The following is a 491,881-nucleotide window of genomic DNA, read 5'->3' on the forward strand; positions in this document are numbered from 1 at the left end:
CCTCATTTCGATGGCAGTTAGTCATCTAGTGATGAGGACATCACGCCTGATGTTAGCGATGACGAGTACTTGCCCCCAATGTCCGTACGGGAGCCACAGGAGGAAAGTGAACTGGAATTTAGTGGTTTCAGTGCATATGAGGGAGAGTCTGAGGAGGAGGAGGAGGCCCCGATTGTGGCTGGTGGGGACGAGACAGAAAGTGATGGTGAAAGTGAGGGAGATGGGCCAGTGGGGAGGGTGGGAGTGCAAAGTCATGCACGGGCCCGTAGAAGGTCACAACGTCACGGCAGCTTGGGTGAAGGCCGTTCATCCGAAAGTGATGAGGGGTGGTTGGAGGACCCCACCCCACCTAACATGCACCCATTCACAGCAGCACCTGGACTGACCGTCCCTGTGCCTCTCACTGCACTGGGGTTCATTCAGCTCTTCCTGACGCGGGAATTGCTGGAATACCTCATTGCAGAGACGGCGGATTATGCTCGGTACTGCCATGAGGAACTGCAGACGACATTACCGTATTGCTGGCGGGGCTGCAACCTCACGGACATGGCACATTTTTTGGGGCTCCACATTTTTTTTGGAATGATGCCTGCTGCCAACGTCGGGCAATATTGGAGGCGGAATTTTTTTTTAAGGACGCCCAAGTGTGCCTGGCATTATGTCCCGTGATAGTTTCCTGGCATTGGACAGGTATTTCAACGCCTTCAACCAAAGGGCCATACCCTGGAATAACCCCGACCACCTCATTTTAGTCCGCCCAGTGTTGGACTACATTCGTGAATGGTGCCAGTTTCTCGTGGTTCCTTCCAAGAACCTTTCTTTGGATGAGGGGATGATGCCATACAAAGGGCGTCTAAGTATAAAAGTGTACAACCACAAGAAGCCAAAGAAATATGGTGTGAAGTTATTTTTTATTACGGAATCCAACACTGGATACGTTGTGGACTTCTCGGTGTATTCTGGGGTCTTCTCCATGCTGCATGACACTATCTTCGGTCTTGTGGATCGTTTCTGTAACCAGGGATACCACCTGTTTATGGATAATTATTATAACTCGGTATCCCTGGCCCAGGAACTGTATGAAGCAGGTGTGCACGTCAGTGGTACCCTTCGGTTGGTGCGTGGGGCCCCGAATGTCCTCAAGAGGTTCGCTAGCCAGCCGCAACATCTGGCAAGAGGCGAGACAGAGTTGCGGCGGAAGGGAGATGTCTTTGTCATCTGTTGGAAGGAGGTCCGACTCATGCCCATGATTACGACGAGTCATGAGCCCATCCAAGAAGAGATCATTCAGCGGAAGAAGACACGTCGGCAGGGCCGAGTTACGTATGAGGAGTGTCGTGTCCAACGGCCTACTGTCATTGGGCACTACAACAGGCACATGGGAGGAGTTGATCTCTTTGATCAACTCATCCAGTATTATCCCTTTGCCAGGGGAACCAGGAGTTGGACACAGAAGCTCCTCAAATACCTCCTTCAGTTGGCCCTCCAGAATGCCTACATCCTCTACTGTGGGTACAATTCGGACGCCCCGAGGTTGTCCCACATCCAGTTTCTCGAGGTGGCTGGGAATGCCCTCATAAACTTTAATCCAGAGGAGTGGCCTTCCAACACCGCCCCCCTGCCCCGAGCTCCAGATCTGCCCCGAGAGGATAGGGCAGATGTCGCTAGGAGGGCCAACCTCGGTCTTCCTGCTCCTGCCGACGCCGCCCCTGCTGCTGCCGCCCTTGATGATGCCACCCCTGCTGCCGCCGCCCTTGATGATGCCACTGCCCCTGCTGCCACCCTCCCTCACATTCCAATGTCCCGTTGGGTAGTGGATCCTGTGTGTCAGCTGCAGGCAGGGGATCACACACTGGAGCTCCTAGAAGGGCGTAAGCAGAAACGGTGCCGGGTGTGCCATATGAATGGCAGAAGAAGAGACACCCAGTACGTCTGTCGCACCTGCAAGGTAGGACTTTGAAGGTTCGGGGAGTGTGACCCTAAGTACCACACTGCAGTCATATATTGGAGTGCGCCTACCCAAGGGACACCGGAGGGCGCAGCGGACTGCCGAAGGGCGGCCAATCCGCAGTAAGGGCGCGCGTCTCCCTCCTCCACCTGTGCCTCGTCATGTCGAGAGGAAAAAAATGTAAGACTCTTCAATGGAGGAGGGAGAAAACAAGAACAGAACGAAGAGTCAGGATTACGAGTGAGTATTCTGCATTGATTTTATATTTAGTTGTATATTTATTACAAGTTTTTATATATCTGTATTTATTGGTGTTTTGTATATTATTTCGTTTTATGCAAAAAAAACTTTTTCACCTGCATTCCTTTTAGTTATGTATTCGTACCAAAGTAAAAAAATATAATATATATATGTGCATGTATGAATGTGTGTATATATATATATATATATATATATATATATATATATATATATATATATATATATATATATATATATATATATATATATATATATATATATATATATATATATATATATATATTTGGTCTTTTTGGTAAGCAAAAAATCTAAAATTCTAGTGATATTCAATCATTTACCTTCATTTTTCAACAAACGGGAAGTCTCTATCACAATATTTCGATTTATGGTGAATTTTTGAAAAAAAAACTTTTTCCTTCCCTCCGCGCGCGGGAACTCCGCTGAAAATCCTAGCATTTCTTGAGTCACCTTGTCGTAATTTTCGCGCCGTTTTATATTAGGCGTTACATAAAGTTTTATACATCAAAATGTGCGCAATTTCATTTAGAATACAACAAAAAACAAATCATGGTTGTAGCTTTTATCAGTTTTGAAATATTTTCATATAAATCACGATAAGTGACAAAATTTGAACCTTCCGTCAACTTTGACTCGACCGAAATGGTAAAAAAACGCAAATGTAAGCCAAACCCCTTACATTTTAGTAACATTCAATCATTTAACTTCATTTTGCAACCAACTGGAAGTCGCTAGCACAATATTTCGATTTATGGTGAATTTTTGAAAAAAAAAACATTTTCCATCCCTCCGCGAGCGGTAACTCCGATGAAAATCCTAGCATTTCTTGAGTCACCTTGCAATTTTTGCGCCGTTTTATATAAGGCGTTACATAAAGTGTTATACATCAAAATGTGCGCAATTCCATTTATAATACAACAAAAAATAACTCATGGTTGTAGCTTTTATCGGTTTTGAAATATTTTCATATAAATCACGATAAGTGACAAAATTTGAACCTTCCGTCAACTTTGACTCGACCGAAATTGTCGAAAAACGCAATTGAAAGGCAAAAATCTTACTTTATAGTAACATTCAATCATTTAAATTCATTTTGCAATAAACTAGAAGTCTCTAGCACAATATTTCGATTTATGGTGAATTTTTTAATAAAACTTTTTCCTTCACTCCGCGCGCGGTAACTCCGCTGAAAACCCTAGCATTTCTTGAGTCACCTTGTCGTAATTTTCGCGCCGTTTTATATTAGTCGTTACATAAAGTATTATACATCAAAATGTGCGCAATTCCATTTAGAATACAACAAAAAATAACTCATGGTTGTAGCTTTTATCAGTTTTGAAACATAATCATATAAATCACGATAAGTGACAAAATATGAACCTTCGGTCAACTTTGACTCGACCGAAATGGTCGAAAAACGCAATTGTAAGGCAAAACTATTACATTCTAGTAACATTCAATAATTTATCTTAATTTTTCAACAAACGGGAAGTCTCTAGCACAATATTTCGATTTATGGTGAATTTTTTAATAAAACTTTTTCCTTCCCTCCGCGCGCGGTAACTCCGCTGAAAACCCTAGCATTTCTTGAGTCACCTTGTCGTAATTTTCGCGCCGTTTTATATTAAGTGTTACATAAAGTGTTACATCAAAATGTGCGAAATTTCATGTAGAATACAACAAAAAATAACTCATGGTTGTAGCTTTTATCAGTTTTGAAATATATTCATACAAATCACGATAAGTGACAAAATTTGAACCTTCTGTGAATTTGACTCGACCGAAATGGTCGAAAAACGCAATTGTAAGGCAAAAATCTTACATTCTAGTAACATTCAATAATTTATCTTCATTTTGCAACAAACGGGAAGTCTCTAGCACAATATTTCGATTTATGGTGAATTTTTGAAAAAACTTTTTCCTTCCCTCCGCGCGCGGTAACTCTGCTGAAAACCCTAGCATTTCTTGAGTCACCTTGTCGTAATTTTCGCGCCGTTTTATATTAGGCGTTACATAAAGTGTTATAGATCAAAATGTGCGCGATTTCATTTAGAATACAACAAAAAATAACTCATGGTTGTAGCTTTTATTGGTTTTTAAATATTTTCATATAAATCACGATAAGTGACAAAATTTGAACCTTCGGTCAACTTTGACTCGACCGAAATGGTCGAAAAACGCAATTTTAAGGCAAAAATCTTACATTCTAGTAACATTCAATCATTTACCTTCATTTTACAACAAACGGGAAGTCTCTAGCACAATATTTCGATTTATGGGGAATTTTTGAAAAAAAAAACTTTTTCCTTCCCTCCGTTTGCGGGAATTCCGCTGAAAATCTCAGCATTTCTTGAGTCACCTTGTCGTAATTTTTGCGCCGTTTTATATTAGGCGTTACATCAAAAGTGTTATAGAATACTTCAAAAAATAAAATGGTTGTAGCAATTTCATAAAAATACAACAAAAAAAATAACTCATGGTTGTAGCAATTTTATCAGTTTTGAAATAATTTTCTTAATTTTTCAACAAACGGAATAAATCACGATAAATAAAAGCGGTAACTCCGCTGAAAAAATTTCTTGAACTTGTCGGTCAACGTTTTTTAACTCGACATCAAAAATGGAAATTTCGATGGTTGTAGCTTTTAAGTTTTGAAATATAGCTAAAATCACGATTACAAAATTTGAACCTTCAGAATTTGACTCGACCGAAAGTCTAACTTCATTTCAATAATTTATCTTCATTTTGCAACAAATTGGAAGTCTCTAGCACAATATTTCGATTTATGGTGAAACTTTTCCTTTTGAAAAAACTTTTTTACGTCCGCGCGTTAGGCGTTACCGTTTTATAAATAAAGTGTTATAGATCAAAAATTCATTTGAATACAACATCATTTTGCTTTATTGATATTTTCTCTGTGTTGACTCGACCGAAATGGTCGAAAAACGCTTTGATTGTTTTACAATTTTTATATAATTTTGAAAAAAACAAAATCATCGCAATTTAGTGTACAACTTCAAAACAACGAAAAAAATAACTCATGGTTTAGCTTTATCAGTTTTTAATTTTCATATAAATCACGATAAATAGTTTTGGTCAACAACGCGATTTGTATACAATTATATATGAATTTTTTTTGCAAATTGGAAGTCTGTCACAATATTCCAATGAATTTTTATATATGATAATGATTTTTTTAATTTCTGATGGTTGCAATTTATACAATACAACGAAAAAAATAAAACTTCAGCCAATACAAAAAAATGAGCCAAAATGATTTTTTTAAATTCATACTAAACTTCAGCCAATGAAAAAATGCCAAAAAAACTAATGCATGTTGTGATTTTTTGAAAAAGACTTTTCCGCTTCGGCGCTCACTCCCGAATGCCGCCGGCATACGGCAGACACTTTTGTAAATAGAGGCTCGGCATTTAAGGGTTAATTATTTACCTGTCTCCAATTTGTATATCATGTATTCTTCTTTCGCAGGCATCAGATTGTATTCAACCCCATTTCTGTCCATTTGTATGATTCAAAGTGTATTTGTTCACTGTATTTATTGTTACTTATTATCGACCTCAGGTCACCCTTGTTCTCATTGTGTTCCGCGGCTTGATGTCAGTCTGCCGCTATATAAACCGCCTGGGTCACCAATAAATCGGCAGTAAATTTTTCCTGCTCATTTCTTTTGCACCTCTTATAAGCTCAGCCTAACTGAAAACCTTACACAATTTTTGATGAGCACTAGCTTACACATGGTTACAGTAGGGTAAGCTATATAATGTGACAATTTTTATATGAAAAGTACCGGATTTCGTCAATTATTAATAGTTGAAGAAAAAATTCAGGCCTCCATTCGTGTTTTATTACCTCTGTCTTTCTTTATCTCTCTTTATATTAGTCTCCTCGTATCTCATAAAAACATGGCTTTTTTTTCTCTCTCTCCTCTCCTAAGTCGTCCTAGCAGCATTTTTCTCTCGTCCTCCTGTCTGCGAGTGAGTGCATCCCATAATGTCGCCATGGCCGACTGTCAATCGATGTGTTGTGTAATATCTATAGGCCTACATCATTTTGTATTTGCACTTACATGGTTAAAATATCTTGTTCATATAGCTCGCAGTATTTCAGTGCTTTGATTTTAATTGTAATATGGATTACACTATTACCTTATTTGGGAAACGTGTACAGAACATGTAAAAGGCAGGTATATATATTGGCGGACAGGCGTACAATGATGCATACAATGAGATATATAAAGAATCTGAAATATCAACAAGTAACATATATGATGTGATTAATGTACATATGAAGAGAGAAACACAAGAAAGGAGAGGCGATTTGATGCCCTTACAAATACTATCCCCCCCAAGACAATAATTAGAGGAGCAATTATTGGATGAAAATAACATTAACCACGCAGACGCTGAGCCAGTCGGAGTGGGCCCCTGTTCCTGGAGAACTGCGGGCGTGGGGTGGAACCGACATCTGGGGTTGGCTCAATGTGTTTCCTGGGCTGCCCCAGACCCTGCTTTGGTGGGGGAGTGGCTGTGTCTGCAGGGAGGTACTGAGGGGGAACTCTGGGGCGCCTGCCTTCTTCCTTGCGTACTTCGCTGTCCAACAGGAAAGCCGGCTTCAAAGTATCAATGGTGATCCAGTCTTCCTGCCCGTGGGTGTCAAGGAGGTATGCCTTGGCAGCCCGCCTGATGACTCGGTGGGGCCCCCTGTAGGGCCTGGTTAAGGGTGGCCGATGGGTGTCCACCCTGACAAAGACATAGGCACAGGACTGTAAGGCGGGTGGGCTGTAAGTGGTGATTCTGTCGGTGAAGGTCTTATGGCAGGGCACGAACTTCTGTGCGAGTTCCCTCAACCTCGGGAGGTGGGTGTCGGCGCTGTCGGCCGACAGTGGGAAGAATTCTCTGGGAACAGGCAGTGTTTCCCCATAGACTTTCTCAGTAGGGGAGGTGTCGCCATTTGCCTTCAGTGCAGTGCGGGCACCCAGCAGGACCCAGGGCAGCTGTTCCTTCCACCTCTCGTCAGTGCAACGTGCCATGAGAGCTGCCTTAAGAGAGCGGTGCGCCCTCTCGACCATGCCGTTCGCTGTGGGCTTGTAGGTCGTTGTGCTGTGTAGGGTTGTACCCATCGGGTGTGCCAAGGAGACCCAGGGCTCTGACAGGAAGGTTGAACCCCTGTCTGTAGTGATGCTGTCTGGCACTCCGAAACGGCTGATCCAACTGGATTTACTTTAGAGGCCAAGGGCGCACTCCTGATGGGGAAATCTTGTGGCCGAGGAAGTCTACTTTTTCTTTCCCGAAAATGCACTTGTCGAACCTGACGACTAGTCTGCTGTTCTGCAGACGTTTCAGGATGGCGTGGACGTGGTGAAGGTGTTCCTCTGGGGACCCGGAGAAGATGAGAATGTCGTCGACATAGCAGATGCAGAAAGGCAGAGCCCCCAAAGATGGTGTCCATCAGGCGCTGGAGTGTAGCACCTCCATTCCTGAGACCGAAAGTGGAATAGGAAAATGTGTAGCTCCCAAAGGGGCATGATGATGGTGGTCTTTGGGATGTTGTTGGGATGCACAGGAACTTGGAAGTATGACTTCAGCAGGTCCATCTTGGAGAAAAACTTCGCTCCGTGAAGGGCACCCGTCAGGTCTTGCATGTTAGGGAGGGGGTAGTGGTCTGGTGTTGTTAGTAAATTCAAACGCCGATAGTCCCTGCAGGGCCTCCATGAACCAATGGATTTCCTTACCATGTGGAGGGGAGAAGCCCACAGGATTGATGCTTTTTTACAGGCGCCCATCTGTTCCATCTCTGCAAAGGCCCATTTGGCATCTTGTAACTTCTGGGGGGACAGTCGTCGGAACTTGGCGTGGGTTGGTGGGCCTGTCTTGGTGATGTGATGGAAGATACCTTACTTTGCTGAAGCCCCTGGTGGCTGGTGTAGCTCTGGTTTGAATACATCCGGGAACTCCTGTAGGAGGGACATGTAGCCGTTAAGGGTTGTGGAGCAGATGGTGGGCATTCCAGGTCCGGTGGAGAGCTGACGGGAATGGCAGGTTCTTGTGTCAAGGAGGAGTTGTCTTGCAACGTCGACTAGAAGTCCATGGTGTCCTAGGAAATCTGCATGCAGCAGGGGGAACTTTACATCCGCGATGACGAAAGGCCAATGGTATCTGCATCCCAGAATTGAGATAGTCCGGGTCATCGTGCCATACGTGTGGATGGGAGTTCCGTTTGCCGCTATGAGGGCTGGTATTGAGTCAGGTATTTTTTCTAAACCTTCCCTGGGTGGCGGGAAGACTGACTGCATTGGCCCTGTATCTACCAGCAGCTGCCATCCGGCAATTTCATCCCTGATGAAGAAACCTGCTGGTTGGGGGAGTTGGATTTTGCGGCCACAGCTGTTACTTGTGGCCACTTTTGTCATTTTTTTGTGAAGGAACAGGGAGACCTGCAGTTTCTGGCATTGGTTCCAAACTTCTGTGGAAGAAGCACCACACCGGTTTGACCATGTCGTGTTCCCTGAGTGGTGTCTTCTTTCTGTAATCGGTGTTGATGTCTCTGTCGTCGTCGTCGTTCTCCTCCGTCAGACTGCAGGCTCCCAGGTCGGCAGCTGCGAGGGTGGCGGCGTGTTTCGAGGCCTTGGTGGCCTCATGTAGTTTCTGGGCGGCATCGACTAGGGCGTCCATGTCGAGGGTGTCTGCATCCTTTATCTGACGCCTAACTTCCTGCAGGAGGCGCCGAAGGAAGATCGCTTTTGTTAAATTTACCGTCCTTCTCCTCCCGTTTTCGTTGCGGCCTGGCAGTGTTACCAACCCCCATAGTTCGTCCCAATCTTCCCTGGATGACGCTTCTCTGAGGGGCTGGGATAATAGGTTGAGTGCGTGCTGCGCTCTCTTGGTTACGGGCATGGAGTAAGATTGCATCAGTTTATCTTTCAAGGCCACATATGTGACCTTGTCCAGTTGCATGTCAAGACAGGGGGAGATTCTGTTGAACACCTCTTCTGGGAGCACTGTCATGGTGAGGTCAGATTTGATAGCATCGTCTGAGATGCGCACCACATGAAAGTGCATGTCTGCGCACAGGAGCCATGATGCTGTGTTCTGCCACAAAAATGGGGGAAGTTTGACTGAATTTGACTTTGTCGGTGAGAGAGGTGTACAGACGATGCTCACGGGTTTGCACTGAGGTTCAGCTTCCGACATCTTTACTACTCATGTACCAAAACGCGGGAAATGCGCCGTATTGAGTCTGTTAATGGTGCTTATTGTTCGAGAGGTCGAACAAAGTGCCAAAACATGCCCATTTTTGGGTACGCCGTATTTGGTCTGTTAATGGCACAGTTTCTGCCAGGGAGGGAGCTATCAGAAGCCTAAACTTTGTGCTGTAGTTAGTCCGCTAAAGACTCTCTGATTGTAGGCTGCGGCCGTATTTAATCTGTTAATGGTTGGGCCAAAACCATGCTACTTGTCCCTTTCCAGGGTCACCAGTGTGAGGTTCAAGAAACGTCAGAAGTGAAAGACTGATCCTTTATTATTCTCGACAGGTATTTATAATACAGAAAGTGGATGGAAAGGTAGTGGGCGAGCTGAGGTCCCCCAGCTGCATCCATACGAAGATTTGTTAACAGGCATAAAAAGACATATATAATGCATTACAGAACATGTAAAAGGCAGGTGTATATATCGGTGGACAGGTCATACAATGATGCATACCATGAGATACATAAAGAATCTTAAATATTGCAAGTAACATATATGATGTGATTAATATACGTATGAAGAGAGAAAACAAAGAAAGGAGAGGCGATTTGACACCCTTACAACAGATGTCTTTCCTGGATCTTCAGCTGACTGCCTGTACTGCTCTATCCTCCGTGATTGATCTGTGGACAGGATTTTCAAGATTTGCTTAAGTATATTTTTGGATTAGAATACCTGTGGTAAACCACACCATAATTAGGCTATAATTATCAACATTTCTTTGTAGACTGGATTTCTGAGTGACAGTTGTGTGTAAGGGCATCAAATCGCGCCTCTCTTTCCCTGTGGTTCTCCTTTCAGATGTACATTATGTATTTTATCTGTCTTTATTTCAGGTTCTTTGTGTACCTCATCTTGTGCATCATTGTACGGCCTTTCTGCTTATATGTATATCTACCTTTTATATGTCATGTAACAAATCTTGTATGTATTTTTATGCTTGCTAAAATGCACAAATCCTGTATGGATGCCGCAGGGGGTCTCGGGTCGCCTGCCACCCTTCCGTCCGCTTTTCGTCTTATAAACACCTGTCAAGAATAATAAAGAATCAGTCTTTCACCTCTGACTTTTCCTTGAAGCCTCACACTGGTGAACCCGGGTCAGGGACAGGTAACACGGTTTTGGCCCAGCCATTTAGGGACTAACTACAGCTGCACCCTACCATCAGAGAGCCTTTAGCGGACTAACTACAGCGCAAAGTTTAGGCCTCTGATAGCACCCTGCCCGACGTAAACCGTGCCATTAATGGACCAAATACAACATACCCAAAAGGGCACGTTTTGGCACTTCGTTCGGCCTCTCGAACAAATCAGCACCATTAATGGACTCAATACGGCGCATTTTCCCGCATTTTGGTGCGTGAGCAGTCAAGATGTCAGAGGCAGAACCTCAATGCGAACCCGTGAGCATCGTCTTTACGCCGCTTTCACCAACAAAGCCAGACACAGTCAAACTTCCCCCGTTCTCGTGCCAAAACACAGCATCATGGTTCCGGTGCATATTTTCGCATGGCGCACATCTCAGATGATGCTACAAAATCAGACATAGTCATGACGGTGCTCCCAGAAGAAGTATTCAATAGAATCTCCCCCTGGCTAGATGCGCAACCAGACAAAGTCTCATACACAGACTTAAAAAACAAACTGATGAATTCCTACTCCATGCCCGTGTCCGAGAGAGCACAGTGCGCATTCGACCTGTTATCCCAGCCCCTTGGAGATGCATCACCCAGGGAAGCCTGGGACCAGCTGTGGGTGTTAACAACACTCCCAAGTCGTGATGAGAACGGGAGGAAGAAAACAATAGACCTGACAAAAGCTATCTTCCTTCAGCGCCTCCCGCAGGAAGTTTAGTGCCAGATAAGGGATGCAGAGAACCGGGACATGGATGCCTTAGTCGATGACGCCCAGAAAACGACAGAGACATCAACACCGTGCATAAGAAGAGACCGCCATTTAGAGAGCACAGGACATGGCCAAACCCAGCGTGGTGTTTCTACCATAGGAAGTTTGGGACCAAAGCCAGAACCTGCAGGCCTCCGTGTTCTTTCACAAAAAACGACAAAGGCAGCCACAAATAACAGCTGTGGTTGCGAAACCCAACTCCCACCACCCAGCAGGGTTTTTCATCACAGACAAGATCTTCAAACGCTGCCTGCTGGTTGATACGGGGGCAATGCAGTCGGTTTTCCCGACATCCAGGGAAGGTTTAGAAAAAATACCTGACTCACTGCCCTCCCTCATAGCAGCAAACGGAACTCCCATCCGCACTTATGTCACAGCGACCCAGGCTATCTCAATCTTGAGGCGCAGATACCACTGGCCTTTCGTCACAGCGGATGTTAAGTTCCCTCTGCTGGGTGCGGATTTCCTAGGACACCACGGACTCCTAGCTGACATTGCCAGACTGCGCCTCCTTGACACAGGGACGTGCCATTCCCATCAGCTCTCCACCGTACCTGGGATGCCCTCCATATGCTCCGCAGCCCCCAGCAGCTACACATCCCTCCTACAGGAATTCCCAGATGTGTTCAAACCAGAACTGCACCAGTCACCTGGGGCTTCGGCAAAGCACGGCATCTTCCACCACATCACCGTGATGGGCCCACCAACCCATGCCAAGTTCTGATGTCCGTCCCCCCAGAAGTTACAAGATGCCAAACAGCCTTCGCAGAAATGGAACACATGGGCGTTTGTAAAAAGGCATCAAGCCCGTGGGTGTCCCCTCTCCACATGGTAAAGAAATCCAATGGTTCATGGAGGCCCTGCAAGGACTATCTGCGCCTGAATTTGATAACAACACTAGATCACTACCCCCTCCCTAACATGCAAGACCTGACGGGTGCCCTCCATGGAGCCAAAATTTTCTCCAAGATGGGTTTACTGAAGTCATACTTCCAGGTCCCTGTGCATCCCGACGACATCCCAAAAACTGCCATCACCACACCCTTCAGAAGCTACACATTTTCCTATTCCACCTTCGGTCTCAGGAATGCAGGTGCCACCTTCCAGCACCTGATGGATACCAACTTGGGAGATCTTCCCTTCTGCATCTGCTATGTCGACATCCTCATTTTTTCCAGGTCCCCAGAGGAACACCTTCGCCACATCCACGCCATCATGAAACGCCTGCAGGACAGCGGATTAGTTGTTGGGTTCAACAAATACATCTTCGGGAAAGAGAAAGTAGACTCAATGAACGACAAAATTTCCCCAGTAGGAGTGCACCCCACCACCTCTAAAGTAAAAGCTATTATAGAAAATTTCCTGGAACCCCAAACCACCAAGGCCCTTCAGGAGTTCCTTGGGATGATAAATTACTACCAGCGCTTCATCCCAGACATCGCCCACATCATGTACCCCCTGACGTCAATCCTGAAGGGGAAACTGAAAACACTAACGTGGGAAGCTGCGCAGCAGCAGGCATTCATCCAGACAAAAATGGCCCTCTCCAGTGCCACCACCTTAACTCACCACAACCCTGCCGCTGCACTCAGGTTGACAACGGACGCCAGCAACATCGCCTGTGGTGCAGTACCAGAGCAACCGGTGAATGGCACCACCCAACCCTTAGCCTTCAGCTGTAAGTTTTTGCCAGCCGAGACCCGCTACAGTGCCTTTGACAGAGAACTGCTGGCTATCTACTAGGCTGTGAGGCACTTCAAGTACCTGCTGGAGGGAACCGAATTCATAATCCTAACAGACCACAAACCCTTGGTGCACACATTTGCAAAACAGGGGGATGCCTGGTCTGCAAGGCAACAGCGGCACCTAACTGCCATCTCCGAGTTCGGTTGCACCATCAACTACGTCCCTGGCAAGAAAAACCCAGTGGCTGACGCTCTGTCAAGAATAGAGATCAATACCCTTCACCTCAGCATCAACTATGAAGACCTTGCGAGGGAACAAGCAGCGGATCCAGAGACGGCGGGCTACAGGACAGCAGTGACGGCCTTCAAGTGAGAAGACGTGCCCTTAGCAAACTCGGACACAACTCTCCTCTGCAACACCAGCACAGGCCGCCCACGGCCCCTGGTGCCCACATCGAGGAGGATACAAGTGTTCGACATCATCCATGGCCTCTCCCATCCATCGGGGCACACAACGACATGCCTCATGGCTGACAAGTTCGTCTGGCACGGCATCAACAAGGATGTCCGCCAATGGGCAAGGAGCTGCATCCCATGCCAGATGAGCAAAACATCCCGGCACACTGAATCCGGGATCGGCGATTTTCCTCAGCCTCATCAGCGGTTCGGCCACGTCCTCATCGACGTCGTCGGGCCCCTTCCACAGTCGGGGAGAGCCAGATACCTCCTGACAATCATAGACTGCTCCACCCTGCTGGCCAGAAGCAACCCCCATAGACGAGGCATCAACGACATCATGTGCAGAGGCCCTCCTCTCCTGTTGGATAAGCCGCTTTGGGGTGCCAGACAGCATCACCATGGACAGGAGACCTGCCTTCCTGTCAGAACTTTGGGTCTCCTTGGCACGCCTGATGGGTACAACTTTACACAGCTCAATGGCATACAACCCTGCAGCAAACAGCATGGTCGAGAGGGCGGACCACTCTCTTAAAGCAGCTCTCATGGCATGCTGCACTGACGAGAAGTGGAAGGAACAGCTGCTCTGGGTCCTGCTGGGTCTCCGCACCACACCGAGAGCAAATGGCGATGCTTTCCTGGCTGAGAAAGTCTATGGGGAAACATTGGCCATACCTGGAGAGTTCTTCCCGCCGTTGGCTGACGGTGCCGACACCCACCTCCCGAGGTTGAGGGAAACATAAAGTTTCGCGCCCTGCCACAAGACCTTCACCGACAGAACTGTCACCCACAGCCCACCTGCCTTACACTCCTGCGCCTACGTCTTTGTCAAAGTGGACGCTTGCCACCCACCCTTAACCAGGCCCTACAGGGGGCCCCACCAGGTCATCAGGCGGGCCAGCAAAGCATTCCTCCTCGACATCCACGGGCGGGAGGACTGGATCACAATCGACAGACTGAAACCCTCATTCCTGTTAGACAGCAAAGTTTGCGAAGAAGTAGGCAGACGCTCCAGAGTTCCCCTGCAGTACCTGCCTGAAGGCGCACCTGCTTCCCCACCAAAGCGGGGCCCGGGACGTCCCAGAAAACACATCCAACTGTCCCCAGGTGTCAGCTCCACCCCGCACCCAAAGTTCTCCAGAAGCAGTGGCCCTCTCTGGCTGCCTCAGCGCCTCCATGATTAAGGTGCTTCATCCAATAATTGCTCCTCTAATTATTGTTTTTGGGTAGGGAGGATCTGTAAGGGCGTCAAATCACGCCTCTCTTTCCTTGTGTTTCTCCTTTCAGATGTACATTAATCACTCATGTATTTTACCTGTCTTTATTTCAGATTCTTTGTGTACCTCATCTTATGCATCATTGTACGGCCTTTCTGCCGATGCGTGTATCCACCTTTTATATATGTAACAAATGCTGTACGTATTTTTATGCTTGCTAAAAAAAACAGATCCTGTATGGACGCCGCAGGGGGTCTCGGCACGCCCGCTACCTTTCTGTCCGCTTTTTGTCTTGTAAACACCTGTCGAGAATAATATAGACCCGGACAAGGAACATGGCTTTAGATCGTCATGAGCTAGCATACTAGCTACCTGTGCCTACTACTCAAATTCTTCTTTTTCCCCATCTGTTGGCCTCTCCCACTAGCCAACACTGACTGCTATCATACTTTTGTCCTCATCTGATGGGTACCTTAGGGTTCAAAGAGGTTGCAACCTTGCCTGTTAAATCTTTTCACTTCAAAATCACCCTCACCCAAATCACTTTCATGCATCATAATAAAGTGTTCATCTAACCTACCCATCTCACAGACTCATCAACATAGAGTTACGGGCTACTCTAGGAGCAAGAGCCCGTGCTGGCACAATGCCAGCTAAATCTGAAACAACAACAACATAATATAGAATCAGTTTTCACCTCTGACTTTTCCTTGAAGCCTCACATGTGAAATATTTATCCATTAAACACTGGATTTGCATGGAAATATGAACAGTTATATAATCAGACATTACCACTGTTAACTTGTCAGATTTTAGAAATATCATGTTTAAATTCTACAACTTGACTGTGTTATACAAATTGCAATTCTGTTTCTCTGTATTTCTATTGTAGGTTTTCATCCATTGTGCCAGAGTAAATAAAGAGGTATCAGTCCCAGACAAGCTACTGGTCTTTGTTTTGTCCCTGGTCGTGGGTTTAAACTAGCTTGACAGGTCAGTTTAATGGATGTTAATTTTTCGGTGACGGATTAGTTGAAATAGGTTTTTTTTCTTTGGTGGCAGACCTGTTCGTCCGCCTGCTGTCTGTCATCCCTTAAGGGGATCGGCCGCCTAAAAAAAACCAATAATCTTTAAAAAATTCGATTTGCTGAAAAAAATTCTATGGCTTCGTATAGGGTTCAAGAATGTGTCCACGAAATATGATGCTAAAATTTGCCGTATTTCTCTAGTTATGGCCTAAAATGTAACAATAACTATATACCCATAAAACACCAGTAGCGCAAATGATTTAGTCTGGTATAGTTTTTGCGATATATATAACGAAAACTTCCTTTGAAATGAAATGTATAATGTCAATAATATCCTACTCGGCACCTTTTTAGTTATTCCTAGCCATGACAACGCACACGTCATACCATGACGCCGACTGTGGCCGAGAGTCGCCTATAAACTTCCAAGCTAGAAGGATACGTTTTTCATGCTCGCTAGCCTTGACTGAACTCTGTATTTTCTGCGGTGTTTTTGTTTTTTCACCGTGCCTAAAAGGTCCAAGAGTTCACTTCATGCTTCTAGAATGCGGAAAAGCCAAGTGGAAAAGTCCAGGCGAGAAGTAGAAGAAAGAGTTCAAGAAATTAGTGCCATAGAGGGGAATGGAGAGAGAGAGAGCTGTCGCCCATCAAACGGCGCAGGCAGCGATCTCTGCTGACCAGAGACCAACCACATCTGTAAGGTGTCAAAGAAACGAGCAGGTAAAAGTTACTGCTACTTTATTACAGATCCAGGCAGCTTATATTGCGGCCGACTGACGCCGGGCCGCGAGAGACAATGGAATTGACTGTGACCTGAGGTCGAAACAATAAACAATAATATGCAGTGAACGAGTACAAATTACAATACAAAACATACAGAGCTACAATATGGATACAGTCTTGATGCCTGTGAATGAAGAAACATGTGATACACAATGTGTGACATTCGTATAAATACCATAAAGTAAAAATGATTAAAATGCGTGACCTGGCACGTTTTAGGCGTGACTAATTGAGCTTGAAGAAAATGGGAAGTCACCAAAGAAAACAAGCTCAGCGGAGACTTAATTAATGGCGCCGCCGAAACACTATCCTGGCGCCGATGTGGTGACTTTACAAATACCCCCAAGACGAGGGACGGCGCCTGACTAATCCCTGTATCTGCTGGGACGCTGAAGGGTGCTGCGGCTCCTTGAAGATAACGGAGGGGCCTCCCGCCTGTGAGGCTGCTGGTTGGGCGGTCCCTTCCTGGGGCGGCTTGGCGCCTGCGGGGTGAGGGCGTGCTGGAGTGCGTTTGGGCGGAAGGGGTGCTGCGTCGCTGCCGGGACTCTCCGACAGGAAGGCGGGCTTTAGCCGGTTCATGGAAACCCAGTCGTTCTTGCCTGGGAGTGCCAGCTGAACGCCTTGCTGTTCCGCTCCAGCACGCGGAAGGGTCCCCTGTAGGGCTTAGTTAGTGGTGGACGGACGGCGTCGACTCTGACGAAGACGTGGGTGGCGGATGACAGCTGTGGCGGCATGAAGGTGGTTGCTTTGTCGATGTATGAGCGCCTGCAAGGGGCGAACTTGCCGGCCACGCCGCGGAGCCTCTGCAGTGATGGGGAGTGGCGTTCATCCGTCACGAGCTCTCCCGGCACCACGAGGGGTTCCCCATAGGTTTGTTCAGCTGCGGATGGGGTGCCGTCGGCTCTGGGGGCGGTCCTCAACCCGAGGAGGACCCACGGCAGCTGATGTTTCCAGTCCTCGGCGGTGCAGCGGGCCATGAGGGATGACTTTAGGGACCTGTGGAATCGTTCGACCAGGCCGTTGGCCGCTGGGTTGTACGCTGTGGTGGTGTGGTGCGTGGTTCCCAGCAGTTGAGCCAGGGCAGACCACAACTCGGAGAGGAAAGCGGCCCCTGTCGGTTGTGATGTGGTCCGGGACGCCGAAGCGGCTAACCCAACTGGAAAGCAGGGCCTCAGCGCACGCGCTGGCGGTGGCTTCTTGCATGGGTGTGGCTTCGGGCCACCTCGTCGAACGGTCTACCACCGTCAGGAGGTATCTGATCCGCCTGATGGGGAAGGGGCCCGACGACGTCGATGTGGATGTGGCCGGCGGCGCCCTGGCTGCGGAACTCGCCTACCCCGACTGCGTGTGACGACCCACTTTACTGGTCTGGCACTGCAGGCACTGTTTTGCCCAGGCTGTGGCGTCCTTTGCACCCGTGCCAGACGAACTTTTTGAAAGCAGTTTGGCGTGGTCCTGCCGGAGGGGTGTGAGAGGCCGTGAATTATGTCGAATACTTGGCGGCGGCGTGAGGCTGGAACCAAAGGGCGGGGCTGGCCTGTGCTGATGTCACAGAGCAGGCTGGGGCCTCCAGGGGCGAGGGTCACGTCCCGCCACTTGAGGGATGTGATGGCGGTGCGGTATGCTGGGGTTTCTGGGTCAGCGGCCTGTTCTCTGGCAAGGTCCTGGTAATCTACACCAAGCTGCACTGCGTTCAACTCGACTCTGGAGAGGGCGTCTGCTACGGATTTTTCTTGCCGGGAGGTACCTGACGGAACAGGTAAATTCGGCTATGGCTGAGAGGTGGCGCTGCTGTCTGGAAGACCATGCGCCCCCTGCTTCGTGAAGGCGTGAACCAGTGGCTGGTGGTCTGTGAAGATTGTGAAGGGCGTCCCCTCCAGGAGGAACTTGAAGTGCCGAACTGCGTGGTACATCGCGCAGAGTTCCCTGTCGAAGGTGCTGTAGCGGGTCTCTGCGGGACTGAACTTCTTGCTGAAGAAGGCGATGGGCTGGGGGGCGCCGTTGATGATTTGCTCCAGAACAGCACCGCAGGCGACGTTACTGGCGTCTGTCGTCAGCTGGAGGGGAGCCTTGGGATCCTGGTGTGCCAAGGCGGTTGCCTTGGTGAGGGCGGCCTTCGTCAGGAAAAGGCCTGCTGCTGGCTGGGTCCCCAAGACAGGGACTTGGTTGACCTTTTAGGACTTCCGTCAGGGGGGGCCGTGGTGTGTGCGATCCCGGGATGAACCGCCTGTAGAAGTTTACCATCCCAAGGAACTCCTGGACGGCCTTGATGGAGGTGGGTGTCGGGAACTTGGCTACGGCTGCCACTTTCGATGTAAGAGGGCGGACGCCTGTCGGAGACACCTCGTGACCCAGGAATTCTGCTTTCTGGACGCCGAAGGTACACTTGTCGAAACGGACGACGAGGCCGTTCTCTTGGAGGCGCTGGAGGACTGCTTTGATGTGTCTCTGGTGTTCGCTGTGAGACCTGGAAAATATGAGAATGTCGCCGAATTAGCAGACGAGAATTTTAGGTCCCCAGGATGCTGTCCATGAGCCGCTGGAAGGTGGCCCGGCGTTCCTCAGCCCGAAGGTGGAGAAGGCGAACACATAGGACCCGGGAAGGGCGTGATGATGGCTGTCTTTGGTATGTCCTCTGGCGCAACAGGTACCTGGAAATAAGATTTAAGAAGGTCCAATTTAGTGAATATTTTGGCCCCGTGAAAGGAGGCCGTGAGGTCTTGCATGTTGGGTAGAGGGTAGTGGTCGGGCTCTGTTGCAATGTTGAGCCGCCTGTAGTCACCGCAGGGTCTCCAGGAGCCGTCCGGTTTCTGCACCATGTGGAGGGGGGAGGCCCATGGACTGGAGGCTTTCCTGCAGATGCCCATCTGTTCCATCTCCGCGAATGCTTTTTTCGCCTCCTGAAGGCGCTGAGGGGGAAGCCTGCGGAACTTCGCATGTGTCGGCGGCCCATTAGTCACTATATGGTGGTATATGCCGTGCTTGGCTGGGGCCCCGGGACTTGGCGGCTCGGGCTTAAATACCTCAGGGAACTCCGACAGTAGGTGTGCATACTGGTGGGGGGCGACGGGCGCTGATGGTGGGTCTGGGTCCCGCCGTTAACGGAGAGACCGCAGGAGTCGGTATCGAGGAGGCGCTGCGCCCCACGCCGACTAGCAGGCCGGTGCGCCAGAAAATCGGCCCCAGGAGTGGGGTTCCTACGCCCGCGACGATGAAGTCCCAGGAGTAACTCTGGCCAAGGATGGAGATCGACAGGAGCCTGGTGCCGTAGGAGAGGATGGGGGTTCCGTTGGCGGCCGTCAGGAAAGCGGCCGGGTCTGGTGTCTGGTTGCGGTCCTCTCTGGATGCTGGGAAGACCGATTTAAAGGCTCCTGTGTCGACCAGCATCATCCTGCCGGAGACGGTGTCGCGGACGTAAAAACCTACTGTTTTTGAGGCCCTGGGTTCTTCGGCTGCCATGGCGGCCTGTCCTGCTGGCCGCCGCCACCCCCGTTTTTTGAACGGGTGAACGAGCAGGGCGGCAGGCAGTTTCGGGCGCCCTTTCCAACCACTTGTGTAGCGACAGAAGCCCGGGACCTCCATCTGCTGTGGTTCGGTGGACGTCTGTTGGCGATGGCGTTGACGGGCTGCTCTCCACGCCCTCTTCAGGCTGGACGGAGCTGACCGGCTGTGTGGCCGGTTTTAGCCGCTGTGAAGCCTTGACGGAGTCTGTGAGGTGTTGCGCCGTCTCTATGAGGTCCTCGACAGGCATGGTGTAGGGGTGAGCGATCTGGTTGCGTGACCTCCGGGAGGAGTTGGCGAAGGTAGATTTCCGTGTGAAGCTTATCTCCTGCCGCTTCTTTGTGCCACCCAAGTCTGGTAGTGACAGGAGATCTACGACCATGCCCCAAGCGTCTCTTGAATTGAGGTCGTGGCGTGGATTTATGGCAAGGTCGATAGCACGGGCGGCCCGCCGGCGATGGGCAGGGAGCAAGCTTCGAGGAGGAACTTTTTTGTGGTGCTGTATGTGAGGGTGTGTTTCGGTACTCGCGAGATGAGTTTTCTGTACACGTCCTCCGGAAGGGCGTTGAGCACTGTGTCGGCCTGTAGGATTTCGTCCGTGAGGTCCGCGATTCTGGAAGTGGCTCTCCACCCTGCGCAGCCACATCGATGGGTTCTGCATAAACGGGCGCAGCTTTACGGTGAGGGCGCCCGCGATTGTGTTGCCCGCCGCCGTGTGTTCGGGCGCTGGTGTGGAGTTGCGGAGGGCCTCGGCGCGGGGCGGGCGCGGCTGTGATGGGAGGTAGGTAAACCTCCGAGTCCGCTGGGTCCGTATTTAACTGCATGAAGGAGGGGATATCCGCGTCCATGCTCGCTCCTTTGACCCTTACTGGAGTGGGGTACTCTTCGCCAGTACGCACTTGCACCGGTGGTTCCGCTTAGTGACGCTGGTGGGGTACGCCGACGAGAGTCAGCACGCTCAAACGCTGGTTACAGCGCGTGTTTAGGCCGCTAAGAGCGTTTTGGAGAAATCCTGGAGCCAAGACTGAGTCGCCGTGTGAGTCCGCTAATGGCTCCGGATACTCCGGGGTCACCACTGTAAGGTGTCAAAGAAACGAGCAGGTAAAAGTTACTGCTACTTTATTACAGATCCAGGCAGCTTATATTGCGGCCGACTGACGCCGGGCCGCGAGAGACAATGGAATTGACTGTGACCTGAGGTCGAAACAATAAACAATAATATGCAGTGAACGAGTACAAATTACAATACAAAACATACAGAGCTACAATATGGATACAGTCTTGATGCCTGTGAATGAAGAAACATGTGATACACAATGTGTGACATCCGTATAAATACCATAAAGTAAAAATGATTAAAATGCGTGACCTGGCACGTTTTAGGCGTGACTAATTGAGCTTGAAGAAAATGGGAAGTCACCAAAGAAAACAAGCTCAGCGGAGACTTAATTAATGGCGCCGCCGAAACACTATCCTGGCGCCGATGTGGTGACTTTACACATCCACCCCTAAACGCCTTTTTATTTGTTCGTCACTACCAAAGGGCAAAGATATTTTAGAAAAAGAAAGCAGTAGCTCGGAGGCTGATATTATAGACGATCCTGAAAATAAAATGATCATAATAAGTGAAGCAAGACTTGATGAATTACTTGAATCACAAACCCTAATTGTGAATGTAAAGTAATTCCCAGGATCCATTTGGCAAGGGATGGATTCTGAGACACTAATAAAAAGTGTAGGCAACTATGATACCCTAGAGTAATACCTTGCAGCAAGATCAGACAGGGGACCAGGAACCTAAAATTTATAAGAATGTGTCTTAGGCACATAAATAATCAATTAATATTCTTATTTATAATCATTTTGCATTTATTAATACCCAAAAATAAAAATTAAAACCATAGAATTAATTGTAACACAGTCTTTGAAGTCCCTTTTACTTTTTTTATGTAACTAAAACTTTGAAGGCCCGTTTCTCAAAACATAAGTTTTTCGCCTTTAAAATGCATCTCCTACCTTAGTATTGGACCAGTCTAAATTAAATTTTAAATATAACATGGAGAAACATGGTAGATTAAAACAAAGCCTGGGATTTTTAATATTTTGAGTTTCTGATTTTTGGCAATTTTTTTCTGTAATTTTTCTGGGAAAATTTCATAAAAAAATTCATATCTCGAAAAATAATTGAAAAATCAAAATCCCTGGATTTGTATCGAAGGTCCATATGTGTTTTATACGTGGTTCAAATCTCATCCCTTAAAACCAAAAAGCAAAGGAGGAGATGCATTTTGAAAATGGCCATTTTTGGTCGAAAAATGCTCTGGCGTCACAAAACCTAAGGTCACTGAACAAAAATTTTTTCCCCAGAAGTTCCACACAATATCCTTTAACAAACCCCCTATATATCAACAACCTGTCGTTAAAAAAGTCGGAAACCGGCCGATCCCCTTAATACCTTCTCGTCTGCCAAGGATAGTTTTTAAAGAGCTATCATCTTAACATTCTATGAACACAAACTTAAGATACCAAACTCCACATAACACATACGAGTGACAGTAGGCCAATTCAGACTTGAAGCATTCACCTATGTTCATTTTGTCACTAATAATAAAAGCTTCTCCGCAATTAGCGCCAGGAGATGTCAGGGCGGCGCGCCGTTGCAAAGGCAAAGCCTCAACAGAACCGAATTCGTTGAAGCGTCGTCGTCGAGCGTCGAGCGCTTCTTCCCAGTTCCCAGTTCGGACACCCTAGTTCAGTTTAGTCCCTATCGAGTGGCAACTTTAGATTTCAGTCTTGTCATCAGCCACACTCAAGACAGAAGCCCGTCAGCCATGGCTGAGGTACCGACGACAAGTGAAACAATTGAAGAAGATGCGACAGAGCTTCAGTTCCCTAAAGGTAGGCGAATATCACGCGGACGAGTCCTAGGCTAAGCTCAGTATCTTACTCCAAAGCGAGTCGGTAAAATTGTTATAAGTTGCCAATATAAAATGATACCACGTAACCTAGGTGTGTTTTACTGGTTACAATTTTGCCACATTAGCAATAGAGGGGGGTGGGGGACAGGTATTGTCTTACCTTATAAGTCGTACTTTGATGAGGGGGTCTTTTCAAAAATGTAGGTTACAATTTCATATGGCGTATCGTCAACGTGTAAACTAATACGAGCGAGAGCGAGCGAGTGTAGGAGAGCCAAGCTTGGTGGCGGAGGCCTCGGCTCGGTTTCGATGAGAAGCTGTTTCAGCTGTGTCAGCCAGGCTCTGCACACTACCCACCGGACACTACGAGTTTCCGGTAGAATGTACAGTAAGGGTCGCAAATTAATTGGGGGAAAGGGGAGGGGGGTTGGAAACCCCCGTCCAAGTTAGGACGCTGTGGCCGAGGTTAAGTTTGGTAAAAGTAAGGCTATTTCTAAATATTAACTCTGCACGCCCTTTGACCTTGGCCATTGATATTTCCTGTGCTTTTAGTGCTGCTGATGAAGGAGAAGAAGTGGGGTCATTTTTCGGAAGACTCGGCCAGCCATTTTTGCATGAAAAACCATTTTGGGTTTTTCATGCAAAAGTGGCTAGGAAATGATAGGGCACTAAAAGAACCTAGGAGGTATTTCTAAGTATTATTAGCTCTGCGCTGGTTTTTACCTTTGAAACTGGTTTTTCTACACTTTTAGGGCTGCTGATAATGGAGGTGAATTTGTTTATTGTAGGCTAACTGTTATTTGCCCCTTAACTCTACCCAACAGTAAAGGGGGACTGTAGGAATTCGGGGTTGTTCCAACACGATATATAAACCGTCGGTCCTTTACATTAGGAATTACTTTCAGGCGTAGATTGGAAATGGTCGTTAAACTCTTGAGCAAGGTGGTTAGGCAGTAAGTACCGCCAGGTAGGCGGGGATACCCGCCTGCCCGGATGTAAACATCTCAGTTTGGTTTCGGCCTTCATGCGTTGCTGACATGTCTTCGTTCTCTCTGCCTGACTGTCGTTAAGCTCTTATTATCCTGGTGGGATCTTTCTGTATTTTTATTTATATATACGTGTGTTTGATATTTATCAATACGAACCCACGATTTGTAATAACCTTGCATAGGCCGTCGTTCCCTGGGCTGTGTCTTGGGTTTGACGGCCAAGGACGTTATTGGAGAAGCGCAACTGAGTGATAATGCTTCTCTTCCAGCAGCTCTTTACGTAAATACTGAAGGCGCCCCTGTACATTCAGCGATATAGTTTGGGACATAATATCTTCACCCCCCTACATTCATCAGGACGTAAGAGTTCGTTCCCTTCTTGGGCTTCCACCCTCTATGTATAAGGGGCATCACTAATTTCTTCCTACTTAGCCTATGCTGAGTGTTGCTCGCTGCCTGCACTTGGAGAACTGGGGGCCGGGTGTGAGGTTGCGGCCGTTGTCAATAAGCTCCGCTTCCACGGCGCCCTTGGTGGCCTCCCCTCCGTCCTTTTTTCTCTTCCCGTAGGTTCTTCCTTCTCCCCTTTAGTAGATCTCTCTCCTTCGCCCTCTTCGCTCGCTCGTCGGGCGAAGACCAGGGGCAGGGAGCAATCGGGTGACCTCGTCTAGAGTACCTCCTCCCGCTGCGTAGGGCAATTCCCCTTGTAGCGAGAGGAGTCTCCCTCTACTAATCATCTTTGCTTTTCTTTCACGTTGACAGTGAGCATCGCAGACACAGCAGTAGTTGACTGGATATATCAAAGGATATCTCGCATGAAGCAGTCCCAACATTCAGGCTGCTCTTCCTGGTCTCCTGCCGCAGCCACCCTGATCGTTCCTGTCGCTGCTGGTGACTTTTATGTTACATTTCTGTCCATTGCAGTAGCTCCTGCCTTCCAAACCACAAACATAGCTCCTGCATCGGCTGTCCTGATCATGCCCACTACTTCTCCTAGTGGTCGTGCCTGGGACCGCTTCTGTTGTGTTCCTGCCAGCTGCCCTGGAGGTTACGATGTCTGCCATCCTGTAGAAGATTTCGGCGTGAAGGGGAAGGAAGTCGCCTTGTGGAAGTGACGTTCCTGGCCGTTGCAATAGCTCCTGCCTTCCGAACCACTAACGTAGCTCCTGCATCGGCTGTCCTGATCGTGCCCACTACTTCTCCTAGTGGTCATGCCCGGGGCCGCTTCTGTTGTGTTTCTGCCAGCTGCCCCAGGGATTACGATGTCCGCCATCCTGTAGAAGATGTCAGCATGAAGATGAAGGAAGCCGCCCTGTTGAAGTGATGCTCCTGCCTTCCGAACCGCTGCCGTAGCTCCTGCATGGGCTGTCCTGACTATGCCTGCTGCTTCTCCTGGTGGTGGTGTTCTTGGCCGCGTCCGTTGTATTCCTGCCGGACTGCCCTGGAGGTTACGATGTTTTGTGTCCACCATCCTGTAGAAGATGTTGGAGTGGAGGTGAAGGAAGGAAGGCTGCTTCTTCCCCTTGATGCCCTTGAACGTGTAGGGACTGCCTCCTTCTGAGGAGGCAGTGGGTCTGTCGTTGGCTCTTCCCGACCTTTGGGTTAGGAAACCGATTCGCATAGCCCTGGGTTTTGTGTTTCGGAAGCCGCGGGCGCACAGACCTCAGTTTGTGATCCCGTTCCCAGTCCTAGAGGTTCCGTCTCTAAGACAGGGGCTGCTTCGGGTGCTCGTTCACAAGCTGCTCCCAGTGCTCGAGATTCTATGGAATATCGAGTATCCCGATCTGGTCTGGAGAGATTTTCCTTGGCCCAGTTCGGGAGCAGTGCAAGAGAAAGGGCCGAGGCACCCAGGTGTCTCGGCTCCTCTTCCTGCCAGCACCGCAAGTGCTCCCCGAGTGCTTGCCAGTGCTTGGTCGGGTTCCCAGCCTAGTGTCTTGATCCTGTCAGTTCGAACATCAGAAGAAGCAGGGAAGAGATTCCCTTCTGGAGTCCTGCGGGACTTCTAAGGGACGGACTCTCTTCCGGGAGACAAGTTTCTCTCGTTGGCTCTTCCCGCCAACCGACTCACATTCTCCTGTGGGATCTTGCATTTCGGGGCTCAAAAGAGCGCAGCCTCAGGCCACGCCCTCGTTGCCAGTCTTGGAAGTCTGCATCTAAGACTGGTCCTGTGCTAGGCCCTTTTGATCTATTAGGAAACAAAGCAGCCGCTCCCGATTTTTGGAAGTCTTGTGGGTAGCTCGAATTCTATGAATCACGAGCGCTCTCCTGACGGGAGGCACAGGACGAGAGAAAGTGCTGAGGCACCCAGTTGTCTGGTTGCCGGGACACCCAGGTGTCTGGGTGCCGAGACGCCCGGGTGTCTGGGTGCCGAGACGCCAGGTGTCTTGATACTGCCTGCCAGCTGCTTCGGTTGCTCGGCCGGGCTTCATTCTTTTGTCTTGAACTTTAGGGCGAGCATGCAAGATAGCAGACACAGAATTCCCCTTTGAACCTTCTTCTCGAGGGGCCTCGGCCTCAAAGGAGTTTAGAGTTCGGGAAACTAGCAATTGTTCACAGCAGACGAGTCCGGCCTGCCCAGTTACAATTGTGTTCGCGCAATCGGCTCGGCTCATCCCCCGGTCGTGCTTACGAGACTGGCTCGGCTTGGCTCGCCGCTTCCCGCCTGCCTCCCAGTCTGCTGCATACCAACCAGCTGGATCGCATTCGCGTGATTGGCTTGGCCCTACTCGGTTTTTTCCAATTCGGGTTCTCGGCTATGTTCGAGTGAACTTTTTGCTCTTCCCAGGAAAGCGCTTTGCCACGGCACAAGCGCTCTTCTTCCTCCGTGTGACAGTAATCTCCTTTGGTTGATTATCGCTCACGGTCCGCCTCTCCTGCTTATCTTCTGGCAGGACAGGTAGGGATACTCTTTCTCCTCTTGGTTGTTCCGAGGGGCGCGAGACGGACAGAGAGAGCTCCGACGAAATTTTCTTCGGGGTTCGGCTGCCTGGCGTGCTTTGGGTATCGGTCCCCCCCGATTCTCTCATATTATAACCAGGTAACTGAGGAGGGTTTCATGGGATCTGTCAAGGTCTCCCTCCAAGGGGAGAGTTACAGGAGTTTCACACATCGGAAACAGCGAGGGTCTTCCTCTTCAAGTTGCGATCGCCCCCTTGTTTTTGGAGAACTTTGCGCCGACGAATCAGTGCAAGGATCCCCAGGACAGGACCGTGGCTCCCCCAATGAATAACCTTCATCACTCGCAACCCTTGCAGTTCCCGAGGGGCCGAGAGTGTCAGGGACTGCCGCGGTCCTGGCTTCCGAGAGCGTTCTCGACCTGATGAATTCTTTTCTTCGCAGGAGTTAATTCAGGTCGAGACACAAGCTTCCACCCCTGCCTCGACAGAATATGAATTCTTCTTGCCTCGAAGGGCCTTGCCGACTGCAATTTTTTGGGCAGTTCTGGTGCTAAGAAGAAGGACTTTGTCCCAATTCGGATCTCTGGTTTCGTAAGTCCCGAGTTGGCTCGACCCTTAGGAACGAACCTTTTCTTGGTTCTGCCTTTCTCTTTCAGAGATTTGCCAGATACCCCGGTAATCAAGGTTTGCACCAGGGCACTGACTTGTCCTTTGGACAATGGCCAAGAACTTTGGGTCTTAGTCATCTCAACTCGACCTTGAGTTCAAGCCAGCCCCCTCAACTCCTTAGCTAAGAAGTCCTAGGCTTCAGAAGAAGATTGCAACTGCTGATGCCTGGACGAAATGATACTTATCGAGTCTCTGGAACTGGCAGCGACATTGCCGAGACCTGGGAATGGATTCCTTCAGGAGAAGTATCTATTTCCCTTAGGTCTCGGCAATTCTTTCCATCGAACTTCCATCCCGCCACCTCTCCCGTGCTCCCGATTCGGGAAATGCCAGCCCGGCTAGAGCTAATTGCCTCGGTACCCTGTCATCTTGCAGAAGCTTCCCCATGGTGGAGAATGGAAGTCTGCTTCCTTTCCTCTGTTCTTTCCTCTTCGATGTGTGAGGGAAGAGTTAAGCTAATGCTTGATTGAAGGAACCTTCGAATATGCTTGCATATTCCCCTCACATCTTGTGGCTACTTACGGATTCACAGTTTGAGGAATAGGCGCACGCTGGTAAGACCTTGTCTTGAATTTGTGTGACCGAGACGATTAGTACCTTCTCATCACCGTCCTGGGCTCAGGGCAGCCTTTTGGCCGTCCAAGAATTCAGGATGGGTTTTGCGGCACTCACTGGTTTCGTTGAACAACAAAACCACAGTAGTGGCATTTGTCGACAAACAAGAGGCAATCGTTTTTTCCTCCTGTTTCATCTCGACATTTGCAGGTACTCAAGTGTTGTTCTGTTGCACACTCGACAGCTCAATTAACCAGATGCATTCCTGGTGGGGATGTATTGGTAGGCAAGCCTGGCCTCGGGTTTGAGTGATCGGGACGGAACATGCTGCTCACTCTTTCTTCACAAAGATTCGTGCAGAGACTGCTCGACTGAGAAATCCCTACCGTCCTTCTGTTGCCTCCATGCACACAAGTCAGTAGTTTTTTTTCTTGCTCCTTCATACCAGACCAGGGGCCGCTGTCTTTTTGGTGAAAACTCGATATCGACGTTTTTTTCCTCTGTATTTGTCCGTTTCGCTAGGGGTTCACAAACATTGCGCACCCCGAGTTACAGATAAATACTTGAAGACTTACCCTTTATCCGACCTGATTGCCGAGGCATCGAGAAGAATTCCGCTTGACCCAACCTCCTGTAGCAGCTACACAAGAAGCGGATATTGAGGCAGTACATCCCTGTGTGTTCAGGACTGGGAGACTTTCCAGCTTTCCTTACAAGCACAGGCTTTCTCGCCGAGCGGCAACGGATATAGCTGGATATCCCATGAAGTCCTCTGCAACACTGTCCCAGGAACTGGATCCGTCTTCATTGGTGGTGTCGTTGTTGGAACTTCTTCTCGGGTCAGAGTTGCTTGTCAAGTCTTGAGTTCCTTGTCTTCTCCGCCGAGGGTTGCTTCTCTCCCTTTCATTTGTGAAGAACATAGGCCCTTGCGACCTAGTCTTCTATCTGAAGTAGCCTTCGTCTTCTCAGTCGAGAGTTAGCTACGGACGAGAAGCTTCTTCAGTCGTGCTCTCCCAGGGAACTGTTTCCTGGGTGGCATGCGACTCTCGTTTAGGGTTCCTGTCCGTGCTCTGCACACACCCTACGAGAGTCGTCGGATAGAGGTATGCCCTCTTAGGACCATCTGTCATCTTACCCTGGCCTTGGCGTAGAAGATGGAAAAACAGGGATGGGGATTATACCTCGACTCCTTCTCGGATGTCGTAGGTGGACTCCAAATCCATTGGCATCAACTGTCGGGTTCGAGTCCTTCTTGTTCCCCTACTCCTTGGACTTTGTGTCGATGATCCAGATCATTCATTACTTTGTCCCATTGGGAGCTGTGGTACTTTCCAAAGGCTCGACATTCCTAACCTGGATGTTGTCAACGTTTTCGCTAGTACTGTCTCTCCCAAGGAAGAAGTGTCTAAGGACATATCTTCCTCCTGACGTCGTGAAGCGATCAAAGGAGGTACTTGGCAGCTGACGACGACGATACCGGTACCTTTCACTCGAGAGCTCACGAAGTCGATGGCTTGGTCCATCCCTGGCATTCCGGAAGTTTCTGTCGGTCTGGAACAGCAAGACGTGGTCTCTTAGACCACACTCTCGTCTTCTTCCTTCGGACTTGCCCACAGGCCCTTGGAACCCTTTTTCCTTGGCTCTGTGGTGGCTGCTCAACAAGTTGTGTTGTCTTACCCGGTTCCTTCAAGAGGACGAGTAGCATCTCGCCTAAGGTGTTGGTTCTGCCAGTGAGAAAGATTCCGAGAGTGACTGGCCTCTCTTCCTCCTCCTTCCCCGTCCTCCAACTTCTCCTTAGGGATGAGAATAGGACTCAAACCAATAGCTGCTGGAACTGGCACTAATGCAGTAAGACTATACATCGAGCACCCGTTCTATTTTTCTTATAGAATCATAGAAGCAATTCCGCTCCTTCCTCTAGCAAGGGGAGGAAGGAGAGACTGGCAATAAGGGAACCCTATCTCGGCTTTTCCTTACTGCCTCCGACTCTAGATCCTCCCAGCCTATTTCGTAAGAGTTACATTTCCTCACTCATGCGAAAAGGTCCAGTATCTGACATTTGATCTTGCAGTTCCTACACTCCGATCAATATGTCAGAGGCATGGTACTCCTCCTCGCTCTTTCGACCAGGAGGAGTAACCCAGGTGTGTAGAACTCCAGTCAGTTCAGGAGACTCACTCAGATTCCTCCCTCCAACCAGTGAGTCTTCCTAATGTAAAGGACCGAGGGTTTGTATATTGTGTCGGAACAAATAATTTTTAAAGTAAATTGTATTTTTCCTAACTATACAAACCCGAGGTCCTTTACACTTTATGCCCACCTCTTGCCACCCCTCAATCTGAACCTGGACCGAAAGGCAAACTGGAATGTTTACATCCTGGCAGGCGGGTATCCCCGCCTACCTGGAGGTAGTTACTGCCTAACCACCTTGCTCAACAGTTTAATGGCCGTTTCCAGCCCACGCCTGAAAGTAATTCCTAATGTAAAGGACCTCAGGTTTGTATAGTTAGGAAAAATACAATTTACTTTAAAAATTGTTATTTTTTATAATAAAGTTTTATATAAGTAAGTTACCAAGTAATTACATAGCTATTGGTTCCCTAACCTACAACAGCTTAAAAGTTCAAAATTCGCACGGTGGCACTACTATCGTTAGTGTGTAGGTGACAAGGTCCCGCCTGCCGTCCGGGACTCGAGGAAACAACCCAGTGGAGAGCTCAATTTGTTTTCTGCTGGCTTCCGGTCAACATCAGAAGTTTTCACGTAGCTGCTTCTTTCGCTTTTCACCTTTTTCTTTACGACTTTGATGAAGTATTCAGAATTTGTTGCTTTGTGGCTTGCTATCATTGTTGAATTTTGTTGAGTTAACTTTAGGCATTAATTTAGTTAACGATGTCAGATTCAGTTCATCTAGTATTAGCTTTTTTGTTCTGGGGTTGTAGAACTAGGCTAACTAAGCTTTCATACAATTCTCATACAAAATGGGCTAAATGTAGGGGCAAGAATGTAAGGATAATAGTAGTGTCAGGATTGGGAGGATAAGAAATGGAAAACCTTGAAATCTCATCTATAGAAATTAGAAAGAGATAAGAAGAGGAAAGCAGCCATTAGGGCTGAAAATAGGGCCAATGCAAATTCCAGTCCTATGGATAATGTAGGGGATGCTAGAACTACCACTCCTCCAATCCCTCCTTCTTCTATCCTAAGTCCTCCTACTTTACCATCTACTCCTGTTCCAGATTTCCATGACTCTGCTCTTAGTGCCATTGCCAGCCTCAAATCAAGGTTCGATCAGAAATTTAGTGTATTATCTAGTACTGTTATGGAAATGGGGTCAGCTATTAAATCTCTAATAAAAAAAAATGTAAGTATTGACAGTGCAGTGAGAAGTGAGAGTGCTGTGAATATTGATGAGGCGGCTGTCCGTCCCACCAGTGCTCTTAGACGAAGGTTACTGTCCCGTTCCCCCATACCAGGGAGAAGACATACCGGAGGTCCAAAGGAGGGTGGCGGGGTTTGTCCACAGGCAGTTGCCCCCTCTGTCAAGCCTGTTATGCGCTCCCAGGCTTTGACTAAACGCCACTGGAAAGGCATTCCTGTGCATCAACTTTCTTCAGATTCAGAATCTTCCAGTCTGCACAAGCAGCTCCCATGTCGCTACTCTATTTCTTCATGCCCGCTCAAGAGACATGCAGGTCTTGGCGACACGTCTCCCCTGGCTGTCAAGAGGTATGGGGAGACTAGCCCACAACCTTCCTGCAGTTTTCAAGTCCACCCTGATTCTCCTGCTCATCATTGTCACTTGTTCAGAGACAGTCCTGAGCGCTATAAGCGCCCGACTTCTTCCGAACACCAAGCACCCACCTACTTGCGGCAGACTTCCGCTGATGAGCGCCCGGCACCCACCGTCTCGCGCCAGAATACCGCCGATGAGCCCCCGGTGCCCTCTGTCTCGCTCCAGACTTCCGTTCTAGAGCACCCAGCGCCAACTCCCAAGCTTCGGATGCCAACAGCTGAACTCCCAGCTTCTGCTTCTGGAGGCCATGCACCTTCTGTAATTCTGTCTTCCTAATCGGTTCAGGAAGATTCTTTAACCCCACTCAAGCGCCAGTTGACCGAGTTTATGGGTTTTTTGAAGAAATCCTCTTCTGCTCCAGAGTCCAAGGATAGATCATTGTCTCCTATCTCTTCAGAGGAGGAAGACATTGTTCAGGATATGGTTCCCTCTTCTGCTTACTCGTCTTATCTGCGTTTCCTCCTGGGTAATTTCTCTGATTTCTTCATGCCTGCTTCACCTACTTCTCCAGCTTCTACTACCTTCCTCATGACAAAGCATTCGTCAGAAGGTACCAGGTTACCCAAGCTAGTTCTTTCCTCCTCGAAGAAGGCTCTCATAGAAGTTCATGTCTGGCTGGCCGCTAAGAGAGAAGAGGGTAAAGCGACATTTATTTTTCTGCCCATCAAATTGTTGAAGATGAGGTACTCTTACTATATCACCGGGGAAGCTCCTTCCTCAGGAGTTTCTGCCTCCTCCCAAGGGGACTTCTGTCTGATTGATTCAACTCGTAGAACAACCTTTTCATCGGCCAAGATAATGTTTTCCTCAGCTGAACTGGATCACCTTATCAAGAGTATTTTTCAGGTGTTTGAGATATTTAGTTTCCTCGATTGGGCCATATCCTGAACAATCTCTTCCTCCTCTGAAGAGATAGGAGAATGATCTATCCTTGGACTCTGGAGTAGAAGAGGATTTCTTCAAAAAACCCATAAACTCGGTCAACTAGCGCTTGAGTGGGGTTAAAGAATCTTCCTGAACCGATTAGGAAGACAGAATAACAGAAGAAGGTGCATGGCCTCCAGAAGCAGAAGCTGGGAGTTCAGCTGTTGGCGTCGGAAGCTTGGGAGTTGGCGCTGGGCGCTCTAGAGCGGAAGTCTGGAGCGAGACAGAGGGCACGGGGGCTCATCGGCGGTATTCTGGCGCGAGACGGTGGGTGCCGGGCGCTCATCAGCGGAAGTCTGCCACAAGTAGGTGGGTGCTTGGTGTTCGGAAGAAGTCGGGCGCTTATAGCGCCAGGACTGTCTCTGAACAAGTGACAATGATGAGCAGGAGAATCAGGGTGGACTTGAAAACTGCAGGAAGGTTGTGGGCTAGTCTCCCATACCTCTTGACAGCCAGGGAGACGTGTCACCAAGACCTGCATGTCTCTTGAGCGGGCGTGAAGAAATAGAGTAGCGACATGGGAGCTGCTTGTGCAGACTGGAAGATTCTGAATCTGAAGAAAGTTGATGCACAGGAACGCCTTTCCAGTGGCGTTTAGTCAAAGCCTGGGAGCGCATAACAGGCTTGACAGAGGGGGCAACTGCCTGTGGACAAACCCCGCCACCCTCCTTTGGACCTCCGGTATGTCTTCTCCCTGGTACGGGAGAACGGGACAGTAACCTTCGTCTAAGAGCACTGGTGGGACGGACAGCCGCCTCATCAATATTCACAGCACTCTCACTTCTCACTGCACTGTCAATACTTACATTTTTTTTTATTAGAGATTTAATAGCTGACCCCATTTCCATAACAGTACTAGATAATACACTAAATTTCTGATCGAACCTTGATTTGAGGCTGGCAATGGCACTAAGAGCAGAGTCATGGAAATCTGGAACAGGAGTAGATGGTAAAGTAGGAGGACTTAGGATAGAAGAAGGAGGGATTGGAGGAGTGGTAGTTCTAGCATCCCCTACATTATCCATAGGACTGGAATTTGCATTGGCCCTATTTTCAGCCCTAATGGCTGCTTTCCTCTTCTTATCTCTTTCTAATTTCTATAGATGAGATTTCAAGGTTTTCCATTTCTTATCCTCCCAATCCTTACTACATTCTTGCCCCCTACATTTAGCCCATTTTGTATGAGAATTGTATGAAAGCTTAGTTAGCCTAGTTCTACAACCCCCAGAACAAAAGCGAATACTAGATGAACTGGAATCTGACATCGTTAACTAAATTAATGCCTAAAGTTAACTTGAACAAAATTCAACAATGATAGCAAGCCACAAAGCAACAAATTCTGAATACTTCATCAAAGTCGTGTAAAGAAAAAGGTGAAAAGCGAAGAAGCAGCTACGTGAAAACTTCTGATGTTGACCAGAAGCCAGCAGAAAACAAATTGAGCTCTCCACTGGGTTGTTTCCTCGAGTCCCGGACGGCAGGCGGGACCTTGTCACCTACACACTAACGATAGTAGTGCCACCGCGCGAATTTTGAACTTTTAAGCTGTTGTAGGTTAGGGAACCAATAGCTATGTAATTACTTGGTAACTTACTTATATAAAACTTTATTATAAAAAATAACAATTTTTAAAGTAAATTGTATTTTTCCTAACTATACAAACCTGAGGTCCTTTACATTAGGAATTACTTTCAGGCGTGGGCTGGAAACGGCCGTTAAACTCTTGAGCAAGGTAGTTAGGCAGTAACTACCTCCAGGTAGGCGGGGATACCTGCCTGCCCGGATGTAAACATTCCAGTTTGCCTTTCGGTCCAGGTTCAGATTGAGGGGGCACATCGTCAGGGAGTTGTCGGCCATTCATTTAGGCCTGAAGCACTTTGTAGAATTAGTAACAGGCAGGACCATGGTGGTTTATTCGGACAACACCACGGCTCTCTCATACATCAGGAAACAGGGCGGGACCCACTTGTTCTCCCTGTGAGAGGCAGCGAAAGAGCTTCTCCTTTGGGTGGACCAGAATTGGGTCAGGATCACTACAAGATTCATCCAAAGGAGAATGAATGTCCCGGCAGATGAACTAAGTCAATGGGCGACAAGTCCTATCAACAGAATGGACGCTGAATTTGACAATCTGCGACAGCCTCTGGAAGTTGTGGGGCAGACCGACAGTAGATCTATTTGCCACATCGAGGAATTACCATCTTCCTGTATATTGCTCGCCAGTTCCGGACCCACAGGCATGGGCGACGGATGCCATGCTAGTAAACTGGGCGAACTGGAACCTTTACGCCTTTCCTCCCATTCAGCATGGTGAGAGCAGTTCTTAACAAGTTCCAGTCTCATGACAATGTGTCTATGACACTGATAGCTCCCTTCTGACCGCTGAAGGAATGGTTCCCAGACCTTCTAAAGCTACTTGTGGACTTTCCAAGGTTTCTGCTCAAAGTCCACATCTTCTCAAACAGCCCCACCTCTGGAAATTTCACCAAGACCTATTTGCTCTAAGTCTGACAGGATTCAGACTATCCAGGGACTTGTCAGAGCAAAGGGGTTTTCAAAGCAAGTTGCGGAAGTTATTACCAGATGTAGATGGCAGTCTACCAGCAGAGTCTACCAGGCCAAGTGGGCCATGTTCTGCAAGTGGTGCAGAGACAGTGATGTCTCGTCTGCAAAGACCACCGTAGCTCAAATAGCATACTTCTTTTCTCAAGGAACACTAAGAGGCTCTCTTCATCGACTATTAGAGGCTACAGATTGATGTTGGGGTCACTTTTAAAACACAGGGGAATAGACTTAGGTTCTAATCAAGACCTTGGTGATCTAATTAGGTCTTTTGGGACTACTAAGCAGCCACGAGATGTATCTGTTTCATGGAATTTCGACGTGGTACTGAAATGGTTAACAAGCCCTGCTCATGAGCCTCTCTGTTCATGCCTCTTAAGAATTTAACAAAGAAGATGCTTTTGTTAGTAGCCTTGGCTGCAGCTAAATAAGTGTGTGAGCTGCAGGCAACTGACAAATGCGTTGGTTTTTCCTAAAGAGATGCTGTCTGCTCCTTTTTACTTGGCTTCCTAGCTAAGAACGAGTCTCTCTAATCCCTGGCCATGCTTGTTCTCCATTAAAAACCTTATGGATATTCTACGACCAGAAGAGGAGGAAAGATTCCTGTGTCCAGTAAGGGCTTTGAGGTATTATCTAGACAGAACAAAAAAGATCAGAGGCCCTGGCAGGTGTTCCGTGAGAAACCCGTCTAAGCCCATGTCAGAGAATGCATTGTCATTCTTTCCTAGAAGCCTTATTTTAGAGGCACACTCTCAAATACAAGAGGATGCTCTGCCTTCTATTAAGGTGAGGGCACACGAGGTTAGGGCTGTTGCCATGTCTTATGCCTTTAGACATACTATGTCACTCTCGGCTATCCTCCAGTCCACATACTGGAAATGCAACTCCATTTTTGCCTCACACTATCTAAAAGAAATAGAGACGACATTTAAGAATTGCAGTAACTCGGGTCCATCATTGGTGGCTGGCACGGTATTGGGGTAAGAAGCATAAGAAGCACCCTGTATCCGTAACTTCTTCACCTTGAATTTTGGGTGTAGAGTTCTTATGGGAAGGGTGTGGTAGTGGTATAATAGTTTTTTAATTTTTATGGTGGTTGGTGTAGGTAACATTTTTTTACTTGGCCCTTTTTAATTTGATACTGTGCCCAGGGCAAGGGCAGATTTTCTCTTTGTTGCTTTTGGGTGTTCGGAAGACTCCTTCACTCAAAAGCTCCCTCTGTAAAGTAAGGACTTATCTCAGCTTTTCTGCTATGTCACTATAGGTCAGGATGAGCACCAACCAAAAAGGCAGTAATCTCCGGCTGTAGTTCTCTTACTAGGTAAGGATACAACAAGCATTTTACCAATGGTAACAGATTTTATGTTTCAGACTCATCTTCATATCTGACTGTTTTTGCAACAGAATAGGTCCATTTATCCCATCCTTTATTAATGTGGGATTCAGGTTTGTAATTACTTGGTAAGTTACATATATGAAAATGGTATTTTCAAAATGAAATTAAGTATTGCAATACACCCCCTGAACACCTGAATTAGCCCTGGTTACCCACCACCCCGAACTATCCCCGTAACTTTTTATCCAATAATTTGGTAATTAATTGTCAGCGTTACCAACGCTTACAGGAAATCTTGTCAAGATGAGTTCCCTGAAGTACCGTTGGCAACACTGCTGCAAGTTCCAGCTGCGCGAGGCCGGGTTCCCCAATTGCTTTTTGTTCGCCTTGCTGCATGGATGTTTCCTGCTTCAGGCGAATTTTCGGTTATTAGCCCGACCCCAATATACTGACCTTTTGATTTTGGATTACGACTTGGACCGGAATTTTCACCCTTTCTCCTGGATTGATTGGTTGCTTGGCTTTGGATTTTCTCTCCTGTCTGACTCTGGCTCGTTTTTGGATTCGCGATGGGTAAATTAGATAAGAAGACGACTTCCTTGGATAGCACAACGGCTACAACTTCGGCAACCGACACCGCAACGGCTGGAGATGCTGCAACTCACCGATCGTGCACATCTTGCAAACGGAGGATGAGTACCCTCAAACACGACAGATATTCAGTTTGTATAACTTGTAGGAAGGTACAATGTAGCTTAACACTGAGATGTGACGAATGCAAATCATGGTCAAAGGAGCAGATGGAAGTTTATGTTAAGCATAGAAAGTCCTTAGCGTCTAAGAGCAAACATAGGGAACCAGCTGCAGATACTCAGAACTTAGATAAGGAGGCTATAGAGACGTAGTTATTTAGGAAACTAGAAGATAAATTATCAGCTAGTATGACAAATTTATTTGCTAGCTTTATGACTAAATTATCAGTATTTAAAGAACAGAATATAGACAATAGGGAAACAGAAACTAACCATTCTTTTTCAGCTCCCCTGCCTGTTCCAGAATCAGCCCTAACGGGTGCCGGGGGTCATGGAGAACCACAAACCTCAAAGGTAGTATCTGCCAGCCACCCCCCCCCACCTCGGAGCAGGCAGTGTTAGTAGCAGATTCCCCCTTTCTTCAGATAACGTAAGTCCAGAGGTGAATCTAGATTTAGGTTTGACACAGACAGATAGGGATAGTGAGGTAGCAAAAAGTGTAGGGGAGAAGTTGAAGTTGCAGCCTTTTTCGGGATCAGGTGTAACTAAGGCTCCGGAATCTCTTTTAGATCCAACAACGGTCCTGTTTCCGGCTGCAGTCTCTTTGCAACAAAATGTTGCTAAATTGGTTGAGGAAGATGCAGATGCAGTCGTAAGTCTTCCAGGTTCGGGAAGGTCGGAGGATTTCCCTTCCTCTTCTAGAGTTCCTTTTCCTTCGGGGGACAGATTCTCCTTGGCTGGCGATGATACATTTGATAGGACATTAAATTTAGCAGAATATAATGCTAATTTACTTGGGCTGTCTAAAGGGTATAGGTTATTGGTAAGACAGTGTTTCAATTTAGGTTTTTCTGATATCCACGACCATGTAATAAAGAATTTCCCAGAATTCACGAATGATGTATTGCAGGACTATCAGGGAGGATAGGAATCTGTATATTTTCTTTCTCTAAAATCTATGGCCTCCTCTGTAACCCCAGTTTTCTCCCTAGCCTCTAAGGCTTCCAAACCACCTTCCACTACTCTTTCTCAGCCTTCGTTTTCTAGCCACCTTTCGGGGAACTTTCCGGGTGCTTCAGTAGCTCATCCGGCATCTCTGCCTCTAGTGGGTTTGTCTTTCGTACCATCTATGGCGAATCCTGTACCATCGCAGGCTTCTAACATTGTTTCTGCGGCAGCTGGCGGTGCGCTTGCCACAGCCCTTAATCCTGCGGTTCCGATAGTTTCCGCTATTCCTCCGGTACCTAACATGTCTAGTATTTCGTCTTCTTTTTCCTTCGGGTTCGGTACCTTGTAATCTTCCCTTCGAAAACCTTTTGAGTTTGGAACCAATGGTTACATTCTCTACTTGCCCAACATCGTCGACAGGAGCTCCGGTAGTAACTCCGAGTGTGGTTTCTTCTTCCTTTCTTCCTCCTTTGGTTCCCCCCTTTTCAAATTTTCCGACAGTTTCGTCTGTCCTTCCGGCTAAGGTGGGCCTTGTAGGTTCGGGTTTGATTTTGGGTAATCAGGTTCCTTTTCCCTCGTCTTCTCTAAGTACAGGACCTTCTGTTCCAGACCCCCAGTCTCATGCGACCCTACTACATCTGGGTTTGCATGGTGCGGGTGTTGCGGTCTCTCCGCTCTCAGGAGTGGGCGTTGTCCGTCCAGGTGTGACTGACCCAGGTGTTCTGTCATCATCTTTAGCGGGTGCGGGTTTTGCGCAACCTATTTCGACAAATCCCAGGGACTTTCGGAACGATTCGTTGGGTGTCCGTATTGCGCACCCAGGGGTGTTCGGTTCCGGATCATCAGATACTACGTTTGTTAGGGGTCAGCCTGCCTCATTTCCGGTTTCGGCTCAGTCAGACTATTTCAACAAAGACTGTTCCTGCTAAGAAGAGGATCAGGTACCGGAGGCTAGTCTTCCTTCGGCCAGTGAGTCCGAATTTAGAAGGATGTTGGACTTTATTCAATCGCTGTATCCGCAGTCTAAGGCTCAGGAGGAGCCGATACAGCAAAACCAAGCAATGTTCGAGTCGCTTTATGCAACTAAACTGATGGTAACACAACCACCAAAGAATCTGGTCTGGTTTGGCAGGGTCAAGCAGGCTTTGAGAGAGGCTGACAATAGGTTAGCAGTAGTAGTAGGATTGGGCAAGCAGGATTCAGCTTTGCTTCCTATTCGGAAGGGCTTCTATCGGGTTGCGGGTAACCCGTCTGCAGGTGTTAGGGGGCTGCTAAACGAATCGGTAGAGGCACTCCTATCTCAGGTTCCATCATCGAACCGTCTCGTATCTATCTCGGCCAGGAAAGCCAGTATATTAGAAGACACCTTCTGCAATCATTCGGAGGCGCTTTCACATACTATGTGGATGTTATCCGGTCTGATGGGATTCCTCAAACAGGACGGTTATTCTCCATCTGACCCAACACTCTTCGACAACCTCATCACGTCAGTGTCCATGGGACTTGCACACCAGGCTAACGTCTCCGCAGGATGCACTACCTTTTTAGGGAAGAAGAGGAGGGACTTCTACCTCAATCATCTGCCACCTCATTTTCCAGACATCCACAAGAGGGCACTGCTGAGGGCTCCGTTGGCGCTCAGCAGCGGTCTGTTCAGAGAGGAAGATGTGTCGGCTATGATCAACCTCGTTTTGTCTACATCGGCTATGGAATCACAACAGGCAATGATCAGGGTTGCAGCTCAGACTGCTAGTTCTCCAAGGGGAGGCTAGAATGTCCTCTCCTTCAAAGCGCTCTTGCTCTAAGTCGCCGGGAGGTTCTCCTAAAAGAGTATGATTTGTTGCCAAACCTTCTAGTTCGGGCCAGGATCTGAAACCTTCCAGTCGCAAGAAGGTTTTTCGGAGATAGGAGACATTCCCTTCGCTTGCACCAGTAGGAGGTTGCTGGGACATCTGGCAGGATTGGGGCGTGGAGAGTTGGGTAGTGGAGGTCTTGAGGAGGGGTTACAGAGTCCCTTTTCACTCTCGTCCCCCGCTATCCAACACACCAGTACATCTTCCCAGTTACTCCCCTTCTTCCATCAGGGGGATTAGCTTTGGCGGCAGAGATTCAAGCCCTTTTAGAGAAGGGAGCCTTAGAGCCCACTCCTCCTTCTCCAGGGCTCTACAGCCGGATCTTCGTGGCCCCCAAAGCAGGAGGATCTTGGAGACCGATCATAGACCTCTCAGGTCTCAACAAGTTTGTAACCTCAACGAAGTTTCATATGGAAACTTCCCAGTCGGTGCTGTGGTCGGTTTGGAGGGAAGACTGGATGATTTCAGTGGACTTCAAGGACGCTTATCTCGAGATTCCAATTCATCAGGAATCTCGGAAGTTCCTTCGTTTCTCGGGTCCAACTGGAACATTCCAGTTCAAAGTCCTCTGCTTCAGTCTGACCACAGCACCTCAGGTATTCACGAGGGTGATGTCTCCTGTCTCGGACATCATGCATCGTCGGGGCTTCCGAATGAGAAGATACCTCGACGACTGGTTGATTCAAGCTTCGTCGAAAGACGAGGCTCTGCAGGGGAGGGATTTTCTATTGAACTTATGCCAGGAGTTAGGCATAAGAATCAATTTAGACAAGAGTTCTCTTTTTCCAACTCAAGTAAAGATGTACCTGGGAAATGACGATTAAGACACGCCATTTGAGGGCTTTCCCGACAGAGGAGCGAATTCTAGCAATTTTAAACCAACTGGAAACTTTTATGTCAAGCAAAGTGCAACCTATGAGCTTATGGAAAAGCCTGCTGGGCCGGATGGCCTCCCTATCCCTTCTTGTTCCAGGGTCTCGTCTCCGGATGCGTTCTCTGCAGAGGTGTCTCAGGAATCACTGGGACTTTCGGGAAGAAAACACGCTAATAGTCTGGGACGATTCTTGCCTGAAGGATCTTTGGTGGTGGTCAGAAGAACATCATTTGACCACCGGTGTAAGGTTAGACTCCCCCCTTCCAGACGTACATCTGTACACAGATGCCTCGGATCAGGGTTGGGGTGCAACCCTGGAGGAATCTCAGGCCCAGGTCCTTTGGAGGAATCTGGATCAGGAGGAGTCCATAAATTACTGAGAATTAACCCTTTAACGCCGAAGCCCTATTTACAAAAACGTCTCCCTTATGCCGGCCACCTCGTGAGTTAGCGCAAGCGAAAAAAAGTTTTTTCAAAAATCACAGCACGCTTTAGTTTTTAAGATTAAGAGTTCATTTTTGGCTCATTTTTTTGTCATTGCCTGAAGTTTAGTATGCAACCATCAGAAATGAAAAAATATCATTATCATTTATAAATATTGGAATATATGACAAAAAAAAAACTCGTATATAATTGTATACAAATCGCAGTAAGCAAAAACGGTTAAAGCTAATGACTTAATTTTTTTAGTTGTATTGTACACTAAATTGCAATGATTTTGGTATAAAACAAATTTTAAAACGATCAAAGCAACACAGAGAAAATATTATCACAAAATGATGCATGAACCACAAAGAACACGCTAATGGATTTAAAATTTTTTTTTTTTTTTTTTCAAAAATTCACCATAAATCGAAATATTGTGCTAGAGACCTCCCGTTTGTTGAAAAATGAAGCTAATTGATTGAATATTACTAGACTGTAAGTGTTTTAGCTACAATTACAGTTTTTCACCATTTCGGTCGAAAGTTAAAGTTGACCGAAAGTCGAATTTTTTCTATTTATCGTGATTTATATGAAAATATTTCAAAACTGATAAAAGCTACAACCATGAGTTATTTTTTGTTGTATTGTAAATGAAATTGCGCACATTTTCATATATAAAACTTTATGTAACGACTAATATAAAATGGTGCAAATATTACTTACAACGACGAAAGAATTTCTGAGATGTTCGCTGAGTTACAGCACAGCAGACGTAAGGAAAATGTTTTTTTCAAAAATTCACGATAAATCGAAATATTGTGCAAGAGACTTCCAATTTATTGCAAAATGAAGGTAAATGATTGAATATTACTAGAATGTAAGAGTTTTAGCTTACAATTGCATTTTTTTACCATTTCGGTCGCCAGTTAAAGTTGACTGAAGGTTGAAATTTTGGCAGTTATCGTGATTTATGTGAAAATATTTCAAAACTGATAAAAGCTACAACCATGAGCTAATTTCTGTTGTATTCTACATGAAATTGCGCACATTTTCATATATAAAAGTTTATGTAACGACTAATGTAAACGATGCAAACATTACGACAACATGACGAAAGAATTTCTGAGATGTTCGCCGAGTTATCACACAAAGACGTAAGGAAAAAATTTGTTTTTTCAGAAATTCACCATAAATTGAAATATTGTGCTAGAGACTTCCAGTTTGTTGCAAAATGAAGGTACATGATTGAATATTACTAGAATGTAAGAGTTTTAGCTTATAATTGCGTTTTTGACCATTTCGGTCGACAAAGTTAAAGTTGACCAAGGTTGAAATTTTGGCAGTTATCGTGATTTATATGAAAATATTTCAAAACTGATAAAAGCTACAACCATGAGTTATTTTCTGTTGTATTCTACATGAAATTGCGCATATTTCCATATATAAAACTTTATGTAACGACTAATATAAAATAGTGCAAACATTACGACAACGTGATTTAAAGAATTTCTGGCGCCGGATCTTTTGGAAAAAGTTTTTTCAAAAATTCACCATAAATTGAAATATTGTGCTAGAGACTTCCAATTGGTTGCAAAATGAAGGTAAATGATTGAATATTACTAGAATGTAAGAGTTTTAGCTTACAATTGCGTTTTTTGACCATTTCTTCGGTTTCGAGTCAAAGTTGACCAAGGTTGAAATTTTGGCAGTTATCGTGATTTATATGAAAATATTTCAAAACTGATAAAAGCTACAATCATGGGTTGTATGTTGTTGTATTTTACATGAAATTGCGCACATTTTCATATATAAAACTTTATGTAACGGCTAATATAGAACAGTGCAAAAATTACGACAAAATGACGAAAGAATTTCTGAAATTTTCGCCAAGTTACAATGCTGGCGTAAGAAAAGTTTTTTTTCAAAAATTCACCATAAATCGAAATATTGTGCTAGAGACTTCCAATTTGTTGCAAAATGAAGGTACATGATTGAATATTACTAGAATGTAAGCGACTTTAGCTTAGAAATTGCGATTTTTTTGAACCATTTGGTCGAAGTCAAAGTTGACCAAAGGTGTAAATTTTTTGTAGTCAACGCTTGCTACGCCCACTCGGCATTCAACAGACAATTTTAGTCAACGTTTGCTACGTCCAACAGGCGTTTAAGGGTTAAGAGCAGTCGAAGAGGCGCTGAATCACTTTGCAGAACAAGTAAACAACAAGACCGTAGCGTTGTTCTGCGACAACGTTACAGCAGTATCTTATCTCAAAAAGAAGGGGGGAACGAGATCACGGGTGCTGAACGATGTAGCACAGAGAGTTCTCCGTTGGTGCGAAGAACACACAGTTTCGCTCATTCCCCAGTTCGTGTCGGGAAAGCTCAACGTCTTGGTGGACGCTCTGAGTCGATCTCAGGAAATTCTCGGAGGAGAATGGACATTAGTGCAGGACGAGGTGCAACTGCTGCTCAAGAAATGGCCAGCGACGGTAGATCTTTTCGCCACCAGGATGAACCATCACCTTCCAGTTTACTTCTCCCCGGTAGCCAACCCCATTTCTTGCGGGACAGACGCAATGTTGCACTCATGGGACAATTTACAGGTCTATGCTTTTCCTCCCTTCGGGATGATACAGGAAGTGTTAGCAAACCTCAGAATCTGCAAAAACACTCAGATGACATTGATCTGCCCATTATGGCCCCAGAGACCTTGGTTTCCAAACCTCCTGGACCTGTTAACAGAAGTTCCGGTATTCCTCCCATAGAGGAGAGATTTACTCAAACAGCCGCACTTCCACCGGAACCTCCGCGTGCTGAAGCTAGCTGCGTGGAGACTATCCAGCGAGCGGCCCGTCATGCGGGACTCTCTAAAGCAGTGGCTAAACAACTGTCTCTCTGCCTAAGGAATTCAACCAGGAAGTTATACCAGGCCAAGTGGGCAATGTATCACGTATGGTGCCGGAAACAAGGACATTCTATTTCGCGCCCAACGGTTGCAAAAGTAGCAGACTTCTTGCTATTTTTAAGAATAGACAAGAAACTTTCCTTCTCAACAATTGCTGGGTACAGGTCAATGCTAAGCAGTGCGTTCCGTTTTCATCTTCCGGAACTTTCATCCAGTAAGATTCTCCATGACCTGTTGAAGTCTTTTAAAATAGAGCGCCCAACTCTTCCGCTTCGGGCCCCCTCGTGGGATTTAGCGGTTGTATTGAATGTCCTAAAGTCGGCAGCCTTCGAACCTTTAGAGTCTTTGCCCCTAAGGCAATTAACTAAGAAAGTCCTCTTTCTAATTGCGTTGGCTACGGCCAAGAGGGTCGGAGAGATTCAGGCGATATCCAGGACAGTCTCCATCTCGGGAAACGATATTTTTCTTTCATATTTACCAGAGTTCGTGGCAAAGTCTAAATCGGAAATGAATCCGTTACCTAGAGCATTCAAAGTCACATCCTTAGAAGACTGTAGGTTGCGACGCTGCTGAAATGTTGTTATGCCCAGTGAGGGCTTTAAAAGCCTACCTGTCTCGGACCGAGAAACTTTTGCCTCGCCCGAGAACGTTATTCGTCTCTCCTAAATGCCCTTCACGTTCGATCTCTAAGAACGCAATCAGTTTCTTTCTGCGGGAAGTTATTTAACAAGCGTCAGAGGACTCTTCTTCTTCTTTGGAACCTTCAACTTCGTCTGCCCATCCGAAGGCACATAGCATTAGAGGAATGGCGACATCGTCGGCCTTCCTTAAGAATTATTCGGTGTCGACAATCCTAGAAGCGGCCACTTGGGAATCAGTGTCGGTCTTTACAACCTTTTACCTCAGAGACATCCAATTTTCGTCGGGGAAGGGTTACTCGCTCGGTCCGTTTGTGGCAGCCAACACGATATTGTAGGTAGGATAAGATCGGGGTGGAGGGAAGTTAGGTTAGGTTTCAAGATAGGCTAGGAATCGGGAATTCTGAATTGATCAGGAGCTATAGGTAAACATTAGGTAGGTTATTAGCACAGTGTAAATAGACTGAGCCAGATTGATAGGATTTTCTTCAACCTCCCCCCCTCTTCTGTACAGGTGTCGGCTGCATCATACTGCGAAGACTGAAGAGACTGCACATTCAGCTTTTCCTCCATACATGCGAGGCTACAATAGCCACATGGGAGGTTTGTCGTACCCCTCCATACATGAGAGTGCTTTGATTAGCCACATGGGAGGTTCATCATCCCCTCCATACATGAGAGTGCTTTGATTAGCCACACAGGAGGTCGTTGTTCTCTGCTACGCATGAGAGGCTTTGATTAGCCACATGGTAGATTAGTTTTGCCACTCTCTATCCATGAGGAGGTTTGAATACCATCAGAGGTAGCTCGACTCAGACAGTACCGAGACTCGGGACTGACGCCGAGGGTACTCTCTCTCTCTCTCCAGGCATTCTCTCCTGCCAAGTGGATAACCAGGTGAGAATACTTGCATATAGGCAAAGTAGGTGAATAATGAGTTCCTGCTGTCCCGTTTGGCAGGTCGGGCTGAAATTAGATTGATCCCACCTCCATGAAATTTTGTTAATTGGGCTAATTCAGGTGTTCAGGGGGTGTATTGCAATATGAAGTTTTCATAATAATAAAACTAATATTGTCATACCTACCTGAACACCTGAATGATTCCCCTCCTCCTCCTCCCCACTTCAATTTGATTAGTGATAAGCAATTGGGGAACCCGGCCTCGCGTGTTTGTGACTTGCAGCAGTGTTGCCAACGGTACTTGACAAGATTTCCTGTAAGCGTTGGTAACGCTGACAGTAAATTACCCAATCATTGGGTAAAAAGTTATGGGGATAGTTCAGGCTGGTGGGTAACCGGGGCTAATTCAGGTGTTCAGGTAGGTATTACAATATTAGTTTTATTATGAAAACTTCATTTCATATTTACTTACCAAGTAATTACAGATCAGAGCCCTCCCTCCTCCCCTCTGATGGACAATTAAGCACAAGAGAAGTGATTTTCTCTCCTGTTAGAGGGCGGGGTTGTTACCTACACTTAAAATAAATGAATTGCTGCCCCGAATTTCAAATTTTTAACTGCCGATCGAGTAGAAAGTATAACTATGTAATTACTTGGTAAGTATATATGAAACTTAATTTTATTATGAAAACACCATTTTAACAATTGAGTTGGGAGCATAGATAGAGCTACACCAGGGATTTCATGGTTCTCTGATGTTTTTCTTTACTTTAATATCCTTCAGCAGTCAGGGTAATCTAGCTGGGTGCTGTACTGCTCTGGTCAACCTTTTCATTAGACCAGTAGGAGGTTATAGGAATTACAACACCCCCTGATTGCGAGCACAACTGGGAGCATAACATTTTGGGATGATGTTCTACTCCCGTCAGATCATGGGGATGACCTCCCCCCTAATGAGTAAGTCCTATATAAAAGACAGTGGTTTGTATTTCCATAGTAACTGCCCCTACTCTGTCCCTGTGGCTGAAGGAATAGTGGCTAGTGTGGGTTGTTGAGTAATGTGTATTCCCCTGCTCACCCCCCTTGACTAGTTAGTAACTACCGTTTTACTAAGTTCAGTGACCGATTCCAGCTGGCATTGAAGGATACTCCAGTATAAAAGTCTGGTTTGTATACATAGGAAAAATACAAGTTACTTTTAACATTTATTGTGCAAAATTAAACAAATTTGTTAAAAAACAAGTTTCCCATAAAATGATTCAGCCTCAGTTTGAGAGTCCCGGGGTACTTTTATTGTGAGTTTTACTGGATCAGCACCGCTATGGAATAAAATATTTTTTGAGAAAAGTCAGTTATTTGGTGCTAACATATAATTTGGTAAAGGAAATTTTATGTATTACTGTACTTACTGCAGTTGATAAGATTTTTTTCAGGCAGCAGTAGTACAAAATAATTTTTGAAATTTGTTCATTCTTAGGTAATGAAATGTGTTTAAAGAGTTCCCATTACCATATTGCAGGTATGGATGCCTTTTCTAATGCAAGAGTCGAGATTGGCAGTTTGCTGGATGATGATCAGATAATATGTGGTCATTGTAAATCTCTTACAAAGGAACCATATATTCAGTGTGCACAATGCCAAGATTTGAAAGAGATGCCAACCATTATTTGTGTTCCATGTTTTGCTAAAGGAGTTGAGTTTAGTTCACATAAAAATAACCATAAGTACATAATCATTAAAAATGACTTCAGCGTTTTCAGTTCAGGTTGGCAAGCTAAAGAGGAACTTAGGTTAATTAATTCTGTAATTGAATGTGGTTTTGGAAATTGGGTAGATATTAGTAACAGGATGCAAAGAAAATCGCCAGAAGAGTGTCGTGAGCATTATTTGAAGTTCTATGTAGAAGATCCCCATCCGGAGTTCCCACTTTTAGAAGAGCAGAATGAGAACATTGTGTATCCACAACCAATAACTTACAAGGGAGGTAGTGATGATCCACCAAGACCAATACCAGGGACAGCATTTTTTCGTGATATGGCAGGATATAATGCTGCAAGGAGTGATTTTGAGGTTGAATTTGACCATAATGCAGAATTGGAGATTCAAGATTTAGACTTGAAGCTCTTCGAAGATGATGCAAAACCTTCGCTGGGGATAGAATTGCAAATGTGTTTGTTAGATAAGTATCGTAGAAAACTTGGTGAAAGATTTCAAAGGAAGAAACTCATTAGAGATCATGGCCTCATTGCAATGAGCAAGTCAACTTATCATTTGAATCGGTACAAGCCTTATTTGAAAGCAGCTTTTGCAGATTCTCTTCCAAGATTTTACAATCTTTTAGACTTCATGGAAATGGACCTGTTGCTAGAAGGCTTAAAGTGTGAGATGGAATTGAAAAGGCATATTGTTGAACTCTTGGAGTATAGATTTAATGGTATTAAAAAACAAAATGGTATCATGACATACGAAACCTTGAAGAAAAGAAGGGAAGTTAATATGAAAGAACGTCGGAATCTTGTCATTGCCCACAGTGTTGGTGATAAAACTGTTTGGGATGTCGTATCCCATAAAAATGTCACTTCATTTGGATTGACTATTCCAAGTTCATCCAGGAGAGTTAGTGTTCCCCTTAATATTATAGGCATGCCTGGTTATGACAGTCTTAGTGATAGAGAAAAAGAAATTGCCTCAGAAACACGTCTTTTACCTGAGGATTTCATACGATTTAAAGGCATATTTATTGATGAATGTAGACGAAATAATGGATTACGCTTGGCACAGGCACGAACTCTCCTCAAAATAGATGTTAATAAAATCAGGAAAATATATGATCACCTTATGTCTTTTGGATTTATTCATGCTCCTAAACGGAAATAGTCTTGTTTTGCATACATTTTAGTGCATAGCTATTATGTTAGTTTTATGTTAATTAACTTTAGATATGTTAAATAATTGTGGCCTTTTTCCTGTGTTAGAAATGTGTAATTTGATTATATGTTACATTTTTTCATCCTACACTAGGAAATGCATAATACAGCTCAGTGCTTACAGGCACTATGTAGATCAAAGATTAACTTTGTCAACAAATGTATATTTTGTTGTTCTGTATGTAGAAATCAAGTGACTTATATGGTAGGGATCACAGAACATACTCTTATAGGTAATTTGTGTGTTATTAGGTGACAGAGATGGAGTGTTATGTTTATCTTCCATAAAGAACTCAGGCTGAAGAATACTCCTACACGAAAGGGATGATTTATATTTCTGTATGAACAAAAAACCTTTAAAAATAGAGTTTTTTTGCTCATACGGAAATATAAATCATCCCCTTTGTGTAGGGGTATTCTTCAGCCTGAGCTCTTTATTGGTTGTTGAAACTTAGTAATAAGGTAATTAATTGGTGGTTAAGGAGGTAAGTGGGTGAATAGCCTTGGGTGAATATCCTTACTCAGATGCCATTCCCAGTAGCTTTCTTTTTTAGTATTGACATTCTGACTATACTAGGTGAGTTGAAACAACCCTTTACTTTGGTTTATGTCTGCTGATGGTTGTAAGTTTTTTAAAAATAAATATGAAAAAAAACAAGCCTAAGGCATTGTGAGGGAAAGAATGGATGTGTGGACACGTCATGTCTCCTCTGATTTTTGATGTCCCACACAGATTCTATGCTTCATGAAGAAGTAGGATTTGCAGCCCTATTTCCTCCAACAGGATGTTTTTAGAGTGGCCATCCTTACAGTGAGAAAGGTTTGATAGGAAGATGAAAAAGGATGAGAAGCATTCGCTGACTTCCTCATGGTCAAATAATCCCCTGATGACATGATCAAATCCATCTAGTTCTTTCTCCTTGCCCCTCCTGTAAGTCTCCGTGCTCCTTCTACATTACTACCACCTGCACACTGACTTATTCATAATGTGTTCCAGGTATGTTACCTTTGATTGCATCCCTTGGGGAAATGTGGCCTTCCCTTAACATTCTAGGAAGTTTGTCCTTCACCACTTTTTCCAACCACTTAGCTTCAGCCAAGACTGAAGAGGCTCCTGCATCCGCTAATGAGTCTGATCCTCCTGAGGCACTTGGACCTCTTATTGGAATTGTCATGACATCTACAATGACAACTATAGCAACACACCTGCCTTGACCATTCGTGCATTAAAGGTGAGCAAGAAGTGAGCCAGGGACAAGGGGAAGAAGTGCAAGCTCTGTCCTTCTACCGTCTCTTCCTCATTGGTAAACTATTTTTTTGTCCTCCTCCTTGTCTTCTTCATCGTTCTCCTGTAGGAGAAAAAAGCTTAAGCTGACTTGACTTCTCATAAGAAGTCCTGTAGAACTAGAGGTGAGTGCCCTTCCCAAGCTCTGGGAATTGACAGGTGGTAAACCATCCACTACAGATGCAACTGACACAGGTCTTATGAAGCACGCTTTGTACCGTGGGTTGTTCTGTCTTGGGACAAGAGAACTGCTCCTCTATCTTCCATGTATGTTTCACAGAGAATGTTTGCATGCAAAAGATCTCCACTTTATGATGCTTATGGGTACTGGGATTATCTGTTTGCCTGCAGTCATGCTGCTCCTTGGCCTATCTGTGGTTCACCACTTGCCCTAGGGTTGCATTCACATGATAGCGCATGTGCCTAAACCCATGCCCTTTAATACAGTACTCTGTTGCAACTCATCTGTCACTGTAAAATTAAGTTTTATTTAAGCAACTTACCCAGTAATTACATTGCTGTAGTTTTAACTCAACGGCAGCTTGAATTTTCGAAATTCGCAGCAATACTCTACTTCTTCCGTCCAAGTTGGTGACTAGGCCCCTCCCACTCTCTGGGAAGGAGAGGAACAACTCTCGAAAAGCGCATCAATTTGTTTATGCGGTCCTAGAGTTCACACAGTTGTAGAAATGCAGCTTGGTTTTTGGAATTCCTCCTGTTAGCTCCCCGTTTCGGTGAACTATTCTGAATTGATTGCCTTCGGCGCTAATTTTTTGTTGTTTAACTGCTGATTTTGACTTGTGTCTGATTTTGATTATTGTTTAAGAATTCTTCGTGACTTGTGTTGAATAGCTTTTTCTCTTAGCGAGATTTGCCGATTGGTTATTTAATAGCTTGGTAGTTCGTTACGAGAATCAATGTTAGGCTGTTTTTCCTTAGTGTTCTCATGGAAGATTTTCTCGGTTTTTTTGTAACCTTTGTAACTTATTGTCTAGTTTTTGATTATGTCAGACTCTAGCTCATCCAGTTTTCGGTATTGCAGCCTTTACCAGGTTGACGCTCATACCATTTGTTCTTGCAAAAGTCAGGTCAGTTCAATTATGTGTAACAAGTGTGTAGGTTGGGATGAGAAGGTGTGGAAGAGCTTAACTTCTCATCTTTTTAAGCTAGAAAGAGAGAAAAAGAGGAAAGCGGCCGCTAGAGCTGATAGTAAAGGTTTAGGTAATAGCTCAATTCCCAAACCAGTGAGTATTGATGTACCCATTGTTACCTCTCCTGTTTCTAATGTGTCTTTTGCACCAAGCCCTCCCGCTCCTCCCTCACCTGGCTCCCTTGCTCCCGGACTGGGTTGCTTTGCCAGTCTAGAGAGCAAGTTTGACCAAAAGTTTGGTCTAATGGTAAGTACAGTGACACAACTGGGTGAATCAGTGCATTTCTTGATAAATAAATTCAGTGATAAAAGTGCCAGTGAAGCGATTGTGGAGGTGGCCACCTGTCCCGACGACTCTCCTAGGCAAAGGTCACTGCCAGACCCCTAAACCTGGGAGGAGGTATACTGGAGTCCCAAGGGAGGTTGGTGGGATCTGTACACGGATAGTCACCCCCTCGGTCGGGCCTGTTGTGTCCCAGGCTGTGACAGAAGGCTGTTGGAGAGACGTCTCAGATGTCCACCATCTCTCCTTGAGCCCAGGAACACCCAGCCCAGATTCAAGGCACCAGTGGTGTTTCTTGAAGAAGTCTCTCCCCTTAAAGAGGCATTCTTCTGGTTTGGAGCAATCCCCCATCCCCTGCAAAAGGCCTAAAGAGCCTCTCCAGAGCCCCCAAGCATCTTGCAGCTTCTGGGATAGCCCCAAGCGGCTACCTTCAGCTCAACTGTCTCCTGACCGCCAGTATCTGGTGCCCAGGCGCCCTTCATTGTTGTCGAAGCGTCCAATGATGCCCTAGCGCCCAAGCATCGTTTGGCTCCCAAACTTCTGTTATCCCATGAGAGCCCATCAGCTGGGCGCCGAGTTCCAGCTGTCCACTCCAACTCCGGCTATGTGCTTGACGCCAATTCTCTCTCATCAAGTTTCTTCAGTTGCAGATGAGGAGTTAGATCCTTCTCTAGAACCAGTCCAGCGCCAGCTGAATAGTATTTTAGATCTTTTGAAGAAACCTCTTCCATCGAAGACTCCCTTGGACCCTTTGGCTCTGCAGTTGTCATCGGAAGAATAGGAGTCATACAGGATTCATCTCTGTCAGTATGTGTTGCCCTCCTGAAGTTTTTTCTTGTGGCATTTTTAGACTACTTCTCGCATGCAGCTCCTCAGTCAACCTTTTTGATGAATAACCCATCTGAATGCTCCTGATTCCCAAAGATGGTTCTATCTTTGTCGGCTAGGAAGCCTCTGGAAGATGTGGATCTTTGGCTTTTGGAGAAGAGGATCCTCTTTCTGCATTCCCCCTTCGCTGTCTAAGAGGTGCTATCACTCCTTGGGAGTGGCTGCTTCCTCCCAGGGGGACTTCTCTGCACTGATAGATTCCGCACACAATTCTGCATTTGATGCAGCTAAAGTGATTTTTCCAGGAGGGGAATTGATAACTTGTTGAAGAATCTCTTTAAGACTTTGAAAGTGCTAAGTTTCCTTGACTGGTCAGTTGGAGCTTTAGCAAAAAAGATACAGGACTTTTCCCCACTCTGAAGATTGTTCTTCGGACTGGCTCACTGTTTTCTACTGCATAGACAGCTATTAGAGATGCTTCCGAGGAATTGGCCTCCATTTTTGCCATGGGAATTTAAAGAAAAGAGAGCTCTGGTGTTCATTCACCTCCAAGAGTTTTACTGACTCTCAGAGGTCAGCTCTCCTTTTCTCCCCCACCCCTTAATCGCCATCACTTTTCTCACAAGCATTGGTGAATGAAATTACTCTTGAACTCCAGAAGAAATCAACCCAGGACAATTTGGCCCAATCCACTAGACGCCCTAGGGATTGGTCCACTTCTTCATTCAAATCGACTTCACCTCTTCAGAGGCAGCCCTTTCGAGGAGGAAGACAGGGATCTCAGTCTAGACCTCAGACTAGTGTCCGTTTCTCCTCCCAAGCCATTAAGAAATCTTCAAAGCCTGCATCAGGCTCCAACTGTTTTGGGAAAGTTGGAGCACCAAAGGGGTGGAACCATGGATTGTAGAAGTACTGAAGGAAGGGTACTCAATTCCTTTCAAAAAGAGGCCTCCCCTAGTCAGCACGCTGATGACATTGACTGCTCACTCTGCAGGATCAGAGCAGTTTTTAGCCGTCAGAGGAGGTCTCATCGCTTCTCAAGGGAGAGGCAGTAGAAGTAGTAGTAGAGGACATCACGTCGATGGGGTTCTACAATCGGCTGTTTGAGGTCCCCAAATCAATTAGAGGATGGAGACTGGTTCTCAGTGCTAACTCCCTGAATGTTTCATCGAGAAAAGATTCAAGATGGAAACAGATCAGTCCGTTCTTGCGTCCATCCGTCAGGGGGATTGGATGATCTCCCTAAATATGCAAGACGCTTATTTTCACACCGCGATTCATCCAGCTTCAAGAAAGTTTTTGAGGTTTGTGTACCAAAACAAAGTATTGCAATTGAAAGCATTGTGCTTCTGCCTGTCGACAGCCCCACAGGTCTTCACAAGTTCTTGCCCCCCTGGCAAAGTGGCTGCACTTGATAGGTATCAATATCCTTTTGTGGTTTTCAGATTTTCTAGCCCTTCTGGGGGACTATCCGAGACTCCTTCCCACCACAGTCATACCCTGAACTTACGCAAGGTTAGGTTCCAGAACCCCTCGGGCAGGGTTAATTTTCATGTAAGTTTGGCACGGTCTCTAAAAATGCTAATAAATGCTTATTTCTAAAGTTTAAACACTAAATATGACCCTAATCATGCTCCCAAATTATTAAGTTAACTTTTAAATGAAATTAAAGACCGAATTTCATTTAAAAGTTAGTTTGATACGTTACCTTAAAAAAAGAAATAAATGGTTGACATAAAAATAGAGTTGGAAAAGAATTTCTCTCTCTCTCCCCTTCCAACCGATCTATTTTTAGAAGTCTTCCCAACCTCTTTTTAATAACTTCTTTATTCTACTTCTCTTTCTCTTTGTTCTGCAATGCTTTTTCATGAACAAACAAGTGTTTTTTATTTTGACTAATACAACTCTTAGTTATTATGTCTCAATGTTTTAGAACATATTTGCCACACTAGCACATTTACTTTTCATAGACAGTACAGGTAAAATTAGATCAATTTAAACTATCTGCTGTACAGGTAAAGACGTACAGAGAAATAATAAGTTGTAAAAATGTGTGAGTGCTGACTAGAGAGAGAGAGAGAGAGAGAGAGAGAGAGAGAGAGAGAGGTTGCCCTTACTTAAAGAGTGAAATTATTTGTCAATTATTACGGAGACAGAGAATAACACGAGAGAGAGAGAGAGAGAGAGAGAGAGAGATGTCGTTATTGAAATATCAAGATAAATTATTTATGAATTATCATGGAGATAGAGAGAATAACAAGAGAGAGAGAGAAGTTTTCTTACGTTAGATATCAAAAGGTGGAAATTCAGTATTAAACTAACTTTTAAATGAAATTAAAGTTACTGTAATTTCATTTAAAAGTTAGCTTAATACATTACCTTAAAAAAAGAAATAAATGATTAATGTAAGAATATAGGAGTGTGTGAAGATTAGTATCATATTTCTCGCTACCCCCATTCCACCGATCTATTTTTAGAAGTCTTCTCAACCTCGTTTTTAGAAACTTCTTTATTCTCTCTCTTCCTCTTTGTTCTGAAATGTTCTATGTCTTTTGTTTTAGAACGGCGCATTTACCATTTGTAAACAGTACAGGTAAAATTAGATCAATTTAAAATTATCTACTGTACAGTTAAAGACATACAGAGAAACAGTAATACATAGGTTGGGTAACTATGAACAAGAGAGAGAGAGAGAGAGAGAGAGAGATAACAGTTGTCCTTACTTAAGAAAGTGAAATTTCTTATGAATTATTACAGACAGAAGAAGAGAGAGAGAGAGGATTACAAGAAACATTTGACCACTGATCAGCAACACTCCCCCTTCTTGTCATGTTAAATGACATGTCTGACAGCTTTTGCCTTCGAGCTTCTTACAAAAGATGAGGGGAAGAATTTGTTTGTTTAAAATAATATGAATTTTGTAATTATAGTTATAATATTATTATTATTATTATTTAATCTTATTAATATTTGAAAATTAGTACTTACTATTAGGTAAAACATTTATTTATCGTACAAAACAAATAAACATACCTGTAACCATGTACCATAAAAATTCTCTCATCTCAGTAAAAGAGAGAGAGAGAGAGAGAGAAATTATTACTTTTAATATTGAATGTTATTTAATTTACACATAAAAGCTTGAAAACTTATAAATTACATAAAAAATTAAACATAACACTTTTGCTGGGTTTCTCAGTGTTCGCAAATGTTCACAAGTCTGTGAAAAACTTGTGTATGACCATTAGTTAGGTTCCAATGAAAAATTCGTGTGCCTGTGAAATCGCGCAGCTTGAATCACGCAAGTTAGGGGTATTACTGTATTCCAGAGCTGCTCAGACAGCTTCATTTCAGGTTGCATCAAAACGTATCTACTCTGGCCCCGACAGGGATTTGACTGTCATCAAACTCTTTCGATCAAAATGATTTTCCAAGGCTTGTGGCACAAGCTATTTCCAGTAGCAGACAACAGTCCCTAATAAAGTCTATCAAGCAAAGTGGTCCATCTTTAGACTTTGGTGCAGAAGACATAACATCTCGTCTTCTAAGACGTCTTTGACACAGCTGGCAGACCTCCTCATGTATTTAAGGTCCTCCAGAGGCCTCTCTTTCTCTAACATTAGAGGTTATAGATCTATGCTTACCTCATTATTTTGTCACAGAGGCCTGGACCTTACCTCAAACCAAGACATCTCGAACCTCATTAAATCCTTTGACTCACCCAGACCTAAAACAGAACCAACAGTTTCTTGCAGTCTTAACGTAGTCTTAAATTGATCTCAGGACCTTGTTTTGAACCCCTTCGCTCAACCTCCCTCAGGGTCTTAACCAGGAAGACGCTGTTTCTTATGGCACTAGCAACAGCTAAGACGGTTAGCAAACTCCACTCCTTGGACAAAAGGGTGAGTTTCTCCCAGGATGACGCAGTTTGCCATCTAACTTTGGGTTTTCTTGCCAAAAACGAAATACCCTCAAAACCCTGGCCCCACTACTTTACAGTAAAGAACTTGATGGAGATTTTAGGCTCAGAGGAAGAGAAAGGAGCTCTTTGTCCTGTGAGAGCTCTCAGATATTATCTTCACAGGACTGAGGAGATCAGAGGCCAGGCAAGCAATTTATGGTGTTCAGTAAAGAATCCTTCCAGACCTCTCTCTAAGAACACTATCTCATTCTTTGTAATGGATGTAATCCTGGAAGCTCATTCACAAATTGGAGAGGATTCTCTGCCCTCCCTTGAGGTGAAAGCAGTGGCCATCTCATTAGTCTTCAAGCATAACTTGTCCTTGTCTTCCAGTCTCCAAACAACCTACTAGAGATGGTCAGTTTTTGCAATGCACTATCTCCTGGACACTGAAATCACCTACGACATCTGCAGCACCTTAGGGCCCTTGTCCGTAGCAGGCATGGCAATGAGGGAGGAAGCTTACAGAGCAACTCTTCCGACCGAGTGTGCAATCTCCTTAAAAATCTTAGCACTACCAAGATATCTGAAAAATCTGAGGACTCTTATGTGGGGAAAAAAAAATTGAAAATAAAATGTACAGGTTGAAAAAGATAATTCTACTCAGTACTCTTTATTCAGTATTTAGCCATATCCCCCTTATGCTTTTATTCAATATTTAGACATACCTCCCTTATGCCTTAAAACATAATCAGTTCTTCTCTTCATTGAACTAGACAGTTCCGTAAAATAATTATCATCCAGCTCTTACACCACACATTTTCTACGGCAGCAATCAGTTTTGGGACAGAGGACGTATCCATAGAGCATAGCTTCCCCTTCATAAAGCTCCAAACATTTTCTATTGGATTAAGGTCAGGGGAATTCCTTGGCCAACCCAGAAGCTCAATTCCATTACCTTCAGATAACTTTTTTGCCTTCTTTCCCCTGTGGCACGGTGCCCCATTTTGCATAAAAAACATGTATGTGCTGATTTTCCTTAAAGGGCAACAAGTGGTTTTTCAATGCATCTACCTACCAATCTCCATTCATTGTTGTACTTTTTGGTAAAAATTACAACCCCTCACTCCCTCCCTTTCCACTAAAACTCCCCCACACCATGATGCAGGTGGCAAGCTTCTCAGTCTTGACCGTATACAGTACTGTACTTAGAGTCAAATTGACTCGACCCTCTAGGACTCCTGAACTTCTTCCTGGTGCCCCTGGTTATGTAGAAAAATGATTCATCGCTGAATACCACAGTAGACCAGTCTTCCTAAGTCCAACCTTTGTACTTCTTGCAAAAATTCAGCGTCTTCTTCATTGCCTCGGTTAGCAAAGGCTTCTTAGCGGTGGTATGACGGGAGAGCGAGATCCTCCCTAAGGCAATGTTGTATGGTGTGTTCTGACACCTCTCTCAATACTTCAGGGTTCCATTGCTTCAATTCGTTGCTGGTAATACTTGGATATACTATTACAGTATGCTTTAACAAGCTATTGGTCTTCTTGAATGTTTTCCTCGGACGTCCAGACCCCTTCTTCCTTTGTGCACTACCACCTCGAGTTCCCTCCCCTCAGCTCTGTTACACCATATGGAGACCGTATTTTTAGAGACTCCTAACTCCTTTGCTATGGCCGTCATTGACTTGCCTTCTTTATACATAGTCACAATTTGTGTCCTCTTAACAATGGAAAGTGATTTCCCCGGCATACGAGCTGGTAGAGCACGCGGGAGTGCTCCATGTGCAGGTGCAAAATTACAGTAATCAGGTGCCTGACTGAGGGTCAGCACAACTCCCCCCCTCTTCTGGTTCACGGGTACCTGAGTGGATTTCAGTAGGCGGAAAGACTCTGCTGCCTCAAGCTGCATTGCCTGACATATGATATGTTTTACCCATTTGGATGAGCGGGAAACATGAGTATTCTCAGGACCACTATTCAGTTCCAAAAGCGTCCTAAGATTTTTTGAGGCAACTGTATCTTTGTCTGGAAGATATGGTATACCCAGGTTACCTACCTTTTTTTTTTTTTTTTTTTTTTTTTTTTTTTTTTTTTCTGCTGGTGTAAGGTGACTAGGCATTATGGTTGGATTATTTGGTTCCTGGTGCTACGCCCTTGGTTAGGGAAGGTTTTTGAGCTTTGTAGGACATTGGAAGTTTGTCTTTATTGCACAGCTCTAATGAACACTTTCGCAGCCAGCGGAATACTCCTTCGCTGGAAAGTTTCCATGTCAGTAGAGGTGTCCCAAGGTTATACCCCCACACCACTACAGGTTGAGATGAGCTTCAACCAGAGGCGGTACCTTCCTACAGTAGCTCTCTCTCCAGGTAAGGAACAATAAGCATTTATCGATGCTAACTATATATATATATCCCTAAGAAATTTAATATTTTGGGTATAATATGTCCATGAATCCCCACCATCCATCAATGTGAGATTCAGCGATGTAATTACTTGGTAAGTTACTTAAATAAAAATGACATTTTTATAATAAAGTTTTATCTTTACTTACCCAGTACAGTAATTACGAGTAGAGCCCACCCTCCTCCCCTCACATGGACATTTTAGCAGAAACAAATGGAAGCACTTTTCAAGGGTTGTTACTCCTTCCCAGAAAGTGGGTGGGGCCTAGTCACAGACTTGGACAGAAGGAGTAGAGTATTGCCGCGAATTTTGACAATTCAAGCTGCTGTCGAGTTAGAAAGTACAGCGATGTAATTACTGGATAAGTATAAATAAAATTTTATTTTATAAAAAAGTCATATTCATTGACAGGTGGTCATGGTAACTGAGATTTACTCTCCCACAGACAGAGGGTGAAAGAAAAATGCTGGAGGAAGGATATTAGAGAGAATAAGTAAATGCTTTTTTTTGAAAGAGATGAGAGAATGAGAGAGAGAAACAAACGAATGGAGAGAGAGAAATAATGTTGCTACTCTCATTGTCTTAAAGCTTCGTAGTGTACAACTGGACAAAGGTTTTTAAAATTTGGCCTGGTAATAAAGTGGTTTTCTCCCTCTCCTTATAGGAGGAAGCCACCTCCCTAAACTGGTTTTCTCACCGCACTATGGCTCCTAGTTGTTTTTTTTTATAAAATGTACATGAGTAGCCTATGCACACACTCATTTGTATGCATCGTGAACTTTTTGGAGTTTTATTTTCGTATTATTATGTTTGTGATACAGTAATTCATATTTCATTAAAGGATATGTACATTACTGAGAGAGAGAGAGAGAGATGAACTGAGGTGTGTTTACTGTTTTCTGATTTTGAGGGATTTTACTTTAACATAAAGTATGTTAGTTTACCTTTGTATTCCCATTTTACTTATATGTACAAAATTAAAAATAATAAATCCATTGACACGTCGTTTCTTTTAGCAGCTAAAAAATTATTTTCCTAATTTTCAGTAGTAGGCTCAATCAGTTGATTCTGAAAATATAAACATTACAAATGTTGGGAGATAATTTTTTTATACACATTACATTACAATGATTTAAGATCAATACAGTATAATAATACAGTATAAATGTATTCTATAAGTGAAATAACATTTTATTGATGTTTAGCTGTGTTTACATTAATATTAATATTTGAAAATTAGTAAAGCATTGTAAAGTACGTATGCACGCACTCATTCGTATGTGTCATGAATTTGGAGTTTTAGTTTCATATTTTTATGTTTATGATACAATAATTCATGTTTTATTAAAGGATATGTACAATACTGGGAAAGAGAGGGTAAGCTGTGGTATGCTTACATTGGTAAAACAAATCAGGAAACAGCTGTTTTGTGATTTTGTTGGATTTTACTTTAATATAAAGTATGTTAGTTTACCTTGGTATACCCGTTTCACATAGGTATTTGGCTGTGTTTACACCAATATTAATATTTGAAGATTAGTAAGTAATTTTTTTATGATAAGAAAATGTATTTAGTCTCGATAATAACTTGAAAATACTGTAATTAGTGAATATTGCTCTATGAAAAAATCTGCGAATTAGTGAATTTTCTGTGATTTATTTGGATTTATGTTCCATAGAAAATTCTGCAATTAACTAAAACCATGAATGCTAAACTGCGATATAGCAGGGGTCCACTGTATATACTGTATGTATAAATTTTTATAGAGATGGTTTGTTTTCGTGTTTTTATGTTTATGATACAGTAATTTTACATAAGTAACTTACCAAGTACAGTAAAACCCCATATTCTTGTTCTCACAATTCGCAGATTTCTCTGTGGAACGTATATACATATTATTCATGGAAAATTCTCTCATTCGCAGTATTTTTTCACTATGTACTCTTTGTGATAAAACTATTAAAATACTTGGGTATGATCATTTTCAGAGGTTTTTTTTGTTTGAACTATCAAAATAGGCAGTTATAAGTGTTTTTAGAGGGGTTTTAAGTATTCATGGATTTTAGCTACTGTATTGGTGTCGGGGTGTGGTATGCATCCCTCGCGAATACAGGGGGTTTACTGTAATTACTTAGCTATAGATATCACTAGTGCCGCAAACTCTAAATTCAAAATATCATGTCAGCACTCTCATTGCATTGTAGGTGACAAGCCCCGTCCACCACATGGGTTGGTTGGTAATGACACTTGTCAGAGGTGTCATTATGATTTTGCCGCGTGGGCAAATAATATAGTTAAGGACCTGTTGTATATTACAGAATATCCTGTCTAATTCAAGTTCTTCTACCTTCGCTGTTGTACCGAAGAATGTTAGGTTAGACTAACTAAATTTTGTGGTGCTACACATACAAGTGTAGTACAGTAATTGTAGGGAATAGGTATATTACAAAGGGATACTTGTGGTGAGTGGTAGACCTTAGTAACATTGAAAGAAATAGAAGAGGAAGGTGGCCGTTAGAGCCGAGAGAAGATTCGGTCAGACTAGATTCTTCCCCTATCCTAAGTCAAATCTTAGTGTTATTATTCTTTCTATTTCCGATCACAACCTTTCTCCTGTTCCCTGCCTTCTGTCATCCAGATACTCCAGTGCTTAGCTCCCATGCTTCTAACCCCGATACCATTGCCAATCTTATTTCCAGGTTCGATAACAAATTGAACCTCGTAGTAAGTTTAAAGTGCTTTGTATGAATTGTCAAGTGAAGTGCTAGTAGAGGAGGTGGTTTCCCATGCTGCTGGTTCTCCTAGATGAAGGTCCCTGTTCTGCTTCCCTAAACCTGGGAGAAACATACCAGAGGTCCAAGGGAGGCTGTGGGGTTTGCCCACGGGTTGCTACCCCCTCAGTTGAGCCTGCTGCAAAATCCCAGGTTTCAAAAGATGGTTTTTAGAAAGTGGCCAAGAGAAGTGTAAGTGAAGGAGGTGGCTTCTCGCCCTCCGGTTCTCTTAGACGAAGATCCCTTTCCTGCTTCCCAGTACTGGGGAGAAGACATACCGGAGGTCCAAGGGAGGTTGGTGGGGGTGTGTCCATGGGTTGCTGCCTTCCCAGTCAAACCCATTGCAAAATCCCAGGTTTCGGCTGACTGCCTACTGTAAATCCTAGGTGTCGACAGACAAAGGTTAGAAAGACACATTGTGAATGTGTGTCCTGTGTCTTCAACTCGGACTCAGATTCTGATAGCATCCAACGCCAGGAGTGTGTCATAGGCGCTCCCTCAATTCATCCAGACAGTCGAAGAGACAGGTGGGTGACTCTGGTCAGTCGTCCTCACTTCCTGTTAAGTAGATTTAGGTAGCCCACAGCCTTCCCACAGATTTGCAGTGGATCCCTCAGTCCTTGCATTGGTACCTCTTTCTTCTAATCATTGGGATTCTCGGGCTTGTTCTCTCCAGATTGTCCGGGTATACAAAGCCCTCTTTTGGATGCCAAGCACCTGAAGCATGCGTCATGAGTGCCCAGCACCTGCTTCCAAGTGCCCGGATCCACCTTCAGTGCTCCTTGCACCAGTTTCTGAGCACCAGCGCCCTTTTTTTTAGGATGCTGGGTTCCCACAGTATTTGTCACGAGCACACCCCACCCGCTCCCGGGATCCCGGATCCAGCTCCCACTCCCGGGATCCCGAATCTAGCACCAGTGCTCTCGTCACCAGTTTCCAAGCACCTGGTGCCATGGGTCCCAAGTCTGGAGCCAACTCTTCGTCACCCGTCTTCCGCTTTCGAGCACGAAGCACCCCTAACAGGGGTGACAACCCCAAGCCCTCTTGGCGTCCATCACACTACAGCTTTCTGAGATTATAGAATTAATTAGAAAAACTCCACCTCTAACCCTTCCCAGGGTGCATCCCTGTCTCCAATATTGACGAGAATGAAGAGGAGATTAATCAAGATTCTGCTCCTTTAGTGTGGGAAGCTCTTCCTTGCTCCTATTGGCAAACTTTCCATCCTTGTTTTTCACTACAGTTGCCGGGTAGGACTCCTTTCGCTTCCTCCCTCTCCTCTGCTTAGGAGGGACTACAGGATACCTCTCATTTGTCACTGGGGAGGTTCCCTCATGGGGGGTAGCGGGTAGGAGCTCTGGCAAAGAACATAGAAGATTTCAGGTTTTTAGGACTGCACTTTCAGGCGTTTGGTTCAGCGTGCTTTAATGCACAGACAAAGGCATCAGAGATGGCTCTTTAGAACTCACGAATCTTTTCTCTTTCAAAGTTTTGAAAAGAAAGAACTTAGTGCTCCATTACCATCGGAGGAGTTACGTAGTCTTAGAAGTCGGCGTTGTGAATTTGCCCATGAACTTACTTCACCCCCCCCCCCAGCACTTAACGTTTGTGGAAGAGATCGTTTTGAACTTTTACAAGAATCCACACAATACCTCGTGGCTCGGACTACCAAGCGCCCAAAGAGTTCTTTGTCATCGCTGTTTGGATCTAAATGGTCTCTCCTCTGCAACAGTACTCTTTTCTTGGAAGCAAGCTGTAGTTGCAATCTACATGTGAGATAAGAGTCTTTTGTTCCCCGGTTGTAGCCAGACCTCCCTTTGTGGGAGAAATGGGATAGCAGGGGGCAGACTAGAGGATTCTCAAATTCTAAAGAGGGGCTACTACACCCACCACATGGAGAACCCTCCTTTAGTCACCTCTCCCATCGGTTTGACAAACTTCTCAGAAGGGTCAGAAAAGCTTCGCCCTTTATTTTGGAAGAAGTATCCTCTCTCCTGAAGAGAGCCACAAAAGGAATCGAAGACATCATTCACTGGAAGGGCATCAACATCAGTCTTACCTGGGCAAACAGCTTCTTCAATCCCCTTTGAAGGAGATACGTAAAATGACTTATAGTCGTGTTAGGCCCGCCAAGGTATGAGCCTACTACATTAGTCTTTTTTTCACCCACCAAGATCTTTGTTTGGTTGGGCTGATGGCATATGAGAGTGTTACAATGTAAGTTATGGAGTGTTAAGGTCATTCACCAATCCTTTGGGGCTTCTTGAATATGAATGGCAACAACAAGTGGTAGTGCATGCAGACAGCACCACAGAATTGTGATATATCTGTAACAAGGGAGAGCACTTGTTCCTGCTTCCCCTGACAAGCAGGTGGGTCACACCAAAATTGATTTTACATTATTTGTCCGAGTTATTCAAAGGAAAATTAAAACGATGGGGGTGGGGGCAACAGACGTCAGACTCCAAGACTGTTAGAGTTTGTATCTGTATGCCTTCCTGCCCTTCAATAGGGTGAGGGAAATTCTAAATAAGTTCTTGCCGTACCCCAACACCTTGATGACCCTCGTAGCTCCGTTAGGCCAATAAAGGAGGGGTTCCCAGTTCTTTCTGTGACGGCTACCAGTTAACTACTTTGTTTTCGTTGATGGTGCCTAAGACATGATGCCTCATGCTCCGAGACATTTTTAACTTAAATACTGTTGAGGACCTCTAGAAGTCTCTCCGCTTCCTCCATTAAAGGATACCAAGTGAAGTTTATCTCAGTTTTTAAGCACAGAAGTAGGTACCTGTGACCAAACCAGGATCTTTATGAGCTCATCAAACCATTTGACACTTCAAAACAAAGAAGTCCGATATGGTTTCATAGAATTTAGATGTCATGATAAATGGATCTGTTATTATTACCTCCAGATCCTCACTTGGAAGACATTCTTCCTCATAGCTTACACGTCTGCCAAACTAGTTAGCAACTGCAAGTTACTGGCAAAAGCGTAGACCTCTCACAAAAGGTCGCAGTCGGATCTTTCACTTTGGGTCTTTCCTAGCCAAGAACGAGGATCCACCCAAGACCTGGCCCCCCTCCTTCCATTTTTAAAAGTTTAATGGAATCCAGGGCCTGGAGGATGAGCAAAGGGCTCTTTGCCCAGTCAGAGACTTGAGATATTTTCTACAAGGTACTGTGAAATTCAGAGGACTTAACTACCTTGGGTGTTCTGTCAAGAATACTTCTCGCACTTTTCTGAAGAATTTCCTGACATATCACTCTTCTTAGGAGACCTGTTCTCCAATGTGTATTCTCAGATCCAGAGACATTCTTTGCCTGTAGTTCAAAGTGAAAGTGCATGAAGTCTGAGCAGTCAATGAAGTTGAAACAGTGTTTCAAAATTGCAGTACCCTAGGGCATGGTATTGGGAAACGAAGCATAGGAGAGATTCTTTCTCTCTTTTATTTCTTCACCCTGACGTAGGGTGTCGAATCTTGGGGAGCCTTGGGGTACATGGTACTTGGAGTGCCCACCAGTCTTATGGATGGGTAGTGGTTTTGCAATCAGTGTAGGTGACAAGTGTTTTCTGGTGGTTAGAATTATTGGTACTGCACCTAGGCATATCCTCCGCTGCAAGACTTCCACTGATGTAGAGGCAACCCTTGGCTCAACCGCCACGCCACTACAGGTTATGATGAGCACCAACCAGAGGCAGTATTCAACTGCAGAAACTCTCTGACGAAGTTTGGTAATGACCAGCATTGTTCTCAATGCTGGCCGTCCTTTCTATTTCGAAGTTGTTATAACGCTTAATGTTTTGGAATAGAATATGTCCATTCATCCCACCTCCCTTTTCAATGTGGGATTCAGCTATGTAGTTGCTTGTAAGCTACTTTTATAAAAATAAGATTTTTATAATAAAATCAAGTTTTATATATACTTGCCAAGTAATTACTGAATCGGAGCCTCCCACCCTCCCCTCTTTTAGACATATCAGCAAATCATAATGACACCTCCAACAAGTGCCTTTACCAACCAACCTGTGTGGTGGAACGGGGCTTGTCACCTACAGTGCAATGACAACCCTAACGCAATATTTTGAATTTAGGGTTTGCCGCACTATTGAAATCTATAGCTAAGTAATTACTTGGTAAGTATATATATAAAACTTTATTTTATTATTAAAATGTCATTTCACATTTTATTAAAGGTTGTTACACATACTGAGATACAGTAGAGAGACAGAGAGAGAGAAAAGCAATAACCAAGGTATGTTTGCATCAAAGTACAGTAACACATACTCTCACTTTTTTATTTGTGTTTTAAGCTACAGTGTTTACGCTTATTTCTGGGCTCGACCTGTGTCACCCAGTGAAATGGTTCCAATAGCACATATTTCTAGGTATAAATATTGCTAAATATACCAGAGAAAAAACCTATCCACAATGCCAGGGTTACTACCCCTGGATCGATCACCACAAAGGTGTCGGTATGCACTAAGGGGTGAGTGGTAGCCACTATCACAGATGCTTCGCCCAACAGATTTCTCCATTCTCAAAGCCCCAAAATGGGTGTGCCGATCTACCCCTTACCTTCCGCTCGCTGCCACCTACCACTCGCGCCCGCCATCTTCATTCCAAAATCTAGCACAAACACGAGAACACCGTGTCTCTTTTTCTGTGTGATTTTCATCCTATTCTGCTTTAATCATGTCATCCCATGAAGATTTCACACCATCTAAGTTGAGTACTTTTTCTGGTTGGTTTGTTAAACGTGAGAGGCACAGTATTTATGATCTGTACGTAAAATATGTTTACCAGGTGCACAGCCGAACGTCGGCCATGCTTGCCTCTGTTGCGTTTTCGACCTTCAGTCTCCGCATTATCGTTAGCAGAACGAAATTCTGCTAGATACTTTCATTTACTCCATTTCGGTTTTGGAGCATATTTTGGAGAATTTACCGTGTCGCTGGTTTAGAGGCAATGGAACTTTTGTTTCAGGGCTTTGTACATTGCCTAAACAGATGAGCTAGGCTCAATTTTTCTGATCATAGATTTTGAGTCTTTTTATTAGTTTCCTTTCCTCCACCAGCGGGTTGGTGCCTTCTCGATTCTAGCTAATGTGTATAAGGATGGATGTCAGGTCCATTCCTGGATTAGTTTATGCATGTGATTCGGCATCAGAGGTAGGCCATCTTGGTACCTAATATGCCTACGCCTTCTCTGCCACCGAATCATTTATGTTTATGTATATATTTAATCTTTAGGCTAACCCACATCATGGGTGGTTAACTTTATATATTATTTGCTCTATACCAACCTTTATATATTATTTGCTCTATAACAAGGTTGGTTTTTAATTCTATCAGTTTGGTAGTTACTAGCCTGGCCTACCTGACCAGGCGCGATGCTCTGTGTTTTGGAGGGTTAGGCTAGGCATGACTTGCGCTCTTACACGATGCTCAGGCTTCCTAGCTCACCTGACCAGGCCGTTTTACGGTTTTGGAGGGTGAAGTTAGGCTAGTGAGAGAGTTCCTCATTCACACTTAGCCCACCTGCCCAGGCCGTTAGGTTTTGGAGGGTGAGGTTAGGCTAGTGAGAGAGTTCCTCGTTCACTCTTAGCCCACCTGGCCAGGCCGTTAGGTTTTGGAAGGTGAGGTTAGAATAGTGAGGGGGCTCCTCAATTCATACCTTGCCACCTGACCAGACCGATTCGGTTTTGGAGGGTGAGGCTAGATTAATACGAAGGTTCTTCTCTCCCCACACCTGTAGCGCCCATCCTAGCCTTCCTGACCAGACCAAAAAAGTTTTGGTTTTGGAGGGTAGGCTAGGAACAGAAGGTTATGCTCCGGGCCCTTTTTTCGTGTATTTAGCCTAGTCCTTCTTTACCTGAACGTTTAGAATCTGGCGTTGTTGCCTGGGCGGCATCCTCATAAGTGAAAACCGATCGCTTGCGTTCGGCACCTCTGTATAGGAGGTTGTACTCTGCTTCTCGGAGGGTGCATCCACCTGACCGGTTGCCGTTCCGCCGGGTTTCTGCCACTCACCTACCTTTCCCGTGAAAGCAAATAAGAGTTACGATATGATAGACTTAGTGTTTATATGTACTTAGTGTTTACCGCCTGCTTGAGGCGGCGGAATCTCCGCCAGACTGGTCGGATCTCTCGTTGTTATTGTCCATTTAACCACTCCGGTGGGTATGGTTTCTGGCATGTTTTACAGTTTCCATTATTTGGTTACTGCCCTGGGCATTTTGAGAGATGGGCTATATGCGAATACTCTCTTTCGCTCATTACGCCGATTCCATTTTGTGTGACACAATGAGTTTTCTGCGACAAGTCACGGCGGAGTAACATAGAGTGCTTGCTTGTAACTTAAATATTAGTTAACCATTCCGTAGCATAAATCTATTTTAAATAGACTTTTGCTGCCAGATTCAATTCCGGTGGGTCTTGCCTTGATGATACTCAGGTACCATCATCCATAATCTTGTAAGTTAGACTTTGCCGCCGGACATAGTTCCGGCGGGTCTTGCCCTGATGATACTCATGTACCGTCTTTCCACTTACAGATGGTACGTTGTCAGGAGCAAGGGTGCACGGCTGTCCTCCAGCAACCCTGCGGACACGAGATGTGCCGCTCGCACTCCAGCTGCGCGGTGCATGTTGGAGACCTGGTCGTCTGGCACCCTGACGGCTGTGAGATATGTTACGCTCTTTGCGAGCTGGTGACAGATGAGTCGGTAAGTGACAAGAGACTACTAACCTTTAGTCCCTTTTAATGACTCATATGGATATATGCGATATAATTGGAAGTTCCGGCCGCTAAAGAATATTTTTAGCAAGTCCTATCTTCTCTTTCAGGCTAACCAAGCAATCCGGGCCTCTTCGCTGTCGACCCTGAAGATCTGGGTCGGCGGATTTGGGAGAAATGTTGCGTCTGGCCACCCCTACATACTGTTGGAGGAGATTTGCAATCTCCTCTATCCGAACGCTCGGATCTCCGCCGCAGTACCGAAGGAAGTGGCTGCCCCACTCATCGCGAGGATCAGGGAGGAGACGCAGCCCCCAGAAGAAGATAATCTGTGTGAAGAAGTGACGGAAGAGGTAGTGGCCATCAACATCCACCTCGAGCCGATGAGCGTAGATGACCATCAGGTAGAAGGTAGGGCGGTAGGTGAGGCAGGGGGAAGTAGCGAAATTAGATCTCTTTTAGCTAGTTCTCCATCTTCGTCCTCTTCCTTCCAAGGTTTTTCCAAACCAGCTATCCTTGGGGACAGATCTCGGTCTGCTATCCCCAAGGTGAAATCTTTGAAGAAGAAAGACTTACCCAAGTCTTCTAGACCTCAAATGTCTAATCCACCAGCTCCCTCTAGGTCGTCACTGGCTCCCAAACCAGTGACGTCCTCAAGTAAGGCTACTCCCCCGTCTAAGGGGTCGAGAACCAGAGTGTTGAAGGCTAAGCCCCCACAGCCTAACTTCGACTCTGAGGCTTTCGTGGACCTCCTGATGCAGAGGATCGACTCTAAGGTTGAAGCTCGGCTACAAGATCTCTCGTCTCAGCTTGTTACAAGCTTAGAGACCTTCGGACAGTCAGTGGTGTCAATGACACAGAGGTTGCAGGCCCAGGAAAGCTTGCTCTCTGGATTCATCCAATCCGGAGCAGTACAGCAGTCGCATGTTGTCCCGGATGCTTCCAGACTCTCCCCTTTGATAAGGGGAACCCGTGGCGGCTGGCCCTGCATGCCCCCCTGCACGAGGGCACTCTGACCATAGAGGGATTGGGCACTCGTCGTCTGGAAGAACTAGAGTTCTTTCCGGCAGACCTAGTGCCTTCCTATCCAGGCTTTGCCAGGTTAACTGAGGAAGCCTGGATTAGATCCGATAAAGTCCCGAAAGAAACGGTCATCTTTCCTAGGGACCAAGCTCAATCCACCCTGATGCGTGCTCTCACTGACTGGGAGTGCGAGAACACCAAACTTACTCCCTTTAAAGGAAGTTTCACGATGTTCTCAGTAGGGGACTCTATCCCGACCCCCTGCACTACTAAGATTGCAGAGCTGACCCTTCAGGCTGGGATAGAGGGCAAACCCATACCTCAACTCCGGGAGACAGATCCTACTTCTCTTCTCTTCCCCGGAGATTCGGAATGTTGGGTGGGAGCTCTGGCAACGTTCACGGTGGGGAAACTCGATCCCGAGTGTGCCTCCACCCTGTTCAGTGAGCAACTTCCCAGGATTCCGGATGCTCTGCTGAAGACGGAGTTTGAGACTAGGTGCAGGCTGAGTCGCTCCCTTCATTCCATCACCATCTCAGAGGTGACTGCATTAACCTATACAGACGAACCTCTGTTTCAGGTCCTCACAAAGTCATTATTGGCATCCTTCCAATCGGACCTTTATGACTTTGTGGTCGCGAGGCAGAACTGCCAAAAGCACATCTTTGCCGACGCCACCATCAGGCATGAGCCCAATAGACTCATGAAGAGCTCTATCTGGGGACCTAACCTCTTCCCAGAGGATGAGGTCAATAATGTCCTGGCAGAGGCAACCAGAGCGAACCAGAGTCTTCGCTCTCGCTGGGGTCTTCCTTTCAAAAGGAAGTTCTCTGAGACCTCCGGACCTCAACCTAAGGAAAGGAAGAGGTTCAGGAGATTCCAGAGCAATCGGAAGCCTCAGGCTCAGACTGTGCTTCAGGCGGTACTGGTCTCACAGATCGGCCAGCCTTCCACACCTAAGGCACAGCCTCAACCGCAGTACGTCCTGATGCAGCCGGCTCAGCAAGCTTCGGCTCCGCCAGCCTTCGTGACGTCCCCAGCTTTCAACGCCTCGTTTGAAAACCAGGGGGCGTTTCGAGGATACAATAGACATGCGAGGGGTAGTAGAGCCAGAGCCGCCTACAGAGGTAGAGCAGCGTCCAGATCTCTCTTGCGTGGAAGAGGAACCCGAGGAGGCAGAGGGAGTAAGTCCTCTTCCAATCAATGAGCCTCCTCAGGTAGGCGGGAGATTGTATCTCTTCCGGGACCGTTGGACCTTCAGTCCATGGGCCCACAGCATAATTTCGAAAGGTCTGGGATGGAGCTGGAGCAGAGGGCCTCCTCCGCCAGTCAGATTCCATCAACCTCCATCCAAAGAATTACTGGACGATGCAAAGGACCTTCTGCAAAAGAAGGCAATAAAGAAAGTCAGGCACTTGAAATTTCAAGGTCGTCTGTTCACTGTCCCAAAGAAAGACTCAGACAAGCAAAGAGTAATTCTAGACTTGTCTCGTCTCAACTTATACATTCAATGCGACAAGTTTCGCATGCTTACAATCTTACAGGTACGGACCCTATTTCCCCGTGGGGCCGTCACCACCTCTATAGATCTTTCAGACGCATAATATCACGTCCCGATTGCGAGAAATTTCTCTCCTTACCTAGGGTTCAGACTAGGAAAACAAGCATACTCGTTCAGAGTCATGCCATTCGGGCTCAACATAGTGCCCAGAATATTTACCAAACTGGCGGAGACAGTAGTCCAAGAGCTACGGGCTCGAGGGATTATGCTGGCCGCATACCTGGACGATTGGATAATATGGGCATCCAACGCCAAGGAATGTCGAAAAGCAACAATAACAGTAATCAACTTCCTGGAATACTTGGGATTCCAAGTAAACAGGAAGAAATCCCGTCTAGTCCCGGCTGCTCAGTTTCAGTGGTTGGGAATCCAATGGGACCTAAACACACACAGACTGTCACTTCCGCCAGCCAAAAGGAGGGAAATAGCCAAAGCTACCAGGCAGTTCGTCAAGAACAAAATAGCCTCTCGTCGTACCCAGGAAAGAGTTCTAGGCTCTCTTCAGTTCGCTTCAGTAACAGATTTGTTACTGAAAGCCAAACTAAAGGATATAAACAGGGTATGGCGGAAACGAGCCAACAGCAGAAACAGAGACAAGGTGTCTCTAATTCCGCCGGTATTGAGGAAAAGGCTTCGACCATGGTCGACAGTCAAGAGTTTGGCAAGGTCAGTGCCTCTTCAATTTCCCCCTCCATCGCTAGTGATCCTACGGATGCTTCCTAAGCGGATGGGGAGGATACTCCCAACACAAGAAAGTTCAAGGAACATGGTCGACAGTATTCCGCCAGTTCCATATCAACATTCTAGAGGCAATGGCAGTTTTTCTAACATTAAAGAAACTACGTCCAGCCAGACAGATTCACATCAGACTGGTGCTGGACAGTGCAGTAATTGTACATTGCCTAAACAGAGGGGGCTCCAAGTCGAGCCATATCAATCAAGTAATGATAGCAATTTTCTCTCTGGCAAGGAAACATCTTTGGCACCTGTCAGCTACCCACCTGGCAGGTGTTCGAAATGTCATTGCAGATTCTCTATCCAGGACAACTCCGCTGGAGTCGGAATGGTCCTTGGACAAGACATCGTTCGAGTGGATTTGTCTTCAGGTACCGGGTCTCCAGATAGACCTGTTTGCCACAGAGAGCAACCACAAGCTTCCGTGTTACGTTGCTCCCAATCTAGACCCTCTAGCTCATTCCATAGATGCGATGTCACTCGACTAGAACAGATGAAAAAGGATCTATCTGTTTCCACCAATAAACCTACTGTTGAAAGTTTTACACAAACTCAGATCATTCAAAGGTCAAGTAGCTCTTGTGGCACCCAACTGGCCGAAGAGCAATTGGTTTCCTCTTCTACTGGAATTGAAGCTCCGGCACAAACAGATTCCCAATCCAAGATTGACGCAAGTAGTGCAAACTCGGACTGTGTCGGCTTCCTCAAGAATTCTGAGTGTCCTAGCTTTATGGACTTCATGAAGTTTGCAGCTCAGAAAGATGCTAACGTTGACCCTCTTAATATACTGTTCATAGAATCAGATAAGAGGGAATCTATACTTAGACAATATGACTCAGCAGTTAAAAAGTTAGCATTATTTCTAAGGGAATCTAAGGCTCAGATAATGACCACGAATCTAGCAATCTCTTTCTTCAGATCATTATTTGAGAAAGGACTGGCCACCAGTACTATTACTACAACAAAATCTGCTTTAAGGAAAATATTTTTACATGGCTTTAATATTAACCTTACAGACTCATATTTTTCGTCAATTCCTAAAGCATGTGCTCGCCTTAGGCCAGCAACCCGTCCACACACAGTTTCCTGGTTCTTAAATGACGTACTTAAATTGGCATCAGACACTGATAACGAATTATGTACATACCCGAGTCTGTTAAGGAAGACGTTATTTTTAGTAAGCCTAGCCTCAGGAGCTAGAATTTCTGAACTATCGGCTCTCTCTAGAGAACCGAATCATGTTGATTTCCTACCGTCAGGAGAAATTCTGTTGTCTCCGGATCCCAAATTTTTAGCAAAGAATGAGGATCCACAAAATAGATGGTCTCCTTGGAAGATTATTCCCCTTCCACTGGATCTATCTTTATGTCCAGTTGACACTTTAAAAGCTTATTTAAATAGAACTTCTAATGGAACTTCAGGCCCTCTTTTTGTTAGGGAATGTGGGGGTACCATTTCCTTAAAGGCCATCAGGCAACAAATTCTTTATTTTATTAAACAGGCTAACCCGGATTCGGTACCTCGGGTACATGATATTCGGGCGGTAGCCACCTCAACTAATTATTTCCACAATATGAATTTTGATGACCTTAAAAAGTATACGGGCTGGAAATCACCAACAGTATTTAAACGCCACTATCTTCAGTCCTTAGAGGCTCTTAAATATTCCACCGTAGCTGCAGGAAGTATTGTTCCTCCTGGCCCAGCTAAAGACTAGTATATAACTTGTTTATCCTTGTTGTAATGTAATTCTTGTCTTAACTACCTAAGGGTATTTTCTCTCGCCTACCTGCCTCGCTTGCTTACCCTGCTTCTAGCCTTTTAGGTCAGGTCTGCTTCACAGCCTGACTCCTGCCTGTAACATTGAGATCCTGTTTTTAAATCATAATCTGTTTAGCTTTAAGTATCTTGGTGTTGTTTAATTGGTATTTTTAGGCTATGTGCCTTATAGTTTTTTAATTATATTTTCAACTCTATAATTTGGGGTTATTAAAACTCAGTATTGTTCTCTTAGTTTTATGTAGTTCCATTAAGGTAATCCTTTAGATGGTACCACCAAGCTATTGTATGGCTGATTCTCTGTTACTATTTCACTGGGTGACACAGGTCGAGCCCAGAAAAGGGATTTTGACAATGGAAAAATCTATTTCTGGGGGAAGACCTGTGTCACCCAGTGACCCATCCCTATACTTCCTTTCCCACCCGGATAGCATACCAAGCTTGGTGGGTGCTAATTTTGGGATGAAGATGGCGGGCGCGAGTGGTAGGTGGCAGCAAGCGGAAGGTAAGGGGTAGATCGGCACACCCATTTTGGGGCTTTGAGAATGGAGAAATCTGTTGGGCAAAGCATCTGTGATAATGGCTACCACTCACCCCTTAGTGCATACCAACACCTTTGTGGTGATCGATCCAGGGGTAGTAACCCTGGCATTGTGGATAGGTTTTTTCTCTGGTATATTTAGCAGTATTTTTACCTAGAAATGTGTGCTATTGGAACCATTTCACTGGGTGACACAGGTCTTCCCCCAGAAATAGATTTTTCCGTTGTCAAAATCCCTTATTTTTGCTGTATTTTCTCATTTATTTTTTCAAACCAAAATATACGCAGAGAGAGAGAGAGAGAGAGAGAGAGAGAGAGAGCAGGTATGTTTACATCAAAGTCTAAGCATGTTTTATGCTACTATATTCTCGTTTCTATTTTTACTCTATTTTCTAATTTTTATTCTTTCTAACCAAAAGATAAATGTGTTGGGTACATGTGTATGCACACACTCATTCTGTGCCGTTGAACTTGGTACAGCCTGTTTGGCTTTGCCTTGCCTACATATGAAATAATCATTTTAAATATTTTTACGGTGATTAGATATGAAATATCAGCAGTAATAAAATATTCTCTTGTGTACTGTTATATGTTAATCATACTTAGACATACTTAGAATCAACTAAACTTGTGATAAAAACAGTACAGGAAATCAAGCAAGAGAGAGAGAGAGAGAGAGAGAGAGAGAACTGAGATATGTTTACGCTGGTAAACAAAAGAATTAGGAAACAGCTGTTTTGTGATTTTGAGGGATTTTACTGTAATATAAGATATGTTAGTTTACCTTTGTATACCCGTTTTACATTTATGTACAAAATCAAGAAATAATAATTCCATTAATACATTCGTTTCTTTAGCAACTAAAAAATTATTTCCTTAATTTTTTTCGATAGTCGGGTCAATCTGCTGATTTTGAGAACATAAACATTACAAGTGGCAGGACGATCAGTTTGTTTATATAGACAGTATTATGATGTGTATGAATATAATAATACAGTAAAATGGATTATGTAAATAAAATAACAGTTTCATAACCATTACAATACATTAAAATGGATTATGTAAATTAACAGTTTCATTACTGTTACCTTTACCTTAAATACACCTGTAATAGCGTATTTGAATTTTGTAAATGGATACTATGAGTGAAAGACCTGGGCTAGCTTAGTTCTGTAGTTCACACAAAGCCTACACATTTTTTATCTCATGTATGGTAATACAATATAATAACAACTGATAAGGAAATTGCTGTATAAAAATACATTAATGGTCACAAAACCCTGGTAGGTTTCGGTAAAGACAGGTAGGCTATATGCGTACTAAACTGTGTCATTTACTTGGGAGAGAGAAAATAGGGGTTGCATTGTTTTTTCAGAAAGCATTTATACAGTATATTTTGTTACAAATATGGGGGGAAAAAGGCAGAAAATTGATTTTGCATAAAGTTTTTAATTTCAAGTGTGATGGTTATTGTTTGTAAGCATACTGAGTGTGTACAGCTCTCTTAGCTCTTCGAGAGTTTCAGAATAAGATGATGTGGCACTTTGTGGTGCTTATGAGTGTCAGTACCCTCATCACCACATTAGTAGCATATGTCAACAAACATAGGGGGAACTGGTTTCCCTTCAACTCTACAAGGCAGTGAACCAGAACATAATGGCAGACAAGCTCAGTCGCCGGGGTCAGGTGATAGGGACTTGGCTCCTACATCCAGACTTGATGGAAGATTTTCCAAATGGCCCCTACATCCAGACATTATGGAAGATTTTCCAAATGGACCCTACACCTAGACATTATGGAAGATTTTCCAAATGTCCCCTACACCCAGACATTATGGAAGATTTTCCAAATGGACCCTACACCCAGACATTATGGAAGTTTTTCCAAATGTCCCCTACACCCAGACTTGATGGAAGATTTTCCAAATGGCCCCTACACCCAGACATTATGGAAGATTTTCCAAATGGCCCCTACACCCAGACATTATGGAAGATTTTCCAAATGTCCCCTACACCCAGACATAATAGAAGATTTTCCAAATGGCACCTACACTCAGACATTATGGAAGATTTTCCAAATGGATCCTACACCCAGACATTATGGAAGATTTTCCAAATGTCCCCTACACCCAGACGTTATGGAAGATTTTCCAAATGTCCCCTACACCCAGACATTATGGAAGATTTTCCAAATGGCCCCTACACCCAGACATTATGGAAGATTTTCCAAATGTCCCCTACACCCAGACTTGATGGAAGATTTTCCAAATGTCCCCTAAACCCAGACATAATGGAAGATTTTCCAATTGCCCCTATACCCAGACATTATGGAAAATTTTCCAAATGTCCCCTAAACCAAGACATTATGGAAGATTTTCCAATTGCCCTTACACCCAGACATTATGGAAGATTTTCCAAATGTCCCCTACACCCAGACATTATGGAAGATTATCCAAATGTCCCCTTCACCCAGACATTGTGGAAGATTTTCCAAATGTCCCCTATACCCAGACATTATGGAAGATTTTCCAAATGTCCCCTACACCCAGACATTATAGAAGATTTTCCAAATGGCCCCTACACCCAGACTTGATGGAAGATTTCCAAATGTCCACTGCACCCAGACATTATGGAAGATTTTCCAAATGCCCTACACCCAGACATTATGGAAAATTTTCCAAATGGCCCCTACACCCAGATATTATGGGAGATATTCCAAGTGGCCCCTGCACTCAGACTTGATGGAAGATTTTCCAAATGTCCCCTACACCCAGACATTATGGAAGATTTTCCAAATGGCCCCTAAACCCAGACTTGATGGAAGATTTTCCAAGTGTCCCTTACACCCAGACATTATGGAAGATTTTCCAGATGGCCCCTACACCCAGACATTATAGAAGATTTTCCAAATGGCCCCTACACCCAGACTTGATGGAAGATTTTCCAAATGTCCCCTACACCCAGACATTATGGAAGATTTTCCAAATGGCCCCTACACCCAGACATTATGGAAGATTTTCCAAATGGCCCCTACACCCAGACATTATGGAAGATTTTCCAAATGGCCCCTACACCCAGACATTATAGAAGTTTTTCTAGTACAGGTATTATCCTACATACAGTGGGGTTTGGTTCCAAAAAACCCATCGTTTGTTGGAAAAAACATATCTCGAATATAGCTTAGCCTGCACTAGGGTATTCAGTACCATCTATACATATACGGTAGCCTAGCCTACATTATAAAGTACATATACTCTTATACGTATACAGAGTAATAATTATTAATATCAGCTAATTCTGGAGGTTCGTGTAGATTGACTTATGATAATTCAGTACAAAGGGAAATTGAATAACAAACAAGAATTAGCTTAGCCTACACTATGGTATATCATATACATTTACAGTAGCCTAGCCAACATTATACATTCTATATTCACATATCAATTTGTATTATACAAACATCAACATAACGAATATGAATATGCATCTTTTCCATGGATCTTTTAAAAAGTTATGCTGTACTTCATTGTATCCAATACTGTAATATCGTGTGTATTCTCATATTGCTTTTGTTATAAAATATGATCATAGCGATTAATGTTTCTGTTTGGAAATCGATTATGCGTTAAGTTTATTTCACCGTATTTAACTCGGTTCAGAGCGTTCTTCTTGCTTTTCATTAGTGCAAGTGAATTTCTAGATACATCATATGGGACAAGGTTATTTTTCGTTATGCGAAGTGTTTTTAGGTCGAAATATAACTTAAATTCATCTTGTTGTGGAAAGGGATTTTGACAAAGGAAAAATCTATTTCTGAGGGAGGACCTGTGTCACCCGGTGAAATGTCCCGTGAGCACACATTTCTAGGTATAAATATTGCTAAATATACCAGAGAAAGAAAGCCAACGGGAATGCTGAGGTTACTACCCTCAGAGCGATCACCTATTATGTAACAGGTGTCGGTATAGAGTAGGGTTAGTGAATTTGTCCACTACCACAGGACCTAACTCTGTAGAATGTCCCAATGTCATAACCCCCGGTACGAGAAGAGCCGTTCCGGCGGCAACTCACCCGGCCTGTACCTGATGACCTGAGCGCCACCTACCCTCATTCCAGGTTAGCACCCACATAACTAGCTTGGTATGCCTACTAGGGGGGGAAATTGAATAACCTGGTAGGGTCACCGGGTGACACAGGTCCTCCCTCAGAAATAGATTTTTCCTTTGTCAAAATCCCTTTTCTGAGCTTCGGACCTGTGTCAGCCGGTGAAATTGTATCAGAGAATCATACCAAGCAAGGTGAAAGATTATAAGTGACAAATAAAAGGTAGAGATAAATAAAGGCACCATTACTTAAGCCTAATTTAATTATCTCAGCAGTAGAGAAATATAAGTTAAACATTAAACTTAAGACTAAGAAACTTTGTGGACAAAACAAGGTTCTGAACAGATAGTATCAAAACTTAAGGTAACCATAAAACATAGACAATTAACAGTACTCAAACTTAAGACTGACACAAAGAAAATTTACAAATGTACTTAAACCTAACACCGCAAAACAGGTACAATTATATATACATAAACTAGGGCCAGGATGTGAAGCATGCGTGGCCAGGAGAAGATGGCAGGGAAAGCAAATGAGGCAGGCAGGCGGGAGGGGAATGGGGAAAGACTAACTAGGAGGGAGGGATAATACTCCTGCAGCCACTGTAGGGAACTTCAGAGCTTCCAGTGATTTAAGATAGTGGCGCTTAAACACTGATGGAGATTTCCAACCCGTATACTTTTTTAGGTCATCAAAATTCATATTGTAGAAATAGTTTGTGGAGGTTGCCACTGCCCAGATATCATGTACCTTCGGTACTGAATCTGGGTTAGTTTGTTTAATGAAATATAAAATCTGTTGTCTGATAGCTTTTAGGGAAAGTGTCCCACCTTTTTCCCTGATAAAAAGAGGACCAGACAAACCCTGAGAAGTTCTCCTTAAGTAAGCCCTCAGTGTAGTGGCTGGGCACAAGGATGGATCCTGTGGAAGAGGAACAACCTTCCAAGGCGACCACCTATCCTGAGGGTCGTCATTCTTTGCTAGGAAACTTTGGTCTGGGGAAAGAAGAACTTCTCCTGACGGGAGGAAATCTACATGATTAACACCTCTAGAGAGAGCGGACAGTTCCGATATCCTAGCACCTGAAGCTAAGCTAATTAGGAACAACGTCTTCCTTAACAGACTCAAATATGAACAGTTATCATTATCAATTTCTGATGCTAGTTTCAAAACATCGTTAAGAAACCAAGAAACCGTGTGAGGACGGGTTGCTGGTCTCAGACGAGCACATGCCTTTGGGATTGATGAAAAGTATTAGTCTGTTAGGTCAATTTTGAAGCCATGCAAAAACACTTTCTTCAAGGCTGACTTAGCTGTGGTAACTGTAGCTGCCGCTAGACCTTTTTCAAACAATGACCTAAAGAAAGAGATTGCCAAATTCGCGGTCATAACCTGAGCTTCAGAATGTTTAAGGAAAGATGCCAGTTTTTTAACTGCTGAATCGTACTGCCTGAGAGTAGATTCTCTTTTATCTGATTCCAAGAACAGAGTGTTAACTGGGTCTATATCCGCCCCTCTCTGAGCGGCGAATTTCATAAAGTCCACAAAGCCGGGGCATTCAGAATTCTTGAGGAAGCTGACACAGTCCGCGTTTGTACTACTTGTGTCAGTTTGGGTCTGGGTAACAGATGACACTTGAATTTCAGCTCCAGCAGAAGAGGGTACCAACTGCTCTTCGGCCAATTGGGAGCTACCAGAGCCACCTGCCCCTTGAAAGACGTGAGTTTGTGCAGCACTTTCAGCAGCAGGTTTACCGGAGGGAACAGGTAAATCCTCTGCCACTTGTTCCAGTCTAATGTCATTGCATCTGTGGCATGAGCTTGAGGGTCCAGGTTGGGGGCCACATAACAAGGAAGTTTGTGGTTGTTCTCCGTGGCAAACAAGTCTACCTGGAGACCTGGAACCTGAAGGCAAATCCAATCGAACGAGGCTCTGTCCAGAGACCACTCCGACTCCAGCGGAGTTGACCTGGACAGAGAGTCCGCAATGACATTCCGGACCCCTGCAAGATGAGTGGCTGATAGGTGCCACTTGTGCTTTTCCGCCAGAGAGAAGATGGCTATCAACACTTGATTGATACGACTCGACTTGGAGCCTCCCCTGTTTATACAGTGTACCACCACTGCACTGTCCAAAACCAGCCTGATATGGATCTGTTTGGAAGGGCGAAGCCTTTTCAGAGTCAGAAACACTGCCATTGCTTCCAGGATGTTGATATGGAACTGGCGGAACATTGTGGACCATGTTCCTTGTACTTTTTTGTCTTGAGAATATCCTCCCCAGCCGCTTAATGAAGCGTCTGTGTGAATTACTAGTGATGGAGGAGGAAATTGAAGGGGCACCGATTTTGACAAACCCTTGACTGTTGACCACGGCTGAAGTCTTTTTCTCAAAACTGGAGGGACCAGAGACACCTTGTCCCTGAGTTTGATATTGGCTCGTCTCCGCCACACTCTGTTTATGTCTGTCAGTTTTGCCTTCAGCAGCAGATCTGTGACAGATGCGAACTGAAGAGAACCCAGGATCCTCTCCTGAGTCCTGCGAGAAGCTTTCCTGCACTTGAGGAACTGCCTGGTAGCCTTGGCTATCTCTCTCCTTTTGGCTGGCGGAAGAGACAGTCTGTGTGAGTCTAGGTCCCACTGGATACCTAGCCACTGAAACCGAGCCTCTGGAGTTAGACGGGATTTCTCCCTGTTTATCTGAAAGCCTAGGGACTCCAGAAACTCGATCACTATGGCTGTAGCTCTCCGGCATTCCCCCAACGGTGGATGCCCAGATTATCCAGTCGTCTAGGTATGCGGCTAGCATGATCCCCCGGGACCGTAACTGCTGTACTACTGTCTCTGCCAGCTTGGTGAATATTCGGGGCACTATGTTGAGCCCAAATGGCATGACTCTGAATGCATAAGCTTGCCTTCCCAGCCTGAATCCTAGGTAAGGAGAGAAGTTTCTCGCAATCGGGACATGATAGTATGCGTCTGAAAGATCTATAGACGTGGTGACGGCTCCACGAGGAAGTAGAGTCCGTACCTGAGAGATTGTAAGCATGCGAAATTTGTCGCATTGTATGTAAAGGTTGAGACGAGACAGATCCAAGATTACTCTTTGTTGAGCGGAGCCTTTTTTGGGGATGCTGAACAGTCTGCCTTGGAATTTCAGGTGCCTCACTTTCTTTATGGCCCGTTTTTGGAGTAGTTCCTTGCGAAGTCCCGGCAGGACTTGTGAAGGGGTTGATGGAACCTGACCCGAGGTGGTGGGTCCTTGACCCAACTCCATCCCAGTCCCTTGGAGACTATACTGTGGGCCCACAGGCTGAAGGTCCACTGATTCCGAAACAGGTAAAGCCTCCCGCCTACCTGAATCTTCTCATTGGGAGGGGAAGGTTTACTTCCTCTGCCCGGCCGCCTCTTCCCGGGAGAGGGACCATAAAAGCAGCCTTGCCTCTGAAGGCAGCCCTTGCTCTGCTTCCCCTTGCATTTTTATTGAAGCCACGAAAGGAACCATGGCTTTCATAGGATGGGTTGTACACGGAGACGTCACAAGGTGGGGGAGGCAAGGGAATGCTGTGCCGGCTGCACCAGCACAAACTGTTGGGGTTGGGCCTTTGAGGTGGAAGGCTGACCGACCCGGTGAGACTGGTACAGCCTGAACTACGGTTGGGGTTTGTGGCCTCCTAAACTTCTTATACCTTTTCCCCGACCTGCCATGGGAACCGGAGGACTCTGAGATTTTACGTTTGGCGGGAATACCCCACGGGAGCGGAGGCTCTGGTTGGCCTGGTTGCTTCCGCCAGGACATTGTTCACCTTGTCCTCGGGAATAAATTAGCCCCCCAAATCGAGCTTTTCATCAGTTTATTAGGCTCGTGCCTAATAGTGGCGTCCGCAAAAATATGTTTGCGACAGTTCGTCCTTGCCACTGTAAAGTCAAACAGGTCTGCTTGGAATCCTGCCAGCAGAGATTTAGTTAAGACCTGGAAAAAGGGTTCATCTGAATACAGCACAGCTGTCGCCTCTGCCATGCACAAGGAGTTCATTGCACGGCTCAGCCGACACCTAGCGTCGAACTCCGGCTTCAGGAGGGCCTCCGGAATTTTGGGAAGCTGCTCACTGAAGAGAGTGGACACACAGTCTGGGTCCAGCTTGCCCGCCGTAAAGGTGGACGGAACTTCGTTCCAGAATTCGGAGTCACCGGGGAGGACCAAAAAGGTGGGATTGGTCTCCCGGAGCTGCGGCATTGACTTACCCTCCATGCATGCCTGAACAGTTGCCTGAGCCACTTTCGACATGCAAGGAGTTGCGATCTTATCCCCCAAAGAAAACATCGTAAAATTTCCTTTGAAGGGGGTCAACTTTGTGTTTTCTGCTTCCCACACTCCGCAGGTGCGAAGCAGAGCCAATTGAGCCTGATCCCTAGGAAAGATGACTGTCTCCTTAGGGACCTTATCTGTTCTCACCCAAGCTTCCTCTGTCAATCTAGCGAAGCCTGGGTAGGGGAAGCAGACCTGGAGGAAAGAACTCCAACTCCTGAAGTCTGCGCGTCCCTAGGCCCTCAATGGTTAATGTATCCTCATGCTGGGGGCATGAAGAGCCAAGCGCCAAGGGTTCCCCTTATCGAAAGGAGGAAGGCTGGAGGCGTCCGGAATGGTGAAGGACGGAGCTGACCTACCGGAGCTCACGAGCCCAGAGATCTTGGTCTCCTGGCTCTGCAGCTTTTCCAATACTGTCTTCCACCTCTCGTCCATCTGCTTGTTGATCGTATCAAGCAGCATGCTTTGCCAATTCTTGGAAATTGGAAGCAGGTTGGCGAGGGGGCTGGCTTTGGCTGCCCTTGCTCTCGACCCCTTTACAGAGGGAGTGTCACTAGCAATGGAAGCCACGCCGGGCTAGAAGCCCGTGACTTCCCCCGTGGAAAGGGAGTTGCCTTGCGGGAGGAAGAGGACTTATATCCCTTACCTTTCAGTGACTTTTTACCTTGGGGATGGTCGATGTCGACCTATCCCCAAGGTAGGAGGACTTCTGGAAACCCTGAAAGAAGATACAGAGGATGAAGGGGAATTAAAAGGAGTCCGCTCCCCTGCCTCACTTACCTCCCTACCTACCTCCTGGTCCGGTTCCACATTCATGGGCTCCAGGTCCAAGTTAATGGCCGCCACTTCTGCTGACACTTCCGCTGCTATGACATCCTGGGATGGCTGCGTCGCTTCCCGGATATGTTCGATCAAAGGGGCTGCCACTTCTGCTGGGACAGCCGCAGTGAACCGGGCGCCGGGGAAGAGGAGGTTACAGATGTGCCTCCGACAGAACATATGGCCTCCCCGACGGGACGTTCCTCCCAAAGCCAGCCACCCAACTCCTAAGGGTGGCCAAGGAAGCGTTGCAAGAAGCTTGATTGGCCTGAAAATAACAAGGACTAAGTAATTGCACACCAAGGACTTAAAATATATACAAGGGATATAACAAAAAGCTTATAAACTATCAAATAAGTCAAGGAACCAGGTAAACTAAAGGCCGTAACTTTAGGCTTACCGACTCATCCTGGAACTGCTCAAACAGAGCGTAGCACACTTCACATCCATCCGGGTGCCAAACGATCAAGTCTCCCACCCTGACTGCGCAGCCGGAGTGGGAGCGGCAAACAACATGGCCGCAGGGCTGGTGCAGCACTGCGGTGCACCCGGACTCCTGGCAGCGTACCATCTGTATGGATAAACTGTATATGAGTATGCTTAACTGAAGGCACACCGGAGTAAATCCGGCGGAGATAGGGGCCTTGTGCTCGAGCAGATAACAGGTCATGCAATTAGCAGATTAGTCCTACCGGAGCAGTCCGGTGAAGCAAAACAAATATATTATTCATGGCAAATAAGTTAAGGAACGCCGGAGTTAAACCGACGGAAACAATATATACCTTAACCTAAAATCATGCAACATGACAGAGTAAGTTAAATAACGCCGGATATAATCCGACGTGAATGATATATATACCTTAACCTAAAGTCATGCACACTTAGAATTAAATATAAATTGCCATAGGTGCCGGAGACCGGCAGAAAATTCGCTGGTTAAATACATGGAATAGCAGTTTTTTAATGCTGGACATGTCATTCCAGTACTGAAACTCCGGAAACCCAGCTACCCCCGCCACTGGTTACTATGTAGGGGCGGAGTGGTTCACTTTTAGAGCAGTTCTCGTATGTCCATAGGAGAACAAAGTGAGTAAAAACCAACCTACTAAAACCAAAGACCACCGGAGTGGAAAAGGCTAGCGTAACGGGGTACCACGGAGCCAGCTAGGGTTGTGTAGGCCCTGAAAGTGTCCGGAGTTTCACCGAACCAATAAGGAAGCGAACAAAGCGAAACACCAGCGAGGTGTGTGACGTTAAAACGGATACCAGGAGGGTGGATAACCTTCGATTGGAGACCCGTCTAGGTCCCCCAGAGAGTGACGGCCCGAGAGACCGACGCTCCACACACGGGGAGGGATAACACATCACCTGCTATACAGGGGAAAGGTGGGGGAGTAACGACATGGCTGTGTCACGATACTAAGGTCGACTGAGTGGGGGAAACCACCAGACACTGACCTCAACCCCCTTACTGGGTGTTGAAATGTACCGAGCCAGACACTTGCCAGAAGTTACGAAAAGAGGTTAGGGTAAGCACATTGGATTACTGCAACCCAACTCCCATCTTTTCCCTAAAGACGAAGCTTATAAAGGGAAAAAAGGGAGAGAGTGGAGGAAGGGGAGGTAGGGGGGAACTGTGAAGGGGAGAGAATTTTTGTTCAGAAGGCCAACCGAAGACCGACATGTAGGGCACAGTGCTATGCATTGCGAATCACTTTTCTCCCTTCATTAGAGGGGGAGTAGGATTAACAGAGAATCCAAGCATACCCAAAACATACGGAACAGCGGATGGAACAACGAACGTGGTGCTCCCTTCACCGGCCCACACCTCCTTCCAAGACTCAAGCGACAAAGTCGGGAGAGAAGGAGCAGAGTCAATGAGCAAAGCTAACCTCGTAAGTAGCCTAACCCACCGATTAAGGAGAGGGTCAGGCTAGTACCACAAAACACAAAAATATACTGCTAAAAATTTAACCAACAACAATACATCAATACATAAACAAGTCAAAATTATAAAATAATAAACGCTTGTGCTAGGGTATGTTCTACCCAGCAAAGCGAACAGGAAGTGGGCAACCAAAATGGCGCTCCTGACGCCAAGCTAAGGTAATATTAATCCATAAATATCCATGTCATCCATTGTATCACAATTCAGAAAAACCGACTGTAAGACAGCACCAGCCTGGGGAACAAAATCTACTCGAGTGAAAGCCAAAAAATTCTTTATGAAGGGTTAAAAGCATAAAACCGTGGGAGGGCGCTCCCTAAAGAATTGATACTAACACCAGTATTAATACCAGCACACTGGCCCGCTCAGTGTAGATAAAATTCCCCAAAATGAACTTCCTGAAGGGGTAACGTCAATTGTAAGACAAAACATTAATGTAAATGACCCAGCGAAACCTCTACTGAACTGGTCTGTAGAGGCGTGCCGCTAGGTCATCATGGCGGCAAAGGCGAACGCATGAGGAACGCCTGTATTTAACCCAATAATTATTAAATTAAGGGCCAAATACAGCCTCGATACAACTAAAACCCCGCTAGGAGAGGAGTACTTAACTTAGTGGCGGTGATTTCAGTGACAGAAGACATGATTCCAAATTAACCGAGAAAAACACAGAGCACAAGCAAAAGCGTAATAACAGAAACGCGTGCTAAAAAGGAATGAGGGTAGGTGGCGCTCAGGTCGTCAGGTACAGGCCGGGTGAGTTGCCGCTGAAACGGCTCTTCTCGTACCGGGGGTTATGACATTGGGACATTCTACAGAGTTAGGTCCTGTGGTAGTGGACAAATTCACTCACCCTACTCTATACCGACACCCGTTACATAATAGGTGATCGCTCTGAGGGTAGTAACCTCAGCATTCCCGTTGGCTTTCTTTCTCTGGTATATTTAGCAATATTTATACCTAGAAATGTGTGCTCAAGGGACATTTCACCGGCTGACACAGGTCCGAAGCTCAGAAATTAATTTTGCTGTTTTTATCGTTAATAGATGACTGCCATTGGGGCATATTTGTTTTGTGTAAAATAATCAAGATTCCGTTCGCTATTTTCACTTGATTTCATCAAATACGAGCTTTATTTATTTATCTTTTATCAGCATGAAAACAGCAGTAATACGTGTTCTTTCATGCCCAGTAGTTTTGATTGAAATACTTTTCTCTCCAATTTTATTTACGGTCAAGTTTCATCCACGTTGCCGATGCACGATAATTTAAAGTTATTAGCAGCTTGAACATTGTTTTCTCAGCTTCAGCTACAAATTGCTGCTTAAATTTATCAGTACTGGTAGTCCTCGGTTACCAGCGGCCTCTGTTACTGGCAATCCAGTTTTATGGCGCTTGTCTAGTGACAATAATAACTGGATTTTCGGCACCAATCTCCAGTTGTCAGCGCCAATCCCCAGCTATCAGCGCTGATCCCCACTTATCGGTGCGCCGATAATCGGATATTAGCGCCACTAACCAGGGATCGGCACTGTTATCGCTGATTCTCGGTTAACGTGATTTTCGGTTATCGTCACGCTGTTGGGTACGGAACCCCCCACCGATAACCGGGGACTGCCTGTATAGTTCCTAGCCAATCTTTTCTCCATAGCAAATAAGGGTACAGTCATACCCCGAACTTACATGAGGTTAGGTTCCAGAACCCCTCGTGCAAGGCGAATTTTCACGTAAGTTTGGCAGGGTCTCTAAAAATGCTAATAAATGATTATTTCTAAAGTTTAAACACTGCATATGACCCTAATCATGCTCCCAAATTATTAAATTAATTTTTAAATGAAATTAAAGTTACTGTAATTTCATATAAAAGTTAGCTTAATACAGTACCCTTAAAAAAAGAAATAAATGGTTGAGATAAAAATATTGAGTTGGAAGAGAATTTCTCTCCCCTTCTGACCGATCTATTTTTAGAAGTTTTCTCAACCACTTTTTAATAACTTCTTTATTCTGCATCTCTTTCTCTTTCTGAAATGCTTTTTCATGAACAGTGTTTTTTATTTGGACTAATACAACTCTTAGTTATTATGTCTCTATGTTTTAGAACGTATTTGCCACACTAGTCCTAATTTTAGTTCAAAGTGAGCACTTTTACAGGTAAAATTAGATCAGTTTAAACTCTACTGTACAGGTAAAGATATACAGCGAAATCATTTGTAAAAATGTGTGGTCACTAACTACAAGAGAGAGAGAATAACACGAGAGTTGTCCTTACTTGAAATATCAATTGTTCCGACACAATATACAAACCCTCGGTCCTTTACATTAGGGATTACTTTCAGGCGTAGGCTGGAAACGGCTGTTGAACTTCAAACAAGGTGGTCAGGCAGTTGACTACTATCCGGGAGGCGGGGGTACCGCCTGCCTGGATGTAAACATTCCAATTTGCTTTGGCCGTCATATTATGGGGACGTTGTCTTCACGCTCTCTGCCTGACTGCTCTTTTTGTCACTTTTTGGTGGGAAATCTTTGTTTTTTCTTATTATTTTCATTATGGACAAGCCTTCTAAGCCTTCCTATCCCCAGCATGTGTGTCCCGGGGTAGGAGGGAAGAGATGTAATTCATTTAGGTCTAGCGTCGACGCAGACCCACACACTCTCTGCCCATCTTGCAGGGGGCGTGTTTGTTCGCGCGATGCTCCTTGTGGTGAGTGTTGCTCTTGGTCCCCCGAGCAATGAAGGATGCTTGAGGGGAGGAGACGTTACCATCGTAAGCCTACCATGGAGTCGTCTGAGGGTAATATGCCCCCAACGACTCCAGTGGTGGTGAATGTGTCGGGTTCGTTTCTCCCTCCCGGCGAGCTTCCCCTTCTTGCTCCCTCTCCTTCGGGTGAGGACTCCCCTCCCTTTCCTCATTCGTCTCATCCGTTGTGGAAGGGTGGGGGGGAGAGCTGGACCGGGACATCCTCTCGTGGGTCTCTTCCCGTTCTGGAGGGGAGTTTTTTCCTCCAGAGCGGGTAGAGGCTTCCCAAACTAACCCGACTTTCGCCTCAGGTCTCGGGCTGGATAGCCAGGCAACTGACTCGTCATCAACCTGGCTACACCTGGCCCTACCTGGCGTACCGCCACTGGAGGGACTGGCCTCACATCTTTCCAGCACTCCAGTGACTGCTCACTCTGCAACAACAGTCACCACAACATCGGTCACCATGTCAAGGTTCGCGCAGCTCCCGCTGTCGGTAGCCTCGCACCTGGATACCCAGGCATTGGCTACCTCTACCATGCATCATGCAGTACCGCTGCCCCCTGGGTTCCTGGCCCCGTTCACGCAACCGGGCCCCTCCTATATGGTGACATCAACCCTCCCTTATGTGACTGTCACTGCTCCCGTTGCTGACCCTGGCTCGACTTCAACTATGGTTCCTCGCTTCTCGATCCAGCCCGGCTCTTCGTCTGTTCCTCTCCCCATTCCTTCGACTCTGGCGCAGCCTGGCCTGGCTACCCATGCACCACCCGTGCCTGCATTCCCGGCCCCGCCCTCTTTCATTCCTGGCCGGCACGCAGTTGCTCCTGCCCAGGTAAGTGCTGGCCCGAGCACCACGGTCTCTACCCTGGATGTGCGTTCTGCTGCAGCCCCTCCTCCTGTTCCTGAGTCTTTGGCTGCGCCCGCTTGGTATGGGGATTTGACGGCGATTCTGAAGCAGATGGTGAAGAAGAAGAAGAAGAGGTCTAGAAAGGTGTTGTCATCTTCGTCTTCGTCTTCATCATCGTCATCGTCTTCGTCTGTTGCCTCTTCTTCTTCTCCTTCCAAGGCTTCGCGGCTGAAGAAGAAGAAGAAGAAGTCTGCCTCTCCCCCCCCAAGAAGTCTCACACCGAGACTTCTAAGGGTCTGCCGCCTTCCACAGGGAAGGCAGTGGGATCTCTCGTCGGCTCTTCCCGATCCTCGGATCAGGGAACCGCTGCCCTGGCCTCTGGGTCAGTCGCATCGGGAGCCAAGGGCGTGCAGACCAAGGTCCGCAACTCCCCCCCCCATTTCTAAGAAAATTCCTGCTTCTAAGGCCAGCGAGTCCGCGTCAGACACTCATACGCGAGTTGCTCAGAGTACCTGGGTCCCCAAGGAGACCCAGGTACCCCAGGCTGATACGGGAGAAACTTCTCGCCGTACAGACCAGGGCATGGGGCGAGAGAAAGAACCTGGGCATGCAGGTGCCCAGGCTCTTCCTGCTGGCACTCCTATAAGTGCCAAGTCAGGTTCCCAAGGGGCCGAATGCCAGGAGAGGCGGAGAAGAGGTCCCCTGCTCAGTCTTCCCGAGAGGCTATGGCCTCGAAGAAGACTTGGGTGCATCTAGAGGACAGCGCAAGCTCGTGCCAGGCAGACGCTCGCTTGACTCCTCCCAGTCCCTAGCCATGTCCGCGTGACCAGCCTGGCTCGGGGGAGGCGAGCGCACAGCTCGGCTCGCACGAGCCGCTCCACTCTCATCGGGAGACTGTTTCGCCTAGGCTAAAGCACTCTCCTCGACCCGGGCTGCCATCACCACTGCTGGTTGGTGACCCCTCCCAGCCCACTGCCTCTGTTGATGCTGCCAGCTAAGCCAGTGGGAGTGCCCGATCTTCCTCGCCTGTCCCCTCCATCCCTTCGGCTCCTTCCAGGGGGCGCGAGTCGGACGGGAAGCATTCTGGTGAGTTTTCTCCTCAGAGTTCTACCTTGTAGGTGTACGAACCTGGCTCAGTCCTTGACTCGACCAGGTCTTACGCCCGCGTGGTCCAAGAAGGATCACGGGTTCTGCTGAGGTTCTCCCTCCTGCAGGGAGAGTAGATCAGGAGGACCGCACTCTGGAGGGACTCGAGGGTCCTCTGCCCCAGGATGCAGACACCCCCCGAGATACAGAGGAATTTTGCAGAGGTTATTGCGCTGATTCGTCAGCACAATGACCTCGGGGAAGGGACCACGGCCTCTTCTGTGGATCGTCCGTCGCGCCTCGAATCCTTTTGGGGACCCAAGAAGGAACCCAAGGCTTCGATGGGGCTGCCGTGGTCCACGCTTGCCGAGGGGGTCCTCGACCAAGTGAACAGTCTTGTGTCTGGGCAAGACAGCTCACTTCATTTGGGCTGCTTGGATAAGCTTTTCCCCCCCTCCCCCTTCCTCGCCAGAAGCGCTTTTACACTCCAGCTGTAGGGACGTTACTGACTAAGCAGGTTGACCCGGACCTGACTCGTTTGGATCCGGGTCTGACGTTGCAGCAGCTTACTGCAGAGAATATCTCCCTCTCCCAGCAAGAAGCTGCAACCCTGGAAGCCACTGCCATGGTGGCCTTCCAAGCAGTCTCCTGGCTTGATCTGTGGTCCTTCACAGTATCAAAGGTAGCTGCTTCCTCGGGCGCCATCGCACCTGGGGAGGACTCTGCCTTTGGGAGACTGTGCCAGTCTGGGGGTAGGGCTATTTCCTACCTCGCCCACCAGACTGCAAACCTGTGGGCAAACCTGGTTCTGAAGCGGAGAGATGCCGTTCTCTCTCGCTTCTCCAGGTCTGTAGGTCCCGAGTCAGCTATCACCCTTAGGAATGGACCGATGCTGGGTTCCTCCTCTCTCTTCCCCAGAGAGTTGGTGGATGCTGCAGTAGACAAACGCCAATGACAGCGACCGGCTTGTCCACCAGGCAGTGGCCAAGACCTCCGGGGCTTCGCAGTCCACTGCGGCCAGGTCTTCGGGCCAGGCTGGCACTTCCTCGGCCCCTAAGAAGTCCCAGTCTTCGAAGGGGTCCCGAGGAAACACCCAGCCTTCTTCTTCCTCAAGAAGGGGGGCTCCTTCCCGCCCTTTTCAGCCCACTTTCCAAGTTGGTAAAGGGGGCAAAGGGAAGAAGAAGAAGGGGAAACACTAGGGGCGGCGTTCCCCCCCAACAGCTGCCGAAGGTGGGGGGTTGCCTGTCGAGCCATTGGGCAACATGGCAGTGACACGGAGCCGAGACCTGGATGGTGGATGTCCTTCGGGAGGGATATCTACTACCCTTCGAGTCTCGGCCTCCCCTCACCTACTCTCCAGTCCATCTCCAAACTTATGTACCAAGATCTTCGAAGGACACCGCACTACAGCAAGAAGTGCAAGCCATGCTGAGCAAGGGTGCTGTAGAAGTCGTGTCGGACCAGTCTCCAGGCTTTTACAGCTGTGTCTTTCTCGTGGAGAAAGCCTCAGGGGGATGGAGACCGGTCATAGACCTCTCTCCTGAACTGTTTCATTCGCCAGACTCGGTTCACGATGGAAACAGCGCAATCCGTGCTGGCCTCCATCAGGGAGAACGACTTCATGCTTACGGTGGACCTGAAGGATGCGTATTTCCAAATGCCCATTCATCCGTCCTCTTGCAAGTACCTCCGTTTTGTCCTCGGGGAGACGGTCTTCCAGTTCAGGGCACTTTGTTTCGGGCTCTCGACCGCTCCCCAGGTGTTCACGAGTCTTCTCCCTCGTGTCAGCATGGGCCCACTCGCACGGGTTACGTCTACTGAGGTATCTCGACGACTGGCTAGTCCTGGCGGGCTCTCGCTCGCAGTTGCTACAGGACAGGGATCGGCTCCTTGAGTTTTGCCAGGATCTAGGGATCGTGGTAAATCTCAAGAAGTCAGATCTCACCCCCAAGCAGAGGATAAAGTATCTGGGCATGCTGATAGACACGGTGGCAGCGAAAGTCTTTCCCTTGGACTCTCTTATCATTAAGTTCAGGCAGGCAGCACAACTGTTCCTGTCACGACAGGAGCAGCCAGCCTGGCAATGGCAAGTCGTCATCTGTCACCTGTTGTCTTTGGAGAAGCTAGTACCTCATGGGCGTCTTCACCTGCGGTCTCTTCAGTGGAGACTAAAGGAGTATTGGTCCCAGTCCCGAGACCCCCAGTCCTTCCTCATCCCTCTTTCCGAGGAGGTGAGGGAGGACCTTCGCTGGTGGTCAGACGACAGGAACCTCTTGATAGGAGTATCCCTGCATACTCCCCCTCTGGACATGCTTCTGTTCTCAGATGCATCAACCGAAGGATGGGGCGCACGCCTGGAGGAGTTGCTGACTTCGGGAGTGTGGCACCGAGACGACAAGCGCCTTCACATCAATATCCTGGAACTGAAGGCAGCCTTCCTGGCCCTCCAAGAGTTCCGGGATCGAGTGATGGGACACTCTGTGGTACTGATGAGCCACAATACCACGGTAGTGGCATTCGTCAACAAGCAGGGGGGCCTGGTGTCCCACCAGCTTCATCAGTTGACGATGCAGGTGCACGAGTGGGCCACGACTCACTCGGTAGAGCTGTCAGCCAGGTACATTCCAGGCAAGAGGAATGTCATGGCAGACAAGTTCAGCCGCCAGAACCAGGTGGTAGGGACTGAATGGTCCCTCCACCAGGAGATAGCGGAAAGGCTGTTCGACCTGTAGGGGCATCCAGCCATCGATCTGTTCGCCACCCGGCACAACAGAAAGCTCCAGGTCTTCTGTTCTGCCTTGCCGGACCCATGGGACAACCTCAACGTATACGCCTTTCCCCCATTCTGTCTGATTCGCCGAGTGATCAGCTGAGTGATGATCACCCCGAATCTCAGAATGATTCTGGTGGCACCCAAATGGCCCCAGGTCATTTGGTATCCAGACCTGCTAGCTCTCCTCTCCGAGGCGCCAAGAGAGATTTCCCCCCTGGCCCAACCTGCTGCGTCAACCTCACGTAGAGCGGTTCCACCTGGCAGTACATTCTGTGTCTTCACAGCTGGAGGTTATCCACCATCTCTTGCGAGCAAGAGGCTTTTCGCGTCGCGCAGCAACAGAGATGGCAGGATACCTCAGACGATCCTCCGCAGCGGTATACCAGGGAAAGTGGTCCGTCTTCTGTGGTTGGTGTCGTTGAAGGGGTATCTCTACGGTTGGAGCTACTGTTCAGCAGGTCGCGGACTTCCTCGTCTTCCTTCGTTGAGAGAAGCTTCTTTCTGTTTCAGCTGTGAAAGGCTACCGCGCCGTACTCGGCCTAGTCTTACGGCTGAAGGGGGTAGACATCTCCTTCTCTTTTGAGATATCTCTACTAATGAGAAGCTTCGAAAGGTCTTGCCCACCCAGGGATCTCAGGCCCCCTGTGTGGGATGTGACTCTCGTCCTAAGGAGCCTGACTCGTGCACCGTACGAGCCTTTACGAGAGTCATCAGACAAGGATCTGGCCCTCAAGACTGTCTTCCTGCTAGCCCTGACTTCGGTGAAGAGAGTTGACGAACTTCATGGACTTTCCTTTGATGTTAAACACTCGAGGGGATGGGGATCAGTTACGCTCGATTTCGTCCCGGATTTCGTAGCGAAGACTCAGAATCCTTCGCTCCCTGATGCACGGTTTGAGTCCTTCACGGCCCCCTCCCTAGAGGACTTTGTAGGTAATGAACCAGACGAGATGCTACTGTGTCCTGTTAGAGTGCTGCGGCGCTACCTGAAGAGGACTCGACACCTCCAGCCTGAGTGTCGACGACTCTTCGTTAGCACTGGCTCGACCAAGAAAGAAGTGTCCAAGAACACCATCTCTTTCTGGGTTCGTGAGACGATAAGGAGAACGTACTCTGCTGCAGGAGAATATGACACCGGTACGCTTCGTCCGAGAGCTCACAAGGTCCGCAGCATTGGTCCGTCCCTCACATTTTGGAATAATATGTCAGTGTCACAGGTGCTGAAGGTGGGGATGTGGTCCCAGCAGACTACTTTCACCTCCTTCTACCTCTGGGATGTTGCACACAAGTCCTTGGACACTTTTTCCTTGGGTCCTGTGGTGGCTGCTCAACAGGTTAACAAGTTGTGTAGCTTACCCGGCTCCTCTAACAGGACAGGTTGCATCTCGCCTAAGTTGTACGGTTGTGATTGGGGGAATGAATGTGAAGTGACTGGCCTCTCTTCTTTCTCCCCATCCTGACTCTCTTCCCACAGGCAGGGAGCGGACATACCGTTACAAGCTGGATCTGGCGGTCGATGCAGGTAAGCACCCAACGGGAGCTCCCGTTCTATTTTTCCGTTCAGGTTGATAGAAGCAACCCCACTCCTTCCTCTTGCAAGGGGGGGAAGGAGACCATGACTATAAGACAGACCCAATGCTTGTATTTGCCTTTATGTCATCCGACGTCAAGTTCTTCGTAGCCTACTTTGCATGAACTGACATTTCCTCTTTCATGCAAAGGGACCCAGAAGCCTGACAACTGATCCTGCGTTTCTTACAACCCGATCTTTTGTCAGAGGCAACTTTTTCCCTTCCTCGATCTCACGACCAGGAAAGGAAGACAAGGTGGTGAACTCCAGTCAGTTCATAGAGACTTAATCAGATTCCTCCCTCCAATCAGTAAGTCTCCTAATGTAAATGACCAAGGGTTTGTATATTGTGTCAGAACACATAACAATTTTTAAAGTAAATTGTATTTTTCCTAACTATACAAACCCAAGGTCCTTTACACTTTATGCCCACCTCATGCCACCCCTCAATCTGATACCTGGGCCGAAAGGCAAATTGGAATGTTTACATCCAGGCAGGCGGTACTCCCGCCTCCTGGATAGTAGTCAACTGCCTAACCACCTTGTTTGAAGTTCAACGGCCGTTTCCAGCCTACGCCTGTGAGTAATCCCTAATGTAAAGGACCTCGGGTTTGTATAGTTAGGAAAAATACAATTTACTTCAAAAATTGTTATGTTAAATTATTTATGAGTTATTACGGAGACAGAGAGAATAATGAGAGAGAGAGAGAGAGAGAGAAATTCTTGTTAGATATCAAAAGATGGAAATTCATGATTTATGAAGGAAAAGGGAAAAGAAAGAAGAGAGAGAGAGAGAGAGAGAGAGAGAGAGAGATACAGTACCAGAAATCCTTTACATGCTGTGGGCAATGATTGACATATTTGACAGCTTTGCCCTCACCCCTCTCTTCAAAGTATTGGTTAACAACGGACACAAAAACCGAGACATCCAAGATGCAGTAATGAAAGGTTTGGAGAATTGGTACCAGCAAGAACCCCGTCCGGCCCCCCCTGAAGATATTAAATTATTCTACAGAGGGAGGTTCCACAAACGGTATAAAGACGATGAAAAAGCCCTGAAAAACATAATCAAGGAGCACGTCACCCCCCACCGACCCAACGAAAAATGTGCAATTGATTATCTACTATGCCAGCAAGAAGACGAGCAGTCTTATTATGAAGAACAATCCCGTCCCTCGACAGGAACTGCTGAAGAAGACTAACGTGGTGTACCAGTACAAATGCCCTTTGCGAGGATGCCCTGCGACCTACATCGGAATGACCACCATGCGTCTTTCAAAACGAATTTCCTGTCGGGCCAAGAGGGGGCCATTTTCAACCATGCTAGAGATGCTCACAGCCTTCGTGTTCGGCGTAGTGATGTTATCAATTGCTTTGAAGTAATAGATCAAGCCCCTGACCACCGAAGACTACGGATACTAGAGGCACTGCATATAGGAGCAGAAAAACCTACCATCAACACTACCCAAGAAACCTATCTGCTTCCGACAGCGACACAACGCCCTGTCACAGAGCCCCCTGAAAACATAACTATCGGAACATCCCAGCAGGATGTTGAGAGCAGCAACAACGAACAAGACCCTCCTGACGAACCCCTTGACGGAGGACATGGCCTTAATGAAGCTATAAATGTACTCCTCCACAGGGCACGTCGTATTACAGTATTAGGTATATCATTAATTTATAATACAAAACAAATAAGCATACAGTCAGGGGCATCATTTCATTTTTCCTTGGTTGGGGGGGCAAAGGTTTATTTCAGGTCCCCCCTTCTCCTGAAAGGGGAGGGTGGTGAGCGAAGTGAGCCTAACCAGCTGGGGGGTCCAGAGGCCGCTGCAAGGCCCCTTGAGAAAATTTTTAGACATATCAACAAAATACGAGCAATTTGAAGCCACTTAAGGAAATTTTAAGAATTTTTATTCTTTAAAAAATTCTGTACCTACATCAAATTTTGAGATAATAGGTGAAGATGAAAAGGTAGTGGAAATTTCTAAACAAATCAAGTTATAAACCACAGTATTGGTCCTAGAATATCTGCAGTTTAACATGTTACATTATATATAGTTCACTACCTAACAAGGGTCATTCAGGAAAACAAGAAAAGTTGATGTGAACAGGAAGATCTTAAGCTTGGGGAAAATGTGTAGAGATAAAATGGTGCATAATTTTAACAAGGTTCTGCTAAGGAAATTTTAAAATAAACATTTGCTTCATGCATTTCAGATATTATCTACTGCATTAGTGGATACCACCTTGATCTCAATTTTGCAAAATTATTAACCAGTATGTCATAGTTAAAATTTTTAAGAAGCTCCTTTTCTGAGGCCATGAGAAGCAAGTCATTCAAGCGCTCATTTTTCATGGTAGTTCGTAGATACCTTTTAACTAAACTAAGCCCTGAAAACAGTCGTTCATTGCTGGCAGTAGTTACTGGAAGGGTGATGAGAATTTTAACAATTTTAGAATATCTGAGTAGGCACATTCTAATGGTTTAAGTTCATCATACAGTTCAAACAAATTCTTAGGCTTTTCATTCTTAGTTAGAAAGTGACTCTTTGCTACAGAAATTTGGGCATTTAGAAGGATTTCATCTATGTGTATACCCTTTTAAAACTCTACTATGGTAGACAGTTTCTTATCACTTAAAAAGTCGTTAGAATTACAGCCAAGTGCTTTCATCGCTGATATCAGTGGTGTATTATGAGTGAATCTATTATCCATCTCAGTGAGAAATCTATCTAATATGTCAAAATAGATTCTTTTGAACAATACAGTACCTCAGGAGCAAGACTTTTGTCAAACATATCAGAGAAACCTTCATCTGCTCTCAAGACCTGAAGTTCTTTAATAGTTGACTGTATGAGAGAGTAAGCGTCAGATAGAAATAATTCCCTTGCTTGTAGCTGGTCTGACAAGCTGTTGGTAACTTTCAAGACTTGTTTTGCAACATGAAGATTTACTACAAACTTGAAAGACAGCAACTGTTTATAGTTCACTTGCTTCAGCTGCAGCTTCTGAATCCGAGCTCTCTTCAACTTTGTGAAGCACTGCTAACAAACTTCCATAACGAAGCTTAACCTTTGCAACTGACCGATAATAGTAAGACCATCTTGTTATAGCAGGTCTTTGTAATGTCAAAACTTGCAGGTCTTCTGCTTTCTGTGCCTCTATGAAAAGTTGGTACCTTGTATTACTGTTAGTTATAAATGTGTACAGTGTGTTAATAACTGAAAAGAATGAAGAGAGACCACTGATATACTTTACACAGTCACCCAGTACTAAATTAAGCCTGTGGCCATGGCAATGTATGTACACTGCTTGGGGAATTTTATCTCGTAGTCGTGCCTGAACGCCACTAAGCATCCACTCGTGACACTTGCCCCATCATAGCACTGTGCCACACAGTTTGTCCAAATTAAACCAGATTGTTCTATCTCCTTATATATAAAATCAGCTAAATTGGCTGCATCAACCTTTTCCATATATGTACCAATGACATTCCTTCACAACTCCTTCACTAAAGTACCTAACAAGAATAGCCAACTGTTCTTTTTTTTGACAAGTCTTTTGTCTCATCAACCATAACAGAAAAAAATTGAGCTGATTGTGCTGCCGTGCATATTGTGTGTTTGATATGAGTTCCAATAACTGATATTAAGCCATTCTGATACTGAGGACTAGTGTAATGGCCATATAGTCTATCTAACTTTTTCTTTAGAGAAGGATTAGGTTCTGCAATGAGCTCCAAAGTTCCTATAAAATTTCCCGAATTTAATTCATTATCACCCTCCTTATGACCACGAAAAGACAATCCTTGCCTTCCCAGTAAAGCAGCAACTTTCAAAAGAAGTTTTAGATGTTCCCTGTTTTCCTCAATCTCCTGTTGCCTGACAGAAGATAAAGATGATGCTACAGATTGGGTGGAACTTGACTGAATACCTTTGAAATTAGACGAAGCTACCATACAGTTAACGTGTCTCTCGCTAGCCGGGTGTTGCTTAAGCAGAGTGCTAATATCGTTCCATTTCTTTGATTCAATATCAATAAATGGTCTCCTACCTAGTCCTTCACCTTTTCGAACAGAATTTCCAGCAAAATGCCTGCAAGGAAAGCAGTAACAAGCATCTTGCACAACTGAGTACTCAAACCAAGGAAAATTATCTAAATAGATGCTTCAAAATTTTCGGTTGTTTGGATTACTTGGGTAGTTTGGCAGCTTTGGTTGACTGGGTTAATCATATGGGGAAGCAGATATATCAGTAACTAGATTAGTGTGTGTGTGTGTGATCCTCCCTGTTTTTCAGTTGGCACAACAGTATGATCAAATACAACCTCTGGTTTATCAACAAGAATATTATATGAATCCTGAACAGGGGCTGAAGTAGTGGCTTTATCTGAATCCTGAACAGGGGCTGGAGTAGTGGCTTTATCTGAATCATGAAAAGGGCCTGGAATAGTGGCTTTACTGGAATCCTGAACAGGGCTGAAGTAATGGCTTTATCTGAATCCTGAACAGGGGCTGAAGTAGTGGCCTTATCTGAATCCTGACCAGGGGCTGAAGTAGTGGCTTTATCTGAAACCTGAACAGGGGCTGGGGTAGTCACTATATCTGAGTCCTGAACAGGGGCTGAAGTAGTGTCAAAGTTCATCTGTACTGTCAGAATGTCGGAATTGTCAGTTGCCTTTAGAGTTGAAGAACTTGAAGGACATAAAACAAGAGGAAAGAAAAATGTCAACAAAACGGCATATGAAAAATAATTCTTTGGATATGTCATAGGCCTAAATGCATATGTGCACAGAATTTCAGAAGGGCAGGGCTTCATTTGAATAAAAGGGCACTCCCTAGGCGTAGTATTTAATTTAAAATAATTATATTAATAAAATGTAACTGATGTAGATACTTGCCAAATGCCAATGAACCATAACCGTATAGCCTATAAATTGTCAATTGCTTTTAAAAGATACTTCGGTGTAGTACTAGTAAAGATTAAGGTATAACAATTTTGATAACCATCATTAGGGCCTATGTATGTTATACAGTGACTACTGACTTGTCACGTAGACCGAAGGTGCTCCATCCCCGGAGCCATGAAAGGCCATGGCCCATATTTGTCTGCATGGTGAGTGAACTCTGCCTAGTTTAGCTGACATACCTTTTAGTAACATTACACATGACATTCACAAACTGAAATCACTTTGGAAGCTGCTTTGAAGTGATGAAAATTATATTATTCATTATAATATTATCATCCACTGTTGACGAAATCTCTCCAACTTAAAAAACTACTGGTTTGGCATGTGTTGCGGTGTCATGGAGTCGTGCGTCAACAAAGTATGGCATTCGGTAGAGATTTAAATTTTCATAACGTGACGTGAAAAGTTTTATTCAATTATTAAATGAATAATAAAGTATAGAGTAAGCATGAAAATATTGACCACTATCAATCAAACATTGTGACTGACAGGTCATTAACCCTTAAACGCCTGTTTGACGTTTTAAACGTCGTCCAAAATTGTCTGTCGAATGCCGAGTGGACGTTGCAAACGTCGACTGAAAATACTTTTTAAATATTGCGGAAAAATAATTGTAGGCCTAGTTTGCGGAAGATTTCAAATCCCTGCGCCTCTGCGGATGCTGGGAGTTCACGGATCCAGCTGTTGTTTTGTTTCTGAGCGTCACCCAGACGCCGCATGCTTGAATTTCCCCATCTGCATCAGAGAGCATCAGAGCAGCACCTTGCGGGGCGATATTTTGAGCGCAGAGCGTGTTTTGTTGAACTTTTGCGAGTGTTAGCGTATTCGTGCTGCAACAGAACGTTTGCAGAGATGTCACAAAGGCGTCAGGACCGTGGAAAGGCGCATACTGCCTGTTGGAAGTGAGCGTGAGGCGAGTTTTAGACTGGGATGCTGGAGAAGGACCCAGCAACCAAAGTGAATTTTAACATTCGGTCAACTTTGACTCGACGAAATGATCGAAAAACGCATCCGTAAGCCATAATTATTACATTCGAGTAACAATCAATCATTTACCTTCATTTTGCAACAAACGGAAAGTCTCTAGCACAATATTTAGAATTTTGGTGAATTTTTGAAAAAAAAAAAAATTTTCCTCCGCTCCGCACGTGCGAACTCCGCTGAAAATCCTGTCATTTCTTGTGTCAGCTTGCCGTAATTTTTTCGCTTTTTCATATTATTCGTTACATAAAGTTTTATACATCAAAATCTGCGCAATTTCATGTAGAATACAACAAAAAATATATCATTCCTTTAGCTCTTCACAGTGTTTTAATATTTACATTGAAATCACGATAACTGACAAAATTTTAACATTCGGTCAACTTTGACTCGACCGAAAAGATCGAAAAACGCATCAGTAAGCCATAATTATTACATTCGAGTAACAATCAATCATTTACCTTCATTTTGCAACAAACGGAAAGTCTCTAGCACAATATTTAGAATTTTGGTGAATTTAAAAAAAAAAAATTTCCTCCGCTCCGCGCGCGCGAACTCCGCTGAAAATCCTGTCATTTCTTGCGTCAGCTTGCCGTAATTTTTTCGTCGTTTCATATTATTCGTTACATAAAGTGTAATACATCAAAATGTGTGCAATTTCATGTAGAATACAACAAAAAATATATCATTCCTTTAGCTCTTCACAGTTTTTTAATATTTACATCGAAATCACGATAACTGACAAAATTTTAACATTCGGTCAACTTGATTCGACCGAAATGATGGCGTAAAACGCAGCATCCGTAAGCCATAATTATTACATTCGAGTAACAATCAATCATTTACCTTCATTTTGCAACAAACGGAAAATCTAGCACGTTATTTAGATTTTTTGTGAATTTTTGAAAAAAAAAAATTTCCCTCACTCCGCGCGCGCGGACTCCGTTGAAAATCCTGTCATTTCTTGCATCAGCTTGCCATAATTTTTTCGCCATTTCATATTATTCGTTACTAAAAACGTTACATAAAAATAGCATCCATGGACATTTAACTAGGTTTATCCAAAAGTGCGATTCATCAGAAATTATGAATCGCACTTTTCAAGTGAGAATTGATGATGCATTGTCAAGTACATTTCCACTTGAAAATGGTGTTCCACAAGGAAGTATCCTCAGTGGCACACTGTTTACTTTAGCAATAAGTGATATCAGTAAAAATCTACCTATTGGAATTAAAAGTACTTTGTATATGGATGGTTTTACCATACATTATTCAGGATCTCGAGTAAACATGCAGAATGAATCATTAATAAAAGGATAATAAAAATAGATGACTGGACCTCATGTGCAGGCTTTAAATTTTCCATGGGTAAAACTCAAGCAATGAAGTTTTATAAGAATAAAAAGTGGAAAAGGGTGAAGAAATAGATTTAAAAAATCAGAAACCATAGTATACCAATTAGCCAGACAGCGAAATTTTTGGGGTTAGTATTTGATACTCACTTGAACTGGAAAGCCAACATAACATACATGAAATCAAAATGTAAAAGAGCATTAAATCTAATTAAAAAACTATCGAACACTACTTGGAGAGTTGATAGGCATATCCTTACTGTACTGTATAAAGCAACAGTGCTGTCTATCATTGATTGTGGAGGCAAAATATATGCCTCTGCATCAGTCACAATGCTGAAAACGTTAGACCCAGTTCATAATGAGGGCCTTAGAATTTCTTCAGAAGCCTTTAGATCATTACCAAAGTCATCTTTACAAGTTGAATGTGGTGAACTACCTCTCTCTCCATAGACAGCTAGTAACAATGGAGAGTGCTCTGAGAATTCAGACTAGTGATTCTCCAGCCAAAAAATGATTTGGATTAGAGCCAGGAGATTGTTTGAGTCACTGAATATAAATATACAATTACCTTTAATAGTAAAATTACCTCCTCCTTGGACAAGGAATAAAATGAGAATTTGTACAGACTTGAAATATTTATCAAAAAGTTATTCATATACCTCAGAACACCATAGACAATATACGGTAGAACATATAATCCGAAAAGGTCCACATTTCACAATATACACAGACGAATCTAAGTCACAATATTGAGTGGGATATGGTGCAGTATCCCAAAACAGAATGTATCAGTTCTCTCTACCAGATAATGCCTCAGTATTTACAGCCTAGTTATGTGCAATACTATCAGCCATACAAATAATTAAAGAAGACTCATTTAGTAATTTTGTGATATATAGCAACTCCAGAAGCGCCATAGAAGCCATTCAAAGTTACAATCCAAAAAATGATATTGTACAACAAATTAAGATTTCACTCCATAAGTTGTGTAATAATGGAAAAAATATTGTTGGTTCCCTGCCCATGTAGGGATTAAAGGAAATGAAGAGGCTGATAAAGCAGCTAGAGAAGCAGTCCACATGACAAGAGCAAATATAAACATCCCTATTAGAACTATATATAAAATAGATAAGAACAATCATCATTGTAAATAAATGGCAAAATATATGGAATACAAAACCCAAAAATAATAAACTGAAACATGATTCTGTTGGAAAATGGAGTACATCATATCAGGGAGACACACACACACAAGTAATTCTGACATCTTCTAATAGGCCATACTTGTTTGACACATGGACACTTAATGAACAGTCCACATGGCCCTCCTCCCGAATGCCCCGAGTGTAAAGTGATGATACCAGTCAAGCACATATTGTGTGAATACCCAAAATGTAACCTGTAGCGATTATTAAATTTTGGAAGTGCAGTGGGTCCCCGCTTAGTTGCGGATCAGCATTCGCGGGACCAGTCAGTCATAGCTTTTTCTTTGGACTGCTTCTTGGACTATATTGCAGATAATTGGCAACGTTGCGGACTTGGCTGTGTTGCGTATATTCAAATACATCATGGGAAATTCACTACTTGGATATTGAAACACTCTAGTATCACTGAAACACTTTTATAATATCATTTAAAACATTTGAATATGTATCATTGAAACACTTTACAACTTTTACTACTATGTACAGTAATACAGTATTTCAAAATTTAAGATTAAGATAAAAGTGTACAGTGTACAGTGAGATAAAGATGCTCTATTCCGAGAACTCTGCGCACGCGCAGGCTCTGCTCTGCATTTGTTGGCCTGGGGACAAACATTTTTCAAAAGACAAAAATACACTTTATAGTATGTATTGATTACTGTATTTTGCTGTGTTTACATTAATATTACAGTACAGTACTGTAGTCAGTATAGTAAATAATTTTTTATCATGAATGTATTAATTCATGAAAATACTAACAGAAAAATTACGTAGCAAGATCACTGTGGCGTAAGCAAACCTACCATTTCATTCGTGCATAAGTTAAGTATGTAACAATAGTTACACAATGTTCTACAAACTACCCACGTATTTTGGATATGCTCTAAACTCAACCTAAAACACTTTACTGTACTGTAATATAATTTCAAAATCATCTTACAAAACAAAAAATCAATCAAATGCAAAGCGGCACAGTACATGATGTGCAAAGCATACGACACTTATTTGACCTAACTTCACACAATTCTCTGCTAAGATTTAAAGTGTAGTGTTTGCGGCAAGTTGTAAATTGTGCATATGTACACTGTGAGGTTCAAGAAATGTCAGAAGTGGAAGACTGATTCTTTATTGTTCTCGACAGGTGTTTATAATGCGGAAAGGTAGTGGACGACCTGCGGTCCCCACTGCGTCCATACAGAATTTGTGCTTGTTAACAGGCATAAAAAGACATAAATAATGCGTTACAGAACATGTAAAGGCAGGTATATATATCAGTGGAAAGGCCGTACAACGATGCATACAATGAGATACATAAAGAATCTGAAATAATAACAAGTAACATATATGACGTGATTAATGTACATATGAGGAGCGAAACACAAGAATGGAGAGGCATTTGACACCCTTACAAATACTCCTCCCCCCCCCAAGACAATAATTAGAGGAGCAGTTATTGGATGAAACAACATTAATCATGCAATCGCTGCGGTAGCTGGAGTGGGCCCCTACCCTACTCCTGGAGAACTGTGGGCGTGGGGTGGAACCAACATCTGGGCTTGGTGTGTCCCCTGGGCTGCCCCAGACCCCACTTTGGTGGAGGGGCGGATGTGTCTGCGGGGAGGTACTGATGGGGAACTCTGGGGCGCCTGCCTGCTTCCTCGCGTGCATCACTGTCTAACAGGAATGCCAGCTTTAGTCTGTCGATGGTGACCCAGTCTTCACGCCCGTGGATGTCAAGGAGGCATACCTTGGCGTCCTGCCTGATGACTCGGTGGGGCCCCCCTGTAGGGCATGGTTAAGGGCGGTTGACGGGCGTCCACCCTGACGAAGACGTAGGCGCAGGAGTCTAAAGAGTGTGGGCTGTAGGTGGTGGTTCTATCGGTGAAGGTCTTATGGCAGGGTGCGAACTTCTATGTGAGTTCCCTCAACCTCGGGAGAGGGATGTTGGTGCCGTCTTCCCCTGGAATGGCCAGTGTCTCCCTGTAGACTTTCTCAGTAGGGGAGGCATTGCCATTTGCTTTCAGTGCAGTGCGGAGACCCAGGAGGACCCAGGGGAGCTGTGCCTTCTAGCTCTTGTCAGTGCAGCGTGCCATGAGAGCTACCTTAAGAGAGCGGTGTGCCCTCTCGACCATGCCGTTTCCTGCTGGGTTTTAGGCCGTTGTGCTGTGTAGTGTTGTACCTATCAGGCATGCCAAGGAGACCCAGATCTCTGACAGGAAGGCTGGACCCCTGTCTGTAGTGATGCTGTCTGGCACTCCAAAACAGCTGATCCAACTGGAGAGGAGGGCCTCTGCGCATGACGCTGTTGATGCCTCCTCCATGGGGGTTGCCTCAGGCCAGGGGGTGGAGCGGTCTGTGATTGTCAGGAGGTGTCTGGCTCCTCCCAACGGTGGAAGAGGCCAGACGATGTGGATGTGGCCGAAGCACTGACGAGGCTGTGGGAAGTCGCCAACTCCAGATTCAGTGTGCCGGGATGTTTTGCTCCCCTAGCCTGGGATGCAGCTCCTTGCCCACTGTCGGACATCCTTGTTGATGTTGAGCCAGACGAACTTGTCAGTCATGTGGCGTGCCATTGTGCGCCCTGATGGATAGAAGAGACCGTGGACTATGTTGAACTCCTGCTTCCTCCTCAAGGTGGGTACTAGGGGGCGGGGGCAGCCTGTGCTGGTGTCGCAGAGGAGAGTTGTGTTCGAGTTTCCTAAGGGCACGTCTACCCACTCAAGAGCTGTCACTGCCGTTCTGTAGGCTGCCATCTCTGGGTCTGCTGCTTGTTCTTTTACCAGGTCTTCATAGTTGATGCCGAGGTGAAGGGAATGGATTTCTACTCTCGACAGGGCATCGGCTACTGGATTCTTCCTGCCAGAGACATAGTTGATGGTGCACCCGAATTCGGAGATGGCTGTCAGGTGTTGCTGTTGCCTTGCAGACCACACATCTCCCAGCTTTGCAAATGCGTGCACCAAGGGTTTGTGATCTTTTACGATTGTGAATTCGGTCCCCTCCAGCAGGTACTTGAAGTGTGTCACAGCCTGGTAGATAGCCAGCAGCTCCCTGTCGAAGGCGCTGTAGCTGGTCTCTGCTGGTGAAAACTTGAGAGTTCACTAGTTGCTCGAGTACTGTGCCGCAGGCGATGTTGCTGGCGTCCATTGTCAGTCTGAGGGCGGCTGCGGGATTGTGGTGAGTCAAGGCATTGGCAAAGGCTGTCATTGTTTCTATGAATGCCTGCTACTGCGGAGCCTCCCAGGTTAGTGTTTTTGGCTTGCCCTTCAGGATTGATGTCAGGGGGTACATAGTGCGGGCGATGTCTGGGATGAAACATCGGTAGTAGTTTATCATCTCGAGAAACTCCTGAAGGGCCTTGATGGTTTGTGGTTTCGGGAAATTCTCTATAGCTTTTACTTTAGAGACCGTGGGGCCTACTCCTGCTGGGGAAATCTCCTGCCCGAGGAGGTCTACTTTTTCTGTCCTGAAAATGCATTTGTCGAACCTGACGACTAGTCTGCTCTCCTGCGGACATTTCAGGACAGCGCAGACTTTGCGAAGGTGTTCCTCTGGGGACCTGGAGAAGATGAGGATGTCGTCGACATAGCAGATGCATAAAGGCAGATCCCCCAAGATGGTGTCCATCAGGCGCTGGAATGTGGCACCTGCGTTCCTGAGACCGAAGGTGGAATAGGAAAATGTATAAGTCCCAAAGGGTGTGATGATGGTGGTCTTAGGGACGTCGTCAGGATGCACTGGTACTTGGAAGTATGACTTCAGGAGGTCCATCTTAGAGAAAATCTTTGCGCCATGGAGGGCTTCCGTCAGGTCTTGCATGTTTGGGAGGGGGTAGTGGTCTGGTGTTGTCAGTAAATTCAAGCACTGATAGTCCCCGCAGGGGTTCCATGAGCCATCGGTCTTTTTTGCCACGTGGAGGGGAGACCCCCACAGGCTTGATGCTTTTTTACAATGCCCATTCATTCCATCTCTGCGAAGGCCTGTTTGGCGTCTTGTAACTTTTGGGGGGACAGTCGTTGGAACTTGGCAAGGGTCAGTGGGCCCGTCGTGGTGATATGATGGAAGATGCCATGCTTTGCTGAAGCCCCTGGTGATTGGCGTAGCTCTAGTTTGAATACGTTCAGGAACTCCTGTAGGAGGGACGTGTAGCCGTTGGGGGCTGTGGAGCAGATGTCGGGCATTCCAGGTCTGGTGGAGAGGTGATGGGAGTGGCAGGTTCCTGTGTCGAGGAGGTGTTGTCTTCTGACCAACCAGAAGTCCATGGTTCCCTAGGAAGTCTGTGCCCAGCAGGGGGAACTTAACCGCTGCGATGACGAATGGCCAGTGGTATCTGTGGCCCAGGATTGAGATAGTCCGGGTCGTCATGCCATACGTGTGGATGGGAGTTCCGTTTGCTGCTATGAGGGCGGATGTTGAGTCAGGTATCTTTTCTAAATCTTCCTCGGATGGTGGGAAGACCGACTGCATTGCTCCCGTGTCTACCAGCAGGCGCCGCTTCGAAATTTCGTCCCTGATGAAGAAACCTGCTGGTTGGGGGGAGATGGATTTCGCGGCCACAGCTGTTACTTGTGGCCGCTTTTTGTTTTTTTTCTGTAAAGGAACAGGGAGGTCTGCAGTTCCTGGCGTTGGTGCCGAATTTTCTATGGAAGAAGCACCACGCCGGGTTTGACCGTGTCCTGTGTTCCCTGAATGGTGTCTTTTTCCTGTAAACGGCATTGATGTCTCCCTCACTGTCGTCGTTCTCCTTCATCAGCCTGCAGGCTCCCAGGGCGGTGGCATGTTTCAAGGCCTTGGTGGCCTCGTGTATTTTCTGGGCAACGTCGACTAAGGCATCCACGTCGAGGGCGTCTGCGTCTTTTATCTGGCCCCTAACTTCCTGCTGGAGGCGCCGAAGTAAGATCACTCTTGTTAAGTCTACCTTCCTCTCCTCCCGTTTTTGTCACGGCCTGGCACTGTTACGTAGTTCGTCCCAGGCTTCCCTGGATGATGCTTCTCCGAGGGGCTGGGATAATAGGTTGAGTGCGCGCTGTGCTCTCTCGGTCACGGGCATGGAGTAAGTTTGGATGAGTTTAACCTTCAAGGCCACATATGTGACCTTGTCCGGCTGCGCGTCGAACCAGGGGGAGATTCTGTTGAACACCTCTTCTTGTTGGTGAGAGGGGCGTACAGACAATGCTCGCGGGTTCACATTGAAGTTCATCTTCCGACATCTTTACTACTCACGCACCAAAACGTGGGAAAATGCGCCGTATTGAGTCCATTAATGGTGCTGATTGTTCAAGTGGTTGGACAAAGTGCCAAAACGTGCCCTTTTGGTTACGCTGTATAAAGTCCATTAATGACACAGTTTCCACCAGTGAAGGAGCTAAACTTTGACGCTGTAATTAGTCTGCTCTCTGATGGTAGGCTGCCACCATTTTTAGTCCGTGAATGGCTGGGCCAAAACTTCCATACCTGTCACTCCTGGGTCACCAGTGTGAGGTTTAAGAAATGTCAGAAGTGAAAGACTGATTCTTTATTGTTCTCAACAGGTGTTTATAATGCGTAAAGCAGACGGAAAGGTAGCAGACGACCTGCGGCCCCCCGCTACATCCATACAGAATTTGCATTTGTTAACAGGCATAAAAGACATATTGTATATAATGCATTACAGAACATTTTATATATATATATATATATATATATATATATATATATATATATATATATATATATATATACACATATATATGTATATATATATACACACACACATATATATATATATATATATATATATATATATATATATATATATATATATATATATATATATATATATATACATATATATATATATATATATATATATATATATATATATATATATATATATATATATATATATATATATATATATATATATATATATATATATATATATATATATATATATATATATATATATATATATATATATATATATATATATATATATATATATATATATATATATATATATATATATATATATATATATATATATATATATATATATATATATATATATATATATATATATATATATATTTATATATATATATATATATATATATATATATATATATATATATATATATATATATATATATATATATATATATATATATATATATATATATATATATATATATATATATATATATATATATATATATATATATATATATATATATATATATATATATATATATATATATATATATATATATATATATATATATATATATATATATATATATATATATATATATATATATATATATATATATATATATATATATATATATATATATATATATATATATACATATATACATATATACACATATATATATATATATATATATATATATATATATATATATATATATATATATATATATATATATATATATATTGGAAAAGCTGTACAATGATGCATACAATGAGATACATAAGAATCTTCTGAAATAATAAAAAGTAGTGACGCCCTTACAACACATGTAAGTTATCTTTTTGGATCGTACTACTGTAAAAAGCCTTCTAAACGTCCTGCTTCTTCTATGGCTTATGCGAAAGAGCCTGAATGTCAAAGGAAGGTTTTTAATGCAGTAACATAGTTTGTGTGAAGAAGCGAAAGAGGCACCCCCAGAGGAGTTGTAGTACGTATTGTAACTCTTCTGGTTTGCTGTGCAGTCATATCATTCATTCATTCATTGGACTGCACTGCTAGATCATCATCTTTGTCTTCAATCAATATAGATCATTGGTGTGCACCCATATGATTTACATAATCTTAATATTTCTCTCTCTCTCTCTCTCTCTCTCTCTCTCTCTCTCCATATGAATTACCAATGTTTCCCTTGCAAAATGGGACCCAATGAATAATAGTACGTAGCTGTAAGCCATAGTATGTACATAGTATATATATTTTAAGGCTAACCTTGTAAAGTGACATTGAAATGATATTAAATTTAGTTTAGGTTGATATTTTAAGATTTACTATATTTGGTGTTTTATAACTTTTAAAATAGGCAGTTATAAGCATTTTTATGGGGGTCTTTGTTGTTTTAAATATTAAAGCGGGCAGTTATAAGCATTTTTTGAGGGTAGCCAACTTAACACAGATATTTGCTTAACGTAGGTTGTTGTGGTCCCTATCCCCCACAATTACTGGGGACCCACTGTAGATCAATGAAGGAGATTTTGTCAGAATCTTCTATAATTTCAGTAATTCCAATTTTAATTTTCATGAGGAACTGTGATTTAATTAATAAAATATAAAAATAAGATTAATGATCTATATACACATCACGAAAAATGTTTTTACTGTGGAGGCAAAATAGCAGTCCCAGGGAAAGGCACTTTGCACTGCTAATGAGGCAGGCGAGAGTGCAGTTCAAACTTGCCCTTAAGCACTAAAGACCAAGTGAAAAGCAACTAAGAGCTGATGCAGTGTCTAGAAAATTAGAATCTGGCAATTACCCCCATCTTTGGAAAGATGTTCAATCCCTAAATCCCAAAACTAAAAAGCTATCACAGAGAGTAGGAGATGCCATCGGTGACGAGGCTATCGCAAGAATGTGGGGCGATCACTTCAGCACTATCCTGAATTGCATAGACGATCAAGACTCCCGAAGGGCTGTAGATAACCTCCTTACTGATAACATTGTTTCATTTTGCCGATTGTATAACACTAGATAACATCAGCAATGCCATAAACAACCTACCTAATAATATATCTATTCAATGCGTGCATAATTCACCAGTTTCTCCCAGACTCCCTACTCTTAGTTCACTTAATACCATTAATAAAAAACAAGCTGAAGGATGCAGCTGACCCTGGCAATTATCGCCTGATTGCAGTTGCTACAATTGCGTCAAAGATACTTGAGTCTGTTCTTCTAGTGAGACTTCTCCCCTTTCTACACACTACGGACAACCAGTTCGCCTTTAAAGCAAACCACTTAACCGACACCTGCATCTACATCCTGAAAGAATTGCTGAACTATTACATATCATCAGCCTCTACTGTTTTCCTATGTTTTGTAGATGTGAGAAAAGCATTTGGCAGAGTAAACTACCTGAAGCTGCACAAACGAGGCACACCTCTATATCTAATTGGCATTCTATGTTGTTGGTTCTCCACACAGCAATTCTGTGTCAAATGGGGTAACGTATTGTCGCACACCTTCGGCTCCCTAAACGGGCTCTGGCAAGGGGCATTCTCTCTCCATACCAGTTTAACATGTACACAGATGCCCTGAATGTCAAACTGGTCTCACTCCCAATCGGATGCACTATCAACGAAACAACAATAAACAACCTCTGTTATGCTGATGATGTGGTTGTGATTTCCCCATCAGTGCAAGGTCTCCTGCGACTCATCGACACCTGCCGCCAATATGCAGAGGAATTAGATATCCTGTACAACGAAACCAAGACCGAGTGTATGTCGCTGCTCCCAAGATCGCTTAAGCATATTGCAGAACTGCAAATTTTCCTTGGAAATCATCGTCTGGAATTTGTGCATGAATTTCCTTATGTGGGCCACCTTATCACGGACAACCTAAAAGATACAGCAGACATAGAACTGAGGAGTTGTAAACTGTGTGCAACTGGCAACATGATTGCAAGGAGGTTTGCCTTCAGTCACGAGACACGAAAACTGCTGCTCTTCCACTTGTACTGCTACAGTATATATGGGTGTTCCCTTTGACGAACTATACCCGAGAGACCATGAGACGTATCACTGTTGTTCACAGTGACATTCTGAGATTTCTCACAAAAACTCCTCGCTATCATTCCACCACGCAGATGCTTATAGAAAACCGCCTGAATAACTTAAAAATCATTGTGAGGCAAACAGTGTCCAGCCTGATCACTCTACTGAGAAACAGCAGCAATTTGCTCAAACAAAGCATCCTAAGCAGTGAGGCAAGAAGGAGATCTAAATTGTGGGAAAGATGGGATAATGAGGCATCTGTTCCTTAAATGACTTAATCTCTATTTTTGCAATTATGAAGTGTCATCTCCAGAATCTGTCATTATTATTATTATATTATTATTATTATTATTAGTATTGGTTCTATTGAATATTATAGCTGCTTCAGCTGCATTTATTTTGTAGAAGACTTTTTCTGTTTTCCTTATTGCGGACTTCTTTTCATTGGAGGTGCGTGCTAACAGCTCGCCTATATTTGTCATTTCATGGGGGGAAAGTTAAAAAACTGGATTCTGCCTCTTTATAAATTCTATACAGTTAGTTCTGTACAATTGTTGCCCATATGACGTTTTGACAGACTCTTCTGTCATTCTCCAGCGGGAGCTAGTAGAGGACTGGCAGATTGCATAGGTCCTTCTGAATTTATACATGGGCTTCATGTGGGGGTCATGGACAATAAAATTCTGATTGGTTGCAGTCGGCGAACTTGAAGCCAAATTTCTGCGGCAAAGCTCGATCCTGACAGATCTTGGCAACCTGGGAATATCACTTATTCCAGCGTTCCCATTGGCCTGCCGTTGCGTGATGTCATGCCGACAGACATCATCGATAGTTCGGCTGCTATTGGGCAAAATAAATGCAGCTGAAGCAGCAATAATATTCAATAGAACCTGTTTAAAAGAGGGTCTGCTGCCAAATTATATTATTATTATTATTATTATTATTATTATTATTATTATTATTATTATTATAATATTTCTACATTTGTTATTTTCTCTTATCTTATCTTTTTTATTACTACTCTACTGTAAATAATATCATTGTAGAGTTTTGCAATTTTCAGTTCCCGTACTTAATCTTCTGTACCTGACTTATGTAACCACCTAAGGTCCCTAGTTGGAAATTAATCGTCTGCATCTGTACTTTTAACTGTTATAATTTTTAATATTTTTTTTACTATTATTCTCCATATAATTACTGTCATTACCATTAGTATGAATTCTATTTTTTATTCTTCTTCAGCAACTGTGTGGGTACTGCCGATTATTATTTTTATCATGTTATCTTATGTATCTAGATTGTGTGTATTGTATTTGTATATTCCATGTACATGGCTCTGAGCTACAATAATATTATTATTATTATTGTAAATAGTGAAAATACAAAAACCCTTAGGACGTCTAATGAATTTTAAAACAACAAAATTTTAAAATGTTACTTAACTTATTTCAATATACCTTTTTAGTGAGTATATATGGAAACATGAGTATAATTGTATTTATTGTGTGAGTGTGTTCTAGTATGAGAGCATATGCCTTTATGCAGTTTTTAATTTCATTTTCACTTGTTCATCACCATACCAAATGACCTATTTGGTCCCAGTGCTAGGCCTCTGGCCTAGACCTGGCATTTCATTCAAATCCTGCAGGCCGGCCCTAAGAGAGCTGATAATTAGCTCAGTGGTCTGGTTAAACTATTTTAATAACAATAAGGCTAAGTTGTTCCAAGAACTGTTCTGCAGTTTTAGTAAACCTAGAGTATTGTTGTCAAAAGTTAAGCCCAGAAGAGTCAAAGTTAATCTTTCATCTTGTGGTTTCAGACACCTAGTACATCTTTGTCAAAGGTTAAACCAGGAGTAGGCAAAATTAACCTTTTATTTTCTGGATTTAGAAAATCTAGAATGTCTTTGTAAAAGGTTAAAGCTGGAAGAGGCAAAGTTAACCTCTCTTTTTTTTTTTTTTGTGGTTTTAGAAACCCAGAACATCTTTGTCAAAGAACAGGAGGTTTTTTGTGAAGTATTTGATTGGGCAAGTGTATGAGAACTAGCTCCATACCTTTTAATTTTATTGAAGGTAAACATTCATAATGTGAGAGCTTTTGCAGCTTCATTTAGTTTTATGACATTTGTTGCTTGAGGATTGGATTAATGAGCCGCAGTACAAGTGCAGTTTGGTTTTTTGTCGCTCACTACCTTAAGTATGGAGAATCATATCTGAAAACAGTAAAGCCCTTAGCCCACTACTAGTAGCGGTTAGTCTTTTCCTGAACTGAAGAAAGAGCAGTCTTTTAGGCTTTTGTTTTAAATCTCAGGTTTTGATATTTTAGGGAACATGAAGGCACATATTGGACTGGAGCGTATTTATTTTTAGTTGACTTTTGGGCCCAGGCACAGGAGTCCCCTCATGCCGCTTCTCTTTCATTCTGGCTGAATTGAAGCAATGTTCGTGGCAAGGCTGTTCAGGTGGCAGTGAAGATCCAGAAAGGATTCCACACGGGTGAGAATGTTTGGGGTGTCATGCAAGAAACCTTTAGCTCGATAGCCATGGACCCTGGTAGGGTCCCGTATGCACTAAGATGTACCCTAAATTTGACTTCAGGTCTTGTTTAAGGGTTGTTTGGACAAAAAAAAACTTGGTCACACGTTCCACAACTGGCCTGTTTTCTGCCATTTTGAAATCCAAGATGGCCACCTGACAAAAATGATAATAGTCAATAAATGACCAGAATGTACTGAATATGCATATTATTTCAAAGGTCTTGAATAGGAGAATACATAATAGGATGGTTTGACATGAATTTTTATCTGATAAGGGTAAAAATAAAAAAAAATAAAAATTAACAGAAATTTATTCATACATAATTGTTTATCTATGTCTCCCAACACTGTGCAGTAGTAAAATTAAGCAAATAAATCATACACTTGTGTAACGAACTATTTTCTGAGCTCGTCCCTATTAAGCACGAATTTCTAGGTATAGATATTGCTAAATATACCAGAGAAAAAAGCTATCAGGAATGCTGGGGTTACTACCCCAGATCAACATCTATTATGAAATTTTTCGGTATAGATAAGGGTGAGTGATTGTTGTCACTGCCACAGGACTGCACTTGCACTCTGTAGACATCCCAATGACAAAACCCCGGAATGTGAGGAGCCGATCTAACGCCCGCACTCACCTGCCCGCCAACCGACGACCCCAGCGCCATCTGTACTCATTCCATAGTAGCACGTTTTTCCTTCTAGAAGGTCTTTTTCTTGTGCTGGCTTTTTACCCAATTTTCCTCGAAGTTGACCATCTTCTTGTGGGGTTTTATTATCAGTGAGGCCTTTATTGGCCCGTAAGTTAATATTTACAGGGTCATATATCGGATGCTCCCTGGCGTTCGCCGCCTCCGCCATGATGACCTTGAGGTACACCCTTACAGCTTATTTCTGCAGGGGTTTCTCTCAGTCGTTTACAATTTTATTCATGTTTCGTAATTCCCCTTCAAGAAGTTCCTTTTGGAGGCGTTTATCTATGTCGGGCAGTTCCTGGTACCTTGATTAGCGTCATTCCTCACGGAGGCTTCCTCCCCTTATCTTGGTTCTTACAGTTAATTCATAGCTGATGCCAGGCTCTCGCGCGAGTAGATTCCCTCTCCAAGGTGGTGCTTTCTTTTGTCAGTTTCTCTGATTTGTAGTGTAATGGATGACATGGATAATTCGGATTTATTGTGGTCCGGGCTCGGCGTCAGGAGCAGCCAGTTGGCTGCCCACCTCCTGTTCGCCTCGCTCGGTTAGGCTATATGCTTAGCACAAGTTCTTATATTTTTGTATATTCGATCATATTACGTGTACTTATGTAGTTATTGGTTAACTTTAGCGGTACTTATCAGAAATTGGGGATCCTAGCCTAGCCCTCTCGCTCCAATCGGTGGGTTAGGCTATTCAGGTTAGGCTTTGGCATTGTCTTAGCTCCCATCTCTCCCGACTGTGTCGCATTGAGCGGGGAGGGAGGGGTAGGCTGGTCGAGGAGTTCCTGTTTGTTGTTCCATCCGCCTTACCGCTCGATTTTTTCGGGTTCGCTAGGGCATCTGAAGCCCCCATCCCCTCCTCCCTCTAATGAGGAGAGAAGGAAAAATAAACTTAGGGGATCTTCTTTATGCATTGCCCCCTTTTGTTGGTTGGACTGCGTTACATGGGAATTTCTCTCCCTTCCACCCCTCTTCCTCTCCTCTCTCTCCTCCCTTTTACTGTCTGGGCTGCGCCTTCAGAGGAGGGTGAGAGTTTCATTCGCTGTAGACTAGTGCTGTTGTCCTATCCTCCCCTAGTTGCTGTTTTTGGTGAGTGTCATGAGTCTTATGCGTGCAGGAAGTCGACACGTCTGTTTTGATGCCCCGTGGGAGTTTCAGTCAGTGTATGGGGGTGTCCCCCGTCCACTTGAACATAACTCTCGATTCCACCATTCTAAGTACTGCCTCCCTGACTTTGCCAGCTGTGTGTCATCTCCCCGTGTGTGGGACGTCGGTCTCTTCAATCGTCACCCCGTGGGGGACTAGTCCGGTTCCCAGTTGAGAGTCACCCACCCTCCTGGCCTCCGTTCTGGTGTCAACCGCTTGGCTAGTGTTTCGTTGGTTCGCTCTCCTCCGGGTCGGGCTGAACTTCGATCACCTTCAGGGTTCAAACATTTCCTCGCTGGTTCCGCTCCGCTGTCCCCGGTCCTCCCGTTGCCTTCTTACCTGTTACCACTCCGGTGGTTTTGGTTTTCAGTAGGTTGGCCTTAGTCACACCTAAATCTCTAGCTGTATAATAACTGGAGGTAATGATTTACCCCGCCCTCCCCGCTGTAACCAAGTGACGGAGGCACGGGATCGGAGCACTTTGACCAGCAGTGTACTGCTAACCTATGTTGTTAACCATGTACTTACTACCGGACTCCGGCAGTAATTATACTTTAAGTTGATTTTACAATTAAGAGTTTCATGATCCTAAGTTAAGGTCCTACTCCGTCGAACTATCTCTGGCGTTCCTTAATTTAAGGTGTGTCATGTTTTGCTCTGGTTTATCGCCCCGCCGGAATGCTCCGGCGGGTCCGGTATAAATTAATACTTGCTGCCGGACTCCGGCAGTAATTATACTTTAAGTTGATTTTACAATTAAGAGTTGCATGATCCTAGGTTGAGGTCCTGCTCCATCGAACTATCTCCGGCGTTCCTTAATTTAGTGTGTGTCATGTCTTGCTCTGATTTATTGTCCCACCGGAATGCTCCGGCGGGTCCGGTATAAATTAATTAGCATGCTCCATTACCTGCTATAGTTTAAGGCCCCTATCTCCGCCGGTTCTGCTCCGGCGCGCCTTAAATTAGTATGTTCATATACCTTCTCCCACTTACAGACAGTACGTTGTGAGGAGCCCGGGTGCACTGCTGTGCTGCACCAGCCCTATGGGCACGTTGTCTGCCGTTCCCATTCGGGCTGTGCAGTCCGGATCGACGATCTCATCGTGTGGCACCCGGACGGTTGTGAGGTTTGCTTCGCTCTTTACGAGCTTGTTTCAAGTACGTTATGTCCTTGATATATTGCTTATATATCTCTTCACTGAGCGCTCGGTTATTAAGTCCCTGCTCTCTTCCAGGCCGACCAAGCTTCCATTAGCGGCGACTTTGGGTTCCCTTCGAGCCTGGGTGGCTGGTTTTGGTAGGAATGTTCCGTCGGGAAAGCCATATGTTCTGGATGAGAACATCCGGAACCTGCTTTACCCTGGCGCCCAGATCTCAGCGGCTGTTCCATCTGCAGTCGCCGCTCCTCTCATCGAGCAGATCCGGGTAGAAACCCAGCCTCCCCAGGACGAAAACTTGTACGTGGCGGTGTCGGAGGAAGTGGTGGCCATAAACCTTGACCTGGAGCCGATGAACACCGAACAGGACCAGGAGGTAGGTAGGGAGGTAAGTGAGGCAGTGGGGGCGGGCTCCCTTTTTGATTCCCCTTCATCCACCGCTTCTTCTTTTCAGGGCTTTCAAAAATCTTCTTACTTGGAGGACAGGGCGCAATGCGCTGTCCCAAGTTGAAGAAGTCTTTGAAGCTTAAAGGGCTATAAGTCCGCAACCTCCCGTAAAGCAACCCCTTTCCCTCCGGTGAAGCCACGGGATACTAGTCCGGTGGCTTCCACAAACAAGGCCACTCCCTCTGCTAAGGGAGCGAGTTTGAGGGCAGCTAAGGCTAGCCCTCCTCGCCAACCTGCCTTTGACCCAGAGGAGTTTGCCGGTATGCTTCTGCAGAAGTTTACCTCGGAGGTGGATGCTAAGCTTAACAAGCTTTACGGAGAGGTTGCAGAGCCAGAGAGTATGCTCTCCGGGTTCATGCGCCCGGTGGGTCAGCGGTACATTACCCCATTCCGGATGCCTCCGCCTCCTCCATTTGACAAGGGAAATCCCTGGCGTTTGGCCCTTCATGCTCCCCGGCATGAAGATACCCTAATGATCGAGGGTCTAGGCACGCGCAGGCTTCAGGAGTTGGAATTCCTTCCTCCTGACCTGCTGCCCCCCTACCCAGGCTTCGCCAGGTTGACGGAGGAAGCTTGGTTAAGGACGGATAAGGTCCCGAAGGAGACAGTTATCTTCCCAAGGGACCAGGCGCAGTCTGCATTGCTGCGCACATTTAATGAGTGGCAGGCGGAGAACACGAAGTTGACCCCCTTCAAGGGCAACTTCACGATGTTCTCGTTGGGTGATAAAATCCCAACCCCTTGCATGACTAAGGTGGCTCTTGCGACCACCCAGGCATGCACGGAGGGTAAGCCGTCGCCTCAGCTCCGGGAGACTGATCCCACCTCTCTGATCTTCCCCGGAGACGACGATTTCTGGAAGGATGCCCCGGCCACTTTTACATCGGGTAAGCTCGACCCAGATTGCGCATCCACCTTATTCAGTGAGCAGCTTCCCAAACTGCCAGAAGCCCTCCTGAAAGCAGAGTTTGAGGCTAGGTGTCGGCTGAGCCGATCACTGAACTCCCTGTGCCTGGCGGAATCCACGGCAGTAATGTACTCCGAGGAGCCACTCTTCCAGGTCCTGACGAAGTCTCTGTTAGCAGGATTTCAGTCGGACCTGTTTGACTTCATGGTAGCGCGGATGAACTGCCGTAAATACATCTTCGCTGACACTACCATAAGACATGAGCCTAACAAGCTCATGAAAAGCTCCTTCTGGGGCGCTAGTATCTTCCCCGAAGGAGAGGTCAGCAATGTCCTGGCTGAGGCAACCAGGGCTAATCAAAGTCTGCGCTCCCGCTGGGGTATCCCTGCTTTCAAAAGGAAAGCCCCCGAGTCCGCTGGGCCCCAAAACAGGCCAGGTAAGAGATACAGGAGGCACAGAAGACAACACCAACAAACCGTTGTCCAAGCTGTACCTGTCTCGTCAGTTGGCCAGCCTTCTACCTTGAAGGCCCAGCCTCAACAGTTCGTGCTGGTGCATCCAGCTCAGCACTTCCTTGCCGCACCTACCTTCGTGACGTCTCCTGTATATAACCCCTCCTATGAGGGCCAGGGGTCGTTTCGAGGCCTTAACAGGAGCGCAAGGGGGAGTAGAGCAAGGGCCTCCTTCAGAGGCAAGGCTGCCTTGCGATCCCTCTCCCGGGGGAGAGGAGGCCGAGGTAGAGGAGGCAAGCCTTCACCTTCCCAGTGAGACCAATCAGGTGGGCGGCAGACTTCACCTGTTTAGGGACCAGTGGACCTTCAGTCCGTGGGCCCACAGTATACAGTAGTCTCCAAAGGTTTGGGGTGGAGTTGGATTGGGCCCTCCCCTCTGATCAGATTTCATCAACCGTCTTCCAAAGCTCTGGACTTTTAATGCGGAATTACTCCAAAAGAGGGCCATAAAGAGAGACACCTGAAATTTCAAGGCAGGCTGTTCAGTGTTCCCAAGAAACTCCAGTCAACAAAGGGTAATCTTGGATCTGTCGCGTCTCAATCTTTATATACAATGACGACAAATTTCGCATGCTTACAAAGGCAGGTGCGGACTCTACTTCCTCGTGGAGCCGTCACCACCTCTATAGATCTTTCAGACGCATATTATCACGTCCCGATTGCGCTGAACTTCTCTCCCTTCCTAGGTTTCAGACTGGGGAAACAAACCTACTCGTTCAGGGTCATGCCATTCGGGCTCAACATAGCACCCAGAATTTTCACGGCTGGCGGAAACGGTAGTGCAGCAGTTACGGTCCCGGGGATATCGCTGGCGCATACCTGGACAATTGGATAATTTGGGCATCCAACGCCGGGGAGTGCCGGAGAGCTACGGCCATGGTGATCGAGTTTCTGGAATCCCTAGGCTTTCAGATAAACAGGGTGAAGTCCTGCCTAACTCCGGAGGCTCGATTTCAGTGGCTGGGTATCCAGTGGGATCTGGTCTCGCACAAGCTGTCTATTCCGCCAGCCAAACGGAGAGAGATAGCCAAAGCCACCAGGCAATTCCTCAAAGGCAGGAAAGCCTCTCGCAGAACGCAAGAAAGAATCCTGGGTTCTCTTCAGTTCGCATCTGTAACAGGCCTGCTCCTAAAAGCAAAGCTGAAAGACATAAACAGAGTGTGGCGGAGACGAGCCAATGTCAAGCTCAGGGAAAAGGTGTCTTTAATTCCTCCGGTGCTGAGGAAAAGACTCCGGCCGTGGTCCACAGTCAAGGGTCTTTCGAAGTCAGTTCCCCTTCAATTCCCTTCCCCAGCTCTAATAATCCACACAGACGCTTCGTTAAGCGGCTGGGGAGGGTACTCACCAAAAGAAAAGGTACAGGGTACATGGTCCACACTGTTCCGTCAGTTCCACATAAACATTTTGGAGGCGATGGCAGTGTTTCTAACTGAAAAAACTTTGCCCCACCCACCAGATTCATATCAGACTGGTGCTGGACAGCGCAGTAGTGGTACATTGCATAAACAGAGGGGGTTCCAAATCGAGCCGGATAAACCAAGTGATGATAGCCATTTTCTCCCTGGCGGAGAAGCACGGCTGGCACCTGTCAGCTACCCATCTGGCAGGAGTCCGGAATGTCATTGCAGACTCCCTGACCAGGGCAACTCCGCTGGAGTCAGAATGGTCCCTGGACGAGGCTTCTTTCAGATGGATATGCCGTCAGGTTCCGGGCCTTCAGGTGGACTTGTTTGCCTCGGAGAGCAATCACAAACTCCCTTGTTATGTTGCTCCCAACCTGGATCCTCGAGCTCACGCTACGGATGCAATGTCAGTGGACTGGAACAAATGGCAGAAAATCTATCTGTTCCCGCCAATAAACCTGCTGATGAAGGTGTTGCACAAGCTCAGGTCATTCAAAGGTCAAGTGGCCCTGGTAGCTCCCAACTGGCCGAAGAGCAATTGGTTCCCTCTTCTTCTGGAGCTCAAACTACGGTGTTGTCAAATACCCAAGCCACAGCTGACTCAAATAGTGCAAACACGGACTGTGTCAGCTTCCTCAAGAATTCTGAATGCCCTGGCTTTATGGACTTTATGAAATTCGCCGCTCAGAGAGGTGCAGATATTGATCCCGTTAATACTCTGTTTCTGGAATCAGATAAAAGAGATTCTACCCTCAGACAGTACGATTCAGCAGTTAAAAAGTTAGCATCTTTTTTGAAGGAATCTGAAGCTCAAGTCATGACCACCAATTTGGCAATATCATTCTTTAGGTCACTGTTTGAGAAAGGTCTGGTTCCGGCCACCATTACCACAGCGAAATCAGCTTTGAAAAAGGTGTTTTTGCATGGCTTCAAGATTGATTTAACAGATTCATATTTTTCATCCATTCCCAGAGCATGTGCTCATTTGAGACCAGCGACCCGTCCACATACGGTTTCCTGGTTTCTTAACGATGTTCTAAAATTAGCCTCAGAAACTAATAACGATCAATGTTCTTATTTGAATCTGTTAAGGAAGACGTTGTTCCTAATTAGTCTAGCTTCAGGTGCCAGAATATCAGAACTGTCTGCTCTCTCTAGAGGTGCGAATCATGTGGATTTTCTCCCGTCAGGAGAAGTTCTGCTTTCCCCAGATCAAAGGTTCTTAGCAAAAAATGAAGACCCTCAGGATAGATGGTCCCCCTGGAAGGTTGTTCCTCTTCCACAAGACCTGTCTTTATGCCCAGTTGCTACCTTGAGGGCCTATTTACAGAGAACTTCTCAGTGTTTGTCTGGTCCTCTTTTTATCAGGGAAAAAGGAGGAACGCTTTCTTTAAAGGCTATCAGACAACAAATTCTATGCTTCATTAAGCAAGCTAACCCGGATTCAGTCCCTAAGGTTCATGATATCCGAGCAGTGGCTATCTCCACTAATTATTTTCATACTATGAATTTTGATGAGCTTAGGAAGTATACGGGCTGGAAATCTCCATCAGTGTTCAAACGCCACTATCTGAAATCACTGGAAGCTCTGAAGTTCCCTGCGGTGGCTGTAGGGAGCATTGTCCCTCCACCTTAAATTAACCTTTAATCCCTATCTTCCCCCCCCCCCCCCACCTGCCTCATTTACTTGCCCTGCCATTTTCTCCTGGACCAGACATGCTTCACAGCCTGGCTCCTCATATTATGATGTACAATCTTGCGGTGTTAGTTTTTAAGTTTGCAACATGTTATATTTACTGTGATTTAGTTTTAAGTCCGGAGGTACCTTTATAAATTTTCTGTCGTTTATTTAGTTTTAGTACCTTCCCACTATAATATTAATTATGTACATAGTTGTTTCTCATGTCCTTTACTGTGATATTAATTGTATCCCTAGTTATAACTCAGTTTATCTGTCTATACCTTTGGTATTTAATCATGTTTTGAGGGATAATTAAAACTATTTTCAGTAATAGTGTTTTTATACATGTTCACCTAACTGTTCGCTCCTTTTAGACTTTCACCAAAGCTTAGTATGATTCTCTGTCATGATTTCACTGGCTGACACAGGGACGTGCTCAGAAAAGGGATTTTGACAAAGGAAAAATCTATTTCTGAGGGAGGCCCTGTGTCACCCGGTGACCCTCCCAGGATCTAGGTTTCCCTCCCCGAGTAGGCATACCAAGCTTGTGGGGGGTGCTAGCCTGGAATGAGTACAGATGGCGCTGGGGTCGTCGGTTGGCGGGCAGGTGAGTGCGGGCGTTAGATCGGCTCCTCATGTGAAATTCGGATTTTAAATACAGAATTTTTACGGTGATTAGAGATGAAACATCAACAGTGATAAATATTCTCTTGTGTACTGTTATATGTGTGATAGTCATAGAGTCAACTACTAAACAAGTAATGAAGTACAGTTCAGCAAGAAAGAAAAAAAAATATAGCAACATGTATCTACAGTAGAAGCAGTTACAGATGTCGGGACAATGGATTTTTTATACATATATTACAATAATAATAGATCAATGTTATAGTTTATTCTGTAAGTGAAATAAAGTTTTATTGAAATTTTGCTGTTTTTATGTACATTGGTCAGCTGTTTTGTGATTTTGTGGGATTTTAATTTAGCATTTTATATATTTTTTGCTGTTTACATTAATATTAATATTTGAAAAATAGTAAATAAATTTTTATCATAAAACATGTATTTAGTCATGAAAATAAAAACTTTAGACTATAAAATGCTTATTTTACCATAAAAATAAAAATAATAAATACCACAAAATCCCGCGATTTAGTGAAAAATCCGCGATACAAATGAAGATATATTACAATAAAAAAAATCCGTGATGCAGTAAGACCACGCTGAATGAACCTCGATATGGCGAGGGACGGCTGTATACTGTGTGTGTGTGTGTGTGTGTGTGTGTGTGTGTATATATATATATATATATATATATATATATATATTTATATATGTTTTTTCAATATGGCACGCTGTATTTCATCGAAGGGTTGGTCTTCTAATTTCAGCAAGGAATTGGTTATGAACGATCTTGGTATCACTTGTTCATCCCGACATTCACGTAAAAACCGCAGGTGTTCCTTGTTGATATGAGCTTGAGTGAGGGCGTCGGCAAATTCTCTGACGGCATATTCCAAGATGGGGAAAAGAACACAGAAAGATCGAAAAAACATATCAACATCAAAACATTGGAAACCAAAAAGAATTTTGAAGATCTCACAAGAAAAAGACGACATTTTGAAGCCTCAATACCACCAGATTGGAGAGATTCCCTACGTGAATATTGTCATGTGAAGATGAGGAATCAAGTGTATCGGAAACTAAAAAGTAAACACGATAATAAAATGAAACTGTTGATTGAAAGAAGCCCTTGGACCAACAACGCCAATCATGAATGTGTCGTCAACTTATCAAACAAACAGCTGGATAGAAATGTAACTAGTGCCTTAGGCTACGGTTTAAACTTTGCTTTATCTCCTGGCGGAAGGAACAGTGTGGAAATAACTAAAGGACTGTGTAATTTGGAAAAATATAGTGATTTAACGAATGAAGAAGTGAACATGGTTAAGGGAGTGATTTATGGAAGTATGAAAAAATCAGACACCACAAACGTCCCCAAAAGATTTATGGTTGCTATTAATGAACTGAAAAAAGATAAAAATATACACATGACAAAAGCAGATAAATCAGGCGCCCTTGTAATTTAAAATAAAAGTGAATATATAGAAAAAATGCAAAATCTTTTAGGTGATGATAACACATATAAAGAATTAAATAAGAACCCGATAGACAATGTGAATAGTGGTTTCAATAAGAAAGTGAAAAACCTGTTAAAAGGTAACGAAAGCCTTATAAAGAAGTTGTGTGACCTCTCCATCGCTACCATACATGTATGGTACAATAAAAACTCACAAAGCAAACTTTCCTGCCAGGCCAATTATCAGTTCAGTTGGTTCCACATCATACAAGCTAGCGAAGTACTTAGTAGATATTCTCAACCCATTAGTAGGTACCATCTCAAATGCAAATATCAAGAATAATGTGGACCTGATAAATAAACTAAATAGTGTAGAGATTAATAGTGAATCCAGGCTTGTAAGTTTTGATGTTGTATCACTATTCACAAAGGTGCCAATAGATGATCTGATGGCGTTTTTATCTGAATTGTTAGAGAACACACAGCTGAATATCCCATTTTCTAAAAGTACTTTAATTGAACTGATTAAATTATGTGTAAAAGATTGTAAATTTGAATTTAATGGTAAATTTTACTCACAAAATTTTGTTATGGCAATGGGAAACCTCTATCCCCAGTGTTAAGTAAGTAACTTATATATGGAATTTTTTGAAAAGAAGATATTAAACAACATAATCCCACGTAATGTAACATGGTTTAGGTATGTTGACGACATAATTTGTGTATGGCCAGGGAACCAAGATGTAAAAAACTTTTTGCCAAGTTAAATCAATTAGTACCATCAATTAAATTCACGATGGAAATGGAAAATGATGGGTGCTTACCGTTTTGGATGTCCTCATACGAAGAAATAGTAGTGGGTTTAAATATAGTGTGTATAGAAAACCCACTAATATTTCTTCCTATGTGCATTTCTATTCTGGACAAAGCAATAAGGTTAAAAAGTCAGTGTTTTCATCTATGTTTTTAAGAGCATTACGGGTATGTAGCCCTGAATATATTGATGATGAAATAGATAAGATTAGGAATGCAGGCAAAAATTGAAATATCCTGATAGTGTATTAAACAGTGCATTTGAAGGCAAAAAGACTATGTATCAAAACCAGAAAGAACCTTACAACACAAAAAATTTGCTTGTTTTGCCTTATAATAATAATATGAAAGATATCCTCATCTTCTTAAGAATTTTGGTGTTAATGTCGCATTTAAGAACAATACAACAATGAAAATGTACTTATCAAGAACTCCCCAGACAATACTAAAGGGTGTGTATATAAAATTCGTGTAAGTCTTGTGACAACTTTTATATTGGCCAAACCGGGAAAGCACTGAAAAAAAGAATTGAACAACATAAGAAATGTGTGAGATATGCACAAGGGAACAGTGGTATATTTGTACATGTTAGTGAGAACAATCATGCTATCAACTGGGAAGGGGCAAAAAGGATTGTATATTCTAATAATGCACTGGAAAGGAACATCATTGAATCTAGCTTTATAAAAGAAAGTTACAACCATAATATGAATATCAGTCAAGGGATGTATAAACTTGATCCTTTAATATCAAAAGAAATTTGTAAATTGTTTAAACTTTAAGGTAGGCAGTAGAGATGTATGAAAATAGGATTATCATATTTGTAAACACAGTACGAGGGTAGTAATGTTAATGAGTTTCCAAACTCCGCCTCCATGACACCTGTCAGGTGTGGATCTGAGGTGGGGTATGGTCTGTTTATCAGCAATGTCCCCTGAGAGTCTATTGTGATTTTTAGCCAAATGAGTTTTAAAGGCCACTCCTACCTCGACACACGGCCTGAGTGGGGATATGGAGTCTCTGACGGTTGTGTATGTTCGTCAGTACTGTTCTTGTAGTATATATATTTGTGACTTCTCACACTCTGTATCAGTCCTTCGTCAATGGCTTGGAAATAAAGTCGAAACCGGTCAGGACCTACACCCGTTTCTTATTTTTCACCTGTGGTAATGTGTGATAAATGAATCACATTAAAAGTGATAATAATCATATATATATATATATATATATATATATATATATATATATATATATATAACAACAAACAACAATCACAAAGAGATTTAAAAAAAAACATATACAGAAAGCAAACAGCAGTCAGGCAGAGAAGAGCAGAAACGGCCGTTATAACTTGCTGCTGAAAGCTAATCTTATGTAAAGACCGAGAATTTGTATTTGTGTAGGAACAAACAGCTGTTTCCAGATCCATTTGTTTACATCATGCCCAATGTTGTTTACGTCAGTTCTTTGGCAGGAGGTTATTAATTATAAGAAATGGTTATGAATCGTTACAAAAACCATAAGTTTGGTACTCTTGTTTGAAAGCCTAGCCTAGTACAATCTACCAAAAATTAAATTCGTTCGGTTTGTAATACAGTAATACATTACAACACTGTGTTTACATCTCTAGTGCATATGGCATTTCTTGATGATGACTGTTCATAGCAAATTCATTTTAAGAACACTACTAAAAAGCAGTTGATCATTTTCTGTTTTACTGGAATTAATGGGTTTTCACTTCACCTCATAATATCACGAAAGCTTTCCTTGAATGCCTGTGTGTGTGTGTGTGTGTGTGTGTGTGTTTACATCTACATGTGGCATTTCATCAATGTTGACTTTACCGTCCCTACATACTAAGTGTGTTTGTGTGTGTTTCTAGCATGGCATCAGGTTTGCCATTTGTCTTTTTTGCTTTGCTTAATTTACTGTAGAGTAAAGACACCACCCTACTTACAAAGCTGCATGTTACAAACATTTGTAGATACAAACAGACAGGGTCACAATTTCAAATTTTGCTCTGTGTGCCTATTCTGCTAGTTAGAATTTTTGCAAAGAACAGAACTCAAGGAAGGGGAACCTGTTCTTTTAACTCCTTCCCTCATTATCCCGAGTATTCTTGTGATTAACAACCATGTATTCTTACAATCATGAGAATTCCCGTTCATATTTGTAAAATATTCCTACGTATTTCTATTTCCCCGATTTACCTCTGTTGTGATGATTCCCATTTTCTATATTTAGTATTTATTTTTGTCAATAGATGTCATGTGCACTGTTTACTTCATGAACTTCAAATGTCAGATGCTGCTTCTGTGAAATTCTCTCCAAGTTCATAACTTTCAAAGCATGGAAAAAATACTAAATTTTGAATATTGCCTGAATCTATTTTTATTTTTTCTTTTTACCTTTCTAGAATCCACAGTAATTCCTTATAATACTGCATGATTTACAAATGCAGTGAAATTAGTATAATCTATGATTCCTGAGTTAACTTGGAAATGTAAACATCAACAAAAATTATGCACTATATATTAAAAACCAACTTACACACAATTCAAGATAAGAATGGCTGTCTGAAATGTAACTTGTTCGTAAGTAGGGTGGTGACTGTATTTCAATACAAGTTCAGTTGACTAAGTATGACCATCACACATATAACCGTACACAAGAAAATATTTTATCACTTGATATTTCATCTCTTTCTCTCTCTCTCTCATATCCTACACACACGACTGCATTTATCTTTTGAGTTGTAAAAATAAAAAAAATTAGAAAATACTGTAAAAATATCAATGAGAACAGCAAAAAAACAATAAAAAAAAGTCGTAAGCATAACGACAAGAAACAAGACAAGCTCTAGCAAGTCAGACATCTACCTAGCCCTCTTCATCCATCCAACATTGCATCCCCATCCCCTCCCAACCAGGGAAACAGCTCCCTGGCTCCACCCACCTTCCAAAAGAACCCCTTCACCACCCCTCCTCTCCCATGGTGCCCAGCCATCTGACCTACCCCCCACCTTAGAAACTTCTCCCTCCCCCACACTTTCTCAGTCTGCAAGAGTGTAAGCAGTGTTGCCAACATTTTTCCGAGGCCACGCAGCATTGACAACCATCAGAGAGTAGTTTTTCAAATCTTTTGAAAATCACAACTTTTGAAAGTAAATTGTATTTTTCCTAACTATACAAACCTAAGGTCCTTTACCTTAGGAATTACTTTCAGGCGTAGGCTGGAAACGGCCGTTAAACTCTTGAGCAAGGTGGTTGGGCAGTAACTACTGCCAGGTAGGCGGGAATACCCGCCTGCCCGGATGTAAACATTCCAGTTTGCCTTTCGGTCCAGGTTCAGACTGAGGGGTGGCATGAGGTGGGCACAGAATGTAATGTAAAGGACCTTAGGTTTGTATAGTTAGGAAAAATACAATTTACTTTCAAAAATTGTGATTTGTTCCGACACGATATACAAACCGTCGGTCCTTTACATTAGGAAGACTCACTGGTTGGAGGGAGGAATCTGAGTGAGTCTCCTGAACTGACTGGAGTTCTGCACACCTGGGTTACTCCTCCTGGTTGAAAAAGCGAGGAGTGCCGTGCCTCTGACATATTGATCGGAGTGTAGGAACTGCAAGATCAAACGTCAGATACTGGACCCTTTCGCATGAGTAAGGAAACGTAACTCCTACGAAATAGGCAGGAAGAATCTAAAGTCGGAGGCAGTAAGGGAAAGCTGAGATAGGGCTCCCTTATTGACAGTCTCTCCTTCCTCCCCTTGCTAGAGGAAGGAGCAGAATTGCTTCTATGATTCTATAAGAAAAATAAAACGGGTGCTCGTTGTGTAGTCTTACCAAATCAGTGCCAGTTCCAGCAGCTATTGGTTCGAGTCCTATTCTCATCCCTAAGGAGGAGAAGTTGGAGGACAGGGAAGGAGGAGGAAGAGAGGTAAGTCACTCTCAGAATCCTTCTTCACCTTAGGCAAGATGCTACTCGTCCTCTTGAAGGAGCCAGGCAAGACAACACAACTTGCTGAGCTGCCACCACAGAGCCAAGGAAAAGGGGGTTCCAAGGGCCTGTGGGCAAGACCGACAGAAGAAGAAAAGAGTGTGGTCTAAGAGACCACGTCTTGCTTCCTGACCAACAGAAACTTCCAGAATGCGAGGGATGGACCACGCCATCGACTTTGTGTGAGCTCTCAGGTGGAAGGTACCGGTATCGTCGTTGTCAGCTGCCCAGTACCTCCTTTGATCGCTTCACGAAGTCAGGAGGAAGATGTGTCCTTAGACACTTCTTCCTTGGGAGAGACAGTACTAGCGAAAACGTTGACGACATCCAGGTTAGGGATGTCGAGCCTTTTGGAAAGTACCACAGCTCCCTAATAGGACAAAGTAACGAATGATCTGGATCATCGACACAAAGTCCAAGGAGGAGGGGAACAAGAAGGACTCGAACCTAACAGCAGATGCCAATGGATTCAGAGTTCACCTACGACATCCGAGAAGGAGTCGAGGTATGGTCCCCTTCCCTGTTCTTCCATCTTCTACGCCAAGGCCAGGGTAAGATGAGAGATGGTCCTAAGAGGGTATGTCTCTATCCAATGACTCTCGTCAGGCACGTGCAGAGCACGGACAGGAACCCTAAACGAGTCACATACCACCCAGAGAACAGTTCCCTGAGACAGCATGACTGAAGAAGCTTCTTGTCCGTAGCTAACTCTTGACTGAGGAGACAAAGGCTACTTCAGATAGAAGACTAGGTCGCAAGGGCCTACGTTCTTCACAAATGAAAGGGAGAGAAGCAACCCTCGGTGGAGAAGACGAAGACATCCAGATTTGACGAGCGACTCTGACACGAGAAGAAGTTCTGACAATGACACCACCAGAGAAGACGGATCCAGTCCCTGGGGCAATGTTGCAGAGGACTTCAAGGGATATCCAGCTATATCCATTGCCACTCGGCGAGAAAGCCTGTGCTTGCAAGGAAAGCTGGAAAGTCTCCCAGTCCTGAACACACAGGGATGTACTGCCTCAAGAACCGCTTCTTGTGTAGCTGCTACAGGAGGCTGGGTCAAGCGGAATTCTTCTCGATGCCTCGGCAATCAGTTCAGATGAAGGCTTAGTCTTCAAGTATTTGTCTGTAACTCGGGGTGAGCAATGTTTGTGAACCCCTAGCGAAACGGACAAATACGGAAGGAAAAAACGTCGATATCGAGTTTTCCCCGAAAAGACAGCATGCCTCACTGGAGTGGGCCCTGGTCTGGTATTAAGGAGCGAGAAAAAACTACCAACTTGTGTGCAGGGAGGCAACAGAAGGACGGTAGGGACTTCTCAGTCGAGCCGTCTCTGCATGAATCTTCATGAAGAAAAGAGTGAGCAACATGTTCCATCCCGATCACTCAAACCCGAGGCCAGGCTTGCCTACCAATACATCCCCACCAGGAATGCATTTGGTTAATTGAGCTGTCGAGTGTGCAATAGAACTACACTCGAGTACCTGCAAATGTCGAGATGAAACAGGAGGAAAAAACGATTGCCTCTTGTTTGTCGACAAATGCCACTACTGTGGTTTTGTTGTTCAACGAAACCAGTGAGTGCTGCAAAACCCATCCTGAATTCTCGGATGGCCAAAATGCTGCCCTGAGCCCAGGACAGTGATGAGAAGGTACTAATCGTCTCAGTCACACAACTGCAAGACATGGTCTTACCAGTGTGCGCCTATTCCTCAATCTGTGAATCCGTAAGCAGACAAAGATGTGAGGGGAATATGCAAGCATATTCAAAGGTTCCTTCAATCAACCATTAGCCTAACTCTTTCCTCATACATTGAAGAGGAAAGAAGGACGGAGGAATGGAAGCAGACTTCCATTCTCCACCGTGGGGAGTCTTCTGCAAGATGACAGGGTACCGAGCCAATCAGCTCTAGCCAGGCTGGCATTTCCCGAATCGGGAGCACGGGAGAGGAGGCGGGATGGAAGTTCGATGGAAAGAATTGCCGAGACCTAAGGGAAATAGATACTTCTCCTGAAGAAATCCATTCCCAGGTCTCGGCAATGTCACTAGTTCCAGAGACTCAATAACTATCATTTCATCCAGGCATCAGCAGTTGCAATCTTCTTCCGAAGTCTAGGACTTCTTAGCTAAGGAGTTGAGGGGGGCTGGCTTGAACTCAAGGTCGAGTTGAGATGACTAAGACCCAAAGTTCTTGGCCACTGTCCAATAGACAAGTCGGTGCCCTGGTATGAACCTTGATTACCGAGGTACCTGGCAAATCTCTGAAAGAGATGAGCGAGCGAAGAGGGCGAAGGAGAGAGATCTACTAAAGGGGAGAAGGAAGAACCTACGGGAAGAGAAAAAAGGAAGGAGGGGAGGCCACCAAGGGCGCCGTGGAAGCAGAACTTATCGACGACGCCCCGCAACCTCCCACCCGGCCCGCAGTTCTCCAAGCGCAAGCGGCGAGCAACACTCAGCATAAGTAGGACGGAATTAGTGATGCACCTTATACATGGAGGGCGGAAGCCCAAGAAGGGAACGAACTCTTACGTCCCAATCAATGTAGGGGAGTGAAGATATTAAGTCCCAAACTATATCTCCGAATGTACAGGGGCGCCTTCAGTATTTACGTAAAGGGCTGCTGAAGAGAAGCATTACCACTCAGTTACGCTACTCCAATTATGCCCTTGGCCGTCAAACCGAAGACACAGGCAGGGAACGACGGCTTACGCAAGTTATCACAAATCATGGGTTTGTATTAATAAATTTCAAACACACGTATATATAAATAAAAATACAGAAAGATCCCACCGGGATAATAAGAGCTTAACGACAGTTAGGCAGAGAGAACGAGAAAACACGTCAGCAATGCATGACGGCCGAAACTCGAAAGCAAACTTGAATGTTTACATCCGGGCAGGCGGGTATTCCCGCCTACCTGGCGGTAGTTACTGCCTAACCACCTTGCTCAAGAGTTTAACGGCTGTTTCCAGACTACGCCTGAAAGTAATTCCTAATGTAAAGGACCGACAGTTTGTATATCGTGTCGGAACAATTTATATATCATATATTCTGTTATATCTCCTCTTCTTATCAAAACTCTTCCATTGCTCAGAGACCAATTACAACACTCAGAACAGGGATTACCTATGCTACAATCGTTAGATCTGCACCTGCTACAAGTGGAATGGGGGTCTGTATCCAAGGTGGCCAAATAACAAGAACATGGGTTGTTACCAATCCCTCGCACATTTTCTCTAAGGACTGGATTGCTTAGATGATTTATGAGTTTGCATTTCTACATATGCAAAATACACACAATATAACACAAACAAAAAAAGAATGAAAAACCAAAGCGCTTGAAAGGCAGTAGCACTGTCTTGCTTTGAAGATGGTAAGAGAGAAAATGGTGCATCACAGACTCACAGTATTGGGGGTAAGCCAGCTCGGGCTGCTCCTGCCTCCTTCACCACCATGGCTGTCTCCTGTTGCCACCAAAATCCTAGTATTATTTTTAACCAGACTCCAGCAAGGCACTAGAGAAATTCCCCTACGTTAAGACCAAAGGTTTGTTCTGTATATGAACATTTATATATCATGTATATCTTTTGGGCCTTGATCCCTGGACTTATCACAATGGTCTGAAAATATGTCCCTGATACAAGTAAAATTATAATGATTTCGCATATTCTGCATTTTTGGGCAGTGCTGCACCATGTGTGCCTCAGTCTGTATGGCACCACAAGTACACAAATGCTCCTCAGATGGCTGCGACCCCTCCAACTCCACTGCCAGGGAGCGAGACGAAAGTCTGAAGTGGGTGAAATCCTCTCGTGTTCGGGGATACTGTGCTCAACCAAATAAATATCATGAACTGAGAAAACTGTGTTGATGTCACCTTTTCTAGCATAGATAAAGATTTATGCTGGTGCTTCTTACCTTTAGCATCACCTGATCTCATGGGTGACATATCAAATAGGTAAATATACAGCTAAATATATAAAAGAAATTATCAAACCCGTATCACCCACACACACTGCTGCTGTATCCTCTGATAGCAGCAGTGTGTATAGGTGATGTGGTCTTGATCATTTCTTTTATCTAGCTGTATATTTACCCATTTGATATGCCACCCATGAGATCAGATGATGCTAGAGGTAAGAATCGCAAGCTTAAATCTTTACCTATGCTAGAAAAGGTTTCCTACCCTACCCCTTTAGTTAGCGAATGTTTAGTAAACTTTTTTTGACGATGATGTTCAAATGCACTGAGTGACTGCCGAAATTCATTCTTTATTTTTGTCATCTCATTACCCTCTACAATAAAAATAAATGGCGAAGAAACTTATAGTGATAATCATGAAGATTTTAAATTTAGGAGATGAAAGTTAAGGATAATATTCTGCAATTCTGAGAAAAGTTGTAAACAATATGTGGCGCCGCCCTCGTGGCCGCTCAACGAACTAATGGCGGCTGATTCAAAATCCCGGACCACAGAATGCCAGTTTTAAGAGGTTTGGCAGTATAGTTTTATTATCGGCCTCAGATCGTCATTCAACCAAGACTCACACCCATACAGAATGGCCAACATTAACGCAGCATCAAAGACTCTCTTCTTGACAACAAATGGGATGTCATTATTCTTACTTAGAAATGAAACATATTTATTGACATATATCACCCTGAACTGGGCATGAGCCATAACCGAGAATGACATGGAACCATCAGCAGTAAAAATTTAACCCAAATATGTGCACTGAGTCCACAGCTCTACTACAAGATTATCCACCTCAATTGTTTCCAGATCCCAGCAGAACTTCCTGCTAATAACATGCGAAGACTGAGGGTCAAGCATGGCAGAGGCAGACACAGCCCACGCCCGGCTGCGTAGCATTATTTAACCTGATAAACAATATATGAATAAAAAACCAAAAGGAAATGGTACTCAACTTAGATGGTGGGAATTCTGGGTGGGAAGACATGCCGAAACAGTAAAAAACCCAAAAACACGACACCAAGAAAAAACAAGGTGTGATCTGAAAGCGTGCTAAATTGGAATGTTTATAAGTTGGCGGCCGGGGTGGTGGTTAGCTGGGTGCGGAGGATGAGGTTTAGAACGGCCCCTCACTTTTCGGGGTTTTGAGATCGGCGAGATCTATAGGACGGAGACCTGTGGTAGTGGCAACCACTCACCCCTTGTGTATAACGACACCATCTAATGGCGTTCGATCCAGGGGTCATAACCCTGGCATTATGGTTAGCTTTTCTCTGGTATACTTAGCAATATCTATACCTAGAAATCAGTGCTAATGGATTATTTCACTGGGTGACACAGGTCGAGCCCAGAAATACAATTTTCTTTAAAAAGCTTAATAAGGTCATTCATATACAAAATAAAAAGCAAGCAGGATATGGAGCTACCCTGACAAACTCCAAATGTAGTTGTCAGAATAGCTATTCCAATAATACTGTTTATTACCCTATAGTATATTGCAACAAGTGCCGCAAGATTCTCAAGTCGCGAATACGAAATATCATAATTTTGCCAAACTGACTACTGTTATACCTCTAAAATTTTTTGGTTCTTGCCTACTACCTTTCTTAAAAATTGTAAATATATTTTGGTAATGAACCACAAACTAGGATACAAGGCAGACATGACTACAGCATTGAACAATGCAGCAAGAGTGATCATCCAATGCACTGGGAGCACTTTCAGGACACCAGGAGAGACACTGTCGGGACCACAAGCTTTGTCTGGCTTAATACTGTATATTGGACTTCTGGATAAAACAAGGTCTGCACAATCAGGCACACACAAATTATCACATTATCCAACATTATCATACAGCAGCAGCCTATTGCACCGAGTGAGAGGGTAGGGCCAACTTTTCTCTACGTATCTTGGTGGAAATATTAACACTAAAAAGAGTCTAGCACAGTCATCATGTCTTGGAACAAAATGGGGGGACTGGTTCACGAGCACATTTAACAAAAAAAAAAGTGTCAACCCTACTAACGCAGATGTCCCACCTGCATATCAATGAATGCTGTTGCCAACAACCAAAGTAGGAAGGAACTTACTCAAAGTACAATGGATTTTCTTATGGGGGAGCTTCCATGACCTCCTCTTCCCACGGAAGGAAGATGAAGCAGATGAGGAAGAAGAGGAGAAAGAGGTCGACACAGTGGAGGGAGAGGAGGAGGAGTAAGTTTTATACTTGTGTTTCTTCACCTTACTATGTCCATTAAGTCTTAACCTCCTTGGCCACAGTAGTAGATATTGCAAGGCAAGAGAGAGCATCAGAGGAGTACAGTCATTGGTTGATACCACAGGAATATCTCCAAATGATGACTATAAGAGGCTCAACACCAGTAAGTTCCTTAGTGGATACAGTAGCAGGAATACCGGTGAAAGACAAGTCACTGAGAATACTGTGGGAGGGAAATGTTGGTTAAAACTCCAGTGAAGTCAACAAAAGGGCATTGGTAGGTATCATGAGTAGTGACCTATGTGTCTATGGAAGGATACTAATGAGAATGAAAATACAAATTTTCATTATACGATTTATTATTTGGATATTTACCTACTATTAAAGATAGCTTATATCTCCGTACCAATAGGTGAGGTGGTATTCAAACAAAAGACTGAATGGCTACCCAGATGACTGTCTAGTACAGGCAGTCTCCACTTACCGGCGGCATTGGTTAATGGTGCTTGTAGCAACGTTGTTAACCGGATTTTTGGCGCCAATCTACGGTTAATGGCGCTGATAAGTGGGGATTTCAGTGCCAATCTCCAGCTAACAGCGCTGTTAAGTGGGGATTTTGGCGCCGATCTCCAGTTAATGGTGCAGTTAAGTGGGGTTTTTGGTGCTATTATCACCAATTTTCAGTTAGCGGTGCTCAGCCAGGGATGGAACCCCCGCCGTTAACTGGGGACTGCCTACATCTGTTCTCCACCAGGTGTGTTTTGAATATTTTAGCTCTTGTCTGAATTCTCCTTGACAGCCCACTTTGTGTGGGGAGGCTGGGTGGTATCTACTTGAACGGTAGGTAAGTATCCAAATTATAGACTTCATTATGAAAATTTATATTATTTGGGATGAATCTTACCCATTGTTAAAAACAGCTGATTCCCACATTCAGAAGAGGATGGTAGGTAGTGCAGCTAGAAAAAATCCCCTCAGAAATTCGTAGCCATGGAGCCTGGTAGGGTCCCATATGCACTAAGATGTGCCCTAAATTTAACTTCAGATCTTGTTTAAGGGTTGTTTGGACATAAAAAAAAAAAAACTTGGTCACATGTTCCACAACTGGCCTGTTTTCTGCCATTTTGAAATCCAGGATGGCCACCTGACAAAAATCATAAAAGTCAATAAATGACCAGAATATGCTCAATATGCATATTATTTCAAAGGTCTTGAATAGGAGAATACATAATTGGATGTTTTGACATGAATTTTCATCAGATAAGGGTATAAATAAAAAAAAATTAAAATTAACAGAAATTTATTCATACATAATCAACCATGCCACTTACACAGAATTATTCAAGAGAGTCATAGTGGCTTCGCCAGATACAGATGCTTTAGTCTGTCTGCTGTACCACTTCAGTGAAACTTGGAAATTCAGTGGTCTAGAAGAGCTATGGGTCCTTTGTGGACAAGCCAACACCAAAAGGGCATTGCCAGTCCATGATTTAGTACTGACAATGTCAAGAATACTAGTTTCTATACTTACAGGTGTCCATGCACTTAGTGGTTGTGACACAACCAGCAAGGTTTCAACGAAACTTGCTGTTCAAGGCAGCAGAGCAAGGTGGAATAGAGTTAATCAAGGATTTTGGAAAAAATAAAGAACTTTCTCATGATATGGAAATCAAAGCAGAGCAGTTTCTTGCCTGAGCCATTGGTGGAGTCAACATAGATACATTCAATGAGCTGCGATATTTCCGGTACCACCATAAAAGCATTAAAAACAATTTTGAAAGACTTGTTCCAATTTCAAATAGCATGCAGCTTCATATTAAGCGAGGTTTTTTTGCAATGTTATCACTGGACAAATGCCACAAAAGCTAACATAGATATACTGAATCCACTAGATTATGGTTACATTTTGAAAGATGACTTCCTGGTACCACTTATTGTTTCTCAACCTAATCAAGCCCCCGATTTTCCATTTCCGTGCACCTGTAAAAAATGCTTAAGGTCAAATGTATGTCCTTGCCATGTAGCAGACATTCGTTGCTGTGAATTCTGTAAGTGCGATGTAAGTGGGCAGTGTAGCAATCCACATAATACTATAAGAAAGAGTCATAATGATTCCAAAGACAGTGAAGATGATTTAATGGTGGAATGTGAAATGAAGGTTTGAGTGTGATTTTTTCCAAACAATTAAGGGATTTTGACAAAGGAAAAATCTATTTCTGAGGGAGGCCCTGTGTCACCCGGTGAAATTCCTATTAAGCACGAATTTCTAGGTATAGATATTGCTATATATACCAGAGAAAAAAGCTATCAGGAATGCTGGGGTTACTACCCCCAGATCGAACATCTTATGAAACAGACGTCGGTATAGATAAGGGTGAGTGATTGTTGTCACTGCCACAGGACTGCACTCTGTAGACATCCCAATGACAAAACCCCGGAATAGTGCAGCAGATTGCTGTAAAAATCGTTCAGATAGTGAAACAAGCATGAAATTTGGCACAAACATTCCTAAGACTACGCTCTCTTAGAAAAGGGCGCTGGCCACCTGAAAATCCAAGATGGCGGCTATTTTTCAAAATGGCCGCCATCTATGTTGAGATTCACTGGTTTGGGAGCATCTATTGGATGGAATATGCCAGTTTTTTTTTTTTTTAACCTCGACTTTTAGGTTATAAAAATGTTCCATACCACACATTTTATTGAAAACCCTTACTAAATGAATTGTAACCAAGATGGCGTACAAAATGGTTGCCATAAAAGTTTTTTTTTCTATCCACAGCGCTAGCAGACATAGAGACCAACTGTTTTTATTTAATGGTATATTCATGTGATCAGACAGTTTAACTAATATGCTATTTTCAACTGAAATAGTAATGGTATGGTCACATACAACATTGTGTCTAAGACTGTAACCATAAAAAGAAAAGAAGAGAAATACGGACTAAACGCAACCAATCTATGTATAGGTCTCTCAACCTACACCTTTGAAAAAATTCGAGGATAAGAAGGTAGGCATAGCATGACACGTTGGATGCTCAAGCTAGATTATCTACTGAAGAGAGGGCAATATTTATCTAGACTTCACATTTGCAAGTGCACAGAGCTGTGCAGGGAAGACCCAGCTTGTAGCACTTGCACCTTTCCCGACAGCCTGCTTTGCATCCACATTTGGTAAGCTGTTGGCAACTCTTGGCTAAGGGCGAGTTGGTTGTCCAGAGGACTTGCCATGCTTCACCAGACTTTGCCATCCCCACTCAGCAGGGTTCTCTGGCTGTGGCTGACACTGGGTGGCCTGCCCCCACACACAACCAGCCTGGCACGCAGCACGCTTGGTGTGTTGGAGGAGAGCTCCCCTGGTTGGTGGAATGGCCTCATATGCCCCTTTGTTTTCTGGCAAACATATCAAGTCTAGCCTCATCCACAGTGCCAGCAGTGCTGGATCTTTCATACATAAGTATGACAAACCTCTCCAGGACCTTCAGGTCACTCTCTTCCACTCTGAGAGGGTAGTGACTCAGTTTGGAGAACACAGTGGAGGCCTCTGGAAAGATGTTCCATGTCTGCCAGGCGGTCTTCTTGCCCTTGCTCCGGAAGGCTGACACTGTATCACAGCCTGTGAACGCATGGAAGAAGAGCATGCCATTCACCTTCTCCTGGCCCAGAGAGTTGCACAGGTCATGCACAGCAATCCAGCGCAGGCTCTGGCCTTGGCCAAATGCCACCCATAGCTTCTCTAGCCCTAGATTGTGGAGAGTGGAGAAAGCACTGACTGCAACGACAAGAACATCTGTGTCATTTGCTTTAACCGTGATGGTCTTGGCTCCATGTTCTGTGGCATATTTGGCATGGAGAAAGATGCGGGTGTCAGCTTCCTCATGAGAGCACTTTTCCAGTCCCTGAAGACTAGCCTCATGAGTGCTGAGGACAGCAGACCCTTTCGTGGCAATGACAACATTTGTGGCAGACATCTGGGCAACTTTGTCTGCCAGGAACTGGAACAACTCTGTCTTGTTGGCATCGATCTTAGGAAATTGCGCCAGTTGGATGGAATTGTGTTCTTGTCTGTCACCTTGCGCCTTCCTCCTTGACCACGTTGGAGCCTGGTCTCAGCTTTGAGGCTGGATGTATTGTATACATCAAATACAAGATGTGATGATGTGTACTTGCTGCTATAGGATTGTATCACAGGCAAGAAGTCGCAAAGTGCATAGCCCTCAAAGGTCTTTCCTTTCTTTGGTGGCAAGGCATGGACCAAAGCTGATCCATCTACAATGAGGACATCAGTCTTTGGTTCTTTGTCTTCTAGTGTAACATGACTCTCCAGGACCGAGGTCAGCTGAGACTTCTGACATGTGTACAGCCTACCACCCTCACTAAGGGAAGCTGGGAATGTTTGATTCTCGTGCTGGAAGAATTCCTGCAGATCACATTCACGGCTCTGACAGGATATAAATAGCTTTGAGAAAAGCTGGCAATCCTCCTTCAGAAGTTTCTGCTTTGACTGTTCTACAGGAGCAGCTTCTTGCCTGAAGAAGTCAGTTCTGTTCTTCTTTATTGGCTCATAGAAGGAGACTGCATTGTTTGCCAAAGAGTCTGAAAACTTCTGAAATTTAGTGCGGCCTCTGTCAAGGTGTGTCTGTAGAAGTTCTGCTGAGCTGGGGTGGGCAATGTCTTTGTTGTCAATGGAATACAGATCCTGGCTCTCTTCCTGAAAAGGACTTCCCAAGTGTTGCAAAGCCAATGACAGCTTGCTGACTCTCTCCAAGAATGTCTTCTGCGCATGAGGTGTTTGTTCATGGTGTGTTGTCTGCTCATTAGACTCCTTACTTTGAACCTCTGTTTCGTATGCAGACACCAAGCGGATGATCTCTGGGCCAGCCACCATCCATCTTCTGAGTGCTGACGGATCTTCAGTCAGCCCAATGGCTCCGCCATCAGCCTTTATAAAGGCATTGGTCTGCTCATGAGCTTGGTCAAGAGCCATTGCTGAGAACTGGCGACTGGTCTTGTGCACAACAAAGTTGCCAGCCTTGAACTCCTTGTGCAACTCTGGGTGTGAACTCTCTAGGGTAAGCATGTCCCTGAGGTGAATAGGCAGCCAACGAGCATAGTTTGTATTATTGTTGGAAAAGAAGTAGGGTATCAGCTCATGCAATGCCTGGCAGTAGAGGACAAAATTGGCCTCACGGAAGGACCTGATCACTAGGAATATCACAAGTTCCATAGACAACACCATGTGCCAGAAGTGGAACTGTGGACTCTGCTGTCTTCGAAGGTCACACCACTCCTCAAACTCTAATGCCTGCTCATTGTTGTTTGCTTTCTCAGCACAGTAGTCAGTGTATGCTGTCCTCAGGAGTTTGTACAAACTAGAGGCTGTAACCTGGTGCATCTGCCGTGTCCTGGTTACACTTGCAGCTGACAGGAAGGATTCTGCAGTTCCAGATGAAGCAACTCCTGCCTCCACCAGAGCTCCTGTCCAACCACTGCCATGAAGAAGAGTACCAAGAGATGTCATTGCTGCCATCTCAATGTGCAGACCACCAAACATTACCAGATACTTGTCTTCGCCATACTGATCAGGCCACTGCCACTGCACCTGCTTTGCTACGGCATAGATTGGCTGATCAGCTGTGATTATGGGTATCTGGCCAGGGTTCAGAAAATCAGTGACGTCCTGCACTTTCTGCATCACGTGTTTGATCGTAGCAACAGAATGAGCCTGATCACGCAGGAGAGGAAGCAATGAAGTTATGGTTACTTCAAATTCTGGGCTTCTCTTCATTGAAGCGTGATGAGCTGACCACGTCAGATTCACTGCATCATCTATTTCCTGGGTGACTATGACCTTGTCTAGCCACTGATACTCCAGTGCAAGCTGTGGCCCCAAGATATCTGTGGGTGGCTTTGGTATTGCAGTGTTTGGTGGCACAGGGTTCTTTGTTTGAAAGGAAGCTGGTGAGATGTTTGTGAATGTGTCCGGCAATTCAGGCACCGACCTCACTTTCTCAGGTGCAAACTTTAGTTGCTGTCTTTCCTGTCCAGTGTTCTCCTTGGTGGGGTGCTGAAATATGGAGATGCTAGTTCCATGGAAGGAGGTAGTGGCAGTAGTTGCAGATGGGTTGTGGTCGATGTTGTCCATCACTGCAGTGGTGAACAACCCTTTTCGCAGTACTGGGGACAGACCACACCCTCCTCCACATATTTGCTAACTGTGGCATCTCCTAACTGTGCAGAGACCTCCAGTACTCTGTCATAAGAGATACTGAGGCCATACTGATGTAGCATTTCAACCAGGTTTCTCTTCCTGGTTTTGGCATAGACTGAGAGTCCCATGTAGACTGGGAATGGTGTTTCTCTGTCTTTGGAGTGTCTATGAGTTGTTGCTCCCTCTTTGTATCGGGAGTAGCAGTTGAACTGCATGAGCTGTGCAATGGCCTGGTCTGACTTTGATGCTCCAAATCGTAACTGTGACTTGATGTCAGCCCCATGCTCAACCATCCCTACAAACTGGAGCAGGAGAGGAGGCACAGAATTTCGTACACAAGCCTCAGAAAATGTGCCATCAAACCGTGACTGATGATCAAATATAGACTTTCTGAGAATATTTGCTGCTTTAGCAATGATAACTGCCTCTGAAAGATCAGATGATTGAGCAAGTGCTTTTCCCACATCCTTTTGAAATGCAAGTAATACATCTCTGCCAGATTTATGAGCCTCAAGTTCTGGAATTTCTGCCAGAAGTTTGTCTTTGAGTCTCGTGGAATTTACACTTGGTGACTCTACACCTAATTGTTCCAGACGTTGTTGGTAGAGGTGGCAAATATCTGCCAGCCGAAATGTGACTGGATCATCTGAACAAAGGTTGTTTTCAACAATGTATGTCATCAGTTCTGACAGAACTAGTGGATACACATCTGATTCTGACTCAGTGCTACCTTGGTCTTTCTCAAGGCTCCTCAGGTAGGACCTTTTCTGTTGTAGAGGGCACAAAGACAGGCATGGTGATACTTAAACTCCTGTGCAATGACATCCCCACCAGTCAACTTAGCAAGGAGCTTGCCATCACTAAGTATCTCTGCACATTCACGCAATTTCAAGTCAAGGCCCTTAGTACTAGCCTGTCTGAGATCAGATGCAGGTGCCACTTTCTCACAGAAAATGCAAACTTCATTGTCATGACTGGTTCGGCGCAGTTTTGCAACGACTAGTCTCAGTGTTGCTGGTCTGGTCATTGGATTGTCGCTTTCTTGCACGGTCCAGTTTAGTGTTGTTAAACAACAAGCGACAGTTCACATGGTATTTTGCTGCATTTTTCCTGAGAGTGGCCTCTATGCCATCACCTTCATCCAGCCTTGCTGGATCCATTATCAGTGGCATTTCATTAATTTCACTGAACATGGGAATGTTCCTTGCCAGCATTGTGTACCCATCATGGTCTAGGACATGATGACTTGGAGGTGATGTCAAGTGCTCACCTCTTTTGTCCTTCTGACAAAGACAACACAAACTCCAGTTTGTTTTTCTACTGCTCAATATTGGATTGGCATCACATTCTGCCATGATTTCACTTTTGATTAAGGCCGAGGGTTATCCTTTTACCACCTTAAACAAAGCACACATTCCTGTATGGGATTCAACTAGGTTCGGTCTCCCTACACCTAGCCCGATCATTCATCCAGTGCCATTTAAGTCCCGTGTGATCTGTACACCATCCGGGTAAGTACATGAACCATCATGTACAGCCCCCATACCCTTGGCTCGGCTCTCCCGCGCTGGCACATCCTGTCTATTCAGGTGCGGCTATCTAACACTAAACTAAGCTATACTACAACTACTAGTCTAAGACTACAGGATTAGTAAAGCTGGATTAGCTGGCACTGAACCCCATGCTGAGTTACACAGCAGTGATGTCACCAGTGTGCCTGGTTGTGTGCAGACATACACTCTTTTACATTTATTAATTTTCCTTCAAAATTGATGAGTTATTCGAAAAGAGATGGCCTCATTAGGATCTAAAACCACAGAAACCAAGATCCATGCTTAAAACGATAATTGTTGAACGGGCATTATTTCTCATTATAATTATTGTTTCTACCTTTCTTGGCAGCCATATAGCCCCCATATTTAAAGGTAAACTGTACTGGGAAGCTACAGAAACATAATATTCACAAGAAATAGTATGGAAGAGCTTTACCATATTGCTAGAAGCAAATACATGCCATTCTAGTGAAAAATTAGCCAAAATCTGTCGATACTGGCCGCCATCTTGGAATTTGGCCGCCATATTAAATTTTTTGCGTGGCAAGCGCCCTTTTCTGATAGAGGGAACTTTAAAGAGCACTTGTGCAAAATTTCATGCTTGTTTCACTATCTGAACGATTCTTATGAAATATGCAATTATCTGCTGCACTATTGTCAGGTCAAGACTTAGTCTCATCCCAAGCTACTGTGCTGAGACTTTGTTGTTTATACGTAGTAAACACCAGCTCTCTCTCTCTCTCTCTCTCTCTCTCTCTCTCTCTCTCTCTCTCTCTCTCTCTCTCTCTCTCTCTCTCTCTCTCTCTCTCTCTCTCTCTCTCTCTGGGACGATCGTTTTTTTATACATATTACGATGATAACAGATCAAAATAATTATACAGTATACTAAATGGATTCTGTAAATGAAATAACATATTAATGTGAGCACATCAATATTAATAGCCTATTTGAAATCTAGTAGATCATTGTAACATGTACATACACAAGAGAATTTTCATCACTGTTGATGCTCTGTTCTGTGAACTGTTAAGTGGGTTTAAGAGGATAGAAAGTGTTTAAGTGCATAGGAAGTGTTTATAATAGTGTGGGAAAGGTTAATACCAGTGTGGGAAAGGTTCATAACTGTGTGGGGAGGGTTTATAAACCTTGAAATATATACATATACAGTAAATAGCAAATAATAAAATAAATATAAGGTCACTACTTCGCGGATTTTCGCCTATCGCCTGGTGTTCTAGAACCTAACCCCTCAATAGGTGAGGGACGAATATTATATATATATATATATATATATATATATATATATATATATATATATATATATATATATATATATATATATATATATATATATATATATATATATATAGTGTATATATATATATATGTGTGTGTGTGTATGTATATCAACTTTATCACATACACCGTTGTTCTGTATATTAGTAGAATTACTAAAAGGACCTCATTCAAACTGGATGTGTCCAAGAAAGCTTGTAACTTTTTCTGAATAAATACTCCATTAGATACCATCCAGTTTGAATGAGGTTCTTTTAGTAATAATATATACACACACACACACACATACACATACACACACACGCACATACACACACACAAACTCCTCAATCATTTAGCACTTTTTGGAGAGGAAACCTCAGGGTTTAGGTGCTGTCCAGGGAAGGACAGGCCGTGTATTGGTTTCTGTTTGCTTTGAGGTTGATCCTCATTTATTATTGTGTCACACCAGGACATGAGTGTCAATTAACAACCTAACCCGACTACTTTTTCAGAAGTTGCAGAGACCAAGGGCCTTAGAGAGTTTTGTGCCTCTCTAGACCTCCCAGGAGAGTGAGTGTCTGGGAACATTTTTATCACTTGTGGACTATGAGGGGCCTGCCAGTATCTGTTCCAGCTGTGCCCAGGAGAACTTAACAGCCACGGTGTCTGCTAACTGCAGGACTGCTCCTACTTCCTTGGTAATCCCTCGTGCAGCATCGGGATTGTGTTCATGGGTGCTGCCATGTACATCGTGCATGGGTGATGTTCTCTACATGCTGTTGTTGAAGGCTGTGATCAGCAAAATCAAGAAGAGTAGAAGGAAATAGTCATCGTCGGTTTCACCTTCATCTTTGTCGTTGAGTGCTGTCGCCTCCTCCCATTCTTCTTCCAAAGCTGTCAGGTGTGTGGGGCCAGAACGAGCTGTGTTTTTGGCAGTGCAGGAGTTGCAAAACCGAGTGATGGAGCACTCCGTGGTGTTGATATGTGATAACCTACGGTAATGGCATACATCAATGAGTGGGGAAGTTAGTGTCCCTCCATCTGCACCAGTTGACAGTGCAGGTGCATGTATGATTGATGGCCGACACAGTAGAGCTGACTGCCTGTACAAACTGGTTTCTCAGAATGTAGTGGCAGACAAGCCCAGATGCCAGGCAGAGGTGATGGGGTCAGAGTGGTCCCTTCACACCAGTAAGGGTGAAAAGCTGTTTGAGGTGCAGGGGACTCCGAGTTTAGACCTCTTTGCCACTCTGCACAATGCAAAGCTGCTGGTTATCTGCTCGATAGTCCCTGACTCCTGGGCAGCAATGGAAGATGCATTCCAGCAACCATAGGACAACCTCGACGCATATGATTTTCAGCCAAAATGGTATCAGGACCGGCTCTGTTGTCCGAGGTTTCAAGAGAGATTCCTCCTGGGCACTGCCTATGCCAGCTGCACGTAGAGAGTATCACCAGGCCATGGAAGTGCTGGCACTTCATGCCTGGAGATTATCCATTGTCTCTTACAAGCAAGAGGTTTTTCTTGCCGAACAGCAAAGGAAATGTCTTGATATTTACATAAATCTGCAGCAGCTGTTTATTAGGGGAAATGGGCCATCTTTTGTGGTTGATGTCGTAAAAGGGGGTATCTCTCTAGTTAGAGGGACTCTTCAGCAGGTAGCAGACTTTTTTTGTCTTCCTTCAACGAGAGAAGCTTCTCTGTCTTGTCCATCAAGGGCTACAGTTCAGCCTTAGGCCAAGTCTCAAGACTAAAAGGAGTAGATTAGATTGCTCCTCCTTGTTTGAGATCTCAATGCTCCTGAGAAGCTTTTAACAGTCTTGCCCTCCCAAGGAACTCAGGCCATCTAAGTGCATTGTGACTTGTTTTGAGAAGCCTCACTCATCCCTGCAGGATCCTCTGAGAGATTCAGTGACAGGAATCTGATGTTAAAGACTGTATTCTTTCTTGCCTTGGCATCTGCGAAAATGGCAGGTGAACTTCATGACTGTGTGATGTTCAGCACTACTCCAGTTTGTCCCAGGTTTAACAGTGAAAACTCAGAACCTGTCAAGTCCGTTTTGATCCCCTCCCTAGAGGACTTTGTTAGTAGTGATCCTGATGATATTTTAGAGAGAGTTACCTTTCTTTTTCCCCAGTGATTGATGTCACAAACCCCTTTTTCTTCACATGCTAACAGGAAGTGAAATACATGGAAGTGGGAGTGGCCATTGCTAGTGGCTCTCATTTTTTGTTAGCTGCAATGAATGAGGTATTTTAAGAGTCTGTACTTGTTCTGACCTTCTAAGTTTGGGTGAAAAGGCTGATTGGAAAGAAGTGAATTATATCTGTGAAAAATAATTATCTTTAAAAGTTCCAATTTTTATAGTGCTTATATTTTCCTCATTGTGTCAAATAAAACTGCATGCATTGAATAAGTTATTAATATCAATTTCAGAATTTGAAAAGGCAGAAACGTTGCTGATATCTGAAGTTCACATGCTTCTGGAACACCGTAAGCAAACAAATGAAAGTGCAGAGGAAGAACAGGAACTTAATGAGGTAAAGTGGCTTGCAAAGTAGTTTTTGTAGGGAAGTACAGTTCTGTTCTAATTTATAAGGGCCATATATATGTTGTGGAATTTTTTATTTGATTCTTGACAACACACATACCATCCAATGTTCTTTTGAGTGTTTTATAAAAGTATTATAGTGTCCATTTACACAACTTGTAATTGTTTTAGCTGGTTTGTTACTTTTCAAGGATTACTAATTTTTTTAAACCATTTGTGCAAAATTTTGTTTGGATAATACAGTCACTGCCCTACTTACGAACATTCACAGATATGAACAGACAGGGTCACAAGTTCAGATTTTTCTTTGTGCTCCTATTCTGCTAGTAAGAATTTTTGCAAAGAACAGAGGAACACAAGGAAGAAGAAGAACCTGTTCCTTTAACTCCTTCCCTGATTATCCCAAGTATTCTTGTGATTACTGTGCATTCTTACAATCATGAGAATACTCGTTCCTACTCATAAAATATTCCTACATTTTTCTATCTTCCCGATTTAACTCGTTCTGTGATGAATTCCCATTTTCTATATTTCCTCTCCCTGTGGGAAACATTTAGTACTGTATGTATTTTTGTCAATAGATGAAGGTGTGCACTGTTTACTTTATGAACTTCCAGTGTCAGATGCTGCTCCTGCGAAATTCTCTCCAAGTTCATAACTTTCAAAGCACAGAAAAATTACTGTTTTTATATAAGTAACTTACCAAGTAATTACATAGCTATTAGTTTCATTTATTCACTGCAGCGTAAATTCAAATTTCGCGGTAGCAACACCGATGTTCTGTGTAGGTGACTAGTCCCGCCCCCTAACGAGAGAGTTAGGAACGACTTAGCAGATAATCCTCAGTCTGTTTCTGTGACATCTGGTATTAACATCAGATGTCGGCAGCAGCTTTTAATTTTTTGGCCACTTATTTAACCGAATTTCGGTGTTCAAGCCAAAAGTGAAGTAGTTTCAGCCAAAAGCCTTCAAGATGAGTTTTTTCCCTGTTTTGTTGTTAGTAAATGGTGTCTAGTATATCAGTTGTTCTATTTTACAGCAAAAATTGCAGTTAATTGTTTAACTTCTTTGCCAAGTGGTGTACTTTAACGTAAACATTGGTTCATTGTTGAACCGATATTCACATTCGCTACTGAACTGACTTTTTTGCTAATGAATACCTCGACAATAGTGAATTTACAATCTTTGTTTTAACTCACCTTTACAAGTAATGTAATAATGTAAAGTGTTGCTGAGTAACGTGATAAAGTAAGCTTTGCATTCGCTACCATCTTTATCAAGTAGCTTAATAAAACATAAACATTGTGTTCGCTGCATTACCGATATTTTCGGTAATGATTCTCTATATCTCCAAAAGTCTCAATTAACCCTTAAACGCCGACTGGACGTATTGTACGTCGACTAAAATTGTCTGTCGGGTGCCAAGTGGACGTACAGTACGTCGAATACAAAAAGTTTAAATATTTGCGGAAAAATAGTTATAGGCCTAGTTTGCAAAAGACTTTAAATCACGCTCCTTGAGGGATGCTGGGAGTTCACGGATCACGCTGTTGTTTTGTTTACAAGCATTACCCAGCTGCGCATGCGCGAATTTCTTTCTTCTCGCAGTACAAAGCATCAGCGACTCATCTCAGAAATTCTTTCGTCACTTTGTCGTAATTTTTGCACCATTTTATATTAGCCGTTACATAAAGTTTTATATATGAAAATGTGCGTAATTTCATGTAGAATACAACAAAAAACAACCCATGGTTGTAGCTTTTATCAGTTTTGAAATTTTTTCATATAAATCTAGATAAGTGCCAAAATCTCAACCTTCGGTCAATTTTGACTCGACTGAAATGGTCGAAAAACCCAATTGTAAGCTAAAACTCTTACATTTTAGTAATATTCAATCATTTACCTTCATTTTGCAACAAACGAGAAGTCTCTAGCACAATATTTCGGTTTATGGTGAATTTTTGAAAAAACTTTCCTCTTACGTCCGCGCTGTAACTCTGCCAAAAATCTCTGAAATTCTTTCGTCACTTTGTCGTAATTTTTGCACCGTTTCATATTAGCCGTTACATAAAGTTTTATATATGAGAATGTGCACAATTTCATTTAAAATACAACAAAAAACAACCCATGGTTGTAGCTTCTATCAGTTTTGAAATATTTTCATATAAATCACGATAAGGGCCAAAATTTCAACCTTTGGTCAAGTTTGACTCGACCGAAATGGTCGAAAAACGCAACTGTAAGCTAAAAACCTTACATTCTAGTAATATTCAATCATTTACCTTCATTTTGCAATCAATTGGAAGTCTCTAGCACAATATTTCGATTTATGGTGAATTTTTGAAAAAACTTTTTCTTTACGTCCGCGGTCGGTAACTCGGCCAAAAATCTCAGAAATTCTTTCGTCACTTTGTCGTAATGTTTGCACCGTTTTATATTAGCCATTACATAAAGTTTTATATATGAAAATGTGCGCAATTTCATATAGAATACAACTAAAAATAACTCAGGGTTGTAGCTTTTATCAGTTTTGAAATATTTTCATATAAATCATGATGTGCCAAAATTTCAACCTTCGGTCAACTTTGACTCGACCGAGATGATCGAAAAACGCAATTGTAAGCAAAAACTCTTACATTCTATAACATTCAATAATTTACCTTCATTTTGCAACAAACGAGAAGTCTCTAGCACAGTATTTCGATTTATGGTGAATTTTTGAAAAACTTTTCCTTACCTCCGCGTGCGGTAACTCAGCTGAAAATCTCAGAATTTCTTTAGTCACCTTGTCGTAATTTTCGCACCGTTTTCTATTAGGCGTTACATAAAGTGTTATACATGAAAATGTGCGCAATTTAATGTAGAATACAAAAAAAAATAACTCTTGGTTGTAGCTTTCATCAGTTTTGAAATATTTTCATATAAATCACGATAAATAGAAAAAATTTGACCTTCGGTCAACTTTAACTCGACTGAAATGGTCGAAAACTGCAATTGTAAGCTAAAACACTTACAGTCTAGTAATATTCAATCAATTACCTTCATTTTGCAACAAACGGGAAGTCTCTAGCACAGTATTTCGATTTATGGTGAATTTTTGAAAAAACCTTTTTTTTACGTCCGAGCGTTACGAATTCATGCATCATTTTGTGATAATATTTTTTCTGTGATGCTTTAATTGTTTTACAATTTGTTATATACCAAAATCATTGCAATTTAGTGTACAATACAACGAAAAAAAAAATAACTCATTAGCTTTAACTGTTTTGCTCACAGCGCGATTTGTATACAATTATATATGAAATTTTTTTTTCCCTCTGTCATATATTTCAATATTTATATATGATAATGATTTTTTTTCCTTTCTGATTTTTGCATACTAAACTTCAGGCAATGACAAAAAAAGGAGCCAAAAATGAACTCTTAATCTTAAAAACTAAGCGTGCTGTGATTTTTTGAAAAAAAAAATTTTTCTGCTTCGGCGCTAACTCCTGAACGCCGCCGGCATACGGCAGACACTTTTGTAAATAGAGGCTCGACGTTTAAGGGTTAATGTTTGTTAGGAGTTGAGATTTGTCTATATGATGGTACTCTGTCTAATTCAAAGAATTAATTAAACATCATCTTATCACACTTTCCTTTGCAGAGAACTGAAGAAGTGTAAGGGCAGAACGTAGTATGGAGAGAAATTGTGCTTTTTTTGTGATGTGCTGGGCTTTTGGAAGAATTGGTGTTCTTGACAGCCGAGGATTGACTTTGAACGCCCAGGAGCGCTCACAGTCTCCTGATTTCTTAGCTTACGAGCTACTAGCATGCTTGACGCGAGTTGCCTGGCGCCATCTGCACCTGGGAGCACCCAACACCTGGCACCAGCTCCTGATTGTCTGGTGCCTACCACCCTGCATCCAGTTTTTTCTCTCCTGCTACTAGCCCTCAAATTTTTCTTCTTCTTCTTCTTGCTCCCGTGCCTTGCTCCCTCACCATGCCATTGCCAGTCATGTGTCTAGGCCAACAGAAGTTAACCTTGTAATAGTGAAGTGTTGTGCAGTGGAGGTGGTGTCTACTCGTCCCCCTATGCTCCTAGACATAAAGTCCCTGTCAAACTCCCCTATACCTGGGAGGAGGCATACTGGAAGTCCAAGGGAGGTTTGGGGCTGTTACACATGGGTAGTCGCCCCTTCAGTCGAGCCTGTTGCTGGTCCCAGGTATCGACAGACAGCCAATGGAAAGGTGTTTTACTGGATGTGTAGTGGAGGATGTGGTTATCCGGCCCTATTGGATCTCCTAAATCCGGTCCCTGTCAGACTCCCCTAAACCTGGGAGGAGACATACTGTCGATCCATGGGAGTCCAAAGGGGTTTTTTGCCCACGGGTAGTTGCTCCCTCAGCCGAACCTGTCACTATTTCCCAGGTAACGGTAGATAACCCCTGGAAAGGTGTACAAGTGGACCCCTCACACCTTATCTTCCAGTGGATCAGACTGAGTGTAAAGGGTGCAGCTGCATTTCCAGGATTCTTCCAGGCCATTGACAAGACTCGCGATGGAGGATCAGGCTCTCTTGATCCCTCATAAGCGCCATAGGGATCAGGAGCTCTCTTGTAGTTTTTGGGACGACGCAGAACTCTCAGTGGATACCAAGCTCCTAAGCGCCCAATGACCTCTTAAACGCCTAGTGGATCCCAGACGTCCAAAGGGAGCAGATCGTCCCGTGGGATTAAAGCATTCAGAGGGATCTGATGGATCGAGGTGTCGGGATTTAATGGATCTTAAGTGTCCAGTGGAATCTGATGGATCCAAGTGTCCAATGGGATCCGATGTATCCAAGTGCCCAGTGGGATCCAAGGAATCCAAGTGTACAGTGGGATCCAAGGGATCCAAGTGTACAGTGGGATCCGAGGGATCCAAGCGTCCAGTGAGATTCAAGCGATCAGTGGGATCCAAGTGTCGAGCAGATCGGAGCACCCAGCGGATCCGAGCACCCAGTGGGATCTGATGGATCTAAGAGTCTAGTGAGATCTGAGGGATCCAAATATCCAGTGGGATCTGATGAATCCAAATGTCCAGTGGGACCTGATGAATCCAAATGTCCAGTGGGACCTGATGAATCCAAATGTCCAGTGGGACCTGATGAATCTAAATGTCCAGTGGGATCTGATGAATCCAGATGTACAGTGGGATCTGATGAATCCAAATGTCCAGTGGGATCTGATGGATCCAAATGTCCAGTGGATCTGATGGATCCAAATGTCCAGTGGGATCTGATGGATGCTGATGTCCCGTGGGATCTGATGGATCCCAGTGTCCAGTGGGATCTGATGAATCCAAATGTCCAGTGGGATCTGATGGATCCAAATGTCCAGTTGGATCTGATGGATGCAGATGTCCAGTGGGATCTGATGAATCCAAATGTCCAGTGGGATCTGATGGATCCAAGTGTCCTGTGGGATCTGATGGATCCAAGTGTCCTGTGGGATCTAATGGATCCAAGTGTCCCATGGGATCTGATGGATCCAAGTGTCCCGTGGGATCTGATGGATCCAAGTGTCCCGTGGGATCTGATGGATCCAAGTGTCCAGTGAGATCTGATGGATCCAAGTGTCCCGTGGGATCTGATGTTTCCAAATGTCCAGTGGGATCTGATGGATCCAAATGTCCAGTGGGATCTGATGGATCCAAGTGTCCAGTTGGATCTGATGGATCCAAGTATCCCGTGGGATCTGATGGATCCAAGTGTCCTGTGGGATCTGATGGATCCAAATGTCCAGTGGGATCTGATGGATAAAAGTGTCCATTGGGATCTGATGGATCCAAATGTCCAGTGGGATCTGATGGATCCAATGTCCAGTGGGATCTGATGGATCCAGATGTCCAGTGGGATCTGATGGATCCAGATGTCCAGTGGGATCTGATGGATCCAAGTGTCCAGTGGGATCTGATGGATCCAAGTGTCCAGTGGGATCTGATGGATCCAGATGTCCAGTGGGATCTGATGGACCAAGTGTCCAGTGGGATCTGATGAACCCAAATGTCCAGTGGGATCTGATGAATCCAAATGTCCAGTGGGACCTGATGAATCCAAATGTCCAGTGGGATCTGATGGATCCAAATGTCCAGTGGGATCTGATGGATCCAAATGTCCCATGGGATCTGATGGATCCAAATGTCCAGTGGGATCAGATGGATCCAAATGTCCAGTGGGATCTGATGAATCCAAATGTCCAGTGGGATCTGATGATCCAAATGCCCAGTGGGATCTGATGAATGCAAATGTCCAGTGGGATCTGATGAATGCAAATGTCCAGTGGATCTGATGAATCCAAATGTCCAGTGGGATCTGATGGATCCAAGTGTCCAGTGGGATCTGATGAATCCAAATGTCCCGTGGGATCTGATGAATCCAAATGTCCCGTGGGATCTGATGGATCCAAGTGTCCAGTGGGATCTGATGGATCCAAGTGTCCAGTGGGATCTTATGAATCCAAATGTCCAGTGGGATCTGATATATCCAAATGTCCAGTGGGATCTGATGGATCCAAGTGTCCTGTGGGATCTGATGGATCCAAGTGTCCCGTGGGATCTGATGGATCCAAGTGTCCTGTGGGATCTGATGGATCCAAGTGTCTGATGGGATCTGATGGATCCAAGTGTCCCGTGGGATCTGATGAATCCAAGTGTCCCGTGGGATCTGATGGATCCAAGTGTCCAGTGAGATCTGATGGATCCAAGTGTCCCGTGGGATCTGATGTTTCCAAATGTCCAGTGGGATCTGATGGATCCAAATGTCCAGTGGGATCTGATGGATCCAAGTGTCCAGTGGGATCTGATGGATCCAAGTATCCAGTGGGATCTGATGGATCCAAGTGTCCAGTGGGATCTGATGGATCCAAATGTCCAGTGGGATCTGATGGATCCAAATGTCCAGTGGGATCTGATGGATCCAAATGTCTAGTGGGATCTGATGGATGCAGATGTCCCATGGGATCTGATGGATCAGAGTGTCCAGTGGGATCTGATGAACCCAGATGTCCAGTGGGATCTGATGAATCCAAATGTCCAGTGGGACCTGATGAATCCAAATGTCCAGTGGGATCTGATGGATCCAGATGTCCAGTGGGATCTGATAGATCCAAATGTCCCGTGGCATCTGATGGATCCAAATGTCCAGTGGGATCTGATGGATCCAAATGTCCAGTGGGATCTGATGAATCCAAATGTCCATTGGGATCTGATGATCCAAATGCCCAGTGGGATCTGATGAATGCAAATGTCCAGTGGGATCTGATGAATGCAAATGTCCAGTGGATCTGATGAATCAAAATGTCCAGTGGATCTGATGGATCCAAATGTCCAGTGGGATCTGATGGATCCAAATGTCCAGTGGGATCTGATGGGTCCAAATGTCCAGTGGGATCTGATGGATCCAAATGTCCAGTGGGATCTGATGGATCCAAATGTCCCATGGGATCTGATGAATCCAAGTGTCCTGTGGGATCTGATGGATCCAAATGTCCCATGGGATCTGATGGATCCAAGTGTCCTGTGGGATCTGATGGATCCAAGTGCCCCGTGGGATCTGATGGATCCAAGTGTCCAGTGGGATCTGATGGATCCAAGTGTCCAGTGGGATCTGATGGATCCAATTGTACAGTGGGATCTGATGGATCCAAATGTCCAGTGGGATCTGATGGATCCAAGTGTCTGATGGGATCCGATGGATCTGAGCTCCCAGTAGGATCTGAGGGATCCCGGTGTACAGTGGTATCCGAGGGATTGAAGTGTATAGTGGGATCCAAGGAATCCGATGCCAACCTGCTGTGTCTGGCGCTAGTTCTTCTTTGGTTTGTCGCCTGAATTTTGAGGACATGCTTTTGTCCTGTCTTGTGCACCAGTTCTCATTGAACAGGGACCATGTCTACCTCTGGACAAGACTTCTGGGTCAGAATTGAGTTGCTGAAGGAAGCTCCCTCTTTTGGGCTATTTCTTAGTCATCCAAGCATCTGTCAAGGTTGGAAACTTGGCTTGTTGGAAGTCCTAATTTTCTGGACTGACATCAGGAGCACTGGCCAGGGTGCTCCTGTCAACATTCAGTGGCATCACTTGGATTTTCGAGTTTTTCTGTCTGCCAAGAATCTCTGCAAGTAGCGAGCCTACTCTAGCTCTGGCACCCACGAGTCGTCGTTGGCCAGACTGGAGAGACCTAATAGGGCTTTACAATGCGTCCCCCAATTTTCCTTCAGTTCCAAGGTTTTGGGTGAAAACTGAACACCATATGCCTCTTGGCTCTTCACCCTGCTGAAAATTTACATGTTGACAGTTGCTGTTCTTTATTTCCTGTCAATGGTAAAAGCTACCTTCTTCTCACGGTCTTCTTGCAGTTTCGTTCTTTGTTGAACGACCTTTCCTGTAAGGTGCCAATTCCTGTTTACCTGGACCCTTTCCCGAGCTCCTGGCGCCACTTCCTAGTGCTTGGTGCATTCATCCGAGTGCCTAGTGCCTGGTGCATTCATCTGAGCGCCTAGTGCCTGGTGCATTCATCTGAGCACCCAGCACCTGCTCTAGAGTGCTCGTCATTATATCTCTAGTGCTTAGTGACCATCTCCATTCACCTGGCATAAGTTCACAGGGCCCAGGTTCTTCCAATTATGGAACTTTTCAGAATTTTCTTTGTATACAGTTCTACACATCTTTATTCTGTACAAGGGTATTGTTGTGTCCATGCTAAGCGTTATTAAGTTCAGTTTTTGTCGAATCTGCATGGATTTCGACGTTTTCACTTGGCGGACATAAAGTCCGCAGAGTTGGCAGCTAGTTTGCGTGGTTGTCTGCGATTCTATTTGTCCTACTAGTTTGCTCTTTTGGCTGCGAGTCTACATGATCATCAATACGAGGCATACCCACAGCGGATAGAGGATGAACCAGATAGCCTGTTCCTTCAATCTTCATGGCTAATGAATGGATTTTGGAGATGCAGGAAGCACCCTTCGTTGTCCTTACTATATGTCGGCCTCCTGACAGCACAAGTTTCCTCTGGAGTGCTTGTTCCTCTTGCATTTAAATACTTATAGTTGTCCAAACTTAGTCTTTTGGAAAGGAAGTTCTGTCATTCATGAACCTAGTCCTGGATTTCTTTTCAATGCTTCAGTTACAGGTTGGGGAGCCTTCTTAGGGAACAGGGGGTTTTTTTCTGGGGCGTGGTCCCCAGAAAGACGGATCCTTCACTTCCTTCTCATAGAGCTGGAAGTTTTATAATATCCAAGGAGGTGAAGGAGACGTCAGTTCTTCAAGCAGGAGTTTTATTAACTAAAACATACACCGTAGTACCGTAACCGTGCTAGGCAGTTACCTGCCACTAGAGCAGTTCCAAAGCTCAAGTCTTAAGGCAGGAAGACGAGGGAACAAGCAATTAGGATTGTTATCTGTTATTCCCCCTGCCCTCCTTTTTTGTTTTACTTCGTTAAATAAACAGTGATCTATACAAGTTACTGAGTATAACAAGATAAAAAATATAGCAAATATAAAATTGTTATCAAACATATATGATACTATAAATAAAAACAGAGAAAAGCTAAATGCCAAGCTGGAGTTACTACCCCCAGTGCGAGCTCCATGAAATGGAGTCGTGTATGTGAAAGGGTGAGATTGTCACAATCACAGGTCTCCGCCCTGTAGACATTCCCAATGTCAAAAGTCCTACCGAGTGAGGTGCCGATACAACGCCCGCACCACTCGCGGACCGTCAACACACCAGCGCCACCTACATTCCATGTTAGCACCCACCACCTAGGAATGGTATTTTTTCAAGGGGGAAAAGGAAGAAGAGAGGTGGGTCACGGGTGACACAGGTCTCTCCCCAGAAATAGATTTTTCCTTTGTCAAAATCCTTTTTCTGGGTTTTCCGACCTGTGTCACCCGGTGAAATAATAACAGAGAAACAAAATACCATCCTGAAAAACTAAAGAAACTTGTAATGGAAAGAAATAAAACTATAATTCCACAAGAACTTTAATTGTCCAAGTAGCAAAATAGATATTCCAATACATAAACTATAGTAAGGTGGGGGAACTATGTCCCGCAAGACAAGAGAACAAAAAGACATAAAACGTACTTAAAAGTTACAAACAGGGGACAAATACAAAAATTGCAACATGGTCAGGAGACAGGCTGTGAAGTATGCCTGACGCGGAGGTGATGGAAAGGGAATAAGTGAGGCAGGTAGGAGGGAGGAAAGTGACCGAATATAAAGAAAAGGAGTTAAATAGAGGAAGGAACAATGCTTCCTGCCGCCACTGTGGTGAATTTTAGAGCTTCTAGGGATTTCAAATAGTGGCGTTTGAAAACCAGGGGAGACTTCCACCCTGTATATTTTGTAAGATCCTCAAAATTCATGTGATGGAAATAATTAGTGGAGGTGGCCACCGCTCTAATGTCATGAACCTCGGAACTGAGTCTGGGTTTGCTTGTTTAATAAAAATATAAGATCTGTTGTCTGATGGCCTTCATAGAAATAGTTCCTCCACCTTCCCTTATAAACAGAGGCCCCGAAGTTATTTGAGAGGTCCTGTCTAAATAAGCCTTTTTAAAGTAAAGACCGGGCACAAGGATAGGTCTTGTGGGAGGGGGACGACCTTCCAGGGAGACCATCTATCTCGAGGATCTTCATTCTTAGCTAGGAATTTAAGGTGAGGGGCTAGCAACACTTCACCTGATGGAAGGAAATCGATATGATTGGGCTCTCTAGACAGGGCAGACAGCTCGGAAATTCTAGCACCTGAAGCTAAACTAATTAAAAATAAGGTCTTCCTCAATAAACTTTGGAATGAACAAGATTGATTATCAGTTTCTGAGGCTAATTTAAGGACATCATTTAAGAACCAGGAAACCGTGTGTGGGCGGGTTACTGGTCTCAAACGAGCACAGGGTTTAGGGATTGAAGAAAAATAAGAGTCCATTAAGTTAATATTGAACCCGTGTAAAAATATCTTTTTCAAAGCTGATTTGGCTGTAGTAATGGTACTCGAGGCAAGACCTTTTTCAAATAAAGACCTAAAAAATGAAATTGCTAGGTTCGTGGTCATTATGGTTGCTTCAGATTCTTTTAGGAAGAGTGCTAATTTCTTAACTGCTGAGTCATACTGTCTGAGAGTGGATTCCCTTTTGTCTGATTCTAGGAACAAAGTGTTAATAGGGTCAATATTAGCACCTTTCTGAGCTGCAAACTTCATGAAATCCACAAAGCTAGGGCATTCTGAATTCTTGAGGAAGCTGACACAGTCTGAGTTTGTACTATTTGCGTCAGTTTTGGGTTGGGAATTTGTAAACACCGAAGCTTCAGCTCTAGAAGAAGCGGAAACCAGTTGCTCTTCGGCCAATTGGGAGCCACCAGAGCTACCTGGCCCTTGAATGTCCTGAGCTTGTGAAGGACTTTCAGTAACAGGTTTACTGGAGGAAACAGATAGATCCTTTTCCACTTGTTCCAATCTATTGACATTGCATCTGTGGAGTGTGCTAGAGGGTCCAGGTTGGGAGCCACATAACAGGGAAGTTTGTGGTTGCATTCTGTTGCAAAGAGATCTACTTTGAGACCCGGAACTTGACTGCAAATCCAATTGAATGAAGTTTTGTCCAAGGACCATTCCGACTCCAGCGGGTTGTCCTGGATAGGGAATCTGCAATGACATTCGGACTCCTGCAAGATGAGTAGCAGACAGATGCCACGGTGTTTGTTTGCTAAGGAAAATATTGCTATCATAACCTGGTTGATCCGGCTCGACTTGGAACCCCCTCTGTTTATACAATGTACCACCACTGCACTGTCCAAGACCAGTCTTATATGGATCAGACTGTTTGGACGTAGCTTCTTCAAGGTTAGAAAGACTGCCATAGCTTCCAGGACATTGATATGGAACTGGCGGAACACAGTAGACCAAGTCCCCTGAACTTTCTTGTGTTGAGAGTATCCTCCCCACCCGCTTAGAGAAGCGTCGATGTGAATCACTAGTGCCGGAGGGGGAAATTGAAGCGGTACTGAATTCAATAAGCTCTTGACTGTTGTCCAAGGCCGGAGTCTCTTTTTCAAAATTGGCGGAATTAGAGACACCTTGTCTCTGAACCTGACGTTGGCTCAGCTCCGCCATACCCTGTTTATATCCTTCAGTGTATGGCAGCTCCGCCATACCCTGTTTATATCCTTCAGTGTATGGCAGCTCCGCCATACCCTGTTTATATCCTTCAGTGTATGGCAGCTCCGCCATACCCTGTTTATATCCTTCAGTGTATGGCAGCTCCGCCATACCCTGTTTATATCCTTCAGTAGCCCTTTGTTGGCCGAGTTGGTTGAGCTTCAGACCGTCATTCGATGGGCCGGAGTTCGATTCCCGCCGCCGGCTGATGAAGAGTTAGAGGAATTTATTTCTGGTGATAGAAATTCATTTTCGCTATAATGTGGTTGATTCCACAATAAGCTGTAGGTCCCGTTGCTAAGTAACCAATTGGTTCTTAGCCAGTAAAAATAAGTCTAATCCTTCGGGCCAGCCCTAGGAGAGCTGTTAATCAGCTCAGTGGTCTGGTAAAACTAAGCTATACTTACTTATATCCTTCAGTTTGGATTTCAGTAGAAGATCCGTTACCGAAGCGAACTGAAGAGAACCTAAGACTCTTTCTTGGGTGCGGCGGGAAGCTTTCTTGTTTCTGAGAAACTGTTTGGTTGCCTTGGCTATTTCTCTCCGTTTGGCCAGCGGAAGAGATAGTTTGTGTGAACGTAGGTCCCACTGGATCCCTAACCATTGAAAGCAACTCTCCGGTACTAGGCGGGATTTCTCCCTGTTTATTTGAAAGCCTAGAGATTCCAGAAAGCCGATTACTATGGCTGTTGCTTTCCGGCATTCGTTGGCGTTGTATGCCCAAATGATCCAACCATCCAGGTATGCGGCCAGCATGATCCCTTGAGACCGGAGTTGCTGAACTACCGTATCTGCCAGTTTGGTGAAGATTCTGGGGCTATGTTGAGACCGAATGGCATGACTCTGAACGAGTATGCTTGATTTCCCAGTCTGAACCCCAGATAAGGAGAGAACCTTCTCGCAATCGGGACGTGATAGTAAGCGTCTGAAAGATCTATAGAGGTGGTTACGGCTCCACGGGGTAGTAGGGTCCGAACCTGCGAGATTGTAAGCATTCGAAACTTGTCGCATTGAATGTAAGAATTTAGACGGGACAAGTCTAGAATTACTCTCTGTTGACTGGAACCTTTCTTTGGAACACTGAACAGTCTGCCTTGGAATTTCAAGTGTCTCGCTTTCTTTATTGCCCTCTTTTGTAATAGATCTTTCACGAAGTCCTTCAGAGCCTTGGACGGTGATTGATGGAACCTGACTAGTGGGGGAGGACCTCTGCACCAACTCCACCCCAGTCCTTTGGAGACTATGCTCTGGGCCCAGGGACTGAAGTTCCACTGGTCCCGAAAATGGTACAGCCTCCCGCCTACCTGAGATATCTCTTTGGGCGGGAGATGGTCTGCCTCCTCTGGAGCCTCTGCCTCCCCTTCCTCGGGAGGAGGAGCGAGGTGCTTCCCTGCCTCTGTAGTATCCTCTGGCCCTAGTTCCCCTTGCATTCTGGATAGACCGAAATGCCCCCTGGCTTTCATATGAAGCATTGAAAGCCGGGGAAGATACATACGAGGGGGCAGCGAGAGACTGAGGAGCTGGTTGAACCAGCACATATTGAGGCTGAGGCTGAGTGTGTGAGGTTGAAGGCTGGCCGGGTGCGGGGACCTGGACAGCCTGCAAGACAGTCTGAGCAGGGAGCCATTTAAACTTTTTGAACTTCTTACCGGACTTAGGATGGGGTCCGGCGGGCTCCGTTTGCTTATGCTTGTAAGGCAGGCCCCAACGGGAGCGGAGACTCTGATTGGCCCTAGTTGTTTCAGCTAGGACCGCATCAACCTCTTCTTGAGGGAAGAGATTAGCTCCCCAGATGGAGCTCTTCATAAGCCTGTTAGGCTCATGACGGATGGAAGCTGCCGAAAAGATGTGCTTCCGGCAGTTCATCCGGGCCGTGATGAAGTCGTAAAGGTCCTGTTGAAAACTCGCCAAGAGAGATTTCGTCAGGACCTGAAACAAAGCGTCTTCGCTGTAGACCACTGACGTTGCCTCTGCCAAAGTCAGAGAGTTTAAGGACCTGCTAAGCCTGTCCTTAGTCTCAGCTTCAGCCTTCAGGAGCGAATCCGGGATCTTAGGGAGTTGCTCGCTGAACAAGTTAGAGGCGCAGTCAGGGTCGAGCCGAGTTACTGTGAAAGTGGCTGGGGCTCCCTCCCAAAACTCAGAATCTCCGGGGAAGACAAGAGAGGTGGGATCTGTCTCCCGGAGATGAGGAAGGGGTTTACCCTCCATGCACGCTTGGCTAGTGAGGGAAGCCACTTTTGAAGTGCAAGGGGTAGGGAGAATTTCTCCCAAAGAGAACATTGTAAAGGCACCCTTGGCCGGGGTGAGTTTGGTGTTCTCTGCTTGCCACTCCGTTAATGTTCGAAGCAGAGACGACTGAGCTTGGTCCCTCGGGAAGATGACCATCTCCTTTGGGACCTTGTCGGAACGGATCCACGCCTCCTCTGTAAGCCTGGCAAAACCGGGATAAGGAGGTTCCAGACCGGGAGGGAAGAATTCAAGTTCCTCCAGCCTGCGAGTGCCTAGGCCCTCAATTGTCAGGGTACCTTCATGCTGAGGAGCATAAAGGGTCAGTCGCCAAGGGTTCCCCTTATCGAAAGGAGGAAGGCTGGAGGTGTCCGGGACGGAGAAGGGTCTGGCGGCCGCTCCGCCGCTCATGAACCCCGAGATTAAGTTCCCTTGGGACTTAACCTGCTGCGACAGGGAAAGCATGGAAGCATTAGATGAAGAAAGCTGAGAGGAGAGTTGCGACAGCTTGTCATCAACACTCTTGTCGAACTTCTGCATAAGAAGCTTGGCAAATGTTTCTGCATCAAAGGAAGGAGGGGGTGGAACCTCCTTGCTTTGTTTTGTCCGTGAACCCTTACCAGAAGTAGAGGCCTTGCTTGTGGACGGCACAGGACTAGGAGCCCGTGACGCCTTCGAGGGAACCCCGGAGCGGACTTTCTGGGTTTTTAAGGTCTTTTTCTTGATAGATTTGACCTTAGGGACGGCAAGAGGATTTCACGAATCCCCTGAAAGAGGAAGCAGAAGAAGAAGGAGAACTAAAGAGATAGTCACCTGCCTCACTTACCCCCTTACCTGCTTGGAGATCCAGGTCCACATTCATGGGCTCCAAGTTCAAATTAAGGGCCGCAACGTCTTCGGTGACCTCTCCGCATGCGGCTGCGTCTTCCTGGGATGGTTGAGTCATCTCCCGGATCCCAGCAATCAAAGGGGCGGCTACCTCATCCGCAACTGACGCTGAGATCCAGGCGCCGGGGAAGAGAACGCTGCAGACGTCCTTGGAAAGAACATAGGGTTTCCCTGCCCCAACGTTCCTCCCGAAGCCGCTGACCCAGGACTTAAGGGTCAAAAGCGAAGAGTCACGAGAGCTGCGGTCAATCTGAAAGAAGGAGAATGTCGACTAACCAAATCTCCTAGAAGACTAATATCTCCCAATTATCCATAAGAGACAAAACTCAAAAGAAAGCATGAATCGGAAAAGGAAAATCTAACTTACCGATTCATCCAGAACCCGCTCATAGAGAGCGTAGCACAACTCAGCCATCAGGGTGCCAGACGACCAGGTCCCCCACGTGGACGGCGCACCCGGAGTGGGACCTGCCGACCTCGTGTCCACTCGCCTGCTGGAGGACTGCCGTGCACCCCTTCTCCTGACAACGAACCATCTGTAAATGGACGAGTACATGAGTATGCTGATAAGGCCACCGGAGTAGGATGCCGGAGCAGCGTCTTAGGATAATAGATTGACTGGGCATGTAAAAGGACCAGAAAGACCCCACCGGAACACGCCGGAATGATAAGAGGTCTACTAGACCATACATGGTCAATAAAATAATACAAAAAGGAACCGCCGGAGTTAATCCGGAGAAACAGGGAGGTCACGTTAAAAACATGCGTCAACAAAATTAAGAACAACAATACATATACAGTGAACGGTTAGCTTATGATTAAGCGGTAAAAAAGTTTCGCTTGTAGCCGGGAGTCACGTTACCTGATATAGTGACGGCGGAGGAGGTGTGGTGAGCACCGACCGACCATACACCATACCCACGGAGTGGTATAAGAAAAGAGAGCAACGAGAAAGCCCGACTACTAGCGGAAAATGCAAAATTAGACTAGTCAACGAAAGATAGATACTTGGGAAAGGGACAAGTTCTAAATGAATAGAACGGAGGATAACGTCAGTGACATGTGAAAATGAGACAGAAGACAGTCAGGTGGAAAACTCTAACTGGCTACATGCACAAAAATTTTTCCCCGCGAGGCGACGGTCTACGAGAACGACACCCTGGCTGGGGGAAAACAACACACTTGACGCTAGGGAAGGGAGGGGGACCAGTAGAGGCGGCCAGGGGGTGAGTGAGCACTCCCCAGACGTCATGAGTCCCACCCCTTCTCTCTCGAGAGAGGTCAAACATGTATGAACGACTAACCAAGAGAAGAGAGGATAGGGGACCCTCAAAGGACAAAGTGTGCAAGGAAAGGTAAAAAGGGATGGTGGCCAGGAGTGGGGAGGCACCCCCGGACACCACACAAGTTCTCGACAGGGTGCCGACCGGGTAAGGTCGGAAATCCTGTGTAGAGAGAACGGGGGAACCAATCAATGCGGAGGAAGGGGTGTAGGCTATTAACGTAAGGATCAGGGCAAAAGCTCTCAAACCTTGGTAAGTTAACAAAATATGTGAAAACGAACCAAGGGGAAAGGAGCAGGGAGGCAGGGGAAGGTGGTAGGAGAGGGGGATACACATGAAGCTGGAAACTGTCCCGAAGGTGCGGTCCGGACAAGGGTAGGCTACGTAAGAGACCCTCGCTATTCCAGCTTACTCTTACTAGGACTCAGTAGCCCAAATGGAAAAGCCGAAATAGGGAGAGGGAGGAAACGCAGGCCAAACACCTCCAACCGAACAACAACCAAAGAGAAGCGCCAACCATGAGGCCCTCCTACACACCTAACCTTCTCTTCCAAGGAAGGGAACAGATCGCTAATAGCCTAACCCTAGGCTAACCTAACACAGCCGCCCAGCGGTCAGGGAGGTAGCTCAGGAGGGAAACGGTATCTAACAGACTAGCCTAAATAGTTAACCTCACTAAGGTGTAAAAGAAATAAATCAAATAATAAAAGACACATGTAGAAGGGAGAACCAAACCCAACGCGATATGAGCGCGGAGGGAAAATGGCCGACCTTCACTAAAAATAAACAATGAACATAATCTGTAAATATCTAAAGCATCCGTGCACAAGGCATAAAATAAACCTAATAAGCATAACTGTACCATCTCAAATAATAAACCCACGAGCTGGAGGAGGTGAGGGTCCAAAATAAAACACATATAAAACTGGTTAAAGAGCTAATAGGCCCGAGGGGGAAACTCGTAGCCTAAGCGACAAGGACCCGCACATCCCCAGGGAAGGGTAACAGAATTAAATAATGAATAAAGCCACTATGAATATGCTGGATAAACATAAGGCACAAAAAACATAAATAAAAGGCAGGGGAGCGAAGCCCCGATAAAAACCCCCGTACCGAGACTGAAGGTCACATGAGGCCGGGAGGAAGGCTGTCGAGGCGGGCGTTATAAATCCCCCTAATTACAAAATTAGAGGGAAATAAGGAGCCTCAACCGCCTAAAATAAGATACAGAGATGGTACTCAACTTAGGAGATGAAGAATCTTGAGATGAAGCCATAATATCCAAAATAAGGCACAAAATAAGCGCACCAAGGAAAATTCCAACAAGAAGCGGTGCGTGCTAAAAATGGAATGTAGGTGGCGCTGGTGTGTTGACGGTCCGCGATTGGTGCGGGTGTTGTATCGGCACCTCACTCGGTAGGACTTTTGACATCGGGAATGTCTACAGGGCGGAGACCTGTGATTGTGACAATCTCACCCTTTCACATACATGACTCCATTTCATGGAGCTCGCACTGGGGGTAGTAACTCCAGCTTGGCATTTAGCTTTTCTCTGGTATATTTAGCAATGGATTTACCTAGAAATAAGTGCTGAATGGTTATTTCATCGGGTGACACAGGTCGGAAAACCCAGAAATAGTCTTAATAAAAGAACCATAATAGTCCACATCACATACAATATTCCATTGTATAAATATCTAAGAATTGTAAAAGAAATTACATATAGTACATTTAAAACCTGTTCCCCGTCTCTTTAATTTTAACATTTTCTAACCTGAAATCTTCGTTTTTAAAATGAACAAGATTGTCTTCATTCAAAGCCATTCTAAATTTTCCCCTAACTAAGACATCCGCCAGGTCATCGCTCTCTTTATTTTCCTTTGTTAATATGTCTGCTATCATTTCTTTAGTATGCAGCCAACTATACGATTCTACTTCTTTACAAATTAGTTTCTCCTTCAGGTCTGCTACTGCGTTTCTTAACAATTTTCTTTCCACCTGTTTTGATGAGGCTGTACTTCCCAGCGTTGGTCTGCTGTCCGTGAACAGTTTTACTGGGATGTTTACTCCTTTTTCTCCAAACATAAGTTGTTCAACACTTTGGGCTAAATACACACTGTCATCTACCAATTTAGTCAAGTTCCTCGTTTCGGCGTCTTTGGCTGAATGGCAGACTTGTTTGATGGTTTTTGTTTTCCAATATATAGGAGCTACTGTATCAGTTTTCTTGTTTCCCATTAAAATCAAATTACCTCCAATTGATTTTGTGTCACATTTGTAACTCGCATCGCCGAGGCCATAAATTTTCAGGTCTTCTTTCTTCCCTATTTTACCGAACTTTATTTTGCTCTCTCTTGATTTAATTTTCTTCACTATCTTGTTCACCCTCCTTAGATCACCAATCGTAGCATTTTTATTTTTCATAGACATATTCAATCCAACAATAGCCAAGTCGGGTCGGACATTTTCCGCCAACCACTGGATTTTTCCTGCATACTTCCTGAAGACTTTATATTCAGTTTTTGTTAGCGGTTCATTTCCAATTTTCCTTATTTCTTTGATTTCCTCAATAGATCGAGGATAATCCTCCATGCTTACTTCTATTCCTTCTCTTGTTTTAACTATATCAATACCTGTAAATCTGAATTCGGAGGACTCCACCTTAGAAATCGTGAAATTCTTCATTAAAAGATCCTTTATCATATCCACAAATTCTCTCTTCCCTGAAGTTGAAAAATCATCAACATGACATAAAATCATACCAAGTAATGATCTGCCATCATGGAGGTAGTAAAAAGCACTATCTCCATGCAGTGTTTTCATTCCTCTTGCTTTAAAAATCTTGTCCACTTTAAGCCAAAATTTCCTACCTGCATCTTCAAGCCCATAGATTGGCTTTTTCAATTTCCAAATGATTACTTCCTTTTTGACATCTTTGGGTGGTTCAACAAACACATCACGCTCCAGTTTTTCGGCCTGTAAGAAGGCTGCCGAAATGTCAACGCTCTCCAGTTCAAATCCTTCATTAGCTGATACTGCAGTGAAAGTCTTGAAAGACTCCCTCAGGGCGGTTGGGGAATCTGACTTTGGTTTCTCTGTTTCCTGGAATCCCCTAGCAACTAATCTTGCTTTTATTTTGGTCTTCTGCCCATCTTGCCTCTCTTTTTCAGTTATGACCCATCTTGATCCAATTTTCTCCTGTCCTGTATCTTTTACTTCTTCAAATGCTTCATAATACTGAAAATTTTCAAGTTCTTTTTCTTTAGCGTTTATAACTTCAGCCTCATGATGCCGACTCTTTGGGACTTCTACTACATAAGTGGTTATTTCCTCTACCAAGCACTCATCATTTGACATTTTCATCCAGTAAGTACCAATGTTATCTAGTTCGATATTTTCCTTTGTCTCTCTCACTTCACTTTCTTCTTTTTCATTAATCAGATATTTCCAGTCTTTTATTTCATTTTCGAAGTCAACTTCAACAGTTTTACCTCCCTCTTGTTTTATCAAGCACACAAATTTGCGTTTTGAGTTAGGTTTGTTCACTTCAATTACTTTTCCTTTGTGTTCCTCGCCATTCTTGAAGGTCATAATTATTCTTTTGCTTTTCTTCGGTCTTACTTCAGACGGGAGATGATCTTTCACGGTCATTTTGTCATAGTTCTCCTCTGCCAAATTATGTCCACCAACAACTGTCACTTCTCTCTTTTCTAAGTTAATTTCCTCCTTCTCGGACTGGTCAGGAAGTGCTGCTTCATCCTTCGATTCAATCTCATTTTCATTTTTCTCATTAGCTGAAGTCCTTAATGTTCCGTAAGGTTGTAAATGACAAGAAGCTACTTTTTTCATATCTCCATTTGCTAAGATCCATACACTTCTCCCTTCCATCTTTTCCACCGTGGTGGGACCAAACCATTGTTTTCCACCTTTGTGCTGGTAAAATACTTTCTCCCCAGGTGTATATAGGTAATCATTAAAAGACACATTTCTTGAGTTTAAGGCAATTTTCAGCTTCTCGCCATATTCTATTTCTCTATACTTCTTATTCACTTCTTTTTGATTTTCAATGTGTCTTCTGACTGCTTCTGACTCCGAGATTAAAGATTCGCTTGCAACATTTCCACTTGTGATACCAGGAACTACTACAGCTCTCCCAGTGAGTAACTGCAATGGGGCATATCCTTTCACTGTTATGTTAGTATTATGACACCAGGCCGCTTTTGAAACTGCTTCATCCAATGTAATTCCATTATTCTCTTCCATCACTTTCTTCACAGTTAGATCAGCGCTGTAATGATTTCGTTCGTTCACACCATTGCTCCAAGGGGAATATGTTGGGCCAAACCTGATAGTAATTCCCATTGCAGAAGCCAACTTTCCCTCTCCTTATTTTGAAATTCTGATCCGTTGTCTTCCCAGAATCCCTCAGTTGGATATCCGTATTTCTCGCACCAGTTCTGGGTGATGGCATGCAAAACAGTGACTGCTTCTTTGTTCTTTAGAACAACTCCACTTATTAATTTTGTGAAGGCATCTACCATCCACAGAATGTTATCCTCCTTCACTTGCTTTAGGTCAGCTGTGACCTTTTGATTAAATTCCGTCACTGTGGGAATGGCAACTTTTGGTATTCGTAATGATTTTTTATACTTTTGGCAGGGTATACATTCACTAACAACTTTCTTAATAATCTTTTTGGTTCGGTTGGTTACTACTCTTGCCAGTGCGAACAAATGGAGGAGTTGAGTTTCTCCCTTATGGCCAGATACCAGATGCACCCTTTTTACTCTTTTGTACTCTGATATCTCTTTATTGCTTTCCAGTTTTTTAATAAACATTACAATCTCTTCATCGCTACATTCTTTATTGGTTTCCAAGACAGCAGCAAGATGGTTACCTTTAGTGGTTATCAAATCTATTTCTAAGTTTGGAACCAAGCTTCTGATAACTAGTTTTTCCTTCCCTCTCTCATAATCCTGAGAGGCACTCCATTTCTGGAGTTGTTCTTTCGAGCACAAAAAAGGAATATTAGCTTCAACAGCATGAATTTGTACTCGTAGTCTACTGAACTCTGTTCCATTTTTCTTTCCTTTAATTATCAATGGAACTTCAAACACTTTGTGGCATTCATAAACTTTGCTTGGTCCAAATTTGAACTTTTTAGTTTCTATTCTTTTCACATTAACTTGCCCTTTTTCAAATTGATTTTTCTTCAGATATTCTTCTATCCATTTAATTCCTGCCACATTTTTGGGTGCACCATTGTCAATAATCATCTCGGTTTCATTTATTTCATCCGTAAAGTAAATTTCGGGCATTTCTACTTCTCTCTCATCTTCAACACTCACAAATCTAATATTACTTAATTTATTCAGACAGCATTCATTTCTGCACCTTTTCTCTCTCGATTCTGATCTCGGCCTCCTGCCGCCCTCCATCGGACGATTTTGCTGATTTCTTTCGAACTCTTCAGGATCTTCACTTCTCCTTTCCGGAGGTTTTCTTTGTTTGAAGGAGTCTCTTCTGTTTCGGTTTCTATCTCCTGATCGAGAGTTATATCTTCTACTCTGATATCTGCTTCTTGACTCTCTCATTCTTTGGCTTCTGTCACTTGAACGAGAGTATGGTCTCCTATTTCTTTCCATATCATTTGATCTAAATGTAGATCTTTGTCTATTTGTATAAAATACGTCCAATTCCTTTTCGGGTCTTTGGTTTTCTATCTTTAGTTCCTTGAACTCCTTTTTACATATTTCTATTGTTTCTTTATCTTCTACATTTTTTAGTAGTTTCATAATTGAAATTTTTTCTGTTGTTTCCAATTTAGACTTATCTAAAAACAAAACAGAAGTCCATAATTTCCACTGTGATCCAAAGTTTGCTCTATCCATTTTTACTAAAAGATTTTCAAATCTATTCAGATACTCTTCACCTGTTTCTTTATCTTTCTGTTCAAAATTTTGTATTTCAGAAACCAATTCAGACATTTTTTCCAAGATTGTTTTTTCATATTTATATTTTAGCAAGTTTATCACGTCTTCAATGATAGTCACACTGTTTGTGTGTACTTTTTCTATAACTTCTCTTGATACAAATTCTGATAGTCCTATTATCTCTTTGTTTGTCTTTAAACTATCCACCAATTCGAAAAACTTTTGAATTGGAGGAATGGTTGTCTGTGCATTCCAAAGTCTTAATTGGTGGCAATAACTTTCAAAATCCTGGCCATTCGTCCAGATTGGTGCTTTCCGATTTTTAACTAAATTAACATGGTTATTTCCACTTCCAAAATGGTTTACCTCAAAATTCTTCTCAATGATTTTCAATAACTTGTCTAGTCTTTCATCTAAATCACTCTTTTCATACATTATCCTGTTTGTTTCTTTACCAAAATCCCAATTTTTGTGAAAGTTTTTCTGATGCGAAATATTGGTCGCTCTGTTTTTAAATAGCTTATTGCACTGTCTACAAATTCTAGCCTCATACCTTTGGTCCAACTGATTTTTCGCTGCCTCAAAAAGTTCATTTGTTTCTAGCCACCGTTTTACCTGTTTCACTTCATCTAAATTCAACTCCCTATTTTCACACTTGCTCTCATCTCCATTTTCTTTATGTCCCAATACCGGGCCTTTACATTTATAACAAAATTTGAAAATAAAGTTTCCAGCATTGTCAATGGTTCCAAAGTTAGCCAATCGGGTCAACTGGTTCATAAGCTCACTTTCATCTTCAATGTATCCTGGTAAGGTTACTGCAGAGTATTGTGAACTTTCCATCTTTTCCAAAAATGTATATCAACAATGTCTGACTATAAATGCTTTTTGCTTTCTAGTAGGTAGTAACATCAGGGTTGAAGGTTTCTTCCAGAAGATCCCCAAACACTCTCAAACACTCCAAGCAACTGCAAATACTCGTAATTACCACTCTTCGGCTCACACAAGCCCTTTAGGCTCAGGTCATCCGCCTCACCACGTATCACAGTTCAGCATCATCATAATAAATTTGGTTTCTTTCTTCTGTCCACGATATCTGCACCCTGAGACACTCTGGTCGACAGAACCACTACGCCCTTTTCAGTTCGTAAGTCGAAACCGCTGGTTTTCCTCTCACATACGGCTTCACACTTATGCAACTTCCTCACACGTAGAACTTCCGAATACTCCCCATCCCCGATGTTCGGGAACTTTTAGCTGCTCATCATTTCCTTTTATCTTTCCAAGTAAAATTCAGATCTCCAACACGATTGCCGCAGTCCCTTAAACCACATTCTGCTACCATATAATATCCAAGGAGGTGAAGGAGACGTCAGTTCTTCAAGCAGGAGTTTTATTAACTAAAACATACACAGTAGTACTGTAACCGTGCTAGGCAGTTACCGGCCACTAGAGCAATTCCAAAGCTCGAGTCTTAAGACAGGAAGATGAGGGAACAAGCAATTAGGATTGTTATCCGTTAAGTTTCTCCACATAACTTCAATGCTTTTTTACTTTAGTGCACTGCTAGACTGTGGTAACCATCCAGACTAGACCACAGTTCTAATGTTTTATGTAAGCAAGGCTCTACTCCGCTTCTCCCCACCTCTATTGGAAGATCCCTGTTTCTGTGGACAGATCAATCAGGCCTTCTAGTCACTTGATCAGTTCGTAGAACTAAAGCCTTATCAGACATACTGAGAAGTCAGAAGGGGACTGTTGATTCCCCGGCTGCTGGAATCTGTGGAATCTATGGGACAGACCTGTCTTGGACCTCTTTGCCCCTTCAAGGAATCTTCGTTTTCCTCCTTTTGTAGTCCATACCATCCCTATAGCATGTGCAAGAGACCCCATGCTATAGACAGATCCGTCAAACCACCTCTCTTTGCGCCCTTCATCACAGTCAAGGAGGAGCGACACAATCTTCAGGCCAACTCTAAGTACATTGTTTGCTTAGCCCTAATCTGGCCTGTATCATGGTCCCTGAACCTGCTCGGTTGTGGGCGGATTCTACAGGATCCTTCCCTGCTTTGCCTTCTCGGACAACCTCGCTTCAAGAGATCTACCAGGGTAGTCAGATCTTTCTCCGACAGACTGCAGACTGTCCGGAGGATTATCAATGGAAGATATTATTTTAGATGTATTGCAGAGACCATTGCAAGATATGGAAGTCAGTCTTCTCTCGTTGTCTTCCAGACGTGGGGATTGACTTTCTGAAGCTAGTATCTCAGGCCCTACATCTCCTCTGTGAGACATCTCTGTTCCTTTTGCAATTACCCTGCTAAGGGGTATCGAACTATGCATAACTTACACGTAAGCATGGAGACCTAGTTTGTTGGCATCCCTATCTTAATGTCCTTTGAAGTTCCTGACACGCCCAAGCAAGGGAGAAGGAGACGGTTTGTTCGTTCCTCCTTGGATTTTAGTCAAGGACAGGGACCCATCCAAGACCTTGATCCATTTTCTTTCTCCCTTAGGAATTTTACTGACATCCGTGTCTTCCAGGAGCTCCAGACAACACCTGAGCTCATAGCTCATGTGGCGTCCTGCTCTCCTGGTGCCAACAATAGCCCAGCACCAGCTTTGGCTTTGACGTCAGCTTTTGCTCTGAGCGCCCAGTAACACTCACTAGCTCTGAGGAAGACTAAAGTTTTCTATCCAGTTTGAATGTTCAGGTTCGAAGGCCATCCAGAACTTACGGAGTAAAGGCAAGAACTACTTTCTTCCTCTGATTAGAACTCCTGGCAGCAACTGCAGCCTGGCACCAGCACATTCTCTGAGAGCCAGAAGTGTTCACTGGTTCTGAGGAGGAATAGAGAGCTCTCTGCCCAGCTGGATGGTGTGGTATTGTCTAAAAAACCAGAAGTCCCAGGCCATCCATAACCCAGGGAGTTAGGGCAAGAGCTCGTCACACTCTCTGATTAGAACATCTTGCCCTTTATCCTAATGGACTCTATCTTCTGAGACACGCTCAGATTTAGGAGAAGCATTTTGCTCCTAGTGAAAGCTAAAGATGTCAGAACAGCCACTACCTCATCAGCTTTCAAACACTATATATCCTTTACGTCCATTTGACAATCAGCCTGCTGGTAGTATGATCGTTCTTGTTTTCTCATAATTTTGTGGGAGTTTAAAATTTTGGCAGTACCTTGTGATTTTTAGTTAGTGGCATGGTATCACGGAAGGAAGCATAGGATTTTCTCGTACCGCCTCTTCACTTTGTAGTGAAGTGTCGAATTTTGGGGAGGTGGGGGGGGTTTACAATGTACCCAGAACACCCGGCACTCTTAGTGGATGGGTTGTGGTTTTACTTCAGTGTAGGTGACAAGATAATCTGGTTGTTTTTATTATGGTACTGCACCCAGGGCAAGGGCACCTTTAAAGTTTTGCTGGCCATCAGATAATTCCTTGACTGCAAAACTTCCACTGGTGCTTTGATAGCGATCAGAGTACTCCTCTGCTACAAAGCTCCCTCTTTGATAAAGGTGACCCTCAGCTTTACTGCCGAGCCACTACAGGTTAAGTTGAGCACCAACCAGAGGCAGTTTATACTGCAGGCTCTCATAACTAACAAGGAACGACAAACATTGTTTTCAATGCTAGCAACTTCTCTATTTCTAATTCATTACATGACTTAATGTTTTAGAGTAGAATATGTCCATGTATCCCATCTCCTGTCAATGTGGGATATATGTCCTCCCTCCTCCCCTCTGATGGACATGAGCATAAACAGACTGAGGATTATGTGCTAAGTTGTTCCTAACTCTCTCGTTAGAGGGCGAGACTAGTCACCTACACAGAACATCGGTGTCGCTACTGTGAAATTTGAATTTAAGCTTCTGCGAATAAATGAAACTAATAGCTATGTAATTACTTAGTAAGTATACATAAAACTGTATTTTATTATAAAAATGTCATATTTTGAATGTTGTATAAATCTGAATTTTATTTTCTTTTCACCTTTCTAGCATCCAAAGTAATTTTCTTTATAATATTGCATGATTTAAAAATACTGTGAAAATACAGTAAAAAATCCCTCAATTATCTGGATTGCCATTATCTGAAACTCGACATTATATGGCACACCTGGACCAGGGATCAAAGTCCCAAAGATATAATATACTGTATGTAAATTTTACAAAATTAAAAAAAAACTGCCCTCTGTAATAGCCTATTTGACTTTTGCAAATGGATACTCTTAGTGTAACATCTGGGTTAGCCTAGGTCTATAGTTCACATGCAGCCAACACATTTTTATCTTGTGTATGATAATACAATATGGTAACAACTGATAAGGAAATTGCTGTATAAAAATACATTAAAGGTCATAAAACCATGGTAAGCTGTGGGTAAACACAGTTAGGCTACCTGCCTACTGAACTGTCATTTACTACGGAGAGAAAAGGAGTTGTATTTTTTCAAAGTGTATCAGTGCAGTATATTTTGTTACAAATATGAAGAAAAAAATAGATAATTGCCTTTTGCATAAAGTTTTCAGTTTAAAATATGATGGTGATTGTTTATAAGCATACTTAGTGTTTACTGTAAATTTTGTCAGAATCTTTCACATTTTCAATCATTCCAATTTTGATGTTCTTGAAGAACTGTAATTTAATTAACAAAATGTAAAAATAAGTAAATAATAAAAGCATGAAAACCCTTTTAACATTTGAATTTTACAAAAAAGAGAAAATTTTTTAAAATTTTGTTTAATTTATATTCTGAATTTTAATATACCATTTTAGTATGTATGTAAGGAAGTCTGAGTAAATGTATTTATTGTATGAGAGGATGTGCCTATGTGCAGTTTTTAATTTAATTTTAATTCATTCATCTTTGTATCGGATGATCTATTGGGTCCTAGCGCTTGACTTCAGGCCTTGACATAGTATTTTAATCAGATCCTTCGGGCCAGCCCTATGAGAGCTGAAAGTCAGCTCAGTGGTCTGGTTAAACTACTTGAATAATAATAATAATAATAATAATACAGTGGTGTGGTATTGACAAGGTTAGGTGAGGAAGGGTACAGAATTGCCCTTGAACACCCCTAGATTTTCTACTCATCATTATTTAGATTTTACCTTTATCTGATGGACCCTGGGCTCTATTAATTCAGATAATTGAATGATTACTGTAGTATAATCTATGACTCCCAAATTAACTTGGAAATATAAACATTAACAAAAATTATGCACTACATATTAAAGACCAACTTACAAACAATTCAGTATACAAACGGCTTTCTGGAATGTAACTCATTCGTAAGTAAATTTAATATAAAAGAAAATATAAACAATTAAAGGTGAGTAACTTACAAGCAAGAAGTTTAGAATAGAATGCATAAATAAAAAAAAAATTATAAAAAGCAGAGATATTGTTGTATAAGGATTACATTAGGTATGTATAATATTTGGATGTATAGACAACAGTATAACTCAGAAGAATTAGAATAAAGCTCCCTAGCACTTAGAAGCCTGAGCATCAAGAACTGTCAAAAAAGATTGTTGCCCAGTTGTGCAGTGAAGGGAATTGCAATCTTTAGGACTAGGCAGTGTAATATCATAATACTCTTCCAGATTGTGGGTGCTGATTATGGGAATCAAGCACTAAAGGTACAGTAATATCCTTCAAAACTGATGGCTTAAAGATTCACTTTTAGAACAAATTAAATTTTCGTTCCATTGCAGAATCCTTGAATAGAGATCTGGCTCATATTCTTGAGTGGAATAGGTTTTGGGTTACGAATCTTAAACTCAAAGTAAGGTAGTTAGTCGATCCAGAGCATTTTTGATTTTGCATTGTGATTTACATTTAAATTGTATACTTTAGTTTAAAATGTCCAAAACTATGTTTCTCAAAAAATGAGTATCTTGTGGAAAGCTTTAAAATGTTTGGGGGTGAAGTTATTAAATCTAAGTGTTTTAACTTTTTATATAAGTAACTTACCAAGTATTTACACAGCTATAGTTACCTCTTGCATGGCAGCGTAAATTAAGAAATTCACGGGTAACGCTTCAAAGTTCAATGCAGACAGCTGGTCCTGCCCACTAACTGGAATACCAGGAACAGCTTAGCAGACAATCTCATTCTGTTTTCTGCCGCGCTAAAGTAGACAGCTATTGTCGATGGCAGTTTTGTTCTTAAATTTGATGGTTGGAAACCGGGTTTCGGTGAAGTATTATCGCTGATTTTGGGTAGCCTTTAGGCCTACAGCTTTCAGGATCAGTATTTTATCGGTTTGTTATTAAGATCTGATTCAAGTTTATCATATTTTGCTGCAGTAGTGATTTCACAATCAAATTGTTTAACTCCAGTAGTGTAGTTTACCGTGCTACCACCTTTACTGGTTAACGTAATAAACATTAACATTGCATTCGTTGCTGAACCAATATTCACGGTATTGAATTACTTATCTGCAAGTCTCAATTAGTATTTACAGGCAGTCCCTGGTTTACGACGGGGGTTCTGTTTTTACGCTGCGTCGTAAAGCGAAAAATCGTCGAAAATCGTCAAAAGTCCTAAGAAAACCTTACTTTTAATGCTTTGGGTTTATTGAAAACGATGTAAACTGCACTTTTATTGAGTTTTTCATAAAAAAAACTCCAAATTTTGATTATTCTGCCGTTTTGGAGCCATATTTCTTCTGTCGGATCAGCATACGACGCGTCGTAACCCCGGAACATGCGTTGTAAACCAGGAAATAATTTCTGATGAATATATTTAAAAAGCGTCGTAACCTCGGAACGTCGTAAGCCGGACCCGTCGTAAACCAGGGACTGCCTGTACAGTATTAGGATTTGGAACACTTCTATGTGATGATACTCTGTGTTCAACTCCTGTATTATCAGTAAAGGTTAACTGTCCTTTTCCGAATAACGTAATATTTTGTTCACGACCAGGCCAACTTTTTTGCTAGTGAATACATATATATTATCTAAAAGTCTCTATTATGGTTGGCCTGAGGTAGAGGGTTAAGAATACAGATGGCTAAACGTTGGCTTTAAATGGTTATAGTGATGTTAAATCTTGCTACAACCTGAAGGAGCTTCCCCAATCCCAAACCACAACAACCCACAATGCACCAGTCATTAGTTAGCGCCCAAGCACTATATAACATGCAAGGCTTAATACGTAACAGTCTCAATGTTTGATGTACAGCGTACTTCATAACATTTGTTTGTACAGCATACAGTACAATTAATTGAACATATTACAGTATTACACTTTCCTTTGCAGACTTATTTCAGTAGTTCATACTAACAGTGCCCAGTAGTGCTCACCAGCTCCCGAGCTACAAACTTGCCTGGCGCCAACTGCGCCAGTTCTGAGTTCCTGGCGTCAACTCTCTCCTACTGCTGGCCCTCCTGCCTTTTTTTTATCTACTTGCTCCCGCATCTAGCTTTCTCACTTCCTTCCCGTGCCATTGCCAGTCTTGTGTCTGGGTTAACAAACGTTAACCTTGTAATATTAGTGAAGTGTTGTGCAATGGAGGGGTTGGCTACTTGTCCCTCGATACTTCTAGACAAAGGTCACTGTCAGACTCCCATGCACTAGGGAGGAGGCATACTGGAAGGCCATGGTAGGTCGGGGGTTTACTCGTGGGTAGTCGAACCTGTTGCCGGTCCCAGGTATCAACAGACAGCCACTAGAAAGGCGTCTTACTGGATGTGTAGTGAAGGGGTAGCTATCTGGCCCCTCAGGTCTCCTAAACCCAGTCCCTGTCAGACTCCCATGCACCAAGGAGGAGGCATACTGAAGTCCATGGTAGTCCAGAGGGGTTTGCCCCTAGGTAGTTGCCCCTCAGTCGAGCTTGGTGTCCGCAGGTGTCAACAGACAGCCATTGGAAAGGCGTCCATAGAGATGTACTTTTGGAAGTTTTGCTAGCCTTCAGTTAACTCCTTCGTTGCAAAACTTCTGGTTATGCTTTGCTAGCCATCAGACTTCTCCTTCGCTGCAAAGCTGCCACTTAAGTAGCAGATGCTCCTGGCCACCTCTCTACAGGTTAAGTGGAGCCCCAACCAGAGGCATGTGGAACACCAGTATTGGCGCCAAGCGGAACATAAGCACCTGATAGCGAGTAATAGTGCCAGAGCGCTCAGTAGCACCTGAGCACCCTATAGTGCCAGAGCTCGTCTTCATATACAGTCATACCCCGAACTTATGTGAGGTTAGGTTCCAGAACCCCTTGCACTAGGTGAATTTTCGTGTAAGTTTGGCACGGTCTCTAAAAATGCTAATAAATGCTCATTTCTAAAGTTTAAAGGCTAAATATGATCCTAATCATGCTCCCAAATTATTAAGTTAACTTTTAAATGAAATTAAAGTTACTGTAATTTCATTTAAAAGTTAGCTTAATACATTATCCTTAAAAAAAGAAATAAATGGTTGACATAAAAATAGAGAGTTGGAAGAGAATTTCTGCCTCTCTCCCCTTCCGACCGATCTATTTTTATAAGTCTTCTCAACCTCTTTTTAATAACTTCTTTATTCTGTGTCTCTTTCTCTTTGTTCTGAAATGCTTTTTCATGAACAAACAGTGTTTTTTATTTTGACTAATACAACTCTTAGCCATCATGTCTGTATGTTTTAGAATGTATTTGCAATACTAGAGCATTTACACTTTGTAGATGGTACAGGTAAAATTAGACCAGTTTAAACTATCTACTGCGCAGGTAAAGATGTACAGAGAAATAATAAGTTGTAAAAATGTGTGAGCGCTGACTATGAATGAGAGAGAGAGAGAGAGAGAGAGAGAGATAAGGGTTGTCCTTACTTAAGAGAGTGAAATTATTCATCAATTATTACGGAGACAGAGAATCACACGAGAGAGAGAGAATGTTGTCCTTACTTGAAATATCAAGTTAAATCATTTATTAATTATTATAGAGATAGAGAATAACATGAGAGAGAGAGAGAGAGAGATTATTCTTACGTTAGGTATCAAAAGAGGGAAATTCAGTATTAAACTAACTTTTAAATGAAATTAATGTTACTGTAATTTCATTTAAAAGTTAGATTAATACATTACCTTAAAAAAAGAAATAAATGGTTAACGTAAGAATATAGGAGTGTGTGAAGATTAGTATACTATTTCTCTCTCCCCCCATTCCACTGATCTATTTTTAGAAGTCTTCTCAACCTCGTTTTTAGAAACTTCTTTATTCTGTCTCTTTCTCTTTGTTCTGAAATGCTCAATGTCTCTACGTTTTAGAATGGCACATTTACAGTTTGTAAATGGTACAGGTAAAATTAGATCAGTTTAAAATTATCCACTGTACAGTTAAAGACATACAGACAAACAGTAATACCAAGGTTGCACTAACTACGAGAGAGAGAGAGAGAGAGAGAGAGAGAGAGAGAGAGAGAGAGAGAGAGAGAGAGAGAGAGAGAGAGATAACAGTTGTCCTTACTTAAGAGAGTGAAATTTTTTATGAATTATTACAGACAGGGAGAGAGAGAATTACAAGAAACCTTTGACCACTAATCAGCAACACTACCCCTTCTTGTCATGTTAAAATGACATGTCCGACAGCTTTTTGCCTTCGAGCTACTAACAGAAGATGAAGAACAAATAAGGGATTTTGACAAAGGAAAAATCTATTTCTGGGGGAAGACCTGTGTCACCCAGTGAAATGATCCATTAGCACTCATTTCTAGGTATAAATATTGCTAAATATACCAGAGAAAAAGCTATCCATAATGCCAGGGTTACGACCCTGGATCGAACACCATTAGATGGTGTCGGTATGCACAAGGGGTGAGTGGTTGCCACTACCACAGATCTTCGCCCCACAGATTTCTCCATTCTCAAAACCCAAAAGGGAGGAGCCGTTCCAAAGCCTTACCCTCCGCACCTAGCCAACCACCACCACGGCCGCCATATTCATCCCAAGTTAGCACCTCCCAAGCTTGGTATGCCACTTGGGAGGGAAAAGGAAGTACAGGGATGGGTCACTGGGTGACACAGGTCTTCCCCAAGAAATAGATTTTCCTTTGTCAAAATCCCTTTTCTGGGCTCAACCTGTGTCACCCAGTGAAATAGTAACAGAGAATCAGCCATACAAAAGCTTGGTGGAGCCCTCTAAGAATTACCTTAATGGAGCTAAATAAAACTATGAGAAAATTACTGTGTTTTAATACCCAAAACATTCGTATTAAAAACATAATTAACATTATAAGGCACACAGTCTAAATCATAAAATAACCAACACCAAGACACTTAAAGCTAACAAAAAGATTTAAAACAGGATATCCATGAAACGGCCAGGAGTCAGGCTGTGAAGCAGGCCTGACCTAAAGGTTAGAAGGCAGGGCAGGTAAACGAGGCAGGTAGGCGAGAGAAATACCAACAATATGATAAACTAAGGTTACATAAACTAGTCTGGGGCTGGGGGAACAATACTTCCTGCAGCTACCGTGGAATATTTAAGAGCCTCTAGAGACTTCAGATAGTGGCGTTTGAACACTGTTGGTGATTTCCAGCCCGTATACTTTTAAGGTCATCAAAATTCATGTTATGAAAATAATTAGCTGAGGTGGCCACCGCCGAATATCATGTACCCAGGTACTGAATCCGGGTTTGCCTGTTTAATGAAATATAGTATTTGTTGCCTGATGGCCTTTAAGGAAATGGTTCCTCCATTTTCCCTAACAAAAAGAGGGCCTGAAATTCTATTAGAAGTTCTATTTAAATAAGCTTTTAAAGTGTTAACTGGACATAAAGACAGATCCTGTGGAAGGGGAATAATCTTCCAAGGAGACCATCTATTTTGTGGATCCTCATTCTTTGCTAGAAACTTGAGATCCGGAGACAACAGAACTTCTGACGGGAGGAAATCAACATGATTCGGTTCTCTAGAGAGAGCAGACAGTTCAGAAATTCTAGCCCCTGAGGCTAGACTTACTAGAAATAACGTTTTCCTTAACAGACTCGAGTATGTACATAATTCGTTATCAGTGTCTGATGCCAATTTAAGTATGTCATTTAAGAACCAGGAAACCGTGTGAGGACGGGTTGCTGGTCTAAGACGAGCGCATGCTTTAGGAATTGACGAAAAATATGAGTCTGTAAGGTTAATATTAAAGCCATGTAAAAATATTTTTCTTAAAGCAGATTTTGCTGTAGTAATAGTACTAGTGGCCAGTCCTTTCTCAAATAATGATCTGAAGAAAGAGATTGCTAGGTTCGTGGTCATTTCCTGAGCTTCAGATTCCCTCAGAAATAATGCTAACTTTTTAACTGCTGAGTCATATTGTCTGAGAGTAGATTCCCTCTTGTCTGATTCTATGAACAGTGTATTAATAGGATCAATGTTAGTGTCTTTCTGAGCTGCAAACTTCGTGAAGTCCATAAAGCTAGGGCATTCAGAATTCTTGAGGAAGCTGACACAGTCCGAGTTTGCACTACTTGTGTCAATCTTGGACTGGGGATCTGTTTGCGCCAGAGTTTCAACTCTAGAAGAAGAGGAAACCAATTGCTCTTCGGCCAGTTGGGTGCCACAAGTGCTACTTGACCTTGAATGATCTGAATTTGTGTAAAACTTTCATTAATAGGTTTATTGGTGGAAACAGATAGATCCTTTGCCACCTGTTCCAGTCGATTGACATCGCATCCGTGGAATGAGCTAGAGGGTCTAGATTGGGAGCAATGTAACACGGAAGCTTGTGGTTGCTCTCTGTGGCAAACAGGTGCACCTGGAGACCCGGTACCTGATGACAAATCCACTCGAATGATGCCTTGTCCAAGGACCATTCTGACTCCAGCGGAGTTGTCCTGGATAGTGAATTTGCAATGACATTTCGAACACCTGCCAGATGGGTAGCTGACAGGTGCCAAAGATGTTTCCTTGCCAGAGAGAAAATTGCAATCATTACCTGATTGATATGGCTCGACTTGGAGCCCCCTCTGTTTATGCAATGTACAACTACTGCACTGTCCAGTACCAGTCTGATGTGAATCTGTCTGGTTGGACGTAGTTTCTTTAGTGTTAGAAATACTGCCATTGCCTCTAGAATGTTGATACGGAACTGGCGGAATACAGTCGACCATGTTCCTTGAACTTTCTTGTGTTGGGAGTATCCTCCCCATCCGCTTAGGGAAGCATCCGTATGGATCATTAATGATGGAGGGGGAAATTGGAGGCACTGACCTTGACAAACTCTTGACTGTTGACCATGGTCGAAGCCTCTTCCTCAACACCGGCGGAATTAGAGACACCTTGTCTCTGTTTCTGCTGTTGGCTCGTCTCCGCCATACCCTGTTTATATCCTTCAGTTTGGCTTTTAGCAGCAAATCTGTCACTGACGCGAACTGAAGAGAACCCAGGACTCTTTCCTGGGTACGACGAGAGGCTCTTTTGTTTTTGAGGAACTGCCTGGTAGCTTTGGCTATTTCCCTCCTTTTGGCTGGTGGAAGTGACAGTTTGTGTGTGTTTAGGTCCCATTGGATTCCTAACCACTGAAACTGAGCCTCCGGAACTAGACGGGATTTCTTCCTGTTTATTTGGAATCCCAAGGATTCCAGGAAGCTGATCACTATGAATGTTGCTTTTCGACATTCCTTGGCGTTGGATGCCCAAATTATCCAATCGTCCAGGTATGCGGCTAGCATAATCCCTTGGGCCCGTAGCTGTTGGACTACTGTCTCTGCTAGTTTGGTAAAAATTCTGGGCGCTATGTTGAGCCCGAATGGCATGACTCTGAACGAGTATGCTTGTTTCCCTAGTCTGAACCCTAGGTAAGGAGAGAAGTTTCTGGCAATCGGGACGTGATAATATGCGTCTGAAAGATCTATAGAGGTGGTGACGGCCCCACAGGGAAGTAGGGTCTGTACCTGCGAGATCGTAAGCATGCGAAACTTGTCGCATTGTATGTAAAAGTTGAGACGAGACAAGTCTAGAATTACTCTTTGCTGGATTGAGTCTTTCTTTGGGACACTGAACAGACGGCCTTGAAATTTCAAGTGTCTCACTTTCTTTATTGCCTTCTTTTTGAAGAAGGTCTTTTACAAAGTCCAGTACAGGTCTTTGGTTAGGTTTGTTTGTTGAAAAATCATAACTGAATATGGCTAGCCTACACTAGGTAATCAGTACCATCTATACATATATGGTCCAGCTCCATCCCAGACCATATATGGTATAGTAATTATTATGTGCTAATTCTGCAGGCCCATGCAGGACTCAGTATAAAGAGAAATTGAATAACCAATGGTGCCCGGAAGAGACATTATAATTCTATTTTCACATAACACCGCCAGATTATACAAACATCTGATGGCATCTTTTCTCATGGATCTTTTAAAAGTTATGCTTTACTACACTGTATCCAATCGTAAATATTCTTATACTGCTTTTGCATTATAAATTCGATCAGGCGATCAAATGTTTTGGTTTCGAATCGATCACGCGGTCTTTATTTCGATGCATTTAACCGGTTCAGAGGGCATTTCTTGCTTCTAGTTCTTCCTTTATTTATAAGGAACATATGTATTTTTCATTATACGAAGTGTTTTTATGTCGAAATATAACTTAAATATGTTTCATTGTGAAGTTATTTTAGCCATTTTTTCGTTAGTAGATGACGTTGGCTGGCCGTTTGTTTTGTGTAAACAAAAAATCAAGATTCCGGCTCTGATTTCATCATCATACCACGCTTTTTTGTATGTATCTTTTATCGGCGTGAAAACAGCAGTAATATGTGTTCTTTCATGTCCAGTAGTTTTGATTAAAATACTTTCCAATTTTATTTGCGGTTGAGTTTCATCCATTTTGCCAATGTACGATAATTTATAGTCATTAGCAGCTTGAACATTCTTTTCTCAGCGTCAGCTACAACTTGCAGCTTAAATTTACTGCAGCAGTATATTTCCTTGCCGATCTTTTCTCCAAAGCGGATAAGGGTAGTGTAAAAACATATCTGTACTTAACGTCATTTTTAACATAACTACGATAATTGTTTAACCGGCGATGGGTTGAAATACAAGCAAAACAGTTGTTATCCGATTGGTTATTAGCAAAACAACAGAGTCTCATTCAGTTGTTTATGGCTGTACGCATTTTCACAAGAGTATAAGGTTACTAACAATGCTTTTATTATTCTCTTACTTTTTTAACTAGAAGATGGAATAAAGAGATGAGAAGTTGGTCTATTGAGTTGGTCTTTCTTGCTGCCTGATTCTACGGCAATTGTAGTGTACGCTGTTGCTCGAAATTTTTAAAAATATTTTCTAAATACTGTTGTACCGGTATTAATTGCTAACTCCATCGAACTGGGGCACTACCTGTATTTACAAAACGCACAAAAATTTCAAACGAAAAACTGACCTATTTTAACTTCCGACACAACGAGGGCAAGTGAGGTCAGCTCATTGAATTAATGTACCTATTCCAGCCTCTTGGGCCAACATATCGCATAGGTCCGACGCTGCCTGAATGTACGTTGTTGCCTCGCGCCAGTCCTTTGAAATTTAAAAAGTATTTTCAAAATACATCGATATTAATTGCTAATCCCATCGTAAAAAGCGAATTATTGTAAGAATTATCGTAAGAGCACTACCTGTAAGTCTTTGGATGGAGGTTGATGGAACCTGACTGGCAGAGGAGGCCCTCTGCTCCAGCTCCATCCCAGACATTTTGATGCTGTGGGCCCACGGACTGAAGGTCCAATGGTCCTGGGAAGAGATATAACCTCCCGCCTACCTGAGGAGACTCATTGATTGGAAGAGGACTTACTTCCTCTGCCTCCTCGGCCTCCTCTTCCACGGGAGAGATGAGTCCTACCTTGGGCGGCTCTGTCCTCTACTCCCTCGCATGCCTGTTGTAGCCTTGGCTTTCAAACGGCGTTGAAGGACGCTATGAAGGCTGGCGGAGCAGAGGCTTGCTGAGCCGGCTACATCAGTACGAAAAGGCTGAGCTTTGATGGGAAGGCTGTCCGATCTGAGAGACCGGTACAGCCTGAAGCACAGTTTGAGCCTGGGGTTTCCTGTATCTCCTGAACTTCTTCCATTCCCTGGGTTGAGGTCCGAGGTCTCGGCGGACTTCCTTTTAAAAGGAAGACCCCAGCGGAGCGAAGACACTGGTTTGCTCTGGTTGCCTCCGCCAGAACATTATTGACCTCATCCTCAGGGAAGATGTTAGGTCCCCAGACAGAACCTTCATGAGTCTATTGCTCATGCCTGATGGTGGCGTCTGGAAGATATGCTTCCGGCAGTTTTGTCTCGCCACCACAAAGTCATAAAGGTCCGATTGGAATGACGCTAATAAGGATTTCGTCTGGACCTGGAACAGAGGTTCGTCAGTGTAAGTCAAAGCTGTTACCTCTGCGATGGTGATGGAATGAAGGGAGTGACTCAACCTGCACTTAGCCTCATACTCCACCTTCAGAAGGGCCTCCGGAATCCTGGGTAGTTGCTCACTGAACAAGGTGGAGGCACACTCGGGGTCGACTTTACCCACTGTGAACGTAGCCGGAGCTCCCGACCAATATTCCGAATCCCCGGGGAAAAGAAGGGAGGTTGGGATCTGTCTCCCGGAGTTGAGGCAGCGCTTTGCCATCTATTCCCGCCTGAATGGTCAATTCTGCGATTTTAGTCGTGCAGGGGGTAGGGATGGAGTCACCTACCGAGAACATCGTAAAACTCCCTTTAAAGGGAGTAAGTTTCGTATTTTCGCACTCCCAGTCAGTGAGAGCGCACATCAGGGCGGATTGGGCTTGGTCCCTGGGAAAAATAACCGTTTCCTTCAGGACCTTATCGGATCTAATCCAGGCTTCCTCTGTTAGCCTGGCATAGCCTGGGTAGGGAGGCACCAGGTCGGCTGGAATGAACTCCAGTTCTTCCAGACGACGAGTGCCCAAACCCTCGATGGTCAGGGTGTCATTATGCAGGGGGTGCAGAGCCAGCCGCCACAGGTTCCCCTTATCAAAGGGGCCAGTCTGGAGGCATCCGAACAACATGGGACTGCTGTACTGCTCCGGATTGGATAAATCCGGAGAGCAAGCTTTCCTGGGCCTGCATCCTTTGTGCCAATGACAGCACTGACTGACCAGAGGTCTCCAAGCTTGAAACAAGCTGAGAAGAAAGGTCTTGTAGCCTAGCTTCAACCTTGGAGTCGATCCTCTGCATTAGAAGTTCGACAAAGGCCTCAGGGTCAAAGTTAGGCTGTGGGGGTTTAGCCTTAGACACTCTGGATCTCGACCCTTTGGACGGGGGAGTAGCCTTACTTGAGGACGCCACTGGTTTAAGAGCCAGTGACGACCTTGAGGGAGCTGGCGGATGAGACCTTTGAGGTCTAGAGGACTTTGGTAAGTCCTTCTTTTTTAAGGATTTCACCTTGGGGATAACAGACCGAGATCTGTCCCCAAGGATAGCTGGTTTAGGAAACCCCTGAAAGGAAGAAGAAGAAGAAGAAGGAGAACTGAAAAGGGGACTACCAAAACCCTCTCCCCCTGCCTCACTTACCACCTTACCTTCTACCTGATGGTCCAAATCTACACTCATCGGCTCGAGGTGGATGTTGATGGCCGTTACCTCTTCCGCCACCTCTCCGCACAGGTTGTCTTCGTGGGAGAGCTGCGTCTCTTGCCGGATCCTCTCGATGATTGGGGCGGCCAATTCCGCCGGCATTGCAGCGGAGATCCGGGCACTGGGGTAGAGGAGATTACAAATCTCCTCCGACAGGACATATGGTTTGCCAGACGCAACGTTCCTCCCATATCCGCCGACCCAGATCTTCAGGGTCGACAGCGAAGAGTCACGGATGATTTGGTCAGACTGTAAGAAAAGGTAGGACTTACTGAAAGTATTCTCCAATTTTCTCGTATATGTCTATATAAGCCATTAAAGTCAAAAAGAGACTAAAGGTTAGCGGTCTCTTAAAACTTACTGACTCATCCACCACTAACTCGTACAGAGCGTAGCAGATTTCACAGCCATCTGGGTGCCAAACGACCAGGTCCCCAACGTGGACCGAGCAGCTGGAGTGCGATCGGCACACCTCGTGTCCACAGGGTTGTTGGAGAACCGCCGTGCACCCTGGCTCCTGATAACGTACCATCTGTGAGTGGAATGGTGGTACATGAGTATCGTCAAGGCAAGGCCCGCCGGAATTAGGTCCGGCGGTAATAGGCTACCTTAACACAGATTTATGGGTGATGAAACATGCATGTCATCAGGCAAAACCAGCTGGAATTGAATCCGGTAGTAAAAGACTAATAAACATAGGTTATGCTACAGAATGGCTAACTATTATGTTAAAAATAAGTACTCTATGATACTCCGCCGTTATGGTACTCCGCCATGAATTTTACCACTGAAATCTCGTTATGTCACATATTATGGAAACGGCGTAATGTGGCGGAAAGGAGTGTTCGCATATGGCCCATCTCTCAATCGCCCAGGGCGGAAACCACATAGTGGAAACCGCCAATTAAACCGAAAACCATACCCACCGGAGTTGTAACATGGACGATAACAACGAAAGATCCGACTAACCTGGCGGAGACTTAACATAGCGTAACTCATGATTGCATCCCTGGGACAGTGTTCGACGCTCCAGCTATAACTATGGAAAGCGAGCAAATGAAACACCGCCCGATAAGGGAAAGGTAGGTGAGTGGCGGAAACCCGGCGAACGGCGACCAGTCGGGTGGGTAGCACCCTCTGGAAGCTGAATGTAACCTCCTCACGGGGGTGCCGAACGCAAGCGATCGGTTTCCCTCTGCTAGGAAGACGCCCAGGCCACGTCGCCAAAATTTAATCGATCAGGTAAAGAAGGACTAGGCTATATACACGAAATAACCTGCGCAGCCTCTCGATCCCAGCCTACCTTCCAAAACTAAAACTTTTTGGCTTGGTCAGGAAGGCCAGAATGAGCGCTACAGGTGAGGGGGGGGGGGGAGAAGAACCTCGCATAACCTAGCCACACCCTCCAAAACCGACAGCCTGGTCAGGTGGCAGACTATGAATTGAGGAGACCCTTCACTATTCTAACCTCAGCCTCCAAAACCTAACGGCCTGGCCAGGTGGGCTAAGGGTGAAGAGCAACTCTCTCACTAGCCTAACCTCACCTCCCAAAACCTAACGGCCTGGTCAGGTGGGCCAAGAGTGAACGAGGAACTCCCTTACAAATCTAACATCTCCCTCCAAAACCTCAAAACGGCCTGGTCAGGTGAGCTAGGTAGTCTGAGCATCGTGTAAAAGCGCCTATCCTGTCTAGCCTACTAGCCCTTCTTTGGCTGAGTCGGTTGAGCTTCAGACTGTCATTCGATGGGCCGGAGTTCAATTCCCGCGGCCGGCTGATGAAGAGTTAGAGGAATTTATTTCTGGTAATAGAAATTCATTTCTCGCTTTACTGTGGTTCGGATTCCACAATAAGCTGTAGGTCCCGTTGCTAAGTAACCAATTGGTTCTTAGCCACGTAAAATAAGTCTAATCCTTCGGGCCAGCCCTAGGAGAGCTGTTAATCAGCTCAGTGGTCTGGTAAAACTAAGGTATACATACGTACTGTCTAGCCACCCTCCAAAACCGAATTACGGCTCGGTCGAGTAGGCTAGGCTAGAATATACCTAATCGAATAAAACTATCTGTCGTCAAGAGCACTAACATAATAAAAGTTAACCATTCGATGTGAGATGTCTAAAAATTATATACTTATAAATACATAAATGACTCAGCGGCAGCGAGGGCCAAACAACATCCGTTATACGGGAGGCGGGGATACCCAAAATGGCCACCTCTGACGCCGAATCGCACACATAAACTAATCCAAGAATAGACATGTCATCCATCCTTGTACACATCAGCTATGATCATGATAATAATAATACCACCATCGAGAAGGCACCAATTCGCTGATGGAGGAAGAAAACCAGTGAAAAGGGAGGAAAACTATGATCAGAAAAAGGGAGGGGTGTACCTCCATCCCTAGCCTAGATCAGTCATGATACGGGCTCCCTTACCTCCTACCAGCGAAATGGTAAATTCTCCAAATAAGGCTCCAAACTGAAACGGAGTATGGATAAAAACTAGCAGAAATATTCTGCTAATAAAATGCGAAGACTGAGGGTCAAGCATTGCAGAGGCAGACACAGCCCACGCCTGGCAGAATCAGAACTATTTACCTTGGTAAACAATATACTTAACAGTCAAAATATAATGCCTCTGTAATAAAAAATCAAAAGGAAATGGTACTCAACTTAGATGGTGGAAATTCCTGGTGGGATGACATGATGCAAGTAGAAAAAACCGAATGACAACACCAAAGAAAAATACGGTGTATCCTGGAAGGCGTGCTAAATTGGAATGAATATGGCGGCCGTGGTGGTGGTTGGCTAGGTGCGGAGGGTAAGGCTTTGGAACGGCTCCTCCCTTTTCGGGGTTTTGAGAATGGAGAAATCTGTAGGACGAAGATCTGTGGTAGTGGCAACCACTCACCCCTTGTGCATACCGACACCATCTAATGGTGTTCGATCCAGGGGTCGTAACCCTGGCATTATGGATAGCTTTTTCTCTGGTATATTTAGCAATATTTATACCTAGAAATGAGTGCTAATGGATCATTTCACTGGGTGACACAGGTCGAGCCCAGAAATTTGTTTGTTTAAAATACGTATCACATACAAATTTTGTAATTACAGTTTTTTATTATTATTATTATTATTATTATTATTATTATTATTATTATTATTTAATTTTATTAATATTTGAAAATTAGTACTTATTATTAGGTAAAAAATTTATTTATCATACAAAACATATAAACATGTACATGTACCATGAAAATTCTCTTGTCTCAGTAAAGAGAGAGAGAGAGAGAGAGAGAGAGAGAGAGAGAGAGAGAGAGAGAAATTATTACTTTTATTATGTAATGTTCTTTAATTTACACATTAAAGCTTGAAAAGTTATAAATTACATAAAAAATTAAACATAAACACTTTTGCAGGGTTTGTCAGTATTTGCAAATGTTCACTTGTCTTTGAAAAACTTGTGTTTGATAATTAGTTAGGTTCCAATGAAAAGTTTGTGTGCCTGTGAATTTGCACAAGTTCGGGGTATTACTGTAGAGCTTCCTGCACCAGCTCTCATGTGTCTGGTGCCAGCCTACTAGTGACTGATGCCAGTCTTTTTAGTCTCTGATCATTGGGTGACCTCCTTCAGTATCAGACTCCCTCCTGTGAGTACCATACAACCACTCTCAGGTGGTTGTCTCTTTTCAGCGTGTTCTACCTTCGCCTAGAGTCCCAGACGGGCTGAATTGCTCCCTTTTGTGACATCAATTAGTGCCTCAAAGCACTGTCTTTTGCAGACAGGGACTTTTGTGTACAAATTTATGAGCTTGTTGAAGAAGGCTGTCACCTCTACAGGGAGTTGGGAGTCCGACTTTGGTTTTTTAAGGGAGCATAACAAGTTTTTTTTATCCTTCCCTCCCTCTGATGCTTAGGCAGAATAGTCTTCCTGGTTGAAGTTCTTGTCAAGATTTTGAAGTAAGGGTTTTTGTTGACTGACATCAGGAGCAGGGGCTAAAAAGATTGGAGACTCTCAAGTGTTGCCAAGGGACATCGCTTCACAGCTACTCTCAGACGGTATATATCCTTGGTTCGGTTTTCCCTTTGGCATTATGATATCTTCTCTCCTGACCATTCTTTTATGGAAACTTTTGGGCTCCAGGCAGGAGGAAGCGCCATGAACCCTCTCTCTAGCGGCGCCCTGATCATCTTCAGAGCTTCTGACTCCAGCTTTTATGGCGCCTGGCGCCAAATCCTGAGTGCCCAACACCTGTTCCAGAGAGCACAGCTCTTTCTAGCCATACTAGGCTTCCACCGCTGAATGCCTAGTTCCCTTTCACATTTTTTATTTTAATTTATTTATTTATTTTTCAGAGCGCTGTGTTGGACTGCAGCAGAAGTCGTCACTCCTGGTTATGTTCAAGACCATTGTTACCCAGGGCCAGACTTTTGTGTATCTTATGGACTTTCCAAATTCCTATAAGCATGTCAGATAGTTTTTAACCAAGTACAGTTCCGCATATGCTGTCAGTTTGTACAAGGTGTCATTGAGTTCATGCAAGGCATTATCGCGCTAAGAAGTCGATCCCACCCTGATGGCCGTGTGTCCGTGGCTGTCAAATATCAACAGGGTCGGCAACTAGCCCATTTGGTTGTCTGCGAGTCTGCAAGAGGTTCTACAAGTTTGTTCACTTGCAGAGACCAACCGAACAGCCCTGTTGTCCATTCTCCAGGGTATGTGGATGGGGTTCCTGGATATGTAGGCTACTTTATTTCATGTCCACAAACAAACTCCAAAAGATATCTCAGACCCGTCCTACAAGACAGGGTCTTCCAGTGCGAGATTTAAGGCTTCAACATCTATGGCATAAGACTTCTCGTGAGCCCTCGCTATGCTTACTTTTGTCTTTCTTTCTGACCATGAACTTCAGCCTCTCCCAGGCTGAAAGGGACAAAGAATCATGACCGAACTCTGCTGTTTTTTCCCAAAGACTTGGTTTTCATCGGACTTATGGTGGTATCTGTCCGGATTTAGACTTTTGGAAGAAGTCCCTCATCATGAGACTAGTCTTAGACTGCTTCTCACTCCTTGCTCTAGTATAGGGAGCCCGCTCGGGGAACCAGGAAATTTCTGGGACGTGTCCTTGGGGGAATGAACCTTCACATGTATGCCAGAGAGCTCAGAGCCATTCGCTTAAGACTTCAGTTCTTCTTGACTCTCGCTCACTCCTAGACTGCGGTATTCTTTTAGACACGATCACAGTCCTTACTTTTTTACATTAGCTCTTGCTACCAAGTGACGAAGGTTTTTCTGCGGATGATAAATCAAGTTTTTTCTAGTCCAACTGAAATTTCTGGCGGTTAAACTGAGCTGTCAGAAAATCACTCTTGCTCTTGAGTGGACCTTGAGTCCCCTGAACTTTCGGGTTATGTTCCTTTATGGGGCAAGCTGATCTGACTGTTTGCCACCTTAAAGGAGCCTTCTAGTCTGGGCAACAGACACCTTACTGGAAGATCATTCCAACCTAGACCTCTAAGCTTCTCCACCGTTCGACATGGTCAAGGGAGGGCTGAACTTTCTCAGGCTAGTCAGAACGTTATGATGTTCCTCGTAGCCCCGTTCTGAACCATAATTTATGGCTCCTGAATTGCTAAGGTTGATTGGTGGACTCTCCAAGAATCCTTCATTTCTTCTCAAACAACCTCACTTCAAGAGACACCAGATGGTAGTACGCTCTTACGCAGACAGGCTTTGGGCTGTCCAGGTGCTGTCAGGAAGCAGGTGCCTTTTTTCAGAGGTGCTACAAGAGACATTTGAAAGCTGCAGACATCATCATCTAGCTCAGTCTACCGATCTTTAGTGAATGATGTTCTGAATTGAGTGTCTCAGTGTTAAGGATCTTTATCCTCTGTTGTATGTTTTTAGTCTCTCACTTCTTACCTTGATTTCCTCTAAGTGTGTCCTTACTGCATCGCTACCGCAGTGATGTGCTATTTCTTCTGGATTAATTATTTTTAGTATTGATATCTCTCAGGAAGGCGTATGGAGACGAGATCGGTAATATCTTCACTTTAATTAGTATTTAGTATTATAAAGATCAGTACAAAATTAACAGGTAACAGTGGTATAAAATGAAATCACTCTGGAGTAATTAACTTGACTCAGTCTATATGGGGAACACGGAAGCGAAGGGAGACGTACTCTCCCTCAAAGGACACAGTCTTGATCTGTTCTCCCCTGGCGATCTCCACCCTGTTGAACCCCTGGAATGTTTGTTATCTGCGATCTCCACCTCCTTCTAGCCGTATTGGAAGGATTTATCAGCAAGGCCTCCCCTTCAAATAGTTGATTGGAAGGACTGTAGTGGGTGTGATTCAAATCTCTCCTTAGAGGACTTGATTGGAGGTGATCTTAGGAGGGTGTGTGAAAAGGGATTTTGACAAAGGAAAAATCTATTTGTTCATGAGACTTACCCGTCAGATATATATATAGCTGTATTCTCCGAAGTCCGACAGAATTTCAAAATTCGCGGCACACGCAGTGGCTGGGCAGGTGGTTAGTACCCATTCCCGCCGCTGGGAGGCGGGTATCAGGAACCATTCCCATTTTCTATTCAGATTTTCTCTGTCGCCGGACTGTCAACACCTGTTGTCAGTTCCTCCGCCATTTGGATTTCGAAATTTGTTGTCACTTAAGTATTTTGGTTGTTTTTTGGTATTCGACTGGATCTGTGACTTGGCATACGCTCTTTGTGGACCGTTTTTGATTTTGCTTTTGACTTTTCTTATAATTAAGATCTCTTACCTCTAGCTATTGAGTCTGTAGCTTGGGTGAATGTAAGGTGAGGCTATCGAAGATTTTGATAGTTCCTCACACTTTATGTATGATATGTAAGGGTGTTCAATGCTCTATGATAATCGGTAATGAATGTGTGGGATCGTCTGAGGGTGAGTGGAAGAAATATGTAGCCTATATGCTTAAATTGGAGCGTGATAGGCTGAGGAGATCTTCCTCCTAGAGTGCATCCTTAGATGGACAGTCAGGGTTTTCTCCTACTAGTAACCCTGTAGTAAATTTTAGTACTAACCCTGTAGTTTGTTGCTGCAGAAGGTTATTCCCTGGCTCTCGTGTTGGAGTCAATGCGTGCTCTTGAAACTAAAGTGATTGCATTTCAACGCATAGTGTTAGTGCTAGTGCCCCTAGTGTTGTGGAGGGGGCGTCAGATCGGCCCTATAATGCCTCTAGGCCTGGACCTCTGTCGAACTCCCAGGACCAGGGAGGGGGCATGTCGAAAGCCGCATGAGGGTTACGGGGCTTCCCACCGATCTGGCGTCCCTTCGGCAGGTCCTGATGACGCTACCCAGGCTGCCAGGGATCGTGCTCAGGCACGCATCCTGAAGGATTGCTTTCGTCCTCCGACACGCCCCTCCCGCCTTGGGGTTGGAGCTCGGTTGGACTCTCGCCCTCTTAAGAGAAGCTTAGAGGAGAGGACGCTTCACGCCCTCTTCCTCTAGACGTTTGTACTCTTCCCCGAAAGTTGCGTGGATATTCCTCTGCAGAAGAGAATAAAGTGTTTTTCGAATGATGACGCTACTCGACCCCTGTCGCGCTAAGGCAAGGGCTAGAGCTTCTTCCCTGTGGAAGGAAGTATATGTCTCTCGCCCCTTTCCTTTTCTCAGGTTCAGCCCTTCTCCCGAGAGAGTTGCTTCTCCAACACGTAAGATTTTGTTGGGTTTGCAACAACAGCTGGATGCTCTCATGAACCTTTCAAGATTCGAAACTGCCTGTTAAGAGGTACAGACTTTCACCTTCGTCTCCTGCTTCGTCTTCCTCGTCTGCTAGATGTTTTGGGGCTGCTCGTCTGTCGTCTAGAGAGAGTGTTTAGTGGCTTCCTATTCGTCTTCCCCGATTTGAGGTGTTGGACTTTTTTTCTTGACTCGCGCCAGGAGCGAGTGTCTTGCTTCTTCGCGGCGCTTCTCTCGCTTCACGCGCGCCTCACCTTGACGCCGGCGCGTGCCTCAGCCATGACGCCGCGCCACGCCACGCTGTGACTCTCTTCTAGTACTTGCCACGGAGCCTCTCGTGCGTCACTCCATGACGCTCCGCCGTCTTCGCCGCCGTATAGCTTCAAGTCTTGTGTGGACGCCGCTCCAGTTGTACATCATGTCGCACAACTAACCGCTTCAACATCTGATGTCCTTCTTAATTTAGCCAGTACTTGCTTCGGCAGTACATATACTAAAATTGGAACGATACAGAGAAGATTAGCATGGCCCCTGCGCGCAAGGATGACACGTTAATCGTGAAGCGTTCCACATTTTTTATGTTTACTATACGCACTCTAGTTGACGACTTCTTCGTTCGCGGGAGTTCCCGCCACGATCGATTTAATCGAACTATTTTCACCACTCACTCAAGACCCGCCAGCTGGGGAAGAACATCCGCTTTTCGTCACAGCCTTTGGATGAAGAGAAACATCTTTTGTCTTCTTCTTCCTCTGATTATCAGACTCTGGCTATTTTACTTAAGGATCTGTTTCCTGAGACTTTTCAACCTTTGGCTCCTCTCTCTCCACCTTCGCAGTTGTCTTTGTCTTAAGGGGAGCGTTTGACGAAAAAAATAAAAATTTTCTGGGATATTTTATATATGGCATCATACATATCCTGACTATCTTCTCAGAAAGTTTTATTAAAAAATTTGCCATAGTTAGGAGTTATAAACAAAAACAGTAACCCTATCTTAGACAAAATTACTTTTTTCGTATAATGTAATGATAATGTCAGTATATCGGTAGTAATTTCCTTTTAGCTATGAAATAATATATCTAATGCATTATATGGCAACCCTGTGGACCTAGTACGCATCAGCGAAAGCCAGGAATGCCGCAGGGCAGTCAGTGGCAGTCAGTCAGTAGCAGCTCAGAGCTTGACTAAGTAAGATGTCGCGCTGCCCAACCTGAGCCGTGTTTTGGCACTCGCTTCATTTAGCTTCATTTAGCGAAGTTATATTACTTTGCAAGTCTATTTTTTGGCTTTTCAATATGTCATAAAAACATCAAACTGTGTAACAACAAGCAAATAAATACACAGAGAAGCAAAAAATATCGTTTTTCTCAAAACTAAAGTTATCGACATTCAAACTGCATCTCCTTCATATCGAATGCACCGATCTCAATGATACAAAAAGTAAACGAAAGCTAATAATTGCCTACAAACAAAGGGGCTTCCATGGGAAGCAACACGAGACCCGCACCACGAGAGAGAGTTTTTTCCCGAAGGAATGTCACTTCCAAGAGAGGTAGCAAGTGACTCCTTTCATCTCCAGACTCCCTTAGCAACCAGGCTTCATTTTGCACAAGCCTGGAAAGAGTGAGGGGCAGACGTTTGGTCCCTCCTACTGTTAGAGAGAGGTTACTTGATTCCCTTCCTGTCTCCTCCTCCTTTGTTTTTGTTTCCCAATTGCCATCCTGTCAAACAGAAAATTTGTTTGACCTGCTCAACAGATGTTGAGCGGAGAGCAGTGGAACAGGTCTTGGACTCGCAGTTCCCCGGGATTTTACTAAAGATTGTTTCTAGTCCCAAAACTTTCAGTAGGCTGGAGACCCGTCTTGGACGTCAACAGGTCGAACAACTTGGTCGGAAGGAAAAGTTCAAGATGGAGACCTCGCAGTCAATACTAGAGCCCTTCATCCCGGGATTGGATGGTATCTTTGGATCTCCAAGATACTTATCTTCACGCCCCAATTCATCCACGTTCGATGAAGTATCTCAGGTTGTCTTGGGGACTAGACGTACCAGTTCAGGGCTCTCTGCTTTGGACTCTGCACAACGGCCATACCATGTTGAAAACACCGCTTCTCGTCCGATCAGCGAAGTTAAGCAACGTTGGGTCTGGTCAGTACTTGGATGGGTGACCGCCTGGGAAGACCAGATGCTGTTGGCGTCACATTTTGCTCCGGTGGGTGTTTACACTTCTCATGAAAAATGTTGCGATGCAGTTGCACCTGTCGCACGTCAGGAAATCACTCTACTTGGACGACTGGTTGATTCGAGCGTCGTTGAAGCGAAGGTATCTGGAGGACCTTCAGTTGACTCTGCAACTCGTGAAGTCCCTGGGACTTCTGGTCTGTGGAAAAGTCGCAGCTGTTCCCCTCACTGTCCATTGTGTCTGGGAATTCAGATGTATTCAGCGGCTTTTATAGCGTCTCCGTCGCAAGAACGGCAACTTGTATGTACGAAAAAGTCTCGGCCTTCTTGGAAAAGGAAACATGCTCGGTGAGGGAATGAATGAGTCTGCTGGGGACCATTTCCTCGCTGGAGAAGTTTGTTTCACTGGGGAGTCTGCATCTCAGGCCTCTTCAGTTCTTTCTGTTGGAGAACTGGCAAAGCAAGGAAGACTTGAAAGAGGAATTGAGAATTCTTCCTTATATGAAAGAGGATCTGTAGTGGTGGCTCGATCCAACGAAATTGCAGAAGGGATCTCCCTCAAGCTTCTGAACCCCGACCTAGTGTTGTTTTTCCGACGGGGTCGTCAACAGGTTGGGGGCAACACTAGAGGGGAGAGGAAGTGTTAGGAACCTGAGAGAGGAACAGGTGTCCTGGCACATCAACTTCAAAGATTTGGCGGCTATCTTTAGCTCTCCATTCTTCGAGGTCCAAGTTTGCAATCGTGTAGTTCTAGCAAACTCGGACAATACAACTTGTTCCCTGTTCAGCCTTGCAAGAGAGATTATTCTTTCAGCCTATGCTCGCAACATTTCGATTCTCACAAGTTTTGTTGCAGGGGTCGAAAATGTTCGAGCAGACCTGCTCTGTTGGCGCCATCAACTCCTGCCGAAGGAATGGACCCTTCATCAGGAGGTTTGCCAAGATTTTTGGAAATTTTGGGGTCGCCATCTTGTGGATCTTTTCATGACCTCAAGAACAGCGAGGCTCCCTCTGTAAAGCTCATCTGTACTCGACCCGGGGGCAGTTGCGATAGATGCTCTTCTCTGGGATTGGACGGGAATAGATGTTTACGCTTTTTCCCCCGTTCTAAATTCTGGGAGAAGTCATACGCAAGTTCGCGGCCTCACAAGGGACGAGGATGACTCATCCCCACGTTTTGGCCTTCGAACCACTGGTTCTCGGAGTTTCTCTTCTGGTTGGTAGACGTTCCGAGGGCCCTTCCTATGAGAGCAGACCTGCTCATACAAACCCACTTTGCGAGATATCTTCGAATCTCCCTGCTCTGAACCTGACTGCTTTCAGACTATCGAAACTTGGTCAGAGTGAAGGGGTTTTTCTGGCCAGGTGGCACGGGCCATCGCTAGAGCCAGAAGTTCTTCTTCTAAAGGATATATCTAGCGAAGTGAGCAACCTTCAAAGGTTGGTGTAAAAAGAAGGGCTTTTCCTCTTCCTCTATCACTGTGAGCCAGGTTGCGGATTTTCTCCTTTACTTAAGAGAAAAACTCGATATAGCAGTTCCGACTATCAAGTGTTATCGGAGCATGCTTTCGATTGTATTCAGACACAGAGGTTTAGATTTGTCTGACAATAAGGACCTCCACGATCTTACGAGCTCTTTCAAGACGTCCAAGGTTCCTCAGCTAATTCCTCCTGCTTGGAACTTGGACGTAGTGCTCAAGTTTTTGATGTTTAGTCCTTTTGAGCCTCTCCACTCTGCATCTCTTAAGGATGTTACTCGAAAAACGGCATTCCTCACGGCTCTGGCGACGGCGAAGAGAGTGAGCGAAGTTCAAGGCCGTCATGTGGGCTTCAAGGAACACAATGCTGTCTATTCTTTAAGCCCTAAGTTCTTGGCTAAGAATGATAGGTCTTCTAACCCTTGGCCTAGACACTTTGAAATTAAAGGTTTAGCAGACCTTATTGGACAGGAACCTGAGGGAGTTCTATGTCCAGTTAGAGCTCTCAAGTACTACCTTAAAAGAACACAGGACACTCGTGGTCCCTGGATATTTTATGGTGTTCTGTGAGGCAACCAGTTAAACCTATGTCGAAGAATGCACTGGCATTCTTCATTAGGGACGTCATTAAGGACGCACACTCTAGTTGTGACGACTCCAACTTCAAGTTGTTGAGAGTTAACGCTCACGAGGTGAGGGCAGTTGCTACCTCCATGGCGTTCAAGAAAAATAGGGTACTCAGTGACATTCTCAGTGCCACATTTTGGCGAAGTCAATTCGGTGTTTGCCTCACACTCTTGGCAAGATGTTTAGGTAGCATACGAAGATTGCTTTTCCCTGGGACCATACATTGCTGCTTCAGCAACCTTGGGGACAGGGGGTAACTCTGATCCTATCCCCTTTTTAATTGTGTTTTTATGGTTGTTGGGTCGACTACTGGAGGCAGTCTTCCCAATCCTTTGCAAACTAATGCTTTAGGTGTTGGTTAGGTGGTTAGTAATGCTCTTTTGTCCTCTTTGTATGGTCTATGATCTAGTCACATTGTGGTCACGCCCCCGTTGACAGATCATCTAGAAGTCGCCAGCTATATAGGTCACTACCTCGCTGGGGTCTCTAGTAAAGCAGAAGCAGACTAGAGTGACAGTAACCACTCAGTCAGCTACGCTATCAGATAAGGAACCAAAATAATTTTACCAATAATTGGTTTTTTCCCTAATTCTTGGCTGTCTCTACCCCCCTCCAAAGGTGGTATTCAGCTATATATATATCTGACGGGTAAGTCTCATGAACAAAATGATATTTTAATGATAAAATAAAGTTTGTTCATACTTACCTGGCAGATATATATATTCATATTGCCCTCCCTCCTCCCCTCAGGAGTCAGTGGCGTTAGAAAATCTGAATAGAAAATGGGAATGGTTCCTGATACCCGCCTCCCAGCGGCGGGGAATGGGTACTAACCACCTGCCCGGCCACTGCGCAGCCGCGAATTTTGAAATTCTGTCGGACTTCGGAGAATACAGCTATATATATATCTGCCAGGTAAGTATGAACAAACTTTATTTTATCATTAAAATATCATTTTCTGAGGGAGGACCTGTGTCACCCGGTGAAATGTCCCTTGAGCACACATTTCTAGGTATAAATATTGCTAAATATACCAGAGAAAGAAAGCCAATGGGAATGCTGAGGTTACTACCCTCAGAGCGATCACCTATTACGTAACAGGTGTCGGTATAGAGTAGGGTGAGTGAATATGTCCACTACCACAGGACCTAACTCTGTAGAATGTCCCGATGTCATAACCTTTTGATGAGAAGAGCCGTTCCAACGGGCAACTCACCCTGCCTGTACCTGACGACCTGAGCGCCACCTACCCTCATTCCAGGTTAGCACCCACACAACTAGCTTGGTATGCCTACTAGGGGGGGGAAATTGAATAACCTGGGAGGGTCACCGGGTGACACAGGTCCTCTCTCAGAAATAGATTTTTCCTTTGTCAAAATCCCTTTTCTGAGCTTCGGACCTGTGTCAGCCGGTGAAATAGTATCAGAGAATCATACCAAGCAAGGTGAAAGATTATAAGTGACAAATAAAAGGTAGAGATAAATAAAGGCACCATTACTTAAGCCTAATTTAATTATCTCAGCAGCAGAGAAATATAAGTTAAACATTAAACTTAAGACTAAGAATCTTTGTGGACAAAACAAGGTTCTGAACAGATAGTATCAAAACTTAAGGTAACCATAAAACATAGACAATTAACAGTACTTAAACTTAAGACTAACACAAAGAAAATTTACAAATGCACTTAAACCTAACACTGCAAAACAGGTACAATTATATATACATAAACTAGGGCCAGGATGTGAAGCATGCGTGGCCCAGGAGAAGATGGCAGGGAAAGCAAATGAGGCAGGCAGGCGGGAGGGGAATGGGGGAAAGACTACTTAGGAGGGAGGGATAATACTCCCTGCAGCCACTGTAGGGAACTTCAGAGCTTCCAGTGATTTAAGATAGTGGCGCTTAAACACTGATGGAGATTTCCAACCCGTATACTTTTTTAGGTCATCAAAATTCATGTTGTAGAAATAGTTTGTGGAGGTTGCCACTGCCCAGATATCATGTACCTTTGGTACTGAATCTGGGTTAGCTTGTTTAATAAAATATAAAATCTGTTGTCTGATAGCTTTTAAGGAAAGTGTCCCACCTTTTCCCTGATAAAAAGAGGACCAGACAAAACCTGAGAAGTTCTCCTTTAAGTAAGCCCTCAGTGTAGTGACTGGGCACAAGGATGGATCCTGTGGAAGAGGAACAACCTTCCAAGGAGACCACCTATCCTGAGGGTCTTCATTCTTTGCTAGGAAACTTTGGTCTGGGGAAAGAAGAACTTCTCCTGACGGAGGAAATCTACATGATTAACACCTCTAGATAGAGCGGACAGTTCCGATATCCTAGCACCTGAAGCTAAGCTAATTAGGAACAACGTCTTCCTTAACAGACTCAAATACGAACAGTTATCATTATCAGTTTCTGATGCTAGTTTCAAAACATCGTTAAGAAACTAAGAAACCGTGTGAGGACGGGTTGCTGGTCTCAGACGAGCACATGCCTTTGGGATTGATGAAAAGTATGAGTCTGTTAGGTCAATGTTGAAGCCATGCAAAAACACTTTCTTCAAGGCTGACTTAGCTGTGGTAATTGTAGCTGCAGCTAGACCTTTTTCAAACAATGACCTAAAGAAAGAGATTGCCAAATTTGCAGTCATAACCTGAGCTTCAGAATGTTTAAGGAAAGATGCCAGTTTTTTAACTGCTGAATCATACTGCCTGAGAGTAGATTCTCTTTTATCTGATTCCAAGAACAGAGTGTTAACTGGTTCTATATCCGCCCCTCTCTGAGCGGCGAATTTCATAAAGTCCACAAAGCCAGGGCATTCAGAATTCTTGAGGAAGCTGACACAGTCCGCGTTTGTACTACTTGTGTCAGTTTGGGTCTGGGTAACAGATGACACTTGAATTTCAGCTCCATCAGAAGAGGGTACCAGCTGCTCTTCGGCCAATTGGGAGCTACCAGAGCCACCTGCCCCTTGAAAGACCTGAGTTTGTGCAGCACTTTCAGCAGCAGGTTTACCGGAGGGAACAGGTAGATCCTCTGCCACTTGTTCCAGTCTAATGTCATTGCATCTGTGGCATGAGCTTGAGGGTCCAGGTTGGGGCCACATAACAAGGAAGTTTGTGGTTGTTCTCCGTGGCAAACAAGTCTATCTGGAGACCTGGAACCCAAGGCAAATCCAATCGAACGAGGCTCTGTCCAGAGACCACTCCGACTCCAGCGGAGTTGACCTGGACAGAGAGTCCGCAATGACATTCCGGACCCCTGCCAGGTGAGTGGCTGATAGGTGCCACTTGTGCTTTTCCGCCAGAGAGAAGATGGCTATCAACACTTGATTGATATGATTCGACTTGGAGCCTCCCCTGTTTATACAGTGTACCACCACTGCACTGTCCAAAACCAGCCTGATATGGATCTGTTTGGAAAGGCGAAGCCTTTTCAGAGTCAGAAACACTGCCATTGCTTCCAGGATGTTGATATGGAACTGGCGGAACATTGTGGACCATGTTCCTTGAACTTTTGTGTCTTGAGAATATCCTCCCCAGCCGCTTAATGAAGCGTCTGTCTGAATTACTAGTGATGGAGGAGGAAATTGAAGGGGCACCGATTTTGACAGACCCTTGACTGTTGACCACAGCCGGAGTCTTTTTCTCAAAACTGGAGGGACCAGAGACACCTTGTCCCTGAGTTTGATATTGGCTCGTCTCCGCCATACTCTGTTTATGTCTTTCAGTTTTGCCTTCAGCAGCAGATCTGTGACAGATGCGAACTGAAGAGAGCCCAGGATCCTCTCCTGAGTCCTGCGAGAAGCTTTCCTGCACTTGAGGAACTGCCTGGTAGCCTTGGCTATCTCTCTCCTTTTGGCTGGCGAAGAGACAGTCTGTGTGAGTCTAGGTCCCACTGGATACCTAGCCACTGAAACCGAGCCTCCGGAGTTAGACGGGGTTTCTCCCTGTTTATCTGAAAGCCTAGGGACTCCAGAAACTCGATCACTATGGCTGTAGCTCTCCGGCATTCCCCGACGGTGGATGCCCAGATTATCCAGTCATCTAGGTATGCAACTAGCATGATCCCCCGGGACCGTAACTGCTGTACTACTGTCTCTGCCAGCTTGGTGAATATTCGGGGCGCTATGTTGAGCCCGAATGGCATGACTATGAATGCATAAGCTTGCCTTCCTAGCCTGAATCCTAGGTAAGGAGAAGTTTTTCGCAATCGGGACGTGATAGTATGCGTCTGAAAGATCTATAGACGTGGTGACGGCTCCACGAGGAAGTAGAGTCCGTACCTGAGAGATTGTAAGCATGCGAAATTTGTCGACATTGTATGTAAAGGTTGAGACGAGACAGATCCAAGATTACTCTTTGTTGAGCGGAGCCTTTTTGGGGACGCTGAACAGTCTGCCTTGGAATTTCAGGTGCCTCACTTTCTTTATGGCCCGTTTTTGGAGTAGTTCCTTCGCGAAGTCCGGCAGGACTTGTGAAGGGGGTTGATGGAACCTGACCCGAGGAGGTGGGTCCTTGATCCAACTCCAACCCAGTCCCTTGGAGACTATACTGTGGGCCCACGGGCTGAAGGTCCACTGATTCCGAAACAGGTAAAGCCTCCCGCCTACCTGAATCTTCTCATTGGGAAGGGGAAGGTTTACTTCCTCTGCCCCGGCCACCTCTTCCCCGGGAGAGGGACCGCAATGCAGCCCTGCCTCTGAAGGCAGCCCTTGCTCGGCTTCCCCTTGCATTTTTATTGAAGCCACGAAAGGAACCATGGCTTTCATAGGATGGATTGTACGCCGCAGACGTCACAAAGGTGGGGGAGGCAAGGGAATGCTGTGCCGGCTGCACCAGCACAAACTGTTGGGGTTGGGCCTTTGAGGTGGAAGGCTGACCGACCGGTGAGACTGGTACATCCTGAACTACAGTTGGGGTTTGTGGCCTCCTAAACTTCTTATACCTTTTCCCCGACCTGCCATGGGAACCGGAGGACTCTGAGATTTTACGTTTGGCGGGAATACCCCACCGGGAGCGGAGGCTCTGGTTGGCCCTGGTTGCTTCCGCCAGCACATTGTTCACCTCGTCCTCGGGGAATAAATTAGCCCCCCCAAATCGAGCTTTTCAACAGTTTATTAGGCTCGTGCCTAATAGTGGCGTCCGCAAAAATATGTTTGCGACAGTTTGTTCTTGCCACTGCAAAGTCAAACAGGTCTGCTTGGAATCCCGCCAGCAGAGATTTAGTTAAGACCTGGAAAAAGGGTTCATCTGTATACAGCACAGATGTCGCCTCTGCCATACACAAGGAGTTCATTGTACGGCTCAGCCGACACCTAGCGTCGAACTCCGGCTTCAGGAGGGCCTCCAGAATTTTGGGAAGCTGCTCACTGAAGAGAGTGGACGCACACTCTGGGTCCAGCTTGCCTGCCGTAAAGGTGGACGGAACTTCGTTCCAGAATTCGGAGTCACCGGGGAGGACCAGAGAGGTGGGATCGGTCTCCCGGAGCTGCGGCATCGACTTACCCTCCATGCATGCCTGGACAGTTGCCTGAGCCACTTTCGACATGCAAGGAGTTGCTATTCTATCCCCCAAAGAAAACATCGTAAAGTTTCCTTTGAAGGGGGTCAGCAGTGTATTTTCAGCTTCCCACTCCGCAAGGGTGCGAAGCAGAGCCGATTGAGCCTGATCCCTAGGAAAGATGACTGTCTCCTTAGGGACCTTATCTGTTCTCACCCAAGCTTCCTCTGTCAATCTAGCGAAGCCTGGGTAGGGGGGACTCAGACCTGGAGGAAAGAACTCCAACTCCTGAAGGCTGCGGGTCCCTAGGCCCTCAATGGTTAAAGTATCCTCATGCTGGGGGGCATGAAGAGCCAAGCGCCAAGGGTTCCCCTTATCGAAAGGAGGAAGGACGGAGGTGTCCGGAATGGTGAAGGACGGAGCTGCCTTGCCGGAGCTCACGAGTCCGGAGATCTTGGTCTCCTGGCTCTGTAGCTTTTCCAATACCGTCTTCCACCTCTCGTCCATCTGCTTGTTGATCGTATCAAGCAGCATGCTTGCCAATTCTTGGAAATTGGAAGCAGGTTGACGAGAGGGGCTGGCTTTGGCTGCCCTTGCTCTCGACCCCTTTACAGAGGGAGTGTCACTAGCAACGGAAGCTGCCGGGTTAGAAGCCCGTGACTTCCCGGGGAAAGGGAGTTGCCTTTGGGAGGAAGAGGACTTATATCCCTTACCTTTCAGTGACTTTTTTACTTTGGGGATGGTCGATGTTGACCTATCTCCAAGGTAGGAGGACTTCTGGAAACCCTGAAAAGAAGATACAGAGGATGAAGGGGAATTAAAAATGTGATACGTTGGAGAGTAAACCTTCTTCATAATAATCCAAGACTTTATTGGTATAAGTCAAATATACAGTAGAGCCATGAATGTAAGCTAATGCTCCAAACTCCAAAGGAATACTGCCCTTTAGGTTTAACAGTAAGGTTTAACTTTATGTAAGATAATTATCATAACAGCTATTTACATAAATAAATAGTTAGGTAGTAAAGGATGCTAAACAATTATATCTTAAACTGCTTAACGAGCAACAACTCTTTACATCTCCCCTTCTTCCAAAAGAAGTTTGCATGTACAGTAAAATAGTTTAATAATCAATAAAATAAATATATATAAATACAAATGCTGAAAACAGTCATTAATATACTTAATATACAAATAAACTTTAATGTACATGTACTATCAATAATCATCTATGCCATAACGTTTAGGTTTACTCTTGAAGCGTGTTGAACGTCTATTTTGGATTTCAGGCTCGGATGTCTTAAGAACATTGTCCTCCAAATAGGCTTCTTTAACGACAAGTGGCTCACAGGCATCTTCGCTTCTCAGCTCAGGTTTACTCTTTTCTTTCTGTTGTGGACTGCAGCTCTGTATCAAACTCTGCTCTTGTAAGATCTGTACCAGATCATTATCGTTCAATTGCTCGTCAGTATCAACCTCATTGTTCTCCAAGTCATGCGAACATCTCTCTCCTGTAGCCAATAACTGCCGTCGATTTCTTCTATACTCTCTATTTCCCACCTTGACTTTGTAAGATCTAGGAGTGACTTCTCCCATGCAAAGCGCAGGAGTCCATATCTTACTACCTGGTAGTCTGAGGCGTACCACCTCTCCTGCGGGTATAGGCTTCAATGCACGTGTCCCTCTGTTATAGTAATGGGCCTGCTTGTCCTTTTTTTCCAAGATAACTAAAGAATCTTGCTGTGTAGGATATCTAGGCTTTAGTAATGATGACATGCAGGGCATGATAGTTTTACAACGTCTACCCATAAGTCTTTGGGCTGGGCTAGTCAACATGCCTTCTGTTGCCGTGTTATTCCAATTAAGTAAAGCCCAAAAACTCTGATTCTCCAGTCAGTTTACACTTTGTGAACATTTTCTTTACTATTTTCACGGCATTCTCAGCCTTTCCATTTGATTGTGCATACCTTGGACTAGAAGTAATGTGTTCAAAAGACCATGTCTTTGCAAAAGAACGGAATTCTGGTGTGATAAACTGTGGCCCATTATCTGCTACTAACTGGTCTGGTATTCCATGACGAGAAAATATAATTTGTAGTTCTCTAACGATGGCAGTAGATGTCGTATTATTTACTCTTGATACTTCAAGAAAACTGCTAAAATAATCAGCTACTATAAGGAGTATCCGATTATCAATATAACATAGATCAGCTCCTACTTTTGACCATGGACGAAGGGCAAACTCATGACTTTTCATCGGTTCTTTAGGAGGAAGGTCTCTAATTGACAAACAAGCATCACACTGTTGAACCAATGCTTTCAGATCCGAGGACATTCCTGGCCAGAACAGCGCGCTTCTCTCATCCTTCTTAGACAACCCTCCACTCCAATGTGTCCTTGATGTGCAATGTCCAACATCTGTTTCCTGAGACTCTTAGGAACAATTAAACGATTTCCTTTGATCACTAAACCATCTTCAGTATGCAGTTCATCTCTATAATTATAAAAAGCTCTAGCACACTCAGGAGCTTTATTTCTAGCATCTGGCCATCCTTCTCTGATCATTTTTGCAACTGCTTGAAGATTACTGTCACTTCCACTGTGAGCTTTTATCTCTTGCAATCTGTCATCTGTGATCATCAACGTATCTCCAATCAGTGTTGTAGCCTCATTTTTTACAGTTTCAAGGTAATTTACAAATACAGAATTTTCAGAGCAATTAGGCAAGAACGCACGGCTTAATGTGTCAGCAATGTACATGTGTTTTCCTTTGACATACTTAACCTCCAAAGCATAATACTGCAGATGTAGCAACATCCTCTGAAGCCTAGCTGGGGCTGCTGCTAACGGTTTCTTGAAAGTTAACTCCAGTGGTTGGTGGTCAGAATGCACCGTGACCTTGTCCCGTCCATATACATAATTGTGAAACCTTTCACATGCAAAAACAATAGCTAGACATTCCTTTTCAATTTGTGCATAATGCTGCTCTGCCTCTGATAAACTTCTGGATGCAAAAGCCATGGGCTGGCCGTTCTGCAAAAGGGCTGCTCCAACTCCATACTGGGATGCATCACACTGAATAGTAACCTCTGAAATTAAACTATAATAACGTAGAACAGGTGTTTTACTGGCTGCCTCTTTAACAGCTTTGAAAGCTTTTTCTTGAACATCCTGCCACACAAATTCAGAGTTCTCGTGCAGAAGATCCCTCAGAGGAGAGGTCAGTTCAGCTAATTTAGGCAGAAATTTAGCTAGGTATTGCACCATTCCAAGAAATCTTCGTACCCCTGCAACATCTTTAGGTGCTGGCATCTCCACTAAAGCTTTCACTTTCTCAGGTCCTGGTTTTAATCCTTTGTCTGTTGCTACATGACCCATAAATGAAACTTCAGTTTGTCTCAATTGGAGTTTATCAGTTCCCAGTACCACGTTTTCGCTCTTCACAGCGCCTGATAAAGGACTGAAGATTTCTATCATGATCATTTGTAGCCTCTATGACAGTAGCTCCTTTTCCATACACCAAAAAGTCGTCTGCAATTACCTCAATTCCCTCAAGTCCTCAATCAGCTGATGCATACAACGCTGGAAAACTTCCGGTGCCGAGCATATTCCAAATGGCATTCTCAGCCAGCGGTAACGTCCAAATGGAGTATTAAAAGTTGTTAAGTACCAGCTCTCCTCCTCCAAAGGCACATGCCAAAAACCGTGTTTCACATCCAAGACTGTGAACACACGAGCTCCTGCAAGACGAGAGGCAATGTCTTCCAGTGTTGGTAATTGATAGTGCTCACGAAGCACTGCCTTATTTAGATCCCTTGGATCAATGCAAATTCGTATTTCTTTATTTTTTTTAGGTACTATTAATGAGGAGACCCACTCCGTTGGTTGCTGTACCTTAGCAATTATTTTTCCACTTTCAAGCTTATCTAGTTCCTTTTGCAGGACGGAACGTACTGCCGCAGGTACCCTTCTAGGAGCATGCTGCACTGGGTTAACAGACTTATTAACTCTGATTTTATAACTGTAATCAAGCTTACCGGCAACACCTCTGAAAACTTGTGGATGCCGCTCAGTCAGAAGTTCCTTTGTAATAGCAGAAGAGCAGGCTGAATTGACGTGCAAGGCTTTGTCACATATAGGATTAATCTGGTCATTATCCTTTATTTCCAGAATATTAACCGCCACACATGCTTGATAACCCAAAATTGAATGAAACCGCTGACCCTGCAATAACTCACATTTCAAATTAATGGTACGAACTCCCCGCCAAACACGAATACACACACTGCCAAAGGAACGAATGCCTTTTTGCCCATAAACATACAATGTGGTTGAAGACGGCCCTACCTCCTTCAACTCTGAGTCACCAGTTGCAGCTTGGTACACATGGAGTGGCAGTACATTACAATCTGCTCCATGCAGTCTATCTGGAATCTTATGTAGCGCAGTGGACTAACTTCAAGTGTAACAGTTTGTTCCTTAGTCATCTTGATACTAGCTACCGTTTTCACTGTGAATATACATGACGAGTCCTTTTCTTCCAAATCAGCCTCCCTCATGCTATTAAGCGATTTAAAATTCGTTTGTTGCACCATTAATGCAGGACATATAAGCTTAAAGTGATTAAGTTTTTTTGCAATTTATGCACCACTTACCCCAAGCTGGACAAACTTCCTTTACTTTCTTGTGACTTTTACCACAGAACCTACAATCAGTAATCCAGTCCGTTTTTTCCAATTTGCGATGAACATCCGTCACTGGCTTCATTCTTCCAACTGGATCCTTCAGCTTTGTAGATACAGTAATAACCTTGCTTTCTAATACTCTGTTGATCTCCTCTTGCTGTGCTATAGATACCTCGCTAACTCGACAAATCTCTAAGGTTCTCTCCAAAGTTAGATTCCTTTCCCGAAGAAGGCGATCTCTGACCTTATCATCCGAAATGCCAAACATAATCCTGTCTCTTAATATTTCTTCTTGTGTTATATTCGCAAAATCACAACCCAACGCTATATGATGCAGATCCGTTACATACTGATCAAAAGATTCTCCATCCATCTGTGCCCGAATATTGAAACGGTAACGTTGAAATGCAGTGCTTTTGCTTGGGTGAAAATATTTTTCAAATGCTGCCAGCACTGCATTCTGATCTTTCTGATCTTCATCAGAAAGTTGAAATGTGCTGAAAACTTTATGAGCCTCAGGCCCAATAACTGTAAGTAACACACAAACTTGCACTTCGGGAGTCTTTTTACTTAACTCTGTTGCGACAGCATAGCACTTCCACCTTTCTCACCATTCCCTGCACCTTCCTGCTGCATTCCTATCATCCACATTGAAACTGGCGGGTGGTGGAAGACTGTGAAACGAAGACATCCTGGTATTTCTGCACGTATGGGTCCATTAAAATACCGCTGCCACCATGTGATACGTTGGAGAGTAAACCTTCTTCATAATAATCCAAGACTTTATTGGTATAAGTCAAATATACAGTAGAGCCATGAAAGTAAGCTAATGCTCCAAACTCCAAAGGAATACTGCCCTTTAGGTTTAACAGTAAGGTTTAACTTTATGTAAGATAATTATCATAACAGCTATTTACATAAATAAATAGTTAGGTAGTAAAGGATGCTAAACAATTATATCTTAAACTGCTTAACGAGCAACAACTCGTTACAAAAAAGGGAGTCCGCTCCCCCTGCCTCACTTACCTCCCTACCTACCTCCTGGTCCGGTTCCACATTCATGGGCTCCAGGTCCAAGTTAATGGCCGCCACTTCCGCTGTTGTGACATCCTGGGATGGCTTCGTCTCTTCCCGGATATGTTCAATCAAAGGGGCTGCCACTTCTGCTGGGACAGTCGCAGCGAACCGGGCGCGGGGAAGAGGAGGCTACAGATGGCCTCCGACAGAACATATGACTTCCCCGACGGGACTTTCCTCCCAAAGCCAGCCACCCAACTCCTAAGGGTGGCCAAGGAAGCATTGCGAGAAGCTTGATTGCCCTGAAAATAACAAGGACTAAGTAACTGCACACCAAGGACTTAAAATATATATAAGGGATGTAAGAAAAACCTTATAAACTATCAAATAAGTCAAGGAATCAGGTAAACTAAGGGCCGTAACTTTAGGCTTACCGACTCGTCCTGGAACTGTTCAAACAAGGCGTAGCACACTTCACATCCATCTGGGTGCCAAACGATCAAGTCTCCCACCCTGACTGCGCAGCCGGAGTGGGAGCGGCAGACAACATGGCCGCAGGGTTGGTGCAGCACTGCGGTGCACCCGGGCTCCTGGCAGCGTACCATCTTAACTGAAGGCACGCCGGAGTAAATCTGGCGGAGATAGGGGCCTTATGCTCGAGCAGATAACAGGTCATGCAATTAGCAACTTAGTCCTACCGGAGTATTCCGGTGAGGCAAACAAACAATATTCATGGCAAACAAGTTAAGGAAACCCGGAGTTAAACCGACGGAAATAATATCTACCTTAACCTAAAATCATGCAACATGACAGGGTAAGTTAAGTGACGCCGGATATAATCCGACGTGAATGATATATAAAACTTAACCTAAAGTCATGCACACTTAGAATTAAATATAATTGCCATAGATGCCGGAGACCGGCAGAAAATTCGCTGGTTAAATACATGGAATAGCAGTTTTTTAAATGCTGGACATGTCATTCCAGTACTGAGACCTCGGAAACCCCGCTACCCCCGCCACTGGTTACTATGTAGGGGCGGAGTGGTTCACTATTAGGGCAGTTCTCGTATGTCCATAGGAGAACGAAGTGAGTAAAGCCAACCTACTAAAACCAAAGACCACCGGAGTGGAAAAGGCTATCGGCAATGGGGCACCAACAGAGTCAGCTAGGGTTGTGTAAGCCCTGAAAGTGTCCGGAGTTCCGCAAACCAGTGAGGAAGCGAACAAACGAAACACTAGCGAGGTGTGTGAAGTTAAAACGGATACCAGGAGGGTGGATAACCCCTGATTGGAGACCCGTCTAGGTCCCCCCAGAGAGTGACGGCCCCAAGAGGACGACACTCCACACACGGGGAGGGATAACATATCACCTGCTATACAGGGGAAAGGTGGGGAAGTAACGACATGGCTGTGTCACAATACTAAGGTCGACTGAGTGGGGGAAACCACCAGACACTGGCCTCAACCCCCTTACTAGGTGTTGAGATGTACCGAGCCTCCCCCCAAAGGGGGAAGAAGACACTTGCCAGAAGTTACGAAAAGAGGTTAGGCTAAGCACATTGGATTACTGCATCCCAACTCCCATCTTTTCCCTGAAGACGAAGCCTAAAAGGGAAAAAGAGGGAGAGAGTGGAGGAAGGGAGGTAGGGGGGACTGTGAAGGGGAGAGAATTTTTGTTCAGAAGGCCAACCGAAGACCGACATGTAGGGCATAGGGCTATGCATTGCAAATCACTTTTCTCCCCTCATTAGAGGGGGAGAAGGATTAACAGAGAATCCAAGCATACCCAAAACATATGGAACAGTGGATGGAACAACGAACGTGGCGCTCCCTTCACCGGCCCACACCACCTTCCACGACGCAAGCGACAAAGTCGGTAGAGAAGGGAGCAGAGTCAATGAGCAAAGCTAACCTACGTAGCCTAACCCACCGATTAAGGCGAGAGGGTCAGGCTAGTACCACAAAACACCAAATATACTGCTAAATTTTAACCAACAACAATACATCAATACATAAACAAGTCAAAATTATAAAATAATAAACGCTTGTGCTAGGGGTATGTTCTACCCGAGCGAAGCGAACAGGAAGTGGGCAACCAAAATGGCCGCTCCTGACACCAAGCTAAGGTAATATTAATCCATAAATATCCATGTCATCCATTGTATCACAATTCAGAAAAACCGACTGTAAGACAGCACCAGCCTGGGGAACAAAATCTACTCTAGCGAAAGCCATACAATTCTTTATGAAGGGTTTAAAAGCATAAAACCGTGGAAGGGCGCTCCCTAAAGAATTGATACTAACACCAGTATTAATACCGGCACGCTGGCCCGCTCAATGTAGATAAAATTCCCCAAATTGAATTTCCTGAAGGGGTAACATCAATTGTAAGACAAAACATTAATGTAAATGACCCAGCGAAACCTCTACTGAACTGGTCTGTAGAGGCGTACCGCTAGGTCAACATGGCGGGGCCGGGCGAACGCAGAGGAACGCCCGGTATTTGACCCAATAATTATTAAATTAAGGGCCAAATACAGCCTTGATACAGCTAAAACCCCGCTAGGGGAGGAGTACTTAACTTAGTGGCGGTGATTTCAGTGACAGAAGACATGATATTCCAAATTAACCGTGAAAAATACAGAGCACAAGCAAGGAGTGTTACTAGAAACGCATGCTAAAAAGGAATGAGGGTAGGTGGCGCTCAGGTTGTCAGGTACAGGCAGGGTGAGTTGCCGTTGGAACGGCTCTTCTCGTACCGGGGGTTATGACATCGGGACATTCTACAGAGTTAGGTCCTGTGGTAGTGGACATATTCACTCACCCTACTCTATACCAACACCTGTTACGTAATAGGTGATCGCTCTGAGGGTAGTAACCTCAGCATTCCCGTTGGCTTTCTTTCTCTGGTATATTTTGTGGCGGTATTCACACCCACAAACAACACAACACGCAACACTCACCCTGATCTTCGGTTGCTGGAGATGGATAAGGTCCACGGTCGCCAATCACAGCACACACCCACTAAAAACAAAAAACTTAAACCGACCCTCCACCAACAACGAACCAACAAAAAAAAGAAGAGACACATGAACCATTAATGTGGTCCCAAAAAAACAGACGAACTCCCGTTCACTTTCAAGGTTGGACCTCAACTGCCCAAGACCTCCCCAAAAAACGAAAAACTCCCGACAGACCGACAGACAGAGAGACAGCCGTAAAACCAACTCCAACAACCGAACCACTCACAACGACAATTACACTCTCTCTCTCTCTCTCTCTCTCTCTCTCTCTCTCTCTCTCTCTCTCTCTCTCTCTCTCTCTCTCTCTCTCTCTCACACAAAACATTGGGAAATGCTAAATAAAAACAAATTTCTTCATCCCTCTATAATTTAGCAATATTTATACCTAGAAATGTGTGCTCAAGGGACATTTCATCGGCAGACACAGGTCCGAAGCTCAGAAAGACCCCTCCCTAGTATGTTTGATTGGAGGGTGTAGAAGTACATCACTTTGTCCAGCCCCCAATTTCCTGGAATTTCCATGAAAATGCCTCTTGTGAAGGCGTTATAGAACCAGCTGTTGTAAGCTTTGTGGCTGTGCTGACTCATGATTTGGTTAACTTAATCGCGAGGCCAGTACTTTCCACTTTTATGATCGTTTTTTATGGCTTTAACGCGATATACTGCTTTTGAGTTCATGCAAAATCCTGCCTCGATCAGCATATTTGAATCACAGTAATAACAACAGCTTTTAGGCATTATCATTGTGCTCCCTGCCTCTCTTTTTTATTCTTACGTCTCTCTCCTTCTCTCTCTTTCTTTTTCTCTTTTCTATATTTCTCTCTCTCTCTCTCTCTCTCTCTCTCTCTCTCTCTCTCTCTCTCTCTCTCTCTCTCTCTCTCTCTCTCTCTCTCTCTCTCTCTCTCTCTCTAATTTCCCCATATACTCTACATCAGACTATTAAGTTTCTTCTTAGACACTTATGACTCAATGTCGGCATTGCCTTTTTTTATCGGAGAGGATATAGAATCTCTAATGTTCCTCTTTTTAGGGGTATCGACTATGTCTGACTCATTAATGCAGTTTGCTCGTTTACCCTGGTTTTTTTTAACTGAGAACGAGGACGCTTTCATGACCTGGAACCAATCTCTCCCTCTTATTGGAGGAGAAGATGGTCTTGACAGCCAGAGACAGTGCTCCGGGCTCCCAAGAGCACCCTCCAGCCCGAGCCTTTGTTAGGGAAATTAGATAGAGAGAGAGAGAGAGAGAGAGAGAGAGAGGAGAGGGAGAGAGAGAGAGAAACATATATATATATAGAGAGAGACAGTAACATATAGAATAAAGGAGAGGCAGAGAACAATGATAACGCCTAGGTTGTTGTTGCTGAGAACTAAGAAGAGCTGACTGAAATAAAACTTCTTCCATGAACTCAAAACAGTGAGCAAGTATATTGCGTCCAGGGCCATAAAACCGATCATAAAATTTGGAAACTGTGGCCTCGCGATTAGCTTACTCAAGTCATGATGCAGCACCGCCAAAAAGCAAACGCCAGTCATCTCTATAACCCTGCCTTCAATAGGAGGCGTTTTCATGGAAATTCCAGGAAATTGAGGGCTGGACAAAGTGATGTACTTCAACACCCTCCAATCAAACATTCTAGGGAGGGGTCCTTCACACCCCTCCTAAGATCATTTCCAATCAAGTCCTCTAAGGAGAGTTTTGAACAATGCCCACCAAAGTCCTTCCCAATCAACTGTTTGAGGGGAGGCCTTGCAGATAAATCCTTCCAATAGGACAATGGAAGGAGGTGGCGATTGCAGATAACAAGAAATCCAGGGTTCGAGAGCCAGGAGAGTAACTGAGGAGAACAGATTCAAGTTAACATCCACCAGGGAGAGTTACGTCTCCCCTTGCTTTCGTGCTCCCCAAATAGACTGAGTCGAACTGTTTTATAAGAGTGATTTCGTTTGCATAACTGTAACTGTGTACTGAATTATAATTAACTTTAATCATTAAAGTAATGAAATTATAGATCTCATCTCTATTATGCCTTTCTGAGAGATATTAGTACATCGAGAATAAATTTCCTTCAACAATAACAGGTACGAGAAAGCAGAAAGGTGGAGTGTACACTTGGCGAAGTTTGCAGGTGAGATTAAACATACTTTCAGAGGGACGCATTACACCTTGACCTCGTCTGACTTCCAGGTTGCCTGGTGCCAGCTCTGTCCCAAGCTCCTAGAAGTGCCCTCCAGCTCCTGACTGATTAGTTACCTGGAGTGTAGCTCAGCTGGCGCCACCTACATCCTGGTGCCAGCTTCTGATTGTCTGGCACCAAATCGCCCCACATCCTTGGCTCTTGGGAAGAGTAGGAATTTTCAGATATTACCTGAGCAGGATTGGAAACACAGGGAGCCATTCATAACCTTATAGTGTTATTTTTTTCACCCTCCAAGAACGCATTGATATTCATGTATAGACTTGGTGTATGAGACCATTGGGCCTACTTTCAAGTGAAAGCTAAAGATGTCAGAATAACTTCTACCCCATTAGCCTTCATGTATATACGCCCTTTATGACCATCCTACAATTGACCTACTGGAAGTGTAATCGATTTTTGCTTCACCTTTTCAGAAATGTTTAAAGTGTTAAAATTTTTTAGCAGTACCTTGTGGTTATTAGTAACTGGCTTGGCATTGTGGAAGGAACCATAGGGTTTTCTCCTACTATCTCTTCACCTTGTAGTAAGGTGCTGAGTTTTGTGAGAGCCGGGGGTGTACAATGTACCTGGAGCACCCACCACTCTCAGTGGACAGGTCATAGTCTTTATTTCAGTGCAGGTGACAGTGTTATCTGGTTGTTTTATTGTGGTACTGTGCCCAGGGCAAGAGCACTTTTTGAAGTTTTGCTAGCCTTCGGTTAACTCCTTCGCTGCAAAACTTCCAATTATGCTTTGCTAGCCATCGGACTTCTCCTTCGCTGCAGAGCTGCCACTTAAGTACACTTAAGTAGCAGACGCTCCTGGCTATACCGCCACGTCACTACAGGTCAAGTTGAGCACCAACCAGAGGCAGTTTTCTGCTGCAGGCTCTCTTAACTAATAAGGAACAACAATCATTGTTTTCAGTGCTAGCAACTTTTTCTATTTCAAATTCATTACGTCTTAATGTTTTGTAGTAGAATATGTCCATGTATTCCACCTCCTGTTAATATGCGAATCAACTATGTAATTACTTGGTAAGTTACTTATATAAAAATGATATTTTTATAATAAAGTTTTATATATTCTTACCAAGTAATTACATGATTGGAGCCCTCCCGCCTCCCCGCTGATGGACATACAGGTATGTCATAAACAGAATGGGGTTGTCTGATAAGTCATTCCTGGTGCAGGCAGTACCTGGTTATCGGCGATCTGGTTTTTCAGCGCTTGTCTAGCGACGAAAATCAGCGTTTTTTGGTGCCGATATGTGCTGATAATCATGTACTGGTGCCAGTACATACCTAACAGAGGTGCCAATAACGGAAAACTGCGATTTTCTCCTCTGAAAATCGCCAATTTTCAGTTACCGGCAATTTTTGCTTATCGTCACCCTGTCGGAACGGAACTCCCACTGATAACCAGAGACTGTCTGTATTCCCGTTAGTGGGTGGGACCAGTCGTCTGCACTGAACTTTGAAGCGTTACCCTCGAATTTTTTAATGTAAGCTGCCGTGCAAGAGGACACTATAGCTATGTAATTACTTGGTAAATATATATAAAACTTTATTTTATCATAAAAATGTCATTTTTCTTTTTCCTTGTTTGGAGTACTGTTCTCCAGTGTGGTCTTCCAAAGCTGACTCTCATCTTAAACTTTTGGATAGAGTTATGTCATCAGTAGAGTTTATTTTGTCAAATCTCAGTGTTGACATATGGCATAAATGTAAATTGAGTTCATTATGTTTTATGCATAAAATATACTACTGTACAATGATTTATATCCTCTACACTCATCTTTACCTGACCTAGCTGTTTTTGCTGATAGCACTAGGTAGGCTGCTGCTGCAAACAGTGTTATTTTCTAGCATTAGATTTAATAGTACCCAGTTTGCTAGGAGTTTTATCTTGGCTACAACTTGAATGTGGAATAGTTTGTCTAGTGCAGTTGTGGAATCTTCTGACCTCAGTGAGGAGCAAATTCATTCCAGCTCTCTGCTGATGTCAATAGCACTGCACTGTAGTCTTTCATAAGCATCAGCCAACAACACTGCAGCTTTACAGGCTAGGCCTTTTCTTTCTCACATCTGTATTTACCTGACTGTAAACCTTAGTATAATCCATATCCAACATTCCATTGTATACATGCATGATTCATCTTACTTTGTAATTGGCTTTATCCCCATCCAGCTTGTAGTCAGCACAAATTCCATGTACAGTTGCCATCATATCTGAACACCAACTTCCCTTGTAACTTCCACATCTTCAGTAGCATATAGTTTATACCTCACTTATCATCTTCATTCTCACAACACAATCTCCATTTAAATATCATTTCACTCTAACATTTCTGTCTTTTCATTTTTATCATATCCCCCTTTGGTGCACCACTATCTTTTTCCTGTCAAAAACTTGTAACCTAACAATACATCATAATGTTCATTATCACTCTCTGTCACGTAGAGTTCACCTTTGTTTATGCTCACTCCACGTACTCTATATCACACACCTCCATACTTTTGCAACTACTGGTACCTGCATTTCTCCAATCCCTCTTCCATAACCTACCTGGCTGTAAGGTTCTTTTGCGCCATAAAACTTTTCATACATATTCTTATACATATATTCACTATTCAGAGCACATCCATTACCAATCAGAGCTTGCAATTCCACTCCCTGACATTTTATCCTAACCCTCAAACACTTGTGTACATTCATCACCAAACTTACACCCATAAATGCATAACCCTCTCTCACATTTATCACTTTCATACTCACAACCACTGACGGTTCACCCCAGTGAACCCTCTTCATTTTCCATTACCCTGATTCTGTGGACCATTCATTCCATTCACATTTAAATTCTGATTCAACTTTCTTTACATTTAAATTCTGATTCAACTTTCTATACACTCCATCAACATGGCCTATAATCCCACATGCCATACATAAAGTTTTTGGGATCTCACACATCCGGGCAAAATGTTCGGATCGTCCACAGTTCCCATAACCACCAACCATTCTCTGCGAATCACATGCTCTCACCATATTTCCCATGCCTCCACACTAAAAGCATTTCACAGACTTTACTTTCCTGTAGTCCTTAACCTGATTACTTTCCTGTAGTCCTTAACCTGATGTCCTAACTGATCACATGTGAAACAAGCCCCTGAAGCCTACTTTCACTTATTTCTCTATGTTCTGCCCATCCACATCTGTGATATCTTCTTTCCTGTACCTCTCTTCTCATACCACTGGCCACATTCATTTTACTATTCATATTATTCCTATCCTCACTTATATTTCGGCCATAGCTCACACTTCTGCTTTTGTCCTGCCTAATCCTACTACTGCTGCTTCTTATGCCTCTCAAATTCCTGTAATTTGTATTCATTCCATTCTCATTTAACGTTCTTGAAAGTCATTCATTATCTCCAATGAATGGCCTACCATTGCATCCTGGTATAACCCACACTCAGTCCTAAGAAGATGACAGCAGTATTCTGCATCCTGTATGTTCCATGTTTTCAAAGTTGAAAAAGCATCAGAAAATTTACTCAGCAATCGAAAAAGAAACTTTAGCATTAATCACAGCATTGAAAAAGTTTGAAGTGTATGTGAACCGACCTAGGAATGAAGAAATTTTAGTGTTGTCTGACCACAACCCTATCTCATTCATCAGTAAGATGAAAAATAACAATCAGAGACTGACCAGGTGGCCTTTATGCCTGCAACCGTGTAATGTAAAATGAAACACATTTCAGGAAAAGATAACGTCATAGCAGATTATTTATCCCATTGTGAATCGTTGGATTCAAACCCGGGGTAACTAATCTTCTGGGGGGAGGAATTTCATGGTGTTGCCTTGTAATATGTATATCATCACGTAGTATTGATATACAGTCATACCTCAAAATTACGTGAGGTTAGGTTCCGGAGCCCCTCGTGCAAGGTGAATTTTTGTGTTAAGTTTGGCATGGTCTTTAAAAATGCTAATAAATGTATATTTCCAGAGTGTAAGTACTAAATATGACCCTAATCATGCTCCCAAATTATTGAGCTAACTTTTTAAATGAACTAAAGTTAGTGTAATTTTATTTAAAATTTAGCTTACTACCCTTAAAAAAGGAATACAGTAAATGGTTGACATAAAAATTGAGTACTGCACAGTTTCATAATAGTGCATTTACAGTAGGTGCGTACGTATACTAATATTACCCCTAATTCATGGGATGCCATTTTCTTTGTCACTTAGAGTAAAAGCCGTTTTCTTTGCGTCGCTAGGCAAAACATCATGTGTCAGTCAACAAAAGTACAATTCCATAAAATATAGAAAACGTACATAATGTTCGTAGAAGGTAGTACAGTACAGGTAAAATTCAATCAGTGTAAAATTATATACTGTACAGGTAATGACGTACAGAGAAATAATAAGTTGTAAAAGTATGTTTGAGCGCTAACTACGAATGAGAGAGAGAGAGAGAGAGAGATACTGTAATAAAGTAACTGTACTGCTTTTGTATCATATTTATGCAAATATATAAATACAAATTTTCCATTCTGATTTTACACCTAAAAACACGAAAACTTAAAAATTAAACACACTTTCTACAGGGGTATCATCTTTGAAAAATGCAGTAACTAAGGGTATCACATCTTGTAAAAGTACACCAACTGAACGTGCTGTAATTACATGCACATACAGATTGCACCAGCACTTTTCTCCGAGGTAAACAGAGTAATTTTCAAAGAATGACACTTATACAACTCTTAGTTACATCTCTGATATTACATTAACGAATTCATTTTATCAAGTGAGCGCGACTGAACAACCTCATCTCAAGGTCATGTAAAGTCCTTGTGACAAAGACTTTGCAAATGGACATAATACTTGTATGATATTTATGTACAGAAATATAAATATAAATATAAATTTTCCGTATCGATTTTACAGTTAAAAGCATGAAAACTTATAAATGTACTTCAAACATTAAACGCATTTTCTGCAGGGGTATCATCTTTGAAAAGTGCAGTAACTTTGCAAATGGGTATCACATCTTGTAAAAGTACACTAAGTGAATGTGTTGAAATTACCTTTGCATCATATTTATGTATGTACAAAAATAAAAATAATACATTTTCGATACAGATTTTACACGTGAAAGCATGAAATGCATTTTTCATAGAGATTTTACACATGAAAGCATGAAATGCATTTTTCATAGAGATTTTGCACATTAAAACATGAAATGCATTTTTTATACAGATTTGACACATAAAAGCATGAAATGCATTTTTCATACAGATTTTACACATAAAAGAATGAAATGAATTTTTCATACAGATTTTACACATAAAAGTATGAAAACTTGTAAATTACTTCAAAAATTAAACACCCACTTCTGCAGGGTTTCTTGAGAATTTCGTGTCTGTTAAAAAATCGCGTATGCCCATTAGTTAGGTTCCAGTGAAAAGTTCGTGTGTGTGTGAATTCATGCAACTCGAATCGTGTAAGATTGAAGTATTACTGTATTTACTCTTCTATTTATCATGTGTTATGTGTAATAATAATAATTGTTGAGCTATCGTATGTAGTGTAATGTCAGATCTCAAAAGAGTTAGTGATTTAGATAAGTTAGCAGCATAATTTAGAATTAATAATATCTTTCCTGATAATAGCATAGCAGTGGGAGAGAGAGATTTGAGTTTTAGACCAGATGTGCCATCTGTCATCAGTTTAGATAAGAGAGAGCTTTGTTTTGGATTACACGATGACAGGTCGGGAATAACAGTCAAGTCATTTTAAGATTTCTGTAAAAGCTTTGTCCCGTATGAGAAGAAGACGAATGATTTCACGTTACATGTGTTTCATACGATTTTCTGGTAAAGACATGTACACTCGGCAAGGAAAGTGAAGATACAGTTTTTTTAAATCTTCGGACATACAGTATATTGCTCAATAATGCGACATCTGGCAACTTTAGAAAGGGGAGGAGCTTCTGTCTTAGTGTGTTGGTTTTTTGCTTGACCTCCTATAACTTTCAATCATATTCTACGATTCTGACATCATTGATACTTAAATGCAGTAGTAAGCTTTACAGTATTCGTTCAAGTTGTAATTTGCAGCGACAGTTCTGAGCAAAATAAACATTTTTCGACGTAACCTACCAATTAACCTTATACAAATGAATTTATGACACCACAATGAACGGAATGCTTGCATAATCTGAAACGCGATCTTCCATAGTGAAATCAAGAGTTAAATTTGAGCAATGTGGGGAACAACAAAGGAACGAATGCAATGTGCAAGAGAGAGAGAGAGAGAGAGAGAGAGAGAGAGAGAGAGAGAGAGAGAGAGAGAGAGAGAGAGAGAGAGAGAGAGAGAGAGAGTTGTTGCTGTTGTGTAAGCCTAGGCCTATATGTAGAGCTACTCATTTCATTATTTTTTTTTTTAAAGATTGAGCGATACTATATTTGTATAATATGTTTTAGCGATGAGAGAGAGAGAGGAGAGAGAGAGAGAGAGAGAGAGAGAGAGAGAGAGAGAGAGAGAGAGAGAGAGAGAGAGTTGCTGTTATGTAAGCCTAGGCCTATATGTAGAGCTACTCATTTCATTATTTTTTTTTTTAGAGATTGAGCGATACTATATTTGCATAGTATGTTTTAGCGATGGAGAGAGAGAGAGAGAGAAACTGGCAACGCAGAGAGAGAACGGGCAACGCCAAGAAACATCCAGTTACTTGTGTTTTCCCGCTGAAGTGCTCCACACATCATAGAGAACGCTCTTGCAGATTTAAATAGATTTGGTCAACTTATCGAAGCTGTCGCAACATTTACTGCCATTAATTCCAGCCGACTTTTAACACCGTGAAATACAAATATGAATGTGTGAAAATTAAAGAAATTATCACTACCTCGTATGATGATGCAATAATAAGCCTGTCCATAACGGAAAACGAGTAAATATTGCCGTTCTGATAAAGAGTACTACAACCGAGATATTCACACACTATCTTTTAGATCTCTATGAACGAAGTCATCTGAGAAATTCTGATTACTTCGGACATGCTTGGTGTTTTTAAGTATCTGAACGTTTTTGTTTTGCAGATTTAACATATATGATATAATTTGCATTGTATTTTCATATTCTAGAGTAAATTTACCGAGATTATGTGTTTTCTGTAAGAAAAAAATAAAAATTCGATGAACGAAATCTAAAGAAAACTGTATCTTCACTTTTCTTGCCGAGTGTACTTTTGAGAAATATGAACCAGTGTTGCACTGGAGCACATGGCAGTTGTGTCATGTTTAAGATTTCATATCTCAGATCATGTATTTTCCCGTTTGTGTTCAAAACGTTTTGCTGGAAGTGACGTCACCTTCCTTCTTCTAGAACCTTGTCTTGTATCTTGTTCCCAAAATGCCTTAATGACGTCATGCGATTCTTTCATTTCTACTGAAATCTGAAAATCTGTTCTTTCTGATTTTAGAGACCAGTCAGTTTGGTTCTCTCTCTCTCTCTCTCTCTCTCTCTCTCTCTCTCTCTCTCTCTCTCTCTCTCTCTCTCTCTCTCTCTCTCTCTCTCTCTTCAAAAGAGAGAAATTTTAACATAAAATATTTGTGGTCACTGGTGTTGGTCGTAGCTTTTGAGATCTGACTTTAGAAAAGTGATTTAGTAATGGCGCCCAAATAAAAAGTGTGTTTTGTGAATCTAAAGCAGCTGCAAGTGATTTTACAAAGGTTTTCACAAGCTTGTGTAAGGTAAAATGAAATTTACTTATTACTGTATTACCATTGTATAATAATGTATATTAGGGAAATTTTGCCGTAGTGAAATTATTATTGATAAATCTTTTGTGTATTTTTGTGTGTTCTTGTGTTTGCAATCTCTTGATTTTCCACATTTTTATATTTGTGATGTAACATTTATGTACTTAGCATTTTAAGTATTTCTTAATAATTTAACATTGCATACTTGATTTAATTTTCATTTATTAAGATTTTCTTTTCAAATTTAAATTCTTGATAGTTGAAATTTTGCTTGATTAAAGGATTTTGACAAAGGAAAAATCTATTTCTGGGGAGAGACCTGTGTCACCCGGTGAAATAACCTTTCAGCACTTATTTCTAGGTAAAGGTATTGCTAAATATACCAGAGAAAAGCTAAAAAGCTAAGCTGGAGTTACTACCCCCAGTGCGAGCTCCATGAAATGGAGTTGTGTATGAGAAAGGGTGAGATTGTCACAATCACAGGCCTCCGCCCTGTAAACATTCCCAATGTCAAAAGTCCCACCGAGTGAGGTGCCGTTACAAACCCCCACACCACTCGCGGACTGTAAACAAACCAGCGTCACCCACATTCCATGTTAGCACCCCCATCGTGGAATGGTATTTTATCAAGGGGGGGAAAAAAGGAATCAGGGGTGGGTCACCGGGTGACACAGGTCACTCCCCAGAAATAGATTTTTCCTTTGTCAAAATCCTTTTTCTGGGTTTTCCGACCTGTGTCAGCCAGTGAAATAATAACAGAGAAACCAAAATACCATCCTGAAACAATAAAGGAAACTTGTAGAGGAAAGAAATAAAACTATAAATCCACAAGAGTTTTAATTATCCCGGTAGCAAAATATTGGTATTTAGATATATAATAAAGATATTTAAACCTATTTGTAAGATTAAGGTGTACATAAACATAAAACTATCCATAAGACTAATGAGTACATAAACATGTAATATAGGTACTCAAATATATACTTAGGATTAAGTTGGGGGAACTATGTCCCATAAGACAAAAGAACACAAAAACGTATTTAAATTTAAACATAGCAGACAATACAAAACTATGACATGGTCAGGAGACAGGCTGTGAAGCATGCCTGACCTGGAGGTGATCGAAAGGGAATAAATGAGGCAGGTAGGAGGGAGGAGAGTGACTGAGTACGAGAAAAGAATTAAACAGAGGGAGGAACGATGTTCCCTGCCGCCACTGTGGTGAACTTCAGAGCTTCTAGGGATTTCAGATAGTGGCGTTTGAAAACTACGGGAGACTTCCACCCTATATATTTTGTAAGATCCTCGAAATTCATATAATGGAAATAGTTAGTGGAGGTGGCCACTGCCCTAATGTCATGTACTTTTGGAACTGAGTCTGGGTTTGCATGTTTAATAAAATACAAGATCTGTTGCCTGATGGCTTTCATAGAAATAGTTCCTCCCCCTTCCCTTACAAACAGAGGCCCCGAAGTTATCTGTGAGGTCCTGTCTAAATAGGCTTTTAAAGTAAAGACTGGGCATAAAGACAGGTCTTGTGGGAGGGGGACGACCTTCCAGGGAGACCACCTATCTCGAGGATCTTCATTCTTAGCTAGGAACTTAGGGTGAGGAGCTAGCAACACTTCACCTGATGGAAGGAAATCAATATGGTTGGGTTCTCTAGACAGGGCAGACAGCTCGGAAATTCCAGCACCTGAAGCTAAACTAATTAAAAATAAGGTCTTCCTCAATAAGTTAATGAAAGAACAATTTTGATTATCCGTTTCTGAAGCTAATTTAAGAACATCATTTAAGAACCAGGAAACCGTATGTGGGCGGGTTACTGGTCTTAAACGAGCACAGGCTTTAGGGATCGATTTAAAAATAAGAATCTGTTAAGTTAATCTTAAACCCGTGTAAAAATATCTTTTTCAAAGCTGATTTGGCTGTAGTAATAGTACTTGAGGCCAGACCTTTCTCAAATAATGACCTAAAAAATGAAATTGCTAAATTTGTGGTCATTACAGTTGCTTCAGATTCTTTTAAGAAGAGTGCTAATTTCTTTACTGCTGAATCATATTGTCTGAGAGTGGATTCCCTTTTGTCTGATTCTAGGAACAAAGTGTTAATAGGATCAATATTAGCATCTTTCTGAGCTGCAAACTTCATGAAATCCACAAAGCCAGGGCATTCTGAATTCTTGAGGAAGCTGACACAGTCTGAGTTTGTACTATTTGCGTCAGTATTGGGTTGGGAATTTGAAAGCACCGAAGCTTTAGCTCTAGAAGAAATGGAAACCAGTTGCTCTTCGGCCAGTTGGGAGCCACGAGGGCTATCTGACCTTTGAATATCCTGAGCTTGTGAAGGACTTTCAGTAACAGGTTTACTGGAGGAAACAGATAGATCCTTTTCCACTTGTTCCAATCTATTGACATTGCATCTGTGGAGTGAGCTAGAGGGTCCAGGTTGGGAGCAACATAACAAGGTAGTTTGTGGTTGCATTCTGTTGCAAAGAGATCTACTTCGAGACCCGGAACTTGATTGCAAATCCATCTGAATGATGTTTTGTCCAAGGACCATTCCGACTCCAGCGGAGTTGTCCTGGATAGGAATCTGCAATGACATTCGGACCCCTGCAAGATGGGTAGCAGACAGATGCCACCGGTGTTTGTTTGCTAGGGAGAATATTGCTATCATAACCTGGTTGATCCGACTCGATTTGGAACCTCCCCTGTTTATACAATGTACTACTACTGCGCTGTCTAGAACCAGTCTTATATGAATCAGATTGTTTGGATGCAGCTTCTTCAGGGTTAGAAAGACTGCCATAGCTTCCAGGACATTGATATGGAACTGGCAGAACATGGTGGACCAAGTCCCCTGTACCTTCTTGTGTTGAGAGTATCCTCCGCACCTGCTTAGGGAAGCGTCGGTGTGAATTACTAATGCCGGAGGAGGAAATTGAAGAGGTACTGACTTCGATAAGCTCTTGAAAGTCGTCCAAGGCCGGAGTCTCTTTTTCAGAATAGGCGGAATCAGAGACACCTTGTCCCTGAACCTGACATTGGCTCGGCTCCGCCATACCCTGTTTATATCTTTCAGTTTGGATTTCAGAAGTAGATCCGTCACTGAAGCAAACTGAAGAGAACCCAAGACTCTTTCTTGGGTACGACGGGAAGCTTTCTTGTTCTAGAGGAACTGTCTGGTTGCCTTGGCTATTTCTCTCCGTTTGGCCGGCGGAAGAGATATTTTGTGTGCACACAGGTCCCACTGGATCCCTAACCATTGAAAGCGACTCTCCGAACTAGGCGGGATTTCTCCTGTTTATTTGAAAGCCCAGAGATTCCAGAAAGCCGATTACTATGGCTGTTGCTCCGGCATTCGTTGGCGTTGGATGCCCAAACGATCCAATCGTCCAGGTATGCAGCTAGCATGATCCCCTGAGACCGGAGTTGCTGAACTACCATATCTGCCAGTTTGGTGAAGATTCTGGGGGCTATATTGAGACCGAATGGCATGACCCTGAACGAGTATGCTTGACTTCCCAGTCTGAACCCCAGATAAGGAGAGAACCTTCTCGCAATCGGGACGTGATAATAGGCGTCTGAAAGATCTGTAGAGGTGGTTACGGCTCCACGGGGTAGTAGGGTCCGAACCTGCGAGACTGTAAGCATTCGAAACTTGTCGCATTGAATGTAAGAATTTAGACGAGACAAGTCTAGAATTACTCTTTGCTGACTGGAACTGACTGGAACCTTTCTTTGGAACACTGAACAGTCTGCCTTGAAATTTCAGGTGCCTCGCTTTCTTTATTGCCTTCTTTAGTAATAGATCTTTCACAAAGTCCTTCAGACCCTTGGACGGTGATTGATGGAATCTGACTGGGGGGGGAGGACCTTTGCACCAACTCCACCCCAGTCCTTTGGAGACTATGCTCTGGGCCCAGGGACTGAAGCTCCACTGGTCCCGAAAATGATATAACCTCCCGCCTACCTGAGATATCTCACTGGGCGGGAGAGGGTCTGCCTCCTCTGGAGCCTCTGCCTCCCCTTCCTCTGGAGGAGGAGCGAGGTGTTCCCCTACCTCGAAAGTATCCTCTGGCTCTAGTTCCCCTTGCATTTTGTATTGAACAAAATGCGCCCTGGCTTTCATATGAAGCGTTGAAAGCCGGGGAAGAGACATATGAAGGGGCAGCGAGAGGTTGATGGGCTGGTTGGACCAGCACATACTGAGGTTGAGGTTGGGACTGGGAGGTTGAAGGATGACCAGGGGCGGGAACCTGGACAGCCTGCAAGACAGTCTGAGTAGGGAGCCGTTTGAATTTCTTAAACTTCTTCCCGGACTTGGGGTGGGTTCCGGCGGGCTCAGACTGTTTCCTCTTGAACGACAAGCCCCATCGGGAGCGGAGACTCTGATTGGCCCTAGTTGCCTCAGCTAGGACCGTATCAACCTCTTCCTGGGGGAAGAGATTAGCTCTGCAGATGGAACTTTTCATAAGCCTGTTAGGCTCATGACGGACGGTGGCTGCCGAAAAGATGTGTTTTCGGCAGTTCAACCGGGCCTTGATAAAGTCATACAGGTCCTGCTGAAAACACGCTAAGAGAGATTTCGTCAGCACCTGGAATAAAGCGTCTTCGCTATAGACCACTGACGTTGCTTCTGCTAAAGTTAGAGAGTTTAAGGACCTGCTAAGCCTGTCCTTAGTCTCAGCTTCAGCCTTCAGGAGCGACTCCGGGATCTTAGGCAGTTGTTCACTGAAGAGGTTAGAGGCGCAGTCAGGGTCCAGTCGTGTAACCGTGAAGGTGTCCGGGGCTCCTTCCCAAAACTGAGAATCTCCCCGGGGGAGACAAGAGAGATGGGATCTGTCTCCCGGAGATGAGGAAGGGGCTTACCCTCCATGCAAGCTTGGTTCGTGAGGGAAGCCACTTTGGAGGTGCAAGGGGTGGGAAGAACCTCTCCCAAAGAGAACATCATAAACGCACCCTTGGCCGGGTGAGTTTGGTGTTCTCCGCCTGCCACCCGACAGAGTCCGTAGTAGAGCCGACTGGGCCTGGTCCTCCGGAAGATGACAGTTTCCTTGGGGACCTTATCGGACCGAATCCATGCCTCCTCAGTGAGTCTGGCAAAATCTGGGTAAGGTGATTGCAGGTTAGGAGGGAAGAATTCTAGTTCCTCCAACCTACGGGTGCCTAGGCCCTCGATAGTAAGGGTACCCTCATGTTGGGGAGCATAAAGGGTCAGGCGCCAAGGGTTTCCCTTATCAAAGGGAGGAAGGCTGGAGGTGTCCGGAACGGAGAAAGATCTGTTGGCCGCTCCGCCACTCATGAACCCAGAGATTAAAGTCCCTTGGGACTTAACCTCCTGTGACAGGGAAAGCACGGAAGCATTCGAGGAAGATAGCTGACTCGAGAGTTGCGACAGCTTGTCGTCAACTCTTTTGTCGAACTTCTGCATGAGAAGCTCGGCAAATGCTTCTGCATCAAAGGAAGGAAGGGGGGGGGGACCTCTTTACTTTGCTTGGCTTGTGCTCCCTTCCCAGAAGTAGAGGCCTTGCTCGTAGACGGCACGGGGCTAGGGGCCCATGACGTCTTCGAGGGAACCCCGGAGCGGACTTTCTGGGACTTCAAGGTCTTTTTCTTAACTGATTTGACCTTAGGGACGGTAGACCTTGCACCGTCCATAAGACAAGAGGATTTCACGAATCCTCGGAAAGAAGAAGCAGAAGAAGAAGGAGAGCTAAACAGAAATTCACCTGCCTCACTTACCCCCTTACCTGCTTGAAGATCCAGGTCCACGTTCATGGGCTCTAGGTTCAAATTAAGAGCCGCAACATCCTCGGTGACCTCTCCGCATGCAGCGACGTCTTCTTGGAAGGGCTGAGTCATCTCCTGGATCCCAGCGATCAAAGGGGCGGCTACCTCGTCCGCAACTGAAGCTGAGATCCAGGCGCCGGGGAAGAGAACGCTGCAAATGTCCTTCGAAAGAACGTAGGGTTTCCCTGCCCCGACGTTCCTCCCGAAGCCGCTGACCCAGGTCCTGAGGGCCATGAGCGAAGAGTCCCGAGAGCTGCGGTCAATCTGGAAGAAGGAGAAAGTCAGGCGACCGAACCTCCTAAAAGGAGAATATCTTCCAATTATCCATAAGAGACAAAACTCAAGGAAAACATGAATCGGAAAGGAAAAAACTAACTTACCGACTCATCCAGAACCCGTAATTCATATTTCAGAGAGCGTAGCACACCTCACAGCCATCAGGGTGCCAGACGATCAGGTCCCCTACGTGGCCAGCACACCCGGAGTGGGACCTGCATACCTCATGTCCGCTGGCTTGTTGAAGCACTGCCGTGCACCCCTGCTCCTGACAACGCACCATCTGTAAGTTGACGGGTACATGAGTATGCTGATAAGGCCACCGGAGTAGGGTGCCGGAGCAGTGTCTTAGGATAATAGATAATTAGCCAGGTAGGTCCCGCCGGAGCGTACTGGGAGGTTAAGGGGCCTACTAGATCATGCAAGATCAACAACATAAAGGGACTGCCGGAGTTAATCCAGAGCAACAGGAAGGTCCCAAAAGGATATGTAAAAATTCAGAAAAATAATATATATATATATATATATATATATATATATATATATATATATATATATATATATATATATATATATATATATATATATATATATATATATATATATAAATATATGTACGCATGCTAGTGAAAGGTCAACTATAAGGAAGAGTGGGTATTTCCGCTTGGAGCCGGGGGAGTCCTGTACTCTAATACGGTGATGGCGGAGGAGGTGTGGTGAGCACCGACCGACCAAACACCGTACCCACCGGAGTGGTAAGCGACGAGAACGCCCGACTACCTAGCGGAGAAACACAAAGTTAGCTAGTCGGCGGAGGGTAGATACTAGGGAACCGTAGGTGTTCTAAATGAATAGAACGAAGGTAAATGTCAGTGGCGTGTGAATACGAAAGAAGACAGTCAGGTGGGAAACTAACTGGCTACATGTACACAATTCCCCAGATGACGGTCTGGGAGAACGACACTCGGGTTGGGGGAAAAACGACGCACTGACGCTATAGGAAGGGGGGAGTGGGACAGGCCAGGAGAGGGGGACCAGTAGCAGCGACCAGGGGGTGAGTAAGCACTCCCCTGGCGCCATGAGATCCACCTTTCTCCCTCTCGATCGGACGAATATGTACAAATGATAATGAGAGAGGAGAGAATGGGGAACCCTCAAAGGCCAAATGAGCAAAGAAGGTAAAAGGAATGGGGAACAGGAGTGTGGGAGCACCCCCGGTCCCCAATCAAGATCTCGACCGGGTGCTGACCGGGTAAGGTCAGAACCCAGTACCGAGAGTACAAACCAATCAATGCAGAGGAAGGGGATATAGGCTATAGCGTAAGGAACAGGGTAAAGCTCTCGAGCCTTGGTAAGTTAACATAGTATATGAAAGCGAACCAAGGGGGAAGAGAGCAAGGAGGAGGGGGAGGAGCAAGGAGGTAGGAGAGGGGTATATACATGAAGTTGGAGGTTAACCCGAAGGTGTGGATTGGACGAAGGTAGGCTACGCGAGATACCCTCGCTATTCCAGCTTAACCTTACTAGGACTCAATAGTCCAAACGGAAAGGCCGAAACAGGGAGAGGGAGAAGCGCAGGCCCAACACCTCTAACCATAACACCACACGAAGGGAAGCTCCAACCATGAGGCCCTCCTACACACCTAACCTTCCCTTCCGAGGAAGGGAACAGAACGCCATAGCCTAACGCCTAGGCTGGCTGAAGGAGGTAGCCCAGGGGGAGAAGGTATCTACCAGACTAGCCTAAAAGTTAACCTATCCTAGGCATAAATAAAATAATTCAATAATTCAAATAATCATAAAGACACAAGTAGAAGGGAGGACCAAACCCAACATGATAAGAGCGCGGAGGGAAAATGGCCGACCTTCAAGATTAAAAACAAAGGACATAATCCGTAAATATCAAAGACATCCGTGCGCTAGGCCTAAAATAAACCTAATAAGCATAACTGTACCAACTCAAATAATATACCCAAACGGTGGAGGAAGTGAGGGTCCAAAATACAACACATATAAGAATTGATAAAGAGCGGATAGGCCCGAGGGGAAAAACTCGTAGCCTAAACGACAAGGACCCGAACTTCCCCAGAGAAGGGTAACAAAACAATAAATAATAATGCGCAATTGAATATAGGATAAGCAAAAGGCACAAAACGTAAGAAAATGAAGGGGAACGAAGCCCCGACATAAAAATCCCGCACCGAGACTGAAGGTCACATGGGGCCGGGAGAAGGTGGACGAGGCGGGCGTTGTAAATCCCCCTAATTATTAAATTAGAGGGAAATAAGGAGCCTCAACCGCCTAAAATAAAATACAGAGATGGTACTCAACTTAGGTGAAGAAGAATCCTGTGAGGATGCCATAGTACAAGAAAAAATGGGCCACAAAAGAGCGCACACACAAAAGCTGAACAATAGCGACGCGTGCTAAAAATGGAATGTGGGTGATGCTGGTTTGTTTACAGTCCGCGAGTGGTGCGGGGGTTTGTAACGGCACCTCACTCGGTGGGACTTTTGACATTGGGAATGTTTACAGGGCGGAGGCCTGTGATTGTGACAATCTCACCCTTTCTCATACACGACTCCATTTCATGGAGCTCGCACTGGGGGTAGTAACTTTAGCTTAGCTTTTTAGCTTTTCTCTGGTATATTTAGCAATAGCTTTACCTAGAAATAAGTGCTGAAAGGTTATTTCACCGGCTGACACAGGTCGGAAAACCCAGAAAATTTAATTTCTTGATAAATTAAAGTTTTTGTGATTTAGTTTTGTTTAATGAATTAACTCAAGAATTAATTAAATTTTTGCTTTGTTTTCAAGTTATAGTAAATTTTTCAGATTGTGAATTCTAATTATAAGTTTTGAATTTAAAAATAAATTTTTGTATTTAAAATTTTGAAGTGTTTCATTTATTGACCACCAGTGAATAGGACTGTGTGCATAAGGCAAAGTGATAAACATGTTTTGTTCCTTTAGTTTTGCTAAAGTGAGTTAAGACCAGGGAAACAGTTGAAGTTGTTTGATGGAGTAATGCCCTTTTACTCTAGTATATTTCTTGTTTAATTGTTGATACCTCACACTAGTCTTGATGAACTTAGTTTGATTTTTCTTGTGATTAATGAATTTTTTAAGGGATCACTGTTACCTTTAGAGTACTCAGTCGTAATTCTTATTGTTATGATTTGTTGTGTAATAACCAGGTACTGGGTATGCTTTCTTATATATATATATATATATATATATATATATATATATATATATATATATATATATATATATATATATATATATATATATATATATATATATATATATATATATATATATATATATATATATATATATATACAAGTATATATATATATATATATATATATATATATATATATACGAGTATATATATATATATATATATATATATATATATATATATATATATATATATATATATATATATATATATATATTATTTAATCCCACAGGAAAAAAAGACAGGCAGAAGTTCAGTACCAAGCGCTTTCACGTTTATTGACGCATCGTTAAGCGAATCCCACAGGAAAAAGACAGGCAGAAGTTCAGTACCAAGCGCTTTCACATTTATTGACGCATCGTTGGGGCACAATTGAGACACAAATATGAAGAAGGTTACAAAGTAAACAAATAGAACAAGAAATACCAGATGGTCAGTTGTCAAAGGGTAATAAACAGAAAGTTAATCCAGGACAATCCGGGATCGAGCTGTCACAAACTGAACCTAAGACCAAACAAAATGACATACTAAAGTTTAGGCTTACAAATCCAAAAACATGTGTAACCTTGAATACCAGATGGTTAATTGCCAGGGGTTAAAAAGAAAAGGTTAATCCACTGCAAATCCGGGATCACGCGGTCACAAACTAATCCAAATATATACTTAACCATAAGGAAAACGGAATATTACCCATTCAAATTGCAGTAATGTATAAAAATTAACATTAATTTTGCTTATATTTATCAACAACTTTTTTAATTATTAAAGCATCAAGTTTAAATAAACCAAGACTTAAATTTAGAACACTTTCATTATTTGACTTAATAAAACAAGATTCGATGATATTCCATTTAACTGTGTCATTGCACGGGACTAAAGGTCTTGCTTTACTCCAGTTAATAGGATGATCTAAATCTCTCATATGTACGAATAATGCATTCGATATTTGGCCAGTTCTCACAGAATATTGATGTTGTTTGATTTGTTGTGAAAGTGGTTTTCCAGTTTGTCCTTATGGTTAAGTATATATTTGGATTAGTTTGTGACCGCATGATCCCAGATTTGCAGTGGATTAACCTTTTCTTTTTAACCCCTGGCAATTAACCATCTGGTATTTAAGGTTATACATGTTTTTGGATTTTGTAAGCCTAAACTTTAGTATGTCATTTTGTTTGGTCTTAGGTTCATTTTGTGACAGCTCGATCCTGGATTATCCTGGGTTAACTTTCTGTTTATTACCCTTTGACAATTGACCATCTGGTATTTCTTGTTCTATTTGTTTACTTTGTAACCTTTCTTCATATTTGTCTCATTTGTGCCCCAACGATTTCAATAAACGTGGAAAGCGTATTTGGTACTGAACTTCTGCCTGTCTTTTTTCCTGTGGGATTCGCTTATACACTGAAGTCACATGCATCTACTGTGATTTTTTTTACATATATATATATATATATATATATATATATATATATATATATATATATATATATATATATATATATATATATATATATATATATATATATATATATATATATATTATATGTATATGTATATGTATATGTATATGTATATATATATATATATATATATATATATATATATATATATATATATATATATATATATATATATATATATATATATATATACAGTAGCCCTCAGTTATCCGGATTGTCATTATCCGACATACTTGGACCAAGGCCCCAAAGATATGATATATATAAATTTTAAGAATTAAAAAAAAAACGCCCTCCAGTCGTTGGCAATGCTGCGCAGTCTCACAAAAATATTCTTAACACTGCTTATGCTCAGACAGACTGAGAAAGGATTTTTGGGAAATGGGGGAGTCCTCAAGAAGTTTCCAAGGTGTTGGGGGGTGGTGGCTGGAAGGCTGGGCACCATGAGAGAGCAGGGGCAATGTGAGAAGAGGGAGAGAGAGAACAGTAACTGAAGTATGTTTACACTGAAGTGTAATTGCAGCAATACACACATTCTTTTACTTTTTTATGTATGTTTTGTGCTACAATATTTTCATTTATATTTTTACTGTATTTTCTCATTTTTTATTTTTCCAAGTCAAGAGATAAAGGCAATTGAGAGAGAGAGAGAGAGAGAGAGAGAGAGAGAGAGAGAGAGAGAGAGAGAGAGAGAGAGAGAGAGATGTTTTCATCAAAGCCTAATACACTCTTTACTTTTTTATATTTTATGCTACAGTATTCTTGTTTATAATTTTACTGTATTTTCTCATTTTTTATTTTTTCTAATCAAAAGATAGAGGCAGCCGTGTACGTAGGTTACAAGAGAGAGAGAGAGAACAACTGAGGTATGTTTACATCAAAGCCTAATACAGTAACATACACATGCCTTTACTCTTTTATTTATGTTTTATGCCACAATATTGTCGTTTATATTTTTACTGTATTTTTTTTTTTTTTTTTTTTCAAACCAAAAGATAAATGCTATCATGTGCGAAGGGTACCACAGAGAGAGAAAGAGAAACAACAGCTGAGATGAAATATCAACAGTAATAAAATATTCTCTTGTGTACTGTTATGATATGTGTGATGATCATACTTAGAGTGAACTAAACTTGTCATGAAATAGGGCACAGTAAATCAAGCAAAGCAAAAAAAAAAAAAAAGATGGCAACGCATACAGTATGTATGTTTGCATGCACTCGTTTGATGGCGTCATGAACTTCCTTAGGTTTGTTTAGTTTTGTATTTTTATATTTATATACTGTACAGTGAACCCCCCGTATTCGCGAATATTTAAAGCCCCTCTAAAAAGACTCAGAACTGCCCATTTTGATAGTTTAAACACAAGAAAAACCCTGTAAAAATGCTTATACCTGAGTATTTTAATAGTTTTATCACAAAAAGTGCATTTATTCATGAAAATTATATGAAAATACAGTAATTAGTGAATATATCTCATTGAAAAATACCGCGAATGGGCGAATTTTCCGCGAATAATGGCTAGATATGTTCCACAGAGAAACCCGCGAATGCGTGAGTCCGCGAATCATGAGAATGCGAATACGGGGGGTTTATTGTAATTCATATTTTAGTTAAGGACATGTACAGTACTGGTATATGGTATTGAGAGAGAGAGAGTGAGAGAGAGAGAGAAAACAACAACTGAGTTATGTTTGCATCAAAGCCTAATACAGTAACACACAGACTCCTTCACTATTTTATTTACAATTTATGCGTTGGGTATGTATGTACACACTTTGAACAGTTGCCTTTAAGAAAAGCCATATGTGCTAAAGATGTAAACAAAACGTGTTGTAATGCAATGCACAAACACTGTCTAATACAACCAAACAAATTTCATTTTTGGTGGATTGTACTAGGCTAGGCTTTCAAATAAGATACCAAACTTATGGCTTATGTAACAATTCATAACCATCTGTTATAATTAACAACCATTTACCAAAGAACTGACATAAACAGCATTGAGTATGATGTAAACAAACAAATCGGGAAACAGCTGTTTTACAATTTTGAGGGATTTTAGTTTAACATAAAGTATGTTAGTTTACCTTTGGTATACCTGTTTTACATTTATGTACAAAAACAAAAATAATAATTCCAGTAATACATGTGTTTCTTTTAGCAACTAAAAATGGTGCTCCTAATTCTTTCGATAGTAGGCTCAATCAGCTGATTCTGAAAACGTAAACATTGCAAATGGTGGGATGATTTTTTTTTTATCCGTAACACGATGATATATGATAATACAGTAATACAGTATAAATGGATTCAGTAAGTATAACAGTTTCATGACCTTTACCTATATCTTAAATACAGCTGTCATAGCCTATATGACTTCTGCAAATGGATACTGTGAGTGTGACACCTAAGCTAGCCTAGGTCAGTAGTTCACATATACAGATTTTGTATCTCATGAATGGCAATAAAATATGGTAACAACTGATAAGAAAGTTGCCTTAGGGACTTGAGTAAGGATGTTACTTGGCCTTAACTGGGCGTTTTCGTGCTCCGACGGGCCTGGTTTATCCAGCAGTTGAGAGGTTTCCGTCTGGTCCCTGTTTGCTTATGTATTCATCCTCCTGCTGGAGGGGAGTATATGATCCGACTCTTGTTGGATAATTAGGGGCAGTTTCTGGATAGTGATGCTTACAGGTCTGGCTATTAATAGGTGACCATAGATTTCTTGTCTGTTAACAACCTGGGTGCATTTGATCAGCTGTTGTAGGGATGGTTTCCTATCATGGACATCTATATAATGTTGGAGAATGCCCCATTGATTTTTGTTGGGAGGAATACATCTGTGAAGGGTTGTTGTAGTGTGCCCAGTGTAGTTTTGCCTGTGAAATTTACACATCTCCTGTGGACAAGTGAATTTGTAAACTGCTTGGGCACATGTTTGGTTCTCCCAGAGCAGTGCTGTTCTTCATTATTAGGGCTTCTACCAGGTTTAGTTTTCTGTGGATTCAGAGGCTTAATTTTTTGTACTGGGCTTCTGGGGTTATGTCTCTGCTAGTTACTGCTAGTTATCCCATGTAGTGTGCAGCATTCCTCCTTATGTGCAGACCCATAATGTAGTCATTGATAAATAACCAGACTCTCCCCCTTTATCGTTATAGTGTTGGGTTGGTGAAATTTGTCGATTTTCTTTCTTATTGCAGTTTTAATAATTTTACCTGCTTATGTTTTATTTATTAACACTTGATTGAATTCAGTCAAGTTTGATATGTATGTCTCTCCATGATGGGCAGTGTTTGAATGTTCTATTTACATGCACACCCACTATGGACTTTTTGTATGTGTCCGGGCATTCTCCTGGTACATTCAAGCAATGGCCAGCATTTGTTGCTTTTGTATGTACAGTAGTTTTAGACTGTCTTTCTTGTTGTTTTACCAGGACATCAAGAAACAGTAAGGTTGTCTGCTGGCTGTGCCCTGTGGTGAAGTTGAGCACCAAGTTTCATTTCAGGGCATCTGCTAATTTTCTGGCATGGTATGTAAGGCACTAGCAAATCATCTAGAACCTTTGCTTAAATCAGTGGAGTTCATTGACCTCCTATCCTCAAGTTGATGGTCTTCACTGTTTGTTATGGCAGTGGAAGGTAGGAAGCAGCTTTGATTTTTCCTACCCCAAAATGTCCCATGTGTTTTCCCCCAGTTAACTATGAGGTGTTGAGAACCAGAACAGAATTAGCGCTCTTTTTTTTTTTTTTTTTTTAACAAAGTAAATACTTTTCAAGTTAAATCCTCACCAAACAAAAACTAGAAGGGCTATGATCATGTTTTTATTTTGTATCCGGAAGAGAATGTCAGCAAAAAAAATTGTGAAATAGTTTTTAATATGATTTGCTATTCTGATGTAGAAAGCTTCAGATGTTAAAAACTTGCAAATGAGCAATCATGTGATTATGTTTTTTGTGATAAGTATTGATGTAACTCAAAAAGTATATAGTAAACCCCCCGTATTCGCGGGGAATGCGTACCACGCTCCCCCCCCCACCCGAATACCTAAAATCTGTGAATACTTAAAACCCTTCTAAAATAACTTAAAACTGCCTATTTTGATAGCTCAAACACCAAAAAAAAATGTAAAAATGCTTATACAGGTATTATCCTACTTACGATGGGTTTAGGTTCCAAAAAACCCATCTTTTGTTGGAAAAAATGTAGCCTAGCCTACACTAGGGTATTCAGTACCATGTATACATATATGGTAGCCTAGCCTGCACTACAAAGTATACTCATTATATATATATATATATATATATATATATATATATATATATATATATATATATATATATATATATATATATATATATATACAGTCATTTCTGAAATTACGCGAGGTTAGGTTTGAGCCCCTCAGTGCAAGGTGAATTTTTTTAAGTAAGTTTGGCATGGTCTTTAAAAATGCTAATAAATGTTTATTTCCGAGTTTAAGTACTAAATATGACCCTAATCATGCTCCCAAAGTATTAAGCTAACTTTTAAATGAACTAAAGTTAGTGTAATTTTATTTAAAATATAGCTTATTACCCTTAAAAAGGAATACAGTAAATGGTTGACATAAAAATTGAGTACTGCACAGTTTCATAATAGCGCATTTACAGTAGGTGCATACGATACTAATGTTACCCTAATTCATGGGATGCCGTTTTCTTTGTCACTTAGAGTAAAAGCCGTTTTCTTGCGTCACTAGGCAAAACGTCACAGTCAACAAAAGTACAATTCCATAAAACATCGAAAACATGTACATAATGTTCGTAGAAGGTAGTACAGTAGAGGTAAAATTCAGTCAATTTAAAATTATATACTGTACAGGTAATGATGTACAGAGAATAATAAGTTGTAAAAGTATGTTTGAGCGCTAACTGAGAGAGAGAGAGAGAGAGAGAGAGAGAGAGAGAGAGATACTGTAATAAAGTAACTGTACTGCTTTTGTATCGTGTTTATGCGCAAATATATAAATACAAATTTTCCATTCTGATTTTACATCTAAAAACATGAAAACTTAAAAATTATATACACTTTCTACAGGGTATCATCTTTGAAAATGCAGGGTATCACACCTTGTAAAAGTACACCAACTGAACGTGCTGTAATTACATGCACATACAGATTGCACCAGCACTTTTCTCCGAGGTGAACAGAGTAATTTTCAAAGAATGACACTTATACAACTCTTAGTTACATCTCTGATATTACATTAAAGAATTCATTTTATCAAATGAGTGCAACTGAAAAACCTCATCTCAAGGTCATGTAAAGTCCTTGTGACAAAGACTTTGCAAATGGACATAATACTTGTATGATATTTATGTACAGAAATATAAATATAAATTTTCCATATCGATTTTACAGTGAAAAGCATGAAAACTTATAAATGTACTTCAAACATTAAACAAGCATTTTCTGCAGGGGTATCATCTTTGAAAAGTGCAGTAACTTTGCAAATGGGTATCACATCCTGTAAAAGTACACTAAGTGAATGTGCTGAAATTACCTTTGTATCATATTTATGTATGTACATAAATAAAAATAATACATTTTCGATACAGATTGTACACATGAAAGCATGAAATGCGTTTTTCATAGAGATTTTACACATGAAAGCATGAAATGCATTTTTCATAGAGATTTTGCACATTAAAACATCAAATGCATTTTTCATACAGATTTTACACATAGAAGCATGAAATGCATATTTCATACAGATTTTACACATAAAAGAATGAAATGCATTTTTCATACAGATTTTACACATATAAGCATGAAAACTTGTAAATTAATTAAAAAATTAAACACCCACTTCTGCAGGGTTTCTCGAGAATTTCGTGTGTCTGTGAAAAAATCGCGTATGCCCATTAGTTAGGTTCCAGTGAAAAGTTCGTGTGTGTGAATTCGCGCAACTCGAATCATGTAAGATCGAAGTATTACTGTATGGTATAGTAATTATTAATATCAGCTAATTTTGGAGGTTCATGCAGATTGACTTAGGATAATTCAGTACAAAGAGAACTTGAATAACAAACAAGAATTAGCTTAGCTTACACTATGGTATATTGTATATATATATATTCAGTAGCCTAGCCTTCATTATAATGTACTGCACTCTATATTCACATATTAATGTCGTATTATACAAACATCAACATAACGAATGTGCTTCTTTTCCATGGATCTTTTAAAATGTTTTGCTTTACTTCACTGTATACAATAATATTGTATATATTTTTATATTGCTTTTGTATTATAATTGTGATCATAGCAATCAATGTTTTGGTTTGGAAATCGATTACACGGGAAGTTTATTTTGCTGTATTTAACTCAGTTCAGAGCGCTTTTCTTGCTTCAAGTTAGTGTAAATGAATCTCTAGATTATTTATATGGGGCAAGGTTATTTTTTGTTATATGAAATGTTTTTAAGTTGAAATGCAACTTAAATACATCTCGTTGTGAAATTAATTTAGCCTTTTTTTTCGTTAATAGATGACGTTGGCTGTTTGGGGCCATGTTTGTTTTGTGTTAAAAAATCCAGATTCTGTTCGCCATTTTCCCTTGATTTCATCATAATGCTAGCTTTACGTGTTTATCTTTTATCTTTTATCTTTTCATTCCCTGTAGTTTTGATTAGAATACTTTCTCTCCAATTTTATTTACAGTTCATCCATGTTGCCGATGCATGATAATTTATAGTCATTAGCAGCTTGAACATTGTTTTCTCAGCTTCAGCTACAACTTGCAGCTTAAATTTAGCAGTATATTTCCTTGCTGATCTTTTATCCATAGCGAATAAGGGTGTACTGTAATGTCAAAATTTATTAGTCCTATTCTACTTAACATTATTTGTAATATAATTATGGCAATTGTTTACTACCGTACGTTGGTTGAAATACAAGCAAAACAGCTGTTGGTATCCGATTCGGTTATAAACAAAACAACAGTTTCTCGTTCAGTTGTTTATGGTTGTACGCATTTATGCAAGAGTATAACGTTTAAAAGTACTTTTATCATTATCTTTTACTTTTTTAACTAGAAGATGGGATAAAGAGATGGAGGAAAAGAAGTTAGTGTATTGTAATTTGGTCTCTCTCGCTGCCTGATTGTACGCTGCTGCCTGTGCCCATGTGGAATTTAAAAATATTTTCTAAATATTGTCAAATCGGTATTAATTGCTTGCCCCACCAGAAAATCGAATTATCATAAGGCTAATTATCGTAACTCGAGCACTACCTGGGTACCTGAGTATTTTGATAGTTTTATAAAAAAAAAAAAAGTGCACTTAGTCATGAAAATGATATAAAAATACTGTATAGTAATTAGTGAATATTTCTCAGTGAAAAATACTGTGAACTGGCGAATTTTCCGCGAATAATGTGTATATATGTTCCATAGAGAAATCCGCGAATCGGTGAGTCCACGAATCGTGAGAATGCTGATACAGGTGGTTTACTTTAAAAGATATTGGAATGGGTTTTTTTAATGAAAGCCTAAGGGTTGAAGATGTTTCAGTGAAATTCGCAAAAAATTCATATGGTCATATGGTTGGAAATGGTGTTATAATAACTGGAAGTACAGTATATTACAGTGCTCTTGTTATAGAGGGATGAATAAATTTGTTTTTATTTAGCATTTCCCAACGTTTTGTGAGAGAGAGAGAGAGAGAGAGGGTGTGTAATTGTCGTAAGTGAGTGCTTCGGTTGTTGGAAGAGGGATGAGGTCGTTAGTTTGTTTACGGCGCTGTCTGTCTGTCTGTGGAATGTGTGTGAGGATTTTTCGGTTTTGAAGGCAGTCTTTTTTTGAGTCTTTAGTCAGAGCTAGTGCCGGTCAGTGGTTCTTGTGTGGGACAGTTTTTGTCGTATGCTTTTCTCGGAGTTGTTGGTCTTCTTGTTGGTGTGCTGTTTATTTGTGTGTGTGTTCCGTTTTTTTTGTATTTCCTTGTGTTTGTGGTTGTTTGCGGTTGTGATTGTTATGGCGTGGCCTTTATCCATCTCCAGCAACCGAAGATCAGGGTGAGTGTTGTTTGTTGTTTTGTTTGTGGGTTTGAATTCCGCCACATAAATTTGGCGCCCAACGTGGGGCTGTTGTAAAATAGCCGTTAAGATTGTTTGTGGTGGGTCGAGTGAGAGTAAGAGGTCAGGATGAGTGAGATAGAGAAACTGAGAGAGGAAGGATGAGTGGTTAGGGAACTCCAGGGCAGGCTGGAGGAGGAGAATGGGAGGCTGAGGAGTGAGAATGAGGAGTTGAGGAGTCAGTTGGAGGAGATGGGAGGAATGCTAAGAAGTGCAAAAGAAGAAATGAAAGGGGAGATGAAAGAGTCCGAAGAGAGAATGGAAGAGAGGATGGATAAAAAGTTGGAGGGAATGATGAAAGGTGTGGAAGAAATGGTGAAAGGTATGTTCAAGGGTGTTTTTTTGGAGAAGGGGCTGTTGGAGGCAGGTTCTATGGAACGTGTGAAGGGGCAAGAGAGAAAGAAAAGGAGGAAGAAGTGAATGGAAGCGTAAGTGATGAAAGTGATATGGGAATAGGAAGTAAGAAACGAGGGAATGAAAGGCAGGGTAAGGAAAAGGGGAATGAAAAGCAAGGGAAGGAACAGAGGGAAAGTAAGGATAAGTCAGGGGAAGAAAAAGGGAAGAAGGGAAAGGGAAAGGAAACTGGTAAGAAGGGTAAGGAAGTGGGAAAGGCAGGAAAGAAGGGAGAGGGTGAAGGCAGTAGTGATAGTGAGGTGGATGGAGGTGAGTGGATAAAAGTGGATAAAAAGAGGGGGAAGAAGAGTGTAATGAGTAAGATGAATGTAAGTGCGGAGGTGGACTCTTTGTATTCGGAAGAGGGTATGAAAGGACAGAGTGAAAGTGAGAAAGAAGTGAGAAAGGCTATGTATGTGAGGGAGGTACCCCGGTGTGAAAAGTATAATGAGTATGGAAGTAGGGATGTGCATGATTTCTTTAGGGAGTATGAAAGGTTTTGTCAGGATAAGTATGGGGAAAGTAAGAGAGTGTGGGCACGAGAATTAGGAGAGTATTTGACTGGGTTTTACTTGATATGTATAGGGTTATTATGAGTGTGGGGGATGTTGAGTATGACAAGGTGAAAGCTAGACTAGTTGAGCAAGCGAGGCGTATGAAAGCGAAAGTGTTAAGTATAAGAGGAAGAATGAATTTGATGAGGCAAGAATGAAAGCTGGGGAAACCTTGTCACTGTATGCTTGTAGGCTGGAGACGTTGGCAAGGAAAAGTTTGGGGATGATGGGATAGATGAATGTAAGGAGTTAGTACGGAAGTTGTTAGGGACAGTGCCAGATGGAGTTAGAGAATTTGTGAACTTGAAGCGGAAGGAGAAGAAAAGATGGACGAATGAAAGGTTGACTTGGGGAGAAATTTTGGAAATTGTAGAAGATTATGAGCTTGACAGGGTTATAAAAGAGAGCAGAAGTGTAAGTGTAAGGGCTGGGGTAGATGAGAGAGTACCAGAGTTTGGAAGCTTTAGGGATGCAGTGTTGAGGGGCCCAATGAGAATGGCCGATAGTGTAATAGATAGGAGTGTAAGAGCAAGTAATGTAGAGGTGCCAGTGAGGATGAATGATGGGTTTGTAAGGGAACAACGTGTTGGACGGGTTAGGGATAGTAGTGTACAAAGGGGAAGGTCGGTGAGTGGAAGTCGAGCGAAGTGTTTTAGATGTGGAAAGGAAGGACATACAAAGAATGAGTGTAGGTGGGCTTTAGGAGCGTGTTTCGGGTGTGGGCAACCGGGACATTTGGTAAGGGAGTGTACGAAAGATAGGGGGGTTAAATGCTACAGGTGCGGACAGGTGGGTCATGTTGCTAATGGTTGTAGGGGTACCCGAGTGAATGTAATATGTGGTAACTGTGGTAAGAATGGGCATTATGCGAGAATGTGTTCAGAACCGAGAGCGAAGTGTGACGAATGTGGAATGGAAGGGCATGTATCAAGTGTATGTAGACGAAAGAGGGTGACTGTGACAGCAAATTCGGGAAACTGAGTGTGAAGGGGTTCAAATGGGTGGATCCTCCAGGATGCAAGCGGTGCGTGTGATGCATGTACGTGAGGGGTTGTTGCATGAGGGAGGTTTTGCTGGAAAGACTGACGAGTGCATGAGTGTGCAAGTGTGTTGTAAGGGAGTAAGATTGATTGCCTTAGTAGATACCGGGTGTAGTATGAATGTCATATTTAAGAATGGATGTGAGAAATTGAGGAATACGTGTGAGATTAGGAACTGTCAGGGGGAAGTAAGAGGGATTGGAAATTTAGGGGTAGCAGTGGTTGGAAGAGTGTGTGAACGGTTAGAAATTGGGGGTGTAGTGATGGATGAAAGTGATTTTTGTGTGATTGAAAGTATTGAATGATAAATATGATATTTTATTGGGATGTGAGTTTTTGAAAAAATGCGGGATGGTGGTCCGTCCTAGTATGAATGTAATTGAATTACGTATGAAAGGGGATGTGCTTGGGGATTTGTATTTGGGGAAGGATGGTATGGTTGAGAAAAAATTGTGGAAGAGAGTGCCTGTAATTGCGACAGAGAGGGTAAAAGTGCCACATGAGATTGGAGAAGTTGTGAGTGTGAAAGTGGCATGGCCGGATAGCCTCGGGATAGCCAACAATGATAGGTGTGAGTATGTGGTTGAGAGAATAGACATAAATAAATTAGTCAGGGCAAATGTGTGTGCATATGATGGGGTTTTGAACATGGGAGATCCGAGGGTATATATAACGTCATTGCCGAGTGTCAGGAAGAAGCGAGTCCGAGGAATATGTGAGGGAGATTGCGTGGGAATATTACGAACGTTGGTGAATATGGATGATGAGAGGTACGTGAAGGTACGGCAGGTGATGACAGGTGATTTGAAAGGAGCTAATGATTGGACGTATGAGGAGTTGAAAGAAAGAGTAAAGGTAGATGAAAATGTAAGTGATAACGTAAGAGAACGATTGAGGAGAATGTTGTGGGATAGGCATGGGGGGCATTGAGTCGTGGTGACGAGGATTTTGGGGATCAAGCTTCCGGAATTTAAAATAGTTCTGAAGACGACACCCCCATATATCAGCGTCCCCGACATTTTTCTCCGTCTATCAATCGTGAGATAGAGGAGCAGTGTGAGGAGCTTGAGAGGGTGGGAGTGATTGAAAGGAGCACGAGCGCCTGGAATAGCCCCATTGTACCGGCACGTAAGCCAGATGGAAGTTTGCGAATGTGTGTGGATTATCGGAAGGTGAATGAAGTAACTGTGAAAGAGCGATTCCCGATGAATGTGGTGTCTGATTGTGTGTACAAGATGAATGGAATGAAAGTGTTTACAAAATTAGATTTGGTAAGGGCTATTACCAGATGCCTCTGGAGGAAGGGAGCAGGCATATTACGGCCTTTTCTAGTAGTTCCTGCCACTACCAGTTCCGGAGATTAAGTTTCGGACTGGCTAATGCGCCTGCTGCCTTCCAAAGGGCAATGAATGTGGTTCTGGCTGGGTTTGATCGCAAGAAGGTAACTGTTTTTATAGATGATCTTTTGATTGCAGTGAGACTGTAGAAGAGAATATGGAACTGCTTGAACGAGTGTTAGAAAGGTTGGAAGAAGTAGGAATAAAAGTAAAACTTGAAAAGTGTGCTTGGTTGGCTGGGGAGGTGGAATTCCTAGGGCATATGGTGAGTGGAAGAGGTGTAAGGAAGAGTGATAAGTTCGTGAATAAGGTAAGGGAATTTCCACGTCCCCGGACCGTGCGTGAGTTGAAAGGATTTTTGGGTTTAATTGAGTTTGGAAGGAAGTTTTATAAAGGATTGTTCAGGGATCGGGAAACCACTTACTGAATGGACGGGAAGAGAAATTGTGTAAGATTGAAATGGGATGAGCAAATGATCGAGTTGCGTTCGAGAGATTGAAAGAGGAGGCTGCAAGAGACGTGACGTTGGCTTTCCCGGACTATAGTGAGAATGCGAATAAACTAGAACTGTATACGGATGCAAGTAAATATAGTATGGGAGGATGCTTGGTACAAATGCAGAAGGCGAATGGGGAGAACAATTGAGAGTAATTGCTTATGTGAGCAAGGCGTTTGGAAAGGCAGAGTTGAAATATTCGGTGATTGAAAAGGAATTGGCTGCAATAAGGTTTTGTGTGAAAGCGTTGAAAGTATTTTTTTATATGGGGTAGATTTTGTGATACTGGACGGACCATCGACCGCTAGTATATATGGTTAAAAAGGAGAGTGTGAATGCTAGAATTATGGTGAGAACGATAGAGGATTTGAATGAGTTTAGTTTTAAGGTAGAGTATGTACAAGGTAGACAGAATATTGTTGCGGATGCTATGTCGCGTATGTGGACTGAACGAGATGATAGGGTTAGAGCGACTGGGACCCGGACCAAGTACCTGTAGGATTTGTGGTAAAGCAACAGTATGTAGGGGAGAATCGAGTGTGGGAATGTCTGTTTGGGGGTTGAGTAATTTGGAAACAAATGGGTTGATTGACTGAGTACCTGCGAGCATGAACGAGTTACGTGAAAAGGTGATGAATGAGATGCCGGAAGGAGGGAGTGCGTGAGGAAGGAAGGAAGGGAATTAGATGAGGAGGAAAAGTTAGTGAAAGTCTTGTTGGTAGTGGCTGAAATGTTTAAAATTACAGTACGATTGTTCTTTGGATGGAATAGGCCGGTGGAGTATAAAGGAAGGGTGGATGAAAATGGTATGAATGTGATTTTAAATGTTCACTGTGGAAAGGATACTTGTAGCTGGCTGGTTAAGAAAGGTGATTGTGGGGAAAATGAGGGAATACGGGGTAGGGTTGAGGATATCGTTGAAGATGAATGCGATGAGGATGGTTGTGAGGAAGCTAAGCAGGTGAATGTAGCCGTGAGAGCGTGTATGCATGAAGTTTTAAAGGTAAATTAGTAACAAATGTAGTGGTGGATCAGAATAAATATTGTAGTTTGGTAGACACGGGAGCACAAGTGTCGTTAGTGAGTAGTACAGTAGTTAGTGAATTGGAAAGGTGCGATTGGGATATAAAAAGAAAATCAACGAGTGTAAGGATACATGGTTTGGGACAAGGGAGTGTGTTAGTATGGGAGGAGGTACAACTAAAAATTCAGTTAGGGGATTTGAAATAATACATAATTTTGTAGTCATGGATGAGAATGATATGCCAACATGTTTTTTATTAGGAATTGATTTTATGAGAATGCATGATATAAGTGTGGATGTCAGGAGGAATTTTAGGAAAGGGCGGCAGGGAAATAACGAAGGTTAAAGGAGGGGATGTGTCTAAAACTGGTTTTGTAGGTATGGTAGATATTGCAAGGAGTGAAAATGATTTGTTAAGTGAAGAGGAAATTAAGCAGATGCAAAATCAGTGCATGAAAATAAATATGTTAAGAGAGTGTGTGTTAGGGGTGTAAGAGTAGGAAGTTGGCCGTCTGAGTTAGAAGTGTATAAGCGAAGTGCTAAGAGATTTGTTGTATGTAAAGGTATAGTTTATTTTTGCATCAGGAAGGAATATGGGATGGGGAAGTGTATGTGCCAGTATTTTCGGGAAGACGCAGCCGTGGGTATGTGTTTATTGGTGCATAATAGGTTTGGGCATCTGGGGAAAAATAAATTATGGGAATGTATGAGAGAGAGATTGTATGTGCCTGGATTGAGTAAAATTTGTGCGGATGTAGCGATTACGTGTGCGGACTGTCAGAAGGGTAAGTATCAAAGTGTGCATGCGAATCCACCTGTGTTGCGATTGCAGATGAAAGAGTTATTTGAGATGGTTGTGATTGATTGTGTGTCGTTGCCTGTGACTGCTAGAGGACATGTGGGAATGGTTGTAATGGTAGATCATTTGAGTAAGTTTGCATATGCAGTAGCGATTCGAACAAAAAGAGTGAGACTGTGGCGAGAATGGTGGGTCAAGTGATGTTGCCAATGTGTGTGTGCAAGCCGACGCGAATGTTGAGTGACAATGGGCCTGAATTTGTTGGATGGGAGTTTGAGCAAATGTTGCGTGATTGGGGCATAGAACATGTGTACTCTACGCCGTATATGCCCAGTGCGAATGGATTGGCGGAACGAACGGTGAGAACGTTGACAGAGATATTACGTATGATGAGTGAATGTGATAATGATTGGGATGTAAACGTTGGGCGAGCGTTGTGGGTATACAACGCCACTGTGCATAAGGGTATTGGTATGTCTCCGTGTAAATATGTGTTAAATTTTGAAAAGATAGTGAGACCGAGATTGGGTCTATCTGAGAATGATAGGGAGGTATGGAAGAAGGCGCATGAAAGGTTTGAAAGTTACAAGGTGGGTGAGAAAGTGTTGAAAGAAGTAATCGAGAAAGGGCGGTTGAATGTAAATAAAGTGCGTGAAAAATTTGAGGGTCCGTATGAGGTGTTGGAAGTTGGTCCCAGTGGGCTTAGTTATGTTGTAGGGGAAGTATGTGTAGATGGTAGTGTGAGAGAAATGCGAGCGCATCACAACCAGTTGCGTAGATGGAAGGATGTACCGGAATATGTGAGAGAGAATGGGGTGTATAAATGGTTGAAATCGAATGTGGGTGAACCAAGTATGCATGAGAGCTTGTGTATGGAGGATCAGCAATTTGTTTTGATAGAGTATGGTAAAAACGTAAGAAAGGGAAGAACGTAAGTAAACTGAATGGTCGTAAGTTGTGTGATAGGGGTGTGAGTGCCAAAGTGGAAATGAGTGATAAAGCGTGTAATACGGATGAATGGGATGGTATGGATAGAACGTATAGCATATGCGGGTTTGATATAACTGAGTTGACTGAACGTGTAGGGGTTGGTGAGCAGTTGGAGGTGAGCGAAAGTGTAAGAGTAAGAGAGCGTAGCAGTGATAGACGAGTGATTGAAAGCATGAATGAATCGTTGCAAGAATTGGAAAGGTCAATGAGCGAATGGGATGGGTTAGTTGAAGAATTGGGGAGGTATTTGGGAACGAGTTAGAGGGTATAGATGAGATTGTGGATGAAATTGAGAGTGGTAATAGTGAAGAAGATAGCGTGAATCTGAGAGAGAATGGAGGAGATGATGTGAGTTTGAATGTTGCTAGAAGAGAGAGTGATTCTGAGAGAATGATTGCGTGCCGCGAACGCGATCTAGAGGACCTGCTAGTGAGCATCCGTGGGTGTTGCGTAAGGCGATTTGAAAGAGGTGTGAAAGGTGTTGGTTGGGAAATGCTAAAAGGGGGGAGAAATATAGAGGGATGAATAAATTTGTTTTTATTTAGCATTTCCCAACGTTTTGAGAGAGAGAGAGAGAGAGAGAGAGTGTGTAATTGTCGTAAGTGAGTGCTTCGGTTGTTGGAAGAGGGATGAGGTCGTTAGTTTGTTTACGGCGCTGTCTGTCTGTGGAATGTGTGTGAGGATTTTTCGGTTTTGAAAGGCAGTCTTTTTGAGTCTTTAGTCAGAGCTAGTGCGGTCAGTGGTTCTTGTGTGGGACAGTTTTTGTCGATATGCTTTTCTGTCTGGAGTTGTTTGGTCTTCTGTGTTGTGTGCTGTTTATTTGTGTGTGTGTTCCGTTTTTTTTTTTTTTTTTTCCTTGTGTTTGTGGTTGTTTGCGGTTGTGATTGCGACTGTGGACCTTTATCCATCTCCAGCAACCGAAGATCAGGGTGAGTGTTGTTTGTTGTTTTGTTTGTGGGTTTGAATTCCGCCACATTGTTACAGTCTTAGATGGTCTGTATGCAGACCACCTAAGATTGTAACAAGTGTTGTAACAAGTCCAGAAGTATAACATGTTATTTTTAAAGGTAATTTTCTAATAAATATTAAAGATCTAAAGCTGTCATAGCGTGATTTTCATGCAATTTGTTATGTATTTTTGTATGAATCATGACATTTCCGTGTCAGATTGTTGACTTAGTTTGTATATTAATTGTTGTTATAACTCCAAAAGTATAAAAGATTATTGTAATGGGGTTTTTTCCTTTGAAAGCTTAAAGACTGAAGATGTTTCAGTGAATTTTGCAAAATATTCCAAGGGCTGGAAATGGTTTTATAGCGCTGTATGCAAAGCTCCTGAGATTGTAGCAAGTATAGTAGATTATTGATAAAGGTAAGTTTTGATAAATATTTAAATTCTAAAGATGTCAAAGCATGAGTTGCATTTAATTCTGTTATGTATAATGTTTTTGTGAATCATAAAATTTCCGTATCACACTGTTGACTGAGTTTTTTGTAACCAGTGTTGTTATAACTCCAAAAGTTGAAATTACTGTATACTGTACTGAAATGTGTATTTTTCCTGTGCTTGAAGGAAATTATTTTCATAAACTACAAAAATAGAAAAAAAATATACCTCTCTATCAATGTTTTATGGTATTATTAAACAAAAGGAATCATACCCTTGACAAGCAACAGTATGTTTAACATTCACCACAGGAATGCAGCAGGTCCTACTCTGAAACTGTAACACTGTTGTTGGATGTGGCACTAAGCTTAGGCAGTGTTTACAAGCTTGCTGCAGTTGTTTAACTGAGGATGAGAATGGTTGTAAACAATGAGATTTCAAAGCAGAAAATGCTTACTCGTCAGTGATTGGCTGGGAAAACCAGAATCTTGCTATGATTGGCTTAATATTCCTACTTACTCATTTTTCTCTTATGATATGATTGAAAGAATAATTGGTTTTGTATGCAGTTGTGACCACTTTGCAATTCCACAACAGCAAAAGTGAATGTTCTGAAAAACTTCAGTCCCTAGTGGAACCTGTTGTTATGATAAAGTTGGTCCAGTTCTCAGCACCTCGTATATACTTTGCTCTGTTTCACATATTTACTTTTATTCCCTGTTTAGTTCAGCCAAACTTTTGCTCTATTCCTTTGCTCTGTTGAGATACTAATTTTACTCATCCCACATCTATCTCTTTACCCATTGCCAGTTGCCTCTTGTCTCCTCTGTTGCTTATTTGTCTTCTGCCAGATTTGTTCAGTTGCCCACAGTTCCTCTTGATTCTACCATTATATCTCTATATCAACATATAAATCTTCCCAATTGTCACACCATGGAGTCCCTCTTACAGTTATTTTAACACATATTTATGTATTCTATACTGTATATGCTGACTGATTCTTCATGCTCCTTAAACTCTGCATTTCTCATTTTTCAGGTTTTTAATCATCTGTCTTTCTCTCATAATTCACTGAGTTTTAGGCAGCTTGTTTTGCTAAACATGACAGGTCTAATATAACTGCTGTACTGTGTGTAGACGTGACTGACTTGGCATAACAGTGCAATCCTTCTCTTTGGTGTTGTCTGCACGACTGCTCATTATAATAAAATCTGTCTCTGCTTCAGGTTTTCTCTCATAGGATATCAACTTCTCACGGAGCTTCTTAAATGCTATTTTTATTATCTTTGATCATTTACCCTGTTAGAATTCCAGTGTTGTATGACTACTTTCTGTTTTGGTTTATTTCATTAGTCCTATCTTCCATCATCACATCCTCTAGACCAACTCTATGCCAAAATGTTCAGTCAGGTTTCTTCAGACCTTGGCACTTTTGCCACTGGTCTGTTCATTCACTGGTGCATTTACTCAGTGTTAATTATACTTTCTTTTGTTCTTACTCTTACTACATTTTCTACTTTTTTATTTTGTCTCTTTGTCCATGCTCCTTTATATCTAACCTGTAAACAAAGCTTTTCACTTTTCGTGTGCTAGCTTCTCCCTTACTTCACTCTTTATTATAGTTGTTCCAATATGCACTGTATTCACCTTCACTGAGCTTTCTTCATAGCCTTGTTTTTAAGTTTTCCTGGGATTCATTACTCCTCTGTCTGTACAAAGGTAGCTAAACATGGTTTATTTTATTGGTGGTATATTGGTGTACTTATGGTGTTAGCCTGCTTGATGAACTTGACCTAATCATTGGTCAGGGCTTGAGGTAAGCTGGGTTTATAATGGAGTTATATGAACAGTCTGAAGGATCTTCAAGTTAATAATTACAGTGCCATATGCAGGGAGTCCCATCATCCATAGGAGACTCCAAGGATTGTTCTCTGGCCAGTGTGTGCTGGAAATTTCTTACTGCCAATTCATAACATCTTTTAAAGGACATCACCCTTAGGTACTTTGATAATCTTTTATAGTGGCAGTTACATCTTTCAAGGCACCTTACAGACAGGTTCATGTCTCAGGAATGTTTCAAGGTCAGAGGTTACCATGTTAATTCTGCATAATTAGGTGTTTTAGTTTGTGCAGTAGCTTCATGCCAGAAATATTTCTTTTAGTATGGAACTGGTTACAGTTGTGATACCATAACTATATGAGCAGTAATAAGTTTTAAGGATAAGTCTGGTTGGAAGAGTCCAGACTACAATCATCCATGTTATGTGATCTGTATATGCTGCCTTTGTGTCTAGTTATATGCTTCAATTCTATGCTTCAACTTGTGTCATGTGCCAAGTACAATGTTATTCACCCATATTTTTGGGTCCTACTTCCTGGCCTTAGAGATTATTCATGTGACAGCATAAAATGAATGTTTAATTAAGCCCTGCTGGTGTACTGTGGCATTAGCATTGTTAGTTTTGACATTTAATTTCTCTGCCATTTACATAGAAAAGCCCTTGTAAAATATATAGTTTTTTCTTTTCTTTTCTTAATAGTTTTTTTTTTCTTTTCAGAGATTCATGAAAACACTGGGTTACTGTGAAAGGTTCTCTAAGTTCAAGAACAGAACAACAATTAAAGCTATCCGTGAGTTATTAAACCAAAAGAAACTGCATAAGTTTGAGCTTGCTGCATTAGCAAATTTATGTCCAGAAACTCCTGAAGAGGCAAAGGCATTGATTCCTAGGTAAGGCATCCAGCATTTTAGTTAGTCTACCATATATAGCGTTGTGGCAATAAATCTTTCTGTGAAGACATTAAATCTTTCTGTGAAGACAATTTGGTCTTTGCACATAAAGACAGTGTCAACAGGTAAAATGATGATGCAGTTAAAGAAAATTGGAAAAAATGTCAAGAGAAGTATGAGTACAAAATGAAAAAACTTTGGATGTTTATTTTAAAATTATTTCAGAGTAAAATAAGGGATTTTGACAAAGGAAAAATCTATTTCTGAGGAAGGTCCCGTGTCACCCGGTGAAATTCCATTACAGCACGAATTTCTAGGTATAAATTGCTAGATATACCAGAGAAAAAGAGCTTTCAGGAAAGCTGGGGTTACTACCCCCAGTCGAGCGTCTTCTAGGAAGACGTCGGTATAAGGAAGGGTGAGTGAAATACCACTACCACGGAAACATACTCGAAAGATCTCTCCTTATCAAAACCCCCGGAACAGAGCGGTGAGCCGTTACAGCCCCTACACTCAACACCCGCCAGGACGGCGACACCAGCGCCACCTACCTCATTCCATGCTAGCACTAACCCCAGACTTGGCATGTGCAAGAAAAAGGGGGGGGAGCCATAAGTGAGTCAGGGAGGGTCACGGGTGACACGGGACCTTCCTCAGAAATAGATTTTTCCTTTGTCAAAATCCCTTTTCTGAGTCCAGTCCCGTGTCAGCCGGTGAAATAGTGACAGAGAATCATGCCAAGGCTGCAACTACCAGGAAAAAGAAACTGGGGGTAATCTGAAGAAAAAGGCATAAGTTTACGAAAAATAGTTTTAATGAGGGAATCTCTGTAGCAAGAATGAGAAAAACACTAAATCTAAGGCACATCAAAGACTTAATACTAAAAGACAAGGGGAGGTCCCCGGCATGACGGAGAAGAGGCCCCAAAACCTTAAAATTATTAAAGCAAGGTGACGAAACTGATAGGTACAAAAATAACAATCTCAAATATAACCTTAAAACTATACACATAAACTTAAGCTAAACACATAAGAGATCAACCAAAAAATCAAACACACATTAATATATACATATCATCTGGGGTACATGGAGCCAAATAAAAACTGTCCAGTACCCCATAAAAAAACAATCATGGCATGTCAGATTACAGTTTCCATCAACAGAGTACAAAAACATCAATATGAGGAGCCAGGCAGTGAGGCATAATCAACCAGGAGGATAAGCAGAGAAGTAAATGAGGCAGGCGGGCGGGGGAAAGGAAAGGATAAGGATATGATTGGTTAAGGTGGGGAGATGACACTTCCCACAGCTATGGTAGAAAATTTCAGGGCTTCGAGCGATTTTAAATAGTGGCGTTTAAACACTAGAGGTGATTTCCAACCCGTATATTTAGATAATTCTGAGAAGTCCATATTATGAAAGTAATTAATGGAAGTAGCAACTGCTCGAATATCATGAACCTTAGGAACTGAATCTGGGTTGGCTTGTTTAATGAAAATACAGAATTTGTTGTCTTATAGCATTTAGTGAAAGAGTACCACCTTTCTCCCTGATAAAAAAGAGGACCCGACTTACTCTGTGGAGTTCTTAAAAGGTAAGATTTAAGTGTATAAACTGGACATAAAGACTGGTCTTGTGGAAGGGGCACCACCTTCCAAGGAGACCACCTGTCTTGTGGGTCTTCATTTTTGGCTAAAAATTTAGGGTCAGGGGAAAGGAGGACCTCTCCAGAAGGGAGGAAGTTCACAAAATTATCACCTCTAGTGAGAGCTGACAGCTCTGAGATTCTAGCACCTGAAGCCAAGCTAATCAAAATAAGGTTTTCCTTAACAGATCCTGATAAGAGCATTGAAAGTTATCCATCTCTGATGCTAACTTAAGGACGTCATTGAGAAACCACGAACAGACTGTGGGCGTGATACTGGTCTCAGACAAGCGCATGCTCTGGGGATGGATGAAAAATAGGAATCTGTAAGGTCGATTTTAAAACCGTAAAGAAATACTTTCTTTAATGCTGACTTGATTGTGGTAATAGTGGCTGGAGCAAGGCCTTTTTCAAACAATGATCTAAAGAAAGAAACTCCTAAATTAGCTGTCATGATTTTGGCTTCAGATGCTTTTAGGAAGGAGGCTAATTTTTTGACTGCTGAATCATACTGTCTAATAGTAGAATCTCTTTTATCTGATTCAAAAAACAGAGTGTTGACAGGGTCAATGTTTGCTCCTTTTTTGGCTGCAATTTTATAAAGTCCATAAAACTAGGGCATTCTGAATTCTTGAGGAAGCTGACACAGTCTTGGTTTGTACTGTCTGGGTCAGTATGGGCTTGGGAATCCGAAGACTCCGTAATCCCAGTTCCTGAAGAAGAGGGAACCAATTGCTCTTCGGCCAATAGGGGGCTACTAGGGCTAGTTGACCTTTGAATGTCCTGAGTTTTGTAAAACTTTCAGCAGTAAATTTATTGGAGGGAAAGATAAATTTTCTCCCATTTGTTCCAATCTACTGTCATTGCATCTATGGCGTATGTCTGAGGGTCCAGGTTGGGGGCCACATAACAGGGAGCTTGAAGTTGCTCTCCGTTGCGAACAGATCCACTTGGAGACCAGGAACCTGGCGGCAAATCCATTTGAAAGATTCCTTGTCCAGGGACCACTCCGTCTCCAACGGAGTAGTCCTGGACAGGGAATCCGCCACCACGTTCCGCACCCCGCAGGTGGGTGGCTGACAGGTGCCAGCCGTGCTTGTTCGCCAGGGAGAAGATAGCAACCATTACTTGGTTTACTCGGCCTGATTTGGAGCCGCCCCTGTTGATGCAATGAACTACCACTGCGCTGTCCAATACCAACCTGATATGAATCCGGTTGGGGGCGGATTTTCTTCAAAGTTAGAAAGACCGCCATAGCTTCCAGGGTGTTTATATGGAACTGCTGAAACATTGTGGACCACGTTCCTTGTACTTTTTGTTTTGGTGAATATCCCCCAGCCGCTTAGGGAAGCGTCTGTGTGAACAACTAGTGCCGGAGGGGGAAATTGAAGCGGAACTGACTTGACAGGCCCTTGACTGAGGTCCAAGGCCACAGTCTTGTCTTTAAGATTTGAGGGATGGAGGAGACCTTGTCTCTGAGCTTGACATTGGCTCGACTCCGCCACACTCTGTTTATGTCTTTTAATTTCGCTTTAATAGCAGGTCTGTCACTGAGGCAAACTGAAGAGATCCAAGGACCCTTTCTTGGGACCGGCGGGATGCTGATTGATTTTTGAGGAATCTCCTGGTGAGAGATGCTATCTCTTTCCTTTGGGAGGTGGGAGGGATAGCGTGTGAGAGACAGATCCCACTGGAGACCCAACCACTGAAACCGGGACTCGGAGTCAGGCGGACTTTTGTCTGTTCAGTTGAAAACCTAGCGATTCCAGGAAATTGATGACTATGGACGTAGCTTTCTGACACTCCAGAACTGTTGGTGCCCAAATTATCCAATCGTCCAATATGCTGCTAGGGATATCCCTTGAGACCGGAGTTGTTGAACTACTGTGTCCGCCAGCTTGGTGTGAATATCCTGGGCGCAATGTTTCAGACCGAAGGGCATGACCCTGAAGGAGTAGGCTTGATTCCCGAGTCTGAAACCGAGGAACTGAGAGAAGTTCCGCGCAATCGGGACGTGATAATAAGCGCCTGAAAGATCGATGGAGGTGGTGACGGCTCCACGCGGAAGTAAAGTCCGTACCTGAGCTACCGTAAGCATGCGAAATTTGTCGCATTTTATGTAGAGATTTAGACGCGACAGATCCAGGATCACTCTTTGCTGATCTGAGTCTTTTTGGGAACAGTGAATAACCTGCCTTGAAATTTTAGGTGCCTTACTTTCTTTATTGCTCGTTTGTTGAGCAATTCTGTCACATAATCCTTTAGGATTGATGAGGGTGGCTGGTAAAACCTGGTTAGTGGAGGAGGTTTTTGATCCAACTCCAACCCAGACCTTTGGACACAATACTGTGTGCCCAAGGGCTGAAGGTCCATTGGTCCCTGAACCAAAACAGGCGACCACCTACCTGTGTTTTCTCAGTGGGAGGGAGCGGGTTTATTCCTCTACCACGTCCAGGTCTTCCCCTTGGGGTGGTGTTGGGCTTTCCTCTGTGAGGGTTTTGCCTCTTCTTCCCCTTGCAACCCTGTTAAGGCCGTGAAAGTAAACCACGGCCCTCGTAGGTGGGGTTGTAAGCTGGTGAAGCCACATACGAGGAGGGAATGCAGCTGGTTGGACCAGCACATACTGTTGGGGTGAGCCTTTGAAGTGGAAGGCTGTGCCTACTGCCGAGACTGGGACGGCTTGAACTACCGCCTGATGGTGGGGCCTTTTATGCCTCCTAAAACGTTTGCCTCCTCTCGCCTGGGGACCGCCAGATTCTGGGGTCTTACGCTTGTAGGTGAAATGCCCCAGCGAGAGCGAAGACTCTGGTTGGCCCTTGTAGCCTCGGCCATAACATTCGTGACCTCCTCTTCTTGGGAAGAGGTTAGGTCCCCAGATCGAGCTTTTAACGAGCTTGTTAGGGCTCGTGGCGGATAGTAGCATCGGCAAAGATGAACTTCCTACATTCCAGTCTGGCCATGATGAATTCAAATAGGTCAGACTGAAAGCCAGCCAACAGGGACTTAGCTAAGACCTGAAGAAGGGCTCGTCCGAGCAGGAGACGGCAGTGGCTTCAGTGAGGCAGACGGAGTTCAGGACCGGGCTAACTTAGTCCGGGCATCAAACTCCGCTTTCAAAAGATTCCGGCAGCTTGGGAGTTGCTCACTAAACTGTGAGGAAGCACAGAAGGGGTCCAACTTCCCGACCGTGAAAGGTGGACGGAGCATCCATCCAGAACTCATTACTTCCTGGGAACACCAGGAAGTGGGGTCTGTCTCCCTTAGCTGTGGTAACGGATTACCATCAAAGCACGCCGAGCCGTAGCCAGGGCGACTTTTTGTTCCAAACAAGGGTGGGAAGGTTGTCTCCCAGGGCAAACATGGTAAAGTTGCCCTTGAAAGGAGTCAACTTTGTGTTGTCTGCCTGCCACTCCGTCAGAGTGCGCAGGAGAGCCGACTGAGCTTGGTCCCTGGGGATGATGACAGTCTCCTGGGAACCTTGTCTGAACCTAATCCAAGCTTCCTCTGTCAACCTCACGAAACCTGGGTACAGGGGCAAAAGATCGGGGAAGAACTCCAATTCCTCCAACCGTCTCGTGCCAAGACCTTCAATGGTCAGTTTGCCATCATGTTGATGGCCCGGAGGGCTAAACGCCAAGGGTTGCCGAGGATCGAAAGGCGGAGGTCCGCAGTGTCAGGATATGACATACTGGGGTTCAGCTGGGGTGGGTTCTTTATTCCCGCCAGCATGTTGTCATAAGCGCAAACCCTCAGAGATCTTATTATGACTGGCAAACTTTTCGGAGATTTGGTTAAATCTTGAATCCAAGTCCTCCGAGAACCTTTGGAACATTTGATTCGCAAAGGCCTCTGCGTCAAAGGCAGGTTGGCGAGGAGGGCTTGATCTTGATGCCCTCTTACTCGCGCCTTTGCTGGAGGAACCAGACTTGCTCCCGGAGGCTACAGGTCCTGAGACCTTAGCCTTCGACGGGGAAGGGCGATGCCTTCTTGGAAGACGAGGACTTATAGCCCTTCGCCTTCCATGAAGTCTTCAACTTCAACTTGGGGATAGCAGATGGAGCCCTATCACCCAAGGAGGAAGACTTCACAAAACCTGAAAAAGAAGACAATGAAGAAGCAGGGGAGTCAAAAAAGGGGGCCCGCCCCAACAACCTCACCTACCTCACCACTTACCACCTGGTCCTGTTCAACAGCCATTGGTTCCAGGTTAAGATCCATGGCGGCGACATCCTCTGAAACCTGAATAAGAGGATATCCACTTGGGGTGGCTGGGTCTCATCCCGGATCTGCTGGATGATGGGGTGGCAAGATCTTCAGGCACTGCGCCGCCACTGCGCGCCGGGGTAGAGCAGGTCCTCAACCTGGCGTCGAGGACGAGGGCTTCCCGACGGAACATTCCTTCCAAACCCAGCCACCCAGGCCCGGAGAGATTCCAAGGCAGACTTCTTAGAAGACTCGTCCGCCTGAAAGAAAGCCAAGAATTAGCTAAGGGTGAAAAAAAAAAACAGTCCGGAAACCTCATAAACAAAAATTCAAAATGAGGGGCATAAAACGGAGGGAGATTGTCACTTACCGACTCATCCTGGATGGTTGTGCAGAGAGCGAAACAAACCTCACAACCATCAGGGTGCCAGACTACCAGGTCGCCAAGTCGGACCGCACAACCAGCGTGGGTCCGCAAACTACGTGACCGTAAGGTTGTTGCAGGACGCAGTACACCCGGCTCCTCACAGCGAACAGTCTGTAAGTGGAAAACGAACATTAACCTACCACCTAAGCAATCTAAAGCTGGCAAGGCCGGGAATTTCAACTGCAGCTGGAATACTCCGTGGAGAAGAAATACCTTTTCATAAACTAGGCCAATAAGCTCTAAAATACACCGAGTGGAAGGCAAGATTCCAGACCCGAATACTCCGGGAATGGAAGGAGTGAGACAACAGGAACCAACCATAAGGGGATTGCCTGTAAATTTAACGGCGGACCCCCGGTATAGAACCGACTCATATATAAAAACTAAGGAGAGTATCAAGATAACAAAAATAAGTATATTTAAATACAATATCATGTAATAACATAAACTAATGATGGTAAACAGAAATACAAGAGACCGGAGGGATCCGTTCCCTATATAAATAAATAAATCCTTCTTCACTACTTCCCGCCAGAGAAACAAGTGGGCAGATGTAAAATCTCATAACGTTCAAACCAGAGCAAAAATAATAATATATAACGTAGCCCGACGGGGGCGGAGGAAAGGGATAAAGTGTTCGAACACGTTCGAGTAAAGTGAAAATCACTAACCCAACACAGCGATGTTAGGGACTGGATGGGAGGAGCTAATCCCTCTACCAAATAGAGAAGTCCCTGAACTCGGAGAAAACGCCATCTAGCGTCACCCGCACGAGTAGAGCAAAGCTGGAGGGGGAGGGGTGGAGTAGGGGGGAGAATGGTAGGCTACCAGGAAGGAACAGGAGACGGGGAAAACTATAACCCGCTCAACTGCACCCACCACCCGAGAATGAACTGGGAACTGTGATAGGAGGGTGGCCTACTACTGGGAAAGGGGAGCGACCAAGCCTCGATGCCCGACTCCTGCCCTAGGCATAGCCTAATAAGGACCTAACCTAATATAGGTTAGAAAAGGGGGCAGGAGCACGGAGGGGGAGGAGGAACCAACAAGGAGAGAAATTTTGTGCCTAGAACCAACCGGGAACGAGGAGGGGGGCAAGAAGGCGAATAGCCTAGAGGAGACACATCCAAAGAACTCTATTCCCCAAAGGGAAGGAAGAGAACTAAGGGGCTCACTCTGCCCACCAAAAAACGATCCCGGAGGAAACAGCAACAAAAACTCCCTCAACCTGATGGACTTCCACCCAGGGCAAGGGGATGGAAGCAACAACCTACTCCACTCAAAAACCATCACACCAAAATAAAAATAAAAATGTGCTCAATAGGGTGCGAGCCTACCCCGAGGCAACGGTTAGATCTAAGGCCGCCGCCACCACCACTCAATAAAGATAAACAAATAATAAAAAACAGAGAGCACTATCGCCAAGAAAAATAACAATAGCCTAATACAGACTAAAATAAAAGGGAACCCAACCTGGAGGGGGAACCTGGACAGGGCATCACTCTCAAAAGGGCCTGTAGGCCAATAAGTTAGAAGTGCTAAATATCAAAAAGGGGGGAGCCACCGCAGGAAACCCGCCAGGAAGGAGAACCAAGGGGCAAAAAAATATATATGACTATCACGACAATGAGAGAACTCCAGCAGCAGGAACTGATGGGGTCGCCGTGGTCGACATGGCTGGCGGGAACGCTGTGGCATCATACTAAGATCTCAAATATATATATAAAATGAGACCAAAACAGCCAAATAACAAACAAAAACCCCACAATAACATAGTACTTAACTTGGAGATAGTAAAGCTACTCGATGACATGATGAAAATGGGAAAATTCCAAAAAAGGCACGAGCACACAAAAAAAAGATAATATCACGTGCTAGAAAATGGAATGAGGTAGGTGGCGCTGGTGTCGCCGTCCTGGCGGGTGTTGAGTGTAGGGGCTGTAACGGCTCACCGCTCTGTTCCGGGGTTTTGATAAGGAGAGATCTTTCGAGTATGTTTCCGTGGTAGTGGTATTTCACTCAACCTTCCTTATACCGACGCCTTCCTAGAAGACGCCGACTGGGGTAGTAACCCCAGCTTTCCTGAAAGCTCTTTTTCTCTGGTATATCTAGCAATTTATACCTAGAAATTCGTGCTGTAATGGAATTTCACCGGCTGACACGGGACTGGACTCAGAAATAAAAAGGTTATAATGTATATTGAATATATATGGTTTACCTAAAAGAATGGGTTTAGTAAAATGAAAAAAATGGCATTTAATGAATACTTATAATTCCACAAATTATATGCAGTTGCTTTTAAGTATTCTAGTTCACTTCGAGGTTCATAACCATCAACTATATTTTTTAGTCAGTGGTTTACTAGAGCATATTTCTTGTTTTATCTTCCAATATTTTTTCCCTGAAGCACTTGCTCCAAAAGCAGCTCCGTATTTGATTGTTCTAATCGAAGTTGTCAAATTAACTAAGATTCTGTAGGATGAGCGATCATCAACCTTTTCTTAAAAGCATTATGCCAGCCTTCAAAGGCATTATTTGTTCTTGGCAAATCATTTGCTGTTCTTGCATATACTGACTGTAATTCAGCTTCAAATTTTGGTCTTCTCCTTCTTTGCTGAGCAACTCCCAGTCATATTGTCTGTAAGTAGTGCAGAAATTCACCAAATTTATTGTCAGTTTCTTCATCAAGGAATTCCATTAATTCTTTGAAACTATCATATACATCACCAGGTGGAATGAATGCAAGTGTTTGAATTTTTTTGTATTATCAATGCATTTCCAAGCTTTGAATACAAAGGCTGCCAACCCATTTCTTGAATTTTTCTCCATAAGCACTGACTGAAATAAAAAAAAAAACATCAATTACACAGTCTGAGAAGATTTTCTTCACTGTTGATAACAGAATGCTTAAAATCCATGGAAAATGACACTGGATTTAAGCTATAGCTTTTGAGCCAGTTGAAAATCGTATCATAAGTACATTACTGTACTCTCATTTTTCTTGGTTGTAATGCAATACAGTATAGGCAGTCCCCGGTTATCGGCGATCCGGTTTTATGGTGCTTGTCTGGCGACGAAAATCGGCGATTTTCAGTGCCGATTTCCGCTTATTGGTGCCAATAGTTTGGTATTGGTGCCAATACATACCTAACAGAGGCACAATCTCCGGTTATTGGCGGCGATAAGCCCTGAAAATCACTGATTTTCATTTATCGGTAATTTTTGCTTATCGTCATGCCTTCGGAACAGAACCGCCGCTGATAACTGGTACTGCCTGTACATGAATACAAGAGGAAGGATCTTATTCTCTTGAACAAGAGCATTAATTATATATACTGTAGCTGTTTTCCAATAGGAGCACAATCAAAGGTACTATCACAATAGCAAATTCTTATAGTTTCTAGAAGTCAAAGATTTTTTGACGAGAAGTCAGCATTTTGTCTTTTTGACATTTTAGTTGTTGACACTTTGTCTTTTAACACTTTATCCATTTACACTTGGCTGTACACCTTAGAAATACACTGTTGAATATAATTAAACAGTATGAGTTTAATGAGAATGAAATGAGAATCACATGTAGGAAAGTGCAAGGAAAATGGCCCTTCATTAATGGTTCCAAATAATAAGGATTAGATGAGAGAATACAGACTTCAAAGACTTGGTTAGCAAGTATAGGCATATGGGAAAGAAAGACATTCATGGTGAGATAATGACATGAGAAGTTGAATGAAGGAAAATTGGGAGATTGATATGGATCAGTTGCAGAACAGAAGAAAGGATCATATTGAGTTATAGAAGACAATGAATAAGGTAGTCAAGGAGAAAGATAGGGAAAAGAGATTGAGTTATGGATTTTGGGATGAATTTGAGCCAGTAGTCAAGAGAAAATGATTCAGTGGTGGAAATGACGCAAGAGTGGAAGAGGGTAATGTAATGTTGGAAAGGCTTACAGAAGTGAATATTGAGGATGTCAGAGACAAATTAAAAGATAAATGAAAGGTAAGGTAAGTGAGTAGATAGAAAACAAATGAGATGATGGAGTTGGTTGTGTAATTAAGTGGTTGGCCAGTGTGTGTGTAAAGTATTTCTGGGTAAGGGAACATTTCCAAAGGATTGTTCAAGAGGAACTTTAGTTCATTTGCATAAGAGGAAAAAAGCTTGTGAGAATTATAGTGGGATAACATTTCTAGGTAATGAAAGTAATGCAAAAAACTGAATGATATGGAAGAGCAATGCATGTTTTGATAAGGAGGTTGTTTGGCTCCAGTATTTTTTATAAAACAGTTGTGTAAGAGCTTAGAATATAAAGGGAATAGGCTGAATTAGGTATGCATAGAGCTAAAAAGAAAAGCTTATGACTAAACAGATGGAGATGAGGTGTAATGTGTTTTTAGTATTTATGTTCATTGTCATTATTCACGTTTATGCAGTAGGTCTGCTTCTTACATAGACATTGAAGAGTTCTTTCTCTGTCCTCCAGGTTATGCTTATCATTTGAATTCTCGTCCAGATCAGGTGTCACTGAAACTCTTTCCCTGTGATTTTATGGGCCTGTCCACTAGTTGGCATCCTGCCTCTTCCTTATCAAACACTTCTTCAAGTGGTTGTTCCTTCCCCCTTATTACTTATCCAAGCCTGTCAAGCTTTGGTTTACTTTTAAAATTCTAAACACTGCAGAATTTGTGATAACATCTTATGTTACAAATGTTTGGCATGTTTGCTAATGCTAAACATGGACCATGGTCCTGAGTTGATGCCTGGGTCATGGCTTCACAGGTTTCACTGGCAACATGACCTTCCTGTCTGTGAGCTAGAAATGTGGCTGGTTCTTCCTGGCCCCAGCTTAGGTGGAGAGGGGCTTGAGTGTGCAGCATTGCAATGGCCTCACCCTTGTCTTAACTGTTATTGCAACAGTGCAATGGTTTTTCTATTGCCTCTACATGTTATTGCAACATTGCAACAGCCTTTCCCCACTTTACCTTTTCTTACATCAGTGCAGTGCCCTGTACATTGCCTCTACCATTACTGTGATTGCCATGACCAGTCTCATGTCTCTGCCTCTCATAAGTAAGCTTCAAACCTTCAAACATCACCACCTAAACAATCCTCATTTATCTCTTCACTAGCAGCTCGTGCACATTGCGGGCAGAGAAAGTCTGTCCGGCTGTTTCGATTTTGTGGTTCTGAGCATCTCCTATGACACCATCTGTTAACATTTAGTACACAATACTGTATCCACCCTTACTCTAACCTGGCACTATGGACATAACTGTAAAGAATGTACCTTCTCCTTTGCTTTCTTTTATTTCACCATATTCTGCTTAAAGTTAATATCACTCCTCTCTTCTTCACCTTTCTCCTCCATCTTTTAGACAGTTATAAGACTTTCCTTTATTTTGCTGTTAACAGTATGTCATCTGCTTACAGGTGCTCCATGGTTCTTCCCTTTGAGCATCCCTTTGTAGCTTCAGCCATTTTTTTCACCAGAAACCCCTACTTTTTATTAGCCCACTGTATTTTATTGGCAAAATGAGAATGGAGGTAGCCCTGAATAATTTGCTTATGGATTCCAATATTGCCAGCAGTTTTTTCTTCACTTTTCTTCATGTGAAGCTGTTGTCATTTTACTGATTTCTTCAGCTTTAGTTATTCTCTTCTTATTGTCATCCATCCTCTTCTTCCTTTTTGGCAGTGCAATAAATGAGAAAAATAAAAAAGTAATAAAACAGCAGGATCATACGCAATGGAACATAGTGATGTTGAAGAGCTGCTGACCTTCACTGGAGATAAAGAAATGTTTGCCAGGTAGTCTTCATGTTTGCTGGCTATTGATTTTCTTGGATGGCCATTTTGGATAGCATCTAGCATCTCTTATTGCTTCCATTTCCAGAGGATGACACTGCTGTTCTTGAACTAGCATTAGTGTCCAGCATATAAAGTGTTTTTTCAGTGTATGGTATTTTGTATTACTGTATGTAGTGTGGTAATTTTCACTTTAAAATTGTGCTGTACTTGCTCTCATTATTTTTATTGTTTACCTGGTGCCAGTTTACATTGATGAGTTTCTATGCGTACTGTCACAGTGTTTTTTTACTATCTAATTTTACATTTGTGCATTTGTATTACGTCACCACCATTTTCAGTATTTTTCATTAAACATTGTATTTTGTATTTCTATGATTGATTCTCAGCAATTTTTGGGAATTGTTCACTCAGTGTGCTTGTTTTTGTATTGTTGCATGCTATTGATATTCCTGCTTATTTGTGTTAAGACTTTTTTTATTACTGTATATTATTATTTTTCACTTCATCATCTTTCTCTTCCTTTTTTGTTTTAAATACTGAAATAAAGAAATAAGGCATTGCCTGACAAGCCATTCCATGTTTACATTTCTGCTTATGATAGGGACCCGCATTTTTTGGGTAGTTTTTGTAGAGACCAGGTATGTTCCTTGGCCTCACCTATTCCAGCTGCCAGCATTTTTTGATGGACCAGTGGATTTCTTACAAGTCATGTTTTGTATGCTGCTGTATACATTGTCATTCAGCTTAGGTCTACTTACCCACATTAGTTTCTCCATTGCAAGTACAGATTAAGGAACTCAGACATTGGATTATGTGATGCCCTTTCAGGTGTGCATTCAGTGCCTCACAGGGCTTTTCTGTGTATTGCTAATGCTTCACCTTGCTAGGCCGTACCAGAAGAAGATACCACTTGCTTGAAGATGGAGTATTTGCGTAGGTATTATATGTGACTCATATTTGACACCATGACTGTGAAGAAAGTTCCTACTGCTAGAGCTAGTGCTACTAAGCATTTTGCTATAGTGTACTTAGAGGAGGATGAGATGAATATGATATTAAATGCTTTTGGCTTGAGATGGATGGTGGTATTGACAGTGATTTATAATAAGAAACAGATTTTGACCCCTGTCAGGGGTGATGCTGCAGTGATGAATAACACTTTCATTAACAAGCTCTATGAAGAAATGGAATATTTTTCCCTATGGATTGAATGGCAGACTTGTCAGCTTATCCCCACAAGCCAAGTGTTGATTCAGGAGAAAGTATTATCCTTGTTTGAAGACCTCAAAAAGAAGTTTCCCAGTAAGGAAGACACAGAACTCAAAGGTAGTTCAGAATGCTTTATGGTGTTCAAGCAGTAGCACAGTCTTCACAGGATCAAGATCCAAGGTGTCAGTGCATCAGTCGATGAATTAGCATTATCCAAATTCCCTGAAATATTGGGGAAGGTTATTGAGAAGGGGTATCTTTCAGGACAAAATATTCGGTGTAAATGAAACTGGTCTTTAATGGAATAAAATGCCAGATTGTTCATTCATGTCCAAGGAGGAGAAGAAGGCATGTCAGGCTTCAAGGTCACAAAATACCATTTGACCTGTTTGCTAGTAGACAGTTGTTCAGGCAACTTTAAGCTAAAGCCAATGGGTGTGTATCATGCAGAAATCTTGAGCACTGAAGAACATTTCCAACTCCCAGTTAAGTGGATGTCAGATACTAAGTTCTGGGGATTGGGTTTTCAACTACTTTATACCAGCAGTGAAAAAGTACAATAGGGACAAAGGCATCCCCCTTAAGTTCCTTTGAGACTGCTTCTGTACACCCACAGAAGTTTTTATAGTATTTGTAGCTGCAGTGGAATTGGATGACAACTCCACAGTGACTTTTATGCAGAATATAAATGCTTCTTGGAATGAAGTCTTGAACACGGGTATGAATGGCTTTTGGAAGAAGCTGTGCCCTCAATATATTCATGATTTCAAGGGCTTTAATGAGGTTGTCGTGAACAAAGCCTTGGTGATGTTGAACAGTGAGCTTCAAATGATCTTGGAGGAGGAGGATTTTTCTTAATTGAGGCAGATAAACAGGACCCGATGAACAAGTTGATGGAATTATATGAATAGCATTACCAAGAAGAGGAGCAGGAACTAGAACTGCAAACCCTTTGCCATCTGCAAAGTGCAGAGGCACCTGTGCTCAGTGTTTTGCAAACATTATTGTTGGATATCACGACACTTTTTTAAATTATAGGACCATCCTAAATAAGAAGAAGAGCACGTAAATGCTGAGCGCCCTCAACTATTCTTGCAGCATATAATAAATTGATGGGAAAAATGTGAATAATCTGGTAAAGAGATTCAGCCATCAGCATCGGCATAGTCTTATCTTGTTATTCCAACTTAGACCCCTGGTCCATTGAGTACATGGACCTTACCCATCAGGGACATGCAACATTTTCAGGGGGTTTCAATCAAATTAGCATCAGTTCAAACCTATAAATGTATTAAAATAGTAGAACTGTTGGATTATCAAACAGCTTATTGTAATAACAATGTTCTGGGAATGCTTTTTGAGATTTATTGGGTATCTTTTTGGGGTTTATAGGGTTTATAGGACTTATGTTGTTTTTTAATATATCAAAAATATAAAGCTAGTTGTTTCTGTATCTTGTAAGAGAGTTGAGATTCTTGTGCTGCTTTGTCATATCTGTCCAAACAAAAGACCTCACCGGCAAGATGTGATGCCATGAGTTGAGACAGGCGCCACAGTACATCAGTACATGAACACAGATACCAAGATTCAACCTACCAGGGGACCAGACAAGCCACCTGCTTATTTGAGGATCCACTAATGGACCAGAACTGTGCAGGGACCAGTCATGACTGCAACTGTGACACCAGAGAGGGCAGTAATTCACCCAAGGAACTGCTCCAGGACAGGAACTGTACTAGTGCCAGGAGTTAGGGCCATGGCCATCATACCAAGTAAGATAGTACCTCAGTTGTGAAGCAAAGCCAAGGTAGGGACCATGCAGGTGTCAGGAGTTGAGACCATGGACATGCTACTGGTTGGGAGGGCAACCTTATTTTAGAACCATGCATGTTCAACAGGGGAGGTAATGTAAGTGGTACCAGACAGGACAGTAGAATGATTTCAGGGTTCTAGGTAATTTGACTCCGGTATTTTGACTCCCGGTATTTTGACTCCCGGTAATTTGACTCCCGGTCATTTTGATTCCCGGTAATTTCACTCCCACTTTTTCCTTTCTTTTTTCGTTGAATATACTTTTAATCTTTCTTGTTTAGTTCAAAAAATAAAGTTTTTTTTTTAAGAAAAACAAGTAGATACATATTAACTAAAAATGAAAGAAAAACGAATAATACTAAAAGCCATGTTAACATCTTTTATTAATACAAAGCATGTATGTAATATCTAAAATGGATAAAATGTAATCATACCAAAGTATGAGATAAGACTATATACAAAATTGAAACCATAAAAATTAAAAATTCAATAATGATGCAGGTTATGAGCTATTGCTCTCAAGAATTCCAGTTTATTTTGGTCGCTGTATCGCTCAATGATTATCTGCAGTCGCTTGTTTATATCTTTATACTTCTTCTTTTTCTCACAAATCTCGCCACCATCAAATTGAATCTTTTTCAATTGCGCCAAGTGCTCTTCCTTTTAATGCAGTAATCAACTTCCATATATTTGGATGGGTACAACTTAAAGAGCTTTGCAAGGCATTGTGATAGCCCTCTAAATGGTTATTTGTGCGAGGCATCTCGAATCCGTTCTTAAGTGAACATTCCAAATATCTATAGGAAACAAAGGAGGTGTTCTGCGTTGTCTAACTCCTCTACCTCATCAAACATCCTATGTACGTTATTTCAAAATAAGACACTAGTTCTTGAGGAAGATCATCGTCATCAACAAGCTCTTCGAATCCATCAAGCACATCACTTGGGGGAAGAAAGGCTAACGCAGAAAAACATCTTATCTTAATGCTGAACTCATTGTCATGATGGTACTTATCTTTGAAGCCAATTTCACATACTTTTCTGTAAACACTTTGAGATAAATGAAAAAGACAACATGAAACGGAAGCACTTGGAAACACAGATTTGAAACTATTAATGTGTGCTTTTTCAAAATCCATCATGATGCTTACAGGGTTCAGTCCTGGCCGTAATTCCTTAAGCTGGTTAAAAAGGAGGTTGTAAGATTCTTGCTTCTTGTTTGGCAGCAGTGCAAATAATCGTGGAACACTGAGTGAACCCACTTGAATATGTAGCGTGTACAACTGATAGAATATAGATGGGGAACACTTGAAGGTTCCATCCCCCGCCCAGTGTTTTACATTAACTAAGTCATCAAGGCCTTTATTTGTTGCAAACACAAGTAGTCTATCTTTATCAGATTGCCCACTATCAAACTGCAAGAAAAGTTCACCACTATCAAGGAACTTGTATTCATCAGGTATCTCGTAACTATATCGAGTGTGAGGGATTGGAGGAGCGCTTACTTTTGCTTGACGCCAGTTCCTTATATTACGACTTACACGCACAGTTGAGGGCATAAGAGCCATTTCATTTTCATCAAGCTTTTCACAAAGAGACGAAATTAATGAACGAGAAGATTCCTGGCAGGCAGATGCCTGTGATTTTAGTTCAGCTAAAGTTTTACGACTTTCGGGTTTAGAAGCACCACGAACTGTGATGATGTTCACCGACATTCTTAATTATATCATAATCTTCATCATGCGTCATAGTGTGGACTCGAGCTTTGCAGGACTTGATTTCACATTTCCAGTAAGTCTTGGATCCGTCAGCATTTAGTTTATGTTTCTCATATATATAGTTCATGTTATCCACAAGTTTCTTTTCCTCCCGGGTGCTGTTAAAAACATAAGGCATGGTGACCGTATATTTCCTTTTAAAGTAATAAACAAAGAAGTAAGATGTTGATGTGGACTGGTAAACCTTGAAGAGTTGAATACAAACTACAAAGTGGTAGAGATAGTTTCAGTTAGTCTCCATAGAGCGATAATTTTAGTCAACTACCTAGCGTGCATGTAAACAAGCAATTTTATTACTAAAATTATGTACTTTTTACTTGTTTCCTGTTTCGTAAATTTTTTGTTTTGTTTTTCTTCTTCTGTTATCTATTTACTTTTTTTTAGACGGTAAATGATGATTATGAAACTGAGAATTAACAGAACCTTTTTTCTGATAGTGGGAGTGAAATTACTGGGAGTCAGATTGACCGGGAGTCAAATTACTGGGAAGCAAAATACCGGAGTAAAAATACGGGGAGTTAATTTTTTGAACTAAAAAAGAAAGATTAAAAGTTGTATATTCAACGAAAAAAGAAAGGAAAAAAGTGGGAGTGAAATTACCGGGAATCAAAATGACCGGGAGTCAAAATTCCGGGAGTCAAAATACCGGAGTCAAATTACCGGGAGTCAAATTACCGGCCACTATTTACTTTGGATAAAAATCTTATTTTTACAAAAATAGTTATATAAAGACTGTTTACATACAATCTCTCTCTTTCTCTCTCTCTTCGTGACATAGTGAATAGTTAATGGAAATGTTCAAAATCCTGAATGACATTACAAGTATTATAATCACATTATGCTAAATACAAATCAGACCATAAACATTGGATTTAAAATAGAAACTGAATAATTACCTATTCAGGCTATAGTAAGTATGGCCACGGGCTTTCTTGACTGTATAAAGTTGCAAGTCGTAAGACAAATGCAGTTTTGCAACCACGGGACAATTCCAAATCCTGTTAGCCATTCTTGACTGCTATGGGTTTCAGAGCCGATGGAACAAGGTGAATGAGTTTCTGTCTGGTGGATGGGCGGGGCAACATTTCGTCAAACGGCGTTTACCTTTGCTTACGTAATGAATGTTTTTCGACTCTTGGCTCGTAATCATTGGCCGTGGCATTGGCTAGATAATTTTTACTCTATAAAAATTAAAACTATCGGGTTTAGGTTATTGATAATGCTGAAAAAATTTGTGTGTGGTTGGAAAATATACATATGTCAACTTTCAGCTACATCCGATGCTTTGACAAGGAGCAAAGTCCAAAAAACCGTGTTACAGAGGCCCTGAATCTCATAGTAGATTGACATACTATTCTGTTACTTTTGTTCCCAAAGAGTAATGCCTTCAAGTAGTTCTGAATACCAATATCAATAGGTCTTAAACTTTTTCAAGCACATTGGCACAACCTCTCAACACATCTAACTGTAATACAGTCTTTCATCTTGACTTGCCTTTTTACTCAAACTATTGTACAGTATATCAATTATCAGTTTTCTCTAGCATATTCCTTACTTAGATATTACCTTCAGGATGTAAACAAAAGGATGATAGAAGTTTTCCCTATTAATTTCACTCCACTTGAACAAATTACGAACGAACACCATAAACAAATCCACTAATTAGGGTTTTTTCTTCATTTCAAGGCTAAGAAATCTTATCTTCTTTATTTTTCATGATATGCTTACAGTAAAGTACTTGAAAAAGATACCAACTTTTCACTTCTAACCACTGGCAGTTTGTATTCCTATAATCTGGCGAACTCTTCATCTGTGACACTTGATGGGTTGTATTCTTATAATTCTAATTAAATTAATTTCTCTATGTACGTACAGTACAACATAAAACTGAACAAAACTAAATGAATAAAGGGTTATACTGCTTTTTGGTTAGCTTTTTACAACAAACAGGACACTGCTTATGCTGCTTCACCACCTCTTTTATGCAAGCCCTTATCTACATTAAAAAAATAACGGTAAGACTTGAATACTGTATGAAAGAAAATGTTCAGGCCTGAATATAGGGGTACCTTGATTAGGTTTTGCCTTGGTAAGAATAACAGTTATAGGAGTGTTTACCCCTAGCTGTAAGCCATATATTTTTAAGCATAATGTCGCAAGATGACTTTGAAATGATATTAAAGTGTTTAAGGATGATAGTTTAAGGTATATTTGGTGTTTAAACTATTAAAATAGACAGTTATAAGCATTTTTCTGGGCTCAACCTGTGTCGCTGAGTGAAATGTCCCATATAGCACACATTTCCAGGTATAAATATTTGCTAGATATACCAGAGGAAAAAGCTATAAAGCTAATAGGATGCCAGAGTTACTGCCTCTGGGTTGATCATCCTTATAGGATGTCGGTATGTCATCTAGGAGCGAGTGGAAGCCACTACCACAGATGCTTAACCCAAATAGATCACTCCTCTCCCAAAACCCCTCTACCTAAGGGGTGCCGTTACAGCGGTCCTTCTCCGCTCGCTACTACTACTTCTACCCAGAACCTTCATCCCTTCATAGCACGCTTTCTCGTGTACTGTACACACGTAGATTTTCGTGGTGTGTTTTTGTGCCCCTTTTTTCCTTATTTTGGAATTTTGGTTAGATCAACATGTCTTCAATCAATCAAGACGCATCCTCATCTAAGTTGAGTACATAATTTTATTGATTTGGGACTCGGTTGGACAATTTATGTCCCGTTTTATAACTTACGCTTTGTTGGCTCGGAGCCACCATACTTGTTTTCGTTCGTGGTTGTAGTCCCCAACCTTTTGATGCTCTCATATCTTCTGACATCTCGCAAGATCTCTTATTATATGCTCCATTTTATATAATGATAGTTTTAATTTTCGCTCGTTTCTGACACGCACGACTATTATTACATTTTAGAATAGTGGGAAGTTAGGCCTAGCCTATCCTTTCCCTTCTGTTCTTTACATAGGTGCATGTAAATATTGTTATTATATCATTTAAATTTTATTATTATTATGTATTCCTATATACCTTTAGTCTGACATTTGGTAGTTCCTTTAGCCTACCTGACCAGTTTGACACTGTTGAATCTTGGAAGGTAGGCTAAGTTGGCCCCAGTTTTCCTGCCTACCCTGGCTTCTAGGCCTAGGTAAGGTAGGTTTTCTTGGGTGGCCTTCGTTCGAGTTTTGGGCGCCTGCCTGTCCTTCCTGACCAGTTTGATTCATCAAATCTTGGAAGGCTTGGTTCGGTGCTGGTGCCCCTTTCTCGTTCATATTACTGGCGTGACCTAGCCTACCTGGCCAGGTGTTCACTTCGGAAGGTTAGGCTAGGCTATAGAAATTATCTATTCCGCCTTCATGTAATTTTCTCTCACTCCTATTTTGTTAGACTATTGTCTACATGGCTTCTCCCTTTGGGGCATTTTAGAACAATGCTCATTTGCCCTTTTTGGTTGAGATGACGCTTCTTGGAAGGTGTTTAGGCACCTGGTCTGTTGTAGTCGCCATGTTTTCTCTGCCGTTCCGCTATCCGGATCTGTTCCGGCGGCTGTCGTTAGCTCGCTATTTAGTTCCTAGTAGGAACAATAGCTTGAGCGTTGGTGCCTTCCTTTTTATGGCGGAATTGTGAAGATGCCGGGCTGAATGTTAATTTTAGTTATTACCTTTTTCACGTGAACTACGTTCCGGGAAATCAGTCCCGAACCTTCGTTCCGCGCATTTTAGTCTTTTCCTCCACTCAGTTGTTGATTTCTGTGAGGTTAATTTCACGAGACGCCCGCATCATCGGAATTGTTTTCCGTGCGATCGTTTCAGGAGTGGCCTCCTGTTCTGATTGTACTGGAACGTTCCGCCGTAACCTTATTGTTCACTCCAGATCTCAACTCCGGCGTGGGGGGGAAAATTATTAATTTTAAGTTTTTACTAGATTAGTACTTATCTATGGCCGGAAACTGTTCCGGCGTTATCTCTTTGATACTTATGTATCAATTCCTCTTACAGATGGTTCATTGTCAGGAGCCGGGCTGTAATGCCTATTTGCAGCAACCCTGTGGCCATGTAGCATGCAGGTCTCATGCCAGCTGCGCAGTCGAGGTGGATGATCATCTCGTCTGGCATCCAGATGGCTGCGATGTATGCTACTCCTTATATCAAGACGTGATTGATGATTCGGTACGTTAACCTCTTGGCATACTCTTATTAATACTTCAAACAGGTCTGAAGTACATCTTCTATATCGAAAGAATTTACATGTCAATTTCCTATGTTGACATTATATCATGTTTCAGGTCCCTCGGTCCCGCCAATCCTCATCTCTTTCCACTCTTAAGATCTGGGTCGGGGGCTTCGGTCGTAATGTTGGTCAAGGACGCCCCTATGTGCTAGCAGAGGACATATGTAACGTCCTTTATCCTATGGCCAGGTCCTCTGCAGCGGTAGCTCCCGAAGTGGCGGAGCCCCTGATTCACAGGATTAGGATGGAGACCCAAGTCCCGCCGGAAGAGCAACAAGAACTGTGCGAGGAAGTGGCCAACATCAGCATTCACGTGGAACCGATGGCCATCGATCCGGAGGAGGAAGGTAGGGATGTAAGTGAGGCAGGTAGAACTAAAAATTCAATTTCTTTCAGCTCTCCTGCGTCTTCGTCTTCCTCCTTCCAAGGTTTCTCTAAGGTCTCCACCCTTGGGGCCAGTTCGGGGTTGGTAATCCCCAAGGTGAAGTCCTTAGTGAAGACGAAGACATTACCTAAAATGTCTAAACTCCCGAAGATCCCGGCCATGCCGAGTTCCGCCAGGTTGTCGTTGGCCCCCAAACCTTCGACTTCCTCCCAGAAGGCTACTCCCCCTTCTAAGGGGTCAAGACCCAAGGCGGGCAAGTCCAAAAAACCTGAATTTGACCCTGAGAAGTCCTCATGAAGAGGATTTCTCAATTTGAGACGATGTCTCGAGATCTCGCCTCGAGTCAAGAGACATCTGGCAAGTTTGTTCAGTCTCTGGCTGAGAGACTGAAAACACAAGAGGATTCGCTTGCCGGACTCGTTAATTCCGGTCCGGTACAGCAACAGAGTCACTCCATTCCGGACGCCTCGAAGCTACCTGCGTATGAGGACTGTAATCCTTGGCGTCTCGCCTTCAATGCCCCCTTTGCCAATGGTAAATTAACCATTGAAGGTTGTGGCACCCGTCCTGTGGAAGACTACGAGTTCTTCCCGGCGGATCTTGTTTTTCCTTTCCCGGGATACGCCCGTTTATCGGAGGAAGCCCTGGTAAGGGAAGACAAGGTCCCCAAGGAAACGATGATCTTCCCCAGGGATCAAGAATAGTCGGCATGGGTCAGAATACTCTCTGACTGGGAGTGTGCTAATACCGAGCTAACTCCTTACAAGGGGCGGTATACGATGTTCGTTGTCCACGAGGACATCCCCACCCCTTGTACTTCTAAGATAGCTGAGCTAACTCTGCAGGCCGGAATAGAGGAGAAGCCGATGCCTCAGCTTCGGGAGATGGACTCTACATCTCTTCTCTTTCCGGGAGAGCTGGATTGCTGGGTTGGGGCTCCTGAAACCTTCACAGTAGGTAGGCTGGATCCGGAGTGCGCTTCGGATCTATTCAGTGAGCAGTTACCCAGGATTCCGGAGTCCCTGATCAAAGCAGAATACGATGCTAGATGCCGTCTCAGCAGATCCATCAACTCCGTCACCTCGGCGGAGTTGACATCAGCAGTGTACAAAGACGAACCTCTATTCCGGATTCTGACCAAATCACTTCTGGCCTCGTTCCAGAGTGATTTGTATGACTTTGTGGTAGCAAGACGGAACTGCCGGAAACGTGCTGGCTGACGCCTCCATCCGGCATGAGCCAAACAGGCTTATTAAATCTTCGATCTGGGGAACGAACCTCTTTCCTGATGACGTGGTGAACACCGTCATCAGCGAAGCTTCCAGGGCCAACCAAAATCTTCGGATTCGTTGGGGACTTCCCTTTAAAAGGAAGTCTTCTGAGTCTTCGGGCCCTCAGCCTAAGGGAAGGAAGAGGACAAGGAGGTACCACCCGTACAAGGCCCCTCAGACCCAGACAGTTGTTCAGGCAGTTCCCGTCGCTCAGGTTGCCCAACCTTCTACCTCCAAGGGGCAACCTCAGTATGTCTTGCTGAACCAACCGGCTCACCACTCTGCTGGCTCAGCTGCTTATGTAGCCTCCCCAGTGTTTCAACCCCACCTTTGAAACTCAGGGGTCGTTTCAAGGCTACCGCCAGTCCAGGGGCGTTAGAGGTCGAGGCAGATCCTGATACAGGGCTGGATCCAGACCCCAGTCTAGAGGCAGAGGCTCAAGAGGAGGCAGAGACAATAAGCCATCAAACAAATGAACCTCCTCAGGTAGGTGGGAGTCTGCAACTTCACAGGGACCATTGGACCTTCAGTCCATGGGCCCACAGTATTGTTTCAAAAGGTCTAGGGTGGAGTTGGATAGCAGGGCCTCCTCCACCAGTCAGATTCTATCAGACCCCAACACCGGATCTGTTAGAATATGCAAAAGACCTCCTTCTAAAGAAGGCAATAAAGAAAGTCAGACATCTAAAATTTCAAGGACGCTTGTTCAGCGTGCCAAAGAAAGATTCAGACAAAAGAAGAGTGATATTGGACCTATCAACTCTCAGTTCTTATATCCAATGCGACAAGTTCCGTATGTTGACCGTCTCTCAGGTGCGGACCTTACTTCCCCATGGGGCCGTTACCACCTCTATAGATCTTACAGACGCTTATTATCATATCCCGATAGCGAGAAACTTCTCTCCCTACCTAGGATTCAGACTAGGCAAACAGGCTTACTCCTTCAGAGTAATGCCTTTCGGGCTCAACATAGCACCCAGGATCTTCACCAAACTAGGAGAAACTGTGGTACAGGAACTAAGGTCTCAAGGCATCAGACTTGTGGCTTACCTGGACGATTGGCTAATCTGGGCTCCCAACGACACCGAGTGCCGGAAGGCGACCAGAAAGGTCATTCAGTTTCTAGAGTATCTAGGATTTCACATAAATACAAAGAAATCTCGTCTGATTCCGGCATCCCAATTTCAGTGGCTGGGAATCCAGTGGGATTTAAACACCCACACTCTCAATTCCGCCAGCAAAATGCAAAGAGATAGCCAAAGCAATGAGACAGTTTTTCAGGTGCAAACGAGCCTCTCGTCGCACTCAAGAAAGAATCTTAGGTTCTCTTCAGTTTGCATCAGTAACAGATCTACTTCTCAAAGCAAAACTGAAGGACATAAATCGAGTGTGGCGGAGTCGAGCAAATTACAATCTCAGTGACAAAGTCTCCCTCATACCTCCAATCTTAAAGAAAAGACTCAACCCTTGGACAACGGCCAAAAGTCTTTCCAAATCAGTTCCTCTACAATTCCCTCCACCAGCTCTGATCATCCACACGGACGCATCTCTGACCGGATGGGGAGGTTACTCACAATACAAAAAAGTTCAAGGAACCTGGTCGAATCTTTTTCGTCACTTCCATATCAATATTCTAGAGGCGATGGCAGTTTTCCTGACTGAAACGCTTACGTCCAGCCAGGAACATACATATCAGATTAGTCCTGGACAGTGCAGTGATAGTTCATTGTCTGAACAGGGGAGGTTCCAAATCAAGTCACATAAACCATGCAATGATTGCAATCTTTTCATTGGCAATGAAAAACCATTGGCACTTGTCCGCCACGCATCTGTCAGGAGTAAGAAACGTGATTGCAGATTCTCTGTCAAGGACGACTCCTTTGGAATCAGAATGGTCTCTGGACAAGAATTCCTTCAACTGGATTTCCCAACAGATCGTGGGACTTCAGGTGGACCTGTTTGCCACGGAATCAACTCACAAACTACCCTGTTATATAGCTCCGAACCTGGACCCTCGGGCCTACGCCACGGATGCAATGTCAGTAGACTGGAACAAATGGCCGAAGGTCTACCTGTTCCCACCAGTAAACCTTCTGTTGAAAGTTCTACACAAACTCAGGTCATTCAAAGGCCGGATAGCTCTAGTAGCCCCCAACTGGCCGAAGAGCAACTGGTTTCCCCTTCTATTAGAGTTGAAACTCAGACTGTGTCAGCTTCCTCAGGAATGTTGAATGCCCTAACTTTATGGATTTCATGAAATTCACGGCACAGAAAAATGCTAATATTGATCCATTGAATACAGTGTTTCTAGAATCAGATAAGAGAGATTCTACTCTACGTCAGTATGATTCGGCAGTAAGAAAACTGGCCAACTTTCTAAAAGAATCAGACGTTCATACAATGACTACGAATCTCGAATCTCATTTTTTAAAGCCCTTTTTGATAAAGGTCTAGCTGCTAGTACTATTACTACGACTAAATCCGCCTTAAAGAAGATATTTCAGTTGGGATTTAACATTGACTTAACAGATTTGTATTTTTCCTCTATTCCTAAAGCTTGTGCTCCTCCTAGACCAACAACACGTCCTAAAACGGTTTCTTGGTTTTTAAATTACGTACTAAGATTAGCCTCAGACACAAATAATGAATCTTGCTCTTATTTGACTCTTCTTAGGAAGATGCTGTTTTTAATTAGCCTGGCTTCAGGAGCTAGAATCTCTGAACTTTCAGCCCTTTCTAGAGAGTCAAATCATGTGGATTTCCTCCCGTCAGGAGAGGTTCTACTTTCTCCGGACCAAACCTTTTTAGCCAAGAACGAAGATCCTCAAAATAGGTGGTCTCCCTGGAAGATCATCCCTCCTCCGGAAGATTCTTCCTTATGTCCGGTAGTTACCTTGAAAGCTTACCTGGAAAGGCCTTCTCAAAGATCTTCATGTCCCCTTTTTGTTAGAGAGAATGGTGGAACCATCTCCTTGAATGGTATTAGACAACAAATTCATTATTTTATTAAACAAGCCAACCCGGATTCAATTCCCCAGGTCCATGATATCCGTGATGTAGCAACCTCAGTTAATTACTTTCAACATATGAATTTTGATGAAATTAAGAAATATACGGGCTGGAAATCTCCAAGAGTTTTTAAACGTCACTACCTTAAGTCCTTAGAGGCTCTAAAATTTTCTGCTGTCGCTGCAGGGAACATAGTTCCTCCAGAGTCAGCTTAGTATTATGTTATTTAACCCTTAAACGCCTACTGGACATATCATACGTCGACTAAAATTGTCTATTGGGTGCCAAGTGGACGTACCGTACGTCGACTACAAAAAATTTCAACCTTCGGTCAAATTTGACTCAACGGAAATGGTCGAAAAACGCAATTGCAAGCTAAAACTCTTACATTCTAGTAATATTCAATCATGTACCTTCAATTTGCAACAAATTGGAAGTCTCTAGCACAATATTTCGATTTATGGTGAATTTTTAAAAAAAAACTTTTTTCTTACGCCCGCGTGGTAACTCGTTGAAAATTTCAGAAATTCTTTTGTCATTTTGTCGTAATTTTTGCACTGTTCTACATTAGCTGTTACATAAAGTTTTATATATGAAAATGTGCACAATTTCATGTAAAATACAGCAAAATACAACCCATGGTTGTAGCTTTCATCAGTTTGGAAATATTTTCATATAAACCACGATAACTGCCAAAATTTCAACCTTCGGTCAACTTTGACTCGAGCGAAATGGTAAAAAAACGCAATTGTAAGCTAAAACTCTTACATTCTAGTAATATTCAAGCATTTACCTTCATTTTGCAACCAATTGGAAGTCTCTAGCACAATATTTCGATTTATGGTGAATTTTTGAAAAAACTTTTTCCTTATGTCCGCGCCAGAAATTCTTTCGTCACGTTGTCGTAATGTTTGCACCATTTTATATTAGTCGTTACATAAAGTTTTATAAATGGAAATGTGCGCAATTTCATGTAGAATACAACAGAAAATAACTCATGGTTGTAGCTTTTATCAGTTTTGAAATATTTTCATTTAAATCACGATAACTGCCAAAATTTCAACCTTCGGTCAACTTTAACTCGACCGAAATGGTCAAAAAACGCAATTATAAGCTAAAACTCTTACATTCCAGTAATATTCAATCATTTACCTTCATTTTGCAACAAACTGGAAGTCTCTAGCACAATATTTCGATTTATGGTGAATTTCTGAAAAAATAAATTTTTCCTTACGTCTGCGTGTGGTAACTTTCGCCAAACATCTCAGAAATTCTTTTCACGTTGTCGTAATGTTTGCATTGTTTTACATTAGTCATTACATAAACTTTTATATATGAAAATGTGTGCAATTTCATGTAGAATACAACAGAAAATAGCTCATGGTTGTAGCTTTTATCTGTTTTGAAATATTTTCACATAAATCACGATAACTGCCAAAATTTCAACCTTCGGTCAACTTTAACTCGACCGAAATGGTAAAAAATCGCAATTGTAAGCTAAAACTCTTACATTCTAGTAATATTCAATCGTTTACCTTCATTTTGCAATAAATTGGAAGTCTCTAGCACAATATTTTGATTTATGGTGAATTGTTGAAAAAATTTTCCTTACGTCTGCGCAGTAACTCTGCCGAACATCTCAGAAATTCTTTCGTTACGTTGTCGTAATATTTGCACAGTTTTATATTAGTCGTTACATAAAGTTTTATATATGAAAGTGTGCGCAATTTCATGTAAAATACAACAGAAAATAACTCATGGTTGTAGCTTTTATCAGTTTTGAAATATTTTCATATAAATCATGATAAATAGAAAAAATTTGACTTTCGGCCAACTTTAACTCGACCGAAATGGTCGAAAACTGCAGTTGTAAGCTAAAACACTTACAGTCTAGTAATATTCAATCAATTAGCTTCATTTTTCAACAAACGGGAAGTCTCTAGCACAATATTTCGATTTATGGTGAATTTTTTAAAAACATTTTTTTATGTCTCCGTGTTACGAATTCATGCATCATTTTGTGATAATATTTTCTCTGTGTTGCTTTGATCGTTTTACAATTTGTTATATACCAAAATCATCGCAATTTAGTGTACAATACAAAGAAAAACAAAATAACCCGTTAGCTTTAACCGTTTTGCTCACAGCGCGATTTGTATAAAAGTATATATGAAAAATTTTTTTTGTGCTGTCATATATTTCAATATTTATATATGATAATGATATTTTTTTCAATTTCTGATGGTTGCATACTAAACTTCAGGCAATGACAAAAAAATGAGTCAAAAATGAATTCTTAATCTTAAAAACTAAGCGTGCTGTGATTTTTTGAAAAAAAACTTTTTTTCTGCTTCGGCGCTAACTCACCGAACGCCGCCGGCATACGGGAGACGTTTTTGTAAATAGAGGCTCGGCATTTAAGGGTTAAATTGTAATTTGTATTTTAAGTTGTAATTTGTAATTTTGTTTGCTTGCCCTACCGATTGGTATACCTCTCACCTACCTGCCTCGCTTGTATTCCCTGCCTTTCTACCTTGTTGACTGGGTTTGGGTTGCTTCACAAACCACTCCTGCATTTGTACATACCATCCTTATTCATTTTCACAATTATTTGTTAATTTAGGTGATGGTTTTTTAATTAGTTTGTTAAATTATTTCTTAAGCTACATTGTTTTGTATAATTACATAACATATATAAGATTTAGATAATTTGTTATATTTTTGGATAAGTAAAAAGCATATTCTAAAATAATGTTATTTTTCCGTAGCAAAAGTTTTTGATTTTAAACATTTGAACTTTATGTTTAACAAGCTTTTTGTGGCCAATTCTCTGCTACTATTTCACTCGGCGACACAGGTTGAGCCCAGAAAAGAGATTTTGACAAAGGAAAAATCTATTTCTGGGTGAAGACCTGTGTCGCCCAGTGAACCCTTCCCTCTTTTTTCCCACCCTATTCTGGCCAAAGCTTGGGTGCTATTTTGGGATGAAGGTTCTGGGTAGAAGTAGTAGTAGCGAGCGGAGAAGGACCGCTGTAACGGCACCCCTTAGGTAGAGGGGTTTTGGGAGAGGAGAGATCTATTTGGGTTAAGCATCTGTGGTAGTGGCTTCCACTCGCTCCTAGATGACATACCGACATCCTATGAGGATGATCGACCCAGAGGTAGTAACTCTGGCATCCTATTAGCTGTATAGCTTTTTTTCTCTGGTATATCTAGCAAATATTTATACCTGGAAATGTGTGCTATATGGGACATTTCACTGGGCGACACAGGTCTTCACCCAGAAATAGATTTTTCCTTTGTCAAAATCCCTTTTAGAGGGGGTCTCAAGTATTTGCGAATTTCAGCTATTTGTGGACAGTTGTGGTCCTTAACCCCTGTGAATACTGAGGGTCTACTGTAGTAATTACTATTAATGAAACAAATCAGAACTGTGAATATCATCTTTAGAAAACTTCAACATATTGCACAAACAGGCAAGGAATATACAGAAAGTATTCAGCTCTGCAGCATATAATTGTCAAATACTAATACTATATGTATAATCAATTCATCAAGTTCACAATTTTTATTCCATGATGTTGTAAAGGTAACGTGTCACTTGAGATTAAAGAGTACAAAAGATTTCTTGTAGATTGTGGCTTGAAGTGCATTTCACCACTAATTCAGTATTATAGTATCATGACGCAAGCTCAGGTTTATTTGAACAATTGGAGACTGTGTATCCCTTGTCTTTTAATCTGAAAGTTGCACATTTTAATATTTTTTCAGTGGGTGCATATTAATTATAAAGAGTAACCTTACAAAAGTAAACTGCATTTTGATTTTTTCAGTTTGGAAGGGCGGTTTGAAGATGAAGAACTGAGGATCTTACTGGAAGATATGGCTACACAGAGAAGTTTTCAGTACTGAATTTTTCTACCAACTGATATTCTATCTTTAACTTTGAGGATGACTGTGGTTACCTGTTCAGTCCCCAAATTGTGCTTAATAGACAATTTTTCATGGTGACATCTGTTTCCATTTGGCACTTGAATGTAAGCCTTACTAAAATGGATATACACTGAATGTTGTATGAATTTAGTATTTATAAATCTTGTGCAGATGTTTGGTTTGTATGTGTTTAAATCTCTTTATTGTTTAGATAATTTGTATAAGCATATACATGAGGGTTCATTGAGGTTTTTCATGAATAAAATTCTCCCTAACCAGTTGTTTGTGCTGAGTTCTTCATTGCCCCTGGCCTTCATTTTCAAAAATGTAAATAAATTTCATTCTTGAGTTACCTTAATGAAATTTATTTATTCTGTAAACGCAGTGAAATCTAACTTGGTTAGAAGCCAAGATTCAATTGTAATTTTTATTTACATATTTCACTTGTTGACAGTTTAACCTTAGTGTATATTTCAAGTTTTTTAGCACTGAGTTGCTACTGAAGTGCAGTATATTTTGCAGTTTTTCCCCGTGCGAAATTTGTGTTGTCTTTCTTACTTTTAGACATACCAACAAGCAAATATAATTAGGCATTGAAATATGCTATCTTTGTGGTATTGAGGTGAAGTAAACTTACTGCTAATTATTATCATGTTAGGATGTAGCTACTGTATTTAATCATACATCACATCATTGGTCTGATTACCTCTAGTACCATACATAGTTAGAAAGAATTTTTTAAAATCCTGTTACTATTGCATTTAATGTAACTGTTTACACTTTATTATGAGAAATTGGGAAGAATGGAAAAGTAAAGTAATTTGGTTATTTTTGTTATTTATCCCATGAAGTCCAGAGAATGAAAAAATATAGCCCAAAACCAACTGGTGTTTGAATGAGGGATTTTGTGCACTATAGTAGACTGATAGAAGGGCAGTGGGTTTTATAAGGAAAAACCACTAACACCAACTTATCATATTACATGTATAGTTAATATTTTACTCTCATCCCCTGAAAAATTAGTTTGATCTGCCTTAATTAGTTGTGATGAAAGCTAAAAAAAAAAAAAAAAAAGTGGCCTAAGTGTCAAATGCCAAGAAAAAGCAATTTCATTTGCCAGTTTTTTTTACTGTTGGTTGTCTCCACATGTTCATTCAGATATTTGAATGATTTAATAAGAAATTATACAGTAGGTTTAAAAAATTAATTCATAATTCTCTTTCTCTCTCTCCTTCTCTAGTAATTCTTTCTTTGTATTTTTTAATCCTGTAGCACAAGGCTTTCTTCCTCCTAATTTCTTACCATTAGATGCCACAAAATTGGCAACTGGGAGAGGTAATAATTATTCCCTCAACTTTCAGTAATGGACTTTGTGTGGGGTTTTGAGTGTCTGTTAACAAACTGTTTCAAAAACTAGGTAAACAGTTTAGAGAATAAAAATTAAAATACTGTATTTATACCGAGTGAATAATATTTTGTATGTAAAATCTATTTGTGCCAATGTAAAATATCCATATACAGAAAAGTTGCAGAATATAAGTACACTATTTTGTACAAAAAAGATATTCACAACCAACATGATTTAATGATTCTCACATCACAATCATAACAGATGTAAAAGGAAAAACAATTCTTTCTCACAAATACACACTGTGAAATAGCATCCTCTTTCAACATGCCTCTACTTTTAGTTACATCCTTCTGTTCACTTTAGTCCCGAACATTACTCACTGTACTGAGTTTACTTGATACATCACAAAATTCTACTGCGACACTGACCTTTAAAAAGGCTGCTTAAAAATCAGATTCAGGATTTTCAGATTTATTTTTATCAATAATCTTTCTTTCATACTGTATGACAAAAATATAATGCATCTGAAGGTACAATATTTTCTAACCTAATAGTAATTTTACCTTCACCAAGTAGTTATTTTTTATCAACATGGCCAAACCAGAAGGCTTCACCTGAAAAAAATAAATCGATTTCATACCGTAAGGCTTTGGTTGGATAGGAAAAGATAAATACATAAAGAAGAAACATTTTATTTAAAGGTTTAATCATATATTTCAAACAACAATTATGAATGCAGTTTTATATAACACTTATTTTTACATAAAATGGGAAATAAGGTGAACATAAGAAAAAGTATAAAGGCTGTTCATTCACCTTTGAAAATTTCATTTCTCAATGTCTCTGCAAGTAACAGAGACTGCTCTGATTCCAACCAATCTCCTGACTGCAGTGGAATGTGTTCAACAGCATTGTAAATATCATCACTGCAGGGTAAGTCTCCCTCGACCCTTGGAATAACATGTATTTGAAGATGCTGAAAGGAACACTGGAATGAGTTGAATGAGTCAAATAAATGGTAGAGGAGCAAAATAAAATTTACATGTTGATTTTCTATACATCATTAAATAGTTTTATAAAAGTATGGTAAAGAAATCTGCACTACAGAGGCATCCACAGTAAGAAAAAGGTTATTGCTATATCAGTTTCACAAAACCTGAGTTGAGCTGCAGGGGGCCATTTGAACATGGTATTTCACATGAGCACTAGCAAAACTTCAAAAGTTTCTGAAACTACAAACATCTGCAAGATTTTGTAGAAAAACCTCATTCTTATGATGGATGCCTCTAAAAGATATTGTTAAAATTCAAGAGGCAGACCTCTTATTTAATGTTTCTATGCCTGGACATGCTGAATTAATTACTAATCTTGTTCTATGCCTGGAAAAGTTGAATACATATACAGTATTAAGTATTTAGTAGATTTGTATTTGTTTCCAGTATTACAACTATTAATAAGCTGCTTAATTTTAATTTTTGGATCAAACTTAACCCACCCAATTTTCTCTGGGCTTGGGACTCATTAACTCACTTTGAGTTTTATAGCCCACTGGCTGGGATTTTGACAAGGGAGGAAGAAAAGTGTATTATGTTCAAAGGTTTGATGTGTAGATTACCAAGTATTTTAACCATACCTCTGAACTAATTTACCACTGAATATACCAGACTATCTGGTGGATGTCTTGGCAAAGGGAAAGTGCCATACAGCGCTGTACTTAGATTCAAGAGTTTTCCTTGAGAATGGCCAGTCATAGGAGGACTTCACTTCATCTGTTGTTATTACCTCTGTGGGTGTTTGGCTGATTAGCCAACCTACTGCAGGTACAGATAAATCAATAATTGTCTGTTTGGCTTCATGTTAAAAGGATCAACAACAGAAGCAACTGCAAGAAAAATACCATGCAAGAAGGAAGAGATTTCACCTTGTACTGTGGATCTTGAAAAGCCATTTGACAAACTACCAAGAAACATAATTAAATGGGTATTGCAAAGGGAGACGATGCCTGAAAGACTCATTAAGATTGTGCTGTTTACTCTGCCATTACACTAGCTTTAGAGTGGAGGCATAGGCAGATGTATATGAAGTATTTGAGACAATGCTGATATCCATCAAGGATTAAGGTTGAGTCCTTTGCTGTTTACCATAGTAATTAAGGAAGTTACAAAAGGAGTGCAGATGCCCTAGTGCTGACAGATGAAAATAAGAAGTGGTGGAAATGTACTGAAGGTGGAAGGGTGGCTGGAAATGAGAGGACTGAATATCAACATAAGCAAAACAATAAGTTAAGTATACCTTACTTTAACCAGACCACTGAGCTGATTAACAGCTCTCCTAGGGCTGGCCCGAAGGATTAGACTTATTTTACGTGGCTAAGAACCAATTGGTTACCTAGCAATGGGACCTACAGCCTATTGTGGAATCCGAACTACATTATAGCGAGAAATGAATTTCTATCACCAGAAATACATTCCTCAAACCCTTCATCAGCCGGCTGGGGGAATTGAAGCAAAACAATGGTCACTTTAACTGTGGTAAGGTAGAAAATGGAAAAGTTGTTTGAAAAGTGCATGGGTGACCTCTGCACTGTGCCAAAGATACAGATGATGTCACTAGAGATACTCATAAATATAAAGATATACATGGAGTGAAGTGGGGTGGGAATTGCAAACCCTCTTTTGATAGAGGGGCAAGTCACAGAAGAGCATTTCTGTTATACTGGAAACACAGGGCTGTGAAGTAGGAGTTTAGAGAGCAGTAAGACAGAGAGTAGCTGCAGTGTGGATGAAAATGAAGAGAGTTAGACTAATGGTAAATAAAAATGTGCCATTAGCAGGGTAAGTAGACATACAATTGATATGTAAAGCTTGCACTGTACTACTCTATGTAGCAGAAATAGAGATCTGAAAAACTGTGGCTATAGAATGTTAAGAATCAAAGCCAGAGTATAGTGGGAACCAGTACAGTAATAGAAATGAGGGACTGGCTGAGAGGTGTGGTGCCCCTAGGCTGGAAAAATGATTGTGATTTCAAAGATTGAGTTGGTTTGTACATATGAATACAAGGGATGAGGAATAGCTGGTCAGAAAAACAATACATACATCAGTAGGATAAACATGGTGTCCACAGGACTGAAAATGGACTGATTTCAAAGACTGAGATGGTTTGAAGACGAAATGAAAAGGGAAGATGGATGGATGGATGTATGATATTTAGGGCAAAAGCCCAGGCACTGGGGCCAACAAGGCCATTCAGCGCCGTAATGGAAAGAAAATAAATTATGTTAAAGTTATGAATTCATGAAGGAAATGATTAATAAATAAAATGAAGTGATGTGACCAATAAATAAGGGTATGAAGTTTAATGAATGATGTGCTATATCCATAAAAAAATTAATGTCATTAAAATTCTACGTGATGTAATAAATTATTAAATAAAATTAAATATCGTTAAAAATTTTAATACACTTTAAAAGAGATTATAGCAGAAATATCTGCTTCATCTCCCAAAATATCAGACAGGATTTACCCTGAAAATATCTCTCTCTTTGGTTAAAATATCTGGGGCAGACCACCAGAATGTGCTCCACTGTTAGTGTCTCATCACAGTAAGCACACTCTGGAGGGCTGCTTCCTTCAAAAATAAACTGATGGGTCAGACGAGTGTGCCCAATCCTTAATCTCGTTAAAATAACCTCTGTTCGTCTGTCAAGCTGGAATGACGAAGACCACGGTAGTACATTATCCCTAATATTTCTATATTTCTTATTATTGGCAAGAAGGGGAGAAGTCCACCTTTCTTGCCATTTACTTAAAACATAAGATCTAATGGGACCTTTTAGATCTGTATGAGGCACTTTTCTAAAAGAGGTTTCTGATAAAATACTAGCAGCTTTCGCTTCCCTATCTGCCATCTCGTTTCCGCGAATCCCCACGTGAGAAGGGACCCAACAGAAAGAGACTGATTTACGTCGACAATATATACAAAAAAGCCACTCCTGAACTTTTTGAATTAATGGATGAAAGCTATTAAATTTTTTAAAAGCTTCTAAGGTGCTTCTAGAGTCTGAGTATATGACAAAATCAGAGTCAAAGCAGTGCATAAGGACATCCAATTCCATGAAGGGGAAAGCTGACCTGAAAACTTTTATGATGATGCATAAGCATAAAATTGATTTTAAGTTCAAAACTCACATGGTTAGCTCCAAAGTTTGTTATACATCTTGCATAGTCCTTGCTTTTATTGTATTCTACTATTGTCCTCTATCTTTTAGAGCAAACAGTATAACTGCATATGGTGAGGAAGGTGACTACTTAAAACAAGGCAATAACCCACAACATGATCCTGAGTACATGTCCCCTTCCTTCATGATATTTTGAAGAGCCTGGCCATTTCTTCTGGGCTTCAAGTATTAATGTGATGTTGCATACTGTAATTTCTGTAATATATTTGTAAGTCTTGCTTTTTATTTTAACTTTTTCTTTATTTTCTCAGTTACATAAGTCTGCATTACTAAAGATTGGGCACTTGATGATGAGTGAAGTTTGGACATACATATAAAACATGTATCACTGTTATTGTTGAACTGCATTCTCTAAGGCAACTAAGTCATGTAGGGTCTTACCAAATTTGTACAGGTTACCAGTCAGACAAGTGTGAACAATGTGAAGAAATATGATTACTACATTATTATTACAACATTCTACATCACCAAGCCCCCCCAAAAAAGGCACCAGTTTGCTAAAGAATCTTCCAAAATGGAAAATACCAACAAAGAAAATGAGAATAATAACAGAGAATATTATATTATATATAGACAAAAATATGAATAAATAAAAAAGACATTTGTTGAGACAAGTAAAAAGAAAAACTAAGGTAAATGCATATGGTACCTCAGTAACTTTTACACCTTTTCTTGACTGTACATCAGCATCCATAATACCCAGGAAGGTTGCCAAAGTTTTGTAATAAGTATGTCATACAGAATAAAAGACCTTTGGCTATAGATAGTATGATATTGTAATACCTCAACAGAATATGGTTACCAATAGTTGGGAAAGAGGAAGTACAATCTCAAGCAACTTTGTCTATTGAATAAAGATCATAGAAGGCTGTAGGCATCTAAACAAGAATAATTATAATGGTCACCCACTCATTTATGGTAGATACACACTAGAACCTGTGGCAGACAACCATACAAACCCATTAATCATGTTACGTATTCTTATTAATCATGTTACGTATTCTTAATTTGTGGTAAATGGACCCATCTACTCCATCATGGAGTTTCAAGAAGAAAATTTTACCCTACAGTAAACCCCCATATTCACGGGGGATGTGTACCGCACCCCCCCATCCCCCCGCTAAAATCTGCGAATACTTAAAACCCCTCTAAAAACACTTAGAACTGCCTATTTTGATAGTTTAAACACAAGAAAACCCCTCTATGCTTATACCTGAGTATTTTAATAGTTTTATCACAAAAATTGCATTTAGTCATGAAAAGATGAAAATACAGTAACTAGTGAATATTTCTTAGTGAAAAATACCGCGACTGGGCGAATTTTCTGTGAATAATGGGTAGATACTTCAAACAGAGAAAAATACGAGTTCGCGAATATGTGGTGTTTATTGTACATCCACAGTTCACAGTCCACTGTCCACCACTAACATATTCTTCTAAGCCAAAATCCCCTGGAAGAATGAAGGAAAGGGAAGAGGGCACTGAAGATTATGATTTTAAAAATTGTTTTATACAAAATCCATTGTCAAGAACTAGCCTGAATTGCATTTGAGGAGGGAGGATGAAGCAGAAGAGTCTTAGAAAAGAAAAGAAGACCCTGATGCAAAAGGTCCACTTCCTGTAAACGACTGACAGTTGAGCCAATGATGACTTCTGAAATCCAGGTAGCTTTTGCAAGTAATAAATGCATTGGGAGACATATCCTGGATAGTACTGATACCTTTATAATCACTTTTTCATGTGCTATATATGAATGCTATAACCAGTAATTGAATAAAAATTAAACTTCAGCCTCAAAGCAGGATTTGTGACTTGTCTTCAAAGTTGCAAGCACACAGCTTTACCAACCTCCACTACTGGAACAAAATTTTTCCTGTTTGGAAATCGGTGCCATTTATGTGTCTACCTGCCGTTTTGCAGTAGGTTTACTTCCACAAAAAGCCCTCTTGCATGTCAATATTGTGCTGAGGATATAATAACCTTTTCATGTGATATTTGTGAATGATGTAACTGACAATTAAAGGAGAGAACTAAACTTCAGCTCTCATGCAGGACTTTAACTTAAATCTTCCAAGTTGCAAGTGCACAGCTTTACTGACACCACTTTATTCTTCCATTCAGAAGCCAATGCACTTACATAGTCACCTGCTGTTTTGCCTTAAGTATACTTCCATAAAAAGTTCTTGTAAATCAGTACTGATGACATTGTAATCCCTTTGCATCTGTTGTATGTTAATGTTATAACTGACAATTTTGAATTAGGAAATTGAACTTCAGAACTCCAGCAGGATTTCAACTTGTGTATGACAAGTTGGCCCTCAAATTTCACAGGTTTCTGCTTCGCAAAGATGATTAATCATCAAATTTTTGTCATTTATTAAAGGGAGTATTTTTTTTTTTACCTTTGCAGCCATTTGCATAGCTTTGCATAGTGACAATATTAAGAAAACTTCAAAAGATAAGTAGGCTATAAATCCATATAATACATGTACAAATGTCTATCTCACCATGAAAACACAAAAAAGTTCACACTCAGCCTGCAGACCATACTGCATTATCTGTATTTAAGAAAAATGTATACCAAGGTAAGCTGTAGACAATGAAACAGTTTTGGTAATAGAGAAAAAACTAACAATCACATTGTAAATCCTTGAAATATTTTTTTTTATTTGCTAACATGAGGACTTGCACAACTTTATTAAAATTCACGAAATCTTGCAAAAGTTATAATTTCAGGAGAGAACTGTGGATATGGACGCTTTGCTGGGATATGTCAGCAGGTTTGTCTCGGCTACACTCTGCACTCATGTTTGTCTTGCACATTGGTATTGTTTTCTTTTTTTTCATACAGTAATACCCCGAACTTGCGTGATTCGAGTTGCGCGAATTCACAGACACACAAACTTTTTGTTGGAACCTAACTAATTGTCACACACGAGTTTTTCACAGATGCGAACATTTGCGAATACTGAGAAACCCTGCAAAAGTGTTTGTTTCATTTTTAATGTAATTTATAAGTTTTCAAGCTTTAATGTGTAAACTGAATAACATTAATTAATAAAAGTAATAATTTCTCTCTCTCTCTTTTACTGATAGAGAATTTTTATGGTACATGTATGTTTATTTGTTTTGTATGATAAATAAATTTTTTACCTAATAATAAGTGCTAATTTTCAAATAATAATAATATAACTGTAATTACAAAATTCGTATGTGATACGTATTTTAAACAAACAAATTCTTTCCCTCATCTTTTAGTTGAGGAATTTTAAGCAAAAAACATCAATCAACCTAACAAATTTGCAGGAACATGAAAATTGGTCTGTGGTTTCTTTAGGCCACTCTGATGAACATACTAAAAGTCCTCATCGATACAGGCTGCGCTAGGGCGGCCATCTTGGAAAATGGCAGACGAAATTCTGTTTTTCTGCAATAACTTGTAAACTGTTGCAGATACGGAAATTTTTCAAGAGTTGAAAATTGTTCCTTTTTAAATAATAGAAAAGACTGGTAGAAGGAATTTTTCTGGTAGAATTGAAATAAATAGATATGCTCAATTAAAGAACTTAGATATTCAATATAACATATTTACATACTTGAAAGCAGTTTGATGTTTATGAAAAATGCATTATGCTGTAAAAGGCAATATATCGACACAGGAAATGAGCAAATTGATTAATGATAATAATAATTATCATCATCATCATTATATTATTTTACAACTGAATATTATATCGATAGAGATACACTATAATATCATAAGTAAACTTGCTTTCTTTTAATTTCATATGTACAATGGACTTTGAAATAACGATTCAAAATTATGGCTTCAATATTTTCAACAAGTTTTGCTTATCCTGCATTTTATTAGAACAGAACGAACTGGTGATTGGAAATGATGCCCTATTTTCACAGTGCCGGACATTTACACTATGCTAAATGTGCTGGAGGATTTACATATAAAATGTCAGCTCTAGATTTTCAGAGATTTACAAGAGATGGTTACTTTGCTATTAGGCGTAGTGACAGATTCTGGTTAGGATTTTCAAATGATGTGTATTGAGCAGATTTTGACGCTTAACTTGAAAGCAATTGGTGGACTTACTTGTGGTCAGGGAATAACAGATTCAACCCTACAGAGGTGGGTGCCATCAGCTGCAATTGGTTTTGAGAGTTCTGAGGTTTTATCAGTGTTTACTGGGGTCAATGTAAAAAATGTTCTGCTGAACACAGAATCTGGAAAATCTCGAATATAAAGAGATAATGAAGATCTTAGCAAGTTTATCAACTGGCTAAAAGGACATATCCCCTTTCGTCAGTTATCAGGACAGTTAGTTAACATCACAAATGGGCTGGTAGCAGACCAAGCAATAACCTGTCATAGAGCACTGGAAATAGGAAAAGAAACCATCAGATCACTTTCAGGAAGTAAATTTTATGATGTTCATATGCAGCAAAAGAGGAAACTTGTTCCTTTGTCTAAACTAACATCAGGCAAAATAAAGATGCATGATAAAAATGTGATATTGAGCTTCCAACAAGAACTCTTATACAGAATGTTATGCCTGGATGTTAGTAAAACGGATATAAAAGAGTACTTCGAGTAGAAGCTAGCAAGTGTACCTCTGTCAAAACTTTGACAAGAGAGATTGTACTTTTCCGCCAGTTGTGGTATAGTTTTATAAAGTGGAAATGCGTATTATGTAGAAGAAGGATATTATGTTTTGTTGTGTTTTTATTTAGTAATGAAAGGCGTTGTTTTAGTTGTTTTGTGTGTTTAATTGTAAGTATACGTGTAATAGTGCTTAACTACCGGTATCGGTTGTTTGTCCGGTAGTTAGTCGACGGTGGTTAGTTGAAGGTTTGGTGTCGGTCAAAGACGGCCATGAAGTCAGTCTCTTCATAACCTTGATACAGAGTAGTTCGAGCTAGTGGGGACTCAAGAATGCAGCCATAATTGTCGGTGCCTACAAATCCACTTAAGTATTCCTATTCATCTTAAAGTACATTTAGGGACTCTTCCTTTAGGAGATATGCATATCTAAAAGTAAGGAGAATTTCTTGAGGTGTGCTTTGGATGAGGATTGTGAAATAGAGATTGTGCTCACGCCAATCTGACTACAGTACTGTATTTCAAGCTAGGAACAATGAATGCACCAACAGTAAGTTAATATCGTTTGTTTAGTTCATATACACAATGCAATGTGTTGATATAATCACAATTTGAACTATCATAAGAACGAAGTAACCTGGGTGTCATAGCATAAGAATTAGGCTACGATTGGGTCAGTACATTTCGAATCGTTTAGGCTATATGATAACACTGATGGTTTGAAATGCTCTACTTATTCTGAATGAGTTGGAATAAAATGGTGGCGTGACCAGGATTTCAGCGATTGGTTGTTATAGCAGAGATCTGTACAGTTAAAGTTTATGAAATTTTAAGGATTGTTGTGATATTTGGCGATAAAGATAAAGACGTGACCGGCTGATGGTGGCGCCATTTTAGAATGTCACATGTTAGCCTAGCCTGAAATGGATTAGTAGGATTAAAGTTTATGGTAAGTTTTAAGATACTTAAGTGAAATTTAATTTGGAATAAAACCCTTTTGCGCATTGTATATATGTATGTGTAGTCAAAGGCGCATACATACAGGGTGTTTCAAAATTTGAGCCCCCACCCCTCTACAGCATAAACTAAAACTGATATGGACAAAAACAAAAGTAATTCAGAACAGGTATTTATTTAAGTTTCTCTGTGAGTATTTAATATTTTGTGTGGCCTCCATCTGCCTGTACCACAGCCTGCATTCTTGAGGGGTATGATTTCAGCAAATCACAAAAAAGCCGAGAGTCAAACTCCATTTCCCTGAGCACTTCAGTCACCTCTCTTCGCAGGTCGTTGAGGCTTGGTATACCATCATAGTTCACTGTGCGTGCTTCAACACGATCCTTTAAGATACTACCAATGTTTTCACACACATTAAGGTCAGGGGAGCTACCTGGAAATTCACTTGACAAGAAGAAATCGATACCACTGTTTCGAAGCAGCTCCTGTGTCTGAAGAGCCTTGAGACATGGTGCCTTATCATGCAAAAATGTGACTTCTTCAACAGATAACACATTTTCAGGATCTTTGAGGAAAGGAAATATTACACCAGTAAGCACAGTTTCTCTGAAGTATTCGCCATTCCATGACTGTCCTTTTTCTTTGATGATTCACATTAACTGTTTGGCTGTGAAACAGAAAAATTCCCAAACATTCAGGAAATTTCACAACTTGGCGATAGCGCACGTCATTGCTGATATCTCCAACTTTGCAGCCCAAATGATGTCATTTTTATGGTTTGGCTTCCTGACTGTGTAAGTGAAGAATTCATCTGATGCGGCAACATGGAGAAAGTCAGCTTCATCCCAATCTTTAAAAATGAAAGTCAGCTTCATCCCAATCTTTAAAAATGAACTACAAAACCATGCACGGTCTTCTCTCTGTTGCTGAGTGATGTTGGGCTTGCTGATAACATTAAATGGCTTGATACCAGATTTTTTCAACTCACGGTATACAGCACTATAACTTCTCTTCTTCCCCCTTTTTTTTTCTAGTTCAAGCGCCAATTTACATAAAGGCTTTCTTGGTCTACCCACTGCCTCTGCTATGATGTCTTTTGACTGCTGAGAAAGGACTTCAGGCCTTCCAAGATTCTCACTCTTTTCATGATGACAATCATATGGATTTTTGTTCCAGTTTCTTTTAACAAAGGATTCATCTCTTTTAATGTATTTAGCTATCTAGGAACGTGAAATGAAGGCTGCGCCAGCATCCCTGGGCTCTCTGAAGGTTATAGCCTGTATTCGGTGAATCCATCTGATTTCCTCCGAGCCGTTAGCCATGGCTGTATCTAACTACGTCACTCAGTCTGAAAATACAAGAAATTTAAAATGAAAAATAGCCTAATAGAAACTTAAAATAATGTACAGTCACTCAAAAATGTTTTGCAACATGTTCCAGAAGTTTTCGTTAACCTAACAGTAATTTGTTCTTTTGATATTTACAAGGAAATGTAATTTTTTTATTCGACTTTGGTTATTAATCATAAAAAAGAATGGTGAGTGAAAAATTCATATTACAAAAAATGACGAAACATTTTGAAAAATTTCACTTCAGATGATTGGGCAAAAGAGTCGAAGAAGAAACTATATTTCGAATCCAGATAAAAGCTTATTGACTAATAAAATAATATTGAATAATCACCAATGAAATTATATATAATTAAAGAAAGAAAGAATTCAACCATTATTGTTGACAAAAACAAAAAAGAAAAAATCTCATAACGTTGTATGTTATCGTGTGACTCCACATTCGGGCAGGAAAGTTAAACTAAACTGTCTCGTCACTTGCACCAATAAGATGGGCAACATCTTATTGCATGCATAAGACTAATGTCAATTGTAGGTATTGCCCGGCAGCTTAGCGTAAATAAAACAACCATGTATAGAGGGATACAACAACAGAGAGAACGAGGAAATATGATAAATTCATTGTAAAAAGTGGAGGACAACCCCATTGTTGCGCTAAGGATCATCACCGGATGATCACTGAGGGAGCTCCGCCTAACTCCTCTTACAGCCAGTGTTGCTAAAAAGAGAGAACATTACGCTCTCCCTTCAAGTTGCTGCTCACACCATCCGTAACAGGCTACATGAAACCAAGATATTATTTCACCATACTCCTGCCAAGAAACACTTCATATCAGCGAAACACAAAGAACAGAGGCTAGGGCTTGTGTTATAATATAATCCAGTGGCTGATGATTTCTGTAAGAGTCATCTTTTACGATGAGGAGGAGAAATTCTCCACTGATGAGCATGGTAGTCTTCTTCACTGCTGGCATTTAGCATTAACTAAACTAATGTTGAACTTCTTGCTAATTATAACTCTTTAGAAACTTAGATAATAAGAAATACAAAAATAGACGTTATATATTCAGTTAACTTCATAAGAGGCATCAAAATGATAGGCCTAAGTAGTAATGAAAGAAATGAGAAATTACACATGATAATGGCATTATTTATATATATATATATATATATATATATATATATATATATATATATATATATATATATATATATATATATATATATGTGTGTGTGTGTGTGTGTGTGTGTGTGTGTGTGTGTGTGTGTGTGCTCATGATTATATTCTATGTATTACAAAAATAGACGTGAATTCTGTTAGTCTAATTCAGTATATTTTATATTAAGTTCCACTAGTTCACAATATACATAGGATTAGTCATTCAAAATTTTATTAATAATAATGTGCAAACAAACCTTTACAAAAGTCGTATTTGTTGATGTTAATAAGACTAATAGTTCAACTTATAACAGTCATAGGCCTATGTCTACAAAGTTCACATATATGAAGGAGACAAAACAACGATAGTGATGGCAGTTGGAGATGAAAATATTAAAACATAAGAACAGCGATGACCTCTGAAGTATTATAGTAACATCTTTTAATTAAGTAAAGTATGCCAACAGTAAGCAGTATCAGAAAACGCCCTGTTTAACGGAAACTGCAGGTAATTTCTCGGACCCACCACTAGTGTTCAGTTGTGTCATGCGCTTACAACAGAGTTGCCAAATAGCGCCAGATGTCGCTATTATAAGCTGTTGTCCGAAAACTTTTGAAGTATGTTGCAAAACTTTTTTGAGTGATTGTACATGGAGATAGGCTATAGCAGAAAACTTCATAACTTTCCATTTGTTCTGTGGAGGCAGGGGACTCTAATTTCGAAACACCCGGTATATATGATATAACTGGTAGTGATCTACCACTGATTGATTTGAAGAGGTGTAGCCAACCTTTAAATATTATATATTTGCTAATGTGTATATATATATATATATATATATATATATATATATATATATATATATATATATATATATATACATATATATATATTTTTTAATTGGCAGTTGTACACTTTTAGTAATTAAGAACTTGTGTATTTGGTGTTGGTAAATTATAGGCTAAGATGTCTGACCTGGAAGAACTGAAGAGGGGAAGGGGGGGGTTTTAAGTCTGTGATAACTAACTGGACGAAAAAGGTTGAAACCACTATTGATGCACGTGATATCAATAGTATTTCTTCACTGAGACACCCCTTGAAGGAATACTTACAGAAAATCCAGGAATTGGATAACGAAATATTGGATCGGACAGATCCTGGGGGATAACCTGACCAAATTATGAATCACGCAGAATATAGCCCAAAGGTAGGCACTGAAATTCATAGACTAAACTCCTCCATCACGAGTCTTCTAGCTGTAAGAGGTGAATCTAGTGCACCGATATCACCTGTTAAAGCTACTGTGAAGTTACCCAAATTAGACCGCAAACATTTCAAAGGTGATGTATCGGAATGGAATTCATTTTGGGAACTTTGTGAAGTATCAGTGCACCAACGTACTAATTTTGAATATATACAGAAGCTTTCTTATTTGAAGGGCCTGTTGGAAGGTGAGGCTCTGGAACTGATATCTGGTTTTAAATTAGGCGATAAATATTTTAAATTAGGTGATAAATATTTACAAACAGTGAACCTGTTAAAAGACCCCTATGGCAGAAAAGACAAAATCAAGTTGTGTTTAGTTAGAAAACTCTTCCAAAGCGACTCCCAAGGCAGATGCAGAATCGCTACAAGAATATAGAGCGCAATTCGGATGCTGCATAAGATCATTGGAGAGTGAAAAGCTGGAATTGAGTGAATTGTATACCATCTTGCTCTACACCAGACTACCAAGTAGTTTAAGTGAAATAATAAAACGAAGGTATAGAGAAAGTTGGCTGAAATTTGGCACCTTTAAAAAATATCTTGAAGAAGAAATACACAACTTGAGGGCTTTTCCACAGACTGAACCAGCAAAAGCTAATACACTGACAACGGTATCTGCTTTCGCAGTAGAACAACGGCAGTCTGTGAGACCAAAAATGACATCGGTAAGGCTTAAAGAAAGTACGAACAAAGCCAAGGTAAACCAGGTTAAAGGATGTGCACTTTGCGGAGGCAATTATATATGGACACACTGTAAATCCTATATAACCAGAGGAGGCAAGATAGAACGATTCAGAGTTCTGGGTTTGTGTTTCGTGCATGCATCCAGTAAACACTTCAGTTCTGACTGTGACAGGCAAGGTTGTAATAACGGCTGAACTGTTAGACATCATAGTGCTATATGCAATCGAAACCAGCCAAATAAATCTAAAGCAGGTGAGGTACAAATTGGAACTCTCTCTTTGACGAATACTGGACAGGGAAATAAGACGACTAGGACGTCGATCTTACCCACAGCCACAATGACCCCAAAGGGTAAAAGAGGTCGCATTGTGCAAAACAGAGGGTTGTTAGATGCCTGTGCCAAGAGATCATTTATAAAGAAATCTGCTCTTGAGGGACTCCACTATAAAAGCAAGGGAGTTGAAAACATATCATTGAGAGGTTACTTAACTACTGCACCAGTTAAGGAATATGAAATGGCGAACATCGCCATACCTCATCGGGGTAGATTAATAAATATGGATTGTAGGCTATAGTGGTGGACGAGCTACCACAATTTACAAAGAAATTCGGCGTTAAGAAGAACTTAAAGGTCATTGTGTAAAACGAAATTCAGCTTGGCTGATAAAGATTTTGATCTACCCGTAGAGAAACAATTGCCTATTGAATTGTTAATAGGGGTTGACAACGTGTATAACATCTTACACCCAGGGTTTAGGAAATTTGAAAATCTAGTACTGCTACCAACCATATTTGGTTACGTGGAAACTGGAACATGTAGTTCTCCTCCCACCAAGGAGACTCATGTCTTCATTTTAAAACTGGCAGTGGAAACCGACGACATAATTATGGCTGAAGGGGCTACTCAATTAAAGGATCCAAGGGAAGATCTTGAAAGTTTATAGAATTTGGATCATTTAGGTGTTGACTGCAATGAAATAACAGAACAGGAACGGAAGGTATTAGAGAACTTTGAGAGTACTATAACTTATTCTGAAATTGACAAACAGTATGTTGTGGCACTGCCTTGGAAAGGCAATAATAGGAAATTAACTTCCAACTTTGGGTTGGCTTTGAACAGATTAAAACAACAGTGTGTCAAGTTTCAGGACACTAAGTATCTAGCACACTACCAGTAAATCCTGAAGGATCAGGAGGATAGGAGATTCATAGAGAGAGTGGAATATTTTAAACCAGAAGACTGTCATTTCTTGGCACATCATGGTGTTAAGGACAGTGCAACAGCCCCTGTTAGGAGTATTTGAATGTTCGGTCAGACAGGGGAAAAGTGGGTTAAGGTTGGACGATTGTTTCTGGACGGGACACATATAACAGCTGACCTACTAAAAATTCTACTGCAATTTTAGGACAAAGATATACCTGCAGAATTTGTGGAAGCAACAACTGGATTGGGAAGAACAACTCCCAGACCCATTACAGGACCAATGGGTTGAGTTATCCGACGACTTAGAAAAATGTCTTGATATTTCCTTTCCTAGGAATACTGGCCTAGGAAAAGGGGACTCCTTACACACATTCTGCGATGCCAGTGTGGAGCTAGTTGATAACCAGTCCTGTGACTCTTTCGTCATGAGTTTTAGAAAATTCTGTAGCAGAAGAGGTTCCCAGCACTCATGTTGAGTGACAACGCCACCACGTTTGTAGCGGCATCAGAATACTTTAAGACCATGTCGGAGAATCTCAGAATAAAAGAACATCTGTTAGATATAAAGTGTAACTGGAAGTTCATTCCAGCAAGAGCACATGGTTTGGTGCTATATGGGAAAGACTGATAGGACTTCTGAAGTCATGTCTAAAAAAGATCGTAGGCCAAGCCTTGCTCAGTTTTGAGGAACTGACCTGTGTGCTGGTGGAGCTGGAAGGAATTATCAATGACAGACCATTAAGTTACAAGCCTGGGGATTTGAATCAACTGGAAATTTTAACACCTAACCATTTGATCCTTAGACAAAAGCTTAAGTCCCTCCCAAGAGAAGTAGTAAATTGGGAAGAGATCTCCGGTGACCCTACCTATGGACGGAGAGAGTTCACCGAGCAAAGATACATGTACGTATCCAAGTTGTGTGACGACTTGTGGAAGAGATGGGAGAGGGAGTATTTAACAACGTTAAGAGAGACCCATCGAGAGGAATAGTGCATGGCTCTTGGCCCAGGGTAGAGGAAGTTATCCTCATTCATGACGAGGGGCCAAGGAGCAAGTGGAAGTTGGGCCAAGTGATCAAGTTACACATGGGGAGAGGCAAGATCCCAAGAGTGGCTGCCCTAAGAACGGCACATACCCAGCTTATGAGACCTGTAATTAAGTTATACCCCTTTACCCCTTAGAGCTGTGGCAGGAGATAAGGGACACTAATCCTGACACAGATGGTATTCACTCAAGCACCTGCCCGAGCAGAAGGACTGCTCAAATAGCTGCAGAAGCCAGAAAGGCATTGATAAGAACAGGACTATTGTAAATAACGTAGGCATAAGTTTTCTTGCGGGGGAGTATGTCGAAACTTCGACAAGAGAGATTGTACTTTTCTACAAGTTGTGGTATAGATTTATGTATTCTCTTTAAATTTACGTAAAGTGGAAATGCGTACTATGTAGAAGAAGGATATAAAGTTTTGTTGTGTCTGTACTTAGTAATGAAAGGTGTTGTTTTATCTGTTTTGTATGTTTAATTGTAAGTATACGCATAATAGTGCTTAACTACTGGTAACGGTTGTTTGTCCGGTGGTTAGTCGAAGGTTTGGTGTTGGTCAAAGATGGCCGTGAAGTCAGTCTCTTCATAACCTTGATACAGAGTGGTTCGAGCTAGTGGGGACTCAAGAATGCTGCCATAATTGTCGGTGCCTACAAATCCACTTAAGTATTCCTATTCATCTTAAAGTACATTTAGGGAAACTTCCTTTAGGAGATATGCATATCTAAATGTAAGGAGAATTTCTGAGGTGTGCTTTGGATGAGGGTAATGAAATAAAGATTGTGCTCATGCCAATCTGACTACTGTATTTCAAGCTACGAACATTGAATGCACCAACAGTATGTTAATATCGTTTGTTTAGTTCAGATACACTACGCAATGTATTGATATAATCACAATTTGAACAATCATAAGAATGAAGTAGGCTAACCTGGGTGTCGTAGCATAAGACTTAGGCTACGATTGGGTCAGTATGTTTTGAATTGTTTAAGCTATACGATAACACCGACAGTTTGAAATGCTCTACTTATTCTGAGTGAGTTGGAATAACCTCCATCATCAGTTGACTCCTCACAGTTAAGGAAAGGAACAAAGTCTCCCTTTTTGAATGCCTTTTGCTCCAAGAAAGAGACTTTATTTTTACCTTCTAACCCATATTATGTTCTAGATGGTGGAAATCTGCTTCAACTGTTCCTTAGCCAAAACCAGCAACATTTGGTCAGATACTGGATTTACATGTAAGCTATGATAAGAGTTATTATGGAAAATGCTGCAGTGTAGTTTTTGATTGGTATCCAGGGAGAGACACTACTTAAAAAGTTGAGCAAGAGCGCCGAGCAGCAAAGAAAACTTCAAGAAATTACACCAGCTACTATTCCACAAGCAAACCAAAGAGACAAACGCTCTCTAATTGATCCTGTTATGCTTAAAATGAAAAACAAAGGTCATTCAGTTCTACAAGCTGAAAGTGATGCAGATACTGTTATCAACAAAGTTGTTCTTGATCACGCTAAAGAAAAATATCCAACTGTTGTTGGGCAGGATACTGATTTGCTTGTGCTTTTAACTGCTTTAGCTAATAAAGATCTTGAAATCTGGTCCCTTAAACCAGGAAAATCAGGTAGCACTAACAAATTGTACAACATTCAGACAGAGAAAACACATATGGGTGAGCTGTGACATTTTGGCTTTTGATTATGCCATGAGTGAGTCTTGCACAACATCTGCACTACAAAAAATGTAAAATTAGAGCACTTAGGCTTCTGCAAAATAATCAGGTTTTGTGAGAGCAAATGGAAATATTCAATCAGAAGGATACCAGCAAGGATGCTATAAAAGATGACGGTGAAAAGTTCATTCTTAAATGGTATGGGTCTGAATCTTCTTCGTTTTAACGTGCTTTTTTTCCCATTTTCTATATGGGGTAAGCATGCTGCCTTCTTTACGAAGGACTTTGATTTGGCGTTGGGGTAGGCCGTAGCCTCGATCGGCTGCCCTGCCTGACATCACTTAGACCCCGGTAACGATGTGTACATGTATCGTGCCAATCCCCAGCTCCCTTTCTCCCAAGCAGCGAGGAGAACTGGGCGGGTAGGTCAACAGTTCGAGACATGTGAGGTGTCTGTTATGTTTTTATAAGATGTTGGAGTGGCTTTGTTTATGTGTGTATTAGTCTCTAAATCAAAGTCATTAAATGAGCTCAGATATTTCATGTATTATAGAATTATTGCAGAGAAGAAATTAAGTACATCTTTTAAGCTGGCCTCTTTCCCGCAAACCAGTGCAGCTGTAGAACAACACTCCTACAGAATGTATTTGCAAGTACAGGAATGGCTTGGAAACTGCTTGGATCCAACAAAATGGGGTTGGTCAATGATAGGAAAATCACTGAAATCTGTCTCCACTACCAATGACGCGGTTTCTTTGAAACTCCTGAACCTGGTTTCGTGCAATTTTAAGGTTTCATGGAACAATAGGTGCAAATGTGCACAATTCGGTATGCACTGCTCAGCGATGTGTGGAGAGTGCCAAGGATGTAATTGTGAAAACTCAGTTGAAATAATTTTAGAAGAACCAGAGTACTGAGCTGGAAAACTGTGAAATAACTTGCTTGAAAATGTGTATAGCACTTTTGATATTCATAAGATAATTTATTATTAGAGACTATTTGTTGCCAACTGTGATGTGATATAAGAGTAAGGTACTATATTTCTAGAAAATTAGAAAAATATGTCATTTCGGTATTCCATAAAAAGAACAGAATAAGAATGTACTGATTCTACTTTTGCATATCAACATTATCATTATTTTTTCAGTATTATCAAAATATTCGCTAACCTCTTAAAGATATGCATTATTTAATATTCACTGTATATTGTGATGTGATCTGGCAGATAAGTATTTCTGGTAAATCAGAATATTTTTAAAACTTGGTATGGCATAAACCAAATTGAACTGAAAAGTTTGATTTCATTTAAATTGGATATTGTCTATTATTATTTTGATGATATTGTAAAGTCATTTGTAAAGTCTCTGCTGAACATGTTATTTGTAAAGTCTCTGCTTAGCAAGTTTTCTTTGGTGCCATCCCATTTTCTTTGCCTCTACAATTTGTCACACCTGACGTGCCAGGTCACGTAAATCCAATCATTTAAACTATGTATATAATTGTTTACCTGTCCTCATTTGTGTACCATGTATTTCTTCTTTCACAGGCATCAAGATTGTATTCAATTTCAATTCTGTCAATTCTCACATTGTAAAGTGTACTCGTTCGCTGTATTTATTGTTAATTATTATCGACCTCAGGTCACCTATGCTCCCATTGTATTCCATGGCACGACATCAGTCTGCCGCTATATAAACCGCCTGGATCATGAATAAATCAGCAGTACTCTTTTACCTGCTCGTTTTTTTTGCACCTCTTATAGTGGTGACCCCAGAGTGGTTCCCGGAGCCATTAGCGGACCCATGCGGCGACTCAGTCTTGGCTCCAGGAACTAACTCGCCCCTAGCGGACTAATTATGGCGCTGTAACCAGCGTTCGGGCGTGCTGACTCTCGTCGGCAAAATCACCAGCGTCATTAGCGGACTCACACGGCGCGCTTCCAAGTGCGTTTTGACGAGAGTATCCCACTCCAATTAAGAGGGCAAAGAGCGAGCATGGATGCGGACATCCCCTCCCTTGTTCAGTTAACTGCTAACCTCGCGGATTCGGATGTCTACCTCCCTCCCATAGCACCCGCGCCCGCCCCCACGCCGAGGCTCTCACGCTCCTCCACATGCATTCAGTAAGGAACCACCAATAAACTAGACAACACTCAGCCAGTATGTCACTCAATACCTTCCTTACATACTATAAAAAATTTCTGTAAACACTGAAATAATGACTGCAAATATTTCATGAAGTTGATAATTTTACATATACAGTATGTATATTAGTTTCTAAACAGTAATTAATCTTTCCTGTATAAGCTGATAATGCTTACTGTTTTGTGATCAAGCATATAGGAAACATAAGGTTTCCCCCGTAACTTTTTTATTTTTCATCCTACAAAAAAACTTATTTTAGAAAAAATTTTTATTTTTTTATGAGAAACAGTTTGTAATTCTTGCATATTTTCTATAACTCTAACGGTTTAGAAGATAGAGACAAAATTAAGAAAATCAGCCACCATTTTCCAATATGGCGGCTAGAGCACAGCTTCAGTATACAAGGATTTTTAATATTTTAATCACTATGGGTCAATGTACAACTGTGCCAAGTTTGAACTTCTTGCAAATTAGTTAGGTTGATTTTCCTAAAATTCCTTGACTACTTTTGAGAAGCAGCTCGAACACAAAGCAGTCAGACATGTCACTTGAACATGACAAGAACGGGAAGTGTTGCTGATTACCAGGTCAAAGATTTCTTATGTAATTCTCTCTCTCTGTCTGTAATAATTTATAACAAATTTCACTCTCTTAAGTAAGGACAACTGTTATCTCTCACTCTCTCTCGTTCGTAGTTAGCGCAACCTACGTATTACTGTTTCTCTGTATGTCTTTACCTGTACAGTAGATAATTTTAAATTGATCTAATTTTACCTGTACCGTCTACAAACTATAAATGCGCTGTTCTGGAACATATAGACATAGAGCATTTCAGAACAAAGAGAAAGAGACAAAATAAAGGTGTTTTTAAAAACGAGGTTGAGAAGACCTCTAAAAATAAATCGGTGGAATGGGGGAGAGAGAAATAGTATACTAATCTTCACACTCTCCTATATTCTTATGTCAACCATTTGTTTCTTTTTCTAAGGGTAATGTATTAAGCTAATGTTTAAACAAAATTACAGTAACTTTAATTTAATTTAAAAGTTAGTTTAATACTGAATTTTCATCTTTTGATACCTAACGTAAGAATAACTCCTCTCTCTCTCTCTCTCTCTTGTGTGTTATTTTCTCAGTATCCATAATAATTGATAAATAATTTCACTCTCTTAAATAAGGACAACCCTTATCTCTCTCTCTCTCTCTCTCTCTCTCTCTCTCTCTCTCTCTCTCTCTCTCTCTCTCTCTCTCTCTCTCTCTCCCGTTCATAGTTAGCGCTCACACATTTTTACAACTTATTATTTCTCTGTACGTCTTTACCTGTACATTAGATATTTTAAATTGATCTAATTTTACTTGTACCGTCTATGAAGTGTAAATGCGCTAGTGTGGCAAACACGTTCTAAAATACAGAGACATAATAACTAAGTGTTGTATTAGTCAAAATAAAAAACACTTTGTTCATGAAAAAGCATTTCAGAACAAAGAAAGAGACATAGAATAAAGAAGTTATTAAAAAGAGGTTGAGAAGACTTCTAAAAATAGACCAGTCAGAAGGGGAGAGAGACAGAAATTCTCTTCTGACTCTTTTTATGGCAACCATTTATTTCTTTTTTTACAGGTAATGTATTAAGCTAACCTTTGATTGAAATTACAGTAACTTTAATTTCATTTAAAAGTTAGCTTAATAATTTGGGAGCATGATTAGGGTCATATATAGTGTTGAAACGTTAGAAGTAAGCATTTATTTGCATTTTTTGAGACCACGCCAAACTTACACGAAAATTTGTCTTACTCGAGGGGTTCTGGAACCTAACCTCACATAAGTTCAGGGTATGACTGTATTTTAGTTCAATGCAACTGAAAAATCGTGAATTCTATCATGACTAAAAGTGTGAAGCTCCTAATGCTATTAAAAGTGCAACCAAAAGGCCAAACAAATAGAAAGTCCTGCAAGAAAAGACTGAGTTACTATACTGCAGACCTGTGCAAAGGTTTCCCACCAATACAGTATCAATCAGTCAACTGTGCAGTATATACAATGGAAATGCCAGTCTCTCCAGCCTTTGCTGTAGAGAAAAAATCAGTGCAAACAACATGCATCATAACCAAAATATTTCTTTGTCTCTACACAAACATTTACCTTGCATTGAGGGCAGGATTGCTATTAAAAGGCACACAAAAAACATGATTCAAGCATAAGACAAGTAGAAGCATCATATTCACATACATATATATGTATATATATTATATAATGTATATAATTATATATATATTGATATATTATATATATATATATATAATATATATATATATAAAATATATAGCGAAATATATATATAATATATATATATACTATATATATAGTAGGTCCTCAACTTATGGCAAGGATCCGTTCCAGTGCAAAAGCAAAAGTTGATTGCCCCATAAATTGGTTTCACCATTATTGGTGCTTGATGCCTATTCTTGCTGTTAGCACTGTCAATGGCACTGTGCATCAAGTTATGACACTGTAAAATGATGTTAAAAGAACTGAAAAATTATAAAAGATTTAATCCAGATTACACTGGAAAAAATTAAAAAGGAAAAATGTTTAAATATATAAATATATAAAGGGATAATATATATATATATATATATATTAAAAAGAGAAAAAAAAATTAAACAGGAAAAAATTTACAGAGAAAAAATTACAAAAGAAAAGAGAGAGAGAGAGAGAATCAACGTACAACCATTCGTTGGAACAGAAATCATTTCTGATTCACCAAAGGAAGACGCCTGGCAATGCAGAAATTGAAATCAAAACCTGGAAATCCAGCCGCACAATGGAAGCCTTTCAGACTGATAAAGACAGTGTAAGAACTGACGTGAGTCAAATTTTATATACGCGAAGAAATATATTATATATTATGAATTAGAATATATATATTATATATATATATATATATATATATATATATATATATATATATATATATATATATATATATATATATATATATATATATATATATATATATATATATATATATATATATATATATATATATATATATATATATATATATATATATATATATATATATATATATATATATATATATATATATATATATATATATATATATATATATATATATATATATATATATATATATATATATATATATATATATACATATATATAATATATATATATATATATATATATATTATATATATATATAGTTTATCCAGACCACTGAGCTGATTAACAGCTATATATATATATATATATTAGATTATTTATATGGCTAGAACCATATTATATATATAGCAACGGGACCTATGTACATTATTGTGGAATCCGATATATATATATAGCGAGAAATAATTTCTGTCACCATATATAATATATTCATATAATTATTCATCGGGTGGCCGGAGATTGAACTCGGGCTTATAGAGTATATATATACAACTATATATACCGACTCATCCAACGAGGAATTATATATATATAACTTGTATATTTATATGCCACGAGACCATTTTGGTAATATATAATACATATGTATATATATATATATATATATATATATATATATATATATATATATATATATATATATATATATATATATATATATATATATATATATATATATATATATATATATATATATATATATATATATATATATATATATATATATATATATATATATATATATATATATATATATATATATATATATATATATATGCTAACAGTTATTGGCCGATATAGGTGATGCAACACTGACGGATAATATATATAACATACATTGCTAATCACCCGCACAAATACAAACTTCTGCATCACTGACTTTCGGCGGATTATCTACATAACAATTTTTCATTTTTCATTAATGTCCTTTTACAGTGCTGTAACGTGATACAGCGCCATTGTCCACTAACAGCGTGGATCAGGCATGGTCAACGCCACTAGTCCTGCAACTTGATGCAACATCAAGTTACAGCACCATAAGCGCCAATAATGGAGAAACACTGACTTATGGGGAAATCACCTTACGGCTCAGCGATCTGGTTTTACGATGCTTGGCTAACATCATTAACCAGATTTTCGGTAATCGTACCGATTTTCGGTGTCAGTAAGCGGTTAACGACAATGATAAGCAGTTTATTGTGCTTACAACATCATAAATGCTGTTTATTACCATAATTATAGGCAATTTTTGGTTAGTATAGCATGCCAGGTTAAAACTATATCAATTATATAATATATATATATATATATATATATATATGTATATACATATATATATATATATACATATGTATATATATATACATATATATATATATATATATATATATATACATATATATATATATATATATATATATATATATATATATATATATATATATATATATATATATATATATATATATATATATATATATATATATATATATATATATATATATATATAGTTATATATATGCATATTTATATTATATATACATCCCATAAATAAATATATATATAAATACATGTTCAATAATATAATATATACTTATATATGCATATATCACACTATATATATATATTCATATAGAATATATATACGAGTTATTAAAAATACGTCATTTTCTTTACGAATAGTTATATATATATATATATATATATATATATATATTTATATTACAAATTTAAGAAGATATAATATAATCATTAAGACTACAAACATCCTTTAATATCCAATTCCCTCTCTGAGGGCAGAAATAGGATATATTTTCTTAAAAATATTTGAAAACTTTATAATAAACGAGAAATTTTTTTAGTTAAATGGAACTTCCTGTTTAACCCGAACTGGGCTTGAACAACCATTTATAGAACAAGAATTCAGGACTACAGTGCAAACAAACAATCCTAACCCATCCGGCCAGCAAGTGAGGTCTGTTAAGTGACCATTTTCTGAAAAATCAATAAACCCCTTACAACAACAACAACTCAGGTGAAACAATTTCGCAATAAATCCACCACCTCTGCCATGTTCTCCAAGTGAACTCCACATCTCCATTTGTCGACGCAAATTATGACTTTATCACAGACAGCGTGATTCATATAACAATCAACTTGTAAAAGGAAAACGTCATGTTTCAGCATCTTAATGAGTTTTTCCTCGGTGGGATAATAATAGAGATAGAAAAAACAAACATTGTTGCAGAGTAGGCGGCGTAAGTGTTTTTTTTAGTTGATAATAATAGTTATACTGCCCTCTTGGCACTATTATACCAGGCCCAGGACAAGAACTGGAGATACAGTGGGCTCATTAACCCATCTGGCCAGCAAGTGAGGTATAAGTGGATATCGGAAAGGAGGGAACGATTAATCCCTTCGTCGAACTCAGGTGTTTGTATTTTTATTGAGATCCACAGTTAACCTCTGGCCATGTTGACCGTGAATGAGGCTTTTGTGGGGCATCCTCCTGACCTAAGTGGGCGACTTTTTATCACATCACCGTTATTTATATACAATCACACAACATACAAACACACTTTAATATCCAATTTGCATATCGGAAATATATATTGAATATATGTTGCAGTCAACAATTTTTTTTGATAATAAGTTTTTCTAACAAAAGGGTGAACCAGAGAGGACAAGAACTTAGGACTATCAGTGGACGAATTAACCCATCAGGCCAGCAAGTGAGGGGATGAGATGTGATAAAAAGTCAACTATCACCACGTACCTCATAAACGCTTACACGTCAACATGGCAGAGGTGGGTGGATTTTACTCTAAATACAAACACCTGAGAATCGGGGATTTGTAATATAAGAGTCGATGTTCCACTTATGTGTGTGTGTGTGTGCCGGATGTGTTAATGTGTCCACTGTAGTCCTGATGTCTTGTCCTTCACTGGTTTGTGAATGTGCATGAACTTATTATCAACAAAAAAATTTTCGATAACTTATTGAAAATATATTATTTTCCAAGGTAGAGTTATCTGATATTAAAGAATTGATTCTCTTGATACTGATTGTATATGAATCACGGTGATGTGATAAAATTTATATATATATATATATATTAATATATATATAGAAATATATATATATATATATATATATATATATATATATATATATATATATATATATATATATATATATATATATATATATATATATATATATATATATATATATATATATATATATATATATATATATATATATATATATATATATATATATATATATATATATATATATATATATATATATATATATATATATATATATATATATATATATATATAGAGAGAGAGAGAGAGAGAGATATATATATATATATATAGAATATAAATATATATATGCATATATATTAACTGAAGCAAATCATATTTCCACGCATATATATATATATTATTCATTCATAGGCATCTAAAATATGAATATATTGGCGTTGCTGCCCTCTCTTTCATTCATTAAAAGTGAAAATATTAGCTTTTATTATTTTGTCATTTTTCCTATCATTTTCTATGGCATTTAATATATTTAAACATCGCATCGTTTTTTTTTTTTGATCAAAGGTGAAACAGAAAACAACATAAAATTAAATAGGTCAAAATCTGGTTTCAGACTGTCCATTTCATTATATATATATATTATATATATATATATATATATATATATATATATATATATATATATATATATATATATATATATATATATATATATATATATATATATATATATATATATATATATATATATATATATATATATATATATATATATATATATATATATATATATATATAATATATCACTTATATACGAACACAGCACACATCACATTTGCATCAAGATCATCGGGCAGGAGTTCAGAAGCAGATGACACAGTAACCATTTATTCCAAGGAGAACTATAACTGTTTCATGATTCTTAATCACACCATGGTTTAAGATCAACGACAATTACATACAGTATATTGATATAAATTAATTAAAAGAGCTATATACAAGACTTTAATTTAAAAACGTAGAAAGCAAGCTAAGAATATTGATAAAATAAATGTGAACACAAAAAGATAAAATTATCAAGAACAGACAACTGACACTCAAACACAGATGCACTTAGAAACAAAACAGTAAAAACCAGACAACATACTTAAATACAGATGCACTTAAAAACACTGGAGGGTAACCTACCAGTTCAGAGGCCAAGGACACACTAAGTATAAAACACACAAAATTTTTTTCCCAAAAAGGCAGAGAGTTAAGACAAATACAAGGCTACAGCAGTTGTTTGACAGTTCAATAAGGGAACTCGTAGTTTAATATTCATTGTTTCAAGAATAAGTAGTTCGTGAGGACTGCCTGTATAACCAATGATCTTAAAATCTTCATAGTTAATATCTGTTTTGCATTTAATGGTATGGCTGCGTATATTAGAGGATTCTGGATTAGTTAATCGATACCCGGTTCTATAACTTATCCCCCTGTAGGAATCGGCCCTCACCTTGAGAAGCCGCCTGGTGGATCCAATATATTTTCTTAAATTACATTCAGGACAATTGTACTCGTAGACAACACCAGACGACATCAAAGGCGGTAGCCGATCCTTAAATCTGAAACGAGAGCCCATACTTTTTGGGTTCTTAGCAATTAGTTTAAAATGATGGCCCCAATACATTTTTGGACGATTTTCATAAAATCCCTCCGAATGTTGTCATCATATAAGAAAGGAAAAGTTGCATATAATGGGAGTTTAGGCACATTACAACACTTTGGCTTCTTGGAGAACTTTTTATTTAGAAGTTTTTTGAGAAGCATGTACAAAAACAAATGGGAAACAATTATTGGTAAGTAAAACAAGAAGACGATTTCTTGGTGAAAGAGGACCCAATCCGATGTTAGAGATAAAGCACGATGTATTAAGGTGTAAATAGATTTAAAGTTTAAAACTGATAAAACAAAAGCTATAAAAATTGGACCCCAGACCAGTAAAAGTTTTCTTTCTGAATACAGAGGTATTAAACTTATCATTATCTTTAGTTACGAGTATGTCTAAAAAAGGCTAGCTTGGAGTTGTATTCTTTTTCTACTGTAAAAGTGATGTTATGATGATAGGAGTTAGAAAATTCTAAGAAGCGTTCAGCATCGTGGTCTCGTTTAAATAAAATAAAAGTATCATCATCATATCTGGGACAGAATAGGGGACGATAGGCCATGGGGCACTCATCGAGTAATTGCTCCTCCAGGGAGCACAAGAAGATGTTGGTCCGAGAGGAGAACCCATGGCCATTCATTCCTTCTATCTGTCTGAAAAGCACGCCATTAAAAATAAAGACCGTGTCCAGCACGGCCAGTTCTAAAAACATCTTGAAATGGGAGCGACTAAAATTATGATACAATGAATCGGGTGTGGGGAAAAGTTTGCCCAAAATGATATCTATGGTTTCTCTGACTGATATATTGGTGAATAACGACTCCACATCAAAGCTGGCCATGAAAAGGTCAGAATCTTGTGGAAGAATGCATTGTTTAAACTGTTCAAAGTTAGTTACGGTATACTTGTTACTGGTCAGGGACTCCAATAGGGGAACAAGGAATTTGGCCAATTTGTAATTTGGAGTTCTATAGGAGGCCAGGATAGGACGAAGGGGGACGTCGGGTTTGTGGATTTTGGGTAGACCGTACAAAATTCCAAAAGAGGAACCTGTAACAAAAAGATCCTGGCATGTGTTCTCGCTAATGATGTTCTCATTCTTTAGGCTGCGGAGAAATCTACTGATCTTGTCTTCGATTCTAAAGATGGTTTGATAATTTGGGAGACCAATTTCTTCAAATTTAGCACGGTTATTTAAGATCTGGGTCATTTTGTTGACATATTCAAATTTGTCTACAATGACAGTTCCCCTCCCCTTATCAGGCTTCGTAATAATCAAACCATCTCTTCTGGACAGAGTTTTGAGGGTTTCACAATCGTTCTTATTGAAACAGGGGGCCCAATGTGTTTTTAATTTAGACAAAAAACTTTACGTGATAAGACCATCAATTCATTTTGTAAACCTGATTTTTCAATTGTGGAATAATGAAGAGGGCGGGGTAGAACTGGCAGAATGTAGGTTTATAATTAGGCAGGCAAAATTCTAATCCAAAAGACAAAAGGAATTCCTCACGTTTAGATAAAAATATTTAGAAAAATTAAAAACGGTTTTGTTGTAGACATTGAAATCTAGGTAAGTTAATTCCAAGATTTTTTTTATGATGCCTTCTCTGTATAAAATCCAGAAATCTGAATACTTTTTATTAAAAAGCCTAGTAAAGACAATTTATCTAAAAACTGAGAGAGTTTAATTATAGACTTGAAGTTATCAACAGCCTTATTAAGTCATTGTTTCAATGCTTTCTGTTTACAAAACTAATTTTGTTGTGTAATAGGTACTATTGGTATCAAGGTAAAATTAAATGAATGATATAAAGAGCTTTTACATACTATACATTTTACAAAATTGGGAACAACATTATTTATCTGGCAGTATTAAAGAAAATCCACAGACAATACTTTTCCTTTTTTCGGTAGAGTTTTTCAAGATTCAAACACTTAGTGATGAAGTAATAGACCATATCTAAAAAGAACTAAATGCTGGAAGTTGATTTAAAGTTGTTGAATAGGAGACGGAGAATGAAGAGACAGACAAAATAAACAAAGTTAAGCTCAACTGTATCGCAGACACTCCCTCAGGACGGCCAAAAACAACCATGGAGCAAAGGCGAACACAGCACACATCACATTTGCATCAAGATCAAGGGCAGGAGTACAGAAGCAGATGACACAGGAACCATTTATTCCGACGTTTCATGATTCTTAATCACACCATCAGGGAGATCTACGACAATTACATACAGTATATTGATATAAATTAATTAAAAGAGCTATATACAAGACTTTAATTTAAAAACGTAGAAAGCAAGCTAAGAATATTGATAAAAACCGAACACAAAAAGATAAAATTATCAAGAACAGACAACACACTCAAACACAGACGCACTTAGAAACAAAATAGTAAAAACCAGACAACATACTTAAATACAGATGCACTTAAAAACACTGGACGGTAGCCTACCAATCCAGAGGCCAAGGACACACTAAGTATAAAACACACACAAACATTTTTTTCCAAAAAAGGCAGAGAGTTAAGACAAATACAAGGCTACAGCAGTTGTTTGACAGTTCAATGAGGGAACTCGTTGTTTAATATTTGGTGTTTTGAGAAAATATATATATATATATATATATATATATATATATATATATATATATATATATATATATATATATATATATATATATATATATATGTATATATATTTTATATATATATATATATATATATATATATATATATATATATATATATATATATATATATATATATATAAGCGGTCCCCGGTTTACGACGGGGTTCCGTTCTTGCGCCAGAGCGTCGTAACCCGAAAAATCGTCGTAAGCCGGAAAATCGTCGAAAATCGTCAAAAATCATAAGAAAACCTTACTTTTAATGCTCTGGGTGCATTGAAAACGATGTAAACTGCATTATTATTGAGTTTTACATCAAAAAAACCTTTAAATTATGATTATTCTGCCATTTTGGGGCCATATTTTTTCCGTCGGATCGGCGCACGACGCACGCCGTCGTAACCCCGAACATGCGTCGTAAGCCAGGAAATAATTTCTGATGAATATATTTGAAAAGCGCCGTAACCTCGAACGTCGAAGTCGGAACCGTCAGAACCGGGGACTGCCTGTATATATATATATATATATATATATATATATATATATATATATATATATATATATATATATATATATATAAATATATATATATATATATATATATATATATATATATATATATATATATATATATATATTATATATATATATATATATATATATATATATATATATTATACAGTATATATATACACATACCTTCATATATATATATATATATATACACATACATACTTCAGAAAATTACACTTAGCTAATTTTAACTTCAAAAAATTTTTAATTTAAAAGTAAACTTTTGCATTTAAAATGTTTAAAATTTATATATATATTTTTTATTTATATCTATATTTTTTATCTTTTGTTTTTATAAATTGATTTTATTTGTCGTTTTCTCTCCTAGCAAAATAAACAAGAAAAATCTACTTACTCTATTTTTATATTTTTATTCGCACATACATTCTTGCATTTTGTAGTCGATTTTATTTTTATTTATTTTTTATTTTATATTTATTTCTGTTTAAAACAGCACGAATAACATCAGATTCCATTCTATGAAATATTCCACGAATAGCAAATTTTCAGTGAACAATGTGCAAACTTTTTTATTTTTATTTTTTTTTATAACTATTAGCAATAATTTATATCCCTAAAAATTCCAAGGTTCTGTTCCCGGCTGAGCGCCGCTAACCGAAAATCGCCTATAACCAAAAATCGCCGATAATTATGGTAATAAATAGCGTTTATGATGTCGTAACCAACAATAAACTGCTTACCGGCCATGTGAATGGAAGCTGAGTATACATATTTCATTCAGGTTGAATGTAAGATATCCAACTATCATATACACAAATTATGAAGCTAGAAACAGCTACAGTTTGATTAGAATAATTTTGACCAAACTCCACCAGGTTCAGGTAAAATTTATGTGGCACATGCCATTGTTATCCAGGAGATAGAAGAGAGTTCAGATCAAGATGAAATGACTGAAATTAAAACTATCCCAAAGTCAAGGGAAAGAAACATCAAGTACAGTACACAAGAAAGAGTAGCTACCATGTTATCCAAGAGGACGGGGTGAACCAAATTTGAGAGCTGTAAAATCTTCTATAGATCTGCAAAAGTCAGCAAATACATCAGACAAGTCCAGTTTTGCATGACTCATAGCTGACGGCAGAATGCTTAAAACTGCTGAACTACACTATGTTACAGGAAATACAAAGTCCAGTGTGGAACATATGGTGCCCATATATTTTCCATTAACTAAAATGCTACTGTTTAAGAAATCATAAAGGTATCTCAACAGACCAATCAAGATGTCAGTCAGAAATATACCACAATTACTTTTGATTTAGCACTTGCCATGAAGTCATACAATCTCCTTTGACAAAGTCTAGATGATTATAGAGATGCTTCGGTACACACAGGTGTATTCCATACAATTTGTTCATTCCTTAATGTGCTTCGTAAAATGACAATTGACAGTGGCTTTGAAGACATTGCTAGTGAAGCAGGTAAGTGTCACTGGATCAGCTGAACAGGCACTTCATGGAAAGCATTACAACCTTGCTATGCATATTCATAAGATCAAGTATGAAGTCTTGAGGGGCGTGCCAACTGCCGAATTTCTAGGAATTATCGCATCGCATTTGTTTACTAACAGTTTTCAACTGTTTTATGTCTAAATAATCATATCATGAAGCAATAATGCTAAAACAAATTTTTAGATTGGTTTATTGACAATTTTGTTCATCTCTTGTATGATACTGTGAACCACAAATTATACACAAGACTTGTAAAAAAGTCTGTCTGAATAATTCAAGATAGGTTCAAGTAAGTTATGCATTGTTTTGGACTGTTTTATGCATAAATAAACATATCTAGAAGCATTATTGCTGAAAAAAATGTTCAGATTGGTACATGGACAATTTTGTTCATCTTTTGTATGGCACTGTGAACGACAAATTGTAAAAACTTAAGTCTAAGAATCCAGGATAGGATCAAGTTTGAGTTATTCACTGTTTCACTTGTAAATAAACATCTTCAAACGTTACTGCTAAAAAAAGTTTCAATTGGTTCATGGACAATTTTTTCATCGCTTGTACGGCACTGTGAATGACAAACTGTGAAAAAAAGCACGTAAATCAATTGTGAAAAAAATTTATTAAAAAATAATTGTCACTTACTAAAATATCCCTCTCTCTAAGGGATGTCAGAGAAAATGGGTTACAATGATATAGGGATAACTTGCTCTAGATGTCCAGATTCTCTCAGGATTTTTTAAAGTCCAGAAATATTTTTCTTTTGCTGTTTTCTCAAAACTTACTTTTTTCAAAACTAAATGCTTATTTCTCCAAGAAGACTGAACCAAATTCAATCATACTTTTACAGAGGGTAATATAACTATATATCTTTATTTCACTGGTGGGAAAATCTCTTTTCTGTGCAACTTTTAATTTTACGTATTGATTTTAAAAAGTGACATCATGATTTTTTTCAACTGCAAAACAAATGAACTTACACGTCGAATTTCTAAATTTCCGTGTGAGAGAATTTTTATTATTAGTTGTAGAATGAGTGGTAAAAACTTGAAGCAAATCCTTCCAATCATAAGGTAGGAACAATCAATTACTGTATGGAGTCAGCGCTCCCCTTGAGAATATGACCTTTTAAGTGTTGCAGTAAAATAAAATGGAAAAAAATTATAGTTTCAAGTCAAAATCCAACTGAGCTGTGCAGTTTTCGGAATGAAATACACCTGAACAGCTTTTTGATACATATTGTACGTTCAAAGAGGAAATTCATAAAGGAGCTTTGAGTATATTGGATATTTTTCGGTTAAATCATGTGGATAAGGTCACCCTATTCCTACAAATCTCAAGTGCAGGTAGACTAAATGACCTAGCTCTACACACTTCATCTTTACTGAAAATATGTCCACCTTTCTTTGTCTACAATCACCACAGTATTCAAGGTATTTGCCTTCATATTTGTTGATGTATAATAAATCTTCCAGAGACTGATGCTGCTACAGTAAATGTGTTCCAGCATAGAGGTGTTAGTGTGTCCTGTTCAAATGTTTCTTAAAGGAACCCAGTTGACCCTAAAAACTATAAAAAGATACGCCAAATCTCATTGTAGCATTATAGGAGCCAACAGAAATACAATAGAATGCAACAGATGGTGCCTTACATGTCATGTTCAAGCCACCTTTATGACTTCTAAAGAACAAAACCTTCATGAAGATTCTCAAAGCTTTCAAATCACCAAATCTGAATTGGATATAGAGTAAGTTCTGTGTTCATTTCATGCAGATTTCTAACCCTTTAATCTTGCAATTAAGGACCATTTATACTGTTTATCCCCATTATGACTTATTAAATGGATACATTTATTTAACAAAAGATAAATGTCTTCCATAACGCTTTGAAGCGCATTCATTGCTATTCTCCTCATTTAGCAGTAACTCAATTATTTGTTTCTCATTTTTATCATTCACCATGAATGCCTTCCACTCTCACATTAATACAGAAACCTTTAATTAAGTACACCTTAGATCCACTTCTGGACTTTTTGAAAGTCTTCACTGAATTTTCTTTCTAGGTATCTCCCTGGTACTCTTGGTAGTATGCTGGTTCTGAAAAGGTTTATGTAAGATTAACAAGAGCTTGCAGCATAGCATTACTATCAACTGTATAAGCTGAATTTTGTAGGTCTGGTTTGTCTGGTGATGGAATGTCTGACTTCAAGAAATGTAGTAATTTTGATTTGTTTATCTTGGCCAAGCTGCCAACAGCTATGCTGAGTCCAAGGAACTGATCTTACGGATAATTTAGTACTTTCTCCACACTTGTATTATTTTCTATGGATAGTAGCACAAACTTACCAAACAGGTTTCTTTCAGCTTTTATCTCAATTTGTTTGTTTTCTGAACTTGCCACTCTTTTTATTACATTCGTTGAAGAAAGTTTTTTTATTTTGTTTCTTCTTACTGCTTTGTGGAAACCAATAGACTTTTTTTGCTTATGCATCCCTGAATAAATTCATGGAATCCCCTTCCACCAACATAATTCAGCTTATACAGTTAATGGTACTGCTATGCTCCAAGCTCTTCTTTATCTCACATAAACCTTCTAAGAACCGGCAAGAACTGTGTTTCATGTGTGTGTGTGTCAGTGTAGGTGTGTGTTTGTAGAATAGAAACCTATATGCATAAATTTCTGAATTCAATGACATACTTCACGTTTATTTCTTAACACTAACTGCATGTATATTTCTAGGCCTTCCACCTCTCATGAGTGAACGTTCTTACAGGTTTGTGAAAGACACTTCCATCCAGATGACATTGCAGTATGTGGAAAATATCCATTACCGATGGAAAAACTGGGAAAAAAACTACCATGCAAATGCAGTGGCCACATTTACGGTATTATGCTGTACCTTATTTTCTTTCTATCTGTCCTAATTACCTGTCTTCTTCGACTGTGAACTGAAGGGAATTAACCAAATCTAAAAGTCAGAGAATAGAGGAAAATTCATTCAAGGTGGCACTCAAAAGTATCTTAGAAGCTCAGAATTATGACAAAAACATTAGATTTAATGACCTGCAGGAGCTCTCAAGCAAACTTAAACTTGATGAGTATTGGAAAATTATTCACGACGAGCAGTGCCTGTTAATAATCCATATTTCGTTATCGCCTTATTCTAAAATGGTAATTTCGGTAAGAGTGAATAATGATAAATCCATTCAAGCATATATCGATGATGCCCCTGTACAAAAATTAGTTGATTACGTTCTACCTTCATATATGCAGGACACGAATACTATATGCAGGACACGAATACTATGGAAATAATTTTGAGTGAACTATAATTACTATTTATTTGAACTGGGGTTAAGAAACATCTAATTTTGCGATGGGAGAAGGTAACAAGTTTAACAGGTTAACTGAAGGATTAGAGATTCTCAGGAACATGTACTAAGGCTATACTCTGAAAATAGGAAAGGATAAGTAGGTTCTTCCAACAATTTCTGCAAACTACCAACCTTTGCTTCACTGTTATCAATCATCATGGTAGCTGGCGGTTAGCAAAGCCCAGCAACCCGAAGTCCACAACAATGCCGAATTTGGCCCTTTATAACTGAAAATATTCATCCAACCAGGATGAAACTCTGGCTTTAGAGGTTCCCCACTAAGGTTTCTAATTGTGCCAAATTTCATCGAAATCTGTTGAGCCGTTCCAGAGACCCAGATATCAATTTTTGGCCTTCAGGGGATGTGGGGGGGGTGAGTGAGGGTCCTAACATACTTGTGGAGCAATAACGGCAAAAGATACAGCTGTGAAACTTAATTTTCTGAATTTTAAAGGTACAGTGGGCCATTCAAAGTAGCCCCCAAATTTCCTTATGCTCAGGTACGGACTGCTCACAACATTAGAAGAGAGGCTGTTTTCTTGATATGTGTGAATAGCAAGTGGTGTTAGGAGAAGCTGGCTGACGTACTCTCAATTATCTATCTATCTATCAATCTATATAATACTAAAAGTCACCCTCTCCTTCCCTTACTCCTACCCCTCCCCCTCACCTTCCACCTTCCCTCCCTTTACCTCCTCCAACCCCCTTCCCCTTCCCCTCCCTTCTCCCTTCCCTCCCCAAGCACAAGATCAAGTGTTAATTTGGCCAAGTCCTCCCCCCCTTCCCTCTTCCATCCCCATTCCACATCCCCTCCTCTCCCCTTCCTCCTCCCCCTCTCACTTTCCATCTTCCCGCTTCCTCCCTCTTCCATCTTCCCCTCTCCTCCCCTTCACTTTTACATTCCCCTCTCCTCCCCTCCTCCCATTCACCTTCCCTCTTCCCTCCCCTCCCTTTTCCCTCCCCTACAATCTTCCATCCCCTTCCCCATCCCCTCCCTTCACCCCTCTACTCCCCCTTCCACCTTCCCCTACCCTCCCCTCCCATCCCCTCACCCTCCTACTCCTCCTTCCCTCACCCTCCCTCTTATCCCTTTCCCTTACCCCTTCCCTCCCCCTCCCCCGTAAATGGGGATGGTGCTGCCGTAGACTTTTGCTGACTATTATTTTGGTTATAATTTAGCTGTGGGTATGGGTATGGGCATGGTACAGATATGGGTATGGGTATGGGAATTGTTTCAATATGGGTATGAGTATGGTAGGGATATGGGTATGAGCACTGGTGTGGGTATGGTATAGGTATGGGTAGGGTATGGTACAGATATGGGTATGGTTATGGATATTGGTATGGGTATGGTTATGGGTATGGTACAAATATGGGTATGTGTATGGAATGGATATGGTATGGGTATAACTATGGTACAGATATGGGTATTTGTTTGGTATGGATATGGGTAGAGTATGGGTATACTAGGGATATGGGTATGGAATGGATATGGGTATGATATGGATATGGTACAGATATGGGTATGGGTATGGTATGACTATGGCCATGGGTATGGGTATGGACCTTTTATTAAAAATGTAGTAAATATAAAAGTGACCCAACACATCACGGATCGTTTAGTACAATACTAAAACTCTGAAATGTTTGTTTGTTTGTTTGTGCACTGTAAGGTAAAAGGGGCTGGTGCTGCGCCTAGACTTTCACTGACTCCTTTTAGTAGGGTTAATTTACTTGTGTTAAGTTAAGTATACCTTATTTTTACCAGACACTAAGCTGATTAACAGCTCTCCTAGGGCTGGCCTGAAGGATTAGACTTATTTTACGTGGCTAAGAACCAATTGGTTACCTAGCAACGGGACCTACAGCTTATTGTGGAATCCGAACCACATTATAGCAAGAAATGAATTTCTATCACCAGAAATAAATTCCCCTAATTCTTCATTAGCCGGCCGGAGACTCGACCTCGGGCCTAGCGAGTGCTAGCCGACAACTCTACCGACTCGCCCAACGAGGAACTATGGGTATGGATATGGCATGGCTATGGGTATGGTATGGATGTGGGTATGAGTATGGTACAGATATGCATATGGGTATGGGTATAGATATGGGTATGGTACAGATATGGGTATGGGTATGTGTATGGTACGGATATTGGTATGGGTATGGTACAGATATGGGTATGGTATGGAATTGGCTATGGGTATGGGTATAGGTGTGGTACAGATAAGGGTATGGGTATAGGCATGGTACGGATATGGGTATGAGCCTTTTGTTAAAAATGCAGTAACTAAAAAAGTGACGCAATGGGTCATGGGTGGTCTAGTCTTAATTAGAATTTATCTCACACATTTATTTCAGAAAATACGGCCGCTTTAATATTACTGTGTTATATAGTGTGATGAAAGGGAGTTAGCTGTGAGATGGAACTGGGGTAAAGCCGTCAGTTGCAGAATCGTTGTATTCAGCAAATAGTTGGTCATCTCAGCAGTTAACCTGATGAACACACGATATTAGCTCTGTCATATGACCAAGTTGGTATGTGCGCATATGAGTTAAATGCACGTTAGAAATCTAGATTTTGTGTCTAATTCTGCCCAAAAATTAGTCCGATCATTCATTAGCGGAGCTAGAGCGAGATCGTGAAGACATTATCTTTGAGTGTTGCAATCTCTTAGAATTGGCAGAATAAGGTACAGTTCAGACTCTTCGTTTTTCTGTGTGAAGTGTGAACTTATGTTTTTTACCATGTTTCAAGACATTTTTGAACTTGTGGGAAGTGGACGTAGCCTTTTACCATTTCAATATTCTATTTTATTGTGTTCTATTTACCAGTATGCTATTTACTCATGCATTTTAGACATTTCATTATTATGTTTTGCACTTGCATATTTTTGGGAGATCATTATTTGTGCTTAATTCTTTCGACAGATGTCGGTGGTGGTGGTGTGGTGAGAACATATGTGAGAGGACATGATGTTATCATGTTGGTGTGATCATAGAGAAAGACAGATGCAAAACCTTTGCCATGTCTATAATTTTTATGTGGTAGACTTCGAGACTGGACTAGACTTACAAAATCTATAATGGAATATGTGAGAATTTTTGGATTTACAGGCCATTAGCCGTGATGAGACCTTTTAGTCAGGATTAGATTATTCTTACTTGATAATTTCATTTATGATGCATTTTAATCTTTGCTTTGTTTATTCATTACTTGTTGGGTTGTTTTAAATAATAAATCTATTTTTGTAGGAAAGATTGCGTTTCCTTAGATGACCCATTTTATTTCTTTAATGTGGAATGTGCGAGACGAAGCAAGTGCCGAGAGAGAGAGAGAAAGATCCTTGTGACATGAGAGAGAGAGAGAGAGAGAGAGAGAGAGAGAGAGAGAATGAGTGAGGGGAAAGCCGCGAGAGAGAGAGAGAGAGAGAGAGAACCGGGTCGAAACCCCATTGCCTTCGGGAGTTAGATCGCAAAATCGGTAACGTTATGTATATTCCTACAAGGAATATTATATCTGTTTCCGTGGGGGTTTACATTGAATTTGCCCACGCGGTTTTTAGATTTTTTTGTATCATTGCCCTACCCCAGTTTACACACAGACACATATATATATATGTGTGTGTGTGTGTGTATATATATATATATATATATATATATATATATATATATATATATATATATATATATATATATATATATATATATATATATATATATATATATATATATATACACACACACACACACACACATATATATATATATATATATATATATATATATATATATATATATATATATATATATATATATATATATATATATGTGTGTGTGTGTGTGTGTGTGTGTATTGTATAATTATGCAGCAAAAGAGCTGAGCTGACCATTATAATGGAGAAGCCACATAGGGGAGAGCGGTGATGGTTCGGACATTTTTTTTTAATTGCTCTCTAGAAGTCAGAGTTTAAGGAGCAGTGATATCCTTGGCATGTCAATGTGTAGCCTCATCATCCTACATTTACCGGTAAATGTAGCAAGTCAGATATTTTTACTATACTTGAAGCTATTTATCTTCAAGTACAAGTTTCAAAATGTCCGAATCATCCCTACCCATGGTGATGATTCGGACAAGAGCATGGGATGATTCGGACAATTATTATAATTGACATTTACCTTCAAGTCAGAAACAGAAATACCAAACGAAGTGTTTTATTGAAATAATCATAATCACCTTAAAAGATTATTCTCTCCTTAGTGAATGGCAGACAGAAAATCTACGATGTTTGCTGAGAATAAATGTTATAGTAATCTTAAAGAATATTGAAACCTTCAAAACAAAAACTAAACTTGAAATATCCTTGCCACCAAATTCTTAAATGACCAAAATTTACTTGAAATTATTCTCTCTATGAGTAAAACCAAACATAAATCGTAACTCAAATACTTGAAATTTGTTGTGCCTAAATATTAAAGTTGGCCTAACGAATATTGTATCCTGCAAAAGAAAAACAAAATTTGAAATACCCTGCTTTCTTTTCATACTCTGCTGAACTGGGTTTGAAGCACTCCAGTTACTGCCTCTTTACCAATAGTTGCTTCATCCTCAATTTCTGGAAATTTAAAACTATTAGCAGCAAATTTCTGTGATTATCTTAAACAAGAAACCTGAAATTCATCACCCTCGTCTAAATTGCTGATTCATTTGCCTACATAATAGACTTTGCTACCTTTTACTCGATCTATCCCAACAAGAACAAAATCTCCCTCCTCTGGGACTTTATCAATAAAAACCACTTCTTTGTCTTCTATGTACTCTGAGATATCAGAAGAATTATTGCTAAGATCGGCTGTCAAGATGATGAAGGTCTTCATCACTTGTCTGGGCCTCTGTATCTAACTTTTTTGTATTTTTCTTGCTTTTTAATGTTCTTGAGGTATTTCATGCGAGGTGGTTGTGCTTTTAGGTGGTGTAGTTGGCTTTGGCCTATCAGTCACAAAAGCCCTGGCAAAGTGACTTTCTTGAAAAACATCAGTGTAAAATAGGTGAATGCCAATGGCATGGAATCCAGATTTGATATTCACATTTTAATTTGTGATTTGGGGGTTCTATGATGGGTTTATGAAGTGCTTTATACGGTAAAGGTAATGAGGGGCTAATAAATGCATATACACAAAATATAACTTAATGTTAGTGAGAATCTTTTGTTTCTTTGTTGGAATTCATAATTAGTAAAGGTTTGCTAGGAGGGATGATTCGGACACGTCCGAATCATCCCAACCCTAGAGTGTCTGAATCATCCCCACAAATCATAACCATTTGATGACACCTCAACTTCAAACCCTTGCAGATTACAGGCGGGTAATAGCTACAACATCTTCGTCATAAAGTGCAAATTCACACCCAAAACTCATAATCAGCTCCCTTATCATATTCACTACACCAAAGCTTATGATTCAAACGCAAAAAATTACATAGGAAATGAGAAAAACCACAAAAATGACCCTCAATCCTAAAGTAACCGAATTCTTCGCATGAACCAAAGTCCATGTGTCAATGGCGAACAAATTCTCATGATTTCACGTGATTTCTCAGAGCTGAGGGCCCCTCACATTTTCCAGGAAATGTACTGTCCGGACCATCCCACTGTCCGAATCATCACCGCTCTCCCCTAGGTCTAAGAAAACTATATCTAAAAGCTAAACAACCCCATTCCTTTGTTACCACATTTTTCTTGGCCTAGGGCGTTGCCATAGAAAAAAGCGACTGAAATCACAGGCAAAAGTGATGAAATCACAAAATGAAGTTTTCATAATAAAACTAATATTGTAACACTTACCTGAACACCTACCAACCAACCCGAACTATATCCCCAACTCATTACCCAGTAAGTGGGTAATTAACTGTCAGCATTACCAACGATTACAGGAAAATCTTGCCAAATGAGTTACCTTCATATTGCAATACACTCCCAACACCTGAATTGCAAGTCCCAGCTGTGTATTATCTTGCCGTTACCCTATTCATTAATCAGATTGAAGTGGAGTGGGGGAGGGGTTGGAATCATTCAGGTGTTAGGTCAGTATTACAATATTAGTTTTATTATGAAAACTTCATATTGCAATACACTCCCTGAACACCTGAATTAGCCCGATTAACAAAATTTAGTGGAGGTGGGTTCAATTAAGTCAGACCAACCTACCAACAAGTAAAGCAGGTAACTCATTATTTGTCTACTATGCATATAAACGAATCCTCACCTGGTTGTCCACTCGGCAGGTGGGGATGCCTGAAAGGAGAGAGTACCCTTAACATCAGTCTTGAGTCAAGGTACTGTCTGGGTCGAGCCACTTCCCATGTGGTATTCAAAGAAAACCTCCCACGGAAGAAGGGAAAACTAACTCCCATGTAGCTAATCAAAGCCTCGCATGTAGCGGAGCCTGGCGAACCTCCCATGTGGCTATTGGTAGCCTCTCATGTATGGAGGGGTACGACGAACCTCCCATGTGGCTATTGTAGCCTCTCATGTACGGAGGATAAGTTGAGTGTGCAGTCGGATCTTCCGATTCATAGCCTTCCGTTGCCGTCGACGCTGTGCAGAATGGGTGAATAAATCGAGCTGAAAAACCACCTGGATTTACCTAACCTCACTGAATTATTGTAAAATCTTGTGTTCCGTAAATGAATTCCGATTCACTGACAGTTCTACTTTCCTATCTTATGCTGTCCAACCCTGCCCCTACTCTCCCCGCCTTAGTTTACCCTTTACTAAGGAATTGAATTGGCCACCACAAAAGGACCCACTGAGTAACCTTCTCCAACGAAAATTGAATGTCCTTAAGGTAGAAAGACGTGAAAACAGATACTGATTTCCAAGTTGCTGCTTCTAGTATTGCCGACACCGAGAAATTCCTGAGAAATGCCGACGATGTCGCCACCCCTCTAATACTATGAGCTCTTGGGCGCTCAGAGGAGTTCGATGGTTCCGAAAGAGCTGAAGAATTTGCCGACGATTGTTGAATCACTTAAGAAAAAACTAATAGCATTCTTCGAGATCGAACGCGGAGGACATCTGGGAGAAACGAATAGCGTTCTCGGGCGTGGCAACATCATTTCTGTGCGTAATAAATAAGCCTTCAGCGCCCTGACCGGACATAATAGCATTTCTGAAGCGTCACCTCCTACGAAATCTTCCAAAGACGTTACTCTAAACGCTCTGGGTAAAGGATTCGATTCCGATTCCGATTTAGCTACGAATTCCGGCAAGTAGGACAGAAAAATATCTTTCCCTGAGAAGGATACAGTTCTTGAAACAGCCCGAATTTCTCCTACTCTTTTAGCTGTGGCCAGTGCAACCAGAAATAATACCTTTTTCGTCAATTGCCTTAACGACAGTGATTCTAATGGCTCGTATTCTGATGATCTAAGGAGACCTAATACCGCCGCTAAATCCCACGATGGTGTCCGAAGAGGAAGAACTGGGTGTTCTATCTTCAAAGACCTTAGGAGATCGTGAAATATTCTGCTGGTCACCAATTCCGGAAGATGGAAACGGAATGTACTACTAAGCACTGATCTGTAACCTGTGATCGTAGAGTAGGATAGTTTCTTTTCTCTCCTACGAAAAAGGAGAAAGTCCGCTACTTTCGCTACTGTTGGAAGTGAAATACGATGACCTTGGTTCCGGCACCAATTGTGGTAAAACCGCCCACTTGGCCTGATACAGTTTCCTGGTTGATCTTCTCAGACAGAAAGACAATTGGCGAGCCACTGCCTTAGAGAATCCGGCATGACGTGCCGCTCGCTGGACAGTCTCCACACAGCTAGCTTCAGCACGCGGAGGTTCTGGTGGAAGTGATGGAAGTGCGGCTGTCTGAGAAAGTCTTTCCTCTCTGGAAGGAATACCGGAACATCTGTCAGCAAATCAAGAAGGTCCGGGAACCAAGGTCTTTGAGGCCAGAAAGGGCAAATCAACGTCATTTGGGTGTTGTTGGAGTTCCTGAGCTTCATCAACACTTGTTGAATCATTCGAATGGAATGGAATGCCTGATGTCGTTCCAAGAGTGCAGCATGGCATCTGTCCCGAAAGACATGGGATCTTCTGTTGTGGTGTAGAATAGATGAAATTAGATAGAAAAGAGAGAGAGAGAGAGAGAGAGAGAGAGAGAGTTAGAGAGAGAAGGAGAAATAAGGAGAGGAAAGAACACAGTGATAACGCTCAAATGCTGTTGTCATGTTACCAGAACGCTGGATGTTTACATGAACCATTGCAGTATATCGGACAGCCATAAAAACAGTCGTAAAAGTGAGAAATAATGGCCTCGAGATTGAAAGATCTTCAGTAGCTGAGTTCTAGGAATTTGGGGGGAGAAGGTCTTTCACACACCCTCCTAAGTATCAGGTCCTGGAGAGTTCCAAGAACACGTCAAAGATTAATCCTTTGTGTCATGTTACCATACGCTGGATGTTTACATGAACCATTAATTGAAGCCATAAAAACAGTCGTAAAAGAAATAATGGCCTCGAGATTCTAACTCAAAACATTCAGCACAGCCTAAATGCTTACAGCTGATTCTATAGCCCGCCTTCTCAGGAAGGTGTTTTCTTGGAAGTTCCAGGAATTTGGGGTTGGCTCAAGTGATGTACTTCTTCAACCTCCAATCAATTATGTGTGGGAGGGTCTTTCACACACCCTCCTAAGATCACCTCCTATCAAGTCCTCTAAGGAGAGATTTGAATCACACCCACTACAGTCCTTCCAATCAGATACTTGAAGGGGAGGCCTGATTAATCCTTCCAATAAGGCTAGAAGGAGGTGGAGATTGCAGGTAGCAAGGTTTTCTTGGGGGGTTTGAAGTTAGAGACCGAGGAGAGAAGAGTCAGAACTGTGTCCTTCAAGGGAGAGTATGTCTCCCCTCTCCAGTGTTCCCCATATAGACTGATTCAAGAGTGATTCATTTTCCATCATTGTAACTTGTTAATTTTGTACTGATCTTTATAATACTAAGTACTAATTAAAGTGAAGAAATTACCGATCTCGTCTCTATACGTCTTTCTGAGAGATATCAATACTTAAAAAGAATAAATATACAAAGATAGCACATCATCTGCGAAGCGATCTGAAGGACACCTCGAAAGAAACCAAGGTAAGAAGAGAAAGACTAAAATCTATACAAACATATAACAAAGAACATAAAAGTGGAGAAGATAACTCCTAACACTTCTACTGGGGAGAAGTATACTGGGAGGTGAAAATTTAGTCTTGTAGCGAACAGGTCTATCATTGCTGGCCATTTCTTCAATAGAAGTTGAACTTCCTCCTGCACTAGTGTCCATTCTCCTCCCAGAACCTCTTGCGATCGGCTTAGGGCGTCCACCAAAATGTTGAGTTTTCCCGACACAAACTGGGGAATGAGAGTAGTCCTGTGGCTCTCGCACCAGTGGAGAATTCTCTGTGCGATTTGGTTCAATTCTTGCGATTTTGTTCCCCCCTCCTTCTTGAGGTATGACATTGCTGTTACATTGTCGCAAAAGAGTGCTACAGCCTTGTTGCTTATTTGATCTGCGAAGCAACCTAGAGCCTCTTCTACTGCTCTTAGTTCTCTGTGGTTGATGGACTCCCTCCGATCCAGACTCGTCCAAAGGCCCCTGGCCTGACATTCCTGCAGGGTTGCTCCCCAACCCTGATCTGAGGCATCTGTGTACAGATGGACGTCTGGAATGGGGGAGTCCAATCTTACGCCGATGGTCAGATGATATTCTTCTGACCACCACCGAAGATTCTTCAGGCAAGAATCGTCCCAGACTATGAATGCTTTCTCTTCCCGAAAGTCCCAGCGATTCCTGAGACATGCCTGAAGAGAATGCATCCGGAGACGAGACCCTGGAATTAGGAGTGAGAGGGAGGCCATCCTGCCCAGCAAGCTCTTTCATAGGCTCACAGGTTGAGCTCTGTTCGATCTGAATGTTTCCAGTTGGCTCAGAATTGCTAAGACTCGTTCCTCCGTCGGGAAAGCCCTCAAAAGACACGTCTGAATTGTTATTCCCAAATACGTCTTTGTCTGAGCTGGAATTTCCAAGATGATTCGTATTCCCAACTTCTGACATAAGTTTAGTAAGAAGTCCCTCGCCTGCAGAACTTCGTCTACTGACGAAGCCTGAACTAACCAATCCTCGAGGTAGCGCCTCATCCTGAAACCCCGACGATGCATTATCTCTGATATAGGAGACATCACCCTTGTAAAGACGAGGTGCTGTGGTCAGACCGGAGCAGAGGACTCTGAACTGAAATGTTCCAGTTGGACCCGAGAATCGAAGGAACTTCCGAGATTCCGGATGAACCGGAACCTGGAGATATGCATCCTTGAGGTCCACTGAAATCATCCAGTCATCTCTCAGGACCGACCGCAGCACCGACTGAGAAGTTTCCATATGGAACTTCGGGGAGATGATGAGCCGGTTGAGACTCGAGAGATCTATGATGGGTCTCCAAGATCCTCCTGACTTTGGTGCCACAAAAATCCGACTGTAAAATCCTGGGGAAGAAGGAGCGGGTTATAATGCTCCCTTCTCTAAAAGGGCTCGGACTTCTGCTGCTAAAGCTATTCCCCTGATGGAGGAAGGGGAATAACTGGGAAGATGAACCGGTGAGCTGGATAGCAGAGGAAGAGAGCGAAAAGGGACTCTGTACCCCTTTCTTAACACCTCCAATACCCAACTCTCCGCGCCACACTCCTTCCAGATTTCCCAGAATGGAGCTAGGCAACCTCCTACCGTTGCAGACGAGGGGAATGTCTCCTACTTCTGAAAACCCTTCTTAAGGACAGAAGGTTTCGGATCTGAAGCAGGAACTGAAGACATGGATGAGAAACGGACTTTCTTAGGGGACCTAATTGGTGATTTGGAACGCGTCCGCTTAGATGGTGATGTCATCGTGGAACCTCTCGGTGATCTGGCAGTCTGCGCTGCCACCCGAATCATTGCTTGCTGTGACTCGACAGCCGAAGATAAGGAAACAAAATTTACCATAGACGCTACATCTTCTTCCCTGAAAAGACTGTTGCTGAACGCCAATGGTGCCCTCAACAGAACCCTCTTGTGAATGTCCGGATAATGTGGAGGCAGATGGTTCAGAAAGAAGTCCCTCCTTTTCTTACCGAAGAAAGTTGTACATCCGGCCGAAATGTTCGCCTGATAGGCCAGTCCCATTGACACCGAAGTGATGAGATTGTCGAACAACGTTGAGTCGAGGGAGAATATCCATCCTGTTTAAGGAACCCCATTAAACCGGATAACATCCACATCGAATGGGACAAGGCCTCCAACTGACTACGGAAAGTGTCTTCCAAAATACCCGCCTCTCTCGCCGTGACAGATACCAAACGATTCGAAGAAGGGACCCTAGACAGAAGAGCTTCCACCGATTCATTTAGAGCAATGGTTCCCAACCTTTTTTGTCCCGTTCCCCCTTTCCCAGTCACTTTTTCACCTGTGGACCCCTACAACGAAATAGGTTAAGCCAGCAAAATTAATAAAAGATTTTTCTGCAAAAAATGAATATATTCATGTAAAATGCCTTGCACTGTTATGCTGATTAAGCTGTAGGCCTATTTATATGAAATCAGAAAACATTCCGCTCAGCACTTTTTTATTTAAGTAAAATACATAGGAAAAATGTTATGCTAATGTTGTTATAGTTGTAGGTATTGTACACAAAAAATCTTCCTGTCATCTCTATGGACCCCTTGAAATTCTTCCATGGACCCCTGGTTTGGAACCACTGTAGAGGGACCCTAACACCCGCAGAAGGGTTACCCGCAACCTTGTAAAAATCCTTTCGAGTAGGAAGCAAGGTAGAATCCTGCTTACCCAACCCAATTAATGCTGCTAACCTACCATCTGCCTCCCTCAATGCCTGCTCAACAAGGCCAAACCAAACTAGATTCTTTGGTGCATGCGCAACCACTGGTTTTGTCGCAAACAGCGACTCAAACATCGCCTGATTAGGTTGAAAAGGTTCTTCCAGAGCCTTGGACTGTGGATAAAGTGCATGAATGAAGTCCACCATCCGCTTGTACTCGTTCTTGTTCGCTGGCGGAGACCAGGCTTCCGGTACCGGATCCTCTTCCTCGCAAGAGAAATCCTTATCGGAAAGATCCGACCGAGTCGAGACAGGAACAGAGAGAGGCTGACACCTAGAAAACGCTGGATCAGCCAACCCGGAACACGAAATACCTGAGTGCGCAAGACGAACACCTTCTCGGAGAGAAGGGTTGCGCAAACCCCGCACTCTCCAACAACGGTGGTGCCATGCTTGAGCCAGCCACACCTCGGCGAACCACGCTCACCTCAGAAAGCGGAGAAGCCGCAACACCCGCAACCCCCGAACTAGACTGAAGAACAGTCGCATGCGGATGAGGAACCGCAGCAGACACTCCGCTATTTGTGGAAGAAGAACTAGGGGGGGAAAACACCCTGCTGACCCACAACCGAACCTGAACCTACAAAAACCATCCTAACCGGAGGAACAGAGAAACCTGTCGGAAAGGTAGAGAAGGAAGGTACTGAAGGAGGGAAGAGAGAAGAAGCCACACTCAGGGTAACCACCGGAGTCCCTGCCGATGACGTCATACAGGTGGAGAACGTACCAGTCGGACCGGAGCCCAAAGGAGTTTCGCATGGAAAACTGCGGGGTACCGAACCAGAAGTGTTTGCGGATGATAGGTTACCAGTAATCCTAGCTACTGGAGTGATTGTTGAGACTACCGGAGCCGGAACATTGAACGCGGGAACAGCCGCACTGCCAGTTGCCGCAGCAACTAGCTCTGGAGGATGAGAAGTCACAAGATTTGCGGAAGATTGTCCCGAAGGCAAGTCTGCTAATGGTAGAGAGCTCGGATGAGCAAGAGAAGAAACCGAAAGTCTCCCCGAAGAATGACCCGAAACGGAAGGCTGAGAAAAAGCAATAGAAGAAGATTTTGAAGCCATAGGAGACAAGATGTCTGTAGATACAGAAGAGGCCATAGATTTTAAGGAGAGAAAATAGACCGATTCTGCTCCCCCCCTGATAGTCTTGTAAGGCATCATTCGTGAATTCTGGGAAATTTTTTCAAAACATGCTAAAAAATGTTGGAATAACCAATATTGAAACAATTTCTAACCAAAGATCTGTAGCCTTTAGAAAGACCCAACAGGTCAGCATTATACTCTGCAATGTTCAGCAATTGATCTACTGAATTAGTCTCTGAATGGGACGAAGGTTTGTCCCCAGGGGGAAATGGAAACTTCGAAGAAGAGGAAGGGATACTTTCCAACCTATCCAAACCAGAAGAGCTAGGAACCAAAACTGAATCATCCTCCACTGATTTTGCAACCTTTTGTTGCAGAGAGCCTACTGCAGGAAAAAGAACCGCTGTTGGATCTAACAAGGGAGCCGCAACTTTAATCACACCTGACTCCGACTGCACCTTCAACCTATCTTCCTGACCATCTACTACCATCCTATCCCTAGCTGTCTGAGTCAAGCCTAAATTTGACTTTACCTTAGGACTTACATTACCAGGGGGAAAGGGGAAATCTGCTGCTGACACCGCCTGCTCCGTGGCGGGGGGGCCGGCAGATCCTACCTTTGAGGTTTGCGGTTCTCCATGACCCCCTACACCCGTTAGGGCTGGTTCTGGAACAGGCAGGGGAGCTGAAAAAGAGCGATTAGATTCTGTGTCCCTATTACCTTTGTCCTGATCTTTTATTTCTGTTAATTTTGACATGAAACTGGAAAACAGACTAGACATGCTGGCTGACAATTTTTCTTCTAATTTCCTAAATAATTCCGATTCTAAGGCATCTTTGTCAAAACCCCGAGTCTTTACCGCTGAATCCTTACGCTTGCTCTTAGAAGCTAATGATTTTCTATACTTGAGATAATCTTCCATCTGTCCTATCGACTATGACCTACATTCGTCACATGGCAATGTGACGTTACATTGTACTTTCCTGCAATTTATGCACAACGAATGTCTGTCATTTTTAAGGGTACTCATCCTTTTCTTGCAGGCTGTGCACGAACGATGGGCTGCAGTTTCTCCAGTGGTAGCAATCTCCGTCGTCACGGCAGAAGCAGAGGTGGAAGCCAAGGAGTTGTCCAAGGGTGGTGTCTTATCTAGTTTATCCATTTCAAAATCCAAAGCAAGGCCAAGTCAAGATAGGAGAGAAGGTCCAAATCCAGGGAAAAGAACAATCCAAGAGAGAAGGGGCGATAAAAAAACCAGTCCAAGTCGTTATCCAATCCAAAAACAAAAAATGGGGGTCGGGCTTAGAACCAAAAATTCGCCTGATGTAGGACAAGTCCTAGCAGCACGGCAAACAAAAAGCAACTGGGGATCTCGGCCATACACAGCTGGGACTTGCAGCAGCGTTGCCAACGGTACGCTAGGTAACTCATTTGACAAGATTTTCCTGTAAGCGTTGGTAACGCTGACAGTTAATTACCCACTTAGTGGGTAATGAGTTGGGGATATAGTTCGGGCTGGTTGGTAGGTAACCAGGGCTAATTCAGGTGTTCAGGGAGTGTATTGCAATATGCGTAGTAAAGCCCAGCCACAAGAGACAGATATGGAGGTCAGGGGATACAAAGGAAGGGGTAGGGCGTAGGGCTTTATTCTGCAACCTAATAAATTATGATGAAAGCGAACAGTAGAAGTAGGATTCTTTTCTCAATCAGTATAGAAAGAGAGTGCATGCATATTGAAAAGGCTTTTATAGAATTGAAAGGAAGGGGGTAGGGGCGAGGGGCTTTATTCTGCAACCTAATAAATTATGATGAAAGCGAACAGTAGAAGTAGGATTCTTTTCTCAATCAGTATAGAAAGAGAGTGCCATTATAACATGCATATTGAAAAGGCTTTGGTTTGGATGAACCACCATTGATGATGTGAAAATTAAGTAAGAGCGCCTGATTCCAGTACCACCCAACACTGACCCAGCCCAGGTTTTTGTTGAACATTTACCTAATCTCTGTAACAGCAACAACAACAATCGAGATGAATTCACCAGATTATTCTCTACGACAAAGAAAAAAAAAGGAAAAAATTTGTCACCCACAAAGAAAGGTTGCGTTTATATGATCGCATGCTATCCTGTACGTCTTCAAATTGTGCTGCTTGAAGAAGTGCCAGTGTCTACCTCTTCAGGTATGGTTAGCACTGTGCATATTATAATGGCACTCACTTTCTATACTGATTGAGAAAAGACTCCTACTTCCACTTTTCACTTTCATCACAATTTATCAGGTTACAAAGCAAAGGCCTATGTCCTACTCCTTCCTTTGTATCCCCTGACCTCCATATGTCTCTTGTGGCTGGGCTTCACTACCCCTTTTGTGATTTCATCATTTTTGCCTGTAATTTCCAGAAGCTTCTAGCATGTTGTTCCGAGAATTTGGTCTCAAATCCAGTAATTTATCCAGCTGGTATCTGGTTACTGGACAAGGTAACTTGTACTTAAAGAGAGTGGAGATGTGAAGATTTCCATAGAGTCCTTAGGAATCAAGGGAGAAGGCAGGATGAAACATGCTGCATCAGGTTTGAGTCTTGAAGTTAGAGTTGAATTGTGTTGTTGCAGCTTGTAAGTCAAAGCAAGGATTCAGCTATTTTTTTGTGATCAGAAGAGGTGCGAACTATATCGTCGTTCATCTGTTTTTTACTTGGAGCTTCATCTTTACCATGGCTCCTCCAGAAATTCACATCGCAGCAAAGACAGTGTTATTACAGAATATTGGAAGAGCAACTAAGAGAAAAGAATTACATATGTGCTTTTTGCTCCGTGGAAATCGTGGGAGGACCTGTATTTGTTAGAGACCCATTTTTTGCTGAGACAGTCTTATATGCTGACAGTTAAAGCTTTGAGACCATCAACATTTGAAAAATAAAATGTCAGTTTGGTACTGAAAATTTTAAATGAATATGTAATTGAAGCTATGAGAAAGTTTGGCAAAGAAAAAATACAATATAGCTCATTATTGTAATGTGGCATCTTTTATAGAGATCTTCACACTCACCATACAAGGGGATCAGATTGACTAGAAGGCAGTCCCTGGTTATTGGCGGGCTCGGTTAGCGGCGATCCGGTTTTTCGGCGCTTGTCTAGTGATGAAAATCGGCAATCTTCAGCGCTGATGATCGCGTATTGGCGCCGATAGATACCTAACAGAGGTGCCGATATCCGAAAATCGGCGATTTTCGGCGCTTATCGGCGCCGGACAAGTGCCGAAAATCGCCAGAAAAAGCGTCGAAAATCGCCGATTTTCGATTCTCATTTCACGCTGTCAGAACGGAACCCCCGCCAATAACGGGGGACCGCCTAGTAATGAATACTGTAGTCTTTTGATATGTGATGAAGGTGACAAAAACTACACTTTTATTTAAAAATTCTCTGATTGGTTGGAAAGTTGGGAAAGATTACCGGGGAGGACTGGCAAAAGAAACCATGACTGCCCTCAACCACTCCACTAATGCGTTATACTACAGAAATAACCAGATCTTGCAAAGATGAACTGCACATGAAATACATTCTTCCCTAAAACTTCCAGATTGATCATCTCGAAGCTAGGTTTAAGCAAATATTGCCAGCTTGTTGGTATTTATTACAACACATCAGTTAGACAAATATTTGAGCCCAAAAAGAAAGTGAGAAAAATGTCTGTTATCAAAATATTGATGAAAACGTAATCCTACATCATTTAGACGAAATCAATTGGAATGACGTGACTTTCAATGAAAAGTAAACCACATTACCACTGATACTGATGTAACGTTAGAAGGATTCTCTATTTACCTGACATTGCAAGTATAAGTAAAGCTTGCTGCAATTATATCATTATGAATAAACTTACTCAAAGTGCAAATTTCAAAAATTCCCCAAACCAACGACAACTTGTTTTGAATGCCTTATGTGCTTTAGAAAGATTAAAGACGATTATTTGAGCTTCGACAAAATTCTCTTTTAAATAATTTTTGCAGAAGAAAAAATGATTCCATTCATGCCAAAAAGTCTACTGGATATGCAACAAAGAAAAGGATGTTTTCAACTCTATGTATATTATAGCCATTTCAAATTGTTGACACTTTGCTGCAACACACATATGGAACTGCAGACTATGCCTACTGGGGAACTGCAGTATAAATATTAAAAATGCGCCAGTGCTAACTACCTCTGTGGTGGCATGGAAAGGTTAGGAGCAAAAATGTGACAATTAATTACTTTCCAATTGTAGGAAATTAATATCTTCAACAATAATTAAAATTCACTCTCTCATACGTATCTCTCCATCTCTTGCTCGTTGTAAGTATGAATGTATGTATGTATTCAGTAAATGATTAAACTTCACTATTAATAAAATATATTCATTTTACAAATATTCACATAAAAATATTCTAAAACATTTGTTTGTTGTTTACTCTAGTTGAGATGTCGGCAAGCATAGGCGTAGGCCCAATAAGACGGTCAGGGTAGGAAGGCGAACAGGCCTTCTCTCTCAGCGGCCACAGTTATGGGCACCTACTAAGCCTCCAGCTAGAGATGGTACTCATTGATCACAACCTGATCCGCATGCATCTCCTTCAGCAAGTGGAGCTGATATCATCCCACCACAAGAAGAAGTCAGAGCTGGGGAAGACTGGGACAGGGTAGGGGAAAACAGCAGTTGGTTCCCCACCAAAGACAGTGGTGGTGCTTTCTTCAACTTTTTTCCCTACATCCTGTATGTTTATCATTGGGTGACTAACCAACTCTGACACACAACAAAATTTACACGCAAACACTACTGGCTTCTGCAAAGTAAGCAAAAAAGTATTTGTAGACCCTAATACTTTTTCTTAGTAGATGTAGGGTCTACATCTGCAAAGTACATGCATCTACAACACCCCTTTCATGCCAAGGCCACCTCCAATGATCATTCCTTTTAAATGGAAAATCATCAGGATCATTACTGATACCTGTCAAAACCCAAAACCACAATAAAAACAAATGAGCCACAGTCAGCAACCATTCAACCAAAGAAATAATTAGCAAAGAATACGCTGCAAAAGCCATAGTAAAAATTGGAGCAGAGAGCATGGGCTGTTCAGCAAGGCAGCTCAAGATAGAGTAACTCTGTCGCTCAAATTAGTGGGAGGTTCTCACTTCCCCTCTCACATGACACTAGGTAACTACCTTGCTACTAAGCTTCAACGACTAGATCAGCTGCATTGAAGATTTGTATTCACATACTAGTAATCACATCTAATCTCTGGGTGGTAAAAATAAACAAGTGGACTTACCCAAGAGAAGTGATATGCATTCGGAACTACACAAAAGAATGAGAGATGATGATAGATCAAGGTCTCTGGTTGGACATGTGCAGTGGAACCTTCCTTCTGTGACTGCTTTACAGCAAATTAAGCTAATTATGATCAATGGGCTTTATATACACAGGAACAATGACAATTACTCTTTTTACTTGTTTGAAGATGAAAGAACAATAAAAAAAATGTTTGTACTGTTAAACATTTATGATAAAAAAATATACAGCAGTATACCTAAATCAGAAAAGATATCTTAGCCTAGTATGTACTCACCAGCTTCTCCATTTTTTAATTTTTTGCTGTGATGTTCCTTCAAAATGATGATGGTGATATGATGATTAGATATTGTGCCTATGATAATGATTAGGTGATGCAGTGGGGTGATTGGGTATTCATCATGATGATATGTTAGATGTTAGGTTATTTATCTTCTGATAAAATACCAAAAGGATCATCAGGATCATCATCTTTTGAGGCTGGACAATGTACCAGAGATTAAGATGATGACAGTTGGATGACATCATGACCAAATGATACTGACAGCTGGGGATCAAGAAAGTAGAGACTAGTTTTTTCTACCATGGGGAAAAAATTTTAAAGGGGAAATGTTGATTTTGCCTTTTTTAACCCAATCATATTAAGCTGGAGAGGTTTCAAAGCTTCCAAATCAGCACAATTATCTTCTTTGCACTGTTTGTCAACCACAACACTATGCAGACTTTTCTTTATCTTCTGTAGATGACTTGACAGCTCTGTCAACCCCTCATTTATCCAAACTTCACAATGTTCTCTGATCTACACATTCTTCTATAATACTGATGAATCCCTGCCTATTTGTTTGGCTGTTCTGATAATCTTATTTATCGACATGTTTACCTATTTATCACTCCCTGGGAAGCCTTTGAGATATAGGACCATATCCTTCTGCAAATGTTTCTATCATTTATTCACCATTTCCAGTTCTTCTTTGGAGGAGTGGTAGAGCTTTCGACTGGCATGCTGATGGCCCAGCGTTCGACTCTCCGAGCCGCCAAAGAAGAATTAGAGGAATTTATTTCTGGCGATAGAAATTCATTTCTCGTCATAATGTGGTTCGGATTCCACAATAAGCTGTAGGTCCCGTTGCTAAGTAACCAGTAGGTTCTTAGCCACGTAAAAATAAGTCTAATCCTTCGGGCCAGCCCTAGGAGAGCTGTTAACCAGCTCTGTGGTCTGGTTAAACTAAGATATACTTTTACTTCTGGCTATAATTCTTCCTTTGCTCCTTGGATGGGAGCCAACAGTATCAGAATTAACCTGTCCTTCGTGTTTCAAACCTGGCACCTGTTTTTCACTTTCATGTGATTAGGTTCTGTTAATACCGTTTTTTAAACAATTTATGTTTAACCACAGTTCAAAACTTGTTTTGTGTAGCAGTCTCCCTTTGCGATAATTTTCTTCAACTCTTCTGGAAACCTGGCCGCAGCTTCTTCACCAGTTAGCCTACATCCTCTCCATGTATATTCAGATTATAACTGTTTTGGAATCTATATTGCTTTCAGTAAATGGCTTCTTTGCCATGCCACATTCCCATCAATGAGCACCCTTTTCATGTTCATATCTTACATCCGAATTTTTAATGTCTTTTCACCTTGATAGGACAACTGACACCGCTTTTGTAAAAGCCTGTGGTGCAATAAAAAAGGTTCAAACAATTTTTCTTATATTTTCATCATCCTTCTCACGACCTCCAGAGCTGCATACACAAAGAGCCTCTGAAATGCCACCATTCCGGTGTTATCTGTGCTTTGTCTTCCACAAATCCCCACTTGTCTCCAACCTCCTTCCTCACTGTTCTAATCAAAGTAAGTCTCGGTCTTTCAATTATTCTGGTGCTTATAGGAGCCCAGCTGACACTATCACTTCTTAAGTTTTATTGCTAAATCGACGAAATCATTTAGATATAGAGTATCACTGTCAAAACATGAGTCATGTACCTATAACAGTATGTATGTCGTACTAGACATGTATAATCTCATTTTCCTATGCAATGTCAATCTATCTTAATTAGCTGGTCCATTGTTTGTTTGTCTTTTTTAGTCTTGCACTAAATTCCAAATGAAGCGAACTTGCATTCGATATCATTATTCCTAAATAATGGGTTCATTTTTTTTAGTCTGAGGTTATTTCATCCATTTATACAAACTCAGTTCTTCTCATTTCATTTGGTGCTACTTTGGCTTGTTATCTATGCTCACCTACTCCGAGGTGCTAGTAGTAAATGCTATATGGTAAATGTAAAGTAGACAGCTGCACGAAGATATCGTTTATTAATATATTTTCATATAATTTTCGTGACTAAATACATTTTTTATAAAAAAATTATTTACTAATTTTCAATTATTAATATTAATGTAAACACGGCAAAATATCAATAAGATCTATTTTTTTCAATGCATCTTTTACCCCTTGTGGAAGAGTAATATGCATATATGTTTACTTATAGCTTTGGGGTGTATTCCGGGTAACATACATATATGTTCAAGACTTCACGCCAAACAGTTTGAACGAATTTTATGGTAAAAGTGCTCAGATCGCTTCTATGGGCCATAAATGACCTATGGCAACTTTTACCCCAACTCTAATAGCTAGTCGTAATTTCGTAAAGGAGACAAGGATCAGTTTGCCTTGAAATATCTTAAGGGAATGTTGTCCAAAATTCCCACCTAATGACGTCTCGCAAATATTTTACAAAATAAATATGCTCAGAGTCTGTTAGTGATTTTAGTTCTTATCTGTTATGATATTGTGTAGGCTGTAATTATAATTTTACAAAATAAAATTTTTAAAATATTAGAAAAAACACTTATAACTTAGTAAAATTAGCATATTTTTACAACTGTCATTTGGAAAAGAGGCCTTGCACAGGGTTGGAAATATTCACTTTCAACTTCCCTGGAAGGTACAAGAATTTTTTTAGTATTTTTTTTTCTTATACCATCTGCATATGCATATCTTCCTCTTTCCACTGATGAGTTTTTTAAATTGGCCATCCTTAAATTTAGCCCAGTCCTGGGGTGTGCTTAATATATATTTAGCCTGGTCTGTGAGGGTTAAATACATGTATTTCTTAATTCAGAGAGAGAGAGAGAGAGAGAGAGAGAGAGAGAGAGAGAGAGAGAGAGAGAGAGAGAGAATTATGAAAGCCTTGGGAAAGAAACAGGCTTTTAAGCTTTGCCCTGGTAATAAACCAGTTTTCTCTCCCCTCTGTACAAGAGGGACCTTATTGAAATGCTATTAAAGTGACATTGAAATGATATTAAAATGATACTAAAGTAACATTGAAATGATATTGAAACTATATTACTGTAAAGTGTTTTAGGATGGTAGATTAAGGTGTACATGTACAAACATAATATCAGTTCACCCTCTCTTTCTCTCTCAGAAGATATTTCTCTCTCTCTCTCTCTCTCTCTCTCTCTCTCTCTCTCTCTCTCTCTCTCTCTCTCTCTCTCTCTCTCAGTACTTTATCATTTAATGAAATATGAATTACTCTATCATTAAAAATACGAAACCAACAAACTCCAAGAAGTTCACAAAGCCATCATCGAATGAGTGATGCATATATATGTACGTTACAATTTTTTTACTGCTTTGACATAGGCTCCGTGACAACATGCTATTGGCTGGAGGAGTTGGAAGTAGCCAATCACAGAGCTTGTAGCAAACCCACCCTCTCTCCATGATGACATTCTATTGGCTGGGAGGGTTGGAAATAGCCAATCACAAAGTTTGTAGCTCAGATGCTTTGTGTATAGGATTCAGAAGGGTGAGTCATATTTTTTTCTCTCCTTCTCTCACTGAGATAAGAGAGAGAGAGATTTTTTATGCATATGCAACATGTATGTTTACTTGTTTTGCATATTTTTATAGATAAATGTGATGTTACTGTGTCTTTTATTTTATATTTTCCATGCTATTACTATAACTTTTTGCATTTCAATACCTAGGAAAATATATATAGTAAATTAGGTGAGATTTTAGCATAATTCTGTGGAATTCCCAGTCTTTTTCTGGTAGATAAGTGGGAGAGGGGTGTAGCGTTAACTGACATGAAGGGTCTGGGCAAACAGTCTCTCTCTCTCTCTCTCTCTCTCTCTCTCTCTCTCTCTCTCTCTCTCTCTCTCTCTCTCTCTCTCTCTCTCTGGTAACTTAAATAGTTTTCACACTTAGCTGTAAGTCATATATTTTTAAGGGTAATGTTATAAGATGACTCTGAAATTATATTAAAGTATTTTAGGATGATAGTTTAAGTATATTTGGTGTAGGATAATAGTTTAAGGTATACATTTGGTGTTTGAATTATTAAAGTAGGCAGTTATAAACATTTTTAGAGCAGGTCTTCATGTTTGAACTATTAAAATAGGCAGTTTTAAGCATTTTTAGAGGGAATGTCAAGTATTCGTGGATTTTAGCTATTCATGGGTAGTTCTGGTCCCTACCCCCGTGAATACCAGGGGTTGGCTGTATAATACTTTGATCCCCAAGGGGCTAGTACTAAACACAGCATCCCAAGAAGTTTCTGCCATGTTTAGTACTAGCACCTTGGAGTACGTGACGTGCAGATAACAAGCCAAAATAGCACCGTTCAGTTTTTCTTATTTTGAGTCCCATCTCTTTAAATATAAAAGATGCACTCTATTAAGCAAGCTTTATAAATCTTGTGGTGTTTTTCTGATTACAACAGCATCACCTGTATATTCTAAGTCTGGAAGCTTTCTTATAAATGAATTGATGGACAGATAGAAGTTTATTGACCTATACCGTTATAAAATTGTTGGAAATTCTAGTTCTAAGATATGGTCCAACAAAAGGGATTAAAAAATGCAAAAATGAACCTTAAGAATGAAAAAACATCTAAAACCAGAACACTTAAAATCATATTATATAACACTTTCAGTATCTTAACTTTTACGAATAAAACTTTAAATGCAGCTAAAGAAAGAGACCTCATGAACATTTATTCAGAACCTTCATTACTACTACTTTCATCTGCAAAACAAAGCTGACATATTCTCTAGCAATACAAACAAGTTATATACAACATCTAAAAGCCAAACAACACCTACTGGCAATTCTTAGTAATGTACTCATATATATTAGAGAATTAAATGTAATATTTTACCATGTTCCGACTTATCACGATGATCTGAAAATATGTCCCCAGTATTTGTAAAATTATAGTTATTTTGTAAACTGCGTTCTTGGGCAGTGGTGTCACATGTGCCTCTGTCTGTCAATATAGCACCTCAAGTACACAAACACTCCTCCATCAGTAGACAGCCGCCACCCCTCCCACCCGACCTACCAGCCTCCACCACCAGGGAGTAAGATACGAGTACAAGTCTAAAGTGGGTGATTAAAATCTCTCATGTTTGGGGATACTATGCTTAACCAAATAAATCTATCATGAACTGAAAGATCTACACTGATGTCACAGTATGTTACTCTCTTTGTGGGTGAATGGAACTTAAAGAGTATTTACTTTATATATCCGGAATTTTCTGTATAATTTTTTCGGGTGGGGAGGGGACCGTAAATCATGGATAACGAAGCCACGATATCAGAATTGCAAATAAGGATGGGCCACTGTACTGTTCTTTTTCTTTACCTTATTTGCCTGGGGATGGGATACCAAAGCTGTTACCCTCAAGGGTTTTAACAAGTATTTATGAAGTGAGGTTGCTGACCCCATGCCTGCCCCACTCTTGTTCAAAGTGTTGTGCCTAAAGCCAGGTATATTTTGTGGTCACCCATGCACATCCTGACCAGACGCATTGTTGCTTAACTTTCCTAATCAAGTGACCTGCAGTATAGCAAAAATGTTACTTCCATCGGCGGTATACAAGTTTGTGTGCTCTAGCAATTTGCAATCGCATTACAGTTTCAAAATTAACTTTTATACTAATCAGTTTTGAAGGCTATTAAAATGAAAACATCATACTCACAGTCACCTGATGCCTGCAGGCTTGAAGTTCCTGAAGAATAACTACAGTTGAAGAGTTTGCCTTTTGAATACACTCAATATTCTTCTGTATCTTCTGAACATGCAGGAACAAATCAGTTAAGACATCCGCAGGCACCTCTCTCAGTGAAGGATAATTTTGAAGCGTGGTTATGCATACATCTACTATATTAAGGAATAACATACCTTATGTACTGACAAATAAGAAATCTTGTTGCTAAATTAACTTTCTTTTTTGTATCCTATGTAGTTTACTAAGTGTCTGGTGTTCACAGAGACACCATAGCTTTAAAACTACAAAGATCACGCTTCGGCAGAATGGAGAACATTTTTAATGAATGTTCACACATATCTCTTACAAACTATATGCTACTTATCAATTTGAAGAATAAAAATCTTCAATGAAATTACTTATTTCACCTCTACCACTAGTGTACAAAATGGCTTCATCATAAGAATGGGCTGTTTTAAAGAATTAAACCTTAACTATTAACACTGACGAAATCCAGTTAAATCTACAAGAGTGCTGCATAACCTTGCTAACATGGATAACCGAAAACAAGTGAACAGATGAGCGGAGGATTTCACACCTAAAATAATGAAGTATTAATTTTGAGCTGTGATGCATCTGCGTGTAATTAAAACCATTTATAAAGATACTATATTATAACACATGACAGTTATTGCCATACAGCAAAATATTATGTTCATAAAAGGATACACCATTACAGTACATCACTTATTAAAATACTGGGGCTCTTGCTGCTAACCTCTGGATGGAGAGTTTCCAGAGCGCTTATATACAAAGGCTGTGCATCTCAAGACACTCCCACTTGGAATGCATAGGGTGCTATTTATGATCATGAACAGTGGCGCCTCATAGGACTGAGGCAACAGTAAACATTCACATAAGTTTTCCTATGGAGAATACCCACCTTTAAGCTGCCAATTACATAATATATGAATACTTATCATACTGAGGTGAATTCATATAATTCAAGTGCCACATAAAAAGTTATATAATGATAACTTCATATTTCACTGTTGCCCATTGGTGTTGAAGCAGGACTGAGTACAAGATTTATGAATATGATCTATACAATTATTATAGCACCAGATATCTGATGATATGATAAAGGATTGCGTGGAAAAGTGAGATGACTGCTATAACCGCATAATCTAATGCCAATATGGTGCACAGCATCTGATATCTTTATCCATCTTCGAGTGATATAACAGCCAAAACTCAGGTTGGAAGAACCTAAGGCCTTTTGTTATTTCAAGTGTTTTACAGCCTGTGGCTCATGATATGGGAACTAGTAATTTTAAGAGGTCTAAATCCTGTGAACACCTGACTTCTAGTGTTTTTCAGTGAAGAACCCATGTTAATTGCGGTTACACCAGTCCTAGGAACCAAACCTTCACACAGGTATCTGCTGACCTATGATGAAGATATCTAGGTCTGCCTGTATCCCTTGAATATGGCAAAAATTACTAAAAAAACTTTGCTGGTTGAGAATTTAACCCCATTTATACCAGCCAACTTTACAATATATTAAAATTGTATCTAAAGTTTCCTATCTACTACTGTATTGTCATTATTGCTCCAGCAAATGATTCTGAAAGTTCATACACAGAGTGTGAGGAACAACTGAGGATATCCCATCTGAAAGTTAAAGTTACAGCACTCCACCTCAGGAACTCTTGCTTCTTGGGCTTATTTTTCAGGTAAAATACCACCTACTCTTCAATGGAATACATGAAATGTCACAAATGCCTTGATGAATAGTGGCAATTCTCTTCTCAGTCATAAATGACAAATCAATCTGAGGATGCCATGTCTCAAGAGTTGTATCATATGGTATCATATGCCTTTTCAAGGTGAAACACAGTGACATGATGCTTCATGGAAGCAATAAAATATCATTCTTTTCCAAATATGTGCCACATAAGTCTTGCAATGACCATCTTCTCCATGATCCCACATAAACAGGATGTAAATGTAATTGGTTGGTACTTTGCTGCAAAAAATAATCTTTGCCAGGTTTTAAAATAGCTAAAATAAGGGATTTTGACAGAGGAAAAATCTATTTCTGAGGAAGGTCCCGTATCACCCGGTGAAATTCCATTATAGCACGAATTTCTAGGTATAATATGCTAGATATACCAGAGAAAAAAGAGCTTTCAGGAAAGCTGGGGTTACTACCCCCAGATCGAGCGTCTTCTCTAGGGAAGACGTCGGTATAACGAAGGATGAGTGAAAGATCACTACCACGGAGTCTTACTCGAAAGATCTCTCCTATCAAAACCCCAGAACAGAGCGGTGAGCCGTTACAGCCCCTACACCCAACACCCGCCAGCTCGGCAACACCAGCGCCACCTACCTCATTCCATGCTAGCACTAACCCCAGACTTGGCATGTGCAAGTAGGGGGGGGGGGGAGCAATAGGTGAGTCAGGGAGGGTCACCGGGTGACACGGGACCTTCCTCAGAAATAGATTTTTCCTTTGTCAAAATCCCTTTTCTGAGTCCAGTCCCGTGTCAGCCGGTGAAATAGTGACAGAGAATCATGCCAAGGCTGCAAACTACGAGGAAACAAGGTAATCTGAAGAAAAAACATAAATTACGAAAACAGTTTTAATCAGGGAATCTCTTACATGTAGCAAGAACACTAAACCTAAGGCACATCAAAGACTTAATATTACGAAAAAGTGGGGAAGTCCCCGGCACGACGGGGAAGAGGCCCCAAAAATACTTAATACTACTAAAGCATAACGACATATGAAATTTGCATAGGTTAAATGGCATATACAATCTTAAAGCTATACACACTTAAACTTAAGCTAAACACGTAAGAGACAAAATCAAAGGGAAATAAAATATACAGTACATATACATATATCTGGGGTACATGGAGCAAAATAAAAACCGCCCAGTACCCCACAAGAAAATACAATCATAACATGTCAGATTACAGTTTCCACTCAACAGAGACAAGATACATCAATATGAGGAGCAGGCAGTGAGGCATGATCAACCAGGAAGATAAGCAGAGAAGTAAATGAGGCAGGCGGGCGGGGGGGAAAGGGGAGGATAAGGATATGATTAGTTAAGGTGGGGAGATGACACTTCCCACAGCTATTGTAGAAAATTTCAGGGCTTGAGCGATTTTAAATAGTGGCGATTAAACACTAGAGGTGATTTCCAACCCGTGTATTTAGATAGTTCTGAGAAGTCCATATTATGAAAGTAATTAATGGAAGTAGCAACTGCTCGAATATCATGAACCTTAGGAACTGAATCTGGGTTGGCCTGTTTAATAAAATACAGAATTTGTTGTCTTATAGCATTCAGTGAAAGAGTACCACCTTTCTCCCTGATAAAAAGAGGACCCGACTTACTCTGTGGAGTTCTTAAAAGGTAAGATTTAAGTGTATAAACTGGACATAAAGACTGGTCTTGTGGAAGGGGCACCACCTTCCAAGGAGACCATCTGTCTTGTGGGTCTTCGTTTTTGGCTAAGAATCTAGGGTCAGGGAAAGGAGGACCTCTCCGGAAGGGAGGAAGTTCACAAAATTATCACCTCTAGTGAGCCGATAGCTCTGAGATTCTAGCACCTGAAGCCAAGCTAATCAGAAATAAGGTCTTCCTTAACAGATCCTGATAAGAGCATTGAAAGTTGTCCATCTCTGATGCTAACAGGACGTCATTGAGAAACCACGTAACGGAATGTGGGCGTGATACTGGTCTCAGGCAGCGCATGCTCTGGGGATAGATGAAAAATAGGAATCTGTAAGGTCGATTTTAAAGCCGTAAAGAAATACTTTCTTCAGGGCTGACTTGGCTGTGGTAATAGTGGCGGAGCAAGGCCTTTCTCAAACAGTGATCTAAAGAAAGAAACTCCTAAATTAGTCGTCATGATTTTGGCTTCAGATGCTTTCAGGAAGGAGGCTAATTTTTGACTGCTGAGTCATACTGTCTAAGAGTAGAATCTCTTTTATCTGATTCAAGAAACAGAGTGTTGACAGGGTCAATGTTTGCTCCTTTTGGGCTGCGAATTTTATAAAGTCCATAAAACTAGGGCATTCTGAATTCTTGAGGAAGCTGACACAGTCTTGGTTTGTACTGTCTGGGTCAGTATGGGCTTGGGAATCGAAGACTCCAATCCCAGTTCCTGAAGAAGAGGGAACCAATTGCTCTTGGCCAATAGGGGCTACTAGGGCTGGTTGACCTTTGAATGTCCTGAGTTTGTGTAATACTTTCAGCAGTAAATTTATTGGAGGGAACAGATAAATTTTCTCCCAATTGTTCCAATCTATTGTCATTGCGTCCGTGGCATACGCCTGAGGGTCCAGGTTGGGGGCCACATAACAGGGGAGCTTGAAGTTGCTCTCCGTCGCAAACAGATCCACTTGGAGACCCGGAACCCGGCGGCAAATCCATTTGAAAGACTCCCCGTCCAGGGACCACTCCGTCTCCAACGGAGTAGCCCTGGACAGGGAATCCGCCACCACGTTCCGTACCCCCGCTAGGTGGGTGGCTGACAGGTGCCAGCCGTGCTTGTTCGCCAGGGAGAAGATAGCAACCATTACTTGGTTTACTCGACCTGATTTGGAGCCGCCCCTGTTGATGCAATGAACTACCACTGCGCTGTCAATACCAGCCTGATATGAATCCGGTTTGGGGCGGATTTTCTTTAGAGTTAGAAAGACCACCATAGCTTCCAGGGTGTTTATATGGAACTGCTGAAACATTGTGGACCATGTTCCTTGTACTTTTTGTTTTGGTGAATATCCCCCCAGCCGCTTAGGGAAGCGTCTGTGTGAACAACTAGTGCCGGAGGGGAAATTGAAGCGGAACTGACTTGGACAGGCCTCTGACTGTGGCCCAAGGCCGCAGTCTTGTTTTTAAGATTTGAGGAATAGAGGAGACCTTGTCTCTGAGCTTGACATTGGCTCGACTCCGCCACACTCTGTTTATGTCTTTTAGTTTCGCTTTTAAGAGCAGGTCTGTCACTGAGGCAAATTGAAGAGACCCAAGGACCCTTTCTTGGGATCGGCGGGATGCTGATTGATTTTTAGAAATTTCCTGGTGAGAGATGCTATCTCTTTCCTCTTGGGAGGCGGGAGAGATAACGTGTGAGAGGACAGATCCCACTGGAGACCCAGCCACTGAAACCGGGACTCGAGTCAGGCGGGACTTCTCTCTGTTCAGTTGAAAACCTAACGACTCCAGGAAGTTGATGACTATGGACGTAGCCTTCTGACACTCCAGAACTGTTGGTGCCCAAATTATCCAATCGTCAAATATGCTGCTAGGGATATCCCTCGGGACTGGAGTTGTTGAACTACCGTGTCCGCCAGCTTGGTGAATACCCTGGGCGCAATGTTTAGACCGAAGGACATGACCCTGAAGGAGTAGGCTTGATTCCCGAGTCTGAAACCGAGGAACTGAGAGAAGTTCCGCGCAATCGGGACGTGATAATAAGCGTCTGAAAGATTGATAGAGGTGGTGACGGCTCCACGCGGAAGTAGAGTCCGTACCTGAGCTACCGTAAGCATGCGAAATTTGTCGCATTTTATGTAGAGATTTAGATGCGACAGATCCAGGATCACTCTTTGCTGATCGGAGTCTTTTTGGGAACAGTGAATAACCTGCCTTGAAACTTTAGGTGCCTTACTTTCTTTATTGCTTGTTTGTTGAGCAATTCTGCCACGTAATCCTGTAGGATTGATGAGGGTGGCTGGTAAAACCTGGTTGGAGGAGGAGGGTCCTTGATCCAGCTCCATCCTAGACCTTTGGACACAATGCTGTGTGCCCAAGGGCTGAAGGTCCATTGGTCCCTGAACCAATACAGGCGACCACCTACCTGTGTTCTCTCAGTGGGAGGGAGCGGGTTTGTTCCCTCTACCACGTCCAGGTTTTCCTCTTGGGGTGGTGTTTGCTTTTCCTCTATGAGGGGCCCTGCCTCTTCCCCCCCTTGCGATTCTGTTAAGGCCATGAAAGTATCCACGGCCCTCATAGGTAGGGTTGTATGCTGGCGAAGCAACATACGAGGGCGCAGCAAGGGAATGAGCTGGTTGGACCAGCACATATTGTTGGGGGTGAGCCTTTGAGGTGGAGGGCTGTGCCACTGCCGAGACCGGGACGGCTTGAACTACCGCCTGATGGTGGGGCCTCTTATGCCTCCTGAAACGTTTGCCTCCTCTCGTCTGGGGCCGCAAGATTCTGGGGTCTTGCGCTTGTAGGCAGAAATGCCCCAGCGAGAGCGCAGACTCTGGTTGGCCCTGTAGCCTCAGCCATAACATTCGTAACCTCTTCTTCTGGGAAGAGGTTAGCCCCCAGATCGAGCTCTTTACGAGCTTGTTAGGCTCGTGACGGATAGTGGCATCAGCAAAAATGAATTTTCTGCATTCCAGTCTGGCCATGATGAATTCAAAAAGGTCAGACTGAAAGCCAGCTAGCAGGGACTTAGCCAAGACTTGAAAAAATGGCTCGTCCGCGCAGGAGACGGCAGTGGCTTCCGTGAGGCAGACGGAGTTCAGGGACCGGGCTAGCTTAGTCCGGGCATCAGACTCCGCCTTTAGCAAAGATTCCGGTAGCTTGGGGAGCTGTTCACTAAACTGTGAGGAAGCACAGAAGGGGTCCAACTTCCCGACAGTGAAAGTGGACGGAGCATCCATCCAGAACTCGTCACTTCCCGGGAATACCAGGGAAGTGGGGTCTGTTTCCCTCAGCTGCGGTAATGGATTACCTTCAAAGCACGCTCGGGCCGTAGCCAGAGCGACTTTGTTCAAACAGGGGGTGGGTAAGTTGTCTCCCAGGGCAAACATGGTGAAGTTGCCCTTGAAAGGAGTCAACTTTGTGTTGTCTGCCTGCCACTCCGTCAGAGTGCGCAGGAGAGCCGACTGAGCTTGGTCCCTAGGGACGATGACAGTCTCCCTAGGAACCTTATCAGAACGTACCCATGCTTCCTCTGTTAATCTTACGAAGCCTGGGTAGGGGGGCAAGAGATCGGCGGGGAAGAATTCTAATTCCTCCAACCGTCTCGTGCCAAGACCTTCAATTGTAAGTTTGCCATCATGTTGGATGGCCTGGAGGGCGAAACGCCAAGGGTTACCGACATCGAAAGGCGGGAGGTCCGCTGTGTCGGGAATGACATACTGGGGTTCGGCTGGGGGTGGTTTAGCCATTCCCGCCAGTATATTGTCATAATTGGCAAACTTTTCGGATATCTTGTTGAACTTTGTGTCGATATCCTCCGTGAACCTTTTAAAAAGCTGGTTCGCGAAGGCCTCCGCATCAAAGGCAGGCTGGCGAGGAGGGCTTGGTTTTGCTGCCCTCTTACTCGCGCCTTTGCCGGAGGAACCAGACTTGCTCCCGGAGGCTACAGGTGCTGAGACCTTAGCCTTCGACGGGGGGAAAGGCGATGCTTTCTTGGAGGACGAGGACTTATAGCCCTTCGCCTTCCATGAAGTCTTCAACTTCAACTTGGGGATAGCTGATGGAGCTCTATCACCCAAGGAGGAAGACTTCCCAAAACCTGAAAAGGAAGAAATGGAAGAAGCTGGGGAGTCAAAAAGGGGGCCCGCCCCAACAACCTCACCTACCTCGCTACTTACCACCTGGTCCTGTTCGGTATTCATAGGTTCCAGGTCTAAGTCCAAGGCGGCGACGTCCTCTGAAACCTCAGCGTAGAGGATATCCACTTGGGGTGGCTGGGTCGCATCCCGGATCTGCTGGATGATGGGGGTGGCAAGATCTTCTGGCACCGGCGGCCGCCACCCGTGCGCCGGGGTAGAGCAGGTCCCTCAACTTCACGTCGAGGACGTAGGGCTTCCCCGACGGAACATTTCTACCAAACCCAGCCACCCAGGCCCGGAGGGATTCCAAGGCTGACTTCTTGGAGGACTCATCCGCCTGTAAGAAAACCAGCAATTAGCCAAGGACAAAAAAAAAAAAAAAAACAGTCCGGGAACCACGTAAACAATATTCAATATGAGGAGCGTAAAACGGAGGAAGACTGTCACTTACCGACTCATCCTGGACGGTTGCGCACAAGGCGAAGCAAACCTCACAACCATCAGGGTGCCATACTACCAGATCGTCGAGCTGGACCGCACAACCAGCGTGGGTCCGGCACACTACATGACCGTAAGGTTGTTGTAGTGATGCGGTACACCCCGGCTCCTCACAGCGAACAGTCTGTAAGTGGAAAAAGTACATGAACCTACCACTCTAAGCAATCTAAAGCCGGCAAGGCCGGGAATTTTAACTACAACCGGAATACTCCGGCGGAGAAGAAATCCCTTATCATAAACTAGGCCAATAAGCTCTAAAATACACAAAGTGGAAGGTAAAGGCTTCCAGACCCCGGAATACTCCGGGGAATGAAAGGAATGAGACAACAAGAACTCACCGCAAGGGTTGCCAGTAAAAATAACGGCGGAACCCCGGTGTAGAACCGGACTCACGTATATATAAATAAATGAGGAGCAAAAGTACTCCGTTAGATAAAACACTTATCTAAATCTAAATATATTCATAAACAATAACATTAAACAAGTGATGGTTTTACATCAAAAAAACAAAAGGGCAAATGCCATATTTCTCCGGAGACCGGAGGATCCGCTCTTATATAATTTTATGAATATATTTGAAAAATTGAATCCCTTGAATCCCCTCACTTACTTCCCGCCAGAGAAACAAGGTGGGCAAGATGCTGCGTATATACATAACATAAGCCGGAGCAAGTATAATAACCCAGCCAAGTAACCCGACGGGGAGAAAGAAGTGTGGGATAGAGTGTTCGAACACGTTCGAGCTCGAGTAAACAAACCACCAACACCAACACAGCGATGCTGGGGACTGTATGGGAGGAGCGAATCCCTCTACCAAATGGAGGAGTCCCTGAACTCGGAGAAAACGCCATCTAGCGTCACCCGCATCAGTAGAGCAAAGCTGGAGGGTGGGGGGGGGGTGGAGTAGGGGGGAGAGTGGTAGGCTACGAAGAAAGAGAACAGGAGACAGGGGGAAATATATAACCCGCTCAACTGCACACATACACCACTCCAAGAAAAATGAAACTTAGGAGGGTGGCCTACTACTAAGGGAGGGAAGCGACCAAGCCTCGATGCCCGACTCCTGCCTAGGCAAAGCCTAATAGGGACCTAACCTAGTATAGGCTAGGAAAATGGAAGGAGTGCGGAGGGGAGGAGGAAGCAAACAGGGAGAGAAATTTTGTGCCGAGAACCAACCGGGATCGAGAAGAGGGGGCAAGAAGGCGATTAGCCTAGAGGAGACACATCCAAAGAACTCTATTCCCCCAAAGGAAGGAAGAGAACTAAGGGGCTCACTCTGCCCACCAAAAAACGACCCTGGAGGAAACAGCAACCAAAACTCCCTCAACCTGATGAATCTCCACGCCGAGGGCAAGGGGATGGAAGCAAAACAAGCCTACTCCACTAAATAACCATCACACATAAACATGGAAACAAAAATGTGCTCAATAGGGTGCGTAGCCTACCTCGGGGCAGTGGTTAGATCTGAGGCTGCCGCCACCACGAGGAGGTAAACAATGAATAAAATAAATTAAACAGAGAGCACCATCGCCAAGAATAAAATAATTAGCCTAATACAGACTAAAAATGATAAGGAACCCAACCTGGAGGGGGGGGGGGTACCTGGACGGGGCATCACCCTCAAAAAGGCCGGTAGGCCAATAATATGTAGATTTCGAAAAAAAAGGGGGGGCCACCGCAGGGAACCCGCCAGGAGGAGAACCATGGGGCAAAAAATAACATCTATAACGACAAGGAGACAACCCCAACAGAAAAGAACTGATGGGGTCGCCTCGCGGTCGACATGGCTGGCGGAGGACGCCATGGCGTCATAATAAGATCTCAATATTTATAAAAAGACGAGACCATAACAGCCAAAATATAGAACAAAACCCCACAATAAGATGGTACTTAACTTGGAGATGGTAAAGCTGCTCGATGACATGGCGAAAGATGAAAATAAATCCAAAAAAAGGCACGAGCACACAAAAAGAAAAGGTAGCTATCACGTGCTAGAAAATGGAATGAGGTAGGTGGCGCTGGTGTCGCCGAGCTGGCGGGTGTTGGGTGTAGGGGCTGTAACGGCTCACCGTTCTGTTCTGGGGGTTTTGATAGGGAGAGATCTTTCGAGTAAGACTCCGTGGTAGTGATCTTTCACTCACCCTTCGTTATACCGACGTCTTCCCTAGAGAAGACGCTTGATCTGGGGGTAGTAACCCCAGCTTTCCTGAAAGCTCTTTTTTCTCTGGTATATCTAGCATATTATACCTAGAAATTCGTGCTATAATGGAATTTCACCGACACGGGACTGGACTCAGAAAATAGCCAGTTCACAAACAGTTGGGGAACTGGTATTGTGCTATATTCTGTCGATGATACTTGAAAGGAGAAGGCTTGTGTTTAAAGAAATTGTTTAATCATTCCAGATAGGATTTTTTCAGGGCCAAGAGCAACATCATTTCAATTTGCTAAAGCTGAATCAAACACATTTTCAGTGACAGGAAGGTTATAAGTTTCCTCTGTGTGCATCATACAATCAAATGATTTTCATTCTTCACTGTATCTACACTGGGAGACTGGAACAACTTCAAACTTAGACAATATGCTGGCAAAGTGATCAGTCAGAGCATACTCATTTCTGTTGCATTAGTTATTTACTGATTTTACTTATTTGACACCAGAGGTGGATTTGGGAGTAAATTTTCTTACCATTTTCCTTATATTCCTAAACAGCACTTGGTGGAGCTTTGCTGTTTACTGATGACACAAAGGATGACAAAGAATGGCATCTAACTGCTTGAGTTACACAATAGATCTGTGCTCCACATTTCTTATATATCACTAGGCTTTCCTCTATATGGGGTCTAGAGCATCCAACCAGAGCTTGTCTTGTAGTATCTGGAATTCTGATGACCATCAAGCGACTAGTTATCATCTGAATAAACCTAAGCTTTTTGGAATGGAATTAATGCCTGTTTTATGAATACAGTAGTCCCAATAAGCAAGTCACTCTAATCATCTACAATTTGGAGCTTAACTGTTTCACTTTCAATTTTACTAGTATTTCCCAGCCAGCATTTTTTATGTTTCCATTATGGGAATCTCTGCACTAGTAGACTATTGATGGTAACTGGTACATGATCAAGTCATCCAATGTTTTGCAGTTACAAGTCAATAAGGCAAATCTCACTATTCAAAGGTCAGTGCACGAAAATGCGCCTGCTTGTATATGGAAATGAGTAGGTTCCTTTGTTAAAGGCTTTTGTTTCCTTTTTTCCATCACTTACAAGCTCTTGTGGCCTGTTAACTCCATTTTCTGATGATTCTGGTTCAACCAATCTAGATGTAAAAGCTTCTTTATTTCTCACGATTAAATTTAAACTATAATCCAGAGAGTTAACTGTCATATTTATAACTAAGGTCATCAACTGTGTCAGAATCATCATGGAGTCCAAGGGCAAGCCCCATTCGTTAGGTATAAAAAAAAAAAAGAGAAAATGTCTGGCATTCCTACGACTATATCATCTTGGAGTCCAAGGGCAAGCTCTATTCGTTAAGTGTAAAAAAAAAAAAAAAAGAAATTGTCTGACAATCCTGAGACTACATCATCATGAAGTCCATTTCTCAGCTGACCCCTAATTTTACCATCTTCATAATATTGGTGAAGTGAAAATATAATGTCATACTGTACTGTACAAGGATATCTTTTGGATTATAAATTTGAAAGGCCTGTACAGCACTCATCGAGTTGCAGAAAATTAACAATTTTTGTGATGGCATATCTTAAATAATTCAAATGGCTGAACCTTTTCCCTACAATTCTGCTGTAAAAACAGGGCCATCACTAGGCAAGGAAAATCGATATGCTTTGTTGGATGATGTACCTAATGAAGTTTTGGACTCATCAGTGTATATAGCTCACTGTGAACCTTTGCATTTTATAGGTTCTACTGCTTCTTTTTTGCAATATTCTGGGGTAAATGTATATAATTAGATAAATATTTTAAGTGTCTACCAGTTTGTATCTTAAGCATAATCCAAGAATCAGGTAGTTCTATTACAAGAGGAAATTTTATATTTGGTGAATCAATAGTCTAAAGGCCCTAACTGGGAAAAGTGGAGAAAGATTATTTATAAATACATCTCTGATCAAAAAGTCTTCTTGTTATTGCATCACTTGCTTGTTACTGCACTCACTACTCATTATTACTAAGTCACAATGAAGAGTCAGAGGTGGTTCACTACTTTCAACTTGGATAGGTGTTTCAGAAAGATTTAAAAGCTATAATGCATATTCTGTCTCAGTCCCTCATTATGGACTGAATCCAAATTTTTCAGTGTTGTAAATGAGGCTGAACAGAATGTCTGACATTCATAGCACAGAATAGACAAAACAGTTGGGAACGTCAAGGCTGGTGGCAGCTCCCTACTTTGTGTGAAATAATTTCTTTTTTATCAAATTTAATACATCTTTTGCATTTGGCTTTTATATATGCTAGTTGATCTTTCTAGTTCTGGTATAAGATCTAGGATATGTAGTCGAATTTACACAGAGTCACTCAATTAACACTACATAACTAAAATCTCATCACTTCATTGGTTTGGTAGTTAATTTCCGATGCTGGAGATGATTTGAATCCACTCAATTCATCAATAAATCACCCCTTTTTGGCCGAAAGTAAAACAGTTCTGATCAATAAAATACATCAGAGAATCCCTTTAACAATGACAGCCAAAGGAGTTGCATATCTTCCTTTTTTCTTTAAACCATCAGCTAAAAACCCTTATGGACAGAGTTAACCGACTATAAACCCAATAGAGTCCAAAAGGGAAATCAGCTTGCAGAGAGAGCAAGGTATAGGAAAAGGTGATAAATACAAAATATAAGGGAACAGAAAATAAAACTGATACACCTGAAATTCAAGAGACATCATCAGAGAGTAGGAATGAATTTGCTCCTTGCTTAAAGTTTTGGAGATCAGAAGATTCCATAAAAGCACTAGGTAAATTATTCCACATTTTAGTGTGATAAAACTCCTAGCAAACTGAGTAGAATTAAACCTGATGTTATAAAATGACACATTGTTTGCAGCAGCAACCTGCCTAATGTTGCGAGCAAATATAGCTATGTCAGGTAGAGATGAGTGCAGAGCATGTTTGTCACACATACTACATTTTATGCAACAAACATAATGAACTCACTTTATGTCTACGCCACAAGTCGACATTAAGAGTGGTAAAACAAACTTGACTGATGACAACTCTATCCAAGAGGTTGAGATGAGAGTAAGCACTGGAAGGCCACAATAGAGAATAGTACTCCAAACAAGATAAGAAAAGCGTAAAACACTTAGATATAATAGCTTCTCATAAGTCAATTTCTTATCAAAAGATACACCTAAAATCTTAGAAGAGTAACTAAAATTTAAAACCATACCATTTAAATATAAATCAGGATGCAAAGGCATGTGTTTTGAATCGACTAACTACTATACTTTGAGTGTTAGAGGGGTTAAGCTTCATACCCTAAAGCCTACTCCACTCATGAATATATGCCAGACCACCATTCAAGGATAATGCAAGCACTAAGGCACAGTGAAGGGACAACAGCTAGAAGAGTAGTATCATGCGCATATCCAATAAGTTTGTTCTCCAGACCTTGGTACATGTTACTGGTATAGATAATAAATAGCAAAGGTCTAAGAACACTACCTTGAGGAGCACCTGACATGGCATTGCTAAAACAGGTTTCGATGGAGGAAAAACCTATTTTTGGTAGTCGCTGTTGAGTCCTCGAGGAGTTACCCTTCCGTAGTCTACCAAAGCTCCAGGGTGACCCAAGTAATATCAAAGAACTCTATTTCAGCTGGTCTCATGGCCAGGTACTGTGTCATAGTGATAAACACTATAACACATGATGGGGTATGTAATGGACTCAAAGATAAGGGGGCACTTTCCCAAATCTTACAGCAAGGCTGTATGCCCAGGTTCTCCCATCACCAAAACCTGCTAGAAGAGGAAGTGTTTATTAAGCATGTGCTGCCCACAACACTGTAGATAATGCACCAACAGGAAGACCAAACAACCATTACCTTCTGTTGGTCAATGCAGGATGATCCCTTGACCAAATCCCATGACTTTTTGTCAGGGAAGTTGGAGGGTTTTGAGGACTCAACAGTGACTACCAAAAAAAGGATTTTGACAAAGGAAAAATCTATTTCTGGGGAGAGACCTGTGTCACCCGGTGAAATAACCATTCAGCACTTATTTCTAGGTAAATCCATTGCTAAATATACCAGAGAAAAGCTAAATGCCAAGCTGGAGTTACTACCCCCAGTGCAAGCTCCATGAAATGGAGTCGTGTATGTGAAAGGGTGAGATTGTCACAATCACAGGTCTCCGCCCTGTAGACATTCCCGATGTCAAAAGTCCTACCGAGTGAGGTGCCGATACAACGCCCGCACCACTCGCGGACCGTCAACACACCAGCGCCACCTACATTCCATGTTAGCACCCACCACCTAGGAATGGTATTTTTATCAAGGGGGGGAAAAGGAAGAGAGGTGGGTCACCAGGTGACACAGGTCTCTCCCCAGAAATAGATTTTTCCTTTGTCAAAATCCTTTTTCTGGGTTTTCCGACCTGTGTCACCCGGTGAAATAATAACAGAGAAACAAAATACCATCCTGAAAAACTAAAGAAACTTGTAATGGAAAGAAATAAAACTATAATTCCACAAGAACTTTAATTATCCAAGTAGCAAAATAGATATTCCAATACATAAACTATAGTAAGGTGGGGGAACTATGTCCTGCAAGACAAGAGAACAAAAAGACATAAAACGTACTTAAAAGTTACAAACAGAGGACAAATACAAAAATTGCAACATGGTCAGGAGACAGGCTGTGAAGTATGCCTGACCTGGAGGTGATGGAAAGGGAATAAGTGAGGCAGGTAGGAGGGAGGAAAGTGACCGAATATAAAGAAAAGGAGTTAAATAGAGGAAGGAACAATGCTTTCTGGCGCCACTGTGGTGAATTTTAGAGCTTCTAGGGATTTCAAATAGTGGCGTTTGAAAACCAGGGGAGACTTCCACCCTGTATATTTAGTAAGATCCTCAAAATTCATGTGATGGAAATAATTAGTGGAGGTGGCCACCGCTCTAATGTCATGAACCTTCGGAACTGAGTCTGGGTTTGCTTGTTTAATAAAATATAAGATCTGTTGTCTGATGGCCTTCATAGAAATAGTTCCTCCACCTTCCCTTATAAACAGAGGCCCCAAAGTTATTTGCGAGGTCCTGTCTAAATAAGCCTTTAAAGTAAAGACCGGGCATAAGGATAGGTCTTGTGGGAGGGGGACGACCTTCCAGGGAGACCATCTATCCTGTTTTTTGATAGCGTGTCACTTGTTTCGTCCTCAAGGAGCTTTACAGAGAAATTGATAATGACAAAAAGGCTTAAGCTCTCAATTTTTAATTCCAACACCCCAAAGAAAAAACATTTCTAGTCTGAGGTCAAACCATAAATTTCAAACCCCTTTCTTTATTCCAAATACTCCTCAGGTTTTGGTACCAAAGAACAAGAAACTATACGTGAACTTGGTACCAAAGAACAAGAAACTATACGTGAACTTATGTTTCAGGATGTAGTTCTACAGTGGTTTACCTAAGCATGCTGGGTTTGGTTGCAGCACTGTCATCCTTCTCCCAGAAGTAGTTAGCATACTCACTATTAATAAGACCCCTCGTTTTCCGCTGCAGTGCCTAGGAGTTAGGACTAACCATGCCACCTACTGATGCACAGTATGGTCAAATTTGTTTGAGCTCATGGCAGTAATTTTTAAAAATACTGTCTCTGATGACCACCTTGTACATTCAGAGACTTCTTTGAAAAAGACATTATTCTGAAGAAGGCCAATGATGTGCTTAATTTCCTATCATGTGACCTAGGAAAGGAGTGTGGATTTGCCTTTTTAATGAGAGACACTACAATTATTCTCAGCCCTCTGGGATGTTTGCCGTGACTTCTAATGTTTGAACCGGTCATAATGTCTTGTCTGCTAAATTAAGTTTTCTTATCAAAATAGGGAATTTCCTTCTTAAAGGGTTCTCATTCTTGACTAGGAATGATGGACCAGGGGACAATAATAATAGATGGTCAGCTGTTTGCGTGATGTATCATCCCCATCTAAGAGAGCCCAGTTCACTAATGCAAGCTCCTGAAGCTAACAAAATCAAGAAGATTGCCTTTCGCAGCATGTGAGTTGTGGTTGTATTGGGTCTGCTGAACTGAGGGGTCGATAGAAGTCTAAGCACCTTGTTCAGGAACCAAGTAATTGGAAGCCTTTTGGGAGCGGGTCTTTGTAGTGCAAAAGACTGCAGAAGGGAAGTGACAATTTCTACATTAGAGTCAATCCCGAATCCATAAAGCAAGGGTTCCGTTAATTCTGCCTTGTATGCCATGATTGTTGTAAAAGCAAGGCGTTTGTCTTCAAAAAGGTATATAAAATATTTTAAATGTGTGTCTATAGAAATTTTAACTGGGCTCTCAGTATGGATGTAATCTAACCATATCTTCCATACAGACTGGTATTGTCGGGCAGATGATGTCCGTAGTTTTTGCACTAGGTACCTAGCAATATTGGGTGAGTAATTTTCATAGTAGACAATATTTAAAAAATCCAAATGTGAAGATCTCGGCTCAGAAGGGAGGATGCGTAGACGACTTTCCCTCCTACTGTCTGGGATAGAACAGCGGACAGTAGTGGAATTGATCTCTTCACCCGCTGTTGGAGTAATAAGAACCAATGCCTGTTTGGCTAATTTGGGGTTATTAAGTTCCTTTGAAGGTTAGCAGCTTGCTCAAAACCTTCAAAATCTGGGACAATGGAGGAAAAAGGTATTATCGTCCTCCATTTGTTCCAGCCTTGTAGGAGGGCATCTCTTGCTGCTGCTTGACTGTCCAAGTTCAGAGACACATACACTGAGAGTTTGTGATTCTCGTATGTGGAGAACAGGTCAACTTCCGGTTGTGGAACCATGTTGGCTACTGTTTGAAAAGAGTGGGTGTCCAAAATCCACTCATTTGAAACTCATTTTCCTTGATAGCGGGTCTGATATTACATTGAGAGACCCTGTGATGTGAATTGCAGACAAGTACCACTCCATTGCTTGCGCCATCCGAAGGATGGCTAGCACTATCATATTGAGAGGAGGTGAATGTGATCCCGACCTCTTGATGCAGACACTGCAGTCATGTTGTCTAGAACCAACAAAATGTGTCTCTTCTGGAGGTTTGAGTTTTTTGAGTGACAAAAAGACAGCCATCAACTCCAGGAAATTGATATGACAACTCCTCAGTGTAGGTGACCACCTCCCTGCCACCTGACGATCCTCTCAATGTCCTCCCCAACCTGTCAATGAGGCATCTGTATGTATTGTCACTATTACAGACGGAGGAGTCAGGGTGACCTGTTTCGCCAGACTCCCTCTGGGTCCAAGGCGAACATATCTCCCCAACTTTTTGATTCTTTTGATAATGTCGGTCTCGCATCTTTTTTCTTGCATGTGATGGCCAGAATTTGTTCACATTTTTTAGTTGCAATATATTATTTTCATGGTAAAATTAATTTTCAAATATACTTACCAAGTAATTACACTACATGGCTATAGGTTTTCAACCACGGCAGCCTAAAATTTCAAAATTCATGGTAGCACTTCTGTTGTTTTGTGTAGATGACAAGCCCCTCCCACTTTTGGGGACCGAGAGGAAAAACTTAGCAGAGAACTTCAATTCATTTGTGTCCTGATGTCCACAAGAGGGGAGGAGGGAGGGCTCCAACTGTAATTACTTGGTAAGTATACATGAGAACTTAATTTTATCAAGAAAATAGCATTTTCATATAAGTAACTTACCAAGTAGTTACATAGCTGATTCCACACTCAAAGGCGGTGGGACACATGGACATATTCTACTCCAAAACATTAATTAGGTAATGACTTTGAAATAGAAAAGTTGCTAGCATTGATAAAATGCTTGTTGTTTCCTTACCTGGTAAGAGAGCTACTGCAGGTGGGTACTGCCTCTGGTTGGTGATCATCTTAACCTGTATTGGAGTGGCGGTATAGCCACGGAACACCGCTACTTTAGTGGGAACTTTGCAGCGAAGGAAGTTTTCCGATGGCTAGCAAAGTTTAAAAAGGTACCCTTCCCATGGGTGTAGAACCAGAATAAAACCAAACTACGCTGTCACCTATACTGCAATTAAAAACCACACCCCAACCACTAAAAACTTGTGGGTACTCCAGGTACAATGCACCCCAGGTTCCCCTTTGGACTTAACACCCTACGCCAAGGCGAGAAGATAGCTGAGGGAAAGAGAGCCCACCATGCCAACCACGGATAAAGGTCCCAAGGTACTACAATTTTCAAAAACAGTTTCCACTTCCTTGAGGTAGTATGAAGCAAAGACTGACTTGCACTTCCAAAAAGTTGATTGTAGAATGGCAGAGAGAGACATATTATGTCTAAACGCAAGAGAGGTAGCAACGGCCCGAACCTCGTGAGCCTTAACCTTAAAGGTAAGTAAGATGTCCTCCTGAATCTGAGAGCGTGCTTTGGAGATCAAATCTCTCAGAAAATAAGACAGAGCATTCTTAGAAAGAGGACAAGAAGGGTTCCTAACAGAGCACCAGAGGTTGTTAGAAGGTCCCCTGATCTTCTCCAACCTTTGCAGGTAATACCTAAGAGCTCTAACAGGGAAAAGGAGCCTCTCTTCTTCTTCTGGTCCAAGGATGTCCATCAAGTTTCTGATGGTGAATGAATGGGCCAGGGTTTGGATGGGTCCTCATTCTTGTCAAGGAACCCAAGAGAGAAGGGGCAGACTGCAACCCTTTGAGAAAAGCCAACTCTCTTGTCGATTGCCTGGAGCTCACTAATACGTTTGGTGGTAGCCAGCGCCACAAGGAATAGAGTCTTCCTGGTAAGGTTCCTTAGTGAGACAGAGCAGAGAAGCTTGAAGGCAGGACCTGAAAGCCACTTTAACACCAAGTCCAGATTCCAAGAGACGTAATCAGACCTCTCTTGCTTGGAAGTCTCAAATGATCTGATGAGGTCGCTGAGATCCTGGTTGGATGACAGATCCAGACCTCTATGTTTAAAAACAGAACTTAGCATCGACCTATACCCCTTGACGGTAGAGGATGACAACTTCTTGGAGGACCTCAGGTAAAGCAAGAAGTCAGCTATTTGACTTATAGACGTTTCAGAAGATGAGACGTTATGACTGCCAACCATCTTCTGAACACTGTCCACTTGGATTGACAGAGCTTGCTAGAAGACAACCGTCTGCACCTAGCAATAGCCTCCACAGCTGGTTTTGAAAAACCCTTTGCTCTGATAAGGCTCCTGACAGTCTGAAGCCTGTCAGGGCCAGAGCAGACAACCCTTGGTAGAACCTGAAGAAGTGGGGTTGTCTGAGAAGAGACTGTTTTTGTGGAAGGAGTCTCGGGAAATCCACCAACAGTTGAAGCAGGTCTGGGAACCATTCCTCCTTGGGCCAGAACGGAGCAATTAGGGTCACTGAAAAAATCTGATGAGATGAAAATTCGTTGATCACCTCCCTGATCATACCGAAGGGAGGGAAGGCGTACACATCCAGGTCTGTCCGGTTACAGACCAGGAGGTATAAGGTCCACTCTGTCGGAAGGACCTGCCTGAGACGGCTCAACTCGTCTGCTAAGAAGTTCAGTCTCCCCTGAATGACCCGAATGATAATCGTTACCTGGTTCCGCTCCGCCCAGAGAAGGAGATCCTTTGCGGCCTCATAGAGAGAGAAGGAGTGGGTCCCTCCTTGCTTGAGGATGTACGACAGGGCAGTGGTGTTGTTTGAGTGAAATATTACTGTCTTGCCGAAGACCAGAGTCGAGAAGGACTGGAGACCCAGGTGAATGTTCCGCGGATCACGTCCTAGATCTGAGGTGTTGGAATAAAAGTCTAAGTTGGGGCTCAACGGAAGAAGAACTTCCCTCACCGAAATCTTTCTTCGCTTGACCACTATCGAAGGCCCGCTTTGATCTCCGACATGATGGGGTTGGGTCTTCCTGCTGCAGGTTACCTTGAGGAAGAACTGCAGAGCTCTCATGTGCAGTCTGCCCAACTTTACAAACTGCTCTATGGAGGCCAGAGTCCCCAAGAAACTCATCCTTTGAATGGCTGAACAGGATGGGAGAATGAGGAACCTGCGAACTGTTTGAAGGCGGTGTCGACTCTTGGGGGATGGAAAAGCCTGAAAAATCTGAGTTCAGGATCATCCCCCCACAAAAAAATCTCCTGTGTCAAAGTTAGTTGTGATTTCTGCTTGTTGATCAGAATGCCCAACTCTTGGGTCAGGCGAAGAGTTTTAATTAAGTCCTCTGTGCACGTCTCCTTCAACGGGGAACAGGGAAGCCAGTTGTCCAAATAAAGACAGATATTTATGCCAAGGAGATGGAGCCATTTGCTGATAGGAGTGAGAATCCACATGAAAACTTGAGGGGCTGTAGACAGGCTGAAGCACAAGGTCCGAAACTGGAGAGCTCTGCCCTGAAAGACAAACTGCAGGAACTTCCTGAAGTCCGGATGGATGGGGACAAGGAAGTGAGCATCCTGCATGTCTAGGGTGATCACCCAATCACCCTGATGGATGAAAGATGAAAGACAGGACTGAATGGTTCATTTCCATATGAAATTTTGTCTTCTGGGCGAAAAGATTCAGGGCACTGAAATTCAGAATGGGTCTCCAACCCCCTGATGACTTGGGGACTACGAAGAGATGGTTGTAGAATCCTTCTGAGCTGCAATCCTTGACTTCCTCTACAGCCCTTTCAAGGAGGGATTCGACCTCCTGAGAAAGGGCCGAAAACTTCTCGGAGCCTTCCGAGTACACAGTCAAGACGATGGGAGACTTGACTAAAGGAGGCTTCTCTCTGAACGGAATGGAGTAGCCTTCCTTCAGGACCTTGACGATCCAAAGTTCTGCCCCTCTGCGTTTCAATTCCTCCCAAAAGAGGTAAAGTATGGCTCCTACCAGAGCATGAAGGATTTAACTCTCATTTCTTGGGGGCAGGCTTGAAAGTAGACTTCTTAACGGACCTCAACGGGGGACGCAAACTGGCGCAAGGTCTTGGTTGGGGCTTTTGCTTTCCTCCAAGAAAGGGCTGAGGTTGCAGAGGAGAGACCAACTTAGCAACGAAGGCAGAGGATTCTCTCAGTTGCTTAATGGACTGGGCCAGCAGATTTTGCGTGGACTTTTTCTGCAAGCCCAATGAGATCTCTTTGACAGTGGCTTGCGGGAAGAGATGCGACTTGTCCTGTGGCAAGAAAAGGAGAGCAGACTTCTGGGATGTGGGTGACCCATTTTGTGGTGAAGGAGCACCACACCTCCCTTTTCTAAACCCCCATGAAAAAGAGAGAGGCAAGCTCTAACCAACTATCCCCAATTGCCTTGTCGGCACACGGCAACACTGCCAACCAGTCCGAAGCAAAGTCCTCTGCAAGGCCAGGGCAATCCTCGATCTTCTTTGCTAGAGCCCCAACAGCCCAATCGAGGAAGCTAAAAATCTCGAACACCTTAAAGATGTTCTTGATGAGGTGATCCATTTCGAGAGACCAAAACATAATCTTCGCTGATGCAAAAGCAGCACGTTGAGACGAATCAACAAGACCAGAGAAGTCCCCTTGGGAGGAGGCAGTGACTCCCAAAGAGGGATGTAAAGCAAATGTGACTTTATCCTGCTCCCTCTTTGAGGTGAGCCAATCATCCACTTCTCTGAGTGCTTTCCTCGAGGAGGAGGAAAGTACCAACTTGGGGAGTCTAGCACTGTCATCTGGCTGTTTCTTCATGAGGAAGGTCAAAGCCAGTGAGACTAGAGCAGCAGGTGTGAAGAAATCAGGAAAGCTGGCCAGGAAAAGCTTCAGTAGGGCAGCATATGACAAACGAGGCGGATTCCTGTTCACAGTCCTCCTCATCTGACACAACGGGAGACACAGACATATCCTTGTTCTTGGAAACCATGGGGTTTTCTTTGAAAACCCATAATCTCCGCTAACTGGCGCTTAATCAGAACTAACGAAGGGTCTTCTTGGGGGCAGACAAGTGCACTTGCGCACTGAACATGCAAGAGTTGGTGCCGGGCGCTCAGGAGCTGGTGCCACACACTTGGGAGAGAGAGCCTGACACAAGGAGGCAAGTGCCGAACGCTCAGGAGGCGACGGGCACTCGGAGGCAGGTGGGAGCTTCAAAGAAGACAACGGGCGCCTGAGCAGATCTTTTGGGCGCTTGGGAATCAAAAAGGGGCGACTGAAATACAAAAAGGACTCTGGGCTGTCCCAAGCAGACAAGGGAGGTCGAGCCAAAGAAGAGGCAAGAAGAGAATAAGCGAAGCTGCAGGGCAGCTGAGGGCTATGACTGGCCTTGTAACTCTTGACTGGAAGAAGGGGGCGGTCTGCATCGATGGTGTGCCTCTTAAGCAGGTGCAATGAAGCTGGGAAGTGCCTCCGGTGCCTCTTGTCCAGACTGAAACCTTCCAATTCCGATGAGAGCTGATGGCGATATTTGGCGACCAACCAAATTTTCCTTGACTTTTAAAAGGACTATGCTCATGGCAGGTGGTATGGGTCGCACCCATTGGCAAAAAGCAAACTGAGCAATTTGCTGCAGAACACTTGAGCTGAGGATCCTGCATAATGGCAGCCCTGTACTGATATAAAACAAGTTGTTATTAGAAAACTAACATACCTGTGGAGCAATAACAGTAAAAGATACAGCCATGAAACTTAGTTTTTCTGAAAGCTTGTATTCTGGAGGGGTGCCTTTTGGGGTTTTTTGTTTGAAATAATGAATTTTAAAGGTACAGTGGGCCATTCTAAGTAGCCCCCAAATTTTCTGAGGCCCAGGTACGGACTGCTCCCAACATCAGAAGAGAGGCTGTTTTCTTGATATGTGCGAATAGCAAGTGGTGTCACGAGAAGCTGGCTGACTTACTCTCAATTATCTATCTATCTATATACAGTAATACTAAAACTCTCTCCCCTTACTTACCTCCTACCCCTCCCCCTCCCCCTCACCTTCCATCTTCCCTCCCTTTCCCTCTTCCATTCCCCTCTCCCTTCCCTCCCCTCCCTGAGCACAAGATCAAGTGTTAATTTAGCTGTGTCCTCCCCTTCCCTTTCACCTTCACTCCCCTCCCTTTCCCTCTTCCATCCCCTCCCACTTCCCTTTCCCTCCCCTCCCCAAGCACAAGATAAAATGTTCATTTACCTCCTCTTCCATCCCCCTTCCCCCTCCCCTTCCCTCTTCCATCCCCCTTCCCCCCTCCCCTTTCCTCTTCCATCCCCTTCCACCCACTCACCTTTCCTCTTCCCTACCCTTCCTCCTCTCCCCTTCCCCCTTCACTCTACTATCCCCTTCTCATCCCCTCCACCTTCCCCCCCCCTTCACTCTTCCTTCCCACTGTCCCCCTACTACTCCCCCTCCCTTTACCCTTTCCCTCCTCCTCCCCAGTAAACGAGGCTGGTGCTGCCCGTAGACTTTTGGTGACTATTATTAGTAGGGTTAATTTACCTGTGGGTATGGGTATGGTTATGGGTATGGGTATGGCATGTCTATGGGTATGGGTATGGTATGGATATGGGTAGGGTATGGATACTGGTATGGGCATGGGTATCATTAAGGGTATGGGTATGGTACGGGTACAAGTATAAGAATGGGTATGGTACGGATGTGGGTATGGGTATGGGTATGTGTATGGTGTGGATATGGGTATGAGTATGGCACAGATATGGGTATGGGTAAGGTATGGAATTGGGTATGGGTATGGGTATAGGTATGGTACAGATATGAGTATGGGCCTTTTGTTAGAAATGTAGTAACTAAAAAAGTGACCCAACAGATCATGGGTGGTCTAGTCTTAATTAAAATTCATTACACACATTGAATTTGCCCACACAGTTTAGGTTTTTGCGATCATTGCCCTACCCCAGTTTTCACACATGCACACACACACACACACATATATATATATACAGTGTATATATATATATATATATATATATATATATATATATATATATATATATATATATATATATATATATATATATATATATATATATATATATATATATATATATATATATATATATATATATATAAATTGTATGATTATGCAGCACTTTTGAGCTGAGCTGACCATTATCACAGAGAAGCCACATAGGTCTAAGAAAACTATATCTAAAAAGCTAAACAACCACATTTCTTTGTCACCACATTTTTCTTGGTCTGAAATCATAGGCAAAAGTGATGAAATCACAAAAATGGGTAGTAAAGCCCAGCCACAAAAGACAGATATGGAGGTCAGGGGATACAAAAGAAGGGGTAAGGCTTAGGGCTTTACTCCGCAACTTAATAAATTATGATGAAAGCAAAAAGTAGAAGTAGGAGTCTTTTCTCAAACAGTATAGAAAGACAGTGCCATTATAATATGCATATTGAATAGGCTTTGGTTTGGATGAACCACCGATGATGATGTGAAAATTAAGTAAGAGCGCCTGATTCCTGTAGCACCCAACACTAACCCGGCCCAGGTTTTTGTTGAACATTACCGTAGTCTCCATAACAGCAACAACAACAATCAGGATGTGTTCACCAAATTATTCTCGACAACAAATAAAAAAAAATTGTTACCCACAAAGAAGAGTTGCATTTATATGATCGCAAGCTTCTGAGTGGATACATTTGCTATATGTCTTCAAATTGTATTGCTTGAAGAAGTGCCAGTGTCTCTCTCTTCAGGTATGACTAGCATTGTGCATATTATAATGGGACTGGCTTTCTACACTGATTGAGAAAAGACTCCTACTTCTACTTTTTTGCTTTCATCATACTTTTTCAGGTTGTGAAGTAAAGCCCTATGCCCGACCCCTTCCTTGATATCCCCTGACCTTCATATCTGACTCGTGGCTGGGCTTTACTACCCCTCTTGTGATTTCATCACTTTTGCTTGTGAGAGATAGTATATTCAATATTACAGGCTAATTTGATTGAAAGTGTGTAGCCTTAACATATTTTATTAAACATCTATGTTAACTTACACCCTTTAAGATTTAGGGTAGCTTTGACACAAGTATATGGCTGTATTACTTGTACACCGTTAGTCCGTTTGCAAGGACTATGCAAGATTTAATTTTGAATGTTGTGCCATTCAGACTAACTGCTATAAATTAATTTGTTTAACTAACCCAAACTACTGTTTTATAAGGCTTAGGACCTTAGGTTAATGCTTCTAGCATAATCTATGTTAGGCTTATTTTAAACGCTTAAGGATATAAACTATTCAGGGAAGAACCTTTAATGATATAGGCCACATAAAACCTCTACTAATATGTAGCATTGCAGATAGGGTACCGAGTCATAAAAACCTGGTTATTTTATTGAATCTACGATATTGTTTCTATATACGTAATCCTAGGCTTATTTGTTCTAAACTACCGCTTAGACCAATAATAGGATATTTCCTAAAATGTTCTTTCTTAGCCTAGTACTGTATAGGGTATTGCCTAATCCAGATTATTTTAGATCGCTCTTAAATGTATAGTAGCCTAACGATAAGGTTACATATTAGTAAATTTGTTTTTATATATAGCCTATATATAAAAACAGAAACTTACTAATATGTAACCTTTTCGTTAGGCTACTATTTTTGTCTAACCCAGGTTGTTTTTTATATCCAATCCTGGGCTATTTGGTCTACTATATAAAACAGTAACTCACTAATGCGTAACCTTATAGTTAGGCTATCACTTACTCTAATCTAGGCTACTGCCTAATCCAGATTATTCAATTCACACTTGAGAGTATAGGCTACATAAAACACAATTATCTTAGTATGTAGTCTTAAAGCTAGGCTACCATCTCATCCAGCACAGATTACTATTTCATCTAGTCCTAGGTTACTTGGTATAAGCTAACAATTTAGTCCAATAATGGGATGTTTCGTAAAAAGTTATCACTTAACCTAATATAAGGTACTGCCTAGTTCTGGATTATTTAGACCATGCTTAAGTGTACAGTAAACCCCTTGTATTCACGTTCTCACGATTCGTGGATGTCTCTATGGAATATATTTACACATTATTGGCAGAAAATTCACCTATTCACATTATTTTTCACTGAGAAATATTCACTAATTACTGTATTTTCATATAATTTTCATAATTAAATGCACTTTTTTGTGATAAAACTATTATTAAAATACTCAGGTACAAGCATTTTTAGAGGGGTTTACTGTACATGCTTATATAAAAGGAAAACATTTTACTAATATGTAGCCTTATAGCTAGGTTACTGATTTATTTTGCCCAGATATTGTTATTATCTAATCCTAGGGTACTTGGTCTAAGCTAGGCCACTTATAGTCCATTGTCTGAGGGGGAGTCCCTTGTGCATGAAAGAGGCATGAAATTTCTCTTCATTTCCATTAATTAAACTATGAGAGGTATCAAAAAAGTCTGGCAATAACCAAGGAAATGACCCCTGAAGTAATGCCTTATGCCACCCTAATGGTACCAAAATTTTGGGGTAGGGCAAATATAAATTGCTATAACTTGGGAAGTATCAATTAAAGACAACAAAATACATCTTAAAATGTTTGTATTTACATCCTCTATACATAGCAATCATCATAAGGAAAATTGGCATCCAAATGAGGTCACCAGAGGTCAAAAGGTCACAAAAATCTAATGTAAATCAATATTTCACAATATTGCAGAAAGTACCCATTAAAATCACAGATACACAAATTTTCTTATTTATTCCAGATGAATCCTTTAGAAAACATGTTACTGGCTATTTTGGTATGCAATATTAACCCCTTTTATACCTAATTGAGCAAAAAAATGTAAAGAAAAATTGCCAGAAATTCAAAAGCAGACTCTTGCCATTCACTTAATGTATGAAATTGTAATGCCATGTTGGAAAAAAATTACCTAGCTGATCCAGAGGGATTGTTACATTTTCCATTATCTTCAATTCCCTGTACACTTTGACACCTGCAAAAACTAATGCAGGGCAGTCCCTTTTTCTGACATAGACATCTGTTGTTGCATTTTTTGCAGTTGCACATGATCATGTATTCTTCAGGAATTGGTCTCACTGCATTCACGGGCATCAAAATTTCATCTTTTGCCTTTAAGGTAAACGCAGTAGGATCTAGTAATGTCGACCTATGAGGGTACAACAAATTCACTATCTTATAGGTTGCACAATATGCCCTTAAAATATGCTGCTGTATCCCATGGCTAGATGGGGGAAGTTGCCCCAGTGATATGCCTTTACTGTGGTGGTACATTTAGTTTCTCAGTTGATCCATTGTTGTGCACTTAGTGTTCTTTTTTAACACTTGTATTAGATATTCTTCACAGGATTCCTTGAAAGTGTTAGAACAACTTGTTCTGTAATCCAGATCTTTCAGATCCTCAGAAGGGTTAGTAGTCAAGGCTGTATACTTTGTTCCCACCTTACTTGTATAGTTGCAACCAGTCAGACTGTGTACAAGTGGCATCACATAGCAAAACTCTCCAACTCGTGATGCTATAGTATGAACTGGGATGTACCTAGTTGAATCCCCAACACCAGCCCTGATCCAAAGTTTGCACAGACCATTAAAATGAAGAACATTCCAGTAGTATATGAGAAGAACAAAGACATCAGTTTCACCAGACAAGATGATGATTCGTTTCATTCCGCGTTTTGCTGCATGCACTGCATGTGGAATCGTGAGCATTAGCCTCTTCAGCATCATGATGAAGTTTTGGCACTTCTGCTAAGATTCCATCCTTGACAGTGTGACAGGCAACTACATCTGATGCACCCGAGAAGCAACTTGCCACTACTTCAACTGTGGAAGGTTGGTCTATTCTACGCTTTATTACAGGCAGTCCCTGGTTAACGGGGGCTTGGTTAATGGCGATCCGGTTTTATGGGGCTTGTCTAGTGATGAAAAACGACAATTTTCTGTGCCGAAAATAGCCGATTTCCGCTTATCGGCACCAATACATACATAACAGAGGTGCCGATAACCGAAAATCGGCACTTTTCGGCGCCAATAAGCCTGAAAATCGCTGAAAACGCGCCGGAAATCGCCAATTTTCGGTTATCATCACACCCCCAGAATGGAACCCCCACCGATAACCGAGGACTGCCTGTACTTGTTCATAGAGAAGCATCTGGAGTTTTTATTTGTTACTGCTTGATGGCCAGAATCTGTCCATCTCGATAGGTAATGGTGTGTCATAATTTATGACATTCATCTCAATTGGTGCTTTCACTTGACATTGCCTTCTCTCTGAATCTTTTATGGAACCCTCAACATAGGACTCAAAGACCAAGTCAATCCTGTCAGCTCCATGACCAACTTCAGTTACATAGTCCAAACACTGTTCACAGAATTTCCCAAATGTCAGTAGATTTTCTGTCTTTACCTTTTGGATGTTGGCCATCACAGCCACTAAACATGCAGTCAGTAAATTACTGTCCTTTGCTGGTGTTCGTGTGTCATCCTCTAATTCTTGCACCAGGGCACTTTTCAATGGTTTGGTCATCAGCCCTGCCTTGTCAAACAAATAGGAAGATGGAGATACATCATACTATAATAGCTCTTCCATTGCCCTTCTTCGGACCCTAGCAACCTTTCTTTATGTGGCCTCCTTTCTATTTTCCTAAGGATTTTCCTCTGACTTCCTTTCCTGGCATTTGGATGCTGAGAAATGTCTTCAGGTTGGTTCTATGGTTAGTTGATGAGAATCTCACTGTCTTGTTAACAAATCTCTCTGTTCTAGGTGCTTCTTAAGCTTTGGTCCCAATTTCCATGACAGAAAGCAACTGGCTTCTGATATCATCGGACATTACTTCTTGGGTTAAGACGTTGTGAAGTTTCACTTGGATCCGAGTCAGCTCAAATGGGTTATTGCTCTCAGTTGTAAGTATTGCTTGAACTTTCTGTTCCCCACTAGCAATTTCAGTTTTATGGATTGTGCTCTCCTCAGACAGACTTTCAGTCACACCACTTAACTCTGTGTAAGTTGTCAATGGCAAGCATTTCATGGTAGATGAGCTTCCACATTGCCAAAAATTTCTTTTTTTGAGTGTTGCCAATGATACCTAAGGCACTAATTTGGGATCTGCTGATAGTTTGTTCTAACACCATATCAACTCTGACTGCATTGAATTTTCCATTGGTCTGCTTCACCACAAATTTTCCCACCAGGAATGTTTCATAGACACGAGGTGCAGTGTCAGGTAGCTTGCTCATGTCATCCAAACACAGCGAACACCATCTCAGGTAGTTGGTTGCATCAAATGCTGCAAAGACAGGAAGCAGGGCCTGTATTGCCTGGAGATGTAGATACCAACTGCCTTCACAGTCACTTCGAATCAGGTTTTCCCACTTGCAGTATCAAGTAGATCAAGGTGTCCCAGTATTTGAATGTTTCACTGTTGCTTCTGGCACTGGAAATGAAATTGTCAAAGTCTCTGAAAAGCCAAGAACTGCTTTCTTAGAATCTTTGAAACAAGTTCACACTTTCATCTGCAGATGAAGCGACCTCCTTCACCTAAGCCAACAATTTGAGTTGCTCTGTATGAATCCTGTTGTTCTCCTCATCCCTGAAAAACTCAGCCAACTGTAACCTGAGCAGTGCTTCCTTGAGAAACTGCAGTCCTTTAAATGGTCTTGAATAGTTCTTTCCCTTTAAAACCGACTCCACAACATTCACTCCAAAGACTCCACTCTCAACAAAAATGTTTTCTGCCCTACTCCCCTCTAGATACTTCTCAATGTAGTCGAGGGCAACATTTGCCATGTAAAATGATCCCATGCATAGGACAAGATCCTGAAATTCTTCTGGACAGATCAGTTGTATTTCCCGTGCGATGTGGTACACACCTTCATCACAAGCCACTGGAAGTTTCAGCTGATCTAGATGCTGGAGTATTCCCTGGAAATTTTTCAAAGCTGTGTACACTGTATTGTACTGTGTCACTGGGTATGGATGTACAGGGAGAAACCCTACTCACTTCTTTGGGATATCTCTCTCAGAGAGGACAGCACTCAGTTTCCCTCTGGGATGGCATTTTTTGTGCTGTGGGTCGAATATTGACAGGATTGTGATGGGGACAGGTCTAACTGTGCAAGAGACCATGCTGTGTCTTTTGTCCTAACATCATCTAAAAGGTCTTGACTCACTTGATGCACCTCAACACTGTAGTCCATGAGCAAGTCTGCTCTTTTTGCTGGTATGTGGAATGTCGGTAGTTCTTGGCACTTCAGCTCACATTTAAATGTCTTCTGGCCATGTTCTGTTCTTGTCTCTGAAATCTTGGGTTTACCCATTTCTTGAACCATCCCCATCTTGGAACAGCACACTCACTGCATCATGGCTTCCACCAATGCCTGACAAGGTTGCTTCATCATGATCAAAATTGTCAAAAGCAACTATAGTGAACTGTGAACTGCCAAAATGACTAGGGAAGGGAACCTAATCACTACTTGACTGAACTATAAATGTAGCCCATACTGGCTGAAGCCTGTTATCAAAGTAACACTCTTGCATGCAACATAAATTGCCTGGGTATTCATCATATGCATAGGCAATTGTTTTCTACCACGATGCAGGATATAATACAAAATTTGAGTTAAACCCTGCACCTGTCTACATTTCGCTCCACATACCCCACAGTCACTCTCATCATCTACAACATCAGCATCACCTATCATTACATTTGTTGAAGCATTTGCAAATGAATTCACATCAAAATTGAAAAGTGCAGCAAAAAACTTGACAAGCGGCTCTGGTACTACTATATTAACAGTTGCTGTTTCTAAATCCTAAGCATCACAAAGCCTATCCTGCAAGTCAAAATCTAATTCCAATAGGCACTGCCTGATCATTTCTGCACACTGTTGAATAGCATCTTTGCTGCGGATTTCTGCCAAATTTTCGGCTGTTACACTGCTACTGAAAAACATCAGAGACTTTTTGATCTGCTTTGGTTTAGAGAAAGAAATTTTTTAACCAAAGTGATTTGCAAGCAGGACTTAAACCTGTCTATTACTTACACAAATGTTTGAACCTAGTTCACGATTCATGCAGTCTAACATAACTAAATTCATAACCATCACCCTGGCTAAGTCCTGTCTCTATCTCTGGCATCACAGATAACCATGCTTTTTTCATGGCATTCACTGGCTGATTCTCCACAGGGTTGGCTTTAGCATGATCACATTTCCGTAGGTATTTCTCTATACATTAAACATGGAAATACAAGTCCGCTCCAAACACAGAATGCTCATCCTGCAAGTCACAAGTACGGACATAAATATCATCCTGTAGAGATACAGTTGCTGCCAAGAATTTTTTGGCTGGTTCCATTTCTAAAACCCAAAACTTTTCACATGCACCTTGATGTTTGATATACATATATATAACATATTATTGATTGTAAATGTCACGTTGAGGAGTAGGAGGTGTCCGTGACATTGCATGTGTTCATGCACTACGTACCCTGGATTCACCTGAAGTTTCCTAATAAGAGGATGCAAGCATGACATTACACTTTCAAGGATGCAAGCATGACATTACACTTTCAAACATGAAGTGAACAGCAAAAGCCTGCTTTTGAATTTCTGGCAATATTTCTTTACATTTTGTGGCTCAGTTAATCATAAAAGGGGTTACTACTGTATACCTAAATGGTCAGTAACATATTTTCTAAAGGATTCATCTGGAATAAATCAGAAAATTAGTGTATTTGTGATTCTGACGGGTTCTTTCTGCACTATTGTAAAATATTGATTTACATTAGATTTTTGTGACCTTTTGACCTCTGGTGGCCTCATTTGGGTACCAATTTTCCCTATGATGAATGATAAGTATAGAAGATGTAAATACAAACATTTTAAGATGTATTTTGTTGTTCTGTGATTGTTACTTTCCAAGTTATAGTGATGTATCTTTACCCACCCCTAAATTTTGGTAGGCTACCATTAGAGTGGCAAAAGGCATTACTTCAGGGGTCATTTCCTCAGTTATTGCCAGGTTACCAAAAGTCTACCTGGACTTTTTTGATACCCCTCATAGTCCAGTTTATAGAAATGAAGAGAAACTTCGTGCCTTTTTCATGCACATGTAGACCCCCTCAGCCAATGGACTATTAAGGATATGTAATCCTAGGCTTTAGGCTACAGTCAACATCCACTATTAATCTAGTCTAAATTATTTTCATTACTGCCTAGATTATTGTAAGCATCATATATTCTGAAAGGATTTTCTATATTAATGATAAATTGTGGAACATTTCTTTTAGTTAAAAGATTTAGTTAGAGTGACAAATTCTTTAAAACAATTTGCACTTTACAAAGCTAGCAATCAACAATCATGAGTAAGCGCTGACCATGTGTTGGCAAGAAATGCCGGGTTCCAGCTTTCACACACAAATTAATTACAAATTCCAAAAGTTTAAAACTAAAGCTTTAAATAGAACTTAGAGGTAAGAACTTAACTTGCTATTTTAGATGTTTCCATGATCCTCAGTAATGTAATCGGAAAAAAAAGTCGAATTTTTCAGAGTGCTGGTAATACTAAACTTAATGTGTTGACCAACGAAGAGTAATGGTTGTTTGGTCTTCGTGTCAGTGTGTTGTCGAGGGTGTGGTGGGCAGCACATGTGCAACAAACACTTCTTCTTCTAGCAGGTTTTGGAGATGGAAAACCTGGGTATACAGCCTCGCTGTAAGATTTAGGAAAGTGCCCCCTTATCTTTGAGTCCATTACATAATCCATCATGCATTATAGTGTTTATCACTACAGCACAATACCCAGCCACGAGACCAGCTAAAAGAGAATTCTTTGATATTAGTTTGGTCACCATGGGGCTCTGCTAGACCCAAAAGTTATAATACTGGCCACCAACACAGACCCTTTGGATTCTGCCTATTAAAAATCCATTTAAAATATTAACAACAGGTCCACCAATTCCTGATAACCTTAGCCTGTAGATAAGTGCTTTATGATTCAAGCAGACAAAGGCTGAACTAAAATCTAAACTGACCATGCATGCCTCTGCACCCTCAACAAGGGTACTCTGCAAGACATTGGATATTGGGAAGAATGCCTCACAAGTACCAAGGCCTTTACAAGAGCCACCAAACTGTAATGCTGGTAGCAGGTTATTATCTTCAACATATCTACAAAGAGAGTAGCTTCTACAAACCTTAGATAGCACAGGGTTAATTGAAATCGGCCTATATTCAGAGAGGCATGAGGACAGACTTCGTTCTTTCGGTAATGCAGCAATGTTTCCTTCTCCAAACAGTAGGAAAACTTGCAAGTCTAATTACCGGTAATCTTCTGAAAATAATTGTAAATATAGGATCAAGATCAATGAAATCAGCTGACCTTTTAAATAAGATGGGAAAGATCCTCTTAGGGTCTATGCTGCCATGACTGTCAAGGCCCATAGGCAAAGTTTTGACTTCTCTGGGCCTGAAGGATATTGAACATAACTCAGCCCCTGGAAAGCATGACTGAAGCAACACCAAAGACTCACCACACTGTTTCCTCACAAAGACTTGAGCCAAAACTTAAACCTTATGCTTTAGGCAATACACAGTAGTTCCATCAGCTCCTAAAGTGGAAGGCATTCTTGAATCGAAACCAGAGTGATGAATTTAGGGTAGACCACCAATTATGGTCATCACCACTGGAGTGTGAGACCTCTGTCTTATAGACAACCTGAGCTTGATTTCTTATCTCGATAACATTACACTAAAGAAAGTCTGATCAATTGTTCCACGATAAATGATGAGCTTCTTGTTTTTCATGGCAGGTTAGTAAGGTGGGTCAATAATACTTCATCAAAAGCAGTCTGTAAAGCATTCTTATGAGTGTCTCACTGCCAGATTTATCACTGAGGCATTTCTAGCAAATAGAACCTGAATGCACAATGGGTTCCAAAAGATAAAAGCTGCTAAAACTTATGCTAGAGCATAAAAATATACCTTGACAATGATGAGGCATAAGAATTGGCTGCTAAAACAACCACACGGAGCTTGATGGGCAGATGGAAGAAGGTAGAGGAAGAGGAGGCGACTGTGTTGATGATGGTGGCTGAATATCTTCTGGATTTGTAGGAAGCTGCAAGAATTGGTCGAAAGTGCTCCTAACGCTCTGTCATTCTTGTTTTCATCCAAGACCATCCTATAACGAACACTGTTGTAACATGCCCCATAATCTTGGCAAAGCATTCAGCATTGTGATCCATCTCAAACAATGTAAGTCCTTTCTCAATGTACACATAGGCCTGCTGTATCTCATTGAAGGTGAAGTGTTTTTGTTCTAGTTTTGGTTCCTGCTCCTTTTAGTGACACTGCTGCTTGCGAAGCTTATCAACTCCTCTTTTGTTAGTGGCTGATAATCTGCCTCAAATAATGAGATAAAATTCTCCTCCTCCAAGTGCATTTTCAACTCACTGCTGTACATCACTGAGGCTTTGTTCATATCCTCCTTGTCAAAATCCTTAAAATTGTAAACAAACTGAGCACACAGCTTATTCTAAATGCCATCATACCTGCTGTCATAACTTTTCTCCAAGTTGTATTTATATTCTGGACTGCCCTGTATATGTAATATCCTATCCAAAAATCAAAGATGGTCAATTTGTCATCCAAATGTGCTGCATCTACAGCCTGCCTGACTTTTGCCTAAGGTAGTAGCACATGGAAATGATCCCCTTGTTCACTGGTTGCATGATGGAGGTGGTGCTGGGTGGTAGGTAAACAACAATGATGTTAGGATGAAAATTTGTGATGCTTTATGGGTGGCCAGTAGTGTTGTCTAAAATAACAATGGGATGCCATGTCCTTACAATACTTCATAGCTGGTATAAAGTAGCTGAGGAAGCAATTCTCATTAATTGGTTTTTCTTGAGAGAGGCAACTTGATGATGTTCTTAAGCACTCGAGGATTCTTTGCACTATATACAAGCAGCTTCAACTTACAGTCACCAATACAATTGTCCCCTTAACATATGGGTTAACTGGTTTCTTGTGACCTTGAAGCTTGGCACAGCCTTCTCATCCCTGGATATGAATTAACACTCTGGCATTTTCTCTCAGTAAAGATTGGTACCATCCACATTCAATATCTGTTCTAGAGGAAACTGCTGCTCCTCAATATAATCTTCACTAATGTGGCAAGGACTTCGGATGTGGCTAGCTCATTGGCTAATGCACTTTTACCTTAAATCCTGTAAAGATTTTGTCACTGCTTGGACTGCACAAACCATCCTGAACTTCCCCTGAATTTAGTTTGTCTAATCAGAAAACTTCTTGAGGTCTTCAAACAAAGAAAAATCAAAAGCTGCCCTACATGAATATGCTGACGAGTCTGCTGTTCAATCCAAAGAGAAAGAATATGTTCCATTTCTTCCCAGACCTTACCTCCATTTTTTTGTTGTTCTCAATGTTGTTCCTCATACCTGGGGCATCATCTTTGACTTGGCCAAAATCCGACCCTTATTGTGAATGACTGCCCATACTGTCATCTGACTAAAGCCAAAAGGAAAACTAAGGCAGCAACCTATTCACCCTCTTCATGGCACTTTATCACAGCTATCATATTTACCTATGGTATAGGATGATGCTCAATAGCACTGGCTCTAGAAATAGGAACTTTCTTCAGAACCATGGGGACAAATATTAAAGTCACATCTCCAATGAATCTAAATGGGTTCTTGGCAGTGAATACACTGCCAAGAACCCACGCCCTCACACGGCCGAGCATTGCACTACTACACCCAAGTGTCATGTAAATAAGACAATTATTAAAAAATTTTTACTTTTACAATGATTCAACACACTGCATTATATCTTTTCATATATTTTAACATTTTCTGTGATTTTGCTCTTTTTTTATTGATTTTTGTATTCTTATGGCTTTTGAACCTTTGCTGCTGACTCCTGTAAAGTTGCATAAACTGATGTTTGTCAATTCTTATCTTTTCCTTATTATGCAAGAAAAATCTTTAAAGTAAAAAAAATGCTGCAAATGAAGCAACATGACTGAGGGTACTACAATACTATCATTCACCCAATTAAGAAGCAAAGCACTACAGATAAAAGCAGCCAATCAGAAATAAAATCTTACCATTCCCTCTAAAATTCAAGAGGATGTAACTACAGTTTGTTTCATGATGTACTTCTTTCTAAAGATCTAGTTCATTCAAATGACAAACTGTAATTTTAGTTAGGAAATGCAGAACACAGGTTTGTGTTCATGTACTAAAAATACATGCTCAATTTTAAAAATATTTCTTTAACGGATTCTTTTGCATATGTTTTGAGATAATTTTTGTATGAAAAAGAGTAATCCTTACATGATACTGCAACTGATTTTAATACTTAGTTCCTTTACCTTGGTGAGAGCACTGATTAATAAATATATTTGTATCTCCTATCAACAAAATATTAAAAGCCATTAAATTTATACCTCAGCATAAAACTGTACATTTAACTTTATTCATATTCACTGCAATAAAAGGATACGACCATCAAGGACTGGCTTTGGTGCAATGAAAGAACATGAATAATTTGATTTTGCTACTGCAAACTTTTCTGGAATATGCAGTTGCTCCTGAATTTCATTTTGCAATGTAGCATCTGTAATTCCAAAGGACCTGAAAAAATGTAATTTACGTTGAAATATTTGCCCTGGAAATATAACACCAGCAGTGAAATGGAACAAAAAATTAACTTAATTCAGAAAATGTAAGGCCATGCCATATAAACAACTGTGGGAGGATTTACTTTAAAATACTCTACAGTACATAATAAACAAGCCAAATGTCAAAATTGAAGAATGACTCAATCTTTCACCCACTGCCCAAACATGTATCACATATCCAAACAATTTCTTGAGTTCATAACTTTGAAACTTTGGCCTGGCATCCCGAGCACCCTTTAGTCGTGGCCAATGCACACAAGCTGCAAGACTTCTCTTGTCCTGAGCAAAATGCCTTGATATTCATTCTCTGTTTGCTGCAATGTGAGCACCCTGTGCTTCCTGCTTTGTTCATTACAGTATTTCAGTGTCCAGTTATCATTCTGTGTGACTTATCAAAGATTTCCTTTCTTTTAAATAAAATGGCATTATGCTTTACTTTAAAATTTCTTGTCAGCAAATCTTTTAATTTATGCAATTATCTTTAAATGCTGCCTTATAAAAAAAAAAAACTTTATTTCCTCATTGACCTATCAGTCAGAAGTGGGGGCATTTATTTGTACACCTATATTTGAAATCAAAAGAAATACCAATAAATATTACAGGGTATTCAAAGAAAATACTTACTCAAAAATAACAGGTGGCTTGTCCAACAAAGATAATCTGCTATTTATGGCTATCTGACGAAGCTTACTCGCCTCTTCTTCCATTACTTGTGTGTCCCTCCACTTGCCAGAAATCTCATGGTCTTGAAGCTTTCTTCTGGCAGCTGTACTCATAGGCACAACATGCATATGGACATGCTGTAATGAGACATTCATGTGTTTCCATATTACATACATTAAAATAGAAGACAGATCTAGAACCGAGGGAAGTAATATAAAAATGCGTTTGCATCAAGAACCAAAAAGAATTTAGTGATCTGGTTAATAACAATAAAAAATTATTTAAAGTCAAACCTCTAAAACTTATCTTAATTCTTTGAACATTTTGTAGCACTAATTTAGAGGCAGCAGTTATGACCAGATTATGGAATGAACTTCCTAGTGATGTACAGTACAGTCTTTGAATCAGTGGAATTTCAAGAGTTCAAACTTGGTGCCACTGCCTCCTTCACAGTCCTGTTATCATATATGGTCTTCTGTGTTGTTATTTATACTATTTATTCAATACCTATATTAATTTTCCATACCAACATGCTTTCGCTACAGGAGCCCTTAGGCTTGTAGCATCTTGCTTTTCCAACCAGGATTGCAGCTTGGCTGATGCTACTGCTGCTACTACTACTACTACTGTAAGAGACGCATCGCACCGATCGCTGTCTCCTTTGAGCAAACGTGTGTGTGTGTCATCCTTCGGAGGGACGTAGACAAAAACAAGAGCATCCTGTTTTCTCTCTCTCAAGGAACGTAACTTCTACCATACAATATTTCCATCTGTTTCTCCCTAACCATTGTTGTCTCAATTTATGTACAATCACCACTACTTGCATTGCCATGCAAGCATTCTAACCTTGTACTCACAATGTTCCACCGAATCTTCTGTATCAAACTGTATGTATGTTTCTGTTTGTGAAGATGCCAAACGTCTCACCATTTCACATATATTATGTTACTGCATTGTATTCATTAATCTGTCTCAAACCTCATGCAACTGGCCATATGTGGAATTTCCTGGCCTTTCCATTGATATATGTTTTATCACTGTACGTTTATTATGTCTCTCACAATCGCCATCGGTTTGTCTGCCGACAAACACAGATGTCCAAAACATTACCTCTGTTTTGCCCTGTCTGTGTGTAGATACTACTTTGCGGCTCGCATCAGCCAATAACAACTTCGAAGATTCTGTACATTCATTCAGTAAAGAAACACCAATAAACCAGACAACACCCAGCCAGTATGTCACTCTATCCCATCCTTACACTGGTGACCCTGGAGTGACCTGAAGGAGACGATGATAGACGTCCGACCCATGCGCCAACTAACCCTTTGCCACCTCCTCGACTCAGCCTCCCGTTGTTCCTGAGTCTTCAATAGATGTCTGACCCTCCGAGATGACCCACCCCACCACCGGAGCCCTGGACGCCTCCTCCAGGAAGCCTGACGCCGCCCCCGAACTCGTACCGGACGAGCTGACCAACGAAGGACCAGCCGATGTCATCCTTCAGCCTACTGCCATCCCCCTCGAGCTGGCTACCGAAGGATCAGCCGAGGAATTTATTTCTGGTGATAGAAATTCATTTCTCACTGTAATGTGGTTTGGATTCCACAATAAGCTGTAGGTCCCGTTGTTAGGTAACCAATTGGTTCTTAGCCATGTAAAATATGTCTAATCCTTTGGGCCAGCCCTAGGAGAGCTATTAATCAGCTCAGTGGTCTGGTAAAACTAAAGATATACTTAACTCGAGCTGGCTACTGAAGGATCAGCCGACGTCATCCTTCAGCCTACTGCCATCCCCGTCGAGCTGGCTACCGAAGGATCAGCCGACGTCATCCTTCAACCCGCTACTGTCCCTCTCGAGTCCCTGCCAGCTGGCGACACCCTTCAGCCTCCTACCCACCCCAAGCCCAAGCCCTTCGCGCCCATTCCAATTGTCAGCAAGACGATTTCCGCATCGACGCCTTGCTTTGGGGGGGGGGAGTATTGTAAGAGACGCATCGCTTCCGATCGCTGTCTCTTTCAAGCACACGTGTGTGCCCCATCCTTTGGAGGGACCAAGACAAAAACAAGAGCATCCCGTTTTCTCTCTCTCAAGGAACGCAACTTCTACCATACATTATTTCCGTCTGTTTCTCCCTAACCATTGTTGTCTCAATTTATGTACAATCACCACTACTTGCATTGCCATGCAAGCATTCTAACCATGTACTCATAATGTTCCACTGAATCTTCTGTATCAAACTGTATGTATGTTTGTTTGTGAAGACGCCAAATGTCTCGCCATTTCACATATATTATGCTACTGCATTGTAATCATTAATCTGTCTCAAATCTCATGCAATTGGCCATATGTGGAATTTCCTGGCCTTTCCATTGATACTGTATATGTTTTATCACTATGTTTATTATGTCTCTCACAATCGCCATCTGTTTGTCTGCCAACAAACACAGATGTCCAAAACATTACCTCTGTTTTGCCCTGTCTGTGTGTAGATACTACTTTGTGGCTCGCACCACCCAATAACAACTTTAAAGATTCTGTACATTCATTCAGTAAGGAACCACCAATAAACCAGACAACACCCAGCCAGTATGTCACTCTATCCCATCTTTACACTACTACGACTACAAGAATGACTGCATCATTAGAATTAATTTCATATTGAGTCTTCTCCATTTTCTGTAAAATTCTTTTTTCTCTATGTTAACATTGGACAATAATTGGCCAATGTTCAATTTTGGTAGAGGGAAATACATCACCAGCATGTTTACAGAAGTTTTTATTCTTTATGACAAAGAAAGGAGTGAAACACAGGGATAATCCTGCAGAGTTCACCAGCTGGTTTCCGGCAGATGGATTCTGAGGCGCTAGTTCAAGTATTCTTTTCAGTGTTTTTCTTGTTGCCAACATTTTGACCAGCCCAATGGTCCTTTTCTAGACAGGTGAAACAAATCTGGAGACAAGGGGTGAGGGTGGTGGTAAATATAGGGGGTTAGTGTTGCAGGTGGGGGCAACGCTGATTTCTCGTAGGGCATAAGGGGATTATTGTCACTAAACAAAGCCTTCTGCAGGCACCAATGCTTGTAACCTTCCCTTTGTGTGTGTGTGTGTGTGTGTGTTTTGCAGAATGGGGTTGGGGGAGAAGGGGTAGTACTGGGAATATCACTGCAAGTGGATGGAGGCTCCCAATTGGTCTATTTACTAGGGATGTTGGTGGGCGATGCCCTTTGTGCTGATGTGTAAGGCTCCCAGGAGGCTTAGGCATTGATCCTTACAGACCTTACAGTTCATTCAGGTTGCCTAGGTCCCTCAGTGTGAGGCACCTCTGATGTCTACCAGAGAATCACTCATGCACCTTCCAGTATATTTTGCATATTCCAATCTTGGATGGTCTGGGATGTAGCTTAGATATTTGTCGAGCTTATTCTTAAACACATCTACGCTCACTCCTGTTATGCTCCTCAGATGAGCTGGTAACGCACTGAATAGACGCTGCATTATCGATTCTAGTGCGTAGTGGATTAATGTCCTGTGTGCTTTCCTTAGTTTTCCTGGTATAGTTTTGGGCACTATTAATCTACCTCTGCTTGCTCTTTCTGATATTTTTAGCTCCACAGTGTTTTCGGTAGTTCCTTCTATCTGTTTCCATGCTTGTATTATCATGTAGCATTCTCTACTCCTTTTGAGACTATATAATTTTAAGAATTGTAGTCTTTCCCAGTGGTCAAGGTCCTTAACTTCTTCTATTCTAGCTGTAAAGGACCTTTGTACTCTCTCTATTTGTGCAATACCTTTTGGTAGTGTGGGTACCATATCATATTGCAATATTCAAGTGGACTACGTACATAAGTTTTATAAAACATAATCATGTGTTCAGCTCTTCTTGTTTTGAAGAGCCGGAACAACATTCCCATATTTGCTTTGCATTTTGCCAATAGTATTGCTACTTGATCATTGCATAACATATTCCTATTCAACATCACACCAAGGTCTTTAACTGCTTCCTTATTTGTGACTGTTTTGTTATTAGGTCCCCTATATGCATATAGCATTCCTTCTTTATCACCATAATCTATTGATTCAAATTTATCAGAGTTAAATACCATCCTATTTACCTCTGCCCATTCATATATTTTGTTTAGGTCTCTTTGTAGCGAGTTTCTATCTTCATCACAGGTAATTTCTTACTTATTCTTGTGTCATCGGCGAAACTTCTCACTACTGAGTCCCTAACCTTACTGTCTATGTCTGCAATCATAATAACAAACAGCAATGCAGCTAACACCATACCTTGTGGCACACTGGATATTACCTTAGCTATCACTATCTGTTTGCTGTTTTGCAAAAATTCTTTTATCCATCTCCCTGCTATGTCCACAATATTATGTTTTCTAATTTTTTTCACTAATATATTATGGTCTACCTTGACAAAAGCTTTTGCAAAGTCTGGGTAAACCACATCTGTATCTTTTTTGTTTATCATATTTTTATATATGTTTTCATGGTGGACTAACAGTTGGGTTTGTGTACTTTTTCCGGGTACAAAACCATGTTGTCCTATATTAAACAATTTTTCATTAAATGTTTCATTATATTTTTCTTCATTACCCTTTCATACACTTTCATAATAAGTGATGTTAGACTCACAGGCCTATAATTACTTGCCTCTAATCTTGATCCACCTTTGAAAATAGGGGTAATATATGCTAATTTATGTTCATAAATCTTGCCTGTACCTACACTTTGTCTTAATAATATTGCGAGCAGCTTTGCGACAGAATGAACTACTTTCTTTAACAAAATGGCAGGGACGCCGTCTGGTCCGGTTGCTGATCCATTTTTAATTTCATTAATAGCCTGCACAATATCGGCTTCATTAATATCTATGTCCGATAAATATTCACTATTTTCATCTCTTATTTCTGTATCATTATCTTCATTATCAATTCTGGGTGTAAATTCTCTCTTGTATCTTTCTGCTAATATGTTGCATATTTCCATTTTGTCATTCGTTAATCTCCCTTCACTTCTTAGAGAGCCTATTTCTACTCTTCTTTTATTCATCTTTTTTGCATTTGAATAAAATATTTTGGGGTTTTGCTTGATACTTTGTAGGGTCGTTTCTTCTAAGTCCCGTTTTTCATTTCCTTTTGATTGTATAATCTTTTGTTCTGCATTTTCTATCTTTTTTTTTAGTTCCATCACTTTCCATGCACTCTTTTCTTTTGCAAGACTTTTTTCCACTTTCTGATTTTCTGGAACAAGATCCTTCTGTCTCTTGGTATGCATGACTGATGTTTACTTTTCTTCTTCAGTATATATTTTTCCACTATTTCCTCTAATATTTTATATAATATATCCGTATTTACCTGTATACAGCATTATCACTTACGAATATGTTTTCCCTGTCTTCGTTTAATTCTTCATTTATTTCTGACCATTTTATATTCTTACTATAGAAATTGTATTTTCCATATCCTTCCCACTTTTCGTCTCTTGCTTATCTGTTTTCATGTGCTTTGGAATGGACTGTTAATTCTATGACATTATGGCCTGAAATACTCGTATTATACACTATTACTTCTTTAACATAGTTCACCTCGTTCACAAATACTAGGTCTAAAATATTATCCTTTCTTGTTGGCAGGTGATTTATTTGCTGAATGTTATGTTCTAGTAGCATATCTAATAGCTTTTCAAATTGCCTCTTATCTTCTGCACTACTATTAGCCTACTCTCTTTTTTATATGTATAAATACAACCACAGTCTCCTATTCATTCTTTCCAATCTACGAAAGAAAAGTTTAAGTCTCCAGATAGGAGTATAGTCCATTCTTTGTGATTTCTACATATATCATCCAATTTGTGTATTATAATGTCAAACTCGTTAGTATTAGGGGTCTGTATATTAAGATGTTCATAACCCTTTAACGCTGACTGGACGTATTTTACGTCGACAAAAGTTGTCTGTCGGGTGCCAAGTGGACGTAAAATACGTTGACTACAAAAAGTTTTTTTAAATATTTGCGGAAAAATATTTATAGGCCTTGTTTGCGAAAAAATTTAAATCATGCGCCTTGAGGGATGGTGGGAGTTCACAGATCACGCTGTTGTTTTGTTTACAAGCGTGACCCAGCTGTGCATGCACGAATTTCTTTCTTATCCCAAAAGAAAGCATCAGCTAACTCTGCTGAAAATCTCAGAAATTCTTTAGTCACTTTGTCGTACTTTTTGCACCATTTTATATTAGCCTTTACATAAAGTTTCATATATGAAAATGTGCGCAATTTAATGTAGAATACAACAAAAAATAACTCATGGTTGTAGCTTTAATCAATTTTGACATATTTTCATATAAAGCATGATAAGTGCCGAAATTTCAACCTTCGGTCAACTTTGACTCGACCGAAATGGTCGACAAATGCAATTGTAAGCTAAAACTCTTACATTCTAGTAATATTCAATCATTTACCTTCATTTTGCAACAAACGAGAAGTGTCTAGCACAATATTTCGATTTATGGTGAATTTTTGAAAAAAACTTTTTCCTTACGTCCTCGCTAATTCTGCTGAAAACCTCAGAAATTCTTTAGTCACTTTGTCGTAATTTTTGCAGTTTTTCTATTAGCTGTTACATAAAGTTTTATATATGAAAATGTGCGCAATTTCATGTAGAATACAACAAAAAATAACTCATGGTTGCAGCTTTTATCAATTTTGACATATTTTCATATAAATCACGATAAGTGCCAAAATTCCAACCATCGGTCAACTTTGACTCGACCGAAATGGTCGAAAAATGCAATTGTAAACTAAAACTCTTACATTCTAGTAATATTCAATCATTTACCTTCATTTTGCAACAAACGATAAGTCTCTAGCACAATGTTTCGATTTACGGTGAATTTTTGAAAAAAACTTTTTCCTTACATCCACACTAACTCTGCTGAAAATCTTGTAAGAGCCTGACGCCGTCTCTTCCAAACACGTGTGTGTTCGTCGTCCATCTGAGTGGACAAGACAACAAGAGCATCTTGTTTTCTTTCTCTAAAGGAACGCGATTTCAACCATACAATATTTCCGTCTGTTTCTCCCTAACCATTGTTGTCTTGATGTATGTACAACCACCACTACTTGCATTGCCATGCAAGCATTCTAATCATGTACTCATAATGTTCCAACGAATCTTCTGTATCAAACTGTGTGTATGTTTCTGTTTGTGAAGACGCCAAACGTCTCGCCACTCCGATGGACGACGAACACACGAACACACACGTGTTTGGAAGAGACGGCGTCAGGCTCTTACAATCTCAGAAATTCTTTAGTCACTTTGTCGTAATTTTTGCACCGTTTTATATTAGCCATTACATAAAGATTTATATATAACAATGTGCGCAATTTCATGTACAATACAACAAAAAATACCTCATGATTGTAGCTTTTATCAGTTTTGAAATATTGTCATATAAATCACGGTAAGTGCCAAAATTTCAACCTTCGGTCAACTTTGACTCGACCGAAATGGTAAAAAATTTAAATTGTAAGCTAAACTCTTACATTCTAGTAATATTCAATCATTTACCTTCATTTTGCAACAAACGAGAAGTCTCTAGCACAATATTTTGAGTTATGGTGAATTTTTGAAAAAAAACCTTTTCTTTCCGTCCGCGTGCGCTAACTCTGCTGAAAATCTCAGAATTTCTTTAGTCACTTTGTCGTAATTTTTGCACCATTTTATATTAGCCTTTACATAAAGTTTTATATATGGAAATGTGCGCAATGTCATTTAGAATACAACAAAAAATAACTCATGGTTGTAGCTTTCATCAGTTTGGAAATATTTTCATATAAATCACGATAAGTGCCGAAATTTCAACCTTCGGTCAACTTTGACTCGACCGAAATGGTCGAAAAATGGAATTGTAAGCTAAAACTCTTACATTCTAGTAATATTCAATCATTTACCTTCATTTTGCAACAAACGGGAAGTCTCTAGCAAAATATTTCGATTTATGGTGAATTTTTGAAAAAAACTTTTTTTTACGTCTGCGCGTTACGAATTCATGCATCATTTTGTGATAATATTTTCTCTGTGTTGCTTTGATCGTTTTACAATTTGTTATATACCAAAATCATCGCAATTTAGTGTACAATACAACGAAAAAAAAACTCATTAGTTTTAACCATTTTGCTCACAGCGCGATTTGTATACAATTATATATGAAATTTTTTTCACGCTGTCATATATTCCAATATTTATATATGATAATGATAGTTTTTTCATTTCTGATGGTTGCATACTAAACTTCAGGCAATAAGAAAAAAAGGAGCCAAAAATGAACTCTTAATCTTAAAAACTAAGCGTGGTGTGATTTTTTGAAAAAAATTTTCTTTCCGCTTCGGCGCTAACTCTCAAATCCCGCCGGCATACGGCAGACACTTTTGTAAATAGAGGCTCAGCGTTTAAGGGTTAATTTTTCAGATTCAAATTCTACCGCTATTAATTCACATTCTGTGTTACTATACTTATTACAGATTTTTCCTTGATTAACGTCTCTCCCATATATCTCGGTTCCCCCTTGATTCCTATTTTTTCTATCTGATCTATAAGTTTGGAAACCCTTTATCTAATCATCTTAACCAGTCTCTTGGGAATACCAGGTTTCACTTATATTCATTATTTCTATTTTTTCAGTTTGGGTTAGTTCTCCTAAGAACTCTATCTTTCTTTTTGAGTTACTCTATGTTTTAGAACGGCACATTTACAGTTTGTAAACAGTACGGGTAAAATTAGATCAATTCAAAATTATCTACTGTACAGTCAAAGACATACAGAGAAACTGCTGTAATACGTAGGTTGGCTAACTTCGAACAAAGAGAGAGAGAGAGAGAGAGAGAGAGAGAGAGAGAGATAACAGTTGTCCTTATTTAAGAGAGTGAAATTTTTATGAATTATTACGGACACACACACACACACACACACAGAGAGAGAGAGAGAGAGAGAGAGAGAGAGAGAGAGAGAGAGAGAGAGAGAGAGAGAGAGAATTACAAGAAAAATTTGACCACTGATTAGCAATACTCCCCTCCTTGTCATGTTAAATGACATGTCTGACAGCTTTTGCCTTCACCTCCTTCTTACAAAAGATGAGGGAAGAATTTGTTCAAATAATACGAATTTTGTAATTACAGTTTTATTATTATTATTATTATTATTATTATTATTATTATTATTATTATTATTATTATTATTAATTATTATTATTATTATTATCATTATTTAATTTTATTAATCTTATTATTTGAAAATTAGTACTTATTATTAGGTAAAAAGTTTATTTATCATACAAATAAACATACCTATATACATGTACCATAAAAACTCATCTCACTAAAAGAGAGAGAGAGAGAGAGAGAGAGAGAGAGAGAGAGAGAGAGAGAGAGAGAGAGAGAGAGAGAGAGAGAGAGAGAGAGAGAGAGAGAGAGAGAGAGAGAGAGAGAGAGAGAAATTATTACTTTTAATAATATTTAATGTTATTTAATTTACACATAAAAGCTTGAAAACTTATAAATTATATAAAAAAAATTAAACAAACACTTTTGCTGGGTTTCTCAGTGTTCGCAAATTCACGTGTCTGTGAAAAACTCGCGTATGACCATTAGTTATGTTCCAATGAAAAATTCGTGTGTCTGTGAATTCGTGCAACTTGAATCGCGCAAGTTCGAGGTAATACTGTATTCCAGTTGTTTACTGCAGGCTTTTCTTAGATTTCTTATAGCAAAGCTTCCAAAACAGTGTTAGTCTTGTCATGCATTGCAATAAGATGCAGCATTAATTACAAGGACAATGACTTGGATTTGATGAATACTTCAAACACCTTACTTGGGTAGAAGTCCCACACCTCACTGTGGGACAACATTTTATAAAATTTCCTAGTAATCCAATTGTCACCAACATCCTGATCTCAGATTTCTTGGAGCATATCTTCACGTAAAGAGTAAAGAGAACTTTTCTATTTTATGGACTGAACATTCATGTAGTAATTTGTTAATTCCATGGACACTGACATGGTTTTGATCGGCCTTAACACAAACAATCTTTGTTGAAGTCCTACTTCTCAGCTTGGTGCATAATTTCATAAACTTCCTTGTTATTCATTTTCGAATAGTATCCTGGTCTCACATATAGAACAAGGTTTCCTATGAAAATTATTGGTCTATTTCAAGAGGGAGTGCATTGTCATCATCATCAGCATCATGGTTTCAGATTTCTTAGGGCAAAACTTCTTATGAAGAGAACTGGTTTGTGTCAGGAGGGACATCAATTACATCAACACAGAAATGGACTTGGTGACCCATTCAAACAAATGGTTTGAATGGAAGTCCCACTCCTCAGAATGGTGTATCCTGTTATAAATTTTTCCACATAATCAAAATGTCATCAGCATCCTCACCTTTGATTCTTATAGTAAGTTTCTCCATTTCACGATGAACTCCACTGCCTTACTTTGCAGAGTCAATTCCAAAGACAATGATATCCAACTCTCATCATCATCATCATCATCATCATCATCATCATCATCATCATCCTCATCCCCTCTCCATTTCAAGAGGAACTGTGCTGTTCTTATTGTGCAGAGCTATAATTTCATGGACAGTCATATGGGTTTAATGGACCTTTAAAAAAATAGCTTTAGTTGAAGTCCAACTAAACAGAATACTGCACTCCCAAAAAATTGCCTGGTATTTGAATTGTCTCAACATCCCCCATGTCAGATTCCTAAGTGTAAGGTTTCCAATGAAATGCATGTGTACTATATTTCATGCAAGACTTCTGAGAAAATTAAAATTTGGTGAAAGTGAAATAGATATGATGATATTTTCATATGAATGGCTTTATTTGAAGTCCATCTTCTAAGAGTTGTGCATTTCTTCCTAACTATCATTAGCATCATTGTCTCGGATTTCTTTTAGAAAGTCTTCCTATTGAGAGTACCGGCCTAGTTCATGAGGGACTGCATGGTCTGATGGTAAATGTTAATTCCAATGATACCGACAAAGCATTGATGGCCCTTTTAAAAGACAACTTGGGTTGTAATCCAATCTTCCTATGAAGATACTGATCTCTTCTTGATGAAATGCATTCCCTTATTGCGCAGTATTAATTCCATACACACTGACAGTGATTAAATGATTCTTTCAAACAAACAGCTTACGGCAGTAGTGGATCCTGTCACAAATTTTCCTGGTGATCCAACTGTCATAAGCATCCTCATTTCAGATTTCTTATAGTACATCTTCCTGTTCTATGGTGTACTGCATTGCTGTATTTTGCAGTGCTAATTCCATGCACTTTGACCTGGATTTGATAACCATTTCCAACAAATAAGCAGAAATGTTGGGTTGAAGTCATTCCTTCATAATGTTTCATGATACTCCAACTGTCATCACCATCCTCGACAAATCTTTTTTATTGCAAGTCTTCCTACAAAGAGTACTGGACTGTTTCATGAGGAACTGTGTTGCCTCACTGTGCAATGCTAATTCCACAGACAATATTATGGATCTAATAACCTTTTAAAAAACTGCATTAGGTAAAGTCTAACTCATCAGAGCAGCGCATTCTCTCTTTGAAATTTTCTGGCATTCTTACTGATATCATGATCCTCGTCTCAAATTTCTTATAGTAAATCCCCCTATGATGAGAATTGGTCTACTGTATTAATGAAGGACTGTATGCATTATTACATAGTGTTAATTCCATGGACATGACAAGGATCTGATGATATTATTAACAAATTCCCTGTGTTGAATTCTTACACTTCATAGTGGTGCATCCTCTAATAAAACTCCCTGCTATTCCCATTTTCATCAGCATCCTCATCTATTCAAATACATAGCTTTGCTGAAGTCAAATTCATACTGGTGGTGCATTCTCTTATAAAATTGCCTTGTATGCTAATTATCTTTAATATCTCCATGTCAGATTCCTTCGTCCTCAATACCTCCATGTCAGATTCCTAAGTGCAAGTCTTTCCACATCGAGTGCTGATCTATATCATGAACTCAGTTGTCTCATTTTACAATGTTAATTCCACTTACAATGACATAGGGATTTGATGATCCTTTCAAACATAGTTTGAGTTGAATTCCCACTACTCAGAGTGGTGCATCATCTAAAAAAATATGCTCATATTACAGTTTTCATCAGTATCCTCATCTCAGATGTCTTATAGCAAGTCTTCTTACACTGAATATTGGTCTGTCTCACAAGAGACTGCAAAACCTTACTGTGCAGTGTGAATTCACTATGATAACAATTTGATGACCTTTTCAATCAAAATGCTGCACCTATAGACCCAATTTACAGAATGGTGCATCTTTTCACAAGATTTCCAGGTATCCTAAATTTTGTCAATGTGTTCATTCCATGTTTCTTATAGCAAGTCTTCATACAAAGATATCTGGGCTATTTAATGAGGGACTATATTGCACTACTATGCAGTCTTAAGTCCATGGAAACTGCCATGAATTTCATATTTCTTATAAATAGCCAATGTTGAAGTCCTGCTCAGCAGAATGGTGTAATCCTTTTATCATATTCCCTGGAACTCCAGTTGTCATCAACATCCTCATCTCAGATTTCTTTTACAAGTAACCATATGAAAGGGTTGGTTTATTTTAATTAAACTGCATACTTTTATTTTGCAGTATTAAATTCATGGGTAAGGACATGGATTTGAATCCTTCCAAGTGAACAGCTTAGTATTCAAACTCAACTCAACATTCCCACATCAGATTTCTAAGTGCAGTCTTCCTACAAAGAGTTTTGGTCTGTTTTATACATAGCTTTACTGCCTTTTAAAACTGTCAATTCTGTAAACTCTGCCAGAGACATGATGATATTTTGAAAAATGTAACTTTGTTCAAAATCCCACTCATTAGTATAATGCATCCCTCCTAATATTTCTTGTTAACCTAATGGTCATAAACATCCTCGCCTCATTTCTTTCCAAAGGTCTCCCCATGAAGAATATGATCTATTTCATGAGGGACTGCATTGCCTTGTGGTGAAGTGTTAATTCCAAAGATACGGAGATAGAGTTGATAACCATTTTGAAGATATAATTCTAGGTGAAGTCTCATTCCTCTGAGTGAAGCAATTTTTTCATATTTACTGGTATCCTACTGTCCATAGCATGTTCTAGATTTCCTATAAAAAGTCTTCCTATGAATAATGATCTATTTCTTGAGGAAATGCATTGTATCCCTGTGCAGCATTAATTACATGTTAAGTGACCTAGGTTTAAAATATCCATCTGAAAAACTACATGGATTAATGTCTCAGCCTTCAGAGCAGTGAATACTTTCATATTTGCTAGTTTTCCAGTGGTCACCAGCAAGCTCTTCTATATTTCTTATAGCCAGTCTTTCTGATATTGGTCTATTCCATGAGGTAAATGTATTGCCTTATTGTGCAGAGTTAATTCCACTGAAACTGACATGGATTTGATGACTTTTCAAACAAATACCTTGAGTTGAAGTGTAAAGACATCCGTAAAGTCATTTGTGAAGTCTCTGCTAAAAGCGTTACTTGTAAAGTCTCTGCTGGGCAGGTTTTCTGTGGTGATGTCCCATTTTCTTTGCCTACAATTAGTCACACCTAACGCGCCAGGTCACGCAAAGTTCAATCATTTAAACTATGTATATATTTTGTTTACCTGCTGTCAAAAATGTATCACATGTTTCTTCTTTCACAGGCATCAGGATTGTATCCAATTCCATTTCTGTCTGTTCTTACATTGTAAAGTGTACTGGTTCGCTGTATTTATTGTTATTTATTATCGACCTCAGGTCACTGAGGTTTCCATTGTATTCTGTGACGCCAGTCTGCCGCTATATAAACTGCCTGGATCATGAATAAAGTAGCAGTAACCTTATCCTGTTCGTTTCTTTCGCACCTCTTAAAGTGTGACCCCGGAGTGGTTCCCGTAGCCATTAGCGGACCCAGATGGCAACTCTGTCTTGGCTTCAGGAACTTACTCACGCCCTTAGCAGACTAATTACGGCGCTGAACCAGTGTTTGGGCGTCCTGACTCTCGTCGGCAAAATCACCAGCGTCATTAGTGGACTCACACGGCACGCTTCCAAGTGCGTTTTGACGCGAGTACCCTACTCCAGTTAAGAGGGCAAAGAGCGAGTATGGACGCGGACATCCCTTCCCTCGTTCAGTTAACCGCTAACCTCGTGGATTCGGATGTCTACCTCCCCCCATATCACCCGCACCTGGCCCCCGCGCCAAGGCTCTCACGCTCCTCCACACCCCTGCCCGCGACCTGCACTCTCCCCTGCCTGGGGCCCTGCCCGGCAGGACAATCACAGGTTGCCCTGACCTTAAAACTGCCGCCGTTCACGCAGGGGAATCCATAGTCATGGCTGTACAGGGTGGAGAGCCAGTTCCGGATGGCAGAACTCACCGACGGGGTGCTGCAGGTGGACACCATACGCCCTGCCGGAGGAAATCTACAAAAAGCTCGTCCCGTGGGTGTCCGACGCACGCCCCCTCACCTACCACCTCCTGAAGAAGTCACTACTCGAGGCATGCTCCCCGCCGGTCGCCGAGCGGGCCGCCCGCGCCCTTGACCTCGCCATCAGCCCGCGGCAGGAGCAGAGCGTCATGGAGTCATGGGGCATGATAAAGGACCTCCTCACCCTCCCAGACACCGACGGCACCGGAAAACAAAACAAAATAAGCCTGTCGCGGGAGCTCCTCCTTCGTCAGCTCCTCCCGGAGGTCTGGACACAAATCCCTAAGCCCTACGCCATGCCCCTCAACGACCTGATCCGCACGGCGCAGAACCTGGCGGACTCCGTGAGGGCAACGAAGCGGGTACCAGCACCCGTACTACCAGTCAGCACCATCCAGCAGGAGGAGGGCGCAGAGCAGGAAGTCAATGCCGTCACCAGGACACAACAGGTGGAATTCACCGGGGCTGTGCCACTACCACAGTCGGTTCGGCAAGGACGCCCGGAACTGCATGCCGCCCTGTTCATTCGCCCGTTCAAAGAACAGGGGTGGCAGCGGCCAGCAGGACAGGCCGCCATGGCCCAAAACCAGTAGGCTTCTACGTCCGCGACACCGTCTCCAGCAGGATGATGCTGGTCGACACGGGGGCCGTTAGATCAATCTTCCCAGCAGCCAGAGAGGACCTCAAGCGAGAATCGGACCCGGCTGCCTTCCTGATGGCCGCCAACGAGTCCCCCATCCTCTCCTTCGGCACCAGGCCCCCGTCGATCTCCATCCTTGGCCGGAGATATTCCTGGGACTTCGTCACCGCGGACGTGAGGACCCCGCTCCTGGGTGCGGATTTCCTTGCCCACTTCGGGCTGGCAGTCGACATCGGTAGGAAGCGCCTCCTTGACACCGACTCCTGCCAGTCCCTCCTGTTGGCAACGGGACCCAAGGCGCCCACCATCTGATCCGCCACCCCCCACCAGTACTCACAGCTGCTGATGGAGTTCCTGGAAGTTTTCAGGCCCGAGCTCTGCCAAGTCCCCGGCGCCCCAGCCAAACATGGCATCTACCATCACATAAAGACAAAGGGCTCCCCTGCACACGCGAGGTTCCGGAGGCTTCCCCCGCGGTGCCTACAGGAGGCCAAGAACGCATTCGCTGAAATGGAGCGGATGGGAATCTGCAAGAAGGCCTCCAGCCCGTTGGCGTCCCCCCTCCACATGGTGCAGAAACCAGACAGCTCCTGGAGACCCTGCGGCGACTACAGGCGGCTTAACCTCGCAACGGAACCTGACCACTACCCCCCTGCCAAACATGCAGGACCTAACGGCTTCCTTCCACGGGGCCAAAATTTTTACTAAGTTGGATCTCTTGAAATCCTATTTTCAGGTACCAGGCGCGCCAGAGAACATACCAAAGACCGCCATCATCACGCCTTTCAGGTCCTACGTGTTCGCCTTCTCCACCTTCGGCCTGAGGAACGCCGGGGCGACTTTCCAGCGGCTCATAGACAGCATCCTGGGGGACCTGAAGTTCTGCGTCTGCTACGTAGATGATATCCTTATATTTTCCAGGTCCCACAGGGAGCACCAGAAACACATCTGGGCAGTCCTGCAGCGCCTACAGGAGAACGGCCTCGTATGTTTCGACAAGTGCACCTTCGGCGTCCAGAAAGCCAATTTCCTGGGCCACGAGATATCCCCGGATGGTGTCTGCCCGCTCACATCCAAAGTCGCAGCTGTCACCAGGTTCCCCGTCCCCACCTCCGTCAAGGCCGTCCAGGAGTTCCTCGGGATGGTGAACTATTACAGGGGGTTCATCCCAGGGATTGCGCACACCACAGCCCCCCATGATGGAATTCCGTCAGGGGGGCCGTGGTGTGCACGGCCTTCTGCTGGCTGGGTCCCCACAACAAGGACTTTGGTTGGCCTTTGAGTGTCTCCGTCAGGGGGGCCATGATGTGCGCGATCCCTGGGATGAACCTCCTGTAGTAGTTCACCATCCCGAGGAACTCCTGGACGGCCTTGACGGAGGTGGGGACGGGGAACCTGGTGACAGCTGCGACTTTGGATGTGAGCGGGCGGACACCATCCGGGGATATCTCGTGGCCCAGGAAATCGGCTTTCTGGACGCTGAAGGTGCACTTGTCCTGATGAAGGCCGCCCTCGCCAAGGCAACCGCCTTGGCCCACCAGGATCCCAATGCCCCTCTCCAGCTGACGACGGACGCCAGCAACGTCGCCTGTGGTGCTGTCTTGGAACAGGTCATCGACGGCGCCCCCCAGCCCACTGCCTTCTTCAGCAAGAAATTCAACCCTGCAGAGGCCCGTTACAGCACCTTCGACTGGGAACTCTGCGCAGTGTACCGTGCAGTCCGGCATTTCAAGTTCCTCCTGGAGGGCACACCCTTCACAATCTACACAGACCACCAGCCGCTGGTACACACCTTCACAAAGCAAGGGGACGCATGGTCTTCCAGGCGGCAGCGGCATCTCTTGGCCATCGACGAGTTCACCTGCTCCATCAAGTACCTCCCCAGCAAGAAAAACCCCATAGCGGACACCCTCTCCAGAGTCGAGATGAATGCGGTGCAGCTCGGGATCAACTACGAAGACCTCACCAGGGAACAGGCCGCCGACCCAGAGACCCCAACCTACCGCACCGCCATCACATCCCTGAAGTGGCGGGACGTGCCCCTCGCCCCCGGGGCCCCAAGTCTCCTCTGCAACGTCAATACCGGCCAGCCCCGCCCCCTGGTGCCAGCCTCCCACCGCCGCCAGGTATTCGACGTCATCCACGGCCTCTCACACCCCTCCGGCAGGACGACAGCCAAGCTGCTGTCAGGGAAGTTCGTCTGGCACGGAATGCAGAAGGACGCGAGGCCCTGGGCAAGGCAGTGCCTGCAGTGCCAAACCAGCAAGATGGGACGTCACACCGAGTCCGGGGTAGGCGAGTTCCCACAGCCAGAGGGACGCTTCGGCCACATCCACATCGACATCGTCGGGCCCCTTCCCCCATCAGGCGGGTCCAGATACCTCCTGACGGCGGTAGACCGCTCAACGTGGTGGCCCGAAGCCACGCCGATGCAAGAAGCCACCGCCAGCGCATATGCCGAGGCCCTGCTCTCCAGCTGGATCAGCCGCTTCGGCGTCCCAGACCACATCACAACCAACAGGGGTCCTGCTTTCCTGTCCGAATCATGGTCCTCCCTGGCTTGGCTGCTGGGGACAACGCATCACACCACCACGGCCTACAACCCTGCGGCCAACGGCTTAATCGAGCAGTTTCATAGGTCCCTGAAGGCGTCCCTTATGGACCGCTGCACCGCTGAGGACTGGAAGTACCAGCTGCCGTGGGTCCTCCTCGGGTTGAGAACCGCCCCCAGGGCTGACGGCACCCCGCTGCGGCTGAGAAAACCTGAGTGGCAGTGATCTAGTTTTGGTCCTGGAAGACACTACAACACTTAGGAGTACTGAAAGGCCTTAATATTGCCTAGTTCCATAACTGAGAATGATCATGTTCCATGGTTATTTTTTGTGGTCACCCAGTTATCATCACTATTTTTATCATTATCTTTTCATTTTTCTATCCTTCAACATGTACACACTTAGCAGAAAAGAAGTGTAAAAAGCACAGACTTGTCTTCAGTAAAGATGGCTTTGTTTCTGTATACCCAGCGATAAAGTATATTATCTAGTTCATTCTGAAATTTTCTGAAGTTTTCTTGAAAGTTTCCTGAGGAGCAAAATTATCAGCAAATAGGGATAAAAATAAACTTTGAAAGTTTTATCAGTCACTTTTTACGAGGAATGTAAATATGAATGATGCACTTTTTGCTAATATCCAGTTTGGAATGACATTATGAAACCTAACATACTTCAAAGAGAAACAAATATACAATAATGTTCTAAGTAAGTATCTGATGGGTCGCCAATCCTATTCTTATGCTTCTAGTATGGAATAAAATGAACAATATTTCTTATATTTTTAGCAAATTAAAGTTAGACAGTAACAATTTTGCAGACTGATTCTAAAATTCTGATCATTGTTTCTATTTGACTGACCTGTTGGGACACTGAAATCTTGCTTGACTAAAGCTATGTTGATTAAGCAGGATGAGGTGTTTTGTGTTTTACAACTGTTCTACAACAAAATTTTTTTTTAAAAGATCTGATATAATAAAATGTTAATAACAACTCATATAATTTTTGGAGAAACATTTACTGCTGAATTTTAGTGTTGGGAAGATGATGGTATATCCACTGATTACAAAAATTTGTTCCATATGGGATTGCTTGGCTGTTGAGTCCTTTACAGGTTTTAATAGAATTGTAGGGAAATTTCAGGACCAGCTGCAGAGTTAATTTTTTTGTTGATTCCTCTTTAATCACTTTAATAATAAACTCAGTATTCTCTGCAGTCTTGTTTACCTGACCTAGCTGTTTTCGCTCGCAACACCAGGAAGACTGCTGCTGCAAACAATGTGTCACTTTCTAGTATCAGTTTTATTACTAATAATTTTGCGAGAAATTTAATTCTGGCTATAACTGAAAACATGGAACAGTTTGCCTAGAGCAAATTTATTAATACTTTCTGCTGACATCTCCTGAAATCAGGTGTTTTGTTTTTATTTTCTATTTCCTCATATTTAATTACAGTATTAATTGTCGTTTCATTTGACTTGTCTCTTTCTCCAGGCTGATTTCCTTTTGGAGTCCTCTTGGGTTTAAAGTCTGTTGACTCTATCCATAAAGTTTTCACCTGAAGATTTGGAGAGAGAAACATAGAAAGGACTATTGTATTCATATCAAAAGAAGATAACAGTCTTAAAATTGAATCATGTAATTCATGAATTAATGATTTATTTGGAGCAAGCATGGGAAGAGGTGGCCTTGAGCTCATGAGAACTGACCAAAATAAAATATACAGGAGAGACAGAAAAGTTACCTCAAGGAAGACAGACTGAGGAGCCACAGAAGAGATCTAGGACAGTAACTGATCATGCAAATTACCTTTCACTCAACCCTATCATGAATGGAGACAAATGATGAAGCACTCCCAGTGTAAGAGCATTTTTCTAATCAGAGATGAGTAAGGACAACATAAAGCTTTAGTAAATAATTGGGATGAATATATTTTGTCTTCAAGTCAGTGTCCCTCATATTTCAACAATAAAAATTATTCAGTTCCACCTACGCATGTTTATTCAGACTGAAATCTGAGATTGATAATGGAATGTCTATTAACCCTTGAGTCTGGCTGATCTCTTATGACTTTGTAGTCATGTCCTGGTATCCTCATATGAGCCCGCTTATTTCACCACATGCAGTTTGAATGTAATTCTTCTGAAATAATTCATGTCTTGATTGAGCTATAAATAATTAATTGAGAACTTATCAAGACTTAACACAGTAAGTGGGCGAAGGCCACTTGTCCATAGAATTCTGTGAGGGGAGGCACTGCTATGAACACTGGGTTTTCCACGCCCAGTCCATTTTCAGGCGATTTTGATCACATCTGAATTTAGAAGTTTGGATGATGATCAAGTTGATAATTGAACATTCTGCATCAGCAAGAATACAGTGATGCTGAAAGTGATGTAGGCGCACACTATGAAGCATAAGTGATTGTGGAAGAAAGTCTTTTCTTGCATTTTGATGAAATGGCTGCATCCTGGGCAAAAGCTTTCTCAGCCAGCTGCTCACCTCCAGCAGAATGCTCTGTACAGTACCACAATCAATTAGGCCATGGCAAAGTAGAGCAGTAACACGTTTGGAAATGTAAATTAGTAGGTTACGATTGCCTGTAAAATGTACATCTGGAATTTTTGTCTTCCCTGAAAATATGTCTTGTCCCACTGGAGATTTTTCCACATAGGGTGTGTGAATTGTATGCCTTGTAAAGACATCTTCCTTACCCATTAATTACATTCATGTATTGCATCTATCAACATAGCAATAATCTCATGTATATATTTGCATGTACATTATGTCTCTTGTTATTGTTATTTGATTGACTGTTAACAAACACAAATTGCTCTCACTCAGCGTGCGGGTCATGGCGACCGGGGTCGGGCACCTCGTTTCCAACCGCACGCTGCTATGTATACCTTTGGCCAGGTAATAAATCAATCAGTACCCAGGTCTGTCTTCTTTGACCTCACAACTGGTGACCCGAGGAACGATGTTAAATATAGTGGTTTTGGCTTCGCCATTAACAGACTCACTACGGCCGCTTTACCTTCAGAGAGCCTTTAACGGAACCATACAGTGACAAAGTCTAGACCTCTGAAAGCTCCTTCCTCAGAGAACACCAACGCCACTAACGGACTAATTACGGTGTGCCTTCTTCAGGTACATTCTGGTGTTCTCGAACAGTTTGGCCCTGCCATTTACGATTCACATTGACCATATTCAGAGGTCATTAACGGAACCACACAGCATATAGTTTTGACTTCTGACAAGCCGCAAATACCATTAACGGACTAAATACGGCACTTATTTCGCGTTTTGGTGTAAGGCAAAATGTCAGACACTGAGGTAGAAAGTTGTTCCAAGGACACAGATCCTCTGCATCTCCCTCTCGCCTTCAAAGGCAGCAGTACGCCAGGCGATGAAACTGCCACTGTTCTCGCGGCAAAATACTGCATCCTGGTTCCTGCGGGCAGATGTCCATTTCCGGGTAGCTAAAATCACGGATGAGGAAACCAAAGTGGACGTCACCATGACAACATTGCCGGAGGAGGTCTTCAACAAGATCACCCCATGGTTGGACTCACAGCCGGGCAAAGTCAAGTATGAAGACCTACGAAAGAAGCTCATTGACACATACTCCATGCCCTTCCCAGAGAGAGCCCTGATGAACCAGCCCCTGGGGAACACATCACCCAGGAATGCCTGGGACGAATTACGAGGTCTCCTGATGCTGCCGGGCTTCGACACAGACAGATGGAAGAAGGAGATCAGCTTGTCGTGGGAAATTTTCCTGCTGCGCCTTCCGTAGCAGGTGAGGACACAAATCATGGAAGCAGACACGTTCTCGATGGACGAATTGTGAGCGTCGCACACAAACTCCATGAGGCCACCAAGGCCTCCAGGCACACCGCAACACCTGCAGCCTGCAGTCTGGTAGCAGAAGAAGCCGAAGAGGGGGACACAAATGTGGTATACAGGAAGAAGGCGCTGCCGCAGCAGCAGAAGTCGAGGACAAATCCAGTCTGGTGTTACTTCCATTGGAGGTTCGGAAAGGACGCCAAGAATTGCAGACCTCCTGTTCTTCCATAAAAAACTATAAAGGTGGCCATCATATCAGCAGTGGCTGCAAACCTTAGAAAACCCCAGCCAGTAGGATTCTTCATCCACAACGCCATATGGGGACAACAGCAGCTGGTAGACACAGGGGCTATGCAGTCGGTATTTCCGCCGTTGAGGGAGGACCGCGACTGTACATCCGATGCCACAGCTGCACTAGTGGTCGCAAATGGAAACCCCATCCGCTGCCATGGAACTCGGACCTGCAGAATATCCATCCTGGGCCATAAATATGAATGGCCCTTCATCGTCGCGGATGTCAAGTTTCCCTTACTGGGCGCCGGTTTCCTCGCACATCACGGACTGCTGGTAGACGTCGGCTGAAAATGCCTGCTGGATACTGGAACCTGCTGCTCCTGACCGCTCTCCACCGGACCAGGAATACCCACCGTATGCGCCATCTCATCAAACAAATACAGCGGCCTCCTGCACGAATTCCCAGATGTCTTTAAGCCAGAACTGCGTCAGGTGCCAGGTACCCAGGCCAAGCACAGCATCCATCACTACATCACCACCACAGGCCCACCAACACATGCCAAGTTCTGCCACCTGCCACCCAAGAAACTCCAGGATGCTAAACGAGCATTCGCCATGATGGAAAGGATGGGTATCTGCAAAAAGGCATCGAGTCCACGGGCGTCCCCCCTCCACATGGTGAAGAAACCAGACAGTTCCTGAAGGCCCTGTGGCGACTATCGTCGGCTGAACCTAGTGACAACACCAGACCACTATCCCCTGCCAAACATGCAGGACCTAACAGGAGCCCTGCACGGGGCCATGATATTCACAAAAATGGATTTGCTGACGTCCTATTTTCAGGTACCAGTCCATCCCGATGACATTCCGAAGACAGCCATCATCACGCTGTTCGGGACATATACCTTCTCCTAATCCACCTTCGGCCTCAGGAATGCCAAGGCCACATTCCAGCACCTTATGGACAGCATCTTGAGGGACCTACCCTTCTGCGTCTGCTACATGGACGACATCCTGATCTCCAGGTCCCTGGAGGAGCACCTGGGTCACGTCCAGGCTGTGCTGAAACATCTTCAAGAGAACGGATTGGTCGTCAGATTCAACAAATGTACCTTTGGAGTGGAGAAGGTAGACTTCATGGGACACGAGGTCTCTCCAACTGGTGTCCGCCCCATTGGTCTCCAAGGTGGATGCAGTGAAGGATTTTCCAGCACCAAAAACAATCAAGTCCCTGCAGGAGTTCCTCGGCATGGTCAACTACTGCTGATGTTTTGTGCTGGACATCGCCTGCATCATGTATCCCCTAACCAGAGTGCTGAAAGCACTGACTTGGAAGCCCACAGCAAAAGGCGTTTGAACAGACAAAGGCAGCCCTCGCCAAAGCCACCACCTTAACATATCAAGACCCACCGCCCCCCTGAGACTTACCACCGATGCCAGCAACGTCGCTTGCGGAGCTGTGCTGGAGCAGATGGCAGACAGTTCCACCCGCCTGCTTGCTTTTTTTAGCCGCAAGTTAAAGCCACCGGAGACCTGCTACAGTGCACTTGACAGGGAACTGCTGGCAATCTACCAAGCCGTGCGGCACTTCAAGTACCTCTTGGACAGCAACCCTTTCACCATCCTGACAGACCACAAGCCATTGGTACATGCGTTCACGAAGGCGGGAGACACATGGTCGGCGAGACAGCAATGGCACCTGGCTGCTATCTCGGAATTCGGATATAAGGCAAGAAGAACCTAGTAGCCAATGCCCTATCAAGAACTGAAATAAATTCAGTCCGCCTGGGCATAGACTATGAAGACCTGGCGAAGGAGCAGGCCACAGACCCAGAAACGGCAGCTTACTGCAAGGCACTTACTGCACTGAAGTGGGAAGACGTGCCAGTGGGTGAATCCGGATCGACACTTCTCTGCGACACCAGCACAGGCTGCCCACGCCCGCTGATACCCACGTTCACGAAGAAAGCAGGCGTTCGACATCCATCAGGGCGAACAACAACGCACCTGATGACAGAGAAATTCATGTGGCACAGGATCAGGAAGGACGTAAGAGAATGGGTGAAGAACTGCACACCGTGCCAGACAAGTAAGATCACCTGCACACGGAATCAGGCATCGGAGACTTCCCTCAACCATGACAGCGTTTTGGGCACATCCACGTACAAGTCGTAAGACCTCTGCCGCAATCAGGGGGCGCCAGATACCTCCTGACAATCATAGACTGTTCCACAAGATGGCTGGAAGCAACCCCAATGGTAGAAGCATCAACAAGCGCCTGCGCGGAAGCCCTACTATCAAGTTGGATAAGCTGTTTCGATGTGCTGGACAATATAACTACAGACAGGGGCCCGGCATTCTTATCGAAACTCTGGGTCTACCTGGAACGCCTGATGGGGACAACACTCCACAGTACGACAGCATACAACCCGGCAGCCAACGGTATGGTGGAAAGGACCCACCGTTCACTGAAAGCAGCTATGATGGCATGTTGTATTTACAAAAATTGGAAGGCACAGCTGCCCTGGGTCCTGCTGGGTCTCCGCACTGCACCAAGGGCAAACGGCGAGGAATCTCCAGCATAGAAAGTCTACAGCGAACCACTGGCTGTACCTGGAGAATTCTTCCCCACAGAGCCGTATGACCCAGGTATGCCCCTTCCAAGGCTAAGAGAAATTGCAAAGAAGTTCACACCCTGACGAAAGACTTTCGCGGACAGGACCCACAACTTCAGCCCAGAAGTCCTGAAAACCTGTATACATCTTCAAGGGGAACGACGCCCACCACCCACCCTTGACCAGACCATACAGAGGACCATACCGAGTCATCAGTAGAACATCCAAGGCCTACTTCGTCAACATCCATGGGCAGGAAGACTGGATATCTGTCGACAGTTTAAAGCCAGCCTTCCTAATGGACAGCGGAACCCGGGAGGAAACCGGCAGACGTCCCAGAATTCCTCCACAAAACAAGACCTCGGATGAAGTGATCAGCATCCTGAAGCGAAGTCGATGACGTCCCAAGGGCCGCAATAAGGATATCATCAGCCTGGCAAAACCGCCAGACGATTCAGCAATCGAAGCCGACCCACAACCGCTGATATCAAGAACTTGGGGTCCGCTCCCGCTCCCAAGAAGATACCGTGATTAATATTCAACAGATCTTCCAATCATTATTTCATAATAATTGTCTTGGGGGGGAGTACTTGTAAAGACATCTTCTTTACCCATTAATTACGATCATGTATCGCATCTATCAACACAGCAAGAATCTCGTGTATATATTTGTCTGTAGAATTTCCTGGCCTTTTCGCCAATATATATTTTCCCACTATATGTACATTATGTCTCTTGTTATTGTTATTTGATTGACTGTTAACAAACACAACTTGCTCTCGCTCAGCGTGTGGGTCACGGTGACCAGGGATTGGGCACCTTGTTTCTGTCCGCACACTGCTATGTATACCTTTGCCCAGTTAACAAATCAATCATTATCCAGTTCTGTCTTCTTTGACCTCACAACCTAAATTACACAAGTCAGCTCCTTATTTCAATCCTGCACCTTGAGTGGAACACCTATTCCTTCCCTCCATAATTCCCTAGTAAAACTACCTATCACCAATTATTATGAAGATGAAACCTGTGTTAATGATTAATACAGTGCTATGTTCATAATGACATAAGTGAATTTTACTTGGGTGGCAGACAGTAGTACATAAAGAGAAATTAAAATGCTTGTAATGTTGTTGGGTCAATATGGTAGTAGTTTTCCACTGTCACTGCAGCAATCAAATATTATAATGTTAAAGTAGACACATGTGGGTTCTCAATAGGCTCACTGTGCATTAAGTCAAGAAGATAGAACTTCTGACAGGTAGGATAAGGGCTCTCCTTTGCGAGTCTCAATAATCTTCTAGGTATCAATTCACTCGTATTAATTAGCAATTCATTTTTCCTTTGTTCTCCTTATTAGTTATCAAGACTTTTGTGAACTGTATGAACACAGCAAGATCATATACAGTAGTTACTTGGAAGATGAGCCATCATAAAAATTAAATATACTCAACATTTCACTTCATATTAAGTTCACTGGGACAAAAATCCTTATAGCTTACCTCAATGGTTTGACCAGCTGCTGGACCATCTTGAAGAGCCACTTGAAAACTCTCTGGTTCATATTCTTGAATGATTATTTCAAGAACTATTTGTGTTAACTGGACCAAGTCACAAATTTCACTTGCAGTTAAATCAAGAAACCTTTTAGCAGGTCTTTCTGGTGTTACAAGAACATCTGCCTTTTTGTTAAGGATAAATACAAATAGCACTGCACGATATTTCAGAGCTCTACACTTCTTAAGAGCAAAACAAAATGTTTGAAGATTATTGGTTTACTATGAATCAGCATCAAACTTATCAAATAATTATGAAATAAAAAGTCAAAAGCTGATTCTGACTACATTTTTCTTTTCCTTTCTTTTCTCTAAATCTTCAGCTGAAAACCCTAAAGGGCAGAGTAAACACTCTATATAAGCCCAAGATGGCTCCCAAATGAAATCAACCAACAAAGAGAGACAATTTATAGGAAAAGGTGATTAATAAATAAATGAGAGAATAAAAAATAAAACTGATACATGCAAAACTCTGGAGACATCAGCAAAAACCAGGAATGAATTTACTCCTCACTTAAATTTTTGGAGATCAGAAGATTCTAAAACCTCACTAGACAAACTATCCCACATTTTAGCTGTACCAAACTAAGTAATGTTAAACCTGATGGTAGAAAACAGCACACTGGTTGCAGCAGCAGCATTTCTAATGTTGTGAGCAAAAATAGTTACGCCAAGTAAAGAAGAGTGCAGAAGATGTCTGTCGTTGTAGTACATTTTATGCAACATACATAATGAACTCACTTTACATTTATGCAATGAGTCTACATTAATAGCTGGTAAAATACACTTGACTGATGACAAACTCTATCCCAGAGTTTGAGATGAGAGTCAGCAATGGAAGACCACACTGGAGAACAGCACTTCTTCCTGGAACATTCTAAAACATTTCCTTAAGATACCAACTTTTTGAGCTTCAGAGGAGTTAAGCTTCATGTCCTAAAGCCTAAGCCACACATGAATACATTCCAAATCTCTATTAAAAGATTCTGCAACCACATACCTAAGGCATGGAGAAGGAACAATATACAGAAGGCATAAGCAATCAGTTGTTCTCCAGACCTTAAACATGTCACAGTATAGATAACAAATAGCAAAAGCCCAAGAACTTTACCCTGGGGAACACTTAAAATGACATTACTAAAGCCATCAACACAGACCCTTTGGGTTTTGCCTATTAAAAACTCATTTAAAATATTAATAAAAGGTCCACCAATTCCCAACAATCTTAGATTGCACATGAGTGCTTCATGATTCACGCAGTCAAAGGCTGAACTAAAATCTAGACCGACCATGCATACTTCTGTACCCTCATCAAGAGCACTCTGCAAGGCAGCAGATATTGACAAGAGTTCATCACAATACCAAGGCCTGTATGGAAGAGCGATGACTTGAAGGTAGACCACCACTTGCGGTCATCACGACTGGAGACAAAGACTGTAGCTGGTGGCAAGTTAATATATTCAACAAACCTACAAGGATGCTAGAGAACAGCTCTCAAACCCTTAGATAAAACAGGAGTAACTGGAATCGGCTTGCAATCAGAGGGGCATGAAGTTGGACTGAGTTCCTTTAGGTAATGCAACAATGTTTCCCTTCCTCCAAACAGAAGGAAAACTTGCAAGTCCAACTAATCTTCTGAAAATAGCAGCAATCTAGAAGCGATGAAATCAGTAACCTTCTTGAAAAAAGATGGGAAAGATTCCTTTAGGGTCCATGCCACTATTACTGTCAAGGCCCGGAAGCAAAGTTTCAACTTCTCTAAACCTGAAGGCCGTTGAACACAACTTATGCACTGGAAAGCATGACTGAGGCAATACCAAGGATTCACCACACTCTTTCCTCACAAAGACTTGAGCCAAAATTTCTGCCTTCTGTTTAAGGGGTTAGGGCAATATACAGCAGTTCCATTTTCTACTAAGAGAGGGGGTATACTTGAATCAACTCCAAAGAGTGATAACTTGAGGGTAGACCACCACTTATGGCCATCACGACTGGATACAAAGACTGTTTCCTCAAATTTTCATTACATTTTTATCTATTCAGTTATTACTTTTGTAACAAACATTCATTAAATGTTTTTATTTTGTAGTGTAGTCGTATGATAATTTGTTTATGTTTTCATGCAAATGTTTATAAGCCTTTTAAGAGGTGGTTCAGTTGTTTGGTTGTTGCTCAAAGGAATTGGTCGGATTCTTAATTGCTTTAACTCCTGTTCTTGTTTTTCTGGAGAAATCAGTTCTCGCCCGACTCCTGCGTGGGTCCTACTTTTTTTTCCGTCCTCCGACCAAGGGTTCTGAGTTTATGGGTAATAGTGATATTTATTTTTAGAGTGAAGTTTTCCCGATCTTTTGCCGATAGTTTTATGTGTATTGGATTTTGGGTATTGTTTGTATTGAGTGATGATTATTACTGTTTGTTTGTGAAATGTATTATCAATGGGACCCTGTCTTTTAATAACCATCTTTTGTAGCAAATCCATACAACGAATCAGCCGGGAAACAGACCATATAAAAGTTACCTCAAACCGAGTTGGGTTTGTTACAAGTGGGGGCCTGACCAGGATTCTCTTAACTGTTTATTGTTGACTCATTGCCTGATAGCTTGGAACCTCTTCTTTCTCAAATCGTTGCTTGTTTGTGAACTTGTATTGCTCACGAGAACTCGCGTATTACATTGCCGTCATACCCTATAAAATATCATTTGGTTATATCCTAATGATCACATTTCAACCTATGATCCTCTTAATTCATTTTTTTGCCAATATCATCTCTCAAGTTTTGAAAGCCGAATTGCTCGTCTAATGGTAATTTGTTGGAGGACCATTATTTTTTCAGACTCGGTAAATACTGGTAAACATGCCTTTCGATGTGCACGAATTTACAGGTAACCCCTCCCTGGATTTAATCATCGATAGTTCTCCTAGAAAGGATGACTGGATATATCTTGCTCGACATTATCATGTGCAGATTAAGTCTGGAATGACCAAAAATGAAATTAAGACAAACATTATCCATGATCTTGTGCTTAATAGCGTTTTGCCCGAGGATGCTCTTGATTTATGCAAGTCTCATGCAGAAAAGCGTCTAAGTATGCAGTTTCAAAATCTGGAGGCTACAAGTAAGCAAATATTGGAAATGGATGCTGCTCAAGAGCGAGAGTTTCAGATTGAGAAAATTAGGTTAGAGAAGGAGAAGCTTGCTCTTGAAAAGGAGAAATTGGACAAAGAACTTGAACTCGCTAAGCTGAAGAGCCAACAGCCTCCGCCCAACCTTTTGTCGGAACCCCTTCCTTTTGATGTGGCTAAGGTAAGTAGGTTAGTACCGAAGTTTGAAGAGTCGGATCCTGAGGTTTTCTTTAGACAATTTGAGAAGACAGCAACTACTTTAGCTTGGCCTAGAGAATTTTGGACTATATTAATACAGACGGTATTGATTGGAAAGGGGGCACTTGTTTATACTAATCTTGCAGTAGACGAATCAAAAGACTATGAACTGGTGAAAACGACTATTATGGCAGCTTATGAATTAACTGTTCAAGGCTATCGTCAGCAATTCCGAAAACTACAAAAACTCTCTGGTAAGACTTATGTTGAATTTACAAACGAGAAATTTAGAGCTTTTAGGAAATGGTTAGGGTCATGTTCAGTAAATGATTTTGATTCTTTGTGTAACCTTATAGTTATGGAAGAATTTAAAAGGTGTATACCCGTACCTGTTAAATTATATTTGGAAGATCGGGAAATAACTTTACTTAAAAAGGCTGCCATTGCAGCGGATTCTTATTCTCTATCTCATAAAGCTCAGAACCAGTCGGTTGGTGGAAGAAATTTTAATGTAAAGTCTGTCTCTGTCAGTTCCCCTGGGGCTCAGAATGGTGATGTTACTAAGCTGTCTCAGAGTGTCTGGTCAAAGAGTAACAAATCTGATATTTCTTGTTCTTATTGTAAGAAGATAGGTCACAGTATTTCTGAATGCTGGTCTAAAAGCTGTAAAAAGTCGAAGCATTTTAAACCCTTAACAGGTCAGGATAACAATGATATGGCTCAGCCCCATCTGAATTTAAAAATTCAGCCAATTACACAACCTAAGTATATTTTGAGAAATCAGAGTGGTAAGGACGAAGTGTCTGCAGTTAAAGACGAAAAGGATCCGTTTAAAGGATTTAAATTTACTGGAAAGGTTTCCTTAATTGACTGTGATGATTCAATAAACGTAAATATTCTCCGTGATACAGGGTCAGCTCAAAGCATCCTGGTAGGTAGCTGCCTTCCGGGTGTTGAGAAATCGTTCACAGGTGAACGAGTCTTGCTGAAGGATTTGTCAGGAAATCCTAGTCTCCCTTTGGCCAAGGTTAACTTGATCAGTAAGTTGATTTCAGGTCCTGTGATTGTTGGAGTAATATTTCAGCCATTACCGGTGAATGATGTACAGTTTTTGTTGGGCAATGATCTTGCTGGTACACTGGTTGTTCCTGACCCCGTAGTTGTGGAGAGCCCATTATTGGACGATCCCTCAGCTGATATTGAGAGCGAGTTTCCTGGTTTATTTCCCAGTTGTGCTGTCACTCGCTCACAAAATAGGAAGGCTTATAAAAATAATGAAGAAGGCAGTTCATCCTCTGAGTATCTTCAATTGCCCTTTAGCAAAGACAGCTTGGTCAAGGCACAAAAGAATGATCCTACATTAACTGATATATTAAATAAGGCTGTCGACAAAAAGGATCTTGTTACTAATCCTGGTTTTTATTTTGAAGGTGGAGTTTTGATGAGGAGATTCTGTCCTGTTGATTGCCAAGCTGAAGAATGGTCGGAAGTACATCAGGTTATACTCCCAAAATGTTTTAGAGAGAATGTGATGTCAATGGCCCATGACGGAATACAAGGTCATTTAGGAGTTCACAAGACTTTCCAAAAAATTCTTTCTCATTTCTTTTGGCCAAAAATGAAGGCTGATGTTTCAAAGTACATACAAACCTGCCATGTTTGCCAACATGTCGGTAAAGTGAATAAACCCATTCCACCTGCTCCTTTATCCCCTATACCTGTGGTAAGTGAACCTTTTTATAAGATTATTGTGGACTGTGAGGGACCTTAGCCTAAGACAAGGAGAGGAAACCAGTATTTGCTTACTATTATGTGCACAATGACTAGATACCCTGAGGCCGTTCCCCTCAAGAATATTAAATCTAAATCTATAGTACAAGCATTGTTAAAATTTTTCACGTATTTTGGGTTCCCAAAAGTTATTCAGCATGATCAGGGGTCAAATTTTACTTCAAAGGTGTTTGCTGAAATAATGAAAGGGCTTGGTGTAGATCAATGTTTTTCCACAGCTTACCATCCTGAGTCACAGGGTGCTCTAGAACGTTTTCACCAAACTTTTAAGACCATGGTTAGAAAGTATTGTCTTGAGACCCAGTCAGAGTGGGATGAAGGTTATCAGTATTTACTGTTTGCTATTAGAGAAAGTAAGCATGAATCTTTAGGTTACTCACCTTCTGAATTATTGTTTGGGAGAGAGGTTAGAGGACCTTTAAGAATTTTAAAAGAATCTTTGCATTTGCAGGATCCACCAGATACAGTACAGTCATTTTCTCAGCTTTTTGTGAAACTGAAGACTACTTTATCTCAAGTTCAAGCTATTGCCACTGAAAATTTACGAGAAAGCCAAGTTAGAATGAAACGTAATTATTAAGAGTAAGGTACGAACTTTTCAACCTGGTGATAGGGTTTTAGTTTTCATGCCAGTTTCAGGGGGTCCTTTTGAAGCCAAGTATTCAGGTCCTTATCTTATTAAAGAAAAAGTGGACGAACTTCATTATGTAATAAGTACTCCTGATAGGAGAAAAGGTTCAAGAAAGGTACATGTTAACCTTCTTAAAGGTTATCATGGCAGAATGACAGAGACAGACTCCTCACATAATGATGTAAGCGGAACTCCCTCTAAGAATGTAGTGTCAGCCATGAAACCTTTATGTTCTCTGGCTGGAGAAGTAGAGTTAGGAGCGAAAGGTTTTGAGTACCCTGTGAAAAATTCTGAGATTAAGAGAAATCTTGGTGACAAGAACCGACATTTGGATAATGAAAAACTTCTAGATCTGATTCACTTATTTGAAATGTTTCCTGATGTTGTAAAAGATGAACTGGGTTTGTGTACCATTTTAAAACATGATGTAATTCTAACTGATGGGGCAACCCCAATCAAGCAGTCTCCCTACAGGCTTAACCCACAGAAAAGACTTAGGATGAAAGAGGCCGTGCAGTATCTCCTAACGAACGGCTTGATCGAGCCATGCTGTAGTCCCTGGGCTTCACCATCTCTACTGACTCCTAAGGAGGATGGAACAGACCGACTCTGTACAGATTTCCGTAAAGTGAACGAACTGACTGTAACAGATTCTTTTCCTTTGCCAAGGTTGAGTGAGGCAGGGCTGACTATCAACCTAAAGAAAAGTACGTTTGGATGTGCAACCGTTACCTATTTGGGATATGAAGTTGGATGTGGTCTTACAAAACCTAAGACAACAAAGATTGATGCTATCTTGCATTTCCCTGTTCCCACCAACCACAAGTCCCTGATGAGATTCCTAGGAATGGCTGGCTTCTACTGTCGTTTTTGCCCCAACTTCTCAGCAATAGCGGCTCCTTTGACCTCGATGCTGAGTCCTAAAAAGGATTATCAGTGGTCTGATGAATGTCAGCGAGCTTTCGACAGCATTAAGTTAATGTTGTCTTCTGATCCTGTTCTTCGTTCTCCGGATTTCACGCAACCTTTCGAGTTACATGTTGATGCTTGTGATACGGGATCAGGGGCAGTGCTGCTTCAGAAGAGTGGTACGACAAACGTTTTTCATCCTGTCTCGTATTTTTCCTCGAAATTCAAGAAACACTCAACGGTGGAGAAGGAGGCGCTCTCACTGATTCTAGCATTGGATCACTTCAAATACTTTCTTCATGGTTCTCCATTTCCCATTTGTGTCAGAACTGATCACAATCCTTTAAGATTTATAAATAAAATGCAAAATTCTAATCAAAGGTTAATGAGATGGTCTTTGTTACTTCAGGAGTATGACTTAGTAATAAACCATATAAAAGGTGCAGAAAATGTAATAGCTGATACTTTGTCACGTTCAAGCTAAAGGTATATGTATAATGTTCGATACTTGTCCTATGCCAGGCTTCTTAAGGGGGGAGGTGTAAGAAACATTCATTAAATGTTTTTATTTTGTAGTGTAGTCGTATGATAGTTTGTTTATGTTTTCATGCAAATGTTTATAAGCCTTTTAAGAGGTGGTTCAGTTGTTTGGTTGTTGCTCAAAGGAATTGGTCGGATTCTTATTTGCTTTAACTCCTGTTCTTGTTTTTCCGGAGAAATCAGTTCTCGCCCGACTCCTGCGTGGGTCCTACTTTTTTTTCCGTCCTCCGACCAAGGGTTCTGAGTTTATGGGTAATAGTGATATCTATTTTTAGAGTGAAGTTTTCCCGATCTTTTGCCGATAGTTTTATGTGTATTGGATTTTGGGTATTTTTTGTATTGAGTAATGATTATTACGGTTTGTTTGTGAAATGTATTATCAATGGGACCCTGTGTCTTTTAATAACCATTTTTTGTAGCAAATCCATACGAAGAATCAGCCGGGAAACAGACCATATAAAAGTTACGTCAAACCGAGTTGGGTTTGTTACACTTTGTTAATTTATTTTTTATTTTCTAATATCCAATATTTCCTATTACCCTCTGTTACTTCTTCTAACTGTTTTTCATGGTCGCAAGCTTACATACAACATTAAACCATGGCTTATCTTTAAGAGGAAGCTTGATGATTTTAGAAGGAATTCTCCTCTCGATAATAGTCTTAAGGTGATCATTTAAATACTCAACAATATTCAGACCTCTCTAAATATCACTCAACCTGAACTCACTAAGGTCACTGCGAAAACCATTCCAATTAGCCTGGGATTTCAAGTATCCTTTTCTTGAAAAGATAACATCAGGAACAACCTGATCCATCACCACATGAACCTTAATCAAACAATGATCAGATGAACCCACTGGCAAACCTACTCCACGAGATACAATCCCTGTAACATCTGTGAATGCATGGTCAAGACAGTTGCCAGATTGGAGTGTGAATTCATTAATTAACTGCTCACAACCAGAGATAGTGGAGAACTCTTGAGCAGCAACACCAGGATTATCTCTGGCAGTACTGAGCTCAGCCAATCAGTGTGATGAGCACTGTAATTACCAACAACAATTAAATAAGCCTTGGATAGCTTTCTGAACTGCTGTCATTTTGGTAAGCCAGGAGCCATAAACAGTCATCCAAATCTGGGTTCTTATTGCTAGCAAAAACATTACGATTTATTAGTCTTCCACCTACTTTAACCACCTATGTTTCAAGACAGCCATACTCAAACAGTGGCCTATGAGATGCAGAGAAACCCTTCCTAATGTACAAAGCTATTCCATGGGCCCTTGGGATACCATTATGCTTGATTAAAATGGACTTCTTAAACCCTAGAAGCAACAGTTCTAAAATATGTCACAAATCAGACACAAGCATTTCACAACAAAAAAAGGATATCAAAATTAACAGCAGCTTGATCCAAGTTCTGTTCATTATTGTATAATCCATGGAAATTGCTGTATAAAATACATTTAAATGATCGATTCTTCAAACCAGGATTAAGTCAATATCACCAGAAAGGAGCAACAATCTGTAAACCAGGCATACAGGATACTTACAAAGTTAATAAAAACAATAACAGGAACAATATGTACATGTAAAATCAATACTGAAAAATGTACACCCATAATGAGACAATTATTGCTGGAATGAAACTAGTCAACTGGGAGGAGCTCTCACACCCAGCAAGGACAAATACATCGCCAGATTTACCAGACACTGAAGGAAGGACAAGAGTAGTGGTTTTGAGAATGAATTTTGGATAAAGATAAAGAAAAAGCAAATGATAAGGATAAAGTATTCTCTTGTTATACCACCAGGGTTTCTATTAAGCCTGCACTGCACACCATATGAAAACAAGAGGAAGAGGGAACTAACAGAAAAGTGTGCCTGAACAAAGGAACTCCAAACTAAGACAGTGGAGGATCCTGGTACAAAGGCTATGGCACTGTTCTGGGTTGAAGAACAGTGATTTATTTCGGAGTGGCCTTCTCCTAGAAGAGATGCCTACCAGACTTATGAGTCTTTCTACACAACAAGAAAGGACAGATTGAAAAGGATAAGAAATGCAGGGTGTTAAGCATTGTCAAGCGTGTGTCAACAGTAAAAGATATGTAATGAATATGCCGGAATATTCTGAGCTGGTGTAGGAATAGAAAAAGTCCATGACAAGAGAGGGACCCAACAACAAACTGCACTTGTCAATCTTTAAAGGACCTTAATCTCTCTAATGGTGGTGTCTCAATGGGTAGCTGGTGCCATGTCAACCTACTATCTACTTTTATAGTATTAGTAGCATATGTTATCTTTTCTATTATCATTAATAACAATAATGATAATGGTTATCATTATTATTGCTGTTGTTGTTCATATGGCCAGAAGATAAATGGTCAGTCTTGTTACAGAGTGCTCTCATTGGTAAAGGAAGAACTGCCTATTTAGCCTTATCAGTTGATCAGTGTAAAGAGTACAAGGTACTCAAACACAATGTGCTACAAGTTTACCAGATGACCCCTGAACATTACAATGAAAGATTCAGATCTTTGAGAAAGGATGACAACATGACTTTCTTAGATTATGCCTACAAAGTAAGATGTTTCAAACGATGGTTGGAGGTTGCTAAAGTTAAATCTATGGACGAACTTGAGGAGTTAGTAGTCCTAGAGCAATATCTTACCGGAATTCCTGAACACACAAGATCCTATTTAAGAGAGAAAGAGGTTAAGAAACTTGACAAAGCTGCTACATTGAGTGAAGACTATAATATTATAAGCAGCAAAAGAAATTATAATGTCAAGTACCAGAACCAACAACGCACAGGTTTTAGGTCTCATCCAAATTTCAGGAACATTACTACTGGGAACCCTTCTAGCGGCAATGCCAGTACAAAGCCAGGTAATACCCCTCAGCAATCAAATGTTAAATCCTCACCATCCAGTTTCTCAAGACAGCTTCAAGTGTGGAAGAGTAGGATACTACAGTCGAGATTGTTATCAGACACAACAGCAGACCAAACCAGTTGGTAAAGTGGTTAAAGGTAACCAGGTGAAGCAAACTACGAAGAGCAGTGTGGGAAAGACTGAGACAGTAGGGAAGACTGAGACTAAACAAGCAGAGTGTTTAGCAACCAGTGGAAATGTAACCTCAAGCAGTGAGTGGCTGAACAGCTTGGAGGCTTTTAAGCCACATATCTATGAAGGTACGCTGACAACTCAAGGAGGGAGAGTGCAGGTACCAGTCAAGGTATTATGTGATACTGGGAGTAACCACAGTGTGGTAGTTCGTGGTGCTCACCCACTGTTGGAGAAGAATCTCACAGGAGATTCAGTTATTGTGAAGGGTATAGGAGGAGAAGAGGTAACTCCTGTATGCTGCTTGCACCTGTCCTATGTATTGGTGACAGGGAATGTAGATTTTGCTGTAAAGGACTCACTAGCTGTTGAAGGTGTACATGTTTTACTGGGTAATGAAGATGGTGGTGTACCATTTGTTCCTTGTCCTGTAGTGACAGACAGACCATTGAGGATTAGTCCTACAGCAGATTTAGAGAAGAAAAACTCCCACCTGTTTCCAAGTTGTATGAAGAGAACTATGTCTGCAAGTGAAGAAACTGAGGCTTTACCTGTACCAGAAGGATCAAGTGAAGGCTCTTTTAGCTTAGAAGAGCTATTCCAGGAAAGTAAAGTTTCCCCTAGTGTTAGTAATAAAGAGATCTCCCCAAAAGAGGAGGATCCTGTTGTTATTGAAGAGACTCAGAGTAGTCAAAGTGTTCCTGAAGATAGTAGTGAAACTACTGTCACAGAGTTAGCAGATATTGAGAGTTCAGCCCTTGAAGTTGGTCAAGTGACTAGAGAGAAGCTAATGGAACTGCATATGAAGGATACAACGTTGACTGAGTTGTTCTTCACGGTTGTTGATCATGAAGAGATGCAACAAACTCCTACCTGTTATTATCTAAAGGAAGGATTGCTAATGAGGAAGCATCCACCTGCAGATATACCAGGAAATGCTGAATGGAGTGAATATCATCAAATTTTGATTCCATATCCACTGAGGCAGCAAGTGGTAGCAGAGCACACGAGTCTGGACATATGAAAATTAGGAAGACTGTTGAGAAGATTATGAAGTATTTTCTCTGGCCTGGACTCCATAATGATGTTAGGAGGTTTTGCAGAGAGTGTCACACATGCCAGATAGCTGGAAAACCGAATGAAACTATTCAGAAAGCCCCCCCTACAACCCATAGAAGTTATAGGAGGACCTTTTAGCAAGGTGATTATAGATGTGGTTGGGCCACTTCCGAAAACAAAGAAAGGAAATGAATATCTGTTTACATTAATGTGTCCAGTGACAAGGTATCCTGAGGCGATTCCTGTAATAAGTATAAGTACAAAGGTAATTGCTGAGAAGTTGGTGGAGTTTTTTTTCAAGTTTGGAATACCAGAAATTGTGCAAAGTAATAGAGGAACGAACTTTACCTCAAAATTGTTCCAGGATGTGATAAACTTGTTCGGAGTGAAACAACAGTTATCAACTGCTTATCATCCAGAGACTCAAGGAGCCTTGGAAAGGTCCCACCAGACATTGAAAAGCATGTTAACTAAGTACTGTAATGAATCAGGAAGAGAATGGGGGTGCTGGTTTACCCTTGATCTTCTTTGAGGTTTGGAATGCTTATCAAGAAAGTATGGGATGTTCACCAAATGAAATTATTTTTGGTTGAGACGTCAGAGGTCCACTGAAGATTCTTGCAGAGAATTTGGAAGATCAAGAGGAAATCCAAGGAGAATATGTGAAGAATTTGACGAAAAGGTTAAGAGAAATGAGAAAATTCTCTTTGGAAAATCTGAAAATAAGTCACGAGAAAATGAAAAGGAGATATGACGCTAAGACTAAGCTAAGAAGTTTTGGTGTTGGACAGCAAGTTCTAGTGTTCTTACCAGTGAAAAGATTTCCCCTTACCAATAAGTTTCAAGGTCCGTATGGGATAATAGAGAAGTTATGTGATCAAACTTATGTGACTGAAACACCAGGAAGAAGGAAACGACAGAGGAAGATACATGTCAATCTTCTGAAACCTTACTTCTCAGGGACTAAAACTGTAACAGTGTCAATAACACAGACAACTTCATCTTCAGAGGACACTGATGGCTACGAATTGGGATCTGAAAGCAAGATGAACAATTCTTCCATATTGGAAAATTTGGAGGATAAACTAAAACAACTGTGTTGAACAAAGTAGTGAATTAAGTGAGGTAATTCGAAGTTTCCTGAAATTTTTGCAGATGTACCTAGGCATTCTGATCTGACAAAGAATGAGATAAAGATTAGAGAAGATGGAAAACCTTTTAAACAGAGAGCTTATTGCTTATCACCTTTTCATCAAGATGTTTTGAAGAAAGAAGTGGAATACTTGTTGCAGCATGGATTAGCAGAACCCAGTTCAAGTCATTATAGTTCTCATTGTGTGTTAGTGAAGAAACGAGATGTCTCATTTAGGGTGTGTACTGATTATAGGAAACTGAATTCCATCAGTATGGCTGATAATTGTCCCTTGCCTTTTATTGATTGATTACTTGATAATATTGGGCAAGCCAAATTTGTTTCCAAGATAGACTTGTCAAAAGGATATTATCAGATTCCCTTAGATGAGGATGCTAAGTTACTGTCAGCTTTCATTACGCCTTTTGGACTGTATCAATACACTGTTTTGCCGTTTGGTCTGATGAATGCCCCTGCAACATTCCAACGAGTGATGGATCAACTCCTCGGATCCATAGGAGTTGGTGTATATCTTGACGACATTGTGATTTATTCTAATACATGGGAAGAACATCTGAAGATTTTCAGGAGTGTTCAAGAAGCTACGGGAAGCAGAACTAACAATCAACTTACAAAAAAGTGAGTTTGGAAAGGCAACTGTTCAATATCTGGGATTTGAAGTTGGAAAAGACCTTCTCGCTCCTGTTGACGCTAATGTAGAAGGTATCTGCAAGGCTAACCCCCCTACTACCAGGAAACAGCTACAAAGATTTTCGGGAATGGCTGATTTTATCGCTGATTCCGTCCGAATTTCTCAGCTGTAGTAGCTACCTTAACTGACTTAACCAGTCCAAAGACAAAGTTTGCTTGGACTCCAGAATGTCAAGACCAGTGCTTTAAACTCCAGACTTCAATAAAAAGTTTGTGATACAAGTTGATGCATCTGACTGTGGAATTGGAGTTGTTTTACTTCAAGAAGATGACAGCAGTATTCTGCATCCAGTATGTTTCATGTCTTTAGAGTTGAAAAAGCATCAGAAAACTTACTCAACAATCAAAAAAGAAACGTTAGCATTAATCACAGCATTGGAAAAGTTTGAAGTGTGTGTGAACTGACCTAGGAATGAAGAAATTTTAGTACTGTCTGAAAAATAATGACCAGAGACTGACAAGGTGGTCTTTATGTCTGCAACCGTATAATGTAAAAGTGAAACACATTTCGGGAAAAGATAATGTCATAGCAGATTATTTATCTCGTTATGAATCATTGGATTCAAACCCGCGTTAACTAATCTTCTGGGGGAGGAATTTCAAAATGTTGCCTTGTAATATGCATATCATCCTATAGTTTTGATATAGTTACTCTTCTATTTATCATGTGTTATGTGTAACAATAATAACTGTTAAAATATCATATGTAGTGTAATGTCAGATCTCAAAAGAGTTAGTGATTAAGATAACTTAACAGCGTAATTTAGAATTAATGATACATTATAATAGTAACAGTATATGAGCAACACATGTGTGTGGTAGGTAGGCTTGTTTCACTTCAGCTGTCACTGCAAAAGATAAAGTGCTGACAGATTTAGATAAGAATTGCTGCTTTATTCTGGAAACCAACTTGGGTTTTTTGTTTTGTTTTTAAAGCATGCAAGTCATAATTAGCCAGTTACAATTTGTTTTGATTGTGTTTAGATTTCTGTAAAAGTTTTGTCCCGTACGAGAAGAAGACGAATAATTTTGCCGTGTTACATACATTGCTCTGATCAAGTATTGTTCTGATCGCGTTCCATATGATTTTTTTTATTCGAGTCACATATGACTTTGAGGGTAAAAGCACTTCTTAATCAATTACATCATCTTCCTTTTTCTAGAATGTTCTCTTGTATCTCGTTCCAAAATGCTTTAATGACGTCATCTGATTTTTTCATTTCCTACTGGAATCCTAGAATTTGCTCATTCTGATTTTAGAAACTGTTAAAGTTGGTTCCCTTTCTCTCTTTCTTCAAAGGAGAGAAGTTAACGCAGAATATTTGTGTGGTCACTAGTGTTAATCTTAGCTTTTGAGATCTGACTTTAAGAAAACTGTAACAGAGCTTGACAAAAAGTGTGTTTTGTGGATTATACAAAGCACAAGCTTGTGCAAGGTTAAGTGAATTTTACTTATTATTACCATGGTATAATCAGGTATATTAAGAGAATTTTTGCCTAAGTGAAATTATTATTGATAAATCTTTTGTGTATTTTTGTGTTCTTGTGTTTGCAATCTCTTAATTTTTCACAGTTTATATGTTGGTGATTTAACATTTATTTACTTAGTATTTTAAATATTTCTAGACAATTTAACATTGCATACTTGATTTAATTTTCATTTATTATGAGTTTCTTTTCAAATCTTGAGTAATTCTTGATAGTTTAAATTTTGCTTGATTAATTTCATTTCTTGATAAATTAAAGTTTTGTGATTTAATTTTGTTTAATAATTTAACTCAAGAATTAATTAAATTTTGTGTTGTTTTCGAGTAATAGTAAATTTTTCAGACTGTGATTTCTAATTATAAATTTTGAACTTAAAAATAAATTTTTGTATTCAAAATCTTTAAAAACAGTGTTTTATTTATTTACAGTATTGACCACCAGTGAATAGGATTAATTGTGTGTACAAGGTTAAGTGATAAACATGTTTTGTTCCTTTATATTTGCTGAAGTTAAAAGTTGTTTGATGGAGTGACGCCCTTTTACTCTGGCATATTTCTTGTTTAAACGTTGATACCTCACTTGTTTTGATAAACTTAGTTTGATTTTTCACGTGATTAGTAAGCTTTTTAAGGGATCACTGTTACCTTTAGAGTACTCAGTCATAAATTTTATTGTTATGAGAGTTCAGGTATCTGGCTGAAGTGAGGTAAATTTTTTAATATTGTGATTAGTTGCGTAATAACCAAGTACTTGGAATGCATCGTGACAATGTATATAATATATATATATATTATATATATACAGCAAACCCCCTGTATTTGTGGGGGATGCGTACCACAGCCCCTTCCCCCTGCATAGCTAAAACCCACGAATACTTGGAACCCTTCTAAAAACCCTTAGAACTGCCTATTTTGATAGTTCAAACACACACAAAACAAAATAAAAATGCTTATACAGGTATTATCCTACTTACGATGGGGTTAGGTTCCAAAACAAACCATTGTTTGTTGGAAAAAAGGTAAGAAATACCAAAACGTATCTTGAGCATAGCCTAGCCTACACTAGGGTATTCGGTACCATGTATACATGTGGTAGCCTAGCCTACGCCATAAAGTATACTCTATAAATACACGTATAGTAATTATTAATTTCAGCTAATTCTGGAGGTTCATGCAAAGTGAAATTGAATAACAAACAAGAATTAGCTTAGCCTACACTGTGGTGTATTGTATACATAAACGGTAGCATAGCCTACATCATATTGTACTCTATATTCACATATCATATACATACGTCCACATAACGAATATACATCTTTTCCCTAGATCTTTTAAAACGTTATGCCTTAATCCACTGTATCCAGTAATATTGTATATATATTCTTATATTGCTTTTGTTATAAATTGCAGTCATAGCGATCAATGTTTTGGTTTGGAAATCGTCTATGCGGTGTTTATTTCGCCGCATTTAACTCAATTCAGAGCGCTTTTCTTGCTTCTAGTCAGCGTAAATGAATCTCTAGATACTTTATTTAAATGGGACAAGGTTATTTTTCGTTATACGAAGTGTTTTTCTCTGGAAATATAACTAAAATACGTCTCGATGTGAAATTAATTTATCTATTACTTTCGTTAGCTGATGACGAATGATGATGGCCGTTTTGGGGAGCTTGTTTTGTGTAAAAAATTCAAGATTCCGTTCGCTATTTTTATTTGATTTCATCATAATATGAGCTTTACATATTTATCGTTTATTGGTGTAAAAATAACAGTAATGTGTTCTTTCATACCCAGTAGTTTTGATTAAAATACTTTCTCTCCCATTTTAATTACGATTGAGTTTCATCCATGTTGCCGATGCACGAGAATTTACAGTATACTCATTAGCATCTTGAACATTATTTTTTCAGCTTCAGCTACAACTTGCAGCCTAAATTTAGCCGTATATTTCCTTGATGGTCTTTTATCCATATCAAATAAGGGTATAATGTAAAAATATATCAGTCTTATTCTACTTAACGTCATTTGTGCCATAACCTATGGTAATTGTTTATTACCGTACGATGGTTGAAATACCAGGTAAACGGCTGTTGTTACCCGATTCGGTTATAAGCAAAACAACAGTTTCTCGGTCAATTGTTTATGGCTGTACGCATTTACGGAAGAGTATAACGTTACTAACAATACTGTACTTTTATCATTCTCGTTTACCTTTTTAACTAGAAGATGGGATAAACAGATGGAGGAAAAGTTGCCTATTATAATTTGGTCTCTCTCACTGCCTGATTACGCTGCTGCCTGCGCCTGCGCAAAATTTTAAAATATTTTATAAATAATATTGTTGTATCAGTATTAATTACTTGCCCCATTGCAAAATCGAATTATCGTAAGGTGAATTATCGTAACTCGAGCATCACCTGAGTATTTTAATAGTTTTATCACAAAAAGTGCATTTAGTCATGAAAATGAGATGAAAATATAGTAATTAGTGAATATTTCCCAGTGAAAAATACTGAGAATGGGTGAATTTTCCACGAATAATTGGCAGATACGTTCCACAGAGAAATCCATGAGTATGTGAGTCCGCGAATTGTGAGAACGCGAATATGGGGGTTTACTATATATGTATATGTATATAATATAGGCCTGTATATATATATATATATATGTATATATATATATATATATATATATATATATATATATATATATATATATATATATATATATATAAATTTTTATCACATAACTGTGATTTGTATACTGTACAAACTTTAAACTACAAATGTCGTTTAATATCCAATTCTCGCTGCTTTGGGAATATCACCGAAGGGGAATTATAAGTGATAAATGGAACACTCAACGGTACCTTCCAATGGATTCCAGTTGACGTCCAAGACCACTGAGCCATAAAGAAAGGTATAAGTTAATGACGAATCTGTTGTACTCATACCCATCGAGTGTGGGAATTTGTATTTAGTGTCAGCATCAAGCCACGTCCACCATGACAGTCAACTGGTACATTAAGTGATCAGAGAGCACAAGGAAACTCTAGGGTGATGGTAAGTCATTCAGCGTGGGTAAATTTTATGGGTATCACCATGCTCCAGTCAAGTTTATATGTCCTGCTTGGATTAAGACTTTTGTGCACAAAAGCCCAGTTCTTACCACTAAAAAGGATACAGATGAATATGAAAGAAACATGGTGATATAAGAAGTGAATATGCTTGTATGAACACTGTTAACATTAAAGAGAGATCTAATGAGACTACATTTTGTAAACAATAAAAGAACACATCATTTTGACATGTTATCAATACAGGCACAGATATTAATGGTAATTGCCAAAGATTTGAAAATATACACCAAGTGAAGGCAGCACCTGTTAGACTCAAGATGTGGAACAAGTTAATACACATTTTGGAGAAATAATAATTGCCCATAGGTAACATTTATAGTGGTAACTAATGATTTAATGTGTCTTCTTGGTAAAAGTACTTGTCAGGTTTTGGGTTTTATAACAATCATCAGAGACTCATTTATTGCTAGAGTTGACACAGATAACATAATGCAAGTTTTATGTGACTGACGACTAGCAAAACTGAATGTCAATGAAGAAGAGGCACCAAGAGCACTTCCCTGCCATCACCTACCACGAGCACTGCAAGACCAGGTAAAGCAAGAACTTGATCTTTTAGTCAAGAGGGGTGTTCTTATTCCATTAAGTGAACCAACATGTTGGGTTATTTGAATGGCTGTTTTACGAAAGCCCAATAATTTGAGAATCTGCCCTTAAACAGAGCTTCATAGAGGGAACACTATAAGCTGGCCACATTGGAAGATGTCTTGCTAAGCCTTACACATGCAAAAATACTTAGCAAACTTGATGCAAAGGTTTAAAATGGGAGTGGAGTCCCAGATGCAAAGTGGCTTTCAAAAAATTAAAACAGAAAACTAAAGAAACTCCAAAGCTAGCAAATTTTGACCCCAAAAAAGGGACTTTCCTTGCAGGTGGACAGCAGCAAAGATGGTTTGGGAACAGTATTAATGCAAGAGGACAGACCTCTGGAATACGCATCCATGAGTGAACACAACTGGCCCCAAATAGAGAAGGACGCTTTGTCTGTATTATATGGATTGGAACAATTTGAATATACTTATGGAAGGAAGTTTACTGTTTACAGAAAAAGACAAAAGGCCATTGGCTTTAATTCTAAAGAAGCCACTTAGTAAAGCTCCTGTTTGTTTGCAAATAATAATGATGAAACTCAACAGATATGATGTTGAGTTCAAATTTTTGGGAGGAACATTTCTACTTAGCTGGCACATTAAGTAGAGCCTGCTGTGCAGATGAGAGTGAATCTGCTGGAATATAGGTGGTGAATGCACTTCAGAAGTTTCTGGATTCAAGACTTTAGGAGGTAAAAGTCGCCACATCAGAGGATGAAAAGATGCAAGACCTCCCAAGGACATTTAAAGACAGTCAGTCTGAGGGTAAGTCTCTTACAAGAAACTTCAGCGCCATATTTTGAATTCAGAGATACATTCTGTTGCCAGGATGGAATTATCTTGAAAGGTACAAGGTTACTGATTCCGGAGGCAATAAGAAGTATCATGAAAAATTGCACATGCTGCACACCTCGGTTACGACAGCATGATGTGCCCTGCCAGAGATACTATATTTTGGCCAGGCATGGCAAAAGACATTAAGTAGCTGTTGGAAGCCTGTGATGTATGCCAGAAATATATGCTAAGCAGTCCTAAAGAAACCATGTATTCAGTAGAAGATGAAGGCAAACCTTGGAATAAAACTATGATGAAACCTTTTAAAACCTGAAGAAGATAGAATGTAGAGAAGAAATGAAGTTGATGACTATTAACTTATTGCTCAATAATTACCTCTCTTTACCAATTTGTTTATGCTGTAACAGGCATTTTTAATGTAATTCTCAGAAAAGCACTTTACTTTCTCCTCCGTACGTGGAAGTGGAACATTGAACTCAAGGAAATTGTCTGTGTCTTGCTGTAAGTCATTTGTAATATATAATCAACACTCACAATAATCACTAATCACCACCAAATAATCCTTACCATGGTAATTTTCATGGAGTCACTAATTAACAACTGAAATTATTTCAGTGACTCCAAGTTTGGCTGTTACCTCATCCAGCATACATATATATGATTGCAATCAAACTCTTGAGATCACTGATGTCCATATTGTAGGTCCAAAACTTTCACTTATTTTCATAAAGATTCTTCAAAAGCTTTGGGGCAGGAAAGGTTTAAGGCAAATCAACACTAGGATAGGGTGCTCTCTGCATTATGCCATGTGTTAACAGACCACAGGATCTCTTGACCTTCATTTGCAAAGTCTCTCATACTTCTCCATATCTGACTCTATTCATGGTATGGAAACAACTCCAATATTTTTATAGTTCCCTCAGACATCTCTTAATTCTTATATAAATGTTTTTGTTGGTGCAAATCTGATGTTAAATACACTTTTGAACACTTTTCTACAAAAACTATTATTCACTTTTTGAACAGGAGGATCCTTTTCCTACACAAAAGCTAGACACAGATAGTACAGTTTGTGGAGGTTAAAAGTTAGGAGTAAAGTGCATTCAGCTGGGGCCCTCGGCACATATTTAATGTGATGTAACAAGTATGGGGGGGCTCTTTACGTAGTACATTACAGCCTGGGGTTGTTCTTCTCCCCAAATTATTGAGAAGACTTGTGCCCATATCATTTACTTTCTTGACCTGAGTTTCTTCATTTTCCTGTCTTTACACAACAACAACCTCTGAGTTTTATTAGCCTGTTAAGGTAACATTCTTGGATCTCCAGTTACCAAATGTACAAAAATATGTCAAGATTTTATAACCAATGAGTTACACAACCAAAATACCCATCTTTGCAAGCAGGACTGATTTGTTTTGCCCTTACATACTTCTAACGACTTTTACAGAAGAACCTCTTGCCTAGGTTCCAGTCCTTCTCCGCAATTCAACATTGCCATGTTCAGTTCTGTCACTTTCTTCTGCTCTGCTCTGTGAATTGCCAGTTTCTTTAATATTCTCTTCACCAACTTCACTTTTTTCCTAAACAATTCACTTGGTTCATCATGCATATGCTCTTCTTCCATATGGATACTCACAGTGGAATATTATTTAATGAACGATTAACAGATATAATGGCTCAGCTGATGCTGGAGTGGAGCATAGGTGTGAGTGCATAGCAAGGTTGAAACTGGCTTCACTTTCCTCAATGAGTGACCCAGCAGATGCTAGTACTTCCCTCTAAAAGTTGCATCTATGTAGCACTGCACACTGAATGTCAATTGGTCGATACCCAAGGTTTTAATGCAACTTTTGACCTTACTAATTATGATTTGGGTGCTTAAAAGACATGTGGTAACCCATACAGTTTCCTACATGTTGCTGTGAACAACAAAGAAAGTGACTCAGCTGGTCTGTGCTTCTCTTGAAGTGAGAACCATATTTTAAACGCTGGTTACTTTTATCCCAGGAATATTTAATCTGCCAAAGTTTACAGTTTTACACTTGTATCTAGGCTTATTAATGCTCAACAAAATATAGTCTTATAACACTACTTGAAGCAGTACACTGTATTTTCTGGATGGAAATTTTTATATGCATTTTCTCAAAGAAATGGATTACCAAGAATAGAAATTTACAAATATATAAAAATGGTACAATAAAATGACAGTTTCTTTTTAATCTAGACAAAGAGTTAAATCATTATAAATACAACTGCTAATCTAAAGTGGTTTTTGAACAGCTCTTCTCTACACTAGTCAGTTTGAATACGCATCTGCTTCAGTGACCCAGCCGATGGATTCACCCAGTCAAAGGAACCAGCTCAATCTATTGGAATTCTATGGGTGTAAAATTTTATGTTGTGTATGATTGATGATAATCTCCATAATTAATGCTTATGCATTTTTCCTTGATATCATCCTAGGATTTAGCATATAAAGTTAGTGTAGACTTTTAGTGTACACTTGAAGATTCTATTCCAGTTATACTTAGAACAAAACAAGTTATTTAAAATAAATAAAATATATAATGAAAAGAGTATAAAAAGCAACCATAAGCATTTAAGTATCACTGATTTTGTAATAGTATTATACTGCACTGAACATATACACATTATTATTTAAACAAAGCATAGACAGCATTTGACAAGAAAATCACACAATGAAATAAAAATAAAAATATGTAGAAATATAAAGAAAAGGACAACGACAAAAAACAGCTGCAAAAAGGATACGTCCAGGAGTAACTGGCTTTTTATTTACAAATGCCTGCGAATGTAATGACTTCAGAAAGATGCAAGACCCAGGAACAGACACATTTCCAAACTTGTAGCTGACATGTGAGGAAGGCATGGGTAAGAAATCACAAACTCTGCAAAGAATTCACCAGTAATAAACATTCCTCACCAGCCATTGCAGAATTTGATCTGCAGATATTTACTTACATCATTTCCAGCATTAATAACGTATATTTATGTAAAAAATACACAGCTATACATTCATAAAAAGAATTCTGATTGAAAATCTCTTACCTTAAGCTACTAGGCTGTGGTAGTTCATAGAGATGGTATAAATCCGAACGTCGATGTCTAACAACAGGCATGTCCTTTCTAATTTTCTCCAAGTAACTTAAATCAATATCTGCAACAGCAATGCCTGTGCCTTCAGAAATTTCACTCAATACTTTACCCCACGGATCTACAATCTGTAAGTAAAGTTTGCTTGCACTTAAGTTATCAGGGGGACAACTCTTTCGTTGGAGTATAATCACTTTTGAAAACTTCTCTTGATACTGCTGTAACGCACACAGAACTTCTAACAATTGTAGATATAATATTGTTAATATTATTAAAAAGTTTACCAAGATCATTGTGTTAGCATTCCAGGGATGGTCCAAAGAGTATTCTTAATAAGTAAATTGGATTTTATATAATAAATGCATCTTTTTAAAAGGTAAAAAAGACTGAAACAATTGAAAACATAGTGTCCTGACAATGTTCCTTAGGGGATTTTTGATAGGCCATTCCCACAGACCATTTTTAACAGCTGGTGCTGATGTGCATTTGGAGCTTGGGCTTTTGAGTTAACCCATGGGACATTGGAGTGTGACCAACTCGAAGAAGAAGATAAAGTGACTTCATTGTGTTGCCTTGTTTAAGGAACACCACAACCTAATATCAGTTCCACTGCACCATGAAGCATACAATTTATCAGGTATGACGGTTTTAGAAATAGTTACAAAATTGCCGCTAGATGTAGCCAGACAGTGTTTGACAGGTCAAAGAAATACTAGCCTTAGGTGCTCTATGACCATCTCGATTTCCATTAACGCCTAGATATAGAGGGAGACTATTAACATAATACACCTATGCCAGATGCACATAACTTGTGGAATGAAAACTTAATCTGTTGAACTTTAGTTTGGAAGGACATCTAAACTTCTTTTAGAGTCTTTGGAAATTACAAATTGCTTAATGGTATCTTTTTTATAATAATCTTAATTGGTGGCCATGCTGCAAATGGTTCTGTAGTGAAAACACATACTGCAAAGTAAAGAGAACTGACATGTTTCAGCTGAAGATATGATGATAAAGCAGTGTCTGTCATACTCTAGATGGAGATTAGTAGCCACCAGTATAAATTATGTGGTGTAAATTATTTCTTTCCATCCTATATGTTTTATTGTGTGCTGCTTAAGGAGTTCAGGGGTATATACAAAATTTTCAAATAAAGAGTGTGACAAGGGTGTACAGATTTGTATCTTATGCGTAACTTGTGGAGTGAGTACTGTATAGTATCCAAAAAAATGATATACTTACATTTGCCAACTAAAAAACTATCCAACCAGGAATGGTGGTGAATAATTGTTTTCAGTATCTCTGATCAAAAGTCTTTTAAGTAGGAGAGTAACTTCCCTGTATCTCTACTGCAATTCATATGGTGATCATATTCAAATAACTTTACTTGCAAATTTTAAATGCCACATTGTAAATTGGGGTACTGTACTACACAATGTACTGGTCTTGAAAGACTTGCATACAGAATTTATCAAATATTTCCCAGACATCCAATGAATCAAGCCAATGCTTAATTTTCATAGTACTTCTGCAATGTCTTAGGAGACAATAGATAAAAATCTAAGTTGCTACCACACCTGTACAAGGTCAGGTCAATATAGCAGGGAAAAGAGCACTGGTCTCTGATAACCTCTGGTGTTGGGGATACAATGAAAAAGCAAGGTAATAATCAGGCCAAAAAGATGATCTGCAATCCTTTAAAAACTTTCATCGAGCAGGAAGACTAAGTGAATGTCTTCAAGACTGAGACTGGGGATCGATCCCAATGTGAGTCAGACATTTATTTCTGTGAAACACGTGCTCATGTGTTCACTAGTTCCATCATCTTCATGATGAAGGAATAATTCAAATAAAATGCTTCCAATTGACTCATTGGTGGGTTGGAAAGTTTGGTAAAACTCGCTGGTATGTTAGGTGGTAGACTGCCAGGGAAAACCTCGGGTATAGAAGTACTTGGGTTCCAACTTCTTTTATGGCTTGTGTGGGTCAACTGGTACCCTGCTGGACTTTCACTGGAGAAACAGGTTTGATACCAGTGTGAGTCGCAAATTTATTTCTGTGAAACATGTGCTCATGTGTTCACTATAGTTCATTTCATTCCATCTGTCCAATCACCAGTGTAGGTTTTATGTAGATGTGGCAATATGCACAGCTAGCTCTCGATTGGCTGAAACTAGTATTTCTGATTTCATATGCTTACTGTAATAACGATGCAAACTTTTTCTTTAGTAATACATCTGAATGCATTTATATGCATAGAACCTTCACACTATTTAGATCATAAACATGTCGATACAAGCACACTAATGACGAGCTTGAAACAATCTACTCAGGCCAAACACAAACGAATGATGTGCTTTAAAAGTTTAAATAATTATTTTTTGTTCATTGTGGGTAAATAAAAAGACATGCGGTTAAGTAAGTGTGAATAGAAGATATTTTAATAATTTCTGGCTTGTAAATTGCAGGAGTAGGTTAGTATTCGAAATAAAAGTCATATGTTACTTATGGAGGCTGTCTGGGGCATGGGGGAGGTGGATGGGACAGCCATTGCTGTGTTGGCTGAGAGGCGGGAAATTTCAGTTGATACATGGCTTGATGGCAATAGACATGAATAGATAGTCAAGTAGGTAAATAGATAGGTCGTAAGCTACGCTTCCGAAGAGACATATCTTTTTGGTACTTATTAATACTGGTATTGGCATCTCAGAATAGGGATTTTGATGGTTCAGCTATTCGGTTCAGGGAGGTGTTGTGAAATGCACTTGAGTCAGTCTTTCTTGAGCGTGAGTGCCTCTGTGTGTTTAATGATGCGTCACAGGGCGCAAGGTTTTGGTGTGTTTATAGGTATTTCTGGTAAAACACGCAAAAACGTGAAAGTGTTTCTTTTTTTCTCTCTCTCTTTCTTTGGTGAGAGGAATTCACACCGTGGCCATTAAGCAGAGGCGTATGAAGCATTATTAATTTTTTTATTGTTAATTTTAGTGTCAGATTTGAATTGTACAAACCAGTTAAGGGGGGCGGGTGGAATAGGGTTTTTCGATTGCACTGCAACTAATATCAGGCGTTGGCAGCAGTGACGTCATCCCCTGAGTGACGTGTCAGCGACGTCATTAGTTTGGGCGGAGTTTCTTGCCTTCTTCGCCATCCTCTAGGCAGCACATGTGAATTTTGGGTGTGGCTTTTTTTTTCTATATAGCAATCAGCAGTTCGCATCGGCATTGAGGGCTTAATAAAGAGATTATTAAATTACCACATTATCTCTGGGGACTGTGATTACTGGGAAATAATTTGTTTGACAGTTGTTGAGTTACTGTGAGTAAACATTTCTTATGCAAGCATGTGTACATTGCTTAGATTTTTAAACTTTTTTTTTTTATACAGTAGTTACATACATACGTGTTTTATTTTGGGTACATACGTGCATGTCTGCAAAAAGGGAAGCGGTTATTGTACGGTTACTCAGCAATTTTTGCCTTGATGACGGGAGAGGTGGACACGTCTCCGAAGTTTTGCGCTCAGTGCTTTTTTTTTTGTGTGTGCTTTGGCAGATTGTAGATGTGTTGGGGAGATGTGGGGGAGATATTGCACTAAGGGGAGGGGAACAAATTCTTTTCCTTTCTCTCTCTCTTCTGTTTGCGTGAGTCCCATTTTCTTTATGTGAGGGTACACTCCCATTCTCTTTACTTGAGGGAGGACTGACTTTTTTTTTTTTTTTTTTTGCCCTTGAAAACTAGAAGTTCAGCTTGACCTACTTTGCAGTCAGCTGTGCGCTGGGCCCGCCTGTTTCTTCCCCATGGGGATTTGATTTAATTGTGGGTTTAATTAGTACTTTCTTTTGATTTTTGGGGATTAATTGTAGAGTAAAGGGAATTAACATTGTGGGTTTCTTACTGTGTGGGAATTTTTTTCAGGGAGAATTGTTTTTTCTTCAAGGGGTGTCATTTTGCAGGACTTGGGAAAATTTGTATTTGTGATCAACCATGAGTAAGTTAACGGATTTATTTACAAAGAGGAAAGCTGCGAAAATGGCAAGAGGAAATAGTGATCAGAGATCCCTTAGGTCAGCATATGGCTGTGCAAGGCTCGGAGATTCAGCCCGCGGTTTGTAGGGTTTTGTTGAAAGTCGGAAGACCCAGAAGTCAATGGTTGGGTTGAGTTCTCGGGCCTTACAGGTTCGTTCTTTTAATTGTCATATGCAGGGACACATTAAGAGATTTTGCCGTGTTAAATATTGTGGCGGTTGTAGGAGTTATGGTCATCCTTGGCGGTCTTGTCCGTCTCTGAGACAGTATAATGGTAGGCACACACTTCAGAATTTTGGTAGCTCAGGTAAGAAAGTTCCTGAAGGGGGTTCTTCGAGGGGATCTAGTGATCGGCGAGCATTGTCTAAAGACCGATCAGTTGTAAAGGAAAACTAGATGGGGGTTTCTTGTGATATAGGACTTCTGGGGGAACCCTCAGAGGCAAAGCTGGTGGTAAAAGGGTCTGTGTATTGGGTAAATGTAAGGGTTTTGTCGATACAAGCGCCTCTATTAATTTGATGAATTATGAGTTGTTCTCATCGATGTTTTCCAATCGTTCTTTGAGACCTGCTAAAGAGACAGTATGTGATGTGCAGTTTGTATGGGGAGATGGACAGCAATTAGCTTTTCAGAAGATTAAGGATGCTTTAGTGAATCTCCCAGTATTGAAGTTTCCTGATTTGGAACATCCTTTCACATTGGTAACAGATGCTAGTTACGAAGGTATAGGGGCATGCCTTATGCAGAAATTTGATGGAAGACTCCATTCAATTGCATTTTACAGTAGGGAGTTTAAGATACGGGGTAGCAATGAACGTTTATGGTCGGTAGTGGACAAAGAGGCCTTTGCCGTAGTGTCGAGTTTAGTGCATTTCAAACTGTTATTGTTGGGCAATCAATTAGGGGTTCTTATGGATCATAATCCATTGTTGGATCTCTTCAGTAAGCCGGATCTTTCCCCTAAAAGGGGCTATGTGGTATCTGACAATCAGGGATTTTGACGCCAATATTAGGTATATACAGGATAGATATAAAGTTGTAGCAGACACCCTTAGTAGAAGTTTTTCTGATGCAGATGGTGCTCATGTATGTTATGTATCTGGAGATTGCATAGACTGGGATATCACTTTGGTAGAATCTAAACTGGATGAGGATGAGATTTTGGCAGACGCAAAAGCGTTTCTTAGAGGGGAATTAGTTAGGAAGGGTTATAAGTTGCCTTTTGCAAGGCTTGATTAGAGGGTAATTTGTTAGTTAGGAAGATTAGATACATGTAAGGAAAGGATTTGAGTGACATATTGGCTGGGTGTTGTCTAGTTTATTGGTGGTTCCTTACTGAATGAATGTACAGAATCTTCAAAGTTGTTATTGGAGGGTGCGAGCCGCAAAGTAGTTTCTACACACAGCCAAGGCAAAACAGAGATTATATTTCGGGCATCTGTGCTTGTCAACAGACAAACAGATGGCGATTGTGAGAGACATAATAAACGTACAATGATAAAACATATATCAATGGAAAGGCCAGGAAATTCCACAAATGAAATTCGAGACAGATTAATGGATACAATGCAGCACCATAATATATGTGAAATGGCGAAACGTTTGGCGTCTTCACAAACAGACACATACATACAGTTTGCCACAGAAGATTCGGTGGAACCTTATGAGTACATGATCGAAATGCTTGCATGGCAATGCAAGTAGTGGTGATTGAACATGAATCAAGACAACAATGGTTAGAGAGAAATAGAAAGGAATATTATATGGTAGAAGTTGCGTTCCTTCGAGTGATGGCCGCTGATGCACAGGAGGGAGAGAGAGAGCAGGAAGCTTTTTCGTCTTGTTTTGTCCGATGGATGACTCACACACACGTGCCCGTAAGACTGCCAATGTGGTCCCTTACATAGACTGATTAATAGTGAGGATAAGGGTGATACGATGCAAATAGTTGTTCCTAGGAGTTTAATACCTATGGTTCTGGATATTGTTCACTGTAGGTCTGGCAGTCCGCATTTGTTGAGAAGATGTATCAGAATATATGGGAACAATTCTTTTGGAAGAATATGCTCACTTCAGTAGACGACTTTGTGAGAGGTTGTTCAGTTTGTAATGCGTGTAAGCCATCGAGGGTCGTTTCTTGTAAATTGGGTTCATTTCCTATTCCCAGTAGACCATTCTCTAGGGTCCATATGGATCTCTTAACCAATTTCTGTGAATCTAGTTATGGCCATAGGCACCTGTGGTGGTTGTTGACAAATTAACTAGGTTCGTAAAGATTTTTCCATTGAAGCATAATACAGTGGAAGAGGTGGCAGTTGCATTCTTCAGTGGGTATATTTGACGTTATGGGGTTCCTGAGGTGCTGATTACAAATAATGGAAGAGAATTTGTGAACAAAACGTTAGAGTGTCTTACGGATGTAATGGGCATTCGGAAAGTCACTATTATTCCTTATAGACCAGAAGCTAATGGGCTGTGTGAATGGGCAAATACGAAGGTTACTGAAGCTCTCAGAGTTACTGTAGGGGGGAATGATGAAAATTGGGATTGATACATTCCACAGGTGCAGCATAGCATTAATTCCATAGTTAGTGATACCACTGGAATGTCTCCCAATGAAGCGCTGTTTGGTTACCCAGCGCAGGGTGCATTTAATTTGTTACCTATTCCATCAGGGGATGAGACTATAAGGATGCTTGTTTCCATGGCAGCAAAAGAGAGATATGCGCATTTTGCTAGGAATCTTGAATGAAAACATGGGATATGGTGGAGAGAAGAATGTAAAGCCAGATAGAGTTAAAGTTGCTGTGGGAGATAGGGTTTTTGTGAAAATAAACATCAGGAATCATTTGAACTTTAAGCTAGGTCATAAATTTGAAGGTCCTTTTCGTGTTGTAGAAGTAAAGACAGGGAATAGAGTGTGTCTTGGTTGACACATATATCTAAACTTAAAGAGACAGGTTAATGGGAATCATATGGGTTAAGTCCTGGGTTGTACTGTGGTTCTGATCATTTTCTTTTCTTTCCCTCTCTCTCTCTCTCTCTCTTTTAATGGGTTTTAGATGGGGCGTGGCTTATAGTTTTTTTTAATTAAGGTGGACGTTGTTCCATAGAGTTATACAAATTTTTAAATGTCCGAGTTCAGTTTTTTGCTTTTGTGTGTTACGATACTTAGTTAAAATTGAGTGCACAATACCATAGGGTTTTATAGATACAGTATAGTTATACAAATTTTTAAATGTCCGAGTTCAGTTTTTTGCTTTTGTGTGTTACGATACTTAGTTAAAATTAAATGCACAATACCATAGGGTTTTATAGATATATGGTTTTTTTATTTGTTTTTTCTTTCCCGTTTCGAGATCAGGTATCTTTTAGGTTCTTTCTTTTGTTTTGTTTGACATGCGGAAGTTTCGAATTCCCATGACTTGGAGTCGTGGCATGGACTAATTTCGTTGTGAGGTTAGGCATGGGTGTTATTATATAAGAATATTGTGATGTGTAGGTGTCGTCTGACACAACGTCTTTGAGTATAGTGTTTCAGAATAAAGTTATGTTGCTTAGGAATTTTTTTTTTGGGGGGGGTGAGTTGAATATCGGACCGAATCTGTCTAATCTGTTACGGGGTTGGCTAACCAAACTTAATGCTACAGCAATTAGGGTTCAGGATAGGATTAGGAAGACTTTAATATGGCTTCCAAATTTAGGTGTTTTGATTTTTCAGTTCTCTTCTGGGAGTAAAAGGGCTGCGCCATTGGTAATTGTAGTCGTTATGATCACAGGAGCGATTGCTAGTATGTCAACTGCTAATCTGCTGAGAACTGAGCAGGTATCGGCAGTATTTGTTAGCCAGGGTAAACTTTGATGACTTTACGAGATAGTAATGAGTAATTACGAGTATGGTAAGATTTTGGAACTTTAAGGACTTCTTTAAATGGGTTATTGGCCACAAGCTGATAGGATGGGGGGAGGTTTTAGATGTTACGGTAGCTTTGCCTTCCGGTCAAACTACCTTGTTGAATATTGCGTAACGAGCAGAATCCGTGTCATTAGAAATTCAAACTCAACTTAAAGCAGTGGTTGCTGTTTCTAAGGGGGAGTGTTGGGAGATGTTTTACCTCTCGGATGTTTACAATCGCCTTTAATGAATTCAGTATATCTGTATGGTTCTTATGTAATCTTTACTGGGAAGAATTTGTATGGGTAGGATCTTAAAGTTAGTATACCTGATAGGGGGTTGATTGTGGAAATTCCAGTTAGTAACTAGGAAATGTCTCATAGTTTTATCATACGACCTTTCCTTACTAGATCGTCAAGAATTCAAGATGTGAAGAGAAGCATGGGCTTGTACAGTTGCAAGCCTTCCAGAATATTTAGATCATCAAGAATGCAAGATGTGAAGTGATGCGTTCTACAATTAACTGTTTATTGGAATAACAACGGTGCATACGAGACAAGTAATTGTCGTATCTAGTGCATATGGTTTGCTATGATTTTTGGAGCTGGCCCCTACTGAACTTTCGATCGTATATTTGTTGTACCTGGGCGGGGGCGCCCATGGGTAGGCGGGCCGAGCTCCTATTAAGTCTTTTAGCGAGTTATGTGGTGGCCTGTGAAAGGTATATCCGGTGCAGGTGCATTTATGTTGACGTTGGAGGTTTCCACAGTTAGATACAGTGGGTATCTGACATGTTCATTTGTGCCTTCTGATCATGGCCAAAGTGCATGAGACAACAAGACAGATTGATGGAAGCACTGTGGTCCTTCAAACATTGAACCAGTGTCGTCAAGCTTCTGGGGAGGGGTTATTAAGTGAGTATGTGCATATGTGCACTATCTAATGCGTATATTATGAGAGGAACATACAATGGCTATGGACTTCGATTTATGGCTGGGTGTGATTCACTCTGAGATCATTTACCTTCATTTTGCAACAAACGAGAAGTCTCTAGCACAATATTTCGATTTATGGTGAATTTTTGAAAAAACTTTTTCCTTCTCTCCGTGAGCGGTAACTCTGCTGAAAATCTCAGAATTTCTTTAGTCACCTTGTCGTAATTTTCGCACCGTTTTATATTAGGCGTTACATAAAGTGTTATACAGGAAAATGTGCGCAATTTCATGTAAAATACAACAAAAAATAACTCATGCTTGTAGCTTTTATCAGTTTTGAAATATTTTCATATATATCACGATAAGTGACAAAATTTAAACCTTCGGTCAAATTTGACTCGACCGAAATGGTCGAAAAACGCAATTGTAAGCTAAAACTCTTACATTCTAGTAACATTCAATCATTTACCTTCATTTTGCAACAAACGGGAAGTCTCTAGCACAATATTTCGATTTATGGTGAATTTTAAAAAAACCTTTTCCTTCCCTCCGCGGGCGCTAACTCTGCTGAAAATCTCAGAATTTCTTTAGTCACCTTGTCGTAATTTTCGCGCCATTTTATATCAGGCGTTACATAAAGTGTTATACATGAAAATGTGCACAATTTTATGTAGAATACAACAAAAAATAGCTTATGGTTGTAGCTTTTATCAGTTTTGAAATATTTCCAAATAAATCACGATAAGTGACAAAATTTAAAACTACGGTCAACTTTGACTCGACCGAAATGGTAAAAAAATGCAATTGTAAGCTAAAACCCTTACATTCTAGTAACATTCAATCATTTACCTTCATTTTGCAACAAACGGAAAGACTCTAGCACAATATTTTGATTTATGGGGAATTTTTGAAAAAAACTTTTTCCTTCCCTCCACACGCGGTAACTCTGCTGAAAATCTCAGAATTTCTTTAGTCACCTAGTCGTAATTTTTGCACCATTTTATATTAGGCGTTACATAAAGTTTTATACATGGAAATGTGTGCAATTTCATGTAGAATACAACAAAAAATAACTCATGGTTGTAGCTTTTATCAGTTTTGAAATATTTTCATATAAATCACGATAAGTGACAAAATTTAAACTGATCAACTTTGACTCGACCAAAATGGTCGAAAACGCAATTGTAAGCTAAAACTCTTACATTCTAGTAATATTCAATACATTCTAGTAATATTCAATCATTTACCTTCATTTTGCAACAAACGGGAAGTCTCTAGCACAATATTTCGATTTATGGCGAATTTTTGAAAAAAAACTTTTTTCCTTCCCTCTGCGCTGATGAAACTCTGCTGAAAATCTCAAAATTTCTTTAGTCACCTTGTCGTAATTTTCGCATCGTTTTATATTAGGCGTTACATAAAGTGTTATACATGAAAATGAGCACAATATCATGTAGAATACAACAAAAATAACTCATGGTTGTAGCTTTATCAGTTTTGAAATATTTTCATATAAATCACGATAAATAGAAAAATTCGACCAGAAGGTCAACTTTAACTCGACCGAAATGGTAGAAAAATACAATTTTAAGCTAAAACATTTACAGTCTAGTAATATTCAATCAATTACCTTCATTTTGCATCAAACGGGAAGTCTCTAGCACAATATTTCGATTTATGGTGAATTTTTGAAAAAAAAAAATTTTTACGTCTGCGCGTTACGAATTCATGCATCATTTTGTGATAATATTTTCTCTGTGTTGCTTTGATCATTTTACAATTTGTTATATAGCAAAATCATCACAATTTAGTGTACAATACAACGAAAAAAAATAACTCATTAGCTTTAACCGTTTTGCTCACAGCATGATTTGTATACAATTATATAAAAAAAAATTTTTTCGTGCCGTCATATATTCCAATATTTATATATGATGAAATTTTTTTTCATTTCTGATGGTTGCATACTAAACTTCAGGCAATGACAGAAAAAGGAGCCAAAAATGAACTCTTAATCTTAAAACTAAGCGTGCTGTGATTTTTGAAAAAACTCTTTTTTCGCTCGGGCGCTGACTTTAGCGCGCTGGCATGCGACAGACACTTTTGAAAATAGAGGATCGGCGTTTAAGGGTTAATTTGTAAAAACCCAATAATCTATAAAAACTTTGAAATAGTGACCACGACGCAGAAGGAACACCACCTTGATATTTTGGAATCCTTGGTTATCAAGAAAATTGTTCCATCGCTCAATAATCATTGAACTTCAACCCCCTAAACATAGCCTAGTACCCCTCCCCTTTTCCTGTTTACTTCCTAACCATGTTTACTCTTATCAAACTTTCATCCTCTGGACTTTACTACTGAAGGTATTCTATTCCTTGTTTTGTCATTGTCATTTTCAGTCTTTAAAGCATTTTAATTTTGTAAGCTCTGCTTTAAGTTTTAGTTAATGTTTTTTTGTATCTTTTTAGCCAGAAAAGATGGGATATGGGTAGGGTGACCAGACGTCCCCCTTTGCGGGGGACAGTCCCCCAATTCGAATCTCTGTCCCCCTAAAAATCACTACCTTCGGGGGACGTACTAATGTCCCCCTTTACGGAATGTGCCCGCCTTCTGTCCCCCATTGCATACACAAATAGTAATAAATTGCTGATTGTTCAAAGATAAGAGTTAAGATATTTTTCCTTGAAACCTCTAAGGCTCTTGCTGCAGCATAGCTACAGTAGGTCTTAGAATTTATGAATTGTGTTCCATACTTCTCTTGCACTCATCCATGTACGGCTAAGTCCAACTGCTACGTGTTGGTAGTCGATTAATAATCAAGTAGCACTCCAAAAAAGACGACATCGTGGCATCCAGAAGGAAGTGTACTTTAAAAAAAAATAGAAAGTGAATATCCTTTCATAAAAAAAGCAAATAGTGGAAGTGATGTCAAGCGTTTAAAGTGCATGTTGTACTTTTCGATGACAAATGGCGGAAAATATGATATTGAACGTCATTTAAAGACTAGTAGACGCAAGCGTGCTGATGCCTCCTTCTCTTCAAGCAAGTCAATGACCACATTCCTACAGAAGGAAGGATTTGGAGAAACAGAAAAGAATTTGGCAGCAGCAGAAGGAACTTGGGCTTATCATGCAGTGCAACACAATTTTTCATTCCGTTCTGTAGATTGCACTTCACACTTATTAAAAAGTGTTTTGACAATTCGTTTGCATAAATTCTTTCGCACCAAAACGGAGTCAATTTTGAACAATGTTTTCCTGCCTGACGCCTTAGAATCCTCAAAGAAGATTTGTCTCAGAAAAATTGTGTGACTTTATATTGTGACTGCTCTAATCACGCTAATATTAAATTGTGTCCCTTACTGGTTGGATACTTTTTGCCCTGCCATGGTGTCATGGTTGAAATTTTGGAAGTTAAAAATCTAGGTGGAGAAACGAGTGAAATACTTCCAGATTGTGTACAAGAAACTCTCAGCTCTAATGAATTGTCTTCTAAATTGTTGGCATTGTGTGCTGACAACACAAATTGCAACTTTGGTGGATCATCAAGGGGAAGCCAAAATAATGTTTTTACCGGGTGCAACAAAATCTAGGAAGAATATTAATTGGTGTTAAGTGCGCTAGCTCATATATATACTGAATAACTGTATGAAAGCTGCATCGGAGCATATATTTCACTATTGAAAGTAACACTTGCTCTGAATAAATGCTGTCTGAATAATACTCTTTCGTTTATTCAGATGTTTGCATGTATATCTCAATATATAATTTTTTGAAGAATAAATCTCATGCCAGAATGAAAAGACCAAGCAGCTGCAATTCTCTCTCTCTCTCTCTCTCTCTTTATATATATATATATATATATATATATATATATATATATATATATATATATATATATATATATATATATATATATATATATATATTATTGTTAGCTTACGCTTAGCATATACATACTTGTTAATTTATATGGGTGTCCCCTTTCACACCTCAGATAAATGGTCATCCTAGATATTGGTGATCCCAAGTACAGCTATTAATAAATTTGTCAATGATGAGCTAACTGTTCTTCCTATCCATACATCCTACTATATATATATATATATATATATATATATATATATATATATATATATATATATATATATATATATATATATATATATATATATATATATATACATATACATATATGTGTGTACATATACATATATGTATGTATATATATATATACATATACATATATATATATATATATATATATATATATATATATATATATATATATATATATATATATATATATATATATATATATATATATACAGTGTAAGCTTCCCAGCTTCACTGCTGCACCCAGGTTTAGCTGCCAGGTTTGCCAGCCAATCGCAGAGCTCCATCGTAGTCATGTGCTTACATGTCACCAGTGTTGCCTGTCACTATGCGCCGGGTTAACTACCTGTAACTATGTCTCTGCCTGCATGGTGTATCAAAATGGGTCAGGTTTCAAAATAAATTGGATGTTACCCTGAGTCCTGCGTATAACTTTCATCATAACAATGTTACATTTCAAGTGAACAATGCCTACTCAATCATTTACAATATGTATTACGAGTGTTTGGCTTCCACATGCAAGTAAATGCTGTGTATTTTCCATACAGTATCAAGAAAAGATGCATGTGCCATAAATTAAGAAAGAAGAAATGTGCATATATGTATACATAAATATATACACAGATACACACACACACACACACACACACACACATATATATATATATATATATATATATATATATATATATATATATATATATATATATATATATATATATATATTTCTGAGTTCAGTCCTGTGTCAGCTGGTGAAATTCCATTACAGCACGAATTTCTAGGTATAATAATGCTAGATATACCAGAGAAAAGAGCTTTCAGGAAAGCTGGGGTTACTACCCAGCAGTCGAGCGTCTTCTAGGAAGACGTCGGTATAAGGAAGGGTGAGTGAAATACCACTACCACGGAAACATACTCGAAAGATCTCTCCTTATCAAAACCCCCGGAACAGAGCGGTGAGCCGTTACAGCCCCTACACTCAACACCCGCCAGGACGGCGACACCAGCGCCACCTACCTCATTCCATTTTCTAGCACGTGATTGCGATCATTTCTTTTGTGTGCTCGTCTCCCTTTTTTGGATTATTTTCATCTTCACCATGTCATCGAGCAGCTTTACCATCTCCAAGTTAAGTACCATCTTCTTGTGGGGTTTTGTTCTATTTTTTGGCTGTTATGGTCTCGTCTTTTCATAAATATTGAGATCTTATTATGGCCACGCGGCGTCCTCCGCCAGCCATGTCGACCGCGAGGCGACTCCATCAGTTCTTTTCTGTTGGGGTTGTCTCCTTGTCGTTATAGATAGATTTTTGCCCCTTGGTTCCCATCCTGGTGGGTTCCCTGCGGTGGCTCCCCCCTTTGTTTTGTTTCCCGAAATTACGTTTCATTGGCCTGTCGGCCTTTGTGAGGGTGATGCCCCGTCCAGGTACCCCCCCCCCCCAAGTTGGGTTCCTTATTAATTTTGGTCTCTTTTAGGCTAATTATTTTATTCTTGGAGATGGTGCTCTCTTTTTATTTTATTTTATTTTTTGTTTACCTCCTCGTGGTGGCGGCAGCCTCAGATCTAACCGCTTCCCCGAGGTAGGCTACGCACCCTATTGAGCACATTTTTGTTCCCATTTTTATGTGTGATGGTTATTTAGTGGAGTAGGCTTGTTTTGCTTCCATCCCCTTGCCCTTGGTGTGGAGATCATCAGGTTGAGGGAGTTTTGGTTGCTGTTTCCTCCGGGGTCGTTTTTTGGTGGGCAGAGTGAGCCCCTTAGTTCTCTTCCTTCATTTGGGGGAATAGAGTTCTTTGGATGTGTTTCCTCTAGGCTAGTCGCCTCCTTGCCCCTCTTCTCGATCCCGGTTGGTTCTCGGCACAAAATTTCTCTCCCTGTTGCTTCCTCCTCCCCTCCGCACTCCTCCCTTTTCCTAGCCTATACTAGGTTAGGTCCCTATTAGGCTTCGCCTAGGAAGGAGTCGGGCATCGGGCTGGGTAGCTTCCCCTTAGTAGTAGGCTACCCTCCCAAGTTTCATTATTCTTGGAGTGGTGTATGTGTGCAGTTGAGCGGGTGATATGTTTTCCCCTGTCTCCTGTTCCCTTCTTGGTAGCCTACTTCTCTCCCCCTACTCCACCCCTCCCCCTCACCACCCCTCCAGCCTTGCTCTACTCGCGGGTGACGCTAGATGGCGTTTTCTCCGAGTTCAGGGACTCCTCCATTTGGTAGAGGGATTCGCTCCCTCCCATACAGTCCCTAGCATCGCTGTGTTGGTGTTGGTGGTTCGTTAGCTCGAACGTGTTCGACACTCTATCCACACCTCTCTTCTCCCCGCCGGGTTACGTACATAGGGTAATATATAATTGCTCCGCTTATGTTATAAACATACGAGCATCTTGCCCATCTTGTTTCTCCGGCGGGAAGTAAGTGAGGAAGGGATTTATATTATATAAGGGCGGATCCCTCCGGTCTCGGAGTATTTACCCTTGTACCGTCACTTGTTTAATGTTATTGTTTATGAATTGATATATTTAGATAAGTCTGTTTATCTAACGGAGTACTCTCCTCCTCCTTTATATTATATATATACGTGAGTCCGGTTCTACACCCGGGGGCTCCGCCGTTATTTTTACTGGCAGCCCTTGTGGTGAGTTCTTGGTGTCTCATTCTTTCATTCCCGGAGTATTCGGGGTCTGAAGCTTTACCTTCCACTCTGTGTAATTTAGAGCTTATTGGCCCAGTTTATGATAAGGGAGTTCTTCTCCGCCGGAGTATTCGGTTGTAGTCGAATTTCCGGCCTTGCCGGCTTTAGATTGCTTAGGGTGGTGGGTTCATGTAGATTTTTCTACTTACAGACTGTTCACTGTGAGGAGCCGGGTGTACCGCTTCCTCCAACAACCCTACGGTCACGTGAGTGTGCGGACCCATGCTGGTTGTGTGGTCCGGCTCGACGACCTGGTAGTTTGGCACCCTGATGGTTGTGAGGTTTGCTTCGCTCTATGCGCAACCGTCCAGGATGAGTCGGTAAGTGACAGTCTTCCTCCGTTTTACGCTCCTCATATTGTATATTGTTTACGAGGTTCCCAGACTGTTTTTTCGTTCTTGGCTAATTGTTGGTTTTCTTGCAGGCGGACGAAGTCTTCCAAGAAGTCTGCCTTGGAATCCCTCCGGGCCTGGGTGGCTGGGTTTGGCAGGAATGTTCCGTCGGGAAGCCCTACGCCCTCGACACCAAGTTGGGGACCTGCTCTACCCAGCGCGCACGGGTGGCGGCCGCAGTGCCAGAAGATCTTGCCACCCCATCATCCAGCAAATCCGGGATGCGACCCAGCCACCCCAAGTGGATCTCTACGCCGAGGTTTCGGAGGACGCCGCCGCCTTAGACTTAGACCTGGAACCCATGAACACCGAGCAGGACCAGGTGGTAAGTAGCGCGGTAGGTGAGGTTGTTGGGGCGGGCCCCCCTCTTTTTGACTCCCCAGCTTCATCTATTTCTTCGTTCACAGGTTTTGTGAAGTCTTCCTCCTTGGGTGATAGAGCTCCGTCTGCTATCCCCAAGTTGAAGTTGAAGACTTCATGGAAGGCGAAGGGCTATAAGTCCTCGTCCTCCAAGAAGGCATCGCCCTTCCCCCCGTCGAAGGCTAAGGTCTCAGCACCTGTAGCCTCCGGGAGCAAGTCTGGTTCCTCCGGCAAAGGCGCGAGTAAGAGGGCTGCAAAACCAAGCCCTCCTCGCCAGCCTGCCTTCGACGCAGAGGCCTTTGCGAACCAACTTTTCAGGAAGTTCACGGAGGATTTGGACACGAGATTCAGTAAAATCTCCGAAAAGTTGGCCAGTCATGATAATATACTGGCGGGAATGGCTCGCCCACCCCCAGCCGAACCCCAGTATGTCATCCCCGACACAGCGGACCTCCCGCCGTTCGATGTCGGTAACCCTTGGTGTTTCGCCCTCCGTGCCATCCAACATGATGGCAAACTCACGGTTGAAGGTCTTGGCACGAGACGGCTGGAAGAATTGGAATTCTTCCCCGCCGATCTCTTGCCCCCCTACCCAGGCTTCGTGAGATTAACGGAGGAAGCATGGATTCGGTCGGATAAGGTTCCTAGGGAGACTGTCATCGTCCCTAGGGACCAAGCTCAGTCGGCTCTCCTGCGCACTCTGACGGAGTGGCAGGCAGAAAATACGAAGTTGACTCCTTTCAAGGGCAACTTCACAATGTTCGCCCTGGGAAACAACCTGCCCACCCCTTGCTTGAACAAAGTCGCTCTGGCTACAGCCCGAGCGTGCTTTGAAGGTAATCCGTTACCGCAGCTGAGGGAAACAGACCCCACTTCCCTGGTATTCCCAGGAAGTGATGAGTTCTGGGTGGACGCTCCGTCCACTTTCACTGTCGGGAAACTAGACCTCTTCTGTGCTTCCTCACAGTTCAGTGAGCAGCTCCCCAAGCTGCCGGAATCTTTGTTGAAGGCGGAGTTTGATGCCCGGACTAAGTTAGCCCGGTCCTTGAACTCCGTCTGCCTTACGGAAGCTACTGCCGTCTCCTGCGCGGACGAGCCATTCTTTCAGGTCTTGGCTAAGTCCCTGTTAGCTGGCTTTCAGTCTGACCTTTTCGAGTTCATCATGGCCAGACTGGAATGCAGAAAGTTCACTTTTGCCGATGCCACTATCCGCCACGAGCCTAACAAGCTCGTTAAGAGCTCGATCTGGGGGCCTAACCTCTTCCCAGAAGAGGAGGTCACGAATGTTATGGCCGAGGCTACAAGGGCCAACCAGAGTCTGCGCTCTCGCTGGGGCATTTCTGCCTACAAGCGCAAGACCCCAGAATCTGGCGGCCCCCAGACGAGAGGAGGCAAACGTTTCAGGAGGCATAAGAGGCCCCACCATCAGGCGGTAGTTCAAGCCGTCCCGGTCTCGGTAGTGGCACAGCCTTCCACCTCCAAGGCTCACCCCCAACAGTATGTGATGGTCCAACCAGCTCATTCCCTTGCTGCACCCTCGTATGTTGCTTCGCCAGCATACAACCCCACCTATGAGGGCCGTGGATACTTTCATGGCCTTAATAGGATCGCAAGGGGGGGAAGAGGCAGAGCCCCTCACAGAGGAAAACCCAACACCACCCCAAGAGGAAGGCCTGGACGTGGTAGAGGGAACAAACCCGCTCCCTCCCACTGAGAGAACTCAGGTAGGTGGTCGCCTGTATTGGTTCAGGGACCAATGGACCTTCAGCCCTTGGGCACACAGCATTGTGTCCAAAGGACTAGGATGGAGCTGGATCAAGAACCCTCCTCCTCTAACCAGATTTTACCAGCCACCCACATCAATCCTACAGGATTACGTGACAGAATTGCTCAACAAACAAGCAATAAAGAAAGTAAGGCACCTAAAGTTTCAAGGCAGGTTATTCACTGTTCCCAAAAAAGACTCTGATCGGCAAAGAGTGATCCTGGATCTGTCGCGTCTAAATCTCTACATAAAATGCGACAAATTTCGCATGCTTACGGTAGCTCAGGTACGGACTCTACTTCCGCGTGGAGCCGTCACCACCTCTATCGATCTTTCAGACGCTTATTATCACGTCCCGATTGCGCGGAACTTCTCTCAGTTCCTCGGTTTCAGACTCGGGAATCAAGCCTACTCCTTCAGGGTCATGCCCTTCGGTCTAAACATTGCGCCCAGGGTATTCACCAAGCTGGCGGACACGGTAGTGCAACAACTCCGGTCCCAAGGGATATTCCTAGCAGCGTACTTAGACGATTGGATAATTTGGGCACCAACAGTTCCGGAGTGTCAGAAGGCTACGTCCATAGTCATCAACTTCCTGGAGTCGTTAGGTTTTCAACTGAACAGAGAGAAGTCCCGCCTGACTCCGGAGTCCCGGTTTCAGTGGCTGGGTCTCCAGTGGGATCTGTCCTCTCACACGTTGTCTCTCCCGCCTCCCAAGAGGAAAGAGATAGCATCTCTCACCAGGAAATTTCTCAAAAATCAATCAGCATCCCGCCGATCCCAAGAAAGAGTCCTTGGGTCTCTTCAATTTGCCTCAGTGACGGACCTGCTCTTAAAAGCGAAACTAAAAGACATAAACAGAGTGTGGCGGAGTCGAGCCAATGTCAAGCTCAGAGACAAGGTCTCCTCTATTCCTCGAATCTTAAAGACAAGACTGCGGCCTTGGACCACAGTCAGAGGCCTGTCCAAAACAGTTCCGCTTCAATTTCCCCCTCCGGCACTAGTTGTTCACACAGACGCTTCCCTAAGCGGCTGGGGGATATTCACCAAAACAGAAAGTACAAGGAACGTGGTCCACAATGTTTCAGCAGTTCCATATAAACACCCTGGAAGCTATGGCGGTCTTTCTAACTTTAAAGAAAATCCGCCCCCCCAACCGGATTCATATCAGGCTGGTATTGGACAGCGCAGTGGTAGTTCATTGCATCAACAGGGGCGGCTCCAAATCAGGTCGAGTAAACCAAGTAATGGTTGCTATCTTCTCCCTGGCGAACAAGCACGGCTGGCACCTGTCAGCCACCCACCTAGCGGGGTGCGGGAACGTGGTGGCGGATTCCCTGTCCAGAGCTACTCCGTTGGAGACGGAGTGGTCCCTGGACGGGAATCTTTCAAATGGATTTGCCGCCGGGTTCGGGTCTCCAAGTGGATCTGTTCGCGACGGAGAGCAACTTCAAGCTCCCCTGTTACGTGGCCCCGAACCTGGACCCTCAGGCGTACGCCACGGACGCAATGACAGTAGATTGGAACAATTGGGAGAAAATTTATCTGTTCCCTCCAATAAATTTACTGCTGAAAGTATTTCACAAACTCAGGACATTCAAAGGTCAACCAGCCCTAGTAGCTCCCTATTGGCCAAAGAGCAATTGGTTCCCTCTTCTTCAGGAACTGGGATTGCGGAGTCTTCGGATTCCCAAGCCCATACTGACCCAGACAGTACAAACCAAGACTGTGTCAGCTTCCTCAAGAATTCAGAATGCCCTAGTTTTATGGACTTTATAAAATTCTGCAGCCCAAAAGGAGCAAACATTGACCCTGTCAACACTCTGTTTTTAGAATCAGATAAAAGAGATTCTACTCTTAGACAGTATGACTCAGCAGTCAAAAAATTAGCCTCCATCCTGAAAGCATCTGAAGCCAAAATCATGACGACTAATTTGGGAGTTTCTTTCTTTAGATCACTGTTTGAGAAAGGCCTTGCTCCGGCCACTATTACCACAGTCAAGTCAGCCCTGAAGAAAGTATTTCTATACGGCTTTAAAATTGACCTTACAGATTCCTATTTTTCATCTATCCCCAGAGCATGTGCTCGTCTGAGACCCGTATCACGCCCACATTCTGTTACGTGGTTTCTCAATGACATCCTTAAGTTAGCATCAGAGATGGACAACTTTCATTGCTCTTATCAGGATCTGTTAAGGAAGACTTTATTTCTGATTAGCTTGGCTTCAGGTGCTAGAATCTCAGAGCTATCGGCTCTCACTAGAGGTGATAATTTTGTGAACTTCCTCCCTTCCGGAGAGGTCCTCCTTTCCCCTGACCCTAGATTTTTAGCCAAGAACGAAGACCCACAAGACAGATGGTCTCCTTGGAAGGTGGTGCCCCTTCCTCAAGACCAGTCTTTATGTCCAGTTTATACACTTAAATCTTACCTTTTAAGAACTCCACAGAGTAAGTCGGGTCCTCTTTTTATCAGGGAGAAAGGTGGTACACTTTCGCTGAATGCTATAAGACAACAAATTCTGTATTTTATTAAACAGGCCAACCCAGATTCAGTTCCTAAGGTTCATGATATTCGAGCAGTTGCTACTTCCATTAATTACTTTCATAATATGGACTTCTCAGAACTATCTAAATTTACGGGTTGGAAATCACCTCTAGTGTTTAAACGCCACTATTTAAAATCGCTCGAAGCCCTGAAATTTTCTACCATAGCTGTGGGAAGTGTCATCTCCCCACCTTAACTAATCATATCCTTATCCTATCCTTTCCCCCCCGCCCGCCTGCCTCATTTACTTCTCTGCTTATCCTCCTGGTTGATCATGCCTCACTGCCTGGCTCCTCATATTGATGTATCTTGTCTCTGTTGAGTGGAAACTGTAATCTGACATGTTATGATTGTTTTTTTTCTTGTGGGGTACTGGGCGGTTTTTATTTTTGCTCCATGTACCCCAGATATATGTATATGTGCTGTATATGTTATTTTCACTGATTTTGTCTCTTACGTGTTTAGCCTAAGTTTACGTGTGTAGCTTTAAGATTGTATATGCATTTATCTTATGCACATTTCATGTTTCAATATGCTTTAGTAATGTTAAGATTTTTGGGGCCTCTTCCCCGTCGTGCGGGACTTCCCCACTTTTCATAGTATTAAGTTTTTTGATGTGCCTTAGGTTTAGTATTCTTGCTACATGTAAGAGATTCCCTGATTAAAATTATTTTCGTAATTTATGTTTTTTTCTTCAGATTACCCTCTTTTCCTCGTAGTTGCAGCCTTGGCATGATTCTCTATCACTATTTCACCGGCTGACACGGGACTGAACTCAGAAAGGGATTTTGACAAAGGAAAATCTATTTCTGAGAAGGTCCCGTGTCACCCGGTGACCCTCCCTGACTCACCTAGTACTCCCCCCCCCCTACTTGCACATGACAAGTCTGGGGTTAGTGCTAGCATGGAATGAGGTAGGTGGCGCTGGTGTCGCCGTCCTGGCGGGTGTTGAGTGTAGGGGCTGTAACGGCTCACCGCTCTGTTCCGGGGGTTTTGATAAGGAGAGATCTTTCGAGTATGTTTCCGTGGTAGTGGTATTTCACTCACCCTTCCTTATACCGACGTCTTCCTAGAAGACGCTCGACTGGGGGTAGTAACCCCAGCTTTCCTGAAAGCTCTTTTTCTCTGGTATATCTAGCATTATTATACCTAGAAATTCGTGCTGTAATGGAATTTCACCGGGTGACACGGGACCTTCCTCAGAAATAGATTTTCCTTTGTCAAAATCCCTATATATATATATATATATATATATATATATATATATATATATATATATATATATATATATATATATATATATATATATATATATATATATATATATATACATCAGTGGGCTCAGTTATCGGCAATCTGGTTCTTCAGTGCTTGTCTAGCGGCGAAGATCAGCGATTTTTGGTGCTGATAACCAAAAAACTGGCAATTTTCGGCGCTTATCGGTGTTGATAAGCCCCGAAAATTGCCGAAAAAGCCCCAAATCATTGCCGATTTTCAGTTATCGGCGATTTTTGCTTATCATCACACCATCAGAACAGAAATCCCATCGATAAACGGGGAATACATTATATATATATATATATATATATATATATATATATATATATATATATATATATATATATATATATATATATATATATATATATATATATATATATATATATATATATATATATATATATATATATATATATATATATATATATATATATATATATATATATATATATTTTATATATGTCACGAACCGAGGTTTTCGGCCCTTAAGAAAAACACAGGATCTAGATGGAAATATTATTGGGGCTGCTCTGGCTAATCGACAGCTCGCACACACAAAGGAGGAGGAATAACAAAAATACAGGAGTTTGCTATAAAAATAGATTTATTAATATTAAATCTTAATAAAAATCTATAACAAAAAAAAAAGGCCATAACAAATGAGCCAGGTCCGGGCCACGAAACACAAAAAATAAAGCAATATTACTTTATATCAAAAAGAAGTACCAGCAGCAGTCGATACAAAAAAAAGCCATCTCCAGCGAAGTCCACCAACTAACGACAACAGGTCAGTATTATCACGACGTCCTGCTGCCGTCGCCTAAAATACAAAGGACACGGGCCACTGCACCCGAGCCAAAACTGCCGACAGGGTCTCCACCTGCGACCAACAAACAACCATCTTCGTTGGTGCGCTGCTCCAGCCTGGGCCCAAACATCGGCTGCCCAAGAAACGTCCTCAAAGTCGAACTGCTGCTGGTACTCAAAAGTTCTCTTCCCCAAGAGAACAACCTGTTCGCTACTGCTGCCCGAACCTGACTAGAGGTTGCTGCTACGAAGCTGACTTGTTGCTGTTACGAACCTGACTAGAGGTTGGCGCCACGCCAACACAGACGTAAACACTCCTGTGAAAATAAGAGGAGGGGGGGAGGATTAGCCAAACAAACAAACTACCGTAACGCCCATAAAACAACCAAAGATCCTAATACCTTCCCTCCCGACAGAAAAAAAAAAAAATTACAAAATTTTTTTTTTTCAAAATAACCAACCTCCTCCTCCAATGTGGTGAAAACTCCGACAACCAGAGCAGAGCCAATCCTGTCACACGGTCGCCAATGTTACGAACCGAGGTTTTCGGCCCTTAAGAAAAACACAGGATCTAGATGGAAATATTATTGGGGCTGCTCTGGCTAATCGACAGCTCGCACACACAAAGGAGGAGGAATAACAAAAATACAGGAGTTTGCTATAAAAATAGATTTATTAATATTAAATCTTAATAAAAATCTATAACAAAAAAAAAAAAAGGCCATAACAAATGAGCCAGGTCCGGGCCACGAAACACAAAAATAAAGCAATATTACTTTATATCAAAAAGAAGTACCAGCAGCAGTCGATAAAAAAAAAGCCATCTCCAGCGAAGTCCACCAACTAACGACAACAGGTCAGATTATCACGACGTCCTGCTGCCGTCTCGCCAAAAATACAAAGGACACGGGCCACTGCACCCGAGCCAAAACTGCCGACAGGGTCTCCACCTGCGGCCAACAAACAACCATCTTCGTTGGTGCGCTGCTCCAGCCTGGGCCCAAACATCGGCTGCCCAAGAAACGTCCTCAAAGTCGAACTGCTGCTGGTACTCAAAAGTTCTCTTCCCCAAGAGAACAACCTGTTCGCTACTGCTGCCCGAACCTGACTCGTTGCTGCTACGAACCTGACTTGTTGCTGTTACGAACCTGACTAGAGGTTGGCGCCACGCCAACACAGACGTAAACACTCCTGTGAAAATAAGAGGAGGGGGGGAGGATTAGCCAAACAAACAAACTACACGCCCATAAAACAACCCATAAAACAATATAAAGATATATATATATATATATATATATATATATATATATATATATATATATATATATGAAAATAAGAAGGCCCATAAAACACTATTTAAACGTTGAAACCATATATTTCGGGCAATTGTTTCTGTGCCCTGTTCACTGGTAGAATATGGACAGGTGGAAAGTTACAATGGTATATATACAAAAACATGAAGGTGTGGCCTTAGGCCTCCGATGTTAAGGAGGTGGAGATTCTTAAGAAGGAGGAGAATGACCAAATTCCTTAGTGGTTTTTGGCCTCATTAGCTCCCGTTTGGCGACGGATCTGGCGGTCGCGTTTCTTGGGTCATCTTCTTCAAGATGGGTCTGAGGATTAAGGTGTCGATGGCGTCCGATTTCCAATGTCCTCCTGACAGGTTCATATTGTTGGTTTGATTGATGATAGCAGATTCCAGCATCTTTCTTTTGTACGGACAACTACTCTTGAAAACCAACTCCGCCCCACTCCAGTTAATGACATGCCCTGTATTTCTAATATGTAGGAAAATTCCCGAACTCTCCGAAGCGTAACGTACTGATCTTTTGTGCTCTGTTATTCTTTGCGAGAGCGATCTACCTGTCTCGCCTACATAGATGTCATGACAATTACTACACGGTATCTTGTAAACTCCGGCTTCTTCCTTTTGTTATTTAAGTATACGTTAACGAGCGAACTCCCGATGGATTTGGGATAATGGAAAATGAAAGGATTATTAGAACTGAGTTGCTCGGTGGCCTTTTGGATGTTTTCATCGTATGGAAGCTTTATTTTGTTGTTGAAATCTATTTGTCTGTTGTGAGTGGGACCTCTGTAGTATATTTTATTCGCTTTATTAATAGCCCTCTCGATAATGTGTGGTGGATAGAGCAGTTGCGTTAGGTGTTGGCGGATCGTGTTAAATTCTTGATCCAGGTACTCATTTGAACATATCCTAAGTCCTCTGAGGAATAGGTTGCACCCTACCATGATTTTTACGGAGACGTCGTGGTAGCTTAAGAAATGAATGTAGGAGACAGCGAAGGTGGGTTTTCTATATACTGTAAATGCATACCTGTTCTGTTTTCTTATGATCAGTACATCTAGGAACGGCAGTTTTCCGTCCTTTTCCCATTCTGTTTTAAATTTTATGGTGGAACTAGCGAATTTAGCCTATTAAAAAATTCATTAAAGTCCCCAGCTATTGTCCCAGAAAGTAAAGATATCATCTACGTATCTAAGCCAGATCATATTATGGGGTTTGATAGGCGACAAAAGTTCTGTTTCGAAATATTCCATGTACAAGTTTGCTAGAAGGGGTGATAGGGGACTTCCCATGCTACAGCCAAATTTTTGTTTGTAAAAATTACCATTGAAAGAAAACACGTTGTTAGTTACACAGAGGTTGATAAGTTTTAAAGTTTTATCTATGCCAAGAGGAAAATGGTCTTCATATGGTTGTAACTTCCTCTCTAAGAAAGACAACACGTCGGCAATCGGGACTTTAGTAAATAATGAATCGACGTCTAGACTGAGCAGTTTGATGTTGTTTGAGGGGATGTTTAAACTATTAAATTTTTGTATGAAATCCTCTGCATGTTTGACGTGGGAGGATGAGAAGGTTCCTAGAAAGGGTGATAACAAGTCTGCGAGCCATTTTGATAATTTGTACATGAAAGAGCCCCTGCTAGATATTATGGGGCGTAAAGGAATCCCATCTTTATGTGTTTTCGGGAGGCCGTAAAAATATATGGTTTCAACGTTTAAATAGTGTTTTATGGGCCTTCTTATTTTCATATTACACTGTAGTATTACAGGAAAAGACATTCATATATATATATATATATATATATAGTAGAACTCCGGACCTCAACGCTAATCTGTGCCAGAAGAAGCATCGAAATACGATTTAGTCGAGATCTGAATAAATTTTTTCCATAAGAAATAACTGAAAATGATTAATCCTTCTTGACCTCGCCTTTCTATACAAAACATTACACATAAATTACAATTAAATAAGTTCCGAATAAAATATCACACCATATTAGACAAACTTTCTTATTTTAAAATGTATACTGTATAAAAAACTGCCTTAAGTCCAATGCGGTTGTATTACCAATGGGAGACTGAGTGCCATAGGCTGTGCTAGGTATTGTACTGGGTAGGCACAAAAACTGTTGTTAATAAAAAAAACACTGAGAAGCAACCCTAATTATTTCAGTAAATTAATGAAATATAAAAAAGTAGGCCAAATTATGTCCTTTATCATAAACTTAAGAAAAATCACTAAATGATACAGCTGCAGCTTGCCTTTCAGCCATTTCCCATGAGTGGATGTAAACATACCTTAGCGCTGCCCTGATACCTTGTCATGGTAACACATAGATGTTTATAACAGTAGTTTTTATGGTAAATTTCATACAGAGTCTACTGGTATGTAATATACTACTCTCAAAATAAGTTACACAATCCTTCATCTGAAATCCTCAGGGCCAGATGTGTTTTGGTTTTTGGAAGTTTTTCGATTTCGGAACTGTAGGGTCAGGAGCATAATCAAACATCACTACTGCAGCAAAAACATGTTTTTTCCTTTTTTCATTAGTCATTTATTCATTATAGTTTATTATCATTTAATTAATATACTTCACTAACATTTTTCAACAAAAACATTCCGTAAAACACAAAAAATATACATGATCAGAATAACTACAATTCAACCTGTGAATTTTAAAGATAAGTACGACTATAAAGTGCATTTCATTTTATCGATCTTGGAGAGGATTGTTTTTTTTATTGTTACTAATGTCGTCAACAGTTTGCAGTCGTAAATTTGAGGTAAGTCCGGGAATAGGATTCGCAAGTGATGAAGCATCACTATGACAGACTGTTGTGGGATTTTTCATACCACTATATTAAAAGTAAAAGACAACTGTTAAATTCTTGTTTTCATGAAGAAATAATTATATAAAGCAAATTACTGAGTAATTTTTGCAAGCTTCAGTCAAATAATCACAATTCAGGCAACATTCAAACTTAGTGCTGCACACACAATTTGTGATCGAAATGTCTAAAAATAGAACAGAAATAGAGGGCTGTCACTGCCTAACAGCTCTCCATGGCAACCAGCCAGCCAATCAGGTTTTAGCTGTACAGTATTCCCTCTGAGAAAGAACGTTTCGCTCATGTGACGATGACATAAGTGCATGTGTTGTACATACAGTACATAGTTAAAGATTTATTACCTGTACTATACATTTTTAAAACAATATGAAAACACACACAGTATCTTTTCCTCTGACACACACACACAGAGAGAGAGAGAGAGAGAGAGAGAGAGAGAGAGAGAGAGAGAGAGAGAGAGAGAGAGAGAGAGAGAGAGAGAGTTAATTTTTTAAGGAATTTTTATCTATTTCTGTTTCCTGTTTCCATGTGACTGACGACAACAAAATTAATATATTTTTTGTCTTCCAAGGATATATTACCTGTACTTTACATTTTAAAACAATATGAAAACAAACACACACTGTACTTACCTACTGGATAAAGAGACTCAAATTAGTAGTATCTTTGAGAGAGAGAGAGAGAGAGAGAGAGAGAGAGAGAGAGAGAGAGAGAGAGAGAGAGAGAGAGAGAGAGAGATATTATTTAGGATTCTAAAGCTTGGCAGATGTACAATTATTTTATTATATCTTGGGATTTTCTAAGGTCAGTCCTTGAGATTTCGTAAGAAAAATAATTTGAGTAGCAGCACAATCCCGGTAGCACGCCAAACTACCAACCTTATGAATTGACGCTCTATTTTCAACAAAATGTTTTAGGTTTTTAGAATTTTGGATAAAGGATTGTGTATTTGTATTGTATTTCATGCTCAGAATCATACATTTTTCCCTACATAATCACTTTAAAAAATATCTTCCAATAAATATTATGATACTGAAACTGTTTTTTTCCACAAAATATCCTTGTAAAATTGGGGTGCGTCATATGCGAAGGTGCATCTTCTACAACGGCAAATACGATACTGCCTCCAAAACACTATCACCAGCAATCTGTTATTTCATTTATCCGTACTAACAACTATTTTTTAAGTTCAGTTGTGGTTCTTACCATTTTCCTTTTCTGCTTGTCTGCAATGGCTTTCTTGGGACCCATGTTTTTATCAAATACAGAACGAAAAGCCACAAAAACTAAGGAAGTAGATCAAAACACTGAAGCACAGCTGAGTAGGGTTTGAACGACACCTGGGAACAACACCAACTAGCGCTGACTGACTGAAACACGAAACGCTTTGTTTACAAATATCACGTGGTTTATCAGGTTGGATTCCCGTTTTTTGTTCGAGCTCCAAAGCAAAATTTACTCGAATTTTTGCGGGGTTCTACTGTATATATATAATCTTTCTTAATCAATTTATAGCACATGCATCTCTTTTTGATACTGTATGGAAAATAAAAAGTATTTCCTTGCATTTGGGGCCAAAACTTAATATACTGTAGGTAAATGATTGCGTAGGCATTGTTCACTTGAAATGTAATATTGTTGTGATGAAAATTATACACAGGACTCAGGAAAACATCCAATTCATTATGAAATCTGACCCATTTTGATACACCATGCAGGCAGAGACATAGTTACTGGTAGTTAACCTGGCGCACAGTGACAGGCAACACTGGTGACATGTAGGCACATGACTATGATGGAGCTCTGTGATTGGCTGCCAAACCTGGATTTAGCAGTGAAGCCGAGAAGCTTACACTGTCTTTTACAAGGTAAACTGCTGTATTAATGACATTTGAATTATCTAATGGTCAGGGTGGAGCACAACCCAGTCCTTTATCCAGGACTAACTGTAATGATGAGTAGTGTTAGAAAACAGATTTACAGGACCCAAGTTTGTCATGTCATTCTCATACTGAATTCCTCATTTCTCTTGCCCAAATATTAACAATTTATATTCTCAATATTCATTATATGGATTCAAAACCATGAACCCCCTGGTTGATTTAACAAGGTAGGTATTACGGGGGCAATCAGAAATTCCTTCATGTTAATTGTTTTTGTAAAAAGTAACTCAATAGGCTCAAACTCCATTTCTCACCATGAATTTCTTTTACTCTCTTTTACACAATAAAGATCAAACTACAGGCTGCATTTAATTTCGTGTACCTGGTTCTTAAAATATTACTTACCAAAGAATGACCATAAGATGATCTCTTTTCATTATGCTGTCCAGTCTGCGCGGCTGCAATCACATAACACTGCGTCTCTGCAAAGAAAACCTTTGTAAACTTACAATGAAATTGTTACTATAAGTACTTTGCATTTAGTTCCATATTTTACAGCAAATTTGTGTAACCAAACAATTAAACAAAATTTTATCGGTACTACTAAAGAAACTAATGCAACAAAATATGAAAAATACATACATTTTAAAATCTGAATACATAATTTTTTAAAAGCACATTTTTTTCATAAGAACCAATTTTAATTAAGTCTTAAAATAATCTATATGCTACAATTCCTATGAAATAAAGAAGGTGGTATCACTCATCACTACACAGGCATGGGTGGATCCTTAGGTTCAACATTCATGCAACCTGATCAAGGCAAGGACAAAACCCTCTTCATCCTTGACACAAAAACAAGAACAATGAAATTACTACAACTGACCACCAAGGTTTATACTGCATAAACTTTGATCAGATAACAAAACACTTATTCAATAGCCTCAAGATCATAAACTAGCAGTGTTGCTACAGATTCCCAGTCTGGTCAGTTCAGTTTCCACTTGAAAAAGTTAAATTTTCCAGGTTCCTATGGAATCTGCGGAAGTGCCAGGCATTGGGTTTTCTCCTGTTCGGGAAGCCTCCTAGGGAGCTCTGTCAGTAGCATCAGAAGGTTGGCAAACCCCTTGCTGTAGTCAAGAGGAGCCTCCAAGGACCAGTTCCACGATCTTAACTATTAACTGTACAGGATGGCAATAATGATCTTCCAGGCTCTCCCCACGAAGCATGATCTTAACTTTTTTGCTTCGCGGGACTGATCTCAGTAATTAAAAGGTCTCATATCATTTGCATATTTTCTCAATGTAATTCATAACAGCGATGAAAATAGCAAACGTGACGTAATATAACAGTAATGAAAATAAATTATCAAAATACAATTATAAAAGGGAGATAATTAGTCGGTTTTACAATTAGCAGGACACTGATCTCATCACTAGTGACGGTAACAGGCTCACAGCGAAAGGGTTAACTATTACTGGTCTTATTGCTTCAAGGCTGTCCCTAGGTAGACTTATAGCATCTAAATCCTTAGATGCCGGGATAGAGACTGTGAATGATTCAGAAATTAATTGTTCAACACATAAGTTGCACCCATACTGCTACAACACTGTACATGACTCAAAAGAATGATAATTTCATAGAAAGAAATTGATCCTTTCTGCCAAAGCTGTCTGTGGCCATGATGTCTCTTGCCAGAACAAACCAAGGAACTGGATTACATTGCTGGTATCTGTAAGATGAAAATGTCATAATCAAGCAACCTAGACTCTCAGACCTAATGAACCTTAAAAACCAAAAACTAACAGTCAGTCTAAGAGGTATCCTTCTTGTGACCCCCTCCTATTCTTTTTACATATACCAGCACACCACAGCCATTGGTACTGGCGCACCTTTCTGATATCGACATCACTGCACCACAAAATATTTGGTATTAATTCAAGTCTTCCTTGAAAAAGATGGAATCAACTGGTTGCATGTCGAATGCAACAGCAGTTTTTATTCATCCCATTCAGAAAACATTCAACAGCCACACAGACAGACAGGATTAATTCTTGTAATCCTGTGAAGTCATTAAGTTGAATCATTACTAGAAAGATGCCTAGTGGCATCTAAAGATGGGTATAATTTTTCAAATGCCCACTCAAAAATTCAGACTCAACCAAGGGATAAGCTTATTCTCCTAGCCTTGAAAACATTAACCTGAAATGTGTTGACATCAGACAAAAGGAATGGGCTTGTCATATCTAAAACTCCTTTACCACAAATAGGCCTGGAATTCCTCCAAAAACATTGCAACAAAACTAAATGTTGCATAATTCACTGACTAGATATTATTATTATTATTTTTATTTCACTGAAAAGAATGTAATTTTGCTTGCCTCTTGGAGAGGTCAGTCATAGTCATACCAATGGGGAGCAGTATTTTAATTGGCAGACTACTTCTCTCCTATTTTTGCGATCTCTGCCGATGGCGGGGCTAATCTTCATGAGGTACTGGGGAGCCCTTTGATCCTTATAGTCGATCATAAGGTTGACCATAGCATCTACTTCAGTAAGAGTTACATGAGCCTGAATTATCTTTTTCAGGGCTGCCTTGTCCTTCTTGTAGTCAATATTCATATACCATCAATAAAACAATTTTATAGTACATGCCTGCCTGGGGGCACGCCTTTTTTCCCATGTACCAACTGTCAATGTCATTTCTTGACACCCTTGCAACTTGTTGGTAAGAATACTCATTGTCAAATAGCGTATGGGCAATATGTTAAAGTTCTTCAGAGGTGGCACTGCAGGAAGAGCAGGGGAATAAAGCATGGCTGATGTAGGCAAATACAACTGACAATTAAAATTTATCCAGGCATCATCCATTGTTACTGAGACAGGGCCCAATGTAAGTCAATTTTCTGTAGACCGTTTGGAAGCCCTGGGGAGTGCTGGTAACATGTACATCTAAGAAGGGGATGGAACTGTCAATGGTTCTCTTGTGCATGAAGTGGAGAACTTATTCCTCTTCGAAAATGTGATAAAGTGTCTCCAGCTCTTCCTCATCAGAAACATTGACAAAGTTGTCACCTATGTATTTTATATATTGGGCAGGATCTGAGATTTTGCTGAAGGAATACTGCTCAATAACTTTAAAGTAGAAGTTGGTGAGCAGCACACTAGGAGGTAACCCATGGTAATTCTGTAGGTCTGAGTCCCTAGTCATCACTGTAGAACAATGAAAGCGGTCTCCTTTGTACAGATCTCATCATCCCTATAGGCCCTCCCAAGGATCATCAGTGGAGTTTCATCAAAGGGCATAACGCTAAAGAGACTCTCTACATCCAAGATGCGATGATACCCTGGGAAGGCTGTTCATGGAGTGCCATCTCTGAAGAATTTCAGAACATCACCTAATTACTGGTTGACAATGGGTATGTGTTCTTGCTGTCAAGTCACAAGGGTGTCAAGTAACGCCAATCAACCAGTGCAACTGGTGGGAGAACTGTGCCCCTGGGATGGTTTAAGAACCATAAAATTGTTTTACAGGTGATAATAATCATTTGCTCTTATGTAACCCTAGTGATGTGGACACTACCACAGACCTTACAATCTACTATATGGATTGGAGGATTGCCTACTCCACCATGAAGAATAGCTCGTCATCAGGAACAATCTCATGAAGAGGACAGTGGTCTACCAAATACTGTGTCTCAAGAATGGATGCCACCACTCCTACATTGGTATGACTGTGACTCGCCTTTCCAAGAGGATTGCCATCCATCTACATGAAGGGGCAATAAACCAACGCTGCATGAGGGAACACTGCAATGCCCTTAACACCAAGAGATCATGAAGAACACCATAATCCTCAATGGTGACATGGATCACTGCCACCTTTGCTACAAGGAGGTGCTTGCCATGCTTCAGTGGACACCCACATTGAACGTTACCTAAGAGACCCTCCTCCTTCCAACCACCATAAAGAGAACAACCAGGTGCACCCCTAAGATAATGCAACAGCTGCCCTCCTCCTTGAGTGGCAAGACCAGCAAGCAGAACAATCCCCGCTCACAGCACCAGCCACTCAGTGCCTCCATCGCTCAACCAGACTCATAACCAATAAGAGAGCCTCCCAGCTGTGATCATCCAATCAAATATCACACCAATTTTGGGTATAGCTATACCATGCATGATTCCATGGTGCCATTCACACTTTGTAAATAGTAGTGTGGACTACCAAAACATCATGATAATAAATTTTGGTCAGCTGCTTTATGATTCACCCGTTGAAATGAAGAAACTTATAAGCCAAGTTGAGAAGGCATAGTATAAGTTCAACAGCATCAAACTGCCATCCTTGCCAATGAAGTATGTGCCAAGGGGTCTTCTTCCAAGATAGTATTATTATGATTACTAATAATTAGTGACTGTATTTAGCTCTCATAGGGCTAGACAGTACCATGGAATTCCAAACTGGTAGGGCACTGACTTCTAATAAGACTTCCATAAATCACCGTTGCCTCTGGTGACATTCATAACATGAAATCCTCTAAGCCTTAAAGAATTAGGGTTCTTTGCTATACTTTCAAAGAGGGATTTTCCCTGAATTCAGCTCCTAGGAGGATACTAGAAGTCACAGCAGATAACATAATGGGATATTTAGAATGAAAAAATTTCAGTCTAGATAGCTAGCATTGCTTTTGTAGTTGAAGATCATACTTAACTAATCTTTTAGACTTCTTTATAGTACTAATGATAAGAGTATAAACACTATAGGCTACAGTTGTTGGATCTCCAAAAGGCATTTGCATAGGTGACAAAATCAACATTAAAGGCAAAGTAAACAGTCTAAGTACCATAGATCAAGAAGGAGACTGGGCTGAAGACTGTCTAAATAACTGAAAACATAAAAGTCACAAGTGGCTATGCCTCAGGAGTCACTGTAACTAAACTCAATTTTTTTTACCGAGACGCATTCGCACTCATTCGCAGGGGTGCCCTTTTAGCTCGGAAAAGTTTCCTGCTAGCTGATTGGTTGCAAGTATTTTGTCCGAATAGCATCATTGTTTTCAAATAATTACCAAGTAATGTGAATCAAAACTTATTTATTAACCTAAATTTCTCCCTCAGGTCAATAAATAATGTTAACGAATAAAGAGATTATAAAGTATTGTGGTGGTGAGTCTAAATTTAATAACAACACCCGCTGAAGTCAACGACAGGAGCTTGTTTTCGGATGCACGCTGCATAATTTTTTTACTTTTCACATATTTTAACAACAATTAGGATAAATTACACTAAGCATATGAAAAACATGTTATTATAAACTTTCTTGAATACCATAATCTACGAAAAACATGGAATTAATAAAACTCGCTATTGGTGAAAACTTCAGGGGAGGTAAAATGAACAGCCTGTGGCAGCCTGGCGGGAAAACCAGCTGATTATAATTGCAACACTTTCCTGGTTTATGTCATTGCAGCTTTTCCTGATTTATGTAAGTGTTGAAATCACTGTTATGTTATTAAGATTACTTTGTAATATATCTTTGCAATTGAGAGTTTTTGACAAAGGGAAAAAATCTATTTCTGAGAAGGTCGTGTCACCGGTGAAATTCCATTACAGCACAAATTTCTAGGTATAATATGCTAGATATACCAGAGAAAAGAGCTTTCAGGAAAGCTGGGGTTACTAGTCGGCGTCTTCTCCAAGGAAGGCGTCCGGTATAACGGGTGAGTGAAAGATCACTACCACGGAGACTTACTCGAAAGATCTCTCCCTATCAAAACCCCCGGAATAGAGCGGTGAGCCGTTACAGCCCCTACGCCCAACACCCGCCAGGCCGGCGACACCAGCGCCACCTACCTCATTCCATGCTAGCGCAACCCCAGACTTGGCATGTGCAAGAAGGGGAGCTATAGGTGAGTCAGGGAGGGTCACCGGGTGACACGGGACCTTCCTCAGAAATAGATTTTTCCTTTGTCAAAATCCCTTTTCTGAGTTCAGTCCCGTGTCAGCCGGTGAAATAGTGACAGATAATCATGCCAGGAGCTGCAAACTACGAGAAACAGAAGGGTGTCTGAAGAAAAACATAAAATTACGAAAGCAGTTTAATGGGAATCTCTTACATGTGAGAAAGAACACTTAACCTAAAGACACATCAAAGAACTTAAAATCAGTAAGAGTAGAAGTCCCAGCACGACAGGAAGGGTCACAAAACCACTGCTGCAAAGCACAACATCACACGAAAATTGGATAGGTTCAACAGCACATACAATCTTAATTGGTATACACAACCTTAAAGCTACACACGCAAACTTAAGCTAAACACGTAAGAGATCAACCAATTGGTAAACAAAATATACAGTGCATATACATATATCTGGGGTACATGGAGCAAAATAAAAGCTTAGCCCAGTACCCCACAGAAGAAGCATTTCAATCGTAACATGTCAGATTACGGTTCCAGTCAGCAGAGACGTATACATCAATATGAGAGCAAGGCAGTGAGGCATGATCAACCAGGAGGATAAGCAGAGAAGTAAATGAGGCAGGCGGGCAGGGGAAGGAGGATAAGGATATGATTGGTTAAGGTGGAGGTAACACTTCCCACAGCTATGGTAGAAAATTTCCCGGGGCTTGGCGATTTTTAAATAGTGGCGTTTAAACACTGAGGTGATTTCCAACCATTTATTTAGAAAATTCTGAGAAATCCATATTATGAGTAATTAATGGAGGTAGCAACTGCTCCGAAGATATCATGAACCTTAGGAACTGAATCTGGGTTGGCTTGTTTTGTGGCCATCCCCAGAATTTGTTGTCTTGCTGTGGTGAAAAATTTACCACCTTTCTCCCTGATAAAAAGAGGACCCGACTTACTCTGTGGAGTTCTTAAAGGTAAGATTTAAGTGTATAAACTGGACATAAAGACTGGTCTTGTGGAGGGCACCACCTTCCAAGGAGACCACCTGTCTTGTGGGTCTTCGTTTTTGGCTAAGAATCTAGGATCAGGGGAAAGAGGACCTCTCGGAAGGAGGATTCCACAAAAATTATCACCTCTAGTGAGCAGCAGCTCCTGAGATTCCTAGCACCTAGAAGCCAAACTAATGAAATAAGGTCTTAACAGATCCTGATAAGAGCATTGAAAGTTATCTATCTCGATGCTAACTTAAGGACGTCATTGAGAAACCAGCGTGGCGCGGAATGTGGGCGTGATACGGTCTCAGGCAGTAGCATGCTCTGGGGATGGATGAAAAATAGGAATCTGTAAGGTCGATTTTAGCCGTGTAGAAAATGCTTTTTCTTCAGGGCTGACTTGGCTCTGTGTGTAGTGGCCGGAGCAAGGCCTTTTCAAACAGTGATCTAAAGAAACTCCTAAATTAGTCGTCATGATTTTGGCTTCAGATGCTTTTAGGAAGGAGGCTAACTTTTTGACTGCTGAATCATACTGTCTAAGTGAATCTCTTTTATCTGATTCAAGAAATGGTGTTGACAGGGTCAATGTTTGCCCCTTTTGGGCTGCGTATTTTATAAAGTCCATAAAACTAGGGCATTCTACGAATTCTTGAGGAAGCAACACAGTCTTGGTTTGTACTGTCTGGGTCAGTATGGGCTTGGGAATCGAGACTCCACCAATCCCAGTTCCTGAAAGAGGAACAATTGCTCTTCGGCCAATAGGGGCTACTAGGGCTGGTTGACCTTTGAATGTCCTGAGTTTGTGTAATACTTTCAGCAGTAGTTGTGGAGGGAACAGATAAATTTTCTCCCAATTGTTCCAATCTATTGTCATTAAGTCCAATGTGACGTGCGCCTGAGGTCAGGTTGGGGGCCACATAACAGAACTTGAAGTTGCTCTCCGTTGCAAACGAATCACTTGGAGACCGGAACGGCAAACCCATTTGAAGATTCGGCGTCCAGGGACCACTCCGTCTCCAGCGGAGTAGCCTGGACAGGGAGATCGCCACCACGTTCGATACCCCGCTAGGTGGGTAGCTGACAGGTACCGGCGTGCTTGTTCACTTCCCGGGAGAAGATAGCAACCATTACTTGGTTTTATACGACCTGATTTGGAACCGCCCCTGTTGATGCAATGAACTACCACTCGCTGTCCAATACCAATGATATGAATCCGGTTGGGGCGGATTTTCTTTAAGTTAGAAAAGACCGCCATAGCTTCCAGGGTGTTTATATGGAACTGCTGAAACATTGTGGACACTGTTCCTTGTACTTTGTTTTTGGAGAATATCCCCCAGCCGGCAGGGGCGTGCAGTGTGGACCAACTAGTGCGGAGGAAATTGAAGCGGAACTGACTTGGAGGCCTGACTGTGGTCCAAGGCCGCCAGTCTTTCAAGATTCGAGGATGGAGAGACCTTGTCTCACAGGCTTGACGTGGCCTGTTCTCGCCACACTCTGTTTATGTCTTTTAATGATTTAGCTTTTAGAAACAGGTCTGTCACTGAGCAAATTGAAGGGACCCAGGACCCTTTCTTGGGATCGGCGGGATGCGTTGATTTTGAAAATTTTCTGGTGGCAGAGATGCTATCTCCTTCCTCTTGGGAGGCGGGAGAGATAGCGTGTGAAGACAGATCCACTGGAGGCCCAGCCACTGAAACCGGGACTCCGGGTGGTAGGGACTTTTCTCTGTTCAGTTGAAACCCTAGCGATTCCAGGAAGTTGATGATTATATCGTAGCCTTCTGACACTCTAGAATATTTAGTTACCCAAATTATCCAATCGTCTAGATGCGCTGCTAGGGATATCCCTCGGGACCGGAGTTGTTGAACTACCATGTCCGCCAGCTTGGTGAATACCCTGGGCGCAATGTTTAGGCCGAAGGGCATGACCTTGAAGGAGTAGGCTTGATTCCCAGGTCTGAAACCGAGGAACTGAGAAGTTCCTTGTCGGAACGTGATAATAAGCGTCTGAAAGATGCGATAGAGGTGGTAGCGGCTCCAGCGGAAGTAGAGTCCGTGCCTGAGCTACTGTAAGCATCACGGTGTGCGGCTATGTAGAAATTGACGCGACAGATCCGGGATCACTCTTTGCTGATCTGAGTCTTTTGGGAACGATAACACCTTGAAATTTTAGGTGCCTTACTTTCTTTATTGCTCGTTTGTTGAGCAATTTACACATAATCTCGTAGGATTGATGAGGGTGGCTGGTAAAACCTGTTCGGAGGAGGAGGTTCCTTGATCCAGCTCCAACCCAGACCTTTGGACACAATACTGTGTGCCCAAGGGCTGAAGGTCCATTGGTCCCTGAACCAATACAGGCGACCACCTACCTGTGTTTTCTCAGTGGGAGGGAGCGGGTTTGTTCCCTCTACCACGTCCAGGTTTTCCTCTTGGGGTGGTGTTCGCCTTTCCTCTGTGAGGGGCCCTGCCTCTTCCCCCCCTTGCGATCCTGTTAAGGCCGTGAAAGGCAGCCCCTCGCCGTGGGGTTGTATGCTGGTGAAGTAACATACGAGGGCGCAGCAAGGGAATGAGCTGGTTGGACCAGCACATATTGTTGAGAGTGGCACGAGGTGGAGGGGCTGTGCCACTGCCGAGACGGGACAGCAGACACCGTCTGCTGGTGGGGCCTCTTGTATGCCTCCTAAGCGTTTACCTCCTCTGATCTGGGGCATGGGTCTGGGGTCTATGGCTTTGTAGGCGGAGATGCCCAGCAGGCGCCTTGAACTCTGGATTTGGCCCTTGTAGCCTCAGTCATGACATTCGTAACACTCTTCTTCTGGGGAAGAGGTTAGGCTAGATCGGAGCTCTTCTGAGAGCTTGTTAGGCTGCGTGACGGATAGTAGCATTTGTGAGCCAAACTTTCTATTCCAGTCTGGCCATGATGAACTCAAACAGGTCAGACTGAAGCCAACTAACAGGGACAGCCCAAGACCTGGAAAAATATGGCTCGATCCGGCGCCAGGAGGATGGCAGTGGCTTCCGTGAGGCAGGCAGTTCCAGGGACCGGAGCCAGCTTAGTCGGGCATCAAACTCCGCCTTTAACAAGATTCCGGCAGCTTAGAGGTTCCTCACTAAACTGTGAGGAGGCTTGCAGAGGAATCCAGCTCACGACATGAAGGTGGGCCAGACATCCATCCAGAACTCATCACTTCCAGGAGACACCAGGAAGTGGGGTCTGTTCTCTTAGCTGCGGTAGCGGATTACCATCAAAGCACGCTCGGGCCGTGGCCAGGGCAACTCTGTTTAAACAGGAGTTGGTGGTTGTCTCCAGGGCAAACATGGTCAAGTTGCCCTTGAAGGAGTCAACTTTGTGTTGTCTGCACCGCAGAGTGTGCAGGAGAGACGACTGAGCTTAGTCCCTAGGGATGATGACAGTCTCCTGGAGCCTTATCAAGAGCGTATCCATGGCTTCCTCTGTCAACCTCACGAAGCCTGGATGGGGGCAGATGCGGGAAGAACTCCATCTCCAGCATCTGTGCCAAGACCACTCAATAGTGAGTTTGCCATGCGTGTTGGATGGCCCGGTAACGCCAAAGGGTTTACCAAGATGTCCCGAAGCGGGAGGTCAGCTGTGTGTTGGGAATGACATACTGGGGTTCGGCTGGGGGTGGATTGTATTCCGCCAACATGTTATATAAGTGGCAAACTTTTCCAGACCTCTTATTATCATAAGTGGCAAACTTTTCTGTGTCACAGTTGAATTTATTGTTGATATCCTCAGAAAGTCTTTTGGAAACATCTGGTTCACTTAAAAAGCCTCCAGCGTCAAAGGCAGGTTGTGAGAGGGCTTGGTTTTGCTGCCCTCTTGCTCGCGCCTTTGCCGGGAGGAACCAGACTTGCTCCCGGAGGCTACAGGTGCTGAGACCTTAGCCTTGACGGAGGGAAGCGTGCTTTCTTGGAGGGGCAGAGGACTTACAGCGCCGCCTTCCATGAAGTCTTCAACTTCAACAGGGATAGCTGATGGAGCTCCTATCACCCAAGGAGGAAGACTTCCCAAAACCTGAAAATGAAGAAACCCAGAAGAAGCTGGGGGAATCCAAAAGGGGCCATGACAACCTCACCTGCCTCGCTACTTACCCCTGGTCTGTTCGGTAGCCATAGGTTCTGAGTCTAAGTCCAAGGCGGCGGCGTCCTCTGAAACCTCAGCGTAGAGGATATCCGCGGGGTGGCTGGAGTCGCATCCGGATCTGCTGGATGATGGGGTGGCAAGATCTTCTGGCTTTCACGACGCGCCACCGTGCGAGGTAGAGCGGTCCCTCAACGGCGTGGGGCGTAGGGCTTCCCAGCGGAACATTCCTAAACAGCCACCCAGGCCGGAGAGATTCAAGGCGACTTCTGAGACTCGTCCGCCTGAAAAGAAAGCCAGCAATTAGCTAAGGGCGAAAAAACAGTCCGGAAACCACATAACAAATTCAAAATGAGGAAGCAGCGGAGGAAGGTTGTCACTTACTGACTCATCCTGGATGGTTGAGCACAAGAGCGGCAAACCTCACAAACATCGAGTGCAGACTACCCAGATCGTCGAGCGGACCGCTACAACCAGCGTGGAGTCGGCACACTCACGTGACCATAAGGTTGTTGCAGTGACCTTGGTACACCCGGCTCCTCTGGCGAACAGTCTGTAAGTGGAAAACGAACATAGACCTACCACTCTAAGCAATCTAAACCGGCAAGGCAGAATTTCAACTTCTGGCGGAATACTCGGTGGAAGAAGAAATACTTATCATAAACTAGACCAATAAGCTCTAAAATACACAGAGTGGAAGGCAAGACTTCTAGACCCCGGAATACTCAGGGAATGAAAAGGAATGAGACAACGGGAACTTCGCCCGCGGGGTTGCCAGTAAAATTAGCGGAACCCGGGCGTGAATAAATCACGATATAAAAATAAGGAGAGTACTCCGAAGATAACACAGATATTTATATTTAAATACGTATATCATGAACAATAACATTAAACAAGTGACGGTATAAAGGGCAAATGCTCCGGAGACCGGAGGGATCCGCTCCCCTTATATAAATAAATAAATCCCTCTTCACTTACTTCCCCGCCAGAGAAACAAGGTGGGCAAGATGCTCGTATATTCATAACATAAGCCGGAGCAAGTATAATAACCCAACCGAGTAACCCGACGGGGGGAAAGAAGTGCGGGATAGAGTGTTCGAACACGTTCGAGCTACGAGTGAACGAACCACCAACACCAACACAGCGTGCTGGGGACTGTATGGGAGGGGCGATCCTCTACAAATGGAGAAGTCCCTGAACTTCGGAGAGAAGCGCCATCTAGCGTCACCCTTACGAGTAGAGCAAGGCTGGAAGGGTGGGGAGGGAGTGGAGTGGGGGGAGAGATGGTAGGCTGCGAGAAGAGAACAGGAGACGGGAAACATATAGCCATAACTGTACTACACCACTCAGAATGATCTGGGTCTTTTTGAGACTGTGATTAGGAGGGTGGCCTACTGCTAAGGAAGGGGCGACAAGCCTCGTCCCGACTCCTGCCTAGACACAGCCTAATAGGGACCTAACCTAGTATAGGCTAGGAGAAATGGAAGGAGTGCGGAGGGGAGGAGGAACAAACAGGAGAAATTTTGTGCCGAGGAGCCAACCGGGAGCCGAGAAGAGGGCAAGAAGATTGAATAGCCTAGAGAGACACATCAAAGACTCTATTCCCCAAAGGAAGGAAAGAGAACTAGGGAGCTCACTCTGCCCACCAAAAACGACCCTGGAGAAACAACAGCAAAACTCCCTCAACCTGATGGACCTCACGCCGAGAATCAAGGGGATGAAGCAAATAAACCTACTCCACTAAAAACCATCACACACAAAAATATTTTGAAATAAAAATGTGCTCATCACAGTGCATTAGCTACCACCGGGACAACGGTTAGATCTAAGGCTGCTGCTACCACGAGGGAGGTAAGCGATGGTAAAATAAAAGAACCGAGAGCACTATACAGCCAGAATAAAATAAATAATTGGCCTAATACAGACTAAAAATAGGGCCCCAACCTGGAGGGGGTACCTGGACGAACATCACCTCAAAGGGCGGTGAAAGTAAAAATATGTAAAATTCGAAAAGGGGCCACCGCAGAAAACCCACCAGGAGGAGAACCATGGGGCAAAATATATCATCTATAGCGACAAGAGACAACTGAAAAGGGCAGTGGTCGCCTCGCGGTCGACATGGCTGGCGGGGGACGCCGTGGCGTCATAATAAGATCTCAATAATATATATAAACATGAGACCAAAACAGCCAAAATATAGAACAAAAACCCCACAATAAGATGGTACTTAACTTGGAGATAGTAAAGCTGCTCGATGACATGGTGAAAGATGGAAAAATCCACAAAAAGCACGAGCACACAAAATTAAAAGATAGTGATCACGTGCTAGAAAATGGAGATAGAGGTAGGTGGCTGGTATCGCCAGTCCTGGCCCAGGTATTGGTGTAGGGGCTGTAGCAAATACCGCTCTATTCCGGGGGGTTTTGATGGGAGAGATCTTTGAGTAAGTCTCCGTGGTAGTGATCTTTCACTCACCCTTACCGATTATACCAAATCTTCCTTGGAGGAAGGCATTTCGACTAGGTAGTAACCCCAGCTTTCCTGAAAGCTCTTTTTCTCTAATTGTATCTAGCATATTATGCACAGAAATTCATTTTTGTAATGGAATTTCACCGGCTGACACAGGACTGAACTCAGAAAAGTAGTTTCTGCTTCTTTTTTGTAGGTGCACTAATAAAAACATATTTCGCAGAAATTAACAACTTACTCTTTCACGTAAGTTACAGCAGACAATGCGAGATAAGAAAACCTTTTATTTTCTTATTTTGCGTTCTGTTCAGGACACATACAAGGTTAACACGAGTTTCTGCGGATATTTTGAGAAGTAAAAGAATATGTGACTGAGTAGAAAATGTACTATACACATATACATATTAAGGATTAGTATGCTATATTTTTATGCAATTTATAAGAACACTACAGTATCCTTAAACCGAAAATAGTGCTATCAATAGAATCTATAACTACGACAAGTGTAAACCCTTTCTATACGGACTTGCATTATGGGCCTACATACACCTAACTTTAACTTATATCAAGCATCAGCTACTGTTTATTGTTATCCTTACCTTAAAGAGTTAAGCCAAAATTTATTACAATTGTCAAAAAATGGTGTGAACATGTAGACATAGAGCTAGCCTAGTTTGAAATGTGTTTTTGCAAGAAATAAAAGCCATAATAAAGGAAGTACATTATTATTATGTTAAAGAAAAAACAGCCCTCTTCATATTTATCATGATATAGAAAGGCTTCAACATAAAGCCTAAAGTGATATGTATCAAAAGAGTTTCTTGCCCATCAACATTTGCTGGCATGTGGATATATGAATAATAAGGCCTACCTATCTAGGTAATTTTATCTACATTTTATCTAAAGTACAGGCTGTTCCTTTACCTCCCTGAAGTTTTACACCAATTGCGAGTTTATTGATTCCATGTTTTTTTCGTAGATTCTGGTATTCAAAAGTTTATAATAACATGTTTTTCTTATGTAGTCTTAATTGTCCCAATTGGTGTTAAAATATGTGAAGTAAAAAATTGTGTGTGCATCTGAAGCAGCTCCTGTCGTTGACTTCAGTGGGTGTTGTTATTAAATTTAGACTTACCATCACAATACTTTATAATCTCTTTGTTCGTTAACATTATTTATTGACCAAAACATATATCTGAGAGAAATTTGGGTTAGTAAATAGGTTTCGATTCACACTGTAGTAATTGTTGAAAACAATGATGCTATTCGGACAAAATACTTACAACCAATCAGCTAGCAGGAAACTTTTCCGAGCTAAAAGGGCACCCCTGCGAATGAGTGCAAATGCGCCTCAGTAAAAAAAAAACTGAGTATAGTGACTAACACAATACTGACTGTTGCATTATTTCACTAACTAGATATTATTATTATCATTATTATTTTCATCAGCAGGTAGCTGGTATATCAAGTTTCCCAGGGACATACAAAAGTTTTCTGTCATGTTAGTTTATTGCCTCTTACATTTTGACATATGCTCTGGTGGCCATCTACTGAGTACAAAAATGAATGAATTGAGATACATGTTACACAGGTATATATATAACAGGTGGGTGGTTTATAGTCGGCGGGTTGGCTAGTGGACTGAATTTTGATTGGTTGTGGGCAGAGATGACATAATCAGTCCCAGAGGCACTGTGGTCCGCTAGGCTTAGTTAGTGTTCTTGGCTGCAGGGGATGTTGGCTGAGGTATCCTACAGGTGTATTGTGCTGTACTGTGGAACTGCTCAGAATGTGGCTGCCAATGTGCAGTTCTCTCTCTCTCTCTCTCTCCTTTTCCTCTCTCTGTCTCAGTCTCTTACCTTCTCCTCTCTCTCTCTCTCTCTCTCTCTCTCTCTCTCTCTCTCTCTCTCTCTCTCTCTCTCTCTCTCTCTCTCTCTCTCGTCGGTGTTTGGGGCTGGGTTACATGCTGGCTGATTTCTTATATTTTTCCTTATGATGGTGGGGAGAAATTCAGCTGAGGGCTCAGCCTTTTTCAATTGTGCCACCAAGTCATAGACGTCCCTCTAAGCTGTATCCTTTTTGCTTGGAATCGTTAACCAGCAATTTTAGAGCCAAGACTGAAGCTTTGTCAAGCTCAGAATACCTCTCTATAAGGAAGTTACTATAATCTCCACTAAGGACCATTCCTGCCAGTTAACAGCAGTCAAAAACTGAAAAGTTGCTCATATATTTTAAGTTGCCATTGTCCAGCTAACAGAGAGAAGCATAGAAAAGGAGCAAGTTAACACCATGAGTCAGATTTCATACCTGGAGCCAAGTGTCATGCTTAACATGAACAGTACAGTATACCATTTTGTAAGGTGGCATAACCTAAAATCTTAGATTGGTACCAGCAGTTCATATTTTGAAATTAGGCTGAGGTGTGGTAATTTGTGATTATTAGTATTAGCATCAGCTCTGTCTCATGCCAAGGCATCTGGTATTCCTGGGCAGTCGTTCGCCTGTGTGAGAACATTACAGAACATCTTAAATCCTGGACCAGTCATGGTAGTTGGTTCACATATTTCAAGAAGTGATGTTACTTGGTCTTGACTTGTGGCTATGCATAGCCTGGTCATACCTCTCAGCTGGAAATAGCTCCTGGTATTGGCTGGCTTCTATGCTAGTATGGTGGTGGTCTTGTCTTAGGAAGAAGTTTGGTCATGGGCAAGGGTTTGATTCACTGTGCAGCTCTGCTCTTTAAGGATGGTATGGTTCTTGTTGAGGCCACCAGTCATCAAAAGGCATGGAAGAATTCTGGAGAGAGCTTGTGTGGCTCCAGCGTGGTCCTGGTGCTGCATGTTGGTACAACTCTAGTCTCACTGAAAGGTCAAGTAATAAACTTCTCGCGAGCCATGTTCCTCTGGAAACTTTCTGGATACATTACTCATCTGAGAGTGCATACCCTTGATCCCACAGCCACAAGAGTTAAATTCAAGGGCTATAACATTCAGCCACCAAGAAAGCTTATGGTATTTCAAGCACTAAAGATGCAAACCTTGTCCCAGAAAAAGAGGTATCACTGAAACTCAACACTAATAATGTTACAAAAATGTTACAATACCAGCATGGCTCTAATCCTGGTCTGGTCTTGGGTCACTTGGCTGCTAGATATGACATAACCTCTGACATCAGGTCATGGTTACAAATATCAGCATGTCTATGAACACACTTTCTGGCGGCAACAAAGCTTTAATCTTTAATGAGTTTGGATTCTTGTCACTGATCCATCACTATACTAACACTCACTGCAATTATGATGACCTGATACCTCACTGTGGGTCCCATAGCACAGGTCAGTTTCCTGGTCAGCAAGTCAGTAGCTAACCCAACATGGCTATGGTCCACTTACTTGAAAGATGTTACTACTCTGGTCACTGCTCTGACTTCTGCTTGTCACATAGGTCCCCTTTTTTGCAATGGGTCTCATCACAGTTCCTAAAAAATGCATAGCTCTGGTCACAGTCTGAGTTATCAGAATGGCTATCCTGATAAGGGTTTCTTTCTGGCTGCAGATCCAGTTGACACTCTAACTGTGGTCTTGATCACAGTTATGGTCATTTTTGATGCTCCGGCTGTTCTGTCATGGGCCGGAATTATTCTGTTCACAAGAATCTTAACTGGAACAGATCCAAACAGTGTTCCTTATAATAATTACTAATTAGCATGAATCATATTACTTGAGGAAGAAGAGTCCCAGTGTGCATTTAAAAATGAGCAAAGCAAATCCTGGTGAGGTGTTAGTCAAGATTCAGCCTTGTGCACTTTCTGCTTAGAGAGCCAAAAAAATTTTTTCAACTGGCAATGGTACACAATTGCTGGCTGAAGGTGAGTCAGGAAGGCATTATTATACTCCCCTAATCACTACAGCAGCACAAACAGGAACAGATGTGTCAGGTCGCCTGGCGTAGCACCAGACGTGTCAATTCCTCTGTGAAAAGAGTTTTAAACTATGTACAAGGTGATGGAACTACTTATGAACAAAATACCAAGGCAGGAATTTGCTGAAAGAATTAAAATGCTTATAGAAAAAATATTTTATATAAGCCATTATGGACAAAAATTAGTTCTGAAGATGAGGGATCACAGTCTCCAAGTTCTGAAGACCACTGTAGGTGAGCAGAAGGGGAGAACAATGCTGACTACCAATGTAAGTAGACAGGAGAAAGAAAACTGATTTCTCAATTATTATACAACTGAATTGGGTTATTTTGGTTACATAAAAATGGATATTGCAAGAATTACTTAAAAAACCCAACATCTCCTGCAGAAAGATATAAATTACATATTACTGTACTTCCAGCATAACAATAAAGACAGAAAATCGGTAACAAAAATTCACACTGGGTTGTCAAACTTGACTACCAAGATAAATACTGCAACAATTGAAAACCTAAAACCCTAAAAGACTGCAGCATATCGGCACAAATTTCTTTCTTCAAAAAATATAAAAAGGCATACTTTCCCACAAAACTGTAGCAAACAATATCAGATAAGGTTTGCTGGTTGGACCAGGATGATCAGTATTTCCAAAATTGATAATCCCAGTAATGAACACTCTAAGTACAAAACAAAGGGGAAACAGACTAATAATTTTACTGCATGTGTGAATTAAAAACAATATGAGCAATGAAAGAATGAAGACATGAAATCCTCAGGGAAAATGAAGTGAAACTGTATGGTACATCCAGCTGGTAGCACCACCCATAAGACAGATGCAGCGCTCTCCAATGCAGGTACATGAATACTGAATGCAATCACTGCCGGAAACCTGAAGATAGTGATGATTGTCTATCTGCTTTCTTTAATTCTCAGGAACTATAGAAAGATGATAAGAAGACCTTGAATGATAGCTAACTTTAAGCACAGTAGCTCATCATATACTTCAGGATAATTGGGAAAATTTGTTAAGTAATAAATACCTTATAGTATAGCCTATGCTTGAATATTTATTTAAGATATTCCACAACCACAAACAATTCCATAAAATTTATAGCATAAACTAACCTGTTCTTTACATTTATCATTCAATTCAAGAGATATATCCACAAAATGCATTGCTTCAAGAAAGGTAATCTAGTAAAATAAAAAAAACTATCTTAATAATATAGGTGATAAATGATATATACTAACTAACTGAGGTTTGTTAAGCTTAGTGGCTACTGAAGTGTTTATTTTGAAACAACTTACCTATTGCACGACTTCTTAAAATAGGCTCCCAATGTGCGAGGCCTGTTGTTACCGTAAAAGCTGAAGGATATGTTAGTATCTGTGTTCCTAGTCTTCTCTGAATTAAACTTAATTCTGGAAACCTCATATCATAACACTTAAAAAGTTAAGGAAGCTAGGAAAAAGACACTGAAGCATACTTAATGAAAAATTATTCTGAATACAATTTCAGATGGCGTATAACCTTTCATCACCCGTAAGAAATACTGTTAAGGTGTATTTTAAACATCCATAATGAAAATGTCATTCTTTATAATCACCAAGTTATATTTCTGGATGTCCCATCTCCATCCATTAGCTACTTCACCCACAAATCTCCTTAATATCATAATCATATAAATGCAGTATAAGATATCCCATTTTTTCAATTAGTAAATAATATTGTGAACTATATTTCTTTGCTGGCGATAGGTTCTTATAAAAAGAAATGACCCAACACCTCACACTGGGCAGAAAAGAATGGAAAATCTCCCTTGACTGGTAGCTTTCAGCCTTCCCCAAGAAGTGTTTGTGCTACTCGCTACAAATTCTGTTCTCATTTAGCATTTCTACATTTCAGCGCTAAGTTAAGTGTTTTTCAAGAATGGACTTCAGGTATCATTTTGACATGGAAAAGATAGTATTTTCTGTAGTGAATGATTAAGAAAGAGGCTTTTCAGTGCAGTCTATACTCAATTTCCAGAAACAGTGACAGGTCATTTTTTCTTTATGGTTGACGTTACCCAACCTATAGGTAACATCTTAGTTCAGTTCCAGCGCTTAATTCACCTACTTGAATTTTCATTTTGTGGTTTCAAGTATCGTGAACAATTATTTGTTTCACTTTTCTTTGTTTCTTGGGTGCTGAATACTCACTGATGCCTCTCCTTGCTTACAGCCCATTCTCCTTAGCTTGTTGAGATTTATCCCCATATTGTCTTGGTTTCAGAAAAGGGATTTTGACAAAGGAAAAATCTATTTCTGGGGGAAGACCTGTGTCACCCAGTGAAATGATCCATTAGCACTCATTTCTAGGTATAAATATTGCTACATCTCACCAGGAAAAGCTATCCATAATGCCAGGTTACGACCCCTGGATCAATTTCTCGATAGATAGTGTCGAGGTATGCCTAAGGGTGGTAGTTGCCACTACACCACAGATCTTAAGATCCTACAGTTCTCTCATTCTCAAAACCGAAAGGAGGAGCCGTTCCAAAGCCTTACCCTCCGCACCTAGCCAACCACCACCCCGGCCGCCATATTCATCCCAAGTTAGCACACCCCAAGCTTGGTATGCCACTCGGGAGGGAAGAGGAAGTACAGGGTGACACAGGTCTTCCCCCAGAAATAGATTTTTCCTTTGTCAAAATCCCTTTTCTGGGCTCGACCTGTCACCCAGTGAAATAATAACAGAAGAATCAAGACATACAAAAGCTTGGTGGAGCCCTCTAAGAAATTACCTTAGTGGAGCTAAATAAAACTATGAGAAAATTATACTGTTTTAATAACCAAAAACATTCGTATTAAAACATAATTAACATTATAAGACACACAGTCTAAAATCATAAAATAACCAACACCAAGACACTTAAGGCTAACAAAAAGATTTAAAACAGGATATCCATGAAGCGGCCAGGAGTCCAGGCTGTGAAGCAGGCCTGACCTAAGGTTAGAAGGCAGGGCAAGTAAGCGAGGCAGGTAGGCGAGAAATACAAACAATGGGATAAACTAGTTACATAAACTGGTCTGGGGCTGGGGAGCGATACTTCCTGCAGCTACCGTGGAATATTTAAGAGCCTCTAGAGACTTAAGATAGTGGCGTTTTGGTGTATTGGTGATTTCAGCCATATATACTTTTAAGGTCATCAAAATTCATGTTATGAAAATAGTAGCTGAAGTGGCCACAGCGAATATCATGTTACAATTACTGAATCGGGTTTGCCTGTTTAATGAAATATCGTATTGTTGCCTGAAAAATGGCCTTTAAAATGGTTCCTCCATTTTCCCTAACAAAAAGAAGGGCCTGAAATTCTATTAGAAGTTCCTATTTAAATAAGCTTTTAAAGTGTTAACTGGACATAAAAGATAGTTCCTGTGGAGAATAATCTTCCAAGGGCCATCTATTTTGTGAATCCTCATTCTTTGCTAAACTTGAGATCCGGAGACAACAGAACTTCTCACACGGGAGAAATCAGCATGGTTCGGTTCTCTAGAAGAACGAAGGCAGTTCGAAATTCTAGCCCCTGAGGCTAGACTTACTAGAAATAACGTTTTCCTTAACAGACTCGAGTATGTACATAATTCGTTATCAGTGTCTGATGCCAATTTAAGTAAGTCATTTAAGAACCAGGAAACCGTGTGAGGACGGCAGTGTTGCCAGATATGGGGATTTATCCCTATTTTTAGGGATTTTGGGTTGCTGATGGGGATATAGGGATTTAATGTCTATTTAGAGCCAATTCTGGGGATAATTTGTCCCTAATGCTCGAGTATCTTAACATATGCCTAAAATGTATATATATTATTAAAAGCACAATTCGCTGTCGTCTCGTCTAAAAGAAGATATTCCTACATTATTTATTTTAAAGTGTGTTTGTCATTCTTTCCATTTATGTGCCATCTTACGCATGTTTTGTCTTTAAGAAGTGTTGAAGGTTTGGCAAGAGATGTATATAATTATTTGTCATCGAGTCCAAAGCGCACATCAGAATTGAAGGAATTTCAAATCTTTGTAGATATTAAACCACATAAATTGCTTCACCCCAGCCAGACTAGGTGGCTATCACTTCATATGGTAGTGAGTTGGCTTTTAGAACAGTTTGAAGCCCTTATTCTTTATTTCACAAATGCTGTTTGGGAAGATTAAGTTTAATACTCAGAGTATTTTGGATCATTTAAAAGACCCAAGGAACAGATTATATCTAGAGTTCTTGGATTTCATATTACCACTATTTTAATCATCTAAATAAACAAATGCAAACAGAGAGCCCTCAAATTTATATTCTGCATGAAGCTGTATGCAATTTATCATGAACTTTGATGGTTTTATGAATGAAGAAGAAGATTATCTCAGGAAAACCTCTGTTGAAATGTGCAGTACCAAGATCCTAGGCACTTCATGCCTATCCAAAATATGTATCTTGGACCAAAGGTAACAGCATCAATTTCAAATAATATACACGGTCTTCCCCAGCAAGCTATTGAGGAATTCTAGAAAAGGTGCTTGGCTTTTTTTATAGAAAGTGTCAAGCAAATTTGCGTGAGATTTGATTTTAGAAATTCAGTTTTGAAGCATTATGAGGTGCTATTGATCTAAGTCTGTTGTTAAGGAGGTGCTTCTATTGCTATTAGCTTCCTTGTTACCACGTGTTGTTAAAGATAGTAAAGCTAAATGATTTGGACGAAGTGAGATCGCTTGCAGAAACAAGGACAATCTTGATTCGAATATGCCTGTAGAGGAATTTTGGAATCATGTCAGAAAAATGAAAACAGGTGATGATAGATATCAGATTCCTGTTTTACTAAATTTTGTATTCTCTATATTAAGCCTTCCTCATTCAAGTGCTGCAGCAGAAAGAATATTTTCTGCTGTTAATGTAATGAAAACTAAGCAAAGGAACAGGTTGTCAACACAAACTTTATGTGGATTGCTTCATTCAAAGAGATATTTAAAAGACAACACTTGCTTTAATTTTCCAGTTGATAAGTTATTGATTAGTAAAATGAATTCCAGCCTCTATGTTGATGATTCTGACTAAAGATCATATTTTCATACGGTTACCTATTTCATATTCGTGTATGCTATTTGACATAATGACAAAATGCCAGTCTTTTGGATCTTGGAAAGAATTGTGTTAATTTTCAAGTTTTATTTTTAACCAAATGGATATTTTCAATAGCAATACTTGAATTCTGTTGTAGTTTTTCATAATATTGTAAATCCTTAAAGCATTAAGTCAATCATAAAATAATCATTAATGTAGGATTTTGCTTCATTTTTCCTGCAGTAACTTTTTTCTTTTATATACAAATTACAATATAAGTAATATATATATATCTATATATATATATGTGTGTGTGTGTGTGTGTGTGTGTGTGTGTGTGTGTGTGTGTGTGTGTGTGTCAGAATGGGGATAAATGAAAAAAAATATCCCCATTTTAAGGGATATTTCGGCTTGGGTCTCTGGCAACGCTGGAGGATGGGTTGCTGGTCTAAGACGAGCGCATGCTTTAGGAATTGACGAAAAATATGAGTCTGTAAGGTTAATATTAAAGCCATGTAAAAATATTTTTCTTAAAGCAGATTTTGTAGTAATAGTACTGAAGTGGCAGTCCTTTTCTCAAATAATGATCTGAGAAGAGATTGCTAGGTTCGTGAATATTTCTGAGCTTCAGATTCCCTCAAATAATGCTAACTTTTTTAACTGTTGAGGTCATATTGTCTGAGAGTAGATTCCTCTTGTCTGATTCTATGAACAGTGTATTAATAGGATCAATATTTAGCGTCTTTTCTGAGCTGCAAACTTCATGAAGTCCATAAAGCTAGGGCATTCAGAATTCTTGAGGAAGCTGACACAGTCCGAGTTTGCACTACTTGTGTCAATCTTGGACTGGGGATCTGTTTACTTTCGGAGTTTCCAACTCTAGAAGAAGAGGAAACCAATTGCTCTTCAGCCAGTTGGGTGCCACAGTGCTACTTGACCTTTGAATGATCTGTGAGTTTGTGTAAAACTTTTTCATGTGTTTATTGGTGGAAACAGATAGATCCTTTGCCCTGTTCCAGTCGATTGACATCGCATCCGTGGAATGAGCTAGAGGGGTCTAGATTGGGAACAACGTAACGGAAGCTTGTGAGATTTGCTCTGTATGCGAAACTAAAGGTCCACCTGGAGACCCGGTACCTGAACAAATCCACTCGAATGATGCCTTGTCCAAGGACCATTCCGACTCCATGAGTTGTCCTGGATGGAAGTGAATCTGCAATGACATTTCAGGCACACCTGCCAGGTGGAGTATTTGACAGGTGCAGATATTTCCTTGCCAGAGAGAAAATTACAATCATTACACAGTTAGTATGGCTCAAACTTGGAGCCCTCTGTTTTATGCAATGTACCACTACTGCACTGTCTTCAGTACCAGTCTGATGTGAATCTGTCTGGTTGGACGTAGTTTCTTTAGTGTTAAATGCACCATTACCTCTAGAATGTTGATATGGAACTGGCGGAATACAGTCGACCATGTTCATAGACTTTCTTGTGTGGAGTGTCCTCCATCCGCTTAGGGGAAGCATCCGTGTGGATCCACTAACGTGGAGGAAATTGGAGAGCACTGGCCTTGACAAACTCTTGACTGTTGACCATGGTCAGACTATCTTCCTCAACACCGGCGGAATTAGAGACATCTTTGTCTCTGTTCTGCTGTTGGCTCATCTCCGCCATACTCTGTTTATATCCTTCAGTTTGACTTTTGGCAGCAAATCTATCTCACTAATATCGAACTATGAAAGAGGCAGTTCTCTGGAGTGCGACAGAAGGCTCTTTTGTTTTTGAGAACTGCCTGAGTAGCTTTGGCTATTTCCTCACTTTTGGCTGGCCCGAGTGACGGTTTGTGTGTGTTTAGGGTCCCATTGGATTCTAACCACTAAAGCTGAGCCTCCGGAACTGGGCAGGATTTCTTCCTGTTTATTTGGAATCCCAAGGATTCCAGGGAAGCTGATCATATGAATGTTGCTTTTCGACATTCCTTGGCGTTGGATGCCCAAATTATCCAATGACCAGGTATGCGGCTACATAAATCCCCTTGGGCCCGTAGCTGTTGGACTACACTGTCTCTGCCAGTTTGAAGAGTAAGAATTCTGGAGTGCTATGTTTGAGCCAGACTAATGACTCTGAGCAGGTATGCTTGTTTCCCTAGTCTGAACCCTAGTAAGGAGAGAAGTTTCACTGTCGGGACGTGATAATATCGTCTGAAGATCTACTTGGTGTGGCTTATTACGGGTAGGGTCGTAACTGCGAATCGTAAGCATCTGAAACTTGTCGCGTGAATGTATGCGTTGAGGCAGACAAGTCTAGAAATTGCACTGCTGGATTAGGTCTCTTTCTTTGGGACGTACTGGAACAGACCTGACCTTGAAATTTCCAAGTGTCTCACTCTTTAATACCTTCTTTTGAAGAAGTCTTTTACAGAATCCAATCAAGTCTTGGATGGGAGGTTGATGGAACCCTGACCTTTGTGAGCCCTCTGCTCCAGCCCATCTGACAACACTGAAACTATGCTGTGGGCCTTACTGAAGGTCCAATGGTCCCGGAAGAGATATAACCTCCCGCCTAGAGACTCATCGATTGGAAGAGGACTTACTTCCTCTGCCTCCTCGGCCTCCTCTTCCACGGGGAGGTCTGGTGCAATCCTACCTCTGTGGCGGCTCAGCCTCTCCCTCGCATGCCTGTTGCCTGTAACGCCCCTTGGCTTTCAAGCGAGCGTTGAAGGCTGGGGGCGCTACGAAAGGCTGGTGGGTGAGGCACTGAGCCGGCTGCATCAGTAAGAACTGCTGCTGAGGCTGAGCTTGGATGTGGAAGGCTGTCGATTTGAGAGGCCGGTACAGCCTGAGAAGCACAGTTTGGGCACAGGGTTTCCTGTATCCTCCTGTTCTTCTTTCCCTGGGTTTGAGGTCCGGGGTCTGTGGACTTCCTTTTAAGGGAAGGCACAGTGGGCGAAGACTCTGGTTGCTCTGGTTGCTCATGAACATTATTGACCTCATCGTCCAGGGAAGATGTTAGGTCCCAGACAGAACTCTTCATGAGTCTATTGAAACCATGCCTGATGGTGGCAAATCTGCGAATATGCTTCCAGCAGTTTTGTCTCGCCACCACAAGAGTCATAAAGGTCCGATTGGAATGGCTAATAAGGATTTGGTGGGACCTGGAACAGAAGGTCGTCTGGTGTGGTCAGAAGCTGTTACCTCTGCGTGGTGGAATACGAGGGAGGCGACTCAGCCTGCACTTAGCCTCTGCCCTTCCGCCTTCAGAAGGGCCTCCGAGGAATCCTGGGTAGTTGCTGCTGAACAAGGTGGAGGCACCTCGGCGTCCCAAGTTTACCACCTGTGGCGTAGCGGGCTCCTGACCAATATTCCAGTCCCGAGGAAAGAGAGGAGGTGGATCTGTCTCCCGGAGTTGAGGCAGCGGTTTGCCGCTCTCATGCCTGCCTGAATATTGATCGATTCTGCGATCTTAGTGGAGTGCAGGGGGTAGGGATGGAGTCACCTACCGAGAACATCGTAAAACTCCCTTTAAAGGGAGTAAGTTTCGTATTTTCGCACTCCCAGTCAATGAGAGCGCGCATCAGGGCGGATTGGGCTTGGTCCCTGGGAAAGATAACCGTTTCCTTCGGGACCTTATCCATGAATCAATCAGGCTTCCTCTGTTAGCCTGGCATAGCCTGGGTAGGGAGGCACCAGGTCAGCTGGAAAGAGCAGCCAGTTCTTCCAGACAGCAGTGCCCAAACCTGGTCAGGGCGTCAAAACATGCAGGGAGCGTGTAGAGCCAGCCGCCACGGGTTCCCACTGTCAAGGGGCAGTGAGCATCCGGAACAACATGGGACTGCTAGCACTGCTCCAGTTGGATAAATCCGGAGCAAGCTTTCCTGGGTCTGCATCCTTTGTGCCAATGACAGCACTGACTGACCAGAGAGGTCTCAAGCTTGAAACAAGCTGAGAAGAAAGGTCTTAACAACTAGCTTCAACCTTGGAGTAGATCCTCTGCATTAGAAGTTCGATAAGAGGCCTCAGGGTCAAAGTAGGCTGTGGGGTTTAGCCTTACACCTCTGGATCTCGACCCTTTGGACAGGGAGTAGCGGGGACGCCACTGGTTTAGGCCAGTGATGACAGCAAAGAGGAGCTGGCAGATTAGACCTTTGAGGTCTAGAGGACTTTGGTAAGTCTTCTTTTTAAAGATTTCACCTTTAGGATAACAGACCGAGATCTGTCCCCAAGGATGGCAGTTGGGAAACCTGAGGAAGAAGAAGAAGAAGGAAGAACTGAAAGGGACTACCAAAACCCTCTCCTCCTGCCTCATTACCACCTTACCTTCTACCTGATGGTCCAAATCTCGCTCATCGGCTCGAGGTGGATGTTGATGGCCGCTACCTCTTCCGCAACCTCTCGCACAGGTTGTCTTCCTGGGAGAGCTGCGTCTCTTGCCGGATCCTCTCGATGATTGGGGCGGCCAATTCCGCTGGCATTGCAGCGGAGATCCGGGCACCGGGGTAGAGGAGATTACAAACCTCCTCCGACAGGACATATGGTTTGCCAGACGCAACGTTCCTCCCAAATCCGCCGACCCACGACAGCGAAGAGTCACGGATGATTTGGTCAGACTGTAAGAAAAGGTAGGACTTACTGAAAATATTCTCCAATTTTCTCGTACTGTATATGTCTATATAAGCCATTAAAGTCAAAAAGAGACTAAAGGTTAGCGGTCTCTTAAAACTTACCGACTCACCCACCACTAACTCGTACAGAGCGTAGCAGATTACACAGCCATCCGGGTGCCAGCGACCGGGTCCTAGCGTGGACCGAGCAGCTGGAGTGCGATCGGCACCTACGTGTCCACAGGGTTGTTGGAGAACCGCCGTGCACCCCTGGCTCTGAAACAACGTACCATCTGTAAGTGGAATGGTGGTACGCGGAAAAGTATCGTCAGGCAAGGCCACTTAGGAATTGGGTCCGGCGGTGTCGTCTGTAACACAGATTTATGGGTGAGTGAAACATGCGTGTCATCAGGCAAAACCACTTGGGAATTAATCTAGTAGTAAAGACTAATAAACTATATAGGTTATGCTACAGAATGGCTATTCTTAATTATATTTAAAAATAAGTACTCTATGATACTCCTTGCAATGGTACTCCGCCGTGATTTGCCACGAAATCTGCGTTATGTCACATATGGAAACAGCGTAATGTGGCGGAGAAAGGAGTGTTCGCGTATGGCCCATCTCAATCGCCCAGGGCAGAAACCACATAAGTGGGAAACATCAATTAAACCAAAAACCATACCCACCGGGTGTGGTAGCATGGGCGATAACAACGAAGAATCGACTACCACAGGAGCTTAACATAGCATAACTCATGGTGCATCCTGGGACAGTTGACGCTCAGCTATAACTATGGAGCGAGCAAGCAGAAACACCGCCCGATAAGGAAAGTAGGTGAGTGGCGGAAACCGCGAGCAGCGACCAGTCGGGTGGAGCAGCACCCTCTGGGCTTGAATGTAACCTCCTCAGAGTGCGAACACAGCGATCGGGTTTCCTCTGCTGAGAGTATTGAGCCGTCGCCCAAATCTGTCCGATCAGGTAAGAAGGACTAGGCTATATACATGAAAAAACCTGCGCAGCCTCTCGATCCCAGCCTACCTTCCAAAACCAAAACTTCTAGGCTTGGTCAGGAAGGCCAGAATGAGCGCTACAGGTGAGGAGGGGGGAGAAGAACCTCGCATAACCTAGCCACACCCTCTCAAGCTGACAGCATGGTCGGGTGGTAGGCTATAGAATTGAGAGACCCTTCACTATTCTAACCTCACCCTCCAAAACCTAACTGACCTGGCCAGGTGGGCTAAGGGTGAAGAAGCAACTCTCACTAGCCTAACACCACCTCCCAAAACTGCGGCCTGGTCAGGTGGGCCAAGAGTGAATGAGGAACTCCCTCACAAACCTAACATCTCCTTCCAAAACCTCAAAACGGCCTGGTCAGGTGAGCTAAGTAGTCTGAGCATTGTGTAAAAGCGCCTATCCTGTCTAGCCTAACCCTCCAAAACCGAATTACGGCTCGGTCGAGTAGGCTAGGCTAGAATATACCTCATCAAATAAAACTACCTGTCGTCAGGAGCACTAACATAATAAAAGTTAACCATTCAGTGGGAGATGTCTAAAAATTATATACTTATAAATACATAAATGACCTCCAGCGGCAGAGGGACCAGTGTATCCGTTATACGAGCGGAGATACCCAAGGCGTACCTCTGGCCTTGAATCACCTACATAAACTAATCCAGAATAGGTATGTCATCATCCTTGTACATCAGCTATGATCATGATAATAATAATACCACCATTGAGAAGGCACTAATTAAGCTGATGGAGGAAGGAAACCAGTGAAAGGGAGGAAAACTATGATCCAGAAAAAGGAGGTGTGTACCTCCATCCTAGCCTAGATCACTCATGATCTTACAGACTCACTTACACACTCCTACCAGCGAAATGGTAAATTCTCCAAATAAGACTCCAAACCGAAATGGAGTATGGATAAAAACTAGCAGAAATATTCTGCTAATAAATCTGACGAGGTGTGCAGAGAACAGACACAGCCCACGCCTGGCTCATGAACTATTTACCTTGGTAAACAATATCTGAACAGTCAAAATATAATGCCTCTGTATTAAAAACCAAAAGGAATTGGTACTCAACTTAGATGGTGGGAAATTCCTGGTGAGATGACATACTGATGAAAAACCGAATAACAACGCAAGAAAAATGCGATTGTATCCTGGAGCGTGCTAATTGAATGAATATGGCGGCCGGGGTGGTGGTTGGCTGGGTGCGGAGTGTAAGGCTTTGGGCCGGCTCCTCCTTTTCGGGGTTTGAGAATGGAGAAATTTGTGGGGCAGTCTGTGGTAGTGGCAACCACTCACCTTGTGCATACCGACACCATCTAATGGTGTTCGATCCAGGGGTCGTAACCCTGGCATTGTGGATAGCTTTTTCTCTGGTATATTTAGCAATATTTATACCTAGAAATGAGTGCTAATGGATCATTTCACTGGGTGACACAGGTCGAGCCCAGAAATTGTGAGGTTTCCTCTGTTGGTGTCTCAAAGCATAATTTAGGAGAGTATCATTTTCTTTATATAGAATCGCTTAGCATGTATTCTGTTGCAGTGCCAAGCAAAACAAAAAGCAAAAAAGTAAAGAGACTTGCACTCAAGGGTCATTTGCAAAGTATACAGTGGATCCCCGCCTATTGCGGTCCCAGATTCGCGGCTTCACCTATTCATGGATTTCTCTGTGGAACATATATACACATTAATCGCGGAAAATTCGCCTATTCGCAGTATTTTTCATAGAGAAATATTCACTAATTACTGTATTTCATAACATTTTCGTGACTAAATGTATTTTCTGTGATCAAACTATTAAAATACTCAGGTATAAGCATTTTTAGATGGGTTTTTTGGTGTTTGAACTACCAAAATAGGCAATTATAAGCATTTTTAGAGGGGTGTCAAGTATTCGTGGATTTTAGCTATTCGCGGATACCGGGGGTCGACTGTATATTAATTTTGTTCATAAGGTTAGTTTGCAGATATGAAAATTATCAAAGCATTACAAAATTTGCAATGTGTTTAAAAACATGTTAATGGCAATTTTTGATAGCGTAGTCGCTTGTTTCATCTTCAGAGAGTTACCGTCCAAGATCTCCCATAGCTCAATGGTGACTAAACTAATATCAAATAATTCTCTTCTAGTTGGTCTTTTTGGCCAGGTATCATGTTGTAATGATTATAACACATGATGGAGTATATAATGGACTCAAAGATAAGAGGGCACCTTCCCTTATTTTCAGCGAAGCTGAACCCAGTTTTTCTAACGTCAAAGAACCTGCAAGAAAGAGTAGAGTGGCTATTGCGCATGCGCGTCCGCCCTCTTGTTTACAACTGGGCTGTTAAAGACCAAGGAGCCATTACTCTCTGTTGGTTAATGCAGGATGATCCCTTGCCCAAATTCCATGCCTTTTTATCAGGGAAGCGGGAAGGTTTTGAGGACTCAGGAGCGACTACCAAAAATAGGTTTTTCTTACGTCAAAACCTGTTTTTTGGTAGTGTAGTCGCTTGTTTTGTCCTCAAGAAGTTCTGCCCCTTGATTAGCAGGCAGTTATAGTTCAGTTGCTGAAGCTCAGTTAGATTGCGCAAGCTCCCCCAAAAGGGATACACAGTCTGCAGCATTTGATCAATTCCGTAAGGATATTGAGTACCATCAAGTGCCCTTACGCAGACGGCAATATATAAGGGACATGAAGCATGATTCCTAAAAGGAAAGTAAGTCAGTCATGTACACCCCAAAGTGTAAAAGTACTGCATCCTGTACCAAAAAGTGAGTGTGGATGAAAATGCTGCCCAAACAAGGTCTAATGTTAGAATTCCGACTGGAAACAACAAAACGGTCAGTTTGGAATACAGAACTTCAGATCAAAACATAATAGGGGCTCCAGTACTCATCCCTGATGATACTGATAATCCTTGGCGAGACTCCTCAATGTGCATTTTTTCTCCCGATGGCAAGTATGTAATTAATGTGAGAAAAACTATGATTGAAGTTGTACATGTAGAATTTACAAATGGCAGCATTCCATAATACAGAATGGCACCTGGCACCATCTTCACCAGACATGGAGAAACCACCAACAGAAACGGTTTTCTTACCTGTGCCTATAGCACTAAAAGCTATAGAAATCACCCTTAACCAGGCCAACAAAAAATGGATCTCTACTTCCATTTTGAATAAGACCCTAGTTGCTCACCAAGTAGCCCCAGCCTTCTGTCCGTTCACTTTCGAAATCATTAATCAAGTGAAGACAGATTTTCAGAATTTATAGTGACTAAAAACAAGAGACAATGGCAGAACTGAAACCATCTGCAACAGTCATCCCAGTTTTGGGATATTCCAACAAGGAATGGGCAAATCATCCTTTACCAGGTCAACAAAAAATTGATCTCTACTTCCATTTTGAATAAGACCCAGGTTGCTCACTAAGTAGCCCCAGCCTTCTGTCCATTCACTTTCAAAATTATTAATCTTGTGAAGACAGACTTTTAGAATTTGTAGTGACTTAAAACAAGAGACAATGGCAGAATTAAAACCATATGACATGGTCATCCTGGTTTCAGGAAATTCCACCAAGGAATGGGCAGCCTTCTAACTCCTTTTGAAGGAAAAAACCTTTAGATGGCCTACGCCAGCAGTTTGGGACCCCTAGCAGAAGACTCTCAGAGGACAGCCTCATCAGGGTACATGCTGAAACCGACTCCTTGTGTTATAACCTTTACCACCTTGCTGGAAGTTTGCCATCAAAGGATTCCAGAAGATTCAGGATATTTTTGCTGTTCAGCCAAATCGTCGAAACCCGACAGGAAACAACTCTATGACTTCCTAGAATGGTGTATAAAAGCGTGAATGGAAGCACTGGAGGGCTCCATCAAATCACTCTCCAAATATCACAGCATTATTACGTTTCTAACCCCATATGAAAGGACCTGTTTGAGAGGCTGTTGGCTCAACTCCCATGAGCATGCCCACCAACAGGGTATACAGTGTATGCGCTCTTTGGGGAAGGGAATTCGGGAAACAAAAGAACCCAAAATTTCCCTTTACCCAATCCCAAAAAAGGCTCGCTTTGATCAAAAATCATATCAAGCCTTCAGTAAGCCCAAAAGTTTTCCTCAAAAAACAGGTAGGTGGTCAGAAGGGATAATTCCTACAAAGGACAACAACAATAACAACAACCCAACATGGACATTCTTTTTCTGAGTCCAAAAACCATCTTATCGGAAAGGGAAAAGCAACACCTGGAATGTCTATCAAAGGCGAAGGCAGAGGAAGAGGCAGATGCCAATAGGAAATGTATGGATGCGGGTTGGCTTTGATAACATCACGGACAATGGAAGTGTTCCCTGTGGGGGACAGCATTATTTATATGTGCAGAAAGGCCCTGTTAATGGGGCCCATAGAGAAAAATGCGTATATTCGCCAACAAGTACATTTTTGGCCAAAGGTTTCAGCTAACTACTGTTGCCCAAGTATGTTGAATCATTCCAAAAGGGATTTGGACAGCATCTATAGATCTGAAAGATGCATACTGGCACGTCCCTATTGCCGTTTCCTTCCACCCCTTCCTAAGGTTCCGGATAGGGAAAGATACGTACAGATTCAAAGTCATGCCCTTTAGGCTAAACATTGCTCCAAGAATATTTTACAGAATTAGCAATGGTATTCATTCGAGAAAAAACAAAAAGGAATACAACTAATAGCCTACCTAGACGGTTGATCTTGGGGCCCACAAAAGAAAGACTGCTTGAAAAACACCAAGACCAATGGTCCAACAGACTACAGGCAAGGTTTATAATAAATTGGAAAAATCCGCCCTCCGCCCAGACACTTCAGTGGCTGGGACTGTGTTAGGACACTTTTCCACGACCTGTTGTCTCTCCCATCATACTCCAAAACAGAATAAGGCAAGTCCTCAAAAGGTTCCTTGCACAGCCCAGAGTTCCAGATGGCAGTGGGAGCAGTAGGATGGGCCTGCTGCAGTTTGCATCAGTAATAGATCCAATACTTATGTGCAACTGAAGTTGGAGATGCTTCAGCTTTGGATCGGAAATGTCTGGCAAAGCATGTCACCTGACTCCTCCATCTGCAACACAAGTGACAATACACACAGATGCCTACCGTTGACCAGGTTGGGAGGATACTGGGAGGATCATCAGGTGCAGGGAAGTGATCAGCTACTCTGAATTCTTATGTCAATTTCCTGGAGCTGATGGGTGTCTTTGTCTCTCAAAAACTCTCAGAAGAGATAGACAACATGACTACAATGTCCTGCACACCAGAGGTAGGGATCATGTTCACCTCCTCTGTATGATAATGCTAGCCATCCTTCAGATGGCGCAAGCAAGGAAGTGGCACATGTCTGCAATTCACCTCAGAGGGTCTCTCAACGTAATAGCACACTCTCTATCAAGGAAAACGACAGCCTCAACAGAGTGGATGTTGGACAACAACTCTTTTCAAACAATAGCCAACATATATTGCACAACCGGAAGTGGACCTGTTTGCCACATACGAGAATCACAAACCCCTAATATGTGTGTCTCCAAACCTGGACAGTCAAGCAACAGCAAGAGATGCCTTCCTAAAGACTGGTACAAGGGGAGAATGATATCTTTTTCCATTGTCCCAGATTTCGAAGGTTTTGAGCAAACTTCTAACCTTCAAATGGATAACTTGCCCAATAGCCCAAATTGGCAAAACAGGCACTGGTTCCTATTACTTCAACACTGGACGAAAAGATCGGTCCACCCATCGTCCTGTTTCTATCCCAAATATAGAGGGAAGGAGGGAAAAGTCGTCTCGCATCCTTTCTTGTGAAGTTTCCTTGTCGTATGGATTTTTAAATATCTATCATAGAAAATTACTCACCCACATTGCAAGGTACCTAAGGCAAAAATAATGGACATCATCTGTCCGACAATGCAGTAACAGTCCATATGGAAGATATTGTTAGATTATATCCATACTGAGAGCCCAGTTGAGATTTATGTAGAAACACTTTTTATTTTCTTATATACCCTTTTTGAAGACAAGCGCTTGCTGTTACAACAGTCATGGCACACACAGCTACATTGGCGGGGCCTTGGTTTATGGATTCGGGATTGACTCCAGTACAGAGTTGTCACTTCCTTCTGCAGTCTTTGCTCTACAAAGGCTACTTCCAGACTTCCGAATTACTTGGTCCCTGAACAAGATTGGCAGACTTCCTATCAGCCTCAATTAAGCAGACCC

General features: G+C 41.9%; 2 protein-coding genes and 2 non-coding genes across 10 annotated transcripts; 3 read left to right on the forward strand and 1 right to left on the reverse strand.

The window, feature by feature from the left end:
• Positions 1-22,722: 22,722 nt before the first annotated feature.
• LOC136837763 (DNA-directed RNA polymerase II subunit RPB4-like) lies at positions 22,723-282,827 on the forward strand. Of its 3 annotated transcripts, none has more exons than XM_067102681.1 (4): positions 22,742-22,967; positions 146,439-146,542; positions 251,274-251,446; positions 281,067-282,827. In XM_067102681.1, exons 1-4 carry the CDS (start codon positions 22,901-22,903, stop codon positions 281,143-281,145), a joined length of 423 nt encoding a protein of 140 aa, XP_066958782.1. In that variant the 5' UTR covers positions 22,742-22,900; the 3' UTR covers positions 281,146-282,827. The 3 variants fall into 3 exon arrangements, 2 of the variants coding, with proteins under 2 accessions (XP_066958781.1, XP_066958782.1); XR_010852759.1 differs by lacking the exon at positions 281,067-282,827 and adding an exon at positions 233,396-233,447 and having other exon boundaries at positions 22,932-22,967; positions 251,274-251,412; XM_067102680.1 differs by lacking the exons at positions 146,439-146,542; positions 251,274-251,446; positions 281,067-282,827 and adding an exon at positions 47,528-54,207 and having other exon boundaries at positions 22,723-22,967.
• LOC136837783 (U6 spliceosomal RNA) lies at positions 193,818-193,925 on the forward strand. The gene has a single exon (XR_010852769.1). It is a non-coding gene; the product is annotated as a U6 spliceosomal RNA (small nuclear RNA).
• Positions 195,427-195,545, forward strand: LOC136837779 (5S ribosomal RNA). The gene has a single exon (XR_010852767.1). It is a non-coding gene; the product is annotated as a 5S ribosomal RNA (ribosomal RNA).
• Positions 282,828-282,972: 145 nt separating the features above from the next.
• On the reverse strand, positions 282,973-476,415 carry LOC136837764 (nitrilase and fragile histidine triad fusion protein NitFhit-like). 5 transcript variants are annotated; one of them, XM_067102684.1, is made up of 10 exons: positions 476,261-476,415; positions 457,961-458,037; positions 428,657-428,829; positions 428,360-428,457; positions 406,361-406,536; positions 380,414-380,589; positions 379,612-379,742; positions 342,896-343,074; positions 283,334-283,505; positions 282,973-283,131 (listed from the first exon to the last, which is right to left on the reverse strand). In XM_067102684.1, exons 1-10 carry the CDS (start codon positions 476,385-476,387, stop codon positions 283,094-283,096), a joined length of 1,347 nt encoding a protein of 448 aa, XP_066958785.1. In that variant the 5' UTR covers positions 476,388-476,415; the 3' UTR covers positions 282,973-283,093. The 5 variants fall into 5 exon arrangements, with proteins under 5 accessions (XP_066958785.1, XP_066958784.1, XP_066958783.1 ...); XM_067102683.1 differs by having other exon boundaries at positions 283,334-283,493; positions 428,360-428,496; XM_067102682.1 differs by having other exon boundaries at positions 428,360-428,496.
• Positions 476,416-491,881: the final 15,466 nt, after the last annotated feature.

This window comes from Macrobrachium rosenbergii, chromosome 59, assembly GCF_040412425.1.
Source record: "Macrobrachium rosenbergii isolate ZJJX-2024 chromosome 59, ASM4041242v1, whole genome shotgun sequence".
Taxonomy (NCBI): Eukaryota; Metazoa; Arthropoda; class Malacostraca; order Decapoda; family Palaemonidae; genus Macrobrachium; species Macrobrachium rosenbergii.

Bases quoted from the DNA above. Each gene is read 5' to 3' on its own strand.
- LOC136837763 (XM_067102680.1), top strand. From the start codon at position 22,901: ATGGCTGAGGTACCGACGACAAGTGAAACAATTGAAGAAGATGCGACA. The intron at 22,968-47,527 runs GTAGGCGAATAT...ACCATATTGCAG, and splicing joins AGAGCTTCAGTTCCCTAAAG to GTATGGATGCCTTTTCTAAT.
- LOC136837764 (XM_067102682.1), bottom strand. From the start codon at position 476,387: ATGAGGTTTCCAGAATTAAGTTTAATTCAGAGAAGACTAGGAACACAG. The intron at 406,537-428,359 runs GTATCCTTTTTG...ACAAAAAGGCAG, and splicing joins AAAGCCAGTTACTCCTGGAC to ATGTTCTTGTAACACCAGAA. The intron at 380,590-406,360 runs GTAAGCTATAAG...GTCTCATTACAG, and splicing joins CAGCTGGTCAAACCATTGAG to CATGTCCATATGCATGTTGT.